The 576716-nt window shown below is 41.0% G+C and overlaps 12 protein-coding genes, 1 long non-coding RNA gene and 1 other non-coding gene across 31 annotated transcripts; 8 read left to right on the forward strand and 6 right to left on the reverse strand.

Moving 5' to 3' along the window:
* Positions 1 to 859: 859 nt before the first annotated feature.
* Positions 860 to 20091, forward strand: golga3 (golgin A3). 2 transcript variants are annotated; one of them, XM_038703153.1, is made up of 24 exons: positions 860 to 998; positions 2277 to 2567; positions 5036 to 5317; positions 6742 to 6854; positions 7213 to 7934; positions 8200 to 8308; positions 8840 to 9146; positions 9334 to 9536; positions 9622 to 9759; positions 9984 to 10145; positions 10250 to 10618; positions 10900 to 10977; positions 12006 to 12269; positions 12416 to 12510; positions 12831 to 13047; positions 13972 to 14115; positions 14321 to 14518; positions 14627 to 14743; positions 15025 to 15164; positions 15311 to 15443; positions 15626 to 15748; positions 17452 to 17616; positions 17886 to 18052; positions 18190 to 20091. In XM_038703153.1, the coding sequence occupies exons 2-24, from the start codon at positions 2390 to 2392 to the stop codon at positions 18380 to 18382; spliced, it is 4617 nt and encodes a 1538-aa protein (XP_038559081.1). In that variant the 5' UTR covers positions 860 to 998; positions 2277 to 2389; the 3' UTR covers positions 18383 to 20091. The 2 variants fall into 2 exon arrangements, with proteins under 2 accessions (XP_038559081.1, XP_038559082.1); XM_038703154.1 differs by having other exon boundaries at positions 5036 to 5191.
* Positions 20092 to 21564: 1473 nt separating this feature from the next.
* Positions 21565 to 37254, forward strand: ankle2 (ankyrin repeat and LEM domain containing 2). 3 transcript variants are annotated; one of them, XM_038703411.1, is made up of 13 exons: positions 21565 to 21676; positions 25523 to 26026; positions 27256 to 27450; positions 28523 to 28707; positions 29431 to 29619; positions 29726 to 29848; positions 30231 to 30294; positions 31003 to 31178; positions 31279 to 31385; positions 33285 to 33475; positions 33754 to 34624; positions 34845 to 34976; positions 35221 to 37254. In XM_038703411.1, exons 2-13 carry the CDS (start codon positions 25534 to 25536, stop codon positions 35429 to 35431), a joined length of 2937 nt encoding a protein of 978 aa, XP_038559339.1. In that variant the 5' UTR covers positions 21565 to 21676; positions 25523 to 25533; the 3' UTR covers positions 35432 to 37254. The 3 variants fall into 3 exon arrangements, with proteins under 3 accessions (XP_038559339.1, XP_038559338.1, XP_038559340.1); XM_038703410.1 differs by lacking the exon at positions 21565 to 21676 and adding an exon at positions 24195 to 24330; XM_038703412.1 differs by lacking the exon at positions 21565 to 21676 and adding an exon at positions 25416 to 25433.
* Positions 37255 to 37334: 80 nt separating this feature from the next.
* On the reverse strand, positions 37335 to 42871 carry pgam5 (PGAM family member 5, serine/threonine protein phosphatase, mitochondrial). 4 transcript variants are annotated; one of them, XM_038702875.1, is made up of 6 exons: positions 42376 to 42871; positions 41678 to 41850; positions 40106 to 40231; positions 39400 to 39488; positions 38277 to 38410; positions 37335 to 37852 (listed from the first exon to the last, which is right to left on the reverse strand). In XM_038702875.1, exons 1-6 carry the CDS (start codon positions 42606 to 42608, stop codon positions 37702 to 37704), a joined length of 906 nt encoding a protein of 301 aa, XP_038558803.1. In that variant the 5' UTR covers positions 42609 to 42871; the 3' UTR covers positions 37335 to 37701. The 4 variants fall into 4 exon arrangements, with proteins under 4 accessions (XP_038558803.1, XP_038558804.1, XP_038558802.1 ...); XM_038702876.1 differs by having other exon boundaries at positions 38277 to 38407; positions 42376 to 42870; XM_038702874.1 differs by having other exon boundaries at positions 38277 to 38407; positions 39400 to 39494; positions 42376 to 42870.
* Positions 42872 to 43720: 849 nt separating this feature from the next.
* Positions 43721 to 105036, forward strand: zdhhc8b (zinc finger DHHC-type palmitoyltransferase 8b). Of its 2 annotated transcripts, none has more exons than XM_038702871.1 (11): positions 43721 to 43824; positions 89955 to 90076; positions 94004 to 94161; positions 95164 to 95336; positions 95567 to 95669; positions 96192 to 96283; positions 97818 to 97950; positions 98965 to 99070; positions 100189 to 100295; positions 100472 to 101538; positions 102111 to 105036. In XM_038702871.1, exons 1-11 carry the CDS (start codon positions 43721 to 43723, stop codon positions 102241 to 102243), a joined length of 2298 nt encoding a protein of 765 aa, XP_038558799.1. In that variant the 3' UTR covers positions 102244 to 105036. The 2 variants fall into 2 exon arrangements, with proteins under 2 accessions (XP_038558799.1, XP_038558800.1); XM_038702872.1 differs by lacking the exon at positions 43721 to 43824 and adding an exon at positions 45588 to 45731.
* Positions 105037 to 105326: 290 nt separating this feature from the next.
* On the reverse strand, positions 105327 to 111887 carry ranbp1 (RAN binding protein 1). Its single transcript, XM_038702877.1, has 6 exons — positions 111733 to 111887; positions 109783 to 109916; positions 109469 to 109626; positions 107823 to 107951; positions 107116 to 107184; positions 105327 to 106559 (listed from the first exon to the last, which is right to left on the reverse strand). Exons 1-6 carry the CDS (start codon positions 111745 to 111747, stop codon positions 106408 to 106410), a joined length of 657 nt encoding a protein of 218 aa, XP_038558805.1. The 5' UTR covers positions 111748 to 111887; the 3' UTR covers positions 105327 to 106407.
* On the reverse strand, positions 106787 to 106915 carry LOC119892555. The gene has a single exon (XR_005442588.1). It is a non-coding gene; the product is annotated as a small nucleolar RNA SNORA77 (small nucleolar RNA).
* Positions 111888 to 114437: 2550 nt separating the features above from the next.
* trmt2a (tRNA methyltransferase 2 homolog A) lies at positions 114438 to 120808 on the forward strand. The gene is made up of 12 exons (XM_038702878.1): positions 114438 to 114588; positions 115736 to 116365; positions 116675 to 116783; positions 117287 to 117468; positions 117613 to 117727; positions 117844 to 117959; positions 118042 to 118153; positions 118431 to 118553; positions 119184 to 119259; positions 120042 to 120158; positions 120248 to 120344; positions 120427 to 120808. Exons 2-12 carry the CDS (start codon positions 115740 to 115742, stop codon positions 120599 to 120601), a joined length of 1848 nt encoding a protein of 615 aa, XP_038558806.1. The 5' UTR covers positions 114438 to 114588; positions 115736 to 115739; the 3' UTR covers positions 120602 to 120808.
* A 566-nt stretch (positions 120809 to 121374) lies between these two features.
* Positions 121375 to 132749, reverse strand: dgcr8 (DGCR8 microprocessor complex subunit). Its single transcript, XM_038702879.1, has 14 exons — positions 132624 to 132749; positions 131389 to 132333; positions 130309 to 130471; positions 127786 to 127928; positions 126907 to 127246; positions 126594 to 126791; positions 126157 to 126258; positions 125429 to 125527; positions 124906 to 124988; positions 124654 to 124754; positions 124155 to 124261; positions 123893 to 124020; positions 123569 to 123682; positions 121375 to 123150 (listed from the first exon to the last, which is right to left on the reverse strand). The coding sequence occupies exons 2-14, from the start codon at positions 132070 to 132072 to the stop codon at positions 123067 to 123069; spliced, it is 2346 nt and encodes a 781-aa protein (XP_038558807.1). The 5' UTR covers positions 132073 to 132333; positions 132624 to 132749; the 3' UTR covers positions 121375 to 123066.
* A 1790-nt stretch (positions 132750 to 134539) lies between these two features.
* Positions 134540 to 155365, reverse strand: tango2 (transport and golgi organization 2 homolog (Drosophila)). 3 transcript variants are annotated; one of them, XM_038702881.1, is made up of 9 exons: positions 155210 to 155365; positions 154253 to 154370; positions 148111 to 148199; positions 146520 to 146639; positions 146139 to 146256; positions 139061 to 139128; positions 138717 to 138870; positions 136791 to 136895; positions 134540 to 136328 (listed from the first exon to the last, which is right to left on the reverse strand). In XM_038702881.1, the coding sequence occupies exons 2-9, from the start codon at positions 154306 to 154308 to the stop codon at positions 136205 to 136207; spliced, it is 834 nt and encodes a 277-aa protein (XP_038558809.1). In that variant the 5' UTR covers positions 154309 to 154370; positions 155210 to 155365; the 3' UTR covers positions 134540 to 136204. The 3 variants fall into 3 exon arrangements, with proteins under 3 accessions (XP_038558809.1, XP_038558808.1, XP_038558811.1); XM_038702880.1 differs by having other exon boundaries at positions 155205 to 155352; XM_038702883.1 differs by having other exon boundaries at positions 138717 to 138867; positions 155205 to 155351.
* A 1100-nt stretch (positions 155366 to 156465) lies between these two features.
* Positions 156466 to 384636, forward strand: arvcfb (ARVCF delta catenin family member b). 7 transcript variants are annotated; one of them, XM_038702628.1, is made up of 20 exons: positions 156466 to 156808; positions 203162 to 203243; positions 240872 to 240967; positions 296009 to 296167; positions 296863 to 296883; positions 302034 to 302674; positions 310093 to 310598; positions 325317 to 325500; positions 334219 to 334336; positions 334485 to 334656; positions 338988 to 339059; positions 364384 to 364511; positions 366432 to 366582; positions 366823 to 367015; positions 367947 to 368058; positions 368523 to 368610; positions 370139 to 370192; positions 373303 to 373394; positions 375626 to 375738; positions 381634 to 384636. In XM_038702628.1, the coding sequence occupies exons 4-19, from the start codon at positions 296042 to 296044 to the stop codon at positions 375725 to 375727; spliced, it is 2760 nt and encodes a 919-aa protein (XP_038558556.1). In that variant the 5' UTR covers positions 156466 to 156808; positions 203162 to 203243; positions 240872 to 240967; positions 296009 to 296041; the 3' UTR covers positions 375728 to 375738; positions 381634 to 384636. The 7 variants fall into 7 exon arrangements, with proteins under 7 accessions (XP_038558556.1, XP_038558550.1, XP_038558553.1 ...); XM_038702622.1 differs by lacking the exons at positions 156466 to 156808; positions 203162 to 203243; positions 240872 to 240967 and adding an exon at positions 248958 to 249164; XM_038702627.1 differs by lacking the exons at positions 156466 to 156808; positions 203162 to 203243; positions 240872 to 240967 and adding an exon at positions 261543 to 261768.
* Positions 384637 to 386503: 1867 nt separating this feature from the next.
* On the forward strand, positions 386504 to 408993 carry txnrd2.2 (thioredoxin reductase 2, tandem duplicate 2). The gene is made up of 17 exons (XM_038703974.1): positions 386504 to 386617; positions 386981 to 387046; positions 387150 to 387206; positions 387294 to 387438; positions 387848 to 387922; positions 389425 to 389503; positions 391215 to 391277; positions 391574 to 391644; positions 395328 to 395347; positions 395721 to 395812; positions 395910 to 396084; positions 401370 to 401506; positions 403063 to 403158; positions 403576 to 403668; positions 405206 to 405277; positions 405594 to 405691; positions 406594 to 408993. Exons 1-17 carry the CDS (start codon positions 386542 to 386544, stop codon positions 406715 to 406717), a joined length of 1539 nt encoding a protein of 512 aa, XP_038559902.1. The 5' UTR covers positions 386504 to 386541; the 3' UTR covers positions 406718 to 408993.
* Positions 408994 to 418114: 9121 nt separating this feature from the next.
* Positions 418115 to 441669, forward strand: gnb1l (guanine nucleotide binding protein (G protein), beta polypeptide 1-like). 2 transcript variants are annotated; one of them, XM_038704175.1, is made up of 7 exons: positions 418115 to 418205; positions 425009 to 425188; positions 425551 to 425676; positions 425916 to 426078; positions 429297 to 429389; positions 435224 to 435439; positions 440890 to 441669. In XM_038704175.1, exons 2-7 carry the CDS (start codon positions 425079 to 425081, stop codon positions 441166 to 441168), a joined length of 987 nt encoding a protein of 328 aa, XP_038560103.1. In that variant the 5' UTR covers positions 418115 to 418205; positions 425009 to 425078; the 3' UTR covers positions 441169 to 441669. The 2 variants fall into 2 exon arrangements, with proteins under 2 accessions (XP_038560103.1, XP_038560104.1); XM_038704176.1 differs by lacking the exon at positions 418115 to 418205 and adding an exon at positions 424510 to 424528.
* A 5733-nt stretch (positions 441670 to 447402) lies between these two features.
* tbx1 (T-box transcription factor 1) lies at positions 447403 to 457112 on the reverse strand. Of its 2 annotated transcripts, none has more exons than XM_038704135.1 (8): positions 456582 to 457112; positions 455013 to 455349; positions 452779 to 452880; positions 452232 to 452403; positions 451142 to 451297; positions 449996 to 450063; positions 449297 to 449397; positions 447403 to 448480 (listed from the first exon to the last, which is right to left on the reverse strand). In XM_038704135.1, exons 1-8 carry the CDS (start codon positions 456763 to 456765, stop codon positions 448098 to 448100), a joined length of 1503 nt encoding a protein of 500 aa, XP_038560063.1. In that variant the 5' UTR covers positions 456766 to 457112; the 3' UTR covers positions 447403 to 448097. The 2 variants fall into 2 exon arrangements, with proteins under 2 accessions (XP_038560063.1, XP_038560062.1); XM_038704134.1 differs by having other exon boundaries at positions 455013 to 455400.
* On the forward strand, positions 455888 to 491394 carry LOC119892052. The gene is made up of 2 exons (XR_005442505.1): positions 455888 to 456033; positions 490645 to 491394. It is a non-coding gene; the product is annotated as an uncharacterized LOC119892052 (long non-coding RNA).
* Positions 491395 to 576716: the final 85322 nt, after the last annotated feature.

Below are 576716 nucleotides of genomic sequence, written 5' to 3' on the forward strand. Positions count from 1 at the left end.
AAAATAAAATTCTCCCCCTGTTTATTATTCAAGTAATACGGAGCGTCACATCGCGATGCAGAGCTGCAGTGAAAACGAAAACGCAGAAAAAACAGATGCATGCTGTGTTTACCTCTCAGGTGAAGTGAGTGGGTAAGGGGAGAGAGACTGATTTAAAAGCCGTCACTTTCATTAAGTGAAACCCCGTAGCTGGGTGTTCGGGCATGCTCAAAGCTGTAACACGGACACTGGGCTTCTTGTCATCATAGAAACAGATCGTCAGATTGTGAAGTTTATTGCAGCTTCAGTAATGTCGGCTGCCTTCCCTTCGGCTCACAGCTACACAGGCTATTATTCGCGACTTGTAACCAATCACACACTGCCGTGGGCGGGACTTTTAGCGAGACTCCAGCCTGGTGATGACCCATAGACAGAGAGAGGCGGCTGGATCAGAGCCAAAGTAGCGCATTTTCTAATTAATTTAACCCTAACAAAACTACGGATCGATGCGAACCGTGCGTTTTGTGACAAGTTGCATCACTATTTAAGTAGATCACTCAGAGGGGCGGATACATTTTGTCCCCACCGGGGATAAAAATTATTCAGCAGAGGTAGGGATATACAAACCAGAAGGGGGCAAATCCCCCCCGCAAATCGCACCCTGCTTGGTGGTACCCTGCAGGTTACCTGCAGACAGCGCAGCTCTTTGGCCACAAGAGTGAGGTCCTGTACCACATCTGACAGGTTTACTAGTAGTATTGTCCGTTCCATATTATAGTTCGTGCAATAAATGTATCATTGTATGCATTTGCAATATAATTATCTCAGTTAACATAAAGGGTTTTATATTTAAAATCCAAACGTTGTGAGAATACCAAACAGACACTCCGTTGTCTGATAAGCTGTATTTGTTTTTTCCCACTGTCTTTGGTTCTTGCGTTTGTTGTGTTTCTCGTCGGACAGCTAAGGGACGGAAACCAAACAGCCACGTAGTAAAACACGAAGCTCGCTTAAAAAAGGTGAGCGTTTATTGTCTTTTGTAACATTAACCGAAATTGTCAGTTTATAATGTACACACGGGGGCTGTAACGTACTTGCGCGACAGAAGGTAAATCGTTGATTTATTTTAAATATTGGAGAAATCACTCCTCTGCATGGGCGCTGGCGATTCCAGCTAGTGAGTTAGCTAATTTAGCTTGACAGGTCCCGTCATAAACACAGCTAAGCTAACTAGCTAGCTGTCGCGCTAGCATCGCAACAACTACCTTTAGCTCTGTCCTTCTTGTCACTAACCGGTAGAGTTTTATTAAACCCAGTCATTACATGAGTGCAACAAAATCGCCTTTACATTTACGTTTATCAGTGAGTGTCCCGTTCTTATGTCTTCTGAAGTGGTAACTTCCCAACAAGGCGGTGTGAAACCGAGCTGAACAGAGGTTAGCAAAGTAACACAGCTGCTGTCAGATGGCTAAGTTAAGTTAGCAACACCGCGGTGCAGTCAAAGGTTATCATTAATTGCTTAAAGTGACAGACAGGATATGATAATTACCAACCTTTAAACATGCATGGGTTTTTAATAATAACGCTGTCATCACACTTGCCGGTGTCACATACTTTGTACTCTTAATGAAGACAGAACCGAGACTACAGACTCCCAGACTATTCTCTAAATTCATAAATGCAAACCAGGGGCTTGTCTGTCTACAAATATACACACTTTGTAAGTGTAAGCATGGGTAATATATTTATAAAGTTTTTGTGCACATTCGGCAAACACGCGAGAAGCCTCCTCTTACGATAAAATCAATATCGCCTCTCCACAATCTTAACAGAGTTGAAAGGGTTGAATTTAAATGCAGGTGTGCCCTTTGATAAGACGCAGGTCTGACTTGTCAACAGATTGTACAGAAGATTTGAATCAATCTTTAATCTAAATGAACCTTAGCCTATAAGATGGAAACCTGAAACGGTCAGTGTTGGCCTGTCATGATTGTTAACTGAGTTGTCGTATCTGTTTTACTGTGTAAAAGTAAAGGGATTCAATGTAAGTTGCAAGTTAATCTGTTTAACGCGACGCAGTCTACTTAGCAACAAAGCCAGCTTGTAGCGCTTGACTCTAGCTCGTGTTTAAATTACAGCAGGCTGTATTGTTACATAACATAATCACTGTCTAACACAGACCACTCCTGAGGAGCTGCAACTTCTTCTGCCATGTATATCGATCTTGATAACACATTATCCAAACAGGAGCTTGTAATTATAAGCTAGATGTTAAACATAATGTTTTCTGTTTTTAGTGCTGACTGTGGTCAGAAGTGTTTGTGGACACCAGCGTGCTCCCAGCTGGCCTGCCTCCTAAGAAGATGTTTTAGTGAGAAGGTCAGCAGTATTGTGACTGTTCAGTTTCTTAATGGAAATGGATACTAACCAGTCAGAAGCAGCTCAGATGGAGGCGAATGTTTATCAAGAAGACCATGTTATTAAATCCAAAGAGGCTGGAGCCCATGCTGTGGGAGGTGAAACACAACTGAAACAACAACAACAAGGGCTGGAGAACAGACAAAACACAAAAGGGGGTATTCCTAATGGTGAGTACCCATGCTGTCTCGGCGGGTTATGATTAGGTTTCCTTGTATATAAGAGTATGTGCTGAAATGATGTCTTAATGTGACACCACCCTTCTCACTACCACTGAGTGGCAAAAGCTATGAATTGGTGAGAGATGTGATGCTAGGAGAAAAAACAAACTAGTGAATATCTTTAAAAAGCAAAGACCGTGTGACTATGCAATGACTCCTATGCCAAAATAACAGAATACTCAATTTGGATTTATTTCAACCGTGATTTTGTTTTCCCAATAGCAGCAGGTGAGCCGTGCATTGTGGAGGTTTGTTTATAATTGATGAAGCTAATCGAAATGATTGAGACCGACATTGTATCGGTGTCGTGCCAGGTTAGTTACCAGGAAGTGTGCACGTGCGTTCAGTGAAGGTGGACCTTCGATTTTACCGAAGTGAATGAAAAATATAACATAAGAATTGTTAAATTTATCATTTTAGTGTTGTTGCTTTATCAATGATGTTTTGCAAAGCAGGCTAACACATTGCTCATCTATCAAAGTAAATTGCTTGGTGTTATCAAACATATTCATTATTATTCATTGCACCCGATTAAAAATCTCACTGAAAAACCAAGGCGACTGTATCATTTTCCTCGTAAATATACCTTACATTTAAATAGTGCTTGTCATAACACAAAGTGAATAAGGTAGGTAATATTCTATTTCGTGTATGCTTCGGATAATGCAACTTACAATATTAGGCATGATCTATACACAAAACAAAATACTTGATAATAGGCCGTCGTCTGTGCAATATGGAGGGGGTTACATGTTTTGGCAGACAGCATGTCCAGCCTGGTAAGACAAGTAGGCTACCTTAATTGCTTTGTAAATTATTTGTTGTTGATTAGCATGAAATTTGTTTTGCTGTAAGAGGAAAATGACTTAGTCACTTTGGTTTTTCAATAACATTAGACATTCTCAATTCAGTGCAATGAATAATCAAGCTGGATAACATAGTTTGATAGTACATAGCCTGAAAAAGAATAAAAGCATTTATTTTGATACATGAGCTGTGTGTTAACCTGCTTTGTAAAACCTAGTTGATAAAGCAATAATGCTAAAAGAATAAATTAAACATTCCACAGGTTATATTTTTCATTTACTGTGGTAAAATCAAAGGTCCACCTACACCAAATGCATGCGTGCTCCTGCAGCCAGAGGCACACTTCCTATCAGAGAGTAACTACGTGGGCACAGGACCGGATATGCGACACTGATCGGCCTGAGTCAAGCTGAAAACCACACTGCATGTCCTTGGGCAAGATACTGAACCCTGAGTTGCCCCTGTTCCTCCAGTCTATGAATGTGTGTGAATGGTGAATGCGTAGTATAAAAGCGCTTTGAGTAGTCAGAAAGACTAGAAAGGCGCTATACAAATACGGAGCATTTACATTTACATTCTTGCTAATAGGACTGTCCTATCCTGGACTAGCTTGTTTCCTACTCTGTTCTCTCATCTGCAAAGTTTTCTCCCTTTAGGCATATTACTGGTATTTATTTTATCTAACACTTGTATCCTGTCATGGATGACCTGTTTCGGTGGCAACTACAAAGCCTGAGGCCTTCTACTGCTCCATGTTACACGGCTCTTTGAACAAATGAGTTATATAGCTGAACTAAATTCTAATTCGTTATCATCAGGGGGCCACTATGCTTATAGTCTACAGTAGTTACAGGGCAATAGGACAATATGAAAGTACTTGAGCCTTAAATATTTCTGAAAAGTTGGGGGACATGCAAGAAATGGAATTACAAAAAAAGGTCACACTAAGTGCAGCACAGACAGAGATTTCCTGTCACAGTAGTTATTTTCTCAGACTTGACAAAGGTTCCCCCAGAAGCATGAAAAACAGGTTTCCATAGGCTGAATAGAACTCCCCATGACTCCTATGTTGTTTTTGATGTGTTACATTGATGGTTTTCCCCTTTAAGTAGAATGTGGGCTTAATTTTCAACTGTAGGTAGTTAATTTCAATAGTAGTATGAATGTATTTTTGGCAAATATTGTACAATGTTTAAGTCTGTGTAAGTCTCAGAAAACTTGTTTTTCTCTAACGTTAAATAGTCATGGCTAAATAAGCAACAACCCAAGTTTAAGTTTGGGAGAAACATCCTTAGGTATTAATTATTAAGACTCAACTGCGCCAGGACTGTGTCGGTGTGGTTTGATCTGATTTTTTTTGACAGTGGCTTGGCAACATAAGCAAACAACCACACAACAGTCATCAGATTTAGATTCAATTGTTGCTAAATTCTGATTTGTGTGCAAACAAATGTGACACCCACCCCTCTCCCCTTCAAATCGGCAGCTTGACAAAGTTGCCCGGCCGGCTTGCCAAGTGGAATAACTTTCACTTTGCAGTCTAGTTCACAAGAACTTATCATGACTAATTGTCACATTCCTCTGGGCTTCTCTTCCCCCTTTCCTTTCAGGTCCTGTCAGTTCAGACGTGATGCCAAATGGAGACGGACTGGCAGAGGGCTTCGGTGCTGCGGGGAACATCCATATAAATGGGTCCCTGCCTCTGACAGCACCTCCCCAGGGCACCAGCTCCCCTGTCAACTCCCAGATCCAAGAGCCCTCCCCAGGTGTGGCTGCTTATCCACCCATGATCCTAGAGAAGTCTGAGGGGGCTAGTGCTGAGGTCACGGTTCACACGGGGGATTCATTACAGTCGCTCAGACTCAGTATGCCTATGCAGGAGACTCAATTGTGTAAGCATAAATTTATGTGGAGTGAATGCCCCCTCTATATCCCCCTGTATTTCAACCTAATTTTGCTGTGGGATGTTTTGCATTTTTGGCTTTTTAACTCCCTTGTCTGTGTATTATCTAAACAGAAGCATCCTGAGAAAATTTCTTGTAGTTGTTTGAGTCTACCCCCTTTCTGCAACTTGCATAGGCATTTGATTGCTTGATTAGAATTTGGTGTGGGTGCTTTTTTTTGGAGCACTGTTTGGACTAATGGCTGCGTTTTGGAACTAATCTCTCTAGTGTTTTATGTTTTTGGTAGTCGGGCACAGTTGCCTTGTTCACAATTATGAAATGTAATATTTTTAGACTTGGCACAAACTGTGGTGATTTTGTTTGGCTTCACATTATAACTCCCACGCAAGAATCTCTTTTGATGGCACATGAACATGACTGATCCAATGTACATCTGTTTGATGCATTTAGAGAAGTCTTCATTTCACTCATTGCAATACCACGATTACTAGCTGCATAGCTCTCGGAGAAGTTTCTCAGTCAACCAGGCCATAGTTACAGCTACAGTACAGGAAGGGTAAAATCAAGGGCAACTCGACTTGGTTGAAGAGACGAGAAGATGTTTTGGCTCTCATCCAAGAGGCTTCTTCAGTTCTGACTGACTGGCTGGGAATCCCAGGTATTTAACCTCTGTGGGATGGTTGTCAGGATGATCGATACCGCTTGGTTCATTAGTGCTCCTGGCTGTTGTGGTGACAGTCGTTATGTTCGTTCGAGACACCTGAGGCCAAGTCTGAATGACCGTCGTTAGCAGAAGCCAGGAGCACTAATGAACCAAGTGGTATCGATCATCCTGACAACCATCCCACAGAGGGAATCCCTGCCAGCCAGTCAGAACTAAAGAAGCCTCTTGGATGAGGCAAAATGTCTTCTGGTATTTTAGTCCAGTTGCCCTTGATTTTAACCTTCTTTGGGTAACTGCATAGCTGTTGCAGTCATGACTAAGTAATAATGTTTTGTATGTAAAGTAGCCAAGCAAATGGAGATATTTGATATAATATAGGCCACCCTTTAAATATATGGGTGTAATATGTACTCCAACACCCATACTGCTATAATCTCTAAAGATTTGTGTGAATGTTGCAGGGCAGTTTTCGGCTTGTACCAAAACCATGTTTCCTGCCAAGGGATTGACAAAACAAACTCCAATTTGAATAATTAGTTGTTGCTGTTTGAGAACATAATTCCAGGCAGCTTTACTCATGTCCATGTACAACCAACATAATACATGCATACACACTGAATCTATGATGCAACATTCAGCTCATTGCTGGGATTAACTTTTACACTCATATAAAACCAGGTCTTGTGTAAATAAAGTGCTGTTGTGCAGTTCACATTCCTGTTTTTGGCCTAACATACTTTCCCTTTAGCCAACCAGCAGCCATCATTTGAGATGGAGAATGAGGAGAAGATTCGCCTGGAGGCTCGGCGGCGTCTTGAGGAGCAACTCAAACAGTACAGAGTGCAGAGGCATAAGGAGAGGGTGAGTGAATGGAGAAGTAGTCAGTTTATGGACAGCAAAAATGTTTCCTCGACCAGCTTCGGCATAATGTGGACATGCGATTTCTCTATTTGTTCTACTATCTATTTTGATGCTTTGTGATTCATGCTTGTGGAAAGTAACTGAACTGATGTTGGCTGCTTAACATGCTATTTTCTTGGAAAATGTAAACCTGAAAATTTACAGTTTAACAGCTTTTCAATTTAGAGAAATGTAGGTGCAGGATTGAAGTGCCCTAAATTGTCTACTTACGTCACATTATGTTTCAAGCTGGGCAGCCTTGTGTCAGATTTTGTCAGGATGGCAGTACGATGGTTAATTTCTTTTAATCTGTTTCTAGTCTCACCGCAGCACCCCCAAGAACAGGCCATTCAGCACCCTAGATCCAGAGCTCATGCTGCATCCTGAGGCTCTTCCCAGGGCCAACACTCAGGCCATGACCAAGGAGTATTCCTTCCTGAGGACCAGTGTGCCCCGTGGTCCCAAACTGGGTAGCTTGGGAATTCCCCCTTCCAAGGAGAGAAAGTCTAGATCACCCCGTCCGAGCAAGATCCATTCCTTGGCTGACTATAAGACAACTGATAATGATGGTGGAGGAGGAGGTGGAGGTGGAGTAAGAGCTGCAGACAACACCATGAGCTCCCTCCAGTCCACGTTTAGCTCAGTGTCCACTTTGTCTGAGGTCAGTGTGATGTCGGAGGGCAGCACCTGTGAGACAGAGGCCCAGCCTGGTGCTTCACTCCAAGTCGTGGACAATGTCTCAGAAATTGACGGCAGTGAATCAGGAACGAGGCCAGGGAACGATGGAAACGAAAGTGACAGCTCATCTTACAGCAGTGTGTCTACCAGAGGGACATACGGTATGCTCTCCGCAGCAGTAGAGAGGCAGCAGGGGCCCTACACAGTGGAGGGAAGGGAGATTGCACCTGAGGCGATGGGTCATTTCCCTTCCCTGCAGGAGGTGCTGCAGGCAGCAAGTGAAGAGCAGCACCTGCTGGAGCTGGAGCAGGAGAGAGAAGGGACTGCGGAGCCTCGAAGCCGCCGGGACAGTTTCTCCAGCAGGTATTTGTCAGCATCAGATAGGGAAAGAATAAAATAACAACTACAATTGACAAATCAAGGCATTAATGTTTTGTTTACTGCCAAACTAAGCCAATATTAAACTGAGAATGTGAGAACTGCAATTCCTCACATCAAGGGAGCTGGAACTTACAAAGGTTTGGCCTCTTTGTTTGTTACTGTAGATAACAATTCATTCATTATGTAAATTGTTAGACTTTTCTGTCCATTATCTAACTGGCACTAATGCTGTTTACATTTGTTTCAGTGTTTCTTTGGAGAGTTCAGTGATGGGCCATGATGAAATGTTGCAGGTGTTGAAAGAGAAAATGAGACTGGAGGGTCAACTGGAATCTTTGTCATCTGAGGCCAATCAGGTAATAAAACATACCTCCTATAGTTTGTAAATCGTGCTATATTAGCCAATATTGAGCTTGTACCCCATGTTTTTAATATCCAGATATTCTTCTATGAAAATACTTATCCAGGACTGTGGCACGAAGATTTTCAACATAAAATCTTGTTTTTGGTAAATTCTAATCCAAGGACATGTCATAGAAAAGCACATAGACTAACTAAATAAAATAATAATAATAGAAATTATTCTATAATTGCAAATTTGGTTTGTCATATTAGAGCCAATGTATTGTTTATATCTAGTATCTTTTTTTCATTCACTGTGGTATCTTACTTTAGGATGCTAACAGGACTAGGTGTGTAAATATGTACCGTAATAAGATGTGTTGCATATTTAACTTTGCCTGTAAATGTAAGTACTGATAGGGCTAATAAATGCCAGGTCATGCATCACAGCATCCAAAAGGATTACATCTAGCTTAATGACCACTACATTGGAAACACAGAGAATAATTGGGCACAAGTGTTGACCGCACTGTCCTTTCCTCCAGGCTCTCAAGGAGAAGACAGAGCTTCAGGCCCAGCTCGCTACAGTGAATGCTCAGCTGCTGGCCAAGAAGGAGGAGGCTCAGTTTAGCCAGGAGAAGCAAAGCGCCCTCACTACGGAGGTTGGCACACTGCGGCAGAACTGCAGCCAGCTAGAGAAGGCCATGGTGGAGCTCCAGGGCAGTCTGGAGAGCAAGAATGCTGGCCTGGCTTCTCTGAGCAATGACCTGAAGATGGCTGAAGACCAATACAACAGGCTCATGGGGAAGGTGGAGGAGATGCAAAACACTGTAGCCCTGAGAGATAATACAGGTGAGTGATGGAGACCCAGAGAGCTCAGTGTAATAATAAACAGTCAACATCTCTAATTGTGCTTTGACTTAATGAACCACCCAATGGGGTGTTGGAGACCACCCTGACTACCAGTTTGCATATCCACGATTAATATGCACAGTTAATCCATGATTAAAGAAGATGTTTTGCTCTTACACATTTGCAGTTCAAGAGTTGCGTCAGCAGATGGGGGGTCTTCAGAGCCAGCTTCAACAGGTCCAGCTGGAGCGCAGCACCCTGCAGAGCCGAATGAAGACCTCCCAGGCTGAAATTGACTCACTCCAGCAGGTCCGACAGTGGTACCAGCAGCAGTTAGCTCTGGCCCAGGAGGCGAGAGTACGACTGCAAAGCGAAATGGCCAACATGCAGGTACGGTTGACGCTAATGTGGTTCATTTTTCATCCAGGTTTTATATTTGTCAGACAAAAGTTGACATGACACTTTTCTCCGCCAGGCTGGACAGATGACTCAGATTGGCGTTGTGGAACATCTGAAGCTTGAGAATGTGACTCTGTCCCATCAACTCACAGAGACCCAACACCGCTCCATCAAAGAAAAAGAACGTATTGCTGTTCAGCTGCAGAGCATTGAGGTATACTCTCCAACATCCCTTTCCCTTAAGTCTATATAGCCACCTAGTTAAGCACCCATAAGGTCATTATTCAGTCAAGGACCTTAGATAAAAGCAGGTGTCTCTAAATAACCATGACATACATTTTATATTATTCGATATAATTTTTTCAACTGTAGGGTAATATTTAAAAAAAAAAAACAAACCAGCATATTGTGTAAAACCTTTTACTTTCTGTGACTTAGACCGACATGCTGACCCAGGAAGCTGCTTACAAGCAGATCCAGGATGCAAAGAACATGGTGGAAGATGATCTGCAGCACAAACTGGAGGAGTTTGAGGATGAGCGAGAACGCTTATTGAAACTGGCCAATACAGCCAGCACCTTGGAAATGGAACTAGAGCAGGTAGTCATACCAAATTTAACAGTAGTTTGTTTCCCACCTTGCATGGACAGTAGCATTCTTATGTATTCTGCTCTAAACTGCCTTTCACACTCTGTCCCTCTTAGATGAAGTTGACCCTTTCCCAGAAGGATGTGCAGCTGCAGTCACTTCAGAAGGAGCATCTGGAGCTGATGCGCCAGCTGACCACCACTCAGGAGAACCTACAGACCAAAGAGCAGTCCATTAACCAGCTAGAGGCCCGCTACCTGGAACTAGAAGCCCAACTGGCCGAGCTGCAGACAGAGAGCAGTGCCAAGGACGACAACATCCAGTACCTCCAGAATGAGAAGATTGTCCTGGAGGTAGCGCTGCAGGCAGCCCGGGCCGACAAGAGCCAACTTGACGAGGGCGCTGAACGGCTTGGAGAGGATGTTCTGGTAGCTTCAGATGTCTTAGATCAGCTCAGACAGGAAGTCCAGGTCAAAGCCAACCAGGTATGAGACCGTTAGGAGGTGAAAACATTCCCTTTTGGGCGTCATATTCCCCTCTATGTCTGTAGTGATGCCTTGACTTGGGTTTGTTATGGTTAAAAACTATAAAGCTGCTAATGATTTGGTTAGACATGACCTCACACTGTTTCTGTAGCCATTTGATTAAGGTGTGTGTGTTTTCTGTTCAGCTGAATTCAAGTGGCATTTTGCTTTTTTGCTTTTCTTCTGGGGTCGCCACTCCACCACCATGTAGTGAATAATGATGGTCATTTGCTTCGTTACAGATTCAAACTCTACAACAGGAAAATGGTTCCCTGAAGAAACAAGCTCAGAAACTGAAGGAGCAGTTCCAACAACAAAAGGTAAGGCATTTCCCTTGCTCTTACATGAGATCATGTACAGCGCTCTCTTACTGGGGAAAGTTAGTAGAAGCCTGGGAGAAGTGTAGACAGTTTAGACTTAATGTACATTTATAAAACACTTGTCAGGAGTCTCCCAGCTGGCTCATGCTGAGGCTGTCGTGGGAGGATGTATTGTAGGGCCAGATGGCTGTCGTCTCAGAAGAGTGCTGGTTGACACGCCTTGGTGGATTAAGCAGTGGTGGATGCTGCTCATTTTGCATTGACAGGCTGTCATGAAGAGGGTGGAGTTTCTTGACAGATTGACAGAAATGTGAATTGTATTCTCTAAATTTAAAAAAAAAAAGACATGAGTTTTTCTGACTCATCTTGCTCCATCAAATTGTATCGGGGCTGCTTTCAGCAATGTACGAAAAGCAATCTTGTATACCTCTGTTGGTAAAGAAGAAAGTACATTAACTGGTAAATGGGAAGTTACAGGATACTGGGAAACGACTAAGATGATATTAAATGTCTGTTTTGAAGATATCATATTCATTTTTAGAAGATATATTTTGGAAGATATAATCTGCTCAATTTGTCCTATACATTTATCTTTTTTATCATTTATGTTCCTAATACGGCTGCACACGGCACACGTGTACAGCTGTACCTACATTAAAATGTGTAAAGCTATTTGAAAGCTTAAAAGCTCTGCATTATCAAAAGCAACCTGCATCACAGCTTTCCCCTTTGATAGTTCCCTGTAGTCATTTTTAAAATGTGATGTTTTACTGTTTTTTTGTTCCTATTAGGTTACTGAGGCTGAGAAATTAAACCTCATGTATATAGACCTTTTTTTTGGTTTCACACAACCATATGAAGTGTATGTCACTCAAGCCTAGAGATGGTGTAGTGTGGGATTCAGCTCCTGTTGCAGCCCTCTCTCCTTCACTGTATCTCCAGAATGTCATGAAAAGTATTTTGCCACTGTCTCAGTCAAGACAAATATGAGCAAGTCTCTTCATTAGTTATCTACAATGACTTTACAGGTGATGGTGGAAGCCTACCGTCGGGACGCCAGCTCCAAAGACCAGTTGATCAGTGAGCTCAAGTCCACCAAAAAGCGTCTGCTGGGCGAGGTGAAAGACCTGAAGCAGGAGCTGCTGGGCATTCAGGGGGAGAAGCAGAAGGCAGAGCTGGAGCAGGCCCGGCTGCAGAAGGAGGTGGTGAGAGTCCAGGAGCAGATGAGCAACATGGAGGCCCATCTGCAGGCCATTCAGACAGAACGGGATCAGCTAGAAACCCAGGTCCAGGTAATTATAAATATTTTAATTGATTCAGTATGTAAGTAAATGTTGATGTTTTGAACGTAATATAAGTAGGTGTAAGTAAAGTGTTCGCTGGCAGCAATTTTAGTGTGAATCCTGTTGTTATGTATTAAGCTTTTGTCCTGCTTCAGTCTCTACAGTTTGACCAGAGCCAGCTAGCAGCAGTGACCGAAGAGAACGAAGGGCTGAGAAAACAGGTGGAGCAAATGGAGGGAGAAGCCAAAAAGTGAGTCATGTGCTGCATAGAGATTTGGGGAGCTTGATTCCCACAGCAATGACTTGGACCATGATGCATATATCTAGTTATTTATAAATACAAGTAGAGGGCATTGCTTATACAATTGCTGATCTCCATATAGACATATGAGTCAGTCTGTGTGGTTTGAAAAGTCCACATATGTGTGTAATCTATATTAAATGTAATTTTAAAGATGTACAGTCTGCACATCTGCATTTTGTGTTCATATATATTTGCATGGCCTGCTGTCAGAACAGCCTGATTTCTCCATGGACATTTTAAGTTAATTTCTTATATGCATCAAATAGGGCCATCTCGGAGCAGAAGGTACGTGTGAAGCGTCTGGGGACAGATTTGACCAGTGCACAGAAGGAGATGAAGGCCAAACACAAGGCCTACGAGAATGCTGTGGGCATCCTGAGCAGGAGGCTCCAAGAGACCCTGACTGACAAGGAGACTGCCGAGGCAGAGCTGGTCAAACTCAAGGCCCAGGTGTCAGACGGGGGAAACAGCCAGGTCTTACAGGTACTCTATAAACCTCCCAGATCTTGACAGCTCCATAGAAAATTCACAGCTACAACATATAGTTTGGCACAGAGTTTCAGGTAATAGGCATAAGGAAAAGTGTTGTTAAAAAAGTGTCAGCAGAGCATTATACAATGTCCAGGCTCTCATCCAGTTCTTAGGTATTGAAAATAGGCTACTGTGTGTGTGTGTGTGTGTGTGTGTGTGTGTGTGTGTGTGTGATATTGACAAAAAAAAGAAAAGCTGGGATTTTGTCAGTACTGATAATTAGATGATATTCTGCATAATTCAAAAATGTGTTAATATTGTACTAGCTCACTTTTGTAAATAGGATATTAATTGTTGCTTACTAAGGGCATTAATGAAAACGGGTCTTATTTATTAACTGAAGCAAAAACACTGAAATCACCATTGCAAATATTACTGACATCAAACAGTGGAAGTATGAGTAAACCGTTTCGTCTATCGCACATGTGTACTGCACGCATGATGCAGTAAATGCGTGGACAAGGTGTTTTTGATCTTTGCAAAGTGAGTGTCGTAGCCTACTCGATAATGTCTGCTCACACATCGTTAAAACAACAATCAAGACATTATCATAGACGATACATATCGCACACCCCTAGTGAGGGAATGTGTGTGTGACTGTCTTCATGACTAAGTCTACGCACTCTACAAATATTAGGGGGCCTAAGGTGAAGGTCTGAACAAGGAATACCGCTTTTGTTAAACAGCTGTATGTTTTTTGTCTAAAGAAACACTGTTTTTAAGAACATTGATTAACAGGATGGCCTTCAGTTTGCCCTCGACTCATATTTCTTTATCACAATGATATTTTGTCATTTCATTGTGAATAATCCTGGATTATAACTGAAGTAGAGCTGAGTATCTGAAATGTATTGAATGGTTTTATTTGTCATCCAGGAGAAGATTAAGGCTCTGCAGGCTGAGCTGAAGGCTGTCAGCAACAGCAAGACTATGCTAGAGAAGGAGCTGCAGGAAGTGATCACCCTCACGTCCACGGAGCTGGAGGAGTACCAGGAGAAGGTCATGGAGCTCGAGGACGAGGTGAACAATGATCAGTTTGTGTCTGTCTGTGTTAATATGTTCTGCAAAGAACTTCTCTTTATGTCTAATGGGAAATTATTGTTTCCTGTTTTTTGTTTTTTTTTTATTTCAAGATACTAATCACAACCCTGTATAAGCAGTATGTTGTAAAATCACTCGGCTCATGTATATTATTTTGTATTAATGACATGAATTGATTTTACAGCTCCAAGAGTCACGCTGCTTCAAGAAGCGGATTCGAAAGTTAGAAGATGCCAACAAGAAGCTAGCACTAGAGCTGGAACATGAAAAAGGGAAATTGGCTGGATTGGCACAGTCCCACAATACACTGCGGGAGCATTCCAACATATTGGAGTCTGCCTTAGCAAAGAGAGAGGCAGATCTAGTCCAGCTCAATTTACAGGTGGAACACTTGTTTGCATGTTATAATGCTGATATATGTTTGATTGTTGTGTTGCCTGTGTGACAAAATAGAAACATGTGGTTGTCCTATTACCTCTTTTTTTTTTAGGTTCAAGCTGTTCTGAAGCGTAAAGAGGAGGAGGACCAGCAAATGAAGCAGGTGGTACAAACTCTACAGCTTGCCCTGGATAAAGAGAAAACCAAAGTTAACGACCTGAAAGAACAGGTAGGAGCTCTAAGCTGTACATCAGGATGCACTATATTCTCCAATCTTTAATGTGCTGTAAAGGTGCGCTTCATTTTAATTTTGCCTTTCAAATGATTCCAAAGAATGTAACTTAAATATATTTGAACATTTATTTCTCTCTCTTGAACAGCTAAAAGTAAGAGAGCTAAATTGCTATTCGCATCTATAGTAAATCCAGTAGATTTTGTGTTTTTGTCACCAGTCTTTGATCTGGAGCACTTGGGGTCTTTCAGATTGTAATGATGTGATGTGTCCTTCAGGTGGCAGCAGCAAAGGCTGAAGCAGCCCACAATAGACGGCACTACAGGGCAGCCATGCTGGAGCTGTCGGAGATCAAGAAGGACCTGCAGTCCAAAGAAGATCTGGTCAAAGCTCTGCAGAGTGAATCCCACAAACTACAGTATGTGCATTTGCCTGATTAAGAGTACAGTGACTTTTGACAAATTACTTTTTTAAATCTAATATTGTGTTGCAATAGAGAGTCACTGTTGCTGAGGAGTGTCTTATACTTACCACTAATGTATCATTAAATATGTCATACTGCAGGGCTCAGGATGAGCAGCATGCTCAGGAGGTTTCCAGGTTCCAAGAGGAACTGGCTGAGGCCCATTCACAGCTCCAGATCCTCCAGAAACAACTGGATGAGGAACTGGCCAAGCAGCCCCTCACTAACCAAGAGGTAATGAGATGATGATGACGACCTGCCTTTTGGCTGTGTGCTGTTTTATCATTGTTCTGGGTAAAATACTTTTAGGGTTCCAGTTCTCTTAAATCTGTTTCAGGCTTAGTTTGACCCATCATTTGTTGTTATTGGAGAACAACTCTCATTGACAGAGATTTTTAACACCGATGCCTGTTTAGGTTGAGGACCTGAAGTGGGAGGTGGAGCAGAGGCAGAGGGAGATTGAGGCACAGAAGCAGCAGCTGGAGATGATGGAACAGTGTCACCACAGGGAGCTGGACAATCTACAGAGAGCTCTGCAGGCAAGTATTCACTTGATTGTAAAATATGGACCCAGTAGCAAAAAGTTAATCCTTTTTTCCTTTACCGGTACCAGCTCAACTCTCCTCGACTTGACTCTACTTGACTCTGTTCTGGCCCATCATCCTCCGTTATTCATTGCAGATAGTACCCAGAGATAGTACCCCTAAATGTAGCTGGTCGTCATAGCAACTCCACACACACACAACTGCCACGACGATGTTCAAAGCGACACACACACACACACACACCAGCTGTCTCTTGATTTAAGTTAAAGAGTTTCAGCATTACTCAGAATGTAAAGACAGATGAGTGGTATGAAAACTTTTCCCCGATGGAAAACCAAAAAAGAGTAAAAAAAGTAGAGGCGAGTTGAGCTGGTACTTAGTGTCTAGAGGGAGACAAAGGATGAAGTGAGCACTGAAGTAACTGATTTTAAAATCTTTACAATACCAGTACCCTTAAAATGATACCGATACCAATAGAGTACTTCATTCAATACCTTTCCTAAAATGCCACCTGTTGAAGCCATAGTAGTTGATTTTTTTTATTGTCGTTATGGACAACCAAAGTTATCTATTTTCTTTATTTCTTGTTTTAAATAACTGTTACATAAAAGTATTGGGAAATTGTAACACATCCTCCTCATCCTAATTAGTTCATACTCACGGGTAGTAGCCTATCATACTGGGTAGAGCTGCAATGATAAGTTGATTAGTCGATCAAAAGAAAATTAATCAACAACTATTCTGATAATCGATTAATCGTAATTGAACAAATTACTGGTTTCATCTTCTTAAATTGAGGCATTGCTGCTATTCTTTGTCATTATGATTATCATTATGTATATGAAGAGTCTTTGGGTTTTGGGCTATTGGTTGGACCAAAGAAGCAATTTGAAGACATCACTTTGGGCTCTGGATAATTGGGTTGAGCATTTTTCACAATTTCTTGACATTTTATAGACTAAACGATTAGTCGATTAATCTTGAAAATTGTCTGTAGATTAGTCGATAATGAAAATAATCTTTTTTTTTTATTTGAATGAGAGAGGAGTGAAATAGTTTAGTGACCAAATAATTTATGGGAAATGAATGTAAGGTCATTTTTGATACGTGTGTTGAAAGTAAACAACGGAAAATTAATTAACTTTCGATCAATAAACAGAATTGAAAGATCTCTGCGAGTACTTTTTCCTTTATTGGTGAGTCGCAAACCTCGGAAAAAACGACAGTCACAAGTAGGCTATAAAACGAGTAAGGAGTCTGTTTAAACGAGTCACTTAAGTAAAGACTGCAAAAGAGAGGCTGAAAGTCCAGCCGATCAAACTAACTAGGCTACACCTGAAGCAGCTGCAAGTGGAGACTCTGAGTAAAATCAGCCAAGCTTGTGGTAGTAAACTTGCAACAGTGACGAACATGCCTGAGACCGCGGCTGTTGGAGTCGTCACGTGCAGTCCTTTTTTTATACAGTTTATGGTGCAGGCACATCAGGGTAAAAGACTTATGCTCTTCTCTTTCTTTCGGTGTGTTGCTCGCGTGTTTGGCTGCAAGCAAAACCATACAAACTGTACTTTTTGCCACGATCTGTTTTGGTCGACACCATAAAGGTATCGAGTAGCGATACTGATCCCTAAGTGTGATATGTCGTTACTGCCACCCTCCCCTTTTCAAAAGGATTTAACAAAGATTACTCTCCATCTCAGAACATAAAGGTGGAGCTGGAGTCGGTGCAGGAGGAGCTAAGTGGCACCAGGAAGGACAAGTTTATGCTGCAGGCCAAAGTGGGTGAGCTGAGAAACAGCATGAAGACCGTCCTGCTGCAGAACCAGCAACTCAAACAGGACCTCAAACAGAGCCGTCTAAGGAAGGTAAGGAAGATGAGAATATTTAACATCAGCAAAATTGAAAAAAAAAACTTTATAACAGAAGTTGTTGAACAATAGTGTGTCTGTATTTTTATAATTTTACATGGACAGCAGTGAGTACTGGCTGTGTTTTCATGGGTGTACCCAATTTGTATGAGTATGCCTACAAAACTCCACCCTGTCTTCAGAAAAACTTAAAGACCAATGTAAGAAATGCCTCATTAAGGTAAATAACTAAATACATTCCTGTAATCATGATTTTGTTGGAGCAGCAGCGCATGGAGCTGAAGAGTGAGGGGAACCCATCCAACCCAGTGACGCCAGTTAAGATTCCAGACTGCCCAGTGCCTGCCTCCCTATTGGACGAGTTGCTGAAACCATCAACTTCTGTCAACAAGGAGCCCCTCAACAACTTGCACAACTGTCTACGGCAGCTTAAGTGAGTCTCTTGTTCTAACAAAATGACTCGGGTTAACATTATGGTCATAGCTACATGAAGCTTTTTGTTGTGTCATGCTGAGCAGCTATTCAAATACCAGAAAACAAAAGGTCATGTTTTTATTTTGTTTTTCTCAGGGAGGAGATGGACAGCCTCCAAAGGCAGATGGAGGAACACACAGTAACGGTACATGAGTCAATGAGCTCATGGACAAACACAGATGAGGAACTGGTCGAAGTGGAGCTTCAAAACAACCTCTCCAAATCATCGACATCGTTAAACAACATGGTGGTCGAAAATAACAATGAAGCAGAACAGCAGCAATTGTAACAGAAGAAGTTTTCTCAGGCCAACAGAGGGAGAGTGGAGTTTTATCCACCAAGGCACTTTTAGCCCCTCATTCCCTTTCTCTTTTCTTAATAATTGCTGCCAACATTTGGCATTCTGCCATCAGCACAGAAGTCCTTTCGCAGAGTAATACCAATATTACATGGTATTAATGTATACCATAGCTTTATTCGTTCCTCTTTATTTGACAGTTGTTTATGTTTTTATGCTGTTGTCACATTTATTTATTTAGAGGTAAGGAAATTCAACTTCTCTAACTGCATCCCAAGTTATGTTATCATAGATACAAATACAGTCTAGTTAAACTGATCTGTTGGTTTTCCCTACCGAATCAGCAGTTTTCCTCACTAAAAGGTTTTTAGTCATCGCCTATCTCTTAATATGAAATCGGTGGCTTTGATGCTGCTTTATGATGGCTGACATTATTTCAAAACGTGTTTTTGAGTGACAGAAACCACGAGTCTGCACAGACTGGCTATAAGCTGTTCTTCCATTTCTTTGTGCCCGTTTACGAGTGAAGTTGTTCATCTACTGACGTGGTGACACATTCACATGGTTTCTCGGCAGTTGATGAAACATCATCACCCTTTTCATGAAGTTAAAAGTCATGCACAGTTGTGGTCAGTTTTTCTTTTTGTATCGCCTCTTGTTAAAATGCAGTGTTTGTTGCAACCATATCACCATGGGTTCTTAAACTCTAAAAACATTAATCTCAGTTATGTATAGAGGTGTTCTGTCTAGCATGGACTACATTAATTTGTATGCAAAAAAAAAGCCTTAAGCAATCTTTAATATGCTGTAAAGGACTAAGTTGGTTTGAATGAGCATATTTCTGCTTAGGGTGTGTGCAAGATGTTGTGTTATATTGTATATGTGTGCAAATCCTTACTGAAAAATGGTTTATTGTAAAATAAGCGGGTCACATCAACTGACATTGCACACTAGATGAACTTAACTGAGAGAGAAAGTTGCTAGATGAAGCATAAAAAAATACTACTTCTTACAGCAGGTGCAATCAGAGGTGTTCATTTTCTGTTACATTTGGTACGTACTGTATCTAAAAAAAACAACAACAACAACCCCTGAATCAGATGTTTTTGTTTTATGGCTGTTTCATGGGTAAGGGGATAAGTTAATTGTTTCCAGAGGTTAATATATAAATTCAATTCCTTTTTGTATGATTGTAAAGTCATAATAATTGTTTAACAGTGTAACAAAGATGAAATGCAAACCATAAATCAAAGCTGATAGTAAGTAATTCTGGTAACACTGCACTTGTAGAGGAGTCATTGGATGGTACAGTAGCTTTCTGCATACAACTGTGCTGTAGCTGCTGTGTTGGTGCTCATTCCCACACTGTAAAACTGTTTTGAACACCATTGTATGCTTATGAATTTCCAAAGGGACAATAAATATCTTGAGGAGAATGCTTATTAAGGGAAATAACAAATAATATTGATATACTGTGTTCTGAAATACATTTTGGACTGCATCTTCCAAACTACCTTTCACTGTAACGTTAGGTAGGATGTATTAACATTTGCTAAGGGCACCTGCGCTCAGTGCATAACCCTTGCTGTATCTGCTTTTTATTTTTCTTTAAAGATTTGAATTGAGTCATTCCCATGTTTCAACATTTGTGTTGAGAGATGTGATTGTATTTATCATAAAATTGCACTAGTCATCTGTCATCACAGTGTATGCTCATTCAGTGCATGCTGTCTATAAATACAGTCGCAGGAAAAATTATGTGGACCCTTTGGAAGTACCTGGATTTCTGCATAAATTGGTCATAAAATGTGATCTGATCTTCATCTAAGTCACAACAATAGACAAACACAGTCTGTTTAAACTAATAGCACACGATTATGTCTTTATTGAACATTCACAGTACAGGGTGGGAGAAGTATGTGAACCATTAGATTTAATAACTGGTTGACCCTCCTTTGGCAGCAATAACCTCAACCAAGAATTTCCTGTAGTTGCAGGTCAGACCTGAACAACAATCAGGAGGACTTTTGGACCATTCCTCTTTACAAAACTGTTTCAGTTTAGCAATATTCTACGGATGTCTGGTGTGAATTGCTCTCTTGAGGTCATGCTACAGCTTCACAGTTGGGTTGAGGTCAGGAATCTGCCTGTGCCACTTGATTTACTTCTGTGTTTTGGGTCGTCGTCCCATTTGCATCACCCATCTTCCGCAGAGCTTCAATTGTTGGACAGATTGCCTTATATTCTCCTGCAAAATTTCTTGATAAACTTTGTAATTAATTTTTCCAACAATGATTGCAACGGCCTCGCACCATGATTCCCCCTCCACCGTACTTCACAGTTGGAATGAGGTTGTGATGTTTGTGTGCTTTGGTTTCATCTGTCCACAGAATATTTTGCCAGTAGTGCTGTGGAACATCCAGGTGCTCTTTTGCAAACTTAGATGTGCAATAATGTTTTTAGTGGGTTTTTTTGGACAGCAGCAGCTTCCTTTGTGGTGTCCTCCTATGAACTCCATTCTTGTTCAGTGTTTGATGTATCAGTGTCAGATGTATCAGTGTCAGTCTTCAGCTGACACACTATTATTCTACTTAACCTCATTGAGCATTCTGCGCTGTGCTCGCGCAGTCATCTTTGCAGGACGGCAACTCCTAGGGAGGGTAATGCAGAACTTTCTGAATTTATAGAGAATTTGTCTTACTGTGAGCATCAAGGCTTATGTTAGAGATACTTTTGTAACCCTTTCCAGCTTCATGCAAGTCAGCAATTCTTAACCTTAGGTCTTCTGAGACTGAGAGCTCTTTTGTTCGAGGCATGGTTCATATCAGGCAGTGCTTTATGAGATTAGCAAAAATAAAATTGGTGTGTGTTTTTTTTTTATAGGATAGGGCAGCTCTAACCAACACGTCAAATCTCGTCTCATTGATTAGATTCCAGGTTGGCTGACTCCTGACTCCAATTACCTTTTGGACTAGTCAGTAGCCTAGATGTCCAAGTACTTATTCCACCCTGCACTGTGAATGTTTTGTTTGTTGTCACTGTGTGTTCAATAAAAACATCTTATTATTTGTGCGGCAGACATGTGTTCGTCTACTGTTGTGACTTGGATGAAGATCAGATCACATTTTATGACCAATTTATTGCAAAGGCTTCACACGTACGTTTTTCCTGTTATTTTTGCTCAGGCACTTTGTTAGAGGCAACCGGGTCCTCGCTCTGTGCATTTTGAAACCGTCGCGGTGAGAAGACACCTAGCGACAGAAGCCGGGGAGAGAGGAGGAGGAGGTGGGCATGGTCCTATTGAAATTATATTATAATCAAGTACCGGTACACGTTTAGGATTATAATACATAACCGTGTTCTTACCGGTCATTTTAATGTCTGCCTTTTCCCGGTGGCTTGAGTGGTTAGCTTCTTACCTTGCTAAGTTGCTAATGACTGTTAGCATGCTTGTCAAACTCGGCTTCCTAGTTAGGATTGTGTTGCTAACGTTACTCTTAATTTGTCTTTGCTTCCGCCTGCATCGGATACTGATCTACACAGACACCCTAACTCGTGTTTTAATTTAGTTCTTGTACAGATATATCTCGATTAATCGTCTTGCTTTTGGCTCGCCTGAACAAGTTGGCCCTCACACATTGTGACTGTATCAGTCAACACGAATATTCTTTGGCCTTTGGTGTTTGTACAGCCACATTTCCACTATTTTAATTTATCTTAAATATATAAATGTGGTGTTAACTAGAAAAAGCAAAGCGTGAGTTTGCTAGTTTATCGTGTCCTTCCTTCCACGTCTGCGGTGAGAAAGCATGATGCTACATTCATACCTTGGGTAAAGTTACGTAATTATTAGCGACGTATATTTCTGTTGTTTCTTTATCACGGACGTAATTTATGATAAAACCCTGATATCAATTTGGAAGCTCTATTCATTTGTATGAAATTCTTAGGCAGAAGGACATTTGACATGTACAACTAGGACTGGGCAACAAAACAATGATGATTAGTTATCGCATATCATTTTCCTCAATAACAAATGTTTGATTTAATTAATTTGTCTCACGAACAAATTAATTTTTACGATGAAGATATTTCTTTTGTTGAGGAAAATGGACTGAAAAAAGATTTTACTCATGGATATTTGTTGGGGGAAAACAAAAAAAGATTTGTCATAATAGTTTTGAATGTTCTACCTCAGATCTGTGAAACGATCCATTATTTGGCATCAAGTGTTTGTTCTAATCATAAATTTAATCAGAACCTTTAAATTTGAAATAAATAGTCATTTAACTTTTTTTTTTTTTGATAATAACTGATATTAAATGATATGTTGAAATGAAATGTTTTTTTTTATTATCGTGATAATATTGTTGGCTGTGTTGCCCAACCCTGTGTACAACACAAATACAAAAATCATTGTCGTGTCAAGGCACAAAAACTTTCTGATTTAAGACCATGAACTCTGTTTGATGAACTGCTTATGTTGTGATATGTCTTCATGGCTTTTAACAGCAAATTTTTTAGTAGTTGCTTGTAACTTTATAAAAATACACAGCAGGTTCATACTCCGTTAGCCACAAGGCATTTAGACTGATGTTTCACAAGATAAGATATACTATATTGTCCACGACGGGAAATTTGATTTGGGCCCTGTCCATTCTGCAGCTTTACAAAGACAACACAAAATACAGAAATAAACCTCTCTCAACACATACTCTCATGCAACACGACACATGCTCTCATATACATTAGACAGGTACCTATATAGTAAGCACATTAATATTCCAATGGCAGTTTTTGATTGTACAACCATGTCGGCTGCATTTCCCTGCAAATGTAGCACAACCCTTGCACAATAAGATATTGCACACTCCTAATAGCCTATGTATTGCATAATAATGTTTTGCATGTAGTGTAGAGGGAGCTCAGCGGTGACCTTCTTCAGTGTAGTGTCCTATGCGGTCTTGCAAACTATCTAGTTTATTGGATGCTTAGTGTTTTTAAGAAATAAATGTGTTAATTATAGGGCTACATATGGCCAAAAATGTTATCACGATAAAAAAATATCGTGATAAATGTCAAATGATTATTTCAAATTTAAAGGCTGATTTTTTCTCCTGAGTGAAAGAAGAAGAAACCAGATGTTTAATTGTGGTTTTAAACTATCATTTATGGTCAGAACAAACACTTGATGCCAACAAGTTCCTCAACAAAATAAATATCCTAATAGAAAAATTAAGTGCTGATTCATTCGTGATTCAAATGAATTAAATCAAACATTTATTGAACATTTGTTACATTTTTATCAAGGACATTTATATTGCAATAATTATCCTCATTGTTCTATTGCCCAGCCCTAGCTACGTTTGAGTTTTCCCACCGGTCTGGAAGGCAGCGTGTGCCTTTCCAACCACAGCATCTCTTTAAATTTGAGGGGAAAACAATAAATATTTGTATTAATTTAAATGGTATTTGCATTTGCTTATCTGTCATCATTTATACCAGTATATCTGGCCTATAATCTTTATAATAATAATAATCTTTTCTTACTGATACTGGTCGGGCTCTAGTGTTAAGTGTTTATTTGTCTTGGGATTAAGGTCTTCAGATGCTGAGAATATTTAACATCAGCCAAAAAAAAGCTATCATCTCACAAAATAAAATAAAAAAATCTATCGAGTTTATCACCGCGTAGTATTTTTAAGAAATAAATGTGTTACTGAACTATATGTTCGCGCCTGTCACCTTTTAACTCGTCCACATTTGAGTTTTCCCAGCGGTCAGGAATGCAGCATGTGCCCTCCCTTGAAACTGAGCATGCGCAGAACACGTTGTAAACAATGAGACTATTCCAGACCGTGTCCAGCTTTGTGTCTGTCCCACAGTTTATCTGTGCAAAACTAACATAGCGCCGCGTATATCAAATAAAATGTTCCTTGGTAAGTATAGGGGTACATTTGTTACTAAATGCCATCACGTACACTTTGATTTTCTATCGGCATCATCACCACGAAATGTGTTAGGTTACACAGCCCGAAAACCCACCTCGAATGACACACTTGGGCGTGACAGCATGCGAATGAACTGAGTGATATTGTTATAATTTATCCAGATTTCTTTGTATTTGTAATCGTTAATATTGCAGCCCAATTTTTATGCTTTCTGTCTTGGTCAGTCCGGATTTTCATGTGAGCCTGTAGCTTTGCGAGGCGCACTCCCCGGCTGCTAAAACTGACATGTTGGTTAGCAAGACAGCTAGCAGATGCTAGTGCCACATTAGTGTGGTTGGTTGTGATTAGATATAGTGTGTGTGGTTAATGTTATGGGTACACGGAACTTCAGTAGCAGCGCTTTGTTGCGTTACAGAAGCTTGTGTTTGTAAAAAGAAAAAAAAAAAGAAGTTTGTATCTGTGAAGCACACACTAGCTGTGTCATTGATTTCTGCATCCTACCTGGAAATACTTGGCACTGACAGGCAGAAGTCTGTCTGCATTATATTTTACAATTTGTAGCAGCTTGTTGGAGTATAACAAGATGGATGCCATTTGATATCAACGTGCACTCAGCATTTGTAGGCTGTTGGATTGCTCATTATGGGGATTATAGTGGATGTAAAAACCTGCTAAACTCACGTTGTCATTTAATTTAGAGGTTTACCAATGTCTTGTACTAATATTTGTTTAATGTTTATTGACCAAGCTATAGTGCATAAACGCTAAATAATACCAAACTAAATAAACTTATGTGTTCATACTGTTTAAAGGCAAGTAGTATAAATTACATTTATGGTTATTAAATGTAAGTAATGGAATTGGAGCTGGGGGGGAAAACATTAGCAGTTTAGTTATGATAATCACATGTCATCTTGTCCAAATTACATTTACTGTTGTATTCCTAGATCATTTGTAATTGGCATTATTATTATTATTGTTATTGGTAGTATTGAAGAAATCTTGTGTTGAAGTATTTTGTGATTTCTGAATATTTATATTTAGTTTTTAAAATGTGGAAAACTAAAACTCTTCAAATGCTAAGTTAGTTGGTAAGTAAGTTTCTCTACATGGTGGTTGTTTGGGTTATTAATATCTTGATGGTCATAATTGCTGAAGTATATTGTGTGGTGGGTTGTAGGGAGCTGAAGCATGGAGGCGGTTCTGAGCAGGCTGAGGGGGCTAAGTGCTGATGAACTGCGCGAGGAGTTTGCCCGAGCAGACCTCAAGTGCGGCCCTATCACAGCCACCACCCGAGCCATCTTTGAGAGGAAGTTAGCCCGAGTCCTGGCCGGGCCAGAGAGCAGCGCCGCTGAATCGGACAACAGCTCTTCAACAGGCGGCTCGGCCTCCGTTACCGATCATGCCAAACCTGTGGCAGGTGCCACGTCAGCTGCTGCACCCACCACTGCTGCAACAAGCAGCAACCCCACTGAGACTGGCAGCGAAGAGATGGACTTTGGCTACGGTGTGGGTCTCAACCCGCCAGAAGAAGAGGAGATCTCAGTAAAGACGTCCTCAAACAGCTCTGCTGAAGGCAGTAACTCTCAGTCCAAAACGGAAACCCCTTCAAGGCTGGCACAAGTGTCTCCAACCTTTTATTTTGGAGTATGTCCGCCGTGGGAAGATGTTTTGGCTCGAAATGGTAAGAGAGACTCCGCTTGTTACTTTGTGTGGTGTCATTCAGATTTCAGTATTACATATTGAGAGTTTGCAAAAGTTCCAACACAGTTGAGGATTACTTGCCAGGTGGTCTTGAATTTGGGAATTGCAGGAAAGCGTCTAGATGAGTGTAGGAGGGGTAAAAAACACTTTAAAATCAGGACAAGATTGTAATTCCAGCATCATTTACAGGGTACCACTGTCCAGTTCATCACTTATATCAATAACTCTGCTTTTCACTCCGAACACTTATACAATTGCAGCAGTAACTTATTTCAAAACAACACTTAATTCAAAAAAACATAATTAGTGGCTGTAATTGTTCTCTGACAGTTAATATTAAATTTAATTCTTGTTTGTTCACATGGCAAATAGTTTGATTTAGATAGTGACCATTTTCACTATAATTTTGTTTCCTTGAGTTGTTCCTCTTTGATTTTCTCATGTGTTTCAGTCATTGCTCTTCCTGGTGGCGTAGCTAAGACTAATCACAATGTCCTCTCTTTGATTCCAGCTGTTACTGTCAGCTATCAAATATTACATTTTATCTGGTGTAACTACAGGATGGAAACATACACGATAAATATATAAATTAAATTTGAAATGATCAGCAAGTTTGTCCACTAGTATCAATTCTTCAGTGTTTCTTATTGTCTCCAGTGAGCTCTGTTTTCTTTGACAGGTTTAGTGTTTGGCTTTATACTGAGTTGAGGCTAAAGTCCACCTTAAAACATCATCATGTTGCTTCTTTGTTTATTCGTGATGTCTGCTGTGTTGTCAAGTGTCTCTATTTGTTTAGGAGTGCTTGCTGCTGATGTAGTCCGACATCCACATTTGTTTGTTTAGTGGATGAAAACATTTGTTGTTATTTCTTTAGTGGTAAGCTGCGGGGCAGTAGGACTGCCTGACCTTCCTGAATGAGTGTATTGATCTAAATTAATCCTGAGCTTCCACAAAATCAATGCTGGTAATTTTAATCTGTCAAGGCAGGCTTTTATTGCAAATGCAAAAGCAGTGGCACCTTGTAGAAACTCATCAAAATGACATTACAGGCTGACTGGGCAAAAAGGAAAAGAATACAAAACTACCCAGTAGAAAGTCACATTACCAAACAGTTATACATGACACAAGAACAATCTGGTACTCGTCAGTTAGAGAATTAAAAATGGGGGGGAAATAATGATTTTGATTGGGATTTTTTTTTGTCTGTAGAGAGAGCACATGTGTACACCGATAAGAAAGATGCCCTTCAGGCTGTAAAGATGATGAAGGGAGCCCGCTTCAAAGCCTTTCCCAACCGTGAGGATGCTGAGAGGTTCGCTAAGGGGATCTGTGACTATTTCCCCTCTCCCAACAAATCTGCACCCTGCGTTTCTCCTGTCAAACCAGGCCTGGGCATTAGTAAAGGTAAGTAGATACAATGTCTGTAAAAAAAAAAGGGCCCTAATCAATAACCTCTCTTATACATTTTATTAGAAGTTCAATCTAGGGTTCATCAAAGTGTTGGCAACAGATCTTTTGGGTCCTGATGAATTGTCAGTGTAATGCTCTCTGTATTATTAAAGTTGTAATCCTGTAGATTTAAGTCGTGGTTGATTTTGCAACACCTGTAGTTACTGGTGGTAACAGCAGAACAAACAGTAATTTGCGTTTTTCCATCAGTCAATGAGCAACTGTGATTTGATTTTTATGCTGCACATGGCAAGGAGTCTGTGAACAGCAGGGCTCAGATACCTCAGAGTTACCTCGCTGAGGAGCTGGAGGTGTGCAGCCTGTCGCCTGCAGCGCTCCGTCTCCTGACTGTTCCTTTACTCCCTGCAATATTTCAAACTGATCCGCTGTCAAACAATGCCGAACATGACGGTTCTAATCTCAGTGACAAAAAAACATTGCATTTCCTCTGACTACCTAATAATAAAAGTCAACTTGTGTTTCAGCAGTTAAAGGCGTTCAGTGTGAAGCTGCAGCAGTAGGACATATTCGGTTTGCATTAGCAGCAACTTAATACTGTATTTTTTCCAAAAATGTCTCCACCAGCACCCAGTTTGTTGTACTAAAAAAAATATACGTAAATATTGCAATACTTTATCAGTGGGCCATAGATTAAATCACCATTGGTTACCTCATTCAGCGCTAGATAGTGACTTAATAGAGAATATATTTAAATGAAAATCTTCAAGGTTGTGACTTTAAAAGAAAGATCTAAGGCTATAATATGCAATTTATCCACAGGAATAATCTGCATAATTTGCAGCGTTTTCTTTTGCCGTCTTTAATGTCCTCTTCAAGATAATCTTCGTCAATAGAGTGTACTTTATCAATATAGTGTAGAGATGCATCTTTCCTCCCAAGTTTTTTCAGGTCACTAATATCTGAGTTATCATGTGACACAAACAGAAAAACAAACAGATGCACGGGTCACACCAGCCTTGAACACTATTTGGAGTTTTTGACCTTGTTTTCTCGGTCTCCACACCAGACAACATGGAGGTTGATACCATCAACCGGGAGCGAGCCAACAGTTTCAAGAGCCCACGCACCCAGGACCTGACCGCAAAACTGAGGAAAGCTGTGGAGAAGGGCGACGAGGGCGCCTTCAGCGAGCTGGTGTTGAGCAACCCCCGCTATCTCATTGGCTCAGGGGATAATCCCACTATTGTGCAGGTGAGGACATAAAATGAATTAGTTGGTGTACGCATTCTCAGATTGTCTTTCTTTGTGAACCAGTTTCCTAAACATAGGATAAATAAACTTGTAATCAAATTAACAGACAGCCTTATTTGAATTTGTTGTTGTATATTACTGCTGTGGTTTCACAAACTCTGTGGAAACTCTTTGCTATTAATAGAGATGCAGAGCCATACTTGGAACGTTGTCATTTGTTGATACATAAACATCTTTTCCACATCAGTGCCAACCTGCCCTTGTCAAGCTCGCAGTTGCTAAAATATGACCAGCCGTATGTGTGTGAATATTGCATTATCAGTCATCATTACATTTATTTACATTTATTCATTTAGCTGACGCTTTTATCCAAAGCAACTTACGATTTCTGTACATGTCGGAGGTTGCACGCCTCTGGAGCAACGATTGTTATTCAGATGTTTAAAAAGTTAAATACATTAAAATCATTAAACCAGTCTTTAGATGTGGGTACTTTAAACATGTAAATGTGATACTACTATATTATAAGTATCAACTATTCTTGAGCCCTAGTCATTAAAAAAAATGAAATGCATGTTGGTTAATAAATCCCGAACTTCAGCAGGTGAAGTTTAGGTCAGATGCTGTTTTTGGACAAAATTAAGCATTTTTTTCCGGTTGACAGGAGATTACAGAGGATTAAGTCCTGATCCATACAGTTGTTCCACTGTTTTGTCTGGATAGGAGGGCTGCCGGTACAATGTAATGCACGTGGCAGCCAAGGAGAACCAGGCGGGAATCGCCCAGCTGCTGCTGGACACCTTGGAAAACCCAGAGTTTATGCGCCTCATGTATCCAGACGACCAGGAAGTTATGCTGCAAAAACGTATCCGCTACATTGTAGATCTTTACCTCAACACTCCAGATAAGGCTGTAAGTTGTTTTACCGTACCAGCTTAAACCAGATTGGATTAGATTCTTTTGTAGTGAATGGGGTGTATTCATTTTGTGTATTGCTCTGCTTGTCTGTATGCTCCAGGGCTTTGAAACGCCACTCCACTTTGCCTGTAAGTTTGGGTGCCCAGACGTGGTCAATGTCCTGTGCTCACATCCTGACATCGATAAGAACTGTAAGAACAAGGATGGCCAGAGGCCTTGTGATGTAAGGACCCTTATTTAACTTCGTGAACATGAACACTGAGTAAGAAACCTACATAACCTGGGGTGTTGCTGCTGGAGGTTATTACACAGAGAGTATTCATGAATGTGTACACATACATATGTGGGCTGTCTAGCAGCTGCTCAGCCTTGCACAGCTGAACACTGAAATCCTGCCACTAGATACTGAGGGAGGTACAATTATGCTGAAGCTGTGACCTTTTAGCTTGCTTTTTATATATTTTGGCAATCACTCACTGCACATTGAAGGCTAAACATAGACGAGCATGAGCAAATACTTTCCCCAGCTAATCCGGCAGCATTTGTATGTTGTCAGCTGTACATATATCCCCAATTGTAATTTTAACCCCCTCCCTTTCCCACAGCTTATTTGTAGCAGAAGAAATAAAACCCAAGAGGTGAAGCAGAAGATAAGTGACTATTTGGAGGGTAAGGATACACAAGTTTGTTCTCTGCTGTTTCCTGAAGGACAGAGTGTGATTTAGTGTGCGTCCACACAGAGAAAGGCTTGATTAAAAAGAAGCAGCATGTTACATCATGTAGCTGGAATGTGGCTGAGCACCTCAGTGTTGAATTTCTTCTTCTTTTTTTTTTTTTAATCTGTCTTTGTTTCTTATGGTGTTAGTTGGCTGATATAAGAAGTTAGCCTAAAAATAATTAGCAGGTTGAGGAGCTATGGGCTAGTGTAATTGGGTTGGAGTGAGTGGCTCTGGGCATTATTGAATAAATCACCAACAAGTTTTTATTGCAAATCACTTCATACCTCTAGTTTTGTGTTTTTATTCAATCCCCTGAGAGTCACTCTGGGGTGGGGGGGGTGGAGAAGAAAGAAGTCGGACATATGTGACAATTGTAGTGTAAGACTGTAACTGTAGTGAATTTGACGTGTGAGCGTGGTATTTGGCATGAAGTTCTCCACACTGTACATCTTTTATTTTCTGTCCTGTGCACAGACGGACAGCACCATATGCAACAGACGTTTGACAACACAATAAATTAGATTTTGTTTTGAAGTACGTTGCCAGATTAAGGTTTAATTCCAATAAATGAAAATGTATACGGCTATTGTTCTGTGAATAAAGGTCATATATCCATGGAACGTGTTATCTAAACTTTAAATTGTCCGTTGCCTCGCAGATCGCTGCTACATCCCTTTGCTGAGGGCGACCGACAACACCTCTCAGCCTATCATCGGTGCTCTGTGGTCGCCTGAGTCCTCAGAACGTCTCTCGCCGATCCAGCGGCATACAAACAGCCCGATGGATCCGGTGATGACTGTCACAGCCTTTGTTGGCCCGCTGAGCCCTTCTAAAGCAAGTTCTTTACTTGATTACCTGTCTGTGTTTACTCAGGTCCAGCACTGCATCATTAAGTAAACATTTAGTGACCAGAACATATCATCTTCCCCTGTAGGCAGATGATTTCCGTCGGTCGTGGAAGACGCCACCCAGAGACAGGGCGGAGCATTTCCACCACATATTTAAGTCTGATCCTGACCGTGGGGCAGAGAGAGTCGGCAGGTACGAATAAAACCTTACTCTTCTATTGTCTACATGTATTCTAAAAGATCTGGTGATGCTACTGAAGGGTTATACTACTGGGCTTACTGCTGTGGACTGTGACGCATGAAGATAATACACTGGAGGAAATGGTGCACTAGCAGGATAAACATGCCTGTGGATTATAGACATGTCTGGACATGTACTACACACCGTGGGTTCAGACCTGGTTCATCCTTTTATTAAATGTCATCTCTAATTTTTTTCTCTCAGTGAGCAAGAAGAGTGTATACAGTTGAACAACCGTAAAGTCAAGAACATGGATATGAACCTCTCTTATATCCTTCCAGTCCCCTACCCATCACATTCCTATTAACCTATCCACAGTGCCTCGCTGCTTGCTTAGCCGCACACACGACAAAAAAAACAAACACAAAGCAAAAAGCAACCTAACAAAAAAAGCCCACATCAGACAGAAAGGTGCAAATATCCAATATTGGACATAGTTAAAGATGGATAAGGGGGGTAGACTGTGTGCATCTGCTGTCACTGGCATCCGGATAACTCTTTGCCAGGCATGCATTCATAATGTACTCTGAATATTACCTTACATTGCTGTAGGCTGTGTCTGGCACACATGAATGAACTAGATCAAGACTACAGTCCCGTTGGGCGTCAGACATTGGCACGCCAAGTTCTCGCCCCCACACCTGCTTCAGTTCGGCAGCCGGGTCGGTGTTCAGGGAGTCAACGGAGGTCCAGAGCTCAGAGTCGATCAGGAACCCAGGAGGATAATTAGGAAAGTGGGGATATGTAGTTTTAATGAAGTGCCTAATTTGAAGAAAACTAAAAAAGTGGGCTTTGGGTAGGTCAAACCTAGTTGAGAGCTCTGTTAATTCAGAAGGGAGTCCATCCTTATAGAAGGATTTGATGTTGATAAAGCCCTTGTCACGCCAAATGTGAAATGCAGGGTCAAAATAAGAGGAGGAAATCAATGATTTTGCAACACCGGGGAACTGTATCCAGATCCAGAAGTGAGGGGGTAACAACCGGGTTTTGAGAGATCTCATGAAGTTTGAGCGGGAGCCGAGCGGTCGAGAGAATGGAGTGAATGCTTAGATGATCTCTATTCGTGCACATAAAAGGCCAATTTCACTGTTCTTCATCCAATATGTAGCTTAACAATGTTACAGGCCCAGTAATATTGGATAAGATTGGGCAATGCCATACTCCCTGCTTTTTTGGGGAGCTGCAGGACAGCTTTCTTAATACATGCGGGCTTACCAGCCCATATAAACCATGAAAGCATCTGGACCAGTTGGCGGAAGAAGGCCGTCTTCGTAAGGATAGGGATGTGCTGGAATAAGTACAAAATAACGTAATACAATTCAATGGCACCACAAACTGCATCCTCCAAAATAACCATACGGTTGAATCAACACCTCTCAGCTTCAACAAAAACTGAACATTATAACCTACATGAAGGTGGGATTTATTGTAGGCCTGTTAGGTGTACCTAATAAACTGGCCAACTAAGTGTTCAATTCAGTCTCTTTATGCACTCACTACAAGGAGAACTGCAAGTAAATTAATTACAGAGAATAAATAGAATAGTTTGCATTAAAAATGTATGAAGACCATGGCTTGAAAGTGTTATATCAGACCTGGAAATGGCTCAAAAGCAACTGAATTTGTTGTTGCATATTATATTAACACTGTTGAATAGTATGCGTAGTGTAAGCATGTATTTCTCTTTCTATATCTAATAAAAATGTGATAAATGGTTCACCTGCACTCTGACAGCAGGTTATTCTCAGACATGAATCAGTCTATGAAATTGCAGGGAAATTCAGTCTTATGAGTGAAATAATGTACTGTATGTGTAATAATCTAAATGATAAGTCATCCTTTTATCCGCAGAGACTTGGCACATGAGATGGGCCACCCGTGGGCTGAATATTGGGACTTTCTGGACAGTTTTGTGGATCTGTCATCAGCTGAGGGGCTCCGCAAGCTGGAAGAGTACCTCAGCAAGAGGGATTTCAGCCCGCGGGCTCATGAAGAGGCTGGGGAGAATGAGACCAGCAACAGGTTCAAAACCCCCTCTCCAGGTACCTTCACTGTTCTGTATCTGGGAAGCTAAGTATAAATTGCTGCATTAAGAAATAGGCTGCACAAATTCCAGATCTCCTCCTTGATTCAGTCTGTTAATTGGCACTGTTGTGTAATCAGGGTTCTCAAGTACAGCCTCTTGTCAGATATGAAATAGACAAAAGATTTTGCAAAGCTACTTAATGTCCTCCTGTAAGTAAGAAATATATCATAACATTACACTGTAATAATTCCTAGTTATAAGTCTGTTTGGTCATTCATCATCCTACGGTTGCAGGCAAGCCTAAAAAGTTCTGCAACTCCATCTCTGTTGGCGCCTTCCTGGACGAGGGTGATGACATCAGCCTTGAGGAGATGAAGAACCGGCAGAACGCAGCACTTACCAGCATCACCTCCTCTGCTGCATCCAAGGACGCCCTGAAGGGAGCAGTGGGTGGTCGCGAGTTCCACATCTTGCCCATTGCACTACACCACCGCGGGGCCGACCTGATCGAGACAGCGGCCGAGCAGGACCTGCTCTGCTGCTGCGACGACGGCCTCCTGTCGCCCGGCGTAGTCTGCAAAAATGGGGTGTGCTCTTCCTCCAGAGACAGGACTCACAATGGAGAGAAGGTGACCCCTCGCACCTCCCCGTCCTCCTCCTGCCTGCTGTCGCCCATCTCCAACCTCATGGTGGAGTTTGAGCGCATGTCGCTGCAAGAGCCGCTGGACAGTCCCACCAGCTGCAGGGAGAGGAGGAGCAGTGGCGGGAGCCGGCCAAGAGAGGCGCGGGACTTCTATAGCTCGTCGTCAGCCACAGACCTGAGCTCCGGCCTGAACTGCCTTTCTCTTGGTCACAGCAGTCAGGATGGCGAGCCCATGGAGGGGCCAGGGTGGAGAACAGAGGGAGGAGAGACGGAGGAAAGGCGCAGCAGCGGCAGCTCAGAGGAGTACTTTGAAGCAGAAGAGAGTCTGGAGGTGCTGGGCAGGACTAGGGGGTCATTGTCGGGGTTGCGCAACTTCTGTGCTAGGTCCAAGTCGTGGGACCATGGGGGGAGGGACCTGAGCAGCTCAGGATCCTCTGGGTCCTCCTATAAGTCCTTAGATAACTGTAATGAGTTCCTACCCAGGACGCCTCCGCACATTAGAAGAGGACTTTTCATTGACGGGTGAGTCACACTGGTTTCTCTGCAGAAAGCGTAATGGTGTCTTATGACTGCTTGAATACAAAATGTCCCTGATAATAGTTTTTGGTGTGTCACAATCTTTCCAGTGTGACTGCTATTAGGAGAATGTGACAAGCAGCCGGTTTCAAAAGGGTTTGATGTTTACCAGCTCATGAGTTAAGATAATAATATCACATTTTATTGATCTTGTCTGTTTTTACAGGGATTCCCCAACCAAGTTGGACAGGGAGGTTTTCTCAGCAACAGAAAGCATAGACATCGATGCCCAAAAGTATCCCAGCATTTATAAATGGAAGAGCACAATGAAGTCGTACTCTTTGTCAGACATGCAGAGGTTAGTAGGCTTGGCTCACATTTTATTGCAATGCATGTGTAGACAAAAATAACGGTACCATCTCTTATTGACAAAAAAGTAGAAATGGCTCTTTAGATGCAAAAGAAATTTATTTCATGTGCAACATATAAATATGTCCAAAAAAAGTGCTATGGGACAGAAAAATCTGTTAGTATGCATGTTAGTAGCAAAGGAACAATATTGTTAATCTAACCACTGACTGGTGTTGATGTGTGTCGTCTAGCTGGCCCACCCCTGCTGTGGTAAAACCACGACTCAGGATGCAGCACCAGACTCCCGGCTCCCCGGTAAGCAGCGTGATGTCTCCCACCGGTCGCTTCAGTCCTGCCCGGCACGCTGCCTCACCGGACTTCAGCCCCAGCAGATACAGCCCTGCCAATGCTAGCTACATCCAGCGCATCCGCCTCAAGCACTTGAACGAGCCGCCAATCTAACTGCCTGCTCCTCTCACCACTACGGCCATACCCTCTCAAAGCCCTAACCCCAGCCACCCCTTCCCACTAAAAACCCAGCTGCACCAAGGTGGCTACACCCGAGCTCAGAAACCACATACCTAACAGAAATATGCACAAGTATCTGGAAGATTTGTAATAATGATGTATGGTACTACTCCTATGTAAAACAGGAATTCTCATCACGTTGGGTTGTGATGTACATTCAAGACTTTAAAAAGGAAAAAAAGAAACATTGATAAGTCATGTACTGTATGGGTGTGGACCATGTTGAATTGACGGTAATGTTATTTGTGGCAAGTGTGAAGCACCTGTATCATAACCTGAGTCAACTTTTTTGAATATCGTGAATACAAGCCGCACTCCCCAAAGTTAGTTCATCACGAAAACCTTGGTGTGGGAAATTCAGCAGGATTCTGTCACTGAAGATGTTCTTTAAAAAAAAAAAAAAAAAAAAAAAAAGTAAAATGTCAATATTTTAAAAGTTATTTTTTGTATGTTGGTCAGTAGCACAAAAATTCAATGTTTTTATTAATGGTGTTAAAACCGACTGCCATTTCCTATGTTTTCCTCAGTTCAGGAATTGCCTTAATTTTCTGAAGTGATGAACCAGTTCTCTTGTCAGTTTGGACTCTCCTCTAGCTCATACATGAAACATCTGGAAATGGCGACCTCAGTGGCTGCATCGATCACAGATGATTTCGGCAAACATGGGATAAACTGATAAGATTGAGATCTTCCATGTTTTTATTTCGTTCTTCAATAAATACATTCTTCATCTTTTCTCGGTGGTTCGTGGACATGTCTTGACTTATACTTTCTGCCGCTACCGGCGGCCTTAGACTGTGCAATTTATATATATGTTTTATTTTTTTCTCTGACAAATCTTTCATTCACAATTATCTTCCAGTGCGAGTATGATGACAAAACCCACACACCCATCAGTAAAGTGTAATTTGTCTGGGCTAAACCTTGAAATTGCCCAGTCTGAGACCACCTTAAAGCTGCATTAAGTGATTACTAACCACTAGGGGGCAGAACAACTCCAAAACGAACTCATCAGCAACAGAACCCTGATATATTCATCAGTTTATTATGGCCATCTTGTGAACCAAAAACTGCCTTATGGTTACAGAGATCCCAGCTGAGAGCTGCAGAGTTAGTTGTTGATTCCCAGTGGGATCGGCAGTACTCACAACCCTTTTCACATTACAAGTAGTTTAGACCTTTTATAGAGCTTTAATGCCCAAAGTCATGTTGCTCAATGTCACGTACATCTTAGGTGGTTCAGATGGGCTTACAGCAGACTCATACACACAGCAGTTTCTTGCAGTTCTCCTGAACAAGTCTAATTTTGACTTGTGAATGTGCATAAATCTCCCGTATCCAAATTATTTGTAACTTCAGGATTAATTCAGTGCTGTATGAGGGCTTATCAATTAATGTCTAGGACAAAACAAGCCAATCATTTTGAATATTGAGATTGCCACTCTAGGTCAAGTGAAACAAATGTTCTGAATGTACATTTTTTTCTGTACTAAACCTTTATCCGAGAGCACAAACTACTTCTCTGAGAAGATTGTATTGTCCTCCTTGTGCTCTCAGGTGACAACAGGTCCAGTTCTGGTCTCTGAATGTTTATGAATGTGGAACTTTGCAAAAATGCACCTAAAAAACTTAATACATGCTTCTTGTGCTTTTAGCATTCTGTGTTTTATTAAAAATTAACTTTAATGGTGAATTATCTTTCTGTATGTCTAGACCTCAGTTGCATTCAACTAGTCAATAAAACATCACCCCTACTTTACTGCCAGTGTGTCTATGTGCCTTTTTTTCGGAGATATTTCAATTTATTTCAGGAAAGAAATGTGACAGAAGCCTAAGCTTTCATTATTTTCTTTTATTTACTACAACTGCACCATACAACACAAAATCCTCACTACAGCATACTGTAATGACACGTATAAAGCTGAGAGCAAGATTTGCATTTACAACAGCTATACAAATACAACTGTTTTTGGTTTAAAAATCAGTCACTTGTGTAAAAATCCTCAATTACATTCTGTAGCATTTGCTATTCAGCTGTTAAATCACTTCTTGCATTCTATGGCACGAAAGTAATCACTCACTTTCATTACATGATGGTAGTTCAATTACAAAATAACAACATCAACAGTAATTTTCAAGACACTTAAGGAGAAAACTGAGCTTTGACCCTGCAACCAACAGACAGGACATCCGACTGAGTCCCGTCAGGTCCGTGTTAGTTTGTCCGGGGGCATGAATCCTGCGTCTCCCAGAGTTCTGAGGGCCACCCTGCCACTAGGGCGGATGGTGAGCCACGTAATGCTGCCGTTGTTCAAGCCCATACGTAACCAGCCCTCTGGAGGGAACTGCAGAGCCCTGAGAGAATAAAAGAAAGATATGAGCAGCTGAGAATAAGAATCTCAGTACTGGAGTTACTGTATCTTCATCTTCAAATAATTTGATTTGTGTGCGATTCTGTTCAGTAACTTGTCATTTGGAGGACATTAAATCCATGTTGCATTTAAATAGATGTACTAAATGTAATTTTAACCAACGCAAAAGACAAGCGCTCGCTATGAAATGTAGCTGCTAGAATATTTACACTCAACAGGAGTTTTCTTTTAAGGATTCTGTCAAGAGCACACTGACACAAGTGAAGCACCTATTTATTAAAAAAATCTTACAAAAAAAACCCCCAAAAGAATTGCAGCATAGTTTAAACAAAATGGTTAGCAAAGCAAGAAGGCCATGCTTTGGCCTCAAGTGCGCTGCGACCACCGAGTCTGCCGGCGAAACAAACCTGCAGACAAAATAACGGATGACATTGGCATGACACACGATGATCTCGTAGCTGTCCTCCTTCTGCTTGGGGTCAGCCCGATGGATGTAGCGGCGGAAGGCTGCCTCAATGCGAGCTCCATCCTCGTGGTACTGCTGGAGGACGGTAGAGAGGTTGAAAGCCACCTTTGTACTGACTGAGGGGTTCAAACAGAACCCTCTCATGTGACAGAGTCAATACATGATGCTGCTGTGCATTGTGGGGAATGTGTAAAGAGTTTCATTCCAAAATGAGGCCAACTATATGGAAATTATTACTTCTATTAAATCCTAAATCAATACTGAATCACTGAGGGCTTTGTAAAAAATTTTAATGGTTACATTTACATTAATAATCCAATTATGTCCAACACTTACAGTGAGGAAATACCAAATAAGATGTTTAAATGGGTTATTTATGAGATTGTTCCATTAATAATCCTGTTTTAATGCCATAGCGAATAGTCCAATTATGTCTCCCTGTCATGGTGCTACCATGTTCTAAGCTTTTCTTTAAGCTGGAAGTTTTCCAGGATAAAAACTCTACAGCAATGTGTCTTCGTAGTAACAGTGTCCTGGTTACTCTGCATAATCCACAGACCTCACGGTCAACAGATTTCTTTATAACCACTAAGGTAGCTGGGTCCAGGGATTAGCCCCGTATTCAGGATTGTGTTTCTGGAGAGGTAGCTGAAGAAAACCAAACACTACCTGCATTGCTGAATATCACTGGTGTAAGTTTTTGTATTTTGGTAATCCAATTTCTTCAAAGTTTTAATAATAAAATAAAATGTACCAACTGGCTATTTAGCTCCGGATTATGTAATAAAATATCTATTTAAAATGAGGAAACTATGATAAAAAGATCGACCCTCAGCTGTCAGACTCCTTTAAACGTTGGCATTTTGGATATTAACTCTTCCTATAACCCATTCCTGTGAAAGTGCACTGATGTATTGGCTGACATCTGCAGCTGTAAGCCTAAACAAGCACTTGACAGGACACCTGCACAGACACATGGGCAGCAGAGAGTTATCTAAACAAGGATATGCTAATACAGAAGAATCAGCCCGCTCTAGAGGTAGCGTGGGTGTAGCTTCTCTCACCACAGCATCTGGCTTCCAGTGAGTGACATTTGGAACCGGCTCGATAGGTGCACCCTCTCTCAGCAGATCACAGCTCACCAGCTCCACTCCTAGACCCGTACGACATTCAGGGCAGTCAAAATGTTAATATGCATTTGTGATGTTCAGCATTTCCGCACAAGCTTTAATTGATACTGTACAGAATCTAGGTTGCTAAACAGGAAATACACAAAAGCACAAGATAAACAGGATATGAATCGCCAACTTATCTCAACTGCGTTATGTATCAAGCAACATCTTTCACAATGTGTCAAGTGGCCAAACACAGATATTTAAAGTTACATAGATATTTGATTATTTTGTACTAAGCCATGTTATCGTCTCATAATTTCTCAAATAAACTTGATATTTTTTAGGCCTAATATCCACACCAACTCAAAAGATCAAACCAGAACTGATATATTAGGACTAGGTGAGGTATGCAGGAAAGTAAAAGCACAGTGTGATGATGATGATGATGCACTGGAAAAGAAAAGCAACATTACACCAACACCTAAATCATAATTTTGGGTGGTTTTCTTTAACTGTTATTGTCCATATAAAATGTATTCTGACATCCTATAAACTGAAACAATGCTTACAGCGACAGAAACTTGACTTTTCAAAATTTACTTTCCACACTCGTCCAGACTCGACTCTGAACGGCAGTGTGGCTTCTATCCACTACCTGAGAGGTGTTTGTTAATGATATGTGCAGTTTCTGTTGCCCTGGTCATGCTGGAGTGGATCAGAACATCATACTTGAGTCCCAACGCTGCCAACCGCTTGCCCGTCAACTCTGCCTGCTCACGACCTGGAAGTGGAGACACAAAAAGGTCATTATGAACGGCTCATCTGCCAGAAATGGTCGTAAAAAAATTTGGGTAGGACAACAGGCAAGCAAACAGAGATGGTTCCTTCAACAAACAATCAGGATGGTACAGTATTGAGGTGCTCCGATCAGGAGTTTTTGGGCCAATCACCGATCACTGAGTCTATTTGAAGCCTTTTATTTGTCATGTAGCATTATACAGTATAGTTATTTAATTAGTCCTAAAAACAATGTATTAAGTAATTAAATTAACAAATGTTTATTTTATTGCCAGGAAACATGGGCAACAAATTACACTTCCTCTGTCTTAGAGACTTAAACTATAGCAGGTTATAGCTTGACAAATATAGTTTTCCTGTGGAATAAATCATGAGTTGATGATAAACTCTGAAGTAGCAGCTTTTTGTTCTGAAAAGCTCAGGCAGGTTCTGCTGGCTTTAGGGGGTACAGAGAGAGGGAGAGTGGGCTACGGATCAATGACATTTGAATATAAAGGGACATTTAAATAAATAAACATACAATGGTACTTCCATATTATACTGTTGGTATATTGTTAATATTACTTATAGTTACTATATTCATTATTTCATATAGTTTACCACTAGTAGGCTATAGGCCTAATACTATTTCAGTGGGTTGTTTTTATTTATTTAATCCTTGTGCAAGAAGCACAGTGTACATCTTTTACATTGGCCTACTGCCACCGGCTTTACCAGAGGAGAGGGTAGTAAACACTTTAACGGGAAACGGGAGGGTTGACATGAGAGGAGAAGAGAGAGGAGTGGGGTAATGTGAGGCTACAGCGGCGTTTTAGCTGCATATCAGAGTTGATCTGAACGATACTGTTACTGAAAGCAACACGGGAGGACAAAGAGACTTTGCAAAACAGACTGGGAGTCTAAACTTCTGTCAGTAGCATCGTGTCAACAACCAACTCTGCAGCTCATCGTGTCGGATTTGCCGTTTTAGTCTGGACGGGAGGCGGAAACGTGCTAAAGACGGCGTTTTAAAACGAAAACGGAGAGAGAGAGAGAGAGAGGCAGTCAGCTGATTGAGTGGCGCCTCTCTTTGCATCAGGTGATGCAGCTGTGGGTCAGTGTGAGATGAGCACGACCGCTCCTGCTTGTCTGATTGCTGCTCAAATCTAATTATAAATGATTAACTGGGCGCATCAATCCATTCCTGTCTGAAAAGCACACTTTGGTGCTGGCTAGCTTTGAAAACTCTTTGAAATTTTGCCTTTTGTGAAAGGCGTTTTTAGAGACCACCGAAGCCATTATCGGTCGATTAGGATCGCTGACCGATCGATCGGAGCACCCTTTGACCCAGTCCATGTATAATGTTATCCTAGCAGAGATAGAAAAGCACACATTGTGACCCCGTGTTGACAGAAATGACTTCAAGCTGACATAAAGGTAAATTAAGGACCTAGAGGAGTGAGGATCCTCTCCTTGTCGGTGGTCCCGCTCAGGTTGTACTGGGAGTGTCTGATGAGGAGGATGTTGCGAGTAGCTTTTGGTTTGCCATTGTCCTGCTCGGAGCTGGGGTCTTCATTTACACTTTCTTTCTTCTTCCCATTGGACAGTGCAGATGGGTCCCTCCTGGATAGAGTTAAGAGGAGGTGATCTCGAGATTAGAAGTGGCTTTGTCTCACATTGTTAACTTGAAGGATGGAAACAGAGTTTATATACAAACACACACACACACACACACACATATATATATATCCTAACTATTATTTCAGATAGTGGTGAATATGATACTTCCATACATCTCGTTTTGAAGATCTACACCAAACTCAATAAAAAAAAGCCTATTTATAGCTGAATCAGCAACATTGTACCTCGAAGAATAAGGATCATGACAAATCCTTATGGTCCACCTTTAGATACGGTATGCATCCAAAACGCCAATTCAGTTAAGCAAGATTTTAACATTTAGTCCACTATGTCCAAAATCAATCTAAATTTCACCGTGGGTGGATTATTATTAAATCGATGTGTATTTGACAGAGGTTTGGCGTAGCGTTCAATCCATACAAAAGAGGAAAACGGAGGGAATATTACGGTACCAGCTACATTCAAATAATTACACAGTCAAGGGAGAGCATGTGTAGAGGCACGTACTTATCCCAGTTGAAGTCCCAGGCGTGTCCAGTCGGGACTGGTGTGTGGTTGGCAGGCGTCCACGCCGGCTGCGCAGCTTGAAGTACGTTGAATCTCGACCACCGGCTGACCGCCGCCTCTCCGCGCCGCTCCACGAAGTATCCCCGGAAGTCGGTATTGGCAGCCGCGAAGACTATAACGGCAGAACCTCCAGCGAACCCACAAATAAGTTTTATAGTTTTCCTGTACGACATCCTGCGAGCCACCAAAGGAGGAAACTGGTGTTAGCTAACGTTAATTAGCTTAACTGGTTTAACTTCTCTCTCCTCACAAATGTATGGCTTTCTTCTGGGAAATGGCGTTTGCCTGTCAATCCCAACACCGGCAAGAGAAACAAAACTCGCTTTATATGCGGCACAAATATCTACCCGGGCGGAGGCTGTTAGCTGAAAACTAAAAATACAGTCTGCACAAGAGATGGCAAGCTAATCTAGTCTCTACAAACATTACGGTGGCCCGCCTGAGCCAAAACAGTCAGCTTCGCATTTCGCATAAATGCCGAGATGCGCCACTTGAGGGCGCTCTAATCCAAAAATCCACAGTATTACCAGCTACCTCTACAGTGGCTCTGATTATTTCCCCCAGCTTATTTTTATAGTACATTTTGGAGATAGATTACCGTGGATTGAATCTGTAGTCATTTTTATCAACTTAAGTTTCATTTAAATATAGCCTATGTATTTTGGTTAACAATATCCAAACCGACATTAGTAGTTACACAAAGCAACATTAAGCTGGTAGATTTTAAAGGATGTTTGATGTCTCTCCGCAAAGAGAACACTGCCCACCCGAACCAGAGCTACCAAAACACTAAACAGCCAGTCGTCTTACACTTTGACAGGCATTTTGATATAAAATGAATTTAATACACAACAAGATTTTTAGAGTCGGTGAGCATTTGCGAGGAAAGTGTATTTTTATGTATTCCCGTTAAAAAAAATAATAAATAAAAGGATAGCAGGGTGACCAATTCTTTCCGCCGAAATGCTGTGTAATCAACATCAAAACTCCGATCATTTCTTGATGAAGACACTTGCAGGGTTTGCAAGGAGGCTCCACCTTTTCAAGCGGTTCAGTGACCTCACCAGTGGGCTGGATTGCAAGGGTGGGATTTCCAGGCTTTCAGCGAGCTCTATGTATCCCTGCCTCTCTGTCCAGGGATCTATGCGGCTTCAACGGTAGCAAAGACGGACCGGTTGTACCTTTTATTAATAGCCATAGAAAGGCCCATATACTGCACACTGGATCTTTTTTCTACATGCGACTCCAATCGGAATAAATAATTGAGGAATGTGGAAATTACAGAATGCCCAACAGCGCTGGAAAGAGATTTAAACCCACCAAATACATCCCAGTATCCACTGCTGCCACACTCCTTGTGGGATCGACCACTTTATTTTTCGTTTTCACGTAAGTTTGCATCGCTTCTTGTTCTCATTCGTTGCATGTCCGGATTTTCATACACTGCGTGAAAACAGATTACACAGACAAGAGTGGATTTGCAGCTCAAAGTTTGCATGGGTGGATTCAGCCACTCGCGTAAAATAAGTGCTTTTATAGGAGTATCCCACCGGGGAATCTCGCAGCGTTTCTTAAATGGGTTTGCAAAAAGCAGCCTTATATGCTGCCTTTCCTGTGCAGCCTCCGACAGACCATTCAGCCATAATACCTGTGAGGCAAACTTCCAATAAGCCATGCAAGTTTAACTACGCTATGATCGTGCAGGAGACCACAGATTAGGCCGCAGATACTCACTTTCCATTGAAGAAATGCCGCAGGCAGTTGTTGACACAATTATAACGGTTGCTTTGTCCCAGCAGGCGGTTGTGTTTTATTCATGCACACTCAATGGGGATCGTTACAGTGGTCACACAACCTACCAATTAGCCTATAATCATTCTGGGATTGGGGTTCCCAAAGTGGAGTCCTGCAGGAAGTTTACATTTCATCTACCACCATGTCTTACCTAATGAGTATAGAGTGATTTAGGTTTTTCTTTGGAGGAAATCAAAAGCAGATATTAATGCAGTTTGAGCTGGTGAGAGTGGTTCATGCACACCAGCTGCAGTCAAGATTATTACATTGTCACTGTACGTGCCAGCATCCCAATCATGCCAAGGACCCCCAAGTAGGAAGGGCGTTCATCCCAGGCCCCTCTGTCTGATGAATGAGGAAGTTGTGCTATGAATTGAACACATGTCGCTGCAGAAAGAGAGTGGCTCCTCTGGTCTGAATCATCATCCCCACATACATTCTCCTCTATTGCAAACCTCCGCGTGAATGGATTATCAGTGAAATGCTCAGTCTCGTGTTCATGGAACGCAGGGGAGGGGTTTGAAAATCATTTTTTGGAGCCTGTGACCTGGACTGAAGGGATATAGATCATCCAACCTTCATCCTATGCAGAGTCATGTTGTCTGCCAATGTATAAAATTGCTGAATGTGATTTCTCGCCCTCACAGGGTGGAAGGATTTACAGTGTTTTAAGGACCTTATGTCACTGTGGCTAATGGGAACATGTTGGCTGTGTAGATGATGTGTCACTGTATTTTTTTACCCAGTTAATAGCTGCCGTGGATCTACGGTTGTGTGTGTTTGTACCGTTAAATAATTAATTGCTTGTTGACACAGATCTGTATTAGATGCAGATCTCGAATCAGATTAGAAGTGTGAAACAATCTGTGTTCTTCTCTTGTATGGATAAGATTTTTAACCCGCCCGGAAAAATGCAGGTTGACACAGAATATGCTTTAGCTGCACCCTGAGTGGTTTTGCGCTCTCAGTCTCAGGTCAATGACTGAGACTGAAGGAAACATATGGTGTTTGTGGGTAGGTTGGATTGTAGCTTTAAAAATCCCAGCACTCCTTGGTGCACTGTCTGGGGCTTTGCGTAAACAAATGGCCTGATTTACATGTCTTGTACTATGAATGTGTCATGATTTAATGAGGCATTTCAGCCATATTGTTGCAGAATAGCAGAAGTCAGAATTAAAAACAATATAATATTCTCCTTTTGCCGGGGCTCCACGTAAATCTACACACAAGGATCATCCCCCAGCAGATGGTTTAAGGGTGAGGATTAAGAGTTTACTCTGTTGCTCCTTCATTTCCCAGTAAAAGGTCCAGAGGATTGACTCACGTATAATGGAACCCCCCGAGGAGCAGTGCACGTCCAAACTAGGCCATGTCTCCTCACTCCTCATGTTGAACCCAGTCTGGCCTTGTCTTTAGCTGGAGTGCAAAGCCACACATGTACAGCACAAGCCAACACAACAGCGGTTTGCCTTCATCTGAAATTACTTCACACAAGTGCAAAGGTAGGAAAATTAAAAATGTTACATGTCACCAACTTTGTTCGGCAGCCACAAACTAAGGCATGCAGATATACAGCAGATTGCCAGGGACACAAATCTTTTTGTGTTAAAGGTCTCACTGTTGCCAGCAGGCCGCTCGGTGTCAGATGGGCAATGGAGGATGAGACCTGGCACACACACACACACACACTTGTCCATGGTGTGTTATTGTGTTTGGCTTACTGACGCCTGACACTTTGTGTTTCCCACAGAGACTGAATTAGAACACATTAGTACAGAATTATTTTTATCTCCACAGCCACGAATCGTCACAAAAAAATACTGATGATAAATTAAGCTTTTAGTCACGGTTTATCCGTCATAATATTATCCCATCCTTATCTCTGTCTATAATGAGATTCTATTATACAGTAGCTTAGACTTCTTACTATGTCTAAATTTGTCCCAGCTCTGTTTGGCTGCATTGGAGAAGCTTTCATTCCTTAGAATGGCTTCATCACTGCGCTTGACCATATGCCAAATAAATAAGCCAAGCTGACCATTATCATTTGTTGCTAAGCCTAATAGTCCATACTTTAGAGTACATATGGATGGATGTGTGGAAACTATCAATTGATCATCTGGAGAAGATCTGTGTTCAGCAGTTTCTTCTGTGTGAAGGTGAATTATGAGAGAGGGTAGTCACTGGTGGCATTTTGGAGGCAGCTTATCACCAGGCTGAGAGCAGAGCCGCGACACGAGAACAGGCCCGGCAGGAATCTAATCTTCAGCTTCCACATCTGTTTCCTCCTTTTCACTGTACATCCATTGAATCAGCCTTCATTCAAGATCCTACTGAAGGCATTGTTTTACATCTGTGCTTCCCTCAGAGGTTCTTGTAGAGATTTTTTAAAGGTATTTCTGAGTTTGATTGAGAGAGTGCAGAGTTGATATATGAAACAAATGCTCCTGATTTGAACCTTTTCAAATTTTTCAGGGTTAATTAAATAAAAACTGTGTTTAACTGTGAACTATTTAGAAAACTAGTGTTTTGAGCAACATGGTTACATAGGCTACCTGATTTACACGGCGCAGAAACTTCATCTTTATCCCAACGAATCTGATAGTATAGTAAAGTATAAATTAAAGTATGTTTTTAAGTAGCATTTGCTGAAAATACCCAACTTTGACTAAAGTTAAGTAACATTAGTATATTGTTTGATTAAAAACTGAGGCTTAAGTTACTGTACATACCAAACGCAAGTATCAGCATTAGTTAGAAGTTGAACTAATTAGCCATTCAGTGTGCAAATGCTCATGCTAAAGAAAGTAAAAGTGCAAGACAATTGTGTGTGAGCGGGTTAACCAAAATTGGGTTACCACAGTCTGCCTGTAGCTCTCCTCACTCGCAAATCAAAGAGCAACTTACACTGTTTTCTGTACAAATCCAATATTAAACCTCATTGTGGCAAATATTTCTTCTATTTAGGAAAATAAGCCTTTTTATGAGAGTGTGTAAGGATTCAAATTCAAACGCTTATGATGTGGACTAAGCAGGATTAGTTCCCTTAGCTTTTTGATTTTATTTTTTCCTACATATGTGAGTTCTTCAACATATAGCCAAGTCCAGAGGTGTTGGTAATCTCATAGGTACTTGGTTCTGCCTCTGAGGTTGCAGCCCTCTCTGCCTCCTCTTCATTCTGGTGGTTTTCTCTCTTATTAATTGAAGATCTGAAAGCATAATTGAATGTTTGTTCATTTATCCTAATCCACGTCCTGCGTGTGATTATGTACGCTGAGCTGCTGTCGTCTTGTTGTCAAGGGGTTTGGTAAACAAGCTTGTAACCATTAATGCCTCACTGCTTGGTATTAGTGTCCATTATAGTCTGTGTGCCTTCCTCCTGTGTGGCGTTAGTGGCTTTGAGGCGCTCCGTGTTTGACTGTAGTTAAATGAATTGTTGGTTTAACCCGTTCTGTTTATGCTCGCTGTGGGAGCCAGACCGTGGCTGTGTGTTTTATTGCTCATTTGACGTAGGGACTGATATGGGTTTAGTTTGTTTATTTAAATGTGAGATTGAGGATGTATTGCCAAGTCTGAGATGTCGGAGCATTTCTCCAAAGGATGATCTAATAGCTCTTTCTGTGTCTCTGGTCATGAACAGGTATCTATCAAATCTAGAAACCAGAGAATCTCAGCATGCCTGATATGATACTCATGTACAGCACACTGAGAAATTAGCAGAACTTTGAGACACAAACGCACAACTTAAATCTCCAAGTAAACCATGTAAAAAACAAAAACAAATTAAACATCCATGATTCCCGTGAGAGTAGCAAACTTCAGCTCTTAACGCCAGCTCATCAGTATTCATCTTCAACATGTCCTGCTCAGCATGCCATCATGCTGCCAGGTTTCAGCCCCTCGGCTGAGGTGGATGAGGAGCTATCCTGTCCTCATGTCACACAGAGGATAAAGCTTTGATTATCTTGACCAAAAGTAGCAGCTAGACGGACCAGCTCACCAAGGCCGAAATATTCCTTTGTCCTATTCATAAAATCCACATGGCGCAGTCTTCCGGTTTTTCAAAGTAGCTGCTGGATTTTTTTCCACCGGGCATAAAACCAGTTGCAGGTCGTGCGGTGTGGCTAGCTTTGTCAGATTAGATAACGATGTAATTTCCTCTGTAGGTCCTTATCCATCAGCACGTTGGAGTGAGGGCCTGGAGACTGACAATTTCAGTGCGGGGATGTGTCACTTCTGCTCTCAGAAGCTACTTAAGGTGTCAGGAAATAATGAATATTATTCCACTTTGAGCTAAAGCAGAAGATACATAGACCATTCTCCTGCTGCTGCAGCTTCACAGCCTTTAAGGATAATTCCAGTTTATTTTAACCTGATTTAATAAAAGTGAGGCTATTGTGGCTCTGTGGGTTGTTCCGGCTTTGCATTCTTCACCTCAGTTGTAGAGATTCGGGAGAAACAAGGACCCATGAAAAACAACGGGCAAGCTGCGTGAGCATCCTACAAATTTCCAAATTAACATGCTTTTACATGAATCATTTCTGACACTTGTCTCAAAAAGGCCTGTTTCCTTTTTCTAAAACATCACAGTTAATTCACTGTGAAGTAGTTATACTTAGAAATAGTCTGTCCCTGTGTTGTGTTGTCCCACTCCCAATGCCCTGATTTTGTCAATACAGAAGTAAAACTCCTTTGAAATTCTGTTTCTTTGATACTATCATGTAGCTCCAATGTGAGAATATTTCTATTTAAATCCATCAGCACTGTTTTGTTTCCATTTATAATGTAGCACATTACAACCCAGAAACTAAACTATAGTTATTATGCATAGACAGCTGTTAGAAACTGGGTTCAGGGTGTCATTTGAACTTGTATAAGGATTCCTATCCAATTTACTGCCTAACCAACATCAAACATCTCCAGACCAAAACAACTATCTGATGGATTGCCATGAAATATTTACATTCACGACCCCAGAGGATGTAGCCTAATGACTGAAGGGATCCCTTGAGTTTACAAGCAGCACCGTTAAGTTTTGTATGAAAGGACTTGACAACTTTTGAAACGATTGCAATGAAATATGGTACGGACGTTAACACCCCCCTCATCAAGATAAACTGTTATAACTTTGGTGATCCCTTAACTTTTTATCTGGTCTAAATTTAATTTTGGTTTATGACTTAAAAACCTGCAAAACTAATGACGTTCCAAGCAGCCTCAGTTGTACTTCAGTGCTAATTCACAAATGTTATCATGCAAACATGCTGAACTAAGATGGTGAGAACAGTAAACGTTATACCTGCTAAAGATCAGCACGTTCACATTGTCATTGTGAGCTGACGTTACCATTTAGCTCAAAGCACCACTGTGTCTAATTACAGCCTTACAGAGCTGTTGGACCAGACTTTCTGTTGACTCGTCTTGTTTTTAGTCTTTAGTGGTGGATGTAATTAAACTAAAAGACTCCAGTTTCTCTGGAAGGCCGTAAATGTTTTCTGGATTCATTCACATTCATCGCATTTGTAGGCGAAACAGAAAGCTATTTTAAAATTAGTATATAATAAATGTGAGTGGGATTATTGAGTCATTGTTTTACATCACGGTGAGAATGCAAATAGAGATGATCTTGGATGGACTCTTTTGATGACGTATCTAATATCAATAATCAGTCTCATTTCAAACGCTGGACGCAGCAGGAGACCTCGTGGCGTTACTCCAGCGGGAGCTCTACACGTCTGAGTCTGAACTCCATGGCTTGTGCAGTATATTTTTAGCAGTGATGTGATCAAATGTGTGTTTCAAACAAGTTTCTTGATATAACAATCATCTAACAGAGTATGGTTCTTAAGGCCCTTCTGAATGGGACTCTTTTTGCTTTGAGTAAACCATTACCAAACCGATAATACATCTGAGATACACGCACTCAAACCCGCCATGGCAGGGAACTGTCGAGCCAAGGCATGTTCAGCTGTCTCCTCAGAGTAAAGCTGTAGAGTAGTGGTTTTCATTGTGGGTTCAGGAGTTCAACACAGGTCCTTTTTAAAGACTAAAGCAGAAAAATAAAGTAGATAATCTCATCCGTCTGTTATCTTGATAACTGAATTACTTCAGTGGCCACTTTTTCACCTCTCCTGCTCCAGCCCTAATCAGCCCCAACTTGCGGTATAGTTGGTCTATAGAGAAAAGTAATCCTGAAGTAAAGGTTCAGGTAGGCCTGAGCAGCAGGCTGCTGGCAGAGCAGTCTGCCTGCCGTTCGGTATTAATGAGTGAAAGAGGCCCAGACAATAAAAGGCCAAGTCTTCTAATCTCATTCTAGCCCAGCCTTGCTGTCACTGCTTGACAACTAGGTTAAGATAATGCTGACAGATCCTCTTCCCTGGCTCTCTACCATGCATCCTTGAGCAGGGCGGCTGCCTACTGTACATGCGACACAAACACAAACCAGGGCCAACTTAAAATGACATCACGTTTCAGGTCGAGGCAAGTTTTCCTGATTTGATTCCTCATATCATTTCCAGCAAGATCGACAGGAAGAACGCAGTTATTACATTATAAATAGCTCGCTGCTCCAGTTTAATGATCCCATTTGACAGGTAATAAACTTAAAATCCCAAAATGCGAGGTAGTGTTACAGTGCTCTTACGGAAACAAATGTATTGTGTACTTCTTCACACTCCAACATGTGTTCCCTGTTTTGCGGAAGAACTTAAATTCCATCCTAAATCCCATTTGCATTATATATGTCTTTAACAGGGTGAGATCATTGTTTGGAGATTAGCATGATTTATCATACATGAATACAACAAACCTAGTCAACAACAGCAGGTGAAAAAGAATCCAAACTGTGCATCATGTTCTTAGCATGATTTTCAAGCACATGTTGAGCTTTAATAGAAATCAGTGCTTTTCTAAAATTAGCCCTTCTTCTGAACTTGTGTTTTCTGCTAGACTGGACTCTGGACTTTTTTAATATGACTTGCAGAACTGTCAGGAAATGTCTTAATTTTGCCCAGCCTATGCAGCCTTTAGTCCGAATCAATGTAATTCATTTTGTTTCCCACTGTAGCTCGTGACTTTGTTTCTTTCTCTTTGTCTATTTAAAGTTCTTTTTGGTTTCTCTGAAGCCGTGACTTTCTGGACCTCTGGTGCTTGCCAAAAAAGTAAATTGTGCCTTGTGATGCCATAGTTGAGCTAAATAGATCCATGTGAATTCAGTGCACAGCAGTGTGTGGGCGAAAAGTGCGGGAAAGTGCAGCGAGGTGCTCTCATAGTTTGCTGCACTCCACCACCCTCGCACCAGCCAAATAAGCCGAGCCTCCTCTTAGGGAACATGTGGGATCAATTTAGACCTCCAGCCTCTCCCTCCATGGGTGTCTCCACCCTATTTCCCCTCATGTTGTTTTGCCAGAGGGAGACCATGACTAGTCATAAGTAGAAACAGAGCTCTGTGTCTTAACACCCTCTGCTGGAGTGGCTTTCTGAGAGATCAAGGAGTCGAAGCTCCCAGTGTTTACAAGAGTGAAGCAGTGTCCATCTCTGGGACCCAAAGGAAGACAGGCAGATAGACTTTGTGATTATAAGGGCAGGTCTTCCGCATCTTTTGTGGAGATGAGTGGGCAGGGCAAACAAAGCCACTACCCGTTCATCTGTGGAGCAGAGTTCAACCAATCTAGATTTACATTTTGACTCACCACTCTGTGTAGAATTTGTATGTGATTATAGCAGCTTTCAAATTCTTAATAGTTTGAAGGGAAAATGTAGAATGTGAAAGTTGTCACTTGTAGTGGTGAAACCCACAGAGAATTGTCACCTGAATCTGCAGCTTCCCTCGGCTTTACGGAGCTTGTTTAGCTGTTTCTCATAGCGTTGTTTTTTTTATTTTTTTACCACTGTACCCTACCTGCACACACAGTTAGCAACTACCTGGTGAACACAGTGCAACATTTAAGACCTAAAGAGCTTGGCATTTCTCTCAGGAGTTGGTGGAGACTAAAAACAGAGCTAAAAGAGAGTGAATATTAGACTTATATTCACCAGGTGGCCAAAAACACCACCAAATAAATGCTCATCTTCCTCCATGTCTACTTGTGTAAACAAGCACAATATGAAAATTGTTTCCGTTGCCCCCAAGTGGCCTAAAATATCATTATGCAGGTGTTAAGATGCTGTGATATAGATTATTTTAACAATGGGTCAAATAACAGCATGTATGTAAAAGGGGCCGCTTATAGTGATGAACCAAGAGAGAATTACCAGCTTATGCTGCATTTCTTCTCTGCTCTATTGAGTCTTTAACTCATTGTTTTGCTTTTACAATCCACCATTGTGCACAATAAGGTCAATGTTGTGTTACAGCTTGTTAAATAAATCACTTAATAGTAAAACAACTTTAAATATAATATTATTAGATATTTTAGACTCCAAGCTAATATTTTTCTGATTTTATCCGTCTGTTTTGCTTGTGTGCGGCGACATCCTATAAATACAAGTGGTGGCTCTCGTCTTTGAAGCCATGGATCCAGGGGGCTCTAGCCAGACTTGCCTCTTTTGCCCAGTCCCTTTGTAGTTCACTGCAGAGGCGACCTTATCCTGTCCTGTCTGTCACATGCTATTATTTCACACCTCTCTGGAAAGTTTATGAATAAGCATCTGTGTTATTTTAATATCCATTAGAACTTGACCTGCCAAACGATATGTACTTATAGATGTCCTTTTTTGTGTATAAAGCTACAAATATATAAGGACCTTAGCTCGAGCCCCTATAATAATACAGCTGCTGTGACATTCAGGGAATTCTGTTTTTTTTTTTTTTTATAGCTTTATCTTCTCAGAAATTGTTTTCTCTCGAAAGGACGGACAAATGTGTTTTTAAACATTAGCAGTTCATCGTGCTGTGCATTAGCTTCTGTTTGCCTTCCACCCAAGCCTCACCTTTTTTAGCTTTCACCCGCTCTCCATGACCCGCTGTGGACTAAACATGTTTGTTTGTCTATAAACCCCCCCCGCCAATTTGCAAAGTAAACCCAAGTGAAGCTTCACCTTGAACCAGTTTATAGGTGGGACACTGTACTCCAACCAGTTACTGTCTATTTGAAAGACTTGCAACCTGTGCGACAGTGAGGATATTTTAAAAATGAGGTTTAATTCACGATGGACAAATGTATTCAGCCCTCAAGCCTTCACTACTCTCTGTGGATTCCAGGTCCACTTCCACCTAATGCAGAGTATTTAAGTGTCATGTGGATAGAAATCTCTGCCACACTTTGAATCTTCGAGCTAGTTTTAAAAGGTCAGAGTGGAGCCTATGTTGTGCAGCTGTGCTATTTCTACACAGTTTGACAGACAATATAAAAATGTGTAGTGAATTAATACTCTTCATGCTGGGGAAGGAAGTTGTTGACCACATCTGGGACAAAGGCAGTACCCCGAACCTTCTGCCGGAGAGCAGCCAGCCAGCCCGAAGCTGTAGATTTCCTCCGCCACACTGTTTTCTTTGGCTCAGCAGTGTGTAAAATTCTGCAAAAGAAAAGCCTGTTTTGTGAATGTTATCTATGGCCAGCTGATGAAGTCATAGTTGCTCTATCTTAAACTGAAAAAACAAGGACAGGAAGTTTGATTTTGGATCCATAAAGAAATCACTTCTCACTCACTTGGGAGACGTGATCTTATGCAGAAATTACAGCAAAGTAAGAAAACGCATAATTAATTAAAATGAGGAAGCAGTTTACAGTTTAATGCCATATGGCTCAGTTATTTAATTTTTATTTAGTGGTTTGGATATTTTCATTTAACTTATGTGACAAGATTATAAAGCTTGACAGGCGTAGCAAGTGCTACTAAGGGAGGCGGGGCTTAGTGAATGGTCTATTGAGCGGTCTGGACTGCCACACCATGGTGCCACTTTACTCTAAGTTTGAATCTTAGTTGGAGTCTTAATCCGACCTGCACACGGCAGTGATCTAATTCAGTGACCTGGCTGCACCCAGTTAGTTCAGCGGCCTAAAACCATTGATCAGAACTGACATGAACAGCGGACTTTGTTGTTCTCAGAGTGTGTTGCACAGCACCCCACCCCAGCAGTGTGAATAATTGCTAAAGTCCTGATTAAACTGCTGTGGAACTATTAGCCACCCGGCCAAATCCAGCTGATCCCTCAGGGCCACCATGCTTACAAAGGCAGTGGACCGATCATCAAGTCTAGACTGACAATGCTCCAAGTGGACCATACTGAAGTTCCAATCGAATATTTACTTAGCTTAGTATCTGGACACGCCTTCCCTTCTCCCTCTTTGACAGAAACTCTACTCCAGTTCCACTTTACCCATAATGCAGCAGTTATAATGTGCCTTTTTGCATTAGTCCCATGAGCACACTGGCTTTTAGCATCCCTGAATATCGGGAAGGATAACCTGTGAATATCAATTGGTTTGTTTTATCGAGCCTTATTCACGGCCATACGCAGCTCTCCTTTAATTGATTTTACATTCTGATCCTGCATCGTCCCCCCCACCCCCCCCACCATGTGTGTTTTTTGAAGATGACAGCTAGTGTCAGCTCCCATTTTTCTCCCAGCTATATTCACACCTCTGGAAGTTTGAATCTGCCGTGGTTTAAATGAAGGGCAGGAGGCTGCAGTTAGCTTGGCCTCACAGTGACAACAGTTGCACAAACACCTGATGAGTGATGAGTATATTCACGTCAAAGCATGATGCCGTGATTGAGCATCTGCCTTCAGTCTGTGACGAGGGAAAATATCTGAGGAGATGCATATGTTTTCATTTTCTCACTGTGGCAGGTTAAGTGCCTTTGGATTTAGCCTGCCTTGCGCAGTATATCTTGCCTCCATGTTAATGAAATCAGAGCTTATCTGTGACGGACCCCGGCGTTCCTCGTTCCCGAGCATATCTCTGCTTGTACTAATGCGCTGGGTGCTGCAAATTGAGAAGTTTCCCTTGAGAGTGTGTGCAGAATACTATTAGTGAGTCTTAGGTGTTCCCTGGAGACCCACATTTTACATTCAGAGGAAAGTTTTCTTTCCTGATTTGAGGAGAATTTATGGTTGTCAGATGTATTTTTTGCCAACAGTTTTCAATTTAATGCTTTTTTAATCACTCCAGCATTGCAGAATTACTAATACACATATTTGACTTATGTCTTGCATATTTATGGACATTTTCATAAGCAAAAAGTATTTTTCCAATGTGATAACTAACTGTAATGTGCAGTCATAGTGAGCAGGTCAAATGTGTTTGGTAGGGCTTGAATTGGCCATGGTGTTTTGGGGGATATTTTAGGAAGAACTGGAGAGACGAGCCAATGCTCCCATTAACAATGTTGTGACTGATTTGATTAAGAACCCAAATTAATAGCTTCAGAGGGGAGGAGGTGGAGTAAGAGGCGGAGCAGGAAAGGCAGAAAAACTGCTGAGCAGTCAGAAACTACACCTGGCTCTGGGAAGCACCAACATAAACAATTCTTTGGGATAGTGCAAAAGTAGCAGCGGTACAGCTGTCTCAACCCCAGAGCTAAGTAACGACCCAAAGGAGCCCCAATGCAAGTGTAGCTCAAATGTCAAGTTTCAGCCTGAACCCTTGAAAAACGTCAGCTCGGCTCTGGCAGTGACGGGCAAGGAGTTGGTGTAGTTGTTGTGTCTGGAGTGGCGGACAAAAGGTCCTTTTCCTCAGCAGGAGGTGACAGGGAATGTGACAACAGCTGCCTGTGCAGCCTGCTGTCATGTGGCATGGGTGGAGGTGTGGCAGCAGCTGGAACAGGAGAGCACTGGTAAAGATATGCAGAGCTGAGGCTAAAGAGGAGAAAACAGGAAAAACAACAACAACATGCCTCCTGCTTCTCACAAAGTCGTATTTTTAGACCATCACTAATATACATCAGAGCTTTTGTCTCACCATTTCAAGAGCCTGTCATGTTGCAGTGTGTAAAATCTTAGTAATGCATTATTTGGTATGGTAACAAGCAGGAAGAGATTCTTCACATGGGAGAAAAACATCCAGACCGGATAGTTTACTTTGTACATATAAGTAAATACAATCTTTAAAAAATGTACAGAAATGAGCAACTACATATGTGTGCAGTAGATTTATTTAAAAAATTTAAGCATTAACCAAATCTGATGGAAACAGGTGACTTGTCTATAATGTCACAAGTACAAAAACCTTTTAAAGTTTATGTTAAGTTTTGGTAGGACATTGCATTTAGCTCAGTTTTATTATGTGTAAACAATTTTCATGGCAGAAAATTTAGATTCTTGGTAGGGAGGAAAAGCTTCTGAAGTGTCGTTTCCACCACACAACGCCTGTGCTCTGTTAAATTAAAAGACAAGAATAGCAAAATATTTACACGTATTTGTACTGGACCTTGGCAAAACAGCACATTAGAGTCAGTTTAGATGGATGGCTTCCCAGACACGGCTAGTGTAGCGTTGATAAACAATACAGTGTATGAAATCATATATACTGTATACTGTAACAGTCATATCAGATGTGGCTTTCAATGACTGGAGAATATCTCATTTTCAATAAATACTGGCTTCACACATAGAGGGTAACATTAGCTCAGCCTGCAACCCACCAGACCAGATGGCCGCAGAGAAGCAGGTTTGTGCTGCTAATAGACTCTTTGAGTCACACTCCGGGTCACAGTCTCCCAGCTTGGCATGACCTCGCACCTCGTATACACGTACATTTACAAAGACAAAAACACATGTGTAAAGGACTCTGATTGCTTTAGACATTAAAGGCCTAATCAGATGTTTCTGTTTCACATAGCCTTTGAACTTCTAAGTGCTTTTTTAGAACAACTATGAATAGCAAGAACGTGAAACTTGGCTGCAGGACAAATGCTATAAACTGTGACCCGCCGCACTTCTATGCGTTTCATTAGTATAATCACTGTATAATCACTTATCCATGGCTCGCAGGGTTAAATGTAACTTAGCCTGTGGGTCAGCAGGAGCAGTCAGACATGTGATGCTGTCTGCCTCTGAATCGGAGTTGTGTTTTGAAGCAGAGTGTCTACAGACATGTGGCTCTACCCCGAGAGCGGCGTCGGCGAGGAGGGAGGCTGCTGGTGCTGCCAACACATTTTTCAAGCCCTGTCGAGGTGATGACTTGTGGTGCGCTTAATGAAGCACACAGGCAGAATGAACAGGGGTATTGATCTTCCCTCTCATGAGTTATGCATGAAGCAGGAGCTAATTATTTTCAGATATAAACTGAGACTTTACAATGGAAAAAGTTCATGAATGAGTGGCATGCCTGAATCTTTTTCACTCTCGGTTCATGTCAGTAGTATACCAACTTATCGTAAAGTGGACATAAATTGATATTCTCTGATTAAATGTAAAATATCTTGTTAGGTAATAGGTTATATAAAAAAACCCTGCATATTTATATTAAAAATGGGTCAACTAAATGTAAATGTTCTGTACTTGTATAGCGCCTTTCTAGTCTTTTCGACCACTCAAAGCGCTTTTACACTACATCTGCATTCACCATTCACACACTGGCGGAAGAGCCGCCAGGGGCAATTCAGGGTTCAGTATCTTGCCCAAGGACACTTCAACATGCAGCCTGGGGGAGCCGGGATTGAACCGCCGACCTCCTGAGCTAAGAACCTGAACCTGAAGAACCCATACAGAATTATCACCTGACTGTGGCACATTTTAGCACCTTTCAGCTTATTGTTTTGGTTTTACGAGCCACAACTTTACTGTTTTGGTTGATTCTGACCACTCTCATCAACTTTTTTTTCCCTCATTACAAGCAACTGTTTTTAGCAAGACCAGCTCTGATAAACCTGCTTCACACTATCTGCCCAGCACCAAAGAATGGACAGACGACGTTGGTGACAAGCTTGTGAAGTTGAATGGAGAGTAAATATAGGTGGCCAGAAACACAGCTCCAAATGAATGCTAATGTTTCTCCGAAACTGCTGGATTTGTAAATAGGAAACTTTCTGCTAACACAAAAGCCAACTGTTTACTTTATAAGCTGATAAGATATGTCAGCCAAGTGGCCAAAAAAACATTATTAGAACAAACAACTTTAAACACATTAAAAATACTGAGAATCTCAGCAACAGCGTTCAGCTTTTGCGTATAATCGTCTCTGTGGTTGGCTCTGCGAACATATGAGAGACTGCAGTGGAATGTGTCAGTGTTTCAGCATATACTTTAATTGACATTTAATTGGTTGGTGGATTAATAAGGGCACGAGATTAGTTGGATGCGTAGAGGTGCAGTAGGCATTCGTCTGTCACATTCCCTATAGCCTAGAGGAACAACTTCACCCCCATGTGTCAGGCATCGCCTCACCTACAAGACTTTCTGCCTCGAGCACGTCAATCTGCAGCCAGTTTTTGGTCACTTTTAGGCATGCATCATCTGTCAAACACTGTTACGGAGAATGACATGTGTCCTCAGCTGCTTCACGTGCCTCCAAGGTAAGAGGAAAAGTTTGAGTTTGGAAGTGCAACAAAGACGTCTGGTGTTTATTTAGAGGCTGTAACATCAGTTTATTAGCATTAGAGGTCAAGCCATACAAGTCGGCATGATTTCTTCTCACAGTCTTACAGAGCAACAGGGCTGCTGTTGTCCTTTACTGCCCCGCTTACAGACCATTAATGCATGATAAGTGTGTTTACTGCTTAATCGTTTGCAGTGTGTGTTACTGCTTTACATTCAGTGTGTGTGTCAGAGCCCAGAGACCCAACGACAAGGGCTGCCATTCAAGCACTTCACTGTGCTCATTTGCAATCTGCTCTCCACATTGCCAGGCTAAGTGGTGACTGAGTGAGGCCTATTTTTAACTCCCCCTTGTAACTGGAGCACAGCGCTCTCTCATTGAAATGGGTAACGGGGCTAAAAGGCAGGTAGTTGTCAATCAGGAACTATGGACGCATAGTTGCAGTGTATGTTCATTTCCGTTCTCTTCCACAGCTTTTTCCTCCTCCTCCTTTTTTTTTCCTCCACAAAAAAATGAAGCCCTTTTTTTTTTTTTTTTTTTTTTTTTTTAGTTTTGAGATCCGCTGCTGGGAGCATTTAGGAGTTTAACTTGACTCAGGAATCTCGGTAGCTTTTTTGGGCTCACTGAGCAGGCAGCCTGCCAGTCTCTTATCTTCAAACCATATCCAGAGGACATTTTTATCAGTCTTCATTGTGTACAAACCAAGAGCCCAACATGCTCTGGCCAGTTTACTGAGCAAACAGCTGATAAACTTTTTTCATCCCCCTCCATTTGAACGTTTCAACCAAATACAAGGGAAAGTGAAACTTTAATAAATCTTGGGACTCTTCAGCATCTTGATGGAGACGTTTAATTCTTGGTGATATCACAGGCGACCTCTTTGCATGAGGTCTGAGCACCTGGTGATCATCGGTCGGCTTGTAATGCCTGGCTGTGGCTGTGACTTGTGTCCACTGGGTATGAATGGAACAGATGGGCCTGGGGCTTAAGTGGCGAAGTAATTCTGCTGAAACAGACACCTGTGCACCACGAGAGCGCTTCGTGCTCTTGTCCACTTACACACACTGATCTCGTAATGTAGGCTGAGGTCGGATCAGTCTCAGCCAGATGGGCCTAATTAGTTGATGTGTCTGTATTAAAATGATTTGTCAGAACAGAAGTCACAGAGTTGAGTTGATATGGGAATATTTCTGATAACCCGGTTCACTGTTTCTACCAGTATGATATGAACACTCATCTTTGCTGCGTCATGGTGCACTGTACTGAAAATACCAGTGCGTCATCGATTCTGGGATGCTGAGGTGGTAGCCTGTCAAATAAAGACATTTCCGTGTTAAGGAGCTGTGACACAGCACAATTTGAATCTGAATGTTGCAGATTTCCTTGTTGGCCTATAATGGAGAGCAGCGTTCTCCTCTTACACCTGCTGCGGAGTGTCTTAGCTGCACTCTGTTGCTCGGATGCTGCCAGTCTCATTGATGCCAGGGTTTAATGAGGCTTGCATTATGCCACAGCTGGCCTAGGCCCGGTCCCAACACCGGATACTGACTCAGGAGCTGAGGATTAGGGCTCTGCTGAAGGCTTATCACCTTCTAGAGACCACCGTCCAGATAGTTGCACTTTATATACCAACACCTACACACACACACCTGTGCTTGTGCACGTAGAATTTGAACTGTACTATGATTTTGGTATTTCAGAGCTTGAAACTGCGATATATTTGTATCATCACCACATATCCATAACATGGAAACATTAGCCTAACAAAATATCTTAAGTAAAGGTACCATTTCTTTCTTGCTTTGCTTTGCGCAGATGTGGGTGAAAGCTCCAAAGCTTAAGTGGACCTTGAGTTAAGATCAAGAATGACATTTTACACTGAGTGTTTTTGTTTCATTATTTATTAAAGACTCCTATAAAAAAAGAAAAGAAAGAAATGTTGGTATTCATTATTCAGTTATATTGCTAAATAGTTTCTTTTGCTAACTGCTATCCAACTTGCTAGCAAAACTCACAAACGAGCTAGCAACAAGTCTAGCTAGCATGTCACACAGATAAAACATGGCTGTGTCCAAAATCGCCGTGTTATAGTGCTGTCTGAATGTATAACTATTATAACTATTATAGGCTACCCTATATAGTCCACTCAATGTATCCCAGAATGCATTTTGAAAAGTAGTGTACAACCGATGGTCACTAACTAAGCCCTACATCATGCATTGCGCTGATAGAAAAACAGTCCACCAACTAATTGTCCGACAGCAATGATGTAATTAACGTCGCTGAAATAATGATCAGAGTCGTGTCCGAAAGTGTTGCTCTTAATAATGTGAGTGAGCTCACTATATAGTGCTCTACATACAACTCCCTACATAGGGGGTAGGGAGTAGTGAAGGAGTGGGGATTTCAGACACAGCCCATGACTGGATCACTTTCATGTAAAAAGTGTTATCATATTAAATGAATATTTAGGACACTTTTATAGCAGTTTACTTGTGTCAACTCTAGCCAAACACATTTAAGCATTAAATGAATGCGCACAAAGCGTCAGTGCTCAATTACAGTAATGACTTTATTGAAAGAACTTATTTTCAGTCCTTCTTGCAAAAACTGAATACATTTAGAAATGTTTTAATTCTTTCTTTAAATCTTTAATTCTTTCCTGCCCAGTACAGTACATTGTGTGCACTGAGAGTATCAGCCAATAGAGCTTATGTCCAGGGACAATCACACAGGATGATGCCCCCCCCCACCCCCCCCCCCACACACACACAACCACACACACAAACACCTGCCCCTGCTCATGCTTATACATTTACACACACACACACACAACCACACACACACAAACACCTGCCCCTGCTCATGCTTATACATTTACACACACACACACACACACACACACACACACACACACACACACACACACAGTGGCAGTGGGGTGGTTATCATGTATAAACGAATGTTCTGGAAAAACCGTGTCAGCTGGAGAAACTGGACACTGCTTTACTAAATAAACAGTAAAACAAAGCAGGTTGTTTTGTCCCATTCTTCACGTCATGAATAAAATAATGTTGCTCGAAAGCCAACACTTCATTACTGCGAGGCACAAAATAGCCGTTCAAATCTTTGGTGTCACACAGAGGAAATTAGGTTTGCTGATGGGGGGACAACAACATACAAATACACACCACATAAACAAACACCAAGAGATTGACGCTACAATCAGTTTGTGTTTCCCACGTGTAGAAAAATTAAATCTTACAGCAGGCCCGAATGAAATCTTTTGTTGCTCTCACGTAATAGATTTTATTTCCAAAGCTCCCAGCTGACCCTAAAATGAGTTTCAAATAATTTATCGGGTCTTTAGTGAAGCCTTGTAACGTTGCATTGAAGTAACCGTTGCTAGTGAGACAGCTAATTGATTGCTGCTTTTCAAATCGGAGGGCTTTTGTCACTACCTTCTTGTTAATCCACTGCTTTTCGTTTTAATAATGCAGAGAGACTGACACTTGCTTTCATGGGTCTGTAAAAAATTATTGTTGTGTGTATGTGCCACCTGGTTAAACAGCACGTCTCCATATTTGCAAGCCTTGGACACCAGCTTAGCAGCTATTCTCCATTCAAGTCAGCCTTCTCTGTTTGAAATTGTTTCAGTCATTATGGGACTTTCAGCAGGCTAGGAACAGTGATTTCCCGTGGGTGTGGGGTTGTGGCCGTTTTATTAGATTGGTAAGAGGTGAGCTTTGAGGTTGACAGAGTCAGCATTAAGAAGAAACACAATGATCTGTTGTTTACTTTGTGCACATTTTCAAATATAGGCATTTAAACACAAAGATGCACTGACGTTTCTCCCGCTGTGAGACCTAACAGCGTGAATAGACAGAAAAAAACATACACAGGCGTTTACAAAACAAGCTGTTCACACACAATACAGGGGCAAGCTGAGGGCAAGGTGCTTAAATAAGGCTTTAGCTTGTCATGGTTTTTTGGCTATGCAGCTGTGTGTTTGTGTGTGTATGTGTGTGAACTGTGACCTGTCACCTGTCACATAAAAGGGTGTGAAGTCATGGCAAAGTGAATGCAAGGCCTAGTTTTCCCTGACTAATCCCTGCAGGATGGGACGCCTGGCTCCCGCACTGATTATGTTCCTATCACTGCCCATTGTATCAGCACATTCTGCTGCTTTATATAATATTATCTGCTATTTAATGGAGGCTTTTATGCAAAGCGCATTTCTGGAGCCATCCATACCAAATACGAAGGTGCTTTCCCGGTGCTGTAATGTACTGCTTTTATCCAAAGTGCCTTCATTAGAGGGCATACATATTTAGTATGTGTGGCTTTAGTAATAATGGAAACGTTATCTTTGGCAGCGTGAAAGCAGATAAAGATAAACCCAACTGAAATTAGTTTGCTGCATTTCAATTGGAGATACTTCAGTCCAGTTTTATATTGTTGCCAAGAAATCAGGGTCTGTAGCATTTAGCACTACCTGGCAGCATAGAGTGTGTGTGCAATACCTATTATATTGAAGAGCAACTGGAGCCATTTGCATTTACATTACATGTAAATTTACTCATTTAGCTGACGCTTTTATCAAAAGTGACTTACTATTACTTTGTATGTCAGACGTTGCACACCTATGGAGCAACTAGATGTTAAGTGTCTTGCTCAGGGACACAATTGTGGATGTTTCGCAGTGGGAATCAAATCCAGGTCTCCCACACCAATGGCATGTGTCCTATCCACACCCCCCACCTCAATTGCAATACCTTGGTTATAATATAAGTGTTTACCAGTTGTGGATCTACTCATCACTAAACTAAAATGGGTTGCAGCACACAAACAACTACTTATGTAGATGTTAGTTGTTACTGAATATTTACACATACTAACTGCCAGGTGTAAGTGTTGCATAGCTAATTGAATCGGCTGACAAAACCTGCTTGCTAATATTTGACCTGTCAACTGGGGTTATTTTAAACCACATTTAACAAAAGTAACACAATATACCATGAATTATATTAAATAATGTTAGACTGGACTATAAAATAACATGCAGTTAAGCGTAATCGGATATTTCACTCACACGAAACTGCATGACTACACACGAATGCATGGGTAAAGGTTTTAAAAACAAACAGTCTGGTGCTGCTTTTCCTGCTTCTAGAGTGACCGTTTCATGTGCTTGCTGTAGATTTGAACAGCACCCACTACAGTGTCTGCAAACACACAGGAGTGTGTGCACACCTGCAGAAGAGATGGGTTTCCACAGGGACGCTGAGAGCTTGACTTTAGAACACAAACATTTCTCTATGTGTGCATATAAGTAAAATAGGTAATAGCTCCATTTACAAAGGACTGGCAGTTAAGTTTAATACATGGCCCCAAAGATTGTCACACTTGTAAGTTATTTCACAGCTCGTGCAACTAGGTGACATTCTTTACATTTTAATGGTGCAACCCTATATAATAAAGCAGGAGTTTGAAACTATGAGCACTTTGGGGAGCCTTACACAATTATTTACTCATAGCTGGTGCTACCCAATCCTAAACCCTTGACCCTGGCAGTGTTACAATACACAATAATATATACACTTATCAGCTGTGACATCATGACCACTGACAGGTGAATTGACTTGGCCTCAAAATTACAGGTCTTAAAGGATCTGCTGCTAAGGTCTTGTGGCCAGATACCACATCACACCTTCAGAGGTCAAGTGGAGTCCATGCCACGACGGGTCCGGCCTGTTTTGGCGGCAAAAGGAGGACCATAATGTGGCTAATCTGTTTATGCTGTGATGTGGCGCCTGCACCTAATTAATTTTAGGATTATTGAACTGTTCCGTGAGTCACACAACTAACATCAATCAATGTTTCTACTGTTGCTGTTGCTGAATTGTTGCTGTGTCCAGTCGCGTATGGCAGGGAACTTGCCTCGGATATAGCATGTAATTAAGACACATTTAAGAATCTTATGGTCTAAAAGGGCTTTGCGGTACACGGACACCAGCATGTGTTCATTACATATTTTTAAAAGGCACCTAAGCGGTCTGACTGAAATAGAACAAGTTCCTCTTACATTGGGCAGCTATAAATATTTTACAGCCTTCAATGGAAAACTCTTTGTCTTTCTTCTGCACAATTACAACAAGACCAGGTTCTCTGTTAGTTGGGGCAATGGCTGTGAAGAAGGGAGTGTGAGAACACAAGTCACTATTTGACATGTGACTTTAATGTTAGATTTGTAGCAAGAGACACAGGATGGGGGATGTTGTTTCCTCCACCAGCACCCCCCGCCGCCCCATGAAAAAGGATATGTTTTTCTTGATTAGAGGAGGAAGGATGTTGTCACTGTTGGGAGAGATGGATAGCCATAGAAGATGGCGTCCAATAAAATACACAAATCCCACATAAATGATGTCTGAGGATGCTAGATGATGCAGTGATTTTAAGATAAATGTAGTGTGTTGCAGTGCGATTAAATGCATTTTCAAAGGTCACAACCAAACCTGAATGAACTAATCCCATTAGGGTTAAATTAATATGTGATTTAAAGGCTAAAAACAGCACATTTGAATCTACGTTGCTGATAAATGATATGGTGTTTGTGCAAAGAAGTCTGCTAAAAATATACATCTTAAATGTTTAGCCCTGCTTTGTTGGCACTGTGGAGAGGCCTGAAACATGGGAAGGCTTATTTTAAAAAAACGTTATGTGAGTCTGTTATATCACAAACAACTCAGTCTAACCTACTTTTTTAACAGTCAAATGTTCGTCCTTTGTGTATTAATTACTCAGAAAATGTGTTAGCTTTAGTTTTCACATTCCCAGAGCTTCTCACTGTGGGTTGTTGTTGTTTTTGTGGAAAATGTGTCAGATTATTGCCGTACTCCTCCAGTCAAAATGTCACGATGCTCTCTGACCAAAGAGCTGTTTCATGGTAGACGAGTGGGACATTTGAGGTGAAGTCCTACTTGTTTCAACATCGGACAAACGTTCACTCGCCCTTTGGCATTAAAATCTGAGTGTGTAGGTAGGTGGAAAAACTGGAGGAGAGGGAGGATGAAAATAGAGGCAGATGAGACGAGAGGCGCTGTGTTTTCCTAGAAGCTGCTTGTACCAGACCTCATTACCTGCAGCAATTGTTGTCATGAGCGCTATGTTAATACCGTATATTGATTCGCTTGGTTGTAACACTACCTTCGTAATAAAATGAGAGAGGTAAAAAAAAATGTTCTCCCTCTCCTCCTAGGCTGTTTTGTTATTAGTGGGACACTTAAGGGAATATTTGTTCTACAAAATGTCTGTGTGCTGCAGCCCTGACCGTTGCGCTCGTTACACTCCACAACCATCAACAGAGATGTCAAGCATGTTTGATCAGCAACATCCTGGGTGAGGTCAAGAGCACGGGAGGAGGTGCTTAAGCCGACCAACAAGGGGGGAGATGACCTTGACTCTGCAGGTTTTAAAAGCTTCTCCTGTGATCAGTGTTACAGTGTATTTCCCCTTTAAAGATGCAGGAGGAAGTAAGTAAGAGGCAACACACACCAGCCACGCCATAGAGACAGAAGAAGAAGGATGAGCAAATATGTTAAAATGATGCATTTGGTGTGTGGGATTACAGAATAAAAACCAAAAGGCAGAGGTGTTTTGACTCCAGTGTTGCCAGGTGTACGATAATTGTTGCATCTGTATGATAATTTAGCTCACTGATTTGGAACAGCCTTACAGCGTCTCTAATGTATCACGGGAAAAACTGATAAATATTTACATGATCCAATCACATCTCTGCTGACAACTTGTAAAAGAAGTGAGCATGTAATTAGCACGTGTCTTGTTGCCTGTGCTCAAAGAGCAATCACTCAATTTTGAGCCAAAGCTGAACTGTTAACCTTGAGCCTTGAAATCACGCTGGATATAATTGTCAGTTAAACATCTGCAAAGACAACCAAACGGCTGTGTGTAAAGTGGCAGTATTTGTGGCGGGACCTCCCACCCATGCCCTTCCAGAAGCCTCTTTCTCCTACCTGCTGCTGGGTTGACATATTTTCCACTGTGGGTTGAAGCAACAGACCATCCAGGCTCAATAGAGCCTCCATTCATTCATTGAACTGAAGGAGGGAGGTGGAGGCTCCACCCAGTGAGGGCCGCTGTTCTCTTCTCCTCGTGAAAAGGTGTGGATGTAAAATGTTCTGACTCATGAACTGTTCGTTTCATTCATGGCTCAGGAGAGACCGGCGCTGGTTATAATCCAGGCTTCGGGGAGGTTATGTGGAAATGAAAGAGAGCAGCATTGTTGCGTGGTGAGAGACAGGCTTTGCTCTGTCTGTGGTCATTTTTAATGAGATCCGTCCTTCACACATGTGTGTTTACTGTAAACCCTTCCTACTAGTTAGTCTGAAATGCACTGATGAGCAAGGTGTTGCTCTGCTGAGGAATCTCAAAGAAACAAAGAAAAATAATCTTACACTGCTGATCCAATATGCAACAGCATGGGAATCAACATTTGCTTCCTCTGATCAGATTCCTGCTGTTACAAATTGCCTTCATGCATATGTGATTTTGGCCCTACACCCTTTGCCCGCCTCTCACTTTGTGATTAATGGTTCGGGGATAAGATGAGTGCCTGTGGCTGACAGCGGAACAATTAATGCCCCACTCTGCTGCTTTTTTCTGCAGAGAATGAGACTGAGCCCCCCTCCCCAACCACACCACCACCACCACCACCACCCCACCCCTAAGCAACTGTCAGAAAACTGCTGAACATAAAGATGCAGAGCCAGTAAACAAGAGAATAATCCTTTAATTAAATATTTTTGGTGGGAACGCTAAGTTTTTTCGACAGTGTTTATTTAATAGTCCTGCCAGGTCGCGGAAACGGATCAAGTGAAATTTTGTTTCAAAAGCCTACAATCGCATGACATTTCTCTTCCCGTCACAGAGAGTGACTTGTGAAGAGCCAGTAACACCCCCAACACACACAAACACCAGCTCTCTTAACCAGCCATAAGAGACAAACTGTGTGTCTCTAGTTGGCTGTCTGCCGCTTTCACAAATTTAACGAGAACTGAATCTCCACGTCATTTTTATACTCATTGTAAAGCTGCATTACTTTTGCACTTATACATGTTTATTTAACTTTTGCAATGCAAATCAACCACACCAGGTATTCTACATCTTTGCAAATCTTGTTATATTGCATCAACATCTGACATGAAGCCAAAAGCTCAGCCTTCCTCAGGGAAGCAATATTTCACTTCACATCCCTTTGCTGATTCAATCTCCTTTTAATCTGATAATCTGAAAATGAATCGAGCTCTTGCATGTTCTGCCATAAGGGAAGTGTCTCGAGTCAGATAAACCTTTTAAGCTTATACTGAAACATTCAAGACAGTGAGGTGATACTCATACAGAGAGTGTTCAGCACCTGTACGTCAAGAATGCATGACTAGAAATATCAGAGGAAGATGGAGAGGAGGTATGTCATTTCAAGTGATGGATGGTGTCATAAAGTGTGCGCTGACAGGATTTGGAGTTTTAAAGCAGATGATATCGAGGCGCTCTTTGCTTTCTATGAAGTTGGGGGGAAAAAGGCAACCCAAAGTAGAGTCATGGCCGGGTTACTGCAGGGTAGAAAAGTCCTGGAAGTAAAGCAGAACACAGAGAGTGTACAGTCAGTTGAACCTTTTTATTTTACTTTGCTTACTATTTTACAAAAAGAAAAACTCTCCTCCTTTTTGCCTGAGCTATGCCTGCCAAGAGCAGGGGAGTAAGTGAAGGTTTTGGCCAGGAGAATGATTTCATTTGGAAGAAGGATCAGAAAATGCCCTCTGCATACTGTTGCATTAAACGGGGTCATGTGAAAAAGAGAAAGAGAGCCCAGCTTCACTCATATTTGTTCTTTGTATCTGTGTTATCAATAGTAGGAAACCTTTCTTTGAGTCCTGCATTCATCTGCAGATATCCATTAATATATGTATTATATATTATTACCTGGCAATAAAAGCGCCATTCTCACATGTCCCAGCTCTTCAGGTAATCGCTTCACAACAGAGATTAAGCCTGCAGATGGAGTGTCATGGGACACACTGATGGTGTCAGGCCTGATGTAGTATTCACAATGAGCGTGCTGTTTGGTTTTAAGCCCTGTGGGCAGAGCAGTATGGGTCTGGCTCATAATTCAATGATAATGTTGCAAAAGTGCAGTACTCAAGTCTCATGCTGATACAAACTGGAGCAGAGCAAGGTGTTGTCCATGCGGACTGCTTAGCTGAGTCTCGGATGTTACAGGCTGTCTCCATTAAGTCATTGTGGAAAGAAAATGAATTAGTTAGCAGCACAGAATCAGAAATATGGCTAATGCATTCCAGATTGACTCCAGCTCAATTAGGCTTTTATTGCCTCATTCTACTGTTATTAGATTTTCACAGAATGTTGACTCAGCAAACTAACACGCTTGGATTTAATTGTCATTTGACAGTTTGTTTAATTTTATAAATCATCTGTAGATGTTAAATTACCTGCCTACCTTATGGGACAGGCCTTTAATTCCTTTTGCACAAATCTCTATACTACTACTATAAAAATGTTTACTTCAACCAGTATGAATATTACTTGTATAAAAAATAGACTATCTGATAACATATAAATTACGAATCATTCATTTGATCTAGTCCAACTTCATGCACAGAGATAGAGACTGACCATACCGGTAAATCTAAATGAATAATGTTTTGAAAAGTGAACTAAAAGAAAGAAATGTGGAGAATCAGATTGATCTTACAATGTGTAACATGTCCATATTGACAAAAGTTTATACATTTATATTGGTTTTCACAATCTAAGCAGCTTGAAGTAGCTCAAGTGGGCGACCCGGTGGGCTTTTAGAGGTTTTATACATCCAAAGAAATTATATAAAAATGAGACCAGGCTACACCAGGAAATAAACATTGTTAATATTGGATTGCACGGCTACTCATAAGACTGTCATGATGAAGTGTATATAAAGCACTTCTGTTGCGTGTTGCCAGTCACAACTTGTCCACCAAAACTAAAGTTAGGACTAAAGCAGATTGAGAACACTGTTTTTTGAAATTTAATTAAAGTGGCAAGGTTTATTATTCATAATAAAAGACAGTAACCAGCAAGGGGTTGTTTGAAGTACTGTTGAGATGATAAAATATAGTCCAGTTTATCCTCACATTCAGGTGCGAACTGCACTTCATAGAACCGTGCAAACAGCCTCTGCATGGTTTAGCTGGGACTGTTGTCATGTTTTTTAATAGGATTATATGACATGTTAGCTCCTATGTGTCTCATATTTCAGATGTGTATCATGATACACAACAGGTACAGGACAGAACAGGCTTTTAATTTATTTATATAATTTGATAAGTTTTCAGCTGTGTTTTTAGCCACTACCAGACTGAACCAGACAATTTCTGTTCCCCACAAGATGCTGTAAATTGTCAAAGTGTTTGGTGATCTAATGCCATCAAGTCAAACTCTGAATTTGATACCAATACTTTGATTTACAACCAAATCATAAAACTAATGTCATGTACTTAGTGTGTAGTGCTAATTAACAAACGTTAGCATGGTGCCACATGGTACTCTACCTACCATCATAGCATTGACATTGTGAGCGTGTTCCCATGCTAGCGTTGGCATTTATCTCAAAACCAAATAGTCTGGCTTCAAAATTCCTACTTCAGGTAAACACAAGTCATTACTTTGCACAATTCTGTTTTTCATGATGAACTCATCAGGTCAAACCACAGAAGGAAAACAAGGGCTTTTAAGAAAGCCAGGAACACCGTCCCACACTCAGAGACCCGCGGCCTTATCCTTCTTTGTATATGTTGCTGAGTCGACGCAGCCCATCCATGTCTCATTGTGTCCACAACAAAAGCCAAGACTGAACAGGCCGAACAAAATTCATATTTAGAAAGGTCGTGATTGTGCTCGTGTGAATAGCTGGCTCCCCAGACTAGCCCCAGGGGCCTGTCAACCTTATTCCCCCTTTAACAACATAACACATTTGGACTGCTACAATAGAATTTATGTCTGCCTGCTCTCTGGCTCCTACACCCACTTACAGCGATAGGAGTGGAGGGATTACTCTTCCTGCATTTTTCAAGGCTGAATCCAGACCCCACTGGTTCTTAGAAGAAATTGTTTTCATTACAGCTTTTCAAACAGTGCCCCGAGCCATTCTGTCAGTGTGATAGGGGGAACTTGGTGGTATTGAAAACGAGACAAATTGGTTTCTGGCCCAGGGGGGGGAAATTATAATTAGCAGAGCTCAAACTCTGCTGCTTTCATGAGAGCTTTGTTTGCAGTACTGCGCTTTTGCCATGACGATCCTGTGCTCAAAGGGTGCGATCAATCCGTCTTGCTGTCAAAACCAGACTCGCACCGTATTGTCCCGTCACTCAGTGTCCGCCAGGTGTTACGCTGCCTGATGGGCCTCTCGGTTTTTCAAGTGGCCTTGAGGTCAAAGATAACAGAGAGTCTAAAGTAAACCATCACACTCCGCTCTCCCCTTCCACTTCTTCCTCCTCCTCCTCCTCCTCCTCCGATTCCAACCCTTTTCTGTCAGCACTCTGTGTGAACTTTGAAAGACGTTTCCTCAGTCTTAGATGAAGGAAATAGCCACTCTTAGCTGCCCCGATTGTTAATGACTCAGCTTTGTACAAGAGGAGTAGAAGTGCAGATAGTGCAAAATGATGACATGGATAAAAACTGAGCCCATTCAGAAATACTCGGCCTATATCCTCTCCTTCATTAACTGCTTGTCTGGAAAGAAACACCTTTTTCTATTCCTGACATGCAGACTGGGACACTCTGACACAAAGCTGCATGTTAGGTCCAGCTTTAAATAAAGGTTCAAATTGGCCAGATGCTCTGTCCTTATCACTATGGCAACTCTTGGTCTTAATATAAGTATGAAATCCTGATATATATATTTTGCTATGCTACAGTATATCTGTTCTATATCTGTTGTAGCCTTTATTTCATTAGGATCGCAACAAAAATATACTTCATAATCATGTTAACCCTTTCATGCATGGTGTCCCCATTTGTGGACAGTTATTTTAACTCCATTTTGGGTTAATATATCCTGTTTATCTCCAAGCCATTCGAGAACAGAGTCAGTTGATTGATAGCAACATTATTACATTTGGGATGTTGATATGTTATAACGTAAGATAAAAAAAGGTTACTGTGTTTCTGCATACATTTAACTACAGCTATAAATACCACTGAGTGTGTTTTTCTGCTATTTATTCCTAAAATATGTGTTTTAATTATTCGTTTTCACTAATTGAGCTTAAATAAATTGCATAAAATGACATATCCATATTGCCACCTGTGGCATTTTACTCCTTTGTTGCATGGTGTCTACATACGTAATACGTAAAAATGTAAATCGATTTCAGTTTTACCCCAATTTTGAGTAATAAAAAGAATCTTTTAAAAAAATCATGATAATGATTTTAATAATTTATCCATTAGAGGGTTAAACTGCAGTACCATTTTTCTTTTGCTTAAGTATGCCTCCAGCATGTACAGAACAACATATCCAATATTCACTCTCCGTTTAGCTCTCCCAACAACTCCTGAAGGAAATATCTGGCTCTTTAGCTGATCAAAGCTCCACTACTTTCACCAGCTAGTTGCTAACTACTTCTTCTTGTTTTTTGGAGTTGTGCAGGTAGGGTACAGTTTGTTTATAAGATTTTTTTTTCTCTGAAAACAGATGCCTGTTTAAACTACAAACAAGGTTGGTGAGAGCAGTGAGACTGAAACCAAACATTGCAGGAGTTGACAGGTGCTAAAATGCTCAGCAGAGCTGGATGGAACTGTGGAGTTGGGTTATAATTCTCTGTGGGTTCACCCCTTTTAATATTACATGTAGTCAGTTAGTTATTGTTAATATAACAATATTTGTTAATGTAACTTTTAATCAAACCACCACAGCCGTTGTTTAGATTGCAAACCTTGAGGCATTTATTGTACCGGTGTACTGGTTAATATTGTTAATCATCTCTAGGTTTTACTGACTTTACTGAATAAATTGAAGGAGAAGCTTGAATTCAGTATTTTAAAATCGCATGTTCATTCAAATACTCCAGCACACTCTCAAGGGGAAGGGTGGTGAAAGCTTTGGTTTCTTAAGTGGTTTTCCTCATGCAGATTTCCACAGCTAATTCAGGACTTTTGTTTCTCTGCCCATAATACAGGAAAGGCAGAAAGTGGGAAGAAAAATAGAAGGGGGAAAACACACAAAGTAGAGAGTGGGAGAGGAGAAAGAGGGTTGGGATTCCAATGGGTGGATTGGAGGGGATTTAGTCCTTTAAATAGAATCACCTGTTCATCTGGGATTAGTAGGAAGCAGAGCTCTATTTTGGTTCATGGGGATGTTTCCCCATCACGCCTTGGGTCTTACTGGGTGTGAAGCAGATTCCTGGTCCTCTCATTAGGGGTTTTGGTGTATGAGAACTCACTATTTGGGTTGAGACCAAGATATTGTGGGTTCAGATTTCTGGACCAACTGGGGGAAGCTTTTTCCTTCCTCAGAAAATTAAGATGCCCTTGAGTAAAACAGTGCTAAAAAAGCATGCATAATCTGGATGGATGCAGGTTAAATTAAGGGATATAACAGGTGGAAAGGCTTGGAAGCACAATACGCACACCTCCAAAATCTGACACTATTCCTTTAAGCCACTGAGGAAGTTAGTGTTTCATTTTTTCTTCTATTTTTTGGCTTGGTGGTGATTTTTAGCTCCCCCCTTTAACCCATGGTCCTTACGTCATCGCATCAAGGCCTCCTCCCTTTTGGCCAAATGGGGATTTTCTGATTTCATAATTATTTGGAAAAGATGACAGCAAGAGGGGGGAAAAAAACCCAAACCCAGGTTTTAGAAAACGTCTGTGAGAGACCTGATAAAAGGATGCACATGTTTGAACAACACCTTTTTGGAAAGTTAGCATCTGTCTCATTTTTCCACCCCATTGTGTCTAGTTTTAACCTGAATAAGTAGGTTTGCACCTGCAAATCTCCAACATCATGCTCAGAAGGCAAACAGCATGTGTAAGTCAAATTCTTCTACAATGTATCAAAATGCATTTTTGACTGTTTCTTTAAATATCCAGCGCTGATTGTTTTCAGAGTATTTGCTAGCCCCACCCAGCCTCCTCAAGGGGATTTTTTTGGCTACCTTCAAACAGGCTAAATCACAGATGACTCTACACCACCTATAATTGGGTCAGTGTGTATATTTATAGACAGAATCTGTCTTTCCAAACACATTAAACGCCAAACAGAGCTAGTTCCACTGAACAGCCTGAATTGTGCTCCAGCTATTATCAGTTTCTCTCATTAGCGTCCTGTGGAACCACTTAGAGTATCACTCAGAACAAAAACCCTCAGCTCTGCTGTAATGAAACTACAAGAAAGAAAGAAAGTGGATAGTCATTGTTGGTTCCTATGTTACTCTGCATAGCAGTGGACTAGCAAATAAATCTTTATCCTTCTCATCTTCTCCCCTCAGAGTAACAGGAGTTGATACCGTGTAAGAGCAAAATACATTTATCTTAATAAAGGCCATCAGTCTTCATTCCAGCATGTCGCCAACTTGCTACTCTCCATCATGGCGTTGGGCCTTTCAGCAAAATATATTCCCAGGAATCACTTAACAATTTAGTAATGAAATCCCACACCCTTAACGTGAATATGTTGTTATTGTAAAAGCCTAGCTGAGCAGCTCTGGAGTCCCCTTTATTGAATCAGTGGTGACCTGACATCAGCGTTTATCCCTGCATATGGCTCCAGCTAGACTCCTGCTGCTCTGACTCTCCAGCTCTTGCCTGCCGTGACTGCTGGAAGAAAGACCTCAACTAAGCGGATCAAACCTTACATATTGCGCCACAATTTCATTAAGGGTCACAATTCGCAGGGCTGTCAGCGCCATAATAAACTCCCCAGTGCAGCCGGAGCAGATGGTGCGACCCAAGCGTCACGGGAGAGGCTTCCAGAGGAATCCCCTTAATAAGGGAAATAGGCCAGCAGCAGGCGCTTTAGAAGATAACTCCTGCCTTTTCATATTATATTCACAAGATCCTTTGGTGTATGCGAGTAGACCCAGATGAATCTGTAAATCTGGACATTTTGAAATCTTGTCTGTAAAATATCATAAACGTACTGTTCCTGCTGTGACCTGTTGGTTTGTTAAAATATTTCCAATTGACTGTTTGCTATGCCTTACCGTTGCTTTGCCCATCGAGCGTTGCATTCAAACACGGCACACTAATTGATATCAGTGGTAGATTTACCACTAAAAATTTTGCTTTTTTGAAACAGTGGGTCCTTAAGTTCAGTCAGAGGAACAAGCTTCTCATTACATACATTTGATTAGCTGTAGCTAACTAGCCAAGTAATCTAATAATTTCTCCCTGAGTTGAGTGAAAAAGTTTAGATTTTTCTAGATGATGCACTTTCTAAAACGAGAACCCTGTGAAAAGGGATAAAATAGCACAGGAAGTAATACTTTTGTTGAGAACTCTTAGTAGTAAGCTAGTTAACAGGACATGCTAACATTTGCAGCTTACATTAGACCAGATAAGAAGCAGTTTAAACCAATTCCTTACACGTGTTTTGGGTTTTCTAAAGGCAAAAAAGACACCATCTTCCAAACTTTCTGTGTGATCCAAGTATTTCTCTTATAGAAGGGTGTATTGCAAAGGCTAGGGCCTGCTATGCCTGTTGTTGCTGTTGAAAGCTATGATTGGATGTTCCTAGAAAACGGTTAATAACATGTCTTTGCATGTAAAAATTTTGTCTTGTTAGAATTTAACTAGAATTTGGCAGCTCTGATCTGGACCAGGCACACTGCCATTTTGGCTCTTCAGCGCTTGAGCTCCACCCTCCCAAAATCAGCCAACCGCTGGAATAATCGACCTGCCTTCCCTGTATGCTGCGTGCCACATACGTTGCCACAGGGCACATTTTTAGCCCAAGGTCTTCTAACTGCTATCCACCCCTCTTATGTTTCAGTCAGCAGGGTCAGAAATGCTCCCTTGGATAGAATGGGTGCTCGATTGAGTCTGCATCAGTGGACGAGCTCTTTTTTGGGTTGGTGGAGCCTAGACGCTGTAACTGTCCCGCGAGGGTTTAACGTCAGCGACCTATATTTACATCTGTTCTCTGGCAACAAGTTTGCCAACTAAGCAAGGCTCACTGTGCAGTGGCGTGTGAATTGGCACTTGATGTGAAAGAACATATTGATGCTCTCTGTAAAACGCTAACACTGCTGTAATATCAATTATGCAGCCGCTCAGTGTTAGCTTGAATGTGCCCAGTCATGTATGTGGCGTCATGCTGTTCTGTGCTGTGACTTGCTGTACACTCGAGCTACAGAGCTTGCGTTGAAGACAGGTCATCCCAGTTTAGTGACCCTCCCTCTGTCTGTCCCAGTCTTTGTTCGCAAGTTCCCAGAGAACACTGGTGGGATTCTGCCCTGTGCTGCCAGCCTCTGTTGCTAAAAGGAATCATTGTCTTGTCTTGTTGAAACTCGGTAAATCAATGGGACTCTTTGTTCCCTATGCAGCATTTAGGACGTGGAGCCCCGGACTGCACTGACGTGGCACGATCGCGGCCTGCTGAGCGTAGACTCAGCAGATCATATATGTATGTCTTCTGTGCTGTTAGAAAGGTTCTGAAAGGACCAGCAGCTTGTCGTCCCAAACCGCAGCCAACCAACCAGAGAATGAACTGGGAACTATGATATCACAGAGCTGCCTTCTCCTCAGAGGTTTCCCATCCCGCCTTTTCTCTCTCTCTGATCCCCTGTGAATGAGTGTGCCTGCTTCCCAATGTACAAGCAAGCTCATAAATAATGTGCTGTATATGTGGTTTGTGTGTTTATGCATTTAAGTTTATGTGGGTGTGTATATGTGTGTGTGCGTGTGCACACCAGTCCCTCAACTGATCTACATCACCTCCCTTGCCGGATAAAAAATCCCTGTTTGGTAATATACAATTAAGATTCCTGCAGATGTGAAGGGGCCACTGATGAGTTCCCTCAGTAGGAGAGAGGGTGGGAGGCGTGGAGACTGTGATGAAGGAGGCGAAAGAGTGGGTTTGAGGAGAGAGAGGTGGGGATGCTCTTCAGGGAGGTCTAGTGAAAGCCCCTGAATCGGCTCTGGGGCGCATGATGGATGACGAGGAAACAACTGAGAAAGGGAAGAAGACAGGACGACAATTTGGTCTCCTGCTAATTTTTCACTTTCACCTGTTCAGCACACACGTGACTGCAGCACAGACACAAAGACACTGGACATGGGGTTAATTAATGTTAAATCCACACAATTCAGGAAGGAGATTCTTTTGAAAGGTCCCAAGATGGAATTTCTTTTCGCCCTGAAAAGCTTCTCAAATCCAAAGACGCTCTAATTTAATTCAATTCTCATGTTTAATCCTCGACAGCTCTGTTATGACTCAATTTACGTTTTAAGTGGCATGCTTGTATTTTGACCACATACATTTTTACACATAGTAGTTACTGCAAAACCAACACCCAGATTGGCAGCTTCTACTGAGTCTTAACTGGATTTCTCATTACAGGCCACCTGGCTGGGTTTACTGGTAAAAGAGGTAGTGTTTGTTGGGTCTTATAGGAGCAATTTGACATTTTGAGATATGTGCTTACTCATTTTCTTGCAAAGAATTTGGATACATCTATCACATATGTCCATTTAATCCACCGCAGGGGTCGGGGTCATCACTATTTAACACTGCATGCCACAGCCACATGCATATGTGCAAATATATTGAAGTTCACAAAGGCTACAACTAGCACCTTCACAATGAAATACACACTGCATGTGTGTACTCCTACGCTTACCGTAGCTATTTTCCACCTACAATGGTAGGCATCAGATCAAGACCCACAGGGAAGCACATCTGGACATCAGTGGTGGGAGAGCGGGTCAGGTCCCAGGCCTACTCTGTCATAATACATCCAGGCATGTGGGCTGCTGTGAAGGCTATGCTATTATGGAGCCCACCACCACCACCACCACCACACCACAGAAAGCTCCCTTCAGAGTCTGAGGTCACGCACCACACATGCACCCTACTGTAAATCAAAACTGTGAAGCAGCAGTGTTTCATCCACTTTCCTCAACAAAGGCTTCTTGCGCTGTATACAAATAAAGCTGTGTGTTTGTCTCTTATCTTATTCAAACCAAAGCTGCATATTTTAGGCATTCACACTGAGACATTTTTAGAGCAATTTCGGTCCTTATAAAGAATATATGGAAAGAGATCTCCCCCCTGTGTTTCAATTTTATTTGTAATATTCAGCAAATTGTTTGTCAGTATTGCTCAGCAACAGTGCCTCAGCCTCCCTCACAGTGCAGTCTGTGCTAAATATATATTCAATCTGTCTCTTTCCAGATCTGTCCGCAGCTGTACTGAAGTGGAAAGTACAGCATTATAAGCAGCATATGGACAATCACTTAGGGTTAAGAATTTAATATTCCAACTCTGGCTCTCAATATCCCATAATATTGTCTTTAGTGAAATGAATTTTTCCCATGATGTCAAATCTGTTTGAGGTGAGGGGAAGGCCAAATCACTCAAAATGAAATAGTCTGAGGTGTTAAGCCTGGAGAGGTTTGACTGAGCACATGTTAGTGTTGGAAGAATGGTGTTTCGGTTCCAGTCAGTGCAGGGCTGTATGTGTGAGGAATCTTATGAGTGTGATGTATCTGTGTGTATATAACTTACTGTTGCAGATGAACTGAAAAGCTAGTTAATGATATTATCTTTGTGTACTGCCAGGCTTGACTGATTATAACCACTCCTACTGCTTGTGATGTCCAAAAACCTCTCCTCAGTTTTCATTTATTATGCAAGGTACTAAGTGAGCCAAGTGCCAAAATAGTTGAAGCACAAGCTGTTTGGCTAAATCACATATTCTACTCGAGACATGATATTTCACAAGGGGAAAAGACAGGAGGGAGGCAGTGTTGCGGCTTTACATGTGCCACAAAGCTGTCGTATTTGTTGAGCATGTTGGATAATGATGGTAAAAGTGTCAGGGAGCTTGCCAGAGCCGCTTTGTTTCTGCTGGCTTCAGGGTTTGGTCAATGTCTGTCTGGCCTGACATCAATGACCTCTGGGTTCTGGTTGAGTTCCTGCTCTGGGACCGTAACTGTAACTAGAGAGGGTCACTGTCACTTATGGTGGAACCGTCAATTTAAGCATAAACCAGTGCTCAGAGGCAGTCTGAGCTTAACAATTAAAGTGAGACCACAATATGTAACTGAAGAAATAACATACAGCACATTATTCTTTTACAGAAGAAAAGTTGAATTCATAACTGCAGCTACAGCCTGACTTGGTCTGATATGACCTTTAGCTTATGGTGGCTAATGTTAAGCATTGTTAGCTAACTTTAGGTAGCTATTGCTGTATAACTGACACTACGGAGTCAGTATGCTGTCTTTTTAACTCATCCCTACTTGTGATACTGTTACACTGTATTTAACTGTTAACTCTTAGGCCACAGTGGTGCTGCTCAGCAAAAGTACTTTCTTTAATCTAAACAGCTTTAATTCAAGACCACAGCGTAAGCTGGTTTGTCTCACTGATGAAAAAAAAAAAATTCAACTACACGTTTAAAAGTCTTGCCAAAAATGAGCACTTTTACAGGAACAGTTTTGCTCCTCAATGTTTCCATTATAATAAGGATTCCTTAGAGTTGGACACTTGGTGCCATTGGCTGTTTAGTGTGCAAGAGGGTTTTACATATCAAGACAAAACTGTCAACAGAATTGTTAAGTTAATGGTTAAAGGTTAAATGTTCTGAGTGAATGGATGATTCCTTCAATATTAAAAGAAAAAGGGTAAAATTTCAATTAATGTATTTTCCTGTTGATAATAAACGGTTTACAAGAAGACTGATGGTAAGCCGTAACTTTTCTAGGCATTTGTAACCGCTAACCCCAAAAGCTTAGAAATCTCTGCTCTGCCAGTGATGCCTGAAAACTTTGGTCCTTGAACATGGCTGCAAGGGAGCCGTGTTACATTTAACATTAGCAGAAAAACATGACAATTTTAGGCTTTGTTTCTTTTCTGACTCTTCCACAGGGGCATTTAATCACACTCTGACAATTTCTTACAGTTGTTGCCTTTACAAGTTGCATCTGCACAGGACTCTCCGGGTTGATTCCCAAAACCATTGCTGTCTTCTGGTATGTGACTTGAATCGTTTGCTGTAAGGGAGGAGGAGTATGTGTGGACCTCTCCCCTTGTTTTATTATATCAGTTGAGTTGTGTGTCATCCATCTATGCCAACCTCTGTACCAGCCAGGGCCTGTGAGTATGTACATTAAAGTGATTGATGAACAGTTCATTAGGCTGATGTGCTCTGTAGGGGCAGACAAGCATCCGGCAACAAGAAATGCATTTACAATGCAACCAGAATTTGCTGCGGCTCGACGTCGGGTGCGTCAGCATTTTAGCAAGACTCTGCAGCCTTTGTGAAAAATTTGCTTCTGTGAGGACAATTATCTAAATGTGAAAATACATTATTATTGCTATTATTCACACAAGTAGCTGATGTTTGTTTACATAATGAATTTTTATGGGTTAGTTGTGTGATTAAGTGGATTAGCAGGAAGGACATGGTTGAGTTGTGAAAATGACGCTGTTTGCACATCCAATTTAATCAGCGTTTTTTTGGAAAGGTTGATGAGTGATGTACTGTAAATATCACCAGGACCAGAAGGTAGGAAGGAAGCTGGTCCACCAGTAACTGCCAACACTGCCTGCAGACAAGCAACATGTCCATATAGCATGGTGTGAACGTGTGTGCTTAATCTTAATTCATTTAAGAGGTAATGTTTCTTACCATGTGTTTTCTGACAGCCCTTCATTGTGCCACTCATATTTATGCACACCTCATCCATGTTGGCTAAACCCCAAAATACAAGGCCGAGCTTCTCCACATTGTGTCGGCTGCACATTGAGAGGATTGCTCTGTTCTTTAGAGAGGTGTGTGTGTGTGTTTGTGTGTTTGTGTGTGTGCTTGTCCAGTGCCAGCTTTGGATTCAGCTTCCTGCAGGAAATGAGAAGAGAATTGGGACTGACCTCACCGGTGTGGATGGAGGCAGCTTGCAGATGGCGCTTGTAGATAACTAGCCATAACAGCCATAATTGTGTTGGAGAGAGATGGTGAAGGGTCATTAAGGTATGGGCATTAAGGTCAACAACTAGTCTCGCTTCTTAAAACTGTGCCAGGGCTTTGTGTTCATCTGACTTTTACAGACGCTGTCTGTCGTGTCGTCATTCAGAGTTAAAATTTCCCATACAGTAGATGCAACAGATTCTAGAGATTCTTAGATTGATGCCATGAGAGTCTTTTTAGAGTTGTGTCGCCTCCTTCCAGTCACAACTCTTGGAGGCTTTTGATGGTGGCTACACACATGCAGGCCGCAGTGCTCGGTGCTTAGAATAAGAGTGGCTGGGAATGTGAAACGGGGCAAGCCAACTTCTGCGGGCATTGCTCTCCTGCCTTACATATCAGCCTGGAAACTGAGTGAGCAGCCCCAACGGTCGTCTGAAGCAAGGGGCGTCCATGTTGGCAGAATCCACCCCCCCCCACCCACCCCCCCAAAATACATAATTCAATCTGGCAGAGCTTAACATGCAAACACAGACAGAGGCAACAGTTGCATTGGCAGAGCTGACTATCCCTGTTACTGTGGTCTAAATACCCACAGATATTTACTGCACTTGTCTAGTTAAGCCTCAGTGTCTTTGGCCCCATAAGCCTCATTTATTCCAACTGACCCATGGCACTGTACTGGTTTCCGGTCTCCCACAGGGAGCCTGACAGACAAGGCAGCACATGTGTCATCACTCCTTGGGGAGATTACACTACACACCAGCCCACACAACACGCTGTTTGTGTGAATGCATGCACATGGGTGTGATCTGTTGTGCCAGTTTATGGACACATGTCAGTACAAACTGTTTCTCATCAGGAAAAGTGACTGACGTGTGTTATTGGATTACGAGAGAAGGCGTTGTTGATTTGTTGGTGGTTTACTGGAGTGTGGGGGGACATTTAGGGAGAGTGTGTGATTTGTGCTTTTGTAGATTATAGTTGAGCTAAACATGAAGATTGTGTGAGAGTATTTCTCTTCATAATGAGAAAGGGAAGGACGGTGGCTAACACACACACACACACACACACACACACACACACACACACACACACACACACACGTCATTCCTCTCCCATATGGAAATGTTTGTTTTATCACCAAGTGAGATCCACGTTTGTGACATCTGCTCCCACAAACTGCTTTACCACATTAAGAGGAAACTCTGCGGCGAATATGAATGAAATGTTATTATCCTAAGTCAGATTATGTTACAGTCTGTGTTACAAAAAAATTTGAACCTTCAAAGTCTCCCTCAGACTTTATCGTGCATTTTTCAAATTAAATTTTAGATTTTCTTGAGTTCAAAGGTATTTTATGTATGAGCTGTAAATATAGCTTTGAAAAACTGTTCATTTAAACATAAGCCTCATGGGTATGGTTTGTAATAGTATCAGCGCTCACTATAGTGTGATTTCATTTAGTGTGGTAAGCTTGATAAACTGCATTTGTGGCCGAAGAAAATAGAATTGGCAAAGAAAAAGAGTTATGAATATGTAAAATACAAAAGGAGTATTCCGGGACAAAGCATTTTAGTTCATTTCAAATGGACTTCCTAATGCAATTATGAAAATGCAAATTACTTTGAGCTCTGAGCTGAAATGCAGATGAAATACAGTGTACCCTGCAGCTGCACAGGTCCCTCCTCTGCTCTGCTGTCTTACAGGGAAGTCAACCGCTCCTCGTGGCTGTCTCCTCATCAATAAACAGAGCTGTTGTGGGACTTGACTTTGCATTTCCCCATCTCCTAACATTTGTATTAATTTACAAGTCTGTTCATGAATAATAAACATTTGAAAACAAAAACACCAATCTAATCAAAAATACAATAAATGTTTTTGTTATTGTTACTTTACTTGGATGCTTGAGCTTCTAGTTTGACACCAGACGACTGTTTTCACATTAGTATGATTCTGTGGCATCAAAACTAGTAGTACTAGAGTGTTTTTACATATCAATAAAGATGTATGGAGGGGATCATTAAGCAGGAATTTAATGGAGATTTTGATAATCAATTCATCATCTGAGTCATTTTTCAAACGTTTGCTAGTTCCAACTTCTCAAATGCTTTTCTCGCTGTAAATTAAACTGAATTTAAAGACGCCATTTTGGTCTCTGGGAACATGTGATAACGATTATTCACTATTTTTGACATTTTATAGACTTAACTTAAATACATACTCTAAATGTGAATAGACAGCTCTGCCTAAAAGTTGTATTGCTGTGCAGTGTGTGGGCACTGAAAAGGGAAAACATCCTTTTCTAATAAATTGCTTAGGGCTTAAGGAAATTAATTTTCTGATACCCAATCAATCTGTGCAGCTCTGCCTCTCATCTGACCTACCTGGAGCTGCTCTGATCCACGCCTTCAGCAAACATCGTTGCTGTCTGCGCTGACAACAGGCCTGCTGCTGTGTGTTTGTGTGTAGAATACTAAATGTGTGTGAATGCAGTGCCTGAAGGATGTGTTTGTGTTAGAGATTGGCAGCTCCCAGGGGAATTAGCAGTGAGGGATGCTGCTGTTCATGAATCCTACGAGGAGTGAAATAAGTTTGACAGAATTTGAAAAAGCAGGAATGAATCTGGAAAACTGGCGCAGGGCTTCTGAGGGCAGAGGCGGGAGTACAATGTGAAAAGATTTCTTAGTATGGTCTGCGGATCAGGACTGAAACTTCCTAATCGAGCCCTCGTCTCCTAATAGAATACAATTTTTATTTTTTTTTTAAATAAAAGTCACTTCCTGAAAGGTGAAAAGACACCAGCCATGCAACAGATTCAGGATCACTGGGTCTCAGCGGGCAGTCTGCAGGAGAACAGACCTCTCATGTGCGTGCCTCTGGGTTCAGCGTTAATGAACTAATGAGTGGGATGGTATTCTCACCGTGTGCTGAACACAAAGTGTTCCCAGCGGCCCTGCAGAAATATGTATTGTTACGAGTGTCATTCATGCTCACAAGCATTACGGTCTGATAAGGCTTCATATCTGATCCTGATAGTAGATGAATTGTTCCCATAGAAAACACATTTAGCTTTGAACATTTGAATGTCAAGAAAAGCTGAATACGCTGCTGTACAGGTTCTTAGTAAAACTGGTAATAGACAGCAAAGGTAGTTTGAAGATTTTCTGACTCTATGAAAATTAAATGTTCCAACCAGAGCAAGTCTTTTGGCTTTTAATTAACTAAAATTAATTAGCTGCAAAACTACCAGGGTGGGCACTGTTCTCAGTTATTTGTTATGTAACTCAGGTATTAACTGGGAACTGTGATTTGTTTCTTGTCATTTTGAGTCTAATTTTAGTTTAATCATCTACCTCCTCTCCTTTTCTCCTTCAAAAGCAAGTTAGCGTTACTGTATTTTGATATTAAACTGCAACTTAATACCAGGCTGAAAAGCAGTTTCACTGCCCTTTCTGGTGGAGTGGACTTCACTTCCACATCACTGCAGCAAGATAAGAAGTTAAAGCACTGGATGTCCACAAAGAAATATTTCCAGCTGGTGCTTTAGAGGAACGACACTGATTGTATACATATAGATCATAGAGTAGTACTCGCTTGTATAATGTCTTCTGTGGCACTGTGGGAACTTTATCAAGTCTCAGAGAAAAAATAAAACCCTGATGATGTCGTGGGAGTTATCTTGCCTTGGAGTTGACTCCTTTATAAAATAAAGCCTGCATTACAAACTGGGGCTGTGGTAATTAAAAGGCCTAATGAGATGATGCTATTAGCTGCGTTATGGGAACTGCAGGATCCAGCTATTGTTTAAGCTTGACCCTTACTACGGACTTAAAGTGCGACAATTTTGACAATTATTTTTTTGATCTGTCTTTTGTGAGTTCCCCAATTTTATGAAAGTGGAATACTAAATATGTCAAAGTACCCCTTTGATTGTCATACATGATATAGTGTTTTAAGAAAACAGTTAATCAGAGGATGAAACGTGTTGACACAAGGGAGTAGGCAGTGATAGATTTTGTCCTGCTGACTGTCATGAATAAATCAGACACATGTTGTGCATACTAGTCCGTCTTCGCCCTTCATTTACAAAGTCACAATGACTGGCATCTGGTGAAAATGGCTCCCCTCATGTCAGAAAAGTAAGAAAAGTGCTACCCATCAGTGTGGCTCTATTTTCTCTTTGATGGCTGTTCAGACTCTGACCCCACCACCCTTCTCCCAGAGCTACTAAAAGAACAGATAAGAGCGACTTCAAAGGCAGGCCTGCTTTTTCTGCTCTGATCTAAAAGCAGGCAAATGAAGGACAGGCAGATTTGTGTAGCCAAATAGCTTTGGGGTGTGTAGTGTTTAGCGAGCATGTAGACATGCTTTCCTTGGTAGATGTGATTGATTATCGTAGCCCTGTTTAAGGCTGCTAAAGAACCAATCCTACCATCTACCAATTCTTTCTCACGCACCTAACTACTTTACAATGACCGTAGAGCATTTTCCTCCATGTATAGGTTTTCCACAGCAGTGGGATTTAAAGGGTTCATTTCAAAGTGTTTCACCTAGATTTTGTTTAATCAACTGACTCAAGCTTGTGTTTTTTAGGGTGACTGGCAATCAGCTGAGTTTTTAAGACTGGATTTGTGTCCAGGCTTTTTCAAATGTTGTTATTTTATTTGGAAAGACAGCTTGGGTTATCATCACCAGAAAGCAGGGGTGTTTTCCCTAATCTTGCCAGCCTTAATACCCAGCCAGAGACAACCCTTCTGCTGCAGTGACTGAGGAGGCTATCAGATACCCTAGGCGAAGATATTCTCTCTTTCAGTCCTTAAGCTGACGCTGGACGACATGTGTGTGTATGTGTCTGTCTATGTGTATTATTCAATGTCTATTCACTATCTCTCGGGTGGATATCAGAAGCAGCATCACAAATGAGATGAGGCCCACAAGAGTAAAAAGATACCGGAGGGGAAGCTTGTGCTGCTTTACAACTTGGAGTGAGTGAGTTAGAGCAGTTTATGAAACAGTTTTAGATGGTTGCAGCTTTAGGGATCCATCATGAATATTTCAAAATACAGATTGTTTTTGCTCAGTTCTGTGCACAAAGCTGTATTAAATAAGGAACCTTGTATCACGTATAGAATCATAAGCATATCATGGCAACCTGAGGCCCTTCAGATAATAAAATGTCTACCAAAACACATGAGTTGTGTTTAAATTGGGGGAAGCTGCAGAAAGAGAGTCAACACTCATTTCTACTTTAATGACGCTAATGTATGAAACAAAGTAAAAAATGCAGTGTGGAAGGTTTGCCCTTTTGTAGCAGTCTGCCTCATATTGATCTGACTAACGTTTGTAAGCAGACAGCGCCTTGCTCTGCTAGCCTGAGGAGCAAGCTATGGATTATTCCTCTTTAATCCCTTGTTTTTGCCTTGCTCTTTTCCCAATCTCATCCAGATGAAATGTGATTTTCATTTATTTTACCCCTCAGCACGAATGTTATCTTTACACCTCAGTCACGACAGTGTGCTGGGCATGTTATGGGGCTTTTGAGCTACCGTTTTAAATGCTGAGTGACTGGAGGGTGCTGCCTTTGTTACTGCTCCAGCTCCTATTTGCCTGCATTTTAATTACCCAACGGAATCCAGGCCTTTCTTCTGCTTTGGCCAGCCTCAGGACTTTAAGCTAGGACCCAACAAAACTCATTTCATTACTGGACTTTTGGCTATATAAACTTGGTCCAAACTTTTTGACAAGTCTGAGGCTTTGCTGCCGCAGTTGAAGTATCATGGTTACACAAGCAGTAAAAGTGGCGTGTAAACAGTGTTGATAAGCGCTCCGTGAGTATTTGTTACTCCTACACAATTAACCAATGTCTGTGGCCTTAATCAGGCTTTTTCTCAGTCACATTTTCCTCCCACGCTGTCTGCTCCAAGGCTTCTAAAATGGTTGCTGTCAGCCGCACTCACATTTTTTTCCCCCTCTCTGTGGCTCGACCCGATCACACTGTGGGCAGAAATACATGATCTGTATAAATTGAGATTTTGTAAGACGGTGGAGCTGCATGCTATTGCTTTTCTTTAATCAATTTTAAAGCGTTTGTACCTTGCTGCCAAAGCTGTGATGACACAGCATGATACTACTCACTACAGTCCTCTGCGTAAATGGCAGTTCTCCCGAAATGTACTTTGAGGTTGTTATCATGCATGCTAACGTGCTGATGTTGATAACACTACATCCGAGGCTAATGGGAACATCAACAGCAATATTCTGTATTTGGACAAATTAAAATTTTGACCAGGAGGTGGCACAAGATGAGAAGTCAGGGGGTCACTTAATTTACAATGCAATTACATGAAGGTTTGGACCAAATTTCACAGCAATCCATCCAATAGTTCCATTCAATTTTATTTATATAGCGCCAAATCACAACAACAGTTATCTCAGAGTGCCTTTCATAAAAGAGCAGGTCTAGACCGTACTCTGTGATGTTATTTACAGAAACCCGACAATTCCCACCAGGCGCAAGCTCGAAGCGACAGAGGCAAGGAAAAACTTCCTTTTAAGAGGCAGAAACCTCGAGCAGAACCGTGGCTCAGGTTGGGCGGCCATCTGCCTCCACCGGTTGGGGGTGAGAGAGAGAGAGAGAGACAGGCAGAGAGAGAGGGGAGGGAGGCCGCCTGCACAATATACACACAGAGGTACAGACAGTAAAGGTAAATGTTGTTGAGACATTTGAATCAAAACCACAAATGTCAACCTCTTGGTGGTAGTATTTAGGTTATGAACAATGAAGGTCATATTTGGGCCAATCCATCTACTAGGTGTTGCCATTTCACTGGACAAGCGAATACTTGGACCGGCAGGTGGCGCTACAGTAAAAGTCAAAGGATCTAAATCATTAGGATTCATCCTCCGGGGACCATGAATGTCTGCACAAAATGTCATTGCAATCCATCCGAGATATTTCTGTTTGGACCCAAGTGGTGGATCTAGACTGCAATACCAAGAGCCACACGGTGTGGCAAAAAGACAGATAAGATACTTACATTGGCTCATTGCATCCACTGACAGTATGCCTTCATAATGACAATTATATCACAAACAACACTTTGAATGTGAAGTTCTGGTGATTTTAAGAAAATATACAGTATCTCTGACTCTAAAGAATTCATAATGTGCTTAAAATACATCTTTGAAGTATTAATTATAATGTGAGCTACGCGTTCAAGTGGCGTGAATGAAATATAACTGGCCCCTGATATGCAGGGGCAGAGTTGGACTGACTGGCCTCTCTGTTCTCTGTAGTGGCTCTCCACTGAATAATTTAACCGAGCAAAAGAGGCGGCGCGAGAGATGAGATATGGATCGAAGATGATCTCAGGGCATGCTACAAGGAAATTGAATTTTCTGACGTCAGAATAAGCTGAAGAAGCATGAATGCACATGTGCAGGCGTGTGTGCACTAGTCATTATGTCGGGAAAGAGAGCTGGAACCACAAAGTAAGGGTCTCTCTTTGAAACACCTTCCTCTCTATCTTGCAAGACACTTTATTAATTCATAAATTCTCTCTGAGTCTCTGACCACATCTTCATTCTGACAGTTTCATCTCTAGAGACCACACAAACAGTTGAATGATAGCATTCTAGGAGGCGCACGGCGTCTTGACAGTTGCGTCCAGGTGATTGAGCAGGGCTGCGGGTGTGATTCAGCTGCCCCAACAATTGAATATTTCACAGCACTGGCTGAGTTATGACCTGCAGGCAGTGGAGAAGGTCAGACTTGACGCAAAATGTTGGTGGATTTTAAGAGGATCCAAGTTCAGGATCTCTAACAGGTTTCCTTTGAGGGGCTCAGCCTTATTCACCAGCACAGCAGAGCGTTAAATCAAATGTATGTGACAATAATTATCATACAGCTAGTTTGACCTACTGTTCAGAGGGAGGTTTATCAGACCTGAAATAAAAGCTTATCCAGGTTTGGCAGTTTTACGTGCAACTACAGGCCATGAAATTTTGTACCGACTCAAGGTCCCCAGATGATGAATCCTGTTGACTTTGGTGATCCCTGACTTCTCATGTTATGCCACTATGAGGTTTATATTTATGGTTAAACACAGTCATGTCCCCCTCAGGATGAATTATACTGTAATAACTTAAATTATATCTTAACTTTTCATCTAGTCCAAAAGGTCAACACATGTCTAATACTTTACCTCTGCTGTATTTGTGTTTAGTGCAAATGTTGGCATGCTAAACTAAGGTTACCATGGTAAACATTATACCTGTCTAACATCAGCATGTTAGCATAAGCGTAAATACAGCCTCTAGAGTCTTATAGTCTTGTTTTGTGTTGTGCCATTCAGACAGTGTTAGATTCTCCAGATTATAAGGACGAGTGCTCCTCCCATTATTCTAGCTGGTGCTAAATTAGACACAAATACACTGTTTGGTTGGTATGTCCTGGTGCAAATACCATCATATGAAAGCTCAGCATGGTATAATATCTGCTGTGGTTCTGCAAATTCACTCTTGGCTTGTATGCTGATTGAGTATTTATGTTATTACAGAGAACCTGCTTGTGTCACTGGGCGTATTTTAGCCAATAACTGGTTGATGCAAAAAATGGGCAAATGGGCAGTAAATTCATGCTGTCTTTTTATTACTTTAACGTGAATACCGTGCAAGCAGAGGAAGCACAAATGAAGCAAGCAATCTCCTTTTTTATTGGAACACGAAGCTTAAATAATTTCACAGTAACTCAAAGTTGTCCTGGTAATTTGCAAACAATTATGGTACTGTTAGGAACATTGACTGTTTACCCTTCTCTAATTCCCTCTCTGTAATCATTTTGCCAATTATGGTTATTGCTCCAATTTAGAACCAGACTCATGGGGACTGACTCAGAGAGTGTTTGAATGTGGCGGCGAAGGATTCATGTCGCTGCTCCTAAGACTAGAACAACATAAATACACCTACTATGTGATGGTGTGTAAATGTATTTGACTTGAAAAAATCCTTATTTCTGTCTTTTCATTTGTGTCTCTAGGTGCCCCTGGTTGACAAAGGTAATCTCTCCCGCCGTGCCTCTCTACAATGGCCTGGTCTTCCTTTTCGTCTTGGCCAACTTCAGCATGGCAACCTTCATGGACCCTGGTGTTTACCCCCGAGGTTTGTGTGCATGTCTGTGAGCGTGCAAGTGAGCTTTAGTGTCTGCCGATGGTGTAAATGCTGTTTCTCACTTTTACATAAATCTGGGGAAAACCACTGATACTTGCGATATCTTTCTGACATCCAAAAATATGACCCTCTGTCATAATGTATGTGCACATAAATATGAGTAATGTTTCCTCCCTGTTGAGTCCTCATTTAGGGGGCATACCTTTTAATAGCACCACATTTATCAGAGCACCGCCCTGCCCAATGTCTAACTACCCCATTATCTGTCTGTTAAAGTCCACATGCTCCAAATGCAGGACGCTGGTGGGAGTTATACAAACCTTCATATTGCGATGGTCGGCGTGTCAAACAAGCTGCACTGACTTACGCTCCTGATGCAGGCTTCTTGTCAGTGCTTATCTGGGTTAAAGCTTCTTGTCCTCAGTGCTGTCTGGGTTAAGTAATGATGATTGAACTCCTCCCCAAGGATGTTTGCAATGCGCTTGTAAATGACCAGCACCTGTCTTTAGGAATAGCTTTCCCTGCCCATAAAGTGGTAATAATCATTAGTTTGCATACAGCGCAGGTTATCAGCCTCCCCAGAGGTGACAGTGGCCTTCTGCTGCAGCTGCCCTGCTGTGTTTTATAGACTACTGAGTCTATAAGAGAGGAAAACACCAAAACAATCTCACAGCTCTGCCCTAAACCCTAGTAAATGTGGACAGACCAACATAAGGAGTATAGAGAGGAGAGGTTAAGGATAAAAACACAATACATATCTATAACATTAATAGTAATAATAATCATAATATTAATATTAAAAGATCATACATAAAAGATTAAATGTAAAAGGACACAATTTTCTGCCATAACAATGAGGACGTCTCTAAACCCTTGATGTTGTATCTCACAGGCAGCAGAGCCACCAGAAAAGTTTTACAAAAACAAAAATGAAGAACTGACTGACTGCCATTAAAAGACAGCTGCTTAGAAAATCACTCTGTCATCCAGACTGTAAAAGTGAGAAGGAAAGGTTGGTGTGTACGAAGGATTTTCCCATTCAGGTCATTGATGTATGGCACAGCAATTTATTATTCAATTTCTTTTTTGTGGGGAAATTGCAAAATGAGGTAATAAACCATAAACAGATGAAAGAGATGACTGTGGCTAATGAGGCTACACAGCTACAAGCAGAAATATGAGACAGTTCTGTAATTTAGTGCAATTTAGCAAATTTACTGCAATTCGCAATTGTAAATCACATTTTCAGACAGAAATGTTTGCTGGGTGTTTTTTATAAGTTTATCTGGCGAACACACAGTAGGCTAGCATTAACACTGTAGCCCACAGCCCTTTTTTATGTTTATTTGATTTGATTAACCTGTGAACTGGAACTGGAGTGACAAAACTAGTTGATTTGAGCATGTTGAAAGAAAGCATTAGCACTAATCAATATCAATAGAAGAGAATTATGACCAGACTCTGCTGTTCTCTTCAGTTAGGATTAGAGTTGTCGACCCTTTGAGCTTGTTTTGGTTTTACAGCCTGCATCTTCAGTGTTTTGGTTCAGTCTACCTGCTCTCAGGGTTCAGCATCCTCACTCTTAACTTTGAGTTGCCTAGCTCATAAACAGTACATACACAGTTCACACTTTCATAAAGACCACACACTCCTTATCATTGGCAAACACTTGTTCATATACCCGTGGAGAAAGCTCATTGACTAATGCATTCCTTAGCCCCTGACCCTAACCTTAGCCATCACAACTACATGGAAACAATTATGGCACTTACAGCTCCACACATTGTCACGCATTTCATCGACTTCCCAACAACATCCCCTATATGACAGAAGCAAACGCAATTCGTTCAAATACCCGGCAATACAGGAGTAGTAGGCGTAAATGATGGCACTCATATAAAGACCAACTTTCATTTCCAATGTGTACGTAGCTTATGTACATAATGTATTCTTTTAAAAATTGTCAAATGTGTGTTGAATATTCTCTTAGGAATTTCACCATTCAATGTGAATTTATCTTAGAATATTCTTTTATATATGGAATAACCCAGTAACTGTGTCTCTAATCAGCCTCCTCTTGGTACTGGCTAACACTTATTATTCATTCACCATTCTCTATTTCAGTGCTGTTCATACTGTTATATTGTCATATTGTAGATACTGTATACCAAATCCACCTACCTGCACAAAATACTTATTTATTCCAGCATCCTTTGCACTATGCTTCATTGCACTATGTACATGTGTACATGCACACATGTATATGTACCTGTATATCACATCCACCTCCGACATGTACAAACTCCAGCATCCTTTGCACTCTGCTCACTGCACTATTTGTCAATATGTCTATATTGTTTTTGTTCATAGTGTGTATATTTCTTTTGTCTACACTGAGGTCTGTGTCTGACTTTATTTTATTCTTATTATTGTGATTTTGTATTTTTGTATGAATAAGCACATCGTACGGAGCAATGTACAATCCAGAGTCAAATTCCTCACATGTGTACACATACCTAGCTGATTCTGATTCTGAAATCTATTCAGTGATTGGTCCTTGCCTACATCGTCATCCAGACACACACACACACACACACACACACACACACACACACACACACACACACACACACACACACACACATATAGATATGTTGGTGCTTACTTAAAGCAGTACAATCATTCCTCCTAATAGATATGTCCTCAGAATGCTTCTCTGTCAATAAAATACAGTCACTCGATGTTCCAAAGAGCACTACAACAAACAAAATCAATAAAAGTCCACCTGACCTTCATACGAGCAATCATTTCATCAGGGCAGCTGTTAATTCTACTTGAATATTACTGCAATTTAACATGAATGGTGGCAACAGGAAAAAGCCTGAAATATATTTGATAAAGACTGTGACTGTACAGACAAATAGATACATACAAGATGTAAACTGATGAAGCTAAACATGAGAAATTATAATAATTAGTGAATTAATGATACTTTAGGACTGCCTGTTATTTTTGCAGTGTAAATAAATGTATGTTGTATGAAATAGGCCTCTGCTTTGTCTGCTGAATGGAAAAGAAGCCGTCAGAGGAGACGCAAGCGTAACCGCCGTTTGTGTCTGTTTGTTTGGCAGGTGGTTTACCTTTTGAAGAGACTTGACATCCATAACACAACAGAGCAATCTCCGCTTTTGGATCTGTTTATTTCTGTGCTTTACCTTTATGTTCCTCTCTTGTTTTCTCTTTTCACTCTCTCTTGCTTTCTCTCCGTGCGCTCAGCTACCTGGATCTCCCTGCAGTCATTGCTGTACTGTGAAATTATTTTCTCAGGTTGGAGCTCGGTGTAGATCGTGTGAATGTGCCCTTTGATCAGCTGAAAGACGTTTTATTTTGCAGTGCAGCACCAAAGCTAAAAAGCTCTCAGTGGCAGGAAAGTGGCACCCAGTACAAAGCTTCTCATAAGCAGTTTGATTGACTGCAGAGTCGCACCAAGGACAGTCGAGATGCTCTCATACTGTATTTTAGAGGTTATGGGTTTGGTTTGTTTATGTCAAACAGAACAAGGCACTAACTCTGCCAAGGTTACAGGTTTAATTCCCATTAAAAAAAAACTTCTACTCTTGATAATGTATAAACTTGTGGGAAATTAAACCAACCAGCTTCTGTTATACGTGAGTCACAGTGTGCTTGTTAGTAGTAGTAATAAGTCACGTCTATAAAAATGTTCATTTCTGTCAGCGTTTGTTCTCTCTGCAGACAGCTAACAGCAGGGGTGAGCTTCATTTAAGGTGCTCCCCTGTTGTCCCTGTCAAATGGAATCCTAAATCAAAACCATGTCCGTGTTTGTGACTGTGGTTCTCACACTCCACCGTACGCATCTGTGCCCTGTTAATGTGCCTCTGTCTGTGTGTTGCCCCGCAGCGGACGAGGACGAGGACAAGGACGATGATTTCCGAGCGCCGCTCTACAAGAACGTGGAGATCAAGGGCATTCAGGTCCGGATGAAGTGGTGCGCCACCTGTCACTTCTACAGGCCGCCTCGCTGCTCGCACTGCAGTGTCTGTGACAACTGTGTGGAGGTGTGTGTGTATATATATGTGTGGGAATACATGCAGGCACTGAAATCTAAATGTGCACCAAAGTTAGACTGATATATTGGGTGGATAGGAACTTTTTTTTTTTCAACAATCTAATGCAGTTTGATAAATGATGCAGTTTGTTTGCACAAGTAAATTTTTTGTAGCTAGTCCCAATAATTAAAATCTGAGACAAACACTGATTTTATATAAAATCTCTCTCTCTATATATAGATATCTATCTATCTCTCTATCTATCTATCTGTCTATCTGTCTATCTATCTATCTGTCTATCTATCTATCTATCTATAGATATAGATATATATATAGATATAGATATCTATATATAGAGAGAGAGAATTTCTGTGTTTCTCGGCAAAAAGAATTGTAAAATCATTAAAGATCATAATTACTGGAATAAATATCAGCTTTTGGCAGCTTCAACCGTAAAATACTGTCATCAGTATTAGCTTTCAAATCCTTATTTTGGGCTTGAAAATGTACGCACATACATCAGGACATTAATATACGGCATTAATATGCAAGGGTTGTATTTCTGCAACCTTTCTTCTACATTTTATTTGAAAAGGGCTGAATGTTGGACTAATAAAACCCTCATTCAGCATACATTATTACACATGAATTGAGTTATAGGTTGGTGAAGGATTGAATCCAAGGAGGGTTAAAATCAAGGGCAACAGGGAGGAAGACATTTTGCCTCCCGTCCAAGATGAAATGTTTTCAAGTATCTTCACCGAGGAAGCCTCTTAGATGAGAGTCCACTTGCCCTTGATTTTAACCCTTTGTTGATAACTATGACCTGGATGACTGAGAATCTGCACAGACATGGATTTATAATGGAAATGTTTCTTCACCCCTCTCATCCAAGAACATTTTCTTCCTTAATTTGGTTTGCCTTATTAGTCTAGAGATTTAACTAGAAACTAGTGCCTTTACAGTAAAAAGACCGGTTGTAGCTCACATAATTTAATACCCCCTTGTCAGGACTTTGACCACCACTGTCCCTGGGTGAACAACTGCATTGGACGGAGGAACTATCGCTACTTCTTCCTCTTCCTGCTGTCGTTGAGCATCCACATGGTGGGAGTTTTCTCCTTCGGCCTCATCTTTGTCCTCCACCACCGAGAGAGACTGGGAGCACTGCACACCACCGTCACGTATCCTTTCACTGCTGGAAACCTCACTGCAAAGGCTCCTTCTCTTTTTTTAAATGGACTATTTGGTTGGTTGTCTGTTTAATTTTTCAGAGTGATGTTTCCTGAGCGGACAAAAGTTAGTGGTTAGTGCCAGTGGCTTTGGCTGTCTGAAGGAGTCAGTGAAGTTATTCTTGCAGCACATGTTCTTGTGACCTTATATTGTTGTTGTTGAGCTTGACCTTTGTGTCCAGTCTGGTGGTGATGTGTATAGCAGGGCTCTTCTTTATTCCAGTCATGGGACTCACAGGTTTCCATATGGTGCTTGTTGCTCGAGGGCGAACAACCAACGAACAGGTGAGAAGACACCAGCGCTCTGAATGTACAAACGCAAACAAGCATTTGAGGGGAAAAAAAGAAAAATGTATCCAGCTTAACATCAACAGAGCCGTGTTGCCCTGATTCACACTCACACAGATTCAGACCTTCACACCTGGAGCTGCTGGGCCTGCTTTCCTAAATAAAAATAATAAAAAAGTTGGAGCTTCTCTGGTCATCACAGTGTATTACCGGCTCTGCAGCTGCACATAATGCAGTCCAATTAGTCTGTGTGGGCAGTCATACATTTACCTTAATAAGGATAGTAAACACACACACACACAGTGAAAAGAATCACAGCAGGAGGCAGCAGTACAAATATTCCCACACACACTAATTATGTGATGCTTCAACAACATGAATCACCTTCTCTGTATTGAGTCACTGGACCTTTTTGTGTGTGTGTGTGTGTGTGTGTGTGTGTGTGTGTGTGTGTGTGTGTGCGCTCTGGCCTTGTGCTTCCTTTGCCGGCGACTCTAAACACGACATTGTGTACCTCAGGTGACGGGCAAGTTTCGTGGAGGAGTAAATCCCTTCACCAAGGGTTGCTGTGGCAACGTGGAGTATGTCTTATGTAGTCCCCTAGCACCTAGGTAAGATGTTTTATCATGTTTCGTGTGTGTGTGTGAATAGTAAATGCGTTTTTTGTCAGTACAAATTTAACCTACTAATGTTTTTCAATGAATTGTGCCATATTCGTGTGATGTTTTATCATGTTTCGTGTGTGTGTGTGTGTGTGTGTAATACAGATATATAGATGTGTACTAGGATTGTGGCTCATGAAAGCTTATGACATCCATGCCATAGCACCAGTGCAGCACCATCTAACTGCAATAATAACACAGACGGCAGCATTGTGTGTGTCTGTGTGTGTGTGTACGAGTGTATGCACATGCTCTGAGGTGGTGGTAGAGGTGTGCATCCAGCTCTGCCTGAAAAGAAGCCAGCAACCCTGGGGGGAAGGCAGATGGCTGAGAGAACTGAATCACTATGTAGAACAACAGTTAATGGGAAACAGAGCACAAAGCTAGTCAACGTGCTTTTTACACACACAGATACACAGCATCGTTTTATAACCTATAGGGACAAGTCCCATTCCATAAAAATCAACAGTAAGAGACAACGGCAGGTGTGGGTGAAATGCTGTGTTACAAGCATCTGCTGTTAAATTGTTGCATAGTCCCTGATGGAAGGTTTTCAATTTAATGAACCACTGACTCAAAGCATGTTGGACTTACTGACACTGAATGAACTGTTAGAAGAGCATTTTCAAATCTGACCACAAATCGGTAACATTCATTAAGTAACATAATTTTTTTAATGTAAGGGCTGATTACTTGAATGATGTAAAGACTGCTGGGAAAATATACCACATATAACCATTGAACATCACAGTGACAGACCCTTTATAATTATGAAAAAGAAAACTCACTTAAATGCCGTTTGTCCGTTTTAAACTGTGCAACCAGCCAAATGGGATTATGTAAATACAAAGTGCTTGACTAATTTTATCATTGTATTCTACGCTGTGCATCTCTTGAAGGCCAACATATGTTGATAGCGGAGTATAAAGTGCAGCATATCAAGTAGGAGAGGTATTGTTAGCTATTTAAGGATTGCTGTTTTTGTGTACATTTTCATATGAGATATATATATATATATAGTGCATATATCTGTGTATACCGAATATATCATAAGTTGGGTTTTTTTTGTTGTAATGTAATGTTTTAAATTTTTTAAAACTGGTACAACTTAAATATATAGAGTATAAAAAGATGACTCCACATAACATATTAGAAATTATTATGTGATTAGTTATTATATAAGATTAAACTAAAGATGTAGAGTGTGGTGATAAAAAGCATAAGAAGGGCTTTCTGATTTAAATAAAAAAAAAAAATGGATTCAGTTTGACACAAATGTTTTTCTTCTGTGTTGTAGTCATGACGAGAAAGCTAGTGCTCCTCCTTTGTATGGGTGATGTATACTTTGACTGTAATAGGCAGTGGACATTATTTGGCTAAACATTTCAAATGTAGTGGCAGCACTGACTGGCGGACTGTACTACAAATTATAAATTAGGAAATTAGTGTAACCTGTTCATGCCTGTTGCCCATTTTTATGCAGGTACATTTTGGACCCCAGGAAAAAGCCCCGCGCCAAAATTCAGCCCCCATTTATCAGACCTGACCTGTCAGATAGGCAAATCACCATCAAGGTCAGCGACAACGGTATCCACAGCACCATCATCAGCTCCAAGGTGAATCGCGCACAATTACCACAGAGCTTTTCCCTGTAATTTCCCTGTTACTCCTCCATCCACCTCACATACATTTAGTCGTTCTTCTGCAGTGGTGGCAGCATTTTCTCTTGCTTTATTATTATTTTAATACAGGCTCACACTCAAGGCAACAGATAACATGATACAGTGGCTCACTAAAGTCGGATATATGAATAAAATTTCCCCATTCCTAAAACAGGACATTATTAGACACTTGACGTCAAAGACAAGTGACTCACAGATCGGCAGCCATTTGTCTGACTGTAAAAATACAAAGTGAAGTGGCTCCAGTGAAGACAAGCGTCATATATTCCCTTTATGAGTAACCATATAGATTCTGTTAATTTGTCATTTATTTATAGTCAGCGAAAACTTTTCTGCAAACTGAGAGTGATTAAAAAATTTGGGTGAAAAATAGAGAAGGGGACTTTAAGGGGAACTCCACTGATTTTACACATCAAACACTGTTCAATCACAGTTCTTACATAGTTAAAAAAAGTTGTATAAAGCCTATTGTGGCTCCAGAGGGAAATGCACAAAGTATGATACATTTCCTAAAGTGAGTTGAGTCGGTGTCTATTGGGGCTGAAGACTGCAAGTATGAAAAATAATCTGGAGGTATTGAGTTAGAAATCAGTGAGTTTACCAGAACTCTGATGCAAAGATTTTGGTTATTTCTCTTTGTGTGTCTGACAGTTTTACAGAAGTACAACGCTAAATCGATTGAATACTCTTTTAAGATGAACAAATTAATGCTCTAGTGAGACAAAATCATTTTCTTTCACCATTTCCTCTCCATTAGACGCTACAAATAATTAATTTAATCCCAAGTAGAGCAGCTGCATATAGTGCAGCTTTGCTAGACTACAATCCTCTGTGAGAGTTGTGGTTGCCTCCCTGACACTAACACATGCTCTTCGCTATTTCATCTGCTGTGCCCCCTCCCCCCCCACCTGTTCTGGATGCTTTAACACCCTGCTCTCCTCCCTGCAGTCCAAAAGTAGCCTGGATGGCCTGGACAACAAAGAAACCCAGCCTCCGCTTCCGCCCAAGGCTGACAGGTACAACCAGCTGAAAAGCCAGCTGACGTCGAGCGAAGGTAGGAAATACAGAAACGCAGCATCCCAACCCCTTCTCTTTCCATGTCAGTCATCATCAATCCCATTTCTCTTTCCTGTCAGGGCTGCACCAAACAGCAATTCCCCCAAACTCCCTTTGTGCATCACTAGTGTCCCAGAGTGTGACTTGGCGCTAGTTTAGTGTGATAAATGTCCGTCCCACTGGCAGGTCAATGGCCTTCTTTATGTCGGGCCGGAGAATAGGCTTGATTTGTAGCAAGGAGACGAGCCCCGTTCACTGAATCAGCACTAGACTTGTGGTACAATGGAAAGATTTCATAGTGAATCATTGCAACGTGAATCACCACCTTTTTTCTGGTGGTATGTAGCAACAGAGCTCTGCCAAATGGAGAGATGGGAGAGGAATATGGTCTAGAATGAGACTTTATCTAAAAAGTGAGTGACTGTTGTGTCGTTATGGAGGTGTGGTGGTTTTACAGCTAAGGGTGTTAACCAGTGGTAATATGTTCTTTGTACTGTTTCATTCAATAGTATGAGGGGTCAATAATAGATAGGGTGAACCAACAACAGCAAGATCCCAGAGGATATTCAGTGCTATGGTGCATTTGGTCAGGGAGTGAACACTTTCTGCTCTTCCATGGAGCAACACCACTTCCTGGTGGTACTTCAGCGTACTGCAGCTGGTCAAAATGGACTTCCTCCCCCTTTTTCTAATGTAATTCAGAGGACTGATGATTTGTGGAAGTAAGCGTTCTTTGATTATCCGTCAGAGACACTCCCATGCACCAGAGCACAGGAGCAGCTACTTGCTAAGAAGGACCGTGGGGGTTTCAAGCTTTGTTCAAGGATAAGGTTGTTTGTCAAAGATGGACAGCTGTCTGTTGCAGAACTCAAACGTGTTACATGTCAGTCACAGAATGGACTCATCTGACTACCCACCCACGTCATTCTGTAGGAATGGTGAGGGTGTGTGTTCCAAGAACTCAATCCCTACAGCCTCTTTATTCTGCTAATGGAATTCAGCTCTGAGGTCATTTCTTTTCTCCCAGAAATGACTTTCAATCCGAGATAATATGAGAGTGTAATTTCTATTATCTCAACATTGTTAACTTGTTCCCTTTTTCTATGTGTGTTGTAGAGAGTTCCCTTTCTGGTAAGACCCACCCTTCCACTCCAGCCATGTACAAATTCAGGCCGTCCTTTGGCACCATGCCTAAAGTCCACTACCACACTGCTGGAGAGAAGGTAAGACATGATTTGTTTGGCACTTATGCATGAGATACATTCTTAATGTGGTATTATGACATTTTATCGCCACCCTGATTTCCAGGGGTAAATTGCCTGTTGTAAAAGATTCAGTAGCAGTTGTTAAAGACATTTCCACCTAGATTTGACGTGTTATTCTGTTGTTTGCTCCTCAGATTGTCATTCCAGATGACCTGAAGACCTCGGCCATCTTGGAAGAGGGTGTCCGTGGTCATGACTACCGATCTGAGCCAAACCTAGACCTGCCTGAGTACACCAACGCTCCCCTCCACCGCACCTTCCAGTCCTCTCCCCTCCAGCTGGACTCTGACCCCATCAACTCTCGCTCTCTCACCCTGAAGCAGGGTCACCGCCTGCCAGAGAAGGGCCAGCTCCCAGCCCTGCAGCCAAAGACAGTCACGTCCACCCCCTATAAGAGTGTCTTCTCGCCCAACACGCTCTCCAACCGTAATGGCAGCCTGTCTTATGACAGCCTGCTTAACCCCAGCATCTCCCCAGCCACTGCCAGTGAGTGCATGGCCCATCGTGGTATGCCCTCCATGGGGTTCCACTCGCCCTACCTGCCCACCAAAATGTGCCACATCCGGGAACCTGAAATGCAGAGACAGCAGGTCGCCTCCACCTACAGTCCAGTGATGCCACCCAGGGGGGTGGGCAGGCAATCTCCTAACCCAAGGGACAGGGACCCATCCCCTGTGCGCTACGACAACCTCTCCAAGACCATCATGGCCTCCATCCAGGAGCGAAAGGAGATAGAGGAGAGGGAGAAGCGGCAGATACTGCACGGGCGCTCCCAGACCCATATCTATGCCCAGGACTCTGGCGTGTTTGATGGGGGCTATGGCCTACCCTCCAGCGCTTGCTACACAGATGGGCCTCGTGGCCCTAGCTCCAGAGGCCCAACACCTCCTGCCTATGGTGGCTCCAGGGACAACCTGGTGGGGGTGGGGCTGGTGAGCTATGGGCAACGAACCCCTGTGTTGCGCCATGCCGGCTCCACGCTGGGCCGCGCCCCTAGGACTTCATCCACCTCCCTACACACAGATCACAGTAGCACCAACAGCAGCCACAGCAGGGCCACTGGCCCCGAGGGCCCCTATCGCTCCCCGGCCCATCAGCCCCACTCCCCTGCCATGCCCCGATCCCCCTCCTACTCCCGCCAAAAACTCTCCTACATCAGTGCCCATGAGAGGACAGACTCACCTCGTCCGGGGGGCCCAAGGTATGAATCCTAATGTAACCCCAGTGGAACTGCATGCGTTGTACTGAGCCAGTGGGGACTGGTGAGCAGTGAATGTATTCAAACTGGAAACCCTGCTCCTTCAGCTGGACACAGCCAGAAATTCATGGGCGCTAGTGTACTAGTCCTAACTGAGGCAATGTGTAGCATTTGTGTATGGTGTCTTTGTCCAACTGTTCTGTCCATTTATTCATATTAAGTACTGTCTGGTGGGAATTCTTGTTGTTCTGTTCTGATTTATGTTGGCCTTTTTAGTAAAATATCCACTTTTGTATGATTTGGCAAATGACAGATGAATAAAGTTGTGTGACTCCTCTAATTTCTTTTTCTTTTGCATGCTTTTCACCTGCACATCTTAACATTTCCAAGCCTTTTGCTTCACTAATAAGTACACTTTCAAGTTACGATCCACATTGCTATTCTGTTTTGTCATTTAAAAATACAAAGTAATCTGCATGCTGCCACATGCTTTATTGTTTGGTTTGTGTTCTTCTTCTTCTTCTCTTTGGCTCTTCGTGTTGAATTAATTTCTCTGTTCTCCTCTTTCCACTCAGAGAGGCCATGAAAGTTAATGGGCAGACGGACTGCCACCCCAGTGCCCAGGGCGCCACCCTCAGCCCCAGCCGCCACAGTAACGTCAAAAAGGTGACAGGTGTAGGAGGCACCACGTATGAGATATCGGTGTGAGCAGGGACACTGGATCCACTTCCAACGACCACCCTACAAAGAGATTCTCTCCTCTCTGTTATTTTTGTGAAGTCTAGATAACGGCCAGTCAGGGGCACATAGCACTCCTCCTTGTTTTGGAGTTACTGTCCAATCAGAGGATCTGTCTGCTCCTGTGTGGGTCCGTCTAGCCAATTGCCCGTGTGTGTTTGTACCAGAGGGGTTGGTTGTCAGATGATACCGCTGCAGGCTTTATGTGTCCTAGAGTGTCTTGTTGTAAAAAAAATTTGTGGCTCATCATCTTGGTCGTAAGGGTGGACCGTCCCACAGATGGTCAAAGTTATTACTGTCGTCTGTCAGCTGTGGTCATGAAGCGTACGTTTGTCACACACAAACTTTGCTCCAGTAAGGAACTGAAGGCTGAACAATAACACTACAGATGAATTAAACACTGACATCCTCATCATGGACCTCCGGGAGAAGACTAGTGTCTTTTCCGAGTCGGTTGACCTCAAGAAGTCAAGGTGCTTCGCATGAACTTGTACTGTTCATGTCATCTCCAGCATATTTGGTGGAGTTGTAGAGCTTTGAGAAGTGATGGAGGACAGATAAGTTAGATCAGAACCAACTGCACCAACGGGCAACACAAGACAAGTGAGATGAGATGCTGGGAAAGGGGATATCAAGAGGAGACAGTCATCGTATCATGTCTGGTGGTTGCATTCCAAATTCATCGAGAAACGCTTGCTTTTAATTCAAAATAAAATGTAAAACGTCCTTCTTTGTCAAACAGACATTTCTCAGGAATGAATGCAACCAGCAGAGATGCTAGATATTAATTCATATATTATGAATGTCTAATATTTTTAGGGCTTGAGTATAGCTTAGCGCCCTTTATTCCCCTCACGAAGGTGCAGTACATCACCATAGGCTGCTGTTTGTTTTAGTGAAGTTCAGTGATTTCAACATGACCCATGAAACAAGTGCTGGGCAGATTTACTCGTTCTGAAAGATCAGAATACCTCATCCCAACATTTCAGAACAAGTCCAGCCTTGCACAACCAAAACAACTTTTCTGTTTATGTTTTGTCTATAAAATAAGAAAGAAATGTTTAGAAATGTAAGTTGTGTTTGTGTAACTATCATAGGAATGGAAAAGTATAAAGAAACAAGCCATTGTCCAACGTAGTCAAATGAAGAAGGTCAGTCATTCATTATTTTGTAGTTTTTCTAAAATCAGTTTGTTTCCTTTTTCTATACCCAACCTTTCAAAAGCTTTGTTTGATACATCTTTTTTTATACAGATAATTAAGCCCGGAATGGGTGTTTTTATTTTGAGTGGAGTTGTTTTTTGTTGATAAATTATAAGTTCAGTAAATAAATAAGATCATGGTAATGGATAAAATTAATTAAGTAAACATAGCTTATTCTACCTTGCAGTGTAAAAAAACAAAAAAAACAAAAAAAAAGTATGATGAAAAGATTTGTAATATGAGGACGTGAAATATTAAAGCCACAATCTTTGACAAGTGAACAGTTACATAATCCACATTGCCAATATGTGCTGTACACAAGACAAGGATTAGGCTTTCAGTAGAAGCTGTCATGAGTTTTTAGTGCCAAAATAGGCTACCCACCCTTCAGTTTATCAAAGACAGTGAACAGGTGATGTCCCAAAGATGGAAAATATCAAATCAATAAATTTTCAGCAGCTGTCTGGTACAGCTCCAGTATTATCCACTCAGAGTTAGTCATTCTTTTTTTTTTTTTGCTGTTAATTGAAGAAAAGACTCATAACATGTATTACATTTGACCATTAAAATGAACATATATCCAAGTGGAAGGTTTTTATTTATATTTTCCACCCACTGACTGAAAAAATACGGCAGAATTGACACGGATGTGAAGTTGTAAATTAGCGTCATTTGTATTAACAATAAACCATTGTTGCCTTCTGAGAGGAAACGCTGTTTCATACACAACGAAATGTGGCTAGTGGAAACACTATTGTACGCTAAGGGACAATTAAATACCATTAGTGTTTTGTATTGAGCAGATCAGAAAGTTCTGCAAGAAAGGCCAATGTACAAGAAATAATAGTAATTAATTATGAAATGCCAATAGTTTAGCAGGATTTTTTTCCTCTTCCCATATCTGATACATTCATAGATTCCTTTCTCCAGAGATCAGAGTGTAAAGGCCGGTGTCTGTGGTAGTCTTGCTTTCTGACAAGGTCGGCTGCTGTAGTTACAATCTTCTGGCTTGTATAGTCTCCCTTTTAAGATCTCACCCAGCTGCCTTAGCATGAACAGAGTAATGTGAAGTAACACAGGAGACTCTACTAAAGTTGTGTATTTCTGAATTGTTGTTTGTTGTAAGGCTGTGGTATACAGGGCTACTTTGTCAACAAGTCTGATGTGTAAACTGTCAGCAGAACAGCTAACTGGAATATATTGAAATACCTGAATAGACAGTTAGCTGCTGACTTGGCCCAGTCCATCATGACTTTCAGACCCCCGTTAGACCACGTCTATAAACACTTATCGATGTCATTCCTCTCTAAGATGACTGCCATTAGTCCAAGGTTTTCTTTTGGGATGGACATCACTGCAGGTCAGGGACCATTCCTGACTGTCAGCAATGAATCTGTTCCATCAGACGTGAGCTGATTTTGTTTTCTGAAACTCAACTAGAAAGTTCAATATGTATTAAGATATAGAATATACTATAAATGTAAATGCGTTCCTATTTTTGTGAAGAGGAAATATTTCCCAATGACCTGAGTGGAGTAAATAAAAGTTTCCGACTCTTTGAGTGAATGAGTGATTCTTGTTAATAAAAAAATAAAGATGTAGAACATCTGCACAACACTGATTATCATTCTTTAACAGTTGTGTAACAACTGCATTACATATGTCAAAATTCAACCCAAGCCTCTGCAGGATTGGTAGTTTGCAAATAAATAGTCACATGTTGTTTAAACTCCTACAACCCTCAACACAATTTTTGTTTTGAGATATGTATAGAGCAGTATCATTTATAAATTGCACATTTTTATCATCAGCTATCCCAGGAAACAAGTGAAAATTACATGAATGCAAACATGGTCTTTGACAGCTTTTATTCGAAGGTGGAGGAAACATTTCAAATCATTTGAGTGCAAATGAAAAGCAACATTTCATCCATATACATGTATTTACAGATGCACGGGCACTTAGATGCGCTTTAGAGGCAAGGTTAAGAACTCAATTAGTGGAAAGAAAAGGAGGGTGGTGAGCACACAGATCAGATAGGGCACACTCTGTTACATATACTCTACATGCTTAAAGTCTGGGAATGTTATGACCTAAAGAATAGAAACTCAGATTTCCTGGTGACTTAAGTCAGAGAATAGCTGCACCAAACTCTGATGAACCGTTGACTTTGGACTTTATGGTTTTCAGATATAAAAAAAAAGAAAGAAAAAAAAAGTAAATGCTTAGCTAAGTGCATCTGATCTCCTATCAGTTTTATCAGTGGACAATGTGATCTGCAGCGCGCATCTGATGCCCTTCAACTGTCTGGAGTGGATTCCTCTTCTAGTCAGCTCCCAACAGAACCGATAAAAGGAGGAACCAAGAAAGGACTAGTTCTACAGGCATCCGCTGAGACGTCGTCACCTTATTTGTTTCTGACAGCGGAAGCGTGGACAGGGTAAGAAGGCCCACTGAGATGCATCATGGGATTTTATGTTCATAATGCACCTCCATAATGCCTGGTCCCTGACCCTGTGCTGCTAACAAGCAGGCTACATTATCCTCTCTCCCTCTACAAACAAACTCCGCTTCAGAATAACAAAAACAAAAAAATACCCCAATGTGGGAATTATCACTATCACAAGCCTTTTTTCACAGTTTGTCAAAAGTAACATTGAACTGTAGATGACGAGGAAAGCATGGCATTCCATGGTGCAGAAGGAAAAGGGGTGGGAAGGAAAGTTTGTTTTTTTTCTCATGAATTCACTATGTTATATTTTCTCCCCTCCCCCCCAGTGGCATCAAGGACTTGTGATCTTGAGGCAAAACCAATAATAAAAAAAAAAATACTAATAATATGCAAGTGTCCAAATTCAGTTCATTTAGAGTCTATTGTAGAAAAAGAGGAAAACTGATAAATTGAAGATCAGCAAAGCAAAGTTCTTGGTTTTCAATTCTTCTCCTCAGCCTTCACCTCCTTTTTCTCATCTTCTTTCTTCTCAGTCTCCTTTTTGTCCTCTTCCTTCTTCTCTTCTGACGCCTTGTCTTTTACAGAGAGTTCCTCCAGCTTCTCTGCCACTTTGTTTGCGCTATCAGTGTTGCCTGTTGCAAAACAGTGAAATGTTTAGTCAACTAAAAACCTATGAAAGTTAACACATCTCAGTTTTTGCATGAATTTTGCTTGCCTGGCATGTAAGTTTGTCTTTAAAACATTCATGATATTTTCCCTTTGCATCCCAACTTAATATTCCACCCCTTCATACTACCACAATGTTTCACTTATGACTTGACGTGGACCGTGTGACGTTTACGCTACTGAGTGTATGAATTGTAATGTTGCAGAACATAGCGTCACCAGCTTTTCAGAAAACCAGCTACGTGTTACATTCTGCACGTTTATGTAGCAGACAGAAAAAGTCCGATGCTGGAGAGAGCAGCAAAGAACAGAGTGTGTCTGCATATTCATCAATGTGTAGTGTCACCCCGAGCTTGAATGTAATTTAAAACAGGTCTTAATACACATCACTCCCCCATGAGTAGAACTGTGTTGGCGGCTCTGATAATATAGGCATGTCACTATGTAACGTGGATTCCAACTCTACTAAACCAATGCACATTTTAAATAACGTATTTGCAAAAAACATTAAGTTTCACATACCCGTTCCCTCTAGATTTTTTTTGACCTCCTCCTTGCACTCATCAAACTTTACCTTGAACCGCTGAGCATCTGTAAACAGAACAGAGAGTTAGCATATATTCACATCACCATGCTGTTGTGCGGCTGCGGCATCATTCTGACAAATGGGAAAACCAGTGAGAAAACAGCTATTTCACTTCAGTGTGTCCACCATATAATCCACTGAACCGCTTCAGCCAGTAGTTTCGAAAATGGGTTCATTACTTGAAGCTTCAGTCGCAGTGAGCTCTCCTGGCAAAGTGCAAGGCTGCAGGCAAATTAGGCAGTCTAGCTGGTGGACAGGAGGCTTTTAACATGCACACACGCACGCTCTTCAATAAAGCAGTGTTGGAAACTACTTTACTTTTGTAGAACAGACGTTTAGTTCTGAAGCATCTTTGCTTTGGTCACCCTTGGATTTAAATTATGGATTAGATTGGACATCATGTTCCATTTCCAAATAAAGATTGGTGTATGTTATGTATTGTGTTGTAGAGGAGAGTGCGCTGGGAAAAGATGGCATAGGTTAGGTGTGCTTGTGTAACTATGGCAGGGGCTGATTGTGCGCGACGGGGAACACAAAGATTCAATGATTTCGAGACGATTGAGGCATCAGTGCAATCACTAATAATCCATGTTCAACACTGGTTTGGGCACCCTTCAAGTGTGATATTGGGTTAGATACTTACTTTCTGCATTTAAAAAGCGTATTGCCAGGAGCTCAGGTTTGGGACATTCGTCAGCATAATCTGCTAGTGTGTTCCACACCCACGCCCTGTCACTGCCAGCGTTGGGCTTCAGCTCCATCGTAGGTACAACTGTAGTTCACAAGAGAGGGAACAAGGTTGACACATGAAAGCATGATACATGATGTAAGGATATACGACAGCCTACCCGAGGAAATCAGTCAGTGAACTCTTTTAAATCCCTTCTTAACGCATACTTTTATAGGAGACTTTCTTGATTGTAGTTGATTTTAATTATCAATTTTTCTTTTAACCGTATTTTAAGTTTCTTCCTGCTTTTATCGTGTATCTTATTTGATTGATGTGTTTTATTGTCTATGCTCGTGTGAAAGCACTTTGTGACATTGTTTTAAAAAGTGCTCTATAAATAAAGATAATTATATTCAATCTGTGGTAAGTTATACCTTCTGGTTGCACAATACACTATAAGTTAATGTTAACTATATAATCTAAACATTTAGATTAGTTTGGTGCCGTTTCTGTTCTTACCAGAACCTGTAGTCCGTGTTTACTACACTTGGGAAAACTATATTGTTAACTGTCTCCTTACATTTGTCTTGTTCTCCATTCAGCTGTACTTGCATTTGTTTGGGGGAATGCAAATATTCAATATAAAGCACTTATCTGAGAAAATCATGTAAATGTGATGCACCCTTCTTGATCGGTGAGAACAAAGGTGACAAACTGCACCATGTAACTAGGGATGGCAATTTTCGGCCAGAGCCGAATATAATGAAAAGCTTCACGAATACCGAACAAGGTTTTTCACCTTTTTTTGTTGCCTTTCCCCCCTCTATTGCATAAATTAAATAGTCAACATGTGCATTTTACTCAACGTTTCCCACAGGTTTTGAGGAGACTATGGTGGCTGGGTCTGAGGCCCGAGAGGGTCCGGTAAAGTAAATTACATGAGTCCATTTACTTTTAATGGACACATGTAATATGCTTTATACTTTCTCTGAATATAATCCAATTAATCTTATTTCCATACTTAGACTTATACATCTTATTTTGAAAACCGGACGTTGTCACATGTGTATCCTCGCGCTAAATGAATCAAATCCGAACCAATTTGATAAATAATGTTGCATGTGGTTCTCATATGGCGTAACATGAAGACTTCACAGCCTCTATTCAGGTAGGACTCTCATACTGCAACACTTGTCTTTGTAAAGACAGAAACTGACAGGATAAAGTCGCTAACCTGCCTGGCAGCTCGCCCTGGGCCGTTTCAGTGGATTTACCATAAAGGTTTGAATCCGTGTGCGCTCCAAATTTAGGCGTGGCTAGCTTAATCACCCTCTCAGAAATGAGTGACAGAAACACTCAAAGCGGGTCAGTCAGACTTTGTTGCCTTTTCTAAGAAGTCAGCCACAGACAGTGTGGATGTGCTGGGAGACAATTCAGCAGAACAGTGTTTGCAAACGGCGATTTTTGCATCTTTCTCGGACACTTTAAAATGCTTCCACAGTGTCAACATGTCAAAAAGTAAATGTTCAGAAAAAGGACATTTTATATATGTCTTACTATAGTAAGTTGTATCACAATATAAAAATAGCATTTTAATTATATTTGTTAACTTGACTCACCGTTATGATTGGCACAAATCTTCAAGGTTCGGTCTCTCCTCATCAGGAGGCGGATTGTGCCCCTCTCTTTGTGTTTCAGCAGCTTCACATCACCAGTCCCCCTCTCCTTCCACTCTGGAGGGTCGTTCTCAGAGGCAAAACGATATAGCTTAGCCCGCCTGGGAAAACAAGGCATACTTCATTAACAGGGTGCCACTCCTGGCGAAGACACCAAAGTACTGGCTTACCAAAAAGTCCCAGCACTGGGCAGCAAAATGCAAATTAAAGCAAAACATGCAGGTGAATAATAATTTAAAACCATTAAAGCAACTTACATCTTAAAGAGTTCTTCCTCATCCTCTTCTAGTGTTTTCACATCCTGCTCAGGAAGGGACACAATGGGCTCAAAGTGGGGGTCATGATTAGAGTCCTCTGCGTTATCTGCAGTGGTGTCGTGGTCTTCCTGGTCCTAAAAAGGATAAGCAGTGGATGAGTTAGTGCAAATTCAAAATTTCCAGGTATCCCCTTTCAGACATGCACAGCAAGTTAAATCAATTAGGCGTGTGGTATGGTCAGTGTGAGTCAGTCTTCTGACAACAGACCAACAGGCCATGAACGCTTCAATGGAGGGATTTAAGAGCTCATTGGTTAAGTATAGCTTTTGTAGGGGGAATTGGCAAAGCCTTTAGTAAATCACAGTTGCTGAGCCAAGCATCTTTAATTCTATTTGGGGTTGCATGTTCTCGCGTCGGTGTGTGTGTAAGATTAAATGACTTGTTAGACTGTAACATTAATATGGCACAAACAGACAAATTTAGTACCGGGTCGCACTGTCTTTTAGTTTGCCGCGCCAAACGACTGGTACAAAACTACATTAATTATGGTATGTCTTAGTCTGTTATGTTTCTTGTTCTCCGTGTTTTATTATTCTTTCATTTGGTTTCTTTGTGCCTGTTTTTAAAAAGTTTGTTGTTGGGACTGTGTTTGTATTTTTAATTTATTTCTTTTTTATTTAATCCCAGTATCCATTCCCTTTGTCCCCTGCCAGGCCCCTTTTTTTTTTGTAAAATAAGAATATGTTCTTAATTAGCTTGCCTGGTAAAATAAAAAGAATATAATTTCTTGGCTATGTGCAAGTTCTTGCCTTGTGATAAAAATGTGCAAAGAGCCCTGTGCGGTATAATTTAGCGGATATGAAACTGAGCACAGGTGGAAGACTTATATTCAAGGTGATTTCGCAAACATACTTCTAAGCCCATTATGATTTTACGTGTATCCAAATGTTAAAAGCCGTTGCAAGTTAAGCTACAAACTGTAATTCACATTAAAATAACGTCGTTTTTTTATTTATTTAAAATGGCCACTAGTTTTAATGATTAGGTGGACATCTTAAACGTTTAGTTTTGTCGCAGTTGCACATTTACTTCTTTATATATTAATGTTAACAAACACTTGATCCAACTTTGGTTTTCAAAGACAACTCATTGTGAAGTTGCCTAGCTAGGTAACAAGGCCTTTCACTAGCAGGCTAGTTGAAAGCTAACCATCGTTTTGGAGGGGAATTTTTTCGCACCACGGTTTGTGTCGCGAACTAATACACTTAATTTGACAGGAACTTGGCGTGACATGATATTTGGGGGATAACTTGCATGTTTTAAACCGTGTGACTGAACTGCCGGATAATACGCAGTCACTGACTCCAGCGCCCTGCATTTATTAAAGCTAGCTAACATTAGCCGACCTGATGTTAGCAACTGTTGTGCTTGGCAGACAAAGGCAAGGAACAGAGCTCCTGTCCTGGAAAGCAGGTTACATTAATATAGTAACCCCCCCCCCCCCCCCTGTTAAAATAACTGACGATAGTTTAGTTTAATCGTTAACGTCGTGCCCATTTTCTTTCTATAAGCAGCTAACGGTCGGAGGCTAACGTTAGTGTTAACATGCTGACTGGCGGCAGACTTCCGAGTAACGTTACTTTTCTAACTCTAAAATAAACGAGTATTTAAAATCACACACACTTGACACACTGGACACATCTAGCGGTCTGCCATGAAGTTTGGCACGCTTTCAATGCACATCGCTACAGCCATGAAAAAAAAAAAACCACACACACACCTATTAGCCTTTCTAGCATCACGAAAGCCAACATCATGATTGTCGGCATTTCTCGCAGCTTCCTTTACAAACTTTGACGAATTATAGCCTAAAAAACACCACGTTTGTCACTAAATTCCGATTTCAAGGCGAACACAACTCATCAGGGCATCTAAAATGTGTGACCTCACCTTCGGGTCTGCCATCGTAATGTAGATGTTTGTAGATTATGGAAGTAGTTTGATAAATTCAAATCCCGGACTGGCCGCCGCTTCCCTTCAGCTACTCTCACTTCCTGCTACAGCTTTCGCGCGCCGAATTTCCTACGTATGCGCTGGCGGCGCGCGCACCGCCTCTCTCGTCTCGGCGATTGCCTGTAACGATCATTTTATTGATTGATTTTGTATTTCACATATTGTCTATGAATTCATTACACCTACTTATTGAGAAGTAAGTTTATTCATGGATAAACCCTTGAGGATGAAACATCTCGTTTTCAAGGGGGGGTCCAACACAAAACATACAAATGGTTCAATAAACAAAGAAACACAATCACAAGTCACATACAGGAGACATCAATTCATACCAAAAAAAAAGAAAGAAATAAAAAGAGGCTCCCAATTACCAACCATCCTGCACAACATCCCCATTAACTCACATCACCCACACAAAGTAAAAAAAAAGATACACACAGGAACATAAAAAGAATACTGATTACATATACAGAAAAAGCTGTTGTTTAAAGGACACAAGACGTCATCTCGTAACTATAAACACAAAGCCATAGCTTCTCACCCTCTTACCCAAACTTCCTACTTTCAGGGCAAAATCAAGCTCTCCACTCAAAACCATCGAATCTTGCTGAAAAACCAAACTTTGCCCTCAGACATGACACACATGGGCCCTCAAAAACAAACACTCTACAACACTGTGACACACACTGGTGAGATAAATTCAAAACAATACTTCAACAACTGGTTATAAGTAATGTTGCTTGTGGTTCTCCCCTCAGAAACCTTTTCACATGATGAACACAACAAATGTAAACATTTGAACATTTTTAGTCCTTAGTGTAATGTACAGTACAACACAACACGCCAAACAACAAATTGTTCTGCCCCAGCATCCTGTCTTTCGTCTGGGAAAGGCCAGAGATTCTCCTCCTCCATCTCCTCCTCTCTGGTGTCCTCTGACACATGAACTGACTCTGGCCCTTTATCTACACTATACTTACTTACTTACTTACTATACACGGTACTTGCCTGACTGCATTGTGCCAAGTGTAAAGTTTGGTGGTTGGGCTTGGCCCTTTAGTTCCAGTGAAAGGAACTGTTAATGCTTCAGCACACCAAGATACTTTGGACAATTTCATGCTCCCAACTTGTGGGGATGGTTGCCTTTTCCTACGTGACAGCGCACCAGTGCACAAAGCAAGGTCTATAAAGACTGAGCGAGTTTGGTGTGGAAGAACTTGACTGGCCTGCACAGAGTCCTGACCCCAACCTGATAGAACACCTTTAGGATGAATTATAGCGGAGACTGCGAGCCAGGTCTTCTCTTCCAACATCTGTGCCTGACCTCACAAATGCGCTTCTAGAAAAATGGTCAACAATTCCCATGAGCACACTTCTAAACCTTGTGGACAGCCTTTCCAGAAGAGTTGAAGCTGATATAGCAGCAAAGGTTGGGACAACGCCATATTAAACCCTACGGATTAAGAATGGGATGTCATTAACCTTCATGTGGATGTAAAGGCAGACGACCTATTGAAGGTTATGATTGGTGTGTTATTAATTATGACCTGGGTTTCCACCTGGGTGGTTGTGTGCTAATTGAGCTCAAGCTGTGCTGACTTGAGAACAATATTGAATGTTAGTGTTTTCTCAATGACCAATGAGAAATGAAGGGATATGTGTAGAGTTTAGGTAAATGCGTGTGCTTTTTGATAAATTGTAAGACGTAGCCAGTTCAGGATTTCATACATGGAGCAGTACTGAGTTCTGTAAGGACACCTCAACATAAGAGAAATCTGCAGAGGCTGTTATAGATTACTTTAAGGGTTTGAAGATCAGAGTCAAAAGTATTTTGATAAACAATCAGCAGCATAATCCAACATAGTCAATAGTAACTGTGTGACAATTATTTTCCTCATCTGGACATTGAAGCAGTTTATGGAGCGATACAGAAAACTTAGATTACGGCTGATTGTGTTCGTCATAGATTATATGTTGTGTAATATTGGTGAATTATTCTAAACGACACTTCCTTCACCTTGCTCTCAATCAGGTATTTGTAAGAAGTCGTTCAGGCTTTTTTCCAATCAATGTCATTTACAAATCGGTTGCAATATGATATAACATGTGGATTAGAAATATTGTCTTTCTGAAACAAGACACAAATGTTCTCATTATTATTTCGGGGACGTTGAGAGAAACACATTTTTCCAACTGCTGACTCAGTTGGATTTGAGAGGGAAACAGAGGTAGCTGAAGGTCTGCCTGCATAAACTTAAACTTTGGGCCCTAAACTTTGGGCCCTTTTTATAACATGGTGTAATGCATGTGTCACCTTATGGCCGCTGTCATGTCAGTTTATAATGTACATTGTTTACAAGTACACAAAGTAGACGGAAGTCCTTATTCAAAAATGCTTGTTTTTGCAACCCCCTCCACCCCCAACCGGTGCATTAATTTATCCCTGTCACTGTATTACTTCCCGACATGTCAGGACCATTGTCAAATATGTAAATACATACATAAAAAATCTGTGTGGGTAGCTGTGCGAATTTTTTTATTATTATAGTGTATTATTATTTTCGGTAGATCTTATGCACAATTTGGTAATGCGCTTCTTTCACTTAGTGCTTGGTATAACCATTAGTATAACACGTGTAAATGGTGGAGTGCTGAATAAAAATGGACGTGGAGCTCGAGCCCCGAGAAGAGGACTATCACTTTAAAAACAGTTCAGAGTTCGCTGCTGCACGTGGTCAAACCAACATGGCAGCGCCCTGTACGTTTCACTGAGAAGTGGAATAAAACAAGAAGGTAAGGTAGCTGCAAAACATTATCTGGACCTCCACTGAATGATATTTAGCACGATAGGAAACTATAAAGGGTTAGAAATTAAAACAGATACTGGATCAGTTCCTCTAAACAGGAAATAACTTAGGCCACATCAGCCTGTTGCAAACATGAGATCCATCTGTCTGCAGAATAAGTGATGAAAAGGGTTTAAGCATGATGTGCAGCTGAAACCCAAGTCTTTAAAACAACAAGGCATTTTTAATGCTGTTTTTGTTTTTTTTTAATGTAAACGTTGTGGCAGCTGTAACCTTGTTTTTTTTATTTCACCGTTATGTCTTAGGCTGCGGTCGAAAAGTAAAAAACAAAAAAGGTTGTGAAGAGGAATTCATCAGGAAAAGACAGAGAATCCGACTGCACTGCCTCTGGGCTTAAAAAAAACTTTATCTATAATAAATAGAAGATGAGTAGGCTACAGTAACAAACTCAAAGCTTTATAAAAAAGTAAGGTTTCTGTCAAACACAGAAGATGTTTTCCATGTATACATCCACAGTGGGCCAGTGGATAGCACTGTGACCACACAGCAAGACGGTCCTGGGTTTGAACCCTGGTCGTCCCGGCCTTTCTGTGTGGAGATTGCATATTCTCCCCTTGCTGCCAGAGTTTTCCACCGTCAAAAACATATTAGGTTCTCCAGTCTGTGCCATTGACCAGGGATGGGTTTAACACAGAGATTGAATTTGTGACAATAAAGTATACCTTACCTTACAGTCAATCTGTTGTTTCTACGTCAGCGTTGGTGTGCCGTGGGGAAACTACAAAGCAACTGCGTCGCTTTAAATGTTGCTGTGGGACAGTATTATCTCCTGTCCTTTCACAAAGGATGGTCCAGAGTAGCCCAATGATTAAAGGGGTAATAAAGGAAGCGCTGAAGCTCCTTTCCTTAGCTTCTGGAGAATAGGACCAGCTCTTATCATGGCTGCAATTTAAATTATTCCGGGTCATTTCACTCAATTAGGAAGCTACTTTAGCAAAAAAGAAATACGACCGCAGCCTTAGATTTTGAGTTACAATGTCTCCTAAACCAAATATATTAGAGGACAGCTATCACATCTTTTTAAATACAACATCAGTGTCAATCTGCTAATTATTAATTTTGCCACCCAACAGAGTGATGGCAGATGTTAGTGGAAGCCCAGTGGCTGATACTCCCCCCTCAAAGGGGGAGAAGAAGCCTGATGACCTCCCCGAGGACTCCAACACTGATGATGGAAAGTCTGATGTCAAAGCCGAGGGCGCGAACGAGGCAGCATCCGACCCCAGCGTGTACCGCTACATCAAAGAGGACCTATTCACGTCTGAGATCTACAAGGTGGAGATCAGGAATCTACCCAAGTTCATCGGCTTTAACGACCTGAAGAAGTTCCTGGCCAAACAGGGCCTCAACCCGCACAAAATCAAGCTGTTCGGCAAGCAGATGTTCGCTTTCGTCACCTTCAAGAACGAGGAGGAGCGCGACAAGGCCATGAAGATGGTTCATGGCATGCAGTGGAAGGGCCAGGTGCTGAGCGTCAGGCTGGCCAAACCCAAAGCAGACCCCATCCTGAGGAAGAGGAAGCAGGGGGAGGGAGAGGGCGCGGGAGGGCAGCCCCCATCCAAGCGAACGGAGGGGGACGAGGCAGAGGAGCCGCTCAGCGTCCAGATAGCCAACGTGGTGACGCCTCTGTGGAACGTGCCTTATGAGGAGCAGCTGAGGAGGAAGGAGCAGGAGGTGGTGGGGGTCCTGCAGAGGCTGGCCAAGTAAGTGATTATGTAGAATCTGATGCATACATCTGTACACGTGGGATCATGTGTGCAGTATCAACACTGGATTTTTAACCAAATGCAGGTTAATGAAAGCCAACAGCATATTTACAGGAGCTCCTGACGGCTCCAGTTCTCTGTTTCCACTTTAAATAACGTTAGAGCTTTACCATCTTTTCTTCTTATCATGTAGTAATCTCTTTAAAAATTAACATTCAGCCCGTCCACACAGGAGGTTGTATTAATGTTTCAGGCATTCTTGCATAGTTGCACACTGACTGACGTGACGTTGTTTTTCTTTTTCAGAGAGATCGGCAGCACCAACAAAGCCATGTTGCCGTGGCTGTTTGCACAGAAAGGGAAATACAACAAAATGTGTTGTCCTCTGGAAGATATCCGACCATCTCCTACACAGGTGTGTGTGTGTGTGTGTGTGTGTGTATATGTATATATATATATATATATATATATAAAGCCGCCTTCTGCTGTTTGTCGATCAGCACGATGTCTGGTTGGTTAGCCAGTTGGTAGACCCCAGCCTCTATTGATCTTGTACTGAGTGCCTGTTCTTGTGCCGCCATGATTAGTGCTTCTGTGCTGTCCTTTAGTCCAGCCTTTTCTAGCCACTGGTAGGATTTCGAGATTTTTTATTTATTTTCAGTCAGTCTACTGAGATACACACATGTCGTACTTGTATCTTGAATACATACAACTCAATTAGGGATTAGTGTCTTAAAATAGGCCAGGCTGAAATATCACTACATTTTTAAGAGGTACAATAACCAAAATGTTGTAAATTCTCTTTGTACAAAACATTCTTTAATCTTTCAACTCAGATCAAAATACACTGTGTGAAGCAGTAAATCTAGCCCTAACGCTGTTCACCTATTTTTTTTTTTTTTACCTGTCTCATGGCAGACAGAGTACAGAAACAAGTGTGAGTTCCTCATCTCAGCGGGTGCAGACGGTGAGGACAAGACCATCGGTTTCCGCCTGGGGAAATATAAAGGCGGCTCCTGCGCTGTGGTGGGGCCGGCTGACACCTGCCACGTCTCGGCCGAGGCCAAGAGAGTGGTCAGCGAGTTTCAGAAGTTCATCAGGTATTATTACACCATCATGATGGTCCACAACAACATAGGCATATAGGCAGTTTCCACGAGCTATTTCGTTAGCTAGATTTGCATCGGAGCCTAGTCTCAACCCAGAAAACTAAAATGGTTCCTCTGTTGCATTTAATCTTGCAGGACAACACCATACTGTGTGTACAGTCCCGAGACATATGAAGGCCACTGGAAGCAGCTGACTGTACGGACTACGAGGACCAAACAAGCCATGGCTGTAGTGTTCTTCAACCCACAGGTGAGGAAATGTTCTGTTTACAACGTGTGTGTTTGGTCCTGTTTCAGAAAATGGAATCGAACATTGTTAGATTTAATTTTTTTCAAATTTCTTTTACTTGTTTAATGACTCCCTAGAAACTTGAAGAGGAGGAGGTCAATGCGTTAAAGAGCTCCATGAAGGAGTACTTTACAGAAGGAGAGGGGAAAGACAGCGGAGTAACCTCTCTTTACTTTGTTAGGGAGGGTCAAAGGTAAGAAAAAATCAGGATGCTGTGGGGGTCAAAAGGGTGAACTTTGGAGAGCAGACTATGAGAAATGTCTTTGGCTTTCAAGGACTTCTCCTAACGTGGTGGACTTGCCCTGTGAGCTGGTGGCTGGAGAGGGCTGCATTCATGAGGAACTCCTGGGTCTCAAGTTCAGAATATCTCCTCACTCCTTCTTCCAGGTAAGAAAGGTTTACTTCCAAACATTTCCACAACCGCATGTTCTTTTCCAGCAAATTCCTAAAAGTTTATACAGTCACTCACTGTTCACACTAACTAAGTACAGGCTATTCCCCATTCGTCTCTGAACACCTGCACTGGAGCATTTCTGGAGTGCTGTATTGTATTTTACAACCCACAAATGCACGATGGTTCCAGCTGTGGTCTCTGTAATTGTAATTGTAAGTGTGTGTGTGTGTGTGTGTGTGTGTGTGTGTGTGTGTGTGTGTTGCATGGCAGGTGAATACAGGCGCTGCAGAGGTGCTGTACTCTGCTGTGGGGGAATGGGCCAAGCTGGATCAGGACAGCACAGTACTGGATGTGTGCTGTGGGACGGGAACCATCGGCATCTCTCTGGCTAAGGTTAGTTATGTAACAGAAACTTCATTCACCTGGCATTTTGTTTTATTTTGTTTTTATATGAGTTAGTAACAGATACTGTATCAGTCTGCACATGCACTTTCTTAATGACTTCCACATCATGTTTTTGGTGTTTTAAATTATCTCAAGGTCTTTATTCTAAATATATATTGTATTGTATGTTTGCCTGTAGAAGAGATTTCATAATTTGAAAAAGTTGTCATAACAATTAACTGGAATTAATTAATTAATTAACTAGAAGTGTGCCAATTAGGCACTGTATTTCCACTATAATAGAAGAAACTTGTTAGAAAATTTGTAACCAAATTTGACAACTTTTAGGCCAAGTAGATAAATCAGTATTTTTTTAACCAGAATCTAACTCCTGTCAGTGTGATGAGAGCTTTGAAATAGCATTTAGACCTTTAAGATTACTGCAAAGGATAATACCACACATAACAACGCATACAGCGACCTCTACTCTGTAATAAATTGCTGCGTCAGGGTTTGTGCAGTTATTGGCAAAGGGATGTAACAAGTCTGCAAACAAAACCCCTTTTTGACACTTTATAGTCCGTCTTGGATGAAAATGGAGGTTCTGATGTTTTTTTTCCATTGGACTTTTGCCCCCAGAGGGTAAAGAAGGTGATTGGGATCGAGCTGTGCCAGGAAGCAGTGGAGGATGCCAAAGTTAACGCAAAGCTCAATGGTAAGAGACCAGATAAGGTCAAGCTACCGCCAGTCATTTGTGTGTGACATCACGTAGGAAGGTCAGTATGGGTATAAGATGTCAGTAGATTTTGTGGTTGTCGTTTCCCCAGACTTTATGTATAAATTGGAATTATTCAGGGCAAAAAAACACAGCTACCATTAAGACATAGATCTCAATAAAATAAATAGTAATGACCAGTTATAGATAAACTATGTAAACTTATTGCAATTTTTCCAATTTGTAGATAGATTGTTCCATAAAAGCTTTATAATTGTCTGTCTGCACTTATTAACTTGTCATTATCCTGACTTTCCTCTGAAATTTCCCCTAAACTTTCTTTATGTTTACAAGACTTACTGTACGTATCTGCTTGTTCCAGTTCTTAATTAATGTCCTACGTGAAATATTCAACTCCAAGACACTGTTTTTTATGGCATATGACTCATTCCATCAAATGTAAATATTCTCCTGAGAGCAAGAGCCCCCCAGTGTGTTTAAAGCAAATGACAAACTTCCACAGAAAATGCTCTAAAATCCCTCAATAAAATAAGCAAGGCCCCTAACAAAAATCAAAAAATCTTCCTTAATTTGAAAAACAGGAAGCTTAAAGCCTGTAGTCATAAATAAGGTATTGATGACAACAGTCATGGTTTCACAAAATTACCTTTTTGCAAATTAGATCCTCTAGTTTCCTTCATAACTAGAGCGTGATCAACGACAAGTGTTTATTCAGTTTGTTGTTTTTTTTAAATCTGTTTTTCATATGTTTGCATTTGAAGGTCTAAGTAATGTTGAGTTTCACTGTGGAAAAGCTGAGGATGTGTTCCCCAACATTCTCAACGCGCTCGTGTCACCCAACATCACAGCCGTTGTGGATCCGCCGAGGGCAGGCCTTCGTGAGTTAACAAGCTAAAAACATGAAAATGACTTTTCACTCATTTCAAGATCCATCATGTACTAGTTCTTGTCTTCCTTTCAAACAAAGATTCCAAGGTGATACTTGCCATCAGGAGGGCAGAGCACCTGAAGAGGCTGGTTTATGTGGCGTGCAACGCTAAGGCAGCCATGAATAACTTCATCGAGTGAGTGTTTAATATCTTACCAATATTATTTTGATGGCAGGTGATTGTATAAAATGGTAAAAAAATAAATTCTGTCTTTTAGTCTGTGCAGAGCGCCGTCCAACAGAGTTCATGGGGCCCCATTCCGTCCGGTGCGGGCCATGGCTGTGGATCTGTTCCCTCAGACCATGCACGTGGAGATGCTTCTGCTGCTGGAGAGAGTGGACTACAATTCCCAGCAGCAGGCCGGCAGCACTCAGGAAGAGACAGGGTCTTAGCCTTAGAAACAGATCCTGCGCAGTTTGATAGGCTTTCCGTACAAGAGATCTAAGGAGCCTTCCTCTCATTTGTTGAAGTATCAGGCCTTTACTTTAAAAGCGTTAATTTACCCAAACAACATAATTTACCATTAATCCAGTAAAGTCCTTGTTGTTTTATAATGCAATATTAATTTGTGCTTCCAATAAACTGGTGTTAATACAGAATGTGTGTGTGTACTGCATTTTGATTAACTGAGTTTTATGGACTGTCCCCTTTATGGCAAGCAGTTTTAACATTCCTTAAAACTTAATAGTCTCTATTCAAGTAACAATTAAATACATACTAGTAACTAATAACTATAAATCAAGTACTAGTAACAGATTTTTGCCATTGAAATCAATGGGGCTCTGCAGTTTCTAGTACCTACTAGTATATTTTCCTTGGTTAGTCATTCAATGACTAGTAAAATGGCTTGTTAGTAACATTTCAATTGTTACTAGTAACTAAAAAAAAAAAAAGCACTAGGATCTAATTTAGATCCTAGTGACCAGTAACTAATGAATAGGTGAGATCTGAACTGCAGACTCCCATAGATTTCAATGGAAAAAATGTGCTATAGTTACTAGTAACACATACTAGTAAGTTTTCAGGATTAATGTTAAAACTGCTTGCCCATAGTCCCTTTACTTTTAATAAGGACACTGCTGCACAAGTGGGTATTAGAGAGTTCCTTCCTCGTGTTTCATCTTCGTGTTTCATCTTTCTGCGGCTGAAAGAAACAAAGCCGTTCTAGTCATTAGTCAAGACATTTTATTTTGCATAACAAATATCACTGAAGTCATGGAGCTCAGGTTGCAATACATACTTCATTTTCTAGGCAGCAACATGTCAAACAAGACATTGGGACAACTCAACAGCAACATGTAAAAGCAGTATTTTTTTTTTTTCTCTTCTCACACTGACACTTGGCAAGATAACAAGCGCAGAGGGGAAAGCACATTCTTAAATTAATCTACAATATCACAACAGCCTTGTGTTTAAACTGTGATGGGTTTTTGTTGTAAAAAAAGCCAAATAATGCACAGCAGTTTCTATTTTGTTCCAGCAAGTAATGCATCTATGTATTTTTGTGTGTTAGATGTTTCTACTGTACAGTTTGCAGCAACATTATTCTATAAAATGCATAAGACTGTAAGTAAGCTTTGGTATACACACACACACTTTTCACCAGCTTGTGTTGGACTAAATCGCATGTTGTTCAGTGTACAAACTACATTTTGCAAGGCTGCCTTTTGAAAAATGTATGCTAAAATATGCTCAACTGTCACAATGAAGGCAAAGTTACACAAACAAAGTACACAATCCATTAAGACGAGTCTTAAAAATCTGCACATGCAGGATCTGATGTTTTTCAGGCTGTCTTCATTCAAATACTAATTGGCTAAAGAATAAATGCTTTATCAAGTAAAGGGGGCTTGGTCTTTCCACTTCCTGCTGAAGGGTGTTTTAGGTCCAATGTACTGTATATACTCTGAGCCCTTCCTGAAATGGATTAACTAAGGCAACATGTAGCCAACGTGATTTCTTAAGGGCACCAAAAAATGAAAAGCTACTGAAATGTAACAAGTGGTTAGTTTGTGTGCATGGCATTCGTTAAGAGTATAAAATAAATTCTTTACTTTAAACATTACAGTACTCTGTGGCCCTGTGCTTGGGTTTACTGCAGTGTCAGCATGGGAGCAGGACATCAGTTTGTTGCATTGCCAAAGCAAAAGAGGGTGAGGGGGGGGAAAAAAGGCAACAAGTCCCTCCAAATATCTCAAAAGCAGTTGTTCCTGTACCAACAAGCATGATCAGTCAACAGAAATATCCGACAGGAGACAAGTGCATAACAATAGTTCTGAATAACGATCACTTCACAACATGTTTGTAAATCGTGCAAACCAAGAGAGCAACTGTCCATTCTGAGGAAAAACAAAACGCCGTTTTTTTTGTATTCATCACCCATAATATCCATAACACCAACCACTGAAATACCTAATAAGTTTGTTTATCACACAAACACACACGTATTAGTAGTCCCTTTCAAATACTTTAAAGCACAAACAAAACTAATAGGTGCTGGTACTGTTAAAAACACCACTTCAAAACAAAACCAAGGTGTGTGTAGTGGCTTTTGTGGTGAAAGAAGCATGCATTTTTATTTCTGTTGTGGTTCATGTGCTATCAAGTCATGTTAACTTCTCTGCAGCCTGGGTGATTTTCTTCTAGCGCCATAGTGAGGATGCATCTAGAGAGGTAGACGATATTTGCTCTACTGTCTGTTAGTGCATTTAGTCCTACCTGTACCAGCTTAACCAATGAAACGACGTGTAGCTATATTGCCATTAGATCTCAGTGATGCATAAGTAAGAGATGGATGGTGGTGATGTCTGACAGTGACTGGGGTTTCAGTGCCGTGGTTCATCAGTGATTCCGAGACTTAAACGTCAACAGTGCAGAGGGGTTCACTCCCTGGCTGGGCAGACTCCATTATAGTCATCTTGGGTTTCTTCCTAGTTTCCTCCTGGTACAGAAATACAGTAATCATAATATGAGGAGTACATTCAGAAAGTGGTAAAGACATGGCAAGTAAGAAAACCCCCAAATCTAAAATACAAACTAGGGCTGAATGATTCATCGTTTTCAAATCGAAATTATCTTTAATTTAAGAAGAGAGGAGACATTGTGCTGTACATAATTTAAAGCCCCTTGAGGCAAATTTGTGATGTTGGGCTATTTAAATAAAACTGACTTAACTACTGTAGTTAACATCTGTGATTTTTACTACAAGAAGTCAAAATGTCTGCTTTGGCTTGGCACTTTACTTTTATTCATGTTTGAAACCAAATAATCTAAATACTGTCCAATGTTGGCATACAGGATAAACACTTTCTAAAATAAAAAACTGACAATTTCTGCACGCTACACAAAAGGAAACTCACCCGCTGCATGGCTAATTTCCTCATTTCTTCTTGCAGTTTGTTCAAGATATGAAGGTTTGGCTTGTTCTTTTTGGCATACTGCTGGAGCTCGATGACACTTTTGTCAGAGTTCTCCTGCAAAATATCAGACACGAACATGACAAACTACCTCCATTACAAAGCTGCAGGTTACTACGGTGAGGGTTTAATGCTGAAAGATATTTTAATTGCTTTTGGGATTTCACTGTTGACCTTAATGTGTAAAATGAAGCTCAACATAAAACAGAAAGATAAATAAAACCGAAAGTTTTCCCATGTCTACAGAAGCTTTACAGGTTTACTTACCTTCTTGACCATCTTATTGCTCTCTCTGCCATACATGCGCAGCAGTGAACCCCAGTTCTTGACGTGAGGATGAAGCATCTGCAGGATCTTCTGCGATGCTAGTTGTTTGCCAACCCTCTTGTTCTTGCCTGGTGGCAAAATATACAAAACATGTTAGTGAAGCTACATATATGTTACTAGTCTGTAGAAGACTTAGTTAGCTCCATGGACTTGGTAATTAAAATCTCTTACTGTGCGTAAATATGGATTTTGGTTTACTTACACCAGCCACGCACAGTGTGCTTCCCACACGTCATCACGTATTCACTCTTCTGGTTTTTCCCTGGGATCACCTCAAATTTAATGCTGGTGTCTCCCATTCCATGGTTTCTACAGGAAAGACAGAACAGTACGCTTTTATTATCTGTAATCTGCTTCTTGGTTGTCCTGTGAGAATAGGCCATTAAAAGTAGCAACAATGACAGATGCAGAGTTGTGTGAAAGCCCAACTGCCCGCCAGTGGCTTTAAACAGTATCAGAAATGCTAAAAAAGGACATGTTCTACCCAGCAGTGTAATGCACTGCATCAGACTAAACTCTTCAAAATATGTAAAAATAAAAGTTTATAAGTGATTTAACTGCAAATTACTTACTTACTTGCCACGTACTGTAAGATCATGTGTGTTTTATCCTACTCTGCCGTATAGATTGATATCTTACAAGATGTAAACTTGACACACCCAAAATGTACTGTATTGATGGGATTATGGATTACTGCTTACCTTTTAAGGCACTCATGAAGAATCTGATATGGCGAAAGTAGTCCCGCTTTGTTGGTCAGCTCGTACACCCTCGAGTCTTCTATACTGATATGATTAAAATACTGTGGAGCACAGTATACGCAATGTTACCATTGTTGTGCTACCTCTAATTCTAACAATTCTTGTTTACAAAACTCATATTATCCGCCGTCAATGTTGGGGATACGCACTCTTAAATGAACAGGAATCCAGGTGAGAACATTAAAGAAATACCTCCAGTTCGTCGCCCTCAACAGGCTTTTCCTCTGAGGTCTGCTTCACAAAGTCAGGGATGAGGATTTCCAGTGTGGCTCGAGCTGAAGTTCACAGCAAATTAGCAGTGAGAGCAGAGCAAGTGACACATTACAACATGCTAATTTACCAGTGGAACTACATAATGTACATAGTAAGAATATTATAACTGAGGAAATTAAGTGGGTAAGAGATGGACTCATTCCAACTCTGGCTACACCAAACTAGGTAAGGATTTGGTATTTATTCAGCTGATGAAAACTATTATTCCTGTCAAACATGATAAATATTGATGTTGTTTCTTTGCATGAAGCTCTTAAACTGATCATTACTGTAAGACAATGTAATAAATATTTACAGTTATGGGGATTTAAAAAATCCTCTAGTAGATCTCACCATAATCCCGCTGTCTTAACCCACTTACAGAAGAGCTAGTAGAGTGTATATTCAGTTGTACACCAACCAATCTATCACACTGCTAAGTACTGTAAATAACATAAATTACCAGCTTTATTCTTGGCAAGTTTTTTACTGCTTGCGGTTCCTGTGCCGTAAGTTACTCCATCTATAATGACAGACGCTCCGAAGGGTTCACTTGGGTTCTCTGTGGGGCAAACAAATCCAGTTTGATTTGATATGAAAATCTTGTAAAGACAACACCACACTTGAAACTTTTATTTATAAAAAGAGATAAATAGTTTTGTGTGCACACGGGCGCATTTGTGTGACTTCAGAGGGAGCTCATGAAAATGTGCACCGAGTTGTAGAAGATTTTATTTTCTTAAAGGCGAGACACGGCAGGCAAAAACATCGTTTTCTCATGCACTGGTCGATTTGGGGCAGTTTTTTTATGCCTGCTGACAGTATTTTTGATTTATGAAATAATACAAAGAGAGATATGCAAAATCCCCTCGGTGAAAACATTTGAATATAATGTGTCAACAAAATAAAACAATCATTTTGAACCTGACTTAAACCAGTGTTTAGATTTCAGTTCTTGAAATAGATGAAAATTAGTGCATATTTAAACATAAATTTCAGAAAACATGTAATACAAAAAAAAAAAAAAAGTCTTAATGTGAGTAATCAACATTCATGGTGATATCTATTAGTTACAATTTTTTTTACCCTATTCACCTGCAGTGTCTCGCCTTAAATAACGTATTCCTGATCAGGCAAGGAGCGCCAAGAGGACTTAATATCCCTCACAACACTTACAAAAGAAAAACTTACCACATTCAAAAAAGTTGTAAACAGGTCGAACCTTTAGGACACGTTGCATATATTCATGCAAGATGCAAACTTCAGACTTTCCGTTGGGGTTGATCACAAATTCTGTTAAAATGTAAACATTGAAATGCGTCAAACAAACAATATGCTGAAAAGACAAATTAAACAATTACAGTACAGATAAGTCATACTCAGAAATAACACCCATTGACTTGAGGCTTTTTAAAGATTTTGATTTCCACCGGTTTTGCTTAAACGTTTAAAAGAGAAAGATATCAAGTTCATTTAACTACACTGCAGAAGAGTCAAGACTAAAGGAAGAGATCATCCGGATCTGCACATGATACATGTATTGTCATTTTTTAAGGTTTCGTTGGATACTAATAATGAAAAATAACACCTGGCGTCTTCTTAAAAAAACATGAATTGTATGAAATTACCTTTCTTAGTGGGGGCATCTTGGACAGACAGTGTGATGAGTTTCTGGTTGGCAGGCAGGATAGGTCTCTCGGACTCTGCCTGCTTCCTCTTTGTGTCTCTGTTGAACTGCCTTCGCTCAGCCCAGGTACGAAACTTCTTGACAGTGACTTGTTCAAAGTCAAAGCATTTTTCCAGGTACAGGCGAAACTCTTCAAGTTCTGTGAGGAGGTTTTTTATCAAGTTAGATGACCTGCTGAAGCTTGATCAGGAAACACATAATAATGACCTTTCCAAAAAGTCTATTACTAGCAATGTGCTATAAAAAGCCCTTACCTATGGACTCGTCCTTGCACACTTCAACCTTGGCCTTGACTTGTCCTAAGGCTCCTTGGGCAGTGTCACAGGGCTGGGACTCTTTACCTTGCAAGTTCTTATCAACGGTACCCTCCCCACCTGGGCAAATGCCAGTCAGACTAGGGGGAGGGACGTCGCCCTGCTCCTCAGCTGTAGCATCCGACTTGCCTGCTCTCTCTTCGCCATTGGCCACCTGACTGGGCTTGACTGGAGACTCCCCTGCATTAACTGTCACTTCCCCATTCAGTTCCCTTTCCTCATGTTCCTTCATTTTCTTGTAGTGTAGGCAAGGGATGCTGCTAGTAGGAGGGTCGTGTTTCTGTATCAAAGAAGAAGGCCGAGAGTTGTTAAAACATTTGCAAACAGTGTTGTAGCCAATTTTGATGTGTGCTATATGTTGTGTGTTTGTGGTAAAGTTGTATAGGTCGCTCTTCCACCTGTGCATCACAGTGGTTACGTTGGCTAAATGGAGGGAGTCACAGGTGAACAGCTGGGGGAATTAGGATCTGAGGAAGCCACAGTTTTTCAACCGTGTATGCGTGCATGTGTGTATATTCGTGATGGATTTTCTTAGTGGCAAGTGGCTATTTTGTGGTACAATTGCCACTACAAACAGTATTGTCTGTTTGACACAAATGGCTGACTTTCAAGATCTAAACTGAATTATTTCCACAACCTTAAAAAAAAAAAAAAAAAAAAGTTCATTCTTCCAAGTTGCTGTTTTTCCACTTGTGGCTAAAAATGAAATACAGCGTGGCAGCTTTCTGTTAAGGGACTTGATCCAAAGCAGAAACTCATTTGACCTGAAGCAGCAGCTGTGATATCAAAGTAATATCAGTATGCATTGTTGCATCTTACCCTAATACTGCCGGTTCCAAGGAAGTAGGGTCTGGACCAAGTGACCACCCTGGTCTCTCTGTGCAGGTAGACTGGAATGCCCGAGTTATGGAATGTCATGATCCACCCATCAGGTAGAGGCTCAGTGGGCGGACGCCCCCGACCTGGTGTAGCGGAAAACATAAATGTAAATGCAGGCCCTTAATTACTACATGCTTTCTGTGTGCGGTGAACTTTTCTAACAATTGTTAGAAGACTATTTTGTGTAACCACACAAGTAATTTTGAGCAGTTGAAAAGATATTCACGTTGGGCTACGTTTAACTTTGGGGCTTGGAATAAATACAAGGGTTAGGACAAAACATGCAACTGAGGGGTCAGATAAATTTTAACTTTAGACTATACAAAATGAACTCAGATGAAACATTTACCTACATGCACACTTTAATTCCCCACTACTTCCAGCTAGTTGGATTAAGAAAGTATCAGCAGTTCAGGTCACATGCCTTAAATAACACTTTTGAACAATGAGCTTGTTTGAACATAGTGAGAAGAGAAAACGCAATTTGAAAACTCATTTCTAACACAAGTTTTTTTGAATTTGTAATATTTATGCTGATTGGTTAAACCTTTCAGACTAAAACGTTTACTTGTTCACAATCAGAATTTCAAACCTGATTAGTTACATGAGTTCTTGCATGTAAAATATCTCACCACCTGACAAACACCAGTGTAAATATTCTTTTAAAAATAGGTGCCCATCAGTGTGTGCTTTCGATTGTGATACTATTTTAGAGGACTACAACAAAGAAAAGAGGGCTCCTTGGTTGTTCATTTTAGTTGTGCAGGTCTTACCACTTCTGCTAACCAGTTTCCCTCAAGGAAACCCTTTATTGTAATCTACAATTACAAAAAGCAAAGTAAAGTTAAGCAGCTAACATCCAATCATGCTCTGTGGCATGAATTTAAATGCTGAGCAGGCCACGTTGATTCTGACTTTCTAACAAGATGACAACAGGAAAAGATCTAAGCGACTCTGAGGGGGATAATTGTTGGGGCACGCATGGCAGAAGCTTCAGTCACCAAGACTGCTCAACTGGCTCGCGATTAAACAGGAACAGTGACTTAAGTTTAGATCTCTGGGAAAGACATCGGTGAATAGGGTGCACATTTCGTGTGACCTTTGTCAGGTGACTCAGGAGGATGTCAATGTGGGATGTGATTAGACTATGTCAGGAAGAAAACTCCGTCGACCTTTACATAGAGGGGGATATTATAGGGGGGGTTGCAGTAAATAAACTAGCCTTACTAGTCTAAATTAGTCTTATGTGCTGAGAATTCATGAAATTTACTTCTACTTTCAAACTTAAGTATAAAAGCAAGTTATCAAATGTCTTAAAGCTAAGAATCACTCTTACTCTCCCAGTTATTTCAAACAGCTCAAGAGGTCTCTCAAGTGGTTAGGAGTTGCCAGTAGGGGCTTGTGATCGTGCTGTGGAGACGTGTGCGAATATTTCAGCAGGGGAAGAATGTGTCTGAATTTTTTGACAATGTTAATTACTCAGCATCGTTTGGACAGAGCAGGCATCATCTCTGTCAGCGAGTTAGTGAGGGCCGTCATCTCACCTATGCAGCAATGCGTTTTAGCAAAATTGAAGATGGTGATGCTTTCTTTGCCATGGGACAAATGCAGCAATACTGATGATTTAGGGGCATGTAAACAATTATGGCACAACTCCACACATTGTCACGCGTTTCATCGTCCTCCCAACACCACCCTTTGTAATCCAACAGACGAAACACAATTCATGCAAATAGCCAGCTTCCCAGGAGGAGTAGGCGCAACTGATGGCACATATGTTTTTTTCCTTTCATTTCTATATTTTATATTAACGTATTCTCTTGAAAATTCTTTGTCAAATGCAAACTTTTATTTTAACCATTCAATGTGAATTTATCTGAGACTATTCTGACGTAAGGAAATCTATTCAGTGATTGGTCCTTGTCTACATCGTCATCCAAAATCCCGTTTGCCTCTCTTTCCCCCCTGTCTGCCCCACTTTCTCCATCAGCAGTATTTATCATGAAGCTGCCTAAAAGACACAGAACTTGTCTTTTTTACATATTATTCCACCCGCGATCCGTTATCACGACAACAGGTGCGGCGCGTGCTGGCTTGTTAAAGATGTAGCCTATGAAACCAAAACCAACATCTACACTGTGTGTTCACTATAGCTTTACGTGGTCCGTGACTTGTAACGTAATAGGGAACCAAGTTGTTTCATTGTAGCCAACGTCCGATGGAAATTTTGTAGACATCGCCCGACCCTACTAGATGTTCGTCACCCGTCTGTATATTGGCAATACACACAAATTGTGTTACATAATACTGAATACTGCAAATATCAATTCACCTCAAAGTACACTTATGTAACAGATGTAACACGTCATCTAGCACACACACTGCCCCAAGGTACTATAATTACATTCAATAGCAAATTATTTGATAGTACCCAACCCTAAAACAGACAGATCCACCACTCACTCTTCAGGACAGTCTTAATTTTGGTCATCATGGGCTGAACACCTCCTTCATCATCTGAGTGATGATCACTGTCTGCGCCACATTTGTCGTCTGCCAGACGCATCTTTTTTGGGACTGGCATGCCCTCCTCCAGCAGAGCATCAACATCATTGTCAAACTCCTCCTGGAAAAGTCAATGGTTAAGGCCGGGAGAGAAGGATCGATCACCAGTTTAAGGAAGTTTTGAATGCTTCGCCTGAGAAGAAACTTTTAAATCGATGTGATGACATAAAGTGAACAATTGCTGGAGAAAAAAACAAAACAACACACCTACCACAAATATAGGAAGTTTCACTTTGGGGCATCAAAATAAAATACTTCTAACTTTAGAAACTGATATTATTGAACCTATATTAACTCCTACTACAAATTAAATGACACATTTTTAGCAGCATCGATCCGTCCTTTTTTTTGTTTAACGGTTGATTATTTTTGTGTCAAAAGGAAACCCATCATTTCATGGGAGAAATTAAAATGGCACTAACCTCTTCCAGCATCTCACTTCTCACTTTCAGTAATAAAAAACCAAAACAAAAGCAAACAAACATTTAAATGTATGCTGCTTAATGGCACATTTGATTCTGGCCTAACCAGTCACACCTATTGATGCAGAAAAGGTCTGAAGTGGAACAAGAAATCATTTTAACGTGAACTTTTCTGGCCCTATGATTCAGTTCTAGTTATTCTTAGTCCACACTACAACCCAGTTAAGAGTTAAACAGCAAAATTGCTGTTAAAGTTACATGGTTTCATCCTGAGAATTAGCACTTGCATATATTTGATTGGCCCACTCAGTGCTACATATATATTTTTTTATCTTTAACCTTGTTTCCCCCCCCCCCTTCTATTTTTTCACCCCATGTGCCAGTGGTGTCATTAAAATGACAGGGGAGGCTGTGTTGAATGACAGTGCTAATAATGCCCTGTTTTGAGTGTACTGTATGCGCTGGAGTACATTACTTTAGTTTGACAGTAAAAAGGATAAACTGGGTGTGCAGTTGATAATGACATGGGATACTGCAGACATAAGAAGAGACGTACCTCGTAGGCGTAAGTCACAGCCTCGTCATCTGCTTGCTCCTGCTGAACTATGACCTGAGACTTAAAGCCGCCATGACCCCCATCGTCATGATCCAGGAAGTTCTCGTAGAAGTCATCCAACTCATCCAGGACAGCGAACTCTACCTTGTTTTCCACGTCTACCTCAGCCTCCTCTGATCTTCTGCCTGCTACGTTTCCTGCTCCAGAGCTACCCTCAGCTACCTCCTGCTCACTCGAGTCATGCAACTCACCATTCATGCTGTCTAAACCATCATCACTTCCTCCCTCCTGCCCTTCACCTGTGTACAAAACCTTCCTGTCTTTGCTACTGCTGCTTTCAGTGAAGCTCACACGGATCTTAACATCTTTGAGCAGCTTGAGGTCTGGTAGAAAGTTGGTGACCGGGGGAGCGTGGCGGGCTGTTCTGGGGCACGGTGGGTTGGGATTGGCCTCATCTGAGAGGTGGCTACAGAAAGTTACTGAGCCCATGCTGATGGGCTGTTGTGGCTGGGGTTCCCCGTCCCCTGGGGTGTAGGTGTATCCATCACCACCAGAGCTAACGTCCATTACCTCTGCGTCACTGGACGTTTGCAGGGGAGGTGGTGGAGGTGCTCTGCCTTCATCTTGGCCAAAATCATCAGGTGACTCCAAGGGGAGAGGGGGTAGAACATCATCTATCTCCATTTCTACAACTTATACTGATAATTTATTCTAAAAATCTGACCTGTTGAGATACTTTCTTCTTATCTAAATCCAGAATGCATGCAGAAGCACATCCCTGTATAGACCACGTACCAGAGGTGAAAATGCTAAGCTGACTACATTGTTCTTTTCATTAATGCAGACAGCTTTCAGAATCACTGTCTCAATTATTGGAAATCACAATGCATTCAGCTTAATATGGGATCTAGTCTCTGATCATCCTCCACTGGTATCTTCTGGAAGCTAGAAAAAAAAAAAAAGGAGGAACAGTAACACGTTCAGAGCAGATGTCATTAATATGAGGATTTTTAACCACTAACTATGCAACTTAATATGATTTGCGTTTCTTCCAAGTTCAAATAACAAGCAAATTCATCGTTTTAGCGTAACGTTATCTGTTCAGTCTCCAGCTGCACAGCGGGCCGTTAACATCAATGCTAACATGCTAAAAAGCAACATCAATCAGGCTGTAACAGATCTCCGGGTCTGAACTGTCAGCTAGCCTGAAAACCGTTAATTACAGAAATACTCACCGAAAAATGTGACACAACTTGTCTCCTACTGGGCACCTAACTACCTTTCTAAATCATTTTACAATTCTCGACGCGCCGCCATACTGCCCGAGTTGCAGCCCCGCCATCTTGAATAAAACCACAGCGGCAAACCAACTCAAGCCCCGCCTCCCGGTACCGGCTTTTTGGAAATTGATCGATCAGCGGGCCAATGGGAGCGTCCTTCCACGACACCACCTGGTATCATTCATCCAATCAGCATTACACATTTTGGCCGAAGAGCAACGTGTTATGTGAATCTATGGTGTTCACAAAAAAAGCAAGTCTGGAAAGTTTGTTTTAAAAACTTTTAATTGTTTAACTAAAAATTTGTGTCCTGGAAACACATTTTAATACAAACATACAGCCGGCATACGGAAGCACATTGCATTCAGCATATAAATGAATTACTGCAAAGTGTTAGAGATGAATGAATATGAGTATCACAGATAGGCCTATTATTTCACAGATGAAAAGCCTATTAGTCTGTCAATATTGTAGTTGCTATAAACTGTTCTAGCAACGAAATGTCTGTTAACTTATAGCCTCTGTATTGGAAGCACCTACCTCACCTCTCTGTGGCAAGTTCTGCACCACACAACACAGTGGACTTTAGGCTTATGCATCAAAGACAAAAAAAGATCTGAAATGTTGTTTGTTTTTTTTGTTCTTTTTGTCTGCTCCTGGTGATGTTCTGATGTACCAGTCCTGTGCAGGTGTTGGTGCATGATCTGCCACTGCGGGGAAGATCAGCTGTCTTCCCTGTCTCGCTGTCCAACCCGCAGTCCTCATGCCTCCTTGCAGCATGTCTAAGGCACGTTCTTGCAGATGAGCAGGGACCGTGGGGGACCTTTCTTTAGGTGTTTTTATAACTGTAACTGGCCATCGTCTGTACGCTGTTAGTGTATTAACAACCATTCCACATGTGCATTGCTTGTTTTTGGTTCATTGAACAAGCATGACATAATACAATACAATAAAGTTCTGTAAAGTAATCTGGATGTTTACATAATTATCTTTGAAAACAGTGTCTTGAAAAAGGGACGTTTCTTTTTTGCTGAGTTTATATAGTTATATGATTTCCTGAAGAGAATGTGAATCACAATTTCTCAACTTGCCAGCCGGGGTCACTGTTTACTAACAGTAGGCTACTAGATCATTAAAAAAATACAGGAATAGTGGAGATGGTTTGTTAAATTGCTGTTTTAATTTTTATAAAGATGGGGTAAGTTGTGGGGATATTTTTAACACACAAAAATCAATTATGTTAAGACTCAAATTAACATCCTATTTAGCTAAATGTCAATGCAAGAACAGCAATCTTTCATCTTTTTATATTTGCAATTAATGCAGTGATTTTGGTCATGTCTGTAATTTTGTCTTGTTCAGAACCATAGATAATAATCACAACAGACATTTTCATTGTTTAAAGTGTCCTTTAATAATTTTATAATTTGCACCTATACTTTTCCTACTGTGACATGTCAAAATGTCACCTGTGTAAAAGGCCAATTAACATTTTTGTGGAGAATTTGTTTGTTGTACACTGACTGGTACAGCCACACACAGGACACTGAGTATACATGGCCCTCATAGATACTAGAATGAATACCCGTAACTCACAGTAGATCAAAGTAGGAGCGGGGTGAGATGACTTTTTGATTGAAGCGTCTTTAAAGTAAGGACAAGACAGTGATGTCTCCGACTAAAATATGGAGATATATTTCAGGATGTGGTGCATCCCTGTGAATAATCACAAAGTGGTTCCTTGGCTCAACAATGAGGGGTAAGTTGAGCCTAGGGAAAGGATAAATTGAGCCGCTTGGGGTTCAGGGACATCAGTGTCATTTCATCATGCCAACTCAAATGCCAATTCACAACATTTTATTGCACTTGGATTGTGAAACATTGGAGCTTTATTTTTGATGTTTCATTTATTTCATATCAGTGTATCATTTCAAAGCCATCCTGTTGATCTTCATGTGGCGTGCCACCTGACGTATGGACTTCCCGTTCTTATCTCTCCCACTGCTCTGTCCAAATCCACAAGAGGAGTTGAAGCCCTGTCTGTCTTCCATTTATAGAAGCACGATGGTTTCTGGTTTACAATTCATGTCACATAATTATAAAAATGATTAATGATAGCTGGCTCAATTTAACCCATCTGTCATTTTAGTGTCAGCCAGCAGTTTAGAGGTAACGTCATGCTAACAGTATAGCCTCATATTGTGACTTCCTACAGCACTAACACATTAGATTTTTTCAAACTTCTCTTTAATTGTTGAGACACAAGAATCATGTAGTTGAACATAAAAACTCACTTTAAATGGCAAAAAAACCCCATTTTTGTAACCTAAATGTGCTCATGACTTATTTGATGGACTTCTGTCCATCACAGGGCGAGTAAAATGGATGGGTGACTCACCACAGGCTCAAATCACCCCGCTCTCCTCTACAGAAAAAAAAAAAGATTCACAAGTCATAGCAAGTGTTTGTTCTTGTGCTTTTGTGTACCTAAAGAGATGACAATCGAGGGGAACACTGGTTAACCCCTCTACACTTTAAGACTCTTTCAGTGCAGAATTTATAGAGGGCTCCTATGAATTGATAAAATATATTAAATATTTGCACATAGACATCTTCAGTATGAATATTTTTCCTGTTGAATTAGCATCCCAATCTCTGTATGAGTAACGCGTGTTCGTGAGAACCAGCTGTCTTTTTGATTTAAAGTAAAAAGCAGAAATCAACAGACAGGTGTATGAACACATCTGGTTACTAAAAAATGTGGGTTTCTCAATGTGTGTTTGTCTATTAATTCAACATTCACAATATGTAAGCCAAATGCTAGCGTTTAGATAAATTGTTTTTATTGTCAAGCAGCTGTAAAAGGCATTATTCAACCACAGAAGTTGTCAGAGATCCACAGCCTGAAACTTTCTGCATTTCACATTGAAATGTGTTGTACGCAACACTGAGACCACTGTGGTGCAGAGTTGGGGCATAACTAATGCATTAATTGTAACAGGGCTACAGTATCAGGAATTTAAAAAGTAGCTGGCAATCTCTGACAATTACTGTGAATTTAAGATTACACCACGGGCAACCCCATGAATTCCCATTGTGTTTAACAGAAAATAATTTTAAATTGGAAATTGTGCATAAAGCATATTATTCACTCCATATCATGGATTTAAAGATAAATCTGACACCAACAATAATAAAATAATATTAGTTTTGATTGCAGTTCAAAGCAGTCCACCAGCAATCTGTAATGTAATTGTACTTACTGAAGCATCCCAACCCTGCTGTTTTGTGACATGTAGGTAAAATATTGTCCTCTACAAAATTATAAATGTTCTTTGGCAATCTTTTAAATTAGAACACATTTTCAAAAGATTTTACCTTAAATTAAGAATAAGAAATACATATCACTGATGTCAATGAGGCAGCTAGTGCCGACCAGCTGTAGAAAAAGTTCAGATGAGTGTTCACGTTCGCATAGCTGCTGGGGGGGGTGGGGGGGTGTAAAAGGCACAGAGTGGGTTTCCTCCATCACGTCTTCACACCTGCAGTTTGAACTGGAAAGAACTGGTGTTCCATTTGCTTGTTGTGTCACAGTTGGGCATGGTGCGCTCTGTGAAGGTCACATTGCCTTCTGCGTCGATCAGGATAATTGTGTTGGTCCTAAATGAGCAGGGACACAGGAGATACAAGCAAACAAAGACAAAAAATATAAAATAAATGACATAAAATGCTTGAAAAAAAAAGAAAGAAGAAAAATCAAAGAAAACATGCAGATGGCAGGAGTAATTCTGAGAACAACTATGATCATTCAACAGTCACATCTGAGGTATTTAGCAAACACCCGTATCAAGGATGAGCAGGCAGTGGCAGTGCCTTTGACAGTCTTTGATGGCTCTGGCAAAGACTGACCCTCTGACCTTTTGGCTACAGGACAGTCTCTGTATCCACTAATCCACCATGCAGACGATCCTCTTTCATTTCCTCGCTGTGGAGGATTGATTACACAGGGATTTTTTGTGTACTGACAGTTCTCTGTTCCCTCTGATCCTGCTTGTCACCTCAGGTGGAATCAAACAGGGGGAGATAGAGGAGAGAGATTTGGCGTGGGTGGAAGACACTGACCTTGTGCCATAATGAGGGGAGCGAACACACACCGCTGACAGAGCCTGGATCATGTCCTTGCTGTAGCCATCCCCCTGGCTCTCCTGAGCTGGATCAGGTGTGTTCCTGTTAAACAAAACCACAACACACCCTTTTGAGTCATGAGTTAGTGTATATATTGTTCTCTGTCATATTGCCCGTGCTGCATATTTAAGCCAACTCACTCCATAATATCCATAAATGATAAAATGTACAAACACCACCTGCAGAAATGGTTCCTTAACCCACTTTGTACTAAATTTCAGTCGCAACCGTTCAGTCTCTTAACTCACAGCACACTGAAATCTGTTTCTGGGAATGTCTCAGGCAATGCAATGCAGTTGAGTCTTGAAGTGGTTTCTACATAAGCAAAAGTCAGTTTCCAGGTTTCTCTGTAAGGTTTGAGAGTTGGCAAGACGCTCCATAATTAATGTCTAGGTCAAGGCTACATATGCCCATCTCTTTCAACAAAAGTAACTCAAACTCTGTTCAGTTTACATTCTGCTGTTGCGATACACGGCTGGCTAAACACATCACTACAAATCACCACCTATCAGACACATTCTAAACAAATCCCTTCACTTTTTGTACGGCAGCTTCATATTCACTGTACAGACATATATCCCTCTGGCATAACATAACATCAAGCAAAAGTGTTATTAAGAGGAACCAACACTGAGTGCAGCTAAAATTGCAACCCCCCACAACAGCTCATTCAGAGACTTGATACAGGCTCTGAATGTCTGGCATGTACCAGGGGCTCCAAGTAGCTCTGCTTCCCTGATACAATCAGTTTTACCCCACATGTGGCACCCGACCTGGTAAAATCCTCCCAACGTTCGCCATCAACTTACAACTACATATTTCCAGTGATTGTAGATGTATTTAAAAAATGCATGTAAACATTTATCACCCCATCAATGGCATAAACCCAGATTTAACCCACATAACTGCTTTCCATCGAACATAAAGCCTTTAAATCACAGTTAAAGGTTCAGTGTGTAATATTTAGGAGGATCTATTGACAAAAATGTAATATAATATCCATAACCATGTTTTCAGTGGCATACAAAGCTGTATAAAGAGATAATTACCTTAGAATGAGCCATTTCTATCAAGATACACTGGGGTCCTCCTACATGGACGTTGCCATGTTGCGCCGTCATGTTTCTACAGTAGCCCGAATGGACAAATGCTCTACAGGGCACTAACATTAGTAGTAGTAGTCGTCGACTGGTTTATTAGAAGTAAGAAAAGAAGAGAAATTTGGACGACCACACATTATTTAGCACAAGAGCAGACGGAGCGTGTCGGCCACCATAGCTTCTCCTCCGCGCTTTGAAAGGGAGGGCTGAGCGGTGACTGATGGTGCATTCATGTCCTGTCAGAATAATGTGAATCTTTTTTTCCCCTCCTTAAATCTCTATTGCAAAAAGAGAGATAAAGTGTACATGGGACATAAAAAGTATACAGAACTTTTATTTGTGAAAAATCACATACTGCATATACATATTTTGCAAAACATGTAATTTGTAATATAGTTATAACGATTAGTTTGCTGTCCATGTAGAGTGAACTAGATATCTGAATGTTGTTTATCTGCTCTGATAAGGCTAATCCAACACATCTTTGAAGTAGAGTCCATATTGATTCCACATTCTGACTTAAGAGCACATGAACACACACTGAAGTCGGAAGAACAACTTCACAACTTGGGAAATGGGACCGTCCGAGGAGCACATGAATGCACCACTAAACGCCGATTGCAATTCGCAACCCTCACCACTAGATGCCACTAAAACTAACACCGAACCTTTAAATCAAGTATTATTATAAGATTACACATTAACTAAAATTAAGATGAAATGTGTTACGGTGTGTGAATCTACAGCAGTGTTGGCCACTCACAGCTCCTCATTATTGAGGACGTTGAGCAGCTCTTGCACCAGTCCATCGCAGGACAGGGACTGGTCGCTGACAACGCTGGTGAAGTGACGCTTGCCTTGTAGCAGTTTCCTCCATGGCGTGTCCAGCAACGAATTACTCAAGCCATAGATTCCTGCTGAGGGGAACATGAAAAATACAGACAAATGTACACAATAGTAAGCTCAGTTAGTGACCTTGTAGAACCACCTCCAATAAACAGACAATCTGAGTTCAACGTGGAATTGTCAGGCTAACATGAATGGGCCGAGAGGAGAGGTAAATGTGAAATGAACAGTTTCTACAGCAACCATATTAAAAACACAGACCTGGTTTTAGATGGATGGGTTCAGGGCTGCCTCTGTTTCCATAGTAACACACAATGTCTTGTTTGGCTCTACATGGGAGACAGTAAGATGGAAAATTATAGATGCATTTAGTGATGATTGCATTTTGTTTATGTCTAATTATGAACGTCTTGTCACCAAGTCATAATGCTTCTATGCTCTTGAAATACAGCAGGCACTCCTGTGGGAATTATGAAAGGGTGAAAGAGAATATCAACGTCGCACCAAACAGTATTCTTTAATGATTGATTTGCAGTCCTGGAGAAAAAAAAAGAAAAGAAACCCGTTTTATTTGTAGAGGTAATTCAAATCAAAAAAGAAAATATTGAACACCACAGTTAATTGCAGCATTTAAATCTAGGAACACCTGGGTAAAATGAAAGCTTCAAAATAAAAATGATTGCTGCAAACACCTTTGACTACCACAAAACTGTTTAGTTACAGGGTTAGGTCTCTTTAAAAAAGTCCTCAGAGAGAATTTATTCAGTCTGAAAAATCTGTCTAACATCAAGGGCATCTGTGATGGCTTTGGTACAGGAGAGTGAATAATAGATTATGACCAAATCCTTTGAACCAGCGGGGGAATGAATTTTTTTATGTCAATTTTATGACAGCCATACCAGTGGCATCAGTCAATCTGAAATGTGGTGCAACACTGCTTCAACATCTGACTTGGAAAGTTTCCCAGTCAGAAGCTGGCAAGACGGGAAGAGAATATGCTGCTGGGCTCGAAACTCCGCCACAAACTTTATTGGATAGTTTTAAAAGCCAAAAAAAAAAAAAATTATATATATATATATATATATATATAAATAATAGATCGCCCTTTGGTCTATATACCATATATCAAAATAAATGGAACATGTTTATCATAAAAACCCATAAACAATGATTTAATAATTTATTCTAATTATTTAATAATTAGAGCTAAGTTTGGTTCATAAACAGAAAACCGCTTACAACAATAACTATTGTAACAACTATTGTGATAATCTATAAAACATTTGATTCACTTTTAAAGATGGGTTACAATTTTCTAATCTTTTATAGACCAAACACTTCATTGATTAATAAAAAAAGGCAGTAGTATAATCTATAATGAAAAGAACACTTAAATGCATCCCTAGTAAATAAAGTATATGGGAAAAAAGCACAAGCAATTATGTACTACTTCATGTTAACAAAGCTTTTAGTATATTTTGCTAATTTACTTATGTTAGACTTCTGAAAGACTTCACATGATGAAATGCTTGCCATCGTTTTGCATTTAGCATTTTAACACATAGGTGGTGTCTACACTAACTCACCATCTCATCACATTAGTCAGTTTATCATCTTGTAAATTATAATTCATTCCATGCTTTCCTGAGGGGACGTTCACCTTTTCTTTACAATCTCTGCAAACTACAAAAGACTAGAGACACGATACGAATAACATGATGACACCAACTGACATGAGCCACACACACACACACACACACACACACACACACACACACCCCCCTTTACAAATGATTAGTGATACATGTGTTTGCCTAAAAAAGCAGTGCAGCGGTCATCCTTTACTGTTTGCACAAGAAACCCTCTGTCTTGTGTAAATTTCCTGGAGCAGAGTGTTTTCTAAAGGCAGGACAATAAGTTTCCAAGCAGCTGCGAGAGAATCCTCAGAGCTGTAGGTTTACATTACATTATCTCTCTCACAACAACAAATCAAAGACTTTAATATTGTTTCCAACTTGTACCCGAACCCAGTTGAACAGTCTGAATAAACAACTCCCTTTTATGTGTTCCTATGGTTACTACAGTATAAACACAGCGGCCGCTGTTGACTCGGCTGACAGCAGTCACCCCTCATACATGCATGTGCACTGTATCTGCTCAGTGGGAACCAGATGGCACTGTAACCTGAAGGGAAACGGAAGAATCTGTAAAGCTTTTATCGGTTGTGGGCCAAACACTTTTTCGATCACATTTTGATCTTGGTATTCTGTCCTGAACTTAACAAACCCCACCGTTCTGGTGTCTATGTAAACACTTTGGCTGTGATGTGCATCAAATTGGCTGTGGTGGTTGCAGGTGAAGGATCTGCAGAGAGATAGCTCTATTTTGGCTATTTGAAACTGGCTAGAATATTGAAAGCTCCATCAGGTGTGCTCTGGGCTGAACAAGGCTGAGATGAGAGAACAGCAGGAGGTCAACGCCGCTGGGCAGAGAGAACGAGCAGGGAAGGGTCAAAAACAGTCCTTTTCAGATCTCAGAGAGGTAATCAGTATGCGGACTGGGAGGCTTTTTAATGAAGAGTCCTTTATATTGAGGCTGCAGAGCAGTTTCACTTCGCCAGCTGTGGTGTAGTTGCCTGGAGATGGTTGGAAGAGCTTTCAACATTATCAGTTCGGAATGTAGATAGGCAGGATGGTGGGGGCTCCTGGGTAACGACCACATGCACCACAAACACACATCTGGACCCATGCATGCAGACAATAAAGACATTTGTGTTTTTAAGTACAATGGATCAACAACTACTAGATGGATTGGAATGAGATTCGACACAGATACTCACATCCTGCTCAATAACTTTGGAGAACTGGTGACTTTTCTAGTAAAAAACAAAACTACTGACGTTCCCGTCAGCAATTCGTAAATTCATTCATTGGTAAATGTTAGCATGCCAACTAGGGGTGTGACGATACACTTAGCTCATGAGAAGAGACAATACACAACGATATTAGGTTCACGAGACGATATTTTAACACTATTTTTCAGAAATCTTCAATGACTTCTGATGTCTTTTATTCACGTGAGTCACAAAATGCAAAACGATTAGGGTGCATGTTTCAACTGGGTGTGGTCATCTTCATCTTCTATGCTAATTTCAGCCTCACACTCAGTCATGCTCATATCGCGAGACAGCCGTTCACCTCGACAAGTTTGTTGAGCTATCGTCACGTTTTAATATCACGATATCTCGTCACACCCCTGATGCTAACACGTTAAACTAAGATGTTGAACATGTTAAACATTATACCTGCTTAACATCAACATGTTAGCATGCTGACATTAGCATTTACCTTAAAAACACCGCACAGAACTGCTAGAAAGACTGTGGACATGCAGTACCCATTTCATCAGCTTCTGTCTGAGACCTCAAGGTGACCACTGACTTGATAAACTGAATAGAAGAGAACACCATTATGTTCTTATATAACTTTTGAAATGAAATCTTATTACACATTAAAAGAACCCAGAAATTAAAATCAGCCTATATCTGACAGACTTTCATAGAAGGATAAATGCAGGAAAATGTAGTGGAATTCAGATCTCCTCCTGATGTAAAATATGATCCCATGCTAACAACTGTGAAGCCAAAATCAACATTACATTGATTTTTCATCTGGATTCAGTCAATGAACAAGGTAGGATATATTTGACATTTTTGAGAGCTAGAATTAGCAGTAGACGATTTCCCACTAGGAAATCTTACTCTGGAAAAAACAAATACTCATAGTCTTTCTTCTTTAACATGTTCATCCACCCATGATGCCGTGCATATCTTCACCACAGCTGTTTTTCTTTGTCAGCTCGACTAAGTTTATGCCAAGAATTAACAACACATGTTTGATGTCATCAGACTGAACCACTTTATAAAAGTTGTTTTTTTTATAAAGCAGCCCCACTCTGCTTGACTGAAAGTGTATTAAGCAAGGCGTTTCTTTGCAGGCAAACATCAGAGGAGATGTTCATTAAAATGGATTATCTCTGGGCATTGACTTTAAAGTGAGAGTGACATAAAGTGGGATGAAAAACTGAAGCTATAGAAAAGTCAGATGAAATGTTCAATATGGAGCAGCATCCAGCAGTGCATATCTGAGTTTAAAATTTAAATATATATGGCATTAGCTCCACCGAGGGATGGCTCAGTATGACGTTCTGGGAAATGCACAGCGGCCACTGACCAAATCAGTTGCACGTAGAACTCAACTCAGCATGGTTATAGATTATTAATCAAGGTAGAATTGGTTTAACAAGCGTTACAATTAAAAAGGAACGATACATAAATCATAACCAGACTGAAATATTTTATTTTACTTTCTCTGGGTTGTGTTTTAAGTGTACACCCGTTCTCTCACATGGATCTCACAAAACACTCAAAAACTGAGTGAAGACAGACAATGCTTAAAAATGGTGGGCACATCTTGTCCCTCAAAGCATAAATCATGTCTCTAGTTACAGATGAATGAGAAATCCTTCAATTGTAATATAAAGCTGCTCTCTATCCACCAGATGTACTTACTGATTCGGAAAGAAACCAGACGCCTTATTTCCTCTGGGCTGCAGGACACACTACAGTGGAAAACCCATCGGCTGGTAATGACGGTGTTTATTAAAAAGACGTGGGCTTGCTTTATGTCACTGTGTGTCATCTCTGTCTGCAGTGAATGCAGCTCCCGTCAGACTGCTGTTTGAGGCAGGGAAACTTGCTTTCACAGCACCACATGACAGCCCAGTCAAAGTGGAAGACACTATCACAACATAAACATACAGCGCCTTTGGATTTGTTTGTGTCTCATAAGCGTGGGGTGGCACCTTATTCTTACATGAAAGAGGAATGCCACTGGGGCAGCTCCCAGTCTTAACAAGGGCATTTGCATATCTTGACGGCTTCGGCATATCAAACAAACAACAGTCAAGCCATCTAGTTGCTGTTTAGTAAAGAAAAAAGGGGGTTCAAAGGCTGAAATAATACTGATATTCCTGGACTGCTCCTGTAAATTGCTAATTTTTTTTTGAAATCCTACAAAATCATTGCACTCAATTTTCTGTTCATCAAACCCCTCCCCCCAAACAGTGATTGTCCAATCATAGCTTAGTAACCTTAACTAGGCATTCAGGTCCGTCACATGTTGGTGTGCATGGGGCGATACTCCGCATTTAAAGAGTTGTGTCTTTTTTTTGGCCTTTCAAAAACAAAAATTGTGAGTAACGGATCCTTTCACAAAAGCATTTCCCCACTGTGTTGAAGCTGCTCCTGGGTGCTACTTGATAAGAATGGAGGGTAATATTCTGTCCTGCTGTCTATTGGATTTGGTTTGGCTTACACTCCAGCAAATCCAGCCAAACTTGTTATGCAAATTAGCATTACATTCACCAAAACATGGGTTAGTCCTCAACCTAAAAGCATTGACTCTTGTTATGTTAAACGTAAAAACATACTGTTTGAAAATATGAGCAGTAAAGCATAAACCTAAACAGGGTGACATTAGAATGAAATAACAGTCTTACATTTTTCCTTATATTACTAATAATACTAGCAATACCTAGTTCTACACTGCAATGCAGAGAACAGTGCAGTTTCTTTATTATCATAAAATCAGGACAATGAGCCAAAGCACACTGCCAACAAAATAAAGGACTTCATCAGGGGAAAAAAGGTTTTAGACCGGCCAAGTTAATCAGCTGACCTTAACCCAACAGAGCTGCATTTCACCTCCTTAAGAGGAGACTGAAGGGAGAAACACCCCAAAACAAACAGGAACTGAAAGAAGCTGCGGTAAAAGCCTGGAATAGCATCACAAATGAAGAATGCAACAGTTTGGTGATATCAATGGGTCGCAGGCTTGAGGCTTGAGTTATTGCAAGCAAGGGTTATGCCACCAAATATTAAATGTTATTTACTTTAAGATTATTTGTTCCATTACTTTTGCTCACCTCAGAATGCTGTGGTCTAGTACAAACAGGGATATGTCCTGAGTTGTTTAACACATCTAGATGTGAATACCAGGAAATAAAAGGTGAAATTCTGAACTCTCGTCTCATCTTTTGATCTTAAACCCAAATGTCTTCAGTGAACAAAAACAAACAAAAGAATTTGCCTTACTGTTCAAATACTTTTGGAGGGGACTGTATATATCTAGCCAACAAGTCCATGTCTGAGACATTTTTACAGTTAGCTGAAAACATCAAAAAGTCAGATGGAGACAGAGAAAGTCAGATGGAGATAACGTTAGCTTAACTATTTATATAGCTATAGCTGATAAAAATCACACAGTGACTGTTTCAGCTCGCAAAGTTGACGGTTGCGGGGTAGAAATGAAAAGGTCTCAAAGTATCTCTGTTTAAAATCAAGGACCTGTTGTTTAAATAACCACATCGTGTCAATCATATTGGAGATGGGCACCAATGATTAGCAGATATAGTTATCAAAACATGATTTTATGAGCTTAAGACAGCAGAAAACCAATTTCTCTCTCTTACCTAAATTTTTAAAAGTAGAATAAGAAAATCCCTGATGAGCGGAGATCCTGCTTGAGGCCATTTTACCAGGCTACACGGTTCACCAAACTCCATTGTGGAAACCCTGATATCCCCCCCCCCCCGGCAGGGATATAGCTTGACAGTGGTGTGTATTGGACCTGAACCTCCAACCTCTCGCTGGCAGAAACTGAGACCCGTTTCCATGCCAATTGTCTACAGGGGCCTCCGCATTGACAGCTATCTTGGTGTGCACTGATCCCACTTTGATTTTTCCTCCTTTAAACAGGTCACCAAATTCAGTCAAGTCAGGCTGATGAAGGAGACGAGACAAAAAAAAGAAAAGAAACAAAATACCTCATTATTTTTTATGCTGTGTAGATTTTTTGTGTCTGAAACCCCGAAATATGAACAGGTGGTCGTTTAAAATTTTAATGCTGGCTCGTTCACAGCTGAGCATTTGAGGTTTTGGTTCGTACTACAGAGATGAAGATGCAGCCTTTGCGGTTACAGCCCATTCTCAACAAGTTTCTAAAAAACCTTAAGAGCTTTGATCCTTCAGTGCGCAAGAATCTGCCAATGTCAAATCATGACACCCACACAGTGCAATAAAGAACCGTCTTAACATCTGACTTCCTGACTCTCAGGATTCAATTTTAACTTGTGAAATGTAACACCTTGAGAGTACGGCTAAATACTAAAAAAAAGTGTCTTTCTCAAAATTCACACAAAGTTAACACATCTTTGATTCAGCTTTACCCGTTAATGGACCATATGCACTCCGATGGATTTCACAACACCTTCCACTCACTTGAACTCCGCTGTGATAAGGTTGAAGCCGTTGTACAGGTGGCTTTCTGTCGACACCTTCTTCAGGTAGGAGTAGCTGTCATGATCCTTATCCATAAGGTAGTTAGACACAAGAAATCCTGCAGAATGGCAAAAGTAAATTGAAATGGTTCTCAAATTAGGAACTCATTTAACCCATATAGTAATAAATGATTATTTTTTTTATATAATAGGAAATTTTGATTGTATATATATATATATATATATATATATATATATAATTAAAATTATGTATTGAGAACCTTCAAAATGTAGAAAAAACAAAAAGCAATGCTGTGCTTGAGATGCATGACGTCACACCAGGCATTTTATCAGTGAATATAATTTGTCTTGGCTGGCTCACCTCTTCCTTGTGCATCAGGGTTGATCCGTCCTTCCATGTAGTTGGTGATTGCAGCCAGCTTGCCCCGCTTGCTGATCCCTAGCCATGATCCACCTTCCTTACCATTTTCCAGGTCCAGGCCTGGTTAACACAAAAGCAGAAGGATGTTTATCAAAAACAGCTTCACACTTCATCGGCACAGTAAGCCACAATATTGAAGACAATAACTGTTGGAATAACATCTATCACAATATGTCAAATGAAAAAGATCTTCATGTTAGATTAATAACAATAGCATTAATACCATTACCCACAAAAACCAATGCCTATTTCTGTAATTATTCAAACTAAATTACATATCTATTTGCAGGAAACTTCACTTAAATGGTAAACAAATTATGTACAAACAATTACTGAAGGATTACTGAACACAGACCCTAATCTCATAGTTTATCTCTTTCTACATTTACATTAGACTTTCAACAAAGGGGACTGTCCTTCCAGTTCACAACTCTGAAGCAAAATGTCCTGCCTTTGAATATGAAATTCTGACCAAGACAGTAAGAAAATATACTGGACTTGAACTAGCCTGCATTAAGACACACCAGAACTGAACAAAGGATGTAATCTCCATTGACTTTCAGTGACACTTCAAAAAATCCCAAATTAGAGCAAGTATATGAGCATCCTTTGATATGTCTTTTGATTGGACGACCCTTGTGTGACATTCTTCTTCTTCTTCTTCACGTGACATGGAAAAGGTGGGGCACCCAAGTCTACTGCACTTCCTGGTGATCAATAAAGACAGGTCCACTTACACTGACAGTGACCAAGACAGCCGAGCGGCCTTACTCCTCTGGGGGCGGATGGAAAGCTAGCCCGATCCCACTGGGAGCTATAGCTTACTTCCCTTCTCGTCATGCTATGTCTCCTTCAGGGCCCTGCCCCCGCAGCCCCCAGCCCAACAGATAAGGCAGAGCCATTTATTCCTGTCACATCGCATAAAAGCAACCATCAATTAAGGCCCCACTACTGGAGTCCTGACCTCTCTTACAGAGGGAAGAAGGAGACTGATGAACAACGAGGCTATCTCTGCATTTCCTCCTTCACCAGAAAAAAAAAAAAAAAATAGGATGATTGATTTCCTCTGCTTAGCTATAATGTGTATTGGACATCAGTCAATTAAATATAGTTTACTGCGGGTGGGGATGTCCTGTGACGGAGAGGAGGAGAATTGGATTCTGGGGAGAAGGAGACAGCTTTCCCTTGATTATTGAAAGCCATTTAGGCTTGAATAAAACTGTAGTCAAACAGTGCCAACGTCTGCTGCATTTTCACAAAGTCACAGACACAAAGCCTAACACAACACAAATCATACAATTATACACATATTCCATTTGGCCAGATTAAACACAAATTCTCATGCATCAGTTTTACATATTATCTGTTTCCTGACTTTGAAATGTTTTGTTTGCAACGTTTAACCACTTTGGGTAGGTCACCCTTGCAAAAGAGGCTTCCAAACAGAGTGAATAAATGTATTGCTAATTACTAGTAGCTTACTAGGTACTGAAACTTGAGTGTTGAGCTGGACTCAGATGGACGGGCTTACCACTGAGGATCTCACTATTGGTCCCCCAATAGTCGGCAGCTTTGGACGGCCTGTTGTAGAGCTCATCTCTGTTTGCAGCCAAAATTAGCCTGAGGAGAGGAAGGGGAGAGGGGTTTGGAAGTTGTTATTTTTGTTCATTCAGTGAGTCTTGCTCATTCGCTCTTGACGTGAGCCAATGAGATATTAAAGAAAGCCATCACTGGTCTCAACAGCAGATCCATCATCAGCAGCTCATTCATCATCATGATTTCCCTTGCCATAAGTTAATGAGTTGGTAGACAGACAGACTGTCTGCCACTGACTCAGTTTCCTGGACATTCCTGGGTCTCTCTCTGGCTTCATACAGGCCTCAGATGTGTCCGGGAGTCTTCAAGCACATGTGATATTACAAACCGACTGAGCAGGACACAGAGGACACAAAAGGTCGAGCTTACAAGGAGGAGAACGTCCTTTGATGGTGACCAAAAGAAGAGAGGATCAAAAGGAATGTGACATCAAAAGGACAAGCCAATCAGACTACCAGTCTTAAGAGAGAGGACGTAAAGTGAAACCGAACTTGTGATCTAAGTTCACCAGGATCTGTGTCAGCCATCTGTGTCAGTGTAATACACCATTATTATTTTTATGTTTTTGCATGGTTTACCCTGTTTATCATTTGAATTACTAGGACATTGGTTACATTCATTTCAGTGCATTATAAAAATTAACTTACAGACAGGGGTGGGTGATGTGGTGGACACAATTCATGTCATGATATTGTAACTACCAAACTAATATCCATACAGATGGTATGATATTAACTAAAGTATTGACATTGTAGAAAGTTAAATTCATGTTTGCGCCACTGTAAACATCACATAGCTTCAGAGGAAAGCCAAGAAACCAACACAGAGTGTACAGAAGTCGTCGACCGATATGGGTTTTTCAATGGCCGATACTGATATTTAGCTCAATTAAATTTTATTTATACAGCGTCAATTCACAACAACAGTTATCTCATAGCGGTTTTCATATACAGCAGGTCTAGTCTTTACTATTTGTGCTATTTAGAGAGCAGGGCGGCCGACGGATGATACATGATGAACAAAGAAGTCATGTATGATTCCTTTAGTCCATGCAGAGCAGAATCTAATATACATGTTATCTCAGCCAGTAAAGTGTTGTTTTAGATGGAAGCTTTATTAATTAATGAAATAAAAAAATACATTGGGTTCTGCTATACATTTCAGAACGTGACTGGTGTTTCAGGGAGGATGGGGTACAGTTTGTCATTCAGCTTCATTATTCTCTACAGTATAACATTATCGCTAGCCAGTATTGGTGTTAGATTAGATCGGATGATTGGCCTCGCGAGTGCAAGTATCGGCCAATGCCCATCGTGTTTTTTTTTTTTTTTAAAGTACTTAGGAGGTAAACTGGATGTTAAGGGGTTAAAACAATTTTAAATGTGAAAAATATGCCTAAATGTGTGACAGATCTAGATAAACCATCTCATCATCATTTCATTTTGCAAAAGCTGTCTGTGCCTGTCCCGCGTCAGTAACCTTTCACGGTGTTTTATCTGGTTCTAAATGAGTTTTTATTGCAAGCACGGCTACAACACAAACATTTATTGCGACTATCGAAGAGTGAACAGCCTGAACAAGAGATCTAATTTAATGTATGTGGCTCTGTAGCCTGACACGGGCTGCCTGTCAGTTTGACCTGCATTATTATTCAGCGTTTCAGTGAGTAACGGTGCCATTATGTTCAGGGACATTAACATCTACAAACTGCATTGTGACCTGTATCTAATGCACCACCCGTCATTAGTTTCTACATGCCTTTACAAGCAGGTCACTGCTGTCAATTGGAAATGTAACATCACTAAGTGGCTCTACATCCTTACTCAGCTTCTGTTATCTACTACATGCATAGCAACACACATGCACACAACTCTTCATCCAGCTCATCTCACACATTCAGCAGTTATGAAACACAGGAAACAAGTATTCCCATGCTCAGAGGAAAGAATGACCTCTCATTACTGCACCAGAGGACTTTTGTAGACATGCATTAGCATTTTAGCAGAGAGCCTTATTGTGGACTTTGGTATTCTACGGTGTGTACGCATGCAAAGCACGAATATACTGTGCGCTGTTGTCAAAAACCTAAATTATAGAATAAAAGATCATTGAGATATGGATATAAACACTGCACAAAAGCACTTACACACCCTTTGAGCCACAAAAATAAATAAAAAGGCCAATGAAATTTACTGACCTCTAGCTTGGCAGTGGTCACCCTATTAATCTTTCAGGACAGGAGCTTGATAAAGAGCAAACAGATAAACCAAACTGACCTAATGAGGGTCGACCTCTGTGCATCAAAGGCTAATGATAACCTGTTCCCATGGCACTGGTGTGACCCACCACTGCATGAGAAAACAAAGCTAACACTAATGATGCTACACAAGAGAGAGCATCTGCTATCGGATCCTGAGGGGGGGAAATCACACGCGAGCAGCTCTGATTACAGTAAGTCCGCCAGCTGCATTACGGTGAGCATAGAGGAATCAAAGCTCCTCATAAATACTGAACTCTGATTTATTTTCTGTTCAGTAAACACAGACGATTGTAGACTTGGCAGTATTCAGTGATATTCATTCCCATAGGATCTTATTTATTATACAAATAATTGACCTTTCATCAACGTCATGTAAAATTCCTAACTCAGACACGATATTTCGGAAGTCTATGAAATTTACAGTAGATGGGGAAACAGGAAACAGTTTTTCATGACTATGTGACTTTCCTCTAGCAACCACTAGTAGATGATGGGATATTTCACTATTATATTTCTCATATTTCAAGTGAAAACTTGAAAGAAGAGTCAGGGGGTCAGCAAAGTCATCAGGATTCCTACTCTGGGCAATTTCATGGCAATTCATCCGTCAATCCAGTCGAAACATGTCAGTGAAAAAACAAAAAAGCCAACCCTCATGGTGGCGGTACAGGAAAGGTGAGGGGATCACCAAAGACACTAGGAGTTGTCCTCTGGGGACCATGAATGATTGTACAAAATGTGTTAGCAATCCATCTAATTGCTTTTGAGATAAAGTTCAGTCTGGACCAAAGTGGTGGACGAACCAACTGACACACTGACCTCGGAGCCCATATCATAACTTAATTATCATGCGCGGCATCATACTCGTGTAGACGGTAAACAATTGTATCCCCACCTTTGCAAAAGCTCTATGAAAACTCTGTTAAATCAATTCCTTTCATGTTTTTGGGTGCAATGAACGTAGCAGCCTCTAGGGAGCTGCTGACATTTAAACGATAATTGACTAGCCTTAAGGAAGAGCTATAATTACAGGTCAAAATCATATTACAATGCTGGTTGGTTGATTTCAGAACTACTTTCATTCTGAGCAGCTGAAGAAGTTTTGAAATGCAGAAATCCCAGCATGTGGGTAATCACCAAGTCATTTGTGCTGAACAAGAATCCATTTAATCCCCGCAGGTATATTCCTGTCATTTTGTGCTGTTGGACTGTAATAATTGTACTTAATGAATCTTTTATCTTCAACCCAATTTAGTCTAAGTATGATGCACTTCCCTTTTTGATTTACACATCACTGCAGCAAAAGAAAACTACTTCTGCAACTACTGGTCTATATATAGAACAGATGTAACCACATTAGGGCACAGCCCGTTTCACCTTTCCCCAGGTTCAGGTCTGAGTCAGTACTCATGACACACCTCTGCTGTGATCTCCTTAGGCGGGGTCACACTCCCAAAGGGAAGGACAGAGATTGACTATGGCCAGGTAGAGAGCTCACTCTCAAGCTCAGGGAGATTATAATAAGCTGGACTCGACATCACCCTGTAACTCACATTGACTGCTCGTAGTGCACTGGTCTGTGCTGAAAGAAGTTAGCCTTTACTGCTGGGTAGGACACATGGAGGTTGTGCAAAGATACATTCAGCGCTTTAAAATGGTAGATTTGAGTTTTGAAATTTGGTAAGATGTGATGTACTGCACATGATTCTTTGCACTGTGCTCCATCACGCTGTGTACATGTATGCTTGTATGTGTACCTGTATATCTCATCCACCTCCGACATGTACATAATAACAACAATATTGGTAATAATAATAATTAACTCCTGCATCCTTTGCACTCCTTTGCTCACTGCACTGTTGTCTCAATCTGTCTATTTTGTTTTGTTTATAATATATATGTGCTCTGTATTATTGTGTTATTGTATAAGTAAGCACAGCATTGTACAATCCAGAGTCAAATTCCTCGTATGCGTACACATACCTGGCAAGAAAGCTGATTCTGATGTTCTAAATAGGGCTGGGCAATAAAATAATAATGATAATTGTCGCAATATAATTTTCCTCAATAACAATACAATACATGTTCAATATATTGTCAATAAATATTTGCTTTAGTTCATTTGAATCACAGACAAACACAGCACCTAATTTTTCTTAAAAATATTTATTTTGTTGAAAAAAAGAGACCTGAAGAAAGATTAATTTATCAAACTAATAATTTGTTGAAAAAGATAATAGTTTTAAATGTTCTAACTTGTGAAGTGATCCACTGTTTGGCATCAAGTGTTTGTCACATTCTGGCCATAAAGAAAAGTTTAACCACATAATTAACCATCTGGTTTCTTGAATTTTTACTTAGGAGCAAAAATCCACCTTAAAACTACTGATTTGAGAGAGATTGTGATAATTATCGATATCGAATGATATGAAATGTTTTTATCGTGATAACATTTTTGGCCATTATCGCCCAGCCCTAGTTCTACATTTGCCCAATTTAGAGGGCTATTCATGTCATCCCATTAAAAACCTTCAACTCATTCAAATCAGATGTCCCTTGGTTCTACATTTTTATAAAATATATATTTAAACAACCAAAAAGTCAATTGTTACTATGTTTGTGTTTGCACCTCAGCTCAAAGCTTCAGGTGACACACTAGACAACACTGGAACCAGATGAAACAGGCAACATTGCAGCATTGTCAGAGTATGACAGCTGTGATGTCAAGACTTGACGCGACTTGATTTATCAACCTGAAAAGGTCGTTCCTCTTATATTTACTTCTAAAAGTGTTTCTATATTCAACTTCACTGAAGCTATATGAGATGCATACTGAGTAAAATATTAAACGGTGGGGATTTTTTTTTTTTGCTGCATCAAAAAGAAATATGACGCATAGCTCTTATACACATGTGCCAAAATTCCAGCCTTACATTAACATTAACATTTATTCATTTAGCTGACGCTTTTATCCAAAGCGACTTACAATTGCTATACATGTCAGAGGTCGCACGTCTCTGGAGCAACGAGGGGTTAAGTGTCTTGCTCAGGGACACAATGGTGGATGTCTCACAGTGAGAATCGAACCCAGGTCTCCCACACCAAAGGCAAGCATCTTATCTATGCGCCATCACCACCCCCACATATTACATATTGGGTATGTTTTAAAAAGTAGCCTCATAACATTGTTTATCAAGATGGACCAGACAGTAGTTACTTCAGGATTAAAGGTTAACATAAACACACTGCAGTGTCGAAATCTCTCTCTCGGTGTTTTCCCACTTGCTGCTTGACACTTATGCAAGATACTAAGCAGTGATAGACCGATTAATAGGGCCGATATCTGGCATTGGTCAATCCTTGCACTCACAAAGCCGATATATCATCCTAAATGACAGCAGATCTAATCTGAAACCATTAATGGCTAGCATAATATATTTTGTTGTACCGTCAAATTGTACCCCACCAGTGACGTTCTGAAATATATAGCATAACCCAATGTATGTTTCTATTTAATTTATTAATAAAACTAGATTAGATTGAACTCTGCTTGGAATAATGATGAATTATACATAAACTTTCTTTGTTTTGATACCGGCATTATTATCGGCCACCCTGCTCTCTAAATATCAGCCACTGAAAACCTGTATCGGTTGACCACGAATACTAAACCCCTACTAGCACTTCTGTGGGTGGCCGTCTTCTCTGACATGAATGTGCATGATGAGGGTTTGTTTAAAGAAATTAATTACCTCGTGGCTGACCAAATTAGCCTTCTAATATACTCACACTGTAGCAAAGTTTGTTAATTGCTCACCTGTAGGCATTTTTGGACGCAGGCCGGGGGTCAAACTTGAAGAAAATTATACACATGGATGTACTGGGAGGATCGATGACAAAGTTTCACTCAATCCACCTTCGAATCTTTGTCATATCTGACGAAGAGAAGAAAAGAGGACAAGAAACAAGTAAGTTCCTGTGTTTAGTGTTGGTGTTTGAGAGCATTGGTGTGCGGGAGCGTGGTGGCGATTGATTGTAGAAAATGACGACAGATGTTGTGAAACAAAATTATGACCTGGGGGGTGTGTTCAGATTGTACAATATTATACAGAGTGACATAGCTGCAGCTAAAGGTCTTCTTCACTGCCTGTGATTTTGGGGAGGCTTTAGGATGCACTCATCAGAATACATACATTTCCAGAGTGCATACTGTGTGTAACCCTGCGCACATGACCCATATTTAGAGACGTGTTAGGCTCAGTATCACAAAGCTGTGTTATCTTTATCATACTTTTAGCTGTAATGAGTACAAAGGTAGCAGAAGCTCCTCCATGATTCACAATGTCATTCAATGATGTGCTGCTAGGTAGGGTATCTTCTGATACTACCAAGCTAACTAGCAATCTTCAACCAAGTCCAGTAACGTTAGACAGTTAAATCCATTGTTACCGGTCTAATAAGTTAAACCAGTGAGTAACATTAGCACTGTGGCAAATTATTAATAGTTGCTAGAGTCCTGTTTCCACATAAGCTAGCCAAATAACTTAGCCACTGTCTGTTATGTATCTAGCGTTATATATAATTAGCAAACAAACAAGTCTGTCTTTCGGACCAAACAATCGTTATTTAACATTATAACATGTGGCTAGTTCAAGGTAAACTAATTTCAGCGCGACTTGTTAGCCTAAGCAACAATTAAATCAGCTCCTAAACTAACGTTAGCAGCTTTAACGAAAAAGACGGCAGAGACAAACAAACTTTTATCCTACCTAACCTTAGTTATGCTCCTCACATTAGGCTGCAACTAACATCTGACCCAATAATTGCGTTGTAGTTACTGGATACTGCTGCTCACTGTCCATTTACACACGCAACAAAAAGGAAGTGTTCACGTTCAGTCACCTCGATTTCTGTCTGCGGTCGTCTGCGGTGGGGCGTGAGGGTTTAATTCTCTCTGTGTTGTCCTGTTTCCCGCCCGCCCAGGAGCTGGGAGTACTTAAAACAAGTGCACTTCCAACAGGCTCTGAAGTTCGCTGTGATTGGTCAGCATGACAAGTAACGTTAACAACCACGAAGCTCACAGCAAACAGTTACAATTACGTTTCCGGTCAATTGCACACTAAACTTAAAATAAAAGCATTGACGTTAAAAAGATGTTTGTAAAATTATTTCATAATTGGACAGCACATCACTTAAACTTTATAAATAGCATATATATTTGTTTGTTTTCTTCTCTTTTCTTCATTTTATTGTTAATTTATGATTTACTTTCTGAAACATCAAGCCAATAAAGCCAATAGAATTGAATAGATAGATAGATGGATGGATAAATAGATTATTAATGCTTAACAAATAGCATTGCCTACCACTCTGAAGATTACACACTATCTTAAAATGTAAAAACCAAACCAATGCACAGATCTACACTATATTCTGCTGTAGCTATATCTTTTTATTATCTTGTTGTCTTGTTTCTTTATCCTTTATTTCAGAGAAGCAGGCAATGAGGGAATTAGAGAGGGGACAACATGCAGCAAAGCTATATGTTTTACTCTGGGGTTTGTGTGGCTTATATACATCGCTGTAGGCCTATATAATAGGCTATATGTGCTGACTTGACCATGCCACAGTGCCAGAACATTAGGGTATTAAAACAATACTGTATGTGCTGACTCTGAAGAACTGGAAGACAGAAGGGATAATAAAATAAAATATAATTGATACATATGAGTGACTAACTGATATTCAGTGTGATTATGGTCGGCCTAATAGGCGAGTTTATTGAACAGTTTCTTTAGCCTATAAAAACTAGCATTAGCCCATAAATAGCCCTACCAACCAAATTAACACAATTTAAAGAACAATAAGAGCTAATTATTTAGCCTAATTATTAATTCTCCAGATAAATAACCAAAAATATCAATCACAGATTTTCTTCAACAGCATGTGATTGGTGATGGGGCGGAGACACTTGCTGTGACCGACAGCATCCAGCACTGTTGTGGATGAGAGGGATAAAGACTGCTCTGCCTTTCCTACAACACAACGTCACAGCCACTAATTAGTAAAATAACTACCGACAGTCGCTTTGAGCACAAGAAATAACTTTTAAATCAGTTAGCATTAGAATAGGATACGTTTGGTGTTGTTGTTTTTTTTTTGTACATGTGGCGCTTGACTGAAGGGACGCGCGAGCAAGCAACCTGACAACTACAGGCTCCAATTTGAGATTTGGGAGGTTGTACAACAGTAGTATGCTTTCCCCCGCAGCAGAATAACGTTATTATTCAGCGCAGACTCGGAGTACTGCACAGCGCACACACCGGAGACTCTCTTCGCTTTTGAAGAACAATGATGAACAGGAGAAACTGAGGTAAATATCAACGCAGCTCTTTGCTTTCTCTCGCAACAAATCCATGTGGTGATTATCTCGCAACGCCAAGTTCCAGCTTCTGCCATTACAACTCAGGAGGAGGGTGTGACAATAATGCAATAGGAATAATGTAAGAGGAAATTAATGTAACAAGAATGTAAACTGTCATTGTGCAAGCTGAAAAATTAACCCTCGGCTTCCTTACAGAGGAGTAAGCCAGGTGGGCATGATGCATAATCTATTAATTAGCGTGCACGGACCGGTGTGGTAGAAAATATTTATCACGCTTTTATTAAATAGTCTGTGTTATTTTGTAATGTGGCACGACAGTGGACACTATAATTTATGCTGCTGAATGGCTCATTGTATCAAACACATTAATATAGGCCTAACGTGATTTATTCTGTGTGTGCGTGTGTTGTTGTTGTTGTTGTAGCTCTTCTCGCTAATGGATGCAGTATAAAGGCAGCGAGCGCGAGCCGCAACCAGCTGTCAATCATCTCATCCTTACTAGTCCATTGTTTTGCCCCTCCTGTTTGTGAGTTACCATGGAGAGTCTTCCGGGGTTTTCCTCCTCTAATTACCTTATTTGGAGAAAGGGGCGGCTGTTAGTGGCCGGACCGGTGCTGTTGTTGGGTTGATTGTGCTGTTCTCACGTCCCATGTGACTGAAGGCTTCAAAAACATGAGGAAGCCTCCAATGAAGTTCTCAGTGGACTTTGACTGGACCGTCCTGGTCAGAACCCAGCTACCACTAATGGCTCCAGTATGAGCTTCGATGTAATTTAAGCTATTAACTGTGAGCACTTTAGAGTTTTGAAAGTCCTCCATACAAAACCCTTAAAAAACTGAACACACACCCTGCTGTAAGAAGCTTCTGGTTACAGTCGGGTTTAATTTAGCACTGTCTGAATAAAATATACAGCCTCAGTGTCATTACTGAAATAATATATTATTTTGAATATATTCAAGATACATTTTTGAAAGAGATCTGGCATATCAATATATATGTGTTTACTTTGGCAGGTTTGCACACAGGGTGCTGTGCAGGGAAGATGGTTAACTATTAATGACAATTTTATAGTGGTAATTCATATTAAGTAAGTTAGGAAGTAAGTAAACATTATTTGTAGCTACAGCGCTTTTCACACACTATGCTTGCACAAAATGCTTTACAATAACATTAACATTTATGGGACAAATGCACTGATAAAGAAAATTAAAAAAGATTAAAGATAAAATGACCACCCGAGCCACCTGAAAAAGTGAGCTATAAAACAGTCCGTAATAAAAATTCCTAATTATTGCACAACGTGTAGTAAATACACAGTGAGCGGGAAAAGAATTCACAATAAATACACATTAATGGTAAAAGATTTCACAGTAATTACATAGTAGGTAATAAAAAACACAGTCAGATTCATAAAATGCAGAGCTGGTGCATGCAGGTCACCCAAACTCCTGTTTAAACAGATGTGTTTTTAGCTACTTTTTAAAGGAATATACACAATCAGCAGAGCAAAAGCAGTGCTATGGCCTCAAAAGCTCGATCACCTTAAGGCAAGTGCGTGGGACAGACCGCAGGTTTTGCTTGTTAGACCTAAGAAAGCGAGCTGATGAGTAAAGATTAAATAGTTCAGGCACATATACAGGAGCCTGATCGTGCAGTGCTCTGAAAGTAATAGTGAGGATCTTGATCCTATATGCGACGGGGAGCCAGTCAGTAAAGAGATCTCAGTAAATGGGGTTTTGTGAGAGTGTCTGTTTGTCCGAGAGAGTAGCATTCTGGATTAACTGCAGACGATCAAGGGCAGACATGCTTATTAATGAGGATATTGTCTTAACCCTGTCCAGGTGTGTGTGTATGTGGACAGTGTTGTGTGGGGTGCAGTAGATGGGTTGCAGGTGAAGGAAAAGTGACAGATCCACACTGATCACTGGGGGGTACATGGTAGTAAGAGCCGGGTGCTCCATCAGAAGCTGTCTGCATGGACCAGTATATTCCAGCAGTTTGTAGGATCCTTCCCTCCTGAAAGACTTAATTATTTGTATATGATAGGCCTTGAAGAGTAAATGAGTTCATACCAGTCAAATGTGCAAAGGTTTCTTCATATGCTTCTATGCCAGCACATCTTCACTTCCACAGAATACATGTGGGCTTATTGGCAATCAGAAAGTAGCTTCTTTTGAAAACAAAATATTTGGAACTCTAAACACAGAGCAGACCAGATGAGAATTATTTCCACAACACCTGTGACTGTGCAGAAAACTGAAACATGCTCTATAACCGGGGGTAAACAACCAGACTTCTCATGAATGCTAATGTTATGAAAATTCTATTTTATGGGTTTCTGCTTACATTATCACACACTTATCTGTATGCTGACAAAAAATAACAACTTTATCTTGTCCTCTATTACAAATTCTGTTTTTCCGGAGGCAAGAAAAGCACAGTTGTTAAAATTCACTACCAGTTAACGAACTAATTAATGACCAACAAAACATAACTGTATATTGTAGCAAGCCGATATATACAGTATATTCTGAAGAGAGAGACAGAGAGAGAGAGAGATAGCTATATATGTGTTTTAAATATGTTTTTTATTCTGGGGAATTAAAAAAATATAGCTTTTTTACCCAGCAGATCTGACCCCTGCTGTGGCCTGTCTCTTGACTTGCCTACGGAACAAATTCTTGTATAACCACTTCAAGATCTTAAAGGTTAAAATGTCATTTTTCTAATGGATTGACAAGACCAGAGGTCAGCTTTAATCTCAAGAGCAGTTCATGCTCTCATGCACAAATTTATTATTATAGTACAAAGCCTGAAGGAGATGTAGTATTCCTAACTGTCAGCCCTGCAGCATGTTGGCAATTTGGATATTATAAATGTAGAAGCAGGTTAGTGTCAGCTCCTGTCTTTGTGTAACGTCTACAGGAACTGACTTGCCATGGCACTATCTAATATGATTCCCTGATTTGAAAGTCTGGCTTTCACTCCATCAATTGTCTATATTCCATATGTTGTTCAGGATTGTGGGGGGCTGGAACCAATCCCTGCATGCACAGGGCTGCGTGGTTACGCCTTGGACAGGGGGGTCACAAGTAGATCACAGATGAATAATCATGTCTTACCCCTCTCTCTGTCTTACCTCTTTCAGCAATGTATCAGCTAGAAATCAATGTCATGTGCTTTTACGTAGTCATAGCAAAAACATTTGTATTCATTTTAATATTGGGGATAATGAGGAACGTCTTTCACTAAGCCCTCCTTTAAAACGAATCATTCTGCAAGTGGGAGCGATGGAGGAGTTTCCTGCGCCTCGGGTGTTTAGTTCTGTGTGATGGCCTCATGAGGGAGACTGACTCTACTGTGCTCTTACACCTGTGTGAAATGTTTCCCTGGCTGTATCAGAGGGACATGTGCACCACGTTGGCAAGAAAACACCTTAGCAAGAAGGTTGTTTTATGTGATGAGGGGTATAAAGGTCTTGGATTTTACATGGTCATGTGTTTCTGGAGGCTGATATCAATATTTCTGTGTCAAAAGAGCCAGCAGACAATATTTTGTATTGCTATTTAAATCCTCTTGGCACTTGAAAAGGGAAAGTAGTAAACAGTATAAAAAGAAGTCACCATGCATTAATTGGTTCTGCAACACACTGCAATAACAGTTGCAGTGCATTGCAATAGACCAAGTGTATTTTAAGGCACACAAATCCACAGATTTAGTATCCAGACAATGATTATTCCTAACAGAGATTTAGTCTCTTCAGGATGGACCATATCGTGATATGTAAAATTGCAATCTTCAAGGGAGTGAGACCTATTGAGCATAAAATCAAGCACTTATTACTGCCTCTAAATGAAAACTAATATATTTAAACAAACATATTGTCTGAACACTAATGTTGGCTGATGTTGGGATCATTTCCAGGTGTTAATTTCCCATACCAGGCACATAATTACATAAACTACTATCCTCGTGACTCCTTTGGAGGTTTTCCTGTCCTTTTAATATTTGTTACTTGATGTAGCCTGCCATTTTAATCACACCACAAGGAGCCCTTTTAATTGCACATATCATATTTAGTCATTTTTGAAATTGGATGGAATATTTTTATTTATTTTTCCCCGCAGATTAAGGTTTTTAAACCCTCAATTGTATGGCCCCACCTTCTTGCATTATACAGTTATACAGGAACAGGGATTACGGGATGTCACTTGTAAAAACAATTATGCAAACAACAAAAAGTTGGTATTTGGAGATTCAGATTCACATTTACATAATGCAAGTAAATCACACCAAATCTGTTTCATGAATTTTTTCCCATCAATAAATTCGGATGAAAGAAAAAACATAGCAGGAAAGCACAGGTGTAATTAATACCATTAACGAACCCTCTGTCCTATTTAAGTGTATCAGTAGGCCATATTAGTGTGCATAGCAGTAGCACCCCGGAACAGGTAAAGTTAAACTGAGTGCAGCCCTTGTTAATACTACAAATTACAGCTGTGCTTTTCCTGTGTGCTGTGAAAAATGCCTGTTTCTAGAAGTCTTTATAATTCCTTTCCACACATTATCCAGAGAGACATCATGGATAGATCACTGTCATGTCTTTTCATATGAGACTTTTGTATATCAAGACCATGCAAATACACACAGGTGAAGCTCACTCTTCAACACAAATTCACAGGAGTGTCAGAGAGATGTCAATCAACCACCGCCTTTACACGCCCACACACAGCCCTCAGAAGAGGTCTATTCAGACACGATAAGAGAAAACAAAAGGTTGGGAGGATGACAGGTGTGTAGGGCCTTTAAGCTACAGTATACCACTCTGTTGCTGAAAACTTGGTTTTGACCATGTGCAGTTTGTGAGAAATACATTTTAGGTTGCAGATTCTTAGGACTCATATTTAACTCAGAGATAAGTCTTGGTCTCAGTGATTTGCGGTTAAACAGTGATTACTAATCAAAGGGTCCTACAATAAACGTCTGCGAGCGTGTAGGTGAAATAGTAACGCAGACAAATGGATGATACGATGATGGTATGGGGACATCTTTGTGCTATGTACATTAGCATTTCCTTTTGTCAGCTCAGGAAGAGCCATTGAGTGTATGCTAATACTCCAGATGTGATTTGCCATTTGTTTTGCAGTTTACTGTTTGCTGTTGTGTCTTTGCACTTGAGTGTATTTAAGGAGAGGGAGACTGCATGTCGAGAGAGAACCGTGATCTTTCTCTCCGTGGCCATGTAGTATAAAGAATTGATTCACCACATCTTTGACTCCGTACTCTTAATTCTTTGGGAAGAATTTTTCCCTGACAAGTTTCAGCACTAACAATAGAGAAGAAATTGAAATGACCCTTTGCATTCACAAAAATATATTACCGCTCTATACTGAGAGCCAATGTTATATGAATCACATTAGCCTTATACCTACCTCATTATAATTTCATGGCCAGTGTAGCATTTCATTACTGGGAATTATAGAGCAACAGCAGTATAACATATAAATGGTATTATGTGTTTGTCAGTTCAATTATAGCAGAAATGATATGCTTCACACCCTTGAGTGCTTAATGAAAGTGAAAGTCGTGTTCAAAATGCTGTATTTCTTGATTAAGTCACATAGGGTGGCAATTATCAGCAAAGCTATCATAGTGCACATTCACTATGATCAAGTGACACTCTCAGGCTTTTTACTGAGAGACTGAAATGATTGTGATTCAGGGTCCTTCTGCAGTGTTGGATCATGCATGTTTTGTGGCTGTTGTGAGCTGACTGAAGCGGTCTGTGATTGGGTGAGTGGTCAGGAGAAAGCCACTCCGGACCCAGAGTGAATGGTTCTTTGTGGGACAGGCACCTGCAGAGATCTGCCTCCTGCTCCTGAAGTGATTAACATGCACCTCCAACCTCCATGGCCTTCCCACTCCCCAGTCCTTCGGCCGCCCATCCTGGCACTGTTCTGTTGTCTTGGCACCTGTTCTACATCGTCCATCCTGCAAAGGCTATAACTCATGTCTTTGTCTGTGCAGGACAAACACAGCGTGACTGCAAAACTGTTGGAATTGCATCGATTTCCTTTGTCAATGAGTTAAGTTCGGATGTTCTGTAAAAGGTAGACTGTGTGGATTTGTTTTAGCAGGGGATGGATGTTTGGAAAATATGTTTAAAGAAAGTTTTAAAAAGTAATTCCCAAGGCACGAGTTGCATCGCTTATTTTTCTGCTACAAAGTATAATAGCAAATAAGCCTGGTTTTAACTGAACTTTTTATATCAGAACGAACAAAAATATATATAATCCAATCTGTAAGAAGTGAATTGTTTGAATGGACAAATATAACTATCTTCAGTCTTTTAGATGTTATTTTTTTTGTTAACAATAGCATTTTAACATTAGCAAATTATAATATAACGGGGTCCAACTTTACGCTAACTCTAAAGGTTAGGCAGCTAATATGCTGTTAAGGATTAGTTTGTTGTAAACAGTGATATTGTGTTTGACATTAAAGTTACAGAAGGCTTACCATTAGGTTCTTGTCCTGAGCAGAAAGAAGCCTAAAATACTGTAAAATATAAATATATTTTTATTTTTGTGTTTTATTTACATTATTTGCTAAACTCAAATACTGACATTGACAACAGGTTATGTTTTTTTTATTTTGGAGGATATATTAGCATCTCTTTCACATGGTTTATAGGAATAAGATAAATGTTAGCTTCTACAACAGGCTAACATCACCTGCACTTTGGCTAATACCACCAGGTTGTTTTTGTTTAGGCAGGCTAATTTAGCACAATATTTCTTTTCACATCAAACACACATTTGGCTAGTTTCGTAGACAACAAACAAAATGGAGAAGCTAATTAGAGACCATGCTAATTGCTAATAGTCGTGACAAACCTCACTTCTGGGGACTCAGTTCTCTTCTCACTGGCTCACAGACATGGGGTCCCCCGACGTGAGCTTTGAGGTTGGACTGTCTTGAATGGATTTGGTTCCTTTTTAAGTAGCCATACATTTTTTTGGCCCCACCGTCTTTCCTAGCAGTGAATTAAGCCCTGTTCTTCTCAACTCCAGTTTATTCTGTAGCGCTCTGATCTTTTATGTTCTGTCTTCTGTTTTTCATTTGAACTATAAAACTAATATATTCATTTTCCTGCTGAGTGAGTTTGGGTACAGCTGGCAGATTTATTATTATAATATTTATATCAAAGTGTGAGACTATGATTAGAATTGTAATGTGCAATGTCAAGTGATATTGCCTACATGTATTTTCCTGGTCTTAAAAAGACTTCAGAACAGTTAACTGATTGACATTTGTCAGTTGCAGCTGAGTTTAATGAAGAGTGAATGCCTCTCCCTGCTCGGTCTATATGACCATTACCAATGATATTTCTAGGCACTCACCCAACCACAGATTAGATTATATATTATGAAAGCATTAACAATCTGCAGAATGTCATTACAGTATCATTATTGCATTATTGCATATTACAAACCACGGATTTATAATTCAAAATGCATGTCTAAGCAAGAATTCTTCATTACTTCAATCACAACTTTGTTTTTACCAGTGGGGTTATTTCAGTCTGCAGTCGTTTGCTATCATTATGAGTCATATTCTCAGTAGGTTTAATTTTTTTCTCAGCCTGCTGCTGTGTTGTGTCCTCAGATGCCGGGGTCAGTGCAGGCAGCTCTCTGCTGCCAGACACAAGATGACGCTTGTGTCAGAATTGGTTTTAAATCAGATTTTTGTGGCATCATCTCCCTACCCAATTGTTGGGACCTCTGGTGGCGATATTATTAGAATATCAGCTGGCCTGTGCTTTGAAACATGCTGACTCGCTGATAATCCACTTCCCTTTCTTTTGCCCTCCCTGTGTCATGGGCTCTGCATTAAAATAGAGTGCTGATTGAATTCCTCTCCTGAGTAGTCCTGAAACCCGTCCCTCCCCCCTCTCCGCTCTCTCCTCCTCCCTCAGTGGATTGATATAGCTGTTTAGCTTTATTTTCCCTCAGCAAAGGACACACACAATATTTTGACCCAGTGAATGGTAATGTGACGTTCATCTGATGGCTTCGACTTGAGGCAGTATCCAAACAGAACTGTGGATGTCTGCCCGTGTGTGTCTGTCCATACCCTCCCGCCACCATCACCACCACCAACACGCCCCGCTCCTCCTCCACTCCCAGACTTGGGTCTTGAGGATTAACCCCACCCTCTACATGCTGGCCTGCCTTGATTATGTCCAGGGATAAGAGCTGCTTAATTGTAATCACTGGAGCTGTCCTGAGCAGCATAAACACAGGAACATAGACCAGGCCACACACTGCGGCTGGGCACACAGGGGAACAGTGATAAGCACTGCTTCTTATTGATTATCTCTGCAAAGGAGGTTATGCTTTCTATGTCATCTGCCAGTTAACAGGATACTAATTGTCATATTTATGAAACTCAACAAGCACTGTACACATTTAATTATGGAGCTATGACGTGAAAGAAACCCCACAAGTCATGTTAGCGTGAATCTGTCTATTTATACATGGCATGGCCTTAGTGCTAAAAGTGACATATTTTTAAAATGAATTTAGCAATTACAGCCAAAGTGGTTCTGCTAATTATTTTTGCATTTTATCAAGGTGATGTGACAACAACATGATCAATTTAATTAACGTTGTCGGTGATGAATATGACTCACTTGACATTTTGTAAAATTCACATTATTGTGTTAAAAAGCTCAAAACATCTAGATGACATCTGCTGCACTGGTGCCATGCTTTGGCCAAACTGAAATCTCAGTGACTTCAACTGTTTTGACATATTTTATAGTTGCAAATCATCACAATACTGATTAGCCTGCAGCCTTTCTCGCAGATAATTTGTAGCTTTGTTCCTATTTGACGTTTGCGCTGGAGTTTGAAATGAGGTTGGCACATCATTAGATTATTCATGTGGGGATAAGGCACTTTAACAATAACTGTAATTTGTTTGCTTAATTGCTTCACAAAGAAACGTTGGGGATGTGATATTACAAGACTTAACTATTTCTCTGCAGCGTCTGTTGTGAGAATTTCCGTGAACTGGGGTCAGCACGCCAAGCTCTTTGCTTTCCCTGCCATCTGGCAAACAGTGCCTTATGCCTTTCCTTTGGGTGCTGAGCCCAAATGGCGAGGATCCCACATATATTTTCCCTATTCCCGTTGGTCTGAATCTTTCTGTTTACGGCTGATATAAAAAGTTTTGGATCACACGTTGACTCAAGTGGAGTCTTGATTCTTGAGTCTTGGACTTGGCGGAAGCTGTATTCTTGAGATTTTCACACATTGAATCACGACGCTCAGAAAAGTGTGTCCTCTCAACTTTCTACCTCTGGAGAGTACAGCTGGATGTCTGTTCCACAGAAAAGGACATCTTTATCTAAAAAAAAAAACTCCAATGAAGATTTTTAGGGGAACAAGTAAATTGAGAAAAATCTCATGCTGAAGGCAGTCTAGCAGAACTGGTTGGCCATCTGGCATTTTAGTCATGTCAGTGCTGAGGTCAAATCTCAGGCGACCTGTCCTTGGTGCACTACACCATCAGAGCCAATTACTGCCCTCTTAGAATCCCCCTTGAATACACTTTGTCCTTATCTTTCCTACAGAGTTACGATGTTAATACCAGGAGGTGGTTACAATGAGGAGTTCAGTTGCTGAAATATGATATTTATCAATTGTGGTTTTGTTATGTGTGTTATCACTCCTTACAACATGTTTTTGACACTAAACAAATGAGATATACTGTAATTTCTTAATTAGTGCGCTTTAGAGGTGCTGGTAGGTATATTTTATCTTTGGACCGAACCAGGCTAGCTGTCTCAGCTTGCTTCCTCCTCCTTCCTCCCAGTCCTCATGCTAAGCTAAGCTAAACGCCTCCTGACTCCAGCTTCACATGGGAGTGTGACACAGGAGTAGATTATCACTCCTGTCCCATCCCGCTCACACAAAAGGAATCCTGTCCCATCAAAATCCCACGACAGAGTAAAATCATGTTTCTGTCTCGTCCAAAGCCCAGAGGAATGTCTTCCGTCCCATCCCACTCTCGGAAAAAAAAAGCATCAGAAAATAGCATTTATTCATATTAAAACTGCATCAGAGATGCAAATCAAAAACTGTCTTAAAATTGCACAGCACAAAAACTGTTAAACTGTAAAACTGTTATTACTGCTGTTTTTGTGTCACCCCTTATTTATGTATTTAATTATTTACTTGTTTTATTTATTTGCCACACCTTATTATTACTATGTTTTTTTTTTACCAACATCAAAAGAAGCACACAAAATTTAATTATATCTGAGTATAATGACAATAATGATCATTCTTTCATAATTATATATTAAAAACAGACATCCCTGTACTGCCCACTCCCATTGACTTTTTTTCCTGTCCCATCCCAGTCCTGTGATGAATGGTGAAATTGGACAATGTTTCAGTTGTAGCCAGCGGTTAAGTGTTGTCATATCACGGTCAGACAACAGCCCATGGGTTCTGAGATTGTATTTTGGTCAATGCATTCCCCCTCTGTTGCTCTCCAAATGAACTGTTTTCCTGCATGCAATTAAAGCCTGCGCGAACAGAAACCAGAACTTTTCTGATACCAAAATATTGTCCCTTGCCCACAGATTCCGCATTCATATGCATATATCTGTTTATAGAGATTACATTTTATTGAGCTTTAAAGATGAACATTATGAATACTGTTGTCACACGGCCCACTGACGCATGGGATTCCTGAAACAATACTTGAAAGGACACACAGAGAAGCAGCCAGCAACAGTTTTAATTTAGAGAGAGAGAGAAAAAAAGTATTCGGATATGTGTGAACCTCATTAGAGATTTAGATACAAAGGTTCTTTACTCTTGCTGCATTGATGTTTGCTCTCCTGCTGCGCTGAGCTAAACTATTTGGTTTCCTGAGCATTCATAGGAGGTGTGATTGAGGCTTGGAAGGTAAGAGAGAACACATTAACCAAATGAGGGGTTTAACTGAAAAATCTTAGCACAAAAACTAAGAGCTTTAAGGAGAAAATGAGATCAATGTTTTAGAAATTCTTTTTGAAATGAGAGTGAGCAATGCCTTCCTTTTAATGAGCTAGAAAGACAGCAAATGCCCTTATTTTCTCAGTGATAACTTAAATGTTACTCTTGACATGCAAAAGCACCTAACTTAGAGGAATAGTTTGACATTTTAAGAACTGATTTTGCGTTCTGACTGAGAGTTAGATGAGAAAAGGAATGCATTCTCATACCACTCTCAAATCTTGAACTTCAGCATGCAGCCCCTTAGCCTAGCTTAGCATACAGACTTGAAACGGGGGGAAACAGCTAGCCTGGCTCTGTCAAAATTTAAATGTCGGCTTACCAGCACCTCTGAAGCTCACTAAAAACATGTTAACATGTTTGTGTAATCTGTAAAAGGATGAAAAGGTGTAAAAATGACAAGTTGTTGGTGTTGATTTTATCAACAGCAAATAACAGTTCATATGAGGTAGATATTGGGAGTTTTAGTCTGCTTCTGCATGTTTCCAAGCCTGACACAAGCAGACAAGCAGAGCATCAGAAAATCGGTATTATGGCGAATGCTCTTCCTTCTTTTTCAGTTTTCTTGCAAGACTCCAGGAAGTCACTGCAACATTTTAAACCTTTGGATGGAGCCAGGGTAGCTGTTTCCTCCTAGCCAAGCGAACAGCTATGAGAGTCAATTATTGTTATTTGTTTTTATAAGTTAAAGTAAACAAGGAAGGCTGAGGGAAAGGGCCAGGGTAGAACAAAAAAGTAAAATTACATTAGCAATTCCTTTTACTTTGCACAATTACAAAAATGACGTTTTAAAGATAAATTTTTTATCCCTCCTTAAAATTAAATGAAAAATCAGTGATGAGTAATATTTTAATTAGAAGCTAGTAGAAAAAAAGAATGCACATTGTGTGTGTCTGTTTCTGTGATTGTTGCTTTGGCCAAGCACCAACATGACAGCTAATTTATGCGAAGGTCATGCGAGATGGCCTCATGAAGAGGCTGTCAAATAAAGACAGGAAAATGTTTTTCTCCCCTACTTAAGAGCTGGCAACAAATATAAAGGGACACTGTCAGAACATGAATGTCGTGGAGGAGATGCCAACGTATTCATCAATAGCGGGCTTTATGTGTGAGAGGGTTTTTGATGTGCAGGGCTCGCACTGCAGCGGTCTTCTGTGGATGGTGAAAGCCAGTAGCTTTGCCCAGCTGGGACTGACCGATGGTGGATGTAAGATGTCTTTCCTGCCTCCTACAGCAGAACATTCTTCTAGGACTAGAAGTGTAATGACTAAAGCGTGGAAACAGTATACCATCCCATTATAAGTGGTTTTGGTGATTGGAAGGCACTTGTTTTGACTTTGTGACAACATAATTGGAAACCTCTCTCTTAAGTGCTTTTTTGGGTGGGGGCTCATTAACAAAACATGTTTTCCCTCTTCCTATCTCTTACCTCAGTTTGAAGTGTAGATTTCTCAGATGCAGAGCTCTGTGTACCATGGAGGAGCACTGCAAATGAGGGTCTCTTGTGCCACCCAATGTTGTGGTTGTGGTGAAATCAATTCTGGCTGCTGCGGAGCTTTGCAGCATGAAGGACAGTGCTGCAGTGTGTGTGTATGAGGCTCCTTCAGCCATGGAACCAGATGTACTGCACTAACCTACATGCCACACATACACACACACACACACACACACGCACACACACACACACACACACACAAAGCAATTAAAATGTCCCAAGTAAACACATTATATGAGACTATAGGACAAATCAAGTATACACAAACAGTAATTAACCTAAATTCAGTGGTTGATGATAATAAACAAGAAAAGCTTGGCTAAGCTTTTTTTGTGCCCTACTTTGACAAGTGTGTTGAAAAAATGATGCCACTTCACATTTCCTTTGTTGTTGCTATGGTGTCTGCACTAACTTGTCATCATCATATTTGCGGGAAACATTGTAATCCTCTTATTCTGCTAGTACCCCCACTGCAAACTACAATACCGACGGGACCTGGCCGAGCTCCTGCTGTGTGGGCTTCTATTTGTGTTTAGGTGTTAGGCTTGCATTACCTCTGCTCTTCAGCAAGTTTACTGAAGTCATCCTGTGGCAACACTACCACAGAGCAACATGGGAGCCCACAGGCACCACCATGGCATGAAATGATGTTGATCGATCTGTGCAAGCCAAGTGTGTATCTCCTGCATGCCTGTGTGGAAATCAGAGCCCCAGCGATTGAGCTGTTCCCGCAGACGGCCTCTTCTTTCCATTTCTGCTGAGCTCTTTGATAGTGCTGGAGGCCCGCGGGTGGGTGCTGTTGGATGGGTGATGGGTGTTCACCCTGTAGCTCCAAGCCAGCCGCACAGACCCAGCAGGAGGCCTTAGCTACTGGAGGTCCATAGGGAAGATGGAAGTGAGGAGAGAAAGAAAAAGGAAGGGAGGGAGCGGGAATTGAGGGGAATAGAGAGAACTCTTGGCATTACTGGAGCTCAGATTGATTTAATCATTCAGAGCATTCATCGGGGGGTTATGCAGTGTGTGTGTGTGTGTGTGTTTGAGGGTTGCAGAGGTGGAAGAGCAAGCCCTGGGAAAAAAAAGGTTCGCTAATAATGACGAGAGAGGCAGTCAGCAGTCTCAGCCTCCGTGGTAATCGAACCGCTAACCTTGGCTTGAGTTAGTGCTGCGATCTCTCTGCTCCAGTGCAATGCAGTGGCTGTAAGATTGAACTATGAAAGAACTCCAGTGTACACACTGATGCAATATCTTGATAAGCACCACCTCTTTTTATTTGTGAGATTGAAGCAAGGAAATCCTATTACCTGTCATGAATTATTAAAGTCCCTTGAGGAGAGGGAATAGTTTAGGATTCAATTCCCATGTAGGCACTTAAAATATATGTATAATCTTATTTATTATTTGTAAAGCACTTTTCAATACAGGTAACAAAGTGCTTCACAGCAATCAATGTAGAACAAGGACAAGCTGAATATAAATAAAAATAGGATCACACACAGTGGTGCACAACGAGTAATATATGAAGCATTAAACAAGTCAAGGTAAAATCAAAGGTAAAATAAATAATGCATCACACGGTGGTTTATAATCAATTAATAAAACATAAACAATATGTAAGCTTAAAGCTGCATCAAGTAATTTCTTTTTGGCCACTTGGGGGCAGTGTTACAATGCCGGAAACACAACACTGACTTATTATCACCTGGCCAACAAACAATTACCTGTTTATACAGCAGACACAGTGACTGGAATAATGTACAGAAAACTCTAAAACTACACCAATTTATTTCTCTAACAGCTTTTAGGAACAATATCATGGGCATCTCCAAAGACACATGCAAGTGCGCCCTTCACAAGCAGGAATAATTTATTATTTATTAAGTGTTTCTAGGTCTGTTAAAAATGTTTTAACTATGTTTTCCGTAAAAATAACAATACAAGCTGGCTTTAAAAAGTAAAAGTAATTTACTCTGTCTTTTGAACTATATTGTTTATACCCTCACTGCATCTGTACTTTTCTCTTGTTCTCTTTTTAAATCTTTTAACCTCAGTATGATATTGCTGTATGATTATTATTACACTAAAGTTTGTCTGTTTAAACCTGTATCCCCTCCCACCTACCATGAAGAGGCTACTCCCCTATTGCCAGGCTATCCTTGTAAATAAGAAGCTGTTCTTAAGTGTCCTGCTGGGTTAAATAAAGTTTTAATAAAAAATAAAAATAAAACACAGAGCAACATAAGCATTCATTTAGAGTTGTGTTTTTAATGAATGTAAAAAGACCAAAACAGCAAGTTCACTAGTTAACTGAAAGGTGGTAAAACACTTGGTTGTCTCTATATGTGGCCACTTTGACATGACACACAGTGTGATCCATTAATAATACAAAAATATTGATTAGTGCAGCTTTAAAAAGATGGTATAGTGCAAGAGCCCTACGCTCAATTTCTTTTTAGGCTGCATGAAAAAAATCCAAGCTTAAGAATAAGATTGATTCCACACCACCGACTTACTCATCCTCTACACTCTGACATCAATACAGTATGTCTCTCTGTCACAAACACCCCCCCCCCCTTCATCACTGAATCACTTCAAACAGATGCTGGCACCATGAATGATAGTACAGTATGAGGAAAGGAAGGAGTGTAGGCAAGCTCTGCGGGAAGCTGTGGGGGTGGAGGGTGCAGGGGCTGATGGGATTGAATGGTAAGTGATCCCTTGGTGTTTCTGGCATGGCATAGCAGAGGGCGAAGCCATCTCCCACAGGGACGCAGTTAGCCTAAAACATTTGTCACGATAAACGATGTAACGAGGTTTGTTAAAGGATTGTGTGTGACGATTTATTTGCAAGTGTGCACTGACTGTACTGTATGGCATAAGCCCATGCTCCCCTCCTTAGATAATGAGATCATGTCAGTGTGTGTGTGTGCTGGCTCCGGCTGAATACATTTAAATTTATAGCAGTATATCAAGTCTCTTTCTCCATCGCTTCATGTTGCTTATCACATGAGCCACTAGCCAGATTTTTTTTATTTCCATAGCTGGTTTTATCAGTCTGTTCAGATCTGTTACTTAATGCAAATCACCATGGATTTGATGCTAAGAGTTGTGTGTACCCTTAGCTGTTACAACCTGTAAAGATTACACAACATAGTGAGGAAAATCCCCTTTCTCATATCCACTGGCTTTAATTAGATCTCTCTCACTCTGTGTTTGTGTGTTTTGAGATTCACTAAAGTAAGAACGAGTGGTTTTAGGGAGCCACAAAATTGGTGTGATGAGAGGCATCTGAAAAAACAGATGCACATGTACACTCATACTTTTAGGCTTCAAAACAAAACATGACCTATCAGAGAGTTACTCTCACCTCACCACCCATTAGTCAAACACTGTGAGGTGAGAGTCGTGTTGGTTATATTACAGCTGTACTTGTCAATATTCCTATTTTTACAGTAGATCAAATGACTATGTTTAATGTGAAATGGGTCACTTGTAGTGACAAACCCACAGAGAATTATCACCTAAAGTTGGGCATACAGTACGAATTTAGAAATTTTGTTGTTTAATTTCAACTTGATGCAAAGCCAAAGCTCACTATATACATGCTCACACTGTACGGTCCGATGGCCAAGCCACGGCCTAAGTGCTCACACTGTATAATCTCAAATTATACAGTCTATGTACAGCCTAACATCATCCTAACTCTGGAGCTTCCCTCATCTTTATTAAGAGTTTTATTGTCTGTCAGCTCATTTTTCTGGCCACAGCAGATTGCTATGAAAAAGTCAGTGAAAAAAGCTCTGATAAACCAAATGTGTGCAACCTGCCTAGTATTTTGCAGCTAAATTCTGCAGCTGGATATTTCCCTCAGGAGTTGAGTTTTTAGACCACAACAGACTTAGAAAGAGCAGGAACATTGGAACATTCGCCAGGTGGCCAGGAACACAACTCCAAATAATTGCTAACGTTGCTCTGTGTATGCTGGATGTGTGAACAGGCAAATGTTTGCTAAAATATCAGCCATATATGTTGTTTCCAGCTTGTTATGTTGGTAAGCTACAGTTGGCTTGTATTCTAAGACTGACATGAAATGTGATTTGAGGCTACGATAAGGCAACTTTCCCCACTTTTCCATTCCTTTCAATCACACTACTAAAAAAAAACTAACAACCCTTTAATGAATTGTGAAAGCTGCCTTATTTTCCCAATAATAGGATTTAAAAGTCTTTTAGGCTTCATAAGAACCATTTTCCTTCATGAATGGGACGACATTTACTTTTCAAATGAGCTGTCATAAAATTAATTACTGCTCTCCAGTAAGAGTTGATGATTAATATCAAAAGAAGCGTAAGCTGGTGTTATATCTTTGGAGTGAGTGAAAACTAGTTTGCACAGTCTATCCATCAAACTAATGTGTGCTATCGAGTATTCTCAGATGTCTCAAATAGTTTTGTTTTTTGAAGAGTAACCCATTATTTTCAATATGTTTCAGATATGCATGACACTTTCAAGTCAAGCTTTCTTTAATGAAGTAATTCAAAAAATATGGCGAATGAATGAATTTTTCCAGCTTTTGTCCTCTCTTCAATTTTTCTTCATAATGGAGCGTAATCTTAACTGTGATCTTCATGCCTGACCTTTTCAAAACTTTACCATGTCCAGAGATTAAAAGAAAGAGGAGAATTCGTGATTTTCATGCAAATGCGCTCCTGTTTGACCTTGGGAAGTCATTAATTTCAGTTCCACAGCCCCAATATAATAATCCCACCCCATATGCTGGGACCTTACCCTTTTCTATCACAAACATACACTTCACCCCTTCACCATTGAACTTCCAGATGTTCCTCTGCCAACGCTGTTTAATATGCGTAATGAATTTGAAAATAATTAAACTCTACAACAAGTGATATGACCCCAATTACCCCATCCTAGCATTTGGGCACTACAAATGTTTCTCTAATCAGGACTATGCACACAAGGTGTAAACAGCTCATCCAAAAAAAGAGAAGAAGTTTGCTCTTTTGATGCACTGCTATGTCAGTTTTATTTGTCCATCTTTTATTACCCTGCAGAGATTATAGCTGGAGTACAAGATAGTGTAGATTAAGTTAGTAAGATTAAATTCTTTGAAATGACAGTGCAGTCAACTGTTTAAACAAGTTTCTAAATACAGAGTAATCCTTTAGACTGTGTCAGTATAAAATGTTTCAGGCAAGAATAGTCACTTGAAATGGCCTCAAATAATCTCCCGTCTCAATATAATGGTGTATGCTAATTTGTTGTTTTCTGTCTATACTACACTGCCCGCAAATAGGCAACACTGGTTCCACCAGGGGGATTTAGAATGTATATTACAGCACTGCAAATAAATTGGTTGCCTGCAGGCAACACAGATATCTGAGTGCAGTTTGACACCAATTCCAAATGCCATGCCATCTTCTTGCATGTCTCCCCCCTTTTGTAACTGCTCCCGCTGGGTCTGCAATCTGCGTTTAGCTGTTCAGGACAGGATATGAATATTCTGAGCAGTTCTCTTGCATACACAGTAAAGCAAAGCAAACCGCCCAAAAAGATTCTTGTTGATCGTGGCATCTGCTAAAAGATGCTGAGAGGCAGCCAGTTGTCAGAGAGCTCACTGTGTAAGGAGATGGCCCACATTGCACACCCAGGTCGCGCCTCCTCCCAGGCACCCGTCTCTCTATGTGAATGATTGACAGGGCTTCAGCACCGTAACAGCCAGGCCTTTACCATGTTCCATATTTGTGATGAAAAATTGTCCCCGTCGCACTCCCCCTCATCTCCTCCCCCTTCTTGTTCCATCCTAATCTGCTCTTATGGGTCGCAGCCCATGGCGTCTTAAACCCCTCCGTCTCCAACAGCTGCTGAGGACAGGGAGGTATAGAGAGATTAAATGAGTCTTTGCAGCCCCCTGAAGGAATCACACATGCCTCTCTGCCTCCAGCCCCAGCTAGTGTCTTTGATCCGCTGTGTTTTCCAACCCAGTTGAGTCCCATTGGGTGAAAGAGGGTTCCTACACTAGCCAATCTACATACAGGCCTCTTTAGGCTTCACGTTGGCTGTTGAGCTCATGAGTGTTGTTTAGTTCATGGCAGCTTAAAGTCTCAGCTGCTTTATAACTCATGGTACTGGAAGAAACCAGTACACTGAGAGCTTTTTGCTTGTGCTGCAGATGCCAGTTGAGTTTTGTTACGCTTTTTCTCTGTACGTTAGTTATGGACCTACCTTATGGTCTCTCATACAAAGCCTTCTGTGCATCTTTGGATACCAGTGCAAGACATGGATAAAGCTGTGGAACCAGTGAGATCTGCTCTAGTCCAAGATGGATCAGACATCATGACCAACCTCTGGGGAATGCCTGCCGCCTCATATTAGGCATTTGCAGTGAATGGCCTGCGATGCCCTTATTTCACTTTACCTTCTTGTAATACATGGGAAACCCATACACCAACAGAGGTCAAAATGTTCTGTGTGAGACATTTGTAACATCTGTTGGTAACATATGATTGTGAGCAGGTGAAACAATACTGCAGTCTGCTGTGGAACAGATTTATCCTACATAGAAGCGGAGCAAAGCCACGCTAACTGGCACATGATGGAAATTTAAGCAGTGCATGTGAAATCTCAGGGCTGCTGTAACCCTGGTAACGTTCAGAGGGAATTTGGAGGATGGGTGAGCCACTAAGCTAATACAGTCTGTCCCTCAAGTGTGTGCAGTTTTCACATTTGGTCCCCGTACAAGCCTCCTGTGGCTTTTAATTTCAGTTTATCAGTACTGAAGTGAGCCTAGAAAATTTGGCAGTTCAGTCTTCAGTGTCTCACTAAATGTTTCAGGGTGGGTTGTACTGTAGTGTGCTAATAAACATACCAATATATAATATTTTTTCTTCCCTTTTCATATCTAGTTCATTTTAGCCTCGCTGACTACATTACCTATGTTGGATATTTTGAATAATCCTCATAGTGATATAAGTTATATCTCAGTATTGACTTTGATACTGCTCTTATACAGCACAACAAGTACCCCTGAATGTACCTGTGTGCTGGAAAATAGCACTCCTACACGTTGCGTGGGTTTACTACATGGTTATGCCTGGGGTAAGGAAGTTGGCAATGCTGCTGCTTTGGTTTCAGATCAGGTTCAGAACCTTTACTGCATGCCATTTGCCTCTAAAAATTTTCTTAACTGACAAAGAAGTGTTTTTATCATGAAAAGTGGAAAAAAATCATTTTGGTATTTTTAAACCTGCGCCCTATTTTCACATATATTGGTATTGAAATGACTATAAGGTACAAAAAGAGAGGCAAACTGGCAGCAGTTTTTAATAGTGTTCTCATTAAAATATAATCAAAGTAGTAGCAGGGCTTTGAATGCAGCTTTACAGACTCCCTACAGTACACTGTTGTGGTAATGAAATAAAAAATATCATAAAGACAATCATAAATGTAATGAGGTGCTAACAATGTGTCTACATTGACATGAGTCCAGGTTTATCCCACACAATGAGCCTGTCTCTTTTTTAATTAGCTGAGTGAAGTTATATTATAGCAGACGCCACATCTTTCTGCTTGCTAATAGCTTCACTGACAAAAACACTGGTCAAATGGGCTGTAACTGAAGAATGCTGTGTGAAATAAACCTGAACTGACTCTATTTAGGTAATGTATGAACTTGTGAAGTTATGTTAGTAAATTTAAGGAAATACTGAACTTTTAAACATTTAGAAAAATGAAAGTCATAATTTCTCTGGGCTCTGAGCATAACGGCAGTTTTCTCTCTCACCCTGTAACTTTTAATTGCTTTTACAGTATCCCTAACTGTCTGTGATGTTCATTAAAAAGACTGAAATAAAATGTAACTTTGGGTTTATTACCTCTTCTGTTCATACATTTTTTAACCCAACATATGTATGGCATAGTGGAAATTTGCTTTGATAAGACTCATGGAACTAGCTACCTTAGTCATTATTAAATCATTTACATGCAGTACTGAGATTTCATCTGCCTGCCTGTATGGTGGCTGTTAGAGGTTGCAACTGCAGGATCTCACAATAGTTTGTACAAAATATTGGCTACCTGCAACAACAGCACATACATTTCAGTATTAGTACTGGGCTAAAACAATCAGTAGAGATCTTTACACACTCTGGACAGTTTGAGAGCTCTTTTACAGCACTAAGAAGCATTTTTATAGGACACACTGCTTTGCAGTCCTGAGGATTTCACTGTCTAGATCATTACATGGAGGTAAGGCTTTCATTCGTCCATCTGCACTCCCCTTGACACTATATTCTGTGAGTTAGCAGGTCACAGGAACCTCTGACCTAGAGATCCTTTCCATTTTCTGCCTGGTCTCCCTTCGGTTACCCCTCAGACTTTGGAGCCCCATTCTCCTGCACCATCATGACCATCATTACACTGAGTGCAAAAACACATTATCTCTTCCCAGGAGCCACTAAGCTCAAACCCATCTGTTGCTGGCAAGGGATTAATTAAATGATTCTGACTGCCCTCTTACCTTGTTATGGCTTTTGTCATCGGTTTGGTGAGGATATAGAAATTTCAGCATGCGATGCACTTTGTTTACTGTTACTTTAGGTTGCATGTATCTGGGAAGATTCAGTTTATAGCCCATTTTAGTTGGGCTTTAGTGGACAAATGAATACAAGGTACTTACAAAACCATTCCTGAAGGATAGGGAGTGTAATTCATAAGGGGCAGCCATTTATTATAGTTTGCTGTTATGACAGATACCATATGGAAGTCAGTAACAATCATGTTTTTACGTTTGAGTACATTACGAGCTCCATGTTGTCCCTGTGTGCTCTGTGCTTTGTACACCAGCCATGTTCTGACTCAGTGTATTATCCCAGCATGTTTACAACTTGATAGATGTTATGCAGGAGTTTAAATAGCCCAGTACTCTGCTTAATGCAAATTACTTTAAGGCTATAGCTGTCACACCTATAATTTGTTTCCTTTGGTCAGTAGTTCTGTGTAATAGTAGTACTTTTATGTATTTTTGTGTTGTTTATGTTCACACAGCACAATTACAAGCAAAGCAGAGCTTGTAAAGAAAAGTCACACTACAAAGAAAACACTGGTAGGTAACTATAAATCTGGTAGAGTTTTGATAATTCATCATCACTTTAGAGTTTTCTTCTCTTGTTTCTGAACGTCTTGTGGCTTTCAGACATGTACATCTCACTCTGTATGCCCATGAAACTTTATCATGGTATTATTATATATTTGTTTGTTGTTATTACATATATTATGGTATCATAATATAATTTGGTTTGGAGCACATTCTCACTTCTAATAAAAGGCTCCAAAATTCACTTGCAACAGGACTGATATTAGCATTCTCAGTCATTTAACTGTTTTCTTTGGTGGACCCTGCAATATTTCGGCATGTTTACACATGGACAAATAAAAGCAGAACTAAAGATGCTTCAAACAGTTTTTACCTGCAAAGTTGACCTTCTACCTGCCAGTAATATTAACAAGACATGAGGCTGGAGGGATGAAACAGGAAGGCTGACAATATTGCACACAGGAGAGAGGATTCTGGTGGATTAAATCTCAAAGCACCTGGGAAACATGGGCATTATTCAAATGACTTTTACAATCTTGTGATAAGAGAACTTAAAGGGTTTCCAATTTGCACAGACCCTTTCATTTTGAAATCTTGTGATCAGATAAAGTTGCTCTTTCCGACTGCGGTTATTTGGTTAAAATTAAGATGGCGATTTCAGAGACGATGTCCATTTTGTATTTGTTGCAACTTCGTTGTGGGAGTTCTTGAAGCAAAAGGAATGAAAAGCGGATTGGCACCAGTCCTCTAGAACATTATGGTTTTATTTGAAGCACATCATTTCTTTTACAATTAAACGACGGTCAGACCAAAGGGAAAGAAATACCCTTCCAGGGTCCTTTGAGGAGTGAAGAAACACGATTTTACAGTGATGGAGCTCAGTATTTAGATCCACTGCCTCAGAATGCAAGCGTGCAATTCTAATTTGGGCTTAATTTGATTTGCATTTGTTTGGAATTCCCACTGTTTCCCACTGACCGTGTTACTGAGCTGCCATAGAGGCAGAGGATGCCCCCAGACTGCTGGTGTAGACCTCATAAGAATCATTATCCTTTAAAGGAAATTAATTAAATTGTTGGCTGATCTATTCAGTGATTAATATTATTTTGGGTTAATAGATTCAATGTCCAGTGCATTTTCATCTGTTGCATCTGTTTTATACAGTTATGCATCTCATGATTTATGTCCAACGCATTTAGAGCCAAAGGAGCTTGACGTGGTGTATGGGCTTGTAACACTTTGTAGCATGCAGGAAACTGGAGACCTGCATTCAAACTTGGCTTTTTTATTAACCTAAACCACCCATCGCTCCCTAACCATAACCAGGTGTTTTAGTTGCCTAATTCTAACCATACGTTAACAATCGTTTGTTTTACACTTGGCTAGCCTAAAAGCTAGGGTAGGTAACATTGGAGAAACTAGCAAGAGGCAGCTAGATAAGTATCCAACCAATAAAATCCCTCCCCCTTCCTTCAGGCAAGAAATACTTGTGTAATAAACTTCCTATCCTAGCTTTAATCATATCGTAGTTTTCATGTGCAAAAACTGTGGCATTGTATATAAAAAAAATGCATCGGCATTGAACGCAATCTTGTTTTTGCAGAATCGTCTCAAATCGACTTGTCTTGTGATAGGCTTGGAGCAGTGTGTGTGATATGCCATGGTCACTTTTTGGGTGCTTGTTCTTAATTCCTGTTGTTATTTATTTTTCTTCCTAAAAAAAAATAGACTCCAAGTAGTTTGTTATTACTGCCTGATAAGATTTTTGTTCACGTCTCCCTTATTGCATAATGGTGACCTACTGTCGACAGAGGCCTGCTCTGTTCTGTGAATAGTTGATGTTGACTATGTCTGTCTAAACAAGACATTTGAGTTTAGAACATAAGACGAGATGGTATTTATCCCTTATATCTTTGAAGGCCCTCCTTTACACTAAAGGTAACCTTCAGCGTCCGTATGAAATGCCACCCTTTGCTACGTCCCAGCAACACAAAGGAGGCTAACCCTACCTGCTAGCACATCGGCCTCAAGATGAGAACGGTCTGGCAGAAGATGGGAACACATATAGTTGTTTCATGATTTGTTTTATTAAATCCCTTTGTCATTTGCCTCAAAGTAAATGTGGCGCTCGAGTTGGTCATGTGCACACATGTGGACCATCATTCTGTGTTTATATGTGTCAGTGTGTGTGTGTGTGTAAGTGAGAACTGCTGTCCAAGTGTTAGAGATTAATCGGTTTAGTGAAAAGAGAGCTAATTATAGCAGACTGGGACCTGCACTCGAGGCTCAGTTCACTGTCTCTCTCTCTCTCTCTGTCTCACACACACACACACACACACACACACACACACACACACACACACACACACACACACACACACACACACACTGTGCATATAAACACAGAGTAATTAACTAATTGAGCCTGCTCTCGAGTACAAGTGGACCTACACTGGTGTCACATCACATCGAAACCAGTAAGATCCGCCACCTATGGAGCCCCTCTTTGATTGAATAATAGTATGCACTGGGCGAGCCGTACAAACAGCATGGTTTGATTGATTATAGATTGAAGACACCTGTTTAATTTTACTTTAAAAGAGAGGCCATTTCTGTAAAAATGAAAACCAAAGCAACGTGCTAGATAACTCAGTATTGACTGGTAATTAGAGGATTTATTCCTTGACTGGACTGCCTGGGTAGATCACCTCAGTTTGAGGTTGTTTGCTCCATATGCTTCTTTAGTCTGTTATGATGGGAGTCTGGACTTTATACTCCCTAGAAGGGCCAGTGTTCATATGTGCTTCTTGTTCCAGCCCTCACAAGTGGACCACGTCCTCTTGAATTGGTGAACAACCACTCAAAAAAATATATCAAGCTCCTCAATAAAACATAGAGGAATGGTGTTTGGCACTACTTTTACCTGTTCTCTGCGGGGAAAGAAAGGTACTTCATAAAAAATTCATAAATACAATAGAAATCCTTAAATCACAGGGGATGCATGTCTAAAAAATGTATTTTAGGGTACAGGAGCCAGATCCATTGTGTGCAAATACTACTTCCTTTTTTTTCTCAGAATGGGACTACGTCTTCTGTGTGACCTCTGTAATCCTAAAGCTGTTGACCAATCCCCAGCGTGGCTCACAGCCCGCTCCTTCACCCCTGACTCCCGGTGACAACTCGTTTAACAACGCCAACTCCAGCCGGCGGTCCCCTGTTTGCCCAGCAGCCATCGATGTGGCCTGTTTGGAAATATCGAGGTCAGGCTAAGCCACTCTGCAGCGGTTTCTAGGGCACGACACATATCAGAACGGCAGTTGAAATCTAGTTCAAACAGCAGCTGGGGGAGGTAGGGGAGGTGCGTGATGTCAGCTAAGTCCCCCAAATACGAATGTCAAGCCCTCCCTCTTTCCCGCCCACTTCTTAACCAGAGTGTAGGCACAAATGGCTCACTCTGGTGGGGTCATTGTTTCTAACGTGCCTGTCAATTGGACCTGCAGGAGGCTGCGTGAAGTTAATGTGGATAAGTGGGTAAGCTGCACTATGGGATTGAACATTTCACAATGCTATTTGACAGCACCTACAAGAGTATGGAAATGAAAGCGAGCACCCGGGCTGAACCCTCTCCAGATCCACGTATGGACTAGATGTGCCGTGCCTCTGTGTATTAGCCACTCAGATTGTTCGCCGATTAAAGCTCCTTATGTGCCTGCCCACATTTTGATCCTACACTAAGACTGCATTTTTTAAATAACACAGAATCTGCTTATTTTTTCATGAGAGGGAGTTCTTACGCTGTCAGCTTTTTTTATGGTAACAAAAAGTGTTATGTAAGGAACTTAACTACAAGAAAAAATGGTCTTCTCTCTCACTACTATTGCTGTTTTTATGAGAAAATAAAATGGCTTGACACTCGTAAAATGCCTAAATGTTCCTGCCAGTCGGAGGGGAAAATAGAGAACACACTCTGGCGTCCTCCCTCTTTTTTTTCCCCTTTCTGGCAGGCCTTAAGGGGCAGCAGCTCACAGGTTATTATCACCCTGTGAAAGGTTACAAATCAATACTTGTCATGACAGCAAATTCCTCTTTTTTCAAGTACAGCTCTGCTATAAAATGAGAATCTCTAATCTCTTCCCCCTCCCCTCCTCCTCCAATGTTTTGGACATAATAATCTGACAGAGAGTCAGGATTTCTTTTTGATACTGTATGTGGATTTTTGGATTTGTGATATAACTACAGTCTGGGTACAACATAACCAGGACACTGACAAAGCAGATCTGTGTAGATATCGGGTGTAGTGATTGTCTGACAGTATTTGGGAGAGTGTGCCAACTGTAGTAAAACACAGGACTGGATACAATTTAGAAAGTGATCATTTACAGAACATATTGGATAGGTTTTAATTAGGGAGGTTGGGTAGAATGATATATATATATAATATAATATTTATATTGAGTGGTTTTCCCCTTTGCATCTTTCTTTTGCACTGCACATCATTCTCTGCTGTGCAGAGCCCCGCTACCTTCAGTTTGGATTAGCGCTTCGTTTTAATGATCATTTTCACTTCATCATTCTGTCAATCAACTAATTGATTATCTGACTTATTATTTCAGGACTGTAACTTATGCTGTGTTTATGTGACATGATGGGAATATTCACTAGATAATACGAGAGCTTACAGCAGGGACTTGGAAAGGTTCATTTTATTTCATTACTTTTTTTAAGTAGCACTACTTATCTCAAATGATCATTTAATTTCTGTTTTGTTCCAATAAAATGTTTATTATATATATATATATCTTGTTGGACCTTTTTATGTTCATACAAATATTAACACATGTTAAGTTTGCTGAAAAAAAGCAGTTGTAAGTGAGAGGACATTTCTTTTTTATATACAGTATGTAGTTAAATGCATCTTATATAATATCATATTATTTTTTCATATCTCATTGTATTATAAGTTAATATTAGTAGAGTTAATGTTAATATTGTTATATTGTGCCTTTGTAATGCACTTTTTACATTGCATTGCACCATTTCTCAGGCTGACATGTTGTACTGTATGTTACTCCGTTGTATAGTAATGTTTCTTATTGTATTATATTGCACTGTACCTCACCTGTCTTCTTTTCTGATTCTGTATTAGTGTCTCTTATTCATTTTTTGACATCGTTCCTTTACTCAATTCCAATTATGCTGAGATTGCCATACAGTTGTGCTAAGAATGGCAGTTTCACACCTCCATCATGCCTTTTATGTCTTCTGCGTCTGTCATCTCACCTTCATCTTCTCTGTCCTTTACCCCTTCTCCGCTCTCTTTATCTCAACCTTGATTGTTGCCATAGTCACACTATCAACTGTGGGGGAGATTCCAGCATATGGCAGGTGATAGCGTTTAAAATGACATATTTCAATAAGATGAAATCTTGCTGCACAAGGATTTTCTTCTTAACACAGTGCAAGGATTTGCTCTCCTGTACTGCCTGCCTGTCTTCTCATTTCCTATTCCACACTATCATTCTTACTGTAGATTCTCTTAGATTCTTCTATCACGTTTTTTCAGCCCTCTCTCAGCAAAGATTTTGATGTTTTGGAAGGTGTTACTTCCAGCTTCAACAGGTATTTTGTCAAAGGGTAGCGTCCTCATCGAGGTTAGGTGATATGACTTGATGTAAGGATTTATGATGAGCTTAGCTGGTCACAGCAAGCAGGATCAGATACGTCCAACACAAGGAAGAAACATTTTGAGGTGCGTGGGATATTTTGGACATCCTTTATTTTGGGCAGCATTTTCCAGTTTCTTTTAATAATCTTGAATTTCCTCTCCTATGGAGGTCTGATGATTAAAGCATTGCTGCTCAGCTGAGAGCCCAGGCGTGTTAAGAGAGCCTTGGTGGAGTTGATTTGGATTAACTGCCTTGGCACCGAATAGAAGACATTTTCACAGTGTGCTTTATCTTCAACCCAGTTCTTCATGCAGGATTCAGCTTTCTCTCCACAGACTTGATGACTGGGATCTCTCTGCCTCTGCTGCTTTTTGCACTTCTGCCCTAGACTGACATGAGTCAAGGCTTGATGAAATGGGCAGAAACAGAGTCATCGATGTGGAGTAGTCACATCTGACTGGCACATTTTTACATACTTGGTGTGTGTACATTATCATTTATTTTGCATGCTTTCATGTATTTAAATATATAAACTTGCTTGCCAAGAAATGTACAACTCCCCACACTCAGATGTATCAGGACATAACTGAAGTTTTTTAATTTGTGCTTTTGCTTGCGTGGGAGCAAGTAAAGCCCCGACAGCTCCTTGGCCCTGAACCTCCATCCATCCATAGCTAATGAGGCAGACTGAGTGAGGCTTGCAGCAGCCACTGACTCACCTTGCCTGTATGCATTCCCATGAAATGCCCACAGTTACTTTCACCTGCATTACTGTCGGCTGTGTGCCTGTTTGAATTTGGTGATACATGGGACTGTTTTATGGGCTGCTTTTTTAGGAGGTGCCTCTCTGAATCCATCAACTAGACCAGTGCTGATACATGCAAAGATAATAACATGCAATCTAAAATACCACTTTAAAGTCCCGTTGAGCCTCCATTTATTTATATTTTTGACCTCTGAGGGGAAACAGAACAAGCTGAAAACACACTGACGTACTTTCCTTACAGAGTTGACATGTTGGATGTGTTAGCAAACAGTTTCCTATTTACAGCAAACACAACGTTATCATTCATTTGGAGTTGTCTATTTGGTTACACAATGAATGTAAGTCCAATATTGACTATTTGTTAGCTCTATTTTGGTCTCTATCTGGCCCTGTAGCAGATCCCTTTGCTATTCCATTCAAGGTTATTATTTACTGGCCTAAATATGTGTAGCCCTCTTATTGGAGAACAGTCTCTACTGCATTACCTAAGTCACATTGGGTTCTGGAGGTCACTTGTGTTGCATTGTAAGCGGAGACACTCATATCTTTTAGGCTTGATCCTAGGTAACACCCACTGCTGTCAGCGCAGCTGTCTGCTTTACTGAAAGAGAGAAAAATGATCAAGAACTATTGCTAGGGAGACAGAGTTTGCCACTACCTCTGGATCTGACGTCGAGCGTGACCTGTATGTGACCTGTACCTGACCTGTTACCCACATTGAGCCCCCCCTAAGTAAAAGTAGTATTTCCTGGTGAGTTCGGAGATCAACTGGAGTCTGAAATTCCACATGATAAAACAAAAAGAACCTGAGCTGCTTCCTGGGTGAGGAACACATGTATCCATTGTTTACAAAGAGATATTGATTAGTGCAGCTTTATGGTTAAGGGCTTTTCATTGTCAAGTGTGACACTGATCAATTCGATTTCACAGTCAAATAAATCAAATGAAGAGGATTGTATCTGAGACGAGCCACTCTGACAGTTTTTTTAAAGGCCAATATCTACTGACACTTTGCCTTTCCAATCAGATTTAACATCTATGCCACAGCTGCCTGTCCTATTAAATACTTAATTCAGATGGACACATGGTTTACCGGCTATTATGCGTGAAACCCAAAATGAGTGATTCACATGGCTTTGACTCTCCCATCATTGAAACTGAATGAGTTCTGCCCCTCAGATCTGCTCTTCCCACCTGCTCCTGTGTATGATCCCGCTTTACACGCTCCAGACATCTGGCAGCTCAACAGGTTCAAACTCATATATACTATGCATGCGAAGCTAAATTGTCTAAACATTAGCAAAACCATGCTTTGTCACAAATGTTTTCTCATGCTGAATTTGCTCCGGTTTTATGGCGGGCCAAGATGGGTTAACAGGTTGCAAATCATTCTCCCAGCATTAGTGTTAGAAAACCTTTCAAGATATCTGCCATCTGGAGGATCTTAGTCAGAACCAGAGTTCACCAGTTGCAGTTTTGATTGAACATTTGTATTTAAAGGAAAGGAAATATGTGCAGATATTGAAGGGTAATAGTTGTAATATATCTAATATTAAAATGTCGTTTTTGTAGCAGAGTTCTGGATTTATTAAAATATTTAAACATGTTGAATATTGGATGAAGCTTCTTTGTAAATGGATGATTTTAATATTACAGATGAGTGCCTAAAGTTACAGATTTGAGGGGTTGATTAAAATGTCAGCTAGCTTTCAAACCCAAATGTAGGTGTGTAATTCAAACACTCACACAGACACAAGTTATGAAACGTGAAAACGCTGAAAGGTATGAAACGGTTTTAGCGGTTGAGAAGTGGTGAAATATTTGCAGGATGACTGTTCTGACCCTTTCAAACCAGATATTTTTCACTGTTGTTTTAGCCACTGGTTTCCTCTGAGGATGTGCTTTTGCTATTCGACTTGGATCAAGCCTCTGCATATTTCTTTAAGAAAAATACATATAAATTAGATGTATGTTTTTCTAGAAGTAATGTAGCGGAGGCTATTATACTGTACTCTGCTGTAGAATGTGGGGTTATGTGGTTTCTTCATTTAGGATACTGACTGTAAGATTAGGTATGTTTACATTTAGATGACATCTCAGTGATTTAAAAAAACATAGTTTGTGGTTAAAATCTTTCTACATATGAAAGCATTTTTTTGTTGTTGCTGTATTTCATCCTGGATGATGGGAATGAAGACAAAGCAGCAGTAAACATGTCATGGCCCAGCACTGATGCGTTTACCCCCTGGGGTGTGTAGGGCAAGCTGGTTTTCAAGGAATTCAAAATTGTGGAAATCATGATGGCATACAGTGATAGTCCTACAAGTGAAATACCACTGAAACTCTGTTTGTGAGGGATATTTGACCTTTAAAAATAATGCACCCCCTCAAGTCCAATAAGTGTGTTGTTTTTGAAAAGCATAGTGGGGATTCATCACCATCCCCAGGTTGTAGCCTGAGTGACATATGGATGAACGGAAAAACAAGCAAAGCACTGACACCCATCCGTCGTCCCTGTCTGGATGTTGAAGTGTTGCTACTGCATTCCTACAATTCTCTGCCTGGATGCCTGTAATAAGAGATAATACAAAAACAAAGATGGCCTGATAACAGATAATAAAACTTAAATTATCCGAGCATGGAAAATGGGACATTCCAGCAACAGCAGCAGCAGTAGCATAATCCAGCAGAAAAGGGATATATTAAATGTGGGGTAGTTTTAAGAGTTGTTAAGTTTTTCCCCTCTGTGGGTCGTGTTACCATCCAAGTACATGTCACTTGTGTTGATGAGTTATGTATTGAAACAGCGTGCAGCCAAGAGCTGATGCAACCTGGTTAAATAATAGACAATGAAGCCAGCACTGAAACCGCATTTCAAAAAAAAGAAATATTCTGTCTTTACTTTCACCACAGTTGATGCTATAGCTTACTTGTGCTGTGGCGATTAACTTCACCTTAGTCTGGTGAGTATTTTTCCATTGTCAACTATTCCCATGTATTGACTGTGTAGCCAAAGCCTGACATATCTTCTTCGTCTGTGCCATAGACAAAAACAGCTACACGATTTCACTGCTGCTCCTTCACTACAATGAATGCAGGCGCTGTAGTCTACTTTAAGTTGATCCTACTTACAATACAGTGTCACAGTACACCAAATGTGTATTAATCCACTACTTAAAATAGTCCCTAACAAATGCGCTGTTTACTCCCGTTTGAATATCGCTTGCATTGAACACATTACACATTGTAAAAGTGTTCAACTCATCAGATATATTACTGTAAAATGTAAAAAATATAATGTAGATATTAGAGTAAATGTCATTAACATAGAAGCTACTCAGAGCTTTAGATGCTCATGTTGTCTGGTGGTGACTAAACTGTTCATGTATCCAGTATATGTGACTTTGCTAAAAGGCACTGAATAAGTGCACTTCTACAGTATGTGGCTTCATAATGTTCAATGATGTGTTTGTAGCACTCATGCAATTACACATGCTGTGATGCTTTATCTGGTTGTTTAGTTATTTGTTTTTGTATCTGCACTCCTCTAAAGATACTGTGGATATTGAGTGTATTTGTGTGGGCGTTTCTTTGTGAGTGAATGAGAGAATTGCTGAGCATGTGTATGATTGAGCGAGCTAGTGAATGAGCAAATGAGTGAGCGAGTAAGTGCCTGAGCAAGTGACTTTGTCGAGTGTGTGGGTGAGCGACTGAGCAAACTAGACAGTGTTTGAATGAGCGTGTGTGAGTGATTCATCATTATTGATGCAGCGTGTTTTCTCTCAGTGTTAACTGTAAGTGTTGCTGCAATGTGTTTAATGTTGTGTGGCAGCCAAAGGTCTGCAATCCAGTATAATAGAGCATGTTGTTGCAGTAGCTGGTGAAACCGTCTGAGTAGCTGCTCTGCCCACAGCTCTTAGCCTCACTACACGCTGCACTGATCTCTGTTCACATTCCTCCTCTCTCTTGAGAGATACTTTTCGGCTTTTCTCCAGCTTTTCTCCTTTTCTCTGGTAGATCTTTGCCATGGATAACAGGGCAGGAGGAGCGGCAGCAAGGGCATTACCTGACTCCTGCAGCTCTAATGGGGAAGTTTATGCAGCTCTCCTGACACTGGCAGAGGGAATTTGCTTCATTTCTGCTCTGTTCGATATGCAAAGTGGTCTAGTGAAGTGCCAAACTGTATTTCAGCAGTGTCGGGTGGACACAGCATAACTTCAATCTTCAGTATTTCTTTTTCTCACTTAAATCACTATTATTTTTACACAGCAATAGAGCTATAATTTATATTCTTATTGAGGGTTCATATATATTTTGATACATTAGCATTACGTGCATCATCTTCCTATGGCAAAGTATGGCTTTGTAATAGATAAATATAGTAGTAATGTAATAAATAAAAGAGTCCTTATATGAATCAAATCAAGAGAGTATCTTCTCAAGTTACAGTCTTTTTAGTATAAAATGTCCTTTTTGTGTTACTATCCTTCCAGTGCAGGAACACAAAGGGAATTCCATTCTCTAAAGACAGTCAATTTGGAAGATACCCACTTGGTTTGTCTATCTCTGACTGTTAAAGGCTTATTTTGCCTTCATCTGAACTTTGAAAAAACATTCTGACAAAGATAAAGGACTGTGGAATTTGTTGCCCATTAATCGTATTAGAAACACATTATGGAGGGATCTCCTTATAGTCGGTTTGAACCGGAGACATAATAACAGTAGGGCTGTTCCCAACTAAGCATTTACATAGTCTAATCAGATTTGTCAAGTGTTGCCCATAATTGACTGATTGTCATACGTGTGTCTGTGTGGTAACTCTGCTTTTATCTTGAGAAGCTGCAGAGCTGCAGTCTCTATTCACTAGTCTCTGCTGTAACTTACACTGTGCATTTCCAGCTAATCTGAGTCTTATTGTTGACCCTCTTCTCTCTGCTCGCCTGCAATTCACCGGTCTTGTGCCAAGTTTTGCGTGCATGCCGTGCGGCTGACAGCAGCATGCATGTCGCGGTTATTTGCGTGACTATTCCAAGTAACTGTTTAATAACTATATAATATTCTTTGTGTGGTTCATTAATGGTGATAAATGATCCGAACGTCCCGAGAGGTGCGGACAACTCGGCACAACACCAGCACAGCTGGTGCGCTGTCTCTCTGCCTGACCACACACACATACACACATTACGCCCACACATGCGCACTGATGCCCCCTTTCTTTTCATTATTTTATTTACAGCATTAGATGTTGATATTTATTTCATAACAGGCTGCATATTAAGTTGTTGGGGGAAAACCGGTAGTTCTATGTAAAATCAGACATTGAGCACCCCCATTTCTAAAAAATGGTATGATCCTCACTGCAAAGATTCGACGTGAGATTGGCAGCTGAATCAGGTACCGCCCATCGAAGCATCAAATCTTCGACTATTCGGGGTCAGCCCTAGAAAACAGCAAGCAAAATCTGTTTCATTGCACTACTGGGCACCTTTCTATTGTTTTAAGACAGATTTGAAAATGTGTGAACCAGTCCTTTAAATGTTTTTTAACCTTGTAGTAATGGTTTGCTCCCTTTCTTTCCCCTGTCTGCGTTCCACTCAGCATCGAACTGTTCAGTGGTTTGCTGCACATGAAGTCTAGTGATTGAGCCTCCCATGCATTGGTCCCTAACAAAGATTGTGGCCTGCTATGTTGCGCTGTGTCTAGTTTTAGTTCTCAGTTTTCAAATAAGGCTTTTTAGGTACAGTCAGTATTGTAGTAGTAGTAGTTAGGTAGTATATCCATATTGCAGCTTTAGGCCTGCAATGCTTTATAGAACCTCAGGTCCCTGTCTTTCTTCACTAGGACCTCGACTGACACAACCAGTGTTTTCCATGAAAAAAAACATCACCTTTGACATGGTAATGAACGTTTTCAGAGATGTAGATCTTCTATATTTCTTTCATCTTTGCAGGATCACTCATCATAGCGTGTTGGATGTGATCGGGGGGGGGGGGGGGGGGGGAGGCCTCTGAGTGGCTGGGAGGATTCAAACACAGCCTCCCTCACGAGCTACATGCTTCCTTGATCTCCAGGGGGTCTCTGTGGTGCAGCGGAGACTTAGAAATATGAACTGCCGCCTTCTCTGGCTCTTTAAAGCTCAGTCAGTGTACACGCTGACCAATTTGATTTGTTTGGTCCTGCTCTATAAAATCTAGTACCAGACCAGTTCTGTGTGTTTTCACCTTGTTTTTTATGGTTTGTGTCCTCAGCATGGGGCAGTGAGGACAAAGCAAAGACAAACACTGCATTTCCTTGTGCTATATTGAACTTGGCATGCACATGGAATTTGAAACTGGAGATACTAGAGCTGTGTGTGTGTTGGGGGTTGAGAGTATATTCCACCAGCAGAAAAATGCTGCAACAGATACCTCACATTCCAAGCGAGCAGAATATGTAGTATTACACTGAGAAATCCTCCTTTTTTATTCCACGCTGCTGGAGCTACGTTTGATGACTCTGCAACATTAGCAAGATAAGCCGACTAATTAGTGCTAAACACCTGAGCTCCAACAATAGCACCTCTCTGTTTCTTCCAGCCATGATGCAGCAGCTGAAGAAGACGTCTCTGCAAGTGTGTTGTTTTCACACCCATAGAGGGCAGCTGCGCTCTCCACACTCTCTGCTCTGTGACTAATAGAGTAACAGACACACTGAGAAAGGGAGAGATATAACACAGGTTATCTGAAGAAGCGATGCGTTTTCCTTTGTGACTGGCCTGGCATGCTCACAGTGCTCAGAAAGAGTCGATTTCTTCTACGTTGGTTATGGCTTTATCCTATTAGAGTGTGTGTGAAGCTGCATGCATCCCTAATGAAGGCATCTGCCAGAGACAATACAAGGGCTTGTTTTGATGTTGAGTTCTCTTATACTTCCTTTAGATCTTCCTCTGTCCCCCTCTATGTGAATCTCTCACTTTAAAGCATTTTAAAGCCATCTACATGGCTGATCTCGCTACTCAGAAGAGTAACCAATGATTACCGCTGCCTTAAATGACTGGGGGTAATGATTCATAACACAGTGAACGGTCAGATCCTGACACTGCGGCATTCAAATGGCAGCTCCTCGCAGAGCGTGGCTACAGCTGAACTGTTGTTCTCTGGCAATACAGTTGGTTCAGGAAAAGACTCCTGTAGATGTAATCTGTTTTTGTCAAGCGGCGGAGGCTGAGAAAGAGAGCGAGAGAGAGAGAGAGAGAGAGGCTGAGCGAGAGCTGGCTTGTAATCAGCTCTCTGTAGCACGGGGCCTTGCAGACACTGGACTGTAATAAACCAAACAATATCACATTAACACTCAAGGTCCGCCAATAATGGGCCCAGCTTTGGCCAGCAGACGAGACTGAACATACACACACACTCGCATATGTGTCCACTGTCTCTCCACTAACTATTTAATTCCACAGCTGATAATTATAACTGTTATCTGTTGCCTCTGAAAAATTATTGAGCTTGTCAGCACCCATTAATTTACTCTGTATCATAAATTAAGTGGCACGGGCTGCGTTTTATCCCCTACTTGCTGGAGTAAATGGAGGCAGTTTTTCCAGAGGCTAAGTCTGCTTTACTGTACTGTACGTCACACTATTGTTCTGCATCCCCGTTGTTTAAAAGCCTGGAGAAAATGAGTCGGAGATAAATTAGCCACAGTAGAATGTGTGCAACTCCAAACTGAGAATGTGTCATCTAAGCTCAGCGTTGGAGCTGTGGGTTCAAATGCAAATGAAGAAACTATTCACTTCTTAATCATAAATATAATAATATATTTTATTTATAGAGCACTTTTAACGGTACTCAAAGATGCTTCACATAAGTTAAAATACATGGGTTAACAATGTAATAGCAACACAAGTTAATTACACATTAAAAGTAGTTCTGAAAAGAAGGGTTTTGATCATTGATTTGAACATGGATGGGTCAGTACAGTCTCGGATGTGTTAGGGGAGAGTTCCAGAGGGAGGGGGCAGCTATGGGAAAGGCTGTATCGCCCAAGGTCTGACGCTTGGTCCTGAGTGGTGGAGACAGGAGGTTGGCATCAGAAGAGCGAAGGCTTCGGGAAGGTGTGGTGGTGGTGCGGGTCAGTGAGGTCGAAGGGGGCCTGGTTGTGGAGGGCTTTGTGAGTGAGTAGAAGTACTTTGAATTTGATCCGTTGTGGAACAGGGAGCCAGTGGAGATTCTGAAGGACAGTGGTGATGTGGTCACGCTTGTGGGTGAGCAGGTGAGCAGCAGAGTTGTGGATGTACTGTAGTTTATTTAGGACTTTGGATGACGTGCCATATAAAAAGTTATTGCCGGAGTCATTTGTGGATGTAATGAAGGCATGAACGACAGTTTCAGCAGCAGTGAAGGACAGTGATGGATGGAGGCAAGCTATGTTTTTCAGGTGCAAAAAGGCTCCGAAACTGTCAATTTAATGATCTACGTCCTGGAAAATGTCAGTTTAAGTTAACTATAGTAGCCTCAGTTGTTTTCTAAAACCTAAGCTGCAGTAAGCATTCATCAGCAACCAATTAAAAACTGTCTATATGTCCCACCTGTTGCTGCAACATGATTTGTATTCAAGCTCAAATCAGCCAGTGAACAACAGCTGAACCATGTGACTACCAGCACGGTAGAGAAAACATGATTTATAGGCTTCTATTGTCTATTGTGCTCAGGCCCCACATTGTGCATCCACATCCGTCTCGAAGAGTAGCTGTCAATGAAAATGCTAATGTTCACATCCTGTAAACGCTGAACGTCTCGGATAGGGAGGGGAGAACAATAATGACCTTTCTGAACCATGTAACTCATCTCGTTCTCCCCTCCCCTCTGAGTGGGTCTCAGGTCATTGTACTACCGTATACAGAAGCTAGGCTGATATATTAGCTTATTGTAGATATATCTGTATCAGTGTACATGTCCCCCAAGGTAACAAGAAATCACATACCAAAGATATATTTGACCTGTGTGTTTAATGCCCTCCTGCAAACCATATTTCCTTTGATACAATAATAAAGTGAAAGTTAAAACTGAAGATCATCTAGAAACAGTTTGTTTGAGATTACTAAGACATATGTTTTTGTTAACTGCAAAACATCCTGCTTAATACATATCTTAGCTGCATTTCTTTCAGTTTCATGCTAAAAATCCAGTATCAGTCAGGATGGTGATTCTATTGGAATGAATGGATTACCCTGCAAAATATGACAGTTTTAATTGCTGGTGCCTTAACTCTATAATTTGCGCAATGAACTAGTACAGTCCCTTCCAGCATCATTGTTGCTTAATATATAACAATACAACAGATTTCTATTGAATGTGCCTGGTTTGGGTTGACTGTGAGTGAACAGTCCTGCAGGATTTGGATGGGTAAACAACCACAACTCTTGTTTCCAGAGAGAAGGAGGGCGTTGATGCTGTTTGACAGCAGCACACACAGCCTGCCATAAAACTCCCTCATGAGGCAGAAATACAAGATGTAGAAGTCCTCCACTGCCCCCCAAATCCCTATGAACACTTCCTTTATCCCTCTATTTCATGTGCTTCTTGTCTCTATGTCCTTTTCTACTGGTTCCTTTCCATCTTTCTCTTCCACTATTCCTGTCTCCATCACTATACCCACTCCTCCCACCTCCTCTCATTTTGGATTCCCTCTTCTGGCAGCCTGCAGACACCATTTAAATTGGATGTAACTTGTGTGGCTGATACGAGACCAACAAAAAGTGAAAGACGTGATATTTATTTTTCCGCCTGCAAACAGACAAGAGTGTCAAAATCCTGGCTGTGGTGTGGAGACACTGGGCTGTTAGTGAGCCATAATGAACGCAATAAACAGGTCTTAGTGTTTACGTGTGTGTGGTCCTTTATCCCAACTTGTGAGACTCATTATCTGAGCAATGTGCTATGATTTAGGAAGAATGTGCGACAGCCACTACGAGACATCATCTACTATATTACTTTGGCCTGCTCTGCTACACAGCACAGGAAGACTGAAACATCACAGCTCACTTCGAGCCGCTTGGCCTGTTTTCTGTCTACTTCTGCCATCTTTCTGTTCCTGTTCTCTTATTGTCCCCTCATCCTGCTTCCATTTCAGCAGATTTCGAGCCTGTGCTCTGCTGTAAAAACCAATAAAACCAAAAAACATGTTATTCTATCATTTAATGAGAAGAGCAGCCTTTGTCAGCATATCCACCTGCTGCAGCACAGAGTTGAAATGATTCAGCACAATGTGGTTTGTTTACCTTTATGTAATAGTTTGGGCTATTTATGCAGTTTCAACTTTGGAAGCTGCCACTCTGAATACCAATCTCCTCTGTAGCGTTGCAGTGCCGCTGCTTCTGCATGGGAATTTACCGCTCCTGGATGGGTCCCAGACTCAGATATATGGCTGAAGGCTTAAATAGATGTCAGAGAGGTCTGCATTTGTATTTTCTATTGGGAGAATTCAATATGGTGTAACTTTGTTGGAGGAGTGAGGTGAAAAGGGCCTGAGGATATAAATGGACCTAAATGCTCTGAGTGTGCAAAATATTTGGGACATGATATTGAGTTGCACCCTCTTTTGTGCAATTGAAAAATATAACTCATATGCTTCTCTTTTGTGACAAGTATAGATTTTGCAAGGGAAGTCAATAGAGAATTATGTCTTTACCTGAAATCACCTTATCTTTGTGCTGATATTTTGTATATTTATATATTTAACTCAGGATTCCCAAATGACTGCTGTTTCTGAGTGTTCAAATTTGAGACAAATTCCAATTATCAGGGGTGGATGGGCAATTAAATATTAAATCTTATATGCAGGAAGCCGGACAGACTGGGAGCAAAGGGAAGGGTGGGTGTGAGGGGTGCATGAGTGTGTTTAAAAACTTGGCGACCATTAGAACACAGTAGATTTTTGTTTGCATATTTGAGTGCCACAGATAGGGGGTCTGGGCGGAGAAGAGATTCAATGGAGCATTAAGTCCGTCTGAATGGGTTTTCTCTCTGTCATAGAACGCTGCGCTCCAGTTTTCATAACAGTGTTGAATCACCATTTCCATTTCTCTAATTCTTTCCATCTTTTGTTGCAGGCAGCAGACTTGGCAACTATTGTTTGACACATTGCTTGTGCCAGAAAAAGCTGTGTGTGTGTGTGTGTGTGTGTGTGTGTGTGTGTGTGTGTGGGAGAATTGCAAGCGGCTAATCCATAACCCATAATAGGAGACTGCTACTTTAATGCCATATCAAATGGAAGTGTCCACATTTCTCTTTGCCTGTATCCATTTTCCAGCCTATCAGACGTGAGATTGGAGGTTAAATTGAAACCCTGACATCACTTTTCATTTAGCTGCTGTTGGATTGATTCAAAAAGTAAAAACATTATTTTTCACATGGACAATCATGCATTTTGTATTTTTATAATGTGTTGGGATTTGTGAGGCCCTAGACTCAGGAACCTACGCATAAAGAACTATTTTAATTTAAGAACACAAAAATGAAATGAGTGTTTTGAGGATTTTCTGCAACAGCAGCAATAACCTTCTTATTAATCCGTGTGCCCACGATAAATGAATATTTTATGTCTGAAGATAGAGAGGAAGACAATAGGTCGTAAAGTCAAACATAGATGTACCTGTATTCAATCTGTTCTATGGTTTGAAGATTGGATCCGAAGCCTGTAGAGAGTAATTTTTACACCAAAGGGAATCACGGCAGAAACTTTTTCACTTCAAAACCAGTGAATTCAGCCTTTGAGGCACTTTTACTAGTTTCCATTATGCCTCGGCTGAATTATTTTTGAGGAAAATCAATTCTATCAAGGTGAGCTTTGGAAGAGGTGCTTTAGTATTAACATTCATAAGAATATCAATCAGCCAGCCACTCTGAGTGAGTGAAAAGACGAGGGAACAAAAGTTCTGATGATTTTTTCTCTCTCCCCAGAGGGGCTTTAATTGCGGTTGTTTCTCCTCAATGAAATCCTGTAAGACCCCCTCCACCCCCACTCCTCCACCCTCAATATCCCTTGATCCCATTAGTAGTGAACTCATGGGACCTCTGATCACCCATGTAAGGTCACAGAGTCATTGACAAAAGACACTGGCTAAAGTGTTTGTTTCTTGGCAGCAGAGGTCCAGTAGCATTACATTAATGATGGTATAAAGTCCTGGAGCCTTATTTGAAGGCAAATAATGCAAACTTAAATGAATAGTTAAACATTTTGGGAAGTACACTTATTCTCTTTCTTGCATGCGAAGACTCTCATATATGTACACTAAATATGAAGCTAGATTCACCACGAGAGTGTTAGCATAGCTTAGCTAAAAGACTATAAACAGCTAGCCCCTTGAAATCACAACATGTTGATTTTACACTGTTTTTGTATAAATTAAACAAAGAAGATATTATTTGTTAATTAGGGAGCTGGTAGGCAGATTTTTGTTTCTGTTGGAAAAACCCAGGCTAGCTGTTTCTCCCCGTTTGCTCTCTTTGCTAAGTTAATCGGCTTCTGGCTGTAGCTTCATATTTACCGTGCCGCCAGCATCAATCTTCTCAATCTCACTTCTGGCAAGAACACAATTAAGCACATTTCCAAAAATGTTAAAAATGAAAGATAAGTATCACTGTAAAATGAACAATTTACATCAGCTCGGGCATGGATTTATTCTAACATTGTGCATGTTGGAACATGAGTCTTCTGGACAGAATCACATCTGTTAACTCCCACCCTCCTGTCTGTATGTGCGAGGAGTACTGTCATTGATAAAGAAGCCAGATCTCCCTGCAAATGACTTACACATTATGTCATCTGTCAGTATCAATTAACCTCCAGCCACTAAGTCTAAAGAGGTCTGAAGCCAAGCTCTACTGAAGCCAAGAGCTGCACACAGTGAGGACATTCAGAAGAAGTGTTGCTGAAAGGCCAGAAAAGTAGACAAGCTTCAGGTTTGAAACCTGTGTATGGGAAAATCAATGCAGTGAAAGTGGAAGATGAAAGGCCTGTCTAGTTATAGATTTAAGTAAGGACATTTAGTGATGTCTTTTATTTCACAGAAATGCCTACTGACTATGTTTCAAGTGAAAAAAAAACATGAATCCTTCCACTGCGCAGTGTGTTTTTAGCTGTAAACAGTCTCCACTATCACCACCAATTACTACTCCTATGGTAACAGAAAATGTACGCCTTGGCACTTCAAAATAGTGTTTATCTTTTAGCTCTGTCAGAGGTATGCTTGCAGTGGAACCCCTGTTGATGGATCTGGATGTGAAATTTCTACCATTAAACGATAAGAATTTCTTAGCCACAGCTATGAAACTAATAACAAACTGAAACTTCTCTTGCAGGATGTGCAGTAACTGCACTGTAGTGGGAAGAAATCAGCTTAGGGATGATTTCTTTGGGTGTAAGAGCTAATTATCTGATTTTCTATAAGTTGTATCACCCTAGAATTTTTCAGTTTTTACTCAACCTGTCCACAATCCTGGGAAACACAGATCATTTTGGTTATCATCAGTGACCGTGTAATCACTAATTTGCAAGTCTCACAAAAAGCCAACATGCAGCAAGCCCAACTGTACAGTCAGGGTCCATATGGTCCTGTGATAGTTCACTATCACACAATGATATAATCCCTGATGACGTATCTTCTTATCTAACTGTGTAAACCAGCAGAAGATGCCATTTTTCAAGAATATAAGCACCAGAGATGTCAATGCCAAGACAGTGCTGACAAACATATTTGAAATCCAGAATATATGGTTTTCCGTAACCAATGTTAGCATATTATAGTTGTGTCTGTGTATTTTGCTATTGTGGCAGTATAGGTGTGTTGGTCCAGTGCATCCTGACAGAGAATACTGAATCAAATCCGTGCCTTGTCTGAGTTTGTGCTGTGCGCCGTTATATTTCCTGTTTGCTTTAACATGCCCTCTCTTCTCTATGTCAGCTTTCTCAAATACACTGCATGTTAGAACAAAGTCTAGATTTTCAGTCAAACCAGCAGGGGCTGCCCTGATGTTTCTGCCTGATGGCTTTTCAGGTGCCTACCAGACTGTGACAGAGGCTTGGGTTTGGGAGTGGAGGCTTTGTGTGTGTGCATCTATGTGTGCGGACTGGGTCTGGCTGCTGGAGATGGAGGAGCGGGCGGGGCAGGCCAGCTTCTCCGACCCCTTAGAGCTCCATCTGGACCGTGGGGGGTTGTCATTTAGGAGTGCAGGGCCTGAGCGGAGGAGCAAATTGCTTTTTAATCGATCATATTCCCAGTAAAAGCCACTCCCAGCAGCCACTTGCCTACTTTCCATTCTATTTATGGAAGCTCTGTGCCTCTGACTGCTGTGTGTGGGTGTGGGAGGGAGAGACAGACAGAAAAAAGAGACAGTAGGGGTGAGTTTTGTTGACCACTTCAAGTCAGGAAAAAACAGAATCATGTTTCCTACTCTTCTCTTAAGTCTAAGGCTTGCGTGTGTGGATGTAGTTTTGCTCATTAAAATCAGAGTACTACGAGGACCTCATAATACTCATGTGATTTCAGATGATATGAAGGCTGATAGCAAGCTGTTTTGATAGCAAGCTGCTCCTTTGTATCTGCAGAAGGCAGTGATTCCAGGGTAATGAAACATGAGTATCAGACCCTTCTCCATTAACAACAAAAAGAAAACCCTCCCCACAATTAAACACCACAGTGCTACAGTCAAACACGTCATGTCCTTTTATAGAAGCCAAACAATGCTGTAATGCGATCGTTTTCCCAACTCCGGTTTCTTGCATCTGAGTCTGATGCCCAGTGTGTCTCTCACAGAATAGCAGACACTACTGTGCAGCGTGCGCGGGTAATAAATTATGACTCAGCTCAATGCTGCCGCTGATTGTTGGATCCATTTTCTATGATGCCGTTGTTTCTAACTAATCTGCCCCTCGGGGCTCTTGAAAAGGAAGTTTAAGTCTGTATTTGCTTTCGCTGTAGAACTAATTTTTTTTTGTTCTTTTCATAAAGCATTGAATCACTCCTTTTGTAAAAAAACAAAAAAAAATAAAGAAAAAAGCTTCAGCTGTAATGGTGTCACATAAAAGATCCTGCAGAATGAGCAATACCAGTGAATGAGGCCGCCGCTTGCAAGCACTCCTGTCAGTTTTCCTTTGCAGGCCTCCCAGGAATTGTAAATGTCGTCACATTCTCAACAAGACAGGTTTTTGTTATTCGGTGAAAATTTGTTTTGGGGTATGCTTTTCTTTCTCTGCAGTGCACCAGAAAATTTATAACTATTTCATCTGACTTTGTAGAAGTTGTATAGACAGGACCTACATTAGAGAATAGTACAGAAATGTGCCTAAGATTCAGATAACGCAAACAAATACAGAAATGTGCCTAAGATATAGATAACAGCACAAGTAAATAGAGTCAACAAAAACATTATGTAAAGCAATCTGTGTTTCTGTATTTGGCTGTGTTTTCTATACACAGCAGCCTGTTTTGTCATGCTTAACATGCGTTGTCAAATAGTTGAAGTTTGATGACGATTTCTTCTTTGGTTGTGTTCTATTTATTCACTTGTGTTTTGTTTAGTTGCAGTACATTGAGCTCTCGGGGCTACTGGAGTCAGTTTCGGAAAGCAGGTTTAACAAACTCTGAGCCTAACCCTGAACTCTTGAGTTGACTAACCCTGGGATTGGAAACTCTGAGTTTTCAGTCCCAGAGCAGCTAATCCATCAATTCAATTAACTCTAAGTTTGTTCAGTTAAAGGCATGCATGGTGAATGAAAAAGCCATCGTCAACCGAGCTCTGATACTAAGATTTACCAATGCAACAGGTAAATAAAAGGCTGAGAATATACACAGAAGGGCTGAACAATTATTCCTACTAACTAACTCTTATTGCAGTTAAGTATCTGTTAAAAAAATTGCTATGTGATTTTGTTTTTTGTATATGGTTCTGCTCTAATACATAAAAAAAAAACTCACTTTCTAACTACATTTCAGTCTGGACAACTTTCAACAAAGACTGATATGCGGCTTTGTAGTTATGTTTGGCAAATTCATTTCCCGATATGCTTCCGATAATGAGATAAGCCAATGCTTATCGGATCGATAATTATCGTGCATCCCTATCAGATATGTCCTGAAAGCAGGAGCTGGGGTGGTGGTGGGTTATGAGCTGTTTGCATAGGAAGCAGCGAGGGCAGGCAGGTAGGCTACGGCAGCTTAAACAGGCGTATTGTGTGGAATTTGCCAATGAATGCTAGGATCAGCTGATCTGTCATCTGATGTGCTGCTTAACCTGATATGCTGGAATGAGCTGAGCTTGATTTTGTTGCCTGCCTGAACTAATGCTATGCTTGATTCTGCACCTGCACCACGATCCTGTTCTCTCAGAAATACTGGCATATGATGTCTATAATAATAATGTAAATGTAAATGCTCCGTATTTGTATAGCGCCTTTCTAGTCTGCGACCACTCAAAGCGCTTTTACACTATATCACATTCATTTACACACATTTATACACTGGTGAAACAGCCACCAAGGGCAATTTGGGGTCGGGTATCTTGCCCATGGACACTTTACTTTGAACCGCTGATCAGCCGCCCCTGAATAATTATCTGAATAATTATCTCCAATATGAGAGGAATTACGTTTCATAGGTGCCACCAATGACTTCATGAGTGATAGAGAGAATTATTCAGTGAGCCTACGTGTGTTGAGCTGATTTTTACAATTTAAACTTAGATCTCACATTATGTACAATAAACAGTGTTTAGTGGAACTAAACACTGTGGTTCTCAAGGCGTCCTTGAGGGGGTTCCCAGGGAACTGTTTATTTTCACAATAATTCTATCCATACATACACCATGACAGGATGTCATGACTATTTTGGTCATATGTTTCATATATTTTCTACAATAAAACATCTAAAATCCTAACCCGGGGACATTATCTTATCAAGTGGGGGTTCTTTTTCTAATATGTGTCAGTTTAGGGGTCCTTGACGTAAAAATGCTTGAGAACCACTGCTCTAACAAACGGACAGTTTTCTTGTGAGTCACAGTCACAGGTTTTTATTCTAAGCTGAGGATGACTTGATGCTTCGTTATACACTGCTCAAACAAATGAAGGGAACACTTGTCACACTGTTCGAGGATTCTACCCATCACATGTTAGTTGTTATGGTCAGATAACACATTTATAGTAGTGCGAGACATTATATTGAAGAGCTCAGAATGGGTAGAGGGAGAGGAATGTCAGGTACTCAGCAGGATGCAGCAGTATTCTCTCTGTCAGTATCTTGTTGCGGTCTCGCTCCCTGACCAAATAGGACATATTAGGACCACCCCATGCTGCTGTCTGGCTCTGTTGCTGTCCCCATGTACCATTGCTTTTATTCAGGAACTTCTCTGTTGTTTACCACTCCTACTCTCCATGCTGGGTGTCTATTTTACCACAAAGGTTCTCCAACATATTTCTTATTCAGGCTAGTGGCAGACTGATACTGTTAAATTATACAATTTATAGCTGCCAGTCAATACTGTCAACCTCTGATATGCTGGAGCTTCTTGTGTAACCACAGCTTGTCAATATGTTTTTATTAATGTAATATGTCTGGCCAGAGAAACTGCCTTGAAGGGTTTACCTCAGCAGCTTTCAGTTTGTAAAATGTGCAGTGAAACCTGCTTTTAGCCAATCGGAAAAAATGATCGGGCTTCATTGCATTAAAGAGATAGATTCCATTCAGTTCACTGCAAAAGTAATCCTGTTGTGACAAGTTTTCACAGCAAAAACAACCTCTCAAACCACACCTGCAGCTCAATCCAATTCCCCACTGGCATTCTCTATGCTCAGTATATTCCATACACACAGATTTAAATGCACTGTTCTGTCCAAATTCACTCCCTGGCTAGTATAAACCCGCCTCCAGCTTGATTGCTGGATTGAATTCCTATTGTAGTTTTCTAGCCTGGCTTAGTCCAAAGGGAACATAATCCACATACAAGCACCTCTAAAGCTCACTAATTAACACGTTATATGTTGTTTGTTTAATCCGTACAAAACCCCCTGTCAATTTGCCATATTACAGGGGGGTTATATACATGACTTTTTTATGACCTGGACCATCAGAGACTCCGAGAAGTTACTGGTCCTGCTTCCTTTTGGACAGAGCCAGGCTAGCTGTTTCCAGTCTTCGTGCAGCATTTTCAGCTTTTACTAACTCTGAATGTCTTTCACTCTTGTTTTTTCAGGTTTAGCATCTCAAGTGGGGCTCTGGTATGATAAATGTCAACCTGTCCTGATATTTGTATGGGTCTTTCTCCTCAACCAAAGGTGAGTTCATCCTCTTTTCAAACAGGTGTATTGTGGTTGACTGTTACCAGGGGATTTATATAACAGGTGCAGCACTGACAACTACACAGTGGTCCTACCTTATCCGTAATCATATGCTAATATGCTGGAGGACCCCAGAAAGCTGTAAAAAATGTCAAGCAGGAGTCAAAGTAATGGGTTACAGACACAACATGTGGTTTAATGACAGGCTCAAGTCCTACAATGTGGTAGGACTTGAGCAATGTGAATTTCAAAACCCTTCAAATGTAGTTGATTTCTAGCTTGGATTATCTAAGTAGCAGATTCCTTATTTGGCATGATGGATCCCAGTCTGCCAATGAGAATTAAAGTGAATATATTAGTTCTTTGTGCTGCTAAGTTATGGAATGCAGATTAAACTAATTTGACGTCTGCATTAATATGTCAGATTTGTTTGTCTTAAGACAACAGAAAATACAGTTAACACACCTATTTTTAATGTCTTATGACGTTTGGACCATTCAGGCTTCAATGCTAAGCTGCGTCAAGCACTACAGAGCAGATAAACCGGGCAGGAAGTCAGACACAGAACAGCATAGGAATCCTGGTCGATTTTCAAAATAAAACACCCTGTGCAGACTGATCAACAATAAAACACACAGTTAAAACAGACAAAAAATAAACATTTTAACTATGTAGCCTACCTAATCATGATAGAAGCACAAAAATTAAGGACAGCTGAACAAATTAACAAAATCTATCAACAAGTCAGTAAAATCCGGCAGGCAAAACACCCCATGGAGTTTTTAACAACTTCCTCGGGTTGCCCTTGCATTCACTCTTCTTCCAAAGTACTGATGTTCTTGTTTCAAAGTTTTGTTGCCACCTGACAAACAATTCAGGTCGTGATACTGGTTGCCTGGGAGTTGTAAACTGAAGTTGAACCTATTTGTGAAAGCCGTGTTGCCAAAAAAAAGAAAAAAAACCTTTGGTGACTTTGTCTCTTTAGCCATTGATTTACAAGAACGCTGAGTCGCTACAGTATGTTGTTCTTTTTTGCTACTGAGATTAATCTTGTTTCTGGCAGCTAAAACCGGTCAGTTGAGTAGTTTGGCTGACGAAAAAGTGGGTCCCAACTCCAAGTCCTGTTTTGTTTCTGTCTTGGTCTTGTACTTTTTGTTAAATGGGACTGAGCTACTGCGCTGGCTGTTCTTGGGGGAGCAGTACATCACCAGAGCTGCATCTGTGCACGTCAACCAGGACTTACAGCCTGGCCTCTGATGATATATCAGCTTTAAGACTTGACATGAGGGGAAGATTTAAAGACGTGCAAAAAATTCACACATAATGGTGAAGACAGCCAGCTCTGACTTGCAGTTATTGAAAGCACTGGGACGGGAGATTAACCCACCTCCACCACCTCCCTTGGGCTTCTCCCCCCGTGGGTGCCTTCCCTACCATCCCCCTGAGACGCAGGGCCGCAGGGACAGAACCTCTGAGTGATTCCTCACTATCATTTGCTGCTTCACTGACCAATCACTGACCATTTGACAGTGTACAGCTAAAAGCACAAATGCTGTTAGTTTGTGTTTTATGATTTCATATAAATGTTCTACCTCTTCAAAGCCCTAAAAATCCTTCATTTTTGATTCATCAGTGTGGGAATAAGTGGCCATCTGTGGCCTGACTGTTTACAGCAGATTGGCTTTAGGAGAGGTCAAATCACGGACACACACTCACACTGCTCCTTAAGCACCGTACATTTCAACCAGGAGTCAGTGGATGATGTTAGAGAACTTGAATTAAAGCCTGTGTAAATTATTTATCAAACTATTTTTATTCCTTTCTGGAGACCTGTTGAGAGTTTTCCTTACATAATATCACATAGTCAACTTGCACAAAGTCTTATCTTATGCATCTTTCTGATGAGTAATTTTGATTTTAGCAACGTCTTCTGTTTGACTATCTTAAAGATAAATTACTTTTTTTGTCCATTTCTATCTTTAGTAGCACATTATTTACAGTAGCATAGTGACCGTTAACCTCTTGTTCTCTCTGTTAATAACAAACAACACACTGCTGCTGTTTGCATTTCAGTGTTGAATGTGTGATCACAGCTGAATGAAAATGTTACCCGGGGTGATTTTTCTCTTTAAATACCATATTCAGTGTGACCTTTCTCTGCAGCTGCCCATTCATTTATTTATAATGTTCACACTCACTATCACTACACCTGCAGAACATTTCAGGGTTCAGGTTCAACTTGTAAACCTTACTGGGTAAATGCTGGTCAGAGAGGGTTAATTTCATTGATGAAAGGACAGTGCAGTTATCCATCCACAAGCGCCCCCTCTCATAAGGTAGTTTTATCCTTGAATCCCTGGCACTCCAAAATGGCATCGGTTTAATTAACTCTCTGGAGCCTCTCTAAGAAAGGCCATTTTTATAGAGTGGGAATGCATATTAATCAACTCGCAAGGGACCAATTATGGTTGACTGTCACTGCGCATGCATTAGTTGCGTGGACTAATGTGACCTCTCCAAACCTAAGCTTAGCGATTAAACTCTCATGTTCTCAGGTTTTTAAATAGTTTAACTTCAAAAAAATAGAAGAGCAACTTGTTATATCAATGTTTACAACACAGGGTTGTATAAAAAGATGACGTTTGTAGTTCAATTTTGCTTCACAAAAAGCAAACATTATATACAAAATTATAAAAATTTTATACAGAAACAAAGCAATTTAACATGGTGGAGTGCTGAGGATGAATTAAAAGAGTCTCACAGCGTTAGGAAAGAAGCTGCTCTGGAGTCTGGTGGTATGACAGCAGATACTACTGTTTCTCTTCCCAGAAGGCAGCAGGGTGAACAGGCTTTTGCTGGGTGGGGACTGTCCTTTAGTATCCTTTGGGCTCTGCGTAGACACCTCACCTCACCGAGATCACTGAGTTGGGTACCAATGATCTTCTGAGTAGTTTTATTCACCCGCTGCGGAGCCCTCCTGTCCTGGGCTGTGCACATCCCATGCCAGTTTGTGATGTTTCCATTCAGGATGCTTTCTATTGCTCTTATGTAAAAGTTGGCACTGGAATTTAACCTTCTTAATTTTCCTTAACAAATACAGCCGTTTCTTAGCTTTCTTCACCAGTGTGGAGGTTCTTCCCAAACTGGTCACCTGCTCCACTGATGTAGACTGGAGTGTGTTTTCACCTTCTTTTCCCTAAAATCAATGATCATCTCTTTGGTTTTGCTGACCTTGAGCAGTAGGTTGTTGTCTGCGCATCACCTCTCGATATGAAGTCTCATCGTAGTTTGAAATCTGTCCGATGATGGTGGTGTCGTCCGCAAACTTCACAACAGAGTTCTCTCCATTTAGGGGGATGCAGTCGTGGGTGGACAGCGAGAGGAACTCCAGTGTTCAGCTGCAGAGGTGGTGGTACTCAAGCCGAGTGCTAAGTGTGCCGATCAGTTTCATGGGGGAGATTGTGTTGAATGCTAAGCTGAAATCAACAGACAGAATAATGATGTAAGGCAAGGAAAGTTTCAACAACAAGGTAATTCAAAGTGCTTTTCATAAAACATAAAAGCAACATAGGGAAACACAAAAAAGACATTAAAATAACATTTTTAAAAGAGTCAAATAGAAAATAATAACAGGATAAAACAGGACAGTAAACGCTACAGTGCAGTGCAGGCTATTAATCTGATTTAATTAGAGGCTGTGTGGTAAAAAGAAATGTCTTCAGTCTGGATATAAAACAATTGACAGTTTCAGCAGCCCTTCAGTTTTCTGGGAGTTTGTTCCAGGTTTACAGAGCATAAAAACTGAACGCTGCTTCTCCATGTTTAGTTTTGACTCTGGAGACAGAAAGCAGACCTTTTCCCAGACGAACTGAGAGGTGTGGATGGTTCACAATGTAACAGAAGATCAGAAATGTATATTGGTCCTAGACCATTCAATGCTTTATAAACCAACAGTATATTTTGAAATCAATTCTTTGACAGACAGGAAACCTGTAATGTAGGTGCTGTTTTTCTCAAGGAGTGTGAAGACTGAGTGGAGATCTTTTATGTTGTAAACACACTGTAGATTTAATATAACATGTAACATGACAGCATAGTTTAAAACTAGCATATCACAATATTATAATTCATTCTTCTGACATATTACATTGTTTTAACCCATGAATGTTTTCTTTGAGGAAATAATAGGACTGTAGCATGACTATGTGGGATTTACTTAATGGGGATTCAGTGACTGTAAATTCCCAAGCAACATTTACAGCATTTATAGTGATGTGTCATACCACCCTACATCCAGTGTTGGTGTAGTGTTGGTGCCCTCTCTCAGTAGGTAAATGCAGCCGGTAGCTGTGTAACTTTGCCAGTTCATGAGAGCCAAGCTGAGGTGGGTTGTTGAGCTCAACTTCCTCTCATCCATTATTCCTTCACCCAGCAGAACACATCACATAGTCAAACAGTTGCTCAGTCAGTTTCCCTGGTGTCTGGCTAAGCTCAGTTACATCAAGTTATACCTGTAGACATGTTGAGCAGAAAAACTGTGACGCTAACAGTAGCTAGACAGTAAGCTAGTTAGACTTGGAAATGGTCTACATTATAAGTTGGCTTGGCTTTGCCCTGCTGTTCAGCTGAATAGAAATGGAAATTGTTCCAGAAAGTTTGAAGTTACTTTTCCTGAGAGTGGTGTTGAATGTGCAGAGCAAGACTTTTAATAAGGCAGCCACAGCCGGGAGTCACACAGCCTGTCTCTAAGGGCCAACAGGCCCATAGCCATGAACTCCCAGCCTTAATGCACTACTTTACTCTCTTGCTCTCTCTGTTTCCCTCTCTCTCTCTGACACCTTTTGAGAAACAGTGTTTTGTTTTCATTTGAAGGAAGAGGCACCGCTGGCCCACAGCCCAGTGATCCGCAGTGGCCTGTTTTCCAAATAATTAAGATAGAAGAGAAGTTATTAAAGTTAATCATACTTTTTTTTACAGTGCAGATACACACTCATTTAATTATATTTTGGTCCCCTTCCTGCCTCTTTCACATTACATTTTATTCACATGATTAATAAGAACAATTCCACCAGAGAATTGCTACCTCAAGTGACATTTAGGTGATGTCGCCTTTGAAATGATTTCTTGTCAACCAGTCCCCCAGCTTCAGGAAGTGTTCAAATATTGTTTATTACTCATTTTGATTCATTCAATGTCAGCATGAGCCTGTGGCCGCTGTTTATCATTTATGCACTGAGGGCATATTAATAGGGCAGGGAAAACGACTTTAATAAGTAAATGTACACCAAGTGAGAAGAGCTTTTTTATGACTAGATCTGGCATCATGAATTGGTTGAGACAGAGGGTGAAATGAGTTTGCAGCCGTGCAGTCCACAGGCGAATTTGCAATCTTCTAAGGAAATTACAGGTTGTAATGATGAAGCCTTCAAGTTCTTCCTGTCTGCATTTACTACAGTAATGGGTCTAACCGTGCTTAACGTAACGTGCCATTTCCAACATTCCTTCTGCGGAAAAGCGCTCACCGTGAAAAAAGAGCTTTTCAGCCTCCTTAGAAGATTGTATGTTTGACTTTAGAGAAAATGAGAGTGAAGCTGGAGGTGTGGCTGGTGTAAAGCTGATATTTGCAGAGGCTCCAGACACGAATGTGGTCAGGTTCAGTTGTAACTCTGAACCCGCGGTTCCTGTGTATTTGCTGCACAGTCAACCTGCCGCAACGACTATATTTCCGTTTTTTCACTGGTACTACATTATGATCATGATTATAGAAGTGCTTTGGGACCAATAGCAACACTGAGGTATATGTTTACACCTTCTCTGAGTAGTAATTTTATCCTCCAGAGTAGTGGGGAGAGAATGTGCACTTGGCTCCAGTAGGCCTTGCTTCATGGGGGACAATTATGGGGTTTTTATCAAATGCTTTGTGACACTGCCACATGTTCTTTTACTGTGTTGCAATGTGAGTGTCAGTATTTCCCCTGAGCTTTAACTTTGGCATGGAGAGTTTGAATTCAGAAAAGGTCACTGTCCACCCTGTCTGTGTTCCTAATTTCTTCTTGATGCTTGTTGCATTTCCACAGTCACTGTTTTAAGGTAAGCCAGTACTGTTACTCCATGTTTATGGCTGTTTAATGAGTATTTCAACCTTTGTCAGACTGGGATCAATTGGTGATTAATTTGATGTGCGTGGGACTTGACTATACCTGATCGAGGTGGCAGACTGTTGGATGGAAAATGTATCACTTTGTGCTTTTAAATCACCCACAAGTGTGTGGAATCTCTTTAAAAGTCTAGTATGGCTGATTAATAATACCTATTAAATCCTGGATTGACACAGTTTAGGCTGTATACACTGGGCATATATATATATATATATATATATATCTGGCACATATCTAGTTTTTCATATATTTAGATGGTAAACAGCAGGAAATTCTTACATGCTAACACGACTAATCCAAACGAACGTGCTTCTCTGCACTTAACCTTTGCTCACAGACTCAGTGAACTTAAATACACTTCCAAAAACAATTAACATGAAGAAAAAAAGGACAACAAAGCTGAACAAACAACGGTACAAATAAATATTTAACTATTATGTACATACAAGTAAGTGAAATAAAATATGTGTCTAAATGTTTATATGTAAAAAGCAACAATGACAAACAAAATTGACTGTCTATAAACAAGTTAAGTGTTTTTGTACATTACAAACATTGCAAAGAAATAAATACTAAATGGAAATACTGGCTAGAACATGCATGAATACATGTCCATATGTACAGCGTCCTTTGTAGTCTGTCCCTGTGCAGTTTGGTGGTTGATCCAAACCAGACTGTGAGGGATGTAGAGAGATCAGACTGGATGACTGCAGTACTGGATCAGCAGCTCCTGAGGCAGGTTGAACTTCCTGAGCTGGTGCAGGAAGTACATCCTCGCTGGGCCTTTTTGATGATGGCGGGGAGTGTGGCGTTGAAATTGCTGTGGGTTTTGAGACTGTATTTGGATGCGTGGCGGCGATGCAGCAGAGGGTAGCAGCGGAGAACCGATGAGCATGACTAATCCGGGGATCTCTTGTGAGGTGTGTACGGCTGGCCGTCCTTCACGCTACACAAGCCTCCCTGATGGGGACCGCATAGCTTCGGCCTCACACACAGGTGGGGGCGGAAACAATTTGCAGGTAGCGTGGCATAAATCACAGTCTATTATCACCACATATAGTGTAGTATAGACTTTCATTAAGGGGCCCAGCAGGTAACCTTCAAAGTATACAAAAGTGTACAGTTTTAGTTACCAGTAACTTCACTTTGTATTTTTGTGGCTTAAGAGGTAGAGCGGGTTGCCCTTTAATTGAAGGATGGCAGTTCAATCCCCGTCTCTTCCATTCTGCATGTCAAAGTGTCCTTGGGCAAGATATTGAACTCTGAATTGCCCCTGATGGCTGTTCCATTGGTGTGTGAATGGGTGAATGTGATGTAGTGCAAAAGCGCTTTGAGTGGTCCCAAAGATGCTATACAAATAAATTAAATTTCATCTAATAGTTAGTAGTAAGGGGCTCAAAATAATGAAAGTAAAAGTTTTTAGAAGGGTACTATACACTTGAAGCAGTACTTGTACATATACTCAAATTCATCTCTCAGGTGCTAGTGTGGACCTGTTTGTGTGTTATGCACTTTGGGAAAATTTTTTTACTAAGAAGTATGAACCTGCATTATCAACTCGATTAAATTTTATAACTGCTGTTTTAATGTGTTATCCTTTGGATTCATAATACAAAGACTGCACAGCCGTCACTTTATATGAATTCACTGTTATAGCTACAGCCCTTCAGAGACCTGCTCATTCTGTTCAGCTTTCATTACAAAAATTATATATGAGAACACTGAACAAAGCCTCGTCTTCTCATTTGCCAAAGGAGAGAAATTGGTAATGTACAGTTCCTCTATTATTGCTTTATTCTTACTCAGCTATTATGAGTGAAACTCAAGTTGCCTTCTTCTGACTGCCTCCCAACTGGCCCCTCTGCGTTATACCCCAGTGAACTGGTTTGTGTTGGTTTGTGTTCAATTTGTGTGTGTCCCCTCCAAACGTATTAGAACAGTAAGGCAAATTCCTTTGTTTTTGTTGAAGACATTTGGGTTTAAGATCAAAAGATGAGACAAGAGTTCAGAATTTCAGCTCTCATTTCATGGTATTCACATCTAGATGTGTTAAACAACTCATAACATACCACCGTTTGTTTGAACCCACATTTTTCAAGTGAGCAAAACTATTGGAACATGTGACTGACAGATGATTCTTGTTGCCTCAGTGTTGCCTTTTAGGTTGATGGTCCAAACATGAAATAGCTCTGCATGACTAGTCTAAAGCTGATGATACATGGAGCAACTTTTAGAGCAATCGTGCAGGGCTATGTTGCCGTCAATGGTATTGAGTAAAGATTACTACCGTAATTCCCTTCCCCCGCCACTCCGCCACCTGCCCCGCACCGCCGCTATCTGTTCAAAACATAGACTTGCCACTAGCAAGATTGCCCAGCAACATTGCTCAAAAAGTTGTCCCGTGTATCATCAGCTTTAGTTTTCATCCTTGGTTCAAAGCTATAAAGACTGCATTTCCTGTTAAAGAGGATAAACCAACATGAAGACCAGAGAGCTGTCTATGGGAGAAAAACAAGCCTTTGTCAAGCTGAGAAAAGAAGGAAAATCGACCAGAGCCATTGGACAAACATTGTGCAGAGCAAGCACAACAAGTTGGAATGTCCTGAAAAAGAAAGAAACTACTGGTGTACTGAGCAACAGACGTCCAACAGGTCGGCCAAGGAGAACTACAGTAGTTGATGACAGAAATATCGTGAGAGCTGTGAAGAAAACCCCCAAAACATCAGTAAGTGACATCAGCAACGACCTCCACAGTGCAGGGGTGAAGATTTATTCCATTACTTTTGCTCACCTGTGGTCAAATACAAAGGGTCATATGTCCTAAGTTTTTTAACACATCTAGATGTGAATACCAGGAAATGAGAGCTGAACATGATTACTCATTGACTTAGGAAACATCATACATTTATTGAACTGAAAATTGCTATTTTAATTAATTATTTAACTTTAAACAGTATCTTAGGATGACAGCAACGCACTGTTTCCCCAGGTTGACTGCTTTGCAACTTGTTCGTTACATAACACTGAAATTCAACCGTGGTGTTCTGTCAGGTAATGCAGTGACTACAACCAATTCACAACCAATGCACATTGCTGTAGCTCCTCTTTTCACCCTATGGAGTGATACATCTCACCTCTACAGATGCACACGTGCAGTTCCTAGTTAAGGACTGCCAGCCAATCAGAATCAGAGAAGGGCGGGTTGTGAGAAGCCGGTAAACCAGGCTTCGGTTCAGCTGTATATGTTCCGCTTACCACCTTAGCAACATGGACTGGAGCAACAGTTTCAGAGTGGTGAGTTATTAATTTGTAACAAACGTATCTTTCATCCATGAAGTTTTAACTAAGCTCTGTCTCTACATCACAGTAACAACTTCATGTCCATTGACTGCTATGAGGGTAGCTAGTGTTTGGAAGGGAGAGGGGAGGCAGCACGCGTACTAGCCACTTGGCGAGCATTATGATGTGCATTTTGCTGTGACATCACAGAAAAGACTGGACTACAAAGGAGCTGTTTTCATTCAGTTCAGAGCAGAGTTTTCTGTGAGAGATGGGAACTCCCTTTTTGGTGGACTTTGGGCTTTTTCACTTTGCAAACCTATTACATGCACAAAAAACCTATATAACTTATTAAAGGAGAGAGAAAACGCCAAAAAGCATAATATGATCTCTTTAAGCAAATAATGGTGACAAGCAGGTTATAGCAGTTATAACCCCGGTCATCTTGGCTCGAACTTGAACTGAACATGCCACAGCCTGGCTGAGAGTGAGTTTGGGCTTTTAGGGAGGGGTGGCATCCGCAGTTGCAAAGGAAAGGGGTGCATTTGATTTATGACACAAGACCTCCACCAACTCCTGAGAGGAAATATCTGTCTCTTTAGCAGCTATATGCCCCACCTTGTTCACCGGCTAGTTGCTAACTTTGGTCGACTGCCTGCCTGAACAACAGCTGCCTGCTGCATCTGAAAACAACACTGATTAGAACAGTGTTTTGAGTAAAACCAAAACATGAGCAAGAAAGATGCTTAAATGCTCCGTAGAGCTGAGGGGAACTGTAAAATTGAGGGATCATTTCCTGAGTTTGTCACTACAAGTGACACCCTTCACATACAAGTAGACATTTAAGCCATTGTTAACATGAAGATATATACAACTATCCATCATATCAGAGGTGGATCAAACTGACAGACTAAATTATTTTATGAATTATTTGATGAAATGCTAATATATTTTACGGTGCAATCAATCAATCACTTGACTGAATGGGGTGTAGAAATTCAAGGTAAATACACGTGTCTGTAGAGAAACAGTGTGAGTCGGTTGCTCTTCTAAAACTTAACTAAAACTTAAACTTAACTACCAGTTGGCCTAGCTCCGTCTGTTTCTCTTTTTCACTGTTTCTTTGTAGACACAACGACCCAGTGAAGTCAGGCCAGAATAAATGTATGTGATCCAGATACAGCCTGCTTCCTTCATGGTTCTTTTTATTGTATATTTGAAACTCAAGTATCGCTTCTTTCCCCCAGCTGAACACTGTGTGCTTTCATCTCTCAGCCCTGGTTTTTTATGTGTATGTGTGGGTTACAAATTTACTTTTATCACGGTATTTTGGTATAATATAATTACTAGCTCTGTGTATTTGTGTGTGCTTGAGAAGACGTACACCGTGTATGTGTGTGCAGTGTGAGTTCGGTATCACTGGCTACTTTCTTTGTGTGTGTTTGTGTGTGCTTGTGAGAGGAAGGAAGGGAGTTTAGCCTCCTGATCTCAGGCTGCAGAAACACTGTACTGGAATGTTAATTGGTATGACTGGTCTGCCTCACAGATAACACACAAGGCCGCTTTTAATAAACCAAAGATCAGGATGTCCCACCATCTCATCCCACTGAGAGGAAGAGGGTGTGTGTGTACGAGGAGGCGTGGGGAGGGGTGTTTGCTGGAATCTCTCCTTTTCCTTTCCTGCTCTCTCCCACGCATCTTCTTGCCTCATAACAAATAGAAAACCAGAAATATTACAGAGCGTGAGGTGATTTCGTGTCGAGACTCAAAGCGCATGTATTATTAAGGCTGGAGCGCCAAGGTTTTGAAGTTATGCTAATGAGGAGTCTTTTGGTGGTACAAATCTAACCATCATTTGAATAATTTTTCTGCCCATCCCTCCTCTTCTCATCTGTTCTTTTTTTTCTCCACACGTTCTATCCATTCTACGGAGTCACACATTAAAGGACGCAGCGTTGGCGTGAAGTCGTGCACATGCTGTTAAAGAGAGCTGAGGTAAATTAGACATCAGCTACGGAAAAGCTCAAGACAGACTTCTGACCGGAGGCTTCTCCTCCCACGTGCAACCTATGATAAAGAGCTCATTTTCTGTTTGCCTCCTCCTCCCTTACATAGAACACCCATACAATATAGAGATCTGCATGGATGGATTGTATGTACAGATGTGCGCATACATAATACATAGCAGCCTTGTGATGTTGCGTGTGTGTTCATGTGTATTAATATATAACAGATGAACCCAGTAGACGCTCCGATATTGTGAATTCAAGCTATTTGAACAATCTAGCGGCATTTTCACACGCTGAAAATTGCGAAACACTATTCAGTGTATATACGGCAGACATTTATTCTTGACATTTCAGGAATGTTGCTGAAACAGAAATTAGACCACAGGGCACTACAGTGCTTCAGGATGATACAACTACTAATATGAATTATTCATGCATACTAGTGGAGTCTGATTAAAACATTTTGTTAGAATCAATTCAAATTAAGTGTGTCAAACAAACTGCATCATGTACAGTATATAGAAAAAGTTGATGATGATCGGCTATTTTTAAAACAGAACTTAGAAATGTTGTGATAATTTTAAAAGCCAACAAGTAGCCACTGCAAGGATATCAGGATTTGTGAATGTATGTATGGGCTTGTCTCTTTGTTTTAGTTAAAACCTTAGTGGGCTGAGTTTTGACAGGATAGAGATTTTTCACAAATGCCGGAGAGCAGGGAAAAAATGTTGAGCTGTTTCTAAGATTCAGAAAACAGGATTGAACCATAGGTTTGATGTGTTTATCTAGGGTGAAGCAGCATTCAGAAATAACTCCAAGATTCTTGCATTTTGGGGTTACAGACAGAGACAGTAGCCAAGTTTCAATCCAAATGAAGTGCAAATATACCAGCGTTTGCAGAAAATCTGCTAAAGACGTGATTTTACACACATTTTCATCTCCTACTGTTATGTCTCCTACTGATATGCTATTATTAGTGGTTGGTTCATCTATCTAGATAAGCAGTAGGTGGTGCTGATTATCTAGTCAGGTGCCATTATACCATTGCAGAGGAAGAGGCAGCAACAATGATATTTTGAGACATCTACCTGTGGATGTAATGAAGGCAGTTTCAGACAATGTTGTGCAAGATTAACTGCGCAAACTGGAAACATATCATGTTTACATTTAAGAAGATCTGAAATGTAAGAAGAAAGTGTCATCTTCGTAAAAGTGGTTACAAATATTATGCCACCTAAAGGAAACATGTAAATCTAAATAGAAAAAAGAATTGGTCCAAGCTCAGAGCCTTGTGGCACCCCACAGTACATACAGAAAGGTAGGACCTAAAAGCAGTGGCTCCAATGCTTACCCAGATTTCTCGACTGTCAGTTAAGATGTCATGATCAATGGTATCACATGTTGCACTTGATCCAGAAGAACAAGGATGGAGTATATAATGAAGAAAGAACAGGCAGACTGAAAGAAGTGGCAGCAAGGAAAGGTGCTGCAATGTGTCCTATCATATCTCCTTTAGCATAAACTGGATAGTCCACTACAAAGGGAAAGGAGGTTGTGGCCCAATTCCAGTGTCCACTCACAGACTCAGACTTTGAGGTGCGTTCCCGGTAAGCTTAGTGCTGTCCCCACTGTCAAATCATCAAGTGCGTGAGGGCTGTCTCACAGACATTTTGAGCACTTTTGTAAGTCCGCATTTCTGCAGACTTTGCCTGAGGGAATTGACGACAGTTTGTAGCGGTATGACGTCAAACACTAGGGTTACCAGGGTTACCAGGGGACACCCGAAAGCGAGAGAAATATCACAGCAAATCTGCCTTATAAGAGAAGAAGAATAAGAACGGTAAACAAACAAGCATGGAAACCAACGCTGATGTTAAAATTGTTAGAATTTTTCTTTACATAGATTTAAGATTTAAGACTATTTATTTAAATTTTTTGCTCAATGATGATGTTTTGACCAACAATAGTGCATTAATTATTGACAAATGTAGATTGACATTTACCTCTCCTCCACTCTGTAAGGCAGGAGCCTGCAAGTTTTAAAAATCAGAAACGTGTTTCAACGTCGTCAAGGTAACGTGATAATGTGGCAAAGTGCTCCAGGTGACGTCAGTAAAGTCTCTGAGGGTTCAGGGCTTAGGGGTATATTGGGATTGGCCCTATGACATCTCAAGTATAGTCCTTTTTTAAAAATGTCTGCATGAAACAACACGTTAAGAACTTACAGGGCAAAGTACGAAAATAGCAAAACTTTTTCTCTCAGTCCATCTTCATAACTTTGTAGTTTCAACATGGCTGACCCACGTCAATAGATCTGCTGTTGCTCAGTTGCATAATTACATCGCTTATGAGTGCAGTCGGATTCTCTGAGCTTGTCTTATACTCTTAAATCCTTGTGAATTCTCCTTCACGTCTCCTCAGTGGAAAATGTCATGAGGTCAAGGAAAAGTGTTTAGGAAAAGACATGTGACGTAATTTTTTTGACCAAGGTACAACAGCGTAATGATGTAAGAGACGCAACTAAGGCCCAATCCCAATGTCCCCACTAAGCCCTAAGCCCTGAACCCTCACAGATTTTACTGATGTCACTTGGAAAGTTGAAAGTCAAAATGCTGTAAACAGGAATGGGACAGCACTTATCACGTTACCTTGACAAAGCTGAAAAATGTTGCACACTTTTATATTTTTGCCTGATTTTTAGGTATTTTAGGCTCTTGCCCTACAGAGTGGACGAGAGGTAAATGTCAATCTACAATTGTCAATAATCAATGCTTTTTTTGTTGGTCAAAACAGTGTAAGTAAGCAAAAACTCAGGTCACAAATCCATCACAGGGCCACACATAGACAAACAACCAGTCACACTCACACCCGCGACCTTCTTGCTGTGAGGCCACAGTGCTATCCACCGGACCACCGTGCCGCCCTCTAAAATAAATAATTAAGTGTGTAATAAGGTGATTACATTCCTCTGACTTCATGTGTTCTGTGTACCATCTTAAATCTATAAAGATAAATTCTAACAATTCTAACATCAGCGTTGGTTTCCATGCTTGTTTGTTTACCATTCTTCTTCTCTTTTAAGGCAGATTTACTTGCTTCTGGGTGTCCCATGGTAACCCTGGTAACCCCCGTGTTTCACCTCATACGGCTATGAACTGTGGGCAATTCCCTCAGGTGAAGTCAGGACTTACGAAAAGGGTTTAAGAAGGGCTCAAAATGTCCGGGAACGCGCCTCAAAGTCTGTGAGTGTGGATATTGGGATTGGGCCTAAGAATGAACTGGCAAGGAACAAAGGAAGTTAACTGGTCTATAGGTGAGTGGCTGATGAGGGAATGAGTTGCAGGAGGAGTAGGCCAGGTAACTGCAGGGCTGATGACAGAAGTGGGAACAGGTGTGTAGTTGAGTGGGGCAGTCAGGTGATGGGGAAAGGAGGGAAAGTCTGAAAGCATCTGATGGACAACTTGAGGATGGCAGGTCTGGGGAGTTGAAGGAAAGAACATGGCCTGAGAGATGAGAGCAAAGGCAAATGGTGACAAAGCTGTGTCTGTATGATGATTTTTTCTAAAACCAGTTAGAAGTTTTTCAAAAATATTGTTGTTTTTTTTCAACAAAAGCCACTACTTGATCTGCTACTATTTTCTTTAACCTCCCCACATTAAAGAATATGTGCAGGTGTGTTACATAGATGTTTTGATTGAAAAGCACCAGCCACAGAAAAAAGTTAAAATTAAGGAAAGATAACCAGCACAATAAAAGTGTGACAATATCAAAGCTGGTATTTCATAGGGGGGAATAGCAGAAAAATGAGAAAGATGTTTGGGAACAAACATTCACACTGTGTAACTCTCTCTACACCCAGAGGCAGAATGCAATGAGTTGATTTAACAAAAAAAGTAACTGTGTTTGGACGCTGCAGCCTTCCAGTGCTTCCAGTGTCAATAAGCTCTCTCACAGATTTGGTGAGCTCCACAAGTTATTTTGAAGCTCTGGCACACTGACTGCTGTTACTGATTTATGTGAAAGATGGCCAGGGATTATACTGGCGGTGGATGATGTGTGCCTTGATTGTAAGTAATAACTAATAATTCCAGGAGTTTGTTCATAGATGCTGAGATGAATTCTGTGTGTTTGTGTGTGTGTATTTATTTGTTTAGTCAGTGTTATTTTAACCATTGTGTCTTTGTTTATGTGTTTATTTCTGAGCCACTGTATTTATGAATGTGTTTTATCTTTGTGAGATTTGATATATCCAATATTTGTTGTCCCTTCATGTGTCAGCTGAATCCAGTTTCAGATGCTTTCCCACAAAGATTCATAAAATTCATTGGAAAGCTGATTTGAATATTGAGGACAAAGTATACAATTTCAGTTTGTAGGTATCGACTTTAAAAATCCTCTGTAAAATGATGATATTCATAGAACATCAGATGTCTATAAAACAGAGGATATAAAAAGAAAGATTTTGTTTCTTTGTCATCTATTTTAGGGGTAGTATTTCATGTCAGGTTAAAGGAATAATTTGACAGTTTGGGAAATGTACTTTTTTTGAAGGTGAGATGAGAAGATCAATGCCATGCTCCCAGAGCCAGTTAGCTTAACTTAGCATAAAGACTGGAAACAGGGGGAAACAGCTAGCATGCCTCTGTCCAAAGTTTAAAAAAGCCACTCCAAGCAGAACCTCCAAAAATCCAAGTGTCAAAACAACAATTTGTAGTTTTACAGGTGTGTGAGTGTGTGTTAGCGTGTGCATATGTGCAATGTCAAAATGACAGGTCTTTGTAATAATTGTAGAGAACAGAGAGGGAGCCCCTCTCAAGTACATAAGCTCTAATTTTGACAAGCTCAGCGATGAAATGTCCTCTATTATCTCCTGTGGGAACAACAGAACAATGAAGAGCACTTTGTGTGTGAAGGGCTCACATATGGGTCAAAAAGGACTGCAACACTGTCATGAAGATGTATCATGAGGCAACCCACCGGAAGATGTCAGATGGAAATGTAACGTTTATATTAATGTATTTACAGTTGTGCATTTACATGTATTTACGCTGAAGAGACGGGCCACAACAGGCATAGTCTTCCGCCAAGCAGCTCCACTGTTGATGAGGGATATCTTGTTAACAGGTACAGAGGGAAGTACTGATTTATTCTCTCCCATGATAAATTCTTCAGTTATTATCTACTTTTTGTCTTGATACTTTTATTTAACAGACAAGGGAGGATCAAAATGTAACCCCATGACGTTTTCCAGGCAGGAGCTGTTTCTATTTGATTGCTGACGGGTGACAATTTCTCCCTTCACTGATTCCCAGTATGGGCCCACAGTGAGACCTCCGGGCTTCAGAGAGACCACACATGGAGGTGGTTAGGGGAGGTGGAGGTCGGCGGTCTGCCTCAGAGTCATAGATCTCTGTCATCCTTTTCAGGTGGCTTGTAGGATGTCTGTTGGTTTGACTCCGGCTAAAGACTTTTGCACAATATACATTGTATAAATTCGAGCTGTTCATGACCAAAGTGGACAATTGGGGGAGATGTGTTAAAATTTAATCAAGATTGTGAGACAGTCTCTTTAAAGCTTTTGGCATAAAGGACAATGCCTGCCAGGAAGCCAAGACATACATTGTAGATAATCCAACAAGGACTGACAGTCATTTCTAAGTCAATGCACATCCTTGCATTTAAGGTTATAGCTTTAAAGAAGTGATCGAGTGTTGTATTCATTATGTGCAGTTGCTGCAGAACATTCCCTCGTATGGGTCAAGCTCGAAAACCTTTGACTGTAGCACAGTCAAACAAACCCTTAACTGAGATTACGATGACGACATTCTCAGGGATATTTTTTCAGATTAGACAAAGCTCCTTCAACTTTATTCATAGGCTGAGTTGTTCTGCCAATGACGAGTAAACCGACCATTATGTGCTCCTTTAACATTACCTTTAGAAACAAAAAAAAGTGTTTTCCCGTAAACAACCAGTGTAGTGATGCATCATATCAATTTCACAGGTGGTGATATCCAATAAAAGGGCCAGCTGAAATATATATTGCTCTAATCTACACCTGTTCTCCACAGCCAGATGATACAGAACAGTGAGAGAGCAGGAATGGCTGCTCCGAGTGAAATAGGGTAAAATGACACTGAGCTTCTCCGACTAAACGACCCCTCTCTCTTTCTCTGAATGAGAGAAGGAGAGTTGGGCCAGGGTTGACCGCTCCCTCTGATCCCCCTCACCTTCATTGTCCTGCTTTTATTCTCTCGCTAAACGCCTCTGACGGCATCACCGCTCACATAGATCGCCTCTCTGTTCTCCCCCGTCCCCAAAGACCCAGAGTGGCCACTGAATGACCGGGGTGTCAAAAGAAGAGGAAAACAAAGTTCGGAAGTATTAGTGTTACTTCCCCTCGTCTCCTGGGATACAGAGGGAGAATCAATAGTTTTTCATTAACCTGTCTTTCTCCCTGTGAACTAGTAGGTATAGCCTCGGGTGCCAGTAAATGCTACAGTGATAGTGTTTGGGGGATGACATCTCTCTCTCTCTTTCACACTCACACACTTACACGTTTTACAGACATACTCTCTCTCTCTCTAGCAAATCAACTCACTTTTATTGACATGCTGCTTGGAAAAAGTAGTGTCACACCGAGCCAGGATAGAAAAATTATGTGAATGTTTAATAAATACAATAAGAAATACATATGCTAACAACAATTTTTTCTTGACTTGACTTTAAAGGCCTTCCCTTACCACGTATGCAATTTGTTATGGAAGTAGAATCAAGTCTATAAATGTATTCAATACCTGAACACATTTCCTTTCATAATTTCTCTTATCAACCTGTGGACTGATTTCTCTAAAGCCATTATTTTTCTGAAGTTAACCAATGAAATAAGGGAAAAAAGCCTCGAGTGACCTCGACAGAATGTAGATCTCTGTGTTGCTTTCTCATTTAGTACATTTCTCCTTCTCTCCCTGACAGATTTGCATTATCTCACATCTCTGTCCCTAAACACAATGTAGCCACTGTTTGGGAATGACCTTGCTCCTTGTACAGTGCCAGCCTCCCCTCTGTAATATATTAATCTCTCTTTTGCCATGTGGTTTCGCCCCATGTGTTGCAAGCACAAAGTGATAATGTGCAGCTGTATATTCTCCGTTAATGTTGTTTGTTTCGCTCACATCTCTCCAAGGATTGGAGCTAGCGGCACGTGTTTGAGATCAGCATCTGTCGCATCTGAGTGTGGGGTAGTGGTATGTTTTGCACATGTACACCTGCCACAGTTGTTGCAGCCAGCCATAGTCAACAAGTGCTGTGGTGATTGAGGCGCAGCAGAACAGGTTTTATCTGGGTATGCATGATCTCCACTGCTTTTCCTCTCATACCCCTTGTAAGCTTATCTCGTCTTTGGCCATACACATTGGGAGTGCTGAGCAGGAAGGCCGGCCAGATCCCATGTCTGTTCCTTAAAACCTAGGGGAAAAAACTCACATGGAAGTGATGCAGAGGCTGAATCATTTCTCACAGAGAACAACTGGTGAAATAATGAGTTCAATTTATCCAAGATGGAAAGCTGATTCAGAGGAGAGGATTACCACAGCCAATGAAGGCTGAAATGGAGCAAATTATTAGGAATGAATACATTATATGGTGGTTGAATAATGTTAGTCTTACAACAGAGTGGCAACCTCAGCAACATGGGATCGGTAAACCTGCTTTGACATGGAGCCCATAACTTGATTGAGTAAAGAAGCTACACTGCCACAGCCTTCAACATCTACCCAAGATGTTCAATATTTTGCCAACCAAGTAGATTTTTCAGAATAGAAGAACCTCTGAATGAGGTTGGTGACCTGCCAAAGTGTCTAGTAGAGCAGATAGATTTACTGGCCACATCCAAAATTTATCAGCATTTGGCTGGTGGTAATTTGCTGCCCTGAAGGGGAGATGAAGGCAGGATGACTGCCATGGCATGCCTGGATCCAGATGGCCCAAGACAGAAGGGGATGGATGCAAGCACTTTATCAGCAGCCTATGTTCCACAAGCCACGCAAAGGCTCAAGTACAAACAAAGGCAACTGTATGTAGGTTCGCCAAAGTTTTGCCATTCATTTAACTTTATGCTCTGCTGCCTGTATGACAACAGAGTACTGCCTGTTGAATGCTTGTACGTAGTGTTACATGCTCTGTCTGCTGTCATCTTGTGCAGGGGAAGAAATTAACTTTAATTCAGAGGTACATAGCACCCTTGATCCAATTTTAGGGGAATTTGGGGATATTTTTGATTGAACAATACAATAATACATTGGCTTAAAACTAATTTGTACCACTGATTTGTTCAATGTTGTTTAATTTAATCACATGCTTGACTTATTTCTCACTGGTGGAAGCTGGTTTCCAACCACATGTATTGTTCTGTGGTCTATCACTCATCCACAATACGGGTCATTTTTTCGTGTTGATACTGTTGTTTGTGTCTGGCTGGCATGATTTTCTACTGCTACTTGCATGGTGCCAAGATTTCCTCCAGCCCCAGGCTGTGATTTCTGATCAAGAATTGCTTTGTTTGCTCACCAATGACACTGAAAAGAATTTCACAGTCATACACTTCAATGATTACCCTACAGTGAGCCACAGGGGTCAGCAGTCAAATGTCTTTATCCATATTTGACATCTCAACATGTACATTGAAAGTTCAATGCAAAAAAGACTCCACAATTATCTATGAGTTGTTTTTAACTTCACAAGCATTATATGAACTAAGCATTAAAGGGGAGTTTGTTTATGTAGCACATTTCATACAAATGGCTATTCAAAGTGCTTTACATAACACATACAAGAAATTAAAGAGCACAGAAGAAACATAGGCCAAAGTGCAACATGAAGTTGGCTGAAATTGCCATAAAATACAGTGAAAAACAGAAAGATTTTCAATAATGCATTTAAAAGTTTTTAGATTTGAGGTCAGATTTGGGGCAAGTGCGTTCCCATTATTTGAAGCACAGACTGAATACACGGAGGACAAAGAGGAGTTCAATACAAAAAGAGTGAATTTTTACTCACTTCAGTGAACACAAAAAGCTTGATCATGTTTATCAAGTTATATGAAAGCCTGTAGTCTAGTGTGATCCTTTGAATTATTAAACAAAACAAATTCATTGCACTTATTATCCAAAACCTTTTTTTTTGGTTTGAAAGCCTGTTCATTTTTGACATCTTGTTATCAGTGGTGGAAGAAGTATTCGGATTCTCTACTTAAGCAACAGCCAGATGATAAAAGCAACATTACCATTAGGCATGCACCGAATTAATCGAGCGGAAATAGCAAAAAAAGCACTTTCGATGTTCAGCCTGATAGGTTAAAACACCAAATAAATTTTTACCGAACAATTACGTTGACATGTCGGCTGTGTGGAAGCATTTTAAAGTGTCAGAGAAAGACGCATAAATCACCGTTTGCTGACACTGTTCTGCTGAATTGTATCTGTGGCTGACTTCTTAGAAAAGGCAACAAACGGTCTGACCCGCTTTGAGTGTTTCTGTCACTCATTTATGAGAAGGTGATTAAGCTAGCCGCACCTAAATTTGCAGTGCACACGTATTCAAGCCTTTACGGTAACTGAAACGGCCCAGAACGAGCTGCCAGGCAGGTTAGCGACTTTATCCTGTCAGTTTCTCTCTTTACAAAGACATGTGTTGCAGTATGAGAGTCCTACCTGAAGAGAGGCTGTGAAGTCTTCATGTTACACAATACGAGAACCACATGCAACATTATTTATCAAATTGGGTCGGACTTGATGAATTTATCGCGAGGAGACACATGTGACGTCCGTTTTTCAAAATAAGGTGTACATTAAAAGTAAATGGACACATGTCATTTACTTTATACTTTACCACATTTTGACTATTTAATTTATGCAATGATAAAAAAAATTGGCAAAATAAATGGAAAAAATATAAATTTACTTGTTCGGTATATGTCAAAGTTTTTCATTATATTTGGTTTCGGCTTTGGACAAGAATTTTCATTTCGCTGCATCCCTAATTACCATATTAGTAACCTTACCGCATACAAAAATATTCCATGAAAAGTTACGTCTTGCAGTGATTACTTGTTACAAGATAAGTATACAGAGGTATTCAGTGTTTATTATTATACATTGCGTAATTAGATTACTGATTCATTTGTAGCTATTCCAGGTTGAGTTCATTTTAGCCACTTTAAACTGTTGTGTAGTTTATTCTATAAAAATAATGTATTTTATAAATTGATCATATGTCTTGATTGTAACATCTTAATATGCAAAGTAACTAGTAACGATAGCTGCTAAAGGAACAGTTTGACATTTTGGGAAATACACACGAGGTTGATACCACTCACTGATGTTTGTCTGTTAATTAGCTTAGCTTAGCATGCAGACCGGTAGCAGTCGGGAAACAGCTAGCCATGGTCTGTCCAATGGTAACTGCCTGATTTCAGGCTTTATGATATGATATGCTAACCGATTTCTTGCTCACAGTTAGCTTCACTCCTGGCTGTATCTAGGCTAACTTGCATAGATATGGGGGTGGTATTATCACTCTCACCCTCACCCCCAACCAATGGAGGCAGATTGACGGCCACCCTGAGTCAAAGTTCTGTTCAAGGTTTCTCTCCTAAAAGAGAGTTTTTCCTTGCCTGTGTCACCAAGTGCTGGCTCATGGTGAGAGTTGTTGGGTCTGGAAATAATATTACAAAGAGGACTGTCTAGTCCTGCTCTCTATGAAAAGTGCAATGAGACTTTTGTTATGAAGTGTCGCTATATAAAATTGAATTGAATTGACAAACCATTGCTTTGAATATATATTATTATATACCTAATATTATTTTGGAGTGGAAGCATAATGTAACAGAAAATGCAAATACTCAATACTCTTACAAATTGTCCTTACTTCAGTAAATATACTTTCCACTGCTGCAGATAAAGAACTCTTCCATTGAATCAACTGCTGTTGTCTGTATGTCAGGATTAGCTGTAGCTGCAATGTTCCTGAGACTAATTTGTATGTTTACAGTGCTTGGTGGTTAAAGTGACTCATGCCTCTATTTTAAATTTGTGATTTAATGCATTGTGGAGACCCAAGGAGTCTCCTCGTTTTAAGGTATTTTGGCAGTAAATGGGGCGGAGCAATCTGACTCAGTGGGACATCTTCAGGGATCACATGCAGCATGAACTCACCTCGCAGCTCCCTGAGAGTTGACGCCTGTGTGATCTAGACTACACATCAGTATCTCGAGTCATGCACCACACCGCTCCATGCGGTGCTGTGCCCTGGAGGACGCCCCAAAATAAGATGCCTGAGAGTGGAAAACAAGCGAGGGCTTTTTCATAACTGGGACTTATGAATGCCAGATTCAACCTTGCGTGACTGATGCTGAGAAGCTGAAGGGGAAGTGCAACCTCCGTCACTTCACATGGCCTCTGTGATCTTGATGCTAATTAGGAGTTCTTTGTTTGTATCAACTTACATTTGGGATTTACACTGTCGGAGTTGTCTGTTGCAGATTTAACTGTCAGCACTTTGATCAAAGTGATTAGAATGAGGCCTCCTGTCTAAGCAAACATGCTCTCACTCCTTCCCAGCTAGGATACGAGCCTAATTTGTGTTGTTGTTTTGGTGAAATCCTACAGCTGCTGACTCGGAACCAGCTGAAGAACCTCACATTAGTGAATTGATAAGGATGCTGTACATGCATCATTTTGAAATTGATGGCCATGTCCTTAGTTTGCCTTTATTTCCCCAGACACTTTGTATTGTCATTCCCAAAATGCTCCTTTGATTCTTGTTACCGTGTCGGGCAGCTATGTGTTATTGACTCCATGTCAGGAATGATTTGGCTCATTTACTCTGCAAAACAATGCAATCCCATATTCCACAGTATATTGTCTGCCTGTTGTTTTTGAAAGCGTGAAGCATATCCATCTTTGTTCTGATTTGATTGTGGAAATATGATACAGCGATAAAAGCTGATTTCCATTTTTAAATCTGTGTTTGAACTTTATCTTCATTATCAGAAGCGTCAGTCAGCTCCTGTGATTGGATTTGTCGTCTCTGTTAGTCTTGAAAGACGTTATCTTTGCTCTGTTAGACGTATTTAAATGCCATTTGCAGACAAAGAAGCCCCTTTTTACTAATCAATACTGTACATTGTATGTGTAATCCATTTCTTGTAAAACATTGCCAACGCCAAAAAAAGCTTTCCAAATCCAAATGTGGCAAATGGCCTTCCTAAGATTTTGTCAATACTCACTATGTACTTGCCAAGTGTAAATTTTTGATTTTTAGCTTTGTTCCCACTGTTTTGTTTTCTGTTTTGTGGGATTAGACCCCTATTAAAGAGTTTCTCACAGGTGTTGCTGGGATGCTTGCCAGCCTTGCTCTTTGTCATCGAGATACAATGTCCGCAAGCGCATAGCAGGTTATCCTGGTTTATGAATGAGGGCGGACATGCACTAGTTCAATCAATGCCACTTATGTCTCGGCTCATTTCCTCCTCCTCCTCTTACTCCTCCTGCGGGTTTCCCACCTCTTCCTCTTCTTGCATGTGCAGGATAACAGTAGCTTTACACACACACACGCACACACACACACACACACACACACACACACACACACAGAGTAATCCAGCTATTGGCCATACTTCGGTGAAGAGCTTATTTGGATTATGTTGTTTACATGTATCATTGATACTGTGTGATTGAGTCTCACTGGTACCATGAATAAACCAATTATTGGTGTGTTGCTGTCCACCCTTCCTCCTGTTGCTGTGTTGTGGTTACCTGTAATACATAGAATATAAGTAATCAGCTTTATCCTCTATGAGACATGCACTGTAAACTGTAAACGTTCTTGCAATTTTTGCTTTTTTCATGTTAGAGTAATTTCTCATAAAAGTTGCTTTAGCAATCTGCCTACTTGAGACTGATTCCACCACATTTTCGAAGTGCCTTAAGTGTGTCTAAACACAGTGACATTGTCAGTAAAAGCACGCACAAGACTGCAACTTTCTTAATTAGCTGTGTGTGTGAAGCTCCACCTTGATTAAGGTCATTTTGAAGCCGCAGATCTAATTCTGAAGGTATACTTTTGCAAATGACACGATACACAAGCTAAGCACGTTTTCTGCTGTAATTAGCATCCCGGTTTATTTTTTATTAAAGGGATAGTTTGGGATTTTTGCAGTTGTGCTGTATCAGTTACTTATCAGTAGGGAGTGTATTGCCTGCAGTAGATGGTGGTCGGTGTGTCCCCAGTTTAGAGAAGCAGATATTTGTACCAGCATGGAAACTAAGCAATGTACTGCTGTGGACAGGCTCAGCAGCAAAGTGTATTTTAGTGTATTATCATTTCAAGTGTACAATATATTCAGAATATTTATAGCGCTTACTTCACAACAGTCACTTCCTTTATACAGTGTAGTGTGTAAGAATATGGAAGTACTACCACTGAGAAAATGGAGTTCCAAACAAAGTGACTGACATAATGTCATAAAGTCATAATGTCTGCTTAATTTACAGGTTGCTAATTAAAAACAATGAAATCTTGATAACTCCAGTTTCCGAGCTTATTTGCTCACTCTAACAGTTGAGGTGTTAAGTGTTGAGTGTAAGATTTAGCCTTTTGCAACGTGACTCTATTAACTCTTCTGCCGTGGAGTGTATTTGTTGCACAGTCCGGTAAATTTATTCCAGGAGGAGGCAAGGCTTTGACCCCAGAGGGGAACTGAGGCAGGACAGGGTCAATCAAGATGTACCGCCTCAGCTGTGCAATCTGACAGACCTAATGAAGCTATTTGTAATGGGAATCTCTCCCTTCAGCTGCAGCCCTGTTATCAGTGGCCAAGCAAGCTTTCTGCAGCAGGGCTGAGGCCAGCTCATCAGTGCACCGATCTCCCTGTGTCTTCTGCGTGGTGAAAAAATGATCATGTTAGGCTGAGTGACTTGTAGCTGTGACATTAAGACTGCTTGTTACAATACTAGATTGAGTATTTGTAAACAACATAGCTGTCTGTGTTATGATCAACACATCTATTATTCTAGTCTGGGACTCGATTCATTTGGGGTACTTCTTTACTTTAAAATACATCTGGACATAAATAACACCATATGGTGCATTCAGGTAGGTTTCTGTGATGTCCGTGCCCACCTTCATGAGGCTTGGCTCATCTCTGAAATATTAATTGCAGCTCCCAAATCGTCAGCTTGCTCTGCTCCATTGTAACCAAGGAAGCGCTGCTTAATCACCCAGATAGTGCTGAGAGATTCTTCTGGGCTTTGCACAGATTAAGAGGACATTACCTAGAAATGAGGGAGAGAAAATGGTCTGTGGGTTTTTAAATACTCACTGGAGAACCTTAGTCTTATGGTCTTTTATTTTGGCAATTCCCTTAGCCTATTTTTATCCATGGACAGGCTTTGCATACTGTTTTTTTTTTTCTGCACCACCTTACTTTATATTCATGCTTATACACACAGACACCTGCGAGCTGCTCCACAGAAGGTGCACTTTTAATTTTGAGGTTAGGTGCCTTGCTCAAAGGAGTTGCTGAGTGTTGCATTAAAAAGCCTGCACTCTCTAGGCCTTCTTCTCACACGGTTGAGAACTCCTATGTCAAAGCTCGAGTACAGTAAGATGTTTTTGATCTTCCACCCTGACAGATTTCCTGAAACACATTTTCTCGTTTTTGTGACATTTCTTCCCTTTGTTTTTTGTTGACGACTGTTAAATTTAGGATGAATTTCTGTCATGCGCTCATGCTGAAGTTTTTTTTCGTAGTGCTTGAGGTAACTTCAGGTCTCTCCCATCAATGTCAGTGAGTGCTGGCAGCAGAAATTATGCCTGCCTGCCTTTCTTTCTCACTCTTATTGACTTCTCTTTGCCTCTCGATCTCTCCTCTCTTTAATGGGTACTTGTTTGTCAGCGCTGATGCATGTTTGTCACATGATGCCTAGCAGCGGCCAGGTCTGGCCCCGATGAAACTGCAAACACCAGCCAGAGAGCACAACAAAGGAAGGATGTGCATCTTTACAAAAGGCATTTTTTTGGATTCTGGTAAACACTATCAACAATAGCCTTTTTGTAAACTAAATGGCCTGTAGTAGCTCTTCACCAGACAGGAGTGTGTTTTCTTTTTTCCAGAATACTTAATGATTCATTTGGGTAAAAAAGGATTTAATTGTCTCTTAGTGTGCAAAGCCTTGACATTTGATGTTAAATTCTAGCTATAAAACTCTGGGAACACTGAGGTGCAAGCTGGTATAGACTGTGGGACCTGTTCAATTCAAACTGGACAGAGGTAAGGCAAAATGGTCACATTGATTGCAGACATCTCAGAAGAGTGCAGAGAAGAGTATATCACTAAAATTGGTTTCGTAACCAGAAGATTATGATTTTATCTAAAGAACATGTAGCATAATACTCAATAAAGAATCAATCATTTCATTCTTAGAAAACCCCCATCACCTTTGTTTGACAGCAGTGACATTTAGAACCAGCTGAATCTAGGTTAGATGGATTTGTGGTATGACTCACTCAAGGGTAAAAAGGGAGCAGATACAGGGTTTTGGTCTGAGACTTTTTCATCAATAGTGAAGGAGCCAAGCCGAGCAGGGCAGGCACGACCGTGCTGAAGAGAGAGGAGTGATGGATTGAGGCTCCCTGTCTTTCAGATTGACGGCTAAGAAACAGTGTGTGCTACCCTTCCATCAACCCCGCTCTTTCTCATTGGCCTTTCTACTTCCTGCCACTGTCCCAGTCTGCATATTGGGGACGAATACCAATACAATATGAATGAGAACGTCTTTACCATTCTCCACAGTTTCCATCTTTCCCTCCATCACCTTCCACCTCTCCAATCTGAGTGCAGTCTCCTCCATTGTTGTAGCATAGAAGCTCGGGGGTAAAGGAGGGCACAGATTTCATAACAATATTTTACCTTAAAAAATCTGATGATAAGCTTATGAAATACTATATTTTGTTAAAGGTTGAACCAGTGGCTCCCAACCCTTTTGGCTGGTTTCATCATAATTGTTTTTATTTTTTCTCTTTTGTAATTATCCTTATGAAAGGCGTCTTTTGTTAAGCTAACTATTAGCCCCTGTTTTCTGTCTTTATGTTAAGCTAAGCTAACCAGCTGCCGGTGCTAGCTTCATAGGTCATGTATAGACATGACTGGTACAAATGCTGTCATCCAACTCTTAGCAGTAAGGAGATGATTTGAATTTCCCAAAATGTAGAATAATGCCTTATTTCAGGATTTTGAATGCAGGACTGGCTTGTAATGGAATATTTTGTACATTGTTGCATTGATACTTTTACATAAGTAAAGGAAGTAGAGGTTTTCTTCAGCTGGTTTCTAAGCAGACATGCTCTGCTCACGTGGGCAAGACACAACATATGGTAATCATGTTCCCAACTATATGAAAATAATGCAAAATGAAATCTGTTATAGCGCCCATTTCTTTTGGAAAATTTTCCTTGGATGAGAATTTCCATTATTGCAGTGAATTACTCCCAGGAAATGGAAATATGCAGCAGTCAAATAAATGACTATGTGGATGTACATCTGGAAGTCTCATGAATGGGTTTTTCTTTCAGCAAGAATGAAAGGTGGCTGTGGGTTAGCGATGTAATCATACGTGACTAAAAAAGAGACAAGGGCCCCTTGTGAGATGCTGTAGCTGTTACTTTGGTATGTTCTAGTCTCCAGTGGCCAGTTTCACTTCAGTTGAGCTGCCTTTCCGTGCCCAGTTCAGGAAATTGGGCCTTATACTCGTGTTTCTAAAAATAGCTGCTTTATTTTACCAGAAATGTGGTGGTGGCCAATTACATTTGGCTGAATTCCCTTCCTGCCCTGGGGGAAAGTCGTTTCAAGAGCCAAACCGTCACTCAGTCGACTCAAGAGACTTTGACTGATTAGCAATTGCCTTCTTAGTCCAGAGCTTTCTAAAGTTTGTTAGATGTAGATGTATATGTTTTGAGATGTATTTACCACTTGCTTTTTTGGGGACAGAAGTTAATTCTGAGGCAGCAGTGATGACCTTCATGCTGGGAATCCACTGCTCACACACATGCAGTGTCAAGCCTCACTTCCCACGAATGGTCGTGCTTTTGTTTTGTTTTTTCGCCAGTTAACTGCAAGATTGTCAACAATTAATCAGTTGTTCTCCCCTGGAGTTTTCATCCGCTCTCTACTGCTAACAATATGTCCTTCTTAATTACACAGTAATCGGCATAAACAAAGTGTTTATTGTTGTGTAATGAACTGTGGCTCATAGTGGAAACACAAGAAAGGGAAGCATCTCGGTCAGCTTTAATTCAGTGATGTTAGTAGGGATGTAGTGAGTCCCTTGAGGACACCTAGAGTTAATTTCCAGTCTTTTTACATTTGCAGAATACTATCAAACAGTTTAGACTGACATAAACGTTAATAGCTTAAAGCCTTTGTATATATGGTTTTACATCCTATCTGTCAGGGTACATTAAGGAAAACGTCCGTAAAAAGAATGCTTTTCTGACAGTGTAATCCATTTTTTTTCATATCAGTGTTTGCATTATGATGACTTCAGTTCATAGTTTCACCATCCTTTTTATTTCAGTTATAAGAGTGTGACTTGCTCAGTGTGGCGGTACCTGTCCTCACCGGCACTGCAAAAAGCTGATAACATCCCGGAACAATGTTTGATCTCTTCACGGCTTTGACACACACACACACACACGCACGCGCGCCTCCTTCTTTACACCATCTCACCGTCCCTCTCTCCCACCTCTCATTCTCTGATACTCCTGATAAAGCCTTCGGCTTTCTGTGCGGATACTGATGAGAGGCGAGTGTTTCGCCGGGCTGCGCCGGTATACATTACATAATTGACGAGTGCAGGGTTGGGGCTGCCCGTCATGTGCAAATCCCAGCACGGATCTTTATTCAAAGCGGCAGTGCTTAAAAGAAGTCCTCCTCGCCAGGTTCTGTTGTTCCATCAGGGATACTGATCCTCTGTAATGTTTCATACAATGCAGAGGGTTATGGGGTTGAATTCACAATCACACTCCTTGCAGTGGACGCGCACGCACACACACACACACACACACACACACACACACACACACACACGTACTTCTATACCTGTGAGGATCCTCACTGATGTAATTAATTCCATAGCAACCTTACCCTAACTTTAACCATCACAACTAAATGGCTAACCTAAACCTATACCCTAACCCCTAAAACCAGCCACCTGAAGTTGTGAGGACTGGCCAAAATGTCCTCACTCTGTTCGTGTTGCAGTCCTCACTATGTAACACACACACACACACACACACACACACACACACACACACACACCTCATTTAACAGTTCCACAAATCTATACTCTGTGCTTTAATCAATCACCACCTGAGTCTTATCATTCAATCTTACTAAAACTGAGATTATCTGATATGTCAAAGTATTGTCATTCAAGGGCTTTATGTTACTTTCATTCATCAGACTGTGACAGGATTGGTTTTAGGTTGGTGCTATTAATCATTTTGAAGGAAAAGGTGTCAGCTTTTTTTCACCAAGGTTGGATGACTTCATTTGTACTCCACTTTCAACTGCAGAATATTATATTCTTTATGCGGAAAATTATGATGACTGACTTCCTGACTTTGCCGACAGTAAACAGCAGAAAAGCAGACTCTTAGAGTTACAGATATTACCACTGTCGTTTTATTGTTACTTCCAGTACCTCAAATAATTATGTATCAATGTAAACCTACAGTAGATAAAAAGTTACAGGTCCCTACTAACTTCACCCGGCAAGTCTAAGTCTGAAGTTTTGTCCCTCAGCTGAGGAGAAATGAGTGGACTCGAGCAGCAAACTGACATGGTTCAGGTAGTAACAGATTTCTCACTGTGTCAGAGGTCGTATTAACCCCTCTGCTCTGACCAGGGTATCAGCACCTGCTGAGACGAGAGGCAGAGAGGCAGAAAGGTAACTCTGGATATGGCGGGTTATTGCTTTTTACTGCTCTCTTAGAGCACAACCAGACAGAATGGAGATGGGCGGGAATGAATTAAACAAAATCACTGCAAAGTTACTTCTGTCTTTGGAAATGAGTGTATGGAATACCAATATATGAAATGCAGAACTAAAATATTAAAATAATAAACCCCTAACCCGCAAGAAACTCTTTATAGTAATCAGGTATGGATTCTGATGCACCACATAGCAATATAATATAATAATAATACCTACATTTGGTAATTGTCTTGTTCTACAACTGATTATCAGCATTGTGGATTATCAATACTATTCAGTGGGCTATAAGACTATAAAGCTGTGTTTAAAACAACATTAGCAGCTAATACAAAATCACATCAAGTCAAGTTTATTGTCACCTACACAATTGTATCCAATACAACATCTTGGGAAATTCAATCTTTGCCTTTAATCCATCCTAAGTACAACCACCCAGCAACGCAATTATCACAACATCATGTTAGACAGACTGAGGCACTGGGTGGGGATCTCTGGTACGCCCCTAGAATGGTTTTCATCCTACCTGTCAAATAGGAAGTTTTGCGTGTCTGTAAACAACTATGTCTCTTCGTTCTGTCCAGTTAAATATGGTGTGCCTCAGGGGTCGGCCTTAGGACCCATTTAGTTTTCCTTGTATCTGCTTCCCCTTGGACATATGATCCATAAACATGGCATTTCTTTTCATATTTATGCTGATGACACACAAATGTACTTGCCCGTCAGATCCACAGACCCTGGAATGCTGAGTTCACTTAACAACTGCTTTTGTGAAGTTAAAAACTGGATGTCAAATAATTTCCTCCAGCTGAACTCAGACAAAACAGAAATCCTGGTCATCGGGTCCCAGCAGATGGCAAATCAAATACTGCCACCTGCTGGTTCCCTAGTAAATCACATTAAGCCTGTGGCAAAGAACCTTGGTGTTTGGTTTGATATTAATTTAAATTTTGAGCAGCACACCACAAAACTTGTTCAATCATGTTTTTATCAACTATCATCTATGTTAACTTTTAAAGACACCGAGACCATTTTACACGCCTTCATCTCATCACGCCTGGATTATTGCAACAGCCTTTTCACCTGTTTAACCCAAAAATCTACTGATCGACTCCAGACTGTCCAGAACTCAGCTGCCAGGCTTTTAACCAGAACAAAGAAATATGACCACATTACTCCTATTTTAGCTTCATTACACTGGCTCCCAGTATGTTTTAGAATTGACTTTAAAATTTTATTGATCACTTTTAAAGCTCTTCATGGCCTCTCGCCTTGTTATATTTCTGACCTTTTAGTCCCATACGCACCAGCACGTACCTTGAGATCCTCGGGCAGAGGTCTGCTGTCTGTTCCAGAGTCTCGACTGAAAACTAAAGGGGACAGAGCGTTTGCAGTCAGGGCCCCGAGGCTCTGGAACAGCCTGCCCGAGGAAATCAGGTCGGCTGAGTCAGTGAACTCTTTTAAGTCCCTTCTTAAAACATACTTTTATAGGAGAGCCTTTCCCGATCTTATTTGACTTTATTTTATCCCTTTTATTTAATTCTATTTTACTTATATTATATTTATCTTAAACGTGTATTTTAGTTTTTTCAATGTTTTCTTGCTTTTATCTTGTATTGTTTTTATATTGTATATGTCTTTTGGGTATTATTGTCTTTACACTTGTTAAAGCACTTTGTAAACTTGTTTTTGAAAAGTGCTGTACAAATAAAGATTATTATTATTATTATATGATTCTGATTTCAACAGAGACAAAGGTGTCTGTTGTTTGACTGTTTTTTATCAAAAACTATTGGTGTGAGTAATATCAGTATGTTTTTCTCTGGAGGATCTATTATCAACTAGTTACTAGGTCAAGGAGTGCAGTGGGTAGCTCAAACACTGATGTGCCACTGGATTGTTTGTCGTGTTGGATTTACCAAGGTCGATACCAAGAATTGCATTATTTATCACAGTCTGCCCGTAATGAATCTGTAACAAATTCTACTTTCAAACTAACCCACTGAAATCCTACAACAGACCAAAAAACAAACTCAATTCCTCCTCCTTCCTCTTATATACCCTTTCAAACATCTCAGTGATCTCTGATACTTTGTTCTGGTCTGCCAGGACATCATTTTCGATCAGTCTTTCTTTATTTACATCTTGAGAGGCGGTAAGTTCTGATGGGGTGGGGTCATTTCTTCCTGCCTTAAATTAAAGGAGCTATAGCCAAGGTCAGCTCTCGAGGATGAGTGCGTGAGTGAGTTCTAAAACCTGAACCACTCTTCTACTACTTCTTTTTTTTATGACCCAAGCCTGCCTGTTTGTCTGGACTAATGATGATGGACTGTAATTTTCTTGTGGTATATACCATTAGCTTCTGCTCTCTGCAAACACATCCTGCAGACACAGGATGCACATTTGCAGTACAACATGTCTTAGCTCTGCTTTCAACTGAGCAATTAGCTGGAAATACAGGGTTGCCAGGGGATTCTGTCGGAGCACAGATTGCTCCAAACCAGCTACAATAAGTTTCATGAGACTGGGGAGAAGTCGGAGAGAAGACCAAAGCAAAACAGGTGATAGGTGGAATATGAGTCATGTATAAACCTGATGGACAACAATACTCCATCCACTGGCTTTAACTGCTGTCAACATACCAAAATGCGTAGATTTGTGTGATTCCCTATGGCTCAGTAGGCTAATATACATACTATGACGTGCAGAGGCCATGATCCCCTCTGTTGGGTTGAGCAGCTCTGATTCCCTACCGCCTCTTGTTTTTAGTAGCTTAACATTGTGACACAGGTCTGAAAATGAGGAAACCTACGAGGTCACTTTCTTTTGGTGTTTTTTCACTGTACGCTACTACAAAATAAAGTAATTTAGTGTAAAATAGTGATATAGATAATAGTGTGGTGATTACATAACTTGTACAGTATTTGTCAGATTTACATTTTCACTGCGAGATGAACAGCCCACAGTAAAGAAATAGCAGCACTGGCCATTTGGTCAAGAGACAACCAACGTATACATTGTACTAAAATGTGCCCTGTTGTAGTTGCATCTTGAATGTTTGGTTTCTTTTATAGGAATAGTTTGACATTTTGGAAAACATTTATTTGTGTCCCTATCGAGAGTTCAGAAGATTGGTACCACTTTTGTGAGTTTTTACAGTTCATTTACAGTTCAGATGATAGTGAATTGGATTGCGTGGCAGGCAGAATGAGTGAGCAGAGTCCAGTAGCTGGGAGTCTTGGCCGGCAGGCAGGGATGAAGTCCAGGTGTTTGTTGTTCTGCAGACAGAGAAGACAGAGTGGGTTAAACAGGTAAAACAGATTAACTAGTTTAACCAAGATAACTGTCAGGTATGTCTTTTTAAACATGCTATGTGTGACACAACCCAGCTGAGTGTGGATGTGAGGCATTGGTATTTATGGACCTGGTAAGTGGTGGATGGCAATCAGGTGTGGTGATTGCCGATGGCAGACAGGTGCAGGAAAGTTCCAAACCACGAGCCCGGGTTCACGCCTACGTCCACAACTGGAGAGATATAGCGAGACACACACAGACAGACAAAACCAAAACAGACCAAGCATACCACACTCTACGGAAAGTAGGAAATAAACAAAATCACACTCATGCACATACCAGTTGTCACTGGGCAGGGAGTCATGGCATAGGGGTTGTGATATCGTGTCTCTGCATATTTTGTGGCTTTTGGAGAGAACCAGGCTAGCTGTTTCCCCCTGTTTCTACTATGCTAGGCTTAATGCCTCCTTGATATATCTTCATACTTACTGCACAAAAATATGTGTGATATAGATCTTCTCATCTAACTCTCAGATAGAGAGCTAATACAAATAGTTCCCAAAATGTCAAACTATTCCTTGGAAGCGGTTTGAGTATCCAGGATAAAGCACCATATAAATGTAATGCATTATTATTATTATTATTATTATTATTATTATTAACAATTACCACAATCTTCCCCTAACCTTAACCACGTTGTTTTAGGTTCCTTACTTTTAACCACATCATTAAATCAGAATATGCTCATGTGAATCATATGTGTTATGGAAGGCATTGACAAATGGTGGCATACTGGGATACTAATTCGTAGAACACTGCATGGGTAATTTTGGGCCATGTCAAACAACTTCACAGCATCATCAATATTATTTTGGTTGAAGGACTTAACCCACATGCGCAAGTTTTCAAATAATGCTTCCACTTACATTTTAATACTCACATTCATATTTAGTATTTCATTTACGTAGTTGTCCAAACATTTAGTCAGGTTTCTCACTGCATTCACAAGAAGCCTGTATTCACAGAGGATGCATGAAATGGCACACCTTTATGCATACACAGACACACACAAGCAGTGTCTGCTTATCCAGTCAGCCCTTCAGTCAGTCAGCTAGCTAACCCTCACTCTGCGTTCATTATTAATCACAGAACTACACTGGGGCACTCTCCAAACGATGTGGGTTGACGGGGAACAAGTCATGATAGAATATGCAATTGTCTGCATAATGCACAGCAGGTGAGGTATGAGGCGCTGATATGCAACACAAATATTGCATGAGGGTTCTGCAGTTATTACTGTCAAGTGCTGGTGGCGGCATCAGCAGCAACGGTGAAGATAATCTACACGTTCCACAGAACCAAGAGCAAAGAAATGTATCTGATTGGGTGCTGTGTAAATACATCTGATTCGATGTGGCTATTGGGAGTATGAAACTCTATCTGCTTGAAGCACGGCCACTGATTTAAATCTACATTTACCCATAGAAGTGCTTTGTTGAATAATACAAACTTCTATACAGCATTGCATTGTTAACCACATTTGCTCCTTAGAGCTGCCAAATACAGGTCTCCAATTATTGAGCAATGTGTCAGCATTGTGTCAGAATTGGTCATTTATCAACACCTCTTTAGCCACAGGAACCCTCGACCACCACCCAGAATAGTCACAGTTACTTACTATTGACCTCTGATCAGCTCCACAGGATCAGCTGGGAGGTTAAGTGCCATTAGCCAAGGGTGGCCGAGCATCATTCATTCTTTTATCATCTTCACTCACCATCAATTTTCCCATTCTCAAACCTGCCAAACCACAGTAAAAACTCACTTACAAGAGCATTGCATCGCGTTAAGCAGAATAAAATGTGTATTAATCACAGTACTACTGTGAGCTGTGACTGTGTGCCGAGATAATTAGTGATGTAAGGGCTCGTCCAGAGCCGGAGAGAGAGACCGAGAGAGACGAGGTGATAACTAATGCGGCTGGGCTTAGCTTCACCTTTGATGTTTGTACCAGAAATCCAAGGTGCTCAGAGCCTATCTGTCCTTGAAGTGAACACACCCTGGAGAGGGAGAGATATTCTAATCCCGGAGCCAGCTAAAACCTGGAGAGGAAAGTTGACTTTGTATCAATTTTTTTCTAACTCACTGTGGGAATCTTCTGATCACAGTTACTGAAACATTGCATTGCTTCACTATTCAGTGATGCATGTTTGGCATGCAGCCAGAGCTGCATCTGGAGATACTTATCATGTGGAGAGCTGTCTATACGTTAAAGCTTATGTGAGTCCATATTTATTTGAATTCATGCAGTTTAAACACATGAAAGTTCAGTTGGCAATTTTTGCTGCTTCAGGTTTTCTCAGGGCTAATGTCTCAGTTTCAGTAAGGAAAAAACCATGAATGTCCAAAATACCGAAGTATAGGACATGTAACTTTTGCTCTTCAACATTTTTATCAAGAATCTGAACCCCAGTTGCATCTGTGCATAACAGCTAATGATCTGAAATGAACTACTGATGAACTCATTTTGGGAATTGTAGTTTTTTAAATAAATATTGTTGCTTGAAGGATGAGGCAATTTTTAAGGAACCATTACATCCTATTAAACCCATTGTCTTGAAATGAAAGTTGGCCTGCGAGGACGCGTGCATAAAGGAGCGTTTGATTTCATCATCAGTGACATCTTCAAGGGTTCAGTTGATCCAGCGGTTTTGCTGCCAGACTTTTGTTTTCTCAACCATCAAAGGCACCAGAGCCTCCGGACAGGTTGGCGTGTATGACAGAATGATTCATCCCATGGTATGAAACACTAATTTGTGATACAGTATTGGACACTGGACTTGTTCTTTCTATGTCTCTGTGATGTCTATTTCTGAGGTGGTGCAGTGTGAATACTAAGCTGACATATTAGTTTGTTAGAGGTATCAAGTAGGTGTTGCCTCATTATTAACAATCGGTAAATAATAACAAAATACTTAGCCTAAAATTATTGTAGCATATAGCAATAGCTGACATATTACTTGGTTTTCCTTGGAGAAATCTTACATCTGAGAAATATTGACTAAATGTTTTGTTTTTGGACATCTGCACAACTTGTATCTACACACAGAAGCACCAAGCTAAGTTCCTCCGGCAAAGACCAAACCATGAGCATTGCCCGGAGCATTCACAGTGAAGGCGTGTCTGGTTCATAAAGGGTCAGGAGTTCACAAATGTATTTTGGGTATAGACCTTATTAAGCTTTGAATGTAATCAGTAAAAATTGATTAATTTGACTGGTAGCCAGTGAAGGGAGGATAAAATAGGCATGATGTGATCACACCTCCTTGAATCGTTTAGCTCCCTGCTACCACATTTTGGACCAACTACAATGGAGAGAGATCTCTATCTTAAATATGAATAAATGTCCAGTAGTCCAATCAGGATGTAAATAAAAGCATGGATAACTTTCTTCAGATCTGAGCATATAAAATGTCCAATGGTTGGATAGCCAGCAGTTAATGAGATGGACATCACGGTCAAAATTTCCAGGTTTTATGGGTATGGGTCATCGGCATAGAAATTAAATTGCGAACAAAGTCCATAAACAGACAAACAGAAAGCAGAAGCGGGCCTATAATTGAGCCTTGTGGCACACCACGAGTGATGGACAGTGTCAAGCATTACCAATAGCTACTGTGAGTGTACTATGGTTGAGAGTAGATTATAGTTGTATACCTACTATAATTGTTCAATAAGTGTGTCTCTGCATTACATAAGAGCCATATTAACAATGCACTGTCAGTGGGTTGGCTAAATACTTATATTCCATGTCCTTGTTTTTTTATCCACAGATCTCCCCAGGCGGACTGAACAAACGAGTCGACTCTAACAGAGCTGCGCCTATCCTCAGTCTACTTGTGGTCTGACGGCACTCACCGACATCAAAGGTACTCCCACCTCTCTCTCTTATACCTCCAGCCTTCTTTAATCACTTTGTTCAGCTCATCATTGCAGTAATTACATTTCCTGACAGTTTTTTTTTTTTGGTTTGCAAATCCAAGACTTCACTTTGTCTGTTATCTTTCCTTGAGGGAGCTTCACTTCACTTCACTTCACTTCCCTTCACTTTGTCGCTGAGGTGCCTTGTATGATTTTTATTTCAATACATTCAGGAACTTTTTCCTCTAGGAAATGCGCTCTCATTTCAATAATTCACACAGTTGAATCAGCTCAGGTAAGTGTCAGTTGAAAAGCGGTTTTAGTTCTCTTCACAGTTTTTAGTGTATTTTAGAGCTGAACAGGAGACGATGTTTGTTCTGGTCCAGTTTCTAAAGACAGACTCAACTGTGTAATTGAGTGTTTGAAGTTTGTCGCATGTTGTGAGATACAACTTGAGACACCTAACTGCAATTTGGATGTCTTGTGTGCTGCAAAAGACTTGCTCTTTTTTGCATGCCTTTGCCTAACAAACAAGACCCAATTTTTTGACATTTCTCTCTTTAAGAAGTAGGGCACAGAGTTTATAATTTATTAATTTAAATACTGACTGATGTTCATGTCTATCAAAGCTTTGTGTATTGCTTTTAGTGTTCAAAATAACCTCTTTGTTGTGTCAGTAATCATTTTGATTGACCTCACAATTAAGAACAGCCTTTTATCTTACATATACCTAGATGCCACTCCACTCTGAACCATGACATTATTACTGTTGGCTGTTTATAATGTAGGAACCAAAACTTATTCTATAGTGTCTGTTCAAGACTTTTTATTCATTTAGCTCACGATTTTATCCAAAGCGACTTACACTGCTATACATGTCAGCGGTCGCACGCCTCTGGAGCAACTAGGGGTTAAGTGTCGTGCTCACAGACACAATGGTGGATGTGTCACAGTGGGGAATTGAACCCATGTCTCTCACACCAAAGGCATGTGTCTTATCCATTGTTCCATCACCACCCGGAAAACCTCAGAATGTAATGCAGTGTTAAAATTTCAAATGGAAGAGAAGGCACCTAAAACCAGATTGCTGATACAGTATTATGTAGCATGTTACCTTTGTGATAAAGATCCTATCTTTAAGTCTTAATGAACTGTTCTGTTTCTTCAAAGAGATTAACAAAGACATGTATTTGCATGTAAAAGTATGTGAATGTAGTTGTAGTGTATGTGTGTGTGTTTGCCAGCCTGAAATCCTCCGCATAGCGAGGCGGTTCAAAGAAAAAGGATGAAATAAAACATGGATGGTAAACAACAGCTGCATTTCTTTTCTTCTAGCTGTGAAAGTGATCAGCTATGGACTCCACACACCTCGCTAAGCTTTGCTTATCCTGGCATCACTCAGCAATACCCCTTTGGGCATTAACACTCACTTTAATGTTCCTCAAAGCAACAACGACTGGAATCCTAAATAGAAGGAGGTTCATTTCTGATGACAGTGTATTTCTTTTTTTCCTGTTGAATCGTTTTAAGTCACTTACTGTGTAAGTCCAGTGCTACTTAGAACATTAGATATTTTTTGGAATTGACAATCATTTTTCAGTAACCATTCGTTACATGGTAGCCTGCTGAAAATGATGAATTTCAGTTAATTCTCTTTGGCAAAGCTTCCACTTATATCCACCGTGCATTGTTTATTTTTTATAAAGTGAACTGATTAATGGAACACATTTTTTCAAATACAGTTGAAGACTTGATACGGCTTTGCTACACTTACGCTCTTAAAAGGTTTTACCTTTTGGCGACACATGTCTTAACGTGCAATTGTCATGTCTGTTATCCAGAGATGAATCAAAGCTTTGTTGTAGGACTAAACTGACTTTCATGTTCATGAGTTGCGCTTTTAAATTGTCGCAAAACTCATAAAAACCATTCCAACATATCAGATTGCCATTATGATGAATCACTTAACTGTCAGTCACTCTCTGTGAGAGCTTTGACAAATTGGACATCTTAACAAAGGAGAGAAATTCTCTTAAGAGCCTGAAACTAGAGGCTCTGAATTGACAGTTGAAGGCAGAACAATATCACCAATTTGCCTTCTAATATGAATCAACAGCAAACACAGGTAGATTGAAGACTGCTTGCACCACCACATCCATGCAAACACAGTAGGGGGAGGAGGAGCAGGTGTTTTTAAGTACCAAACTGTGCCACTGAGAGCTGCGTCCTCAGATGGGCATCAGATGGGTTTAGACAAGGAATTAATTTGAGCTGCAATTACAGCCTCTGGAAAAGGGGCAAATTGGCGGTGAGGCTGATGCAAGAACCCCACCACCCACCTAGTCCCTAATCAGGTGAATGTTTCTAACTCAATACCGGGCACTGATGGTCACACTCAATTATCCTCATCCTTTACCTACCAATCTGTTCCTCCATCCCCCTAATGACCCCCTACTCAATCTCCTCAAGAAACGCGCCACACAGTCTGAGTATCTATAGTCCTTCTTCCTCTCTGCTTAGAGTTCTGATATAGCCTCAGACAAAAGTTAAAGCAATGGTTTACATTTGTGGAAATATGCTAATTTGCTTTCTTTATGAGAGTTAGATGAGAAGCTTGATACTGCTTTTATTTGTGTTCTCTAAATATGAAGCTACAGTCAGCAGCCGGTTAGCTCAGCTTAGCACAAAGATTGGAAATGGGGAAACAGCGAACATTGCTCTGTTCAAAGGTAATGAATTCCACCTGCCAGCTCTCTAAACATGTCATATCTTGTTTGTTTGATCCGCAGTTACTTCGTTTTTACAATTGTTTTTGTGCGGATTAAACAAACACTATATAGCATGTTAATTAGTAAGCTTTTGGCCTAGAGGTGCAATTTGTTTTTCCTTTGGACAGATCCAGGCTAGTCATTTAAGCTAGGTTAGCAAAACTAGTCGACTAGTCGACTAATCATTGCAGCTCTACAAGACACATAAACTGCAAAGCATGAAGGGTTTAACACTAAGTCCTTAGGTTCTCTTTACAGATGTAGGGTGGCCTTGTGGTTAAAGCTGCACTTGGGATCTTTCCACATTGGTGGTTTCAAATGGAAGTGGGAGGTAACAAACATATATTTATTTATATAATATACATACCAACCAGCCCAGTTTGTGATTCTTTTCACCAGAGGATACCAAAGGAGACAAAAGATCAAATGTTGGTCATTCCAGCTCGCTCTGGTCAGAGTGCTTGTGTGTTGCTCATGGCAGAAAAGTTTCCATATAAACATTACATAAATAGGACATTCTTCTCTGTTGCAGCCCTATTTTTGTGATTTAGTTGTGGTGTCATATTGTAAGATAACTAGACCTAGCTGTTTTCTTATTTAAAGCTATTCTAGAGAATAACATCACTTAAATGCTTGCCAGTTTACTATAAGAGGGGTATGATAGAAGAGGGTCTTGTCATTGGAAGATTTGTTTTAGGGGAGTCCAAGGAACCTGATGAATAAGGTGCCATGGATTTATTACTGGATTTTCCATCAAGCCTTTGAAGTGAGCAAACGCTGTATCTCATCTGCAGATCCACTCTCAAAATTGTGGCCGTGTGTGGATATATTTATTACTGGTCTATTTTTAGAGCTGGGGCTTTGTAGTGAAGAGCATTTATACTTGAGGAAAAGCCTTGCAGCAGCACCAGTGAAGCTGGTAGTGAGGTGCTGCATTAACTCCACACGTGGAGTATGAGCCTGATTTTCCTTTTAATTAAAGATGTTTATGCCTAGAGTAGTCCAATCTAACACACTTCCCTTTGTGGAATTAATTAAACATTTTCCTTTTTTAAATCTCATCTCTTTGATTAGTGATCATCCTCCACTCATAAACCTTCAGTAGTGGCATACACCAATGACACTGCTGCCCTTGGAGTTGTACTTTGATATGTTTTCATCATATAAAGTTTGGACTATCTAGGACTATCTGTGTAATTGATGCTGGGTTGTGACTCAGGCCATTAGCAAACATATGGAAGATTTTATGGACAACAATCCACAAATGTGTACTATGATGCACCAATATTTCACTATCTACAAATATTTTTACATTTGTGATGTGTAAAATCATATCCACAAAAACACAGCGTTACTTCTACACACAAAACAGTTTTTCTGTCAATTTGTGGGTCATGTTACATTTGTAACTTCCTTTTTACACATTTGTGGAATTTTGTCCAATGTGTACTGCGGAGATCTATCTCACTACCCAAAATATGTATTTCTACATTTGTGTTGTGTAAAATTATGTCCACAAAAATACAGAACAAAAAGCTGAACAAAAGCTTTAAAAAACAGGGCTGGGATCATTTCCAGCCTGTTCTCACTCAAGTCGTCACATGTGGACACTTGGTTAAGACCCCTTGGTGTCACTTTCTAAGGCATTGAGTACCCGTTTACTGTAATTTTTTAATGCTAAAAGCATTATATGTCATGTCAATGTTGGGATATATATATATATAGAAAAAGTGATGAATTCTGCATAGGGAAGTGGTTGGGGTGGATGGAAGGGTCAAAAAAACACTGGACTTTCATGCCACGTGAAACCAATAGTCACAGTTAACTTCTAGTTAACTTAAGCTACAGATTCGTCATTTATGTAACTAACTTAAGTTAGGTAACTTAACTTATGTAACTAGCATACTTATATCACTATCATACTTATTTTAACCCAAACTATTTTCCTAAATCTAACCAAGTAGGTGCCTAAACCTGACCAAACCTTTCACAATGTTACCCATGTGTTTTAGTTTGAAAGTCTAACCGGATGTTGCACATTCATTAATACTAACTTGACTGCACATAGCATTTTGTTGTAAACTTGACCGTGGAGCCCTGCACAGCCAATTGATGCTAAAGGGTACCCAGTGTGTTAAAAAGTAATGCCAAGGGGTCTTGACCAAGTGTGCATATGTGACGACTTGGGGAGAGAGAACGTGTTGGCATTTCAATACTTACTTCATTACTGCCATCTCACCACAGTTTTATTTATATATATATATATAAATTTGCATCAGTGCAGACAAAAAACACACACACATAAGTAGATAAAGCACTTGTGCCAGCACCGTCTTTTTGGCAAGGGGAATTCTTCAGATGCCCCTCCCTGTGCTATTTTAAGTAGGCCCAGAAGTTGGTGTTTAATGATAAGCTGTGGGGCGTAGCTGACATGCCTGCCATATTATTCCCTTTATGACTCAGGAAGCAATGGTTACGTTACCCCCCAACCCTCTAGGGTTGTGACTCATTATAGTCCGTCACTAAGTATGTCCAATCAACATGGCTTATGGCACCCTATTGCTGTCGGTTATCTCAAGTAGTGGATAACTTTGAAAATAGACATGGATTCTATTTTTGCAAGTAGTCATTACCCAGTGCTGTTTCCATGTTGAAACTAAATCACCAGCTGATAACTATAAACTCCTGCCAGTCAGGAATATTTAAGTGAGAACAACGTTTCAAAATGGTAGATTCCTGATTTGAGAGTGAAAACACAGACTAAGTAATGAGAGATCATTTCCCACATATGGCTAAAGAAACCAAAATGAACATGGATGTGGAGTACAAGTTTGAAAACACAGGCTTGTCAGAATGTATTGCTCTGTGAGGAAGAGTGAAGGAAGAGTCGTGTCAGATGAGACTCCGCTCCAGATAAATAAATGATCAGCGTGCAACAAACATCAAAGAGGGATTGTGTGCTTCAAAGGGAATAAGGGCCTCACACTCACCAGGTCCTATAGTGAAGAATGAATCCTGTGTATGCACACACATACACACACTTAAACACACACACTGTTTCTGTAATCCGACCTGTTTGAGATTCTAATGGTTGCATCTGCATTGATCATATCCCGCTGAGCCAAACCACCTCTCCTCAATCTTTGTCTGTTTTGGCGGCAAGATCAGCTTTTTGTTTTGATATAAAGAATTCCTCCTGACTCAGCGTCCTTTCTTGGTTTTTGTTCCTTCTCGTTTAACCTTCTGGTGTCTAAATAAGCACTCACCTTACATTTTGTTTTAAAGCCCTAATTCCTAATCACAATATCTGAGACAGATTGGACACAAAGATTCATCTCACCACAGTCTTTCTTTGTTTCTAAAATGATGCTCACTGACCTATGTTGACTACGGGATGGCTGCTGCCTTGTGTTGTGACTGATTTTTCGGCTGATTGCTTGACAAATGTGTCTCTGACTGAGCAGTCTGGTCCAAGGCCAGAACACATGTCACATCCAAATACAAAAGGACACATCACTTGCGCTGTGTCTGTGAGATCTGTTAGTGTACAGTGTTTTGTAAAATAGACATGGCCTGGATTAAGCCAAAGATCTCTGCTCAGTATGTATCCTATCTTCTGCATGTAAACATGTAAATTAAACGAAAGTGTAATTTTTACTCTGCACCATGAAAAATTTGATTCGACAGGTGCTCTCTCATCAAGACAGGATTAAAATATTCCCCTGTAGTTTCAGAATTATAGTACATTTGCATTTGATAACTCCAAAACTTCAGATTTACTTGATATAGGTTGTATCGTGCCCTTTGTGTGTAGAGGCAATAAGTTAGTGTGGAGGTCAGCTTGTTGGATAAGCATGCAGTGGAACTGACTCTTGGGGTCCGGGTCCCTGGGTAGCTGCCCACTTTGCCAGGTTGATAATATGTACAATGAAAACAGTGAAGAGCATTCACATTTTCTAAAGAGATATATGGTGAGAAAACTATGGATGTTTATTTTGAAATGTGTATAGAGGATACTGTGCTAATTTTCAAATACTTTTTTGCACCTGTTTCATCATCATTATATAGTCAAATACAACCTAGTCAGAAGAACCGTATGCTGTTTCATTTCTGTTTTAACCTCTGGCTGTTTCTCTTTTGTCTTCTCTTTGTTTTTCTTTCCCCTCTCTCCCAGCTCTCCGTTCTTCTTGCTGTCTCATCCATCTGCTTCTGTTAGAGTGGGGGATGTCTGTTTTCTAACACCTCTCAGCCTGCTTATCTACTAGGTCTGTATTGCTGTGGATTGGTATTTCCAACCCCATTTGTTATTGTGCCGTCAACCCCCTTGATATCACACCACCATCAGTTATGGATATCAGGGTGCGTGTGACAGTGATACGCACTGTGGCTTGCAACTGTTATCTAGAAATCATGATTGTTTATGATATACTCTGTGTGTGTGTGTGTGTGTGTGAGATACCAGGCCTGGGTGTCTGTATGGCTGGCTGTGGAAAGCTTGCATGTGTTGGATTTGTGCCTGCAACAGTGCTTGTGTGTCAGAATGCATTATGGTTGTGTGCATGACTATATCCAATGACAAGGCCATTCCTCCACACTGGCTGTGATTGTCCATTTGTAGGGGTGAGATCATTCCTTTCCACCTTTTGGTGGTCCAGAAACAAGAATCGTTGTTTTTGTGTGTGCACTTTGCTCTTTCATTCCCTCTGTTGTACTTGCAATCGGTGGCTCATATTTCTATTTTGCTGCACTAATGTTCCTGCAAATCTGTATTGATTTTGTTCCTATGGTGCCAGGATGGTGTTAATTACAAGAAATGCTCAATCCTTCTGCAAGAAAAAACATAATTGGCACTCAGAGGAGAGGTCCTCCTAATGTCTTTGCTATGCTGGACTTGGGGTGTCAGAGATGTGCCCTTGTACTCACTCTTTGTGGGGAGAATTTAAGCTTGTCCCTTAAGGATGTTGTCTCACAAATCCACAGTCTAACTTAAACAGACTTGACTGTAACAGATAGACTTTCTGTAGTATGACCTTACCGCCCCAGTTATCTAGCCAACCATCCTAATTGTTCCATTTTGATGTGTCATGTTGGTCTTTTGTTCGTGATGGCATTCATCAGCCTGTTGATGCCACTTACCCAGCCTGCTGGGTCAGGGTGTGTTTAATGACCTGGTGCCCCCTTCCCCCCCTTGTCTTCCCTCCCTTCCCGACTTGGAAGATCTGTACAACTGTGACCAGCACTGGACATGGAGGACTATGATGTTCGCTCTGCCGCCAGCATCCTGGCCTCAGTGAAAGAGCAGGAGGCGCGTTTTGAGCAGCTGACCCGAGCCCTTGAGGAGGAGCGTCGCAACGTTACCCTGCAGCTAGAGCGTGCCAACCTTCCTCCCAACCCCCCTACCAGCCAACCGCTAGCATGGCAGCAGGTGGTGATGCAGGTAAATGATGCCCCAACTCCCCGTCATTTTCAACCATCAACACGCGCTACCTCATGTCTGCATCCCTGCCGACCTCTCTAAAGCAACATTCTACTGCTCCCTCCCATCTGAACAAGCTCAGTCCATCGTAATGTTTGATTTAGTCATTGCTTTTCATCATTGGTGGGGCTCAATAATCTCTCTGTTCAAGATGTTTGTGATTTGGGACCCTTCGTGTGTACCCTCTGTGCTGGATGTTGTACAATAATCTACCTTGTGGTGACTCATCTTTAAAAGTGAGCTGATTCATCCTCTCATTCTATCTTCGTTCGCCTCCTCCTTCTACGCCACTGCTTGCCATCCAATCCCATCTCCTTTCGCACACTGGCCTTTGATATTGTCTGGTGGTGCTGCTGATTGAATGTGGCCTTTCGCCCAGCTCTGCCCAGCATCTGGGGGACATTAGCGTCCTGGCCAGGGCTCCTGTCAATGCTGGCTGACTCTGCAGGAACAGGAAATGTAAGATGTAGAAACGAGACAGCTGTAATCCCCTAAAAATGTCAACAGTCACAACAGCCCGTTGATTTACACACTTCAAACTGCGACTGACACATGTGTTGCTATATTCTCAGAGCTTACTTCACTTTTTAGTCTTGGGTATGATCACTTCTTTGAAGAAATCCTTTCAGACTGTACACATGTTTTACTAACTAGAATTTGAAAGCACAATTTGGCGATGCAGCACCTGTAGCACTTAGATACATCACCTTTAATCACGGTAAAGGAGGCAGTCTCATGTATTATTGATATAGCAAGACTTGCAGAGATGAAACTGTTTTGCCTGCATTTGCCTGCAGTTGTATTTGCCTGCAGTCACATTTTGGAAGTCGGTGTCAGTGTTCATTTTTAAAGGACTAGCTGCCAATTTGGCCTCATCAAGGGGTAATGGAGAGGACGCAGGGAAGGTAGAGCAAAGTAAAGTAAACTTGTCGTCCCCTCACCCATCACAGGGGTAATCTACTGCTTTTATATGTTTATGTGTATGTGTGTGAAGAGAGAGTGAACCATACCCTCCCCTTCTCATAAACTGGTCCATGATTTACTGGACAGTGCTTAACATGACAGGCAGTGAATTAACCTGCTCTCTCACGCTCTCAATCACAGATCAGACTCACAGAACCCCCCCACCCCCACCCTGGCTCTTTGCACACTGGGAGATCAATTGGACGTAACAGGGTGCCGCTCACGTAACCATGCCCCATTTTGCATCACTTTGAAACATCAGGCATTGGATCGTCACCTATAAATGCCAAAGCAAATTGGATGTGGGGTGAGGGGGTTGGGGCGGTTGATCAGTGTCTGCTCTAGGGCAAACAGTACCTGAGTATGTGGCAGCATGTGTGCTCAGTCTTCAGCCAGAAGTTGCTGTGTGAGTGTGCTGCACGGTGAGACCCACTCCATTCACATAATGAGGTGATATGAGCAATGAGGAATGCATCTGGTTGTTCTCTCTCTCTCTCTCTCTCTTTCTGTCCTTTCCTTGCTTAGTTTCCCTCACACACCATCCCCAGGCTGCATGATGGATTAAAATAGACCATGGAGCTGTAACTAAAGGTTCAGAGTCTCAGCCCCAGGACCAGACTCACTGTGGCCTGCCATTATTTAAAGTCAGGGTCAGAAAAAGATAATTGAACAAAATCTGATTAATGAAATCAGATGCAAGTAGACATCTAATGAGGGTGATAAGCCATTGATCTAGATAGCGCTCTGCTACACAGTGCTCACCTTGGTAAAGACTGGGCATCGGAACACCAGCAGGCAGCTAACACTTTATCTGCCTTCATCATTAAGACCAGTGTTTTAACACTGGCGAGCTAGAGAGAGCAGGCCCAGTGGGTAGCAAATAAACATGAGAGCAATTATCTTCAGTTCACAGAGATGTGTGCAGATTAATTCACACACACACATCAGCACAGCACTGTTCGATCGGTCAATTCTAACAGTGAAACTCTCAACAGTACTTGCTTTTTTCATCAAGCCCCCAACCTTTAAAACAGCAGGTTGTCCTGTCTGGTACGGCCTGGATGTGGAGTGAGGCATGGCCCTGGACATCAGCCAAATGACTCAAATTAATTATACAGTGATGGTTTGACAGTGTTATGTGAAAATATAGCAGTGATTTCCTCTTCAAATTTGAAGTCAAGAAGATTTGCTGCCTTTCGAGATGTAGAGTTTGGTGATAAATCTTGTGGCTAATATGCATGTGAACGGAACATTTATGTATAATACTGTAGGGGATAGTTTTTAGCTGATATACAGGCTCTAGAGATGTCGATTTGCTTGGCTGGTTGGTCGTTCCTACATTTTGGTCTGGACTGAAATACATAAAAAAGAAATACAATGAAATCTCAGCAACTGTTGGATGCATTGCTGTACAATTTGTAATACATATTTATGGCCCACAAGTCGATGGAATGAACTGACTTTGGTTTTCCCCTGATTTTTCCCATAGCACCACCATGAGGTTGACATTGTTGTTTTTCTGTGAAATATTATGACAACCCTTGAAGGGATTCTCCAGACATTCATGGCGCTCAGATGATGAATCAACATCATGAAAGCTTTTACTAATACAATTAAATATCTCAAAATCTACCAGATGCAATATCACAACATTCTGAACAAATATTCATAGTTTTTAGAGAATGAATTCTACAGACTAGATTTGAGTGAAATGTCTTGACAACATTTGGATGGATTGTTATGAAGTTTGGTTCAGAGATTCACGTTCGCTCAGGATGACCGATGACTAGAATGACTTTGGTGATCCCTAACTTTTCATTTAGTGCCATTATCAAATCAAATTTTTATTTGTCTAATACTTGGTTAAGACAACATACCTGCAAAATTAATGACATTACAATCAGTCTCAGCTAGCATGCTAAAATGCTAAAATGCTGCTAATTCATCATAGCGTTGTCACACCACTGTGCCTAAGTAGCCTCATAAAATCACTACAGTACTATGGCTGTAGACTCTTGGCTTTGTTTAACCATAAAGAAAATTTAAGATTAATGTTGAAACTTTTCAAGAATCCCATGTTGCTTTCTTTGGCTAAAGATGCTGCATTCAGCTCACTGTTTTTCTATGATTTATATTTTTCCTACAGAGTGGAGACAAAATAATAAAAATAGCCACAACCATAAATAAATCACCCTCTGATATTAACACAAATCACCCTGCTTAGCTGGAGCGCACACGCCTGAATAGGATTAAAGAATATTGTGTTCAGCATGTTTCAAAAATAATTTTATGAAATTTGTTTTGGCTTTGCATGATGTTAACACAGGGTATAAAAAGGTAGATCACACGACACTTTGACCATTGTATTGGGACAATGAGGGGTTCTTGTAAACAGCACTGCCCTACTTTCAGAGACCATACTAATTGAATTCTCGTCCTCATTCACTTAAATATAACACTTTATGAATTGCCGGCAAGGAAGAGAATTAGAGTGTTTACACTGCGCCGTTCTGTGAGAAACATCTGAACAATGCTGTCGGACACTCCATTAGCTTTCATGATGAAATTATTAGTAGAGGTTCAGTGACACGGACCGAGGCGCCTTTACATCCGCATCCATTGACAGCCCCAAAATGTGACCACTCACAGGCTAAGAACCTACCCTTTCTTCATTAGATATTGCGTTTGCCTTTGGTAATAGATTTTTGCCTGAAGGAGCGTTATCACCAAGGTTCTGAAAGGTCAAGTGGTGCATGGTGACAGTTCTATGTGTGGAGAAAGGCAGACAGCACTCAGACAACCACGTCTGTCTGGAGCTAAGGGAAAAGGTGACCTCATTTCATATACACCAGACTCCTAATCTATGTAACCAAGGCCGCTGCCCACCACACGCACAGATCCCATCTTGTGGTGCATAGAATCGCTCCGGCTTTATTTAAAAAGGAAACTCAGGATAATTTCTTGCACACTAGATATCATTAAATGCTGGTGTTTGGCATTCATATGCAAGATTCAGCTGGCTTCGAGCGTTGCAGAGGCATGTCATCCCCTTGTGCAAATGTTTTGGGAAGTTTTCAAAGGCTTGTGAGCTTTAGAGAGAGGGAACAGTGCGGCCTTTGATCTGTGCTGCTGTCTGTGGTGAAGATGTACGGGCCCCTGCGATGGTACTACTGCATTCAACCAACAATTGCTCCAGCCGCCCTCCACCCACTTTCATCCCCACAGCCCCCCATCTCTGTGTAGGCACAATGGACACAAAGGGCTAAGGGTGCTATAGTGACAGAAGATCTATCCTTCCACTGGCAGGGCCCAGGAGCCCCTGTACCCTCGTAAATCACCTGCCTAACAATGAGCCTTAGTTTACCCCCCCCCCCTTTCTCTATCTAACCCTGTCTTTTTCCCTTGCGGTGTCATCAGGAACCTTCTCTCCTTCCATAAAAACTCTAATTACCTTGTTGTTAAAGTGAATCCTTTGTTTATTTTTGTTACACTACATTCCTCTTTTATTGTGGTTTTGTGCAGCATGCAGAAAAGTCACATTTGAATTCTAATAATGATGCTGCTTGTTTTCCATGTTTCCATATGGAACACCTAACCAGGCTTTGTAGATGCAATGTTACTCGGTCATCTGGATATTAGGGATGTAAAAGAATACAAATAAATTGTGCATTCTGAACAGACATGACATGAACCAACACAATTTGCCACAAACACCAAACTATTTCTTTTCAGAGTCATAGCTCAAATCAGATTGTAAAAACAAACATACCATACGCATAAGACTACACTCAACAGAACTTACTCTTTAAAGAGATAGAGGTATCTTAAATGAGGATAATCATTCACAGAAATTACAGATCTTTGCTCATTATTGTCATCAGCAAAGTGAAGTCACATGTGAACAGAGGATCTTGGAACTAAATACATAACAGGAAGCAGAGCAAGTACAGTTCACTGGTTTTAATTTAATAGTTCAACACAAGATGAACAAACATACAGTAGGGTGAGGCAGGCTAAGGTCCATAATCTGACAGACAAACAAAAGGCAAACAAATACTGATAGGCACAGGTAACAATCTAAAATCCAAATAAACAGTCCAAAAGATAGAAAATCCAAAACTCCGGAAAACAGGGCAGGTAGTTTTGACATAGACAAAGATGAGATGGCAACAGATAATGGGGAGACACTCACTTAAATACACAAGAGGAGTGGAGATAACAAGGAACACAGGAAAACACAAGGGAAGTGACCAGAAACGAGTGGAGAGGAAAATACCAAAGTGAAACAGGAGGCACGGGATGAATGAATAAAAGACTGAAGAAACATAATCCAGAGAATGGGAAATACAGAGCAAAACACACAAACACAGGTGAGATTCAACAAATAAAACAGTCAATACAAAAAACTACAACCATAATAATAATAATATCCAGGCTTTTTTTTTTTTTCAGTATAAAATATTATCCTGGTATTGAAGCCTGACAGCTTGTGTGACCTGGCAGTGGTAACAGAAACAGTATACAATTTCATTCTTCCAAAATAATGCAATACGGCCCAATTAGTTAGACATATTCATACACCCACATGGAGTCTAAATGCCAGTATAAAACAATTTAATACACAAATTGAAAATGGAGCAGATGATATACAACTAGACCATTGCCCCTTTCAGGGTGAATCCAAAAGCAGATATTTTTATGAAATAAACAGATGCAGAAGTAGATAGTACCTCTACTGGTTATGTCATTCTGCAAATCTTTCTTCTCACATTTTTTGAATAAGTGGTTTGCAAACTTTTTTCACATGTGCCCCCCTTAACATGACTAAATTTCTACTTTTGACCCCTTGTCACCAGTTGCATGTCTATAATTTGTGAGCAATTCAGTCAATTAGTCATTTTTTCTTCTCTGGTTGTTTCACGTGAATCATTGTCAGAGGCCTGGATACATAAAATAATCAAAATCAAAAAGAGAAAATGATTCTTTACTTACAGAAATTAATTTATTTCTTATTTTCTACCTATCTTGCAAACCCCTGTGAGGGTCAAGAAGCCCAGGTTGGAAATCATTGCTTTAGAGGCAGGTGTAAACGAGACATACAGTAGTGGAGTTGAAGAGGTAGAAGAGTGGATTGTCTAATTATCTTGGGGTTGGTGGTTCAATTCTCGGCATATCAAGGTCTAAAGGACTCTAAAGCCAATGCACTCCACTTTAAAATATAATAAATGTATGAAATATTAATGAGAAAAAACTACTGGCTTCTTCCCACTACAGTGCTTAATCTTAAGCCAAATGCACAGAGCATGCCATTTATGTTCTAGGTTATCTTTTATTCACCCCACTTCACCATTAGGAGTCAAGTCTGAGGCGATGGCCCATGAATCACACTGCTAACTGCTCAAGGTAGAGGGTAAGTCCTTTCTGTGTCTCAGCTCGGTACAAGGGCTGACATGGAAGGACAGGAATTTTTACTCAAGGTTGGGGTTGTGCACATTCTTCTTGTTCAGACAAACAGGGAGAAAGAGGTTTGAAGGGGAGGCAGCAGAAAAGACTTTTGTACTGTGGGCTATTTATATCCCACTGGGGCAGCTCAAACCTTCATCCTTCAAATGTGGCCCAACGTTGGTGGACTTACTGCCTGTCCTAGTGCACCTCCCTGCCATTTGATCATCCATTAAACCATTACGCTCACTAAAAGCACTTAGAGGGGTATCTGTAAAACTGCTTCCATTTCCCTTACCAGACATCATCTCCTTGTACTCGCATTGGTGAACTGACAGGCTAAATATTCTTAGTTATTTCGAATGTTTCTGGACAGCATTAAAGTCTGCATTTTATTCAAAGATGACCATTGTAGTCTAAACAGACTAGGACTAGAGGACTAGAGGCTAAATTGTTGCCCATGTGTTAAAAATAAAACCCAACTCCTTCAAAGGACCCCAGTGCCACCTGAGGAATGTGACCTCAACCTTCACAGTGTCCAGGACGATAACCAAACAAGGCTGGATGCTGACCCCTCTCAACTGAAAGAAATAAACCTTAATTGAAAACAGTCTTAGAACGTTGCAGTCGGGATGGAGGTGTTCTTCAAAGCTTTAATTTAATTATCCTCATCAGTTTAACATACTGGTGCAACATTTTTACTACATGACTTACAAGCATATTAATGGTCATCAAATGAGGAACAGAAGCAGCACTGGGAGTTTTGCATGGGGTAAATTTGCACTTCATTGGACAGAGAATTCCTTAAGACTACGAACGCAGTAATGGAAAAATGAACTAAACATTTCTTTTAGATTTCACCCCAGTGTGTTCTTTAATAGAGGTTGCAACAATGTGAATATTCAGATCTGTTGGCAAGTAAAGCAAATCAAAGAGTTTCAGCCAGGCTCTCCACAGTACTGTGTCTCTCATATTATTGACGATTATTGATATGTGCAAACATGCTTTCAGATCTAATGTTAATTATAAAAAGTGCGTTTGGATGCGAGAATTCTTCCATAAGAAAGCTTCCACAATTCCTGAAAAACAAAGCTAAAGCAGACAAATCAACTAAAGAAGTCTGACAGAGTCCCCCCAAGACTCACAGACTAAACTGTAGATGAATCAACTCAGAAGGGGCAGCTGTAACTCTCAGCTGGTTACTTTATCTGGAATTAGCCTAAAATCTCAGTTCTATTTAAAGCTAATAGAAACAAACCTCTTGGTATTTGCTTGCTCTAGCAAATCCTTACTCTTCCACCTGTGTGTGTGCGTTAGATGGATTATGAGCATGTAAAAAAGTGTATGTGCAGTAACACTTGTCTACATGTGGTATACCATCAGAATAAAGCAATTAAGTCCCCATAAATCCAATGACTTTGCACTGTGGATGACTGACTAAATGAGCTGACATTGCCTCAGGTAGAGGCACACCATACTAAATCACACAGTCTGGAATTTGCAAACCTTTGCAATTTTTGTGTCACATAGTTGCACGCACACTAAAAATCATGTAATTTTTCTTAAGCTGAAACCCGGCTGTGGGGCCCTCTTTATATGTTGGCACATTTGAAAATGGTGAAGTGGAAAGAAATGGGGCTTGGGGCTTGGTATGTGAACTGTCTCACACGCAGTGTCTGAGAGTGATTCTCGTTGTGCAGAGGGTGATGGTAAAAGCGCAGGAATGTGTGAAGTCGGGCACTACTCTTGACAGTCCTCTTTCTCCAAGGACCACATTCACGCTGGTCATTCTGTGCTGAATAAGGGCGTTTATACAAAACACATATACCATGTATGGAAAATTAGATATGATCACTTTTAGACATGAACAACTTGAACAACCAATAGAGAGACTATTCCAAATCCAAAGGGTATGTTCAACTAAAATGAAAAAAAAGTTGATGATTAGCCTCAGACTGATTCAGTTCCTGTTGTTTGTGCCTCATTCAGTGTCCGAATTATGCATGACAAGATGAAAAGCTAGGAAAAGGCTAATCCAGTTATAGTTGTATTACAAATCTTGCTGTGCTAATTACAGTATTGTGACATAAAAACAGAAAACAGGACCTTTTGATCTGAAGTGATGTCATTTAAAAAGAGCTTTATTTCCCTAAATGAAGAGAAAATTGCCTTTTTACAAGACAAACTTCCCCCAATAGATTAGACTCTAAACCTCTACATCGCTGAGTAGCCATTTTTCAAGGGGAAAATAAAACATGATTGTAAGAGTCATTAGATAAGGCCTTTTTTGCAAGCTGTGCCGTTGTTAGAATAAACAGCAGTCAGCCTGTAGCAGAGCAGATCATCTTGGCCCTGTAGACACAGAACTAAAAGCAGCAAAGTCAGTTTTATCTTTAAAATAACTTTTTAGGCATTTTTTGCAGACCTGCTTTGTGTATAGTGAGATATTTGGTTGAACTTACTCACCTCATGATTTAAGTTTGAAAGTTAAGTAGTGTTTCCCAAAAATGTCTTCTTGGCAGAGTGGAAAAGCTTTTGAAGTAGGCTACTATTCAAAATGAGAGTCATTAAACTCTCCTTTGAAACTGAAGATATAAAAACATTCTCTTTCCTAATGAAACACCATATATAATTTCAAACCGATAGTTGCGTCTCCCTTCAGTCTACGTCTTGCATCTGCTTTTGCTCCTCTTTCTTTCTCTCTGTTTTTCTGTGCATCTGAGATCTTGAATGGAAGAGAAAGACATGATTTTTACAGATGCAGCTTTATTGGTGGTGTCTGGCTGTCAAAGCATGCTCTGTTGCTGAACATTAACCTTTCTACCATCTGTTTCACACTGTACATCCTGACAAAGTACAGCTGACTTCAGGAGCTTTGATTGCAGCTCCTGGATTATTCATACACCTTGTACATTTATTTTACAAGGACCAGGCGTGGGCTGACCAGACTCAAGAGAATATAGCTTTTCTGTGACAGTACTATATAGCAAGTATTCCTGCAAACATTATGTATTATCAATTTGTGATGTAGAAACCTGGAATGTTTCTACATCACAAATTGATGAGTTATTTTGAAATGAAATGTTCATTATACATTTTTGGATATTTAATTTACCTCAATCTGTCCTGTTTTTATTTTATTTTTGTTTCATACATTTTCTGGAACAGAGAGCTTATTGATAACCACATGCATCAGATGGTTGTACCTGTCTGTATATGAAAAGAGCAATAGTATTTTTCAACCATGCTAGCAATGTGGTTCGAGGGATAGCAGCATCTATCAATAGTGTGCTCCCCAACTTTGGTCTAGACTAAAATATCTCTACAATTATTTGATGGCATGCTATGAAAATTTGTACAGGCATTCATTGTCCCCAGAGCATGAATCCTAATGGCTCTGATGATCCCTTGACTTTAGTGCCACCAGCAGGTTAATTTTTTCATTTAGCCAGTCAAATATCTCAACAAAGAATTGAAGGATTGGCACAACATTTTGTACAGGCAATGAATCCCTGTTCTGTAGCACCACCATGAATGTCTCGACAATTATCGAATGGTACAAAAATTCATGTTCCCCTCAGGATGTATTGTGACAGCTTTGGTGATCCTTTAACTTTGCTTCCAACACCAGTTTGGGAACCAGACAAATCTGCAGAGCTCATTTTTCATTTGCTCCGGCAGATATAAAATGCATTTGTAACTAATGAACTTATGACATTCACATCAGTCTCTGCTGCACTTTATGTTAGTGGTAATTGGCAAATGTTAACATGCTAAAATGTTAAACCAAGAAGTTAACCATGGGAAATATTATACCTGCTTAACATTAGCATATTAACATTACAAACCTCACCCATTAAGCTCAAAGCAATGGAGTGCAGTACAGAGAGCTGCTAGTGTGTTTCTAGACTTATAGTCTTGTACGAGTCTAGATGGCATGGAAACAAATGTTCCTTAAAACAATGATCACAACATTAAACTATAAAATGGACACAGACAGACCACACATGCACAAATTTATAGAGAAAATAAAGAGTAAGGCTTCTTTTCTCATCCGCTCCCATGAGTATTGCAAAGCACTTAATGGATTTTTAAACAGGGTTATGAAACTCACTCAAACTTTAAATGGCTTAAATGGAATGTGATATTGTAAATCACAAGAGAAAGAAATGCACTGCAATTTGAAGTTACCAGACTTTTTTAAAACCACTTTTTGCAGGTAATGTTGGCTGGATGAATTCTTAATGGTGTTGTTGAAAGTAAATAGATCTAAATGTAATGGTGCATGGCAAGTCAGGTCTTTCATTAAGAACAAATGGAGCAGTAACATGCGGGGAGATGAAATACCATGCTTGTGGAATGCAAAACCTCTGCCATTTCCCCTCCGTTTGGGATTTCTCCTTTCTCTGTTTTCTCTTTTTAGTCCAGTCATTCTTTTTCTTTCTGCTGTAAATCCAGACGTCTCTCAAAGTTGTCCTCAGTTAATCCTCCATCTACGTTATTAGATTAACATTCCTTCTCAGTCTTGGTCACAGTCATAGATGTTTGAATGCGAATTCTTTCACGTACGTCCCAGCCCTCCCTTATATCAAGTGCGGTGAGGGGAACGGGACAAAGAGGTGGAGAAAAGGAGCTGTGTGTGTGTGTAGGGTGTAAAAATGTGCAGAGTATTTGGTGCCTTTTCCTCAATAGGGGCAACTTTTGTTTAGTGTGTGAGCCCCTGTCCCCCCACCACCACCACCACCACCCCATTTTCTCTTCTTCTCCCTGTCTATGCCAACAAGGGGGAGGGGTCGACGGGTTGACAGACAGACGCAGCTGGAGTGTATAGAGGAAGCTGGTCCCACCCCACTAAGATGCCAGACATAGACCCAATGAGAGAGAGAGAGAGCTGCTACACTTCTAGCTCCTGCTGCCTGTCTGGGAAACCTCCTTTCTGTAACACCCCCCCTTACTCGTCTCAGCCCTGGTGGTTTTTGTTCTTTCTCTGGCTAACTTTTTTTTGTTGTTGAGTGAGTGTGTGTGAATTCGGTTGAGCTCCAGTGCTCTTCTTGGATTCCTGCAGGGGCAACAGCTCCTTCTGCCCTTCATCTCTTCTCCATACATACACACAGACAAACATACAACATCTCTGCAAAGGAAAAAGATGGGTCCCCTTTTTCAGCTGTGTCAAATCAGCCTGTGATAGCCAGAATTACACTGGATGTAGGGTGATTTTACTTTCAAAATAAAAGCGTGACAGTCCTCCACACCAAAACCATAGGCTGTATAAAAAAAAAGGTTACAAGCCCTTAAGTCAATCTCTCTGAAATAAAAGCCTTCTGCTGGAAATGATCCAGCAGCCATACTGCCACTGAGTGGCGAGGAAAATGCTTTTTGTCAAGTACAGGAAAACATATGATTTATTATTAAAAAATGACTCTGTAGTCATTTCTCTGTAAATAGTAATAAACACCTAGGCTACTACATTATTATAGATGTATCCTATACAACAGTAGACCTACAACATCTCCTGCAGAAGGTGCATAAAGTCACTTTTTTAGGAGAACAACCTGGACTTGGTATACTGTCAGTGATGACTGATATTTTTTATAAATTCAGGCTGATTTAAAAAAACAAAACAAAAACGTTTCTAAATCTTTGTGTTTTGGGATTTGAGACATTAAATCCATTGAAAATAACTGCGACCAAAATATCTTAATGTACCATTTCCCCTTGTGACAGCATGTTCTAACTAACCTACATCTTGAACCATACTTTTCTTCAGGTTGTTTCAAGTGGAAATGTGGTTTTGTAGTTGCAAGCAGACATGCAACACATAAGACAAAGCTGTCTTTTGCGAGCCAGTGTTAACAAGCGCTACGCCTTTATTTTGAAAGGCCCACTGCCACGCTTCCTGTATGTCTGCAGCTAACACTGTGTGGCTGACACAGCTGAGCAGAGGATGGCTGCCTGCGTCTGAGCTGCTGCCTCTGCGCTCTGAGAGGGAAAACTCAGCGTAAATTGACCAGGACAACGTGAGGAGACGAGAGGAGGAGAGGAGGGAAAGGAGAACTTTTCCGAGTGAAGGAAATAGTTGTTACAAATTTCCCCGGGAGGTTTTTTATTTTTTCGGGAACGAAGGGGGGGATTTTGGACCATGCCTGCTGAAGTGAAACAGGTTAGTGTTGCTGTGCCTGCCGGTCTCCTCTCTCTCCGCTCATCGTATCTCCAGCCTCTTTGACTCTTGTCTTTCTCCTCCTCCTAATTGATTCCTCATTGTTTGAGTTGTGTTGCATACCTGTCGTTCCTATCCTGGAACATCACTCTGCATGTCTTTGACGTTGCTTTTTTCACGCAGTTTAATACACAAGAGCAGAGATTCTCAGATTTATCGATGTCCTTCAGGAGGATAGTGCGTGCGTGTGTCATGTGTGTGCACATAAGGATGTGTAGTCTCGTCTGTGTGCATGTGTGTATGTGGTATTCATGCATGTGTACAATAATAATAATGACTTCTTCCACCACTTGGTGACCATTTCATGCTGTAAATAGTTATGACTATGAGATAAGGATCTATGTTTAGTGGTGGTCCTGTTTGTGCGTTGGGGATGGGGGGGGGGGGGGGTTGCCTTGCAGTAAAGCCGTGCTGTGACTTATGAGTTCCCTGACACATTCATGTGCTCAGTCTTGTCAGTACCACCTATAGAATGACTGGTGTGATCCTGGGACAAGCAGTGAAGGATTGAAAGTTTGTCCGTGATCATCGCCTGTGAGGCTCTGAATGAGCCCGGGCCAGGATTTATAGCCTATGGCCTGTAGTGCCAATAGTGTGAGAGACATGGTATTAAACCCTTTTGTCTTTCACTTGCACAGATACCGCAGGAATGTGCTTTTGTTAGCTCTTGTGAGTGTGTTACTGTGTCTGTGTGGGTGTGTGCGTACCAGGGCATGATGTGCATACATTATTGGAAGTGTTCCCTGTGTTTGAAGCGCATCCACAGACAGCCTACACCATCACAACGCTCTTTTCCCCGCCGAGCTTGGCAGCGCTCAGATGTTAAAAAAAAAGGAAGACAGCCATCCTAAAAGAAAGAGAGAAAGTGGAGAAAGAAAATCTGATTGAATAAGGTCAACTTCTGATCAGCGCTGCTCTCCTTCTCTGAGCTGAGCGGGGTGGAGTTACCAAACCCCTGTCTGGCAGACAAAAACATTCTGTCAGCTCTCCACGTTGCTCTGATAATAATATGTTACCAGTTGCCCTTGTGGATGAGTGCCACCAGATAACTGGAGGAGGCTCTGCCAAAATAAGAAGCTGTTATTCTCTCACACACTCTTTGTTTTTTCCATCCCTTGGTTTTGATAAGTTTGAGGGCTGCTCTAAGTGTGAGGCGACGGGTCAAAAGCAGGGCAACATTTTCCTGTTGGGATGACTTGGATTATGTGGGATGGGATGAAATGCGTGTTAACAACATGAGAGTTTTACCTCTCCAGATGCATCCCAAAAAAGGGTCGGGGAGGCGCACTATCTCCCCTATGTCCGTGACCCCCGTACGGCTAAGATAGTTGGCATACTTGGTGGAGTAACCTTTTCAACTCAGCTTGACATTCCTCAGCTAGGGAGCACCTGCTTGGGAAATGCTGTAGGCGAAAGGGGGTCAACGGGTGTCTAAGTCACACTTCAGAATGAAATGGATTGATTTCAGTGTCTGTGTCGTTGTTTTGGTTGAGAGTCCTGATTTTTGCAGTGCCACTTTTCTGCCACTTTTAGCAGTGATGCTCTGTACTGTACTCTCTATGTCCCTTTATAGCTTAGATCAGTTTTTATTCACAGAAGACTGTAGATAGCAAGGAGAGATGAGAGAAACGCTGATCCGTCTTGACCTCGTCTTAATGCTGCGGCAGAGCTTATGGTAAATGAGTTTTAGCCCACTGAAGATTACCGCATAGCCCTCAATTAGCAGGGGAGCCTGCACCGGACCATGTCTGAGTTAAATATAAACAGGTCTTTATTTGAGAACTTTACTCCAGCAGGGTAGCGCCCAAATCCTCCAAATTTAGTTGCGCAGGCCGTAGCATCTTCTATTCATGAAAAATAGAAGAACATATTTGTCGTGAAGGAGAAAGGAAAACATTATGAATAATCCAGTAGTCATCATTTTGCCAAGGTCTTTCAAAAAAACGACTTTACTTCTCCTCCACAAGCTAGAAGGACCCGTCTGAATAACAAAGTAATTCATCAGTGACTCAGCCAAAGACTAAAGGAGGTCTTGTCTTCAGACTGCGGGTTAAACTGCCAGATTCCTGACAGCTCGCGGCGCTTTCGGCTGCAGCAACTGAGCGTTTCCCTCCTCTCTGATGCTGTTTGATTTCTTACCGAAATTAAAAATCTGTCAAACGTCTTTCTCTCCTTCTCTATTTTTCTGTGGGGGGGGCTTGGCCATCCTTGCGTGTTCTTTTCCATTCCTCTCCTCAGGCTCCCCTTTTGTGACTGCAGAAGATGTTGTGCAGATCAATATTTGAAGACATGTAGAGCATGAGGAGTGGCATTGTTTGGTGAGTGAAGGTCATACAAGAATAATGCCAATGACCGGAAACACATGAACTGTCAATAGCTGTGGAGACTGAGATCAATGCAAGGGGCATTTACTGTGTGTGGGGGGGGTCAAGAGTGCTGTTGTGTTGAAGGCGAGAGGGTCTTGAAAGAGGCATGATCATATGGTGGAGGTGCCTGGTGACAGATGGCCTTCCTGTCACACAGCCTGACCATACTTGCTGCGTTTCCCATTCCGTTCCCATGGCTGCTCTTATCATACGACCCATGACACAACATGGCTTGACATGTTACAGTATCTGCCTCCCTACCCACCATCCACCCGAGAGACGCCTGCCTACCATCCTCCCCACCTCTTTCACTGGACACCTGTTTTTGGTTTTATGTAACCTGAACTGACTTTACATGTCAACAGCTGAGACCATATATGTACCCCCGCATGATAAGTACCCCTCTGCCATCCACATGGCGCATGTGGCACCCTACATGTTTATGCTCCTCAGTCCGACATATAAGAGCCCAGTCAGATAGTTTGCAAATACTTTGTTGTGATTTGTTTAACTGGCTTGAAGTACCAAACAGATGTGTTATGGCTAAAACAGCTTTATTATGCATGGTATCATGATATGTTATTGTAAATATCAAGTTCTACATTACCTCAGTGGGCTTACAATGATTTTTTTTTAATTGTTATCTGTTCGCTGAATGCTACAATCCTCTTAGTATAGTAAGCAAAAATGGCAGACATTTGCTGGGCCCTTAAAGGTTCTAATATGTACGGCTTTGCTGCATTTCTCTTGGTTATATATATTAAAAATGCGTTTCAACCATCATCAGACAAAACAAGCAATTGTAAGATGCCACCTTGGGTTCTGGGAAAATGTTTCATTATTTATTAATTAACCAATTTAGGTTGCAGCTAGGCTAATGATTATTTTCTTGATTAATCCATTAATTATTTTGTCCAAGAACTGTCAGAAATTAGTAAAAACAATGCTTGTCACAATTACCCAGAACCCAAATAGACTTGCTTTTTTTGTCCGACCAACTGTCTTAAACCCGATGGTAATGAGTTAATCATAGAGGAAGAAGCAAATATTCACATTTAAGAAAAAATTGCTTCCAATTTATTTCCTGTTGATTAATTGACCATTGTTTCAGTTCTCAACCAGTTTATCGAAACAAACTATCCCTGCATTATATATTTAGTCTATGGTGATATAGTCACATAGTAATAAGCTTCTAAAAACAATGCTACAATCACTATAAGACATTTTGGTTTGCTTTATCTCCTGACGCAACACAAAACCAGACATCTGGTCCACCAAATGGGTTAAAACAAACACTGAGAAATATGTGCCAATCCTGTTTGAGCCCAGCAAATATTACACTTTACTATACATGGTACACTGTATGCTCGTGCTGTATATGAACACACCTTCAGGCTTTTGGTATTTACTCTGTGGTTTTGTTCTGGGGAAAATTAGGGGTCTATGCCACTCAACTCTTGGCGCTACAGATCTCTCCACTTCTCTCTGCCTTGGCCTCCCCTCTATCTGTCCTAACCCATTTGGCTGTCTGACAGTGTGACCGATGCAGGCCTGCACTCGCTCGCTCACTGTCTGACCACTGGTGAGCACCATAATGCTCTCTCAGCTTTCATCATCACGCTGATGGAATTAAAAAAAGGTGAGTGGCAGTAAATTGGAAGGCTGGAGGGGGTGCGAGGGATGCTGGAGATGGATGCTTTCGGTTTGGAAACGGCATTGGGGAGAAGGAGCAGCGCATTAATGAGATGGCAGCTTATTATCTTGCTAGAGCTGTTGTTTTTTTTTTTTTTACCTATTCAGCTCAGCGTGCTTGTTATCAAACATGTGTGCAGGGTTCATACAGTATGAATCCTGTATGCATGCATATATTTCATGCACAACCTTGTAAACATTACATTGTGTTTCTGTGGTTTACATTTTGTACAATTAACTTGCTATCACTTATTAATGACTACTCGGCTGATTGAGAATTTTTTGTGCTTTTCCTGCTGCCAAATACGTTAAATCCTCCAGACACAGTGTCAGCCCACTCTCCCTTCAACACACAAATACGCACACGCACATGCACACGCGCACACCACACGCAGGTGGCTACAGAGGAACATCAATTGGATCCCCGGCTTGTTTAGTCAGTGTTTGTCTGCAGGCTACGGACAGGGTAGCCCTGTTTATAAGGGAATGGGATTCATGGTTTCTCTGACTGTGTCCAATAAACACCTCCCTATCTGTGCTGCTGGAAGCCAGCAACAAGAGCCATGTTTTCGATCGGGTAGATAAGAAAGCCACTTTCCCCATTGTAAGCTGAAGAGGCTCAGTCACACAGTAGTAGAAGCTGACCAGAAAGCAGAAAGTTGGGGAAGTTGAACTCATTACACTTGAAAAAAAGTTGTGCTTGCGGGAAAATCAAGGCTGTAATTGTTGTAGTGACAATATTTACAAGATAATCTCATAGCCTAATGAGAGAGAGGTGGTGAGATTACATAATGCCAACAGTTTGGTTATTACTCAACCTGATGCTCTAATTCAAGACCTAAACAGGATGAAACCATGATCAGTCAGGTCGGATTTTTAACGATCCTGTCAAAAGATGTTTGCAGTGCTGATGATGGTGAAAAGAGAGTTACTGAACAGATTAAAAGTGGTCTGAGGGAGAAGAAAAGGACTCCTAATGAGCCAAGATGCTGTCATGTTGGTTTGCATGCATGTGTATGTGTAAATTCCAGTGCATATGCTTGTGTGTGAGTTTGCATGTTTCACCACTGTAATTGGCTTTCCTGCAGAGACTGTTGTTAGAGCTGCAGATATGACAGCTCTTTGGGCAGCGCCGTGGACCAGAAAGGACCCCACTCATCCTTAAAGCCAGTGATCGATGACAGCATGGGTTGCATATCAGCATCCGTACCATAGAAAAACAGCTGGCAGTGTGAGTGTTGATGTACAGAGATGCTGGGGCTGAATTGATGAGTAGACTGGACCATACAATAAAGGTCTTATCATAATATTGATAGTAAATTTAATTTCCGCTAGGGAAGTGCAGTAGTTGGATTGCAGGAACATAAACACTACTCAAGATAGCCCAGGATTAGTGAATTAATTGATATGATATGTGCTATTTATTTTAAATGGAGAATAAGGCCATACAGAGTGTTTGAATACCGCGCAGGGAAAGTTCTTTCCCTTTATTCCTTCCTCCCTTTTCCCTCTCTGTGTGCGCTCCATGCTAGGAAAACTGCTGCCACCCAGACCTTCAATTGGAGAGGGGTCTGGTTCTGGGGCCTTTTCATAAGAACTGTAGCTTCTTTAACAGTTATGTATAGTTCATATAGGCTCCACCCCCTCTGTCCTGCAGCTGGGGACCTCTTAGAGGGGCCCTGAGGGGGAAGGTCATAGTCCTCCTAAAGCTTCCCTCAACCAGAAACGCAGAAACAAACGCCTCTCTACTTCTCCCTTTCTCTTTTTACCCCTTCCAGAACCATCCATATTGTACTAGTCAGTATGTGCAGTGCAGCCGTGGGGGCTGGGGGAGTGGGAGATCTTGGGCTGCTCTTGCGTGTTTAGTCTGGAACTTTCTTTTGAGGGATTAACCCACATCCTGCCTCTGGGCCGGCCACTGGAGGCAGTCGTGATACCGGGGAGAGCATCGATCCTCCATCGTCATACCATCTGTCTCATGCTGCTTTTTGGGATTAATGATTCCCTCTGACAGCTCTTTAGTGGGGCTCTATCAGTGCCGACTGACCATTCAGATTACACTGACATGTGGCTGTGCGAGGAGCTTGCTTGAGGCATCACTGGTTTATTTAGTTCAACATTTGTAAGGAGTCGTCAGTCATTGGGTTTTTGAAAACCTATTAAAGCCATAACAGATATTTTTTGATGGAAGCTACAGATATGTACGGTACCAGTGATGAATTTCCAATCAATATGGAGAAAAATAAATTGAGTAAATCTACGCATTTAAACGAATATGTCATGTTATAGTTACCTGACTAAACATTGCCAAATTTGTGGGTCTGAAATAGAGCTGCAACGATATTTTGATTATTTAATTATTTAATTATTTGATCATTTGATTAACTATTTTGATAATTGATTAATCATTTCAGGCATTTTTTAAGCAAAAATGTGAAACATTTGCTAGTTTCATCTTTTTTTTAAATGAGGAATTGCTGCTATTCTTTGTCATTTATGATAGTAAATGAAGAGTCTTTGGGTTTTGGACTGTTGGTTGGACCAAAGAAGCAATTTGAAGACGTCACTTTGGGTTCCAGAAAATAAGTAATGAGCATTTTTCACAATTTCTTGACATTTTGTTGACTTAACGATTAGTCGATTTAATCGTGAAAATAGTCGGCAGATTAGTCGAAAATGAAAATAAACGTTAGTTGCTAGACTGAAACTATGTTTAGACATTAACATCAGTGTTTCTCTAACTTCAGCTTTAATCAAACATCTTATTTGTTCAGCACAGAAATTCTGAGATGTATTCCACTGTGCAGGATATATTGATAGATATAAAGTCAATGCAAGTTCATCACACTGAAAGTTTTAGTTTTTTGATCACATAAGGTAACATTCATCAGCAGTGGCTGTCAAATAGGCAAGAAACCTATAATTGTAATGAAGTTGTTATATTGAATCAGTGGTAATATTATAAGATAATATTTAATATTATAAGATAACAGAGTTGTAACAGTAACTTCTATTGACTGGCTTATCTGTTAAATGTTTTTTTTTGCTAAAGGCATCTGAGAAACCAGTATGTATTGACTGGTAGTAGATCCATGTTTTGCTTACTCAGAGCTCAGTCACACAGCCTGTAGGGAGTTTGAGGTGAGGACTGGCTGTTATGACCCGCTGGCGGTTGAAGTGCTCTGATGAGGTCCGGCGCTTCATTAGAATGCAGCTCTGAACCTCACAACACACAATAGTGGCTGTTACTGTTGATGGCTTGGGTCCAGGGAGAAAAATAAAAGAGAATGAAAAGAGGAGTATAGAGTGAGAGGGAAAGTCCAAACCACTGTAAGCTGACCTGCCTTGGGGCCACAACGGGCCCTGCTACAGGCAGCTTCTGCCATAGCAGCCTCAGCTCCGGCCCCAACACTGCCTGCACACAAACATTATGCTAACCAGTGGCAAAAGTTCAGCCAAACCAGGAGCAGGACCTCCTAAAACGGGAAAGATAAACGAGTTCCTGGCATTTTCAGCGCTGCTGATTCGCCACGCAGACAGCGGTTTGTACAGTTCAATGGTTTCTACAATAGATGCTTCTAGACACAGGGCTGGCTGTCATATGCCATTATATGTGATGGCGCAGCACTGTTGCTCATCTCCTTGTCTTCTCTTAATATGTGTACAGCCCATTCCCGGAGGAGCCACTGGTGAACAATGGAGTGATGCGCCACCTCGCACATTCCACAGGGCTCTATTGAGCTGTCTAATGAACCTCTACCGCATGCGTGGCCTACGCTGGATGCTAGAGCTCCACGAAATACCATCTCGCCTCATCACACCCCTTCTTATTTAATTTGTTTGGAATGTGTAACAGGCTGTGAAGTGGAGCGTGGTGCAGTGTTGATCTGTGCCAACCAGGTCTGCGGACACGGAGGGACAGGTGCCAGCCGTCCGTGGAAGGTGCTGTACTTAACACTCTACGCTGGGTTTGGAGAGCGTACAATCCTGGCCCTGTGGTGTAGGCTTTTAGAGCTGCCAGTATCCTGTTGCTCCAGCCAAGCAAGCTTTTAGATTGGTAATAGGACATCATAGCTGTGTGTTCTTTTTCTGAAGAGGAGGCAGCTGAAAGTTGGAGGGAAAAGGTTTGTGTCAGGATTCAATTGTAGAGCTGCAGTAGACATGAAGCACAGTACAAGTTACTTTTTCTGTGCTGTAACTCAATCCTGGGGACACATAGAATGAACAGTGAGAAAGCAAAACAAAATAAACCTATTTTCTCAATAGTGGTCCCATTTCTCTACAGCCATTATTGCTTTATTAGATAATTATATACTGGGAGAGTGGCAGTGTCTGAGAAAGAGGACGGCCATGACCTGGTGGTGCAGGTACATTAGCTACTAGAACACCCTGGATTCCATCATTATTTGTGCTTTTATCACTCCAAAAGGCACACAACAAAATAAATAGCTCCAACCTGTTTTTATCTGCCAGTATCAGTGGTTTTAACTGTGCTTGTGGAAGACTGCAAGCACATTGCCTCTAAAACATACCAAGTGTTGAAGAATCACAGCCTATATTTTCCTAACTGGACATTTGGCTGCCATCGCGATTGCACTCAAATGGGTATTTATTTCCCTGTGGCTTTTCTAAGTTGCCATTGGTTACCAAGCTGCTTTTCTGGATCCTTAGAGATTCAAAGAGGGTCTCGGTTTAACACCCTGGTTGGTCAGCAGCTGTACTAAGGCATGCATTTTTTTCTTTTTTTTTTAACCTCCTCAGATTTAGGGTGCACTAAACCTTGCGGCATTTTCAAAGTTAAGCAAACAAGGCCTGTTGATACAGACCTCCTTGAGTTCCCAAATGCTTTCCATCATATTCCAGCACAGTTAAGAGAGGCTTAATCCAATAAATCCACTCTTCGCCTGTTTTGGGCAGTGTCTCTCTTGAATCCGGCTCTGAGTGTGCGTGGGGGTCCGGGGGAGGGGGTGAGTAAGTTCCTGTGAAGGAGTGGCCAGCTGCAGCCTCTGTTGTTCAGGGCACAGGGGAACACAGGGAGTGTTTTTGGGGTCATGGAGCAGCTACATTCCAGACTCGAATGCTCAAATGGGAGCGCTCATTCCTCAGTTTGCTCCAAGCCATAATCCATCTACACTATTTTCCCTGTGTCACTTATTCATAGTCCTTCAAGGATACTCTCCCTGAAACGCTGGTGCTAATTAAGGCTGCCCGTATCTGTAACCAGCCAGCAGAACATGTGTCCATGCCCTCTTTGTGCAGTGCACAAGCGTCACTTACCGGTGAGCCAGAAGTCACAAGAGACCAAACTGAGTGCCCCCTTTCCTTGATCCTTCATGTTCTCACGCCGCTCGTGTTGTCACTTTAACAAGGCCTTGTTTTGGTCTTGGTCTGCTAATGGTGATGAAAGTGAAGTGCACTGCAGTGCTTTTTCACCTTCTATTATTACCTGCAGAAATGAACTCAGATTGTTCTTTGGATTTTACAGACAGACATTTATTTGCAATTTTTGAGACGCCGTTCAGATAGATGGAATAGTCTAGTTATGGTTGCGGGAAAATGCTGACGTGTAGAGCAACTGTGGTAAAATTGCTGCTTTTCTGGAGTGTTGACACATGTGGATGCTGGCAAATAGGAGAGTACTGTATCCTGACACTGCACGCCCTGTTGCGCATATCTCCAATAATGTAACAAATTGGACTGAGAAAACGTTTCTAGATAAAATAATAAAACGGAAATTCTTGCTGATCCAGTGAATCAAAATTGATGACCTGATACCTGATAAATCAACGTACATCCTTACATTGAACCCGGGACACCAAAGCAATAGCTACCTCCAGCTGAAAAACATCTATCGTGTCCCTGTATAACAACACATAGCCAATCTTACCTACCACATTACATGATTGTGAGTTGTGGAATGTTAATGTGAAGTGAATGTAGCACATTATTTGCATTTGCATGAACTAAAAAAAAAATATCTTAACCATTTCTGTGCCAGAGTAGGAGTAGTGCACCCGACCATGGCAAATGTGTCAGTTTTATTGTTTCACCAATGCTTTAATACTGATATATTGATTAAAAAACACTGTGGGTTTCAGCCTAACTAATTCATTACTGCTGTGTTTTTTGTAGTGCTTTACAAATGATGAATATGCAAATAGGTTTGTGTTCTGCTATATTAGCGATGACAAATTGCCTGCATTCTCCAAAGGGTCCAGAATTATTCCAACCAGTCTCAGTGAAATATGGTCAACACAGCAGGGGCTGAGAGTTGGATACTATTTCTGTGGGGCGGCCTTCAAAGGCAAAGCTATCGTGTCCCCTGCCACATTGTGGTGTGGAAATCACAGTGGGCACGTGCACAGAGACCGATCAAAAATTACAGGCCTCTCTCTGTGCTCTGCAATCTGAGGCTCGCAGGCAGCAGGACTGGCATGATGTCCCCAGCCCTCCGACACCGGCGCCCCGAAGCTACGCGCTGCTGCTGTTGTGCTGTACTCCAGCCTCTGTGGCAAACAAGCCTCCTGCCTTCTCTATCCAACATACACCAACAAACCTAATTAACTTTCCCTCTCGGCTGAACGCTCCTGCCTCTTCTCTACCACAGCTGTGCACTTTGTGAAATTCTCACTACTTTGAATACTCTTTATTGACAAGTACTTGAGATTCCCAAACCTTGGCTATTAGGTGCCAGTTCATGCTCTCAGAGGTTTGATTCCACGTCAAACTTTGGCATATTATTTTCGGCTTGCCCTGTTTTTGGGTGTAGAGGGGTGCAGAGGTCTGCAGTGTCTGGAGCAGCATTGCAGATAACAACTCCAGGGAGGAGCTGAATTCTGCAAGAGTTTTTCTGGTATGTTTACTATACAGAGGCTGCATGTTTCTGTGTTTTTGTGCATTGTGGATGCTGAGTGAATATTACAGATGCTTCTATGTATGAACTCCTGTGTACTGTGTATATTTGGCAGTGTTTGTGAACTTTGCTAGCGGCAGCACTGCAGTATTGTGCAGTGAGGTTCTGAAGTGGGTCAGCCACTCAGTAGCGCTGAAGCTCCTGTTCGCTCTCAGAGGAGCTTGTGGGGAAAAAAAAACAACGTATAGCCAGGAGAAATCTGCCACAGGCGGACTTTACCATCGCTGTGACTAGGCACATTTCTGTTTTCCCCGGTGGAAATGGAGAAGCTAAAGAATGATTTAAAATACCTGCATACTGGAATAATGCTCCCTTGGTGATTTATTCAGGAAGTCTGACTTTCATCTGTCAAAAGTAGGATGTGCTTATGCTAGTTCTCCACTACTTCTTCCTGGCGTCACAGTAGGTCTAATTTGTTTTGTAAAGTGCAACTGGAAGAATTGAGCATGTTTCATAATGAAGCAATTGTAAATGTGCAGCAGAATCATTGTAGTCAATATAATATTTAGTTTTTGTATTTTTCTCTCTAGAACTTACATCTTTTGGCTTCAGTTTTCAGCTTGGCTGCTTTGAATTATGAGCATTTGGCTGCTCATGTATCTTCTTGTCCTCCCTGGCAGGCAGAGCTGCCTTAATTGTTGCATGCCTCTGGAACATGCCTCGCTAATGGAGCTGTTGGAGTCCCAATCAGTCAGCGTTGTGTTTTCTCTCTCTAATATCCCTGCTTGAACAAGCAGGGCAGCCTTGATGATGCAACAAACTGCTTTGGTTTGGTGACGACACCAATGATATCTCTTTCATGCCTCTTTCAGGAATCCAGCAGAGATGACGTTTTATGTTAATGTCTGTTGGGTCTGTTTTTGTGTTTGTCGCCAGGCTGCTCTTGTGAAACAACGGGCGTGATGAAATATGACAGCCATGCACTCAGACAGTTACAGAGACTTAATTTCTCAGACTGTGACAACCTAATTTCTGCTGGATGTGCAGAGAATCTGTTTTGATGTTACTTCAGAAAAGCCTCAATGGTCGGGGGGTGGGATGGTTTGGGAGTGCCATCACCGATGCTGCTCTAAGGTAGCTCAGCAAACACTCGATCATAGGTGCTAATCCTCTTTGACATCGCTGAGCACTCGCAGGTACAAAGTCCTCTATAGATTGCAGTTAGGGAGGGGCTTTTCCCGTAAAACTCCAGAGATTTGCATAATAAAAGTGCATTGCTCATTCCCTGAATTCATTGTTGATTGAATTGGGAATGCCACCGTTTTTTCACTGAAAGTGTCCAATGGCTGACTCATTGTGTTTTAACCGTAAGTCTATAGAGATGATTTGGGAAACTGGAACAGCAGCAGTCTCTACCTCTAATGAGTCATGATCCGTGTGACAGGCCCCTCCCCCTGCCCCCCTGCATCCTCCTTCACCTACTTTACAGTCCAGGGCCTACTCTTGGAGCAGCAGATTCAGACTCAAATGAGCATCATTTCACTGGAATCTGCTGGCCTTCTCTTTGCTCTGTTGCTTAATCTTTATTTTGGCTTTAGAACAAGTACTGGAACTCCTGGCAAGGAAAACGAACCTCTAATAGGGGAAGATGTGAGCACCTTGTCACCATATGGGGCTCGGAATTCCACAGAATTGCTCTCTAATCTCCACAACATGTTAGGAATTTGAAGCTTTTGTCTTTCAGGAGAAAATGGCAGTCCGCTCCCCACGTGGCTTTTCTCTTGGCGCGCGGTGTGGACGTAGCATTTGTAGCGCCCCTGTAGCACTTTGACTTTTGAAGCACACACATGCACGCACATGGGAAATCTACTACGTTTTTGGTTGGGGGACACTGCTATTTAGGTTTTTAGTTTTACTCTACTCTCAGCCCCCTTTCATCCACTGTGTGCATTTTGTAGCCACAGAATGTTTAGAAACAGACAAGGGACATTTCTCATTATTATGTAAGTTATTTCTTTGCACAGGCCTTGCAACTAGCACGGGAAGATATGGCCTGAGACAGGCCCGAGTTGGGATTTCTGGTAGGGTTTATGATTTGTGGCCTTGGTTGTAGGGTGTCTTCTTGCTGAAGTAAAGTAGTTATGTGGCAGATATCATTACCTTGTTTCTGTGGTATGATTAACTGCCGGGCAGCGAAGCAGTTTGGCAGCTTTGCTATTGTTCTGAGAGGTCTTTCACTGACTCGCTAAATGGTTGCCGGTGATTCAAGGCTGTCTGCTTCCCAGACTAACCGATGTCCTCATCCCTAGTTTGTCTTTTCTTCCAGCTGGTGACTGTTAGGAGATGTTAAAGTGGGTTGGATTGGGTCGGATCAGTTCATTGATATCTTCATTCTGGATTGTACAGTGTTTTTAGTTTTACGTCCCATAGGATAGTATATCAAAACTTACATCCATCCATCTGTCGTCAACCGCTTATCCTGCGTACAGGGTCGCGGGGAACTTTAAACATATAAAATGTAATTTCAAACAACAAAAATGTGGCTAGTGAAAATGCTGTGTGGCTAGTTACTCTGGAAAACCACTAACCACGTTGGCTAGTGAGCAAAAAAGTTAATGTCAAGCCCTGTCCTCTACAATCATTTAGCAGCATACAGTAGCTGTAACAGGTTCATTATCGAGTTGGTGACATATTTGTTGTGTTTGTAAAAAAATAACATTACATTAGGCTACTGCTTTCCCATGGAACAGTCAGATACAGTATAGCTTCTGTTGCGGGAGAGTCAACACAGATGACTGCAGTTTATGTGATACAGCGTCACTCTTGTTGTGAGATGTTGTTATTTGTGTGGGCATCAAATCTGGAAGAAATATTTCCCAGGGTTGTGTTTTTGAGGCTTTCAGGGTGGGGGTCTGTTGGCTTCTTATTACACAACGCATTCAGTTATGTATAAACAGTGAGAGTCATCGTTTTCTTTCCCAGCGTGTGGAGAGGCATTTGTGGTGGTGTGGCATACTGTTTTTCTTTGCATCCTTGAATCATAATCTGGAACAGGCTGTTCCCTGTTTGAGACATTCTGAATCTGCAGGTTTAGCAGAGGTCTTCAGATATCATCCTTCTTCAGTCTTTGTTCACTGGTCTGAAAAAGTTGTTTTCATCATTTTGAGATATTGCCTAGTTCCTTCCTGAGGCCAGTGGACTAATGGGCTTTGGTCTGTGGAATCCACCACAGTGTTTTCTCCCTCATTGGGCCATTTGCTGAGGCCCCAGTGGGGCAGACAACAATAGGCTTTATATGAAATATTCACCATGACTGGGGCATTCCAGCAAGCAACCGATCTGTTCACAGCAGTTTAGTGGTTAGATAAAAATCTGCTCCGATTGAAGAGAAAAACATGACTCCAATGCTTCCAGGGATCCAAATAAGATTGAGTGTTCATTTTGTTATTGGATGGTGCCTGCCTGCTATCTATCTAACCACTGTCTGGCATGCAATGCTTATGGCCCTTTATTGTCTGTCTTTGTCTGAGTCAGAATTTCAGCCTAATGAAATGAGGGTGCATCCGCAGCTCTGAATTAGAAGTGAAACAATTGTTGAATATCTTATTTATTTGCCGAAATTGCTATGGCAGAGTGCCCGCAGTCAGAGAGGGCGATGCTCCACAAAGCTCAGGTGGCTGCAGCCTGGATAGTGTGCAGATGCTCAGAGTAATTGCAGGGATGGGGATGTCCAGGATGTCTCATGGAGAGATGGTGTGAGTCTGTTGTAGCATCAGGGTTGTCCCTCTCTCCATGTTCCAAACTCGGCTGTCAACCAAGAACTCATTCTGATTAAGGAGCCGCCTGCATGGCTGAGCTAATGCAGACCAGGGAAGTCAGGTGCTGAGCCGGTGCACATAAATGCTGCAAAAACACTGCCTGCCAGCTTTGATGACAAACCCTCTTACTCATGTGGCTGTGAAGGGTTTAGACTAGAACTGACTTTTAAAGAAATCAACTCTGTGTAATGATTAGGGATGGAGATTGATACCCGGTTCAAAAAGGACCCGGTTCAAAAATATCTTAAAACCCAAAAATCAATAGGGTCCGAGCTTATCGATACTGACATCGAGATTATAATGTAACATTATGTCTCGAGCGTCAAATCTGGGTTGACTTGAAACATGACGGATTAGAAAGTTATTGTCTAATTATTGACGGCACCGAAACGTGGTATCAAACAGGCCCGGGGCTGTTAATCATCAGGCTGCAGCCTGTGCTGCTCTCTGTCAGCTCCTACACACACACACACACACACACACACACACACACACACACACACACACACACACACACACACACACATACACACAAAGCAGCAGAGAGAGACGCCGCTCCGTTGCGGTGGAGACGGTGAGGGTTAAGTTAGCTCTAAACTACTCGAGTTGATGACAGCTACGCTCGTTACTGTAAGTACGTGCAATAAAACCTCCGGGAGTAAAAAGACAATACCTTATCAATACACCTGTCTGTAAGGTCTCGTCTTACCAAATAACCATCACCAAATAATAGTAAAGTATCGATGACTAAGAGTTAATGAGGAGATGTTTTTGTGCCATAAACTGCGCAAATTGCAAAAGTAATGTGTGGAAAATGTTTAGCACCCCAAGAAAGAAATCTCCAATACTGCCAGGGTTGTCTCTGTTGCAGGTTATGGCACAACACTCGTTTCATTTCTCGTTACCATTACCTAACTTCATGTAGTGTTAGCGTTATCACTGCTGCTAGCTACCATTTGCCACTTAAACTTCCTATGCTACATTAGCTAGCTAGAACCCACAGATGTCTTTCATAGAAAGTCGCTTCATTTCTGAATGCTAACATTTTTTGAACCCCCTGCTCAAACATTTGTAAGATGGAAAACAGTTTTTCATGTGCATCACGTACAGTGTTGACATGTAGATGTCAGCTCAAGAATACAATATGGCAGTGGGCAGTGATGTTTCGTTCAGGGTTTGCAATATGTCAGAGACCACCTTTGTGTATGAAGTTCACATTCCTGCTGAGGCATAATGGAACAGGACAAAGCTAAGCCACAAAAGCACAGGATGTTAGTGTGTATTGTAGTTAATGCTGTTGGTGTGGGTCCAGCCCTCCAAGTCAGTTCCTATGCAGTGCTTTTGTAACCTCTGCAATCCTGTGTGAAAAGCTGACTAGGACCTTTTCAGAAACTTGCATATCTGCCTCTTTTCTAGCAGTGTAAAGCTGACAAAAAGCCCTGTGGTTATATTCCGTTTTCCCAGAGAAAGATTTGCTTTCGATTGTGTGCCTGCTTTTCTTTTGCCAAAGCTGCCTTCTTACAGCTCTTTCTCAAGGAGGATTATTGGAAAAAGCTGTCACTGTCCAGTAAATATTTTGCTATGCGCTGTGGCAGTGGTGTGTGTGTGTGTGTGTGTGTGTGTGTGCGCTTGGATGCCCGGCGGTGCATGTTTGAGAGAAGACAGAATTACCCTACTGTTTGGCTGCTGCTGACAGAAATATCTCGTTAGAAAGAACCTTAGTGTGTTAGCCAATATATTTAGACTTTGATTAAAATTTAGATACTGGCCAGTCAGCCTTGTCCACTGATATGAAAGCTGTTCCTCTGTGACCTACTGAAAGTTTTTATGATTATTATAATAATCATAAAAAAACAACGTCTTACAGAGCAAATTATTCCAGTGTGGAGTTTCAGCAGATTGAGGAGTCTCGGTCTGTAAAATCTGCAGTGAAAGCTGCCTCTCCCTGCTTTAAGGAGCTCCTAACACACCTTAAACAAGTTCATGGTTCTTGCTTTATTAGAAGATTTTAGTGTCTGGTTTTGTAGATGCTGTTTGAACAGATTTTGGAGCCAGTCTTGCTCTAACCATTACAGTGTATTACAGTGTATATGGATCTGGATCCAACATCATAATGAGTTATTTTTGGGCTCTACTTACGTGCTGCAGTGAGTTGTTGAATGCAGTCATCTCACACCCTCCACTCTATTTTAAGCCTTCAGACCAGAGGCCCGCTCCCCCCTTGAGTGGACCCCACTCCCTCTGTGTGGGCCTTAGCATGGGCTTCTGCTCACACAAGACATTTACACACACACACACACACACACTCACACAAAGCAGCTCCTGCCAGCCGGTGCAAAGGTAATAGCAGAGGTAACCTTTCAAGATGGGGCGGCCTCACCAGACCTCTGCCCTGGCTATACACAGAAAGTCTGAGGATGCTCATTAAAGTTTGCTTTCTTACACAAGGGTTGACATGTTTGTCAGGGCTGTACTGGTTGGTCAGCACACAACGGCGCATACTATGCTCTGAAAAGCTCACTCTCTTCAGTGATTCAGTCCATGAATCTGGACTGCAATAAGCTGAACTTGGACTGAATTTGGATATATGGACATTTGTCTTGTTTATATGCTAAATTCTTATCTTCTGTTGAAAGGCAATTGGTTGTATTGAAACTGTAACAGTATCAAACCTCTATACTCCTTCAGAGCATCATTAATTTTCACTGACAACAGAGACTTTTCTTTTTTCCCAGGCAAAAAAAAAAGCATCCATCTGCAGAACTGTACCAGTTAGCCCCTCTGTCTGTATGATTTCAGCCTACCAGGGTGGGGTTGGATTCCACAGCGGGCAGACAGCAGGAAAGCGACGAGCAACCTTTTCCTTCCCGTCTGCATACAGTTTGCCCAGCTCCCACACTGCTCATAATGCTATGCCAGCAATACTTCATTTATACTTTTAGAATCAGATAAAGAACTACCCAGGGTTAAGGACATTGTCTCTTCCAAGTCTGTGGACGTTAGTATAGAGTTTTCACAGTCTATTGACTTGGTATAAGTATTTCACATTCACAGCAGTGTTGAAGTTGGTGTATAGTGCCTTTTATCACATGATATTCATCCACTCAAAATTTTCGGTACAGTGAGTCATTTAGAAGAACTTAAGTAAATTATTTGAATCGGAAAGTACCCATACAACAAGTTCTTAAATAAATCTAATGTTTCCAACCACAAATACACTAGAGTGAATAACATACTGTATCATGGTGTCAGGTTTACAGAACAGTCTTGGTCATCGACCCTGGAAAGTACCCATATTTTGGTCAATTAAGAGAGGGAGACGGGGTTAAACTGATTTGGAGTGGCTGCATGGCATCAGAATAGTGGGTAATCAGATGGCTGGCGCGCACCGGACATCCTCTCGTCTGACAAAAACACAGAAGCTGCTCAGTGTTTCTGATAATCACAGCTGTAGACAGGGAGGCTCCGAGGCTCTCTGGGCTGCTGTTGCAGTCGCTTCTTCTGGTTATGGACTAGCCTGAAGCACCACTCACTGAAGTGTGATATGACTGTTGTTCTTTGCATAATTACTATTAGATTACCCATGTTCCCCTGGGTTAAAAAAGCAGTGTTTGGGATGTATTACAAAATGGAGTCTGGAGATCCCCAAAGGCCCTTGACGAGGTTCCAGGGCACCCCTAAGAAAATGAGTAATTGTTTAATGTTTTGATTACTCACTTTATTATATATTATACTATTATAATCACGTGTTTCCCTTTTTTTACAACTCTCATCGGCAGTGTATAAACTTCAGCAAATTGGTCTGACGCAGAAAGTCATCAAATGTCGATCAAATCATCATCTCTTAGAGGATTATTCTGATTACAAATTGGGCGTTATTATCACAGTTTTAGCCATAATTTCTGTCATTCTCATCAAAGAGATTGCTGATATCTGGGAACACAACGACATCGCTACAGTCGAGCAGGGCGTTCAGACAGGTTGTAAACAAGCCAAAAGATTAGCAAGATTATTGAAGTCACTTTATTTGATGGTAAAACCCAGAGTTACTGCAGCCTGGGTCCTACAATTGTGTGTGCACAATTATGGCAGTACAGTAGGTCTAAGCTGAATTAGTAAGTCGGTTTGTAAACCATCGCAGATGTCTTGGTATGTTTGGGCAACGATTTTACAGTTGGCCTTTGTTTTCTTTTCTAAATAAGTTGGGCTAACCTGAGGGTTTGTTTAAAGTCTGTATGATGGTCTGACTGCATGTATTTCCTGCCCTGCCCAACATTTTTTTAGCAATGTTGACGCTTTCCCAGGAATCAGCAGCTAACTTGGTGAGTACTATGATATTATTACCAGTATGAATGCTGGCAAAACACTGACAAAAAACAGCTACATCATAAAAAAAAAGACAAAAAGAAAATCAGAATGATCCTTTAATGTAAATCCATAGTGTAGTCAGAGAGTATTTAGACGACCAGCCTCTGTAGAGCTGTGTGGGTTTAGGATTAGGAGCAGCTCTGGCTGAGGTCCCAGAGGACTCTGAAGGGTTCGTTTGTGATTTCCTTCCTGTAGGGAGTCATGTTCTCACTAGGGTACGGATGATATCTGTCGTCCAAACCACCCTGACCCATCTCTTTAATAGGACAGTTACAGTCTGTGGGTCAGTCACCACAGTCTGTGTCTGTCATCACTCCTCTTCCAGTTAACAGCTATTTTGGGTCAAGATCCTGTTTACTGGATACCTAAATCTTCATAAGTCAGCATTTCCTGTTGCACAGAAAGCAGCATTTGGTGCAGGCGGGGGGTTGTTTCATCATGGGGGGAGATGGATAGAGATGTTTGTGTGTGTTTGGTTGATTAAAGCCTGGGTGGGGGGTTAACAGCCAGATGCTAGGCCTGCAGCTGGCTGGCTGAGTGGGAGGGGAGCTACACTGAAAGGCAGCGGTGCCAGCAAAGTGGGGCTTAGCCAGACACTGAGAGGAGATAATCCATATTTCATCTGCATCCTCCTCTTCCTCCCAACCACCTGCAGAGCATCACAACACAGACCCAGAGCATGAATAGTGCATGACAGAGAAATAAAATTTGAGTGTGCTAACGCTTTAGTGGAAGCAAGAGACACCCTTTCATATCCAACACCATAGGAAGCTCTTAGGAGCTCGAGAATGACTCTATTAGACAGTGATATTCAAAGTTACACCACCCGCCAAACAAAAAACTCCACCCGCCTCTTCAGTTTGGATCCAGCAAAATGGCTTTACTCTCATTTAAAACATACACTCTCAGGAGTGCTCCACTGATCATTCAAAATGCAGTTTTTCTGATATTTTAATACAGCCAGCAAATGTTTGGGATGAAAACCACACTTCATAGTGAATGAGCCACTGCTTCAAAGATGCTATTTATTTTTACACCATGGCTCTTGCTCAAAATGTACTCTGCTTATTTAGCATGCGAAAAAAGGCACAGCACCAAAACTATATTTCAGATATATGCCTAGTTTTAAATATTCATGATCAGCTTGCAGCTTTGAAAGTAAGCTTAAAAGACTCTTTTGCTCGCTCATCCTCACGCACACACAGTCCCACAGATCCAGAAAGAGGGCCTTGTCTATTGTCTCTCTGCATTTTTATCCCCTACTCAATATTCAGAGGAAATCAGGTAGTCTTGTTTCCACTGGCTTGCAAATGAGCTGTTATGTTTTGTGGTGCTATTAATTTCTGATTAAAAATCTTAACTGCAACACATTGTCCTCTGTAGCAAACCAATTTAGATCCTGTGTACCTCTTCCAGTAGAACACAGTAGGTGCAGATATGGTTGCTTTGCTTTTCTCTCCATCTCACTTGAGTATATTGCTATTATGAGCCTTGTCATAAAACATGCTCTTTGTGCAGACACAGACTCGATGTTTTTCACTTGCAACGCTCCGAGCTGAGAGGGAGCTCTGTCTTTGCTTTGGAGTAATGTGGAGGGCATGCTGTCTGTGTACTCTGGTTGACCCACAGATTTTAGATCTGGTGCAGTTTTTAAAAATAAGTTATTGCTCCAAACTGCTCAGACTCTGAGGTACTGTCCTCTGTCATTAAAGGGGCATTATGGAGTTTCCAGCGGCCACTAGCAGTGTGGTTTTAAGATTGCTACAAGGTGTGTGCTCGTACGCGTGCTCGCTTGAACTCATGAGCGAGCATAATCCGAAACACAACCGCTTTCATACAGAAACCCTGCAATAAACGCATAAATACCTGCATGCAGGCTGTGGCTTTTCACACAGACATGTTCATGCTCTGTTACTTCAACGTTCCCGTCTCAGAGGCAGATCAACACCGGCGCCGTACCTTTCATTCAGCGCAGCGAGACACCTGCATGTTGGCACAGTACTTCCAAAAAAAGGCAGAGCGAGAGCGGCTATAGAGAGACAGGGAGACAGCTTCACACAACATGGTGGAAACTCAGATAAACTCCCAACGTTACAGTAATATTTTCCATACTAATCCATGCTCGTTACATGATAATGGTACATTTGTGACGTGCTACATCGTGAGCTCGCCTGTCTGCTTTTCAGTAACTAACTTTACTATCTGTGTATCTTTCACTGGAGGTTCAGCAATGTCAGCACAGCTAAAAGTATTGGATGATAAGGAAACAGTTAGTGAGCTGGAATGAATATTATAACGAGATTGTGTCACACTTTATAACAGTTAGACCGCAGTAAGTAAATTTACTGTAACTAGTGTCAGTGGATGGCTCTTCCTCTGTGTTGTGTATTATGTGGGTCACGTTAGTTACAGCGACTGAGAGGTGGAGTAGGTGTGTACCTGAGTATCGGTAAAGGGCAATAAAATCTAAATTGAACGTTACGAAGCAAACAGCAGCATGTCCGAGTTAATGTAGCATTAGCTGTCTGCATCTATAGGATAGTAAACAAATCGCTCCACATTTGCTTTTTACCGTTACGTCCTTTCTTGCAGGCTACATCAACAGTGGTACACAGGAAACTAACATGGGTCGCGTTAGTTGGTGAAGTAATGTGGAAAGAGATACAGCTTTGCACTGGATAACATTAGCAACTGCTTGGCCAGCTAACGTGACTTTCTCTGTGTTTCTCCAGCTTTACTAATGCTCACTTTGTTCTTACTCGACATCATCTGAACCTGTTTGGTCTGATGGGCTTCAGCACATAAACCTTTATTATTGTTTTGTATCCTTACGTGGAGCCTGTATTTTGCTGTGAGCCGGTTGTTTTGTGGTGTTAGTGGACTGCATGTCGTTTGCTGCCGTGTTGTCGCTGTAGTCTGAGAGAGGCTCGGGAGCGCGCACAGGGCTGAATCCGACCCGAAGACCTCACATTCAAAGCAGAATAGTGGCTGATGCAAGCAACAGAGAAAACAGGCGTGTGCTTCATTTCTGAGTGAGTTTTGAGCCCATTGACAATAAGGCAATGAAAATTTGATTTATTAAAATCAAAAACTTCAAAACATATAGACCCTTTCTGTAAGTTTTTCCTTTGTCATCACATTAACATTTAACATTATAATAATAGCCTTCATGGCATCAGAAGGTAAGACTGATATTAATGCAGAAACAGTTAGTTGATCAACAAAAAAGCAAGCATCAATTTTGAAGATTGATTAATTGTCATGTTGAACCACATTTATCTGTTCCTCAAATGGATTCTTTGCTTTTCTATGATTTATATAATTGTAAATAACAGACTTGGGGGTTTGGAACTGCCAATTTATAGATTAAACAATGAATCTATTAATTAAAAAAATAATTTGTAGTTTAGGTATTTAAAACCCTAACTGATATATCAGTAAAAATGGTATTTTTCTGACATTGAGGATATGACAGGTGGTTATATACCATAATGTACTGATCAATATCACAGCATCTGTTTCATATGATATTTTTTCAATCATTTAGTGGACTGTGTCTATCAGATGATTTGATAAAAAACAAAATCCATGTTGGTCCTCTGTAGCAGTCTTTAAAACATAATTACAGTGATTTACAGAGAACAAAAGCCAAAAAAACAGACAAAAAAAGTTAAACATTGGGTTAATAAAGGAGGCAACAAACAGGTCAATGCTGTAAATAAATCAGGATTTTTTTGAAAATTTGTTTTTTGCCCAGATGGAAGCAGTCGGAAGTTAAATGGCACTGACCTGATGTACAGGATGGCCCAATGCATGCCTTCTTGCCTACTCACCCACGCACAGCAGAGTAGATGTAATATCACATTTCTTTTCATTCTTTCAGAGAGAATTATAAATAAAATAACTGGGCTGTAACTCAAACCTCCTGACAGATTTATCCAGCTGCACAATGGCTCCTTTATGAGACACATGTACATCCAGCCTCACCTTATCTCACGAACCGTTGAAGGTTAGCAGTGAATTGGCAGGGGTTTCTCCATCAGCCGGTTCTCATGACTTGTCCTCCGCTTCGGGCTCTGACGCCACACCATTGCCCGCAAAATGAGCCTAATCCTTTACCTTGCTGTTGGCACAAGGCTATAAAAATATCCCCAGAGGGGGTTAATCACACTTGACTGAGTGCATATTTGGAAAGCAGTCACAGTTATTGTGATTGACTGTGTGAGCGCTGCACGGTTTTATCTATGTGTGCGGTTTTTCAGAATAGCGTTCTGGTGATGGTGGAAGATCCTTGGGGTTCCAGGACTCCTTCACAAGGTATTGGGGGCTTCCTGTCAAGATGAGGAGTAGTTTAATTTGCTCCAAAAAGTCCTACACAACTACAGAATGCATTAGAGTGAATGCAGTCTCACCTCTATGATCTCCCAAGGGGCAGTGTAGACATCTATACAGCCAAACAAGTTCATAGGGACTAGGAGGCTTTGGAGTCCCTGACATAAAACAATTTGAGAACTCTTAGCTCGTCCTAAGAAATCTGGCACTGTTGACATCCTGCCCTCCTCTAGAGAAGACACTACATAAACCCCCACTCACCACCTACCACCACAGTCCCAGAGGAAAATTTAGTGTCTTTCCTAAAACAGTGAAAGCACCCTGCTAAGCCTGTTAGTTGTCCTCCATTATAACTGCCCCAGGCTTTACTGTTTTTCTACGCAAGAGAAACAGAAACAAAGCCAGAGGTGGAGTGGATGGGTACATTTCTGTTAAATGGGAGACCCTGTGGCTGCACATGCAGACAGTTTTGGAGAACGGGTGTCGGGGGGACAATAAGTGTTGCACTAGAAGCTTGACAGGAACTGGAACATATGTCCCCTTTCCAACTCCCTAAATCTCCAGTAGACCTCACATGAACTGACCTTCTGGCAAAGCCTGTCTCACAGCCTCCTCCACACTGCAGCCCCCCCCCTTCCAATCACCAGTCCTCTGACAGAGTCATGCTGACAGTGATCCAGAAGCTGAGGGGAGGGGCACTGCAAACAACCCAACCTCCGGGAACCCAGAGTTATGGCATCACTGCAAACCCCATACTCCGCCCACCAATTGTTGACCGTTGCCTGCTCCCGCTAATCTTTCTCTACACTGCTGAATTCTTCTTTTTCTCTCTTTCCCTCATGGCTGCACCCGCTGTCCAAACAATCAAACCCTAACCATGAGTGCTGACCCCTCTGCAATGCTCATTGTTTTAGTTTTACTCTACAGGGTCCATGTGGTTTCTCCTTCTTTTGTTTTTTATTTATCATCCTCCTCCCCACTCTGTCCCTTCAGCTACTTACTGAAAATCTGCACAACTTATTTATCTTCCTGCTGCTCGAGTTGCTGAATGCTACCATGAATTCCACGTTGAGAGTGCCTTTCTGCATGTTTGACTGCTAATCTGACTCCAGGCATTGAATTGCGAGGAAAACATATGTGGTATGTGACTCCATGCGTGCAAGTCTGTTTGTATGTACTGTGTATAATTGGTGGCATATGTAAGAAGTTACCCAAGGTTTCAAAACATCTCCCTTCCAATTTGAATGGGAATATCAGCCATTTCAGAGATTAAGTTGGTGTCGAATGTTGTTGAGGGTTGAGCTGGGGTTTCCATCTGTCACTAGTCGCTTCGCAGTGGGAAAAATGTGGTTGCTATGCCCCGTCGGGAAGCAATCAAGCTTTAGCTGCAGGGTTTTTTTTTTTTTTTGGCTGCTAGGTTGGTTGTGAGGCTCAGAGATGGTCTCTGTCTTTGAGGGTCTCAGCCTGTCAAGCGGTCTGGCTAACTCAAGTTTTGTCTAGGGAGCGGTGCAAAGGAACAAAAGGCCAGATCGACGGAGGGGACGAAGTACACACGGCTTAAGGAAAAAGTTAGAAAAGGCAGGGCTTGGGTCGGAAATAATGGGAGGTGTCTGAAACCAGGAGGCCAAGCGTGAAAAGAGATGAGAGAGGGAGAGAAGCCCAGATTTGGCCCAGGATCAGTCACAAGAGAAGGAGAGATTAAGGTCCCATCATTCCCAACTGCATCATCAGGGCTTTGGCCCTCTCCCCAAACGGCATGTGTGTGTGTTTATGTTCCTGTTTGTGTTTGCTTTACCCCTAAAAACAGTTGAGAAGAACGATTTTTCAAACTGAGGCATGCACATCAGACACAAATAACCCACCAAGATGACCACCACACACCCCAACACCATGACAGCTGGACTTCCAATCGTTCCAGAGAGTTGGCAACTCTGCCTGGGTGTAACTGAGATGAGGCTTGCCTGGCTGGCCTTGGATGTGACTGAATGCCCCCCCGTCTTGTCACCCTGGGAGAGCATGCTGATTTGGGCCCTTGCCACGCATTGTCAGCCTCTCTAGTTCCGCTTCCTCTACTTGACTTCCCTTCTGCCTCTGCGTCGTCCGACGAACAAGCCTTGTTTTAGCTGGATGTTTGGATCACTGTTGTTTTTTTCATGGGTCACCCTAGTGCACTAGGCTCTCACATGCTCCCTCTTTCTCTCTTATTCTCTTATTATTTGAACTTCATCATGTGATTCTTCGCAGTGGAGAGCTGCTGAGAGGGCAGGTGGTAGAAACAGAAGGGGCTGATGGGAAATTGGACGAACCAAGGTTAGCCAGGCGATCTTTGCTGGAGGATTAATTGTGTAAGAGCCATGTAATGATTGCTGGCATGTCTCCGGAGTGAAATCCTGTTAGTCACTGCACAGGGGTCAGGCCAAGACTGAGCATGTCGTGTATGTGTGCATGCATGATAGGAAGGAAGGTCAGTCTGCTCACGCCGGTATGCATGACCAGGTGGCCATCTGACAGGTTTTGTTGTCTTAACCTGAAAGTAACCACAAGATCCCTCCCACTGTGTGTCTAATTGATACTCGCTGAGGTTGTGTAGGAGTGAGAGGAAGAGTTGTCCTCGTGTATACCTGCAATTATTAACGGGAAACATGTGGTGCTGTTCATAGCTATCATTTCTTATAGATTTAGGTTAGCTTTCTAGCTCTCAATGTCTCTTTTGACTTCTCCTCTAGTTTTAAAAGTTTAAGCTCAATTAAAAAGTAGTTTTCAATGCTGATCAAAGTGCGTATGCCAATATCTGGTATAGAAGACTGAATGCTGACATTGAATTCTGGTGAGATTCCTTTTGTTCTCCGACACATTCTTTGAGTGACAGTTCCTGATATAAATAATGTTTTTGTCACCTGTAGACTGTATTTTATTTCAGCCAACTCAGATTGAATGGATTATTTGTTAATAATATGTAAATACTTGGGGTGTGACGAGATCTCGTACCACGAGATATCGCAAGATTAAATTATGACAATATTTCTCGTCAGGTAAAAAGCTGTCTGCGAGACTCATGCAATTAACATTTTTCACATGCTGTCAAGCCACACATTAATTTTCTCACGCAGTGAAATACAAATGTCATTATAACTGATAAGATAGACTCACAGAGCGAATCAACTCCGCCCAGCTGATGCATTGGTGGACGCCCTGATAGTAATCAACTGAACCACACTGCTCGCGCTTTGACGAGTGGAAACGTAGCTGGTAGAGTTTTGCAACATAAACATCTAAAAATTTAGGCGTAACCTTGCTCTGTTTGGGACTGTGAGCTGCACTGTATGAGCTGCTGAAGTTAACATTTGTGTGGATTTGTATTGAGATTTCTGCCTGATCAAAAGTGTTTCATTTACTTTCACATGCAACATGCAGTCCCAAACTGCGTCGGTCTGAAGGGGATAACATTACTACCAGCGGATTAATAACGTAATGCACAGCAGAGTAAAGGGCAGGTAAACTTCTCATTAAATAATGACGTTATATGTGGGAGATATTCTGAATGTGCAGAACGTTTTGAACATGAGGAGAAAAGCTGCTGAAACACAGGAGCTAATGAAGTCCAGGAGTTTATAACTGAATTAAAATTAAATTTATTATTGAGGTGAAAAGGTGCCACAATCACATTTAAAGAGGTTACTTCCCCAAACAAAGTCACAAAAGAGGAGGGAAGACTAAATCATGACTCAGCAGGGATGATATTAAATATGTTGATCTGCAGGAGAAACAGATGTGATCGCAGCACAGAATGACCGAGAGCTGCACGGACTTAGACTCTGGTAGAATTGGGGTATAGATTTTGAATTGTCACCTGCCACTTGAATTTTGTGTTTCTCTTTACATAAATAAAAACATTTTCACCACAAACTGGTGCAGAAAAATTTATCAGAATGCAGAAAATAAATAGTTTAATGCTCAAAATTATTATATAATTTCTCAAAAATAGTGTTAAAATCTCATCTCGCAGGTTAAGTGTCTTGTCACACAGCGTTGATATTTGGATTCTAGCCTCTAACCTCATTACTTCCCACAAAGAAACACCAAACTCAATAAAGCAGGGAATGGAGTGAACTTCCCTTGGGGAACATACAGGTGCATGCTGCGGTGGAAGCGGAGCTTATTGGTGGGGCTGTGAAATGCTTTACAGTATTGATACAGATCCCTTACTGTGTATGGCTGGAAATTATTTGAAGATCTTGCCAACAAAATAGTGCAATTTCAGTACCATTGCCCATATATAATATATAAGTACACTCTTATTTGTCTTTCTCTGGGCATTTTGTTTTATTAAATAGCGACAGTGTAGCCTGGGAACCAGATGAATCTGCCAACCTCATGTTTCATTTGCTCTGACAGATACGTCTGGCCCACCTCCCATTCGGACAGATTTCCAGCCGAGGGCCAATCACAACCGTTTATCTAATATGGGCCAGGTTTGATACAGTGACTGACAGAGGAGCATCACCGGTCAATTTGAAAACTTACCTGACTTCAGCAAACATCTGTTCAAAGATTAAGTCGACAAGTTGCTTTTTATGTGTAAATAATGTATATTATATACTGTTAGTGTGTTGTTTTTTATGCTCTTTTTGAAGTGTCTTTGAGTACCCTGAAAAGCTCTCTTTGAATACAATGTGTGATAATATTGTTCTGATCAAGACATTTTAAAACTCCATTTCTAAACTATTTTTAGTACTAATACTATCACTACAACATCAATAAATGTGTGTACTGTTTGTATAATACTTCTTAGACATCTTCTAAGGGGATGACTCCTTCTCTTAACTCCAACTGAAGTTTTCTTGCTGTGTTTCAGTCCCGAGGGAAGGAAAGCCCCTTATCTGCATAAGTTCTCTCCTTTTCCATCATTTTACTCTATCTCTCCATCCTCAGACAACGCTGAGCAGCTTATTGAACACAGATGATGAATGGGTGTGGACTGATGGCAGATAGCAGGCCACTGCTAATTGACACCGCTGTATCACTTCATCTCCTGCCTTTGTATTCTTTTCGCAGCACTGCAATCCATTACGGTTCAGATTAGTCCCTCTTCTACTCTGCAGGAGATTGCTCAAGGGCTTTTTTCAAGGGTATTGTTTTTTGGAAGCATTGATCGTGTTGTACGTCGTTGAGTTATGAAAGAGTTCTTAAGTCTCTTTACATTATTAGCCTGGTATACACAATGCTTTAATATCTCTAGAAAATGTTCTTTTCTTAATGTTGTACAAGTATAAGCACACTCCAAATTGCATCTTTTCAGGAGCTAGCCAGTGTAATAATCTTCTCTGTCTAGGCTGTCTGTGATCAGAAAGGTGAGGTTTCATTATTCTCCAACCAGGCCCTCTTCCTCATACTGCTTGTCTGAGCCAACCACACTGGAATGAATAGTGCAAATCCTTAGGCCTTCTTCAGAACCAAATCCTTGTCTGTTTGACGCCTCAGCCTCTCTCTGCTACCACTGGCTGAACAGAAGTGATTTAACTAGCAAAGCTCTCACAAGCTCCTGTATCCTCATCAGACGTGGGGTCCAGCTCTTGTCGGGGCTTTTTAGGTTAGGCAAAAAGACATATTCATATGGCTTTGATGTTTACTTGGGCTCAGGAACTTTTTTTTCTTTGGAAAAACCTGATTCTTAGGCTTACATGCATTTATAAGAGCTTGTGTTTTGTTTACAGTGCCAGGTGCGCTTAATATGTTTTTATCCTCTGTATCCAGGTTGGACTCTTGCTGACACACACTTTCACATTTTCATGGCGTCTTGTTCAATACAGACATAGTTAGTCCTGGAGAACTAGGGTGTTGAGATGCTCTACTCAAGGGATCCTCGGGTAGTTTTTTGCTGTGTGAAGCTTTCCCCTTCTTTTTCCCGATCCATCCAACTGTCGGATCATACGCTCACCTATTCAACCTTGAGGTTTCCACTATTCCACTGGCTAATACCAACCATCTCCACAACATTTGCATGTCCTCAGACTTCCTCCCCCTCCATTACCACATTCTCCCTTGTACCCTTCTTCCACTTTATCATTCATCTCTCTGAGATCAACCATTAACTCACTGTGCTCCTCTTCTCCCGCCCTTGACTGAAGGGTATGCTTTCCTGAGTCTCCTCGACTCAGAATCAGCCTCATACTCCCCTGGGACCGCTAGCCCACAGCCAGACGGCTTTTAATCATTTATTTAGGGGATGTAATGTCGAGTTCAACTCCCCTCTCCCTGTGCATGCAGAGAGAAGGAGTGAGCGAGGAAAGTGAACGAGAGACACTGCATTAAGCTTGGATCAAGAAGCCAGTTTGTCAGTGAGGATCCCTCCCTCCTCTCTGTCCACTGTGTTTTAAACGGTAGGATGGTGCTGCTTTTATTACATGTTTCTGTTTTGATGGCATCTCCTCTGGGTACACCCAGTGAGCCTTCAAAGGAATTAAATATCATAGGAATGCAGTTATTTTGTCGAGATTTGATTAGCAAAGAGCCGAAAAGGTGGTTGCTTAGTAAGGAAGAGTTTGTACACACACCATCTGCCTCATCCTGTACAGAAGAAGAAAAGATAAATCATGCCATACATGCACATTGGTACGCATGCACACATACATGTATGCATGCATTCATAGGGTCATTATTTTAATTGAATGCCTAATGTATTCAGAAGTCAGTTTTTTCTTTATGGAGTGTTCACAAAGCGACACAACGCTATAAAGAAATGCACCTATAGATTTTATTATGTAAAAATGCAGCATGTTTTTTTTGTAGTGAAGCGTGCTGTGAAAAAAGTAAAAGTAGTTCGACTTTTGAGGCCGCTGGATTACAAAAATTGAAACGGGCAGCCAGTGAATGGCAGTGGACCCAGAAAGACCATGTAATATATCTTTAATTTACATCCATGTTGCATTAAATAAATTAGGCATTATCCATTGTTTTTAACAAATGAGGAAGGTAATTCACATATTTCATTTCATAAATGAACAGAACAAGGATGTTTATTGGAGGTAACTTATCAGCACTGACCTTTTCTGAATACCATTAGAACTCTTCTCAGCAGAGCGCGGCTGTTTAGCCTGAGGTCAGTTGTAAAAAAATGAGTTTTCCTCAGCTCAGCAATGGTTGTGTGTAAATAAATGTGTCTCTTTCTATGCAGCACATAGCCTTCCCAGTCATTAACCCCAATAATGGAACTTAGGAACTCAAAGTGTAATGACCTAACTCAGCTCAGTTCAAATCACTGATTGACTTTAAGTTACCGGATAGAGTGAAGCAGGTAAATAAATAGTTTTTGTTTGCTTTGTGCTGCTGAAGGAGGTTATGCATTCGCTAAAAACAAGGGCCCTGGTCTTTTTCCCAGCAGTGATATGGGGGCTGGAGGGTTGTGGGATTAGAGGAAAATATCCTCAACATAAAAAGTGCAAAGTTTTGACTGATCAGCAAGAAGGACTGGAGATCAATGAGGACTGTGTGGGGCTTTGAAGCCTGAGAGGAGTTGGCCAATCAATGGAGAACTTTTCACTTGTTAGTGTCTTGAAGACATGAAGAAAACAAGCAGTCTCCCTCCATAAGGCGTTGCTTGTAGTGGAGAACAACACTGAAACGTTTTCTGTTGGAGAGAGTCCTTGGCCTTTGCTCTGTCTCTCTCTCCAGCTTGGTATAATTGCTTAGACAAAAACAGTCTGCTTGGTTCAGTTGTTTTAACGTTTTGTTATTATTATTATTTTTTTTTACGTGAGGTGAATTTGCAAATAGTTTAGGGGTGACACTGGGGGAGTTTTTTTTTAAATAGCTTTGATCTTTTATCTTTGGATGAAGATTAATGCGGGTCAAAAAGTTTAAGTTAAGTAATACATTTGTTGGTGTTTTGTCACATTTATGAATAACAGGACAGGAAGGGCACACAATAGAAATGGCATGTCAGACACCTTAAATAAATTCTCAAGGTCAGTTATCTTGACTATGATTATGCAACCCACTGTTTCCCCTTTTTCCCCCCTTTAAAAGAAAACCTCTAGTTTCTACAACACCGTCCCATTCTCTTTTACCTCTCCACCCTCTCCATTACTTTCGATTTCCTCTCCCTCTCTTGACTCCGTGCTGTTTTGGTTATCATTGATTGCCTCAAATGCCTTCCTTGCCCTCTCCATCACGAGAGCTGTAATTTAGTCACACTCTTGCACAGCAGCAGGCCACACCAGGGCGTTGCACCTCCGACCACTGACTTCATATCATTTTCCATCAGCAGGAAATGCAGCGGGAAGCACATGTTTCTAACGCGTTCACACAGGGTCAGCTGGGGTAGGAGGGACTCTATACTCTCTTTCATCCTTAGCCCATGGACACTTTTTCTTCAAATCCATGGCCTCCCAATGAAATATGAATCAAAACCAATCCTCCAGGCTTTTGCTTGCTTTGAAAGAAGCTTTAACTCAATTTGAAGTCTCAAGAGGTGAGAAGTTGCTAGCTACCCTGCATTGCAGTGTTTGGATATAATATCATGGCCAAATAAATTAGGGACTACCAGGATGAGAAACAAACTAGAAACTGTGGAACCTAGTCTAGCTTGGTGAATGGGCTTGTGTTGCCTCCAGAGAACCGGGTTTGTTTAATCACAAACACCACATTCCTCTACCTTACCAAGTGTTGTACTTACCTAACCCCAACCTTAGTTTATTTACCATAACCATGATCTATCCAGAACATTTTAAATTTACTATTAATTATTTGTCCCACCTTAATCATACCATAAATAATACTGTATTGCCAGTATTAAATGTTGTTATTAACCTTATCTAACGTTTTTGCCTAATTGTGCAGTATCAAAGTTTTGTGATGATTGGCATCTCGATGGCTCTTACAGAGCCTGGATTAGGACTACCAAGAGTGTGTTTTGTCTAGAGCCCGATTCATTTCCAAGTCCGATACCGATTTCGATATTTGAGGATTTTAAAATCCGATAGCCGATATATCGGCCGATATTCTTATTTTCCCTTATTTTAAGAAACGCATAACATAAACAATGATTATCTCTAAAATTGTGTTATGTTGAGACCATACCAAGATACCATGACATAATGCAGTATAAAAAGAAACTTTTTTATTATAAATAGTACTTTGAACAAAAATACAAGAAAAATATAAGTGTTGATAAATAAGAATCAAATGCATAAAACTACAGAAATTAAAAAAAAATATCTGATTTGTTATAAATAATAGAGTACTACTACTAATGAACATTAAAGTAAATAGTGTATTATGGAGCCAGTGAAACAGAAACTATCAAAAATACCTATATGCTACTACTGGTACTACTACTACTAATAATAATACCATATAACATATCTCATGTCATTGCTATAATAATGATAAACAGGGCTCTCCTACATAGGCAAAAAATTATGTTATACAACACAACACTACAATACAATAGTTATTACCTTACATATAATCTGCCACATTGACTACTTTCTACTATGCAGCATATGTACATCTATTTCATCCCTTTTAACAGCACTGTTAATTCTAGCCAAAGCTTTACATGACCCTTTTGGTTTAATCATTTCTGACAAACCGACTGTAACTAGAGACAAGCAGCTTGCAGATAAATTTAGAATACTTTACTTTAACTGCTCAATAACAACGTTAGCGCTCCTATGCTGATAAACATGGCATTGGCTTTGTGGCTAATGTGGCAACGGGCAGCGTTACCTGCTGTAAGTGATTATTTAGAAGTTATAAATTAGAGAGAAATGAGAGGACCGTTCACTAGAAGTGCCGCCACTGTTTCAAAATAAATCTTTTTAAATTACGTCTGTCAGCGTAATGTCCGTCTCCACCACTCACCTACTCCTGCTGTGACCCGGGAAAGTGCAGTGAAAAACGGGAGGGTTAGCAAGTCTGGTATGAATGTTTTCATCAGAGAAGAAGTGATGAAGGCTGTTTTTATTATTATTTAAGTCATGTAATTGACGTGACAAATGAACAACTTAACGAGAGCTACCAGGAGCTCCTCACCATAGCTCTGGTAGACTTTGGTAGGCAAACTATGCAACACTCATGACATGAGGGAAGGAACCGACTGTCTGTTTCTTAATCATATATTGGCTGTTATACACGCCGATAATATCTGCAAAATGATAAATCGGTTGGACTCTAGTTTTGTCCAAATTATCTTTGAAGAGTTAGACATGTTACAGTGTGCATGCACACCTTCATGACCTGTACTTAATTAGTACATATCTGCTTTGATGGATTGTATATATTTGACCGTGTGATTCAGTAAATATTAATGATGATATATTTTCTGAATATTGCCAGTTTTTAAATCACTTGTTATATTATATTAGAATTGTTATTAACTTTGCAGTGATTACATTTGTTGGATCATTAACACTTTTCATTCACGTCCTCGTCTAAGTATATTTTAATGCTGTTATTATCCATACTTTATTCTTGTATTGTGTTTCACACTTTTCATCCATGTAGTTGATTCTTGAGTGTCGTGTTGCAAATTGCCCTTCATTTGTAATTTTTTTATTTAGGCTCTGTTTTTCTGCTGAATTCTAATATCATTTGTTGCAGCTGCAGTGTCCCAATTAAAGTTTTGTCTTGTCATATATCTAATGGAAGATTACCTGAATGTTATGCTGTATTTTTCTCCTCGCGGTCTAACGACTGAAAGTGAAAATCTATACATTATATTGGCTGACTTATCTTTCCCCCTGTCTGTGCAGGAGCAGAGCCCCAGTAACGCCACATCCCTGGCAATGATGCAGGAGCCGCAGGAGGTGGTGGAGGAGACGGTCACCATAGAGGAGGACCCTGGCACCCCCACCTCCCACGTCTCGGTGGTCACCTCTGATGACGGCACCACACGGCGCACAGAAACCAAGGTGAGGCGCTATGGTGCACTCAGCTGAGTTACAGTGTATCTGCAGAGCTTGTGTAATCTGCTGATTGTGTAAAATGAGTGATGAAAATGTGATAAATAAATACTAGAAAAAGAGTTATATGTACATTTGTTCGATTCCCCAAAATACTGTAATTTTAGGTTGTTGATTAACCAAATATTTAATATTGTAATGATGTTAGATGCTATTAGCTCTCAAAAAAATTTCAGCATTGGATTGCTACTTAGCAAAAAGACAGACTTCGAAAGGCAGCTGTGACCTGTAGGTAAACCTGATTATTATGATTATATAATCTACTGTATAGAGCTGATATTCAGCCTGGTACCTACTTTCACACGAGAGCAAGACACCTCAGAGCCGTTGTATTGTTGTGGCAAAAAGATCATAGCTGCAAAAAAAGTCCCTTTGATCCATTTCAATATTGCTTCAAATTATGGTTATGGATTACTGCTTCCAAACAGCACAGTACTGTACCTCCACTCCCAGACTTCTACCCTGAAGAACTCTAAATCCCATAATCCTACAGCCCAAAGTGGTTTCATCTCCCTCTCATGGCTTTATTTTTTGGATTCTTGTGTTATTATGAGCCAACTCCTCTTGTGTTCTCCTAGTTTTGTGCTTCTTAAAAGCTCTTTTGTTGATTCGTCCTCTATTGTGTTCTGTTGTTTTTCTGTAAGGACATGTCAACTAACGTGAAGGTGAGTGGATCTTTATACCAGTATGGCTTCTCCCACCTCGCCACCATTTTATGTGTGCCCATGAAGGCTACAGCAGCAGTATGCAACACAGTCTGCTTCATCACAAGCCAAATAATGCTCCAGTCTATACTCTAAAGAACTTCTCAGTTCACTGCTTTGTTGCTTCCACCTTCTGGGATGAGACCCATTCTCCTATTTATTATTTCTTTTGCATGGTCTTCTGTCTCTCTCTTTCTTTATTTCTGTCTTACAACATCCCTTATTGACATTGTGGGAGGTACAAAATACCACTACTCAGCACCAATAAACTGTACGAATCACCATGTAATACATTGTTTACATTGGTGCCCCAAATATCATTTCTTCAGTAATGTGCAATTGCTTGAACCAGGATGTCTTCCTCTTGGTGTCAGGTTGGGCTTTTGAAGAAGTGTGTGCCTGGTCATTCTCTTTTGGAGGACAGTCTGCCTTTCACTTCTAGGTTTGAATTTATAACTGTTTGTGCATGGAGAAGAATTCCCACCATAATCAACACCAAATCTGGTGAATCTACAACATATCAGGAGTTGGAAGTTCTTCCTTTCTAGTTTTGCATTTTGAGACATAATCTCAAAGATAAGCTTATATTTCAGTTGCATTTTGCTTGGTATTCGGATGTAAGCGTAGATACAGTCTGCTGCCGCTGCTGCTGTAGGCTTCCAGTGGAGTGGAGAGCGCTGTGTGGAGCTCCTACTCTAGGGACTGTGAAACTGTAATTAAAAAGCCTGGTCTAATCCCTCATCAGGGAGGGCCCATTGCCCTCCAGCCTGTTTACTGCGAGGGGATTGGCCACACACACTCACTCACATGCACATGATGTTATGTATTCATACACACAACTTGTTGGTGATAACGCACACAAACATGTTCAGGAAAACATCACACTAATCAAGGGCTTTACTGCTGAGGAAGGGAAGAGGAAGGACGCTGTTCTAAAGGGCCCGCCATCATGCTGGGAGGAGGGATTGGATATTTTCTGGAAGTCACTTGGAGGAGAAAAGCAGATTAATGTTGAGGGTGAACTTCTGGAAGTCAACTTCTCTGTGGTGGCAAATGGATCCAGACCCAGCCGAGAGTTTTCACAAAGAAACCCCTCCACTTGTCCTCCTCATTTTCCCTCTGTCTTCTTTTTCCTTTCTGCATCTCTCTCTGACTGACTTTCATGTGTTGTTTTTCACTCTCTCCTTTTCTATCTCTCCATTTCACAGCAACTCGCAGTTTTATTTATGTGCGTATCTGTTCTTTTGACCCAAAGTCTTGCCATACTGTCTAATGTTAACACACTCCTTTCCCTTGATGGTTATCCCCCATCCGACTACTGGAAGATGAAACACGGAAGCTACTCTCACCTACTTGATTTGCAGGCAAAAAAGTTTTTCTGGTGGTAAATTAGCCGTCAGAAAGATTATTAGTTAGAAAATTTGCCCTAAGACAGAGCTACTGTACATGAGAGAATGCCAGAGAAAAGAGACTGAAGCCATGTTGTACACTCAAGTTTATGTTTGTGTGGGGGGGTTAGGGTAAGTTTCAGATGACACTTTCAGTTACGTAGGAAGTTTTTCATAAATTGGAAAACAACTATGAGTGGCCCATCAATAGCAAATTAACTGCTGGTTCTATTTACATTTTCAATCAATTCAACTCAGAGTGATTTGGCCCCGGACCTTGAATGTGTGTATGAGTTTGAGCACATGTAGGCAGGCTCTCAATTAGATTTACGTCCTTCCTCCTGTCTCAGTATGCCATGCTTTCCCTTGGCCTTCATCCAGCCCTCTTTTCCTGCTGGCAGCTACTCTGAATGGAACACCAGTCATGTAGGAAGAAGACCAATAAAAGTAGCATTCCTCCTCTTTCCTCTGGACATGAGCTAATGAGAGTTGAGGCAGACCACACAAACAAATAAGAGCACTTTGGCTACCCTGCACACTCTGGGGAGCCAACCTTAAGTAGGTAGGAATTAGTTAATTACGTATGGCTGTTGTGAAAAATGAAGTGTCACTATTGACTAGAACAGAATAAAGAACACAAGAACCAAGACTCCTTTTCCACTCAAAGTGCATTACTTTATTTTATTTCAGACATAATTTCTTGACTTCAGCAAGCAGTTTTTAAAAATAGTAACTGGAGCATGGCAAGAACAATCTTTATCCTCTCTTAGATTGCATGCAGGTATATGCTGGATACTTTAAAAGTGTGCAAGTGTCATTTTTTTAAAGCCATTTGCATTACAGAGGTTGGATTTACATCCATGCAAAATGAAATCCAACGCAGTTTGCTGAGAGCTCTACCCACCCATCCCTCCAACTCCAGGTGACCAAAGTTGTCAAAACCATCACCCGCCGCACGTACCACCCAGGGATGGTGACTGACAACCTGTTAGTGGAGTCCAAACCTGCCACCCGAACCCCTACCCTGGTTTCCATCTCGACCCCCACCTCGTTGGAATCAGAACCAGTAAAGGATGCCAAACCCTGTGTGGTTTCTGCTGTGTCCCCCCGTCTGCCTCCCTGTTCCTCTAACATCAAGTTTTAAAGAGACCCTCATTTATGCAAAGAAACTAGAAATTTCTACCTCCGTCATCTTAACATATGCTCTTTAGATTGGGTTGAAAACGAATCACAGGCTTCTTAAAATGCTCAATTACTACCTCATCCTCTCCCACTAACCCCTGGTCACCATGGCCATTTAAGCTCTCAATAAAGTGAATGCCGCAGAGGTTGTGAAACCTCTTACAGTGCTGTAAAGTGGACCGTTTGACGCCTGCTGCCTTTCCCCTTTATTTTTAACAGTTTGGTAAACATTTAAGGCCTGTGTCTAACTGCTCGTGGTTGTTTCAAACACTTTTTAGTACAGCCATGACTTTCCATGCACACAAACACACACACACCAATCTGTAGTATTTCTACATGTATTCTCACGTATACTCACACTCTCCACCATTTTAGCAATTCTGTTTTAACCCTGTTTACCCCCTTTAGAAACACAGGACACCCCCCCCCCCCCGTTTCCCCTTGTGCGACGGTTTAACGCCTTGTGAACTTGAGCATGCATCAAAGAGTGTTTGAAAACTGTGTGATGGCTCCCTTTGCAGCCCTTGCAAATCGCCTAAAAAGCTGTGTTAGTACAAGGCAGCTGGGCATGTCAAGGCTGGGAAGCTGTAGCATTCACCGTGCTCTCCGCTCAGCTCTGACAGCCATAATAGAGTCGAATAAAATAGGACGATAAATAAAAGGTGATAAGATGTCCACATATGATTAAAAGCATTCTGACATTATCCTCCATCTGGATGACTTGGTGTCCCCTGTGAAGCTCTATCCCTCAGGAAAATCAATAAAGCGTATCAAAAACTAAAGTAAAATTGTTATTTAATAAATGACATTTATTATGCAGACGTAATCACTTCATGCAGGGTATGACATTCAGCCCTGGCTCCTGTAGTCCCCTCGAGGCCACAGTATGAACACCAGAACAGCCTAGTTTGGGTTCTGTCATGGGTTAGCGTTGTGAATCAAGACGGTGGGAGTGAGCTTGTTATTCTAAGGTCATACATGTGCTTTAGCTAATGTGAATCAAAAAAATTAGCTCTTTATTTTTAACTGCGCAAAGCCATGGCGGAATGGCATTAGAAACAAACGTAAATTACTCAGTAATTACTCAGAACATGGAAATGAACCTTGGTGTTCCTAAAATAGGCTTTGTTATGGAGCTCACAGTCAGGGTGCAATCAAGAAACAAGGCTAGTGAAGATTTCTTATTAGTTTCAACCAAGGTAATGAAGATGCCGTGTTGAACAACCGATGTGTTGTTTGGGGTTTTGCTCTTCACTCCTCTCTCCTCCGTTGTGAGGTGTTAATGCTTCATTATGGTTTCTTGATATTGTTACATGCCTTTGCTCGATCCAGATTAAAATCTGAATTATGGCGTTGATGGGAAAATAAGGAAAGCATAATACAATTAAGAGGGTTGGTGTTGAAAATGAAACCTATCAATGATCGGAGGTCTTTTTTATTTTTCCATTCCCCAAGAAATTTAGACTGGCCTGCTTCGCTCATCAAGTGGGAATGAAGGCCTCTCTGCAATACCTTGTCAGGCACAACACAAATTGCATCAGACCTGCACCCCTGCAGATGACGATTAATTTTCATCAACCTCATTAATTTTGAAGATGAATTTATAGCCACGGACAAAATAGCCAATTATCGGCCACAGAAGAATTCACTGGGCAGCAAATTGGTTTCTGTATGGGCGGAGAGCCCAGGGAGGGAGGGGGGGGGGGACAGACAGACAGCCTCAAATATAGCAGAGGAAGTGGAGTTATTTAGCCACAGGATGAAGTGAGCGTGAGAGAGATACATGCAGGTCTTGTTGTCAAAGTCCTCCAGCTACAGTGTGATGCTACCCTGCTCCCTTGGGGACATTAAGGATTCAAGGTCCAGTGGAGCTGTAGCACTTCAGGATGGCTCTGTTACAGCAGACCCCAGGAGACAGTCCACTTACTGCATAAATGCAACATTTTCTGTTTGGCTGACAGTGTTTGTCTTATAACAGCTTATTATAGCATGAGTATTGACATTTTTCATTCTGTAATTTAAAGGCCCCACCAATTGGTGACACAGATATTACAGTTGGATATTGGTCAGTTAGTATCCACCTCCACTTCAACAGAGGTTCCTCCCTGAGTACAGCCAGTATATGTTTTAATTAGTAGCATAAAAATGTTTCATTGATGATCAGAGAATCCCAACCAGCACCATCAAAAACACTTGTATGTGCGTGAGTCTTTAAGAGCTCATCATTTTATGAAACATAATTTTATGGCATTATAATTCATCACAAAACTTCACACAACTAAAATTGCTGAGTTTTCCTCTGGAGTGAGTTTTAAAGCATGTTTTAATCTGGACACCAGGAATCAAAGTTATTGCTTATTTTTCAGATTTATCCTTCTTATTTGTCTTCTAACACAGTGTCTTAATCAGACAGCTAGAGAAGCTAATATCTTTGTTAAGTAGCATTTTATTCTGTGTATGTGCAGCCTGAAGGTTTGCTGTAATATCACTCTGTCATGTAACGCCACACTGTGTGACAGGTGTGTCTGTTCCCTTCTACAGGTGACTAAGATGGTGAAGACGGTGACCACACGAACAGTGCGCCAAGTGCCCCTGGGACCCGACGGCTTGCCCATGCCTGAGGGCTCGTCCCCACTAGGCAGCTACACCGACTCCATCGACCGGCGCTACATGAAGAATGGAGGTGACCGCTTCATCACGCCTCAAGCAACCTCCACCCTTACACGCTCCTACAACAATTCGTACAACGATTCATACGGCGAGACACCCGAGAGCCAGTACATTCGCCACTATGGCCTGCACGATGGCTATGCTGATTTGACGGATAACTATGGAAGCCTGTCACGCGGCGTCAATTTCCGGCCGCCGCGCTACCCCTACTTGCCCAACAGCTACCGGCCGGAGAACAGCTACACGCTGCCTATTCGCAAGGATGACTATGGTCATGTGGCCCAGCCCCAGGTGCCTATGGGTAGCAGCACTGTGGATCTGAACCGCTCACAACCAGAGCGCTTCCAGCCCGAGCCATATGGCCTGGAGGATGATCGCCGCAGCTTGGGCCCTGAAGAGGAGGAGCCATACGAGCTGGAGCCCGACTACTCTACTGCCAACCGACGCACCCTGCAGGGGGCCAACCGGGGTCGCACCCACCGGGAACCTCTTCGTGATGGGCCCCGAGTCAGGTGAGGATAAATGCAGACATCTTACGGTTGTTTTAACCATCAGTACCTGGTGTTATTGACAGATTCTGTTGAAGGATTCAGCCTACTGGAGCTCGCAGGAGATAATGGTTTTGTGAAGGTGTGCAAGTTCATACTGTATACATCTTATTCTTTTTACGTTGGACAGTGAGTTCTTTTACATATGCATGAGTACAGACTTTGGATTGCCGCAATGGGAGATGAGGCCTGTTAAGATGAGAGAGAATAAAGAATACTTGTCTTGTTCTCGCCATAAAAAAGACTACATTACACCGTGCGCAAGTAAACAGATGTCCCTTCTCCTCAAGCAACTTGCTTGAGACAGGCAGCGAGGAAAAACAAGTCTTTGATTGCAGTTTTCCTGCACATGGATAGTGAACAAGTGTTTGTGTCAGAGGTAAAGAGGCAGGAATGATTTGAGATGTGACAAGGGAGGAAAGGGAGAGAGAGTGGGAGAGGACGGGAGGCTTTTGTCAGTTGTCTTTCAAAGCCTTTCCCTTTTTTGCGAACCTTTGTTGAGGAGTATAACCCCTGGCTCCAGGGACCAGGGGAAAAAAGCCCGTTAGCCTCCAACAATAAGATCCCAAAATAGCCTCTTGTCTCCTAATAGCTTCCAATCATTTCATTGCCGGGCCCGCCCAAAATGTCCACCCTCAAGTAAATTGAAGCAGCGGTTTGAAGTTGAGCTGGTGGGAAGTGTGTTTTGAAGACTTTTTTTCGAGCAGTGATCTGTAGCAGATGGATATTTTTGAATTCTGTACATTTTCTTTTAAACTTAGGACAACATTTGTGGGCTAGAAGGCACTCTAAAGAAACAGAGAGCTAAGGGGTACGAGTAAGAGAGGAAAGATTGTGTATTTTGGTTTGTGTGTGTTTTTTCTCATGATCAAAGAAGACGCTGAATCCAGGTTTGCCTGGTTTTCTGGACAGCATGTGAGCTTTACTTTTGGACCCTTCTTAATTAAGCTTATGTACACATACACTTATGCATTCGCAACTAGCTGGATTTAAAGGCCTCTGCATTAATGTGCATGAGTTATGACAGAGCAGATGCCTAATCAGACCCTCCGTCTTTATACACATTTGACTTAATTCTGACATTTAGACACCCAGTAATTATGTCTCTCTCTCTCTCTCTCTCTCTCTCTCTCTCTCTCTCTCACACACACACTCACACACACACACACACACACACACACACACTCTCAATAAAAATCCACATCTTCATAAAATGAGTCACTCCCCCATCTGCCTAGTGAGAGGTGCTTGCTGTGACAGGCAATTTGTAGCCTGCTTTACATGTGTCACAACACAGCCTAACAGCCATGTTCACACACACACACACACACACACACACACACACACACACACACACACACACACAGTGATAGACACACACATATACGCACACTGACAGCCACTAACGTGAATGCCCAAACACAAACAAACGTGTTTGAAGGCGCTGTTGACTGACTGCTGCCTGGCTAATTGCAGCAGAAAATAAAACCCAAATATTTCCTGCTTTCGTCTTTCCGTCGTTTCTCCTGCACTTACATCAGCTGACATCAAAACACCAAACCATCAGTATGCCGTGAGCCTTTTTCTTCCCCCAGGAACGGTGACAATCAGCCCTCCCAGTGCCCAGGCTCCCCTGTTCACTCACACTGCGATTAGTATTCTTCCAAGAAAGGAGCAGCAACTCCAAAGTGCTGTAATGAATCTGAGAATTAAAGCGGTTTAATTACAGCTTATCATTGCATTGCAAGCCCTCAATTATGCTCTGACAAAAATGAAGATGTTTAGTGCTAAAACGGCTTCTTGCAAACGGCTGTGGAGTCCATCATGTGTTGGGAATGATGATGCATCATTTTTTGCTGGAGTAGCTTGGATGTGTGTGTGAGCATACCTAACTCTTGGACCTTAGTCTTATCATAGCTCTAAAATGCAAACGGGTGACAAATGAAAGGAACAAGCTGAATAAATGAGTACAGGTCTCAGTCAGTGCATGGTTTGTATGTGATTGATGAATCATATGCTTTTTGGAAGTATTACACAGGGTTCACCACCCATAAAATAAGACATCACTGTTCCTCTTGCAATACAGTCTTTATGACCGGAGCCCCTTTCAAAGTCAAGCATTATAGGATGTGAATATATCATGCAGTACACCTATTAGTGTTGTCATGATACCAAAATTATGACTTCGATACGATACCTGTCTAAATATCTCGATACCGATACTGAAACGATACCATGCCAAAAATCTAAAAAATCTGGAAAAGGATTGGAATAATACTGTAAATGACAGAAGATTGAACTTAAAATTAGTGAAAATGACTTAAAAAAGAGCCTGTTTTCATTGTCATTTTAAAATCTAATTGACTTATTAGAAAACTACAGAATGTGTTAAGTACAGCCCAGACCTCCACTGACGAGGTGTATTGAGTCATGTTCAGTCTGCTTTAGTGCACTACTATAGTGTGTAGGCTAATAAATTATGCCGCCAAGTGCCAGATTTAAAGTTAATGTAATTTATTTTTATTAATTTAATGCTTTATAAAATTAGTTTATGTGTCTATGACGTGTCCCAGTTTGTTTTATCATACATGCAGGTGTGTTTTTGAGAATGAATTAGTACATTAAAAATTGTATTATTGTAAATAATTAGATCGACGTCATTGTTATTAAAGATTTTTTATGCTATGCTGTAATCTGATGTCTCCTGCACTTGATTTATATTATTTCTTTGATAGTTTAAATTTATATTTGCAACCAGCACTTATTAAACAGTGTCATGATCTCCTTGGCAGAGGTCTGCGTATGCATTTTCATATAGTGATGTTTGCGACATTGGTCATAAAAAGCTAAAAATAAATGAACCATTTACAGTGCTCTTAATTTCCTTCTCACTAAATTTTGCAGACAATAAAGCAGCATACTGTGTGCACAGTATTGGTACCAATAAAGGGCAATATTGTATTGTTTTTAACGGCAGGGTATTGCGATACCTTTCAAGTATTGGTGCAACACCACAATCATGGACTCATCATCATGGTTTTTCTTTCATCACCTGTCTGTAATAGTCAAGTGCAAATAAATGGAATAAATAGTGTACATCAGATGTGAAAGGTCACGGAGGTGGTAGTGTTTCAGGGTGCTGCTGAATAACTCTTCATTAGTTGTGTTAGCATGGTACTGCGTTTTTTCTGTGTAAACTGTGATGTGTGGAATTAGAAAAGCTTGATGAAGATGGATGGAATTTGATTACAAAAAAACATCTTGACTTGAGATACATTCTTTTCTCTTTTTTTTTTTAGAGACATAATTATACTTTAAGTTTCAATGAGATACATGTTATTTGATGTAGACTCCTTTGCTTTTTCAGTTTTAATTAAAACTTTAATTAAAGTTTTAATATCTACCTAGACAATTTTTAAAAACATTTAAAGTTTTGTCATTGGTCACCTTTGGTTTTTGTTGGTCACTTCTTTAAAACTTGGCTGTAAATGGTGTCACAACAAAAAAGGTTATTATTTACCATAACAGCATATCAAGGCAGCATGTTGCTAGCCACTAAGGGAGGGATGGGCATCTCTTTTTCCTTTATACCTGCTCAGTTTTTGCACATAATAAACATGACGCTCCCCCCAACCAATCCTTTACGTGTGACAGTGTGTGTGTGTCTGTGAACACCTTTCTGTGTGTGTGTGTGTGTGTGTGTGTGTGTGTCCTCATGCCAGCATGATTAATCGCTGCTTTTGAACTCTGCCAGACTACAGGGGCATCTTTAAGCCAATCTCTAATGGTTCGTCTATGTTTGGGCGAACCGCTTCGCTGCACCTGCCCTCCTGCATCCAGGGGTCACCACACACACATACAGACACATAAACGCACGCATACATACTCCCTTGAGCACACACACACACACACACACACATCCTTAATTGTGAGGGGGTTGTCTCATCTGTCATCTGTAGGGAACAGCCCGTGGAAATGATATGACGCTAGCCAGCCCTGCCCCCCTCCCTCCTTGATCCTGCCCAGAGGCTTTCACTGAGAGTTAAATACTCAGTTTAATATTATACTTCCTTTCTGTCATGTTTGAGGTTTCACAAGCATCTCCTAAAATATAGAAGAAACGAGCGATGAGCGATGTGACTCTCCTTAAATTGAATAACACCAAGCAGTGGTGTCAGTCGATAATGCTATCAAAACAGCCGGAGACATTAGAAAAGTGGCAAGACATAAACAATCCAGTTTTTTTTCTCCCCTCTTTCTTTCTTCTCTGTCCCGCATAGACTCTTGTGCATCATAAAACAATTATTGCCAATAATTCAAAATGAGCAATCTGCCTGGCAGGGACAGTCAGTGAAAAGCTCATAAACGCTTCAGAGATGTTATGTGTACATATGAGATGCGAACATCTTTTTGCGAGAGTCTAATTCTATTCTAATTGATCTTCTCTTATGGGCCTGCAGAAGAATAGGGTCAGGCATGGACGGAACTGAAGGATGATGAAAGTAACTGACAGAAGATGAAGGATATGAAGAATAGCGAGGATGTGGCAAAGTCCAGATGAATAAATGAGAGCTGACGTTTGCAGACATGCATACATCTCGTATCTACTTTATATCTAATCTGTTTGTTTCTGTATCCTGTCTTCTATTCTTTGTGTCTTAGAACAAACAAGCACACCCACGCATCCAGAGACGAGCACACAGATACACAGAAATAGCCTGGACATTTATCAGCTCGATTAACATGAGGAGAGTGATCTGCTGTAATAATGCTCAGGGCATTGTGTCTGGTGGCGGAGATCCCTTTTACGTCCTATGAATATACCCCTCCCTGTACACACAATGGCGCCAATTTAAATGCAAATCCTGACATTCCCATCACTCAGCCTTGCGACGCTGCTTTGCCAAAAGCCCTGCTGCATCGACCAGATCTAAATGAGCCCCGATCTGCACAACTGTACATCTCATCTCTGTGTTGATGTGCGTGTGTGCGAGAGAAGGTGTGCTCGAAACATAGTGTGACAGATAATGAGAGAGAAAGTCAAAGAGAGAGAGAGAGAGATACTGTCCATGAAGGAGATGGTGGTTATTTATGCAGGTCTATGCGACAGTGATGATGCTGAGATTGTGTACTGGCCTTACTTGTGGAGGGTTATTCCTGCCTCCTGTAGCCTTGTCACATCTAATATCTTGCAGCAATAGAAAGCTGCATTATAGCTTCGGAGTGTGGGAGTGTGTGTTAAGATCTCAGTGCAGGCAAGGAAGTATTTAGTAACCACCAGCACATGCACACATAATCGCAAATGTCCCTCTTTTCTGTGCATGACATGTCATGCAACTCAGGGTTTTTAATCGGGCTCCTGATTGGCCCCTCCGTCCATACTGTGGTTACAGACAGCCTATAGAGGTTTGCGGCTCTCCAACAAGTTCTACATAGAGCTGGGAAGAAATACTTTTAAAGAAGAATAAACAGTAATGATATACCAGATCCACTCTAGTTTAGATTAGCTATCTTCAATTCAGTGTTTTGCTTACTATTTACCCTTGAAGAAAATCTGTTTAAAAAGTCATTAGACCTCCAGAGTCACAATCATTCAGCACCGTGATTCTTGAACTTGGGTAATTTGCAGTATTCGGACATGGCCATACTTGACTGCAGTGATGCCTCACTCCATCTCTATTAATCCGTTTTCCATCCATCTGAAAAAGGGATTTAGTATCTCATTACATTGTTCGGACAGTTTTCCCCCCAGTTCATCTTGTATTGATTTCCCTGGTAGTAAAATGCACAAAGTTGTGCCATAAAAGCCAATAAGTTACTGCAAGGCTTGTGTAAAAGAAAAAATCAACAGAGGAATACACCATAGCTGAGGCTAGATGACATGCAGAGCCCCCGCTCCTTCCTCAGTATGCCTGGGAAGAACTGTAAAAACAGATAATTAACATAAAACTCATTAAAATTAGAGCTTGCTCTGGAATTCCCTGCCAACCACCGGCGTTGGCCACCATTTTGTTGCACCACCAACCACCATACATCAAAGATGGTGAGAGGAGACCAGCTGGATTATGTAATGAGGATAAACAAGTCTCAAGCTGTGGGGTGGGAGGGGGGGATGATAAAGGCTGCATAAATACACAGCCCTAATTAAATTCCTCTCCCCATGTCATAACTTTTCCTACCAAACATTCTCCCACCCTTTTTGACAACTTAGTAGTACGTGATCAAAAAGAAGGATTTTTGTGAAACAAGTTTCAAAAAGATTCTTTGCAACTTTTCGCCAGTATAAAACGTGACTCTCCTGACTCCATCCTCAGAGTTGGCACTACAAGTGAAAAATCGCTCCTATGATTAAAGAGCCTTAAGTAAAATAAGTAGCCTGCACTCCAGCAACAAATGATCTGTCATTGGAATTGAGCGCCTATATTTTCACCCATGTTGCGGTAGAGAATTGATGAGACTGCCTTTGGAGTAAAAACCCCAGAGAACAGAGTGTAAATCATAGACTTTAAGAGGCTTCTGTAATAGAGAGTCATTGAAGGGAACCCCCTATGAACCGTCAAAAAGCAACTCCCCTCTTCCTCCTCCAGAGAACAACACCAGTTTATATCACCGAAAATGTGTAGAGCTCAATACTGTTTATATCATCAGCCATACTAACAGTAGTAGAAGTCCCAGAGAGATGATCATTAACATTTCAGCCACTGTATGCTAGTGTTTGGCACTGTTAGCAAAGGGAGCCCTGGGGGCATCATAGGGACTCCTGGTCCTCCCTAGGGGGACAGCACTGCTCATTCTTTGTTCCCTGGGGGGAAATACATCAAGTCCCTTCTCTTGTGTTTATGGTGGCTTCCTGAAAAAAAACTTCACAAGACTTTTCTTCAAAGCTTTTTCTTTGGTGTTGCCTTTGTCTCTGAATCTTAGTGCCTGCTTTTTTTCTGTGCAGTCTTTTCCTGTTTCTCAGTCACTACCTCGAAGACCTTATTTGTTTGTTGAAGTTTCACATGTTAGTTGCTACCACCTGAATAATACACAGAATGTTGCTTCATTCATCATTCATATTGTGGGGAATTGCCACCATCAGTCCCCCTGACAGGCCTGTTAATAACAGATTCAAACCACAGATCACCATGTCTCCCCTTGCTCTCTGTCCTGCACTCTTTCCTATCCCCGTTCATCGCCCACATCTTTTCACCTCTCACTCACACTGTCCTCTGCTTTCCCTTTTCCCCTCATTAGTCAGTGGCTCTCACCTCAGTTGGCTTCTCTCAAAGTCTTTTTCCCAGCTGCCTAATTTTTCAGTTAGACAAATCTGTCTGAGTCGCCCTCCATTTACCTCGTCCATCTCCCTTGTCCTCACTGTCCTCTCTTCTTTCGGCTTCCAGAGGGTACCCAGATGACCCCATTGAGGCAGAGCTGATCGATGAGCGCCATCCTTACATCCATGGCATATATTCAGCACCGCTGGCCCAGCCGGAGAGGGGGAGCATGGCAAGTCTGGACCGCATGGGTGGCCGACGCTCACCGTCCATTGACAGCATCCGCAAGGACCCGCGTTGGCGCGACCCAGACCTCCCCGAGGTCATCGCCATGCTTGGCCACCCCATTGACCCGGTCAAGTCCAATGCCGCTGCCTACCTGCAGCACCTGTGCTATGAAAATGACAAGATTAAGAAGGATGTGCGTCAGCTGAAAGGGATTCCTGTTCTGGTGGGGCTTCTGGACCACCCCAAATCTGAAGTCCACCGCAAGGCTTGTGGTGCCCTGCGCAACATCTCCTACGGCAAGGACAATGACAACAAGGTAGCCATCAAGAACTGTGACGGCATCCCCGCCCTCGTCCGCCTGCTGAGGAAGACCAATGACATGGAAGTTCGAGAGCTGATCACCGGTAAGAGTAAACATTTCTATATTAAACACATCAAACAAAAAGCGCTGAAAATAATGTGATGAGGTTCAAGCAGGGCGATCTATCAAAGTGACACAACAGTAACCTTATACTCAAGTATTAAGTAACTTGTTATCAGGCAACAAAATTACCTATTTAAGTTCATATGTGATCAATCGATCAGTCCAAGCAGATGTCACCACATAAAAAAACATGTTCTGAATGTAAGAGGAACAAACTGTATTTGTTTAATTTTGCCTACATTTTCGATATTGGGATCATTTCAGTCAGAAAATTATTGAATTACTTTATTTGTTTTAACCAAGTCACCCAGTTCAACAGCAAAGCTTGCATTCAGTGCATTTTTTGCAAGTGTCACATACATTCATATTTAACTATAAAAAACTAACAAAAGATCTGTCGTGCGGGTGAAATGATTTGGGATATAAATATGTCTGATTGCATTCCTGAAGTAAGACATCAGTTACATTTTCCCTACCATAGGTAAAGGATTCCTAAATTATGCAAAAAAAAAAACACCCTCATAGCACTGTTGCAGCCAAGCCCACTGGCTGTCTTCTCCACTAACTCTAGGATTCCTCTTTCTGTCGGCCTAATTAGTCTCAACTGTCTGCCACGTATAGTAAGTATAAAAGTGCTGCTTTGAAGCCGTTTAAGCTGATATGATAGTACCTTAGTATGCCAGTCCTTTCCAATCACTGGCTGCGTACTTCCCATCACTTAAATATTCCATCCAGGAGTATCCTGATTTGCCTGCCATAACCCCATACTCTGCATGGTAATGCAGGGCTGAGTCATACTATATTAAGAAGTAGATTTTTTTTGTGTTTTCAGTTTTTTTGCAGCAGTATTCACAGTATGCTATTTTCTCATCTAAGACCCCGTACATTATTTGATAAGGTTGAGCTCCAGGCTTTCCATACAGAAAGATACAGTTCTTGCTGAATTTGCATTGAATTGTGTAACTTCCTATGTACTAGTGAGGGGAGATAACAATGTATTCAGAGCTGTAATTATTCAGTTATTCTTTTAATTCTACTGAAGACACATTTTGAGTAAATTGTCTTGGCGCTTCTTACCACTTATAAAAAGAGTAAAAAACGTTAATGAGCTAATAGTCAGTAGGGTTGGGCATCGTTAAGAATATAGCAATTCTGATTCTACTTATCTAATCTGGTTCCACCACAGATCTTGTCAGCGCTCTGTGACATTCATCCACTTCCTCCTTTTTTAATCTTCCCCTTGATGTCTAAAGCGAAAGGACTTTCTGTACTAGAGGGACTCGTACCACGTAAGAAATATATATTGGAAACATTTGTAGACATCATTCGTTTCCCTTCAGTATAAAAGGTGAATGTCAGCTCACCTGTGTTTTGTACCTGAGCGTGAGACGTTGCTACTGTTAGCGTTAGCTGTATCTGGAGCGTCATTGTAGCTGGGAGACTGTAACACACTGAGCACAGTGCGTTCCTTCAGATTCAGTAAGTAACACTAAGCATTCAAGTAATATCCTTACTGCAGATGTTGCATTTTGCTCTATCTTTATCTTTTTTAGTGAAGCTAAGCCAAAAGTTTGAGTGTTCTGCGGTTTGCTATGGTCCAGGAAACACAAGTACTCTCTTCTTTATGCTTTGTTGACGTACTGCGTAACAAATGACAGGATGTTAGGTTGGTGCAGCACGTCCTGGCGGAAAAGTGACACTTTTATGCACTATAAAATTCAATATTTTATAAAGTTCAATCAGGAGCGCCAATGAAATATTAAAAATGTTACGAACTGTTGTTCAAACTTGGAACCGGTTCTTGATACCAAAACCTATTTGTCAGTCATAGAGCCATTTTCTTTCAATAAAGGCTCACAAGAATCACAGTTGGAGTCAATTTAGAACAAACATTGTGATGTTTGATTACTTTAGCCTTATTACATTGTACTGTAAGCAAAACGAGGCAGCAGACATTGATTTTAGAAGAAAAAAGCTATTAGTTGCATTGTGTAATGAAATATGTTTTAATTCCTTTAAGAGGAGGTATTGATTCCAGTGCCATGATAGGGTTTCTCCTCCTTGACCTGGTAAATGTCACAACTGGGGAATACAGTGGTGTGTGTGTTTCCAAGTGCTCAGCTAATCCCCAACATGACTGGTTTGACCTGATACACTTTGGTTGGTATGCACGCTTTGCCATCTGAGAGGGTCTTTTGTTTTCAGTGCACACATGTGCAAAATGAGAACCACTTTAAAGTGAGGCACTTGACCTTTGCGAAGTAGCCGCCAAGTGTAAAATACAGTATATGCACCACCCCAAGATATAAAGGTGGTAACTTTTTAGTTTGTTTCACAGTTTAGGGAAGGAAAAGTGAAGAGTGAAGAGTGAATATCATACAAGATTTTGGCTACTGAAGGCTTAAAGCCAGAGGTATTAATAGTAATGCCGGTCCTTTAACAAACATGCTTGTTGAACTGTGCATCCATGTGTAAGTGTGTGTTTGTGTGTGTGTGTGTGTGTGTGTGTAGCTTTCCTTTGCTGTGACATAGATGTCATGGTGAGCGATGACTGTGCTGCAGCAGAAATGATTGCCTTTACAGCAGCGTGTTGCTCCCCATCGTAGCTAAAAATAACCCTGCACCACAAGACAAGGAGGACAGAATGGAGGGAGGGTTCTTTATTTTTTTCCCTCTTCCCCTCTCTTACTCATTATCCACCATCTCTTGCTCAATCAAATTTTTTCTCTCCTTCATTCAGTATCTAAACTCGCTGATTTTCTCTCTCTCACTGTTTTTCTCTCTAGCCTCTCTCTCTGTCTCCAGCTTTAGGTTTCCATTGCCACTGCTCTGGCCCCAGTGAAAACAGGCCAGTCACAGTGCAAGCTCAGCTTACAGCCTCGGACCATGTGGCTAGAATTGGCGTGTTTTTCTACAATTAAATATGGGTTTTAAATATAGGCCCCTTTTCTTAGTCCATATGTTTTAAGAATTTGCTGTTGGAGTTTTTGCTGTCCCTGTAAAACCACAGAGACCTCTGTTTTCTGCAGGGGGAAACGGGAGACGTGGAGGGAAACAAGTGATTTTATTTTCCAACACACGAGACAGACAGACCAGTCGTTCGTGTTTTTAGAGGTTTGTACCGTTCAGAGCAATTCTCTTTTCCCTCCCGGTAGGCTCTGGGCTGTTTGTGCCCTCCAGCTATTCCACCCTGGAAATGTAGATTATTAAGCGGATTTGTCTCCTGTTTTTCCTGCAGGAGATGTCTGAGTTTTGTGGATTGACACTCGCTGCTTGCCTTTGTCGTTTGGATGAAAAATGCATATAGGGCAAGTTGGCAGGCCTTTAATCTAGAAGAGTGACGCTCTCTAGACACACTTGTGTGCATCTGTGCCAAGGTTTTGTGTGTTTAGTCTGTGTTTAACATAATCTATACAGCACTATTTAATGGATGTTTTGGTCCACAGCACCTTAATGTTTAGTGCATTTAGTTTATTTCGAACTAAAACCTTATACAGGGCATTATTGGCATTATTCAAACAATATTTCCCACCCTCTTTCAGTGTTTTTGAATTTGATAATTCCAATAAAAATCTCTTAAACTTGCATCAGTTATATTTTGACAGCTTGGGGGCAGCACAATAAGGTGTAAACACAAAATTTTTATGGCAAACATGCAGCAGATACTGTATGGATTCATTTAGAGCCGTGTTTGTGGCTACCCTATGAAAGTAAGTCCAATATTCATTCTGCTTGTAACATGGTCTGTGTCTTCAACAATTCCTCAGGGAAATATCTGGCTTTTTAGCCTCAGAATGCTTCACTATGTTCACCAGTTAGTCGCTAACTTTGTCTGTTTGATGCAGGGCTGGTAGTGCATAGTGGTTTCATCAGAGCTCTGCTGAAAAAACCCATAATAATGGAGTTGTTGAGAGCAGAAAAAATAATACATTTGATTTTGCCCTGTTGAGAAGCTATTGTTCAAAAGCTCTCATTGATATTATCAGTGACGTACTGAGACACTTGATGGGACTTTGCCATTGTTAGTGTAATTACACCTGTACTTTTCCTGTTATGAGGAGTCAAAATGTCTGCTGTGAAAAACGGTATATCAGCTAATCTCAAGGCAGAAGTAAAAATACACTTGACACTTTAAGTCGACACACAGGTGGTCATATTTTTCATTTGACCCAGACCTAGTCGCAAAACAGTGGCAGTCTCCTCTATTATATTCTCACTCTGTCACTTAATCCAACATGTGGCTACAATGCTGCATTAGAAAAGATTCGAATAAAAAAAAAACACCTGGCACAAAGCAGCACACAACACAACGCAAGTGTCTTTAGTAGTTTCTGGCTGATGCAGTTTCACGCCAAGTACTTACTTACTTTTTGTAAGTAGCAAATGCATTGTTTCCATCTGATGCGCCCATGGAAGTGTTGGTGTTGTATTTAAATGACCTATAGGGTTGTGTCTAAAGTGCATGGCTGCAAGTGCATTTAGGACGTGTCCAGCTCCAGTTCTGCTAGTTAAACGGCACGTAATCTGAGTGCATATTATCATAGGTGTGTTTTGGGCATAACATGAATTAAACCAATCAGTGTCATTGCCCATTCCCTTTAAAAGCCCTGCTATTTAACAGACAAATGGCACATTATGAAACCATTATCGCAGCAGAGAGCTCATGTAGACAAGCAAGGGAGAGGGAGCATGTGAGTATGGAAAGAGGTGTTGAAGTCATATATAAATGTTCTTTGATCATGAAGCCTAATGTTACTCTACAGTTCTGGGTTTTATCAGTGAAGTGTATGAACTACAGTACTGTTACTGGTGACAGACAGAGGCAGGTCTCCTCCATGAAATGTCCTGGATCCTCACTGTGCTACATTATTTTAAGTTATGAGGAACTGCTCATGGGTCACATCTCTATCTTCTAGGTGATTTCGTTATTGTGTGGTGTGTTGATGTATGAGTGTTTTCTTTAACTATTTATTTTAACGATTGGCGAGTATGTATACATCCTTTCTTGGTGGATGTTTGCCAGCAGACAAAAGAGGGAGTCCACTTACTGAAGCCTCCTCCGTCTCTTCCTCCTCTCACGTCTCCCACATGCCCTCTCCCTTTTTTTTAAAACTATGTCTCCTTCCTTCTTTACCACTGAGAGTGTGATGGATGGCATAAGGGGTGAGGAGGAAAAGGACAGGAGGGAGAGGGAGGAGGAGAACGGTAATGGGCAGAACTAAGTTAATAGCCCTGCTAGAAGAGCGCCATGACTGCCAGTGGTGCCTGGAAAATTTAATTAGCCTTAGCTTCAGCTCCAGTTCCATTCCCAGTCCTGGACCCAGTATCAGATCATGTAAAGCAAATTCTCTTCTTTGCTCCTCATTATATACTTTGACAATAGACATTATACAATATATAATATACAATATAAGCATTGTTGAGTTATGTCAAACTCTGTCAAACATCTGACACATGAACTGTCAGGTAATAATGTACATGTTCAACTTTCCCTGCGGCTGGATTGGATTTAAGACAAAAAGAACAGAGGCAATCACAAGTTTATGGGAAACCCAAACATAGTTGTTGCATACATATCATATAACAGTGTTTTTCTTCTTAAGCCATTCCTACACATTTTCAGAATCAGAATCAGCTTTCTTGCCAGGTATGTGTACACATACGAGGAATTTGACTCTGGATTGTGCAATGCTCACGATGTGCTTACTTATACAATAATACAGTAATAAAATCAAATGCAGGCTACAGTATAGAGAACACATATATACACACTATAAACAAAAACAATATATACAGATTGAGACAGTAGTTCAATGAACAGAGTGCAAAGGATGCAGGAGTAAATTATTATTAACATTATGATATACATGTACACATGTACACATTGTGATGGTGCACAGTGCAAAGGATGCTGGAATAAATAAGTATTATGTGCAGGCGTTATGTACGTATGTAGGTGGATTTGATATACAGTATTTACAAGATGACAATATTAACAGTATGAACAGTGTGAACAGCTCTGAAATAGAGAATGATGAATAAATGATAAGTGGTAACCACTAAACAGGTGGCTGATTAGAGACAAAGTTACTGGGTTATTGCACAGTCATCGTTCCTGACACTGTGAGTCAGGGTCAGCTGTTCATCAGAGTGATGGTTGTGGGAAGAAACTGTTCCTGAGTCTGTTGGTTTTGGTGGACAGTGCTCTGTAGCGCCTACCAGAGGGGAGGAGCTGGAACAGGTTGTGTCCGGGGTGAGATGGATCTGCAGTGATGTTTCCTGCCCGTTTCTGACTTTGGAAATGTATAAGTCCTGGATAGAGGGCAGGTTGGCACCGATGATCCTTTCTGCAGTCCTGACTGTCCGTTGTAGTCTGCTCCTGTCCTTTTGGTGGCAGATCTAAACCAGACAGTGATGGAGGTGCAGAGGACAGACTGGATGATGGCTGTGTAGAAGTGGATCAGCAGCTCCTTAGGCAGGTTGAGCTTCCTGATCTGGCGCAGGAAGTACATCCTCTGCTGGGCCTTCTTAATGATGGTGTCCCACTTCAAGTCCTGGGATATAGTGGAATCCAGAAACCTGAAGGATTCCACAGCAGACGCAGGGCTGTTGAGTACGGTGATGGGGGGCAGAGTGGGGGGGCTCCTCCTGAAGTCCACGATCATCTCCACAGTTTTGAGGGTGTTAAGCTCCAGGTTGTTCTGACTGCACCAGAGAGCCAGCTGATCAACCTCCCGTCTGTAGGCCGACTCATCACTGTCCCGGATCAGGTCGATGACCGCTGTATCGTCAGCAAACTTCAGGAGTTTGACAGATGGGTCTCCTGAGGTGCAGTCGTTGGTGTAGACTTGTATGTGTAGATGGTATTTTCCTATCGTCCTAAAGTTGAGGAATAGCATATGCAAGTCTTTTGAGATATTTTAATAGCTGAATGAGTTCTGTTTACAGGAATATATGCACATTTTTTTTGTGCCACTTCATTTCATTACATGCTTCTTAGATGGTTTCCTTCACAACCAACTCAACCAGACTGTTTACCCCTTTAGAACTTTTCTCAGCACATAAACAACATTAATAAACCAGAAAGGAATCTCATTTTTAGATCTTGAAAGAAGTTTGACTTAGTTATGCAAGGTAAGGTCTTGGAATTTTATATTATGGTCCTGCTCCAGTATAAAGAAGCATAAAGATCAGAACAGCAAAGCAACCATGAAGATTGACATAGAAGACTTCTAGAAATCAGAGCTCTGCTTGAAATAATGGCAGTGGGGACAGCATTATTGTGTGAAGAAGAGTGTTTAATCGGTTTGAGGAATTATTTATAAGCAGATTCCAGTTTTGGTTTTCTGTCTTCTTTACTCCTCTGTGACAGTAAACTGAATATATTTGGGTTGTGAATCAAACAAGACATTTGAAAGTGATTAACATTCATCACCATTTTCTGACATTTTATAGAAGACCAAACAATTAATTGATTAATCATATAAGAAAATAATCATTTGCTGTAGCCCTAGTGTTAGCCCAGTTTTATTAAATGCCAAGAAAACCAAAGAAATGTAAGGGGAAAAGTATCTAGTAATGGGCAGTATATTGAAGTTCAGGGATAGTTCAGTATGGGACAGTACTCTTGATCTTTTAATAGCCAAATGACTCTAAGTTAGAGGCACTTTGTGTGATGTCATTAACGTGTACAATATTCTGTTAATGAGTATGTTTATATCCCACTTACAAGTTACATACAGTGCAGTGCTGTGCAAGTTAATATAACTCAATAAGTCACTGCATATAACTCATTGAAAAATCATTTATGCTACTTGGGTAAATAAGGACCAGTACAGTTACATTACTGGTAACCAACCAAGCCTTGAAACCCACATGTCATTTGTATTTGACACATGTAGAAATAGAAAACACAGCATTGTGGTTTAACAGTGCAGCTCAAAGTGCTTTACATTCACAAGCACTTAAACAAGTAACAAATAAATAAAGCATACAATACAGCAGCATGCACATACGCCACATACAAAAAACACAGGTATTAAAACTGGAAAAAGGTACCAGAGAGGGCTATAAAATCAAATAAATACATAAATAAAAGTGTTTAATCAGTTAAAAGCAAAAACATAAAAGTAAGTATTGAGCTGCTCCTTAAAACTATCTGTAGAGGTAGCTTCTCTTGTTTGTAAAGGAACTCTGTTCCAAGCCATTGGTGCATAAAAACTGAACGCTGCTTCGCCAAACTTTTTACTTTTCGTTCTTGGTACATTAAGCAGACAAACACTGAGCGAGTTGGAATCAGATCAGAGGTTAGATAGAAAACGAAGGTGCTAAACCATAAACTCCAAATGTCCTGAGTTCACACACCTCCTACTCTGAACAAAACCAGCTGATTCCTGACTGTAGGCCTTCCTGATGCTAATACCAGCAAGTCAGCTAAGAATAAACAGCATGTAAATAAAACTACTTTAGATTTACTGGGAGTTGCATTTCAAGTTTATTTGTCACATCATATCAATCCGACAGTGTTCAATCAAAGTGAAATGTATGTAGAGTGGTGTTACCAGGAGTAGTAACTGTAATTTGGGCTAATTAATTAATTTAAAGTTTCCCCAGCACTGGTTATATACTTGTATAATCATATTGAAGATATGATTCCATGTTCACATGGAACACACTGTAACTTTCATTCAACTCCCTTCATTCCTGATTCAAATATTATCCAGGTTTCTGATCCTCCTCCGCATCCCAGACAGTTCAGTTTCAGCTTCATTGATATTTCTGGAATCAGCTACAGAATCAGACTTTCACTTCCTGACCTAATTTTCCCCTAAACCAAAGTTATTTTTAATTCAGCTCTTGCTTAACTTTTTCTACCTGATCCAGCTGACATATCTTATAATAGGTCTATATTAAAATCAGTGAAGCTTAGTAGCTGTACATCTAGAAAATATCTTACAATACAGCTATCATTTGATGGTGTAACATTTTGTGTAGTGTCTTATAGAAACGGTTTGGTCATCCTTTTGTTAAACTCCAGTGTGAACGAAGTACAGAGATGTTTCCGTTTTTAACCAACAGCAGCAGTTTAGAGGTGTGGACGCAAAATTTAAGTTTCTTAGTTACCAAGCAGCTCTGCATGATCACTGTTGTATCATTAAATGAAACTGTTGGCTGCTGCTTATCTGTTTTGTAACTCTGAAGATTTATATATAGTTTTATTGTTTTGAGGGATTGAGCATTTTTGACAGCTGACGTTTCTTTCTGTAAGGACAGTAAACTAAACCAACTAGGGATGCACCAAATGTTCGGCCACCAAATTTAATCGTCCGAAAATAGCAACAAAAGCACTTTCGGTGTTCGGCCTAATAAGTCAAAAGAATAAATTTCACCAAACAATTATGTTGACATGTCGGCTGTGTGGAAGCATTTTAAAGTGTCCGAGAAAGACGCAAAAGTTCGTGAGAAGATGATTGAGCTAGCCGCACATAAATTTGGAGTGCACACGTATTCAAGCCTTTATGGTAACTGAAATGGACCAGAGCGAGCTGCCAGGCAGGTTAGCGACTTTATCCTGTCAGTTTCTCTCTTTACAAAGTGTTGCAGTATGAGAGTCCTACCTGAAGAGAGGCTGTGAAGTCTTCATGTTACACGATACGAGAACCATATACAACATTATTTATCAGACTGGGTCAGACTTGAATGAATTTAGCGCGAGGATACACATGTGACAACGTCCAGTTTTCAAAATAAGGTGTCTATACAGTATGGAAATAAGATTAATTGGATTACATTCACAGAAAGTATAAAACATATTGCATGTGTCCATTAAAAGCAAATGGACACATGTAATTTACTTTACCGGACCCTCTCGGGCCTCAGACCCACCCACCATAGTCTCCTCCAAACCTGTGGGAAACGTTGAGTAAAATGCACATTTTGACTATTTAATTTAATTTTAATAAATGACAAAATAAATGGAAAAAATATGAATGTACTTGTTCAGTACTGGGCAAATTTTTTCATTACATTTGGTTTCGGCTTCGGCCAAGAATTTTCATTTCGGTGCATCCCTAAAACTAACTGCAAAAGTCTCCATTTTATGATCTATTCATGATACTTTTTAAAATCCGGTTTTGATGTAATCTAACGAATCATACTCCAGATAGTAATATAGATAGTTCAGGTGTCAAAGGAGACAAGTGAATGGTACCTGCTTGACAGGCCAGGGGGAACATCTCAAACACACCCACCTCTGACAAGCTGTCAGAGAACAGCAAAATGGACTCAACCTGATATAGAGCCAGTGGCCTGAAACAGTGGCAGGACGCAGGATGGAGATCGTCACTTCCATAACACTCTGTCATCTTAAATAAAATTTTGTCTGTGGGCTGTATGCCTGTCGTACTTGATGGATCACAGCCACGGCAAAGACATGCTTTTTCCTCCCCCCTAGCATATGTGGTCAGTGTAGAGCTGAGTGATTCCACAGGTTTTCAGCTGGAATCCTGGAAGTGATGGTGAGATGGTACTTTCTGGATTGTGGCGCAGGTATCTCTCTCTTCACTTTACTGAGGTGAAAAAAACCTGAGATGTTTGTTTTTTGCTCGTATATTTTACATTTTATATAAGAAATACATTTCCATCCATGTTGGATATGGGCTGTTGAACATGTTTTACGATGATGTTGAAGCAATAGCGTACACAGCGTAAATTAGAGGCGTCCCAAACCATAATCTCATAGCAGGACGTTCCCATACAGTGTATGACAAAGACACTTCAAACATTGTTCGAAGTTTATTTTTATTCACTGCTTCCTTTAGCCCACATTTCTCCTTGTGTTGTGACAATCATCTGTCTGGTCGGGTCCGATTAAAAACATTGCAGCCACATGCATGAGATCAACTCACAGACATCACCACGCACTGAACAAAATGTTAAACATGGGCATGTTTCTTGAGCCGCCACTGACTGACAGGCAAACAAACTGACTGAAGCTCTATTGACATGTGGTTCCTCGCATCATCAGCACTATTTCTTTTAGAGATTTAGAGGTTTTCGATTTGAACTATTTGTGTTTGAACTGAGTTACTTTGATCAACTTTTCTGTCTGAGAGCGAGCTCTTGTTGGACTCGTGTTGTTGTTGGACTGTGAAAAGAACAGATTGTGAATATCCAGGACTGAGTATTTCTGTTTAAAATGTTTCTGGTAATATTTTTCCTTGATAGGAACGAAAATTGATTTCTGTTTGTGGTATTTGAGTAAGATTTTCCTAAATATGTGTCATTCTTTTGAGGTTGTATGTGTGACGTAAGACTGTTCTGTGCATCCTCTGTGTGAGATTAACCCTGACAAGCACCCAATTAAAAAATTACAGAAGCTGTTGTGTAAGAAACCGCCACACGGTGATGGCTCCATGTTGAATGTTGCTTGTCACAACTAAAGCAGATTCTAATTGCACAACAGTTGTCGGCCTGGCAGGCAGGCATGAATGTTAGCTAGCTGTCATCATACCGGAGTACACACACCACACAAGAGCACATTTGCTGTTTATGTGATTTATGTCTGGATGCTGAAACTTGCTCTCATATGCTCTCATGCATGTGGTTGAAGTAAATGACAAAATTGACCCTTTAAAAAAGAGAGTGGAGAAAATATGCATCAGAAAAAGAGCAGCTGTTTCACTGAAAACAACACTTAGTGAGTGCCAGAAGTTAAATAAGAGTTTAAAAGAGTAATCACCACAAATTATATAGAAATTATCTGTCTAGATTTCACTGTTCACTGTTGGGTCATTCATTAGCAATCAACTCATAATTCTCTTTAGTGTAGCTCTCTCGCTGCTGCATATATGCAAATATCTTTAATGCAAAGTTTAATGATGTCTTTAACTGCTACCAGAATTATTTAATTAATGAGTGAAGCACTTGTGAGCTACTGACAACATGGAATGTGAAGGTTTCTGTGATACCTGAGTTGTTGAAAACTGTTGTTAGAGTAGAAGTACATATGAACAAATTAATAATCAGACCTCGGGTTGTAGACGTGTGTGTGTGTGTGCGTGCATGTGTGTTTGAACGTGTAAGTCTACTCTGTTATTGTCAACCAAAAGCATGTAAACAGGAAATCCCGGGGCACGTGAAGGCTGACTAAGTTATAGCTTGAACTACAATAAAATACAAGCAATGCTGAATCACCACTGACTCAACACCTACACACAGAAACTTTGGTTGAACCGTGTTAGATCACAATGTACAATAAAGGCAGAAAACAAGCATGTAAATAATACTGGTGTAATTTCTTCAATGAGAGCTTCAGTTATGCTTTTGGAAGAACATCCATAATTTTGAATAGCATCTCAGCTTGTTTTCATCCAAGTTTAATGTAGCATGAAAGTGCTTGTAAAATAAATCAATTTAAAATTTATAGAGGTATGAAATTTACTGTGAACACACAAAGCACAGCATTAAATCAGCCTTCAATTAACAATGTAATGTTTAGGGCTTAGGGGACATTTTGGGATCTGTTAGGAATAAAATAATTTGATAAAATCACTGTTTAAAATGTTAAATCTTCACTATCGCCCCATAGACATCATCTGTTACGCTCACATGATTATATGTATGTTCAAAATCCTGCATCACACCGTGGATTTGTGTGTGAAAGTGGCCCAGAGGGGAGCCCCGCCTCAGCTTACACATCTAATAGCAGTAAGCAGTAATTCCCAGTGAGATACTGGTAGCCTGGTAGCCTCTGACACACGGGAAGCCACCAGTCTAGTCACCAGCTGTAATCACAGAGGAAATGGAGGTACAGTGTTTCCTCTTGGTATGATAATGTGGTTACTATAGAGATGTGACGTAGAGGGGCTGAAGTGACAAAGGTCAGGAACCGCATAAAAACTTAAAATAGCACAAGAACACAGTATGCTGATTGGCCTAAGGAGGTTATTATTTCTTTTTTCAATTTCTCTGGGAAGGAAACCACTTTTCTCCAGGCACAACCACAACAGAAGGACCAGATTTATTTTTAGCCTGTCTGCTGAGACTTTTTCCCCCCGTGTGCAGAGAGCATGATTTAACATAGGAAATATTGACGGTCTGGAAAATGTACAGAAACCGTTTTAAAGAACAGTGCGAGGAAGTGTGACACTTTTGCTGCTCTGCTAATGGTCTGTTATTGTGGGGCAAGAGAGGGAATCTCCGACTGTGGGGCTCTGTGCATGTGTGTTAGTGTTTTTATATTTGCATAGTGTCTTTGTGTCTGTGTGCGTGATTGAATGTGTGGTGTGTTTAATCTTAATGGGCTTGATGGTTGTTGTTCCGTTGGACCAGTTGTTTTCAAACTGCGAGGCCCTCCCTGGGGATGTGTGGCAGGAAAGGCAAAGATACTGTGTGAGGGGAAAGAGAGAGGAGCATGCTGGTGTCCTAATAACAGCAGAAAGTAAGTTATAGTTTTGCCTGCTCGTTCACCAACACAGGCAGCAGTTACTGGCAGCAGTAGTGACTTATGGTACTTTATATCCATTTGCCTAAAAACAAAGTACTTTTTCTTGGAATCATAACTCACATCAAGTCTGAACATTCATACTTGATACACATATTTTTAGATTCAGTAGGACTTACACTTTCCGATGATAAATGAACAAATGTCCATAAGTCTGCTTAGAAATCATCGAAAAAACATGTTCCTTGTACTCAAATTACAAATAGCTAATAGCTAATTTGGCATACTTTTGCCAGTAGTGTAGACTTTCTACAGCACTTGTTTTAAGTCACCTCCGATGAGAATGTCTAACTAAATGCCTGAATTTAAAAGGAGAACAGAAAGAGGGTGATAAGTGATGAGAGACGAAGACAGAGCGAGACCTGGGGGATGTGTTAATAAGAAGTGAAACTCAGGCCCTGTCAAACATGCACTTAAAAGTGTTTTTCTTTTTGGTGTAGCATTTTTGTTCTCCTCAACCCAGTTTGCCTCGCTTTGGAGCTTCCATGTGTCTGAGTGAAAACCCATCTGATGCTCATGCTTTTACACAGCATTTTATTTTTGTGGATTTGACTGCCTGGCTATGCTGCCAAAAATGTCCTCCTCTATGCTTTGCCTGTCTGCCTGTCTCTCTTTTGTGAAACCTCAAGATGCACATACCCAGCTCAATTTATTTTACCTCTTTTGCACAAGTATACACTACGCTGCCCGTTACAGAGATGTGCAGGTAAATATAAAATGTTCTTTCTCCTGCTTGGATTGAAAATAGAGGAGGTGATGGATACACAGCATCTGTGTGCCCTTTGCTAAAGTAGTTAATTCACATCCATCCTATACACACTCAGCATCTACACAATATATGTGCATTAAGGCCCTAAAAGGTATATTATGCCAGTACTTGAGAAATGACATTAAGTGTCATAAGGTTACTGTTATATCACAAGTCCTTTAGAAATCTATAAATATATTGATTACAACATAGAGGTAGTCAGCTAAGCCGTCATGGGAGAATAATAAAACTATATGTTGTACATATAACTACTTACAGTTATACATTGCATGTTGATACCGTCACTACCTCTATCTATCTCTCTTTCTTCCTCATCCCTCCTTCCTCATTCCTCCTATATCCTCCCTATTTCCTTTCCAAATCACCTGTTTCTTCCTCCTTATCACGTATGTCTATAAATTTTTCTTGTATTCTGCTCCCTATAGGAACCCTGTGGAATCTGTCGTCCTATGAACCGCTGAAGATGGTGATCATCAACCATGGCATGCAGACCCTGACCAACGAGGTCATTATTCCCCACTCGGGGTGGGAGCACGAGCCAAACGAGGACTCAAAGCCCCGCGACGCCGAGTGGACCACCGTCTTCAAGAACACCTCCGGCTGCCTCAGGTAGGGTTAGCCCAAAAGTGTTGAATCAAGCTGCTGTGGATGGTAAAGCAGTTATGTTTTTGCCCCTTTCTCATGTATACAGACATATTGCGGTTTGGAGATAGCAACTTCATCAAAAAATATAGTCAAACTCTAGAATAAACGTCTTAAACTTGGTTCCAAATACTGAAATAACAGGAGAAATTAGTGAAAAAACTTTGTTGTAAAGTCAAACTTGCTGGAAAATGGACTGAAATGTTAAAGTTAAAATACCTGAAGCAAAGAATCAGAGCTGAAACAAATGATTAGTTGATAAGCAGAAATTTATGCAGCATCATCTTTGATAATCTCTTAATCATTTCTGTGATTTTTCACAGAAATGATTCAATTCAATTCAACAGAAATAGAAAACATTTGCTGGTTTCGGCTTCTGAAATGTGATGATTTGATATTTTTCTTTGTCATGTGTGATAGTAGTGGGTTTTGAACTCATCACTGGATACAGCAAAACATTTGAATATTTCACCTTAGGCTCGGGGGAATTCACTATTTTCTGATATTTTACAGCCAAATTGATTAATTGATAGATTGAAGACAATAAGCAAAAATGAAATGATAAATGAATGTCTTCCTATTATAAAAGTCTGGAAATTTCACCAAGAAAAAGCAAGCAAATCTTTATAAACAAGAATATCTACACATACTTGAATGGCATTAGTTACACTTGTGGAAAAGCAGATTTTTTCTGGTTAAAGTCAGTTCGGGTTTGCAGACATATTTTAGTGATTATCTTGGATTTTATAGAGGGGAGCCTTCACACACCCAAAACCTTGAAAGTTTGTTTTTTGTAAGATACCAGTTGTAGCTGGAGACAGGTGTGGTATATGTGAGATTACATGCGTGCTCTTGCTGAGCCAGGGTCAGATTTAAGGTTCTGTATTATTTTATAATATGGCAGACGCTGTGTTCTTTCTGTCCCGGCTCGTATCTGTATGTATGTGACGTATGCTGGATGTCTGCCTGCAGTAGGATTGCTGGCTGACTTTTGCCTGTGACTTTAGGAAAACATAAACTTTTTATGACATACTCCAAACTTCTATCCTCACTTTTGACCACATACAGGTTCTGAACAGTGTGTTATGGTGTAAGAAGAATGTCTATCTAGTGCATTTTGGGAAATAGTTATACAATATAGAAGTGTCTCTCTATTTGTTTTATGTGGGGTCATGCTGAGACTTGCTAATTAAATAATAATAACACAGATGAAGTTAGGCTGAGTGAAGATAAATTGAGCCCACTGTGCAAATCCTTGCCTCATAACAACTAGTTAGTATTTTTTGTATTTTTTTTTAGGGCTGGGCACGTTAATGCTTTATTATCACGTTAACGCATTCATTAACGCCAACAAGTATTTTATTGCACGTTAACGCAGTTTTTATTATTATTATTTTGAAAGTCCGTTGTTCACTGGCTCTGAAGACACATCCAGTCAAACCGCGGGTCACAAGAGGGATGTTGATCAGCCTGCAAATCAGCCACCCAAACAAGCATAACTATGCGATTAATCGCAACAAACATTAGTATTAGTAGTAGTTATAAAAACATGAACTGTCAAACGAGAATGTAATTAACTCTTTAACCCTTATATGTAAGCTATAGTCATTTCCCATCACTGAACCGGGAACGACCAGAGCCTTGAGTTGTTCTTAGGTCAGTCATCCAAAATGGTGTTAGTTATTTAATTGATCAGTCGATTAACTTCATGTAATAACTTCAGTAATTCTGCAACTATTTAGAGAAACACTTAACTGTCATTTTTCAAGCCAGTATCAGACAAAACAAGAAATGTGAGTTTCTGAGTTTCAACTTGGGTTTGAGGAAATTGTAAGGGGCATGTTTCACAGTTTTTTGACATTCTATTGTCAAATGATTAATCACGCAAATAACCGATAATAATTAGTGATAGAGCGAATTAGTGATTAATCGTTCTGCCAATTAATCAGGTAATGACCGATACCTGCACTCATGAGGCTAAAGACATACTGCCTGCAGTCACATCTGCAGGCAGCCTTGTCAGTGAGCTGCTGTGGAACGATGTTAGTACTCGTTCTTGTGAGTTTTGGGAAGGTGGAGAAAAAGTTAGTTTGTCCTCAGTCACCGTCGTCTTTTCTAAATGTTAACATGTTTCTCCCATCCTAAATGGCAGCAGATCTAATCTAACATTACTGGCGAGTGTTAAATTACATTGTTATACAACTGAGAATAATGCAGCTGAATGACGTTACTTCTGACAAACTGTCTCCCTTAAATACCAGTGACGTTCTGAAATCTACAGCATAACCCAATGTATGTTTCTATTTCATTCATTACTCTCGGCATCGGCCATTGAAATGCCCGTATCGTTCGACACACAAATAATAATGGTTTGTTGCTGCTCTACAGCAGAGTTATCTAAAACCTGTTTTTGAAATGATGCAGCATGTTTTGTGGAAAAGAGCATCAGCTGAATACCTATTACTCAAATTGAATAAGTGTCAGGTAATAATCAAGTGCACCACCTTGGTCAAACTTCATCTCTGCCTCTGTCTTTTACATGCTGTCATCAAGTGAGGAGGGCAACTTGAGTGCAACGATCCTGAATTCCTGTTATTGACTTCCATGTAGTTTCCCCTCTCCAAGTATCTCCTCTCTTCCACCTTCCATGCTGAATCTGTCATTTTGGCTTCAGCTCAGAATGACAGACTGTAGTAAATTGTGAAAGACAGAGAGTGTGTATATGGGTTATCACGCCTGGCTGTGTTGCCTCCTCCCGGGCCGGCCAAGCCCGTCTAGACTGCTATCCAGGACAGAACGTCTCCTGGAGTAGACGCTGCGGCGTGCTGGTTGACATCCAGAACAATATAACATCCAAATCCAGCTTAGACAGAAAGTACCAGAATGTATTTCACGCGCTATTGATTCGCGTTAGATCGTTTCCAGCTTAGTTTTCTTGGGCTGTAGAAAGGGTGGAAACTTGCTTGAAATTTTAGAACATTTTCTGCTGAGTTGAAGAGCAGCATTAACGAACCAAGAGGGAATAAATGAAAGCGCTCTGATACAGCTGAGGAAAGTCATAGAAAAGTCATGGAATTTTACATCAGGGTCGCGGTGGGAACCCTGCTCTCGCTGCCTCTGACTGTTTCATTGTCTATCCCATGATTTCTTTCATTATCGGTTATACTCCGGTGCACTTTCTTTTTCTGTGTATGTTTTTCACCTTCTTCCCAAACACTATATCCAAACCTCCTCGTCCCTGATGCCACATACCACAATATCTACCCCTCAATCTCACTACCTTCGATGCAGTCGCTGCTGACGAGAATACGTTTCCATGGTAACTGTGACCAAGCCCACAGGGTTTGTGCGCTGGGGAGAAGTGCTGATGCCAGGGAGAATCTGTTTACTCACACCGACAGAGACGCAGCTTACACCTCAATAAAACCTGGGATAGTTTTATTGTAACGGCCTCCTCTGTCGATAGGGGCCAACTTATTTACAGTGTTTACGCTGTGCGCTCAGCGAAGGGCAAGCAATGTGTGCGTGTGTTGTCTTTGCTGGTGTTGGGGGTGGGCATGTACACCACGGTTGGGTTTCAAGATTTGGGTCTGAATTAGAACTGGTCCCATTACAGGAATGGCAATAAAAGTGCTATCTAATCAGCTGCTGGATCCTCCATGTGCATGTATAGTGTTTATAGTAAGGTTCATTTTAACAAAAGAAAAGAATGATTCAGGGTTCTTTAAACGATGTGCAAAAACAATTGAATGTGAGTGTCAAACATTAAAAAAATTTTTTTTCCTTCAGCTGGGGATAATGCAGAATGTTTTATGTCCCCAGTAATGGTCATAATGCCCCTGAATCACATACTGTTAGTGTCTAACAGCAAACACTTCACTTATTCATGGCCAGATAAAGTGTGTTCATGTTGGTCTTTTTAGCTTCACTAGCAGTGTGGCTCTGGGAAGTCAATGTTTGGTAAAATATATCCAGGGTGCCCAGAGGATGAATAAGAATAATAAGGATGATGCGCAACCAGCAGGTAAAGTTTCCAAGTTTAACATCTATCCGATTGATTGGCACAGACTTTCATGGTTCCCAGAGGATGAATCCTAATGACTTTGGTGATCCGCTGAATATCCATATAGTGCCACCATGAGGTGGATGGACTGTCATAAACATGGCGCCTAACTAGCTGCCATTTTCTAGTTAGTTCAGTAAGCCTAGTGGACATAGCTGTCTCAGCCTGGACTGGGAGCACATGGGGAGTGTATTGTGTTTAACGTTACACCTCTACTCAAGCACTAGAGGTTTTTTAGGCCAGGATAACGTCAGCGAGCGGTGCCGGATTGGGCAAAAGAACCAGAGTCCGATCAAGCGGTCAACGACAACGCGCTCAGCTGCCTTCCAGTAAACACGGCATGAACGGGACCGAACACAGAGACCAACAGGGAATACAGTACCGAGGTGATTTACAGAGTTTGTTGATGGACAGATACATCTACTTTTTGCTGAACCGCAAACAGCTAACGTTACTAACTGTTATCTGTCTGTAAATAGCAGGTTAGCTTTTTCAGCCGGGCAGCTAGCTGTCATAGCTGAATCAGCCCCGGGCTGCCAAGTGCAAGAACACCACCTCGGTCCAGTATTCCCTGTTGTTATACTGGCCTCTGCCAGTCTCGGAGGCTGTGGAGCTTCCGGTCCGAGACGTGAATCCAATGCGAAGTCCCTTAAACCTGCATTCTGTTGAACGGCCAGCAGGGGGCGACGCCTCTGGCTGCAAAAGAAATCCGTTTTGGAAATAATGATTAAATAACCCTACTTCTCACCTGATTTATTACCTCATTAAACACTTTCATAATGAGTTTATGGTCTTAATTGCTCCATTTATTTTAAAATAGACCACAAAGCAGAGTATGTTTCATGGCAGGATTATCTGTGATCGACAAGTCGTTACCACGGCGACCTGTCAATCAGGCAAGAGGCTACTCGTACCCTTGGCACTGTGTAAATTTAAACAGCGCCGTTGAAAAAGCTTATTAGGAGTTGGCTGTTCACTTTCTCTGGTGAGTGCATTTAGTTTTAAGCCAAAAACAACAGGCTTAAAAGTAAATGTTCTCACCAGTGAAAGTGAACTAGACAAAATTTCCAGTCCTGTTAAAATAACAGTTCTCGTGAATTACAGATGCACCTAGCTCAGCAAGCTAACTAGCGGCCATTAGCTCTACCGTCTCGTCCAAATATGGTCACGTCTGGTGAAAACTCAACATGATGGCCAAACCAACAGGTGACGACACCATGACTACGTCCACTTCTTACATACAGTCTATGGTTGGGTCCCAGTCCGGCCGTAGTGTTCACTCAGTGAGAGCTGAACCCGTCTACATGACGGGGTCGGGGGTGCGAAACGCACATGCAGCACTATTGGCTACTGTAAACGCCAATCAGTATCTGCAGGTCCCTCCCTGTCTTTGGGTTTTTAAACATGCAGAAGTAAACAGCACATTCATTCATGAGAAAATCAAATAAAAAATGTTGTAAGAACAAAATAAATCAGCTCTCTGTTGTTGAATGAATCATTAGGCTACATTGTTTACGATTTAATAAACCAGTAAACCAGTAACTTGCAAAAACTGTCTTAAAAACCAACATGAAAATTAATCGTGATAAGATCGTGAATCGTGATCCTGCCTGAAATAAATCGTGATATGATGTTTTAGCCACCCCTACCTCCCAACAAGGCCCATGAGTTTCTAGCAGCCAAAATCTGCTGACATATGTAACATATGCTAATGCTGTTTTCTTACTCTGATGAACAAGAATAATTTTAACAAGGATAAAATAAGAGGAGGCAGAATCCATAACCTGAATCAGACATTTAGTCAGAATCAATGAAACCTAAAGGGTAACCAACCCCAGGATATACATATGGTCTTGCGGTTTTGCCATTGACCTTGCAGGATGATAGCAGAGGTCAGCCACGTCTCCATCCATCTCCATCAGTCCTACTCCAGTCTATTCGTCCCAGCTGCTCTATTGTCCTCTGATGGCCACATGACTCTGCGTGACCTTCACACCCACACTTCATCTGATAAAGCAGACACACTAAAGACACATCCAGATCACAGTGACAGGCTGCCAGCAGACACAGACAGACATCTGAATTCACGCCTACTTATTCCTTTAGCCTCTAGCCTCCTGTAGCCCAGTGACGCCTCACAGCCGTCAGTGGGCCGGACATAATGAGACCCGAAAAAGGAAAATTATCCTGATTTGGGAAACGTCACCAATATGGTATACATGGACAATTTGATGGCCTGAATACTTTCACAATGGGAGGCTTTTTTTAAATGCTGCTGATTCTTTGTGGTGTCCGCTTTTCTTTCTGCCATTAAAAAATAATTGAGATGAGAAGAAAAGGAATGACAAGAGCACACCATGTTGAAAACCATGATGTCAGAACACTCTTTTTTTCCACAGAGCTAGCTATTTTCTGATTAATAATAAATGACCTTCCAAGAATTAACTGTATTTTTTAAATTTCATCACTTGGTTGAAAATAATGCTCGTATTTCTCTTAGAACTGCAGCATCCTTGTATTTTGGTATTTTGTCATTGTATTCTCTGACAATCAAAATACATGTAAAGCAGAAAATGTATCTGCTTTGAAAGGAAGATATTAATATAATATTAAATTTTTATAACACTACTTATTTGAATTACACCTTTAAAACAGCAGAAATAAGCAATAAACATTGTACAAGTATTTACAAGACACCGTTGAACTTAATTCTAACATGATCACAATAACAATGCGATGTTTAGCAGGTCATAGTTTAAGGTGCAACAGAGCAATAAACACTTAGGCTGATTGGTATTTTGAGGTCTTGTGGATCTATAGTGATAAGGGATTTTATTAATCCAGTAGATCCATGGATTAGAAAGTTACTTACTTTCATGGAGAGAAAGTGCAGTAACACAACAACAGAAGGCAAACTCCCAGATAGATCAGTAATCATCAGCACCTCTGGACCTTAACCCCAACTAAAACTAAATATTACACCACCAGATAATCTGTCCAGTGACAGCAGCACCTTCCCTCACTGACAGATGCACCGCCCATAAACCTTCCACCAAGACAACTGCTCCCTGAAAGACAACTGCAAATGAAACAGCTGACAATAAAACTCTTCTGTCTGTATGCCCTGAAACACACTTCTGTCAAATAAATCCAAGGTGGTTTGCTCTTTGGATCTGTTTACAGGGTAGGTGGAGACCATTTTCTGACAGCTGAAGACGGATGGGTTTGGTTTATGAGCGGGTCCAGATGGCTGTTGCTGTCTGGCGTGTCTCTACCAAAGATTAGTTTTAATTAGCACAAACTGCAGGATGGTTCTGTGGGTCTTCACTCCAGAGAAAAATGGCAAAGATACTGTGTGTAAAGGTGTATGTCAGGTGATGTGGTTATGTGTGCATGGAGTTCTACTCAACGTGTATGTTAATATGTAGAGATGTATATCCATTGTGATTTGTACGTTAATAATTAGTAAGCAGAGAAGAAATAATCGAATATAATTCAAGTACAGCGCAATATGCCGCTGACATTTTTTGTTAAAACCACATGTGTAGAGGTGTTGCATGTGACATGTGTTTCAGTCCACACTGCACTATAAAGAAGCTCTGCTTACCTCCACAAGGCTGCCACTCTTCCACAGGACTAACTGGAGGTCGGCTAATGGGATTATGTAGGTTGGAAGCCCTCATAAATGAAGTCCCTGGTGAGGAGCGGGGAGCCCCAGCTTTCCCTTAACCCTCTTTAAAGCCCTGCCTTTCATAGTCAGTCAGACAGCTGCACTAAGACTGCACCAGCTCTGCTACTGTGAGTTTATAGGAGCTGCGCTCAGGGCACTGGCTGACATGACATAGATGGCATTTTTCTTTGTGGAAAAATGTAATTATATGAATAATTTCTTAAGAATATTCCTAAAGCCATTGAGCTTTAATACATTTGAGGCAGATAGGGAGGATAAAGGCCATGGAACCTTAAAGATCACATTTTTGGGTAGTATAGGTTTGCTGATATTGGGCTTTTTTCATACACCTACCAGTCATTGATGACTAAGATAACAGTAATGCTGTATATTGATAAGAAAAAAACAACAAAAGAAAATTTTAAAGCACAACTCAAATCCTTTATGGTTTTTCTCTTTTTGATGCACCGATACACTTCAGATGTTTTTATTTTTGTCTTGATGTTTTTTATGTTTTGTTGGATTTTATATCCTGTTCCTGATATTTCACTGAGCTATATTTTCTGTGATTGCAAACATTTCTTGCAACTCTGAAGAAAGCAGTAGTAATACCAGTAGTACATGTAAATAGAGAATTGTCTTGCTTATTTTTAGGGCTTTATGTGATAAAAGTGTTTAAAACAGTCCAAAACAATTAAAAATATCAATAAAAATCATTAAACCTGTGACAGATCTTTCTAAAATTCACATCATCTGCTGGCGAAAGGCTGCGCAAAATTTAAGGCGCTGCTGCGGAAGACCTGCATTGTGAATCCTATTTCTGCAGGTTTCTGCAGTTCTGAGCAGATGTATGTCCCGACAACAGTGTAGTTAGTTATTTCGTAATCTATCTGATGCTCTTCTACATGACTCTCTCATGGTCACTGACAATATTTGTGTTTTTTCCCTCAAGAAATGTGAGCTCAGACGGGGCAGAGGCTCGGCGCAGACTGAGGGAATGTGAAGGCTTGGTGGACGCCCTGCTGCACGCTCTCCAATCAGCTGTAGGGAAGAAAGACATGGACAACAAGGTAGGACAACGCTTGACTCACCTACAAAAACGTATTATCTACTGCAAATGGTACAAAAAGCTGCACAGGACAGGGCCTCTGTTGTGTGTCCAGTAGTACCACATAGATGAACTTAGATAATAACCTCTATGTCTGTCTTTCCTTCTAGTCTGTGGAGAACTGTGTTTGTATTATGAGGAACCTGTCCTACCACGTCCACAAAGAGGTGCCAGGGGCCGAAAAGTTCCAGGACCCCTCAGCGCTACAGGCCCCTGGCTCAGCAGGTCCACAGAGGAAGAAAAAGGATGACGCTGGCTGCTTCGGAGGCAAGAAGGCCAAAGGTGAGAAAGGGGAAAGAGGGAGACAAAAATAAAATCATGATTAACACTCATCATAAATGTAAATGCCAAAATGAGATTTCTGCCACTTCAATAAATATTTTAATTATAAATTATTAAGATTTTTAGTGCGTAACAGGTAAGTTAGGACTAATTAGAAAAGTTTGTCTTAATGTGAGTTCCTTATAAGTGGATAATATTTTGCTTAAATGATTGGTAGGAGCTGCATGCAATGTTTTCATAGTCCAAATTATTGTTTTCACCTTTTGCCTTCTTTTAATTAGTTTTTTCATGAAATCTGTTGGCTGTACAAAAACATTATAAACCAAGAGCAGAGCAGAAATTTTGACAGCTGGATTGCAGAGATACGATTCTTTCCTTCTTGTCCTCCTCTTCTTTGTTGTATTTCCGTTTATTGTTGGTTCGAGATGAGCGCTGAGCTCATACAAATCCTTTTTGACAATGACAATATTTTAGAAATATATTTTAGAAAGTGTGAAGTGATCTGTCACATCTAATGGGCAAATAGTCTATATATTGTGGAAGTCCCAAATGCAATTATCCCCTTCCTCTCTCATTCTCATGAAAATAGGGGTTAAATTTGACATAAATGAGCTAAAAACTGTTTGCTCATGTCCTGACTGAGCCAGAAAACAAATGTTACTTGTTTACTCTCTTCAATTTGTCAGTATTTTTTTTTTATCAATTACATTTAACAACTCCATTTGAACGTTATTGTCCTGGGTGGCATTTGGTTTGTATACGGGATTGAAAGGCTCATAAAAATACATTAAACAGTAAGTAAAGACATCACGTACAGGGACACCTAAAGAGAGTCGGGTAAACAACAAAGCAAGGCCATCAGTTCTCTGAAATGCTGCGATATGTAAATTAACACTTTCAAATGGAGAATAATGCAGAGCAGGAACACATTGGATTTTACATTTGAACAAGCCGCAGCACCGTGCTTTTAAACTAGTGTTTAGTGTGTGGAGACATTAAGGATGAGGCAGTCTGTATATTTACTGTCACATTAACATCTTAGCTTCCAAACAAGACTATGATGAGACATTTGTGTTCAACCTCTTCAGCAAATGACGTCTATCATGGCACCCCGCCTGTCGCGTCAGGTGCTTTTTGTCGTTATTGACTGAACTTAACAGATGTGCCCTGTACACACGCATGTTGTTAGCAGCAACCTCTTAATTAGCATCCTCCCAGGCTGTTAGCTAAACGACACTGTTATCTCCCTGCTGTACAACAGTAATGGCTGCCATTAATCAGTCAGCCAATGAGGCGTGACCACCAGCCAGTGACCCTTGACTTCTAACGACTTATTGGAGAATCCTTTGGTTCAGGGGTCAGGACAACACGTTAGCTTACATGTATACAAATTCATAAAGACACCAATTAACCACATGAGTACTCTCATGTACACACACACACACATTCACATTGAATAATGAGATGTGTTTAGCTGCTGCACACCCTGAAGGTGTTCTTCACGAGGCTCCGGTACAGAAACATTAAAATGCAGCTATAAACGAGCTTGGAGGCAGATAGTAAGAAACACTGCTGGCAGTATGCTTGGTAATTTGTTACCTTAAGTTTGGCCTCCTCTACAGTTTAATGTCACGTTCCATATAAAATATACTATTATGATCAACCCGCGCTAAGCATCTGGAGCTTTGTTCTAGCTAATAAACAGTCTGATTCTTGCCTGTTGTTTCCATCTCTTTGAGCACATTTCTGTTCTTCCCACGCAGTGATTTTAATGAAGCACTTATACAAATGCTGGCAGCGTGTGCTGTTTCTATGTGTATGTTTAACTGTGACTGTCTCTGCTGCCCTCCTATCTGACAGTGGAAGCGGATTCTTTTCTTTCTCAGTCTTTTCCTTTCTTGTTTTTTATTCTTTTCTTTCTTTCCCGCTTGCTAGCTTATCTTCATATATTTTCCTATTTTCCTTCTGTGCTTTCCACTTCTCTGGCTATTTGACTGTTTCTCTCTCCCTCTCCCTTTCTGTCTAAAAAGCCATCCCACTGATACCAACTCTTTGAACTTGCTTCCCAGAGAACACCTATGGACTGCTAATGGCTTCCCATCTAGCCTCTTTTCTATCTCAAAAGTACTCCTTTCCTCCTCTGTCTTTGCTCTCTCCTTGTTGCTCTATTTATTCTTCACTCTTTCACCTTTCCTATTCAGTAAGAGATGACTTCTTTTTGTGAAAACTGCTCATATCTATTGCACAGCTTCTTGACACACGTCTTTTTCACCATGCCTCTCTCTTCTCCCTGCTTTGTGTTTTTTGGCATTGCTGCTGCTTCCTTGGCTAACTATAGAGGAATGGTTTAATCAAGGTGAGTGCCCCCCCTTCAAACTTTCTCACTTCAGCTCTCCTCCTCCTCCTCCCCCTCGCCATCCTCCCTACTCTCTTCCTTCTCTTTCCCCCTGGCTGTAGAATTATAGTTAGAAGTAGTTTTGGGTGTCCTCCAAAAACCTGAAAAAAGTTCCTTGAAGGACTTTAGAAAATTGGTGAGTTTCACTCATTCCACATGCATTCATTCACCACACCTACCTACATACCGTTGCCCAGTATTATAGTCTCCACTTCTCCCAGTCTTCACACTTTGTAAGAATTAGTTGGTACTCTGAGATTGGTGAAAGGTAAAGGCACCACTTGGGGAAACAGGTAAGTCCATCAGTGTCTGTCAGGATGTAAAATAGAGCTGGACTAATCTGTCAAAGATGCAAAAATGAAAATTAAAACCTGAAGTCTATCCCCAAAATCTATGATTGCATTGAAGTTTACATCCTTCTAGACTCCAGATAACACTAATCCCAACAGCTGTTACAAACTGCTATTAACTATTCACCTCTGATTCGTTCTGTTGTGTTTAAGCATGAATGTCAAGCTATGCTGCAGACCCAGTTAGTCTATGTCTTTATGTGTGTGCAGAGGCTTTGAATGATATGGATACTGAAACAGATTTGCACCGAAGCTGCAAATATCCAGATGTAGTGCCGCAATTTGGGGTTTTCCCTGCAAACACGTGGATGTTTTTGTTAAATCCAATAAATGGTTCTTAACTAGTTGGAAAGGTCCTAAAAGGAATATTTTGACATTTTAGGAATTACTCTTTTACTCTTAGATAAGAAAATTAAAACCACTCTGCTGGAGCCAGAAGTCAATAATCTTGCCTTCTATAAAGATTGGAAGTGGTGGAAACAGTAAACCAAGAGCACAGTTTGAATACAGATTATACAAACAACATGTTTGCCAGCAGCCCAAAAACACAAGAGTGATATTGACAGAGAGCAATGTTTTGTATTTTGAATGGGTGGCGGGGTACAATTTCACTGCCATGACTGCAAGCTACCATCCTACCAACAGCCTGTTTCAAACAGGGCCGGTTGCTGCTATCCATCTTCTCTAATCCCCTCACATAGCTTGATAGAGTGGGTTGTAGATTAAAGTAGCAGGAGTGGTTAGTAATATAATAATATAATAGTAATATAATACAGCCCAGTTTAGCCAACTAATATTGTAAGCATTGCTGATTTGCCCAGACTGGATAATTAAAATTTTAAGCTCATGGTATGGATGGTAAGACAAGCCAACTTTTGGCTAAAGAAAAAGGAAACACTTTATGCTCTTTTGATTTTGATTTAGGCAACTTAAATGTGTGAGATTGTTTCCCAAAGGGACTGCAGTGACCGGAAATTTCACTTCCATCTAGTTGAGGAATCAGCCTTTTTGTCTCTGTATCTCTGCACTGTCCCATGGGCATGTCCATGTGCATGCGAGATGGCCATTAGCTGTCTGATCTGCAGTCATCCACACCCCTCTACTCCATGCCCCTTCTTCCACTGCATTATTCAAGGTGTTTTCTTGCTAAGGAAGTACTTCAGTTACAGTTGGGAAGTTTAAGTTTTTAAGGTGTATGCAGCAATATCTGCATGCGTGGTCTTCTGCTTGTACATATTTTTGGTATGTATGCCAATTCATCTTTGTGTTCTATAGCCAACAGCAGGCAGGGTGGAATTTATGTGTGTTAACATATCATGCTTCTAGCTCTCTGTCTACATGCAAACATTCATGCTTTTTGTGGGTGGGTGTGTAAACCTGGATTAGACCGATATGCCATTTCAGAGACAGAGAGGCTCTTTCATCATGAAAATAATGCAGCTGACTACTCGCAGCTTTAGTCTAAAAATGTCAGCCTTCCAAACCAATATCGGTCTAATACTGGTGTAGATAACATTGTCCTTTATAATCCACTTGTCTTAGGACATGACACTGACATTTTCTTCCCTCTTCTCTCCTCTAACCAGGCAGAAAAAATGGTGAGAATGACAAAAACTACGACACGCTGGATCTGCCCAAGCGCGCAGAGCCGTCAAAAGGTAGGCCTCTTCTGCAACACTTTCACTCCCGAGTGAGAATACCCCAGGGGAAAGCAATTTAGGTGTTATCCTGCAGGAAAAAGACACATAGGTTTAGTTTGCTTGGAGACAGATGAGGTGTGTTGGTCAACAGAAGTGTTTGAGGCCTTTGACAGAGAAAGAGGTGGTCTGGTCATTTAGCTTTGTTTGATGGTTTTGTGCCTTCACTGTAACGGTCGACTGTTGGCATGGTTAATTGGCAATTTGCAATAAAAAAGCAGCCTAAGTTTGTAGCTAAAGGACATCAATAGTTTTGTCTGTTGCATTTTACTGTGCTATAATTCACTGGTGACTGCTGAGCCTTGGAGTGAGTAGATGATGGACATACAATAGGCTACTGTTTTGATAATCCATTAATCATTTGAGTCATTTTTCAAGCAGAAATGCCCATTATTTTCTGGTTCTTGATTTTTAATTGTAAGGATTTTCTCTATTTTATGTAAGTGAAAATACCTCTATGACAGTAAACTGAATATCTTTGGGTTGCGGACAGAACAAGACATTTGAGGATGTCATTTTGGGCTTTGGGAAACACTGATCGACATTATTTTACCATTTTGTGACATTTTATAGAGCAAACATTTAATAGATTAACCGAGAAAACACTTTAATTCAAAATGAAAATAATCGTTCGTTGCAGCCCTGCAGGGTAGGTCTTGTGCCAGCAACATACAAAGCTGGGTAGAAAAAGGTGTTTTGCTGTTTACTGCTCTGCTGTTATATGGCTGACCTTATCGTAGTCAGGATAGAATAGTAATTGTCTCCTCTCCTTTCCTGTCCTCTTTCCTGCTTATCTACCATGTATATAAATAATGTATTATAACAGCTGATCAGTTATATGACAAAAGTAGGTTGTCAAACTCATCACCCGGCGCTTTGAAGAGTACAGCTTTGCCCCCAGACGGTTTAACTGGTTCTAGCAATCATAATGTGTACGTGCACTCATTCTCTCTTTGCTTGAGCATTTTGACACTGACAGGCATTTGTAACAGTTGTAAAGGAAAATGAGTATGCAGGACACATCAGTGCATCTAGACAGTAATAGAATGTGTGTTTGCTTGTGTGTGAGTTTGTATAATACTTTCCTCTGTGGGAAGGTGTGCATGTGAGCGGCTGTCTAGTGGTGTCTGTGGAATTTGCCTGCCAATGTTACACACCCTTGTGTAGTATTTACACATCAGCACCTTCATCAATGTATAGTGGCAGGCACTCAAAGTCTATACCACTTCCTGTTTGACTGCTAATTAGCTGAATTAACATGGCAAAGTGGGCTCTCATTAAACTATTAATTGCTGTGCTTTTCCAAGTTAAGCTGATTTTGGCCCTTTTTTATCACTCCTAAAGTAAAGTAGAGACGATGGGCTTCAACGATGATTATTAATATATTCCACTCACTGGGTTTTCATGGGTAAAAGACAAGCTGGCATGCTGCAAATGTGGATCTGTAGTCGTTACAATTGTGGTGAGATCGCATTACACAATGTGCTCCGAACACCCTTCGGAGTTTTGAATCCAGAGAAAGCAATTATCATTATAGGCCTAAATGTCAAATACAGTTGAAATGTGTGTGGGTTCGTGTTCGTGAGAGTGCTCGGCATTTTCTTGCTTGCAGACAGACAAATCATATTTGACGTATATTTGCTCAACACACAGGCCAACAACAGCAGTGAGGTGCATGGGTAATAAGCTTAATCACTAGAGCTAAGCCCACACTGACTTTTAAAGCACATTTATAACATCTTCCTCTTTGGGAAACATTAGAGGTGACAGTTCTGTTGGCTGTGAGACCATAAAAGTCCTTTGTTGTTTGTTTGTCTATGAAAATGTATGTTTGTGTGGGTTGTGTTGTGCTCCACCCTTCCGCCACCACCACAAACCACCACCTCCCCATGTCATCTGTGGAGAGATTGCAGAGAGACATAGAGGAAGCAGCTGTCATTCGGTGGAGAAGGGTGAGGGAGATATGGGAGATTACATGTGTATCCCGGTCCTGATCTGATGTCAGACAGAGAGGTCAACGCCGGGACCAGCCTGAACCTGGCAGTGGGCAATGATTAATCTTTTGTTTGTGTGTGGATGTGTGTGTCTGAAAAAGAAAAAAGAGACTGCAAGAGAAAAAGACAAAACAGCCATGCCTGATGGGTATTTTTAAGTTTCCCAACTGTTTTAAATGCAGTTTGATACTAAACGTTTTGTCACCAATGTCTCCTGAGAAAATGCTCTCTCTCTTTAGCTGCTAAATGCTCCCCTATGTTCACCAGCAAGTGCCTTACTTTATCTGTCTGACGTTTGATGCTGAACAGTATAGCGTACAGCTGCCCGCTGTGACGGAAGTAAAGCTGATAAGACCAGCGAGATGTCAAAGTAAATTTTAAGGCTATAAAATTCACATGATGTAGCACTAAAACTATGTGACACTTTTTCAGGCATTTCTGCAGCTTGTTAAAGAAAAAGCATGACATTTTTGGGAATACACATTCACTTTCTTGCTAAGAGTTGTCTGTACAGTAAATATGCGGTACAGTAAAATCAGACTAAAGCTTTAATTAGCTAAGCGTAGCATATAAACAGAAAGCAGCTCTTAACCAAGTAGTTAAGTTTTAGAAGGATCTGAGAAAACTTTTTTTGTCATTTATGTATGAGGGATTGTTTATTTACATAAGAGATTTGCCTGCCTTTCTTTTCAAAGTAAAAGTCCAATGTCAGGTGTTTTTCTGCCTGGAAAAACTGGCCTTGCCAGTTGTTGTGATTCATCCTTCTAGTTCATTATGTGGCCACTTTGTCTTCCCCAATTTATTATTATTTTGTCCGACCTGTTGCAGGCACGTTCATCAGCAGAGAAGTCGAGTTACTGGCATTTTTCAGGCCGCACAGAACAGAGGCAAACAAAAGGCTGTAACAAAAGTAATTAAGAAGTGTGAAAAGACGCATTTAATTAAAGAGCCAGTGAGTGCGGCAGCCCCTGAGATGATGAAACATTTTCCCAGCAGTTAATTGAAACTACAGCGTAAACCTTTAGACTGGAGAAAGGTAAGGAGGGGGAGAGTGGGCAAGGCGTGATGTGTGATGCACTTGTACAGATCTTGGCTGCTTTTCTCTGAAAGTGGAGGTTAAAGAACGGCTTCAGGAGGTTGAGAGACGGCAGAAACAGTTGTTGGCTGTTCTGAAAGAAACACAACTTCAAATTAATTAGCCATTAGCTTTGATGCAGTGTTCATCTCATCCTCCCCTCACCTCTTCATCTGCTCTCTCATATACGTGTCTCTCCACTGCATTGTTAGAGCGGTGTCACGATGCAGGAGAGCGAAAAGAGCCTCACAACATCTCTGAGCATGTGGGTGTGTTTTCAGTGAGCTCCAGCAACCAAAGTAAATGAGTACAAGTGTGCAGATTCCAGCGAAGCTAAGACAAATCATTTGACATTGACAGATGAGGAAGGTGGGCTTTGACCTTTTTTCTTTACGTAGGTACAGCCAGCCTAGCTATTAAAAGCTTTTTAACATGGGTTAAGATGATTCATTTGTTGTCTGTAGCAAGCCGACTTATTGTAGACAGTAAGTACACATGCGCATTTCAAGTTCAATGATATTTGTCCCTGAAGGGCAATTGGTTTTGCAGCATAAAGTGCAACATAAAAACAAACATGAAATCAAATTAGTGAGACAAAGACTGTTCAGTGAGGTCAGACTGCACTGTGTACTCCAGTGCCATAAATCTCTAAATTCAGCATCTATTTTTTATCACGTAGACTAAAGCTTTGATCATACTTAAGTACTGACACAGACAGCTGCAGACTTGCGTGCAGACATACTGCAATGCACATTAGAAAACATGATGGTGACCTCCTGACAGCAAGAAAAAGAGGTCATCATTTGTTGTATTTTGCGGAACGACAAAATAAAAAAAATTACAAAAAATATATAAATTAGAAAATGGCATGTGCAACAGATTAACCAGAATATGATCATGGATGTGAAATACAGTACATGCATACAGTGCATGAAACTAGCATCCAGTATACCTTTGTAGTGCATGCACAGTGAGCGTAATTTCATACAGACAGTTAGGGCTGGACAATATGACCAAAAATGTTGTCACGATAAAAAGTTTTATATCTTTCGACATCGCTAATTATCACGATAAGTATCAAATCTTTATTTAATTCGAGTTTAATGGCTGATTTTTGCTCCCGAATGAAAGTTGAAGAAACCTGATCGTTAATTAACACCACAGCACAAAACTGGCAGATTTGTGCCTGATTTTATCTGAGACATTTATCAGGTTGTAAATTATTATTATTGATTGTATAGTGTAAATGGTGTGTTAATACATCTACAATACTGCATTTGTACCTTTTATATTCCTTGTGCTGCTATGATGACCTAAATTTCCCCTACGGGGGATTAATAAAGTAATATCTTATCTTAATTGTGGTTTAAACTCTTCATCATGGTCAACACTTGAGACCAAACAGTGGATCACTTCACAAGTCTGAGGTGGAACATTCAAAACAATTATGATAAAATCTTTAACAAATATGAGTGAGTAAAATGAAGTAAAAGCTTTTTTCACTTCTTTTTCCAAGTCCTAATTCGTGTACGTTTTAAGTGAATATAATCAAACATTTATTGAATATTTATTGAACATTTGTTATATTGTTATTGAAAAAATAATTATTATATTATTATAATAATTATTGTTATCGTTTTATTGTCCAGCCCTACAGGCAGTGCAGTACATTTTGAGTAAATTATGGACGTCACTAAAAACCACAGTTGTCAACCTCATTGGCCATCAGGGGATCATCAAAGTTACTGGGAGTGAATGTCGTACACAATGTAATGATAATGTATTATAGAGTTAAATATTTTAGACTGAACCAAAGAGGTGGACCGGCAAACCAACTTTCCATCCCTAGAGCCTTGCCATGACTAAAATAAAAATCAAATGTTGGTTGTGGGTATATCAACTTAACCTTCATTCTGTAACATAGTAATAAAAACTATGCATACATTGTCAACTTAAAAAAACCACACTACTGAACCAGCACGCTCCGTACTATTATATTCTTTATATTAGGACATAATAGGAGACTTTGTGGGTGAACGCTGTTTCCTCTGGCAGAGCTTATTCCCATCATGATAAATCTTTTTGTCAAAGCTTGTAGGTTTCAGTGAGGCTGATTGACCACAGCTGCATTAGGTTGTGCTAATAAATCATATCTGAAAACAATGGCAATCTGAAGTAAGAAAGGCCTTGTGTTTGTAAAGCATCAGTGCTTTCCATGTGCTTGCCCTCTCCTTCTCTTTCTACCTCGCTTACTAATTCTCATTTCTCTTGCTCCCTGCCACTTCAGCGCTCTCTCCATTCCTGGGAGATGAATTGTGCTTCACTCGCCTCACAAACACACAATAAGCAATTGAGAAAACAGCAGCGTTTACCAAGACGACAACTGTGTAACGTGTCTCACCGCCTTCTCTTGCAAGCTGAGCATTTAATTTGTGAAGAGGTCTTAGTGTTGACAAACAACACTTGTTCCAGTTGTGATGTATTGCATTGTGTAACCCTCTTTGATATCATCCCACTGGAGATCTCTGTTTGTAGTATAATGAACACTGACTGTTTTGCTATCGGAGTCATCTCCTTCTCTGATGCATCTCAGCTCTTGAAGTCTGAAAAGTCATAGGCTCAATTGAATTAAGGAAAACAGAGTTACGCTTTCATTGTTTGTCTCTGCGTTGTTGCCACACATGGAGGAGAAATATTTCACTTAATGTCTTTGTAGCATGAATCTTCTAATCCTTTGTGGCTCATAAGCTGCGGCAAGAAAAACAATTGTCTTGCCCAAAGGCACAATGAACGTCCTGCTGCAGTGAGCAAATACTGTATCTTCAAGAAGATCCATTTTTCAAGATAAAGCATCTTTGCTTCATTAACTGCTGCCAAGTCAGCTTCAGTAGCACAGTTCCAATGGGAGGGAAAGTTTTGGCCTGTTGTACGTCCATTTTACACCCCAAGATAAAGCAGAATATCATGAATAATTTACGCTTCATCCCAAATTCCAAGTCTTACATAGTCACTCTCCGTTTTCATGGCTGTGGAATTTAACACCTAGATAGTGAACGCTGACTCCTGGCCTTTCTGAGTTCTTGCCAGCTTGCGGCCTGTTGCGCACTTTGGTGAATCACTCACCCTTTTGTTCAGAATAAACACCCTACTCAATCGCTCCAGCTGCGTCCCTTCTTCACCTCCTCTTCCTCACTTCCTGCTGTCACATTTCACAGTGTAGTGAGACCCCAAAATGACGATGGCTACCTAATGAACGTCTGCGCACAGAGAAGGAATGTCTCACGCACACACAGCAAGCACAGAGGCAAAAAAGCATGCATATAAACATATAACACTTGTACGGACACATGCTCATGCACATTCACACATGGTTTCTCACTCTCAGCTTCTCTGCTATCTTGACACGTATCGTCCACTCCACACAGTGTTGGGTCCAGACTGTCTGGCACCTTATATCACTCTCCGTCTCTTTGTAACCGTAGTCATTACATTTCCCTTGGCATTACACCTCCCTTAGGCCAAATATACAGTGTGTTGCATCGCCTCTACAATTTTTATATTGGATGCCATCACGTCCACAAGGAAGTCTATCCCCCACCAAGAAAAGGGGGCCAGCGTATCACGAGGTGTCATGAGTGACAAATCAGTTTTATATTTGTGTTCCATTTCTTTCATAACCTTCTAATGGAGAGGCAAAGCTAAATGGGATACAAACAAACAAAATCCCAAAAGAGACATTGTGATCTCAGGAGACTTTCTATGTAAATAAAGTATAAATAAATATAAACAAAAACCTAGAACCAACACATCACAGACTGAAAAACCTTACACGGGGGTGCACAAGCGGCAGAAGGAAAAAAAGTGATGAGCCTGAGTCAAGGCACAGATGTAAGATTACTCCATTTACACTTGCATGTGTCTGGCAGATTGGACAGCTATCTGATATCAAACAAGTGAAGTGGAAATGCAGCCAAGAAGCTTTCAAAGACAGACTGAAATGAGATTGTTGTGTTGAGTTGCAGTCAAGCCAGGTGTTTCAGGTTGCATAAGTAAACACTACTTTGTCCAACTGTAAAGTACATCAGTAGTTGTGCTTTTTCTTACTGTCACACTGTGGGTGGCGATGGCGCAATGGATAAGACACGTGCCTTTGGTGTGAGAGACTGTGACACATCTGCCAATGTGTCCCTGAGTAAGATAGTTAACCCCAAGTTGTGACCTCTGACATGTATAGCAATTGGACGCTTTGGATAAAAGTAAATGTAATGTAAAGCGGCTTTGAATGGCCATCACAACTTTTCCTAATTGTATTAACTCGTTGATGGTTAGCTGTAGCTAGCTAAACTATATTTTTATATATTATTTAAATATTAAATTGCATCTACATATCTGGATATATGATTTTTGAAATGAGTCACATTACATAGATGTCATTTGAAGTAAGTGGACCTAATTTTTTATTTTTTATGCTGGCATGGTATGGACATACCTAGCTTTCAGTTGTTAGAGTATATAGAGTAGAGTAAAATACAGACAAGTTTCGAAATGTATTTGTCTAAAAAGTATGTGTGCACGCTCCATATCCAAATGTTCCTTTCACCCCTCCCTCACACCTCACCTGAGATTAAATCCCGCTGTACCACACCAGCTGTTGGGAGTGCCACTGAGCCTGCTCAGCTGGCCATGGCTAGTCTGCCAATCACAGTCCCTCCTTTGTTGTTGATAATAAAACTAAGCACAAGACAGAAAAGGGGCTAATTATGTGAATAGCCAGCGGCTTGCAGCTGACATTTTAGCAACTGCATCTCCCCCTTCAACTCCCCGCCATCCTCTCATGAGCCAGTTCACACAAGCCGTGATAAAAAGGAGCGATAATAAGGTGAAGAGGAGTGAAAAACAAATGAGGGGAGCGAGAGATTTATTTAAGTGGGACCACCTTGTGTTTTGTTGGAAATACAAAGAGGTTTGCATAATAATACTATTCCTAGGGGGTCTTGCGGAGAGTGGCTGCTCCACACATCATTAGTGGAATGAAGTCCATGCAGATTAGTACAGGTTGTGTGTTTGTGTGCGTGTTGATGCATGGCAGTATTTATCCACCTGTTTTTGGCAAAACATAGTGGGGCGCCTCTAATTCCCTGCACTTCCTCTGTGGCAGTGCATAAACTTAACAGCCCTTCCACCCACTACGACAGCAGTGATCAACTGTTTCTCAAGTTCTTGAAACTTTCCTCCCTCCCAAAAAACTCTGTGGGCCCGATCAGTGTTCCTCCTCCTACGAGGCTCTGTGGGATTCTCAGAAGTACCAGGGATCCACAGTAGCCGTCAACATCAGGCCCTTCGGATGATTAACCATGTCATTCGCCTCCTCCATCTCCCCAAACCTGAGCAGTTGGAGCAAAGTGATAATTATGAGACAAGAACGATTCCAGGAAAGTAGGAGGAAGCGCAGTGAGCTTTACTTGCCAATTGGAGCCTTTGTTTGGCCCTGTTCGAGGCACAAGAGCGCTGCTTCGTGTTTCATGTGAGAGACGCTTTAATCTAATTAAAAGCAGATTAATGGCGCACTGACTGGCATCGCTGGAGCTACAACAGAGGCTTAGTGAGGAGAACACCCCCCTTTCCCCCCCTTCCCCCCCAGAACTTGCCACTGTCCTGTTACTGGTGAACGGTGAATGACATATTGGTCATAAACAGTCTAGACTGTTGTAAACAGGAATGCCTAAATGCACCCTAAGGACTACTGTCTGTATACAATCGAAGGAGAGGGTCAGATGGAGCAGAGAGGAGTTCAGCACTGGCAGGCGTCCAATCAACTGTCCCTGCACTGAGGTTTTACTCCAAGCATAAAATCAGTTACATCGTACATCAAGCAAGCATGACTCGTTGTGATGATATTTTAGAGATTTATTTAGTTTTTATATCCCATGCAACATAAAATGTGTGCACTACTTGCAAGTAAATAAGCACATAAGTGGAAAGGCCAAGGTCTCAGTGCTTTAACAACATTCCTGTGACTATACAGCAGCCATGAAAGAGATGTGTAGAAGAAGGCGAAAGTATAAACAGTCTGAGTAGAAAGATGTAAGCTTCTATTTATGTTAGAGAGCGAGAAGAGTGAGTGGGAAGACATGAAACGCTTTTTTGGTGGGGAGTTTTTCAGCATCCACAGCCAATCTGTTTGACTGGTCTATAATCACAAGTATTTTGGATTTTAATGTACGTTTGATTTGACAATGAGCTCATTTAAGCCGGCGGGGGCAACTCATCTCATCCTCACTGCCTTTCAATTGACTCTTATAAGCACACAGAAGCACACACACACACACACACACATGCAAACTCATTTTCGCACACAAATGCTCTGTCAAACTCTGACCGTGAGTGTGGTATTATATGGTTATTAGAGGTGGTGTTGTTTGGCAGGGTGTTGCAGAGTGGGGGGGAGAAAGGATATTACACTGGAAAGTTGACCACAGCCTCAGCTGCAATGTGTGTGTGTGCTGATGTGTGTGAATATGGGGAGAAAAGCATAGACTGTCGTCCTCCAAGGCGAGACTTAATCCAAAGTATCCATCACACTTTGAGGCTGGAAGGAGCGTTAAATGAGAGATGGGTGCTGACACTGACCCAGACACAGGAAATCCCTCCACCGTCAAACACCATCGCTGCCGCCATCATGCATTCCAGATGCAGACTCTAGCTGGAGACAGAGGGTGCACGTGTTTAGGGGCTGTGATGCACCCTTGTAATAGGTCTGAAACTACAGAAATGATAATACTCAAAATGCTCACCATCTACTGGTTCTTGCAAAACAACCCAAGCAAAAACTGCAGTTTTTTGGATTGGATGGTGGGGTTTACCTGAGATCACCAAACTCCATGTTCTGATAAGAATCATAATGGTTCAGGTTTTTCTAGGTGCAACAGAACTAACAGTAAATGGTCTGTCCATGTGGCCGTGTATACAGAAGACAGGTGGAAAAAAATCACAAATAGACACAGGTGAAAGCTTTTAGACTAATTGACCCTTCGCTAAGCCACGCCCCCCTTAGTTACTGTTGCTAAGTCTGACCAACTGTTGGAGTTGTCACACTTTTATCATGGCGCTGCCACTGTCTGTTAATGCACTCCCCGGAGAAATCAAGCGATCTCAGAAATAAGCAGACAGTTTTGCAGTTGCATTGTGCATTTGAAGGTTTTATTCAGGCTGTCAAACTGACTCAAACTGACGTGAAAAAAATGAAAGACAGAAGCTAAAGCCTACCAATCACACAGTAAAAGTGAACCACCGTATTACCTGACGATTTAGAAAGAGGACAACGACTTTAAGGATCAACACTGTTCTTGTACAGCTGGGTAGGCCTCTGTTCACTATTACAATCATTAAAAAGCAGAACAGTAGGGCTTTGTTACGTTACATTCAGTAGTAAAGTTAGCTAACTAACTTTTGCATAATCCTTTTGCATTACAGTCAATGGAGCGCAGCCATGAAAGTGTCGGACCTCAGTTAGAGGGAGTCCTGTACTGCGCTGTGATTGGCCAGCTGTGTATTTGGGGCGTGGCTGAGCAAAGGGTCAATTAACGTGCATGGAGGCAAAACAGAAGTAGAACAACAAAAAACCAAGAGGACCTCCAGAGACAAAACAAACAGATAAAAAGAAACCCCCCTCTGTGACAAAACCAGACTCTTATCACATCTCATCAAAGGTTAATCAAAAGTGGATGTCATACACTGTCCACAAGAGTAGTACTGTGAGTATTACAAAATATTGAAAGCTGGCATTACATTACACAGTGTACATGGTTTGGTTTGGCAAAGCACTTAACCAGTTTGTCAGTCAGTTGACCCATTTAGTCAGTGTCACCATACCTGTCAACTATAATGGTGGTTCATAATGATTTTTGAAAACATTGTTTTAAAGCTGACTGTTTAATTTTTCTATGTGGCTCCATTTCTAAAATTTGAATCTTATAAACGGGTTTCTACAGAATCCAAGGCTCTCAAGGCTGTCACTGGATATCATCAGTATAAGAATGATAATATATTTCTTCAAAACTACCAATAATCTTTCCAAGAGGAAGCATATACAGACTGAACAGCAGGGGGCCGAGCACAGAACCTTGGGGCACACCACAGGACAAAGGAGTCTGACATACATATTCCTATGGATACAGAAACACTGCAGTGAACAACAGTATCAAACGCTGCACTGAGATCTAGTAGGCCCAGCACAGCACATCTACCCCCATCAGCAGCCATCAAAATATCATTATATAAATATCAGACCCTAAGGAGAGCAGTGTCTGTTGAACGTTTTTTATGAAAACCAGACTGAAACTTATCAAAGATATTATGAGAATCCAAAACATTATTTAGCTGTTTCGCAACACCCTTTTCTAAAATTGTAGAGATAAAAGGCAATTTAGAAATTGGCCAAAGATTTTAAATGAAGCTGCATCTAGATTGTTCTTTTTCAAGATAGGCTGAACAACAGCATGCTTAAAACATCTAGGGACCTGACCCAGCTGAAGACAGAGGTTTAAAATTGAAACCAAACATGGGCGAAGTAGATGTATGGATTTTAAAAGCAAAGATGTGGGTAAAATATCAACAGGGCTTTGGGAAGGTTTCATCGTGCCCACTAACTTAATGATGTCATTTAGGAAAATGGGGCAGACAGAGTATTGAAAGTTTCTGATGTGTAACAATATGGGGCTTTGCTGACGGTACATTGCCTGCCCTGACAGCTCTGACCTTGTCCACAAAATGAGACAAAAAGTGGTTGCAGTCAACATTTGAAAACACAGGGACAATGCATGCAGCAGGAGAAACAATGTTGTTAATAGTCTCAGACAGAGCTTTAGGATTTCTTTTACAGGCAGATATCAGATTAGTAAAATAAGAGGCTGTAGCATCCTTGATCATTTTGTTTAGGTCTATTAAGAGCTCTTTCAGATGTAGGAGGTGGACTTGGAGTTGAGTCGCTTTCCATAAAAGCTCAGTTCTCCGACAGACATGCCTCAAGCTGCGAATGGCAGTCAAGGGGATGTATTAACAGGGGGGATTTCTCTAGAGTTAAGAGGCGCCACTTTGTCCAACAGCAGGGTGCAGTGATCATTAAAATCCTGTGCACAAGTGTCAACGTCATTTGAGATAAGAATCGAGCTTGAGTCAAATGCGGCTGAAAATTTCTCAACAGTAAGATGGTTTATCAAACGTGAGCAGGACACTCGTTTAGCTGGGAGAGGATCCTCATCACAAACAAGATCAAATAAAATGCATTTGTGATCATTAACAAATACATCTTTGATGCAAACATTATTAATGTTTATACTATGAGAAAGAACAAGATGGAGCGTATGTCCCTTGCTGTGCGTAGAACCAGAGACATGCTGAGTAAAGTTAAAAGATTCTGTGATATTTACAAATTTTTTATATTGAATATTAAAATTGCCAACAGTGATCACGCTGTCCAGTTTAATAATGGATGATAAGAAGTCAGAAGTCAGGCCGCTGGCCCAGGTGGCCAGTAAACTAAAACACCATACAATGTATTTGAACAACCAACTTTAGTCATTTGTAGTTCAAAAGAAGAATACGTGCCAGCACTCATTGACTGGCAGATGAAATGTTTTTTAAAAACCACGGCAAGACCTCCACCTCGGCCCGTGAGTCTCGGTGTGCTGATAAAAGTACAGTCCACAGGACAGAGCTCATTCAGGTGATAGTACTCCATATCCTGTTGCCATGTCTCCGTGACCAACATAAAGTCAATGTTTTTGGAAGTAAATAAATCACTCTGCAAAAGAGGCTTATTTGCAATTGAACGGGCATTTATCAAACCCCTCTTGAGCGGTGCAGGAACACATGAAGCAGAGAAAGAGGCTCGCGGCAGCGACCTCAGATGCACGGAACACACACCACGACAAGTGGTAGAGCTTCTCCAAGGCAAAGGACCAGTGCCCTGGGGACGTCAGGGAAGACAGAATGAAGACATGGATGTCTGGATTCACAGTCAAAGTTCCCCAGCTTCAGGAGTTTTTTCAGATGAACCTGCCTCCTTGCCCTTTTTCCATGCTTTCTCTGCCATTTATACATAGGTTGAATTAGGCCTTCTCCATGCCGCGTACAGGCAGCAGTTGCAGACAGACATACGAACGGGGCTGCAAGCTCACCTGTACCGATCCAGGTACATACTGTACGTCACCGCACTCCACCATGGAGGATCGGATCAACAACATTGTTTGGCGATTGTACACCCATGCAGTAGACACAACATTTGTAGGCAAACTTAATAGCAATATAGAGCAGGAAACAAACAAACAACGAACAACCAGCCGCAGCGGCGAAGCCAAACACAGGCGCCATGCAGGACCGGAACTCGCGCTGAGCTTAAAAGGATGAGGCTAAAAGCGCATCCTCACCTGCTGATGATTCATTTAGAGGACATGGAAATAAAGAAATACAATCCAATGTAGGCACCAAATATTGACGACTTTTATCAGCAGCTTTAAACTAAAACTTTATTAAAAGACATTTGTGCATCTCTAGTCTGTGTATGTGTCTTTAAGCCTTATTCCTGTTAATCATACAGACCACATGCCCAGGCCCCGATCAGCCCCCCTCCCAAGCCCCACCCCACCCCACATCTGCTTCACTCTAAGGCCTCAATCTCCAGTCCTTGTTCCAGTCACTGCCATATCTCTATTAACACCCCCTCACATACTCAGACACACACACACACACACACACACACACACACACACACCAGCAGTCCACAGGATTATCTAGGCTTATTCCTGAAGGCTGGACACCCAACCTCCAAACCCCCCATCCCAAACTGCAGAGTAAATCATTTAGCTTGTGCTGCAGTGCATCGGTTTTTCTTATGGTAGATTGTTTTCTTTTTTCCGCTTATTAATGTCTTGTTGCCCCTACAAGATCCCTGCGTCTCTGTGGGACAGTCATAACTCAGATCCACTCAGTCACAACTTCCTCTTTCTCTGTTTACATCTTCCCCCCCATTACTGCTTTTTCCTTTCCTCTCTGTCACCCACTAAATTATTCCTTCCTTCCCTACTCCCTGGTCACCTGCTTTCCTTTCCTCTTCTGTCATTTTTGTTTTTCCTCCTATCGTTCTCTTCGTTCTCCTCCTCGCTCACAGCCTTACTTTGTTCTCTTTTTTCACTTTTGCCTCTACTCTCTTTCCCACCACCCCATCTATCTCTCTAGCACCTCTATTTCTCATTCCCCCTGTTCTCCCCCTTCTTCGCTTCCTCCTCCTCTCCTCTCCTCTATTGATGTACAATTTCCCTGTGAAATTCCTGTCAGATGTAGGTAGATGTAACATGTTGGGAATCCACTGTACGGTGGAAGTGGTGAAAGCACAACACTGACAACTTAGGCTTGTTTTCCAACCTTTCAGGCTCAGATGAACGACTAAAACTGCCAAACAGGAAATAGGAAACATTGTCTGCCCCCCCCCCCCCCCCCATCTCTATGTATTTCTCTCTCTACACATATTTCTCACTTTCTCTCTGACTGGCTTTTGCTGTTGCCTGAGTTTGTTTCGTTTGTGTCTAGCAAAGACGTGACTTGCCTAGGTAAAGACAGCAGGCGCTCAAGGTGATGCTGAAACACACACACACACACACACAATCATACACACCAATACGCTCAAAAGCAGGTACACACCCCTCTTCAATTTGAAGCACTTGAGCATCTGAAGGAGCTGTTGCTGCTAAACACAAACTTACACAGAGCACAAGCAGGGCTTGGCCACTAATTGCAGCCCTCAGGCTAACATTTTGGCCAATTGCTATGGAGTTACGGGAACTGTCCTCCATTTTTAAGCTATTTTGGTTGCCAGTTGGCTTACCAGTCACCGTCTTCAACACATCACCTAAATGACCAAGTCGCAGTGTTATGTGATATGCAGATTGAAAAGCAGCTTGTTCCTTTTCCTTGTGTTGCTGTTGGTGGCCCAGCTGTCTCGCATGAACGTCAACTGAGCAGATTTGTTAGTAACGATGGAAAGGGGTTTCCATAGCAACCCAAGCACTACCATCATGTACTCTTTCATCTCAACACATTGTCTACATCAATAGGTAGAGCAGTTTTTGGCTTGTCTGCTGCATTTTGTTTTTGTGGTAGAGATATGAGAGGTTATGAGAGAGACGGGCTGAGAGGAAAAAAAGAGAATGCTGGTGGCAGAAGGCGAGAAAGAAAGAGAGAGAGGAGAAACCAAAATAAATGTTCTCAGCACAGAAGTAGACTCCTCTGTATCTGTTCTCCATCTGCAGCCAGCATAATAGCATAGTCCAGACATGTATCTGCATTGCGTGCTTGTGTATTTGCAGTGTGGAGGATGCAGAGTAGTCTGGCAGCTTCAGCTTCATGGCTGAGTGTGTAAACCATATACTAGTATAAGATAAGCTCTGATGCTGCATTCACATTATTTAGGATGGAAGCTAGTAACAGGAAAGATGCTATGTTTATGACTTATGAGAGTTCAAATCATTCGGTATTTCAATATACTTGACTGATAAACTGGAGAATTACACAGTCACAATTACATAAAACTCCCCCTTTCCCTCTTGCATGCCTTTTGTCTTTTTTCTCTGTCTCTCTCACCCTCTCTTTATATGAGTTGGTTAAATTATTTTTAAATGTGGGTGTTAAGAAATAGTTCACCAAAGCTGATTCTGGTCATCTTGAAACGCATAGGCCCACACATATCTACCCGGGTATTATTGTGCTTCACCTATACTGGAGATTTCAATGGTCTCAGTGGGCATTCAGACTGAGACTGGATATGCTTATCCCGGCAAATATCAATATATATGATTTATTTTGATTAATTAATTACAAAACTACAAATAAGTTACAAAACTTGTAATTAGATTATTTTTTTAATTGCTTGACAGCCCTATTTATTAAATATCTATTATTATTATTAACAAGGTCAAACTTCAATTAATAGTCTGACTAACTATCAGTACATAAATTAAAAATAAATGACATGGACAAACGCTGCTGGCACACTGGATGTCTTCATCTTTGTATATTGACACTCATCAAAGAAAAGGTTGCTGACCTCTGCGTGATAGTAGTCCACCAGGAATGTGAATTACATTGAATTGAAAGGTCTGGCTGACATGGAGCATGTTTGTTTGCAGTATATATATCTGTAGGTATATATCTGGCTTCCATAAAAGCTAAATAATATGACTGGGAAACATTTCCCGATCATAATTACAACTTGTGTGGTGACATGAAATGTATTCATATCATACTTAAGTTGGAAACTGGCAATTACGATAACTCCCTAATAATGTAAACACGGCGTCACGATGATTCAGTGATGAACGCTGATAGGTGGTGCTCGTTGTGGAAGACCTGCAGGATACACACTTATCTTGATCACATTGAGTCTTAGAAGCTATAATTTTATATCTCCACTCTCCACTATCACTCAAATGTTTGGTTACAGTGCTGTTTTCGAGTGCTGTCACACATATTAAAATTCAGATATGAGTGCACATGACTGACGCAACTTTATTTAGTTTTCCCCCCAGACCACTAAAAGCACCTTTATACATGACATGCTGCTTTTACAACACTAGTGCAGTGCCCATTCACCGATATAATGCCTCCCCTGCGCTTTTTGTTCAAAATGTGCATCTCACAGTGGTTTCACCTACAGCAGTGGTCAAAAGTAGGCAAGGGCCAAATAAAAAAATGAATAAATACTTTGAAAGCGGCTGTTACTGAAACAGATCTCGGTCATGACAGCAAAAGTTACTCACATAATCACTTCCTCTTAAGTGATTGTGCCTACAAAATAAAAGGGCAAGAATGTTTTTTGCAGCACTGCTTTAATTCGAGTTGAATTGGGAGGTTTTACTTTGAAAGGTTCTGAATAGTCTGTGGCGTGCTTCACCCACCTCTTAAAAAAAGCCTCAGGAAACATTATTCCCCTGAATGAGAAGTGCAGGACTTTCCTCTGCCTGGAGATGCTGGGGATATTAAAATAACCATCCATAGGTTGATGGATGTGGATCAATCGCCGGGACGCACACACTCCAGCACATGCTTTATTGTGACCATGTGAAACAGCCTCTTCATTGTTAATTTGCTGAAGATGAAAAAATATGTTTGTGCAAGGGGGAACCGAACACACAACCCTCTAATTGAAAGGCATGTGCACTACTGACTGAGCAAACTGGGCACCCAGCAATGAATTTTGATTTAGCTATTTAAAGGTTCAGTGTGTAAGGTTTAGTGGCATCTAGTGGTGAGGGTTGCGAATTGCAACCAACTTTCCAGTCTACCACTGCCCCCTACCCTTTCAAAGAGTGGCTGACACAGCACAAAAGGTGTCTTTTCTGAGAGTGGCCAGTCAAGAAATGAGATTTCTTTAGGTATATTTATTAAGAAATTATATTTACTTAATTATTCAGTAACCATGTATTATTGTGACTTGGCCACTGACAGATAACGTGGAAAATGTAAGCCAAGTGTGAAACATTGTCACGTGAAACATTGTCACTGTTTCTGCACCATGGTCCATTATAAACCACACATTAAATAAACATTAAATAAACATCTTATATTGCATTTCTGTCGATAGATCCTCAGAAATATTACACACTGGACCTTTGATGGCGTTAAAAAATTGGCCCGATGCCAAACTCATTTGCCGACCCCTGACCTCAGCATTAATCAACCATCATGACAATGGTAGAGATACTGCTAGATGTTCATCGCATCCTCAGAACATAACATAAAGAAATGTACTCTTACAACTCTGTTTCATCACAATAATGGATAATGTATATTATACCCGCGTGATGACGATAACTCTGTTTAAACAATTCACTACCACTTTGGAGCAGCATAAGCTGCAGAGAGGTGATCTGTACCATCAGACAACCTTTCGAAACATTAGGTATGTTTTATATTAACTTTGAAAGCAATTTGTCGAATAGCGGCAAATTGTTATTAAAGGCGCTTTCATACTCAACTTAAAATGACATATCTTGTCAATATGTTTTTCATCCGAAGGGAAATAATACCTCCACCTGTCAGAGATTCTAATATAAACTAACACCTTCACCTCAGGCCCTGAAACACTATTATATTAGCAGGAGGAACATTGGAAACAAACAACCAGAGCATTACCACTGTTGATCCACTGAGAGGCCGGATAGCTGTGAGGCACATTCTTGAGCGAACCACAGAAAACCTAATACAACTATGGCTCAAGAGTGAAAGACCCACGGGCTCTGTGTTTCTGTTTAAAGTTCAGGGTTTTTTTGCAGACGAGATGGAGCATTTCCGATGAATTTTGTTAAAAGAGCTTGGACAATTTGGTGTCAGTTTGTCAGCATGTGTTTGCTACCGGTGCTGATGTGTCCTCTCTGGACTAAAAGCCCACAGCAGGACTTTGCTGGCCTATCAGCACAGGAAAGAGGAAGCACTCCCCTGTTACTGCAGGAGCAGCTTGCTGAAAAGGGTCCTATTGTGCTGAATGGTAGAAAACGAGCTTTCACAGACCAGACTTTTGGTAGTACTGGAGCAGGACCCCTGTTGTGAAATGGCAACGATGGAGGGAGGAAGGAATGGATGGGTCTGTGCTACATATTCGCCTTGTGCCTTCAGTGATATCTCTCCCTCTTTGTCCACTCTGGCTCTTTCATCAACTCCCCCTCCCCTCTCTTAAACCAACCCATCACACCAGGACATCTTTGTGGCTCAAAACTGATGGGTAGCTGTCCAAGAGATGGGCCAGTTGCCACCTTCTGCCTCTCTTTGTCAACATCCAAAAAACTAAGGCCAAAACCACCGTGTGGGTATGCTAATGTGCGGTGTCCTGGGGCTGCCCATAGAGATGCCAATCTGCGGCAGGGGCCAACCGAGTATGAGAGGAGAAAATGAAGGTTTGACTCCTGGACCCTGTCAGTTTGAAGGGGTGACCTGGGGGTGAATGGCCTTTGCAGCATGGCAGTGCCCTCTGTATTGGCTCCGCTCGGTTCCAAGCCTGTCGGGAGGGCTGTGGAGAGGAAGGGAATGCAAGCCTCCATCACATGTTCTCCCTGCGGCTTAGGATGAGAACACTTTGTGCATGTTTTAAATCAACTGAACCAGACATGGGTCAAATTGTATTTGCAAAAAAGTGTTTGTTTTCAGTGTAACCTGCGTGGAGTAGCAGATTTACACAGTGGTTTGCTACACCAGAAAGAGCAGAGGAAATAGAATTTCACTGCCAATGAAGTGTAGTTTTCTACTTAACTATTGTCAGGCATCTCGTGTCCAGGACTGATTAGATTCACCCCTGACATTAAGATGCATCGTCAGAACACAAATGGAATGAAAATGTTTTAAGTTAAAGTAATATTCAGATTTCGATGCATGTCATCTCCTCTAGTAATGCTTAATTTAGAATCAACAAGTATACTGCCATCCATTCTGAGTATGTTACTACCTAAACTGATTTATTTGCATGCATTCTTCGTTTGAAACTATCCAGTAAAGTTTATGTATATTTACTTCACCAAGAGAAAGAAATGTAACACAGCAGAAGTTATAACAAAGGGTCCCTTCTTCATCAATCAGTTTGCAGTCATAATATTGGCAATTAAATCAAACAAAGCCTTAATCAAAGAATGTACTGTATGTCCTTCTTATATTTGAATTAGATGACATAATGTGGCCAAATGAGCTGCTCCAGAGCTGGGTTGTGTGTATTTACAGATGATTAACATGCATTATGGCCTGTCCATTTATAATCATCCATCATACATTGGAATACTAACAATATCAACTCGATCCATCTGGTGCTCCTTCAAGCAGCGTTAAAAAAAGCAGTATTTACAAACACTAAATGACCCCATTCAGAGCTGTCGAAGGCATTTCTTATGCCTCAGGGAGCTCTGCCAATTTACTTGTTTTGTTTATGTGGCTCCACCACTCACCTTTTGGTTTTTAATGAACCTGAGAGAGTCTTGACCATTATTATACTACTTTTAATGATGTGCTGTTTTAGCCATCGCCCCACTGTGGCTCTGCCCTGCGAAAGTCTTCATTAGCACTATAGCACTCTCCTATGTGCCAGCATGTACTTATATAAAGGCACTCTTACATAAAAAGGGGGCTGTCGGGGTTAAATGTGCATTAGTTTCAGATGTGGAATGAGACTGGAGACTCGACGACTTGAGGCTTCCCCACTGGAAATGGCCTCATTTCTTTATGCATGTGTTTCATAGGGGTAGAATGTGACCCTGTGGTCAGCGCTGCTCTATAAGCGTTTTTTTCACTCTGTCTTTCTGTTTCACTTACTTGGAGAGACTGAACAATGACAGTAACAGCAAAAAGCGCCTTCTCCTACATTGCTGCTCATCACCAGCATTTCATTAACCAAAGGTGATGAGTGCAAAGGTCTGTGTGTTATTATGATATTCCTGTGAACGTGGAATGACTACGTAAGAGAAAAAAACTGTTACTGAAAATTGACTGAGGGGGACAGAGGAATTTTTGTATTTGTTTTCTGTTTTTCCATCTGCCCCTCTCTTTATCTTCCTCCATCTCTCTCCAGTCTTTAACAGCGCTGTAAAACTCCCCTATGAGTTGTAGAAAGTGATACGCCATCATGTCCCCCTGATTCGATGGAGTTGCTGTGTGTTGTAAGTGTGCTGGAAATGGAGCAGTAACTAAATGGAACTTGTGTAGAAGGAGGAAGAGACCCTGCACGCAGACCGGATCGATGAACATCACTTTTTGACATGCCCGGGTGAGGACTCGGTGTGTTTGTGGATTGGTGTGTCTGTACAGAGGTGTTCGCACGGGTGTGTATCCAGTTCTGCACAAATGCAGCCAACTATCCTAGTGCAAGGCAGATGGCTGAGAGAATTGAGTCAGTGAGGTGTTTGTCTGAGCGTGCGAAACAAACATACATGTATGAATGTGTGTGTCGCTTCCTCACATCATCAGTTAATCTATTATAATTTTCCAGCCTGTCACACCGCAACACCTTGGCTTTAATCATAGCTACTTAGACAAAATGAATTATATAGCTCTGCACTGAGCATCACTCCATCACTTCACCTTAACTTTGTTTCTAACCCAGTTCTCATGCACTGCAGTTCCACAAAGCCCCTTCTCTTCAGTGCCCTGGCACTAATTGAGCTTTGCAGAAGTTGTCACCGTCTTCTTCTGCTTTGAAAAGTAACGTGCTCCTCCTCCTCCCAGCTCATCTCATTGAGAGATGAGCGGATATCTCCTGAGCATTTTGTGCGTGCGTTACCGGCTGTGCCCATTAGTATTTGTGTAGAGGTATAGCGGGGTGACTGTGTGTCTTTCTGTGTGTGTGTTTGTCCCTCTACACGGGTGATGAAGCAGAGCTCTACAGGAGTCTTGTAAGGGGGCCACAATTATATGTGATGTTTGCCACGCCAGCTTAGTTGCTAACTTGGTCTGTCTGTTGTTTGAAGCTGGGCAGGTAGTGTACAGTGGGTTTATCAGAGCTTTGTAGTTGTAAACAGCTGCCTGCTGCTGCTGGAAACGACTGAGGCGAGCTGAGAGACTGAACCCAAACAGTAAAGTTGCAGACCAGAAAAGCAAAACAAAGAGCTGAAAGAACTTAAAATGCTCTGCAAAGTTGAAGAGTCAGGTGATCATGCTCTGTGGATGTGTCACTACGAGCGATCCCTTTCGCATTACACGTCATCATTTGATCCAATTATAAAATATTAAAACATATAGCACCTTTTGAATACATTTTATTAATATATAACATTTTCAGTACAGAAATTTTTTTCCTCACTAGTAGAGCTGTGTAATTAATCAAATTCTTTTCAGTCACGATTTGGCTTCCAACGAACACAAGTTAATCTAGATAAAACGATTATTTTCCCACATTCCATTACACAATGACGCTCTCGTTTTGTTATAAAACTATAAATTAGCCTAGTAGCTAGTGGACTCTACTCATAGCTTAACAAATTACGTATTATTTATACTAATTTATACTTTTCTTACTCACTGTTGGAGCTCCTCTGCGGCCCATCTGCCCGACCTAAGCTGTCAACCTAGGCAAACTTTGGGTTGCTGTCAAGCTCTTGCCTCTAAGATGCTGTATAAAGTTAATAATGTTGGATCACTATGTCTTATTTCATGGGCTATTTGGGATTTTCGTAGCAAAGCATTTATAATCATTCTAAAAAAAATGAAGCATTCAGTTTTAAAAATTCAGTAAATGTGTGATGTTTCCTTAGTCAGTTAGTAATTGTGTTAAATAATGACCAAAATAATAGTGATAATGTTTTTGCCATTATCGAGAAGCCCTACTCACTAGTGCTTAGGCCTGTACCATGATTATTACTAACTGTAAGCCCCATGGATGCTTGAAAACAGACTATACTCAGTGCTCTGTGCTAACTTAAAAGGAAGTGGATACATTCCACGCCACACCACTGGATACATCCGTATTTAAGTAATCTCATCATGTTTGCAGTCTGTCACAGAATATCAGGCTATGGGTTGCCCTGAGCAAAGCCAAGGTCACATCACACTGACATCTCATCTACCCATCTAAATTGTAATTCTGCCTAACAAACTGACAACTAGCAGGCCAAAAGGCTAGCAAGGGATGACTGATGACAACAACAACACTACAATATAAGGTTGCCAACAGAGCTCGACCTGGCTAGTGCTGTTAGGGGAGACCTACAGCACTTGGTGCTGACATTAAGCCTCTGCTAAGGACGTTGAGTGAAAGCTCTAGCTGAGATATTCTCTGACTCGACAGCGAGAAATTCCACTAAGGATAAAGGAATTAGTTTAAAGGCCCAGTGAATTACCTCCATTCTCATCCTCCTTTGTTGAACAGTACGTGTATTTTTTTTGTCTTGAGTCTTTCATTTGTAAAACGCCAATTTCATAAGTCGCTTCAGTTGGTTGCCAGACCAAGACCCCGGGAATTACAAGAAGCAGGAAATGTGGATTTCCAGAGTATATTACAAAAATGCTGTAATAAAAGGCACAGTCTTACAGTGCAGGCGAACTTGGCAACAAAGGTTCACCACGGCTCACATTTTGTGCAGAGAGAATCTGCCTTGGAGATGAAGTGTCTGTCAACAGGACTGCCTGCAAGAAGGTCTCCAGTTTGCTGAGTGTGCACCCAGTAGGCCCAGAAATATGAGGAGCGTGCAGAATGTTGCTGAGTGTCTGGTTTGCAGACGTGCCCCTCTTGCGTAGCCCCCAATAAAACCTATTTATGTGATTCATGCTTTAACACATGCTTGCAACCAGCGTCTAGTGCATGACGACTCCTGCTTCTGCAGCTTCTTTGAAAATAAATATAAATGAATACATTTCTCAAGCAACACCTACAGCAACATTCTCCCGACCAGGCAGTTCCTCCCACACACATTCTGGAGCAGGCTTGGCATGATCTCGGGGGGGGAAACGCCACAGGGATGAAAACCCTGCGTTTTGAGTGTTAACAACTATGTGGCTGTGTCTGAATCTGGCAATCTCAGAGTGCACCCAGGCTTCCGCTCTGTGCAAATTACAGGTATGAGATGTGGATTTAGAGGCACAAATGTTTGTGTGTTTCTGTTGAGCATCTCAAGCACACAAATGACACTCTTCCATCTTTTGCGGTTTTCTGTTCTTCTACTGAAAAAAGTAAGTCAATAAAAAAAGGAGATGTTACGTTAAGATGCCCTCTTAAGGGTTTTGACTCATGCTTTTATACGTGGACCCATCTCACTCATATCACAAAAATATTTTCTTTTTCTACAGCTCAAAAAATGTACTGAGGGCCTTGTCAGCCCTTGTGCTTCAATCAAATAGGGTTACTATATATCCCTGCCCACATAATACAGGGGTTTTCAAATAGAACCTTGGAAATACTGGCCTCAGAAGACATGGGAAAAAATAGATATATTTTCTTTAATTTGAGCCTGGAGGGATAGAAGACGGATTTAAAATTGCTTGTGTGCTATTGTAGAGGATAGGAAGGAAGCTGCTGGTGAAATGGTATTTCTGTAAAAGAAGATTTTAGCCACCAGTTTGAAAGCATCAGCTAACTTGTGATCCGGACTGCAGAAATCTGTTAAACCCTTAGTGAGTAATGTATCTTGTGCCCCCTGTTGAGGCACAATGGCATTACCCCTGGCATGCTTTTAATTCCTTACTCTACCGACATTTATTTTCCACTTTACGCTACTTTCCACATAGATTAACCGACTGTCGACATGACAGCCAAGCATGGATTTTACATCAGAAGCCGAGTGCTTCATTGTCACTTACTAATGATGCAAAATTACAAGTATTATACCTGAACATCTAGTCGTATCTAGTCGTCAAAATATTCCTTCAGGATTATCAAAATACTAAAGAATTGTTTTGTTCAAGCCATCAAAAGCTGCCGAGATGTCTTACTTTACGGTGGTACGATGTATCCTGCCATAAAAAATGTGTGACTCCCTCCAGAGATATGAACAGCTAAAAAATAACCTTGACAGAAGAAATATCATCGCTCTGAAGCCTGTATATTTTAACTGAATTGTTTTGTGACTTGTTGATCCCTTGTAAAGCACAAACCTGTAAAATAAGAAAAACCCTGGATGAATCAATCTGATGTGATGTGATTCGACGCCTCTGTCTCTCCTCGTGCCTGCCCTGTCTAATGGCTGATAATTTAATTATTAGTTTCCATCAGAGGGGGGGCCCTAATGATTGACTGTGGTGGAATGTGTAATGTGCAAGCGAGATAAACCTCCCTTTCCAATACTCTAAGTTTGGCGAGGGCTGTGGATCAATAATTTCTTCTTCTTGTGTTCGCCTCATTTATAACACTGAAGTATTTTCAATCATAATGTTTCAGTATTACTGAGAGGGAATATACTAGGCTCCAGCATGTCTCAATAAAGGTGTTGCAGCCTGAATTGAATTTCCATCCCATGTATGCTGTGGAACTGCGGACATTTTCACTGTCTGGTGTAACCAAAGATATCATGCATTATGGTAAACCCAAACTTCTGTCCTGCATCCTCTTAGAAAAGAACTCCCCCCGTGGTCCGAGATAAATCTCAGCACTGGACTGCCGGCACCTTCACACAGCCTAATTTGCCCGTCAGTCTCCCAGGGAGTGTAACCAGTGTGTGTGTGTGTGTGTGTGTGTGCGCTTCTCTGTATTTCCCCGCAGGCTTCGAGCTGCTGTATCAGCCGGAAGTGGTGAGGCTCTACCTGTCTCTGCTGACGGAGAGCCAGAACTACAACACCCTGGAGGCCGCTGCTGGGGCTCTGCAAAACCTCAGTGCTGGACAGTGGACCGTGAGTCCAGGGTTGGGGAGGGAACAGCACGTATATGCTATGTTGTGTCTGACTTATAGATTTTTTTAAAAACTTATATACCTCTCAATAGTAGATAACTAGCGATGATTGCAATACAGAGTCTGATGGGCTTTAAGGGAAACGAAACCTGCCTCCAGAGGTGCTTAGAGTCACTTTAAAAAGATCTAGATGCAGAGTCTCTGGAAACCATATAGCAACTGTGTAAGCTGAAATAAATAAGACTGAGACACAATTGAACCATGCAGCAGGTAGCTGAAACTCAATCTTTTAATGTGATACAGTGGAAAGCATGGGCAGAATCATTCATATACAAATGCACTTTAAATAATTTGCATATAGTAATCAAGTAGTCAGATTACAGTGTTCTTTTTTTCAAGCTCATATGCTTAGGCTGTCTTGTAACTTATTTGTACAAGGTATTGGGACTGCCACAGCGCGTAACAGCCTGCTCTCCCAACATAAGAGCCTCCAGACAGAGCTTGGCCATGTTTAATTCAGTAAATGGCAAAAGCTCTCCGTTTCGTTACTTTCTATTCATGTAAAAAAAATGTGAGTTAGATGGTAATCTGCATGGGAGAAAGAAAAAGAAAAAAATCTGTTATAATCTACCACTTATCAGTTTGACCTGGATATGATCACTATAAGAGGTTTCCACTGTTACCTACCTTTCTTGGCCAGGACCTTCCATCTAAGTGGAATCACATGACCAGGTAAGGGTTAAATAACTAACGTAAACCAAACTTTCATCTCTGTTAGCTGTTGGCTTCTGCTAATGGAGGATATTAGAACCTCTTCAGCCAGAATCAGACATTTATTCCAATTAGAGCAACCGTGAGGCTGTTGAGAGGCTGTCTGCTGTGCAGGAAGCAGTGAATTATCAACAGGGAAGGCTAGTTGTCAGATGCCAGTTTACGTGTAGCACCTCAGGCAGGAGCGGTCACTTATGTTTTTCAGCAGGCTGGCTGTATTCAGCCCACGGCAGCATTATCACAGCAGCGTTTCTCTTAACACCCATGTGGCAGATTGTAAATGCATCCTTCAGTTCTCTGAATTCATCAGCAGCATCAAGCCTTTATACCCTACGATTGGAAAGGCCCCCCACCTGAACTCTTTTTATTTTAGTAGTTTCAAGAGTTAACACCCAGCCCTCAGTCTCACATTTAGTATTAATAATTCAGTAGTAGTGATTTTCAGCTAAGGAGAACATTTTGAGGAGAAATGCTTCTTTCCTTTATTTTGTTCATGTTGAAGCTGATCAGAGTGCTTGATGAGGCTCAGGAACCTGTGGAGCCACTAACCCATCACACTGTCACGTCTGGCGTCTGGACAAAGCATGTCCCTGCTCCGTATCAGAGCTTCTTCTTTAAATCCTCCTCATTCTTTGCTACTGTCTAGTTAGGTACCTCTGGATTGACTTGTTTTTAGGCTTACTACTGCCACCTGGTGGTTCAGTTGTGTCTGTCAGCTGCTTAATTGCATCTCTTGGGGTACCAGTGCTTAGAAAAGAAACCCTTTTATGTCAAACTTAATGTTTTATTTTACAAAAAATGACAAGTAAAATCTACTGATGTTTAAATCAAGACAAATTATATCACATGTCCATTCAGAGCCCCAAGGAGCAGGGCTGAGCCATCATGTAGTCAGTGACTGATTGATTGAGAGTGTGTGTATGTGTGGGTTGTGTGTGAGCAAGAAGGCAAATATCAAAATGTCCTCCCCTCCCTTGACTGGTGTCATGAAGATGACCTGGACACCTCTAGTGGAGCTTGGTGGAAAAGAAGAGATGTTTGGTCATGCTGGGCAGCTCCCAGCTGGGAGTCTATAGGTCTAACTGAATGTCAAACAGGATGTCGCTAACAGTGTACGCTCACTCAGCCATGCCCTCTGTCTGCCCTCCAGTGGTCCAACTACATCCGAGCCACGGTGCGTAAGGAGAAAGGTCTTCCCATCCTGGTGGAGCTGCTGCGCTCCGACTCTGACAAGGTGGTCCGAGCTGTGGCCATCGCCCTGCGCAACCTGTCCATTGACCGCCGCAACAAGGACCTGATCGGTACAAACCATTAGCACCACCGAAATTTAAGATTTAATCAAAAACAAATTTATATCAAATTGACACAAATATAGTGGATTATTAATGTTTGCAAGTCTGTCTTAAAACAAAACTCACATTCCCTTATGTACAGTGAAAGAGTTATTGGTCACTATAATTATTCCCTTGGAGAGATTCCTTCATATTATGATTCCATTGTGATTATTATCCCTTATCCCTATTATTATTGTCACCTTACAGGAAGTTATGCCATGAGGGACTTGGTGAGCAACCTGCCCAGCGGTCAGCAGCGGCCAGCCAAAAACCTGGAGGAGGACACTGTGGTCGCCATCCTCAACACCATCCATGAGATTGTCACTGACAGCTCTGAAAACGCCCGCTCCCTCATCCAGGCCCAGGCCATTGAGAAGCTGGTCGCCATCAACAGGACAAGGTAAGACTTCTAGTAGGACGTCACATATTGTATTGTGAATATAATTGATGTGGCTTTACAACATTTTTAGGTGGAATGCATCTAAACCAGCAGACTGTCATATTTGGATTAAATTATGGCTATAAATCAGTTTTGTTTTTTGTATTAATTAGACTTTTTTTACACTCAACACTGGATACATTATACATGTAATGATTACAATATGACCTTTAAATTAGTATTCATGGAGGATAATGTAATGTGTCTCTAATGGCCCAAGCTTGGCGACCACAATGCTATACTCTAACAAGCCTGAGCCCACACAAACCACCACCCACCGCACATTAATTAACAGGCTTTTAGAGCATGAGGGCATTGTTATAGCTGCTGCTTATACAAGTAAGTAAGTAGTTGTGCCTCTAATGCCAGCGATCTCCTCAACAACCTGATAACGAACAGCTATTAAGGGAGATATTCAGGAGATGTCTTGTAGTACCACAATGTTACCCATTCCAAAATGAAGAGCGTCTGCACCACACTTTCAAATTAAGATCAAGAGCACTTTTCAAAGGCTCTTCCTTGTGCGGTGGAAGTATTGATCATACAGAGAGTCACTCTAACTAGCGCATACATACATAGTTCGTCCACACACCAAATAGTTGTGTTTCCTCTCAGCCTTATGAAATTAGCTTTCTTTGAAGTGAGGCCACCACCCACATGTAATTAATACTGGTGGCTCAGAGGTAGCTAATGAAAGGAAATGTGCACTCATCTGGCTATGAATTAAAAACTAGACCCTGGAGCCACTCAGGGGACTCAGCACCACTGAATGAAGAGATTGATTGCAGCAGCGTGCTAGCATACCCACTGTTTAGGAGGTCGGATGAGGTTTCTGACTTTAATTGCTGTTGTTATTTCTGTATGTGTCTCCTCCTTCTTGTGGCCCCCGCAGCCAATCGGCTCGCGAAACGAAGGCGGCGTCCCACGTGCTGCAGACGGTCTGGAGTTATAAGGAGCTGAGGAACGCTTTAACCAAGGACGGCTGGAACAAGAGCCACTTCCAGGTACAGAACTGTAATGATGTGGAGATTATCCTTCATATATAATCTGGATCCTAAGTGTTATTATGTAATATCAGGTTCATTTAGAGACACAACAATCTGAGAAGAACCACTTTGCTATTAATGAAGTGTCCCACTAAGTTACATTGCTACATTAGTAGCATCATTAGTCACTCTAGAGGGAGATATATCTCCTGCAACTAAATGTTTAAATGCAGCATGCGTATTACTACGTACTAATGGATTTCTAACATTAAGACATTACTTACAGACACTCATTACAGACATTATATTCTGTTGAATTACACAGACAATTGATGTTAACACATTGTTTTAGTCTGTCAGCATGTTAAATGGTAAGAATCTAACCCTAACCCAGCGTTAAGAGAGTGAATGAATTCTCTGTGTTCAACATGTTTCTGTTTGATGCTGCGTTCACATGCTGCTTGCTCTGCCTCTTCTCTCAGCCCACGGTGACAGCCACCCCTAAAGCAACCAAGAACGGTAAGCCAGGCTACGATGACACCACTTTACCCCTGATGGAGAAGAACCAAGGTTAGTTTCAAGTGTGTGGGTGTGCGTTTGTGCTTGTTGCTGTTTCCACCTGTTTAGAGGACCAAGTGGGTGGGATAAGGTAGAGAAGATGTCAGGGGTTCCCCAGCAAAATGAGACTTAAATGTCACTATTATATGATTCACTAGAGTTTTGAGACCACATGGGGGTCCAGGGCCTAATTGAAAGGATAAGGCTGGCGTTATTCTGGCGTGTTGTTAGTGTAAACAAATCCCTTGAAAAGATCGAAACCAAAAATAATTGAGTTTGCCTCTCAAGACTTTTTAAATTTCATGCCCTGTCTGTGGTACTCACATTAAATTCCAGTTTTAAAAACAGATTTAAGAATTTCCTAAACTAGCTGGTCACTGTAGTTTTTAGCAAATGTTTCTCAATATTAAGTAAATGGTGCATTTTTGGGTCCTAAATGGCTCTAATGAGCATTATTTTCAGCTGCTGGACAGTCCTTATGGCACTGACTCAAATTAACCACAGTGTCCATGTTCAGCGTAATGAAGCAACATGTCACCGTCTCTGTAACAGAGACAAATAAGATATATCAGACTTCAGCTACACAGACTGCACTTGTGAGTAGGATTAATTCATTGGTTAGTTTTGGTCTTTTCATGGGATAATAAGTAAGTATAATATCGAATATCGCCAGACTCATTCTTTAACTAGCCGTGCACGACACAGTTCAGGTACTGCAAATGCAAGTCAGAGTAAAGTTTACAAATGGTTCATTAAAATTAGTTCTGACATGGCGTATCCCACCCGTATCGTCCTCCAGGCAGGTTCAAACGAAATACTAACTTGAAAAGCAAACAGCGTGTGATTGTGTGTGTCCACTTTGCTGAGGACATGTCTTTTTTTGTCTCATGGCTACATTGAAGAGCTGCCACATTACTGCTCTCATCCTCTGTGTGGTGAAGTGTGTTATATGTTGCAATAAAGCCGTTTATAGGGCTCAAAAATAAAGAACACAAAAGAGGAGATGGAGCTTGGAGCAGCATACTGCTGCTGCTGAACCAAAACCTTCTAACCTCAAAAAGTTTAAAAGAAATGTCCTTATTTTAGATGCTGAACTGTTTTATTTTCAGTTGTGGGCTATAAATTGACGTAATAGGGTCGGAGATAATGAAAATGTACCCTCCCTTAAGTAAGTGTGTATAGCTGTGTCCACAATCAAAAAACTGGAATAGGTTTTCTCTAACAGCAGCAGTATATGTGGGGGAGGGCGGGGGACTTGTGCAGTACATTGGCCCAACTACAAACATCTCTTTGACAGAGGAGTCAATAGCATAGCAGCAGTTTAATGTCCTGATTTTTGGCCTTGTGCCCCATTTTTCTTTTTTTCTTTTTGCATCCATACATGCACATGAATCGCGGCACTCATGCCTGCCCACTCTCAGTTTGCATTATTCAATCACTGGCCGAGAACCATTACCCTGAAAAGCAGTAGCGTTTTGGCTCAGTGACTCAGCGTGTGTGTGTGCCGCTTTTGTACAAATGGCATATGAATGCTTTTCAGGCACCAGGAAATGTGGCAGTGGTGATATGATACCTATGGATGAGCTGGGTCCAGGTAAGAGCCATCCTGCATGATCGTCCTTAGCCAAGCTGGAGCTAGCTCTCCTCTAATCTCTCTCCAGTGTCCAATAGTGTCTTATTTGATTCGACTTCTCTTCTACTAGTTCTTTACCCGCTGCCAAGATGTTATTTTTAATCTGAAAATTCAAACACTCTGATCTCGGTATGATGGCTTTGGACAGAGCTACAGACTTGACGCTCTTTGATGCTGAATGCAAGACCCCTCTCTTAACAAGATGTTTGTACAAAGCTGGACCTTCGTTATCTCCAAAAGATGTGGGTGGTTCTCCACTTCAATATATTTAGTCTTATTGTTCCTCTGCTGTGCTTCTTTCAAAGTAAATAATCCTGCTGCTGTTTAAAAATAAAGAAATGCAACTTACGTTCATGAAATTGAGAATTGTGTGACTCTTTGGGTGATATATAGAACAAGAATTTTTGTCATGAAGGAATAACCTTTGGGTATATCTTGTGTTCCTTTAAACCCCTGGGCCCATATTAATCAAGCGGCAAAGAATCCCTCCTAGGAATAGTGCTGAAAGCTAAACTAGGACCAAAAACACTTCTACCATAAAGTAGGACGTGTAAAAAGCTTCCTACGGTAACTTTCAACAAGGAGAGGGACTCCCAGGAGAGAATGTGATGTTGCTGTTTTACAACAATCAGAGCTGTTAAGTCAAAGTTAGGATGACATATTGTAGTTTTCTGCTGTTTGAAATATTGAACAGCGGCAAAATTTGAATTTCTTTATGAATATCCTCCTCTACCCCATCACCATATATACCAATATATGCATATAAATGTATATGCAGTTTAAAATAGAGATTTGACTGAGCTGTATGACATTTCCTATACAGCTCTATCCAATCACATTGTTTTAACATGCCAATATTAGCGGCACATTTTGCAGGGATTGTGCACACTCAGCGATGATATTGCTACACCCCCCGCTAACCTATGCAACCTTACAGATGGGAAAAAATGATTTGAGTCTCACCCAGTGTTGAGAAATACACACTAACAACATGCAGATATTGTAATAGTGTTGCTGTTATTATGAATGAATTAATGAATCAGTAAATAAATAACCCCATGATTGTTATAAAGTCACTTCAAGCTGAGTGCCGCACTAATAAATGAATATGCGCATTATCTGAGGAGCTGTACAAGTGATCAAAGTTTGATTTATTACTGCTGAAATTGTTGGTGGTAACCAAGATTATAATAGCTTTAGATTTTTCATTAGTTTTTACTAAGGTTTTGACTTTTTGTTTTCAATTTCAATTTAGTTTTAATTAGTTTTTTCAACGTGGGTGTGCTAGTTTATTTTTTATTTTTTGAAAATGCTTAGTTTTAGTTTAGTTTTTAGTAGTTTTAGTGTTAGTTGTAGTCTTTGTCACTACACAATGCCAAGTTCAGTTTAGTTCAGTCCAGTTTAGTTTTTTCACAAAACATTAAAATACAAGTACAATCAGAAGTATTTGTGAAAAGAGATACCCTTTTATATATGAAGTACCAACACATTGTCGAAATAAATACTACAAATAAATGAAGCACATGCAATCTACAGTATAATTTCTAACCTACATACAGAAAAAAGAGCTAACTACCCTAATCCTACTACCCAGTGGTCCTAAGAAATTCAAACATCAGTCTCTAGCTCTGTCATTCTTGGTTAAATAGGTGAAATACAATAAATAGAAGTGAAATACAATTGATAGACAGCTAAGAAACTGGAAGATAGTGGAGGCCCCCTTGGAGCCACAAACAAGAGGTCTCTAGCGCCCTGGAGTTATATTAAACTCTTAACCTAATCAAAAAATAGATATTAAAACAATGTGAAGATATCTGTGAGCCCATAAAACAACACACACTAGCTGACATGCAGTAAATATAATGAGCAGCAGACACATTAACCCAGCACAAGGGGAGCTCACAATCAATGGGCAAGTTTATCCCACACGCAGGATGAGCACTGTGGCCAGATGCCGCCCTGACCCCGGGCTCTCTTGACGGACACGCAGCATGCCAGCTCTTCACGCGGAGGACAAAATCATAACACACCCGCGGCTCATCAACAGTGCCTAAAGGCTAATCACCGCGCGCACCGCTGAACTGCCGGTCCAGCCAGATCAACTCCCCCGGAACATTATTTCCCCCGGCTTCATATATCTACTCGAAATGCAGGCTTGTTAGGTCCTGTAAAATAAATAAATAAACGAAAACTAAGGACATTTATTCTTTCATTTTAGTTAGTTTTGCAAACCTACAATGCAGTTTTAGTTTATGTTTTTTTTTTGTAAATCCTCGTTTTTATTTTTATTTCAGTTAACGACAATGTTTTTTCACATCTAGTTTTCGTTATTTCGTTCGTCTTTGTTAACGTTAATAACCTTGGTGGTAACAGACCCAAATCTTTACTTTTGCAAAGCTACATCTTCCCTGTCGCTGTGATGTTGAGAGGTGGTTTGTGAAGAATGCATGTGTTTTCTTTTGCATCTCACACAAGATCAGTCACTCTCTTAATGGTCTCATTGTCATCCATGAATGTCTCTAAATGCCATGCTTTGGCGACTCCTATCAGGTCATGAAACCTCTGGAGCTCTGCTAAATATTTTTATGATAGGAGTCATTTTTCAGGTTAAAAATGTTGATAAAAAGCTTAAACTCTTAAGTCTGAGAGTAAAACCAAATGCCTTATGCGTCACGAGAGGTTTTGGGCAGTGAGGGCTGATTTCCTACTCTGGTGTGATGCTTAATAAATACCAGCTCTGAGCTGGAATATGTGAGAGTGCATTTTTAAAGACGGTTATGAGGACAAGGTCAAATACCGCGTGAAGGTACTTCATATAGTTTGTTTTAAACCCACTGTGGTGGTAAATAACATGAGCGCCAGAAAGTTTGGACAAGCACAAGATACGAATGTGGAGGCATGTTTATTCTACTTTTAAGTGTCCAACAACTTCCTGGGACTCTCGTAAGTGTTCCAGTGCAGAAAACCTTTCAGTCTGTCACTCCACACAGGTTAAAACACGAGCTGCCACTGTTTGATTTTAAATGAGAACGGAGAGGAATTAGCTGACCGCTGTTCTCTGACCCCATTAGATGGTTACTCCACCATTGACCAGAGGGACAAGGACTGCAAATACAAAGCAGGCGACGGCACAGTGGACCTGACAGAACGGGAGCCATTAAAGGTACAGGCAGACCTCTTCTGGTCTTTTGGGGGATCGGGGCATAGAGGATGAAATAATGATGTGTCGTTGAAAATGTTCTCTCCCTCTATGTCTCTCTCGTTCCCTCTCTCTTCATGTTTTCTGTGGTGGTCCTCATTAGAAGCTCTTAATCCTATTGATTCTTTAAAGAGGCTGGAAGTTGTCATTCTCTGTTAATGCTGCCCGCCACAGCTCAGCGCTGTGGACAGCCTCAGATCTGCAAGCCTCCAGTTAATTGAGTGTAAGCTTTTGGTGTCTGTAAAGTAATTAATCTGAGACTGATTAAAAGAACCGCCAACAACCGCTCCTCATGGAGACGACCCTTGCCTTGGCAATGAACAGACTGCTGCATTATCAAGTGGTCGCTTGCTGATTATACAGCCGTTTCACACTGCAGCCAAAGTTTGTTTATTGCTGAGCTGATTGGCAATCCGGCCTCAAAGAGGAGTCACAGGATAATAGCCTCCGAGGATGTCTGACATGCGTCAGAGGACTCTCAAGTACTTTTTGTAGTTTACTTTTGATCTACTGTAGTGCTAGATGAAAAGGATGATCCCTGTGGGATTGTAAAATGAATGCAATATAATCCATTAAAGTCAGTTTAGCGTATGTCTCTTTAGATTTATGGTCATATATATGCTTCTCCATGCAGGTTAAAACTAACTCTTAAAAATTGAGGGTGGAAATGATGTCTGTAGCAGAGTTAGGTATCAACCTGGACCTGATTTTCCTAAGTATTTGTGTCCAAGTGACTGATGTGGACAACAATTTTTGAAATGTTCCAGTACTGAGCAGCTGGCAGCAGCGAAACAGAGCTGCAATGTAATCCTTTTAGCAACGTCAATGTATGTCGACTAAATTGTTTGTTTTTGCCACTGGCAGGCTCAGATTGTTATTAGAAGTGTCTTCCAACATTATGGAAAGGACCCTAAAGAGATAGAGCTTTTTGTTAAAGAGAAAGGTCCTTTTTTTTCTAACCATTCAACAGCCAATAACAGTAACAGCAATTTTACCTTGCAGATTTATCGTATTTCATTTTAACTCAGCAGAAATAAAATAAAACTTTCCACTAACTCCACCAACTCTGGTTAGTAATAAACCCTTAATTAACAGAGTTAGATGTGAAAATATTGGGAGAGGAGCATTTAGTTTTTGCATTTCATAATTTTCTTGTTTGTTTTCTTTAGAGTGGAACTTAACAACAGGCTGAAAAGAAATGTTTCACTGTTCCCCCAATTTGAAAGTTTAAATTTTGTTTATTTGGCTTGTCAGCAGTGTGCTTTGTTGCAGCTGTAACCACACCCAACACTGATGTCGCAGTGCACATGGACGTGCCTGTTACAGTCCCGCCACAGATACCAGATATATTTTTCATGTTTGTTTTCAGAGCATTTGATTTATTGATTTCAACAAATACTGCTAATTAAATTGTCGACCCCAGAGTTAAACGTGAAGTTTCTTTTTCTTTAACTTGTATAATTTAAGAAGTTACACCACTGGAGGTCTGCATAAACAGTTTCAAACAATTTTCATCTGGTGTTGTTAGTTACTCCAACAGTTTTTATTTTTATTGTAACTGATCTCTTTTCTACATTGAAATGATGTCGGTATGTTTGCATTGAGAAAAACATTGCCCTCAGATACAAAGCTAAAATGGAAGTTTACTTTTTAAGAATTATTGCAACTTTGTTTAAGAAGAGCATCCTCTCCGTGCACAGCTTATGAATACATAATACATGTATTTTAGATAGACTATTAAACCAGTTAGAGCTAAAGTTTTACTGTCACATGTTGTAAAGGCATATACCATAGCCAGCTCAGACGCCACAGACGGAAGTAATCATAGCAAACAGCCATGTTGTTGTTGTCTTCAGAGTGTACAGATCTCCTAGCGTTGCTCCAAACCTGTCTTCTGAGTTTGCTGTCTATACTTCCCAGAGGTGTTCTGCCTGCTTTGAATGCAACTTGGCCGTTAAAACTGCTCTCTCCCTCTTTCATTTGCATGGTTTGGAATGCTGTTTTGTAATCACTCTGACTTCTTTCCAAGCTTTCCTTAAGGCAGGGAGCTAACACTGGCTTCTCTGATCCTGTATACATATGTGTGTGTGTGTGTGTGTGTGTGCTTGCGTGTGTGTGTGCGTGCTGTATTTGTGAAATGTATTGACCTCTTTTTGTTTTGCTGTGTTTTTTAACCCGTCCCCCTCTGGCCACAGAATGACACAAATAGGAAACACTATATCAGGAGTAACAGGCCTGCGGTCAGTCTGGTGGACGCTTGTGATGTTAAGCCCCAGCCTGTTGACTCCTGGGTCTAAATGCATGCATGGTAGGTCTGAAAAATAAAAAAAATAGCATACCTTTACGCCTTGGGTTGGATTGTAGCATCCTTTTCATTCCCTGTCTGTTCATCGTTTCCGCCTGTGTTCCTTTCACCCTCACACTGTATCATGTAGACCTGCTGTCACCCTGCACCCAGAGCAGTCAGCTGGAGAAGTCACCTTGTTCTTTTCATGGAAATTTAATTACAGTTCAATTGAAAATGACTTTTTAAGGTGTAAACATTTGAGATTTTTATGTAAGATTTCATAAATATATATATAAACCAGTATTTAAAAATCTTTTTTACAATGGAGTCCTGTATAGCACAAGTAAAACACAAGTTTACAACCATAAGTTGAGAAACAATACATTATGGAAATTAAAATAAAATACAATAACAATTTACACAAAATGTACAAAATATTTACATAGACAAAAATGCGTTAATGAGTTAAATATGTAAACAAACAAAATTAAAAAGACTAAATGTAGAGATCTAACTACTGTTAATTAAAACAAGTGCATATGTCTGTTAGAATGTTTGATATTCTTTTTTTAAAAGCAGCTAAGGAAACAGGCGTGCCAATCTTAAACTTAGACTGGAGTTCATTCCAGGACGGTGGGCCATAGCAATACAGACTCCTCTTTCCTGCTTCTGTCCTCATTCTTGGCACCTTACAAAGTAGTCCCTCACTAGATCTTAAATGAAATGTACTTTGCATGTGAGAAAACTTTAAACAAATACAAGAAGGCAAAAGACCTAAAATGGCTTTATAAATGAAAATGTACCAGTGTAGCATCCTGCGTAATTTAAGTGATGGCCAATTTACCATACTGTATAAGATGCAGTGATGTGTGTGATAGCCAGCATCTGTGATGAACCTGAGAGCCGCTTGATAAAGATGGTCTAGCTTTGACAATGCAGATGGACATGCAAATTGATAAATGATATCACCATAATCTATCTGAGACAGGAATAATCCTGCAAACAGTTTTTTTTACATGTAGATCTAAAAAAGCAAGATTTTAATCTATATGAAAATGCCTGTTAAATTTGTGTTTTTTAAAGGTAAAACCATACATTATGTTGCAGACACTGAAATACACTGACAATCACAACTTTGATGTCACGGTCCCAGTGAAACAGTTTCCTTGGGTTGGATTCCTTTTTTGTTTCTTTTCTTTCATTGAAAGTTCTCCAAACACCTATCTTAAACGGCGACTGTTCACTCATAGCCTTAGCAATCGTAAGTAGGCACAGAAGGCCTGTCAAGCTTTAGATCTGTCCACATGATGAAGCAGTTTGCACAGAGTAGAGGCACGAGTGATAATCTAGTTAAACAGGTTGTAGTGTTTTTTTCCCCCCAAAACCACAAGAGAAAAAGTGTAAAGACTGGTGTGTGTTTATCTGTAAGCTTGAGTCGTTGCCATGCCCGTCTAACCAGCGCAGTACATTAGTAGCGAAGCGGAAACACTATGTTAGATATAACAGCTGACAAACAAGCTCATCGGCTGCTGATGGAGCTAACTGTTTTTCTGGGACAGGCAGCTTTGGCCTCAGTCTTTTAGCATTATTTCATTTCTTGGCCCCCTTTTAAAAGAGTCTTAAAGGGAGTCAGCTAAGCACATTATTAGAAAATCCACCAGTGGCATCGTTTTTAACTTAGCTAGCTACTGCTAATAAAATTTCTTAGCGACAATCAGGCTAGAAATGAGAAGATACACAATAGCTGTTGTATACCTATGTTTTGAATAAAGAACCCATTGTTTTAGAATTTCAAGAGATAAATCTGCCCCCGTTAATATCGTAAACTGCACAACATGCCTTTAGTGTGAGAGAAGTCCACTGTGACATACCAATGTGTCCCTGAGAAAGACACTTAAGCCCTAGTTGCTAAAGAGGCATGTGACCTCTGATATATATTTACACTCACCTAAAGGATTATTAGGAACACCTGTTCAATTTCTCATTAATGCAATTATCTAATCAACCAATCACATGGCAGTTGCTTCAATGCATTTAGGGGTGTGGTCCTGGTCAAGACAATCTCCTGAACTCCAAACTGAATGTCAGAATGGGAAAGAATTTTGAGCATGGTTGTTGGTGCCAGACGGGCCGGTCTGAGTATTTCACAATCTGCTCAGTTACTGGGATTTTCACGCACAACCATTTCTAGGGTTTACAAAGAATGGTGTGAAAAGGGAAAAACATCCAGTATGCGGCAGTCCTGTGGGCGAAAATGCCTCGTTGATGCTAGAGGTCAGAGGAGAATGGGCCGACTGATTCAAGCTGATAGAAGAGCAACTTTGACTGGAATAACCACTTGTTACAACCGAGGTATGTAGCAAAGCATTTGTGAAGCCACAACATGCACAACCTTGAGGCGGACGGGCTACAACAGCAGAAGACCCCACCGGGTACCACTCATCTCCACTACAAATAGGAAAAAGAGGCTACAATTTGCAAGAGCTCACCAAAATTGGGCAGTTGAAGACTGGAAAAATGTTGCCTGGTCTGATGAGTCTCGATTTCTGTTGAGACATTCAGATGGTAGAGTCAGAATTTGGCGTAAACAGAATGAGAACATGGATCCATCATGCCTTGTTACCACTGTGCAGGCTGGTGGTGGTGGTGTAATGGTGTAGGGGATGTTTTCTTGGCACACTTTAGGCCCCTTAGTGCCAATTGGGCATCGTTTAAATGCCACGGCCTACCTGAGCATTGTTTCTGACCGTGTTCATCCCTTTATGGCCACCATGTACCCATCCTCTGATGGCTACTTCCAGCAGGATAACGCACCATGTCACAAAGCTCCAGTCATTTCAAATTGGTTTCTTGAACATGACAATGAGTTCACTGTACTAAAATGGCCCCCACAGTCACCAGATCTCAACCCAATAGAGCATCTTTGGGATGTGGTGGAACGGGAGCTTCGTGCCCTGGATGTGCATCCCACAAATCTCCATCAACTGCAAGATGCTATCCTATCAATATGGGCCAACATTTCAACAAGAATGCTTTCAGCACCTTGTTGAATCAATGGCATGTAGAATTAAGGCAGTTCTGAAGGCGAAAGGGGGTCAAACACAGTATTAGTATGGTGTTCCTAATAATCCTTTAGGTGAGTGTATATATAGCACAATGTGATGTGCGTGAAGGTATGTGTAGAAACAGTTACTAAGGAGGGCAGGGCTTAGTGAACCTTAATATTGCAACTGCTATTTTACTACTGCAACGCCTAAATTTTGCAACAATCAAATTGACTCCACTTTGTAATACTCAGTACACAGGCTGTGGTCTCTGTTTACAATTCAGCACCACCCGTCTGATTTAAATGTACGCCTAGCTTCACTCACTGCTTCCCCTGGCAGCCTTTGCTGAAATTGGTGGCAAATGATGATGGGGAATCATTCTTCTGCACTTCAGATAGATGCTGCAAGGACTCAGTTATCCCCTTAATGAAAAGCAGTAGAGGGAAAGAAAAAGATATGCACATGCACGTACACACACTCACAGAAAACCTCTTCTCTGTCTGCACTCATCATACGCACAGTTTCTTTGGTCAATGCAAGATGACTTCAGATAAATATTTCATGTAAGTTGATAAGTTGATGATGGAAGCCAGCACTTATAATGTGTACGCGCACAAATTCTCATTATCGACTCACACATAATATAATATGTAAAAGGCAGAGATGTAATGGAGAGTGGGCTCACATTAATTCAGTTTACATACATTTTGAGATCTAAAGTAGCTGATTTAAATATGTTGTGCTAAAAAATTCATTGTATAAATGTTTACTAAGTGGCACATTATGTAACTTAGACATATATATATTAGTCATATTTCCACGTAAATTACAGAAAGAAAGAATTTAAGCTTCTCTTTGTGGTTGAGAGATTTCTTAAAATGTCTTTTTTTTTTTTGTGGAGAAACTCAAATGTATTTAAACAGAAAGCTTTTATCTGTTTCAGTAATTAGAGCTACAACTAAAACCCCTCAAATGTAACGAAGGCTTTCTGTTGAAAGTTTGAAATTTTTGTTTTTGTCAGAACATCCTCCTGCATTCACGAGCAGCTGAGTTTCTTCTTGTTTTCCATTTTTCTTGGTTTCTTGGTTTTTCATGCCTTACTTTAGCTGTAAGGCAACAGTAGAATCAGTTTGTTACACAAGTCAATAAATTAGTCATGTCTTTAAGCTTGTATATATTTTATTTACAGTGCATTAGTGACTGTTTGCCCTACGGTGTTTGACTGAATTCTCAAACTCATCCACAATTTATTGTCCCACTGAATGACTTTTGTAAAGCTGCAAGCTGATCTGGGTGAGCTTCAGTACTTGTCATTAATCTGCCAGTAGCGTTTATCTCCTTCTGCCTCCTCCTCACTGCTGTCGTACTCTTCTTTGCCAGAGGCCTCTTGTCAGACCTCACTGTCTTCCTCATCGTCATTTTCTTATCTTAGTCATCTTTGTCAGTGGCCATGCATTCAATTCTTTCATCTCCATCCATTTCACTGATGTAGGAAACACATCACAGGACGACTCTTAAGAGACACAGTGGTATGATTTGTGGTGTTCATTGTCATTTTGGCACTTTAGTAAAACAGATATTATAGGTAATATTAAAAACCATCAGGTAAGTAATTTTCACTCCATTTAACATATGCAGGATTTCAACCGGGACATTAAGCATCTGTTTTGCTGTCTCTTGTCTCCATTTGCCATCTGGACTGGCATGATTTGTTGACAGTGATGTGATTTTACCAACTGATTGTCTTCCTGTCTGACACGAAAGCACAACTGGAGAGTTTCGTTCTAAATTAATAATCACTGATGGCAAAATGTGGTTCCTACTTTAAAAAAAATACATTTTTGTGTGAAATGTTTAAGGAAAACACTGGTGATATTCAAAGGGATCCTTATTTTCAGCAAATCTCATGAAAAGACCAAAATCAAAAACAGTATATCCTTTCTCTCTCTGTCATAGACATCCAGTCACCACATGCCAAATGTGTGTTAATCTGCAGCTGAACATAGACCTCAAAAAATGCACTATTCATTCCTGTTTGAAATGTTGTAGGTGACATGGATGTAAAGACTAGACATAATATATCAAATCACCTTTTAAATTTGGACAGAACTCCACAACAAACTGAAGATCACATTTGACATATTACAGCTTTAGAAAGTTACTCAGTGTTAGCAAAACACTTAACTATTTACACCACCAGCAGACATGCAGCAACACTGACATTCATTTGAAGTCCTCTTCCTGGCCACCTGGCAAATGTAATCGGATACCTTTTAGCTCTATTTTGGCCTCTACCAACTGCTGAGGGAAATATCCAGCTCTTTAGCTTCTGAATGCCACCAGCTAGTTGTTAAGTTTCTGTCTGCTGTTTGGTGCTGGGCAGGTAGCATACAGTGGGTTAAAAGAGCTTTTAAAGCAGCTGGGCTCTACTGCCTGCAAAGTTGTGGACTAGAAAACCAAAACAATGAGCCAAATGATGGTAAAATGCTCCATAGAGCTGAGGGGAGATACATAGTCGGGTGATTATACTCTGGGTTTGTCACAGCAAGCAACCCCTTTCACTTTAAATTGAGTCATTGAATCCATTGTTAATAAAAAAAAATAATTTGTACAGCTTTACAAAATTAAACCTCAGTGTTGGTTTTGGTCTTTTAATGTGATTTTTTGACAGCAGCAAAAACCATAGAATAATGCCACCTTTTCCTTTATATCACTGTTATGTAGTTTTGACGTTATTATTTGCCATGATTGTTGTCATTTCTTTTGTACAGTGGCTGTGTAGCATTTAAAACTGAAACTCTTCAATGACCATACAATGACTGTATGTTTGTAGTTCCTCTAATATTTCTCTCTTGTCCACCTGCTTCAGGCTTAAAATAACGACAGCGCAACACCCCAGCTAGAGGAGGATCTCTCATATCACCACTGCCATTTCACATGGAGCTCATCTTTGGAGTTGGACTTTGTACAGAAAAGAGGATTAAAAAATAAATGAAAATCTCAACAGCGACAACCCAGCAGCAGCCAGCGTCCTCATGCTTTTCAGAATTAAAGAAAAAAAACGATAAAAAGTGACTACTCCTACTAGTTTCTCATATCTACATTCCCACTGGACATTATGTGAATTTTACAGTGTTGACTCTTGTTGAGGTCTACCGGTGAAAAGAAACGAACAGAGGCCGGTGCTGGTGAAGGAATGGACTTATGAAGGGCGGGGAAAAAAGCGAGATGAAGGAAGTGAATGGAAAAGGAGTTTGAAAGTGTTTTTGACAGAAACCTGAAGGAGACAAAATGGGAAGTTTGCACATCTGGAAGAAGTTCATGCCTCAATTTTGTGGGTTTTTGAGATTTTTTACATGGTTGTAGGTTTGGTATTTTGATGTGAACAGGTATGGACTGGTGTGTTTGAAGGTCACTGAATGTTTTCAGATTGGTGGGATGGACACAAGAAAGGAAAAGGAAAAGAGATAAACTGGGCCTGAGAAGAGCTGTAGCATAATGGATAAACATGTACTCACAGCAGTCTGGTCTCATTCACTTACAAGTTATTTGGTTCACTGTGTTATTTCAAAAAAAAAAAAAGTAAGCGCACTGAGATACTTTGAAATTAGAGTGATTGATGTCCAGTGTATAAAGTGAGGAGTTTGCAAGTTGAGGTCTAGAGAAAGGAACGTGACATAGTGCGTACATCAGATGGAGTGTCGGTTTCTGTTCGTGCTGCATCGCAGAATCTAAAATGGAAATGAAACGTTCTTTTTAATCAACAGGGGCCGAGTGACATGTTGACCATCACTCACACAGCTGTGGTTACTTGTGTAACCGCTCGGGTTGTGTAGCAAGTCTCCTAGCTGGTTGTCAATGATGTGTATTAAAGAGGATATAAGGCATTTTGTTTATAAATGATTTGTGTTTTTGAAAAGAGAGGCAAAAGATTGTTACTCTTGTTGAAAGAATAGATCTAAAAAGGACTTTTTTTATTTTTGTTGGGTTTTATATAAATGTATATAAGGGTGAAAAGGAAAAAAAAAACAGAAAAATGAAGGAACAAAAACTCGACAAAAATTACAGACTTCTTAGTTGTATGTTAATATCACATTGTTTGGAAAGCACATGTCATTTGATAAAGGCTCACTATGTTTGTAAACAAGAAATAACCACGTAACTTAAATGTGTGTCAAATATTGTCGAGTTACGCCGGCGATCACCTATTTATATTTTGTATTTGTCAAAAAAAAGTTACAGAAACAAAGTTTATCTGCAGTGTTCTTTCTGAAGGCGATGAAAGACATGTTGTCTGACAGCCCCTGCATCTTCAAAAGAGACAGTCTGGAGGGGTCAGCGGTCAGACGGATGTTAAAGAACAGAATAGAAGTCCCTTCATTTTTCTTCCCGATGCATTCAGATCAAGTTACCGCCAACCCTGAATCCCCCCTTCACCAGTGCATCTTAAAGAGAAATATTCAATCGTGAGCATGAAGAAAAACTGTACAGATGTTTATATTCTATTCTTTCCAAGTGCCAGTTTTTTTGTGGTGTCATTTGGATATTAACTAATTCATTCATGTGCAGGAAGAGCGTACAGGTTACCAGTGGATCTGGATGTTCAAAGCAAAATAAAAGAGTTGCATCGCACTGTACAAAACAAAACATCAAGTTTGGTCATATAGTATATATTTTTACAACGTTGTAGGGTAGGCAGTTGACAAGCAGAGAGAGACAGAATCATACTGACATGTTTCTCTTGTTTGTTGAGAGGATACACACAAAATCTAGAGATGATGTGTACAGTTTCCTCTCTGGCTTCTGCCTTTCTGATTCACTGTGGACGGGAGACAGAAAGAGAATTCAATCCAAGTTGGTATCACTCATGCGTCATCAAGGCGAACGGCATGTGCCTGCATTGAAGTCTGATTTTTCTTTGTGGCGTATGTGACTTTATAAAGCTTGCATATTTTACACAGTGTTTACAAAGATGTACGTTGTGGTAAAAATTAATAAACTACAAAAAAACTTACTGTATACATTTTAATTCCAGAGGTTAAAAAAAGTTATAATAATACCCAGCATCCCTTTTGTGTGTCCTCAGAAGTGTGTGCTTTCATTGGACAATACTGAACCCTTGCAACAAAGACCCATATGACTGTCTATTCCTGACTGCGCTTTGCAGCACCACAACCAAAGGATCTGGAGTTGTATTTACATGCACTCAAAAACGGGGGTTTTATTTGGTTTTGTGGATGTGCAGCGCGTTGTACATTTACAAAACAAAGAGCCAAGCGACTGTGCTGTAAAATAAATGCAGGACACGGACACACATCGAATCAAACAAACCTACCTGTGTAGATATAACTGATCCAAGACCGTCAAAATAAAGTAACTGTACTACTCAGTAGCAGATGTGTTTGTACCTATCATGTGCCTTAACCTTTTCCATGGTAGATAAAGATGTGTGTTTTATATAACTTTATTGCCCCCTTTCAACTGTCATCTGTCCATCCTGTCTGTTCACTTCACCCCCCTTCTCCTCCTGTGTCACTCTTCCTCCCTTTTTCCTCTACTCAACTCTTTCATTCACCCTGCACCCCCCAACCCGAAGTAGTTTAGACTGTTGGTGGGTTTCTGCCTTGTATTACGTTGTATTATAAACTTTTAAAAAGGTAGATTCAATCGAAAACATGGTTTTGATTTCCTAGAGGAGTGAAGTTGTTAATGCTTTCGTAGCGAGCAGAAGCGATGCCACAGTGACAGAATGTATTATGTTAATTTTACTAATACCCAGAGGCAAATATTACGCTTGTGAAACATAACGGAAAAATACTGGTTTGTAGAGTATAAATTTGGTGTGTTTTCAATAAATCATGCCTGGAAAGAAGATGTTGCTCGATTCTGCGTCTTATTTTATTTTGTGTAATCATTTCCATTCAGACTCAAGGCCTGAAGTCATGATAGCAGCCCCTAGAGGCTACAGTGCTCATTACAATCCACCTAAAATACAAAAATAGAATTTCATTTGTGGTGCTCACCCTGAACAGTTTAGATTCTGTGGTGTCCAAACAATAATGCTGCGATGATGTGTTGAGAAGAAACCCGCTTGACACTGTTCTTGATCATAAAAGTTTATTACATCAAGGAGTTCAGCATCAATTACAAGCTCTGCAGCAGCTTGGAGAGTGACCCAGCCCGATGGCCACTCTGTCTCTCTGTACATCAAACAAAGCTTATATAGGATATGTTTAGGTATCTGTTAGGTACCATAGCATGGGTCTGCAAAATAAAAGGTCAGACCCATAGAAGGGTACAGTGCTATTCTGAGGTAACAAAACAAGGGGTTAGAGGTCAAATTCTATAGAAGGGTTCAGTCCCTACATAACCACCAATCACTGCTCTCCCCGTAGAAGGTCACTGACCCTCTGTCCTGCTGCTACAGTGCTATTTTGAACTGTTATGAGCCAAAAGCACAAGCACTGGACACTACAATTGGAACTACTTTATACCAAGCAAAGAAAAGTGTTGACTGTGTGGATTATTCAGACTAATGGGGAGGACACTGCTTCTGGAAAAATATTTTTCTGTTGAATGTGCTGTTACCACCACAAATGAAATTCAGTTCCCCTCCATTGAACAGTGTCAGAAGCAGAAATCTCCTAAGTTTGACCTGTACAGAGTTAACCAAAAGCCATCTGCCTGGCTGTATATCACGAAAAGAAACATGTCCTTTTAGAATTTAGGTTAACAGACCCTTTAAAGTGGTCAATCTAAACATGTTTAAATACATGAGCTCTGAGTTGTTGAAAACAATTTTCCTCACTTGTGTTGCTTTTTTGGCTTATTTGGGGTTTTTTTTTTCTGCCACTAGGAAAGGCATGAGCTGGAAATAAAACACATCACAAGTGTTTTGTTTTATACTAATAGTAAAGTTACAGCATAAAGAAGCTATGTAGTTTTTAGTTTGTCACATGAATGGGATAACTTGTTCAAACCTACTGTGCGGGAGTAACAATTTTTTTTGTATTAGACAATTGGTAAAGGTAACAGGTAATGGTTCCATTAAAGGATTCTTTTTATTAAACCTATCGTATGTTGCCATGGCATATAGTTATGTATTAATATTTAATTAAGAGTTTAGCTATCATTATGACAAATTGCTTAAAACAGCAGGCCACCTCTTGTCCCTCATTTCATGAATAGTGACAAAGTTGGCAACACTATCTACCACAGTGGAGATACTGTGGGTGTAGGTGGTTAGATGAATGAACTCAAGCTTTTTCACAAAGTCTTCTGCATTACATGACGAACCAAAATGCCCTGATTCTTTTGTCTTTGTTGAACTTGTTTATGCTCCTGGAGTAAGACAGTCACATTCTCCTTATTTCTTGTGGTTATTTTCTTTTAGTCTTGCTATAACTTTATAGTGTCTCAACATTATTGTGTATCTGTTTAAGTATGTCATGAAGAGTTGTATTGGAATTTGTACAGTAAAAGAAGAAAAAAAAAAAAACTGTGGGTCAAATAGCCTAATCTCCTCAGACCACGTGATGCCTTCAGGCAGTAGGTTGGTGTCATAAGTAGACAGAGTGGCAGTAAACAAGATGACACATACATGCATAATATAATGTGTAGTAATCCCAGTGTGTTACTGAAACTTCAGTTATTGATTTAATATGAACAATACATTATTTTATTGAATAGCCTATTGAAGAAGTGTGTGCGACCTATTTCCTGTCAGGCAAGTCTCTGGGCACCACACACCCGACCAGGGTCCTTTCATAATAACAACATGGCTGCCTTCTGTAGAGGGAGACACCGGTGGAAAAGGACTAATTTCGTGCATGTTTTCACAAGAAACCTGACAGGTAACAGTATGAATAAATAAATATATATATGTTGTGTAGATACGGAGGACAGGACGGGGTTCGGGTCGCACTCGGAGGTGTTTCTGTCAGCACGCAGCTCACAAACCAGCAGGGCTGCTGTAACTTAACCTGCTGTTACTGTTATCCTGTTAATTTGTCCCGAGTTAAACAAAATATCAACACTTTACCGCTTGATGCATCAGTCCGTATTTGTGAGAAATACTATGGTAGGATTAACACAAGCATATTCTTTAACATGAAATAAGATGGTGGAGTTGAGAGTGCTGATCTGAGTGAGCAAACTTTGTATGTGAGGTAAACACAACATAACTTTACTGTCTATCATCTAATATGCTCGTACAGGGAAGTACGACTATGACCTGGTGGTCATTGGTGGTGGTTCAGGAGGCCTTGCCTGTTCCAAAGAAGGTGAGATATAGGCTATAATGAAGTGTCTCTTATCCCTTCATGTTTGTGTATGTATGATTTATACCTTTTAATAAACTGACACTGTATATCCATATATTCACAGCGGCGCAGCTGGGACAGAAAGTTGCTGTTTTAGATTATGTGGAGCCATCTGTGAAAGGTATTCTTCTGAAACTGTTGTTATCTGAACGTGTCTGAACCAGCTGATTAGATTGTCACGTCCTCTGGAAAATGCTTTTCCAAACAGGGACCAAGTGGGGTCTTGGAGGAACCTGTGTTAATGTTGGCTGCATTCCTAAAAAGCTCATGCACCAGGCTGCTCTGCTCGGTGCTGCAGTCAAAGACGCTAAGAAGTTTGGGTGGCAGATCTCAGGGCCGATCTGCCACGACTGGTATGTCAATCTAAAGTCTAAAGTATTAGAGAATTAATCTCACTGTGACCAACGCAATTGATAAACGTTCATGAGTAGCTCACCGGCACCATCTAGTGATGTAATTGCAGCAGGACACTACTTGGGGTTGGAAAGTCAATTAATGCTAAAGCTTCAAAATTACATTTTCACTATGTTCTTGGTCACTGCAAATATTAAATTTTTGCATGCTATTTTGTGTGTAATCAGAAAATTGCATGAATAAAATAAATAAAAACAAACAAAACTAAATAGTTTGCCAAATTATAATTTGAATATACATGGTGTTAGGGCATTATTTGCTTGTTGATTCCCATTATTTACTGTGTCTGTGAGCCAACACACCCAAAGGAACAACAGGAATGATATTTCCCTCTGGTGTGTTTTACAGGGCCACCATGGCAGAGGCTGTTCAGAACCATGTCAGATCTCTGAACTGGGGTCACAGAGTTCAACTCCAGGACAAGTGAGTGACACCAGCTCTGCTTGCTTTTATTCAGGCGATGTTTCATTTAACAGTTGATTTAAATGCAGGGATTATGGGAGATGCTCCTCCCTTTTGGATGTGAGGGTTGGTTCAGCTGGCTTCTCTTCAGTGGAGAATTTTTGTGTGTGATTATAGTCCAAATGTTGTCATCCTGCCAAAAATAAACCTTTCTATTCTTGTAAATTTAGTAATTTTTCACCAAAATGTTGGAATATTTATATTCAGGTCTGTTTTTTCTGACATGAAATAGTGCTGAAGGCTGTACATTTCTGTTGGTACACAGCTGAAGGATTGATAGTCAGTCACCACATGTTGATTGAGTGGTTGGCTGGAGGGCAAACAGGTGTTAACCTCTGTGTGAATGTGCCCAAGCTCAACCTCAAATGTTTTCAATCCAATTATATTATTTGCTTGGACTTAGCTTATTAGTAATTCTAATATGGTTTTATTGCCTTTTTAATTAACAGATAACTAAGAGACTTTCAGGACAGCAGAGAGACATTGTTAAACACACAGCAAAAAAGTAATTTAATAAGGGTTTAATTACAAATAATAAATGTTATTAAATAATTAAGTTAGATTTTCCTGTAGCAATAAAGTTCTGTTGGCGGGAGAAGTACTTAGCAGTTCAATTAAAATTTAAAGTTGTGAGTAAAGAGATTTGTGTGACCAAGAGTATATTTGCGTTGTGCAAATTATAATTAGTTATGTTTGTACCAAGTAATGAATTAAGTAAAACCAATATTCAGTCTTTAAATTAAATTAAGTGGATTGAAATTAAACTCCTAATTATTTAACTTTCAACAATCGATTTCAATCAAGTGTCTCCATATCTACACGTCAAGAGCATGGTGAATTATTATGTTGAATTTAAATACATTTAAAACAATGTCTTAATCAAATAAAAAAACATTACAATCTCAATACAAATTCTGCCGTCTCTCATCCTCAGCTCCTTTAGACTGGAAACATGGCTGTGAAATGTTTTTTCTTGTAAAAGGTGATCCGAGACTGAATATCTGACATTACAGTGGAGTTATACTGTGTGTTTTCTGCTGTAGAAATAAAGTATAATGTTCATAGAAACTTGTGTGAAACCACCCCTGCAGCATAATCCACCTCTTCACTTCTTGATCCAGATGCTCAGAATGTATAATGCTGATCCATAAAGAGATGTAGTTCAACACATCCTTCTGGTAAAAAAAAGCAGAGAATTATATATAATACATGGGAAACATACGCAGTAATACATTTTACATGATGCAGGTGGGTCCAGCCTCTTCGCTATGCAATGAAATCATGCTTTTGTTGGGGTCTTTCTGATGTATTTCAGCAGATCAAGAAGATAAAATGTAGAGGGATTGTACAGTGGGAATTAGCAAGAAATAAGTGAGAGAAATGACGACACAAATAAATACACAACACTTACTGTATGTGGAATCTGCAGTATTACAACCAGCTGTTGATCCTCTGTTTTGCAGGAAGGTGAAGTATCTGAACATCAAAGGAAGTCTGGTGGATGAACACACAGTTAAAGGACTAACTAAAGCTGGGAAAGAGGTGATTAAGACATTTATTTATACAATCAGCCAGTCCCAAACTACAGAAGCCCTAAGCGGCCATCCATTCAATTATTAATTTTTTACTCTGTTTTCCCATGATAACGGGATAATTTTCTTGTGATCTGGAGATAACAAACATATCTGAATACAGGGGTCGGCAGGTGCGTTTCTTCAGGATAATTTCAGAAAGATTTCCTGTGTCTCTGGTTAGCTCGGTTGGTAGAGCACAGGACTTGTAATCAAAGGATTCCTTCTTTTGAGGGATGCACCGAAATAAAAAATATTAACTATAATGAACAAAATTGCTCAATACCGAACAAATACATTTACATTTTATCCATTTATTTTGCCTTTTTTTTTTTTTTAACCATTGCATAAATTAAATGGCCAAAATGTGCATTTTACTCAACGATTCCCACAGGTTTGGAGGAGACTACGGTGGGTGGCTCTGAGTGTCCATTTACTTTTAATGGACACATGTAATATGTTTTATACTTTCTGTGAATGTTATCCAATTAATCTTATTTCCATACTTTATAGACACCTTATGTTGAAAACCGGACATTGTCACATGTGTATCCTCGCGCTAAATTCACCAAGTCCGACCCAGTTTGATAAATAATGTTGTATGTGGTTCTCGTATCGTGTAACATGAAGACTTCACAGCCTCTCTTCAGGTAGGACTCTCATACTGCAACACTTGTCTTTGTAAAGAGATAAACTGACAGGATAAAGTCGCTAACCTGCCTGTCAGCTGGCTCTGGTCCATTTCAGTTACCGTAAAGGTTTGAATACGTGTGCACTCTAAATCATCTTTTCATAAACGAGTGACAGAAACACTCAAAGCGGGTCAGATCGTTTGTTGCTTTTTCTAAAAAGTCAGCCACAGATGGAGTGGATGTGCAGGGAGACAATTCAGCAGAACAGCGTCAGCAAAACGGCCATTTTTGCGTCTTCCTCAGACACTTTAAAATGCTTCCACACATGTCAAAGTAACTGTTCTGTAAAATTTATTCCGTCTTTTGATTTATTAGGCCGAACACCAAAAGTGCTTTTTTGGCTATTTTCGGCCGATTAATTTTGGTGACCGTACATTCGGTGCATCCCTACTTCTTTAGTGTTTTTTTACTATCCTCTTCAACAAAGAGATTCAGGGGAATCCAATCACACATTTCCCGACGGCTATTTCAAAGGTTCCGAAAAAGCAGCACCCCTGTGTTAAACAACTGCTTTGTTATCTCGAGATCATGAGGAAAATGATCCCGAAAACTATTTGAATGGATGGCCGTTTAGGGCTTCCGTACCAAACTGATAATTGGAGACTACAACCACAAAATGTATGAATTACTTTACTGCTATAAAATGTTTTCAATACTTATTTTTATGTAACTGATTATATATGATATATCAAACATGTAACATTAATACAAATTATTACAACATTAGTAGTTTGCTTCATTTCATTTTTCATTTAAATATGTTTTAAATGTTTTTTAATTATAAAAAAATCATTGTGTATTTATTAAATTATTGTCAACTTATATAATACTATTTTAAATGGACACCTCCATATTGTAGCTACTGAGAGTGCTGTTACTCGTTTCAGTGTTTTCGTTATTACTTTAATGCAGAATACTGTGGAGACCGCTTGCATTCATTTGATATGAACAAAGGCTGTTACTTAACATTTAACCTCCTCTCACATACAGATGATCCTGACTGCCAGGAACATTGTGATCGCTACGGGTGGACGGCCCAAGTACCCTACAAATGTAAGTAACATAGCTATCATCATCCCAACCACCCCACCCCCGAGATGTTTCTCTGCCAGCACGTGTTGTTTGGTTGATTGGTTACCAGGTAGACAAACAAATGAGCAAAGAGAGACCCTACAGCGGCAGAGTAGCCAAAACCACTGAAGTGAATGTGGTTTGGAGCCATTACACTATGACACACAAACATGCCTTAACACACAAAGGAAGGCAGGTTTTAGACTTTTTAACAATACTGATAGATCTGTTGATAGTTGGTTGGATAGTTCTGGTCACAGCTTTAACTCTCATTACAGATCCCTGGAGCAATGGAGCACGGCATCACAAGTGATGACATCTTCTGGCTGAAAAAGTCGCCCGGGAAAACGTGAGGACGTCCTCCACCTAACTACACACACACACACACACACACACACACACACACACACACACACACACAGACCCGCCCCCCTCGTATTAAATTATATTATTAAGCAGATTTTAACCAGCCAGTGCCCTTTACATCAGATTATATGCTGTGATAATGGTCTGCATGCAGTTTCAGCTATTCTACAGTGCTGAAAGTAAAAAGTCCTAGTAATGTTGGTGATTTGCCTTCTGTTGCTTCAGCTCCAAAATAACAATATCCTCCTAGAATCCATGCATTTGAGAATGTGTAGGATTGTTGCCATCTACACAAAGAGCCTGAAGGGAAACAGAACCTCTAACCTCTCTTGTATTGATGCTAAACTCTAAGTCACCGCGCTACCTTGCTCGCTGACACGACACGTCCCACGGTCACGCACTGTAATCATTCATCAGTGACATGCAGTTTGTTTTTCTCCCTTCCTGTCAGCCTGTCCTCGCCTCATGATTCAGATTAGCGGTGTGCATCCTGACCTTTACAGAACAAGCCCTTTAATCCAGCCTTTTAGCCCCTGTCATCGCCTGGTTAATTGGTCTCTCCCTGACGTTTCCTCTTGGCACAACGCACAGACGGTGACTAGCGGTTGTGGTGTACCTGGCCTGTGGTTGTTGTTTGCTTCACGATGACAGATTAGCGGAAATAATGATTCGGATATTTAAGCTTCGTACTGTATATATCTAGGCTGTCTGCACCTGGGGCATGAGGTTTTTAATTGTTGTTAATTATATAATTTTTTTTTCTGTTTTGGCAGATACTTAGTGCGTGTGTGATTTTGGCGACGGGTACGCAGCACACAATTAAATTATTTTGTTCTGTTTAGGACCATCAGTTCCTCTATAATTTTAATTGTAAAATGTGTGGTATTATGTATCGTTCTGTATGTCATTCCACTTTTTGACCACTTGGTGGCAACACAAAATAATTTACAATAAACATATCTACAGGAGTGCACTGTAATTATCCTTGAACAATTACCACCGTAGCATTCACCCATTCAACAAAACACCTTTGTATATGAAGCAGAATTATCTATTCAGAGAGACCACTTGAGCTCAGGAAGTCCTTTGATGTAAGAGTGTGATGGTTAGTGGAGTCCTCTACCTCCCCGCAGGCTGTTAAGGTGATAGTTGTGGGTTAACATTAGCTTTAGCTCCCTCATAAGGGTGCTCGCACACTGGAGCTGGAGCTGGAGATGTTGTGCTGTCAGCTGTCAGCTGTGCAGGTGATGTCCAAGAGGCTGTTTATGCCGACAGGGCTGGTGTGTGAGGGGGTCCAGGCGAGTGAAGGGTGTCTAATGGGTCTTGGAGCACATAACACACCTGAGTGACAGATCTGGCCCCGGGGCCGAAGCCCAGAGCTGGCTGCCAGCATCATGCTATCATGAGACAGCGCTGAGCACGTGCCAGCAGGACTGTGATACTGGTCTAGGGATAGGCCAGTACTTGAATGAGTTAAAGAGAGTATGTGGGTTTGTGTTGTGTAATGGACAAGGACTTCACAGGAATGTCTTTTAGCAGTTTGTTGCAAAGCACTACAGATGGCTTCAGCATGACTTCCTAGAATTTGTAGAAAAAGACAAAACATTTACAGGGTCTCTTTTGCATGCGTGCACTCTACAATACCACAAACAGCATATCAAAGTGTCCCCAACCAGCCAGCTACACAGCAGCCCTGCCACACTTTTAACTCTCTCCTAATTTACAGATAAATGCATAGATTAAAATTAATAGATATTCATGTTTGAAATGTAATAATATAATTAAAAATCAGTTGACAGTAAACAGAGTGAGAAACGTGTGTACCTTTCCAGGGAATAGCCCAGAACGAAAGGAAGTGAATAACATTACATAATTTGTAAAATAAAACCGTCAGTATACATCCTGTTAAAACAAAGATCATTTTTCTTTATAGCAGAGCGTATGACTTGTACATGAAGACAATAAATCATAACATATTCAGAACTCTTCAGGAACCCCCAGTAAGTAGAAAATTCATTCAAAGTTATTATTATACCTGTCAAAATAAAAGTTTTGGGATTTATAATGCCCTGTTTAATTATTTAATAGTATAATGGTTTAATAAATATCTTTTTAATGAAAATTTACATCTGCCTGTTAAGTGTTATCCACTTCAGACAGTTAACTGGATGTGTTTGTTTAAATACGGTAATAATAGCACGTGCCTATCATAAGCACTTTCAACTTTATTTTACTCTGACAACAATGGAACAAGAGAAATATTTGGGTTCAAGGCATCCTCATTGTTACATTGTCATGCGGCCCATGTAGCTTTAACAAAAAGGCGAAGGCAAACTGAAATGCTTTCAGAAAATGTAATAAAGGTAAGTTGAACTTACATCAAGCCTTGCAACAAAACCACCCACATATTAGACAGATACACAGGAGTATCCACATCTAGTGTTTATCTGAGTTGGGGCTTCCACAGGCAGCCAATAGCAAAGCTCCTTCCTTCAGTGAAGCCTTGGCTTGAGCCTCCAACTACAAGCGACCAATCCACTGCCAAACCTCAAGAGATTTATAATGTTTCTGTTTGTTGTTTGGCTTCTTGTTCACTCTGTTACTTCAAATGGGAGATTAGTGTTGTATGAGACATTAATCACGCTGGGACTAGACAACATTTATTAGACACATTAATAGTTTTGACTCTTTCATGTCTGTGATACTTCCCTTAATCCAGCATGGTGAACTGGCTTTCTCTATACTTTAAAATACACTTGTTAAAACATGACTGTCAGAGATAACCTAATCAGTGTATGCATTGGTTACTGTAAGGAAATATTAGTATGGGTATGTTTCTTTTTCCTGAGAGTTAAATATATTGACTGCATCTCCCTTCATTGTTAAAAGGGGTCAGAAGGGCTGTGAAAGATCTATAGCATGATCTTTTAATTGAATAATGTAGCAGCTGTACAGACTCCAGGCCAGTGTACCTAGAGAGGCAAGATGGGCTCGGGGAAAGGAGACAGTTTCTCAGTGATGAAAGTGTAGCATCAAGCTAAAGCTCTTTACCTAATCTGCTTTAATCCACTGCACAATACGTGCTAAGTGCAGCTGTGCATTACAGAGACAGAGAGAAAATGGGCACCGGGGCTTTTAGTGGTTAGTGTTAGCATGGACAAGAGCAGGATGTGCCGCAGGCAGCCTGAGCTGTCAGGTGGAGCAGACCTGAGAGAAAGAGGCTTGGGTTGCAGAGGTAAAAACAAGGGAGAGAAGGGCCTCTTATATGCGGGTGACGGGCATCACTCAGCTGGCTGATGTGTGGACTTGAGCCCTGAACATGGCCCACCCCATCTGCAGGGATTAGCCTAAATGCTGGCAATTAGCACTCTTCACTGCCACAGATCTCTGGAGCTGGATTAGATGTGTGATTCTCTTGGACCACACACACACACACACACACACACGGCTTTTACTGTCCCAGTTTCCTACATTTTCTTCACACCACTTCACCTCCCTCTGAGGTTATGAAGTTTTATAATTCATCACCTCTCTAATTTTGGGATTTAAAGTAAACATTTTCTACTTTGGACTTGCTTTATTTTATTTGGCCAAAGTGTGCTGCGCCAATGATGAAGTGTATTTGTATTGTATTATTAGTTCAGCTAATTATCATGTGTTTTACAGGCTTGTGGTTGGAGCCAGCTGTATCCTTTGTCTGCCAGACAGCTTGTATATGAAGCCACTGTATAAAAGTCCACTGGTAATTAGTAAAGTTAGTAACTCATCAAAAAAAGTAACATTGGCATCAGACCAGCTGGAAATAGTATTTCTAAATAACTCTTGACACTTGTGTTAAACTCAGCGTGCCATATCTGCAGTACTGCATTGAGACCCTTCAACAGGATTTCAGTCTGACATGAATTATGCACCGTCCATTTGGTAAACAATGATACAGAAAGAAGAAGAAACATAGTGATATCACAGGAGTGTTATCTTTTATGTGTTAGGGCCACACAGCAGTAGTTGCTGTACTGTATGCCAACTAAGAAAAACAATCCTTAACCTAGTGTTGCTCAGATGTGGCTCTGGAGTGTGCGGGCTTCCTCACAGGTCTTGGCTTGGACACAACAGTGATGGTTCGCAGCATCGCCCTCCGGGGGTTTGATCAGGTATTGCTCCCTGAGCTACAGTCTGATTATTCTAGATGCCGTGATAGTGTTTTTTGTGTTGTGTTTGAAGGTGAATATTCTCTTTTGGTTTATGCAGCAAATGGCAGGTCTAGTGACGGACTACATGGAGGCATATGGGACCAAGTTTGCATGGAAGTGTATCCCAAAGAGAGTTGACAAACTCTCCACAGGAGCCCTGCAGGTGACGTGGACTGACACCCACACAGGCACCGAGCACAAGGACAACTTCGACTCTGTGTTATGGGCAGTTGGTGAGTGTGTGGGTCACATCTTGGGGTCTGCAGTGAGTTTTATGTGTACAAACATTTAAATATTAAGTTTTGGCCTGATAAAAGGACCAAAAAACTATAAGACTATGACAAGCATTTCTTGCATAGCCTCACACCTTGAATATAACACTATAAACATAGCTTTGAAAGGCATGCGTTAGGTGAGACTTGACTCTGACTCGTCACAAGTGACTCCAGAGTTGCCTTGGAGTTGGAGACTTTGCTTGGACTTGTCTTCATTGACTTGTGACTTGACGAAGATTTTCGTATCAATTGCATCTAGACTCGAGTTGGACTTCAAAATAGCTCTGACAGATGTCTGAGCCTTATCATTTAGTTGTGTACACTACTTTTAATTATAAACCCACCTTGCCACAACAACAATTTTTTTTTATAAACCAGATATTAAAACACATGAATTAGTAAATTAGCAGTATTTAACTCTGTATGCCCTATCTTTAAAACCTCTCTAGGTATCACATGTAATACACCACTCCTATTGTTTCTCCCTGAAATAAAACACTGGGATGAATGTTCTCCCTGCCACCATCAGTTTCATTGTCATCCTCAATAGAGTGCAGAGTCAGCAGATAGTAGAGGAATCAAGGCTGAAAACAAAGTAATAAAGCCTGAGTGATGGGACTGGCCGGGGGAAGTGTTAATCACCCACCGCTGGCTGTCTGGCTCTCTGGTTGGAGAGGGGCAGGATGGGGCAGGATGCACCCAGGCACGGGTCACCGCGTTCCCCTCTTTGTTCTCCTTCTCCGGGCCTTCCTGCTCATGCCAGCTCTATGGAAACCAACCCCGCATCTGTCACTGCCATCCCTGCCCGTGGCCCTCTGCCTGCCGTTACCACCAGCCCTCCTCCTCCTCCTCCTCCTCCTCCTTCTCATCTCTCCATTCTCTTTTCTATCATTTCACTTCTCCCGTTCCACCAGCAGTATGAGTAACAATGGAGGGAACATCCGTCAGGGCCTCTGCCGTCGGTTTATTTGTGTTGAGTGGTTTCAAAGACAAATCTGTGAAGGTGAAGTTCTGAAAATCTGACTACCAGGCTTTTCCAGTGCCTGCTTCACCCAGACTGGTTCTTTATTTGGCCGTTGTGAGAGGGAGAGAGAGGAGCGCGTCCTCTTCTTATGCGTGTGACAGCGAAAAGGATGTGTGTGACCCTGCAGCTGACATGACGTTCGTTCTTCCCTCCTGTGGCTCACATTGTCTCAGCGTGAGACTGCTGGTGAGAATGACATTTGCATTGAGTGCATGTATCATTAGATACTCTGACATGCGTGAGATGCTGCAACCATTATGTTTCCTATATTCATTAGATCGAGAGTTCTCACACAAACTCTTGATATTTTGGGACCCGACAAAACAAGTTAATTTCGATTCCAATCCACAGTGCACCAAAGTAGTAGTATAAAGTATTTTAGCCTGTTTTTAACCTCTTTCAATTTACACTTTACATTAAATGCAGCAAATAATTTGCTAGTTTTTATTAGTTTGTCCAACAGCAGCGCCAGCGTAATCAAGTTCCTTTATCTTATTTCAAAACAATGTTGCATATTAAAAGGTTTCCTGAAATTGTGAAAACACCAGCAGCAATATCCTTGTGTTGGTGCTACCAGCTAAAACCTTGCAAAGACCCAGCTACATCCAGGACCCCTTTTGTTCCCATACAGTTTAGTGAGAACCAGTAACAACATAGCCTCTGCTCTTTGATGTGTGCATGCAGAAGTTATGAGTACAAGGCCACTTCCCTTTACTGTGACCTTACACTAGGGGCCAGGCAGGGTCCCAGGCCTCTGTGGAGTTATTAAAGGCCAGAGGGGACCGGGGACAGTATCACCACTGTCTGCCACATCCTTCTCCACGGCCCTGCCTCCCTCCACCTTTCCCCTGCTCCTTCCTGGCCTCATGGCCGCTCCCCTGTCCAGGTGTGCCCGCAGAAACACACCAGGAAACAGAACATTTCCATGCTTCCTGTCTACATGTGGACAGTAGGCACATTAGTCTTTCTCCTCACTGCGCTCTACAGTACTCAAGGATGTCATTTAAAAACATTTCTTTTTAAGGACATTTGCTTGTCTCGGTTTTATAAGTTTCAGATGACGTTCCTGAATGTTGCTCTTGTGTTTCTAAACAGTTTTACCCTGTGGGGTTGCCAACACTAACTTGCTGTGCAATTAGGAAACAACATTTGAAGTGACCAAAAATAGTCTTATTCCATGGTCACTGAATATCAGCTCGAAAATACTGCAGAAGTATCAGCGCTCAAAACCAAAAACTGGCTGAACAGTTGTAAATAAAACTGATCATCTAAAGATAAACACAACACAATTCAGTATTCTTGTTTCTGTCACATTGTGGTGTGGCTCAATTTTAAGCATTTCTGTTATTGTGGCAAGAATTTGAAATTGTGTTTTATTTTGAAAGCATTGTCCCCTTTCCTTTTAAGCTTATGTCAGTGTACAGTTAAACGCTCACTGTATGAGTCTGTGTTTAAAGGTCGCGTGGATTCTTAAAATATAAAATGGACGTGCAGAGGACAGACTGTGTGATGGCTGTGTTGAAGTGGATCTGCAGCTCCTTAGGCAGGTTGAGCTTCCTGAGCTGGCGCAGGAAATGCATCCTTTGCTGGGCCTTCTTGATGATGGTTGGTGCTCCCACTTTAGGTCCTGGGATAAAGTGGATCCCAGGAAGGATTCCACAGCAGACACAGGGCTGTTGGGGGGCAGAGTGCAGTGCAGTGAGTTTTCGTGACATTTCCCGACATCTTTTGTTATGTACTTGCCTAGTGAGCTCTTTATCGATTTGCATCTTAAAAACCTTTTGGCCTGAAACAGAATACATCCTGTATGATCTGTTCCCCTTGGAAAAACAGTCTCCCCCCTCATGTTGCTCTCTCTTTTGTCCTTGTTCATTTGATTGATCAGATAAGCGTCCAGCTCTCATTTAAACACGGAGAGGGTTGTTGGGGCTAATTAGCCTAGCAGTGTAGAGGCTTCCTCTTAATGTCACAACAGGCTTTGTTCAGATTGGCATATCTTTTGGTTCTGTGTGTGTCCCAGCTTCAACCAAGTCCCTTATCAGCCAGCTAATGTTGTTGTGTCCTCGCTGTACAATGGCGCTCCGGTCACTGCTACAGTACAGCAGTGACCGGAGCTACAGACAGGAAGGCCAGATATGTAAAGAGAGAGTCTATACTTGCCAGTCAGATCCTTACTGATATGTGTTTTTGTAGGCCAGGACTGATATTTTTGGTGTAACTGATGCTGAAATTCAATACTTCTAAAGCAGAAAATATCAAGTATTTCATTTTTCAACGAGACAACACACATTTATTCTTGTCGGGGAGGTAAAGCCACCCTAAAGGGTGTGGCTCCACTGAAATTCAGACTTATGAAACATTTTAATTTAATGTTCCTTTTTTAGCATTTATAGTTAGTGTATAGTAATTTACAGTTTTATTTAAACACTTCATCAGTTGTTTATAACACTGTACTGTACTTGTCAGCAGATATAACTACAATGTATTTGCCATCCATTATAACTTTTTATTTGAAGCCACTGTAACTGCTGTTTAAAGGTAATAAATAATTGATAACAAAGTATGCAGTAACATAGCTGTAATCATATTTACTGATCCTTACGGTGTATTATAAAACTTATAAATCCATCACAGCCAGGTTTAAAACTGTTTTTAAATGTGTTTAAAACTCATTCATTCATCTCATGGCCTTCAGCATAGATAGAGTGAAGCCATATTGTTTCAATTCTTGATAATAAATCAACACATATATTATTGATGAATTATATAAATGCATAATATTTCATATTAATATAAAGGATGGAGATATGTTAAGTTTTTTTTATGCAGAAACAAAAACTAGAGAGCACACTTCCATTAGACGGCTAAATGTAAAATGTAAAGCAAAGTTCCACTATAAGAATGAAATGTATTTGCAGACTGTTCTAGTGTTATGGACATGTAAGACAAGAAAATATTTTTTCTTGCTTTCGGGAATTGGTCATGACTGCGTAACTTCCCCTCTCTCATCCTTCACTGTGCTCTCCATTGCCTTCAACCACCCATGCTGTGGAGCACTAGACCGGTCCCAGTGGCCCCCCTGGTCTGAGAAGAGGCGGAGGACGTTGTTCTTCGGCTCCAGCCAGGAAAAGGGGTCTCGGGGGTTTGTTATTTTTGCTGTCCGATAGCATCTACATGGGTAGCTCATGGCTGGGTGTTTATTATGCTACCCAGGCAGGTTGTGAGGAGCTATGGAGAAGTGGGGGGGGAGGCGAATGGTCCATGCACCATCACCATAGAGACTCAGTGTCGACAGTATCAGTCAGCCGTCCCCCAGGAAGCGGCAGAAATCACACCTCGGGTGTCCCGGGGGTCGATTGGGATACCGATTCCCAGCTGCTCATCAGTTGCTCCTCCTCTCGAGCTCTCCCTCTCAGCTGGCCAGATGTTGTTGTTTTCCAACCAACAGTCCAAAACCCAGAGATATTCAATTGAAAAAGACATAAAACTGAAAAAAACAACAAATCCTCGGCTCTAGGGATGGCAACGTCGGTCCACCATTTTGGTTCTGACTTAAAAAATCTCAGCAACTTTCTAATTTCTATTGACTTTGCTACAGGCATTCATTGTTTCCAGAGGATGAATCTTGATTTTACACTGACCTTTCCTCTAGTGCCCCTTAACAGTTGTGGTTGTGAGTGAAACTAATCGATGAATTGCAGTGAACTATACAGATAGTCCACGTCTGTGGGCGATTATAGTGATTTTGGTGCTGCTAGCATGTAGACTTTTATTCTTGTAGTTTTATAAATGAAAACTATCAGAATTAATGGCAGTTAATCTTTTTCTTTGTCCCCAGAGATTCATCGTCCGGTTGGAAAAGCTCTCATCATGCGAGATAGTCTGATGAAACAGTCAATTCTTTATTGTTAGGTAATTCCTGAAGGTCAGGTTTGGCTGTTGGTCACCAATGAAGATAAATCAGAGAACGTTAATGTATTAGCAAGTCCTCTCTCTTAGTGCCCCAGTTGCATGCTACTGTAGGTGTTAGGAACACTGTACATATATCCGTAATTTTTGGACAAGCTTTTCTGTGTTGGGTGGGCAGTGGTGGCCTTAAAACCTCAGCTTAAAACGTTGTGAACACAGTACAGAGAGCTTCTCTCCTCTCCCAGAACTTTAACTCTCCTGAGTTGTAATGCAATATTCTCCTTGTGTTGTTTCCTTCCATTGACCTCAGGCAGAGCCCCTGAAACCAAAGCCCTGGGCCTGGACAAGCTTGGTGTGCAACTCAACAAGGAGACGGGGAAAATAGTGGTAGGCGCTGCTGAATCCACCTCAGTGCCAAACATCTATGCTTTTGGTGACATCGGCGAGGTAGGCATCCTCAACAGACACTGACAGCAGAAACAGCCATAGATGAAAAACACTCATAACACATATCAGCTCTGGAGAATTTGTTTTGTACCATGACAGAAAATTTGCATGTCGTAAACTGATCAAAATGAACTGTAGTAGGTAGAAATTCTTGACCCGTGAGTCAGAGATGAACTGGGTGCTAACAGAGACGTTATATAAAGGAGACATGCCACTTTAAGAATCCTCAATACAACTCTATGGGGAAAGCCTGTAACGCCACAAACCCCACTGCTGTATGTGTAAAAATGATGACAATAATTGTAATATCAACCATTTTTTCCCCTTCAAATGTTTCCTTTCTTTTCTTCTGACCTCATTCACACACAATATGTAGAAAAGTATTAAACTGAATTGAATTGAACATATTGACAAAAAGGCCTATTGAGCTGTATTTTTGTCTGCACATTAGCAAACTGAGCTTTGCGCATTTTATGAAGGATGACGACATACAGACAGGAGGTTAGGTTAGAATTATTGTCCACGATGAGGAAAATTGTCTTTGGGTTCATCACAATCAACATGGGTTACAAATAAGACACTTGGAGAGTTCAATCATAAGCAATCGGATACAGTTCAATAGGTCTATTGCAAAAAGTACAAAGTGCAGATTCAACAAACATGCCTTCATAGTTATTTATTACAATAAATAATAATCATTCTCTTAAAGGTAGGACATTTTCCAGCCTGCCTATACTCCCTGGCACTGCCACTGTGTGTTCCAAGCTGAACCAGCCATGTTAAAACTAGTTATACCTGCTGCATGTAATGTCAGTGTTGTTATTTCACCACAACCAGCTGTGTGCTTCCTTCCTGCCTCCCAGGCCTCATGACACACACACACACACACACACACACACACACACACACACACTGTTTTTGACTGGCAGGTCTCTTTGATGAGTTGTGCTTCAAACCAATCTGTCTGTCATCCTTTCACTGCAGCAAAGCAGGATGGTTGATATCTCAATTTGTCCAGTGCTCGTTTTTGTGCCAAGAAATGCATTACAATGACGAATGACAGTTACTGGAATACCAGAGCACGCATCCATATACATGCAGAGGTGCAGGAGATGTTTTGGACAACAGGAGGTGCGGTGGTAATTTAACAGGTTTAAGTCATGCCTTTAGAATTGCCCCGCAGCCCTACTGTTTCCTGCACCATTTAGCTGTGTGTGTGTGCGTGCGTGTGTGTGCGTATCCAGGACTATGTGTTTGTCTGTTTTGGCAGACATCCAGAACAATAAAGGCAAAAAACACAGGAGCAGAGCTGTGCTAGATGGTTTAAATGTTGAGCACATATGTCAGTCAGTGACTCATGGTCCACCTTGTCTGTCTGTCTGTCTGTATTTACACCAATTTAAAATAAAAACAGATGACCAAATGGTTTTAACTTCACACTTCTGTCACTTACAGCAAGGTAAAACACACTTTTAAAATCATTTGCGACTTCAAGAATTAGACTTGCATCATAAGTGTTGTAAGTGTTTCAATTAAATGAAATTGTCTTGTTTTAGGGCCGCCCTGAATTGACACCAACGGCCATTAAAGCGGGAAAGCTTCTTGCGCGCAGACTGGCTGGTCAAAGCACTGAGCTCATGAACTACGACAACGTAAGACACACACACACACACAGACACACACTCGGAGGCTGATAATTGCCCTCCATCTTTCTACAGCTTGGCTGTTATGAGTTTCCTCCATGGTATTAAAATACAAACCAAAAGCAATAATTACTCCATAATACTTGACAACTTTCAGACCTGAATAAAGACCATAGTTGAAAAACACAGTTTTTATTTTATAGAAGGGTTCCAGTTTAACGAATTTGTTGATACTTGATTCCTTAGCCAGATATTTTCTCAATTAATTGGGTCATATGGTTAATAAAATGTCAAACATTTGTGAAAATTGTTCATTATTGGATTTTTGAATGATCATAATGGTTGCACAATTTTCAGTCAAACAACTTGCTTGTTTTAATTGGCATTTTGTTTTAACTGTAGTTTTAAGGTGTGTGTGTTTTTCAGGTGCCCACCACAGTTTTCACTCCCCTCGAGTACGGCTGTGTGGGTCTGTCTGAGGAGGAGGCTGAGAAAAGGCATGGAAAAGACGGCATAGAGGTAAGGTAGTGCCGTGCATTTAATAATATAATAAAGCTAGAACTAGAATGTGGCAACTCAAGTGCCTGCTATTTTATCAATATATAAATATATAAAGTAAACTGCAGTGTTTAGGTGAAAAATTTGACATTAATTTTTTAAATACAAAATTAATTGTAATCATATTTTAAGTACAATGGTCCTATGTAAGTTGTGTAAAAGTCTTTTACTTACTTTCTATGACGTTAATTAAACTGATCTCATTATAAGGAATTATAATCTCTTTATAATATTACGCAGAACTGGTGTTGCATTGGTCTATTGTAACTTTCTTGAATTGTAATTTTAGTTTCTTCACCATGAAAAGCTACATGCACAAAGAAAGTTACACGGGCATTATTAGTGGCTTGTTACTGCCTGCCTGCCTACAGCCTGCATAAAAAAACTATACTATTGTTAATTTTAACCCCTATACTCCTAAACAAACAAACATTGACACACGCATTCAATGCAACAGCAAGCAGCTCTGTGTTTTACACGCTTGCGTATGTGAGCAATGTGCAACATGTTAGCCAACACCTGCACGAGGCCGCCGATAAACGGTTTAGCCAGTGAGGTTGGGCTCCTTGCTGTGACTGACGGGCGAGCAGGAGGCCTGATTGAGGTGTGTATGGGGTGATGACAGGCACGCTGAGATCTGAGGAAGAGCTGCAGCACCGGCCCCCGACAGCTGCATGGCCCTCACAACTTGTGTCGGCACGTTCGCCTGTAGAATAAAACCCACTGCACACACGTTTTCAGTAAGGAGTATGAAATCAATCACTATCATGAGCAACCATAGACGGGCTTTTTTAGAAGATTTTATACAGTGTGTTTGAATTAGTGCTCACAAAATACAGTATGTAACTTGGGGGCCGTGATACTAAATTTAATTAATTATTTTGTTTCATGGTTTTGCAAATAATAATAATTTTAACATTAATGGCCTTTTTATTTGCTTGGAAAACTCTCATTGGGCATGCTGTATTGTCTGCAAAGCCTTTTTTATTCACTGTCCTTATTAGGGATGAGTGATTACACCCCTATCTGTATCTGTTCAACAAAAGTAATGATCTGTATCCGGAGCCATACTCGGAATGGGCGGAGCTTAATTCTGACTGGAGGGGCTAACCGGAAGTTGTTATTTAAGCTACTTATTTCAACAGAATACTCAACCCTAGTACTTGTTTTCTATTAGTTTCATATTTTCAGAAATGCATCTCTTATGTGCACAGAAAGAGATCAGCATCACTGCTGCATATTAATAAGCTTTGCTGGTTAAAGCAAAGATCCACAAGAGGCTATCTTGAAATCACTGTAAAGTTCTTTATATTTCTGTAATTATTATTGTTGTTTTGTTTTGCTTTTTGTTTGTCTGTTTTTTTTTCTTTCTTTGTTTTATTGTTGTTGCTGCTGTTTGTGAATGTCTAATTGTACTTTTTAAAAAATAAAATGTATATAAATCATAAATCATTTCTGCTGTTGATATGACTTGTCCTCTGTTTTTCTGTCTGAGTAGGTCTACCATGCTTTCTACAAGCCTCTGGAATACACTGTGGCAGAGCGTGATGCCAGCCAGTGCTACTTAAAGGTAAACTGCCAACCGGAGTTTCTTTTAGAGTTATTTCTGAGGATCTTGTGTTGGCATTTTACACACCGTATAATTTAGTTCTTTGTACAGTATGTGTGTTTGAGAGAAATAATGTGAGTCATCTGACCATTAGGTAATCCTACCAACCTTTGATTTTTGGGGGATTTTGGGATCCACTTGTCTCGCACTACCAACCGAAAATATAAAAGTGATCCTAAAATGTCATGACCGCCACAGCCAAAAACAGATAGGGAAACCATGTGCAGGAAAACAGGTGTAGGGTACACACCTGTCACTAACATCTCCTTGACCTTAGGTGGTATGTGAGCGGGGTGGAGACCAGAAGATCCTGGGTCTGCATTTCACCGGTCCAAACGCCGGAGAAGTCGCACAGGGCTTTGCTTTGGGCTTCCAGTAAGTTTATCAAATCCTAGATTTTATTTAAGGTAAATTTGGTGTTTTACTGTATTTATTTTTTATGCAACAATCATCCAAACAATTACAGGGTTGAGTAGATGTGTTTTACCTCTCTCAAAGTCACCAGGATGTGCAGAATGGAATAACTTGTAGGACTTGACTAACTCTAATTAATTGTTCTCACTCAGCAGTCATGCATTTAGTGAGCGATACATTTCAGTTTATTTCATACAGCAAACATTAAAATATTAGACACTAATCTATCTTCGGGGCTTGTGGTATTGTAAAATGGCTTCCTTGTGTCATTAAGAAAATGACTAATGCTAGTTTTAGGCAGGTAGCTTTTATTTTCTTTGCCCTATGATTCTGCTTGGAGGACCACAAAGGTGGAGTTGACTGCATCACAGAGAGAGTCGTCATTTGCTAAAAACACAGAATTAAAGTCACAATTAAAGCCTTTTTAAATGAAGTCTAAGCCTTGTTATATGTAGTCTGTGATCTCAAATTCACCAGAATATCTAATCCCTCCCAGAATTCTTTACAAAGGACCCGTAATTGCTGGTCTTGAGGTCCAAGTCTAGCCAACATGCCCTTTTTTGGCATTTCTCAAGAATTAAGTACACCTGCTTATCAAGGTTTTGTGCAAACGATGAACTGCCTTAATGAAACTAATACTAACACATTACCGATACAAATTATAGCTGGGTCCTTTTTTAGGTCCTCTGCAGACACATGCTTTTGTTTTAAAATAAGATAAGGAGGTCAAACTGATACTGAACAATCTGAAGAAAATACTGGACGTTGTAAAGGATATTAGGTAACGACAGTTGTCAGTCATGAGAGAGTATGAGTAAAAGCAAGTTGAATGACCTCTATGTTTGTTTGAATGTTTTTTTTAGATGTGGAGCAACATATTCCCACCTTCTGCAGACAGTAGGTATCCACCCGACCTGTGCCGAGGAGGTGGTCAAGGTCAACATCACAAAGCGCTCCGGTTTGGACGCCACAGTCACCGGCTGCTGAGGTTAAGCCCCTCGGTCTCTGAACACTAATGAGCATGCAGGGTCCCTCTGTGACAGTAAAAAGAATTTAGTCTGGGTTTGCTCTGCTCTTTCTCCTTCTCCCTGTCCTCCTATATGGCTCCAAAATGGCCCCCAGTTTCACAGTGCTTTGTAGGATCACAGGGTCACTTCATAGTCCAGTCATGCAGGTCATCACTTGCTTGCCAGGATAGTGTCACTGATGTGTGATAACCAGGACTGCGATAGTCCCATAAAACAGGCATGTTGTGAGTGTATGCTCTAAAAGCTCAGGGCTATAGATCAGGTCAGTGAGAGCCATGGCCTCAGAGCGAGCGTCTTTTAAATAAACAGGCTCATCAATCAGAATTAAGGCCTGCGCTCAGAGTTTTTTTGAAATCGTTCGAGAACCGTAGACCGAGCCTTAAAGTTTTTCTGAATATATATTCTGCAAATATTGTTGTTTCTCCGGCTGTACTTCCTGTCCATTAGTCTTGGAGGTGACACATACCATACACCCACACAACCCCACCCCCCCATGACACTGATGGATAGCCTCAGGGCCGTCGCCACAGCGACACCGCCCCATTTCCCATGGACACACACAAACAGTCGGTGGGCCGCCTGTCAGTCAGCCAGCTAAGACCTGGCCAGGGAGTCCCGGCTTGTTTAGGGCCCAGCAGACTCCAGACCCCTTCCTTTTCCTCCCATGCCCTTCTCCATACCCAATGTATGAAAGAATACCATAGGACTACAAATATGTGCAGTCAAAAGCTCTGTGGATGCAACAGCCAAGGCACAGGGAAACTCTACCTGTTTCCAACAGTGCTGTGGGAGCTCTGCATTATCTGTACTACTCAAACTTACCCAAAGGTGGCACTATTGCCCTCCTATTCTGCACACTTTTTCTGAACCAAGAATGGAAGACAGGATAAAGTAGTCACTGGATAAAACATAAGCCTGAATACATTCAGGTTGCACATTTAATCCCTCTAATCCCTATAAAAGATATGTGCTTTTGGATGAAGTTTGAAAGCAGACTGGCTTTATTGGTGCCAAACTGATAAGAGTTATCTGTTGTGTATTTACATGGATGACAGGTTAGGCCTAAAGAGTCATCACCCTGGAAGATAAGGAAAGTTGTTTATATCAATAAAGCAGTAATAGACCTCCACAGTTTGTGCTCAAATGTTCAACCTGCTGGCTTTACTGGACATGTTGGGTTTATTAGGAAGAAGAGGAGGAGGAGGAGGAGGGCTGTCAATGAAGTGGGTTGCTACAGAAATCAGGGCACCTAAGAGGAGGCTGCTGGGAGTAGTTTATTTTTATTTGAAGTCTAATCGGCCCAGTCTGATTAATGATTTCGATGAGGGGAGTGACAGTGTGGCAGGAGAAGGAGAGAGGAAAAAGAGAGAGCGAGAGAGAGAGGTACCAAGTTTATTTGGACCTGGGCCAGAGGAGAGAGAGCGACCTGAGTTTCAGCCCTAGTTAAGGAGGAAAGGGGGATTCCTGTGTGCTCTGTTCAGGGCTGAGGTGCTGACTGAAGGACCCTGACCTCCGCTCAGCAGGAACAGCTTGACTCTATCACTCGGAGCACAGAGGGCTCACATGCTGCAGCGCTGCACGGCAGGGGCCTGGGGGGACTCGGGGTGGAGGGGGTACAGGATGGCCAGGGAACGGACAGAGCCAACAGCCCAGCCAACCAACACAACACCGAGCAGGAGCGGTGTGTTTGCCCAGTGCAACTGAGTCTATGTTCCTGTGCTTAACGAGCCACTTCAGAGACCCCAGGGTGTGCCCAAGGCAACGCGAGGGAAGTTATTGAGGCCATCAGTGTAACCGTAATGTCTGTTTGCTTTTTACCCTCTACTTCCCCTCTTCTTTTTCTCATCCGCTCTAATGCCTTATGCACAGTTTGGCTGCTCACGTGCACAGAATGGAATCAGTATTTAATTGTTTTTCGCAAATCTGTCTTAATGTGAATCATATCTGTTCATTATTGTCGATCAGGCACTCCAGGCCCAATACTTGACCAGTTCGCCTCAGCTGTGCCCCACAGGGAGGTCAGGGTTCAACTTTCAGGGCGGCCAGCTAATGATGACCTGCACTAAAACCCAAAGCTGGGGAGTGCAGGCCTGATGTCACCTGGCCACCAACTTTAGTAATTGTAAATAGAGAAGTGTAGTTTTCCATTAAAACTTTGTTATCCATAATTTATATGTAAAGTAATAATGTATTGGAATGTGTCGGTGTCAACATTAAAGTAATGATGCCCACTGACGGAGTATCCTGTGTTCTACATAAATGACTGAAAGGGCCACTTGCACACTATTGTGTATTTATGTACAGGGAAGTGCGCACGTTCACATAAGCATGTGTAAAGGGTTCCTTTTCAGTAGGCTGTGTTCATTCTGTAAAAACAATATGTATATTTACTGGAAATGAAACCGATAGTTGTGTTTCAGAAAGAAAATAAACCTGAAATGTAACACAAAAAATGTATAAAGTACATAAAAGAATAGTTTACATTTTTTTTGGAATTATTTCTTTGGAGTATTTTCCTTTCTTGCCCGGAATAAGATAAGAAAATCAATATTACTCTTACGTTTGTATGCTAAATTTGAAACTACAGCCGGTTAGCTTAGTTTAGCATGAAGATTACAAACGGGGAAATCGCTTGCCTGGCTTTGTTCAAAGGCTATGTGAATTTTGTTACCTTGTGTGTATGTGTTTGTTCTAAACTCTGCTAACTGGCAGCTGCCGTTAGATTGATATTTATAATATATGCGAGTGGCATCAGTCTTCTCTTAGCTTTTGGCAGAAAAAAAACAAATAAGTAATTTTTAAAATGTTGAAAAATTCCTTTTAAAAAAATCCACAACGAATATATTACATTTTCGCAGCATTATTATCTGCCTGACAGGGTCGATGTATATGTGCGCCCCTGTGGATCTGTACAGGTTAATCTTAAAATATGGCTCAGTCTTAATATTAAGCAGTGTCACAAGGGGTGGTCACACTTTGACCTGGAGTTGTTTCTGCTGACAGGCAGCTCTGCTATGCAGCCCTGTCACTCAACCTTCTGCACCAACAATGGCAGAAATTCCACTGTGTTTGTTTGGTTAAGGACAGAGCTCTCTGAAACCCCTGAACCTCCTCAGGATTCACAGCAGCCCCACTCACCTCGAGAATGAAGCCAGTGTCAATCCTAAACCAGACAGCGGAGTAGAGTTCACCCGCCATCTCAAGAATAGCCAGTCCCATTTAGCAATTGTGTCTCCTCTGTCGCTCCACAATGGAGCAAACAAGCTAAATCCACCTTGAAATGCACTTAGTAGAACATGTCAACATGTCAGGGTGTGCTCGGTTCTATGCGCCGTCTTAATCCAGCCCATTGAATGCTGACAGTTGTCTGTGAGTCAGACATTCACAAAGCCTTTGTCACTTCAGGTCTTGAGCCCTGGCAGCCACGCTGGAAGAGCAGAACCCTCAGACACACGCTAAAACACACATGCAGCCCAACAGCCGGAGCAAAAAGCCTCAGGAGGAGAAGAAACCGATATATGCCTTGTGTAAACATTCGCAGAAAAATGACGCTAGGAACAGAAAAGGCTCAACCTAGGTGAGGATTATCCCTGAGAAATGAATAGGGGCCAATTATGACTGTTGTGTTGTACTGCCAGTATCTGGCTCAAGAGCTGTCAGCCTGAGATGCCTGCAGGGCCTGGACAGGGTGCGGTGGCTTGTGGGGGGGGTTCCTAAGAAGGCTTCATGTAGAAAAAGGGCCCCGCAGACTGGTAAGCCAAGGTGAGTTCCCAAACGAGATTTTGTTGCTTTCTCGCTCATCTGGCCTCCCAAGTTCAAGACAATTAGCTCCAAGAACCCACTGAAACCATATACTAAGCCTAATAGTAGGCTCATAAGAAGAACCACTTGGACAAGGGTGTTGTGGATGAGGTTGTATGCTTTTCCTGTCGTTTGCGTACACATTTACCACTGTCTTCTGTGGGGACTTCTCAGTTCAAAGACATATTTTAATCTCAACGCTGGATTGCGACAGTCTGCAGTCTGAGTACTCCCCCTAAGGAATGTCAAGGTTGTCTTGTTTGTTTCAAAAGTCTAAAGACTACATGTTTGATTTTGCAACAACTGTAGCTTCTAGAAAGATCAGTGAACAAGTTACCTCCCTTCTTGACTTCTCATTCCACCGCAAACAATAAGAAAAAGTCGATGAGGTCAGCGCTTGTCAGAGTGGGGTCCTGTTGGAAGCCCAGCAGAGGTGAGGGCCTGTGAAATGAGCTTATCTGACCCTTGATAAGAACAGGATACCCTTAGGAATGGTTTAAATTCAATACGCATGGCTGCTACAGCCATGGCCCTTATCTGAAGAGATGCGTGTGTTTGAAAAGGAGCTAGATGTAGCATTGCCGTTAGGTTCGGCCAATCTCTACCAGCGCAGCCGACCACAGCCTTACGTAGAATACAGTAAAGCAGCAGTAAAAAGGATGTGCTACAGTGTCATAGTTTGTGGTTCAGATCCCCAGATGTCACTAAGAGAGCAATTACGATCAGCAACCTCAGCTCCTAAATCATGTAGGCAGGTCTTTTCCCACACAGGACGTTGTCTTATTACATCTGAAAGCTGCACAGAGATTTATTGAGCTAATGTCTGATGACTGCATACAACAAAGGGACAGTGTTTGTGTGCGAATGCATGCCAAACCACACCGATCGGGACAATAGCAATCTGCATGCAAAAGCAACACAACACACTCTGATGTTTCGATCTAAACAAGACATGTCTGGCACTTGCAGGAGTTAGGCTGTTGCACCTCTAACAACCTCTTAATCATTGTATGTTTGATCAGCTACAATAGTTATCATAAAATCAGACAACGTGTAGATGAATTGCTTAATTAATTCCACAGTAGTTCAGTACATCACTTTGTAGTTGTACAATGTACACAACTACAAAGCAATGCAGCGCTGGAATGAAACAGTGTAAAGCCATAAGCTGTTTCATAAAGCCAACCTAAAGCTGCTGTGATCAGATTAAGTCAAGTCAGGTTTAAGAACTGATTCATAATGCCTCTTACAGGTAATAATATTATATACTATTAGCAGTGAAATGAGGAACCAAAGTTCAGTGTGATTTCTTCTGTTTAGTTTGTTCAAGTGAAAAAACAGCCTCCACACTGCAGCGGTATGATTGGCAACGTCAATTGGTTGGTTGTCAGTTAGTCCAGACTAAAACATGACAATTGGATTGATTGGATTACAGACATTTATTATCCCTGGAGATCCCCGACTTTGTTGATCATCTGACTTTTCCTTTATGCGCAACCATGAGGTCCACAATTGTGGTTTTTAGTGAAATACTTCCACAGATATTGGATAGACTGAAAGTTTGTACACACGTTCATTTATTCTTCAGTATTAATGAGTAACTTTGGTGAGCCCTTAGCTTTTCATCTGGCACAATCATTAAGTCTTATTTTTTATTTATCCCTTATTATACTTATTAAAATACTTGACATTCCCAACGGCCTCCACTGTACTTGGTGTTTAGAGCGCGTTTTAACATGCGAACACACTAAACTAAGGCGATTAACACAGTTAACACCTACTAACATCTGCATGTTTGCATTGTCTTTGTGAGCATGTTAGCATGTAGTTCATTGCACCACTGTACACCAGTACAGCCTCACAGAGCTGCTAGGTTGTAGAATCTCAGACTTGTTGATTTAGGTATTTCTGGGTGTCTGTTATATTTATTTTGTATAGCCTAAAGCAGCATTATACTTTAGTAGGTTACATGTGGAATCATGCATGTGGACTGTGGGAATAGCATGCAAATACTTTTTAGGATTGACAAAGATGTGGCAAATAATGTGTTTTTTTACATATTCATCCATGATTTGAACAGAGCTACAGCGGTTATCTATGTCAAATTACTCAGAAAATTATTCTAATGTTTCTGGCTTCCACATTATTCCTGGCTTTCAGTAGAAGATCTGACAGATTAAACACTTTCAGAAGCTCAGGTGAGTTATGATTGTAGCTACTTTCTGGTATTTATCAAATATCAGACTTTAATGGCTGAATTTGAAGGCATGCACTTTACCATTCAACACCCGAGATTGACCAAGTTAGCGTTAATTAACTTAACAACCCTCTGCACATAAAATAACAAACTACTTCATTGCATTTCCTAAAGGTTTTCCCCAACACTAGCAAAACAGAGTAAACACCGACTTGACAGTTTCCTCCTGAGTGTGTCTGCTCTGGGGCTGTGGTGTTATCAGTCTGAGTCACATCACATAAATCAAAGTACCTCCCAGTGCCGTGATGGCTTCCCATTCTGCAGCCAGAACACCTGGCTGGAGATATAAAGTAGTGCCTGGGCCTGAGCTGAGCATGTAACTGGCATAGATTGCAATTCCTGCCCACGGCCCTGTCCATAAACAGAGTACGAATGCACAGAGTAAGAATACACACATACAGGCTGAGGTGGAGAGACCGTCTTGTTATGTGATGCAGATGGACTGCATGCTGGGTTTGCTCTCCGGCTGCTGTTGATGCCTCTCTGATTGATTCTGTCTTTCTTGTTTATCCATTAAAAAAAGCTCTATGTGGTGGCATCAGTGGCTTGTGAACAGCTCATATACACACACATTGTGCATGCAGTATGCATCTGCTTGCTTTGGTTCTGGAGCTCACAATTATGCCTGTTTGTGTTTTAATGAGAGATGGCTTGCGTGGTATGTTTTATGTGTGTTTGAGTGTGTACAGGGGTGTGTGTGTATGAGGTGGTTTGTGTTGGGGGGCAGGTGGGAATGTGAATGCGTGGGTGTGTCTGCAACATGAGCTCTCTTGTGTACGGCCTGTATCTGAATGTCCACTCATACTGCATGTTTGGATGGCATGTTGAGGGTGTACTCTAAGCTTGAGTTCAGTAAACATGAATGTTCCCCAAAATTAAAGCTGATGAGAGCTGTACCTCAGCTCTATCTTTCCAAAGCAAAATCAACATTTTCAGATGGTTCTATAACAGGAGGGCCACTGTCATAGCCAAACTATCATACGCGCACACACACACACACATACACACAGAGCCCAGTGTATATATAACCAGCTCAGTAATTAGCTTTCACAAAGTAACCTTTGGCCTGACTGTTTGTCTGACAAAAGTAACAGCAGCAACATGAAGAGTAGTCATTACTGTGTGAGACATAACGTACCAATGGTACAAAGATGTCCTGAGCTTAACTGATTTATGAATATGTACTTGTTGCCATGTATCAAACCTTTTCTGTAAAAAATAAGTAATAACTTCAATGCCAAAAATCTTTTAAGCGAATCACAGGCAGTGATGGTGGCTTTGCGGGCGTTTTGCAATAATTTTGACACTTCTACGTAGCTCATCTCACCAGTTGGGGGAGGCAGATATGAACGTTTTTTACTCATCTGCTACTAATTAGGGTCTCTGAATGATGTGAAGCACAGACATGAGAGTAGTATCGATATTCTCATCTAACTCTCAGCAAGAAAATTAACTGAAGTGGATTTCCCCAAAAGTCAAACTGCTTCTTACTCCTAATTTTTTTCTGCAAGTGGAACCAGGGAAACATTTTTGCACCAAAAACGTAAAATGGAAAGGAATATTTTATACACATATTTCTTGTCAGGCAATGCAATGAAATGTGACTACTACTGCTTTTAAATATAATGAAAATGTATACATCAGTGTGACAGCAACTGTCTATAGAAAGCCTTTAAAACTGTACCTCTGTGCCATTAACCAAAGTTGAGTCAAATTCAACAATCTTCATTAACCTATTTTAGACTGTATATGCAAATAACCAAACAAGCACTTGGAATGGTCATCACATTTATCTGTACGTGCATTACATGTATAAAATCGCTGACTAGAATAAACTTTTAAAAATGCTTACTCCTGAGTGCAATAATAGGGGTCAGAGATAATAACTTTTCTTGCCAGCTGCTCCCAACGGACATGACCATGAGAAACAGCTTCATCATTAAAGAGGAGTTTCAAAAAGGACTGATAAGAATATTAACTTTAGACACTGGGTGCCTCCCCTTCTTCACTATTCCAAGGGAGGATGGTTCAATGGTGCTGATAGTGCCTGTGCATCTGCTTTCTCCTTTCCACTACGTACTGATTTATTAAAGTTGTGTTTTGTTCTCAAAGTGACAGGCAGGCCAGTCACTCCTCGCCCTCCCTGAGATCGCTCCATTCACACCTGCAAAGATGCCTAAGGAAAACACGAGCCGGGGATGCCTCACCGTCACATTTCATGATACCTGCACATTTAACACGTACTCCCATAGACAGTATCTTCTCCTTCTGTTCTGATAACTTAATGCATACTCGTCCACTGACACATGGAGAATTCAGGGAGACATAAAGTTGCATATACACGTTCATTCTTGTGTCTGGTAGTGCCATACATGAGGTGACCTTGAAAGGATAAACCATCCTTTTACGTTGAATGGTGGTGTTTTTTTTTTCTTATTCTAATGGATAACATTTAAAACTAGACATCACACCCTGTTTTCACTTTATTTTGCCAGAAGAAACTATTTATTTTTGCTGTCAGTCCCCAAAGACAATGCTTATGCAACTGTTATTTTGCACAAACATTTAGAAATACAAATTTATACACTTTTAACACATTCGTATAACTTCTGTCACGCAGAATAATAACTGAAATCCTTGTTTATATTCAGAGTTGATTCTAGCAATTGCGGGAAAAGACTTACTGATGTTGTTGAGTTGGTAAAGCAGGTTGAGGACAATAGGTACAACAAAAAAGTTAATGGGCTTTATTCACAGCAGACATTTAGTCACAGCGATGCTAATAACATTAACGATGGCTCTGTTCTATTCAAGTGTCCCATTAAGCCGTCACAGTGAGTCGGCATGCACAAAACCAGGACCGTGAAACCAAAGCAGCTAAAGTCATTTGTTTACTCGCATTGAACTTGATTAACGGTAAAATTTCCTTTAGCTGACTTCCATCTGTGTCTGTATTGTCTTGTTCACCTATGATAGTTCAATAAAAATAATTAAAACAACACATCAAAAAGACTCTTGGCTTGCTGCTGTAGTGTAATTTCATTTAGTTTGCAGTAAACTGGAAGTGAGTTGGCATTTTATGTTAGCTTCAACAAAAGTTTGAAAATCATCAGTCTTAATGAAAATTATCAAGATAACATGGAAATATAAGGAACAGATCCTTCTGGTCATTCTACAAACTGCTTTAAATATATTCATGAGTCAAGTCAATATATATCCATGTTGCATGTATAAAAACATAATTGAATTTTCACTTTTGCTTGAATAAAGTTCCAACGTACACTGTTTAATATTGACTATAGTTTACTCTTTATTGTTGGCTTTATTTTTATGTTGTGTATGTAATAGTTTCACATTTAAAAACCCAATAGAAAAGTATTGCATTCTCTGTTTCGTTGTATTTTGGTGTGTATATCTTATGTTGTTTCAAACCACAAAATTCCTCATTCTCATCGGTCTCCCTCTGTGTCTACACTATGTATTCATTACTTTATGGTCTGTCTCAAGGCACTGAAAAGCACTGTCTAGTGTTCCTTCCTGACGTTTTGCCCTCCACGGCATACAGCGCAGTCCTTTACCTCTCAATGATGAGAGAGCAGCCTGGTGAATGAGCGCCACCACACTGCATCGTAGCACTCCAATCTATTTCCATCTCTCTGTGGTCTGGCTGCTGCTGAGGCTGACCCACAGCCTTTCTAATTTGGTGATGAGCTGTAAAGTGACCTGCGTGCCCCCACGACCGGGCGGCTGGAGCGAGAGTGGAATTCCAGGGATTTCCTTACCAGGCAGCCTCTTGGGTTGGAAGGACGATACTGTATACACACACCCCAATCCTGTCACAGACCCCCACCCATCTCCTCCTCCTCCTCCTCGGACCCATGGGGAGACCAAGGCTCTAGCTCTCAAGTGCACTCTGGCATTGTCCCGTACACCCTCCCTGGCCCTGGGTAAAATGAGATGCCAGGAATAATTGATGAGGATGTAGGCCATGGTATCTGTCCAGGCACGGCAGCAGACACTTTCTCCCACCTCCTGCTGAGGGGTTACCGTACTGCCACCTCCATTTGCACTAATTGGTTTAAACTCACTGCTGCTCTACGCCTTTCCTTGTATGTCATTAAGTCTCTATGTATTTCATCGGGCTCATTAGGGAATTAGATACACTCCAAACCAAAACATTGTATGTCTCATATCGTATAATTTGAGTACAGTATGTCTAGAAGATGAGAATGTAATTTAAGAGGTTTCACATGTACATTAATAAGCATTTGCTGCACCAAATACTATGACTGGGGTGACTAAGGCTGCTTTGGCTGAAATATTATCATTTAGGCCCAAATAAATTAACTTTTAGGTATTTTCCCTCCCTGCTTTTTAAAAATAACTTAGTGCTCTCCTTAATCTATGTGGCTTTTTTGTTTCTTGGACAAATAGATTTAGGTTTCTAACCTACCTACATGCCATGCACCTTCCGCCCGTACTCCTTATTGTTTCATTTCAGAGTGCCGGGGGACTGGCTGACTCTAATCCATGGCTGCAGAAGAGGTTTAAAACACTCTGGTTTCATCTAATCTTCCAGCTCAGACCTAGCCGAGCTTGAAACCCGCTTTCTCCATGATAGGAATGGACAAATAAAGGTCTCTCCCAGCACTGCCATGAAAGGGGCCAGTGTGCTCTGTGGATTAGGGCCCTGTGTTTTCTCTGTCTCTCTTTCTCCATTAGACTGAAAGGATGAAAAAAGAGAGAGACTGTCCTGTTTGTGCAGTATTGTATGGCTTTGCAAGTTATCGCTCAGTTCTGATGGTTTTGTAGCTACTAAGACTTTATAGAAGCCCATTATAGAGGTAGTAGGAATTTAAAAAAGAGAATATACTATATCTGAGAGATTTTCAAAGTTTAGTGAGTTCTTCTCTTTTGTTTCTTTTCTATTTAAAAGAAAATGGGCATTTTAACTCACAATCTAACAACAGCCATCATAATCAGATTTTAATACATTATATCAGAGTGCTACGCTGCTCTTTATTTATCCAACATACACCTACCTATTTATTTTTTAATCTATTCAATACATTCATAATATTTTTTATAGGCTACATACATATCTTTGCAAATACCGGTAGACACATCATAATAGAAATATCCTGATGCACATATCCTGTAATTTGAAAGTAGTAAACACACGTACAGGCAGGCAGTCATAGCAGTGGAGATACCAGAGGGAAACTACAGGCTGAGCAGAGAGTGTGAGAGAGTTGACTCTTCTATACAGGCACTTTCATGGGCAGCTCATCTGCTGTAAATAGAGGTCCTTCATGTGCGGCGCATGTTTTGTTTCCCCTCCTCGTAAAGCTGGCTGACAACTGTCAAACACCGGTGTCTCACTGAAATGGTATTTTGTAAAGTTTTGTTAGCTTCGTTTTTACTGTAGTGACATTACTTTACGCAGCGATAATGCCTGTCATGCAATAACGAAGTATATGGGATGTGTGCAGCTGTTTTTGTAGGCAGTTGCTAGCTTGTTGCTAACTCCTGTAAATAACAGTATGTGACAGCCTAAGTGTTTATATGTATATAAGTTGTAGTCTTACTTTTTCTCGTTTTTAGCCCAACAGCTCAGTTAATGCTTTAGTTTCCGAATAGGTAACTAATGAAGACCGCTGTGAGTGTAACTCAGCCGGTTGAGTCGCATGGAGACACGCGCGTGCCAAACTCCATTCAAAATTGCTGCGATTTAACGACAAGCTTTCTTGCTCATTCACAATTCTCAGCAACGCTTCTCGTTTATACTCTTGTCCCGATTTGATCCGTTTGAAGCCCCGTTTCATGTTTGCTGTCAGCAATGTACATACAATTGATCTTCTCATAACTTTATGACTCTTACTTAAGAGTAAAAGCTATACAGAAACAGATAATGGAAGTAACGTTACTATATAATTAACAGACAGTAAAGTATGAACAAAACAAGAGCTGTGAAACAATACCAGTTACATAACAGTGTGCTATCATGGAAGTTGAGCTGGTGGAACAGGTCTATTTGTTGGCTCTCGCAATTACCAAAGATGCATTTGTCTGCCAATTACCAAAGCAACAGCAAAAGCTCATGAAATGTCTCGGAAGGTGAAACTAGCTGTGAGGCAACTTAATTTTGGAAGAATGAGTTGTGTGGGACAACTCAGAGCAGATACAAAATATATTTAATGGCTTTCTTAATATTAGATGAAGCTTTAAAAAAAAAAACTATTTTCTTTTGAATTTCTGCACTGACTTTTAATGAAGAAGGCTGGCACGTGTTTGCCACGGTTGTGTGTCAAGTGTATTTTTAAGCTTATCTAATTACAAATTAGTGGCAGACCGATTAATCAATCGGCCGATATCTGGCATTTTGCGATAATCAGCATTGGCCAATACCTGCAGTCAGGAGGCCTATATAGCTTATTATCCTAAATGACAGCAGATCTAATCTAACACTAAATACTGGCTAGTGTTAAATATATATTCTGATACTGTAGAGAATAATGCAGCTGAATGACGTCACTTCTGACAAACTGTACCTCTCTCTCCAAATACCAGTCACGTTCCCAATGTATATTTCTGTTTAATTCATTAATAAAGCTTCCATCTAAAACAGCACGTTACTGATGATGATAACGTCTATATTAGATTGTACTCTGCATGGAATAATTGAATTATACATGACTTTTCTTTGTTTTGATATCTGCATTATAAATTGGCCATTGGCCGCCCTGCTCTCTAAATATCATCATTGGCCATTGAAAAACCCATTTCGGTTTATTAGCCCTAGTAAACCGATAAATAAAGTTAATTATTGTGATATATTTTTCCTCAATAACAATATAACAAATGTTCAATAAATGTTGCATTTAATTTATTAGAATTAATTAGCACTTATTTTTCCTATTGAGAGATTTCTTTTTTTGAGGACAATGGACTGAAAAAAGATTTTACTGAATTTACTCATGCATATTTATTGATTTTCTAACTGTTCTTAATGTTCTACCTCAGCTTCAGTATCCACTGTTTGGCACATGTTTGTCATGTTCTGACCATAAAGAATAGTTTAAAACAACAATTAACCATCTGGTTCTCAACTGTCAGTCAGGAGCAAAAATCTGCCTTTAAACTTGAAAGTAATAATGATCTGACATTTATAGTGAAAACTATCGATATCGAATGATGTGATTTTTTTTATTGTGATAAAATGCTTGGCCGTATTGCGCGGCCCTGGGGTTGACCACGAGTCCAAATGCAGATCTTTCCTATTATCTTTTATGATAATTTATATTATGTTAGCTATTATATTAAATTAGCTAATTTAAAGGTTTGGGCAGATTTGATAGGGGTATACACTGTATGAGAGAGCTTTTTAGTTGTGAAATTGATCACGGGGCTCCCCATCTCACAGTATCTCCCATAGTAATGCGCAAGTGCACAACTTAAGAGTTGTGCTAGATTTTGATTTGTTCACTTTGCCCCTTTATAGGAGCTTTTTTAATTTGGTAGGAGAGTTCAGGCTGAACTCTGGAAGCTGTTTGAACAAGTACAAATAGTTAGTACTCAAACTTTTCATCGTTCATTACTTAGTGTTCATGCAGTCACTCATCACACCCCTGAAGATGACTGACAGTTACCTCACAAGGGGATGTGCTGTTTGACGAAGTGTAACATCTTGTTGTTTTCTGTGCTTATTATCCCCTGTTGTATGGTGTCTTATTGGGATTATGGCACCATAAACATTTTGTTGTTATCATATCTTTGCTGTATGGACAGCAGAAATCCCTGTAGATCCGAAGCCCATCACACCCATAACGTGTGGAGATGTATGATGACACTTGAGCTGTCGACTCTCTTGTGTCCGTTTATCCTCTAGTGTGCAGGTAAATGACCTCATGGAGGAAATGGGTGATAATGCAAACAGATAAGGCTCCTGGTACCTGTTGACCACAGTCAGCACCTCCTAAAACAGGACCCTCTGACACAGTGCTCAATCAGTGCCTGCCTCAATGACACCCACAAGGCATTTAGCTCTTATCTGCAATGGCCCCTGCTTAGCATTCACGCCATTCACGTGAACAATGCCACCTCTTCCCACTCATTGGATCTGTGACTGACAGTGGGTGTTGGTGCACTTGTGTCTGACTTCAGCCTCTATCTGACACTGGGCTGTTTATCCAGTCCAGATAACCCCCACCAAGACACAATAAAGGGCGTGTGTCTTCCTTGCCACTTCCCATGTTGTTTGTCTAACTGGACTTTTATAATAGACCTCGCTCTCAATTTGGCGCATTGGTTTCCTCCCCAGAAGGATCTGTATTAGTTGGGGGAGGGTCAGCGCAGGAGAGCCGACTAATAGTCCAAGAGCCAGCTCACCACCCACTGACCAGCCTGTGAGGTGGAAGTGCCCCCTTGGCGAGACGGGGAAAAGCAGGAAAACAGCAGATAAAGCTATAGCCGGTGATAAACAGCAGAATGACATAGCTGAGGTATGAAGTAGCAGCAATGTGCGGATTTGGGATCTTTTTTTGACAAAGTTGGCAAAGATCTTACAGAGAAAAGAAAGGAGAATAAATGGTATGAAATGTTATGAAGTTGGCTTTTCATTGGAAGGCCTATCTAGAATGCAGCTTTTGAGTTATGTGTAATCTACTTTCAGTTTTCATCATGCAGCTCAGATCTCATATTTGACGAGGCCGATATCAGACGGGGATCTTGGGATCCCATGCCTCCATAATGGCTCCTGTGAAGCTGGGGCATTATAAAGCTTCTATAATAAACCTCTGTGATCAGTATTTCCCTCCCTCGCTCCCTCCCTGCTCCTATTTATGAATGGCAGAATTTGACAAGGGGGCAGCTCAGGCGGGTAGCTGCCGATCACATGATACCAGCACTAAAGAGCCAAGCGAGGAATGCGGACAGGACTCCCCCCTCACCTCTACTCAAAAAAACTTTGATGCCCCATATCATACCGAATACCCTCTCTGTCCCCTCCCTCCCTCAAGCACTCATATGTGCAGTGATGCTGAGGAGGGGAACGGGTGCTGCAGTCGGCGGGAGGGGGGGGGCACAGATAGTGGCTGCGTTTGATCTGAAGGTCGCCAGCCCCTTGCTGGTGGTGAGAGATGCTTGGCGGACGAGGCTGGCTCTTATTTAATAACATGAAGGGGAAGCGGACCTTTCTCTCATAATTAGGCCTAATTACCCAGTAGGTGTGGACAGACGGCCCAAGAAGAGACAAACTGCCTTTATCCACAGACTTAGAGTCAGATTACTCCAGAGCTGTCTTATCTGTTACAGGGCCAGCAGGAGCCTCAATCCTCCTCTCCTACCTCTTCTCACTGGCTCCCACATCCAGCTCAGGTATATTAATCAGTCAGTCTGATTTATTATACCCTGTCCACAACACACAAGTTTCATTAGGCCGAGCTTGTTACCCCGATCTGTAATTTCTGAGATTTTTCCTGTGGACATTTTTAATAAGAAAGTTCACTGACCTATTGGGCATTTGTTATCTATTGCTCAATCGCTTTATGAAAGCTTCTTAGGTTCATTAAAACCGCTTGGTGCAGAGAATCTTTGACCATAAGATCACATCTGCCCCCAGCTACATATTGCCACTCCTCCATCAAGGCATCTTAACATTGACTATAAGATGTTTTTTGGTGTCAAACATACAAGCTTGACGAGTGACCGGCTTGATTGTTTGCTCGGCTGCCTCTCTCTGTTGGCAAGGAACAATTTGAGCGTCCTTGCAAACAGATTTGATTGACACCCTGCCACCGTCTTTGTTTGTTTACAGTGTCCCTCTCTCCCTTCCTGAGCTGCCTGCATGTTTGTATTTGGGTTTGTGGGTGACTCACTTGCAGCCACCACAACAGACCTATTGTTGAGGTGAATTCAGCCACTGGAAATGCTGACGCCTGGAAAACAGGAGGAACGGTGACGGGGGAACGAAAGAGTGACGGGGGAAAGTGCCCATTATAGTCAACTTTTGGAAATAAGTTTGGTTTTGCAGTCCCCGAGTGACAGCTCCATCACTGTCCCCAGCTGTTATCTGTGATTGGCAGTGAGCTGTGATTGCCAGTGGAAAGTCTTACAGCCCCACGGTCTTGAGACAATGAAAACGTCCAGTTTCAGACTGCTTTGTCCGTGACTCACCGCGGCATGCAGGGCTACTGCAGGACGACGATAAGGGATGTTTAATCCACCTGTTATCAGGGTGAGCCTCACCCTGTGACACACAGGCACAGGACTCTGGCACTGGAATGCATCCTTACGCACCCACTTTCAGGAGAAACGGCTTTACTGATAGACCCTTACAAAAACACTGTTGACAGTTTTTGGCATTTTCTTCATACCACACAAAAACAAGTTTGTGCAGTTGTTGACCAAGCCGTTTTCTGTTGCTTTGGTTCAGAGATATGAGTGATACCTGATAGTCAATATCTTATGCAAGCAGCAATATGCTTTTGACCACTCCAAATAAAAACCAAATGTTTATTTCTGTCATGTTACATTTTCAAGTTAGTCTTTTCTATACTGAGCATTGAAGCAAATGCTCCATTTTGCAGGCATGCAATGTGTCTTCCTATAGTGGTAAATGGATAGTAAAGCTGATGGGTTGACTGTTCCCTTGTGAGTTCATCAGACTGCAGTGTTGTGTCCTTAAGTAGGCAGGCTGGTCAGGGGTCCCTGTCTTTCCGCTTCACAGATTCACATGGACAATTTAACCACTAACCTCCTGAAATGAGTTGCTCCTGAATGCCTCAGGCTCCAGTTTCAGCATCTACTGATTGAGCGGAGCAAGGGTTATGATAAGTAAAAGTGGAGGAGAGGGTGAGCTCATTAACTCGGATGACCTCAAACATATAGTTACCCATTTTGTGCTAGAATAGTTTAACATTTTGGGAAACACTTGCTCGTTTTCTTGCTGGCTAGATGATAGCACTCTTATATCTGAGAGCTTGAGTCAGGAGACAGCTTAGCTTAGCATAAAGACTGAAAACGGGGAAACCAGATGGAAGCTCAATAATAAACACATTATGACTAGTTTTTTCAATCTGTACGAGCCAGCTTGAGTTTATTCTTGTGTGCTACTTTAGTTCTAAAACTTCTAGGATTGTGAGAGAGGCTAATTTTGTTCCTTTTCTAAAAGTCATATTTAGGTTTGTTTTCGGGTAGTTGGTGTTCGTGAACATGTTATTGCAGATAACCAGGTAGAAAAATGATGTGGTGAGGGAGGAATTTACTTAACAGCCTTGGGGGTGGCAGCCAGTAAAACCTGCAAGCCCTTTTATTTAAATTACTAGGTTAATTGTTCATTTATATTTGAGTGAGTGGTTGTTTCTGAAGTCATTGTTTGTCCATTGAGTTCCATAACGCTGAGAAGAAGGGATGCGTCCTGCTGAATTCACAGTGTGGGGGGGTTTAAAAATGGTCCAATTTAAATACACTGAATATTGGCATAAGTGGGTTCGAGCCACCTGTGAATGTAAACATGACGAGCACTTTAGAAAATAGTTGGATAGCTGCGTCTTAGCTACTGAAGCCGTTCGATGCAATTTAACATTGACGCATCATTTCCTTGCAGCATACCTGCGGTCGGTTGGGTTTCCTCGACTGCCCGGCCTACAAACGACATAAAAGCCTGAGCTGTTACCTCTGCCTCTGGGACAACGGCTGTTGATCACATGAGGAGTGAGAAGCCTGAATCTCCGTCTGTTTACTGTAATTAAGCTGTCAGGGGTTGTGATTTATGACGTATTGAGTAAGAAAGGTGTTATCATGTAGACTAGAAGGAGGAAGACAGAGAGCCACGGGGTTTGTAGCTACTAACAATAGAGAAAGTACAGACAGTGCATTAAACGTAACTGTCTGCTGTTTGGGAGAGAAAGGCTTCAAGGCAAAATGGAGCTACTTTCTGTCTTTGCTCAGTGTTTGTGCAAAAACAAAATGAGATGACTAGGTTTCTGATGACTTTGGAGTTCAGGCCTACACTTAACTTTCATCTTATTGTATTCTTTCAAAAGAGTCCAATTAACCTGATTGTAATGGAACATTTATCTTTTCTGCTGAAACGGCACAGTGTCGTTTTTTTTGGCTCCAACTGCGTCTTTTCCAGTTCTTCAGATCAGTCACAGAAATAACTGCTAGTTACTTGGCTCTCTTTTCTTTTAGTCTGTTTCAGCTAGGCATTACATGGGTTTGTGGCCTTCTTGCGTCCATACATTGATTGCATGATCCAGGGATGTCTCGTCCTGCTCCGACCCCAATCTACACCCTGAGGGGGGCTGGTGGGTCCCTCAACACCCTCCACTTTAGCTGCCATGGAGGGGACACTCCCCTCCTGTTTTCTGGGTGAGTCTTTTATCTCATTCATATTTTGACTCTTCATCATCCTCAAACAGTGAAGATATTTTTTGTTTATCTTTTCCTCTTTTTGTAATGATTATGTTGAGACACACAGACAGGATTAGTAGATACCAAGTCAGCCAATTAGGATTCGTTTTAGTTTTTAAAACAGGTAGACTTTGGAGGTGTAAGACCGGCTGTTAAAGCACCATGCAACAAAAGCTTTAGTGTTGTTTCAGTGTTGGTTAGTACGACAAGAGAAAATCTTCTTTTATAGGCATAGGAAAGAGCAGAGCCATGTGGAATGATATGTTATATATACAGTATGAGCAATTTATATTTATAAAGCTCCCTCTTGGGTTTTGCAGGTCAGAGAAGGGTGCGATCCATATCTGGAACCTGAACACCAGGAGGGCTCAGAAGATCATAGAAGGTCATTCTGGTAGCTCGATCCTCTGGGTCAACACACTGCAGGCGACCGATACCCTGATCAGGTGAGGAAGACAGTTTGTTTTAATATTTTTTACAACACGTCTTCTCTTACATTCTGGTGGAGCGTTTGGGAAAGTAAAATATTATTTTTTGACCACAGAATTTAGGGTTTTCTTATTAACTGAGCTTTTCAATGACATTAACCTGTGGGGATAAAATGATTTAATAGTAAGCATGTGTTTTGAAATATGCAAATAACTGCAGCTTTTGTCTTGTTTTGTTCTTTTTGTTGATGACGCAGTCAGGGACGGGACATGCGGGTCTGTCTCTGGGATCTGAGTGAAGGTCGTAGTGAGGTGGTGGACTCTGTGTGGACAGACAGCGTGGGATTCTGTCAGTGCTCCTTGCTGGAGACGGGCCCTGGGACGTTTCTGCTGGCCTTTGCTGGACAACAGACAGAAGAGGTTAGTGTGCAGGCGTCTGTGTGCTTTAGCCCATTTATAAATTTGCGACCAATCCGTTATGTACCCTGCCTCTGACCCAGTGCATGCTGGGATGTGCTCTAGGTTACAGGGAATGTCACTTTGTAAGCTCACCAAACACTCACCAAAGCTGCAAAATTTTAGTATTTTATTTCAGATTTTGGCTTGGGATAATATATAAAAATAATGACAGTATGTATTTGTGGTCATTTGTTAAATTGTATCAAAAAGTTCACATGCATACTTTTGCCTAAATGCTGCAGTGTCAAGTTAAAGACTTTGATCAGACAGCCAGTATAAAACTGAAAGTTCTACAATAATATGTATAAGTGGCTCAATTTTCATGCTTTTATAATTAGTTAACCTTTAAACATTTAAGAAGGGGGTTTTATTTTAATTTTAAAGGAAGATAGGAAATGAAGTGTCCACTGTCAGTGTTGTTCTATGTTTAGCAGGAGGAAACATCCATGTATTGGCAGGTGGGATGGTTAATTAGTTAAACAGTCTGACTTTTGTATAAAACATGCCAACCTGTTTGAACCTGACCAGACTTGCTGTTGCCAGTTTGCTGGATTGACTTTAAGCGTTCACACATATTTGTGGCTTTTAGTACTGTTTAGTAGGTTAGTGGAAAATTGGAAGACCCACAGCACAAGTCGTTCTCTTGCATCAAAACCCAATCACTTTTTCCTATTACCACTCTGTGATTGTTTGCGTGTCTTCTGAGTCATTAAAATGAAATGGCTGGAATTCAGGTGGAGGTGGTAATATTTTTAGCCGATTGTCAATGAATGTGTCGTAAGTCATCGTGACATGTTAGCGTGCAGTTTGCAGCCTGGAACTGTCAAGCATGAATCTAAACTGCATCATCAACAAACCAGCATTCAGGGTTAATCATCATGCACATTGCAAAGATCGGAACCTAATACCAGCCGCCAGCTGAATGTCGGTTCATTTTGGCTTTGTCTTGTAACATGCCATTCAGTAAATCAAATTGCTGTTTTGGCTGATGAAATAGTCAAAGTAGCTGTTCACATTTTTAAATCTTTGACTGGTGGGTTAAAAGGAGAATTCCCAGGACTGAAGAGATTGAGCACTGGAATGAAATCACAGTTCTGTCTGCACAGAGTGTCTCGAATTTAATGCTCAACACCCAACACAAGCCTGTAGGGTTTTGTGTGGAGTGAGGCGGGATGGCGGAGAGGGCAGCCAGCGATCCAGCCATCTTTTATTGCCTCCAGATTCATGTTACTTGCTCCGCTGTGGAGGAGCCACACTTGAAAGAGACAGAGCAGTCACCTGATCCAGCCAAACGTGCCTCTGCTAACCCCAGTCCAGCAGGCCAGGCATCAGGGCGCCTGTGACTCCCAGCACCTCAATAATGCCATTGTCCCAACAGACACCGACAGACAGAAACACCCATAGAAAGTAGACCAAAACAGGCCACAGCCGATTTTGTCATTTGGTCTCCCCACCCCATTCCACAGACATAACTAGCCAAGACAAATGCTTATCATGTATCCGCTTATAAAACACCCACATACATGAATTCCCACACGAACACAATACACCACATAAAATGCACAATGGCGAGATTTAGTGCCATAGGCAGTATTCAGGCAGGTCAATATTTAGGTATGTTACAAAGAGAACAGAATTACATTTTCCTGTTAGCTATTTAAGATAGTTTTACTGTTTACTGCTGACAATGACGTTCTTGCCAGCAGATTGCTGCCATGGCAGAAACCGTAATTAATAGTGTGGGTCTTTTATTTATGGGCAGTGTGATGCCACACAGGAACAGTGATCACCTGAGGCACAGAGAAGTCCTCACAGGTCTTTGTCAGGCAAGCAGAGGTAAACATGCAGGACAGATGTGGCCTAGCGCTAAAATACAGATCACTCCCTTAAAGGGCTGTTTAATCTGAGGCCTAATGAGGATGAATATGTGGATCATCAGTGCGGAGGAAGTCGAAGAAATTAGTTTTGGTAGTGATATGTGTGTGTGTACACACATACAAAGGCAGACACTTTATCAATGGCTTCATTAAGCTGTGTATTTTATCAGAATCAGTGCCAATGTGTGCAGGAAAACACCATTCATGTCACGGGGTCGGGCTTTAGCAGGATTTATTATAGACAGTGAGGCGGCTGCTCTGCACTGATGGATGGTACTGTACTGCTGGTCAGAGGCACTCTGATCTGCGGAGGTCCTGAACCACAATGACAGATTCAGGTTGCTGCTTTGTTATTTGAATTCTGAAAACAAACAAATCATGACTTGGCAGAGAGCATGTAGACGTATCTATGTCCAATGGCAATTTGTAACTGGGTATCAATAATGCAAACAACATTAAAGCAAAAGTAATGAAAACAGATTCATTAAAACAAAATACATTACATATTTGCTATATTCCTAAAAAAAAAAAAAAAAGTTAAGAGCTGAGGGTTTTAAGTAGCGGCCTTAGACGCTGAGAAGGCAAAGAAATGATCACAGTTGAGGTTAACCTAAAAAACGAAACGGCCGGAGAGTTACCTAAGTTACCTAAATTGAATCTGGGCAAGGCATTTTAACACATTGACAACATTTTTTAGTACGACAGGGATCGCAATGTTGTTCTGTCTCTTAGTCTGTCCACCACTTTCTATAACAGCTGTGTCTGAGAGGACGAAACCTACTGACTTGGGTGAAACTTTTCCTTTAGCGCCACCGTGATTCATATTTGTGGTTTTAAGAAACATTTCTTTACAACTATCGGCTGATTGTCATTCATTTGGTACAGACGTTCACGCGTCCCTCAGGATCACGGTTTCATTTGGCGCCTTCGTCAGGTCGAAATTTACACTTTTGCAATACTTTTGGTTTATGACGTAATATCCAGCCAAAATTATTTCCAAAACCAAAAAAACAAAAGGTTCAAAATCAATCAATTTTTTTTAATTCTATGCATTCTGGTGCCTACATTAGCACGCACGCTCACACTACTAAACTAAGATGGCAAACACAATAAACATCAAACCTGATTATCGTTAGCATTGTACTGTCAGCACTTTAGCATGCTGATGTTAGCATTTAGCTCAAAGCTGTGTCACTGTGTACAGACTCACAAAGCCGCTAGCGTGGTTGTAGAAGGTGGAGGTGAACAGGTCAGCTATCTGTAATGAGTTTCAAGCCCTTAATTGTCATGTGTTTTCTGCAGATCAAGATTATTGAGCTACCCAGTAAGACCCCAGTCTGCACGCTGGTACCAGACGCAAAGCTGGGGATGGTCATGTGTATCCAACTGTGGCAGGTAAGTGTAATTTTAACAGAAATGGTTGCATTTCTTTTACCCTAACCCCCCAAAAAGGGTTCAAGTGTCCTCTACTGTATAACTACGTCTGAAGTTCCACGAGTTCACCTTGGCAGCCATTATTTAAAGCAGGAGAACTTCTATCTTCTCTCTCCTCCTTGTTTTAAATGGTACTGTTTTTTTCAAAACTTACCTGTTTTATATAGATTGGCCAGCAGCCCATAACAAAACGCAGTAAAAGAAAAGTCAACACAAATGCGCATGAGAGACGTGGCACATGATATACAGCCCAACAACTCGTCGTGGGCCATGTTTCCAAGCGTTTCTTCTCAGCTGGCAACGAGTCCCAACACTGTAATTAGAGCGTTTGGAAGGGCCGGGGGTTCACAGCCATATATCAGCCTGCAGCTGTACATCCAATCTGATCCGAACAAAAAGTTTGCTTTCTGTTTTGTAAATGCTGTCGAAAGTTAAGAGACCCTGTAATTATTGTCATGGTTAATTATTAACTCTTTGGGTTTAGGGCTTTGGGGGACAGAGTGGGATTCATGCAAGACTGAGGATGGTTTGAATACATTTTATGGGCTGTACAGGCCACAGAAATCAAAACACGGCTTATTATTTAAAGCCAGCTTGAGGCGTGTTGCTGGCTCGAGTGCATTCAGTTCTGTTTTCCTGTAATACTAATTACAGCTAGTTTAATTTAAGTTAACTACAAAAGCCATATAGGTGACAGTATTTGTGAAATTATTAAAGAGACATGTGTGATAAGTAAAGTCTCACAGTGCATGCTGACATTGTATTTTTGTTTTTCTTTCTCTCCCTTTGATTTCATTGTTACACCAACCTTTCATCATCTGATTTATGAACCAATGCTGGTTCAGCGTTGAGTGCCAGGAAACATAATGATCAATTATATCATTATAAATTATATAATATCATTGTAATACAGTACAGGCAGCTGTCTGACTTCAAAGCCGAAGGGCCCAGGTGATTCTAAATCATTTCAGCCTGATTCCTGTCAAGGCCGAGGCATGTTCATCTGTTACACTGAGAGTGCACTGGGAAAAGACAGAAAACCCAGTGTGTTTTTGAGTGTGTGTGAAATCTCTTTTATACACACACACACGGGCATATTGGAAACTCTATGCACACATTCTGTCAGTCATAAGAAAAAAAAAATGATCATCATGTCTTTCACCTCAAATGCTCATATGCTACCCACTGTCTCCTTTACCTCACACAGCAGGAGGCAACAGCTGACACCGTCACCCTCTCTCTCCACTCTGTCTCTCTCTATCACACGCACGCCATGAAAAAGTCCACTGACAATTATCTCCCTTCTCTGTCTTCCCTCTCACCCGTCCCTCCCTCTTTTCTCCCCACCGTTGAGACGAGAAATGATTATCCTTCATTATTTCCAAGACAGACTCACCAACAGATTTATTGTCGGCCTTTAAGCCCCTCTCTGCTGGAGTGTATGGAAAAGATTAAACGCGGTGTTAAACTGCACTTTCTTCTCAATTCAGCTTCCCTTCAGCGATGTCCCACCCAGCTCTTAGTTCATATGCTGGGGTATGTCTAAAAAGGTGACAGAGCTTTACTATCTGATGTCTCTGAATCTGACAATGAACTGAAGACTACAGCAGACGTGGAGGAAGAAAGTGCCTCCACATGTGGGTTTGACGTGTGCGGGGATGTAGGGCCTGGCCAAGGGGACAGTATTGATGTATGATGTGCAAGGCTTTTAATGTGAACAGAGGCTGGCGGGGGAAAGGAAATGTTCCTATACAGATATCCATCACTCTCAGCTCATCACCTTGCTGCCTCGTGGCCATGACATCATGGCGGACCGGAGGAAACTATTGGTTCCTTATGTTGAAGCAGTGCCTGCCTGAGGCCTGTGGCGGCCACATCAGCAAACAAGCTGTTGGTCTCTGGGTTCTTCCTGATTTTGGAAGGACTTACCACAGAAGGAAATGAATGACACAGAAGGGTTTGCTGAATATACAATAAGTTCAGGATGTCACCCACGTATTTCTGGCTAATTCAGGTTGTCAGCCACATATTTACATGAGCCAGAATTATCCTAAACTCCTAATATTCTGCCTTTGCTCCTGGTCAGATAAAAAAAAGGAAACATAAAAGAGTATCATAAATACACAAAATAGCACAGCACACATCCACCAATAAGTAATGCCAAAGTACAATACACGGCAGTTGTCTGCAATCTATACAAGATGATAATGATTAAAAAGATGGACACTATCAGCAGGCACTTGTGGAGGCCTTTATTTATACTGATTAGTTTCTGTTTTGCCTTACTACTTTTTTTTTGTTAACAGGCTATATACAATATAAGCATTTTAATTTTGGAATCTGTGCTGTAAATGAATAAAGGCCATTGTAACAGTATTAGAGTGCTTATAGTAATCTGACTTTCTTCCATAAAAATGAAAAAACCCTAACCTAAAACATGATAAGTGACTTTTTCCTTTCTCCAATGTCAGAAGATGTACACAAACTGGTTCATTTCAAAACGGTGATCTAATCTGCCCACAGGCCTGATATGGACAATCCTTCCCTAGTGACACATTTCACAATCATGACTTTTTAATCATGATTTAATCAAATTTTATTTTTCTCTTGTAATGTTGAGACAAATGCTTGTAATGATCACATTCTCTCATAGATGTGTGTTGGTGCATACTGGACCAGAGTGGAAATCTAGTCAACATGTTGCAGTAAATTATAGTGCAGCTGAATTCAAGGACTTGTAATGAGTGTAGAAGCATACAGGGCATATGGAAAGTCTGTTGATTCATTGACTCAAAAATCATGAAAGTGAGAAAGAGGAAAAACATGGTTTAAGAAATGGCAAGTAATGGAGTGACTTAGTAACATTTTTAATAATTCAATTAATCCTTTAAGTCCTTTTTAACCTCAGCTTTTTTAACTAGTTCCATGTTTTCAATTGTAAGCATCTGCTGCTTTTCTTTGTCTTATGTGACATTACATTCGATATCTTTGAGTTTTGGACTGTGGACAGCAATTTGACGATATCATTTTGGGCATTTTTACACATTTTATAGACCAAGCGATTAATGGATTATTCAAGAGGTAATTGGCAAATTAAATCGCCAATGAAAATAATACTTAGTTTCATGGAGTTCAGCGGTGCATGGAACTGAAGTCTGCTTGCGCAGTGAATTTGTTTTGAGTTGGAAACTTGGAGGAACTACAGCTGATTTAGTTCTGATGGTTCAGGAATTATAGTTATGTTGTCTCTATTTGTTCGAGCTTGTTTTTAGTGTCTTCCAAAGGGTCTTTACATGTTTGTATTTTTTTGTTGCCTCAGCAGCAGGGGGATTTTAAACCTCTCCAACAAATGTGATTGTTTTATAAGAAGGAAGAAAAGTAACGAGAACTTAGAGGCCACGTTGATGACCTATCTGGACCATTGTGGTCTGAACCAACTGCCTGAGCGACCAAAAGACTGGAGACAAGCTTGAAATAGTTGCATTGTTAATAATGAAAATGCTGTTTACGTGATGAAATTACAGAATGACATTGATCGCAATTGTTCAAAATGCATTTTAACACGTTATGTACTCAGATACCGACCTGTCAGATGCTTGTTAACAGGTTGAACCCCAACTAGTAGCCATTGTAGAAAAGAGCCAGGTTCACGGCTCCATCCTGCCTCTTCAACCAGCTCCCATTCATCTGTCTTTCCAGCTGTTCTGTGGTGATGAATCTCCTCTCAGAGCCCCAGCCCCACTCCAGCAGAGAGCCCTCTTGTAGAAAGGCCCGTGGAGGATATAATGAATTAGGTGTCTACCCAGGGTTCCCCGACCTCCGACCCATGACATCATCAATCAAGAAGGTCCTCCACTTAAGTGAAACGGTGGGCCCCAAGCCTGGAACGCTTAGCCCAGGCCCTGCCGGCAAGCAGGGGGCCACTGATTTTCACTTGTTTTTATTTGTTTTCATAATCCCTTAGTGTTAGTCCTCGCTGATGTGTTTGGAAGGAATACACGACTCTGTCTATAATTTGTTTTAAAGCTAGAAGAAGAGAAATATAGAGCGTTAAGTGAGAAGAGGACTTGAAGATGGATGAAGAAATGGCAGACATGGCCCCCTCGCACATATGGAAAACATTTCTTTCCCTCCTTGCTTCTGCAGGGCACAGTGCTCTTGCTGCTGGGGGCCTGATGGTATTTTAAAGCAAAGGCACGAGTCGAGACTAAGTGTATATCTGTGCTGTGTGTTCATAGGTATTCTTCTGTTCCACAGGCCCGTGTGAAGTCTTTTAAGCTTGGAAAAGTTTCAGTCATTGTTTGGATAACAGTCCAGGCATATGTGTGAATGTGATAGGGAGGATTTTTGTCCATACCACCTTCTGTTCTCTCGATCCTTCAGTCCTTCCTTTCTTTCCTCCAGCAGTGCAAAGATATATGAAGCCCCCAGTTTTTATCAGTTCCCCTTTATGTTCTCCTTCACAGAACCACACAGCCTCTGCGCCTGTTTGATCAAACACACTCATTTAGAAGGAGCTAGCTAGCACTGAGAGGTTATCTGTGACTCCCAACAGTGGGGAGGCACCGCTTTATCATTCGTTTTAAATGTTATGTTGCTTACTTTTCTCTTCTTTTATGCATATTACTGCATGTTGTGCTTGGTACAGTTTGCTTGGTACATGTATATTTAACAGAGGTGGTGTAGTTTAGGTTTTGCATTGGATGCCTGTTGGTACACCTGGTTTCATTTCATTTCACGGGGTTTGAAAGATTTACTCTTATGGTTTCACCAGTTGTAAACATTGCAGCTGGATCTGTAATGTCCCGGGGTGAAATGGGCATGAAGTAATTCTAGTGTGTTTTTTTGTTTATGAGTTTAATTTTTAAAGTTGCCCCTTGAGCTCTGGGAATTTTCGACGTTGCATTTTTCTGACATTTTATAGACCAAATGATGCAACAATTTCTAGATTATTAAAATACACTACTGGTCAAAGGTTTTAGAAACCCCCCATTTTTCTAGTTTGTACTGAAATACTAGTAGTTCAAGTCCAGTGAAAACTACTTATATTTCACTACAAACTAGAAAAATGGGGGTGTTGTAAAACTTTTGAGTGCTGTACATTAGTTATGTTTTTAATTTTACAGCCCTAATGTTGTGCCTCAGTAATTGTGGATTATAGTAAAGGTCCTGAAGGAGAGAGAGAAGGTTTGTAAAAATAATAAAAAAGTAGCACATTAAAGAAAATTGGGTGACCAGGGTTCAATTCCCCACTGTGACATATCCACCAATGTGTCCCTGAGCAAGACACTGTTGCTCCAGAAGTGTGCGACCTTTGACACACATAGCAATTGTAAGCCGCTATGGATAAAAGCGTCAGCTAAATAAGTAAATGTAAAATTGGTTTCATATAAAATATACCAAAACAAAATATAATGAATTTAAAAAATATATTAAAAAATCTAAATCAAAACTGCTGTAGCTTTGAAGAGAGTCACTATTCTATCCTCGCCGGCAGCAAGGCCTGTGGCTCAGTAATATAGATGAGGAGCAAAGTGAGGAGGGATGTAATGGAGCGCTGGAAAGAGAGAGCAGCAGGCTGACGAATGGAGCCCACAGCGTCTTTCCGAGTGTCAGCGGGAGCTTCCAGGATGATAACCTCCTGCTCCACTCAGCTTCCAGCACCACACAGCGGTTTCTGTGGTTTTTTACCTCACAGCTCTCATCTCACATCATACCTCACGTTACTCTTTGTGCTCTCTCTTCCCATCTCGCTGTCCCTCCTCCTTTCTCTTATCATTCTCCCTCACTTCCAGCCAGACTCGGGTCCCGGACCTCTCCTGGTGGCTGGATACGAGGACGGTTCCCTGTTGCTCTGGGATGTAACCCAGAGGTCCCAGCTGAGCCAAGCCAAAGCCCACCCTGAGCCTGTAATGTGTCTGACCTTTGACACCAAGCGTCTGAGGGGCATATCAGGCTCTTCTGAGAAGAAACTCTCCTCCTGGGTGCTGGACAGACAGAACAACCTGCAGGTCAGCAGAGAACAGAGGACAGTGGTGTTGTCTAGTCCAGAGGTCCCCAAACGTTTTTTTGTCTGATGAACCCCCACAGTCATGTAAGATGAACTAATGTACGCCTTCACCCATCATGTTCCAAATGTCAAGTATTTTTAAACAGTTTCTTTTATTTAACTATGACAGTTATCCATACACAGTAAAATGTGCCAAAAGCTGGGTGAGCAGTACTATTAAAGCCCAGTATTAAGTGTATATTATTATTAATATTATTATTATATTTCTTCCATACAATTGGACATTTAAACCATTTATCCATTTTTTAGATAAATATTTAAACATTTTATCTATCTATTGCATTTACCTTATTATTTTAATTGATTATGCATTTTTTTTAGCTATTTATTCCACCTTTATTATTATTATTTCTTGTCGCTAAAAGACGTATCTGCTGTTGTGCTACGATTTTCTCAGTCACAACATGTAGTGACTCAGTGTGTGCATATATGTTTTTAATCAAATCACAATACCTATATTTTTCAAATTACTGGTAGTTATTTTGGTTGTTATGTCAAACTACGACTTGCCAGCTGCAGAAGTACCTTCTGGAGTCCATGTACCCAGTAATCATTATAATGTTCACGTTCCTACTGAGGTGTCCCTCGTTAAGTTCCTGGACCCCCAAACTGCTAACTAATTGTTTCACAAGAGAGCCAGCTAAATGCCACGGAATCTTAAAAAAAGGTAATGGTGGAGATGGGAAGAGACGAGTGTTGCCTTTCTCCAGGCTCTCTTGGAAAACATCAGGGGCCAAAGAGGAAGAGGCTCAGCGGGGCTCCAGGGGCCATAAATCAGCTGCTGGTTACACAGCATTGGCAGGGCCAGGGGCCAAGGGCCGGGCTGGATCTGTCACTCCAGATTTAACCCACCCACCCACACACTGACATATAGTCACACATTACATTTTAAAAACACATCAGGAAATGCAATTGTACTTGTAAGTGTAACAACTAGGAAAAATCCTTTACTTATCTCATTTAGCAGTTCAGCAACTAATAAAATGTTATTCTTTACCGGGATACTAATGCATACTTACCTTGAAAATACAGGACATACAGATTCTCACACACAAATACATAAAACTAAACTACACACTAAAGTCCATACTAGAGCATCTTATGTCACACCAAAATAGATCACATCAGCCTTGTACCATGATTCATTTTACATAACAGCCATCGCTCCAGAGACTTAACGCCTCATTTGAAGCTATATTTTCTCTTGATTTCATGAACAAAAGGCAATGCTCCCATTTAGCGGCCAACCCTTATGAATCAGAGCAGAAAGGAACCTGAAGCTGATATAGTACACTCCTGCACAGTGAAGGGGTATTATTCTTTCCAAGGCTTTTTTTTTTTTTTACAAATGAATGCTTGAATTAGAAATATTTGCAAAGCACATTTTTTTTCCTCCCTCTGAAAATGCGTCTAGAAAAACACCACGAAGGATTTGATTCAATATACCAAAAACAGGAGGAGAGTGGTTATTTGGTTTATTTTGCTCAAGCAACAAAATATTGATTCAGCATGTAATCCAGGATGAGGATGACAGGAAAAAAGCACAAGGAGAAGGAAAAGATCCAACAGGGGCTTTTAAATTATCCTGAAGTGCAGCTCAGTGTGACGTCCAGACAGCTATCCTCAGTTCTTCCCACAAAAGTATTTTTGTGTGGCAGCAGTGAGGGGGCGGGGGGACCTGCCTGGTGGTGGACCCGGGACCCCGTCCTGACGGATGACCCGTGAGAGGTAATAAAAATATCAAAACCTCGGAGGCCCCTTAACCAAACAAAAAACACATCTGCAGTAAAGGGAACAGTAGTTCACAGTGGGAGGGTGCAATAAAGGCTGAGGAGGCTATAAGTGCCACAGCATCCCACTTCCCACAAATTACCCCTGCGATACACCCCAGTGTAGCGGAGCTGGCTGGGAAGGCAGATAGATGCTTTTTGTGAACTGTAGGGGAAACTGAATGTGACACAACGCAGTGGAGTTATGATTTAGTGAAGCTGAAGGGCTGTGAAGTGAGCTTATCAAGCCCAGATAAAGACAGATAGCCTCAGGAATGGAGGTTAATATATTACACATGGCTCCCAGAGGCCTTTATCTGCTGTTTGACCTGGCTGGCCTGATATCTTCTCATAGTAATGAGGCATCATCTTCAGCCCCTTTTTCTCCTTTCCTTCTAGCGTGCATTTTTGTGAATGTGTCAGGGTGAGACTATGAGGGCGTGGGCGTTGGGCTTTACAAGCTGTTAAGCCAGATGGACGTATATTTAGGCGGCCACTAAAATGTATTGACAAGTGCAGTGACGGGCTCCTCCAGGACAAAGACAAAGACAGAGGTCGCGGACAGGAAAAGGGAAAGCAGGTATAGACTGAGGAAGATTAGCAGTGTAAATCAAGCATGGCTGACAGCAAGCTGAGACTGATGACAGTTTTGTACAGGTAAAACCCCTGACCCTCATCCTCACTACAATGTGAAGATATACCTAAGGTCTCCAACCAGTAGTCACCTGCATCTCAGTATTCTTGTACCTGTCAGCCAGTCGTGATTATGGGTCAGGTCATTTCAGGTCCAACTTCCGTCTGCTTTACATACACCATTCTGGACTGATGCATGTATGAACTGCTGTCATAAAAATGATGGAGCCCCCCCTCTTTTTAGTAGATTGGTCTGCTCACCTGTTTGACACATCCATCTCCTGTCAGCCGGAGCCAAGCTCTGACAGGCAAGGTGACAAAAGGCTGTAATCTCCCCGCTGCTGAGTGTGATTCAGGGACAGGGTGTGTCAGAAATACCTTGCGAAAAGCCTCCCACCCGCTCGGCTCGAGTGAGTGAGCGATGATGGGACGTTTCAGTAGATGAGCGTGAACGCCAAGATCCGTGCCAAGACTGAGGGAAAGACAGGGAGAAAAGTGGAGCGAGGCTTGAGTGAGACCTGCCAAGTGGACGCTCCTTTTGAAGTCTCCTCTGTCGGCGAAATGCTACAAAAGAGGATCCCGAAGTGTGGGTTTGTGTTGGATCTGTCGTAGGGCACAAAAGCGGTAGTGGGCCCAGCTGCTGAGCAGAGCTAGTATCCTCCTGACAGCTGAGAAAGCTGGCGTTTAGACAGCAGTCTTGCTGTGTGTGTGTGTGTGTGTGTGTGTGTGTGTGTATCTGCATGCTGCAACACAGGCCAGTAAGGAGTGTTCAAAGAAAAAAAATGTTGAAGCCCAAAGACAAATTCTGTCTGATAAGGTTGTAAGGAAGCAAGCGACTACAGCGATCCAACACTCCCCGGTTATAGCTAATGGATTTCATTACATATTGAGACCTGGTTATTTATTTATCTATTTATTCAGCAGTTGTGAGGCTTTACGGCAATAACAACAGTGCTGCTGCTGTAGAACATGGAAATAAAATGACAGCACAATTTCCTTTTGTAGAACAAATAGTTATTTTAATCTGGAGACAAAACATTTTCATGGGCTGCAACTAATAGTCATTTTTATTATCCATTCATCTATCAGTTTCTCCGTCGATTAGTCATTTACTATATAAAATCATTGTATTTGTCAAATATGATCCATTTACTTCTGATGTATGAAGACTAACATTCATGTGTTGCTGTTTCTGTGATTAATAGATGAATTAGTTAAAATGTAAGAAAGTAGTGAACAGTGCTCTTAAGATTTTTTTTACAATAAACAATTAAAAACCTGAAGATAAAACTGAATTAAAGCAGCAGAACAAGCCAATGTTGGGAATTTTTATTTGATGAATGAGTTAAAACGATTCAAAATAGTCGATGATTACTTTTGTGTTGATAAATTAATCCGTCAATCGTTTCAGCACTAATACGCTCAACCGCCACGGCCACATGAAATCACAGAGTAAACACGGATCACGGGCAGCTCGGGAACCAGCATAGTTGCACAAGAGCACCATTACTTTAAAATTATAGCACCGGACACCGATTTTCTTTGTGCTTTCTCAGACTGTAGAAAGTAAAAACAATTAGCCAGCCTGCCCTGTTGAATGACCATTACTGCATCATTAGCCATTTACTGCTTACAACTGACCCTCTAATGAAACAAATGCCATTTCCTGACACAAACTATGGGAAGCAAAACAAACAAAAACAGACACTTAAACCCATCATTATCAGGCCTCTAATGCAAACCAGATGGAGAGAGGAAGGGGCATACCGACTTCTTGAGGTAATAACAAAGCTCCAAACAATCTTTCACCCCCCGGGTTTCTTTGTATCAGCGTATCTGGCTTGTTTGGTCTAACCAGCCACACTCTGTTTCACACTAGTGGTGCCAGCGATGATGGTTTGATTAACAAAAAAATAAAAAGACAATCCCATCACTGCCTGCTCTGACCTTAGCTTTCTTGCTCTGTTTTGATCAATGACATTCCTCCCTGCTCCCTCTCTCCCTTGCATTCCACTTTATCCACTTGGGCTATGAGTACCTGGCTTATATCTTCCACATGCAGCTTGTGGATGGTTCCTGCCCGGAACAGGAGCATGCAGATAAATTCCCCCAAAGTCTCCTCCCATTCAAGGCCATTAGTCTCCCTAGACACAACTTATGAAGTCAATTTTTACGCTGTCCAGTTTGATTTCAGCTCCCATGTCCAGATGTTTGTATCCCATCTACAGGTCCAGCAGAGATCCCTAGTCTGCAGGAAGAGCACGTTCGCTCCCCAGGAATGCCCACCGCAGCAGGCCCTTTAGAAAGTGATCTTAGCCGCCATTCATTATAATATGTCAGAATGTTGCCCCTTTAGAGAGATTGATACAGTCATTGGGACACTGTAGATCACAGGGAGAGGGAGCTGTGGCTAATCTTTAGCAGGCAGACGTTACAGCCGTGTATTTATCGGGTCTCTTCTCCCGCTGACCAGACCTTTCAGTGTGAATGTAATTCATCAGAGGCGCTTAAAGCAACAAGGCCTCTGCAAACAAGCATTTCAGCGAGATGCTCTCTCTCTCTTTCTTGCAAACTGTGACAAAGGTAACTCAAATCGTGCTTCCAGAATAGGCCTCCATTACTCCAAACCAAATAGGGGGACGCAGAGAGATTTGCGTGCAGCCCTCGTGCCATAATGTTTTATGGCCGATGATTGAGTCCCAGGAGTCTACGGCCAGGTTCAACAGACGTCCAGCCTCACACTTGGACCTCAGTCATCAGATCAGCTGATAGTCTCTCTGTAGTCTCCCTGTACGTGTTTGTGTTGGCCTTAGTTTCTTAGCTGGCAGAGATTAATCGACTCACTGATCTAATTAGTTTGTCTGATTATTTGTGTCTCATTGTTTGCATGAACAATAGGTTCATTTGGTTTGAGATTTTTATTCTTGATACATGGTTCTAACCTGCTTTGACCACCTGCTAAGATTTCTTCCTCTTCGTGATTTTACAGCTCCAGGACTGTGTGATGCTGGTCAACCCTGGGGTTTCCCAGCTGTGCATCAGGGGGGACAGTAAGCTTCTGGCGTCAGCGGGCTGGGACCATCGGGTGCGGGTTTTTGGGTGGAAGAAGCTGCGACCACTGGCGGTGCTTCAGTACCACACTGACATGGTGCTGAGCGTGGCCTTCTCTGACCACCAAGACCCTAGACAAAGACTGTTGGCTGCTGGATCCAAGGACCAGCGGGTCAGCTTGTGGTCAATATACAACGAGGGAGCTGACACCGGCTGAGCCTCTGAGCTTTGGAAGGACTTTTAATATTACTGCTAATATTAACCTCATCTGGACTGATGTTGGTGCAACCAAACTGGTGTCAGTGGCCAACAATTCAGAAATAGTCTACAGCAATGGTTTTATATTTGAACATCTGGACTGTGTATATTATGTTTAGCTTTACTAGTGTCTTGATATTTAGGTCCTGCAGTGATCTCACCACCTAGTGCCAAATGATATTGACGGGTGGATGAATTAGCAATGGCTAATTCAAAGTTGTCATGAATCAAATTCATCTGGTTTCCACCTTCTGACCACAGGGCTCACCTCAGCTCTGAGCCCTGAGGACAGACGGAGAGTATAAAAATAGGGGAAATATATTTGTGTGACACTTGCCTTTGCTAAAATAGTAGCGTCCACATGGAACCTGATCTTGAATATAGTGACATCTGGATCTAAAAACCTGGTGTATACATGCTAAGGAAAAAAATAATAATAATAAAAAAAAAAAAATATATATATAGCGAGTGGTTACTTTTGTCCATATTTGTCCAAAATGAGTTCAACTTCATCTCACACAATGTCTGCGTCCTGCTACATTATTCCCAAAAATAGACACTGGTCTGCCGCTCAGCATATTCTCACTTGAGTAAGGACTGGTGTTTGAAATCAATCTTAACTGATTTCAAACTAAAATTACATTAGTGACTTCATGAATAGCCAACGTTTATTGACTCATGATACTATTCTTTCCTTACAGATAGGGTAGTTAATGTATTTCACAAGCATTTTTTGTTATATTTGTTGAAGTCCTCTTAACATCCCAACAGCAATCAATAAATCCAAAAAAAATCCCTTGCCATCACTGTACATGAAACTAGAGGGAGGCCTGAATACTTTCAAAATGTCTCTTATTAGTTTCTTCAACATTGCCTACCAAAGCTTTAACAGATCTAAAATGCCATTTCTGCATTGTCTAATCTTAACATATGAAATATAAAATATATAATAAATAAATAAAATATAATATAATAAATATTTGCCTTGTTAACTCTGGGTTTGGTACTAATATGGATGTGTTTTTTTTACACAGCGTGTCTGCCATAGTGTAAATTGTCTTTAGTAAGGTTGCACTTAATGCATCTTCATGCTAGAACGGCTGTTAGAAGCTCTAGCATCAACCGCATGCAAAGATCACCCTGATTACCCTTATTTTCATGACAAAGTATTCCTACTGTGTATACAAATAAATATACACCTGTGTATATATCTGGCACAGTCTAACCTACGATGTAGGGCCAGTTAAAATGTCTGATATATTTCAAATAGTTAAGTAGGCACGGAAGAAGGCAGGCCACCTTTTGCTAAAGCCCTTTTGTGATGTGATTGTGTTGACTTATCTGATAGGAGATTTGCTCCAGTGGATTTGAATTTGAGGTATACGACGCACCTGAGCAGCTATGTAATCCCGTGTTGTTTTTCTAGCAGGCTTCGGCTTAACACAGCGGCCCTCCAGCCTGACCCGAGCTGTATTTGTCAAACAAGGTTAATCACAGCGGGGACATAAAGAACAGAGATGTTGGTTTAGAGGAAGTGCTGATCTGTAGATGCGCTCCCTGGTCAGTATTAACTGTTCAAGAGCTGATTTTATTTTTTAAAGTATGACCTTTTTTGTAAATAAAAAAGGCTTAGGAAAAAAATGAAGAAATCTACATTAACGTAACCATCGGGATGTAAAAAGAAAATCCTATGTTTTAATGTGCTTTGTGAGAGGATTCATCAGCATTTGCATGTTAAAATACGACCATTGTTAACTTGTACATTTACTTCACATGCAATCCCAAATACAGATGTCTTTATGAGAAACAGGCATTTGTCATGACCGAGGCAAAGGGTTTTGTTGTGAAAGTCCCAGAGAAAATAGAGAGGTGTTGTTTTTCTGTCCACTGTCTCTAATAATATCTCTGTGAGTCAATGAGCAGCATGGGAGCTCGTGTGTTACAACACGGTGCCCGGAGGCCAGGGGGCCAGGGTCTTCAAACGCCAGACGTTCTGCTTCATAAAGGCTTTGTCTCCCGGGATGACCCCAAGTTGAGAAGCTCATCATGCTGTACAGGAAAGGCCTGAGAAATCAAAGAGCCAGACTAGCATAATGGCCACGAATCATTAGTGAACAGAGGAAAGACAAGGTCATGTGCTCGACAAGCTGCCCTGCCGTGACACTACTGTCACTGAAAAAAAGTGTGTAAAGTGCAGGTTTGGTACTTGCTTGTATTCAAAGTTACGTTTTTGGATGTTCATACTTGGAAATTGTTGAAAACCTTTTTATTTTTTTAAGAAATCTTTGCTTACTTGTTTCTTCAAGAACGTGGTTTTAATGACATGCTTACCTTGTTCTCTCCGCAGAGCTCCGTCTATACCTTTTGTCCCTGACCCCGCTGGTGACATATTGCATTCATAACAGCTTCCTAACTCTCCTGTTGGCTTTGAGCAAACACTATAGGTGGCGTGGGCCAGCTTCCGTCCATTCTCTGATAAATCAAATGCTGGGTCCAATGGTGCAGATGTCTGCTGAATAGAGCAGACAGCAACCCACCGGACTTAGAAGTGTCTGGTGGGGTGGCGGTGGACCTCGTAAATCACTTCATAATGGATCATTTAGGAAGTCAATAAATGGACAGAGACCTTCTGCACAATAGACCCTGTGCTTCACTTATCACCTTACGTGTGTCCTCCTTCGCCTGGAGGGTCAGAGGTCAGCCTGGCTTTGGGATAGGACCTAATCCATTGGTTTGTGGTTGTGCATGTGGTTGATGCTGTCACTCCCTGAGCCTTTTGGGGGTATTCATTGACATGTAAGACGTCACACTGAGCCTGGTTATTTAGAAAACATAAATGGTGGAAAAGAATGATTTGAGGAGAATAATCCCGTCTCTCTAGGCCAAAACCAATGTTCCGCCTCACTGTTAAATTGGTTTTATTTATTTTGTTTTAAATGTGACTTAATACAAATGTACTCTTGCCCAGTGGTGGTGATGTGCTTTGATGACTCACATAAAATGTCCGTCAGCAACCTCATGCGCACCATAAACCATAGCACCTTTTGTATTCGTCGAGAGGCCGTAGGGGGGGAACATGCGAAACACATGTTCTGTTGTTTAGGTGGAGGACTCTGGTTGGTTTAATAACCGTCCCCAGATACACCAGGCAGGCTATGCTCAGCGGCAGAAATGTACACAGAGGTGAGGAGAACGAATCGAGACTGTGATAGGCCTGTCACAACAGATGTTCCAGATGCAGCTGAGTGTCAAATGATACCTCAGGTCGCATTATCATCCATCCTCTACCTCTCCATACTTTAATGGCAAGTCCTTGGCACCGTGTCTCCTGGAGCCTGAGACATCTGGGCATATGAACTGTTCTGCAATGTAACTGGGCCTAAGCAGGTAGCTCTTTTTTTTTAAACTCTGTGTAAAATGAAGGATACATTGAAATACGGCAGATGCCTGCTGAAAGCATGCAGGAGCTTATTCAGGAGCATGTGTAGAAAGGTAATGTGGAGGATATTTTCTATAGGCACCATGCTGATCACATTAGTTTATATTGAGGTGCAATTCATTAGAATTCCTCCAGTAGGCGCAATTTCCCTTATCTGCCACTTGTTTAGTTTGCAAGTATTTAAAATATTAATAATCTCAGCCTATTAAACGATATCTTTTTTAAAAAACAATCTTAATTCTGTAAAACTAAGCTTCATTAAGGTTCTACAGACTAAAAAAAATCTTCTGTTCCTTAATGTATTACTACTATAGACTGTAGGGCAGAGTTAGAAAATGAGGGCAACCTCAGGCATGTCAAGTCTCCCCCGTACCGATGCATACCACACCAGGGTACACACCATTTATTAAGTGTTTCTGAGAGCACAACATATGAAGAACATTTTCATTGCTGCATGTAGTTTGGTACAAAATTGGACAGCTGTTGCGCATGAGGAGAGAAAACCAGAAAACTGTTTCTTTATTACAGTGCTGAGAGATAGGTAGCCTACATTTACTCAAGAACTCTACTTAATTACATATTTAATGTACTTGCATTTTAGTAGTATTACTAGTGTTTGCGTTTGATGCTACTGTAAACTTCACTACAATAAGACATGGCAAATATTGTAATTTAGTTTGTTTACAGATTAACATGCAAAACTATTAAACTAGTTAAAATTAGGCCCACCTTGACAAACTACAACTGTAAATCAGTCATAATCCGATAATGTACTGGCACTTTTGAATATTCACTTTTACTTTTGATTCATAAATGCATTTTGCTTATAATACCTGGCTTACTCTAGTTGCATTTTCACTTCAGAGCTCTTGAGATGGATTTGCATTTCTATAGAGATGGAGATGCATTTCTATATCCTATTGCAGTAGGCTGTTGCTATTTTTTCTCATAGTTGTATTATTATTATTAATATTATTATTGTTGTATTATTATTTTACTATTATTTTATAACTTGCATCCGGTTATTCCATATTTTTATATTTCTACATTTAGCTCTGTTGCACCTTATGACCAAAGCAAATTCCTCCTACGTGTAAAATACTTGGCAGAAAAACTCTTTCTTATCTGATCCATGTAAATTATCTAAATGCTTCCTCCACAACTGCGTAATTGTTACCTAACTGTAAATTATCTTGGATAATAAAGATTTCCTTGCTATGCCAGTTGGCCACTACAAACCTTATAGTGGCTCCTCAGCGGTGCTTGGACATTGGACCCCCCCCCCCCCCCCCCCCCCCCCCATCTTCTCGTCCTCCAACTGGCGGCTTCCTCACCAGACTCATCAGGGACACGGAATGGAGGCTACAGGTTGTGTGGGATATTTGCGTGGGCGAATTTTATAACACTTAGGAAAACAGTTCAATTTGTAGGCCTATAGCCTAATTAATTTTTTCTAAGTAGTTTTAATTGCTGAAATCCCGATTAGACACACTTTATGAATCGTCTGAATTAAGTTGACGAAAAACAGATCATTAATTGGCTATAGTAAAAATTAAAAATAGCACTTTCTAGTTAAATATCAGCTTTTTTAATAAAGCTAACGTAGCATAGACCCTTTAGGCTAGCTGAAAATGATGTTTATAAAAACGTAATTTTAACAATAGGCCTAAGAAAGCTGTAAATACCGTCGAGCTTTAGTCACCGCTCAAACAAACAACAACAACAACAACAAAAACGTATAGCCAATTAGTCGGCGTTTAAATGTGTGGAAACATTATTTAACCTTTGACACCTTTACAAGCCATTAAACAGTCAGAGGTCAGGCGCCCTCGGGCATCCTTTCCCCCTGCTCTGCGCTCAATGGCTGCTGGGTTCAAGGAGAAAAAAATACATTATTGAAATGAATCATTACGCAACGTTTCCCTTTGTATCGTGACAGGCGCAAATCCCAAAGCAGACTGTTTTTTCTTCGACCAGATTAACCTTGACAACAATGCATTCCTCATTGGACTTCAAATAGGAGATTGAAGTGACTGCACAGATAAGAGACGTGACTTTCTTAAAATATCACCGATATGTTTTCTTTATTTGTCCCATTAAATATGAGCAATGGGGAGGGGGGAGATCTTTTTTCCAGTTTAAATGACATGACATAGTTTCTTATTTTCTGGGAAGTAAGTTATTTTCTATTAATCAGAATTTAATTAAATACATTTTTACCAAATGATCAATATATTATTAAATGCTAATTAAATGTCCAATATGTCCCAGTAGGTCTATTCCAGTTACTTAACATTATCACCTTATGGTTTGAAGCACTTATCAGTTTTTTTTAATGGAAATTATTTTAAAAGTCACTGCAGTAGTGACCTCTTGCTACAGCTTTTGTTCATTAATCAGTTGGAGACTTTAACAGAAACTTGCGGTCAGCTATTGCGCACATGGTTTATCAGAACTAAAACAGAAGTGTGTATAGTAGGAAGCATGGTCAATGAGTGCATTTATGCGTACATATGCTTTTTTTCACGGAACCAGGTGCAGATTTCAACATATGAACTACAGTGCAGTCTAATGTTTAGACAGCCGTCCTGACAGTGACTCCAGGAGCAGCGGACACCTCACCTCAATTCAACAGGGCAAATCCTGTTGGAGAAACCTGAACAATGCTGTCAGTGAGGTAGGCTTTCTTTAACCCCTCCCCCTCCAGCAGTGCAACAGCAGACAGAATTGAATGGAAGAGCTGCTCATAGACAGTTTGTTTTTTATGAATTACAAGAATTTAATGTTTATTTTACAGATACAGAACAGTCATTCTGCTTCATTTCTTTACTTTGAATTGCTGCAAGTCAGTGCCAGGGTACAAGCTTCTCAGGGCGGCTGGAGATGTTCATGTTTCAAAATCAAATGTTGTTATTTTTCTTTCCTCAAACAAAAACATTTCGATGTGTTTCGACACCCTCTCTCTGATGAGCTCAACATGCAAACATCTCGTCTACCTAGAAGTTTGATGGACTATATAACATATGGCTTTTTTGAAAGCAATAAAAACAAGGCAAATCAAAAAGTGCATCCAACACACACACAAAAAAAAGAATTAAATTCCAGTCTGTGATCAAAAGGTATTGTCCGTGTTAAGGAGAGGTCACTCCTGCCTCCTCTGTTTGCTGGCTCAATGTCTGCACCGCTCAGGTAAGTGGTGCCCTGGTGTGGAGCTATTGCCATTTGGGTTTAAAGGTCAAAGCAGACCTCTTCAAGGACTCAGAGCAGGTGCCCAAAGATGCATTTCCTTTAAATAAATACGGCAGGGATTATCCAGCAGAAAGCAGTTTGAGCCCGTGAATGCACCCCGCAGGTTGCATAAGTCATCAATAGACAGGACTGTGCTGCCTTTCCTGCCTGTTTCCATTCCCATAGTGCTGTGCGCCGTTAGCCCTGGTGGACAGCAGTCATTATCTGGGCCCGTAGTCATAGTTAGAGGGGCCGCTGGTGGCTGAGTACATGTTAGCTGTGGCTGGGTTCATGTGGTGGTGGTACGTGTGTCCTCTGATGCTGGGTAAAGGATAGGGCGACGGCCTGGTCTTGGCTCCCAGGTAGTGTTCATAGGTGGTGGGGTACTTGTAAGGGTGGTGGTGCAGGGTGTCCGGGGGTAGAGGGTGGGGGTCTGACCGAAGGTCGTGAGGAGGGCTGGGTCGGCCGCTGGTGAGTGGGACGGCGTGGAGGCCTCCCGGGACAGGCAAGGCGGGGCTGAGGACTCGGGACATCAGTTGGTGAGCTGGGTCGGCGTGTATAGGCGTGCCGCTGGGGTCTCGCTCGTACTCCCGCCTACTGTCCTCTGTGCAGGAAGAGACATGAGAACAGTCAGAGCTAGCTAGTGTGCTGTGCATACTTCATGCCATACAGTATATTTTTTCTAAACAGTGAGTGTGTTCAGTTCTGCGCTCCAAACTACAGCAGTTTACGACAAAATAGTTTTTCACTGCTCTGATGCTGAATGTTTCTGGGTTAAAGCCAGAAACTGTTTGCACCATGCACTGATATTTGATAAAGACTCATTTGACAGTTGTAATACCCCCAAAATGAGCAGTATTCATATATTATTGGCAAGATGAAAGCAGTACTTGGAACACTACATAACAAAAGTCTGCATTGAAGCTGAGAAAAACTATAAATATCAATTATCAGTTATCATTAAAAAATGCTCATTCAATATTAAATATATTCATGCATATAAAATTTTAAAGATGCATTTCACTTAAAAATGTTGCAGTTTAAATTCCAAATAGGTTGTATTGTAAAACAGTTACAAAATCCCTGCAGATGGATAAGAAGCTTTTTAAAGCCCAGGGGAAACTATTAAATTAAAATCACAATGTCAAGAAAATTAAATTTTCATTGCAGGTTTTATTGTGTTTATGTTGGCAATGACATTGATATTTGATGTTTAATTAAAAGCCAGTTTTGGCCTGATACTGAGATTGCACCACTGCGATTAAGTTAAGGAGACTGAATTAAGAGAAAATGAGGAGAAATATATCAACAACTTAAAGACAAATATTTGTATTTAAAGGCTGAATAACTTAATGTGACTATGTTTCTCGTTTGATAGCAGGCATGAGTTTTGAAATGAAACAAAGAGCGAGCTGCAGACCTTTCTCTGTGCCGTTCTGCTGAGGTGGAGATGACATTGGGTTTCTTGTTCTGGCAAAGGCACTCATTATTGGCAGAGAGCCTGGCCTGTGATTCCTGGGCCTGAAGCAGGGAGAATGGATTCAGTTACATACTCATTTAATGAATGTCAAGGGCACAATTTCTTTATTATATATTAAAATGATGAATGCACATTTAAGAGTTTACACTGATGCATGTAATGAGCATTTACACATTGACAGGCTGCCAATTCACAGTGAATGAAATGTGAAGTAAGCCTTTACGTGACTCTGATTGGTCTATTCTATAAAATAATGAAAAACTCCCATAAACTTGAGCATAATCGCTTCAGTCGATGCTTTTTAAGAAAACAGAAAAGTTAAATTACAGAGCTGGTTGAACAGAGTCTGAGTCTTTGCATTGGTTTTAGTTGCCTGACTGTACCAGATGGGTGGGGTTTACTCCATTGTGACAATTACGAGAGTGTCTGGTAATTCGTCAGTGACAGAAAAGCACAGAGTCTTGACTTTTAAACAATATCCAGTACTTTCTAAACTTCTTTTATATGGTAAACTCCACCCACCTGGCACCTGCGTGAGATAAAACAAACAGCAAAACTATTTTGCAAAGACTTTCTGGCATTCTTAAACCATGTGGAAACAAGCCAATAAGACAGTATTGTTTAAGTGTAAGCGCTCACCAGTCCTCTGGGTCACAGTCCCTGAAGCCCTTTGCAAAGGGATTGCTGGCTATCTTCAGCTGTGTGATCTGAAATCCAGAGCACAACATAAAATAAAGCTCTGTGCTGTATACTGTAGTCATACACACAATTCCATTTCCATTTCTGTTAGTCGTTGCATTTGATTTCTATTAGAAAGGACAGCAGTGATAGGCCAGCAGCATGGACTGAAACGTTTAGGAGAGCTTGCTCTGTCTTCAAATCACATTTGAACACACTGCTGTCTTTAATAAAACATGTAAGCCAACAGTCACAGGTCTGTTGTTCAGGGCTACAGCCTCATGTCAATTCAGTGTTATTTAAAAAACTAGTAAACTCACATGACTGCAAGTTAATACATATAGTTGTTGACTTCGTTTAATTCTGAACTCTTTTGTGACATTTGCAGCAGCAAAACGTCTCATTTGTAGTTCCCCATATAGATACAGTCCCAGTCATAAATTATTCAGAATCAGACCTTGAATACGTTTCTCACAATCATCTTCATAATGTCACTAGGTTTAATGTTCACATCAGCTAATAAGTAACATTTTGTGAGTTACATTATAAAGGCAATAATCAACCCACTGTAAAAAAATAAAAACCTGACATTTAACATCAAATGGAATTATTTCTAGCCTGATCATCACGGAATATTACAGCAAGGCACCAACTCCCTCGCTCTTCTCTATACAATTGCTGATAGGAAACGGATTCTGTTGTAATGTGTCACTCGTTAGGAGTCGCTCTGAATAACCGATGAATACGTTGATGTGTAAATTTAAACACAACGGATGGGAAACAGAGCAGGGACGACGCAGGAAAAGGAAGCGCAGAGCAGAGGCGCCATTTACGCACAAAAAGCGCGTAATGGAAGAGATTGTGCACAACTGGATATTGCTGATTAATTCTATTTTTACACAAAATAGCGCGACAATCGCAAAACAAACTATTTCTAATGTTTATTTATTATCAGCGACCCTTTTCTAGGCTTACTCTGTGGTCACAGTGTTCTCATCTGTACCCATAATGTTTCCTGTAGAATCAGGCCACTCCCGCACATAGCTGCGGTTCGTTTCTGCACATCAGGCCATGTGAGCTTCATATAGGCTAACAAATGCTTCTTACCCGGTGGTTCTGGTACGCCGTGACCGCGGTGAAGCGGGTTTCCTCGAAAACAAAAGTTTTGTAATTCTCTTCGGCGTATTTCTCGCTGTCCTTGCGGGGGTCCACATAAACCACATGAAACCTGGGCTGGTATCGGTGCATGGAGTTCAGGATGATCTGTAAAAGACAGAGGATTCATCATCACTCTTAGAGTTATAGGATTAAGGCTTGAAGGCTTACATTCTGCAAGTAAGACTATTTTCGATGTTTTATTAGGCTTTAATAAATAAGAAGATTTTGCTTAATTTAGTAACGATCGAGGTAGTTTAGTGATTATCTTTTTATTAAATATTAAAACCCTCTCAACCATTTCCAGCATACATATTTGTGGATATAACCAGGTTTGGTAAATGGCATTAAATGCAGAAATACCCTGACGCTCCTATTAAATGCGCAGAGCCTTTTAAAACACGTCTCTCTAAATGTGTAAGGCCGCCTGAGAACATTTTATCAACAAAATTCTCATTTCAAAGCCTAACACTCGTTAACTAATCTCTCAGGGTCATGGTGGACACTTGCATCCAGCAGTCTCACACTTTTCAATATTTTTTTTGAAACATTCCCCCCAAACTCGTTTTCTTTCTGATTTCACAACTAGGCCTAACGCACTGACACACGGAAACACTCAGTGGAACACACGGAGTGGAAGATCAAGCGGGAAGGGCTGAAATGATTTCCAGTGGTGAAATATTCCACGTCCTTGGCGTCATTTTTGGAGGAAAGCCTGATGTTCAGTGCAGATTTGTGTAGACTGAAAATACCCTTTAGGCAACATCTGACTGTTAGTCAAAATATCAAGGTTTATTAGTTAAATTACTTGTATCAATCAATGTGAGGGCGAATAAAAACGCTCAACCTCTCTTTAATGGTAATTCCCCTTCTCCTGGGATTTGTTTGTGTCCGTGGTGAGTTTACAGTAGGCCTATTTCTGAGCCCTTAAGGTGTCGGTAAATCTCAATTTTTCCATATTTTACTAAATTATCTGCGTAGTTTTTTGTTCGTTTGTTTTTGTTTTTACATGCATTTATTCCAGTCGCGTGGGCCTACTCACATGGCCGTTGTCATCCAGCAGGTTGTTTGTGAGCTTAAGTTTGTCGAAAGAGACAATCTGCTTCATCCACTGGGCGCCTTTGGCCGGAGAGTCCGGGTGGTAGTGGACCCTACCCGGTGTGGCGGGATCGGCTTTACCGGCAACCAGCCAAGATGAGCTGTGGAAAGCATACCTGTAAGACCGAACACAGTCAATTAGTCCGACATTATTCACTTAGGCTTACAGAAAAGTCGCCTACTCACGCACGGTCCACAGAATTTTCATGGATGAGTTGAGGTCAAAATATGACAGCATGTCACCAACATATTTCGGGCATAAAGTGTGGAAATATTTATAAATGTTCTCCTCTAAACATGCATAATGATAATGAATGTATGAATTCATACATATATTTATATATGTATTTATACTGGGTTTTTATTGTTTATTTTTGCTAATGGAATTTGTTGCTGCAAAGTGTGGATTGTGCAGCTCAGTAAAAGCCTCCGGAGTTACGGTCCTGTGTCCTGCTGACACGAGCAGTTGTTTAAAGACACCCAAAATTTACCTGTAACGTTTGTCGTCTACAGGCAGGAAGTCCATCAGGAGCATGTAGTCTGCCATGGGATCCATCCCAAATATTTTCACTTGGAAAGTTGGGAACATTCTCCTGGTAAACAAAAAAGGCGAGTGTTAAATCTAGGCTTGAAATGGTTGCATGGGTGCAAATTTAGTTTTTATGCCCTGCTTTTTAAAACCTGAATAGTCTCTCTCTATGTGTGTGTGTGTGTGTGGACAGTGGTGTTCAGTTGGAAATCGCCAAAGGAGCCAACACAGTATTTTGATTGCAGAAAGACATGCACCTCCAGGCCTAGAGAGCTTAATTTGGCCCGAGCAGGAGGCTACAATGAGACAGAGGCTTCACGCTATTGGGAATGATGTGATTCAGCCCATGCGTAACCAGATAAAACTCCCCCTGATCTGAATGGAGCTCGCGTTTGTTGCTTTATAGCTCCGCTTTTGTAATTTCTGGCATGATGCTTTAACGTCTTTTCAGCTCTTTTGATGACTTCCAGACACATGAAGGCCTACACACACATGTAGTGGAAACACGGGCGTTATTTGGGTAGGCGAGGTGTGTAGTTCCGTTTTGAATTTGAACTTTGTACCATCAGGATCGAGAGGAAAACATATCCACAATTCAATTTGTTTGAAAAATAAAATAAAATACAGCGAGGAAAATAGAAGCAGTGTTCTCTGCGTACTGAAATATTCATATTTAAACAATCATTAATCTGCTTTGTCCCTAGAAATTTGGAAGTTTTGCTCTAATTGTTGGTTTTATATGCGGCGGCCGGGCAGCGCCTCTGCACACAAACACTTGTTTCCCCCTCCACCTCATCTAGGTTAATGTATGGGGCACATCCAAATCCACCAAGAACATCAGCGGAAAGTTGAGTAATCCGCGAGTCAGTGAAAGGGATCCTAAAATCAACGCTCAATTAACGTCAGTGTTGTGGCTAGGTGAGGCTGAAGGAGCTTTTAAAGTGCTCTGTTGCAGATCTCATTTCTCCTGTCAGACAGTTCAGAGCCCTGGCTTTCAGGATTAAATCAACTATCCCGTGCCTCTTTATTTTACTATAATATAAAACAACTCAGGAGGGCACTTGAAGACGCATATGCATGGTATATTTAGTGTTTACTGGTGGACAATAATAGTATATTGAATATTAGTGTAACATTTTGTTGGAGGATCAGAGGTCAACCCTGGTTGAATTTTGTCTTTCACAAGGATACAAGCAGAGTTAAGTGCCCTATAAATTCTGCAACAAAAATGGCACTTAGAATTCATCTAAACTTTGGAAATTAAAAAGGCAAAATCGGCCAATCAGAACTCCTTATGTTGCCATATTCTGTTTTATCTATTAACCAAATCACAGCCAGTGTCTCCGTGTAATTTAGCCTAGCCAAAAATTGTTTTTGAAGTGGGAAGGGAGTGAATCAGACAGACACTCTTATAATGAGGAAATAGGACAAACGGTAAACACGTGTCGAGGCCCGACTAAAAACAAGACTGCAGTCAGCGTGTGTGGGAGCTGGTCTTTGTCCACACATGTAAAGGCGCATGGATGAAATGTTCCATAATGCACCAGAATAGCGGTGCGTAAAACTGAAATTGACGGTGAAGAAAACCAGCCGAGAGTCACGGTTTTTCGTTTTGGATCTATAAAACGCAGCAGGATCATATCAACATGTTTACAGCTGTTTACCCCCCCCCCCCCCCCCCCCCCCCACACACACACACACACTCAAGCACAAGCCTCCATGCGTTTGACCTCGTTTAAAACATCCCGCAACAGGACTGAACTGCTCACCTGCACAGCTTTAAATTAAATAGGATGTATTTTATCCACACAGCCGACATAAATAGTGTGTTTTTTTATTTAATTCATCCGGCTTGTAAATAAACATTTTAGGCCTTAATGTGCAAAAAGCAAGATGATGGTTTCTGTTAATTATTCTACAATGCAGACAGTTTTACCACTCTACACCCACACATAGGCCTATGTTTTCTGATTTAAGAAAAACTGTGAATAGTGAAATAAGATTGTTCATTTTGACCTCCAGAAGAATAAAAAATATTTTTAATCAGACTCCTTTATCCTTATTTAATTTGGTAGCCCTCTGTTTGTTGTTGCTCAAAATAAATGTTACAATGAAGCTACTCCGTTTATTTGTCCGGTCTACCAAATCTGCATGAGGAGAAAAGTAACTTTACTTTTGTGAATAATTTGTGCTCACCTGCCAGCCTTGGTAACTATCATCTCCGTGCCCAGCTGATTAAATTCGTCCCATAAAGCTTTCATCTCCAGCTGGACGTTAATGTTGGCCACTTTGGGGTTCTTCTTCACTATTGTTTTGCTGTTCGGTGTGGAGTTGGACGAAGAGGAGGAGCAGTTGGGAGTCCCGTTGTCACTCGGCGGGGCCTGGCCCGGGTTAGACCCCGGATAGTAGTTGTGCTGCGCGGCCGGGCAGGGCTCGAAGTGGGATTCATGCTGGCTGTAGGGGTCCCCGGGGGACGGAGAGAGGTGGTAGCCCCCCTGCGTGTTGAGGCTGCTCAGGCTGCTCGTCGTGAAGGCTGCAACATCGCAAAAATGGGACAGCTGCGTCAGCCACGGACTGGATATGGCTGAAATCATCCCAAAAAACTGGATTTACTAAATATGCCTTGCACTTTAAGTCGGTTATAAGACAGATGGTAAAAACAGAAGCAGCATTCAGTGAGCTCCAGATGAAGATGTCATGCACAAATGCCCCCGTTTCGGTTTAAAAGTTTCCGTCTCGACTGCTTATTAATCCCTGAGGTTGCGTCCACTGCCAACATACTACAGTCTGCCTGATCTAAAATAGCAATCGTCTGAAAAGTGATGAAATGTTTCCAAAAAACGGCGGGGCTCGCGGATAATCTCTGAGCTATTCGCAGAAAGGAGCTTCGAGTGCGTGTGAAATAGTTTTTGCTCTGAGCGGCCTCTGCTGTGCGCTGCTGCTGTGTGTTACACTGCGACGCAGTCTCCTCTCTTATCTGACGCAGAGGGCCTCCCCTTTGCGATAAAACCGGTTCTTATTTCTATTTAGATAAGGAACTGCAGGTAATGTGTCTTTTCCTTGCCTTGGGACGAGACTGATTGACAGAGAAGTGCGTCCCTTTTTAATGGGCTTTCCGGGACCCATTTAACTTTTGGATAAGGGTATCGCCCACATCACCCCGTTAGCAAACAATAGAGGACCTGGCCGGCAGAGCTGAGTGTAAACGGTATACCAGGTAAACACACATTGATTTGCATGAACAAACAAACATTCCGCATGTGACTGTTGCGTTCTCCTTAATGGACAAATAGATGTATGGAATGGATATACACCCCCTCCGAGCTGGATATGCATATTATGGTATTTTTTTTTACCATTATGCACAGGGTGCCCATGTAAACCCTCCTCCTATTGGCTTCATTTCAATGTATGTGATCCTGTCCGCGAATTAAAGTTGACTCTTTGTTCAGCGCTTTGTGGTTTTCTAATGGGAACCTTTTTTTCCACTGGCTGCTTTGTATGCAGGCTTCTCCTCCCTGATGGTGATTACCGGGACTGAATTTGTATTGTTTTTCATTGAGCTCTAACTGTGCCAAATTTTATTTTCACAACCATTTCATTCATGCATTTAAAAATAACGCACCATATGTGGTTTTGCGCTTTGATTTCAATTGTGCACTTCACGAATGCCGATTAACCGAGGAAATGCAAGGGCGTTATGTAATTTCAGATGAGACGTGTACACGCTACAGCAGCTCTGTGGGCATCAACAAACAGATTTACCTTCCATTTCCCGGGTGACAGTGCTGTAGTGCATTTTAAAGGAACTGTGGTTGTGCAGGTCTAGCTTGTTCAGGCCGGTGCTCTGTTTGTCAAACGCTGCGTTTCCTGCTTGCTCTGCAGCCGAAATCAGAGAGGCAATACTGAAAGCATTTGCCTTTGGAGAGAGGGGACCGCCGTCGTCCATAGGCAAGGAATCGAGTCGGGAAAAGCTGTCCCTCCTCCGCTTTCCAACCGAGCAGAAAGCAGGAGAAGGCTGCGCACAATGGAGAAGAACATGCGCCAAAATGGGGTTTTCACATTCCGCCACCGGCGCTCCGTAGGTGCGAGAGTCTGTGGTAGTCTGTTCTTAAAGTATTCCCACGGCTATCGTGAAGGCGCGAAAAGCTCCCCGGTGGTCAGATTGATTTGATGAACCTCTGAACGTGTCCTGATGTCAAAACAGTTCGTCCGCACAGAGGAGAGAGAGAGCTTCCCTTGTTTCTCCTCCGGTCGGTGGCGGGGTGGTGTCATCTGAGTCCTGCCTTGAGGAGAAGCTACTACTGCTATGAGAATGTCAAAAGTGAGCGAAATCCACGCCTCCCCTACACCACCAGGAAAAAAGTGTCTGCGCTCTGCACTGGATGTTTTATTTCAATAAGACCGTGTCAGTCATTTGAATTCAACTCCAACGTCATTGCAATGTCCGGCTTCAAAGTGCGCCAATTTTCCAGTAAATAATGGGCATATATATATATATATATGTATTTATATGCGTTTTGCACGTTTTAGCTGTTCTAGCCCAGATAGAGCTGATCCTGCCTCGAGGTTGTCTGGAACATCAGGGAGAACAGAAGTTGCGTCTTTTACGCAGGAGTTCATTCTGAAAAATTTAGTTTTCTTTAAACTTTTAACTTATTTTACTTATCTGTATATATATCGCACACATATTCTGTTTAAGTCCCTGTTGTTTTTATTTCACACTTGCTCTGGCAATGGCAATGTAAGCTCTGCTTCCCATCCCAATACAGCCCCACTGAATTACAGGTTGGGAAAACATAAATGAAGTTAATTCACATTAGTTTAAATTGTTTTGGGTGTTTTCTGAGTCAAGTAACACATAAATATGAATATTGATTTTAGCAAAAAAGAAAATATGGATCAAAGAAATGCACAAATGGACAAGAAGTGGCAGATTTAATTCATTTAATTTAAGGAATGACTCACTCTCACACCAGCCATCCACCCGTGCGCTTATGTATTTGTCTACTGAGCACACTCTGCCAAAAGCAGTATCAATTATAGCGTAATGTGTAACCCGATTTGCGCAGCCCCTTACTTCTTGTGTACCTACACAGAGAAAGACAGACATTTCACTGAGCAAAACGCCTTTCGTGCAGCCAGCAAACAGAGACACACGTGGCACTGCAGACCGGAGCTGGACTTGACCTCTCCGCCTCGCGCCTCCACTATCGCCTTGTTGGTCCTCAGCTTATCGAGGTTCAGCTTTTAATGTGCAGCAACCAACGATGTGTTTTGTTGGAGCTGCTGCGATAGCGAGCGGATAGTCTAATTTACACTGGAGTCACTGAATTAAGTGTGAAGGCAGCAGCGGGGATCTAATGGGATAAAGCAGTTAGAGGATTAGCCCTATTTGTTTTGGATGTTTCTCCGTGGGAGGCAGTGAGCATAAATAAACTCCTGCAATTTGTTCTTTAGGGCAAATAGATAGATAGATAGATAGATAGATGTGACTTATAACTCACACTCGTAGCACTCTGTTTATTAATAAAGTGGGGAAACTCCAATGTGGCCTCGCGCATTGATTACTCTATAAAATAAATCAGGCATGGCGCTTTCAAAACCAGTGTAAACCGTCGCCCAGGTGATATATTCCTCCCAGTGTATGCCGGCCTTTTTATCAGATATGATGCCATCGATACCGACTCCACTTCATCATTGCCAAGTTGGAAGCCTCCTTTGTAAATACTCAGGTGATAACAGACAAAATACAGGAGCAGATCAAAATGGGAAGACACTGTGTTGGAATGCGCTCGCAGGCCTCAGCAGCGGCCAAAGCACAGCGGAGGCATTCAGCATTGCACATGTGGACATAAAGACTAACTTTAAAATGTCAATAAATATTTTCCAACGAGCTGCATTTCCCCCTATGAAAAATATAGTAACACATTTTTGAAAAGTGCTGTGGAGTTAGAGAAAGGGCCGGAGCAGCATTTGAATCGACATGCTCACAGTAACAATATTAAGGATTGATTCACTGTGTAAAATAAACACTTTAAAGCTTGTTATGAATGCGATTTCTGTCACTATAGGGAAGCGACAAAGCAACGAATCACACAAGCAAACAAAACCTGTGCAGCTACAGCCTGTTAGTAACTGAGGAGGTAGAAGTTTCCATAAAATGTAAACAACAGCTGTACTCTTTCCATGAAGATGGACAACAAGGACATTTGAGCGCCGCATGTATTAATAGCGTGGTTACTACCATAATATAATAGTCAGTGTTCGATACAACATTCAAGAAGCAGCAGAAGCAGCCACAAAATAAAGTTGTATGTTTTTTACGCACATCTTTGACGTTGTTTGACACGTCTTTGCTCTGTGGGACCCTGCATCCTGGAGTCAAACGCCAAAAGCTGACAACAACTAGACGAAGTGAGCAAAGTACGGCCCTCACTGATTAGAGGATACAGGCATTCACTGACTGATGGATACAGAACACAGCGCTGGTACACAGTGACTCTCCCTCTCTCTGCTGCTCTGTTGTCAATATCGACCCACATCTCTGAATTGCTTTTATTGAACACGTGACGATGTTGTAATCATTATTCACACAGTGGTCGGTGTGGGGATTTCATTTATGATGCCTTCATATTGTTCGTGTAGAGGGAAACAGCCTTGGATTTATTGATCGTGACAGGCTATCAGTTAGGCTTCTGCTGAACCGACGTCTTTTTAAAATCGATTTAAGTCAGCATTTTGGTAGGAACACCAGCACTTGATGTTGTCCAGGTACACATTAGGTGCCCATACGCCTTGTGGCCCTGCTGATGTGGAGTAATATTAATTGCGACGTGCAAAAGCCAAATACATTCTCTGTCCCTGAAGAAACTGAAAGTAGGCCTATACTATGAGTTTAGAAGATTTGATTTTTTTTTATGACTTTAAATGTTGGAAATGTGTACACTTTTATTTCACAGCTGAAAAGTGAAGCCTATACACCCTCTGCACGCGTTATTCTCTTTTCTATTAGCCTACCTTGCTTACCTCCGGCCCGCACAGCGTGGCCCCACAGAAGTCAGCTGACAGGCTAATGCGCACGGATGACAGGGCCAACAGGGCCTTCGTTGTCATTGTGCTTTTACGCACGAAAAAGCGCAGGAACGCACTGTTTGATAAAAAAAATATAACAAACAAAAAGCACCAGTCTGATTGCAGCTGTGTGACATTTGTTGGAGACATTTTGGCAGTCAGTCACACACAGCACGCGCTGTTGGTTTTCTTTCTGTTGTCTTTTACACCACTGTCGGATGCTTCTGTTCCTGCTCATGTACTGCAGGAGAGGCCTGTGTGGTCTCGTGTGTGTCCTGATGTGGTAACATGACAAATCACCACACCAAAAACCGCCCGTGCCATGCCTCATTAAATGGCGCTGATCTCGTAAAACTTCGAGGCTCGGCTGCTGCACTTTTTGTATTATTAATAAACAGAGATGTGATTAGGTCATCGGTAGTCTTTTGTTCTTGTACTCTGCCTGCTTCCCTCAGACACACAATAAAACTGCATCCAATGCCCTTTGATGTTTTTATCACTGTGTTGTCTTTAATTTAACGAGCCTGTCTCTGCGGCAGCCAGGCTGATGCAATTATTAATTACACGCTCACATCATTTAACAGATAATAAATCACGCGCTATTCCACTGATCATAAAAACAATGATTTTCACATTCATGTTGCGTGACTGCAGCTGGGGGACGCGGCGGCGCACTCCACGTATAAAACTCTATCCTATCTAAATATTAGTGTAAATCCCTGAATAAGAAGGAGAGGAAGTGAGCAGTTGACCGCTGACAGCAGAGGGCCCGGGGTGTCCCCTCTCTCCGCGGGGCTTTAGGAAATGCACGGAGAGACGCAGGTATGCAGGAGGAAGTGTTCAAAAAGGTGCCTCAGCTATCTATAGGACCTCCGGCCGGTAGTCATTATGGGGCCAAAATTCATATGAATAAAAATCTATTCTAGAGACACCAGAACATTTTTATTAGAGTCCTTGGATAAAGACCTTAAATAAGTTATAAATTAGTATTGGATTTACACCGCATAAATAACATTGGTTAATAAACGGAAATGAAAAATTGAGTAATCTTATCATGAATATTCTTTGGTGTAATTCATATTTCATTTTTTTTTTTAATGTTAACAGTATATATTTATTTAGGCTACGTAGCTATTGAAGCAATCAATGAAAAGTCCCTATACCATTTCGTTAATATTTCTACAGAGGACTGTGGTGGTGAATAATGACCTAAATAGGCATTTAAATAATGCTAAAAATAGATTAAATTATTCTAGTCGTCTACTGGAGTTTTGCGCTATTTTTAATTTAATTCTTATTTAATTATTGTTTTCTTTCGGATGAGTAGTCGATAGATATAATATGCTATATAAAATAGATAGTAGTAGCCTATATAAACCTTTTATGGTCAAAAACATAAAGTGTTTTACGTTTTGTACAGGTGCAAGCCTTCTGCTGCCTTGCAGCACAAGTAGCAGTCTAATTTTGTCTGCTGGTTAAATTTGTGAATGCCTTCATTCACCCCAACGTGAAAAATATGGCCACCTCCTTCCCGAAATGAAATGTCCACATCAGCGCGAATACTAATTAGAGTTTTTCAGTAAAAAATGTCCAAACATTTGACCACAGTGTTGAATATTTGGATGTCTATCAGTATTTGTTTTTCCGTATATTTGTAAATTAATTTCTATCATCTGTCATTGAGTGGTTAGTTGGATATTTAGAAGGCTTTTTCCGGGCGTTGGTTGGTTACCATCATGAATAAAAAAAAATTAAAAAGTCGCTCTAATGATGTATAACCCTATTATCATGTCCAAAAATGCACGCAAATAAAGAAAAAGATAAAATCCCAGTGTATTTGTGCACGTGTGCGTTTGCAGCGGGGTAGATAAACAGTGATGGAGCTTGTGCTCACATTGCGTTACTGATGTTTGCAGATCCGCATCCTTCTTCAGTAGCCCTTCAGTCTTCCGTGAAGCCGACCATAGTACAGTAATCCTACAGTAAACTGCAACAGATACAGTAATAATACAAATATCACAGCGAAGCTACAGGCCATTGGAATGATATGAAGAAGATAAGAAGATACTAAAATACAAAACAAATCACTATACAGTCACAACAAGATTTAGTCTAGTGTGCCTCCTTTTTGTTTGTATATGATTTTACAAATAGGTCAGAATTGTTGGTAAATCTGTTTTGTGACTGGGAGATTTATTTGGAGTGTGAGTCTATAGCCATCTTTACATTCCTCTATTTTCTGAAGAAAAAAAACAAAACAAAACAAATGAGCCCAAACACATTTCCTTGTTGGCATATAAATGTGGTTTTCCTGTTCAGCCCTGTTCTCTTTGTATTTTGGGGGTCATCATAAAAGGACATGTGCATAAAAAACACAATGGAAATGAACACAATGGCTGAGCAAAGGTGAAAATCACGATTCCCTCGTGTCTGGCCCAGAAAAATTCCAACATATATTCCCACACACATTGTTAAAACATGGGGAAACAGGCTGTAGGCCGCCTTTTAATATTATTCATTTAAAAATCTCAGAGGAAGCACAAACGTGTTTTAGAAAGAACACTACACATAATGGAATATCTAAATGTTTTTAAATGACATTGTAACACAAAACTGTTCCTACTGATATGACTTCTTGCAGTTGGCTGGGGCAGTCACAGGCTTTCCTTGCCTTCCTAAGTGCAGACTCTTTATACATTTATACATCATCCGCAATGTCAGATGTGTGTTTTGTGCTTGCAGCCCAGTTTTTCGTCTTCGTGGATTCTGAGGCCTGACAATCTATTTGTCCAAGCCGCCATGCAGAAATAAAAAGAGACAAAGAAAGAAAAGCACAATTTTCACTTTCTCCCTCCCCCTTTGCAGTTGCCTGGGAAGATGTGTGCCACCACTATTTGTTTATTTTGGGAAGGAAGGTCCTCTCTCCACATGTCTTCTCTGAGTTAACGAACATAGGCCTGACAGCTGCCAACTGTGCCCTTCAACAGGCTCTCTGCAGCCCGGTCGATGCAGGCCGGCCTCGACACTCTGCTCGCCTTGGCCCCACTGCACCTGAAGCAACACTGTAAAGGAGAAAGCGGGGAGCGGGCAGTTATCATCCAACTAGATTACTGTATGACACTGTCTAACCTATCGCATAGGATTTCTTTATTTCATCCGGACAGGAAAATACTAAAATACATACATGTGTTTGTGTGTATTTACAGTATGTTCGGTACTGTTATACCACTGAATATTCTGAATCTTCCTTTCAGAGTTGTTATCAGTATTAATCAAGTTGAATTTCTCATGAAAAGGCCAAGAGAGCGCAAAAACAGTTAGGAATGTCTGTGTAGGCCATAGGAAGGGTGGGGCGAGGAGGGGGTTGCTGAGAGTCAGATCCCTTTTCAAAATCACTTCTTCTCTTTCCCTCCCGTCTTTGTTTTAAAACTGGGAAGCTTTTAGCTTTTGAAAAGTATCCTTTCCCTATCTGTTGCACGGCCGCCCCAGTCGTCATCACCTCACCTCTCCCCGCAGCCCTATTGGAGCACCAGTAAATAGCTGGCATTCCTGCCACAAAGGACCGATGATGTGGGCCCGGGCCTCAGTGATCTCCCCAAATTAATTAAGGCCTTTCTTCTCCCCCAAGCAGGATCTGCTGCCTTTGTCTCTCTAATACATCTTAAGCCCGGTATTAAATGCAAGGGACGAGTCTACGCTTATTATAAATCTGTCACTGCCTGCTTTGCTCTTCTCGGCTCGGCCTGTGATCCCAAAAAGTCTTCAGTGTAGCAGAGAAGCCATCCTCCAGCTTGGCTCTCGCCCCTTGCCTCCTCCTTATCTGCAGACCCTCCATGCTCCCCACTGGTTTGGTATTTATTTGAATATGAGAAGGCCTGCTTGTTGTTTCTGGCAGAGGGGGCTCGAGACTGAGACTACCCTCCCCACCACCACCTCACGTCCCTCAACCCCCCAACTCCTTCCATCCCTCCGTCCCAGTAGCCCCATCTGTCCCTCCTCAGCCACCCTGGCTTGTTCCCTCTTCACCATCCTCTGCTTTCGTGAACTTGAACCACAGACCTCTAGTCAAAGGCCATTACAGACAGGCCCACTGTGAATGTGTACAAGTGTGTGTGTGTTTGAGTGCATGTGTGCATATCCCATTAACTACTTTCCCTCACTAGCTGAAATTAATAGCCGTGTTAGTGGAGGTAATGTCCAAGCCCGGCGGGGTGGCCAGAGTCTGCTCCTTTACTTCCAAAAAATGAGTGAATATTTCCTTCAAAATCACTCCGGTCAGTAAAAGCACCTTTCATGGGCTGATCCTGTTTCTTCCTCTTCCTCATTTTTGCTTGCGCACTAGTTTCGTTCCCTTTGGCCCACCTGAAGAAAGGCTCTAATCTCAGGGGTCGGTCGGATGACAAAGTCCTCCAGTAGGTCTCCAATTTGAAACACTGAAGGTGTTTAGTGTGGTTTTAACGTGGCAGTCCTTTCTGTGACAGCAGGATCAGGATCACCTCTTACCAGCAGCAGGAAGAGGGTAACATGTCCATTAGAGAAGCCCCCACACCAACCCCAGACAGTGAAATTAGGGGATCAGAGGCGTACAGAAAAGATTTGACCTTGAGGAATGCCGTTACCACACCCCCCTGGCTGGAAATGCGCAGTGGAAGAGACAGGAAAATGAGCTACAATGTGGCTTTTTGTTTGGGCGTACAGGAGATTTGGGTTGATGGGGGACTTTCGGGCTTTCCTGTGCTCCTCTTCCAAGATGAAGAGGCAGGAAGTCACAAAGGAGGCAAACAATGTGAATGGAGCCGATACCAAGCAATGGAATTTACACCCCCATCATTCCTGTTGCCATGCCTCTGTGTCAGTTCATAATGGACACGGCGCCCACCGAACACCCAGCTTCCGTGTTGCAAACATTTCCCCGCCTTAGAAAATGTTTACATTCAGCGTCGCTCAGAGTAGAATGACCTGCAGACTTGGCTGGGTGGTGCTTGGATCTTTAGGCCGTGCTTCAGGTCACAGATCTTGCTCTGTGCATCTTGTCACTCAGTCACTCTAAGAATCTTTCTCTGAACTTCCACCAATCAGAGTGAGCGCTGGGCTGTCTGATACTGATTACAGCGATTCATCATGTCAGGCGCTCCCTGCCACCACATGTTTGTTTTGATCTCTTCCTCTCCAGCACAGTGACAGTGAAAGATGAGGGACCATGTGGCCTGGGCCGGCGCTGTGCCATGGAAACCGGCAGCACAAGCAGCGGCGGCTCTGGGTCCCAACACAGAGCTCTGAGCTCTGGCCGCAGTCCCAGCTTGGAGCTCCATATTGGGTGTGGGGGAGATTTGGCTGGCCAGCTAATTGCTGACCCAAAAGTGTAACTTTAGGTGATGGGGGGGATTAAGGCATGTTGACTTGTGTTCACTGGGGGGCTAAACTGACACTCAGTTCCCCCAGAGCGGACAGTTCCTGAAACCCCCTGGAGTTGGCTGGGGGGTCTGGGTCACATTAAGGGGGTACTGTGTGGCCTGTTAGGGCAGACCACATGACCAGCTCCTCTAAAACAAGCACTGCTGTGTCCATAATGTCAAACACTTCCTCCATCTGCATCCATTAGCCAGCTCTCGAGGCGGCGAGGAGCATTTGAGAGCTGAAGAAAAACAAAGGGTCCAGAGATTGCGAGGGCCTTGTATAATGAAAAAGTTCCCTCACCCATTGTACTGAAGCAGTCAAAGAATTTACTGAAGGAATGTATTCATTTTGGAAATATTGATAAGCTTTTCTGTTAGCATGGAGTGGTATATTGCTATTAGTATAATTTATAACATCCAATCAGAAGAAATCACACAGTTTCTAACATATAATTTTTAAAATACACTGTTTATACCCACATTAGTTTATTGAGAATTCTTGAACAAATTTAAAAAATATTTATAAATAAGTAGAAATCATATATTTTTTTAAATCTACTTTTATGATTTTAACTACTACTGTTAATATTGAAAATTTAATTAAATGTTTGTTTCAGTTTAAAATAACCTAATCAAATTTTAGTCTTTCGTAATCTATCCTAAAAATATAGATTTTAAATGGAAAATGTGGTAACAAATAATAAATGTGGTATCTTAACATTATATTCACCAATAATTTGTGGTTCATAAACAAATTAAATTATACTACCACTGATTTATTTTATTAATAAAATAATTGAAACATAAAAGTGGAGTGATTAATGTGTAAAACATGTACAAAGAATGCCTACGTAACTATACATTAAACCTCATATACTGACGTCTAACTAAATCACTATATAATAAATATTTTTAATTATTTGAAAATAAAAAAAATACTTTCTTTTTTTCAGATGGCATTAAAGATAAACCTGCATGACAAACAATACATGCTGTTGGTATTATAAAAAAAACCAAACAATAAAAACAGTGAAAAAGGACCATACACCCACAGAAACTATAATGAACTAAAATGAGTTTATTCTCCCAAGAAACATTTTCATAATTGTTTTATAATCCAGAAGTACTGGCCCATGTTTGCTGCCGGTTCAAAGTTCCTTAAGTGCCACAGTTTTAAATACCTTAATTTACACTGATGTTACTCCACCTCACACATACTTTCATAGGTATTCCCCAGGCCCAAGGTAAGATGTGGGTGGACCCTCTGACAGAAGAGCGAAGCAGCACAGACAAGCAGAAATCTTTCTCGTCATGCGTCTTGCAGCAACCTCCATGTGGCTTTCGCTGAGAGGACCTAAACATTGGACGTGGAAAAAAAAACTTAGGCCTTGTGTTTGGGTATGATTTCTCAGCTCATTAATCTTGACTGTTGTCATACAGTACATCTCGCAGGCTGGCACATTTTCAGCCAGCTTGAATGTAATGATATTTATTAGAACATGTCCTCGCTTGCTGGGTGTCTCTTACCGTATCTGACATCATTGTCCTAGATACCAGTTGTGTTTACATATGACTAAGAGGAACAGGGTTGGACATCGTTATTGTTCATTGTTTTTTTTCGTTTTGCTAAGATATTTTATTTATTTAATCTTTTTGTCTTTTTGAAGGCTAAAATCATTTTTGCTGACCTGCCTATAAAGGAAACATGTTTTCAAACTTGTATTAAACAGCTATGTATATAAGAATAAAATTATATACACAAAATTAAAATTCACCAAATACATAACCCTCAAATCTTACACACTAAATATTCTACACTGTAGAAAATTAATAAAACCTTGTGTTGCTCATCTGCCTGTGAGAGCAACACAATATCAAACGTCTAAATAGCTTTTTAAGAAAATATAAATATTAATTTAAAATATAAATACAACCAGAATTTTATTATTAGTTAGGGCAAACTGTAGATATACAAGGATACATGGAACATTTACAGGGTATATTTAGCCCACTTTTACGTACTAAATAGAGTATAATTTAAATACGCAAGATATTTTTCAGTAATTGATATTTCAGTAGCAAAAGTCATTATTTAGTGATTCAGTAGTGATGAGTTCCTGTTTGACAGCCATCATCTATTTTGACACAAGTTAACTTATTAAAAAAAACTGAAGACAGCAGATGTAATGTTTGCATACTCTTTATAAAATGTTAGTCTTCTACTGGCTGCTAACAGTAACCACTGCCTTTCACGCCTCGAGCTCGACTGCTGATCTGGGCTGAACTCCGTGCAGCAGGTTGACTGAAGAGAATGTTTGGCTGGAGAGACAGTATGAGTGTGTGTGTGTGTGTGTGTGTGTGTGTGTCTTTGTGTCTTTGTTACAGACCTTGGAAAAAGCAGTAGCTCCCCTCTGTGGTTTGCTGTTGTAAGAGCACCTGGCACCACCGGGGGAGAGGTGGGCATCTGGGTACAAAGACATAACCTGCACAGCTCCACTGGCACAGCAAGGGGCAGGACTTCGACTCCAGTGATGAGGCACGGACATTGATAAATACAATTACTCTACTGTAATGTACCTGGATAAAAAGAGCCACTTAACAGTGAAGTGGGCGAGTGAAGTGTCGCTGTCGATCCTTTAGAATCTAGTCTGCTGCAGTGAGGTAGCAAATGATTTAGCGTGGAAATACTCCGTGTTTTTTCCTTCAGCTTGTGTTGCTGTTGAAAACACACCCAGAAAAGCCTCTGTTATTGCCCATCTCTCCAAATGACATAGGACAACAATACCCCCAATAGACACACATGTCTGCATGCATCCACATCCACACAGGAATAACTAGGGCTGAAAAGAATTACTCAACTTTTTCTTGCCAGTTTCCATGTCTTCTAAGTTTCTTTAGCTAATATGATGTACACGCAGGAATACGCACGTGCAAGTTCAGATTCTGCCTCATATATACACACAGAGTTATTTGGCCAGAGGGCCTTTGGTTCAAGTTGATGTTTTGGGTGAGCTGTGCGTAGCTTCAGAGGCGACCTAATGCAGGATCAGGTGTCTCTGTCCATATCAGATGCCTGTGTGGAGTGGATGGATAGCTTCAGATGGCATGTGCCCTCTCTGGACACTGGACACTTCACCGCCCACTCCAAATATTTACCTGACATGTCTCCGTGGGTGGCGGCCCATCTAAAGAAACATGTATACACACATTCACATTGATGGATTTTTTTTAGCAAACAGATATACACACCAGAGTTTTACTGATTTTGTGTTTTGAAAGCTGATATCGATGCTGTTTGGGCTGAAGCTGTCAGCAGCCAGATAATATTCAGTATTTTTACTTTGCCACTTTCATATAAAAACATGTACAGAAATGTACAACTTTTGTTTTTTTAAATTGTAAAGGTTATAAATCCTCTGAAACAGCAGATCACCAAGCGAGTCTTTAACCGTCCACTGCACATTTAAATGAATAAGTTTCCAATACATACACTGGTAGATCATTACGAACACACACACACACACACACACACACACCACCATACCTGCACACATGCTTAAATACAAGTCCATTTCCATGTCAGGCCTCATTGGTGTCGACACTTTGAAGTTGTCGGCTGCTTGTTTACTGATGCAAATTAGCAGGTATTGCATCTTCAGAGGAGCAGAGAGCGTGGCAGCATCGTGGGTGGCAAGTCTTCAGTCTAACACCCCAACTCATCTTCTTCCATCCATTCCACTCTCTGCCTCCACACCCCCCCCCCCAGTGAAGGAATGCTTTCAGCTGGACTCACCTGGTAGAAGGGCCTCTGGAGGCCGAACTGAGTAGAACTCAGCTGGCCTGGCCTGGAGCAGCTTGCCATTTGTTATCTAACTTCCTAACTTACATCATGAGAGTGAAAATAGATGGTTGTAAAAGTTGTGCAGAACACAAAATTACCGAAAAGCAGTAACACATGTTTTCCAATTTCATACTGGACATTTGCTTGACCAAATAGGACTCAGTCCGCTGGGAACCCTGCTGCTGCTGCAGCTTTCAATGGTGAGAACGCCACACTCCACCTTTTCCCACTTACTGACCGAAACGCACTGCCCTACCATTTACAGCTACTTGCATTGTGTTTGTGTGTGAATGATAAATCCAGCTGTGTGTTAAGTTGTGTGTGTATTTGTTTGTGTGCTGAATTTTTTTTTTCTATAATAATTAATTAATTTAAACATGTTTTGTGTTTGGCTACCACTTTCTGATTGATGTGTGTGTGTGTGCAGCTACGTTTTGTAGAAAAGCAATGATCTGTTGAAATGTCAACATATCCACAACAAGTAAACAAGTAGCCCGGCCCCAACTAATGGGTGATGAGACACATCATTCCATCACATCTTGTGAATGCACAGTCGATGCATACAAGTTACAGTGTGTGACTTAAACAAATATTCTAGCACCCCCTTTAGGCCAAGCGGTGAAGTATTGAACAAGTTAAAACAGAGCATTGCTCATTTTAGTCACAGTTTTGTCAAGCTGTAATCAGCTGCATGCAGATTTCTAACTAGTGGACCGTTACTGACGTACAGGGTTTGTGTGTGTTATGGATCCAGGATGAGGTTTCTGCATCTGCATGAGTGTGTGTGTGTGTGTGTGTCTGTGGGTAAAGAAGACTTTCATTTGAAGACAGGTCATTATTGTGGACATGGATTATCTGTCCGTCCCCGACCTGCTACTTCCACCCCCACGGCGGCTTGTGACAGCCGTCAGTGTCAGTCACTTGGTGCAGTGTGTGCGTGTTACATTGTTTGCATTAGGGCTGGCTGAGTAAACAGGGCTCAGGTTACCCCTAAGGGCTTTTCCATATCATTCATTCCAATTTAAATGTGGAAAAATATCACATGGGTGACAGGGGAGTACATTACTTGGTAGCACCAGATCACATTCATTTTCACGTATAACGAGGGGTCAGATCGCATGTTGGCATGTGATGAAACTCTTAATACATCCATGGATGAAACTCGACATGCTGTCTGGGACTTTTAATGGGTTTGATATGCACTTTAATCATGCCTCAAATTTAGGAATATGAGACTTATGTCCTTCTGTTTCTGTTGTTGGATAAGTATTAGATAGTGATTTGAAGGAAGGCCATACAGGGCCATAGTCAAACAGTTTTATGGTTTGATTCGAAGTGAGCGAAAGTTGGCTTCTAGGTGGAAGTACATCTGCCATGTCTGCGAAAATCTAACGAAAAGAGGCTGACCATAATGACAATCATTTGTCAGTGTCTTTGAAAAGAAGTTCTGCTTTTTATGTTTCAGGCTTCTTTAGGAAAAAGAGTTGGACAATTAGACAAGCAACAGCTGCCAATACAGTGTGCAGAATAACAGGCAGGAGATAAAGACCAGACGAGGAGGGCATCCATGTGACATGATGCACTCTAAACAAGAGGCCAGATCGAATGCAAAGCAGAATTTATTCACCTGCCAATTTTTCACCTGGATTTGACCAATGGAGTATTTATGCAGTCTGTTTCTTACCTAAAAAAGCAAAAGAACTTGACAGTACAGATGTTTGTTATAGCTGGCTGAGAAGTGGCACTCCGTGTGTGTGTGTGTGAGAAAATGTTTAAAACTTTCCAGAAACTCTAGTTGTTTCTCACATTTTCCTTCACATCCCCTCAATGTTGCTCCTGCTGTACATCCATAAAGTGCAGTCATACGGCTTTTGAGTAAGTTCAGCTGAAGTTGAAACAGTTCCAACTGGAACAGATGCGTCTCAGCTCGGTTATTACTGCGAGTTCATCTTTTCAAGCTATTCATTTTACACCATTTCAAAAATAACCCACAGCCACATTACAACAGTTATTTTAAAGCAACTATTTTTTCATGGTGTCCTCTATGGCTGATCCCTGTCAGCTCTGTGATTATCACCACGACACCTGTGAGCACAGGCAAGTGAGCTACACACACACACGCTTGCGAGATCCCCCTGGCTATGTAATGTGTTTCCTCTCTTTACATTTAGACATTCCTGAACAGAGTTAGTGTCTCTGTAAGTGTGATTTGTGCAGTAAGAAGCCATTCTTCAGTTGCACATGTTAAAGCAAAGATTTGGGAAGACATAATGTCACTTTGCACTTCATACTCCCAACTTCTAATAGCAAATAGAGCAGTGTAACAACCAGAAATTAGACCCCAGTATATATAAATCAAGTCCTTTGATTACTTCTTTATTTTCTAATTGATATAGTACACCATTGAGAACAGGAATAGTCTCTGTTACCACATTTTGATTTGATTCCTCAAAAGCGTTTCATATCATTTGTAAATGGTCCCTGTGTGAAAATTAAGTATTAAGACAACATCATTTATGTTTATATTGTGCTCACATGGTGTGTATTCCTGAATAAATGCTTGTTGGGGAGAGTCAGTTGTGGACTATTTTTGCCCCTTAACTGGTTAATATGTCCATGCTCATGGTCTTAGTGTTGTTTCAGAGGTCAGCATGGCCCAACCCCACTATCATTTAATCTTATTTCACTTTCTTTTCTCTTGTGTCTCTGGCTTTGCTTATTACTTTTACTCTGTTTCCCTCTCTCTATCTGTCTCCCAGCTTCCCACCCACCACCTCTCTCTCCTCTTCCCCCTCAGTCAGTTGATTTATCCCCTGCTCTGTTTTCCCTGGACCACATGGCCCGGCAGTTTGCCCTAGCGCCGGTCATCCAGAACCAATGTCATTCAGATCCAGTTAAATAAATGGCCCTATAAATTTCCTCCAATAATAAGCCCGGGTGCTGCTGGAATGTGTGGCAGCTCGTTGGTGACGAGACGGGTTGGGGGGTGAGAAATCCACGCAACCCCAAGACCCAGACGGCTCGGGCCAGTGTGAGAAAGCATGGATGCTGTGTGTATGAAGAGGAATCTAGGTTGAGCAAGTGTGTGTGAGTGTGTGTGTGTATGGTGTGGGGGTTGGGTCTACTCGCTGAGAGCCGCAGTAGGATCGGGTGTGAGGGAAGCGGGGGATTCCAACCCTGTCTGTCTCCCTACCTGGAACGAGACCTCAGGGACACTTTAAATCAGCCCACCCAGAGACAGAGACACCAATCAGACCTCTGTCAGACCCGACTAAATCAAGTCAAGTCAAGTGTGTTTGTGCGTGCATGTGCATCTGTCCGTGTGTGTGTGTGTGTGTGTGTTTTTGCACACGTGTGCCTGAAAATGTATGTCACTGGATCTCAGAGCCATCCAGCTCACTCATTTACAAGCCGGCGTTCAATATCATCACCATCACTGTCATCACACAGCCAGTCCTAAGAGTCGAAATGTCATGTATAGATACCATGAATAAACATGGAAGCAATAAATTAAAATGTGACAATGTTAACAAACAAACACATTATAAAGGAATCAGTGTGTTTGGCTATTTGTCTGTGCAAGCATACAAGTGTCCAAGGTTTGTGGCGGTATGTAAAACAATGAAAGCAGCGGTGAGGGACTGGACTTGCTTCTATCATGTAAAAACTTGTAATTCCAGTTAAAGTGTTTTAAAGTGCTTTTTTGGGCCTGGTTTGAATTGGATCAAATGAATCATGACACGCTACATAACTGTCATGACTCAAGTACATTTATTCATTTAGCTGACACTTTTATCCAAAGTGACTTACAATTGCTATATATGTCAGAGGTCGCACACCTCTGGAGCAACTAGGGGTTAAGTGTCTTGCTCAGGGACACAATGGTGGATGGGTCACAGTGGGAATTGAACCCAGGTCTCTCATACCAAAGGTATGTGTCTTATCCATTGCACCATCAACACCCTAGTATCACAGAACATCAATTCAATTCAATTCAATCTTTATCGTCCCACCAGGGAAATTTGGTTTGCAATAGGGTTGAAACAAACCTACATGAGACATGAACAAAGACAAGAACAGCTATTACCGCGTACAACATCTATTTGTTCGTCTAAGAGTACTCAAAAAGTTGAAATGCTAGCCTCAACACTGTAGGATGCTTCTGAGCAGCAGCTCAAGCTCAGTGCCAATTTAGGGCATTAATTTCTGTGGGTGTAAAGGAAAATTTGTATCTGTTAGTTTTTATCCAGGAGAATCTGTATCTCCGCCCAGAGGGGAGAAGAAAAATTCCTCCAAGAGAGGGTGGTCAGAGCTGGCTGTGATAATGACAAGATAATGTCAATGTTTTCTTGTCTGTCACCCGAGAGTGTGTGTGTGTGTGTGTGTGTGTGTGTGTGTGTATTTCAAATCCCTTACTGAATCTAATTAGGTTTAGCTTTCAGTGTTAAAGAAATGATAAGCATAAAATAGAAGGCTGTTACATGCTGTTAATGAGCAGCATAAAAAAGAAATGTTGATTAAAGATGCATTCTCTTAAATAACAGCTGTTGCCTAGATACAAACATTGTTTTTTTTATTATTTTACTGCAACATTTAAGTGCGAATAAAAGTTTAACTAGGAGATTCTGACTCCTGAAATTTATGTAAAGACTCCTCATTCTGTTACTTTTGTTGAGCTGCAAAAATCTCGTAATCTTAAAGTGGTGTGACAGAATGGAGCCAAAGACCAAAAGTTTCAAACAGATGTAACTTATATCATCCGATATTGGCAGGATTTCGCATTTTATCCGGCAAATGTGACCACATTGGTCTTTGTTACTAAATGGATAAAAGGTTCAATAAGAGATCTGTTACAGTCAGGACCAGTTATTGTAACCTAATGCTATTACATTTAAATCTCTAGTCACGACTGCATTATCTGCTGGCTTAAAACCTGCAGTCATCACTTGTGCTTTGACCTTACAAGCCAAAACACAAAGCATTTTACAGAGGGTAAATTCTGCTGTCATTTGTTGTTCTTATTCACTCAGTCACAGGCTGTGTGTTTACCCTCAGCTGATTTATTGGCCCTTCACTGCAGTAGCTGGCTGGCAGCACATGAGAAAAATGTCTGTCCCCCGCACTGTTCCGCCGCTACGAATCTCTGTGGGAAACAGGGAAACTCAATATTATTTCTCCCACCAACAGAGGGATGCGCTTAATGCAAGGGGGTCGGGTGGCTTGATGTTGGTGGGCTTCTGTGGTCGTCAGAAAAACAGACAGACTTGGCACATCGAAGAGCTCCCATGCACCATCTCCGGTGTCAATCTCGTTTCATGGCACACATCCTGCCCTCCACCTATCACGGTGCAAACAACATTACCTGGCACTGTAAAACAAACGCACCCAGCCTGGCTTTGAACTGAAGAAGGAACTTTATTTCAAAGACCTGGAGATTCTGGAAGGGTGTTGTGGGAGGGTGAGGGAGGCGGAGGGTGACACCCCTCCCCGCCCTTGTCCAGTTACGGAGCTGAGTGACTGGCCCACTGTGCGCTGCTAGTGACCCGAAACCCGTTTACTGCCTTAAATCGCTGCTCCTGTCCGCCACCCCCACCTCCACCTCTCCCCAACGACGCACCGCCACCCTCCTGTCCGTCGCCTCCAGAAGATGACAAATCACCCTCAGCTTCGTAAATGGGGCTAAGACCCCGCATGGCCCCTGGTCCCCTCCCTACAGCCTGCCCTGTCTGCTTAGAGAGGAGATTCCTCATCCTGGAATGAGGCAGCCGACCAGGTCAGACCTACACCTCCCCTCCACCCCCTTCACCCACAAGAGCTCTAGCTTATATCTATGTGTTTATCAAATCTACATGGGGAAAATAAACATTGTTTGAGCGTGATGTTGACAGATTGGCTGGAAATATGAACATCAGCCACAGTGGAAAGAAGTGGGCATTTATCACCTGGAGGATGGATACTGTTCTGTATGTGTGTGTGTCTATGTTACATCCCTGTTGCATGAACTGATCCATCTGAATGTGTGTGTGTGTTTGCATATCTGTCTCTGTGTAGCTTATGTTTACATACCTGTTGCATGAATTGGTCTGTGTGTGTGTGTGTGTGTGTGTGCTTACTACATAACCGTCTGGCTCCCATGTGAGGCAGTAAATCTATCATTCCTGCTGCGTTTACCTACCACTTCACAGAGCTGTATGTCCAGTGTAAACAACGTTTATCACTGCATGCAAATGAGCCTGTAAGCTGCAGCCTCCACAAAGGCTCCATTCACTCCCAGCATGGCGTTTTACCAGCACGTTGAATCCGATACCCCAGATTACAGGGTCATTCGCAGGCTTTGTGCGCCGCTTTACTGTCACTCACACTTTACAATGGTTCCCTCCAAATGTCATTTTACAAATAGTCTGCGTTTTCTGGAGCCATTATTAGAGTTATGACCAATACCAGTCCACATAAATGTCATGGTTCAACCTTGACGAGTCTGCTGTGAACACAAGACAAGATTTATCTCCTCTCCACCTTCCTCTCCTCATCTTTTCCCCTTCTATTTACCTCTCCTTTTTTCTCTTTACCATTTTCCTACATCCTCTCAAAAAGGTGGTGGTATGTGTTGATTGTAGTAATTTTGCTGTTGAGGGTTCACCCTTGGAGAACAGAACCATGATTATACTGATATGTCATTCACATGAATGAGGCCTATATAATGCTTTTATTACAAACCCTCTGATGTGATGAAAACCTGCATTAAACCTATATTGCATCAGTAATTGATTACACATATTCAGTATAATTATTGTGATGACTACAGATTTCACCGAGGTTTAGTGCCCCATGATGATGTTATCATCTTTGGCATAAAGTTAAAGTTGGCCATCAGCAGCCAACAACCTTCACTGGCTGATGCCTGAACAACAGCAGCACGTGCTGCTGTAAATTACGGCTTAGGGTCCCGCTGGGAGGTAGAAAAGATTTATTGGACACTAATAAGCGCTATCTCCTCAGCAGATCACACAAGAATACAATGTGGGTGAGTAAGTGAGAGAGGGGGGGGATACACACAGTGTGTCTGTGGTCTAAGGTAATGTAATATAATATGACATTTTTATCATTTACTTGGGGAAACTGGAATGTAGAGCAGTGAAATGACAGCATACACAAAAATAAATAGTAAATAACTGTGACTACACAGCAGAGGACGACATAATAACTCAAATATAAAAAACACATGAAGTGAAAATATTACAATTATAGATTGGACATTTTTTTCTGTCAGTTTATGAAAGTGCACAGGGTAACAGGTAAAGGAGACAAGAAAGAAAAATTAATGAAAGTGTGTACGCTGTTAATAAGATGCACATAATGTGTATGATATGATAAATATTTCAGGATGGTTAATATATACATTTAGGCATTTTTAAATTAGTTGACAGAAGGCAAAAAACTGATTGACATGTGAGATGTTGCTGTTGATATCCTTTGTAATAAATTATGCATTATTATTATCTGTCCAATTATGCATTATGGTTTGTAAGAGAGGATTTCTGTGGAAAATGTCTCCAATCCCAAACTGACAGCACCCTGATGACCCTGATCATCAGATTATATTAATCGCGTCAGGACAGGTAGTTTGTTGGCTTGCTTGCATCACACCAGTGAAAATGTGTATATTTGCTGTGCTGCTGATATATTTTATGGATTGCATTAACATTTTTTCACAGATGTCATAGCGAGTTTCAGTTTGCACTATTGGAGAGAATGTGGGATTATAGGTGAGTGCAGAAAGTAGGTAGACACACTTAGGCTACATCCACAATACTAAGTTTTTGTTCCTGACAGTGACACGGGAGAACAAAGAAACTGTGGAAAGGTGGAAAATAGATGGGGAGTCGTCACAAAGCAAATAAGGCGGCATGCACAGTACAAGTTTATAAGTGTTGTTTGCACAGTACAAAATATTTTAATAAAAAATACCTAAACAAACACTGTCAGTAGCATTATGTTTTTGATTTGCATGATTGAAAAGTAGTGTTATAGTCAAGACCGCCCAAACCGAGACCAAGTCAAGATCAAGTCAAGACCAAGTCAAGACCAAGACCAGAGTTTAACAAGACCGAGTAAAGACCAAGACTTTTAGTTGCTGAGACCAAGTCGAAAGACCAAAACCAGTTCCCCACATTACATGACACAAAAAAATGTGGAATGAGATCATAGGCATTTCTCAAATTGATCTGAAAGATCCACATTCCCATTAAAGCACCCACATACAAACACTTAGAGCTGAAATCAACGTGAACATCTTTATTCAACACTCCTTTTCCATGCTTCATGCATCGTGCGGAGGGGGCACAGTTGTTAACGGGAACATCATATTTTTAATTACGGTTATTGGTTGCATTTGAAGTGATACATTTTTACATCCAATCAAAGTTAGGATGTCAACAAATAAATCACACAATGCAAAAGTAATTTATTGATATTCCCAAAGTTATGGTCTTGACTGGTCTTGAAATAAAATCCCAAGTTCTCAATTTCCGAGACCGAGACAAGGCCGAGTACCAGGGTGCGAACTATGGGGGAGCCAGGGGGAGCTTAGCTCCTCTTATTAAGACATCAGCTCCCCTAAAAGCATGATTTGTGATATAATGACAGCATGTTTTATTGATAATAATCTCTATATTTCTCTATCATCATGGATGATGTGGAGCATCAGACTTCATCCAGCCAGTGGGAACGATCACAGACCATCCGCAGTGAAAGAATTTTAACCCCCTGAAATCTATGGTATAGTTTGCATACCATCCAAGACCATCAAAAAGTGGTCTTAATACCAGTTCTATACAACACTACTGATAAGATCTAATTAGGAAGCCAAATGTGAGTGTATGTTTCATTGTTTCCTCTGTTTTCTCCTGACCGCAGTAATACGCTACCCCGAAGTTTGAAAACAGGGTCAACTGCGTTTTTTAAAATTCTTTATCTTATGTCTTCAGATTCACCGTTTTAGTCTGGATGGTGAGGTGCAAAAAAAGCAAAAATGCGGCTTTTTAAAAAGAAAATGCAGTAATGTAGCAACACATACAGACTCAAAAACTGAGACAGCGATAGGCTGCTACTCGTTGTAAAAGGTCGCAACAGAAGCAACTGTCCAGTAGGAGCAGAGTATGTAAATGACGTGTTCAGTGCAACATATCCACAGAGCTACAGATTCATGAGGCCAGACACTGCCTATTTCTATTGCAGCGTTACACATACAGTTTTGCAGCAGTGACTTGCTAAGCCTTCTCCTCCCAAAAGGCCTTTTTGACAGATCAGGCTTCTCTGCTCTGAACACTTATTTCTCAGAGGCATGGCTCTAATAAAGACACTGCAGCTGAAATGCTTTCATATTCAGCCTGGCTCTGTGTTTAAGCAGTGTGAGGTTAGGGCATGCTCCCTGTCAGCACTGCTCTGGGTTTGACGTTGCTGCTTCCTTCTAAGAGCAACAGAGCAACAATGCCAACAAATCTGACTCAAGACACTCACATACAAAAAGAGAGATGAGCATGTGTAAAGGCACACATAAGCCCCTATTTGTTGTGTGTGTGTCCCTGTCTATCTGTGTGTGTGTTCACCTGTGACCGTGGCTATTCATTAGAAAGAGATGAGCTCACGAGGGTGGGTCCAACGGAGGGATTGGTGAGTGTGTGGGCTTGCGGCCTGTTTCAAATCCAAGGTTAATCCTGGCCTTTCACACTGGAGAGTCTAGTTAACAGAGAGCGTGGTGGGTGGGTTGGGAATCAAGTGGCAGAAAGATAACCTATGATTGGATAGTGCATGTTTGAAAACATAGTGAAGATTTGAAAGAATTAAGTTTGTTTTGGTTTATGACAATTAGCATTTTCCATCACATGTGCAAAACCGCTTCAAGCCGGTAAAGTTGCAAAGTCAGTGAGTATTTTTCCATAATGTGAATTCCCATTTTAAAGTTTCCTGTTAATAACATTCTTAATGTTCCTAAATACGGAAACAGCCTCATAGATAATGTAACTGTACTATAATTTATGTTGAAAATTCTGTCCATTTGGTCTAGCAGACAGCTTGAAATACTACTTGAACCACAGCCGAAGCCTGTCAGAGGTGTGAATCAGAGCTGTAGCAAATGAATGTGCTGTTACACATGGGAACAAAACTGTGCAATAGTTTTACCAAAATGCTCCTTGGGTAGTTGAGTCGCTGAGTCATGCTCTTAATGCTGGCCACACACAAGAGGATAATTGCTCTCTCCACAATTGCAGGGGTGTTCCCGGTCCGAGGCTGGTTGGAGATGATTATCATACCAAATGATCCTGTAGACTAAAAGGTTTACAGACAAAACCCTAAACCCACTGATATTTACGATTCAAAATCAGGGTGCCTCTGATCAGAAACCTGCAACAGCCAATGACAGCGAGCTGACCGAGCGAGCCATGTTTGTTTACGTCTGAAGTCGCGTTTGATCATGCAAGTTTCTGTGAGATCCTAAGTCCCCGTAACCGCCATTCTGAAATCGTTTAGCCCTGACTGAATCATCTGGTGTGTCTGTTCTTAAGATTCATATATTAAAAAATCGGTTACTTCTGTTGTTATGTCTGTAGTATCCAACATTTTTTAAATCGATTAAGATTTGAAAATCCTCTGGTGTGCACCAGGCATAAGTGGCACGACTTGATTGGTTCTGCCGTGTAGTGGCGTGGTAGAAGACGCTGCTTATCTTGCTCACCTTGATCATGTGTGGGAAGTCACTGACATAAAAAAGCAGAGGGTTCACAGCACTCCTGCTTGGCCCTGCTACCAAGCAGAACCCCAGCAGTGCAGCTTGGCGCAGCTATCCACTGCAGTGAGGCTGTAGTGGAATGTCATCACAGTCCGGCTTGGCACGGCGCGGCTAAAGCGGACTGACCCGGTCTTGGTAAATGGAAAAACCCTATGATGTGGAGGGCCGTAAAACCAAAACAACGAGCTGAAAGACGTAATAACTTTAGCCCACATGTGGGAAACTGCAAGGGGATAATTCTGTGTGGGTTTGTCACCACGAGTGACACCTTTCTGATTTATCCATCTTTAAAAGAAAAATATTGATTAAAGCAGTGTTAGCTTTGACTTTTATCACACAACCAGATGTTTTCCAACACAGTACCTCAACTGCTTTCATGTTTCTAGCACATCCATCCTCAGGCAGCGCTCCAACTGTAAGTCAGTTCATATTATCTATTGCAACTTTATTTACCTAAAACGGGAGAAGGAGTGTGAAGAAAGGAGGGCAGAGGGGAGATGGTTAGTGTGCATATGTGTGTGTTAAGTGTGTCCATACCCATAACAACTCACTTTACATTGAGTTTTTAGGGTACCACCATTGTTCTCACACACTCTCTCTCAGGATTCATATGTACTTCTTGGCAGCAGCTGCAGCCCTTTGTACTGTGGCGTTAGCAGTGTGTGTGTTTGTGATTCACTGTGCGTGTGTTCTCTCCCAGCGGCACAGCTGACAGGGCATTAAACAACTCTGAGCGGCATGTAGCCACTGGCAAGTAGTCTGCAGGGGATTTAGAGGGCAGAGAAAGTCACTATGTTTTTCTCTTGGTTGCCCCACACACACTTCCCTTCTTTAATGTGGGTGTCACACCCTTTACTGTTCTCAGACATGTGCGCACACACACTTAGACACTTTCAAAAAGGTGAAAATCCATTGCGAATGATGAAATCCATCCTTTGAGGTTTACTTTCCTTCTTCCCAGAGTCTTTCTTTCTCTCTCTTGCTTGATGGATTGTTTCGTCCTGTTTTCGTCAACAGAGAATTCCACAGGAAACGACGGTAATTAAGAAATATTGATGCTGGATACATCTATTTACTTTTCCAAAATGATCATTAGCAAAATTCGGCTGCAGTCGTTCATCACTGTACAGCAGCACTTGGCATCGGACACACACGCTCGCTGCGAGCCTATCCCAGCATTTCTCTTGGCGATGACTTCATTAGAGCTCGATTTGCTGTCCTGTAAACATGTGTCTCTCTGGGAGATGTAATATGATGGCTGGACTAACTGTTCATCTGTCTTCCATACACATGTTAAAGCATGCAAAGGGGTGGACAAAACGCCGGAATCAACATGACACGTACTTTAACGTTGCACGCTGCTAACTTTGTGTTAGCTTTAAAATTATATGTCTTCAGAGAAATATGAGGCAATTAGTGAAGTTTGTAAGAGGCTCAACGTCCAGCAGATCATCAGCCACAAAAACTGAGTGAAGCCTGGACACAGTTGAGGTTTCCCATTCGAGAAACAGAAATCTGACAGAATAATTGCTTGAAGTTGAACTGAAATTTGAATTCTCCTCACTTTTTGTGTGAGGAAATATAAACTATAGTGATTTAAGATGTCTGTCGCTTTTTGACATTCCACACTTGGGAATACCTACTATGATGCTGATCCTGATGCCTTGTATTGGAACTTGTACTTAGAAACTGGAAGCTAGAATAGGTGACAGTGGCGGCTGGTGCGTTTTCCTCCATGGATGACTGCTGTATCAAAAATAAAGCAAACGTGTACTAAAGCATCTCACCAGTGTTTTTCAGCAAAGCCTAACCAAGTAGTTTTGGTGCAGAAACATAACCAAGCTGCGACTGTTTCACAATGTTTACCATGTGTCCGGTTCCTGAATCAAACCAATGCCAGGATGATACATTGTTTAAATTTTCCAACTGGTCCGGTTTGCGCACCAAGTGGGTAAACACTCCAGGGTTCGGTTCCAACAAGGATAGTGTTAACACGCCTTTAAAAAGCCTTAGGCGAGGTTTAGGAAAAGATCAAAGTTTGGGTCAATAAGTCAACATTAACTTTCAGGGTCACACAGGAACCAAACCCCAATCTCCCAGGTAATTACATTTGTCGTACATACAACATAATTAGGAAAACAATTTAGAAATATAAACATGCAATTTCGTGGCAACAGGTGTAGGCCATTAGTCCTATACAACAGTACACTCACCAAGTTAATTGCTGAGTTCTGGGAATGTGGCAACATCACTAATAAGTCAAAAAAGGGTAAAATTCTTGTCCCCAGACTGTCTGTGGTGACGTCTATCACAGTTTGCAGATCAGCTTTTTTGTTCAACTTTAACTAACGTTTTTTTTGTGCAATAAATCACATTTTGGGTATGCTTACCATTAGTTTTATCCCTAAATAGAGAGGTTTAGATCATTTGACTAAACCGCTGGCCTGTCTGATCGTCTGACAGCTTGTGTATCTGTTTTCCCAGATCCCAGCAATTAACTTGGTGAGTACACTGTTATATTACAGATGTAAATGATACCCAAAACTACAAAAATAGGAGTTTTCCTTTAAAGTAAGGCCTCAGAAATGACCAGAAAAAAGTGATTTAAATCCTCTGAGACAGTATTTCTATCACATCGCATTCAACACAGCTTGCCTCCCAGACTAGTGCACGCAGAAGCCTCATCACCTGGGAGGAGCACAAACCCTGCAGCTCTGGAAAACATAAAACGGTTTAATGCATCTTTTGTTTTTTGACTGTATCAAGACAGGTTAATATTTAGCAGAAGCCAAAGAAAGCCTTCAGCCTGTAATGTCTGCTTCCAGCTGTTGTTTTTGTAAATATCTGGAAAGATATTGCAGTACTCGACTGGGAGACATCCGTTCTCATGATTGCTCTGCAGGGATGAGCTTGTCATGTGGTATGGAGAGCTGGGCAACTTGCAGGGTTTCATTCCACTCAGACACTGCAGCAGGTGATTTCACTCTCTTGTCAAGGTGTGCTTATCGCTGAAATCACTTGACCAAAACATAAAACAAGCTGAAGAATCACAGATGAGTTGTTCAGACTTGCAATATCTTGCACACTGGTAGCATGCTGATTGTTTCTCCATGTTCATGTGAAGAAATTGTGCTCAGGTATGAGGAGCCACAAAAAGATGAGAAAATGAGCGATTATGCAACAGTGCATCATATCATCATGCATGACAACACAAAACTCACAAACTCAAACAGACCATGAACCAGATTAACAGACACAACCACCCTGACAAACTTGCTTCTGTCTGAGTTAAACAGTGGTGAAGAATGCATCTGCTTGAGCTGCAGCATAGTGTAACAATACTCAAGGGTGTTGGCACATCAAAAACTCTTTTGATCCACAAGTTATTTGTATTTATTTATTTCCACCAACACTGCCTCTCATGCCCTTTTGAGTTGGCTGAGAAAATTGATTTACAGGCAGCTGGGGTAGTGTTTGAAGATGGAGGGATTTGACTTTAATCATTAGTGTGCGTGTGTATGTGTGTGTGTGTGTTTGTGTATTGAGAGTTTGATTCAGAGTCCTCTTGTACTGATTCGCTGCCAATTTTAATTTCAATTCAAGTGACTTTATTGGAATGGAGCCAATCCCAGCTGGCACCAGGAGAGAAGCGGGGTACAACTATACTATCATAATGAACCTAAATAAGCAATAACAATACAAAAGGGCATGGAGAACAAGAGGGGTTATGGAAGGTAGGTAAGAGTACTTTAGGATTTAAACCTACATCAGATAAATTATTAATTAATAAACTTTCATTACTTGCCATTTAGGAGAGGGGGCTCAAAGGGCTGTGGAGATCATGGCAGGCTGCTAAACAATTTGTCAGTGCCAGCATACAGCAGTCCTCCCTCTCTACCAGTAGGATTAGAAGTCTCTTTGAGTCACTTAGATAGCGGAACTCTGGCTATTTAGCAAAATAATGGTCTTTAAGACTTTGATTTTGCTTGCAGTGGAACCAGGAAGTGCACATAAGTACACACATATCTCTGTTGTAGCTCTGAACTCTGGTCTGACAGCACAGCAAGACCTCCTCATAAATTGCTGATCATCCAAAGTGAAGTGATCCTGGTTTGTGTAAAATTAAAATGACATGACAAACAAATCTGTCTATGTGAGGTTAGGGGTAGGGGTAGGTAGGGTTGTTGTTTTCTGGCTGACCCTGACCCATGACCTCCCTGAAGGCATGAAAGACAGAAAGAGTTCACTCCAAGTAATCATAGTCCAGTTCCACAACTCACTGCTGCTGCTGCACTAATCAGGATTGAGCTATATTACATATAAAAAAGTGTATATGTATAAAGTATATATTCGTCATGTTGTTTTTAAAGGACGATGCCAGTAATATGTAGCAGTGGACACAGTAGCTATTACTGTACCTGTGTACATCCTGTATTTTCACTAACTTTATATATGTTGACCATACTTCCGGACACGTCCTATTTTTGGGACCTAAAAAATGCTGGTATTGTATGTGTCAGTGTCAAATAAAGGTTCTAGCATTTACTTGAATCCCCCCCAGCCCCAACCTTCCACCCACTGCGGGTGTCTGTCTGCCTCCTGCCCTTACCAAAATATGGTCACCCTTTCAGGAATTGTATTCTGTAACGTTAAATTGAGCCCCTGTACACTGAGGAGCAGCCACAGTGGCCACAAGTGACAGTTATGTGATATTATTACAGTAATGTCCATCGTTCAGCAATTTCTACCTAAAGTTTGCCAAACATTAGCTAAGATTTTCATCATAGGTTACCAGACCAAGGTTATAGCAGCAATACCCCCTGAGTGTATTGAAGTGAGGAAGGTGCAGTTTATTGTTTTTGACATTTGTACGAGAATGATTATTTCGTCTTTCAAGTTACTTTCTTTAAAGCATTAAAACAGTGATAAGAATCAAACACATTTTAGTTTAATATAATGATTTTTAGTTACTTGAGTTAGAATCTAATTATTCCTTTTGAAGCACCATTGAGTCCTAGACACAATGAATAATCTCTGTCTGGAAGCTGTGTTGACATGTGCCCAGAGCCACGTTGATCATTTAGTCTCTTACTTTGTAGCATGTTCTCTCTGTGTTGCTGAATCATTTTCCCTGTTAAGCAACAGGGAAGAAGAGAAAAAAGAGAAGGAGCTCCGGCGCTTGTTGCGACTCGCAGCATCCAGTAAAAGGAAAGAGGAAATTACAGAGCTTGGTTTTCTGTAGAAAACAACTCTGTGTGAAGATACCACAATGGTTTCCATGCCTGCACCAAAAAAGACAATATTTAAATATGATAAATTTATTTAAACTCAACATATCTTAATAGAGTAATGTCAGACAGACGATGGACAAAAGAAGTCGATGCAGCAGAAGATATCTTTTTTATTCCCTCTTCCTTGTCAAAACCGAGTGTGTTATGCTAGTAGCGGCTAATGTAGCCTCCAGCAGCGAGCCTCCAGCAGAGATGAGAGACTTTGTGCCGCCTTCTCTGGAGCCACAAAAGGCTTCATACAAATGTTTTCACATATGCAATAGCAGGCCTGTGGAGAGACCTTTGGAAGGGCAAGTGCTCAAAGTATAAAATGGGCACATGGAACAAGGATTTAAATAGGGCTGTTCTCACAATATTAATACAGAAATAAATTATTATTAAATTATGTATTCCTTGCCGAGCAAATCAGCAAATGCTGTGATGCACTCTTGAAACAAACACAGGGAATACCCAGCTCCAGCTTTAAAACACTGTGAGCTGACAGAACTTACAGGGAACATTTGCTGTTGAGGGGGTTGCTGGGGATGTTGCTATTGTTGTTGCTGCTGATACTACTTAATGTGATCTGTGACTAGTGATATTAAAACAAACATAGGATATATATTAGCTGAACAACAACAATTGTTATGCGACCATGACAAGATGTAAAGTTTGCTGACCGTGTTTGGAACTGCACACCAAGAGCAGCAGATAGAGAAAGTAAGATACCAAATTCAGAAAAGTGTGGGAAATAATCTGAGAAGGAAACTTTAATGGGGTAAAGGATGGTGGCCATGGCAGGGGTAAGAGTGAGACAGACAAATCTATAGACAGAGGTGTGTGAGCGTGTGTGTCTACAGTATGCAATGTTGTGATAATGATTTTGTATGTTGCATTGGATTCTGAGATATATTTGGATTTTGATTGACTATATCTCTAATCATAAATCTAAATAAATAATCTAGCTAACCAGATCTTCCACCTTATCATTTCATACCTTTTCCTTAAATCTCCTAGAGCTCTTCTTCACTCTTTACTCTACTGTGATGTCAAGAATATTATTTATTTTACACTGACATTTTTATATGTACTTCCAGTTATTGAGTTTATATAGTAGTTTTGCTGTTGTAAACACCACTATTGCTGTTAAAATGTAAATATTTGCAATGCTGTTCTAAATTAAATGAAAATGTTAAAAGGGCTTCTAAGTAGGCTAAAGCCTAATTCGGAGGAATAAGTATCAGTATAAGCCTGTTTTACCGATGTTGTTGTAATTATTTTACGGCAAGCTACATTTTTTATTAAGTAACTGTAATAATCCTAATTCAAGTGACCACACCTCTCGACGCCCGTGAAACTTTTCTCCCTCAAACAGCAAGAACTAAGTGAACAGAGCTCCTTTATTTATCTGCATGTAGAAGTAACGTTAGCTGTCGGCACTGTGTTAGCCGGCAGCTAACGTTACAGGTGACACACAGCAATATACAAAACAACTGTGCTGCTCTCTTTGTGTCTCTTTCTTGTAAAATACATCCAACAACCCACAACAAGAAAACCCCACTAACCGGCGGTATCAAAGGTGTCTTGTAGTGCTGCTGAATCGCTAACGGTGTCTGAACGGGAGGGCTCGTCACACATGAGGTCATCAGGTGAAAGGTCATCATGTGGGTCATTTTATTTAGTACTGTGAAATTATTATTCATTCATTTTACTAATAGTTTGATTGGACAAGCCTTCACAAAAGGGCACTTGATTCAAGTTGATTCAAAAAGAACAAGTTGACTTTTATTATAAACTTTGTGATATTATTTAAATTTATAGTAAGAGTTTTCCCTTGTTTTAAATTAAATAAAGTTCAAAGACAATATGTTGGACACAGACATACTGTGCATGCATATATTTCACATGATACAATAGTTCTACATAATTGTCCAATAATGCTGTAATAAATGGATTGTTGTTTATATTTAGTCAAATTATTCATGAGAAGGTGATTGCATTTCACACTTTGCTTCTTTTGTAACAGTTGGGTTGGTGGGTCATGTGACTAATCATGTGACCATCAAAAGGATGGAGAAAAGCATCACATCTGTTTGATGAAGATTCACATCCACACGTTGTCACAATAAAGTGGTGTAGTTTAGCGTGAAGGCCTTTTCTCTTTACATGGACATTTCTTTTTGTTCATCTGACTGGGACCTAAGTCATTAAGTGCCTTAACAGAAGCATGCCTAATCAAAATGCAAATATTGTTTGGCCATGCAATCTTTCACGCTTGCAGGGGTCTTCCCATGGGGCCATTTGAGCACCAGCAGTCACGTTACTGAGAAAACTGAAAATGTAAATAAGCTCTTTGTGATTCAAAATAGGAGTATTTCACACTGTATTATTACTAAGAATCCTTCAAAATCTAGTGAATGAGACATGGACCACCAATTCCATGCCTAGATGGAAGATGTAGATTCTTGTGGATGATTTAAAACTGAAATGTTCAACCGTTTAAACTTTAATGTATGTAAAGACTGAGATTAACATAGTGATTCATACACATTTAATTAAATTAATGTCCTGTCTGGGGGGAGTGCAGCATAAAAATGCGATTTAAAAAAAATGTCTTTAAATGTTAAAAAATGCAAAAAATAACAATGTAAATTTCAACCCATTGGTCATTAATATGTGGATAACTTCCTTTTCATAAAAGAAGTCCCTTACAATATATCCAAGTTGTTCCAAGCCCATTTCCTCTTTTAAATAATTCTGCATGGTTAACCTCTTGAGGATGCTTGAGGGTCTCATCTACATTTCCAGAGGTTAACCTGGTGTCCTGCGTGACCCCAAAGGATTCAGAGGAAGACTGTTGGAAGGGCTTCCTCTGTGTGTGTTTTAGACCTCACTTCCCCCTCCAACATCTCAGGAGGTCTGGCCAGGCCTGGCAGGCCCTCAAAGACGCCCTTCTTTTGCCCCACGCCCCTGGGGAGGGCAGCCCCCAACATTTATGCAAAGTCAACAAGCCCTAATTGTAGGATCAGCTTACAAGCTAAATTCTTCTTGAGCCCATTAACAACTGCAGTTAATTATAAGTCAAGCGGCTGTGGGGTGCTTTAGTGTGAGTGACAGGGAGAAGAGGCCGATATAGAAAAAAAATATGTCTGGAAACATTTCAAGTTACATCACAGATACAATATGCACACGCATGCAAACAGGCACATTAGACTTTTTTAGGCGGACCTCCCAGACTACAGTAAATCTCTTCTTCATTGGTCTTTGTGGCAGGGATTTGCTGTAATGAATGAGAGGATCAGAGCAGTGACTCACACATTGTCAAAGTCACAATCAGACCAATTTTCCTCTAGCCTCAGTGTGTATGCTTGACAGTAGGCTCTGTATTCCCTCTAATTAGACTCTTGGACAGCTGAGTGCATGTTCATCTAAAAATAAGAGAGCGATATGAGGAAGTGAACCATCACATTTTGGCAATGACAGGTTCAATGGGCGAAAGCTGGCAGGTTGGTATGTTGGTTTTTACTGTCCCTGGTACAAGCTATGCACAATATTGCTAAGGTTGCCAAGTGTCTACATGATATATTGCATGTGTTGGTACAGAAACTGCCAAAGAGATCGTTGTTGGCAACATGTCTGTTTTGAGAAATCCAGCCCATAAAAATCGACTCTGACAAGCAGGTGTATAAATTGAGGGTTTTACATTTTCTTTTTATGATCTTATCTTAAAATCCAGCCCTACAGACAGATTGTGATTATTTTATACACAGGAAGACAAGTTGCTCGCCAAATTCCCTACAACTTTTTCCACTGCTTAACAAGTCCCAGCATGGACAGTCCCTGAAGCAGCACTCAGCCTCACTCGCGATCATAAACCCACAATGGTTCCACCAAGGTATCTAACAAGGTTCATTCATTTATTAGTGGAGTCTTCATCATCCTCGTCAATTCATGTACTATTCCCTAAAAGCTAGACCCCCTCAGTCTTTCAAATCACAAGTGAGGAGGAAGAAGACAGTTTGGTGATCAGGTCTCGTGGCTCTAAGCCCCCTTTATTGAATTCTCTGTTGTCTTTACGAAGGCCAGGCTAAGACGGAGCCAACAGGTGTCAGTCTCAAGTGGGATGAGCATTAGGATGTTCCCTTTGACCTCGGAGGGAGATTGGACAGCTGCAGTGTCTTTGTATGGGTGGGTGTTGGGGGGGGGAAGGTTGAGGAATGAACAGATTGAGTTCATAGGTTGCAGACAGGGTGTTTCCAGGTCAAGGCCATAAGCAAGTGGAGAAAGGCATTAACTGCAACAACTTTCTGTGGATGTCAGAGGTAGACCTGAGTTGGACCATGACTTCATGACTCATTTTAGAGCTTGTTGTATCCCATGAAACTCAGAAACTAAGCAAGCAAAGACCTTATCAAGGACGTCTGAGTGGTACAGAGCTTCAGAGCTTCACTTGCAAGAAATTAAATAATCTCTGCACCTGTGCCTAGGCTGTAGAGAGGAAAGACAGAAGCCACTAAGTGGCTCCTGGCCTGATCCGCAATTGATTGGTGTTGGCGCCAATATGGACCAAACGTGACAATCCACCTCAAATACAATTTTCTGTCCTGCTGCAAATACGGTCTTCCAACAAGTGGTAGGCGTTTACTGTTAAACTGGAATTATTGGCAGGATTTTTTGGGGGTTAGTGAATGTTACCAAATAATGACTCCATTTACTTTTTCTACAGTACTGTCGACGTGTGTTTGTTGTGAAACGTTGTTTTGATGTGTACACATGTATAACAAAGCCTGAGACAAGGACTAACATTACATCTTATTAATGACAATGTTTTAGCAGCAGTTACAGTCAGTACTGGAGGACCTGCATTGTTTAGCAGGTCAGCTGTCGTAAGTGAAAAAGTCACACAGGTGTATTAGTAACTGGATGTAATTACGCTGAGGGAAGCCAGTGATTGCAGCATTGGCTCTGATTAGCATTTTTCACAGCAGTCCAGTGCTGTTTGTATCTTTTCACAACACCAATGATTCAACTGAAGAAACTTTGTGTTACATGTACAAGACAAAATGTGATGGTGACAATCAATTCCTCAGAGAGAGGTTCATAGATTTTACCTTTGGAAAGGTTGACCTTTTCAAGAGGTTCTTTTCTCCATCAGTGTTGACTTTGATTTCCTTAGCAAGCTGAGTAAGCCATATAGACTCAAATGAAAAATGTGCACCAACAGAGAGTTTGCTTGTCTTAACCCTGCACTAAGTGCCTTGACTTGGTCAGGCTGGCGAGAGGTGAAGAAAGTGGAGGACTAAGCGAGTGTATGGATGTGTTTATTAAGGAGCCCAAGGCAACACCAGAGCAAATCGCTGGCACTGTGGTATGTCCGCCTCTCTCTCTCTCTCTGTCTCTCTCTTCTTCACTCACCCTGGTATATTCTCCTCAACCCCTATGTCTCTCTTTTTTCCAGCTGCAGGCGAGGAAAACCCCAAACCAGTTGGCCAGCGAGCCCGTCAGCCAGTCGCCCGGCCAGTCTGCCCTGCAGAGGGCCCTGCCAATCATCATCTGGTTCTTCTCATGCTGTTTTGAACAAGTCTTTCCATTGCACAAGTGCCATGATATACCTCCTGGGGTTGGACCAATACAGTTCGTTTTCACAGAAATATGCCATGCTGATACTAAGCATTCATAAAGAAAACAGGGATGTAAAGATTCCCATAGTTTAAGAAACTTGTTGACTGTACTGAAGAACACAAAGCATTCCATGTTTATCAAGATGAAATGGTTAAAAAGGCCTGTTTATGTTTTTTTAATTTTATTTCCGGGTTGTACCAAACTGAGTTCAGTCAGGACAACTTTATCAAATACTTTATGGCTTGCAGTAGTTATATTTGGCGGTGTGGCTCTGTTCTGGGACCCCCTGCCTCTCCTGCGTGCCTTCACAGAGAGCCATGAGGCGGGGAGAGCAGCTCCCTGCCCTTCCACATGCCTACATGGAAGGCCATACTGTAGTGCTTGGAGGGAAATCAGCTGAGCTGTCAGCTGATGAGGCTTCACTTGACATGGGTTGCTATCAACTGATGCGCTTGGATTGTGGGCTGGGCTTGACTTTGTTGCCTTCTCGAAACTAATGCTATGCTTGATTTGTGCACAATTTGGAAACATAACCAACACGCGTCATTGAACAGACTCTTATACTCTTAATAAATACAAATGATCATGCTGTGTTTAAAATGATTTATTCGTTAACAAAATATCATTAGTATATGGTGAAGGTAACATCAAAAGTGATACATTTCAGTTAATTCATTATTCAGAAGCAACCAGCAGCAGTTAGTCTATGTGTTTGCACCTGTGCACACATCTGCAGTATACTGCATGTCTGTGTGTACTGTGTATGTGTTTTCTTAACCTTTCTTCATCAAAAGGGAGGTTTGCTGAGTGCACCTGCTTCTGTTTGACAGTGCCTTGTTTCATAATCTCACATACACTGAGTGCACGTAATATTACTATTGAGGAGGAGAGAAAATCACGGATTGACTGCTTGGCTTTTTACCAAAGACTCATGCCTCTAACTCGTGTCTGCTAATGGTACAGTGTCAACAAGGTAATGTGTGATAACATCTTGATTTCTACGTTTTCGCAATTCACTTTCATGCAGCCAGTCTGATCAGGAATACTAAGGCCAATGCCAATAACTACCATCCTGTGTCACCATATGATTAAAGTTTATATCAAGTTCTGTTTATTAAAGATTTTTAGTGTATACAAGACATAAACAAAATACAAACAAGCCACACTAATCCCAAACATCTACCCGCCCACCAACCCATCCACCTACCAGACCAGCGACTCTAATATCAGAGCCACTTGCTTTATATATTATCCATGAAAGAAAAATAAAGTAAATATTATAAAATAAATAACAATCAATAACAACATAGGAAGATAAAATGTATTATGGGGTTACAGAAGGGCTGCCAAATAGCATGAAACTTCAAAACAGACCCTTGAAGAGAGTATCTTATCCTCTCTAGTTTAAGATATTGCATAACGTCCTGAATCCACATAAAATACGAGGGAGGTAGAGTCCTTCCATCTGAAGAGAATGGGTGGCCTTGTCATGAAAGTGCAAAAGGCTAGCATCTTACACTTATTACTATCTAAATGTACATCCTGTGATATAACACCAAACAGAGTATTGCGAGGGGATGGATTAATTAGCTTCTTTCCTCCTCACCAAAACATGTATCAGGTGTGCAGGGCCTTGTTTACACCTGTCGCATGTGGGGGCTAACTCTAGTCATATTTTCGGCAGCCTAACCTTCAACCAGTTGTACAACGACATATATAATTAAAATGTATAGCAGCATGGCAGAGATTAATTAATTTAAGCAGAAAGGGTGCGCCTGAAGACGAAAAGTTTATTTGGACTCGAAAATGAGTTGATGTGGAATCATGAAAATGCGACATACCACCACTTCCCTTGTGAAAGTGTGAATAAAAGACTTTAACTACTAAAAAAGTTAAAATTTTAACATTTATTTAGCACATCGTTTTGGCTGCGACTTTAAATTTTTCTCTTAAAAAGTGACAGAATCCTCGTTTGTTTATACAAAAGGGTTCTTCACTTACAATATTCCGGACAATTCGTCATGTTGTTAGTGGGCACTTGGTCTAAAAGTCCTTTTTCAGAGCAGATATCGCCAGTTGTATATATATGTTTTCTTTCTGTGTATCTGACACACACACAGTAATGGTAACTTGATGTATTATTATGTTCAAATGTTAAGACCTTTAGGCTTCTCTGTGGGCCCATGAGACCTGCATTCCAGGAATGCCATATGTCTGTCACCACTGAAACTGTGCAAGACAAACAAGCACACACACTAATATTCAGTTGGTGCATATTTGTTAAATTTCATTATTATGTTCACTACTTTGTCACTGCTATAACTGATTATTGGATTACCCCTACACACACACACACACACACACAGACGCAACAATTATGTTAAAAAAAATTTTAAGTGTTGCTTTCAAATCCTGTTTTTGTAATGTGACATGTCTACACTATGGGGTGAATTTACTCCTTGTTTCTGAGGCTAAACCAGGCATTTTCTGTTGCAGAGTTGCGGAGATAACAGTTACACCATTTATTAGCGTGTAACTGTGTCACACTTTGAATGCACTGACTTAAAGAGCTCCGAGTTACGTTAGTTTAGAGAAATGTTAAAATCTTCCATCCCCGGTCTCCCCTACAGTTGGCTATATACCATATATATTTCCATACAAAGAACACAGAAGTATATAAATAATAAGATTTACTTTAAGATTACAACAAAAAATGTAAAATTTTTAGTATGGACATGATCCTTTATAAAATAAGCGTACATATTTGTTTACAGATAATTACTCATTTTACTTACATTTGTAGGAAATTTCAGAAAAACAGATGAAACTGTAAATATAATATGGTAATTTGTCTGTATGAAAATTATTAAAATTATTTAAATAAATGAAATTTGTCATATTGGCATAATAGGTAAAATAATAGTTGGGTTGTTAATTTAGAGGTAAAGTCTATAATTTTACAATTAAAACTACTACACTACTGTAAATTGATCATTTCTCTTAAATTAGTTAATTTTGTTTTCTTTTACAGTGCAGCTAACATGCCTCCTCACTTCCCCCAGTCACATCTTTTCCTAGTAGCTCCTCTTATTACAGATGTTAAAGCAGGGCCATTTTAGAACTAGTCTAAAAAAAATCTGCATCATTTTCTCAATATCTTTTTGATTGATTTAACTGCTAATTATATTTTCTGAAAATGTTAAATAACTACATGACTGTCTAAAGTCAACGGCAGTGAATTATCTGGTATAAAAATGCCAAATGTCTTTATTTGAATTCATCTTTTGGCCTGAAAGCGATCCAAAAACCTCACCATGTGTAATTTCTGTGTAGAATCTAAACTCCACCTCGGGTTGTTAAAACTCTCAAATTCTCAATGGTAGCTACAGCCCTGTGAGAGAGAGAGTACAAGGCAAACCGTGAGGATGGAGGAATCAGACATCCTCGCTCACGCTAGCATTCTAGATGGCAATTACTGACGTCACAAAGCATCTCCAAATATCCGTTATATTAATATTATTCTGCCTTAGCAAAGAGCCAAGACACATTGGAGGAAAAACAAAAAAAGAGGAAAAGAATAGCCTTTTGTCAAATAAACAGAGAGTGAGCAAGGTTGTGTTTTTTTATCATGCAGATTATACACGCTTCCAGTCGTTTTTATGTTTATGGCACATAAAAAATCATGAATAGCATTAGTGCTGTGGTTGGTTCCTGTCTTCTAAACACCACAGGTAACTTTCCCCAGTCTACAGAACTGAAATGATCCATTAGTATTAATGTCCACTGCAGCCCAGTCACTCCATTTACTGCCACATCAGATAAGCAGACCGACTAAACAGAAAAAACAAACAACCCATCTAGATAGGATGGCCTTCAAACTCTTTTGGAGGCCTCCTCTCTCTTTGCTTCATCCACATCCTAAGTGGGGAACCTCAGTTGACTTCCTGGTTATATGCAGGAGAAGAGTAAGATGTATAATTAACTAAATGGAAAGATCCCATCGTCAGTGTTGGGCAAACACCGAACACCCGGACGCTGCAGTGTTTGAACGAGAAGTAATCACGATTAATGCAGACACTAGGCTTTCTAAGACAACAACTGAAAACACATCAGCCTCCCATATTTCACAGGGTCAGACTGTCTGTGAAAGATGCCCCCTCCAGAACATAAAAGAGCTGAGGCCAATGTGGAGACTTGGCAAATCAGTACACAGGTAAAATAACTCCTGTTTTGTCATCATTGCCCACAATCTACTTTCTACTTACTTTATATTTGCACAGACTAGTGCCTGTTTGTTTTTTGGTGTGACAGTTTGGAGACTGACACGGTTGTTTGCTTAGCATTTCAAAGGTTCCTATTGTACTTCCATGGCACACATGACTGTTCCCATTTAAAAGATGGCCTTCTGGTACAATGCAGTGGACTGTGATGTGTTAAATAGACTAATGGTGAGTGTACACCAGATAATTAGTTGTGTAAATGTTGATTATGCCCAATACAGTTGACACCAAGGAGGAAATCCTGCAGGAGAGAGGAGTCACACCTGAGTGCTCTCAGAGAAACACTAATACAAACACACATTTAGAGATATAATACCAGTACATGAGAGATCTGACAGAGAAATTACAGCACGGCCACAAAAGACAGCAAAAAGCAAGATGCATTTTACAAAAACATGCAGTACAAAAACCACTAGCAAAGTAGTTTATGAAATTTAAGCTGTAAGGAAAAGATGCCCTCGGGGAAGTATCCATTGATTGAGGTCTGTCACATAACTTAACACCACTGAATAGTCTTACTGTTCGTTGCATCTGCATGTTTTGTGACATATGTGGGAGGGAGCTCTCATGCAGATGAATGACAACACGTGTAACCTCACTCACAGTGACAGACTGGTAACTGATCCCCTGTGCAACCCAGTGGTGGCTGATGACTGGCAAAACCGAGGACAATATGGGAAAAAAAAAACATCCCCTGGTTACACAGATTTAGGCTGTTAACCAGACCCTCTGCCCTCCTTTCTCAGGAAAGATTCAAGTGTCTTTATTTATTCTTGTGCATGATGCAGCAGATCCTGCACTAATCTTGTATTTGCATATTTAAAGTATTTAAGTGCTTATTTTGAATTCTAATTTCTCCGCAGGGATTAACAGTGTCATCTTATCCATTTGATCTAGTGGTTATACCGATTGTGTAAATCTGACAATCTCCTTACTCTTCCTTTGTTTGAAACTTGAACTGTGCAGCTGGTTGTCCATTGGTCCGTGTATAACCAAATGCATATAACAGTATTGAAAAGTAGTGCTGGCAAAAAACTAATAAACTAATAAAGAGTTTGATGTCTGCACTGGAAGTACTGCTCCCAGGAAATAGGCACAGCCTTGCACTCCAACAAAAACTGTCACTGTCCTGCGTTCTTGGCTTTTACGTGTTACCAATTACCAACTGATAACCCATTGAGACCCAACATGCAGTAAACACTGTAAACATGTGCAAACATTGCATTCAAAAGAACTTAATTCCAGAGAAATTTTGAATTAAGTGTTCTGAATTCAGATAACATGATAGCTCTATAGTGACAACTGACAGCATTTGTAAATGTAACAGATCGAAATTTGATCGAAAGACCTTAATTCAGTCGTCAATCTTTCCGACTGTCTCTCCGTCTCCTAAGCCTGAGGTGTGCCGTGGCATGCATGGTGTGAGAAATCAGGCCCTGGCGATCTGCCAAGCCAGTTCTCAAACAAAGACTTGATGCACTGGCCTCTGGGCTTCGCAGCCAGGAAAGATTACATGTCTTCTTTAAAACCTTCCTCTGTCTCTGCCAACTGGTACAAAAACAACAGGCTAGGAGTTGGAAGAAATGGGGGTGGATGGGAGGGTGGGTTCTTGATAATACAATGCTTTGGAAGAAACACAGAGCTGGCGTTAAGTGTCATTCCCCAAAGGAGCACAAACTCCACTGCCTCAATTTAGATGGAGAATGTTATTTTATAGGGGTGACAAATTGCAGGTATCTCTTGTGGCTTTGGGTGAGAGTTTCAGGGCGGCTTGCCAACTTGCTGAGAGGGAGCCAGGGCTTTGACTGACTGCTGCACCTGACCGTGCACAATCCCCCAGATCAGCTGTCGTCACCAGCAGCCGCTGTAGTCTACCAATAAAGATGAGTGCGTGCTCAGAATGTCCCACCCATTTGGCATTTTCATCCAATGATGGTGACTCGCCAGAAAATATCTCCAACCATCCATTTTTCTTCCTTCCTTTAAGCCTTTTTAATGAGATGATGAATGATGTGGTGTCTCCCAGCAGGATGGCCACACACACAAACCAACTACCTGGGATTTATACATTCACAGCTGGTTATGTAGATATTTTACTGTTGTTTGTCTACAGTTTTTCTTTTGGTTTCTATCTGTATCTGTCTCAAGTGACATTTAATGCCACAGAGAGTCTCCTTTCTGGATTATATCTGTTTAAGCTGTTTCTTGGAGACTATGCAGCTGGTAACGCTTGAATTTGATCACTGAGACAAATTTCTGATATTCTGATTTCTTATTTATAAGGGGAAAATATTGTACAGAGATTAAGATTGTTACATTAGGATCAGGGTGAGACAGGAGGAGGGTTTCTTCTTTCTTATTTTGGAACTGAAGTAGTATGAGAAAACAGAAAAAAAAATCCCATATTGGATCAGTTTTACCTAAAAGAAACTGTCTAGACAAACATTAGAGATCATATTTTGGATTTTCCTTCCCTCTGGCAGTAGTTTACTTATTTAGAAGGTAAATTAAACATGCACACCTTTGGACACAGTTTGAGTTGCAGACTCACATGCTTTTTCCATCCATTAAGCGATGTTTGTACTTACCAGCTGGTGGTGGCACACTTCAGACTGCAGAATTATCTGATCTTGCCCTGATTCCTTGTCAAAAATCGCAAGGAAAGGGGGAACAGTCTTTACAATTCTGTTCTGGTCTCAAATCACACCGCATGCTTATAGGGGCACTCAACAGATTTTACATGTCAGAGTCAATTGTGAGTGACAGGCCGTACTACACTGCCTGTGAAAATAGTTGTATAATGTCTTCTGTGGCTCTGGAGGAGCTTTGTCAAGTCAAGTACATCACTTGAGTGATCTCAGATTGGGCTTTCTCGACATTCTTTTTAGCCTCACAGAGCCGCTAGCATAGCTGAAGACTGTTAGTCTTGTATAAATCTGTCTCTGGCAAGTCCCCCAACTTTATGAAGGTGAAAAACTAAATCATTGGAGTGCATCTTGACTGATTGAAGAACTAATTTCCAACAATGCAGGTAAAAAGGCAAACGTTCTAACCTACAAGAACTGTGCAACATGTGTGACTTCATGTTGGCAATCCTAATTAGTTTCTGTCTACCTGTGTCTTCCAGTTAGGCTCCCTGATTCTGCTGGTTGAGACACAGCATGATTTCACATTTACCTTCTCCACCACCACTCTTACACTTGCATACAGCACGTGCACTCACAAACACAGATGCTGTTACACGTGCTTAAAAACAAGCCCGCACTCCATAGTATCTTGTATGCGAGGGATGTCTTGAGCCCAGCTGTGTGTAATGCTTAAACCAGAGATGTTCAGTCTGGCTTGCATGCTAATTGCCTGTGCCGCTCCTCTCCATGCAATGCTCCTGACTAGACCACCCATGGTGAGGAGAGGGTGCATTCGTCTCCATTTCAATAAAGCGTGTCATTATCTCCTTGCCTGTGATGTGCGACCGCACCACAAAAAGATAAATGCTGCAATAACATCAAGACGTCTCTTAGGAAATGTGATTGATGTTGCTAACTTTGTTGAATAGGTTGAAAGGTGTGAAGTGCATTATTGAGAGTTTGTTTCTTTGTGCTAGCTTTAGGATATATTTAGACTCTTCCCTGCTAGGTCTGGCCCTGCCGGTTTTGCAGGCACACAGAGGATTTGGGGGTAACGCATGATTGGAAGTAGGTGGTGCTTGATGCTGGAAAAGCTGCTGCTGAGCGTGAGCAGACTTCCCTCCTCCTCTGACCAAATCCTCTTTGGCCACAGGCTCTCCCCTGTGCCAAGACATGCTGAGAAGGGCCTGAGCTAAACCAACAACTGGGCTGCTTGATGAAAGGGGCGAGCAGTGGGGGGGGGGGCATGCCATGAACCCAGGGTCATCCCACAATCTTGATGACTCTATCCCCAGTTCCCCTTTCACTTGCACATAGTATACACCACCAAAGCATAAACTTCACCGCAGGGTGCTGATGTTCTTTTAACATCGCTGAGCTAAACTGAGCAGAACTGTTGTGACCTGGGCTCTGCTGCACTGGCTTGGCACATACACGCTACATAGCACATACTGTATGCGGTGAAGCTGGTTGAATGGCGGTGGAAAGGAATAATGTGATCTGACACTGTATAGGTACTGGTGAGAACCGTGGAAAATACAGCAAATTAAATCGTCAAAAAAGGCTTTTTCTTGTGTGAGCCAAATGTGTGCATGTGTCTCTGTGCCTTCGTGCTCTAGTGAACCCAGGACTGCAAGCTGCTTCAGAAATTGAGGATGAGCCATCTAACCCTTATATGTGGAAATCTCGTTTGTCTCGTTTTTCATTTGTGACGTGTGTCAAAAGGCAAGACGGATGTGAGCTCCCGACCAGCTTGACTGACCCAGAACTTGACTGTCAACTGTGAAAATCTGGGCGGGGTTTGGGAGATGGGAGGCTTTGTGTCTTGCAGATACAATATGATATGAATGTTTGTCTTCCATGCAGACAGTGTGTGTGTGTGTGCGTGTGTGTGTGTGTGTGTGGGGGGGGGTTCTTATTTAAGACAAAGACACAAACACGCCCTTCAAACTGAGATGAAAACCACTGCTTATCGTCACCATGTTGCAATGTTTGAAACTCTGCGAATGGAAAGAAGGCATAAGAAAATGTAAAGTGACCACCCAAGGTTGAGAATTTAGCTGCAGGGAACAACACAGCTTGTGAGCAAGCGCAATCTTGGCTCCTGACATGTCCCTGCAGCAGGCTGGAAGACTTCCTGAAGATAAGACAAAGTATTCCTGCAATCCACCATAAAAGAAATAAATCATCTAAACGCAGTTTTTAGCTGCACATTCGATGTGGCTCACATTTGCTTATGCGATTCCAATAAAAGCAGGAGAAACAAACACAGCCTTGTACCGGGACATGCTATTTGTTTTCCTTCAAGCACACCACATTTTGCACCGCTCCACAGGATGTGAGGCGTGACAGAATATACATATGATTTTATTTCTCTGATCACAGGCTCTTTTTCCCCCTCCTGTTTTTTTGCATATGGAGCTGATCAAAGATGAACGACTTGTTAATGCTAGGATTGCTCAGCTGGAAAGTTGTTTTCAAGCGCTAGGCATTTGAAGAAACACAATGTAATAAAACACCATCCAGTGCTGCTTCTTTGAGCTTCAGAGCTTTCCCCCTCCACGAAGAAGCCGATCTTTAAAAAGCTTTTGCTCGTGGAGAAGAGCGCAGTAACGCTTCTAAGTGCGGGGTGCATCACTGTTGCTCAGATAGCGATCAGGGAGCATAATTGTACTGCAGACAACCTGCTGGCCCTCGAGTCAACCTGAGCACACAGACTGAAGTGTCTCAGTTTGCTCCCAGACATGTTTTAATACTGGAAGCTCTCTGCCGCTGCACCAAGGTGGTCTACATTTAACCTTTGGAGGCCACGGTATTAATGTGCAATGGCTAACTGAGACACATTGTCCTTGGACAGAAGTGTTCATGTCCCTTTTCCTAAGCAGCTGCCTCAATGAAACCTTCTAGTAGCCATGAAACATTAAGAGGGGAAAGTGTGTTGGCATGCGAATATGGTTATTGCAGGAATGGTGTTGTTTTGGAAAGTGCAGTGGAGAGTAAAACGCTAAGCCTGTGTGCAGCTGCACCTGGCGCAGTGTATTGTGCTTTACGGTGGGCTGCTTTGTGTTTCAGAAGAAGTTCTAGTTTAAGTAGCTTTGGATGTTGTGGATAACTGACAGGAGAATTAGGGTGAGTGTGACCTGCTGTAAACCTGCTCTCCCATTGTATTAGTTTGTTTTCCGGGTTTGAAACCTTGTAAATGGTGATTTGAAAACTGGTGCGCATATATTGGCAATAAGGGTTTGAAATATTGAAACTTCCTTTTCAAAAAGGTGAATTTTTATAATATTAACACGCAGCTCTGATCTGAAACGCTGAAACTCACAAAGGAAAATCAAGCTCCGAAAGTGAGGGTCTGAAAAAAAGAAGCAAAAAATCCCCGGGATCCTGGGGACAAGGAAATTGCTTGGATAATTAATAATAAAACGTATTACTAAAAAAAATATTGGTTACAATCTCAGTAACGCGTGTTACAACGCATTTTAACCCCCAAATTAAGGGGTGTTTTATGTAATTCATTCACTAACACTGAGAAACATTTCGGCACCAGAAAAACAAAACCATGAGTAAAGAGTATTGTTATTTCCTGATGCGGGAATCCGATGGTCAAGACTGTAGGAAGGGTGCAAACTACAGGGGAGCTCAGCTCCTCTTAACAAGATGGTAGCTTCCCTGATGGATCATGCTTAAATAGATTTCTATAGGCTGTGTGTTTGTGCTTTTAACAAATTATTTTCATGATCAGAGAGGCTGCTGTTAGTTCATCACTTTCCAAACACTCGTCTACAATGAATAAAAATTCCACAGTGATCATCAACAGATGGGTTGCCGTTTATCAGTTCACCCTCAAAAGGCAACCCCTAGCATTAATGAAAACAAAATTGACCCTCACAATCAATTGTTTCAGCTGGCACATGTAGAACATAACAGATTTATATTAGCATAGGGTATTCTGGCTCTCTTTCTTCTCCTCCTGGGGCGATCAACGCTCCAATTCTTTGCTTTGTTTCCAAATACCTACAAACCTCATGTCAATCCATCAGTCTCAGTTGTACTTTGTGTTTAGTGCTGATCAGCAAATGTTAGCATGCTGAAACGCTAAACTAAGATGGTGAACATGGTATACACTTTACCTACCAAACTTCAGCATGTTAGCATTGTCACAGTGAGCATGTTAGCTTGATAGCTTTGGCATTTAGCTCAAAGCAACTCTTTGCTTAAGTAAAGTATCACAGCGCTACTAGCAGGTTGACTGTAAGACTTTAATCTTGTTTGAACACAAATCATATTCTACAAACACTTCTACTTGTCAATACAACATTTAAATACTTAAATGTGCAGTCAAGAAGAGTTTATACTTACAAATGGCAACTAGGTGCATAATAAACCATTGCGTGAAGCCATGCATGATCAAGACGTCAATGTACTCTTTGGTGCAAAATTCTCAAATGTAAAAATAATTACAAGAGAGCTTGGATTCCTACATGCACACTCACGCACACTGTATGTTCTGCACTGCTACTACTTCATCTGCTAACACACAAAGAATAGATGTTTATTGTGCTAATGTGTCCAATTTGGAACAATCCAACATGATCTGCAAGACAGGCGTGTATGTGGAGGAATGTTTAGTTTATGAGCTTTGAAATGTTTCTCAAGGAAACTCATGGTTCAGTGTGCGTTCTGCCAGTTAAAACACATTACTGTAACTCTGCTGCATGCTGGAGTTCCCATGAGGTCCCCTGCAGGTTTATTCAAACATATTATGTGTACAGAAAGACACTGACATCATTATGATACAATCTCTCTCAGGGGAAATTGCATTCACTCGTCACTCTAATGCCGCTGCTCTGATCCTCTGACACTGGTAGCATTTCTGCTGCTTTCCTGGACAGTGAAAACTGGATAGCTTTGCCCGAGGGTAGCCAAATGGTTTCCTTTTTTTGTTTCTATCTCTCTCTCTCTCTCCTTCTCTGTCTCATAATGTTCATTTGAATATTTGGCTGCTGACTCATGACATCCGCACTCATTCATGCTCAATCACAACATCTTGATAGTGTGTATATATCAACTGTTGGGATGACTGACAGCTCCTACCAGCAGGGGTGTAATTAATCAGAACAAAGCTGTGCTATGCCTCTGACAGCTGTGATAGATTGGGGAAGTTGCTCAAGCTGGCTGGATTTGTCAGGTCAAAGTTATGACTGTCATTGGAAATGCATGAAAAGAGGCATTGACAATGCACTGTACCTGCGTGATTGATAACGGGCTGGTAATGGCTATTTGTCGTCTGACTTGGAATGTGTTGGCCTGAAGCACAATATTTATTTATGCACAGTATTTGTCTTGTATCTGGACTTATTATTCTCAAAGATGTCAAGTGAGGAAATAGCCATAAATATAGGTGTCAGCAGAGTGTAATGCTGCTGCTGCTCCGTGCTTTTCCATTTTCTCAGCAGTGAGAGCAGTGAGCTTGGCAGTGTGCTCCAGACTCATTTGTTAAAAGTCTTTTGATTGTACAGAGATTATATTGCAATGTACAACAATAGCAACGTAAGATATAAACACACAAGCTATGTACACTTGCTAAGAAAATATTGTCTTCTCTCTCTCTGATAATTTTCTTCCACTCTTCTTTGTCTCCTGTCTAGAGGGCAAAAATAATCTTGTTAAACTGTATTTAGGCCTTTTGTGATTTACGAGTCTGTTTTTATGATATACTGTTGATGCTGTTGGGCGTTGACGAGGAACGTGGAGGATTGGGTGAGATGGGTTCTACTGACATTCTCTGTGGTTCTCTGCCAAAGTTAACAAGGATCACACAACTGCTATCACACCATCTGTTATCTATGATCAGTGACTCATGGCTTTTGGACAGCAGCCAGCACCTTACCTGCTTGCCTGTTTGTCTGGATGACTGAGAATGGTCAAATGGTGACTTAACATCATGTGATTTCACTTGACTTACTTTACTTACATCACGGGATGTACGTAACATACTTCTTTTAACCCAAACCACAATCTTTTCCTAAACCTAACCAAGTAGTTTTTTTGCCAAACCTAAACAAACTGCAACTGTTTCACCAACACCTTCTCACTCCCGACTCGTAACATTTTGACGCTTTGTCAAGGCCCTTTGTCGTCGCTTTTGAACACCTTCAGTACCCCTTTAGCGTCACTTTTAGACGTTTAAGGCTCTGCGGTTAAGTTAGCAACGCTTAGCAACAACAAATATGCAACGTCCGGTTAAGTTAAAAACTATAAATATGCAGTGTCCGGTTAGACGCTGATATGTCTTGACCAAGCGTCCATATGTGACGAGTTGGGGAGTGAGAACAGCTTGGTTTTACAACCTTAACCACATGTTACTTGCATCAACTGACTTCCAGTCCGGTACGCCTGACTTTGTCGTTTAACTTAATGAGAACGCTGGGCTGGTACTTTCCAGTGGTCATATTTCTGATTTTGGGACAACTCACAATCTACCTATTTTGTCGGTTAGGTATGAGAAGGTGTTGTGAAATAAATAGGCCGACATCCAGCTGCTCTGTTCTGAGCCCTTTGCCAATTTCCCTACTCACTGCTGTACTTTGAAGTTGCTCCAAATAACCATCGTCCACGGATGATACATCCCACTGCATCTTCAAGAAATATAAGGGATATTTCACAGAGTGCTTTTATTGATAATGTTAATTATCCTTTACATACAAGACCTACGTTATATTCACAGAGCAGAAAAAACTTGTAGCAAGTAACTGCTGAAATGGGCAAATATAATGAAATAGGTGATAAAGTGTCCATTAAGCAGCAAAAACCAAAACCACATTTACTGACAGTGTAACACTCACGTGAAAGGACAACACCACACAATTTGAGAGTTGATTCCAGTTATACTTAAGCTTCATCTTAACACTGTCACCACAATTTGTGTTTGACAATTTGAGCACTTCTGAAAAAGAGCTAAACTTGAAAAGTGTGAAAGCGGACATGTCAGTGATGACAACTGACTCGTAGGTATGACAAATAGAGTACATCAGAAAATGATTTCTGACATGACTAAAGTACAACAGACTGCTTGCTGGCAAATCCTGGCTCATCATCTTTAGACCATGGGCCCAGCATTTTCATTATTATATCAAGTGTTTTTCTAATGATGAGAGCACAAATAATCTCTTCTGCAAAGGTTATTTTGGAATCTTATCTGATGAAAGGTGCCTTGAACTTTATAAATATAAGAAATATACAGTGTCCTGAACATGATGAGACAGAAATTGTGTGGTTAAATGTTTGGTTCTTGTCAGACTGATATATGTTGGTTTGTTAGCTTTAGGTTGTTTGCTGTATGCTAACTGACACACAGTATATTTCTTACTTTCTTGATATAATAGCTCGGTGGTGCAGTTCAGTGTCAGAACAGTGTCAGAGCTGGTGGTGTCTATCTTGTTGCTTCTCCTCTTACATCAGCAGGCAGGGTTAAACAAAAAACTATTATATACTATCTATAGTAGTAGGTGCATATGTAAAAAGTTGTTCCCTCAATGTAAGTTTATTGAATTCCCTCAATTCCATTTCCTTCAATAAGAAGACACACACCAGCGCTGCTTTCACTAGCAAGGACCATGCCACAACAATGTATGATTTAGAGGTACATGTGCATTGATTATGGAGGATGGATTAATGCATATAGAGGGGAAGGGTGGTGCAAGAAGGATGTCGTCTGATAGGTTGGTCTGGGAGGGTGTAAAGCAGACCAGACAGAGGAGACTCAGTGTGGGGCTTCCGTCTCAGAAGTGTTTTCACCCGAGCTTATTTCAAGGCCCCCAGATGGTACCTAGATGAGGCATGAGAGAGCTGTGCACCTGAACTGAATAGGAAGGGATGAAGAGATTAGGGAATGAATGCACTGCACTGGTCAACGAGATACTAGGTAGATTTAGCGCAGTTGTATTATTATTATTACATCTTGCCATTGTCAAAGACAAAATGATTGCCACACTGATAACTTCCCAAAGTTGTAAAATTCTTCCTCATGATATTAAAAGTGATTTTGAAATATTTTCTCATCTAAATCTCTTCAAACTACAGGAATCATTACCCTGAACTTCCTGGATTGTATTTCATCATCTCACCAGTACTTGAAACAACATGCCCGCACCAATGCAGCCCCTTGAATATTTTAAATGCAGGGTGCACAACGTCATCCTCTTCATCACTATCATGTCAGTGTGGCAGCACAAACACAACAGCCACTTCAACAAATCCATTTAAAAGTGCTCATTTACACTCACCTAAAGGATTGTTAGGAACACCTGTTCAATTTCTCATTAATGCAATTATCTAATCAACCAATCACATGGCAGTTGCTTCAATGCATTTAGGGGTGTGGTCCTGGTCAAGACAATCTCCTGAACTCCAAACTGAATGTCAGAATGGGAAAGAAAGGTGATTTAAGCAATTTTGAGCGTGGCATGGTTGTTGGTGCCAGACGGGCCGGTCTGAGTATTTCACAATCTGCTCAGTTACTGGGATTTTCACGCACAACCATTTCTAGGGTTTACAAAGAATGGTGTGAAAAGGGGAAAACATCCAGTATGCGGCAGTCCTGTGGGTAAAAATGCCTTGTTGATGCTAGAGGTCAGAGGAGAATGGGCCGACCGATTCAAGCTAGCCACAACACGCACAACCTTGAGGCGGATGGGCTACAACAGCAGAAGACCCCACCGGGTACCACTCATCTCCACTACAAATAGGAAAAAGAGGCTACAATTTGCAAGAGCTCACCAAAATTGGACAGTTGAAGACTGGAAAAATGTTGCCTGGTCTGATGAGTCTCGATTTCTGTTGAGACATTCAGATGGTAGAGTCAGAATTTGGCGTAAACAGAATGAGAACATGGATCCATCATGCCTTGTTACCACTGTGCAGGCTGGTGGTGGTGGTGTAATGGTGTGGGGGATGTTTTCTTGGCACACTTCAGGCCCCTTAGTGCCAATTGGGCATCGTTTAAATGCCACGGCCTACCTGAGCATTGTTTCTGACCATGTCCATCCCTTTATGGCCACCATGTACCCATCCTCTGATGGCTACTTCCAGCAGGATAATGCACCATGTCACAAAGCTCGAATCATTTCATATTGGTTTCTTGAACATGACAATAAGTTCACTGTACTAAAATGGCCCCCACAGTCACCAGATCTCAACCCAATAGAGCATCTTTGGGATGCGGTGGAACGGGAGCTTCGTGCCCTGGATGTGCATCCCACAAATCTCCATCAACTGCAAGATGCTATCCTACCAACATTTCTAAAGAATGCTTTCAGCACCTTGTTGAATCAATGCCACGTAGAATTAGGGCAGTTCTGAAGGCAAAAGGGGGTCAAACACAGTATTAGTATGGTGTTCCTAATAATCTTTTAGGTGAGTGTACTTTTGCTTGCGAAGTAGTTGTTCCGGTTTTCAGGCCAGAAGCAGTGGTTCTTGTATCTGTACATTTATCTATTGTTTGTTGTTTTGGTGCTCCAGAACCTTTTTCCCATCAAGAAAGAGGCCAATGTGAAGGCCAAGGTCTGGATGACAGCACATGTGTTTCTGCCATGTCCGCTTTGTTCTGGCTTCTCTACCTCCAATCCTTCACACCATTGGCTGTCAATGGCTAGGTCAGTGGATGACCCCGCTGTTAAGCCACAAGCTTTATAAATGGACACGCTAGCTGAAGAGACTCAGTCAGGATGGAAATGCACGCTTAGGAGATAAACTCAGCTGAAATTCAGGCAATGATCAAGGGTGGCGGTAGAGATAATTAATGATTTCTCTTTTTCCGCGCTGGAAAAAAACCCCGCCCCCTGTCGCTACAGCTGACCAACATTAGTAATAAATTCCTCATGGTTTGACAACATGTTGGGTGGACTTTCTGGCCCGGCTAAGGCTCAGCACAGTATAGCCCCTCATTGTCCCATAGGTTTTACATTACAGATGGGATTGAGTAAGTCCCAGAGAGATCAGGATCCCACGTTAACTCTCTCTCTCTCATGTTCTCCTACTCCCTTTCGCACTCACACAAATGCACACATGCATATGTCTTTGCTCCCACACACGGCTCTAGGTCAGAAAAGCTGATCTACAAATCCAGCCTGTTAAGAGAAGAAATACAAGCTGCTATTGAATTAGCACCGCATTTGTGTTTGTATACTGACAAGTCAGTGCATGTTTTCCTGCTGTAAAACTGCTGGCCTCAGTGCACCACAGCTGCCAAGGAACTGAGCCCAGATCTGAAAACATTTGTCATCGCAACAAATACCACAAAACATTTTAATATATTACTAATTTCCTTTCTTATTGAATATTTGTATAATCTTTTCTTGTCATAGAAAATTACTGACAGGGCTTAACTTGACTGGAATATTTACTGCTTTGTTGTATGTCAAAATGTTTCTCAAAGTTCAGGCCTGGAGCTACAGGAATCATTGGAGATTGCTATAAAGCCAAGGGGAGCTGCATTCGCATTATAATTCTCTGTAGGTTCATCACTCCAAGCGACCCCTTTTGTTACATTGTTTTCTCATTGTCGTTTGATACTGTTAAAATATAATATTTAAGCAGGGCTACACCATTTATAATGATTTATGCTTTGCCTCTTTTAGTTGGCCAATCCCGGTGCAGTATAGGACTCACTCTAACTGAGGTCCGACACTTTCATTGCTGCGCTCCATTGACTCTAATGTAAAAGGAGTCATTTTCTATCTTTTTTTTACTGTATTTTTTCAAGATATGAACAAAAGCTGTTCCTGGGACACTTGTAATAGCTACCCAGAGAGGTTGAAAAGAGAAATACAAATTATTCTCTTTCCAAAACCTGTGGATTGTTCCTAATATAAGGTTAGTTAGCTAACGCTAGCTAACTTCCTACTTTATGAAACGTTATGTAGCCCTGCAGTTCTGCTTTTTAATGATTGTAACAGTGAATAGAGACCTATCCAGCTTTACAGGAACAATGTTAATCCTTAATATTATTGTCCTCTTTCTCAATCATCAGGTGATGCGGTGGTTCACTTGTGTCTGTTTTTTTCACCTTAGTTTGAGTCAGTTTCACAGCCTGAATACAACCTTCAAATGCACAATGCAACTGCAAAACTGTCTGCTTCTTTCTGAGATCTCTTTGTTTTCAAAAATTAGACAATATTTCTCCAGGGAGTGCAGTAACAGACAGTTGCAGCGCCGTAATAAAATTCCGACATGTCCGACAATTTGTCAGCAGTAACTATGGGGTGCGTGGCTTAGCGAAGGGTCAATTGGGAGAGTGACAGTTTTTATCTTAGACTAGGGGATCCAATAGAAACATTATAATGATGGGGAGGTTCTTGCTTTATTTATACAGTCCCTTAATAAGAAGTGGTGCCTGCCAGCTGGAGTTACAGTTTCTTGCATCTGCTGGTCTTTAATCACGCACTGTCACCAGTAAGTTCATTTTGGTGCTCAGAATTTCAAAAAATGTTTTTCATTCAATGTTTGTCATTTCACTATCCACCTGTCGAAGCACATCTGTCTGGATGTCGGTATTATCACAGTGAGCTGGAATTTACTTGTACTGGTGCAAACCATGCTAATTTGAAATTCAGTTTGTTTTTACTTGATGACTGAATACTAGTTAGCTGTTTTATTTATGCAGTTATGTTTTGCTATATCAACACCAGGGCTTGAAATTAACTTTTTTGCTCACTAGCCAATGTGGCTAGTGGTTTTCCAAAGTTACTAGCCACACAGCATTTTCACTAGCCACATTTTTGTTGTTGGAAAATTACATTTTATATGGTTAAAGTTGACTTCGGTGTGCTAAAATGTACTAATATTATCATTTTAGCACCCCAATCATTTGCTCTGATAAGGTTTCGTGTAAAGCTAATTTTTGAAAACATGTAGTCTATTAAGATAAACACATGAAAGAGTAGCTTGTTATAGTATATAATAAAAGTGCTGCATGGGTGTAAAAGATGAAGTGAAAAGATAAAAACTAAACTGACTTGGAAAGGTAGCCTAGTTATGATATGACGATATGATGGGACATAAGAGCAGCCCTGCTAGTAGTTAATGTTATTTTCTTATTTAACCACCACCATGTCCCTTAGTCATGAAGCTATCTGTAATTAACTTTTATAGGCCTATTCTTGTTTGACAAAATTCTGGATGTGGCGCACCTCGAGCGGCTGCACTGCAGGAGAGAGTGAGACGCGCCTGTTGTGTGGATTCTCCTGCTATTAAAAAAGCTTGCTATCGCTGCCGCTGGTCAAGTTGATAATTAACAGCAGTTAATCAGTCCGCTAGTTTAATCTCCACAGTGTCAACTTGTTTACCGCGTTGTCGGTCAAGACAATAGGCTTCACGAATGGGCCAATGAGCAAACACTATGTGCAGGTAGCAGCCTACTCATGGGAGTTGTAGTGTCGTAGTGTCAAATTAAAATTTGTTTGTTGTTTCAGATGCATTGACGAGACAATTTTTGAACACGCCAAAGTGGTTTGTGGCAGTGGCAGCGTTAGTCGCCATGGCTGGAATCCATCCGCATTTGGCGGGTTGGTGGGTGTTAATGTCAAGCCCTGATCAACACTGCACTGACAGCTTGTCCTCTGCAGTTTAATGTACATTGTTGTTTAAGACTTAAAACAAAGATGTCATCAGATTGAATTTTTCATGTTGTTCTTTGTGTGTCAAACATAAGAAATGGATTGGTGCCTTTCTCAATTTCACTCACTGTCATTCTCCAAAGCCTTGCTTTAGAATACAATGATCACATTTACACCTACTTGCCATCTCTCAGCACCTGCTTAGGGAGGGGAAGATGAGCATCTTGTACAGAGCATTACACACTGCCTGGTCTTTGACATGCAATACTAGCACTGTTTTAATACCCTGCCGCTATTTCATGCTTTCACAAGGTACAAGGTGTAACCGTGTATAAAAACTACATGGTGAAAGAAAAAAAGGCCACATCCCTAATCGAGCTAAGTCACTCTTCAGGATATCCTTGAGAATCCACACGTCACAGTTGTTGGTTTAAGCCAGGATCTTTTCTCCTGATATGTGCCAAAGTGATGGAACTGTCAATTGCTATACTGTTGATTTTGCTTCAAACAATACCTCTGCTGTCCTAATCATCTAATCAGTTGTTTGATGTCGGTTTGAAGTTTGCCTCTAAAAAGCTTGCCTCTTCTGAAAGCTTGCTGCTCTTTGTCTTTTCAGTTTGCAAGCCAAGAGAGTTCCTAAATGGGTGCTGCGATCAAACACCTGCAGTCAAATGACGAATGACGGTAGTAAATTCAAAAGCAGTGATGCTGATGTTAGCACATTATCAGCTTATTCTCTAGTCCTACTCCTTTTCAAATCATCATTAAGCAAAAATATACATTTTCAGTTAATGTGAGTATACTACCTGTAGCTTTGCAGTATAGTTTCGCATTTAAGATGTCTTGAATTGTTAGTACATTCTGACTATGTGCACCTGAGTGAGTGAATAAAGTCATTTCTATTTTCCTGAGAGCAGATTTACTTTGAATCAATCAAACAACCCGCTCATTTGATAAACGGGAGGGAAACGCATTGTTGGTGGTGCACATCAGGAGAAAGCCAAGAGGTGATTGTTATTTGAGATACCATTTACATCTAGATGTAAAAAATTTGTCTCAGCTTTGGTAAATTTTGAATCCTAAATCTGCTGCATACGTTGAGAAACTGAAAAACAGAGAAAAAGAATAACAGCCGTGTTTGCACCTCGTTCCATGAGTGTAAGTTGTCTCTGAGGTGAATTAAGTGGTATATTTATAGGTTTTGCCTTCATACCTTTGCAATACACGTCAGGTTAGAAAAATAACTGCTTTCAGTGTGATTTGATTGATTGCTTAAAGGAGCTTCTGCTGTTTCAGTCCAAACACCCCTAAATCAAACTTGTCACAAATTTCCGGATTTAACAAGGCATTCTGGACTGAAGGAGAGGAGAGACAAAAATCTATGCAAAAGGTTATTTTTCAAATCTGCGATAAGGATCTAAGAAAAATTCTCGCACTGCTGGCAAACTAACATGTAGCTTGTGTATTTATTGATCCATTTTAGTGCAGCTGATAAAGAAACGTTGTAGAGAGTAAAACATTACCCTAGAGGACCTCCTGTCTAAGAAAGCATTTAAACTGACTGCCTCAGATTTTTTAAATGCTAGCTGCTCAAAGGTTTTGAGGATCAATGAATAATTTTTAAAAACAGATATTTAGGCTCTCCTATATGTATTCCTTGTTAGAAAACCAGTAGGGAGTAAAGTGGATATAACTGGTTAGAAATTACCAATTTGTTTTTTGTCACAGGTTCAATGGGGTCAAGTGAAGGCTCCTCTTGTTTACAATCCAGCTGGGGGTTTGGGTGAACTCTGTTTAAAACACCAGCCTGTGGTTATTTTGACTACTATTAATCTTTATGATTAAGCTCATACGGCAGCTGACCAAAGGATGAATCATCTTACTAGTCAAAAACTAGGTAATGCACACATAATACCTGATGCCACAGTCACGTATCTTAATTTCTAGGACAATCTGTGATAGACAATTAAAACTTACCACTATTAATTATATAGTATACTAATTTAATTAATTACAGCAGCCCATATAAAAGTAGCAGCAAGAAACCACAAACTCACGATGCAGCCAATTGCTGAAACCCACAGAACTTAACTTTAATTAAACTCTAATGGATGTCTCAAAGTTTACACCTTTTGAGTCATGCTGAATTACGGGAAAGTGTGGACGATCTAGAATATTCAACACTTCCTCATACCTAAACAACAAATTGTCAACACTACATGAATGACATGTACGTGCGTTGGCAAGTACCAGTCCAGTGACAGGCTTACCGGACGTTCAGTACGTTATGTAAGTCAAATGATATGTGGAAAAAGGTCGAAGTTTGGTTAGAGTTAGGCCACGAAACCACTTGGTTAGGGTTAAAATAAGTACATTACGTAAGTCACATGATCTAAGTCATCTACAAAATGTTATATAACTTAAAACATCGACTATGACTCAAACCTCAGTCTCCTGAGTGGAAGTACTGAGTTTACTTCAATCATCCATACACAAAATAATCAACCTATATGGCTGTTTTTCTGGCGAGGACAGGCTGAGAATACCTTTTGATGCACTGGTGCAGCCTAAAATGCATCGTAGCCCGTATAGTAACTTCAGTGAAGAGTTGGAATAAGTTACAACAAAGCTACTTGAGGGAAAACTAAAGTGGAAAACTGTATGTTAAGCGGTTCAAATTAAGGTTCTGTGTGTTTAATCACAGGATGTAAAAAAGAGCATAATGAACTCTTTCCAATGCACAACGTTTCGTGTTTTACTTTTCAATCCTATTTGAATGGGTTTGTAATTTAATCTATATGCCACTGAATGGTGCAGAACAAGATTGTCATGTAAAAGGTAAACAACGACACATATGGCCTATTAGATGCAAAGGTCAAATGTCATTACATATGATAAACTGTAACTGATTTAGTTACTGTTCTGCTGCATTTCAGAGCAGAACACACAAACTGAAGGTCCTGTATCTGTGAAGCTGCCTGTCTGTCCACCTGGAGCCCATCATGGCTGCCACTGCAGGCCTAGCAGCTGCAGCACTGCACTCTGGGATACCGGACACCCTGAGATGACGACTCTGATGAATCTGTCTGCTTCTTGCCCTGTGGCCCCCATCAGATCCATCCAACTGGGAAACAAGTGTGTCTGACTGACCCAGACGAAACATGCTCCCTCACTCTCACACACACACACACACACACACACAGGCTCAAACACACACTTCCCGTGGCTGCCACACCATTAATACCAATTGGCCTTTCTTTATGGCTACAAATATTTTTCACATGCTCCGAGATCATCTTGAATTTCCGTGGCCACAACAAAAGCACACGAGTCCTTGTACTCGGGAGTGAAAAACCACAGGATGCTCAGCCTGGGATATTTGTTAACATGATTTGTGAAACTTTTGATACCACAAGACAGACTGCAGCGGAGGGTTGCACCCTGTGTGGGTGGAGAAGACGTCAGATCCCCCTGTGCCACGTTTGATGGTTCCTTTATTGTGTCTACAACACAGCCAGCAGGAGAGTATGTTAAATGTCAGCCACACACACAGGCTCATTGTCAATATAACACAGAGCAGCGAGGTGTTTGCTCTTGACACATCAACAAACAAGATGAGATGATATCGCGGCACAAATGTAGACGAGCACTCCCATGACAGGACAGATCCCAGGTGGGTGAATGAAAGAATTACAAAGAAGAAGAAAGTAAAATACATCATTCAGTTGATATATAATTATTAATAAGCTGCAGAGAACTCCTAAGAAAAAGTGCAATGAAGTTAAAATGAAGTTAAAAATGAAGTTCAAATGATGATTAAGTTAAGATGAAGTTCAAATGAAGTTAAAACAGCTACTGGGCTCACATCATCAGCTGATGATGATGGACCTGATGAAAACCATGTGATATGGTTGAAAGCTGGTTGCTAGCAAGTTTTTTTTCTCTAATCTTTTCTTAACACAGGATACTTTAACTTCTTCAAGCTTGTAAAAACCATTCACATGAAAGACATTGAAAAGTTTGACCTGTGGTATAGAGTAGGAGGTGTGGCATCTGGATGTTGCTTGACACCCTCTTCATTTACGTTTCCCATCTATCTACCTAATGTTACCGTTCTCTTTCTCCATATTTTCTTTTTACTGTTATTTTCTTTTTCTGTTCTGTACATATGTGTACAAACAGCATAACGAGAGAGGATACTGTCTGAGGCATAAGTTTTAAGGCCCTTTGAAGCAAATTTGTGATTTTGGGTTATATGATTAAAACTTTTGAAATGTCGCAAAAAAGAAAAAAAAAAGGAACAGCAAAAAAATTCCATCAGCTGGTTTGGAGTGAACAAATCAGGCTACACCAGTCACATGGACCTGAGGACCACTGATCTTAGAAAAATGGAGAGGGGTCCTTACAAATGTGTTTCAAGCGGGCAAGCTGCTACCAGCCATGTCTCCGCACATTATGGGAAGATCCAGCAAGACGCTGACAGCAGAAACAGCTGATCAGATGTGAGTTACAATTGTGCTATGTCAGAACTTATTCAGAAAAAGTGTTTCCATCTCCCATTTAGCGCATCTTTTTTGATAAAAGCAAAAAACACCTCAAGCGGGCTTAAAAACTTCTTTGTGAAATAAATTTTTCCATCAGCCTTTTGTAATGCGATACTTCAAAATGCGCATAAGAAAATGTTGATGGAAACACGGCTACTGACAAAAGTAGGTTGTGTGAGCAAACACTGCTTCACTTTAAAAGGTCACACGCCACAAAGAACACACTGTTCTACAGCAACAGCGATTCTTGAGGACACAGCAAGGTTGGCAGATGAAACAGCGAGCACCAACTTACAGCCTTTCCCAGTGGAGGAATTTTGGACTTACAAATTTACAGTTTCAGTTTTAAATAATTTCTATTGACAGAACAACAACAGAGCAATTATAACTAGTTGACTCTTGTTCCTGTTGTGTGTGTATGCATGTGTACACGCGTGTGTTTTATGGCCAGCCAGCCTCATCCTCCCAGCCCCGCCCTGGACTCCTGGAAGCCTCCTGGCCCCTGGGCTTGTTTTGAGTCAGATGGTTAATCTATAAGCGGGAAGCCCCGATGCCACACTGCTGTGTTTACGTTTCACTCAGCATATTAGATATGGCTTCACTCTACCCTGATGCTGGTATCAGCTGGGAGTGTGTGTGTGTGTGTGTGTGCGTGTGTGTGTATGCCTTTGTCTGCATCTGTGCGTGCGCATGCACAAACATCCTTGTGTGTGTGTGTCCATGTGCCGTTTCCAATGCCATGTCACTACCAACACTCACACGCCATAAACACACCATTTTGATGAGTTTATCAGATGGGAATTTCATGCCAACCCCCCTGATTCCATCCTCCTCCTCCTCCTCCTCCTCCTCCTCCTCCTTCACACACTTTCAACAACCCGTTCATATTGATATTGGTGTCTGGCACAGATACAGATCCAAGACTGTCGCTGGAGATTTACTGCTTTCACTATAGGAAACTGCATAAACACAAACAACGCCAACAATCAGTAGTACGCGTGAAAGCAGAGATAGTCTTTGACCAGAAGTCATATGCTCCTGCTATGTAAACAAAATGCATTTTAGGCAGTGATCCCATCCAGGGCAGGAGCATAATAAGCTTGAATTCCTAGACAGCCCAGGATTACTCAAACAACTGCAGAGCAAGAATTTCAGTGCCATGTGTCATGTTGTGCTGTTGTGATTAAAACAAGTGATCATGATAAGACATAGAAAATGTGAGATGGAGGTTATTACCACAGCCGGGGCAGGGATGAAGATGAAGGCAGGTTACCAAGGTTAGCAGCAGGAGGCATGATGGGTGAGTATGAGATGTGGTTAGGGGATGAGACGGGTCTAGGGGCAAGCAGAGGGTGTTCAGGGAGGGTTTTTTATCTGTAATGACAGGGTGCTGGGCAGCTGGATCCTGTTTTCCAGTGCAATCGGGAAGCGTAGCAGGGCATGGACAGCTCCGTCTGTGGGCCCTGTGTTCATTAGTGGAGCAGCACTGCAGCACTGGGGGTGATTCACAAGCATATCAAGTTAAAAAGAAATGCCTGGCCACAGAGGGATTTTCCTGCTGGGCCAAAGTGTGTGTTTGTGTGTGTATGTTGGGGGGGGGTTGCTGGAAGAGCGAAGTGGGATGGGATCAAGGGGATGGAATTAGTAAACTTCAATCGGAAAACTTCCCCGCATCCGAGGAGATGCTTAAAAGTCATCCTAGATCAGACTTTCACAAGCGTCCACATCGCTCCTGTTCTCTGTCTGTTCTATAAAACATGCTGAGACATTTTTGGGTCTTGCCCTAAATTCACTGATGTGTTGGGTTTTTTATTTGTAGTCTGGCCTGCGCATCTTGTGATTATTTAGAGACCTGGGTCCTGTGCTTGTGTATGTTTGTCAGTGTTTTTCCCCTGACGCTTCACTGGGCCGCCGCTGGTCCAGGCACGGTGCCAGTCGATCAGGTTTCACTCTGCTTGTGTTTGCTTCTCTGACTTGCTTGGCAGAAACCAATAAACACCACACTCCCACCCTTATACCTCCTTCTCTGTCTCTCTCACACACACACATACACACACACAGAAAAAAGACCATTCTTGCTTTGCCAAAGCACACAAGGCACTATGGATTGATTCGATTCTTTTCCTTCTTTGTTGAAATTCCTTGCATACTTGGAAGTAGGCAGTGTGCCACTTCACAATTAAAGCTCAAACACCAGGCAGAGTAAGATTGAGCTATTCCATATATCACTGAAACTAGATCTATTTTCCTGCGATGCCACTGAGGCTCAGCAGTCCATTTGTCTTTGGTGAGACCACAGGGTGACTTTGGGGTGGTCGTTTGGTGTTTGAGCCCAGGCCACCTTCCGCTGAATGTTTGAATCTGGACATATCTGGATTGAATTGGTGCCCCGCTCCTCCTCTCACCCCCACCTCCTTTTGGTTTCATGTGGTTTGTAACTGCAAGGCACATGTGGCTTATATTGTTCTGTTCACATTTTGACCCCTATCAAACTCATTATCAGAAGCACAATTGCTTTAATCGCCAAGTACAATAAATAGAGCGAAATTTGTCCTGATGACATACCAACATGTTAACAGTGTATAGAGACTATTTATACTATTATTACTATTATTACTGTTATAACGAAAATGGATCTGTATGTGAAAAATCAATAATCACAGAGGATAATTTGTTTTGCATACAAGATGGTGTTTGATATTGTTGGAGGTCAAAATTGTCGTTAACAACAAATCGAAATTTAAGTTTTATAGAATTTTTCTCTCCCTACAGCTAATTCAGCTAAAGCACCACTTCCTTTGTATTGTAAGTGCTCCCAGTGACATGTACGTTTCGCTTAGTCGGTAGTGTGTGGGACCGTGTTGAAGGACACTTTTGCACATGCTCACAATAACCATGTGCTGCAGTGTGTGTGCGTCCCAGTGTTTGATCTGCATTGATAAACTTATGGACGCTTACTTTCATTTGCCTGAGGACATTCAGGGGAATCCAACCACACGTTTACTGATGGCTTTTTTGAGAGGTGTGTCAAGTAAGTCTCTGGCTTGCTTGCATTTCAAACCCAGCTTCCAGTTTTGGGCCACGCCCCTTTATTTGCACGCCCCAAACCTAAATGCCCAAAAGCCCAATCCTAAATGCTCAAATTCATAATCCTAAATGGCAAAATGCAGTTTTGATTTAGACTTTTAGTTTTTGATTTAGACTTTTAGTTTTAATTCTGACCCAATAAGCGCTCCATATTTTCAAAGTAAAAGCTCAATAAACTCAACATGAAGCATTGCTGCAAAAACATTCTCGCGCTTTTATTTTGGAGGCACAATCACTCAAGAGGAAGTGATAATGTAAGTAACTGTAGCTGTCATGATTGAGATCTGTTTCAGTTCTGGCCCGCGGGCGACCTATTGCCAACCACTGCTATACAGTATGACGTCCTCCAATCAGTAAAGCAATGTTTCCTAGCAATGCTGGCTTTCAAAGTCACTCAACCACCACTGCCGTGGGAAAAGCACACCCAGAGGCCTGTAGCTTTGACAGTTTCCACATTTTTTTCTAAGTATATAATCTATCTGTATTACCATCGTTTATATACATATTTACATACACAAAAAGTGGGGAGAATTCAAATTCAGACCGACTTTAAGTGCATCAGGAACACAGAACTGATGTTTTGCAGTTTGGATTATCTTTGTATTTAACCATTCAAAATACACTGTCAACAGTCTTGCAGCCTTCTTAGCTGTACCAAAAAAGATCATTACCTTTCTACCTCTTCTAACTTTTTTGTATCAAAAGTATGTACCTATTTCTAAAGGCTCAGACCTAAATGTCTTAGCCCCCCGCATGTGAAAAGCTACATGCCCTTATATCTGTTAAGCTGTGAGTGGAGATCTTTTGTTTTTCCTGTGCGAGAGCTTTTATCTCGCTCTCTATCTCTAGTCACAATACACCACCATGTCTCCACAATGGCATATTTGCCCAAGACGTCAGTGTTTTGAGAATACACAGTTAGGGAACTGTGAAGTGTGTATGTGTGCTATGGCTGGCCATGTGCTGTATGTGCAAAGATACAAACCTACACACGCATGGATACACGCATTTAGTCTAAATAAAATGGAACCCTACCAGTTGGACTAGTTGCTCTTTGTGAAATCCAACACAAAGAGCCTGTCATTTGAAGACAGCATAGCAGAACATAGATCTTCCACAGTCTGGTATGGTTTCTTTATTTGACAACATGCAAACTATGTTTATCTTACTCTCATGCAGTTATGCCTGGCATTTACACAAGCATTATGCAGAGTTTCCACATCCAACAAACCACAAGACAAAAAAAACCTTTACCGGGTAGACTAATTCACTAATGGTTCTTTGATGTGATTGTGTGTCATAATGGACATGAAATACTGAAAGTTCTCTCTTTTCTTTCCTTGGATAAATAATCTTTATTAATGAATTTTCTGCTGATTATTTAATGGCCACGGTAGCTTGACCTCCTCAGACTTTCTCTGTGAAACTCATTCACACCATATCACCCTTCCCTCTTTTCTCCAAAAAGCCCCATAAATCACTTTCCTGTAAACAGTAGTGACACACAGCCTGATGTGTACTTCGATATATATTCGGGAGACCACAAGGCCTGAAATCTGAGCCTACTTGTGTTTGGGAGGCAAACTGTAGGGAGACGTGCTGCTCACATGTGCTTTGGGTGCAGGCTCGTTCCTCTGTGTGTGTGTGTGGTTTGTGTCCCTCTCTCTCTGCTCACAGAGCTATAAGTACATGTTGTTCACAGATGGCATACAGCTAATTTATTCTTATTGTTACAAATTATGTTGTCGCACTTAAGCGTGGTAATGCTACCAGTAACAATAACACAGATTCAGAATGAACCGTGGCTGGAGCAGCTGTGTGACGCCACTGCTGGCCTGGCTAGCTGTAGAGAGCTACTCAGTGGGAATGGTTCTTGGTGTAAACACACTCTTGGCAGGACATAAGGCATGGACCTGCAGACAAACCTACTGGAATGGCAGTTAAATAACATTAACCTCATAGCACAAATAACTTAAGAGTTATTATGCTTCACAATAAACATCCACAACTGGGACAAATTTCAATTTCAGATGTGGGAGATACTTTTATCCAAAGAGTGCAATGGCTGTACCAGATAACGCTGCTAACTTTACGGCAATTAATAATGATTGATTGACAACAATTTTAACTAACATACATATAAATGTGATCATACAATATATAATAAATAATAATAATAAAGTGGTCCAGCAGAAGGCAACTGCCACAAAAGCCTAAAGCTCCTGTCAGACATACACCTCATTATGTAAACATGATGGCAATTTAACAAGTCGGCCTTGCTTGTAAAGTGCCTGAGTCACTTTTACGTAAAAGAACATCAGGCCTAAAGTGAGAGAAATGAAATACACGCCTTGTGCACTTTATTAAGGGACTATGAATGCATGACTTTCTTATAATATCAAAAGTACAAAATAAATTTGAATTACTTTAATAAATTATAAAACATTATGAATGATTTGTGAATTAAGTTGCTGAGGGGATTACTCTTATGTCTGATCTGTCCTTAACAATAGGTTTTCCCTCATAGTGCAGTGTGGTAAAGAGGTAACAAAACTAAGCAAAAAACTCTAAACCGCTATAAAAATTAGCTGTCTCAAATATCCACATGAACGCTGTATGTTTGCAAATAGAAATCCCAACAAGGAAACAGATTTCTGTTTCTAGTAAAAGGAAGTTTATTGGGGTTGGGGGAGTTGGTGAAAAGGCGAGTGTCCTCTGCAACAAACGGTCATTAGTTAAAGGTTCCCTGTGGAGGTTTTGACCAATAATGGAGCACAATGGAGAAATGTTGTCATGAATTGTTTTGCTCTCATGCACAAGCAAACTGGGATGCACATTCTTGCATGCGCATACATGAATGTTGCTGCCTACGTGCAACTAGAAATAAATTGCCTTATTATTTATTTCATTGTTTTACTTCTAGCTAGTAAAACAATGTAGGTTTCAAATGTTTGTGTTCCTATGTTCTGAGGAGGGAAATGTTCAACACAGGGCATTTTGGGTTATAAGCACTGAATGAAACAAACTATTATGTTTGTTTACAGTCAACGCCACAGGGCACCTTTAAGGTTTGAAGCAAAAATTAAGTTGAAAAATCCACCACTGATGCAGCCTGTGTGAGAACAGCTCCAAATATTATGCAAGCTGTGCGGCTCTTTCTGTAATGGGTCTGTCATGTCTGATTAGGGCCACAATAAATATTGACATCATAGATATCCATGACTGATTAAAAAACAGCTATCACTTTACCAGCTAGTTGAAGCCAGCATGTTATGTATCCCATGTCTGAAACTGGTTAAAGATTTTGCCTTTCTGTCTGAGCACTTAAACGTGTGTGTGTGTGTGTGTGTGTGTGTGTGTGGGCGAACACCACAGGCTTGTCATCAGGTGGTGGTAGCTGGGTCTGGGCCTGTGTTGCCCTCTCAACACTGGATGACAACTGGCAACCGGGCTTCTGAAACCCAGGAGACGCGTTGAAATTGTCTCTGATTACAACCCATTATTAATTGTGAGAGCAACAAGCAGAGACTAGAGCGATCATTTTTCGTAGCTTTGTTTTTGGCCGGTGATAAACCCGACTTTGGACCCCCTGCTATCTCCCTAATCCTATCTCATCCCTTTCCTGTCCTCATTCGCTCAATATTGTGGCTCTGAGCTTGACCCAAAACGGTAGAAATGGTAGAGAAAGGGAGGAAGGAGGGATAAGTGGGGAGTGAATAAGAGGCTGGGGACAGATTTAGGGGCCTGACTGGCGATGGCCATGAGGGGGATCCCCATGGATCAGTCTTAGGCCCAGGTGCAGGGTTTTAATGAAGATAGTGGAGTTAGAGCAGGGAATACACTTGTGAAGTTTCACTCAACACCGTGGCCCTCTTTGACCCGGGATTAGTTTCCTCTTCCAGGTTTAGAAGTAGGATGCTGACCCCCGGCATTCCCCCCTCCGCTACCTGTTCACCAAGAGATAGCCCTGTTTCCCTGGGGACAGATACTGCGGTCGCGCCTGTTATCTGGACTGAAGCCAGCTTGGATGTATCACTACAGTGAAGGTGCCCATCTGGCAGGGCAGACAGGAAGCTTTGTTCTCTGTCCTGATCTATTCATCCTGTCCTTTGTAATACAGTATGTTCTTCATGGTATGTTGCATATTTTTTGTCTTTCATGTTTTACTTGCTATTTCCAAAAGCATGTTTTTGTATTTTTACAAAAAAACTTTCATGGATCACCTCCATCACAGATGTAGCTTTGTCTGTGTCTCTCATATATTATTAAATGTCCATTCTTTCCCTAATCACTGTGTGCCTTCTTTCCAAATGCACAATCCATAACAATCAGATAATAGCATGAACTCAAAAGGCTGCTCCATGTTACCTTTTAAAATTTAATAAAGTTTACATGCTTGCATTTTGCACATGTCACATCTGTCTACATAGTGTGTGTGTGTGTGTGTGTGTGTGTGTTGCTTTGCAACTCTCGGATGTAACCTAATAATGAATTTCCATTCATAGAGCTTGGGAGTGTGTGTCAGAGGAGTTCCTGATAAGAGGCATGGTTGACTCGAGGGCATTACCACTGTTCTAGATTGCTGCTTGTTTGTTTTGGGACCAAATGTGTGTTAGTGAGCTTGGGCAATGGCTGGTTGCATGTCTTCCACTAATTATGCTGGAGCTGGCAATGTGTAGTTCCTCAGAGCATCCGCCTCCTTCAGATTTGGGGTAGATAAGTGTGTGTGGAGGAGGCGCTTGGGAGGTGAGACTGGACGTGGTGAAAGGGTGTGTGTGCAGGCTGAGAATGTGTCTGCGGTTTTTCTCCATCTTTCTCTCTCTCTCTCACTCCATTCCTGGGTTGTTTGTGCTGCCTGTCTGTGTTATCTATCCTCATATCTTTACTGGGTTCCTAACACCTGTTGATAAACGACATCCTCACCTGTCAGTGGCAGCCACCCAGCCATTCGTGAGACTGATCCTTAGAAGAGGCGAAAACACTCCCTCTATTTGTAGTTACTTGCTTAATTGCACATATTATTCTGGGTTTGTCTTATTGTCTTAATTTGTTTAAGAAATGAACATGTGCAATTTTAATAAATAATTTAGGGGGAGACATTTATCTTATTGTTACATTCTACTGTGGAAGAAATCTCCACCAAATGTGCCCATACCGTTTAGTTTTCTTGTCATGGAGGAATCTTCTCAGACTGTGCAGTTGTACAGTTGTACAATGTCTTCTAAAACATTATACAACATTGTCAAGTCCGAGAAAATAACCCTGATGATGTCATAGTTATGGACAAAATATTTTATTAACATAAAACCTTTATCATAAATAGGGTGCCCGGAGTCTGAAAGATTTGGGCATTTGCATGGCAGGGAGGAAATATAGGAACAAGTCTTTTTGGAACTTGACCTGTATTAAGGAATGAAAGTCCAGATATCTCAGCTTCTGCTGTATTGATTCTGACCATTTTTTTTCAGATCTGCAAACTGGTTACCTTTCAACAGAATTTGGCATTTTGAATGAAAAACATGAGATTTATGTAGATTGGACAGGGGCATTACATGAAATCCTATCACGCAACAGGAAACACCTAATTCACCACAATCTGTTGTACCTATAGAGATCAGGTGGTATATATTCCCTCATATGTGCATTTCCCCCTTTGCCGTGGTGTCATAGACTTTTGTGGGTGAAACAGCAGGCAGTAATTTTACCGACAAAAATATAAAAGTGAAAATATAAAAAAATAAATTCCACAGATTCAACAGAATGAATTTAGTCTTATTTTCTTTGGTATTCGTGTTACATTGCCCACATATGCAGAGATGATTGATGGGTAATATGTAAATGAATGACCAATAAGTTTGTACTTGATCATGTGACAAGACGATTCCAGTAACCGGGTTTAATTGTGTGGATGTGCTTGTGGGTCTTAAACTGTGTGTGCGCCGTAGCTGGTCTGTTTTCAGGACATGGTGTTGTGTCTTTCTTATTCACCATAATTTCTGTCGAACAGGAATGTGGTTGCCATGATTCGGGAGGTTACTGTACTGAAAATGCAGCAGCAGCAGTGTGTCTGTGTTGGAGAGACGCACACAAAGAAAAATGTTGAATCGCTTCAGAAAACAAACTATCCACTCATATCCACTCCCCACATTTTTATCACACTGTTACTATTTGTCTGTATGGTGCATCTCATGAGTGCTAAATAACCCAATGCTACTAAGTTTTATTAGGTAATGTTGGAAGGGGCACATGGCTAAGAAACGACAACAAGCACTTGAAATCTTGTTAACTGTCGCCTTTATCTCTTGAGTTTGCCAGCCTGTTTGTTAATCTGTGTCCTGTGAGTTCAGCCAACTTTACTGAAGTGCGGCACTCATTGGACTATCCCTTTAGGTATGTAGCCTGGCTTCGGACCTCAGAATCGCATCCCACATTTGAAATTTTGTCAATTGATTACAATGAAACAGCCATTCAGTTCAGCGTTCAATCACTTCATTCAGTGTTTCTTTCTTCCTCCATACCTTCTTCTGTCCTTCTTTTTGTGCTACTTCCTTTTAAAAACAGATGCAGTGAAACCTTAAGGAAAAACAAACAAAACAAATGTCTTCAGATCTAAGATTGCCTTTGTTAAGTAGAGCGCTGTTGGCACTGTGCGTACGTAAATCATGTGAGTGTGTGTGTGTTCCAGACGACGGTGTGTTAAAGACGTGTGTGTCACTAAAGTGAATGGAGGTGGCAGGGTGCTAACAGCTGGAGGCAGGTTCCAAGGCACTGAGGTGTTTGGTGTTAATAGATGTCTTCCTAAAGAGCAGATCACAATGCACATTAAAACACCTCCCCAGCCTGTGCTCATTCAGCTTTTTCTCTGGTTGTCTTAAGCTGCAACCACAAATGGATTGAAGTTGTTTTCTTGCCAGCGTGAGATGAGGCTTCTTAGCAAAAGGCAGTGTGTTTTGTATTAAGTGCTGAAATTTGGGAGAAACAGAGATGACCCTTGGGTCAAAGTAAATCAAGAGTCATTTCTGATTTTAATTTTGTTCTTCTCCTTCACTTACCTTTTGGCTTTATGTTATCAGTTTTTAGCCACACTAAGCAGAAGCGCTCTGGGAGTGGAAGTGTCGGCCGGTCCACCACTTTGGACCAGAATGAAATATCTCATATGGAAACTCAGAAGTTCAAAGAACTTAAATGAGCTGACCCATACTGACACACATCATCATCATCCTCAGAAGTGATGTGTCTCTGTCGTCCATCTAGAGAGGCCAAGACTAGGAAAAGTAATAATATTACAGTCACGTGTTTCTGCCCAACACTGGTTACAGCAGCACAAGAAAGAGGCCAAAGGTGAAACGAATAAGAGGTGATTACCATAAATTAGTAGAAAAATATAATAAATCAAACTAAGAAAGCTATTTAAAGTACAATACCATAGGTAAGCGTACAGAAATACAGTTTATGTTCATATTGCAGTTTTCCTTTAGCTTGCTACATATCGAGGTACAAGGTAAGTTTTTTGTCACATTACAACAAGTTGTAAAGTGAAATTAAGTTTGTAACTCCCTTCTGCTATTTAGCAGACAATACACAGTAATATAAAAGCAATTCTAAAAATCGCTGCTCTGCAGTCTGGTGGAGCTGCAGCAGAAACATCTATATTGCTTCCCAGAAGGCAGCAGGGTGAGCAGGCTGTGGCTGGGGTGGGTACTATCCTTTAGGCCCCATCCACTCCGTTTTAGTTTACAAACGGATAATTAAAACGAATTCGATCTCCGTCCACACCAGCGTTTTAGCTGCGTATCAGAGTTGATCTCCGTCTACATTAAAACGACTGAAAACGCACATCTTTTGGCCGTTCAGGTACACTGGGCATGTGCGTGACAGTGTAAACATGAAGCAGATGGTCTATTCCGTAGTTACAGAAGATTCGGCGAAAGAATAAAGAAATGCAGACATAGAATCAGACCAGATTTTTTTTTTTGCATGCACCAATAATTAGCTGGGACTGTTACTGAATGTAAAACGGGACTGTGGTGGCGGAAAACAGCATGGGAGTCGTTGCGAAGTAAACGCCGACATGCACAGTAGCCTGACAAGTGTAGGCAGATAGGCCAAAGTGTCATTTGCATGCACGCAAAACGGGGTCGCAGCGTTTCCAAACTTCTCTGGTTTAGGTCTTCGTTTTCGCCATTTTGGTCTGGACGGGAGGTGCAAACGTAGAAAAGTGGATGGGGTCTTAGTATCCTTTGGGCTCTTGGATGCTCGGGAGATGGGTCCCAATGATATTCTGAGCAGTTTTAATCACCCGCTGCAGAGTCCTCCAGTTCTGGGCCGTGCACATCACATGCCAGTCTGGATACTTTCTATTGCTCCTCCGTAAAAGCTGACAAGAACTTGGCACGGTCATTCTTAAGCTTCCTTAGATGACCATGTCAGGTTCTCCATGATGCTGATTCCCAGGAACCTAAAACTGTTTACCTGCTCCACCTCAGCTCCATTGAGAAAAAAGAAAAGAAATGTGTTTGCAGTAAAGACCTACATTGTCACAGATGCACCAATGAACCATGACCGAAGACCATGACCTGTATCATAGGTGTCTGATCTTCAAAAAAAAAAGATCTGAACAGTGGCCAAGTGTATTGAGTATCGCTGTTTCCTGCAGGCCTCTTCTCGTGTAGTTCTGGTTAGGCACAGTCAGGCTATCCTGCCGCACAGACCTGTACAGCTGACACCCAGCAGCCTCTGTGAGTTGACAAATGGAAAAAGGCCTGAAGATGAATGAAGCACAATTACCCGAGGTAACAAATGTTCCTAATGATTTATGCCCGGCTCGGGTTGCTTTATTTTCGCCTGGGTACAATTCTCCAGGAGGACAGTGGTGGTGGTGCAAACCCAGAGGCTGCTCTGTGCTGATGCTCAGACAGGGAGCTGCAGACATTGACTAATGGGCTATGTGAGACCACCACCAATGATATTTACCTCATTTCTCCTCGCCCGAGCACTGTCTCAACGATGTCAAGGCTAGTCATCATCCTTTTAGTTTTTTTTGTTTCTTTTTTCAAGCCTAGGTATGGGTGATGCCAGAGGGCCCCTCGCTCGCTCCTCCTAAAGGCCCCCACCCATCGGTGCCCCGGGGCAGAGGAGAGAGAGAGAGAGAAGGTGAGGGGGAGATTGAGAGGGGAGAAGGTCAAACTACAAGCTCCAGGCATTGTGAAGAAACACACACTTCTCTGTGTTTTCACTTGTCTGGTTGATGAACTATCATACTCACTACATGGCTGAAGTAAAAAAGGACACTGTTTTTTATCCAACAGTCTAAGGTGTGATGGAAATAAAATGCTGTCACAAAACACCCTTTTAACACCTGAGCCATCAACCATCTTGAGGGCATTTCCACTGTGTGTTTGAGATCTAGTACGCCTTTATTCTCTTGTCTCGTAAGTTACATTTTACTGTACACGGACAGAGCATTCATAACAGGAAATAATAATACACCTCATGTGAATGTGGACAACACTTGAGATATTCAGGTTATTTTAATGTAGCATAAACACAGACTTAATATGTTTTTTAAGGACCTTACGCACATGAAGCATCTTTCTATCTCTGTCTCTTTCTTTCACACACACGCACAGTTAGTTGACAACCAGGAAAAGGCAACTGCCCTACGGCCATGTGGAAGTCCTCGCATCACTTTTTACATAAGAGTTATTACCGCTTTGATATCTTGGCACAGTGCATGTGAGAGTTATGAGATCCGAAACACTAGTTGTGCCCAGAGTTGTAAACCTTTTCTCTGATTACAAAACTCTGGCCCAGGTGGTCTCTCTCAGACTCCAGACGCTAACTTAACTAACACTATGAAAAATAAGACCCACAATCCATATTTACAGTGGAACAGTCAACCTCTCCCTTTCTCTCACTCTCTCACTCGTTGGATAACAGATGGTCAGAGTGATACATTCATCAAGATCAAATGAATTGCGAAATAAAGCCTAGGTCTTTTTAAATAAGCTTTACAAATTTGGTAAAGTGCTTCACAGGAGGTACTAATTTGTCTGCTGAAATTAATCACCTAATTGAAAAATCGTCCCACTGAGACTGAAGTGTCAACAGAGGCGTGGCAAAATTATATAACTGATTATTCAATTGAAACCATTAACCAAAGCAGCTGTTATTATGATAAATCATGCGGGAAACCTAAACAAGCCCAGCTCAGTGGTTTAATGTTAATGAATATTACCCAATTTTAACCTTGTGTGATTTATGTATTGTTTGGTAATTATAGGAACTGAAATGTTGAATAGATATTTTAATGTGGAGCAGGTTTCTTTGTGTATTGCTCAGTGTGTGTTTTTACTGTACAGTTCTACAGGTTAAAGATGCTGCATGTAGCAATTTAACCTTAATAAGTCGTAAGTAAGTTACGACAAACAGTAAGTACTACGAGCATTAGGCCGTTCCTGGGGAAATTGGCTGGCTCTAATGGATTACACTTCATTTGACCTGAAAAATGTTACATTACTTTTGTAACTCAGCATAGCTCATTGAAAGATTCCTTTAAAGAACCCAAATTATTCACAAGCACACATCACATATTCTGTAATTAACAAGTGAAAAAAAGAAAACCACACAGCGTGGTTTAACAACCAGCCAGCCATCAAACCAACAGCTAGCTTAACGTTAGTCTGCACAAAGCACTCCAGAATCCCCAGATTTACACAGCACATAACTCAGGTAATTCCTGAATAAAGGCTTGTCAGCTTTTGTCAGTAAAGGTAGGTATATGATATTTAACAGAAAAGACTGAGTAAGGAGGTGGTTGGGGTGGATGGTGGGCCAGAACCCCGACTCTGAACCAGGAGACCGGTGTTTGTGTCCCCTGTGAAACAAAAAGTCAACATTAAATATTTTTATTGAAGTTGTGTGAGTTATGTAAATTGAGTAAGATATGCAACTTAAGTAAGTTAACTTAAGTGTTAACGTGACGTACGTAGTTATTTTAAACATACAGAGTTAATTTAACCCAAACCGTGATCTTCAGTAGTTTTCTTGCCTAAACCTAACCAAGTACATTTTTGTGCCTAAACCTAACCAAACTGCAACGTTTCATAACTTTTATAACATTCCATTTAAAAATGGCAATGTTTTGAAACAACAAATATTTGACTATTTGTTGTTGCTAAGCTAACTTGATCGTGGAGCCTTAAGTGTCTAAAAATTACGCTAGTACCCAGGGCATTGAAAAGCAATGCCAAATGGCCTTGACCAAGCTTCCATATGTGATGAGTCGGGAGAATATGTTGTATATGTCTGTATATACATATTTTATTATGATGATGTACAGCACATCAACATATCACTGTCCTTGTATTATTTATCAATCAATCCAAGTGCCACAAAGCACTTTTATGACGCTTTTCCATTACCAGTACCAGCTCGCCTCACCTCCACTCTGCTCGACTCGGTTTGGCCGTTTCTATTGCAGACAGTACCCAAAAACAGTGTAGCTGGTAGTCATAGCGACGCCACACACAACTGCCGCGACGTAATGGTCAATGCGACACACACACCAGCGATCCACACAGCTTTAAGTTTAAGTTAAAACGTTTCAACATTACTCAGAATGTAAAGACAGATAAGTGGTAGCCTCCAGCTGTGTTTTCCTCTGCCGTTGTTGCTGCAGCGGTCTGTGTGACGGCGGGAGCAGAGGGCTCTGTGAGCGGGCGGCTTTGCAGGCCTCAGGAGCTCCTCCCGCGGGCTGGTGCAGCCTTCCCTCGCCGCCACTTATGGAGCTCCTCAACTCCGAAAACTTTCAAGCACATTTTTGTTCCGCCATCACTTTTCGTAAAACTGTCAATATTTGAAATCTACACAGATGACTTCTCACTTCAAAACTTCTCAGAAGTGGATTTAGTGATAAAATTACATATGAAAACTGTAAAATATAAAACTTTCTGTTGCTGGCCTCTGTCTGGCGCCCGCAATGATGATGCAGTGAATAGTGATGATTCTCTCTGACCAATCAGTAGTCTGCTGTGTTTTAACGTCACATTTTAGTGTCGCCTCAGCTCACTTGGAACCTTGACGGAGGTGATACAAAAAAAAGTACCTGGAAGCAGCTCCAGGTACAACTTCTCCACAATGGAAAACTCAAATAAAGGCGAGTCGAGTCGAGCTGGTACTATGCAGTGGAAAAGGGGCTTTAGGGGCCTAGAGATTAACCTGGGGCATTGCTCTTTGATATATGTCCTCACAAACACACACACTTACAGACATACACGTGGTCATGAGTCTACAAAAAGTAGTCCCATATGCTCACATGCATGTACAGACACATGCAAAATATTTCCAAAATAGTCTACAGATGTGTCCTATAGAAATACACTGTACTTGCATACTTTCTCCCACAAACACACTTTATGTCACTGTGGCATGTTTCATTCACAGAGCCTGTAAGGAGCTGAATTATTTGGGGAACAGTTGGTAGGACATGGAATTGTGGGTCCAGCCTCACTGGCCCTTTCATCTGCGGCCCTGTTCATCCTCACTCCCCCTGCCATTCGTCTGGGGAGCTGCCTGTCACAAATTCCTGCCCTGCTTGTCAGAGACACCCATTTCCCCGTGCAGCCCTGCAGGCCTTATAGACGTGACTCAATGATCCACTCACTTTGTAGGAGCTAAAGTTGACATCTGGACCGCGGAAACAAAGGTGAAACATGGGAGTGCACTGATACATGCAGGGTAATGGAGCTCATTTCTCAGCATGCAGCTAGTGTGGTGAGCGTAGGTCTTGAAACAGGTTTGGAAAATAAAAATTCTGCTATCATAAAGTATATCAGATTACACAACAATCGAGGTGACATCTATAAAAGGCTATAGACATCATCTCATCTTTCCCTCTGTTGCTACGCAGGTTTTCATTGTTGTTATAGGCTGTCATATAAATGTCTTTTCTAAATTGTTGTTGGGATTCTGTAATTTGTGACAGACCTGTTTCCAACAACTCCTTTTCTTCCTTTCCCCCCCTCTGCTCTCGCTCATCTCCTCCCTTTGCCCACTCGTGTCCCCTTCCTTTCCCCTTTCAGTCTTCTAGTTTAATGGGGATCGAGCAGAGTGAAAGTTACATGTGACCTCTCCAACCACATGAAGCGCTTTGAGCTCATACTACTGCTGTGGCTGATGTCTACGGGCGACGCTTTGTATTTGCATTCAATATACCGGGCTTCAAGCGGAAAACAGGCCATATTTTAGCTGTCTAGATTTCCCAATGCAGCAGCTGTGAAAGTTTGCTGTTTGACTTTGCAGGAACTACCGGTCCTCCTGCAGCTACAAGTTGTTAAATGATTTTCTGTGGTAGGCATCAGGTAATCTCAGAGTAAAACTTTTAATATTTTGGCGAAATGTTGATATCCTTCTTGTCATGTGGGCTGAAAATAACACCAATGTTCCCTTTTTCAGCCAACACCAGGAACACTCCTTGCCGAAAAACATCTTCTGCCCCGAGGGAACTGTCTCAGTTCCTGTGCAAATAAATAACAGCACATGCAGCAAAGACAAAACAGCAATTATCCAGGAGAGAGAGAGAGAGAGAGAGAGACAGACAGACCTAATGTAGTTGACACACCAATATTTTTGTGTTCACCACTGTTTTGTCCTTACATGTTCCCTGCCTCTGTTTTTTTGGCACAGTTGGCAGTTTGCCGCTACTGATAAATGTGTATGGATTTGTGCTGTAAACTTCTCCATGCAGTTTTTCGTGTTTGCATAAATACCGTTTTAACACTTTGACGATCATAAGGTCTTTATAGACTGATCCCTCAGCGAGAGACTGCTATTATCCCAAAAGACAACAGGAGTTCATTTTGAGTTCTGTTGACATTTAAGTCTTAGCTGAAACTGATGTCTGTGTGGTTATATCAGGCTCTGTCCTACTAAATAGCCCGGGGTGCAAATGCAGGCATGTTTCTCTACAAATATGAGTCTATGTATAAACGAAGTCTTAAGCCCGGCTGACAGCACAATTTGATTTTTGAAGATGCCTCGCATGAAAGCCTCTCCACCCTGTTTTAAGTAATAAGAGATTACAGGTAATCTCTTGGTAATGGCAGGTTCACATTCCACTACAACCGGAGCTTCTGAGGCACTGTGGGAGATGTTTTTTTTGCCCTAAAAGCCTCATAATCCTTTCTTAACATATCAATTGGTTCATTGATCAGTGCAGAGAGGACCTTTACTAACTCAACAAAATGTGGGTGCAAGGTTTGTGTGTTCTGGGTGCTGTTTATATGTTAAAATGTGTGTGGGCATATGTGTGGATGTATATAGACAAATGTGCGTCTATTAACAAGTGTCTGGACACAGTATATGCAACCGCAGCCACGGAGGCTCATGGGTACTGTAGTATTAATGACAAATTCACCAGAAGACTGTTGTGTTTCTGTGTTGAGGATCATTTGGGCTTTTTGTATTCTTATCCTTAATCTGTCTTGCTTGTTATCCGTAAGGCTTACTCGTATGAGTGCGTTAAGTTGCACATAGCAAATCCTCGTAACAGCACACGTAAATCACTCATGTGATGTCACTTTTTATTAGCACAATCAACACCCTATTTTTTGCAAGCAAAATAACAACGTGAAAACTACATGAAGCCACATAAAAGATGACATAAAGGAGGAAACCAAAATAAAAACACACTTAAGAGTTTTACACCATTAAGCTTTGGGACAGGTTTAAAAAAAAAAAAAAGATCCAAGTTGATGCAGCAGTAAACAGTAAACCCTGATGTGTGAAATCGCTTGCCAGGCTCTTTCATGAGGCCCATTGGGTTTATCATTACAAGCAAACCTTATTTGTGAATATATAGTAGAAAAAAAGTACCTAGATTTCTGTCACTCTGCCCATTTTACAAGCCCACTGCCAGTGATTCAATACATTAAAGATAAATATGAAGCAACTACCAATGAGGTATGATACGATTCAACCCTCTTGTGATTCGACATGATTTTATTCAGCAAAATGTGATTCAGTGCGATGCAAAAGAATAAGCATTCGGGCAGAATTAATGTTACACATTTGATACAAAACGATTACTACTAATAATTGTATGTAAATAAATTGGATTTTACTGATGCAAAGATGTTACAAAGGATACATCTCGAGTTTATCCTGAATTGTAACTGAAGCACAGTTATTTAATCGGGCCACTTGCATCTTGAACTTTTATGCTGGTGCACCGTTGCACATCTTACTATCCCTACTATAGAGTGATGGCCACTGGTATGAGAAAAAAAATGTAGTATTATAAATTGAAATGAACTGTAATAAACTGGTTATTACAGTTAATTTCTCAAAGATAATGTTAAAAAAACTACATGTTGCATGTAAGCACAAAGGGCCTCCTGTCAGCAGCCATTCAGATGAAACAACCAATTACCTGTTTCTCACCCTGCTGTGTAATTTCCACTTCCTGCAACAGGTGGGTGACATGTTTTCAGTGTAGTGATTTGATTTAAATGCCATATTGCTAGAATGACTGTGATAATAACCCCTCTCTTCTGTTTAGGTAATTCAGAGGTATAGTGGTCTATGATGATGGGGGGAGGTAGTGGTAGCTTGCCAGTAAAAATGTGTGAGCAGCCTGTTTTCCACCTCATTTCCTCTCTACCATCTTGCTGCCTGATCTGTCAGCTATCTTTCACTGTAAAGCCTTCGGTTGCCGACCTTAAACAAAATAAATGCAACAACAGCTTGATTAAACCTGCTGCAGCAAACCCTGTAAGAAACATTACTGGACTGCTCTCCTCTATGCCTAATAATGTTTTTCAGAAGGGAACTCTGTGGTTTAAGTAGGTGTTTGTGATGTGTGCTTTTATACTTGAGCTGGTGCATAAGCTCTTGCCAGTCCGGGCAGATGTGAAGGATGGATTTGCTTGCGCTGCTGCCAAATCACAGTTGTCTTTTCAAGGTCCCTGGCCCCGGGAGATAAATGGCCATCTGCAGCAAATGCATGTCCTTTACTTTGGTTACAGTGCAATGTTACTATTTACGCTCTGCAAATAAACCTGTATGGCAAAGATGGAGTGCATGCCAGTCTGAGTGCCTCGTACACTACAAAAAACACAAACACTGATTGTTTAAAAAAAAAAAGATTTTTGGAAGTTTTTTCAGATAGATAAATAAGTAAAAGACACAATTTTATTTGTTTCCAGTTAAAATACAACTTGATTTAAGAGGGTCTTTGAAAAAATCATTTTTCCACAAAAACAGTGTAGTTTGAAACCAAATTTGTTTTTGCAGTGTTTTTTTTTTTTTTTAGCATGCCCACTCTGTTAGTATACACTGACTCAAATGATCCCAGATGAATAACCCCTGTGTGCGGGCTCTACTCAAGAAGACGATGATAAAGTTCTCACATTAAGACATGACATCGTCAACATGTTTATTCTGCGTTTACATTTCATACTGGCCAGCCAAGAGCAGCAATGGAGGTGGTTTCCATTGCTATTCAGTAAATATTCAGTAGTCTTTGTGTGATTCACCTTAAAGGTCATAAAGCTGCATGCCCAATCATTGCTCAGCCTTGTGCTGATTGGCTGGCTGCCCGCTCTTCATTGTTGGGTGCTCATACTTAGAAGTAGGCTCTGCTCATTTGCTGTTTGGAGAAGATTTAGACCTGTCACACACACACACACACACACACACACACACACACACACACACACACACACACACACACACACACACATACACATGGTGGTTTAAGGCAGTGGGGGGGTTAAAGGATTATAAAGAGGAGAAGTGAAAATTCCTGTTTGGGAGATCTGCTGAGGCTTAAGTTTCCCCATCGCACATATCACAGTGGAAAAACTCCCAGGAGGAGGTGGGGATCGAAGCGTCAATCCCACACTAGGCTCAGGGTAAACACAGAGGTATTCAATGACCCAAACAGTGCTCTCTGGGTTTCTTTTAGCCCGGATTGTGTTTCTTGCTTGTGTCGCTCTGAATTGTAACGTTGCCTCGCAACTACATCTGCAACGATTGTAACAACATACCTGGGTATTTTTCATGACAAAAGCCAGTGGATCATATGCTCTCTCATTCATGGTGGACTGTGTCCAAGCTGCAACAAACTTATTGTAAATCTATTTGTAAGGAAGAAGAAGAAGAGTACATTTTTATGACATGCATGTATGCATATAATGATGTCTTTATATATGATACACCACTTATTTTAACACATAAAACATTTCATTCACCACATTAAAAGCAGGCGGGACATATGCAAAAAGAGACTGCAGAGAAGGATTTATCTACCTGCATCCTTCAAATGTCAGTGTGATAAAGTGCTAAAACAGTGTCCCACTCCTCCAAGAAAAGCTTCCAGTTGTTTAGAGAGCGCTGCAGCTACACTGGAACATGCATTACAAAGCAGGAGCACTTGAGTGACTAAGCTGGATGTCATCGTCTGGGAGAGAGAGAGAGAGAGAGAGAGGGTGAGAGAGACTGCAGGGTCCTGTAACAACAGCGTGAACAACACTCAACTCACCACCGACTGTCAGCCACACAGTCATCTGAAATGGCTACGTGTGTCAACACCTCCAAGAATCACTGTTCCTACTTTAGTGTGTGTGAATTGAGTGTCGTCACCTGAGCGTACAGCACTTGCGGCGGAGGGATCTGAAGGGTATAAATCAGTATGTTTTGCAGAGGGGTACATGTGCGTGCATGCATGTATGTCATCATCTACAATTCTTTTTATGTCTCTGTGTGTTTAACAGATGCTTGTGTGAGCTACATGAATGTATTCTAACGTTACCATAAAGAACCTGCATATACAATACTTTAAAATCCTGTTTTCCCATTTAAAGGTTGTCATAGGTATCTTATCTCACCCTACAGACTCATAAATATACTATGTACTGCTACATGATGTTTACACTGAGGCCCTGTTTACACCAGACATTAACTTATTATTGTTAATTCATCCTGCTGCTATTCCCACACTTCAATCAGGCTGCAAAGCTTGGCACAAACATGCTTCTGATAAAGACACAACACTTGAGCATGAGTTGCGCATGTTGTTCTTTCAAGCATAAAGATTCACAATACATGCAGTAAAATATATCAAATATCAGTTGGATCAGTGTGTAAACAAACAAGTGTGGATTTAATGTTTGTAAAGCAATAATAAAGTACCATAGATCTGACTTAAAAGCTTTTTCAGATTGGAGATCTGACTTTTAAAAACAGATTTTGTGCAGCAATTTTGTGAAAATGACACCATGACACCAACTGTTACTTCTGTTGAACTCTTCACATGAAATGAAAATATATGGAGGATTTCGTGTACTCTACACCTCATTTAACCCTACTGAAGCTTAAAAAATTCAACCACCCATGAGAATATTTGATTCTGCTACTAGTGCTGGGCAGTGGAGGTGATGCTGAGATCAGTCTTTGGCATGCTGTGCTCCTCCAGGTTGGCCAAAGTTTAGCCAACCAACACGGGTGCAGAACAACCCAGAATGCTCTGCATGCAGGGGGTTTCTTAGGTGAGTTGATGGCATGGAGGATCTCCGTCTTCAGCCAGTGGAGGGCCTGGTACCGCCAGGAGAGGTGCTGGTGTTAGTGGGAGCCCTGGCTCTGAGAATGATGTCATGGCACAGGGACTGCAGCGTCCCCCCTCGGCTCTGTCGGGCCCTGAGGCTCCCTCACATCTGTGTGCTGTCTGACCCAGCGGCAGGCAGCTGCTCCCTCTCATTATACCCCCTAATGGATGGATCCGTTTCCCTCTGACCTCATCCTCCCTCCACAACAACATCCCTCCATCGCTCCGTCCTGATACCCCTTCATTCAGGCACAGACCCCCTTTTCTTACTGAGCGCCTGCACAACTTGGCCTGAAATCAAAACAAGGGTAATGCTTAAGATTAGAGCCCACAAATTACAGTGTAATTATTTGGTATACACAGTCTGTCAGTAAAATACTTATTGGGTACCTAAAATTGTGATTTATTTACAAAAAAACTTCATCACAAGGTAAATGTTTTTAAATATGGTTATTATTATGAACATACTGTAGTTTATTGTTGTTGCTTGGGAACAAAACATGTCTGGGAAGAAGGGCGTGCCTTTACAGCTATATCCTACTTATGTTTGTGTGTTTTAAAAGATGAATACTGGGGAACAGAAGAACTACAAGCTTTTAGTGTACTGTATCATCAGATTAAAAACCATTAAGGAGTCGAATACATGTACTTTTACTTACAAACAAACCAGTTTTTTGGACAAAATAGTGTGGTGAGAGAAGAATACATCTTACATAACATAACTACATTAATGCTGACCTTTTATTTTGAAACAAACACCGGTCTCCTGGTTGAAAGTCCTGTTTCTGGCTCACCCGTCCACCCTCATCACCTCTTTACTTGGTCATTTCTGTTAAATATCCTACACCTACATTTAGCGTTCAAAAGTGTTGCCAACTCCTCAGTAAAGAAAATAGCTTTTGGCTGTTCAAAAATTCACTAGAATTGGTATGTAATTGTAATAGACGTTGTAGGAGAGAGGACTAACGTCGTGGGAGAGACATAAAGTGAGTAAAAAACATTAAATATGTTTAGTTGTGATGACTTCTTTTTCAGCTTGAGGAAAGATGCTTTTTGGCCAGAAAGGGAATTTTGCGCTGCAATACCACAGGTTTCCACTGGGCAAAATGGAAACAAGGCTGAAGGGGTGCAGGTAAAATCAGGAAAGTACTGGGACTGAAAGTCAGCCCAGGACTTTGAGATGGAGATGCATCCCCTAGATTCTTTGGAATTATTTTAATACTAAAAGTGTTACACAGGTATCTAATTCAGCAGGCCATTAAAATAAAGGCAATAGTGGATAGACACCTAATTTCTGTTCTTTTTTTTTCTGCCAAATTTAAAGTTCCATTTGTCCCAACCGAATGGAAACTGATCTCCTTAGATTGGCTCCACTGATCCAATCAAATTCCAGCAAAAACGCTTCCTTCCATTTTGAAAGTATTATATAGAAATAATGTACAATATAGAAATTGAAAAATAAAAACTCTTCAAGCACCGGCCGGTTCGGCCTGGGATGGACCAGCTGTTCAGGAGTCTTCCCGAACTTCCCAGTGACCAATCGCCCTCTGCTTAATATCCGGGTGGGCTGTGCTGGGGGCATGGCTGAGAGTGTATTGTTGGGACATCACAGCCTTACAGATGTCATGATTTTAGATGATTTTGATACTTTCACAGTATTTACAAAGCATCCGGACCTTCTTTATAATCAAAAAACTTACTACTTTTCACAATATATCACCTTTAAGAGTCTGTCCTCTTGTGTAGATGGTGTGTGGTTTTAAGCATCATCCACATATATTAACCAGGTCATTTGGATAGCACATACAGAGATTTGTTTGGAAAAAGCAAACAACAGTCGTGCAATCCTGCTACTATAAATATCAAATACCTACTCCTTTCATTAATTTTTTTTCTACTCTTTTTTTTTTTTTACATTCTTCATCTATATTGTTTTGTGTATATGTGCATCAGTCTGTAGCATATAGCTTGTTTCCAGTCCATTGAAAGGGAGAAGAAAAAGGAGCTGTGTTTTCCTCCACCTGTGTTTGCCTCTGAGTAAACAGAAGCTGTTGGCATGAGTGGAAGACAGCTCGCGGTTGGCTCTTTGGAATTGGATTTCAAGTTCCCTCAGCTCTTTTGATTTTGTTGCAGAAGGCAAAACGAGCTATCAACACGCCCTCCCATCGTGGCTTCTCCCGAGGCGTGATGGATAGAATCAGTAATGCCTCTGTCTACCCCAGATATTTGTCTTTATCATTAGCACAGGCCCACTGTGTTTGAAGAACTGTCTGAGAGGCAGGCTCTGACTATTTATAGGCTAGAGGGCTTTTTTACCGAGCCCATCTCTTCTCCTCTCATCGCGTCTCCTCTCAACTCGTCTCCGACTCGCTGAGATGCAGATTGAGGAATTGGTCTTTTATCGCACAACTTCTGTGTTTATTACCAGGCGGCTCCCATCCATCACTCCCATTTGTTAGCCGCAACTCTCAGACCTGTCGATCAACAAGTGTGGCTGGTTGGACACGCCTGGTGATCAATGGCTTGAGGTGTAGACCAAGAGAGATGGAAATGGAGGACAAAAAAGATGAAGAAAGAAGCAGAGGATTGAAAGACAGAGAGAAAGTGAATTGCAGTCCAAGATAATCTCCTATGCAGATGGAAGAAAGCAAAAAAAAAGAAAGAAGATGGAAGGTATTATAAGCCTTGTGATGATCCATAGGAGATCTTGAATGCATTTCACTGATGCAATTCCTGGGATACTTGAGTGTGTATGAATGTGTGTGCGGAGGGCGGGAGCGTGGGGCAGACAGAAAAAGGGCCAAAATAAAAGTGCAGCGGCAAAACATTTGGTTGCGGGGCAACAGGGCTTCAAGCAACGCTAGTATTGAGTTATGAAGAATGGCGGTGCATGACTCGACTTCCCCGATCTGGTTTCAGGACGGGGGGCGGGGAAGTGGGGAGTGGGGGGGGGACAAAGACAGAGAAATGTCTCCACCTGTCCTGATTTGTCAGAGCCAGTGAACAACGACACTGGACGCCACAGACTCTGTCTCTAGGGACCCGAACTTGGCACAACAACAGGGGTCCTCAGACTGGGCTATGGCTTAGGGGTCTCTTGTTAGTTTAGCGATCCATCCAAGTCATTTACTCTGCATGTAATCTAAAGATGGGCTCATTACATTGTTTTATAACATGTCTGTGAGGTGGTTTAAAGTTATACACACACACACACACACACACACACACACATATATATATTTATTTATACAGTAGGCTGAGAGGCTTAAAGGGAAACAGCAGACATGTGTGTGGGATGGTGGGGGGGGTCAGTGGTGAAAGAAGCACTCACATCCTTGCCTATATACTCCATTCCAAGTAAAAGTCCTCTATTCAATCATACTTTAGTAAAAGTATAATCAGCTAATGTGAATGCGCTTAATGTGTCAAAAGTAAAAGTACTCTATATTCTGTATTCTGCAGAAAAATGGTCTGAGTGTTATATTATTATACATGAAATTATTGAATTGTTAATAATGCACCACTGTGTAAGCAGCATTTTACTGTTGTGGCTGGTTGAAGTAGAGTAACAATAATTTTAGATTTAGGTATTTTAATCCAGTGGTTCTCAACCCAGGGGTCAGGCCCCTCCTAAGGGCCACAAGATGAATGTGAGGGGTCATGAGATGATATTGCCACAAAATGAGTGAAAAGCTGAGTTCTGCAACACAAATTCATATTAATTTTTTGAACTTTTTTTGCAAGACAATTAATAATTTTACCTCCTTAATCTACTCCAAACAGCTGAAACCATCAACAAAGTTAAGCGGGGAAATCTGTCATTGTGTCGTAAGTAACAACTCATACACATCTGAAATATGACAAAGTGCAACAGGGCAAACGTCACAAGGTTGGAAACCACTGGTTTAATCTTTAACAATGCATTGTTGTTTAATACATTTGTTTCTTTCTTTACTGTAAAATCTTAATCTACTGGCGACCTGTCCAGGGTGTACCCCGCCTTTCGCCGCGATGTCAGCTGGGATTGGCTCTAGTCCCACGCGACCCTGTACGCAGGATAAGCGGTTGACGATGGATGGATGGTAAAATCTTAATCGGAAAAACTAGAAATCAGAGCTGATAATTGTGGTGGACTAAAATGTTTCCCTCTGAGATGTAGTGGAGTAGAAATTTTAACTAGAATAAAATGGAAATCCTCAAGTAATTACATACAGAGAAGAAAAGTATGAGATCTAAAGACAGTTGATAATGTAGGGATTCACAACATTGTCTCACACACACACAGAAACAAAGCTAGAGGTGTCACTTTTCTGTATTTTCAGTGTTCATGATTCTAATATTTCACTCTCCTTCATTCCTCTCTTCCTGCTCAGTCTTTTGTGTGGCCCGCAGAGCTGCATCTGTCTGTCAGTCAATTTGTCAAACCCACCGGCTTGCCAGCACACAGACAGACAGCAGACAAGGCCGAAGTTAATCCTGATAGTTTTGACAGTTCATCCCCTTCAGCCCGGCGTCACTAGGAGAATCGCCTTCCAACTCCGGTTCTCCTCACTTACACTTAATTTGACATTAAAATATTTCATTTTACACCATAGGTGGTTGTTCACTTAACAAGAATGAGGTCAGCCTGTGAGTGTCTCTGAGGGTTGTGCCAATACTTTTAGTACTACAGCACATGGTGGTATTTTGTGTTTGAACTATTTGACTAAATCTATTCAATATTCAATAAATGTCTTGTCATCGTGTAAGGTCCATAGGTCACTAAAAGTGTCCAATGAATTCTGTACTGTATTAATAAAAGTCTTTGAACTTTGGTTATTGACTCATAAAGGCATGTGAAGCAGCCTTCCCTGCAGCAGTTAGGTGAGGAGACACAGACACCTCAAGAAGCAATCACGGGGATATAGTCTGTTCAAAGTAACTAAATATTGTTGATTTCTCTATTCACTTTGGTTGACTTTTCTACCACCAAAAAATCAAAATATCAACACGCGACTTAAGTTCATTCTCTAAAAAACACTGATGATGATGATGCAAAACTGTTGCCCTTCCCTATTTAACTCACACACAGGCCCTTTCCATTTTCCATCACCTATCTTAGGGCTACCTAATGACGCAGAATCCAGGAGTAGCAGGTCAGTTAATAAAGTCACATTTCCTCTTATTTCATAAATCAAAACATCCCTCTTACAGATTTTCATGTTTAAATAAAAAAAACTCTCAATATGGCTGCAACATATACACATAGACATGGTCTGTCCTACAACATGGAGGTGTACAAGTTTGAAAAGCAACCATTGCTGGTATAGTCAATAAGATTTTGAGGACAATCCCACTGTTGGGCAAAGTTCCTTCAAACCAGGTGTGAGGCCCTGTGCAGCTGTACAGTTCGCACAGCCCACACAATGATCCTGCTAGTGAGTATTTACAACACCAGGAGAGTGTATGTGGGACTGAATCTTTCTATGTATTCCATCATATTAAATATTCCCCTCACGCAAGTCTGAGCTGCAGTATCAGATACTGTACAGTGCTCACACTCAACTCACCTTCTGTGCGGCTGCTGCTGTTCTGACCTTAGGCCATCTGGTTTAAACCCGGTAGCAACACTTAAGGCAGGGAGCGTGCAGAGGATCCCTCGGATGTACAGCTGAAAACCACTTCCTCAGATACCCCTCCAAATAAGAGGTTGAGCCCTCGAAACACAGTGTACGCTCCTATGCTGATTACAGTGAGCACGCATACCAGATGGGAAGCACACATGTTGTTCTGTACCGTGCAGTGAGTCTGCTGGGTATTTTTACTCATCCTCAGCAGTGGAATTTAGCTTGTAACATGCACCTCTTCCTTCCGCTAAGCCTCCAAATGACAGTGTCTTATAGGACAGCACTGAGAAAGAACCAAGCATTTGCTGCGTGTGTTGCTCAATATTGCTAAACAATTATAAGAATGAGATTTGAAATTCTCTGTAACTTGGTACTTAGCAAATGTACAATATTGACAAATGTATTTGATTCTAGTTGTCTAGGTGTGTTGTTATTATCAGTAGTTGTTAGTGATGTGTGGATTCATACTAAAGTATCGATATTTCTGATACCAACGTTTCCTGCTCCAGGATCGAAACTCATATAAAAGGATCGATACCTAAACACAATCATTTGGAGTGAATGTGTGTTTTATCTTAAGTATCTTACTGTCACCAGGATGGTCTATTTATACTTGATATTTTTACTGTCAAAGTCATGCTTGAGCTACGGCTCTGTGACGGCGCTTCTTTGAAGTGAGCCGCTGCCTCCCTTTACATTTCCAGCGATTGAGCTGTTTTTACAGTCAGCCAGGTGTGGCTGTGTTTTAGCTGTGAAGGTAATAATGACACTGTGTGTGCAAAGACAGTGAAATACTGCAAACTTCGCTAAACATCTGAGATTAAGTCGAAATAATATGATGATGTTATGAAGCGGCGGTTCTGAGCAGGATATTTTTATTATAATTAAAGAATATGACAGTAGTTTGATGTCTTATTATGCAGCTATTATTTGGAATTGGTAAGGCTACAGCCTACTCTTTATTTTCCTCATAAATACAGAAACAGGAGGGGGAGGTCACATTAAACTAGAAATAAAATATGTAAAAGGTATTGGTATTGGCAATATCAGCCTCGGTATTACTTGGTATTGGATCGTATTGGAATTAAGTCGTATCTCACATCACTAGTAGTTGTTGATTTTCAGAGGAATTTCCCTTAAAGGAATAGTTATTTCTTGCTGAGAGTTTGATGAGATGATCAATAACACTATCATTTCTGTTTAACTTGAAGCTGCAGCCAGGCTTACCGTAATGGCTAAAACCAGGGGGAACCTGGAAGTAGGTGTGTGCCCGGCTATAAATAGGCATATGAATCTCGGCAAAACCACAGTTAATTTTACATTTGTGCAAAGACTAAACGAATGAGATATAAGGTGTTTGTGAGCATTAAAGGTTCTGGTAAGTGGATTTTGTTACCTTCAGATCTTTTATGCGTGCATTTTTTCCAGTTCATTGAGTAATAATACGGGTGGTGAACCGCAGTTCTGGTAAAAGTCAAATATTGTCTTAATGTAAGCACAGGTGTCTGCATAATACAGAGCAAATATTTATTTTTCCAAACCCTCTCATGTGTCGTTTCATTAGAACAAGGATTCCTATTGTTTCCCAAGTAGATATGTTGGTATTTGAAGTAACATTGAACAAGCTGCCATACTGATGCTTAAAACAGTGCATGGAATAATTATACTGACTCTAAGAGCAACAGGACCTAAAAATAAATACATAAGAATTTGCCTATTCCTACAGATGCATAGGTCAATATATATAATGTCCAAGTGCTCAGTAGTAGGACAAACAGGTATCATAATGTAAGGGACTGAAGGAAAATTATGGAAGAGAGGGGGAGGGTTTTGTACTTTACAAATTTGCCTTAGGTAGGGTAGTGCATTTTTGTCATTATGAAAATATTGATTAATTAATACATTTTTTTAAACTCAGGTTCCCATTTTATTTCAACTTCCCTTGTGAGATTTATTATATTAAATCTTTTCCCTAACATGTAGTAATGCCGCCATGAAAAGAAGCCAGAATTAGTGCCGATCGGTTCTCTCATTCAGTGACTGTGAATATTTGATAAAACAGGACGCATATTTTTGCTATGTTTGCCAAAAGTTAGGCAGTTTGCATATTTCAATAAGGAGATGCAACTCAGTGGTGCACCATGTGAAAATTAATGTATAGCTGAGCTCACCAGCATGGGGCGCTGTATTCATTTTCATACAGTCCCTAAAAATACCTACAAGTATCCCTCTTCCTGTTTGTCTTTTAAATGTGTCCTTCAGTCACAGTGTGCACTCAGGCAGCATGGCACACAGGAGACTGTTTCATAACAAAAATGAGGTTTGAAGAATACAACTAACTGTTCCTTCCTTCTTGGAGTTTGTGGGCGTCTGGAAGATGTCAGTGTTACGCAGCAGACTCAACACTCGCTGTGCTGACAGCAGGAGGCCTTGTCTGATAAGACAAGCCTGCTGCTCGCCTGGGCGGCCCTGTGCAGCTCCCCTGACACCTGCTGCTGCTCTGACTCCGTGTCAAAAGCCTTACATAGATATTATCTGACCAACATTTCCTGCTACGAATGCAGACATGTTTTGTGGCATGGACCCACCTGAGATGTGCTTATGAGTAAAGTGTAAACTGGCTCTTTTAAAATAAAATCATAAAATGTTGGAAGTTATGAAATGAAAGTGTCCACCCGAAGTTCATAATTCATTCACTTTATTATTTGCTCCTACATAATAGCAATGTCACGAGTGACTCCCTGAACCTCATAAGTTGTTCTTATCTGTCTGACTGAAGCCTCACATTTCAGAGTTTCCTTCTCAGGTTCTCGCTATCAGTGCTTCATCTTGAAAGACTACCTGTCAAAAGCTTCGATTTCATCCATGACTGACTTTGTCAGCTTGCAGTAAGAAGACAGATTAATCTACTGTTTATTTAGCTTGCCAGGACAATCTGTCTCTAGCTCAGCAGAGAGTGATATTGGATCCTTTCTGCCGTACATACCAGTAATGTCACACTAAAACTTACTTGTCAGGTGCCTTTGTGTCCTGTTTCATTCATTCAGTGACAAGAGTGACTAGTAGAAGAAGCTTCAACACCTTGTTTGGCAACATTACAAGTAGACAAGAGTGTCAAGGGTCAAAGTCACAGGATAATGACGAATGGAAGAAACACTACAGAGAATATTCATGAATAGAATAGAAAAGTGTTTATAAAGAAAACATTTGCTGCTTCTTCTTGCCTCTTTCCTTTAGGTACAGATTATCACTGTTTTCACATTTTACTTCACTACAAATTATAGATTGCCTCCAAAATGTTGTTACCAAGATAATCCACTTGATTACCATTGACAGCAAACCCTTCCCACTTTTGAATTCTTAACCTCCTTTGGTCTTTAGGTAGGCAACATTTTGGCCTTTGTCCAGGCCAGGAGGAACAATTCAGTGACATTCAACTCTTCTTTGTTTGGGAGGGTAGAAGAAGGTAAATAGAGGCTTTATTTTGTGTGGTGTGTTGTAAATAAATAACAATGTTTTAATTCAGTTTGGACGTATTGTCATGTTTATTGTTTCCATTCTTAAAGAAAACTGAGACTATAGTATACAAAACCGCTTTATTAAAAATGATGCATACATCTATATAAGAAAACCTACACTATACTATATATTACAAAAAATGTCTCCCCTTCATTCCACTACTCATGCTTACAAGCTGAACACACAGCCTGCCCTGCGCTCCCTGTTACCCCCCAGACACACCTAGCAGAGATCTGCACTGTATTGAGTGCATTCCTGTAGTGTACATGCTATATTTCATATTTTGATCATCAATATTATACTGTCTTTATTAGTAAAGTGTATTTTAGACATTTACAGTATTACTACTCCAATTCCACAGGTCAATTTCAATTTACTCTAAATTGATCTGAGAAAGTAACCCTGATGATGTCGTTAGGGGTTTTAGGGTTTGGGCTTGGAACAAAAACTGCGGGGGTGTAGACTTTGAACAACATTGGTGTACGTTTACCAAGCAAAAAGTGTTGAAGTGTTCACTGTAAATCTCACAGAGCTGTAGGATCTGCTATTTTAGAGGTTTGCCCCATACTACTGGATAAAAGCTTGGATATCTTGGCCTCTGATGCTTTGATTTTCACCCTTCCCTTTTTATTTTGTCTGTCCTCCATCATTATGGAAGTGTAATATTATATCACTGCAGCATCTTTAAGCCATAGTTTTTTTGTCTATCATGAAATTTTATTTTTTAACAACTTATTCCTGGATAACTATAAACTTAGAAAACTAACATTTGGGGCATTTTGTGCCTTTGTTATGGAGACAGGAGAGAGATGAAAGGAAACAAGGGGGAGAGAGAAATGACATGCATCAAAGATATTTGGTTGGATGTTACCCCCCCAGAGGATTACTTGTTGGGTGTAATTCAGTGATACACAACTGCAGATACTGCACCTGTAGAAATGCCTCCCAGCAAGAAAGAGCTGCCAGCACGGTCGGTAAATACAAGCAGATATTTTTCCTTACTTGGTAGCTTGAATTTGAGCCAGCATATGTGCACATCGTAACTTGGTTAACCAGGTTAGGCGCGTGCTCTGTTTATGAGAATTGTGATTAAGGGTTACAGTGGCACGGAAACATTTTGCACTGTCAGGTTTTTCTGTTCAGTCTCAGTTTGATGTCAACAAACTGCATGGTGGCAAACAGATGCACAGCTTGCACACATGACCACGTTGATTAGTTCTTTCCTCTGTTCCAGGGGTTACCCAGTTCTCACTTGAGGATGTGGCAAGTAACTTGCTCTTCGAAGACAACACAGAGACACAACTCAGCTGTATTGAAGCAAACAGTTTAACCAGAATGAGACATCAACCAAAGCATTGTCAATACCTGCCCTCCTCCACACATGTAAACACTGCCAGCAGCATGTGCTGAGCTTTTCTCTTAAAGTAAAACTCCTGTTTTTCAGAACCTGGCCTCAGCTGCCAACGTTAACAAAAAGCTATGCCATGTTCCCTAACATCAGCCAAGCACCAGCCCTCCTCATTGCAGTGCACAGGGTTGTCAGAGAGCAGGAGGCTCAGGGTGCTGTCACTTTGAATGACTCCATGAATAGGCCTGGGCCTTTTAGAGCACACTGTTTGGCTGTAAGCTGTTTTGACATGGGCCCTAATACCTCTCTTGCACTTGGCCAAAGGGTTTGGGTTCAGAGCCCTGTTCACTGCAGTGTTTGGCAGCTCTCTGCCCGCAGAGACAAGAGTGGTGCTTTTCTGCCTGGCTGAGAGAACTCAGAGGGAATGACTGTGGCTCACACTGGGCTGGATGTCAGTCACTGCTGCTCATCTCCCATCTCCCCCTCTGACCATCTGTCTGTCTGTCTGCCACGTTGTCTGTCACTCTGCCTGTCTGTTTCCCTGATGGAGCTTTGTTAATAATATAAGAAAAAAAGTTATTTTGATAATCTGGTCTCTCTTTTTCTCTAGGATTACTGAAATGAATGCAATGACATAGACCCACCTTGAACCCCCTGAACACACACGGACTGAACTCTTGTCAAAGCAGTGTGTATGAGGCATGTAGTAAAGTACAGCTGAACAGAGGGATCCTGTTACAGCCCTTCAGACGTCTTTGATTTTATGCAAGACTCATTTAATGGTGAGCTCCTCTAAAAGCAGAAGCTTTAACGTCAATCAGATTATTGACTAAGTAAGTCCTGGTACCTCATATTGTGCTTTTGAACAGACATTCCTAAAATTTCAAACCTCTTCTTCTACCTGCAAGCATAAAGGTGTATGTGAACATAAATACTGTATGCACAGTGTATGAAACATAATGCAATGCAGAGCTACGTTTCATTCCCTCTGGGTCCTTGGTGACTGAAAATGCATGCGCTCATGGTACTGTACTGTAATGATGTTTAAATAAACACAACACCCAAATGTGCTGAATATAAAAACTGTAAAGGTATAAACTGCACAGCAGGTTGAGGCAGCAGATTGCCTTTGAGGTAAAGAGGATGATATATTCATATACATTTATTTTACCAACATTTATTTTGGTGGTTTAGTCATGCATTTTTTTTATTTTAATTCAGACAACAATACAACAGTACAATAATATAATGTTACATAATTTATATGATATAGGGTCTTGGGATATTTTCAATGGTATGCGGCGCTGGAGAGGCCATGGAGAGAGAAAAATTTATTTCAGCATTTATTTATATATTTGTTCCGTTTGATTGAAACTTATAGAGGCTGTTATGTATCGATCTTTACTGTCATGGTGTCACTGTGCTTTATTGTCATTTTGTGCAGCCCTGTTTTTCCAGTGCTGATACAGCAGATTGTGAGCTGTAGGTAGTCCAGGTGAACACACTGACACCACTTTAAGTGGCACACTAAAAAAACAAAGTCAACAATGTTATACAGTACTGCCAGTAACAGTGACAACTATAAACAGGGAACTAAGAATGCAAATACATGGAATTTCTATTGCATAAAAATATCTCAGGGAAATACCTGTCTCTTTAGCTGCTAAATGCTCCACCATGTCCACAAGCTAGCTGCTAACTTTGTTTGCTTTTTTGTCAGAAACATCTGCCGCTGCTGATGAGACCTGAACCAGTCCAGTTTCAGGGCTTAAACCCAAAACAATGAGCTGAAAGACACTACAATGCTCTGCAGAGCTGGGGGGGACTTCAAAGATGCGGAGTGACCCCTTTCACATTATTTATAGCCATTTCATCTTTGTCATTATGAAAATATTGATTAAATACCTAACATTAGTTCCAATCTATAGAGACCATTATAATTTCATTTTACCAAGCATGATCCTTAAGCCCAGTGTAAGAATTTCAGCTCTTGGAGAAATGGCTATGGCCTTATGTGCATGTGTTGAAGATGGGTGTATTAAACTGTAAACTCTTGTGAATGTACAAATAATCTCTTAAAAATAATAATAATATAATAATAAGGGCATGTGGGTAAATCCTTAGCAATAATAAAGTGGACTAAGCTCACTGTAAAGGGAACTATAGGAAGCTAAGGTAAAACAAACACTGGCAAGCAGATAAGGCTGGTTTGATCCACTGTGTGAACTGCAGACCAAAGGCCCTCCGATGCTGTCTCTGTGTTGCCTTATAGATAAAAGCCAGACCACAATAAGGCCACTGCATTCAGCTACCACAGTGAGTTATTCTCTTGTGTCAAATGTGTTTCTGTTGAGTTGCTTGTTTGTTTATTGGTGGTTTGTCCCTTTGGAATTTGAGATCTGATCCTACGCTTACAGTAAACCCTGCGACAAAGGGAGAAAAGTGTTCAGCTTTCCTCTGTTTGATTTTGTTGTCTGGATGTAACAGGTGAAGATTAAGAGAGGGAATTCACTCTCATTATAGACAACTACGACAGGTAAGATGTTATGTAAAAGTGTATTTTCAATAAGAGACAGTGACTGTAAATTGTTTGAATATGGTTTGCTATTCATGTACATGTGGCATGCGTCTTATGTTTATGTGATTTTGACTAATTGCAAGGAAACAGATTTACTTCCAAGGAAAACGCTTACTCAGAAACTTTTTTTTTCAAAAAGCACATACCCAGATTGTCTGTGTCAGGCAGGGGCTTTGAAACACTCTGACTTTAATGTTTTGAACCTAAACTGGGCCAACTGAGAGGTGCAGGCAGAAAAAGACTGCTCTCATCACAGCAGATCAGATGGCTGGGTTATGCATTACTGCCATCTAATGGTTACAGAGCTATAAAACACTGACTTTACACACTTCCAACAAAGTGTATTGGTGACTGTGTCAGCTCTGAACATAAGCTGTAGCCCTGTAAAATAATGGTATGATTTAATGTTTTACATTTAATAACCACAAACGCATTGTTGTTTAAAGGCAAGGCAAGTTTATTTGTAGAGCATTAAAGAAATAATGAGCAAAATCCCAAGCACACTGCTCCACAGAGGTGGTCTCTCACTGAGAACATTTTCTTCTGTTCCTAATCCTTTTCTGCTCAGACACCTGTCCAATCATTGTTTGGTAACAATTAAAATCATGAGCTCATTCAACCTTATCTGATCATGCCACACCACCTCTTTTGTATCAGCTGCTTAAAGCTCTTTGTGGCCATATTACATGTATCAAACATCAAATAATGGCTGCAGCTGGCTCGTGGCTGTGTGTACAGTGCAATAACTCATAAACATTGCATTATCCCAACAGCAAAAAGCACAATGGGGACGGCAAAGAGTATCGGTTTCACAAGCACTGGTTAAACAGCGCTCCTAATGTAAGGAAATACTGACTGAGTGGCGGCGGGGAGGTAAACACACACTTAAAGGCAGAACGTTGATACACTCTATCCGCTGTCAGAACAATTCACCTGCTGCCATCTTTCAGCGCCTCCATTCATGGCTTCGCCATCTCTTTTCTGTCAGTGCAAATTGACATGTCATCACTTGACCATATTGATCAAACCTCAGGTGCAAAGTAGAGGCCCCCGCTGGACACCTTACTTCTTTTTTTTTTTGTCAAGCATTTTAGAGCCTCCCCGTTTCTTCAATGATGTGACGCGCTCTGCCTCTTTGGAGTTCTGTGTGGGTAAACACAGAGCTGAAAGCTCCTATAGAAAACACCACAAAACTTGCTTTAAACTGTAGCTAGCTGGCTTTCAGTGCCGTACAAACACAGAGCTAATGTGATGCCGGCTAACCCCGGTGCCCACAGTGGTCACACTAGTGTGGTCCGCTGACAGCTCCTGTTAAGACTCTATTGTGTGGACATGGCTATGGAAGACAAGAGGGGAGGTAGTTAAAAGCACAAAGGGGACACCGGTACACTCTCCTTTCTTTCTGTCTCTCATCACAGCTGCCTTTTCTTCTGACTGCTGCCCTGTCGATCATCCTCCATGAATGGGGATCCCGAGGCCTCTCCTCAGCTCTTGAGGACGGAGGGTGGTGGGGAGTCTGGAGAGGGGGGCTCACCAAACTCCTGGACTGCCAAAGACAGGTGCAGGCCAAGATATGAGAGGCTCATAATGGTGCTGACAGATAAGTTGCTCTCAGAGACTCTGGATGGAGCTCAGTGGCTTCCTCAGTTGCTCCAGTGCCGCTCTTCCTCTGGTCGTTTGTATCAGGCTAACCGCTGGAGCAAAGGAGTTGTTGTGCCTTGTCACTTTGCATATGTTCAAAGCAAAGGAAAGAAAAATAACCATGTAGTAAGGATGTATCTGTTTCCTTTGTGGTGTGATTAAACTAACCCCAACTCAGTTTAGTCACACTGGTGCAAAAACTTTCTACTTTCATAGGTCAAGCTTTTGTGTTTAGAAGACTTTTATCATCAAATGTGTGGAACCAAAGTTGTCCAAATAATTCAAAACTTATGTAAGAGATCTTTTTCACTATTGATGTTACCCTCATTTTATTTCCCTAGCTGTAAACATTTGGCTAATAAATATAAATAAGGATAACAAATTGTTTAGATTAGATCATTAAACAAAAGTTAGTTAGTGCTGATAACTTTGTGCTCAGATTGATGGAAATTCGCTCAGGACGGCATGAATTGATGTGAAGACGCCTCAGTGTGAATGAAAAAATGTGCACCTGCAGCTAGCTACCTTACAGTTAAAGTCGATACAGTTGGTACACTGGCTGTTTAGGGGCGAATAAAAACAAACTGCACAGAGGGTCCAGTGGTATTTGTGCAAATGACGCAAGGCAAAAATTTGCTTTGCTTTCTGCCTAAACTCGCCTTTAGATTGTCGACTCATTACAAAGGGAGAAAGTTCTGTTAACTCACGTGGAATTTACTCTATGATTTCTCTATATAATAAATAATATTAAACTAACTCAAAATTTATCATTAGCTCAGTGTAATTAGATATCTTTTTCAGGTTGAAATCAGGTTAACTGAAGTTGTCCAGTCACTCACAATCATGAGTTCAGTCTTGTAACTTAAAGGGACGAGATGACTAAATGTCCGGCTGATTGTCTATTCAAATTTACTTGTTTAAATTGGATAGAAACATTTTTGCATAGCAGCATATAATTCCCAGCATGCATTGTTTTTCAGCTTAAAATTCCCCAGGAAGCCCTCTTTATACTAATTTAAAGACAGTTATGTGATGGAGTCTCTTTTAATACATGTCACAGATGAGTCACATGGTCAAACCAGGTGTCCACTTAAACTAGTCCCCATACTCTCTCTCTACAGGTCAGCTAAATAAATGTGCTACTTGATAATGATCATGCCTTTGAGCTATATAGCACAAGCAGAAACCAGGATCTAAATGAGACACAGTCAATTATTGAAAAATACTAAGTTTAAACAGTACAGTGTAAAATTGAAGGTTAGTCCAACTTGGACTGGTGGTGGACAAACTCAAGGGCTAAATTTAAGACCTTAAGTCAAATTTTAACTTAAACTTAAAACTTTATTGAAGTCTGTTGCCGTAAAATTCAGTTTTCCCCACTTTTCCAATTTCTACAGAGCATGGGAGCTGCTGTAAAGCTATCATGAAGGGAACATCCTTTGTACTTTGTACCAAACTGTTCACCAAAATGTTTCACGTCCTGTTTTGGGAGACTTAATCAGGCTTTCCATATTAAAAAATGCTAAAGGTCACTGAGGTCACAGAGACAAAGGCCTTTATGAGGGGAGTGGAAGCCCTGTGTGCCAGGGATGACAGATGCCGAGACGTGATTGGCCTGTTCCTGCACGGATGGGATTCGCTGTCAACAGGTCCCAATTAGTCCAATCAGAGTGGAAGGAAACAGCACAGAAAGGATACTTTGTTAGTGCCACTGTTTGTGAAGCTGGAGGCAAAAACAAAACACAATCACTAGTTCTTTCTTCCCACCCCACTGGCCATTATACGGGGGCAAATTAACTTGGGATTTAGACTTGTAACGTTACTTTGTTGACACATGCTGCAGCACGGGGGCTACATTGTTACAGCCTTTAATGTTGCTGTTGATGTAAATATTGCCTTCTGCTTTGCTTTTGTGTTTCTGAATAGTATTCAATGAGCAGAGCGACTTCCTGACACAAATGTGTCATCGAGGACCTTTCAGATCGCGCACGAACGCAGCCGTAATCTAGCCAGCAGGCTGTTCCTATGAAATGTTCATGTGAGAAAAAGTCAGAGTCAGAGCAGCCAATAAGAGGGATGCAACACAGACAATGGATGCTGAGTCATTTTTGCAAAATAAAACCGTCGACTGAAATTGTGAGAAAGATTTTGAAGCACTGCAGGAAACAGGCAATCAGAGAATGTCCTGCTGCATTGAGAAGACTTTAAAAAGCCATATGGAAAATGGTATAAAAATAGATGAAGTGTTGATAATTTTCTCTGTTGGATTAAAAGAAAACAAGCACAATAATCCTCTAATGTGATCACTTCAGCTGCGATCAGCTACATTTTAAGGAGCTGGAAATAATACAGAGAACTTTGCTGAATAGCATGCAGATAACATTATATTTACTGAGAAACAGGAAATCTAATATTGCACTAAGATTTATTTAAGCACATACCCATCCCGGGACCTTGACATAACTAGCTAATTAGCCAGGGTTTATTGAGTGATGGGGCATTGACCCCTTGACCTGAGGAAGTCATTTAGATGAAGAGGCACTGAAGGTCTGATTCATGATCAGAATCTCAGTGGAGTCTTGATACCAGGGACATAAGAGGTGAGGATGGACGGGTAATTGGCGAGGTGGGGCATGCATGTCTTCTGGACCTGCCACTCCCTCCTATTTTAGTTGTTTTAGGATCAGTGTATAAAAGTACAATTAAGGACATACCTACCAAAATGCAATATGCCCATTTAGAGAAAACTGTTGTTCATGTAATATGCTCATTTATGCATCTATCACTCCTTGTCCATTTTGAATTTTGTTCAGTGATTAATGTGTAAAGTCTCACATGAATCAAATGAATTCTGATGTGATTATTCAAAGCTATGCTAAACAAAAAGTCTGAAAGTCTGAAATTGAAAATGCCACAATGACTCATTCAAAAACCTGAATAATTGGATGATATGGCCTGTGTCTCATCTCAGAAAAGAAATTTTCACATCTACTGAAGTGATTTTACTGGCATCTCACACAAAGAGAATGTGTTCTTTCCTGAAGACATCAGGTTTTGGTTTGTAATTCTTGGTGTAGAGACACAGGGATTGTTGTGGATATGGTTTAGAGGTCATGTATTATTTTGTACAGCATATTATTTTGGGGGCTGTCTGGGCCCTTGAAAAACCTTCCAACTAATATTATTACAGACATCCTATTGGAGCGTATTGTTGCGAATGGCCAGAGCAGCAGACAGATGCCAGCCTCCCGTGGCCTGATCCTGGATTCTTCAGATATGGATTTTCCACTGTGCAAGTGTACCATGACACACACTGACTACCACACTGTGGCATGTTTTTCCATAGTGTTGTGCAGTTTGGTTTGGTTAAGCTAAAAATCTCAAAAATGTATTGCTTGTACAACACAACAGTGATCCAACCTACTGCCTGATTACGATGACTGGATTTTCTCTTTGCTCTTATGACCGCTCAGCGTTCGGCTGGCCATTCCTGCAAAATATCCTTAGAAAGAAAGACATTTTATGTTTCCAGTGTGATGAAGCTGCAAAGATAGCCTGAGTAAGAATATTCTCTATGACAGGAAATAGATTGCCACCCTTTAGAAATCCAATGAAAAGGTGACAGCATATTTCTCATACTGACAAAAACACAACTTATGAGAGAAAACAGGATTCTGTCCTCACTACTGTACGTTATGATAAAATGCTAGTTGCTAGTGCGCAAATATCCATCAGACTCACTTCATTACAGCAGTACATGCCTGTAAAAGTCCCCTTCTTGGCTAGGCTTATTGTTACTTCATTGGGATGTTTGAGCTTCACTGTGAAAAGCAACCGGTTCATGCTTCACATATGGACGAATGGTCAAGGCCCCCTTTGCATCAGCTTGTAACGCACCGGGAAGCCCCTTAAGCGTCATAGTTCAACGTACTGGGGGAAGGCCTTAGCATAATTAATGAATGCTAAAAGTAGGTTTAGCATAGAAATAACAGAAAAGTTTGAGCAAGAAGGTGGTTGGGATGGACAGGTGAGTCAGACTTACCTACTAACCCAGGAGGCCGGTGTTTGTTTCGTTTGTTTCCCATGTGAAACAAAAAGTCATCATTGATTGTTTTTAGTTACGTAATTAGTATAAGTTACAAGTTATTAGAGCCCGACCGATATGGGTTTTTGGGGGCCGATGCCGATATTTAAGTGAAAAAGAGCCGATTTATGAGCTGATATTTAGATTTAGAGAATGATTTGGATAGTAGACCCCTTTACTGTATAAACTACACTTAGAACAGGCCGATATTGAAAGCTGGTATGTATGTGGGCTATAAAACCTTTTCCTAAATGGATTATGTTAATAAAATAGAAAACAGTCTCTAAAAGTGAACATGTAAACAATAGCACATCAATAAGTATTTGTCGCTGGAATGTGCAACTTTTTCAGCCGTCTGTAAACAGAGAGAGAATGAGCATGTGTATTTCACTTTACACATAATCCGCCATAATTCCAATGTAGCAAATTCACATCCAGTCCATCCCTTTATCAGCACTCTTTAATTCTAACCAAAGCTACGACAAACCATTTCTCATCATCTAAATCATGCCTTCTATGATACAGTGAGCTGCTGTTGAATGCATCAAATACAACATGACTCTCTACAACGAGGACTTGCAACTTTGAGATTTAATTTAACTAACGTTATAACTGTTATAATTCCTGTTACGGCTCTACAGCGTTTAGTCAGAGCCGTACAACGTCACACAAAGAGCCTGAGCTACAGGAAGTCGTGTTATTTTCTTGTTCAGCTCACGTTTATTTTACATGTCCACTCTGGTTTAATAATTTCAGACATGCAGACTATAACTGCAGACAGGCAGCTCAGAGATATATTTAGAATACACCGGAAACTATAGTTTAACGGCTCATTAACGTTAGCGCTCCTCCACTGATAAACACGGCATTAGCTTTGCGGCTAATTTAGCAACGTTAGCTGCTGTAAAGTTATGTGATTTTGGAAAATATTTAGAAGTGATGAACTAGCGACAAATGTGGACCGTTTGCTAGAATTGGCGCACGGTTTGAAATAATTGTACAGTTATGTCTGTCAGCAGCTTCCAACCCCCAGCTACCGTAACATTAACCTGCTGTGAGCTGCTAGGAAGCCGGGGTAGTGCAGTCAAAAACGGGAGGGTTAGCAAGTCATGAATGTTTTCAGGATAGGAGACGTGACTGGGTCTGTTTTTATTATAACTATTTAAGTCATGTAATTAACGTGACAAAAGACCGACTCACTGCTAACACAGCCCTCTGCGTGTTTGGTTTCTACTTGTTGCAGTAAGCTCTGGTAAACTCCGGTCAGCTGATTTTTTTCTTCTGTGTTTTTTGTGGTGGTCAGCTGGTCGCCCTCTGGTGGACAAACTGTGCAACACCCATGACATGAGTGAAGGATCTGACTCTGTTTCTTTTTTAATAGTCATATATCTGCCGTTACAAACGACCGATGCCAATTAAATGCAATTAGCTCATATTGGCCGATAATATCGGCCGGCTGATAAATCGGTCGTGCTCCATAAGTTATGTTACTTAACTTTTTTTAACCAATGTCATGTAAGTAACATTGTTATTTTAACCCAAAACACAATGTTTTCCTAAACTTAACCAAGTGGGTTTGGTGCCTAAAACTAACCATTGCTAACCATTACTACACAATGTTATTTAGAAATGTATTATATGACAACTTTGGAAGCCAATCATGGCTCTGCTCTACACGTTTTGTAAATCATTTAATAGAACACAGCCTTCAGTGATTTGTCACTTGTTTCTTGTTTTGTCACTGTTCTTGACTAACACCTATTTTCCAGTGATCAAAAGAGCATCTGATCACTCAGACATCATGTAGTTTACCTTTCCAAACATCACAGAGAGGGGAAAAAAAACATCTGAAATGCTAAAATAACTTTTCTCTTTTGATGGACCACTTTGCAAAACAGCTGAGTCTCAGGAGTGTGTGACAGCCTGAAAGAAAAAGTACATTGTTATGAAGTGCCAGTCACTGGTTTAAGTCACTGTGCTTTCTCACCGTAAGGGGATACACTGAGATTGGAGGTTATTTTAGGGTTCACAGTCACATCTAAGCACCTCAGGGATCTGTTTTTTCTTTGGTATGTCTGAAGGACGACACTAAAGAATCTCTTTAAGTTCAAAGCCCAGAGATCAAACACACTGCATCCATTGCACGAAGGAGCGCAGTCACATGGATCTCAATCACTGTCTGTCCTTAAAACCAGCAGGCCCAGAGAAGTAGCTGAGTGCTATAAGTAACTGGCCCCACAGGTACTGCTGACTATCTTGCAAGAACTTTCTGTTCCCGTGGCTATTAATCAGAAATACTGTGGGGGCCAATCACGCACCCCTGGGGCCCCTGTCATCCCCAAATCCTGAGTCTACTATAGGACCAGGCTAGGACCGGGACCAGAGCTGGGGTGTCCATAGATACTGCCAGATGATAGAAAGGACTGTGGGATAGGAGCATTAATTATCAATGGCCTTAATCTCAAGGCACCACGGGTCAGCTCCATGAAGATTTTTTTCTCCCCTTTTCCAAAACATTAAGCCCAAGGCATCCTTTATTATGGGCTGAACACGTACTCTTACACAACCAGGCGGAAATGTTTAAGGGTCCTCTGAGATTTCCCCTTAAGGCATAATTCTGAGAAAGCAGTGAACAATATGTCATTTTATATGGGGTGTAAGAGTGAGTAATCTATCTTGAGTCTTTTATTTTTATTTTTTTACTTGTTCTTAAGTCATAAACACAGGAAACAAAACGATTTAGACCTGATTTAGAAAATGGATTACCAGATTTTTTATTTTTTATTTGTCTCTAAGGGCTTCTGTAAGATATAGATTAACTAAACAAACAACATGCTACGAAATCTGCAGTTTCTCAAGAGGAAAATTCTCAATTTACTGTTATTCTCTCTAAAGCTATAAAGTTGTCTGTGAAGATTCTCAGTCATCCAGGTCATAGTTCTCCAAATGGCTAAATCAAGGGCAACTGTACTTGGTTGAAGGTACTCCTACAGTTCTGCTCTTGGATGAGAGGTAAGTATTTTCAACCAAGTCCAGTTGCCCTTGATTTAACCCTCCTTGGTTAAAGCTATGAAGCTATGTTCTTTTGTTTCTTTTTAATTAATGGTTTTTGGAATACCTATTTAAAAAGGTAAATAAGGGTTTGCTTAAGCAAAGCACTGTTTGCATAGATTTTATCTAACCATTACATTTTTTGGAAAAGTTGCCTGAGAATGTTTGTTCTTATGACCAACATTCAGCTTCAGTCATGCAGTTTCAGTGATTCTTCTGTTGATAGTTGACCTGATCAGGCCTGGTGATCGTTTGACTTTGCTGCCTTCAAGTCACAGTTTCAATGTGACTCCACCACTGGAGGCAGTTTATAGGTGGAGGAAGTGAAGATATCTCTATCCCGAAGCTACATTCCTCCTGTTAGTCTGACTGACTGATCTGTTGCAAAGAGACCTTTGATGCTAAAGATGATGCACCAACTAGCTCACCTGTTTGAACAGTCAGGAGAGGATCGAACACAAGCAGCTGCCAGTCAAACACAATTTAGTGGAAGTGCCTATCTAGCCTGAAGCGGGGGGGGTCCCAGGGATCAACATACCTGGCCAGCACAGACAGAATAAAGTGAATGTCTGAGAGCTAAATGGCCCTGACAGGGCTATGAAACAGCAGGGAGGTATAGTCACATATACAGCCCGTGTTTGTGCAAGTGGGTCTGAAAGAGTTTGAAGTGGGCTGTTACACATCTACTGCAGTGAACGACACACCTTCCCAGTCTTAATAAGTCCCAGCGTGCAGATAAACCAGCAACTCCTCTGTTATTCTTCCAGCAGCGTCCCTATAGGCAGCCAGCCACAGCACACAGACACAAGTACACACATATACTCTCACATTTATGTTTGTAGGCTAGGTAGACACACAGAGGTTGATGAGTTACGGGTCATTGATGGAGAATATGGTTAGACGTATCATGTTTCAAAATGTATAATTTTAATGCAAAAAATAAAAGTATAGGTGTTTTTTTAATACTGCTCCAGGGTGAAAAAAGCATCTGAAACTTCACTTACAATGTAATTCTTTATGAGGAAACTCAAAATTAGTATGAGAACAAATGTAAAACAAACAATATGTATGTGTATCTACACAATGAGTATGTAACATTAAGTATAAGTAATATAAATTAGTATTGGTAGCATAGGTGCCATTTACACTGGGAATGCTGGGGACATGTCCCCACCACTTTTTGAAAGCATTTGCTAAAAGTTTTCTGAAAATTAGCTCGTAACAAGAAACGTTAATAAAAATAAAATTCTGTGACAAAGGTTTACTTGCACAATAGGAAAACATGAAATGCAATGTAGAAGAAACAGATCTGCCTTGCCCAAAAAAGTAACTTAGGCTAAAAAAACAAGCTGCTGATTACTGTATTATTATTATTATTATTATATTTGATAATATTTTTATATTCTGAATTGTCACCGGCCACATGAATTTTGTTTCCCTTCATTTAAATAAAGACATTTCCACCATAAATTGGTGCAGAAAATGTCTCTAGAAAGCAGGAAATTAAGAGTTTAAAGCTCAAAATCTTCTGGGGGAGGACACCCAGACCCCCCCCCCATCAAATAGTTCATTAATGAATATTTCTTATAAATAACATTGGAGTATCTTCTTGTCTTGTTCTCGGTACTCCAATATTGTGCTAAGAGTTTCATCACTCCCCTAATCTGAGCCCCTAAATGTCCCCATCACTTTTCAACACAAAATGACGCCCTTGATTGGTAGTATTCACAAAAAAATGTGTATTTGTAATGTGTAGTAAAATATAACTTCTCTGCACACAGATAACCTCCCTCATACCTCTCAGACAGCTCTGCTGTTGTGTCTCTTCTATATTTCTTTTTAAATTAATAAGGTCCCATGGGTGCTCTAGTTTGTAATTTATGGTCAAACAAAAACCGTTGAGACAAGGACTTATGGGCTGTGAATTGTTTGTGTTAGCTGCCCCATAAAAGGCATTACCTTGTCAGCTTCAGCAGTGTGCAGACTTAAAAGTGAGAAAGGCAGAGTGTGTATATGAGTGTGTGTGTTGAAAATCAGCTGCAGTCCATATGGGCAGGCGTTTAGCTCACCTCTCGCCAAATGTCTGAACTGCTGCTGGACCGAGAGAAAACTGTAAGATGGTGAGATGAGAAATAAGAGAAAATAAGAGGAAGACAAAATGCCCAGCAATCTCAGAAAATTCAGGACTAAATGATAATAATGACTGGCATTTATAGTAATCTAACAGTGTCATAAATCCAACATCTAATCCATTCAGGGAGCAGTAGTTTAGAAAGCTTTAGAGTGAATACTACTAAAAAATCATTTCCTAACAGTTTGAAATATAAATATAAAAATAATATCAGCTCAAAGTCGACTTATCCAGAGTGAGATGGGTGAGTCTCCCTTTTAAAACGGTTTTGTGACAACAAAGGTTAGTAGATCTTGTCATCATGGTTACATAACCACAATTTATTTGGCTTAACCACAATCTTTCCCTAACAGTAACCATACTGTAGTATGTAGTAGATAATGTTGGCATTGGATGTCATTAACGTTACAGCGTTATTCTGGGATTTTGCACAATTGTCTGCTATTGATGTTCTTGTCTGGCTATAGGTTTGAGATACAGTTGAAAACTCCAGAAAAAAGCTATTGTTTTGTCAAACTACTATATCCAAGGTCAAGAATTAACTTTCATACTTCAAGCCAACATGGATGAGAAGTCCTGAAACCACTTTTGTCAACATCTCTATGACAAATGAGGAAACTCGAGTTGAATCTTGAGTCACTATAGTATAAACTACTATTTAAAAGGACAAGAATTCACTTTCATACAGTTTTTAGATGAACATAACGACAACATTCAAACTGCAATCTGCAAATGCTCTCAGTTTTACAGCATATACTCCAGGAGCATGTACTCTAAACAAAGTCTATTAATGTTTCCTGTAGTTTGATAGGCAGAATATGGAGCCAACAATGACAGTAGCTATACTGAGGGCTCATTTCCCACAGCGGCCGCCCACACTAAATATATATGCAGTCAGAGCTTTGGACAAAAGCACTCACCAAATGTCATTACGGATGTTATTAGCAAGACACCTTCTCCTCTGTCAACGTTAACACGATTAACATGCTAAACTGTCCTTGTAATTCTCATAAATGCACTAATGGAAATGGTATTCTCATCAAAACGAACCACCAAAGTCCAATTTGCAGATGTACCATTAAATCTGTAATCACTGCTAACTCTGAGGTAATTCAACCCATGAAATATGGACGATGACTTACCACCATGTGAGACGACAGCGAGTTTGAGCTTGTTTCCCAGGCTGTTTTTAGATGTGTTATGATTGTGGGCATCAGTCATAATGCCAAGGTCATGGCTTCTAGATGGCTTTTCCACTATTAGACCTCATTATAGCTCATTAGACCTCAGCTGCTTGTCTCTTCACCCCTCATAACACGCTCACCCACACATTTATACACATATAACCCCTGCTCCGGATGGACAGTCGCACATGCACAGACAAACACACACATACAATACACAAACACAAATACAGCAGCCCCTGCCACCCCTATCAAACACACACCAACCATGCCAAATGGCAAATAGCGGTGGCTGAGTGTTCCTAGAAACTGGTGTTTGGTAAACGGAGAAGGCTGGGAGTCAGAGAGTGGAGGGGGCGAGGGCAGCAGGTGGTTCGGTTTCAGGTCCCACTGGGTGCATTCCCTCACTCTAAACCACAGGCCAAGGTAGCGCGGCTGTCTGGAAAACAAGTTCATCAACATCTCCTGACACACTGCTGGGAGAAGGGGGAGGGTGGGATGAGCGGTGGGGGGCTGTCGAGGGCCAGAGACCTGTCACGGAGCAGTCAGGCCTTTTCTGTCTGCATCTCCGAGTAGCACAGTCCTCCATCATAGTTGACCCTTGTCTGCATGGAGCTCCGGCTTCTACCATTAAAAATACTAAATGGACCTCATCTGCTTTCAACAGACATTTAGGAAAGATCAAATGAAAGTGGGATGGAGGTCTCTGGGAAGCTACTCATGCCTCACTTTTAGCTAACTATAGGCCTGTGAATTGTGGCTCCTAATGAGAGCCAAAGAAACAGCTGATTAAAGTATTTACATTACAGTATATGTAGAAAAGGTTTGGCTTGGGCAAATGAGCTGTGCAGAATTAAAGGAAAACTCTAGTTTTGCACAATGAGTGTCTTAATTTAGTACTTCAGGCCACGATTCCTTTCATGTTTACTGGTGTTGTATTTGCACTGGAGATCTGAGAATGTGGGGACATCTCTAAAAAGTAGTTCAATGGGGTGAAAATAACAAGCAGTCAGATGATCATTCAGGTTTTACACAAGCATTTCAGCTGCAATCATTTTACCTCCATATACAGTAACCTGTCTAAACATCTGGCCTGCTTGGGTTTCTTGTCCCAACGCACTTCACAGTGCTGATGTCACCATGTCTCCAGATCTCAAACATTTAAATAAAATGGAAATTACAATCTTCCATTAACATTCAGGCTCATCAAACATTTACACTGGATTGAAAGTGTGTGATGAGATTAAATTCCAAATTCCCCAAAAATAGTATTACAAGTGTCATCCCTACATAAAGCTAACCAATATTATAATTGTCGAGCTGCAGCCACTTTAGCAAGTGACAATGACAGAATCATGGTAAATGGTAATGTGTCGTGTTAGAGAGCCACAAGTATTAGAGTCATAAAGTGAACTGACTCTGTAATATGCGCCATACAGACATCAGATAACACCATAAGCTACCAATCATAGTGTACCAGACCATGTAAGTGGTACCAGGGACCTGTACCATAAAATGCTGTTTTTTATTGCTCATCAACTTTATAAAAGAAAGAATGTGTTCTTTCTTCTTTCAAATGTTTGTTTTGGGTCACAGCGTCTTCAGGCAGGATAAAGCGGGTTTAAGGTAGGTTGCACTGACCACTTATAATAAACCAATACTAAAAGGCAACCCCAAGGTAGATCAGCTAGAATAAGATGATGATCATGTTCTGGGCTGACAAGACTATTGAGCTACATACACGCACATCCCGCCCTTGTTTGCCATTGAGGTAGGGTTGCCGGGCTGGTTTGACAGGTTCACGGGTCAGTGGTGTGGATGTCCTCCCCTGCTGGCATCCATGTGTTGAGGTGTATCGGCCAGGAACGGGATGCTGAGAGGATGGGGAGGGCACAGCAGGCGAGGAACTTTTAGTAGAGGAAAGGCTGTTACAGTCAGTTAAACTAGAAGATGATAACAGCGGGAGATAAAGCAACAGTAGCAACAGTGGCTGTCTTCAGGAAAAAGAAAGCCAAGAATGATTCAACTCAGCATTTAGGAAACACTGAAGCACTGAGGCAAACATAATATAACAATATAATAATTTCAGTGTCAGTGAAAGCTTTCTAAAAGAAGATAAGAAGATAATCCTCTAACATTTCACCTGTAGCCACCAGCAGGTTGCACTTTTACTTATCCAATAAAATATCTGTATATTTACAAGGCAGATTGGCTCAAATTTAGGTTAAGTCATACATGTCCGCAAGAGGATGAATCCTACTGGCTGATGATCCTTTGACCTTTCCTTTATCATTTAACCATCACCAGGTCAAAATTTGACTTTTTTCCACAACTGAGATAGTTAATGTGGTGAACATGTTAATGATTTACCAGTTTGATCGTGTCAGCATGCCAACATAAGCATTTAGACTCAAAGCACCACTGTGCCTGTGCTAGCGTGGCTGCAGACTAGTTGGGTCAGTTGGGTTGAGAACAGGGATCATGGCTATCGAGTGAGAGTAATGAGGAAAAAAGTTGAAAAGAGTGGCAGACAAGACCTATTTAAATCACACAGCGAACATATGGGACACAAATTGCCCACGTTGTGAACATATTGACAGGCTGCCTTCACTGTCTGCTTCTCTAACACCTGTGGTGTTATTACCTCATTGTATAGAGCTACATGCTGCTCTAATCAAGATGAGTGACATCTTAAGGTAGGAAATATGCAGTCAGTTTTCTTTGCTTCAGGGAGCCAAAACATCTCATTATAAAAATGTGGTGTTAAGGAAAATAATTTAAGATTTAATCACATTATGCTCATACCGATACACTTCAAATGATTCTTCAAACAATGAAGGCATTTGTCAGTGTATAAGTTCATGATTAATGTGTTTTTTTCTGAACAAGCTGTTGACAGGTACAATTATTGTTTCCCATTTCCTAAAGCAATGTGTTTCAGGTTTAAGAACATGTTTGTAGAAGCCAAACCTGTAGGTTCAGGTTCCACTACAGTAATGTCATCCTCTCTTCTTTTATGAGCAGCACTGGGTGGCAAGTGGCAAGAGGTTTGTTGTGTAAGAAAGCTTGGGGATATCACTTTCTGTGTGTGCGCTTACCTACTTGTGTAGATTGATATCACCTACATATCGTACATCAGTATCATACATCTCTGTTCCCTCTCCCCACCAATCACTGTGGAGTATCAGATATGGGCCCGGACTATTTATGAGGTTACAATGGTGCTGTCAGCCTGGCTGAGATTAATGAAGGCTGTTTGTGCGGCTGGGAGGCTCCGATGGCTCCTTTCTACTGCAGGTTCCCTCTGCCTGAAGGTGTTGACCCCAGGCTACACAAGGCAGTCTGATGCACTGCCTGGACACAACTCAGTATGTATAATATAACATATATTTAGGTAACATAAGTGTAATGATTGATCAAATTACCACGTGTCTCTATTTGTTTTTAATTTTCAGATTATTTTTAGCACAAAGTCGTAATTACTGTGTGTTTCAGTACTTTAGATGTCTTTTTCTTTAGATTTTCTGTTGATAACGTTTGAGTCTCTGCATCTATTGATAATCCTCTTTTCTTAATCTGCTAGGCCATGGTGGCAATTGCTGCTCCTGCTAACTATCCAGTTATTTATTCCAAAAAGCATTTAATGGTTTAGATGAATTTAGCAACAAGATTAAGGAAGAACAGAATAGAGGGGAAAATGCTGCTCCTAATACTATATGCTACGACAGCACAGATAACAAAGATATACAGTACACTGAACAGTATGATCTGAATCTAGTGACATCATATAAGGTGGATTCTTCAAAAGTGAGTTAATTCTGGACTGTATTGATTTCTACCTCTACCTCTCCTCGTTGGGTTTTATCACTGATGTCTCTGATTCACTGTCCAGAGTGTAGCGAACATCAGGAAGTGACCAGTTACATGATAGCCGTACAGTATCCCGCTATAAATCATAGCTACTTGTGCACAGGGGACAACAACACAATGCCAGACATGCCGTGAACTCTCCCCCTCTCCGTGAACTTGCCCCCAGGTGGCCGTATCAGATGTTGCTGGTCCCACTGGGATACACAATGGTCCATATCAGCTGTCACTGTCAGCACGTCAGCTCATCAGATGAAGGATGGCAACTTTAGAAAAGAAAGGATCACCTGCATGTTCGCACAATAGCCCGGCCTTGTACTTCACACTATGGGGAGGGAACTCTTAATACACTGGTATTAATCCTGTGAAGGCTGCCAGTCACTTCACTCACAAGGCCAGCTGACATCAGCTCTCTAGAGGTGACCAACTTGCCCCTACTAGCTTTATGGAAGTTAATAGGTTTGCAGTGTTTTGTGGTTTAGGTATTAGGTATTTGGAATCTGTGCAGTAGATGGCTTCAGCTGGCAGCTGTGAACTGGCAGCAGTAGCTGCAACGTATTCCTTTGGGGCAATTGTGCCCGTCAAAATGACGGCAACAACAGGCTCACACTGTTACCCCTAAAATCCACTGACTCTCAATCTTTTAACTAATTGTTTTGGTTTTCTGCCCCACAACTTTACTGTTTTGTTTCACTCTCCCCACTCATGTTTTCAGATGCAACAGGCATCTTTCTTCAGCCAAAAAGCTCTGTTAAACATACTGTAAGCTACTTTCCTACTTCTATAAAACAACAGAGAAAAAAAGTTAGAGACTAGCTGTTTAAGAAACTGGATCATTTAGTATCCAAGGAGTCATATTTTCCCTGAGGAGTTGGTAAAAGTGATTACATTCATTCAGTGTTTTGTTAACAGTTTGTTTCCACTGCCCCCGAGAGCACAAAAAACCAGCTTGTGCATTGCTAACAAAGCTACAAATTTTACATTAGTTTTCACAATGGCTGCCCATTCAAAACCCAACTTTATACGTATCTGTCAGACTGTAGGTATTTTGCTGCTGCCTGTTCTTCCCGATGCGTCTTATTTTGGAGCGATTTCTCTTTGAAAGGCTCAAGAAATTATTCAAACAATTCATTTTAAGGTTTTCCAATTCAAGGCAATAGTGAAAGATTGAACAAAAAAAAGACGCTGACTAATGCTTGCTGTTGCTAATATTTGACTGGGGGGGGGGGGGTTATTTGTTGGGACAAGGCTTTGAACAGGTTGTTGAGTGTATAGCGTTAGTAAGTGGTATGTTTGGTGACAAGAAACGGCAACATCGCCAACATCTCCCCGTCACGCTAGGTGTCGGTGATATTTCTTATCTTGTGAAAGTCTGTGTTGAAAGAGTCTTGTACACCTGTGGCCTCGCAGCACAATATAGCACTTTGAAACTTTCTTTTTCACCACTTGTACTGATGCTCTCAGTGAAGTGAAACCTCATACCTATCTGTTCTGTAACAGCTAAAGTTAGCCGTAGAGGCATTTTCCAGATCTATAATAGAAGGGATATGCCATCTCACTGGGTATGTTTGTGCGTTCATTCAACCCACGTGTTAAGTGGAAGTGTTTGAGTGTGTGTGTGTGTGTGTTTGAGTGTGTGTGTGCGTGCGCGCAGCAGCTTAGCGGGTGTGAGATAGCTATCTGGGGCCATACATCAGGGCTGGTGTGGCAGTGGGCCCGTGTAATTATCAGGTCTCAATGGGACGCTGTGTTATTTTTGCCCAGGGTGAGATGCTTATCTGGCCCTGTCAGCAGCCACCTGGATGGATGAGCCTTGCTCCTCAGAGCACCGGCTCACCTTCCTTCTGCACCAAAGACAAACTGGCCAACTTCTCTCATGCAGGCCGCAGCAACCTCTACTAACATTCAAGACAAATCACGCTGAAAGCCAAAGCTGCAGAGTAACCGACAAGTACAGACTGACTTACCAAACAGACTTTTAATGCAAATTTACATTTTCAGCTAATCAGCATAATCCATCTCTGATTAGACAATGCAGAACTTTGTTTGAATATGCATTTATTGTGTAATTGATGAATAGCAGATTCGTTTTCTATCTTAATCTCTTCACACAGTTTCAATCCAGTATAAATGTTTAATGAGCCTGAATGTTAATGGAAGATTTTAATTTCCATTTCATTAAAATTTTTGAGATCTGGAGACATGGCGACATCAGTACTGTGAAGTGCTTGGGACAAGAAATCCAAGCAGGTCAGTCTTAATCTAAATTAATTACAGTGCATTACAATACATTAATTACAGGCATTTTAATCTTATCCCACATGAATAAATGACTAGTGATTGGTGAATAGTAATAGCCTACTGTTACTGCTGTTTTTATGATGTCTATTTAAGATATATTTATTTAAGAAATATTTAATGTTATCATTTTAACACAGTCATCCTATCCCAGGCCTACTTATTTAACATCTTTATCTCCTAAGCCATGGCAGAGTACGTTTTCAAGTGTATATATGCCCAGTGTTACCCATACATTGATTTAGTATTTGTGGCACCCCTCGCTCACTTGCTCCCTGTCTGTCTCTCACAAACACAGTAGCCGCTTTTGTACCGCCAGTATACCACGTTTGCTCATTCATACTAAACCAACATTTGCGGAATAATCCAGCAACCTTGTGTGTGTGCTTTCACATAGCGTTCCAGCTGTCTGGAGCCAGCGTCACAGAAAAACACTGTTACGTATAATAACACAACACCAGTGTGTTCTGTACCTTTCATACAGCACAGGGAGACAACAAATTGGCGCAATACTCCCTGAAAATAAGGCAGTATGAGAGCGGCTATTGACAACAGACCGCTCTATGAATAGCCCCTCCTCTTTGTGCATGATCTGAATCAAAACATGATCACGCACTGAATCAAGCCAGAGTAAAGTGTCATGAACACCAATGCACTAATTTGTCCAAGACTAATGCATTCAAGTTAACTCTGATAAGTTATTCCATCTTTGTTCTTAAGACAATACTGTCGATATCTAAGATCCACAAGTCACTGCCTTGGTGACCTGTCAATCAGGACAGAGGTGACTTGTATCCACTGCACTAACATTTAAACAGCGCCATTGAAAAAGCTTATTATGAACCGCCTGTTAATTTTTTCCAGTTAGTACATTTTTTTTTCTCCAGTTAGTACATTTTGTGTTAACCTGTTTTAACACATGCACCTTGCTAGCCAAGCTAGCTAGCAACGCCACCCTCTCATCCTAATATGGTCACGTCCACTCACATCTGGTCCTAAGAAAACAAGATGGCAACAGCCAAAATGGCAAACGTGAGGCTTCAAAAATGTAGCCTAGTCCACAAACCAATGGGTGACATCACAGTGACTACGTCCAATTCTTCTTTTATACAGTTTATGGTTGAAACAAAGAGGCAACTACAGGATTTATTCTGCAGCCTCAACAAAGTAAGCACCTAAAATATGACTTCCTGAGGTTCTCAATAAAATGGTCGTTGTAGCATCAGGTAAGTTACAGTATCTTCAATTATAGGAGATATCGGGTAAGTATTGTAAATACATTGAAAATGGAAGCATCACAAAATAAACTATATGAATTTCCATAAGTGTCCATGCTCGTCAGTTGCACTTGAATTACATCTTCACCAGTATTTTGTTCTCATTTGGTTATTGTAACATTTTTCAAAGTTCAACACTTTAACCACATTGCACATAAAACAGCAATATACAAAATTACAGTGAGTAACTATTAAATTTACCTCTTATTTTACCTGTCATATTACTACAACTCCTTTACATCAGTAAGAACACACACATAGTACACAGGAAAGCCGTTTAACACAATGATAGAAACACATTAGCATCTTAGCATCTTCATCTTCATCTTCAAATTGGTTAACAGCACAAAACAAGCCACTTTTGCATGTCTCATTAGCAGTTCTATTGAACTGTGTAGGTTACACATTAGCAACAGGTCCGCTAGCCTAGCTTGGCCTAGTATAGCGAAACATCTCTATTTCAACACATCACTGCAAAACCACTCAACTCTGAGCATTGCATGTTATCACCTACGATTCACAACACTCTTACTATACTGTACATGCATGTGATTTTGGGCAACATTAACCCACCTGTAGTAGAAACAATGATGCAGAAAACTTTCAGCTCAGTAGCAGGATTTTTTTTTTCTGCTTCTACTTGCCTCTACAGGGTTTTAAGCTCCTCCCAAGCACTATGCGCCATCTACTGTTTCTGTACCACCCTGCCACAGTAACAGTGTAGCCTACAGTGAAACTGGCATTTGTCACTTTGAGACACAATATACTGGTGATTAATTGATTGTGATTAATTGTATATGGGTGTATATTTTGAAACACGTTATTTAAGTAATAACCTGCACCATAGTCCCATAATAAACTGTAGTATAGTCCCACTGAATTTATTTTATTTAACCCTTTACACAAGCTAATATTTGCTAATTAAAAAACAAACACAAAGTACACCAGGGGATGATGGGAAAGTCACTTGTTCTTCCAGTCATTGGTCATTTTGGATGGATTATGCTTAAGGAACTGCCAAAGGATCTTCAAAGTCAGTGGAGTTCATCCTCTGCTGAACGTTATTGTCTTTCGCCAGTTGATCTTGTAAACGTCAACCTGCTGGTGGTAAGAGATTCAGGAGATAATCAAAGTTGGACTCCTCCTATGTGGGCTATTGTACTAAATGTAATGGCAATCAGTTCCATAGTTGTTTGATGGTTGTTGGATAATAGTTGCTGGACTGACAATTTGGGGTTCAGTATGTTGCCCAAGGACACTTCGACATGCAGACTGTTCTATTATGGCATATCAATATGTTTGTAATGAATTTCCTTTTCAACGGAGCCTCCGAACCTGCTTGTATATCAAACCCGAAGTAGCATAAATCTGCTCTCATCAGTCTCAAACTAGATTTTTGCTGGTGTGGATGATCACTGTTGTTTATGAGCCATTACACAGCGATAGCGCTGAAGAGTATTCTGCTGTCCATATCCATTTTTTATTGCTTAGTGTCTTTGCTGGGCCTTATACAAACGCTTTGGTAATTTCGGAAGTGTTCTGAAATGAATCTGCCTCTGCGCTCTGTGAGGCGTCCTCTGGATCACACAAATAGAGAAACTCAAAGAGCACACAGAGTAACACAAATATACAAATGCACAAATACAGCCACATGAAATAGACACACTGTATCTGTGTGCAATGAGCTGTGGCCCACTGTTCCTCTGGGCTATTTCCTATTATTTTTCACCCTGTGGTCTAGCAGTGAACATGAATTTATTTGGTCCAATGATCAAAAGATTAAAAGAGCCAACCCTAGTGTGTGTTTGGGACACAGTGTGAGTGTCAGCACGATTTATGGCAAGGAAAAGCTTAAGGAAACTGCAGGACATTTTGACCAAAAAAGCCCAAACAAAAAACATTGTTTGATACTTAGCCTGCTGGTGGCACAAGAGTTTGATGTGTCTCTCAGCACCAACACAGTAGCCTTTTATGACTGGCCTTATCCTCGACCAAAGCCTTTTCCTGCACACTTCTCCCAAGCTGTGTGCCAGCCAGTGTTGGAAAGGTTACTTTCATTATGTAGTAAATGTGATCTGAAATAAACTATTCCCCTGTGCGCCTCCAAAAACAGATGTTTTGTTGACACTGTTTAACATTGAACACTGGAGTTCAAAAGAGAAAGAATAAAGAATGTCTCTATTGGGTTTCTGTTTGTGGATACATTTGTTTTTTATTGCTTTAAAGATAAATGAAAAAGAAAATTGAAAAAGCTTTGATTGGACTGGTGATTCAAAACCTAACTCTCCTGTGTTTTAGTTGTTCTGCAGCTCTTATTAGATAGTAGAAATACTGTAAAACCTGATTAATAGACCAGGGTTTTTATGAAAAGCTGTTTTGATTGTTTCGATTCTTTTGATTGGTAAGGAAAGGACATATTCGGACTTAACAAGCGCTTCAAAGGTAACGGGGGTCCGCACTTTTTTCTCTTGTACCATGGCAGTTACACCTGTAAATCTATAAGAATTAGACTTTGGGGCTTGTTGTTGTCCGTTAAATGAACTGAACGATTGAATTGTGGAGAATCTAACTGATCTAACGATGTGTGGCATGTGCATACTGACATATTGATAATAAGTTTAAACATTATTATTTGTATTAACGATCTAAGCAGCTTAGAAGCAGCTAAAGCGGGCTACCCTGCAGGCTTTAGAGGTTTTATACATCCAAAGAACTTATATAAAAACCAAACCAGGCGTCTAATAGAGACCTGCGTTTATTTGTCAAAATGTGTTCCCTCACCAGGCCAGTAAACGGGGTAGGCGGCTATTTGGGCTATTAATTGAAAGTTTTACGGTAAATCCACATTTAAGAACACCAACATGTGCTTTTATTTAATATAAAAATGTTATGTTTTATTACTTTGACTAGAAAACACTTTGTATTGCTTCTACATTATATTAATTTGTTGTAGTCAGGGTTGGAACCTGCTTAAAAATGTAAATGTGTGTCCAGACTTACCACAAAACGGGTTTTAGAGGCCGCTCAATTGCATTCAAAGTCAGGTGTAATACTTTCAACATTCACCATCTTAATTTGCATGCTAAACAGTACCAAACAAAAGGTACATCTGCAGGAATTTGTGTAAACCAAAGTATTGTACAAACTATTATTTTAAAGCACGATGGTGTGCTAGATGTCCAAATGCATCAAATTTCCTGGCAGTCCGTTAAATTGCAGAGACATTTGTCAAGATATTTCACTCAAAAGCAAGGACTGCATCTTTCTAGTCTATCAACCACTCAAAGCACTTTTCACTACATGTCACATTCACCGGCTGGAATTAAAGGCCCTTGTCTTTGAGGATCACTTTACATGAGCTGGTGCTACAAATACAATTTGTTTGTGATGTGCAGTGCAGCCCATACTTTCAGATAGTATCAGCACTTTGCTCAGTCTCCTTCCACGATGAGGGAGGATCTTGGGTTTCAATATCTTAATCAGAGCAACTTTGACATGCAGAGTGGAGGAGATGGGGATTGAACCACCGCCCTGGTTAGTGGAGTCACAGCATCATGGTGGTGCTAGAGGTAAAGTCAGTATGATTCATCTTCTGGGGACCATGAATGTCTGTACTGTTCATTTCATGACAATCCATTTAATGGCTGTCAAGATATTTCAGTTTGGACCAAAGAGGTGGAGCAACTGACACTACCATCTAAAAGTCGTCACATTCACTGTGTCTCATTCATTAACTCATTGTGATTACTTTCAATCCAATTTTGTAATCCCATTACATTCAACCACCACAAATACTCACCTGGCACTGGCTGAGTGAAATAGATGTAATCACGTAACAGCATGGCTTATTATTAGACATTCTCACTTCAGTTCAAAGGCTGGAATTAAAGGCCCTTGTCTTTGAGGATCACTTTACATGAGCCGGTGCTACAAATGCAGTTTGTTAGTGATGTGTAGTGCAGCACACACTTTGAGATAGTATCAGCACTTTGCTTAATCTCCTTCCACAATGTAGTGTCAGAAATGAATCTTTCATCTTGTTCTTCTTCTATTCCAGACCACACAAGCGTCTCATCATGAAAGTCATTACACATGTATTACAGCAACAATGAAAATGAACTTAGTGTGAATGGCATCAGTTCTTCTTGTCTTGTCTTTCAACTCATTTTAAATCTGCAGTATTGACAGGAAACATCTGCTGCCAAAGTAGCGTCAGTTACAGTACACGATCAGAATAAATGTGAACAATCAAATTCAGTTCGTTAAAATGTTTTCTCAACCAAATTGAGTCACATATTTATGCTTTGTTTATGTGCAAATACTGCAAAATGTGTGTTTTCCCTCTCCTATGCTGTGTAACTGAGATGAACTGAGTGCTACAGGGATAATCAGTATGCATTTCTTAGCTTTTAACTACTCCATTAGGCCCTGATAACCTCTGGCTGGTGGACCCTAGCATCTGAAAAACTCTGTAACCCCGCCCTTGACCTTTGCCCCGACCCCCTCCACCGCAACCCCCACGAGGTCCGAGAAGGGACTGCTGTGTGGGTGCTCTCCAAGCGCCTCCGAGAAAGCTAGGATTACTGGAGCATGTGGATTCATTAACAAATATCTGTCTGTTTGCTCCAGTAATGAGTAAGGCAGCAATTTAAAGTTGAGTGAACAGCCGCCTGGACTCCTAACTAGTGGCACAGGCTGCTGGTGTCAATCAAAAGTAGAGGTTCACCAGTAGGGCAGCTCCAGTCTACCTGGCTCCATCACCACTGATTTACATACTTATATAGTCATGGGTGAGGGTGTTCCACATAAACCTCAGACGTAGTGGCGTGATGAGCCCTTGTGGATGAATGAGAGGTCAGGGGACAGAGACACACATGGGGTACTTACACCCCCTTCTGGTCAGGGATGGTAACATTTTTGTAACAATTAATTAAACGTCCGTATTACTTAAGAGCTCTTTTTGAGGCTTTTCTTGCTTCTCTCTTGCTATGCAGGCCGTTTCATTTCAGGACACACACAGCCTGCAAAACAATGTTCTGGGTACCAAAGGCAACTGGATCCACTTTATACAGTGATCTGTTTAACTGTAGGGTGTCTGGTTGCTAATTAAACTTGCACTGCATTCTGTCATCACACTGGGATCATTTAAAGCTGTGGTTCCCAACTTTTTTGACTTGTGAGCCCTTAAAAGAACTTTGCTACCCCTCATCACTCGCAGTATGCAGTCAGTTGTGAGTTCTTTTCACAGAGGCTAAAAAAACATGAAATTATCCGGTAATTCAAAACAAAAAAGTAAAAAGTAGAACAAAGTCTGAAGAAAATCCCATTACTGCCACTTGAAAAAATTAAATTATGACTTCTTATTAATAATAATGAGATACTCAAGGACCTATCAGATAAACTGGACATGTGGTGCTAGCAGGGAGGCTAATGCAACATGGAGCCCTGCGTTTGTATGTTCACTTTCTGTATTTCTGGGGTTCATTTAGCAGAGCAGATTGGCTTAGACAGAAATTAGTGTTGTTAGTGTTCCCGTAATCTGATGTAATGGCAATTATTTTGAGGCATATCTGTAAAATTAATTGATTTTACACAGTTTGTGTGTGGAAAGAACTTAAACTGAGTTAAACCTTCAGTTGCATATGTTTATTTTTAAGATAACTTTTGTTTAAAAAGTTGTGAAAAGCTGAGCTTTAATGCAGAAGGCTCAGTAAAGAAAAATTATGAGATTAATTAATTTTTTTCATTATGAAAAAAAATTAATTAAGGATGTAATCACAGATTGTCATATAAATTGGAATTAAATGTACATAATAATAATAATAATAATAATATGTAATTATGATGAAATGGGGGGAAACATTTATTTTACTTTTATTTTTTTTTCCAGGTTGGAAATAAAAGATTGAAAGCATCTCCATAGTTCTCTACAGAACTCTGCACACACACTTTCCAACACAAACACATAAAAAATGATTAGACATTAAGTGTGACCCTGATTTATGTTGTGGAACAGCTGTATTACATGCAACAGTGTTACAAAATTGTTGTTCTGCAGTGAAATGAAGCCTGTTCAGTCTGTCAGCCGAGCTCAGGACGGGAAGCCAGAGCATTTCATCTCAGCACTGACAGACGGACGAGCAGACAGACGGACAGACTGATGGAGGGGCTGATGGAGCGAGGTGGCCATTGAACCATCGAGCCAAACTAGCCCTGCTTTACAAATCTACCGATGCATGCTGGTGCTGATCAGGACCCCTGCTAGCTTGTGTCTGATTCTGTCTGCATGTAGATTTGTGTCTAAGCACACATTATGGACATTTGTGTTCGAATTAGTGCATGCACATGCATTAGTGCGTGAGTGCATATATTTGCAAGATTGCTTATGTTTGCTTTTGTCTAAATATATGTACATTTGTATTTGAGTCTATACATGCACATATATCTTTTTGTGTAGCTGCTGGCCTGCTTGTGTGTGTCAGTGTGTGTGTCTTGGTGTGCTATCTGATCAAGGCCTGTTAAGCCTGGGGGAGCTTAGTATCCCCACACAGCCTTGGAGCTGGAGCAGCCTTTGCAGAATACGTGTAAACAGCTAAGGGCAACACGTGTCTCGATCAGGCAAACAGATAGCAGCTGTGAACAAGGACTCTGACTCATAGCTTCCTATCAGATAAACTGGACATGTGGTGCTAGCAGGGAGGCTAATGCAACATGGAGCCCTGCCTTTGTATCGTCACTTTCTGTATTTCTGGGGTTTATTTAGCAGTCAGCTTGTCTTAGACAGAAATTAGAGTTATTAGTGTTCCCGTAATCTTTTATTATTTTGAGGTATATTAACTGTAAAATAATTAATTTTACACAGTTTGTGTGTGGAAAGAACTTAAAGTGAGTCAAACCTGTTTATTTTTAAGATAACTTTTGTTTAAAAAGTTGTGAAAAGCTGAGCTTTAATGCAGAAGTCTCAGTAAAGTCTTTAAAAATCCATGCAGAAAGAACATGTGGATTGGCTCTTTGAAGTTGGTGTTGCACTGCTGTTACGCTGTTTCATCCTATTTACACACTTCACACACTTTTCAAAGTAGTTAATGCCAGTCTACGACAGAGCTGACAGACAGACAGACAGACAATCACATACACCCACAGGGATTTAGACCATGCAGAACCCGGAATCAATTTCAGGTTGCTGGGGATTTCTTTTGCGGTGACGTCGGATTTAAAGTCGACACAAGATGTTAACTTCAGTTTCTGATTTATAGTTGCGCAGGATTTCACCTGTTGACAGCAACATCCCATGGATGTCCCGTACATGACCGGGCCTTTAAGTGCTTTTAATTATATTTACCACAGTAATTTGTGAAGCACAACTAGACTCACAGTTGTCCTTTGTCACTACAATCCTGTCATGTTTAAAATTTCTTTACATTCTTACATTCACTGATAGAGAGCCGTGAGCAGAAGGTTTTCAGTGGAGATATATTTGTTAAACTTTATTAATGTGGCCTCCACTCTCAACAATCTCCATCAGAGTTGGGAAACACAAGCAGCCCAACTGACCAATCACAGCC

The sequence above is a fragment of the Micropterus salmoides genome, unplaced genomic scaffold, assembly GCF_014851395.1.
Source record: "Micropterus salmoides isolate LMB-PRFRI ecotype aquatic unplaced genomic scaffold, ASM1485139v1 Ms_hic_scaffold_7, whole genome shotgun sequence".
NCBI lineage: Eukaryota > Metazoa > Chordata > Actinopteri > Centrarchiformes > Centrarchidae > Micropterus > Micropterus salmoides.

What these genes read in the sequence shown, in the direction of transcription:
- tbx1 (XM_038704134.1), bottom strand. Translation starts at nt 456,765, where the DNA reads ATGGACGACGGCGGTCCCCTCTCTCCAAAGGCAAATGCTTTCAGTATT. An exon ending in TGTCACCCGGGAAATGGAAG is followed by an intron (nt 455,401 to 456,581) that starts GTAAATCTGTTT and finishes GGATGATTTCAG; the next exon opens with CCATATCCAGTCCGTGGCTG. An exon ending in GACTGTGACCCAGAGGACTG is followed by an intron (nt 449,398 to 449,995) that starts GTGAGCGCTTAC and finishes TCCCTGCTTCAG; the next exon opens with GCCCAGGAATCACAGGCCAG.
- ranbp1 (XM_038702877.1), bottom strand. An exon ending in GAGGAAGAACTCTTTAAGAT is followed by an intron (nt 109,627 to 109,782) that starts GTAAGTTGCTTT and finishes TTGTTTTCCCAG; the next exon opens with GCGGGCTAAGCTATATCGTT. An exon ending in GATTTGTGCCAATCATAACG is followed by an intron (nt 107,952 to 109,468) that starts GTGAGTCAAGTT and finishes TGTGAACTACAG; the next exon opens with TTGTACCTACGATGGAGCTG.
- trmt2a (XM_038702878.1), top strand. Translation starts at nt 115,740, where the DNA reads ATGGCAGATGTTAGTGGAAGCCCAGTGGCTGATACTCCCCCCTCAAAG. An exon ending in TCCGACCATCTCCTACACAG is followed by an intron (nt 116,784 to 117,286) that starts GTGTGTGTGTGT and finishes GTCTCATGGCAG; the next exon opens with ACAGAGTACAGAAACAAGTG. An exon ending in TTTGTTAGGGAGGGTCAAAG is followed by an intron (nt 117,960 to 118,041) that starts GTAAGAAAAAAT and finishes TTGGCTTTCAAG; the next exon opens with GACTTCTCCTAACGTGGTGG.
- dgcr8 (XM_038702879.1), bottom strand. Translation starts at nt 132,072, where the DNA reads ATGGAGATAGATGATGTTCTACCCCCTCTCCCCTTGGAGTCACCTGAT. An exon ending in AGATGCCCCCACTAAGAAAG is followed by an intron (nt 126,259 to 126,593) that starts GTAATTTCATAC and finishes ACATTTTAACAG; the next exon opens with AATTTGTGATCAACCCCAAC. An exon ending in GCAATAAGATGGTCAAGAAG is followed by an intron (nt 123,683 to 123,892) that starts GTAAGTAAACCT and finishes GATATTTTGCAG; the next exon opens with GAGAACTCTGACAAAAGTGT.
- tango2 (XM_038702881.1), bottom strand. Translation starts at nt 154,308, where the DNA reads ATGTGTATAATTTTCTTCAAGTTTGACCCCCGGCCTGCGTCCAAAAAT. An exon ending in ACCCATCCATCTAAAACCAG is followed by an intron (nt 138,871 to 139,060) that starts GTCTGTGTTTTT and finishes TGTTCCCCTCAG; the next exon opens with CAGGAATCTATGGCTTGAGT. An exon ending in GTCCTCAATAATGAGGAGCT is followed by an intron (nt 136,896 to 138,716) that starts GTGAGTGGCCAA and finishes TTTGTTTAACAG; the next exon opens with GAACACACCTGATCCAGCTC.
- zdhhc8b (XM_038702871.1), top strand. Translation starts at nt 43,721, where the DNA reads ATGCCCAACAGCGCTGGAAAGAGATTTAAACCCACCAAATACATCCCA. An exon ending in CCCTGGTGTTTACCCCCGAG is followed by an intron (nt 90,077 to 94,003) that starts GTTTGTGTGCAT and finishes GTTGCCCCGCAG; the next exon opens with CGGACGAGGACGAGGACAAG. An exon ending in CCAGCTGACGTCGAGCGAAG is followed by an intron (nt 99,071 to 100,188) that starts GTAGGAAATACA and finishes TGTGTGTTGTAG; the next exon opens with AGAGTTCCCTTTCTGGTAAG.
- ankle2 (XM_038703411.1), top strand. Translation starts at nt 25,534, where the DNA reads ATGGAGGCGGTTCTGAGCAGGCTGAGGGGGCTAAGTGCTGATGAACTG. An exon ending in AGATGTTTTGGCTCGAAATG is followed by an intron (nt 26,027 to 27,255) that starts GTAAGAGAGACT and finishes TTTTGTCTGTAG; the next exon opens with AGAGAGCACATGTGTACACC. An exon ending in TCTTTGTCAGACATGCAGAG is followed by an intron (nt 34,977 to 35,220) that starts GTTAGTAGGCTT and finishes TGTGTCGTCTAG; the next exon opens with CTGGCCCACCCCTGCTGTGG.
- txnrd2.2 (XM_038703974.1), top strand. Translation starts at nt 386,542, where the DNA reads ATGGCTGCCTTCTGTAGAGGGAGACACCGGTGGAAAAGGACTAATTTC. An exon ending in TGTGGAGCCATCTGTGAAAG is followed by an intron (nt 387,207 to 387,293) that starts GTATTCTTCTGA and finishes TTTTCCAAACAG; the next exon opens with GGACCAAGTGGGGTCTTGGA. An exon ending in CCAGCCAGTGCTACTTAAAG is followed by an intron (nt 405,278 to 405,593) that starts GTAAACTGCCAA and finishes CCTTGACCTTAG; the next exon opens with GTGGTATGTGAGCGGGGTGG.
- arvcfb (XM_038702622.1), top strand. Translation starts at nt 248,973, where the DNA reads ATGGAGGACTATGATGTTCGCTCTGCCGCCAGCATCCTGGCCTCAGTG. An exon ending in AGAAAGACATGGACAACAAG is followed by an intron (nt 334,337 to 334,484) that starts GTAGGACAACGC and finishes CTTTCCTTCTAG; the next exon opens with TCTGTGGAGAACTGTGTTTG. An exon ending in GTCGCCATCAACAGGACAAG is followed by an intron (nt 367,016 to 367,946) that starts GTAAGACTTCTA and finishes TGGCCCCCGCAG; the next exon opens with CCAATCGGCTCGCGAAACGA.
- pgam5 (XM_038702873.1), bottom strand. Translation starts at nt 42,608, where the DNA reads ATGTCGTACAGGAAAACTATAAAACTTATTTGTGGGTTCGCTGGAGGT. An exon ending in TGGGACTTCAACTGGGATAA is followed by an intron (nt 41,851 to 42,375) that starts GTACGTGCCTCT and finishes AACTCTATCCAG; the next exon opens with GAGGGACCCATCTGCACTGT. An exon ending in CATTAACAAACACCTCTCAG is followed by an intron (nt 39,495 to 40,105) that starts GTAGTGGATAGA and finishes AATGTCGTACGG; the next exon opens with GTCTAGGAGTGGAGCTGGTG.
- gnb1l (XM_038704175.1), top strand. Translation starts at nt 425,079, where the DNA reads ATGTCTCGTCCTGCTCCGACCCCAATCTACACCCTGAGGGGGGCTGGT. An exon ending in ACTCCCCTCCTGTTTTCTGG is followed by an intron (nt 425,189 to 425,550) that starts GTGAGTCTTTTA and finishes TGGGTTTTGCAG; the next exon opens with GTCAGAGAAGGGTGCGATCC. An exon ending in TGTGTATCCAACTGTGGCAG is followed by an intron (nt 429,390 to 435,223) that starts GTAAGTGTAATT and finishes CCTCACTTCCAG; the next exon opens with CCAGACTCGGGTCCCGGACC.
- golga3 (XM_038703153.1), top strand. Translation starts at nt 2,390, where the DNA reads ATGGAAATGGATACTAACCAGTCAGAAGCAGCTCAGATGGAGGCGAAT. An exon ending in GAAACAGCCAGGTCTTACAG is followed by an intron (nt 13,048 to 13,971) that starts GTACTCTATAAA and finishes TTTGTCATCCAG; the next exon opens with GAGAAGATTAAGGCTCTGCA. An exon ending in AGTGAATCCCACAAACTACA is followed by an intron (nt 15,165 to 15,310) that starts GTATGTGCATTT and finishes GTCATACTGCAG; the next exon opens with GGCTCAGGATGAGCAGCATG.